General features: G+C 40.9%; 22 protein-coding genes and 4 long non-coding RNA genes across 67 annotated transcripts; 13 read left to right on the top strand and 13 right to left on the bottom strand.

Annotated features, from left to right (window-relative positions):
- Positions 1-22,658: 22,658 nt before the first annotated feature.
- Positions 22,659-29,242, bottom strand: LOC113021713 (sorting nexin-5). 2 transcript variants are annotated; one of them, XM_026166424.2, is made up of 14 exons: positions 29,074-29,242; positions 28,736-28,846; positions 28,500-28,607; positions 26,487-26,547; positions 26,248-26,372; positions 24,784-24,867; positions 24,629-24,703; positions 24,503-24,533; positions 24,235-24,322; positions 24,069-24,108; positions 23,900-23,986; positions 23,652-23,741; positions 23,425-23,490; positions 22,659-23,293 (listed from the first exon to the last, which is right to left on the bottom strand). In XM_026166424.2, the coding sequence occupies exons 1-14, from the start codon at positions 29,077-29,079 to the stop codon at positions 23,156-23,158; spliced, it is 1,110 nt and encodes a 369-aa protein (XP_026022209.1). In that variant the 5' UTR covers positions 29,080-29,242; the 3' UTR covers positions 22,659-23,155. The 2 variants fall into 2 exon arrangements, with proteins under 2 accessions (XP_026022209.1, XP_026022211.1); XM_026166426.2 differs by having other exon boundaries at positions 26,248-26,383; positions 29,074-29,160.
- A 286-nt stretch (positions 29,243-29,528) lies between these two features.
- LOC113022585 (dnaJ homolog subfamily B member 9-like) lies at positions 29,529-31,240 on the bottom strand. The gene is made up of 2 exons (XM_026168128.2): positions 30,541-31,240; positions 29,529-29,910 (listed from the first exon to the last, which is right to left on the bottom strand). Exons 1-2 carry the CDS (start codon positions 30,770-30,772, stop codon positions 29,615-29,617), a joined length of 528 nt encoding a protein of 175 aa, XP_026023913.1. The 5' UTR covers positions 30,773-31,240; the 3' UTR covers positions 29,529-29,614.
- A 17-nt stretch (positions 31,241-31,257) lies between these two features.
- On the top strand, positions 31,258-35,142 carry zc3h10 (zinc finger CCCH-type containing 10). The gene is made up of 3 exons (XM_026168127.2): positions 31,258-31,394; positions 31,771-33,059; positions 34,097-35,142. The coding sequence occupies exons 2-3, from the start codon at positions 31,914-31,916 to the stop codon at positions 34,607-34,609; spliced, it is 1,659 nt and encodes a 552-aa protein (XP_026023912.1). The 5' UTR covers positions 31,258-31,394; positions 31,771-31,913; the 3' UTR covers positions 34,610-35,142.
- A 1,795-nt stretch (positions 35,143-36,937) lies between these two features.
- Positions 36,938-55,362, top strand: LOC113022586 (uncharacterized). The gene is made up of 52 exons (XM_026168129.2): positions 36,938-37,608; positions 38,659-38,700; positions 39,613-39,747; positions 39,859-39,932; positions 40,025-40,097; positions 40,270-40,359; positions 40,524-40,579; positions 41,142-41,262; positions 41,358-41,534; positions 41,751-41,833; positions 42,019-42,067; positions 42,163-42,252; positions 42,364-42,459; positions 42,964-43,035; positions 43,124-43,210; positions 43,308-43,457; positions 43,605-43,706; positions 43,816-43,992; positions 44,258-44,343; positions 44,425-44,473; positions 44,663-44,752; positions 44,840-44,935; positions 45,034-45,105; positions 45,203-45,289; positions 45,382-45,528; positions 46,209-46,315; positions 46,406-46,586; positions 46,692-46,865; positions 46,952-47,034; positions 47,284-47,332; positions 47,422-47,511; positions 47,616-47,711; positions 48,446-48,517; positions 48,626-48,712; positions 48,836-48,982; positions 49,063-49,199; positions 49,553-49,661; positions 49,747-49,841; positions 50,000-50,135; positions 50,860-51,036; positions 51,130-51,212; positions 51,523-51,571; positions 51,685-51,774; positions 51,953-52,048; positions 52,144-52,215; positions 52,311-52,397; positions 52,535-52,681; positions 52,763-52,911; positions 53,855-53,986; positions 54,076-54,178; positions 54,421-54,470; positions 54,615-55,362. Exons 1-52 carry the CDS (start codon positions 37,246-37,248, stop codon positions 54,640-54,642), a joined length of 5,490 nt encoding a protein of 1,829 aa, XP_026023914.1. The 5' UTR covers positions 36,938-37,245; the 3' UTR covers positions 54,643-55,362.
- A 3,891-nt stretch (positions 55,363-59,253) lies between these two features.
- Positions 59,254-67,763, top strand: LOC113022043 (uncharacterized). Its single transcript, XM_080301513.1, has 15 exons — positions 59,254-59,331; positions 59,613-59,685; positions 60,480-60,678; positions 60,812-60,978; positions 61,056-61,169; positions 61,369-61,455; positions 61,547-62,358; positions 64,177-64,261; positions 64,446-64,508; positions 65,000-65,216; positions 65,348-65,493; positions 65,582-65,668; positions 65,758-66,921; positions 67,047-67,264; positions 67,370-67,763. The coding sequence occupies exons 2-15, from the start codon at positions 59,635-59,637 to the stop codon at positions 67,437-67,439; spliced, it is 3,480 nt and encodes a 1,159-aa protein (XP_080157639.1). The 5' UTR covers positions 59,254-59,331; positions 59,613-59,634; the 3' UTR covers positions 67,440-67,763.
- An 83-nt stretch (positions 67,764-67,846) lies between these two features.
- On the bottom strand, positions 67,847-167,461 carry LOC113022588 (low-density lipoprotein receptor-related protein 1). Its single transcript, XM_026168130.2, has 90 exons — positions 166,824-167,461; positions 148,537-148,659; positions 135,009-135,146; positions 130,621-130,740; positions 129,915-130,043; positions 129,534-129,797; positions 119,257-119,419; positions 117,517-117,739; positions 115,731-115,920; positions 115,504-115,647; positions 114,199-114,435; positions 113,703-113,883; positions 112,435-112,657; positions 110,959-111,148; positions 110,730-110,855; positions 110,001-110,141; positions 109,453-109,578; positions 109,254-109,370; positions 109,066-109,146; positions 107,982-108,149; positions 106,107-106,289; positions 105,793-105,990; positions 105,420-105,665; positions 104,274-104,471; positions 103,080-103,284; positions 102,766-102,930; positions 102,434-102,678; positions 101,779-101,910; positions 100,724-100,951; positions 100,061-100,235; positions 98,445-98,539; positions 98,183-98,332; positions 97,877-98,017; positions 97,516-97,641; positions 97,267-97,398; positions 93,807-93,941; positions 93,414-93,543; positions 93,172-93,298; positions 92,932-93,083; positions 92,672-92,796; positions 91,240-91,614; positions 87,358-87,547; positions 87,047-87,251; positions 86,704-86,896; positions 86,008-86,133; positions 85,281-85,409; positions 85,066-85,185; positions 84,862-84,975; positions 84,614-84,763; positions 84,230-84,352; positions 84,022-84,138; positions 83,002-83,130; positions 82,757-82,879; positions 82,497-82,637; positions 81,898-82,085; positions 81,604-81,787; positions 81,428-81,513; positions 81,216-81,335; positions 80,846-81,033; positions 79,894-80,099; positions 79,621-79,809; positions 79,363-79,511; positions 79,178-79,271; positions 78,965-79,081; positions 78,747-78,866; positions 78,052-78,174; positions 77,522-77,647; positions 77,320-77,436; positions 76,546-76,652; positions 76,324-76,456; positions 76,091-76,213; positions 75,857-75,979; positions 75,525-75,662; positions 75,308-75,445; positions 75,095-75,214; positions 74,544-74,815; positions 74,239-74,420; positions 74,019-74,125; positions 73,786-73,905; positions 73,501-73,677; positions 73,234-73,374; positions 72,953-73,126; positions 72,602-72,763; positions 72,275-72,458; positions 72,075-72,182; positions 71,830-71,900; positions 71,646-71,739; positions 71,453-71,491; positions 70,587-70,731; positions 67,847-69,730 (listed from the first exon to the last, which is right to left on the bottom strand). The coding sequence occupies exons 1-90, from the start codon at positions 166,918-166,920 to the stop codon at positions 69,590-69,592; spliced, it is 13,710 nt and encodes a 4,569-aa protein (XP_026023915.2). The 5' UTR covers positions 166,921-167,461; the 3' UTR covers positions 67,847-69,589.
- On the top strand, positions 89,013-90,901 carry LOC113022590 (somatostatin receptor type 5-like). Its single transcript, XM_026168136.2, has one exon. The coding sequence runs from the start codon at positions 89,546-89,548 to the stop codon at positions 90,578-90,580; it is 1,035 nt and encodes a 344-aa protein (XP_026023921.2). The 5' UTR covers positions 89,013-89,545; the 3' UTR covers positions 90,581-90,901.
- Positions 167,462-180,628: 13,167 nt separating the features above from the next.
- LOC113022591 (RNA-binding motif, single-stranded-interacting protein 2-like) lies at positions 180,629-207,328 on the top strand. Of its 4 annotated transcripts, none has more exons than XM_026168139.2 (14): positions 180,629-180,806; positions 191,000-191,163; positions 196,424-196,482; positions 198,165-198,256; positions 201,387-201,544; positions 201,697-201,776; positions 201,902-202,011; positions 202,184-202,227; positions 202,423-202,516; positions 202,825-202,875; positions 203,582-203,692; positions 203,817-203,897; positions 205,052-205,139; positions 206,877-207,328. In XM_026168139.2, the coding sequence occupies exons 1-13, from the start codon at positions 180,735-180,737 to the stop codon at positions 205,130-205,132; spliced, it is 1,197 nt and encodes a 398-aa protein (XP_026023924.2). In that variant the 5' UTR covers positions 180,629-180,734; the 3' UTR covers positions 205,133-205,139; positions 206,877-207,328. The 4 variants fall into 4 exon arrangements, with proteins under 4 accessions (XP_026023924.2, XP_026023923.2, XP_026023927.2 ...); XM_026168138.2 differs by having other exon boundaries at positions 180,635-180,806; positions 190,997-191,163; XM_026168142.2 differs by lacking the exon at positions 180,629-180,806 and adding an exon at positions 180,950-181,056 and having other exon boundaries at positions 190,997-191,163.
- Positions 207,329-211,854: 4,526 nt separating this feature from the next.
- faim2b (Fas apoptotic inhibitory molecule 2b) lies at positions 211,855-216,593 on the bottom strand. Of its 2 annotated transcripts, none has more exons than XM_026168144.2 (12): positions 216,260-216,593; positions 215,781-215,826; positions 215,448-215,515; positions 215,283-215,347; positions 215,113-215,166; positions 214,950-215,000; positions 213,778-213,817; positions 213,643-213,680; positions 213,474-213,561; positions 213,295-213,390; positions 213,037-213,090; positions 211,855-212,924 (listed from the first exon to the last, which is right to left on the bottom strand). In XM_026168144.2, exons 1-12 carry the CDS (start codon positions 216,272-216,274, stop codon positions 212,775-212,777), a joined length of 765 nt encoding a protein of 254 aa, XP_026023929.1. In that variant the 5' UTR covers positions 216,275-216,593; the 3' UTR covers positions 211,855-212,774. The 2 variants fall into 2 exon arrangements, with proteins under 2 accessions (XP_026023929.1, XP_026023928.1); XM_026168143.2 differs by having other exon boundaries at positions 215,781-215,829; positions 216,260-216,425.
- Positions 216,594-218,261: 1,668 nt separating this feature from the next.
- LOC145428720 (uncharacterized) lies at positions 218,262-218,714 on the bottom strand. Its single transcript, XR_013909031.1, has 2 exons — positions 218,582-218,714; positions 218,262-218,450 (listed from the first exon to the last, which is right to left on the bottom strand). It is a non-coding gene; the product is annotated as an uncharacterized LOC145428720 (long non-coding RNA).
- A 356-nt stretch (positions 218,715-219,070) lies between these two features.
- On the top strand, positions 219,071-219,727 carry LOC113021714 (uncharacterized). The gene is made up of 3 exons (XR_003272341.2): positions 219,071-219,203; positions 219,276-219,482; positions 219,563-219,727. It is a non-coding gene; the product is annotated as an uncharacterized LOC113021714 (long non-coding RNA).
- A 3,812-nt stretch (positions 219,728-223,539) lies between these two features.
- LOC113022594 (nuclear receptor subfamily 1 group D member 1-like) lies at positions 223,540-234,223 on the bottom strand. Its single transcript, XM_026168145.2, has 8 exons — positions 233,844-234,223; positions 227,937-228,248; positions 227,739-227,827; positions 227,477-227,621; positions 225,521-226,086; positions 225,242-225,427; positions 224,938-225,148; positions 223,540-224,836 (listed from the first exon to the last, which is right to left on the bottom strand). Exons 1-8 carry the CDS (start codon positions 233,860-233,862, stop codon positions 224,640-224,642), a joined length of 1,725 nt encoding a protein of 574 aa, XP_026023930.2. The 5' UTR covers positions 233,863-234,223; the 3' UTR covers positions 223,540-224,639.
- A 5,707-nt stretch (positions 234,224-239,930) lies between these two features.
- LOC113022596 (retinoic acid receptor gamma-A-like) lies at positions 239,931-287,909 on the top strand. Of its 5 annotated transcripts, none has more exons than XM_080301906.1 (10): positions 239,931-240,085; positions 240,344-240,476; positions 261,242-261,603; positions 282,354-282,502; positions 283,695-283,836; positions 283,938-284,101; positions 284,253-284,429; positions 284,611-284,815; positions 285,005-285,163; positions 285,547-287,909. In XM_080301906.1, exons 3-10 carry the CDS (start codon positions 261,435-261,437, stop codon positions 285,864-285,866), a joined length of 1,485 nt encoding a protein of 494 aa, XP_080158032.1. In that variant the 5' UTR covers positions 239,931-240,085; positions 240,344-240,476; positions 261,242-261,434; the 3' UTR covers positions 285,867-287,909. The 5 variants fall into 5 exon arrangements, with proteins under 5 accessions (XP_080158032.1, XP_026023934.1, XP_080158033.1 ...); XM_080301907.1 differs by lacking the exons at positions 239,931-240,085; positions 240,344-240,476 and adding exons at positions 249,102-249,442; positions 259,854-259,925; XM_080301908.1 differs by lacking the exons at positions 239,931-240,085; positions 240,344-240,476 and adding exons at positions 249,113-249,442; positions 250,838-250,878.
- Positions 287,910-288,826: 917 nt separating this feature from the next.
- Positions 288,827-295,143, bottom strand: LOC113022595 (calcium-binding and coiled-coil domain-containing protein 1-like). Of its 2 annotated transcripts, XM_026168146.2 has the most exons (14): positions 294,984-295,143; positions 294,311-294,459; positions 294,115-294,217; positions 292,640-292,842; positions 292,340-292,540; positions 292,090-292,238; positions 291,937-292,006; positions 291,539-291,793; positions 291,317-291,442; positions 290,963-291,058; positions 290,609-290,696; positions 290,349-290,533; positions 289,558-289,640; positions 288,827-289,389 (listed from the first exon to the last, which is right to left on the bottom strand). In XM_026168146.2, exons 2-14 carry the CDS (start codon positions 294,440-294,442, stop codon positions 289,362-289,364), a joined length of 1,719 nt encoding a protein of 572 aa, XP_026023931.2. In that variant the 5' UTR covers positions 294,443-294,459; positions 294,984-295,143; the 3' UTR covers positions 288,827-289,361. The 2 variants fall into 2 exon arrangements, with proteins under 2 accessions (XP_026023931.2, XP_080158031.1); XM_080301905.1 differs by having other exon boundaries at positions 291,317-291,793.
- Positions 295,144-296,273: 1,130 nt separating this feature from the next.
- LOC113022597 (single-strand selective monofunctional uracil DNA glycosylase) lies at positions 296,274-301,417 on the bottom strand. The gene is made up of 2 exons (XM_026168151.2): positions 300,588-301,417; positions 296,274-297,647 (listed from the first exon to the last, which is right to left on the bottom strand). Exons 1-2 carry the CDS (start codon positions 300,909-300,911, stop codon positions 297,102-297,104), a joined length of 870 nt encoding a protein of 289 aa, XP_026023936.1. The 5' UTR covers positions 300,912-301,417; the 3' UTR covers positions 296,274-297,101.
- Positions 297,642-299,562, top strand: LOC145428926 (uncharacterized). Its single transcript, XR_013909277.1, has 2 exons — positions 297,642-299,153; positions 299,330-299,562. It is a non-coding gene; the product is annotated as an uncharacterized LOC145428926 (long non-coding RNA).
- Positions 301,418-302,125: 708 nt separating the features above from the next.
- znf740a (zinc finger protein 740a) lies at positions 302,126-326,249 on the bottom strand. 30 transcript variants are annotated; one of them, XM_026168158.2, is made up of 21 exons: positions 325,865-326,247; positions 323,304-323,466; positions 322,911-323,093; positions 322,153-322,299; positions 321,400-321,520; positions 321,075-321,158; positions 318,899-318,982; positions 317,012-317,095; positions 316,443-316,526; positions 315,881-315,964; positions 315,371-315,454; positions 314,637-314,720; positions 312,087-312,170; positions 311,631-311,714; positions 311,156-311,239; positions 310,667-310,750; positions 309,405-309,488; positions 308,920-309,003; positions 306,643-306,726; positions 306,048-306,166; positions 302,126-305,303 (listed from the first exon to the last, which is right to left on the bottom strand). In XM_026168158.2, exons 2-21 carry the CDS (start codon positions 323,346-323,348, stop codon positions 305,130-305,132), a joined length of 1,965 nt encoding a protein of 654 aa, XP_026023943.2. In that variant the 5' UTR covers positions 323,349-323,466; positions 325,865-326,247; the 3' UTR covers positions 302,126-305,129. The 30 variants fall into 30 exon arrangements, with proteins under 30 accessions (XP_026023943.2, XP_026023942.2, XP_026023944.2 ...); XM_026168157.2 differs by having other exon boundaries at positions 325,869-326,246; XM_026168159.2 differs by lacking the exon at positions 325,865-326,247 and adding an exon at positions 325,504-325,680.
- Positions 326,250-330,029: 3,780 nt separating this feature from the next.
- On the top strand, positions 330,030-345,578 carry LOC113022598 (LIM domain and actin-binding protein 1-like). 2 transcript variants are annotated; one of them, XM_026168152.2, is made up of 10 exons: positions 330,030-330,165; positions 334,507-334,649; positions 335,735-335,780; positions 339,399-339,815; positions 341,420-341,474; positions 341,577-341,665; positions 342,568-342,643; positions 342,781-342,812; positions 342,920-343,053; positions 343,130-345,578. In XM_026168152.2, exons 2-10 carry the CDS (start codon positions 334,528-334,530, stop codon positions 344,196-344,198), a joined length of 2,040 nt encoding a protein of 679 aa, XP_026023937.1. In that variant the 5' UTR covers positions 330,030-330,165; positions 334,507-334,527; the 3' UTR covers positions 344,199-345,578. The 2 variants fall into 2 exon arrangements, with proteins under 2 accessions (XP_026023937.1, XP_026023938.1); XM_026168153.2 differs by having other exon boundaries at positions 342,923-343,053.
- A 1,089-nt stretch (positions 345,579-346,667) lies between these two features.
- Positions 346,668-366,305, bottom strand: LOC113022602 (SPRY domain-containing protein 3-like). Of its 2 annotated transcripts, none has more exons than XM_026168176.2 (11): positions 366,191-366,301; positions 364,622-364,768; positions 364,449-364,524; positions 359,359-359,483; positions 358,293-358,425; positions 358,006-358,194; positions 352,859-353,008; positions 350,999-351,056; positions 350,255-350,374; positions 350,044-350,168; positions 346,668-348,944 (listed from the first exon to the last, which is right to left on the bottom strand). In XM_026168176.2, exons 2-11 carry the CDS (start codon positions 364,747-364,749, stop codon positions 348,810-348,812), a joined length of 1,239 nt encoding a protein of 412 aa, XP_026023961.2. In that variant the 5' UTR covers positions 364,750-364,768; positions 366,191-366,301; the 3' UTR covers positions 346,668-348,809. The 2 variants fall into 2 exon arrangements, with proteins under 2 accessions (XP_026023961.2, XP_026023962.2); XM_026168177.2 differs by having other exon boundaries at positions 348,384-348,944; positions 366,153-366,305.
- Positions 366,306-371,320: 5,015 nt separating this feature from the next.
- On the top strand, positions 371,321-373,795 carry LOC113021715 (insulin-like growth factor-binding protein 6). Its single transcript, XM_026166427.2, has 4 exons — positions 371,321-371,815; positions 372,161-372,189; positions 372,317-372,436; positions 372,551-373,795. Exons 1-4 carry the CDS (start codon positions 371,506-371,508, stop codon positions 372,656-372,658), a joined length of 567 nt encoding a protein of 188 aa, XP_026022212.1. The 5' UTR covers positions 371,321-371,505; the 3' UTR covers positions 372,659-373,795.
- Positions 373,796-375,964: 2,169 nt separating this feature from the next.
- LOC113022604 (phosphatidylinositol 5-phosphate 4-kinase type-2 gamma-like) lies at positions 375,965-387,023 on the top strand. Its single transcript, XM_026168181.2, has 10 exons — positions 375,965-376,270; positions 376,359-376,456; positions 377,183-377,279; positions 377,805-377,954; positions 383,164-383,310; positions 383,617-383,655; positions 386,119-386,232; positions 386,309-386,564; positions 386,678-386,781; positions 386,860-387,023. Exons 1-10 carry the CDS (start codon positions 376,121-376,123, stop codon positions 386,938-386,940), a joined length of 1,236 nt encoding a protein of 411 aa, XP_026023966.1. The 5' UTR covers positions 375,965-376,120; the 3' UTR covers positions 386,941-387,023.
- A 5,417-nt stretch (positions 387,024-392,440) lies between these two features.
- Positions 392,441-413,365, bottom strand: LOC113022603 (arf-GAP with GTPase, ANK repeat and PH domain-containing protein 1-like). Its single transcript, XM_026168179.2, has 20 exons — positions 412,508-413,365; positions 410,717-411,947; positions 404,210-404,268; positions 404,037-404,124; positions 403,636-403,721; positions 403,387-403,528; positions 403,173-403,307; positions 402,919-403,040; positions 402,556-402,714; positions 399,892-399,975; positions 399,517-399,621; positions 399,276-399,423; positions 398,563-398,691; positions 397,405-397,542; positions 397,213-397,272; positions 396,816-396,967; positions 396,421-396,511; positions 395,575-395,797; positions 395,099-395,399; positions 392,441-394,672 (listed from the first exon to the last, which is right to left on the bottom strand). The coding sequence occupies exons 2-20, from the start codon at positions 411,861-411,863 to the stop codon at positions 394,391-394,393; spliced, it is 3,651 nt and encodes a 1,216-aa protein (XP_026023964.1). The 5' UTR covers positions 411,864-411,947; positions 412,508-413,365; the 3' UTR covers positions 392,441-394,390.
- A 2,716-nt stretch (positions 413,366-416,081) lies between these two features.
- cdk4 (cyclin dependent kinase 4) lies at positions 416,082-432,921 on the bottom strand. Its single transcript, XM_026168182.2, has 8 exons — positions 432,660-432,921; positions 422,385-422,619; positions 422,174-422,309; positions 421,832-421,999; positions 419,775-419,884; positions 418,521-418,571; positions 418,300-418,435; positions 416,082-416,873 (listed from the first exon to the last, which is right to left on the bottom strand). The coding sequence occupies exons 2-8, from the start codon at positions 422,600-422,602 to the stop codon at positions 416,772-416,774; spliced, it is 921 nt and encodes a 306-aa protein (XP_026023967.1). The 5' UTR covers positions 422,603-422,619; positions 432,660-432,921; the 3' UTR covers positions 416,082-416,771.
- A 10,054-nt stretch (positions 432,922-442,975) lies between these two features.
- LOC113022606 (E3 ubiquitin-protein ligase MARCHF9-like) lies at positions 442,976-452,655 on the top strand. The gene is made up of 4 exons (XM_026168183.2): positions 442,976-443,454; positions 446,858-447,013; positions 448,901-449,093; positions 451,769-452,655. The coding sequence occupies exons 1-4, from the start codon at positions 443,107-443,109 to the stop codon at positions 452,086-452,088; spliced, it is 1,017 nt and encodes a 338-aa protein (XP_026023968.2). The 5' UTR covers positions 442,976-443,106; the 3' UTR covers positions 452,089-452,655.
- On the bottom strand, positions 448,584-454,323 carry LOC145428722 (uncharacterized). The gene is made up of 2 exons (XR_013909032.1): positions 454,163-454,323; positions 448,584-448,683 (listed from the first exon to the last, which is right to left on the bottom strand). It is a non-coding gene; the product is annotated as an uncharacterized LOC145428722 (long non-coding RNA).
- On the top strand, positions 454,316-461,345 carry mettl1 (methyltransferase 1, tRNA methylguanosine). The gene is made up of 6 exons (XM_026168184.2): positions 454,316-454,530; positions 454,751-454,878; positions 454,974-455,158; positions 458,140-458,253; positions 460,431-460,532; positions 460,863-461,345. Exons 1-6 carry the CDS (start codon positions 454,451-454,453, stop codon positions 460,986-460,988), a joined length of 735 nt encoding a protein of 244 aa, XP_026023969.1. The 5' UTR covers positions 454,316-454,450; the 3' UTR covers positions 460,989-461,345.
- Positions 461,346-467,656: the final 6,311 nt, after the last annotated feature.

The following is a 467,656-nucleotide window of genomic DNA, read 5'->3' on the forward strand; positions in this document are numbered from 1 at the left end:
ACCAAATTACGCATAGGCAGCATGCTGCAGTAAGGAAATTCACGCTCGGGCACTAGTCAAGCTATTAATTTGCTAAAGACTATCAGACTGCCCTCAGCTGCTGCTATTGTGCGTTCTATACACTCAGATGACTCAAAAACAAATTATGCCCGTAGTTATATTTTAGTGTTAAAATACAACCCACACAAAATGTAAATACACACCAGGTCCAGTGTCCTCTCAGGCAATGTTGATACAGCATGCACGAATCACCATCTGCAGGTTATCCAAGAACAGCCCGCAGCACACCATCAGCTCTGGGACTAATTGTAGCTGCAGGATTCAGTGCAGTAATTGGAACAGATTTGGGATTTCTTTTAAGAGCTTTATTTGATTAAATCACCGCAGTGAAGCAGGGTTTCAGCTAGCCAGCCTCATTACATTTGAATAACACTACTCCATGTAAACAGTGGGGCCCTACCTCTAACTTTGTCATTCAGTTTTTCAGTAGCTGACTCCTAAGTGGCAAACTTTCACACATTACTGAAGCAATTCTTTGCAAAAACACTCGTAGGCATGGCATAGCACAGAGTGCAGTTTCTTCTGTAAATTATTAAGAAGCCATAAGAGAAAGAGAGGCACATTGTACAATATGCTATGTTCTCCCATTGCTCAGTGGAAATATTTCATTTTATGCCTTTTGGTCGTTTCTCTCCATCATGGACATCTCCGTGCCTGTACCTCTCTGTTCTTGTTAACTTGCTTAGTGGTTTGTAAAGCTGAAGTTGCATAAACATACAAAGATATCCTAAACATTGCTCCTCTGTATATCTTTACAGATATACCTCTGTATATCTGTATAACAAATTACTCTTTAAGATATACAGATTGATTTGTGGCTCTCTTTTTTTTTCACTGAATCCTGCAGTTTGCATTATTTTCTGCAAATTCTGACACAAACCTTATTGTGAGATAGAGTCTCATATCAGCTTGTGGGTGATATCATTTAATCTTCATTTGCAGAGTAAAATAGACCTTCAGCAGGAGCCACTATACTTGTTTTGGGCACTTTGTATAACAGTCACTAAATAGCTTTCCTGCTATGATCCTGTGACAGTCAGTCTTTCTCCAGACAGACAGAAGCACACATAATGATCAAGTATTCAGAGCTGTGATGACCTTTTATCTGATCCTCCATCCTCTTTGGCACACCCCTTATGCACATCCTCCTGTCTCCCGCTGCACTTGTTAAATCCAGACAAACATGAAATTTAAATATTAACAGGCTCCTTCAGACAAAAAGTGACACACACTCTGGGGCTGTTGTACAGACAGTGGAACTGTCAGTACTAGATTGAAATCATCTGAGTGAAAGTACATCTGTACACCAACCATGGCTAAAATGTTGCCATTTCATTATCAAGTCGTACACGAAGGTTAACTTTTAAAGTCTTGGAGTAAAAAAAAGTTGGAAAAATGGTGGATGCAAGCCGTATGATCTGAAAAAAAGAATCTGTTTTTATATAAATTATTGTTTAATATTCTCCTTTTTGTCTTACATTAAAGGAATCATTAGAACATTGAGGACCTCGACAACCAGAAGCTTACATTAACTAGCAGTGGTTACTGTTGCTGAGCAACTCCATGACCAGTTACAGATGGACGACTAAAAGTAGAAAAGCTTAATAAGAAGAAAAACACATTGCTAAATTTTTCTTCAGCCCCTGCAACTGAGAAATGTTGAGTTTATAGTGTGATTACTAGAGATGGCACGATACCACTTTTTTATGTCCGATACCGATATCATAAATTTGGATATCTGCCAATACCGATATGAATCCGATATAGTGTTTTTTAATCAACAAAACTGTTTTTTAAATATTTTGCTGCATTTTGTATAAGTTCATACTCAAGTTTAAAACAACAACTACACTAAAGCTATTCTGTTATACCTGTATGCAAAAAAAAATATTTCATAGTACAGCAATACTGATCAATCTAATAAACTTAAACCTACACCATCCTCCCTATTCTGGTATTTTAAAGAGTACTTAGCGTAAATATTAAGCAACCTAACTAATAGGGTTCCAACTCCCAGCAACAACAAAAATAAATAAATAAAAAATAGGGAACCACCCCTCACGCTCCACCTCATGATGCTTAATCGACGTAATCAACCTTAATTTGATGCAGTGTGAAAAAAAAATGCACAGAAATCAATTATTTTTCAAGAAATATTAAATAGATTCAACATCTTTCTTCAACAAAATTGCAGACTGCACAGATGGTACCTTCCCAAAGTAAAAAGTACTATAGCTTACTAGGGTATATATATATTAGACTTAATAGTTACTATATGCAGTAATGGACTTCTATACATTTTGCATCAAATTAAAACTTTGGCTGTCAGATAATTATTTATTAAAAGCTCGACATTTTAAATGAGAATAAGAAAGAAAAGTATGTCTTTGTGCCCCCTTTTCCCTGTTAATGCCCTATCGGCCCCCCTGGCTAAACTTTGCTAGATCCGCCCCTGCACAGTTACCAGCGTCAGCTACGTAGAAAAAGATCCTCGAGTAGAAAGTAATATTAAATAAATTCTAACAACAGCTGATCAAGCTTAAACGTGCTGCTGTTGTTCAGCCGCTGGTTTCCTCTTTCTGGTGCAACGTGGGCCAAAAGCAAACTAGAGACACGGACTCGCGACAGAAAAGCCGATCAGCTGATCGTTAAGCAGTTTCATGATTGAAGTAGCAGCAAGAAGAGGCAGTCGCTCCATATATCGTTTGGTAAGCTTAACGCAGGAATGCTTTACAAACATTCAGAGATGGACTTACACACTTGCTTTACTTCTCTCGGGATAACTTTGTCGGAGATGAAATGCCGGGTTGAGGTCCCGCATGCCACAGCCGCTCTATCACGTGATGCATACTGCTCCGACGTGCTAACGTTCTGAGGTGAGTTACGGTGTGTTGCAAGTTTTGTGAGGTGCTTTCGTGATATTTAATGGATCGGATTACATTTTTTATTTTTCTCCGATATCCGATCCAGTAATTTAGGTCAGTATCGGACCGATACCGATACGTAATATCGGATCGGTCCATCTCTAGTGATTACATTATGGTGCTATCACCAACTTCAGGCTATAGCTGGGGATATATTTTTCCATTTGACCCAGAGCCAAAGGCAATATAGTCATGCCACAAGCCCTCTTAAGATCACTGCATGACTCCCACAGTTCCAGTGTCTACCAGTGGCATCCACCTTCCATCATGGAAATAAGGTGGTGTGTTCAAGCATGTATTTCCCCAGTGGAGAGTATGGTTCCATTTGGTATTTAAATGGGTCAAAATGTGGTGATTTATTCATGCCCTGAGTCTTTAGTGAAATTCAGCCTGACAGGCAAGCTTCAGGCTTACCCTCTCTGTGCATAACACTTGCAGTCACCCTTTCTTAAGATAAATGTGTGTAAAATATATTTACACTATAGTCATTCAGGGTAATATTCCTGTATCTAACAAAACTACAAATCGTAGAATTCCAGCTACAACTCAATAAAGTCATACAACCAAAACAATTATTAATTCAGGGCCCTTTTAACTCTGTTTATTCACAAATTAATAAAGTATTGGTTCATACATAGTCAGGAAAGCAAGTGTGATTTTCAGATGAAAAACAGGATTTACTGCAGTAAATTTAGATGAAATAAAACTTACTCTCCATGATAAGCAGTGTTTCTTTTCATCAAGGAATATTATGCTTTACTCTGAAAGGTTGCCCTAAGACACAAAACTGTATGTACACACCCATATGGAAAAGAAATAGTAAAAATTTATAAAAGACTTGCATAAGATGTGGCCTACTTCATATAGTGAATCATATGAAAGTGGCCACTTTCTCATTACTTTCATATATTGTTTTAGTAAGTATCCAAAACATACAAGTCTCATTTATATAATTTTTCAAGGGATCTTATGTCTGTTTTCACTCTTGTATGCTTTTCATACAAGTTTCACACAAGACTAGAGATGGACCGATCCGATATTACGTATCGGTATCGGTCCGATACTGACCTAAATTACTGGATCGGATATCGGAGAAAAATAAAAAATGTAATCCGATCCATTAAATATCACGAAAGCAGCTCACAAAACTTGCAACACGCCGTAACTCACCTCAGAACGTTAGCACGTCGGAGCAGTATGCATCACGTGATAGAGCGGCTGTGGCATGCGGGACCTGTCGGTGGTCTGGATAGCATGTGGAGCTTCGCTAGCAACCCGGCATTTCATCTCAGACAAAGTTATCCCGAGAGAAGTAAAGCAAGTGTGTAAGTCCATCTCTGAATGTAAAGCATTCCTGCATTAAGCTTAACAAACGATATATGGAGCGACTGCCTCTTCTTGCTGCTACTTCAATCATGAAACTGCTTAACGATCAGCTGATCGGCTTTTCTGTCGCGAGTCCGTGTCTCTAGTTTGCTTTTGGCCCACTTTGCACCAGAAAGAGGAAACCAGCGGCTGAACAACAGCAGCACGTTTAAGCTTGATAAGCTGTTGTTAGAATTTATTTAATATTACTTTCTACACCAGGATCTTTTTCTACGTAGCTGACGCTGGTAACTGTGCAGTGGCGGATCTAGCAAAGTTTAGCCAGGGGGGCCGATAGGGCATTAACTGGGAAAAGGGGGCACAAAGACATACTTTTCTTTCTTATTCTCATTTAAAATGTCTAGCTTTTAATAAATAATTATCTGACAGCCAAAGTTTTAATTTGATGTAAAATGAATAGAAGTCAATTACTGTATATAGTAACTATTAAGTCTAATATATATATACCCTAGTAAGCTATAGTACTTTTTCCTTTGGGAAGGTACCATCTGTGCAGTCTGCAATTTTGTTGAAGAAAGATGTTGAATCTATTTAATATTTCTTGAAAAATAATTGATTTCTGTGCATTTTTTTTCACACTGCATCAAATTAAGGTTGATTACGTCGATTAAGCATCATGAGGTGGAGCGTGAGGGGTGGTTCCCTATTTTTTATTTATTTATTTTTGTTGTTGCTGGGAGTTGGAACCCTATTAGTTAGGTTGCTTAATATTTACGCTAAGTACTCTTTAAAATACCAGAATAGGGAGGATGGTGTAGGTTTAAGTTTATTAGATTGATCAGTATTGCTGAACTATGAAATATTTTTTTTTTTTGCATACAGGTATAACAGAATAGCTTTAGTGTAGTTGTTCTTTTAAACTTGAGTATGAACTTATACAAAATGCAGCAAGATATTTAAAAAACAGTTTTGTTGATTAAAAAACACTATATTGGATTCATATCGGTATCGGCAGATATCCAAATTTATGATATCGGTATCGGTATCGGACATAAAAAAGTGGTATCGTGCCATCTCTACACAAGACAGATACAAACTACAAAGATTTACATGTATCTTTTCCATATGGGTAGACACTATGATGCATATAATGCAATGCCTTTTGAATTCAAACAAGCAGGAAAAAAAACACTATCACTATCCAACAGTCAAGATAGGGAAGATTGTGTAACCAGTCATAGTCATGTGTACTACACTGTAGCTCCTTTAGCATGAAAGCACCTCATCCAAATCAATTCTTCTAAATGGCCAAAGTCACGTATTAAAATACATTTTAATTCTGGACAAAAATCACAAATACTAGCTAGAGTCTCGCAATAATGGCAACATCCCACCAATCAGTATCTTATGAACAACTACTGACAACTGTACAGTAGTTATATTAGGTGTGAAAATAATAGATTTCCCAGTCACCTGATAAATGAATGACTGACAGTGCTTTACATGCATATTTTCCTTATAAAACAGTGCCTGACAACATGCTAAATGCTTAGCTAGCTATACAACAGCTTCATAGTTTTAAAGCTATTCAAACTGCAGCTTGCTTTTGCTATTGCTGCATGGGTTTTTTTGGCACTCCAGGTGATATTATTGCACATTGATGTGATTCTTCAGGGGAGGACTGAAACATCAATTCAGGCCTGAAACCTGACTTCCACCTAGGGCTCTCACTTTGCCCCGTGAACCTGTGTGTTTATTCAAGACTTTCATGACATCAGATGTCCTTTCATGATTATCAAGACCAAAGAAATCACATATTAATGGCATTATTGGATGTCTAGTATAGGAATTTTGGAAAAAGGTGATTATTAACTTCCAAAATATGGAGGAAGGTGGAAAGAGAGTCTGCACCCATGACCAAAAGGTCAGTTATACAAGGCTGAAATTTGTCCATGTTTGTCTGATGAAAGATATCCAGAATACAAATGCAAAAGATTTCAAACTAACCAATCTGCTTGAATGCTGAGTTTTCAAGGTATGCTAAAGGTGTAGATGCACCTTCAAAAACTCACTAAGAATATAATAATCATAGCCCATCCTAATAAACATGATCTTTATATTCAGGTATCAAGTATTAAAAGAACTGAACAATGACTGAAACTGAACCCAAGCTACAAAAATATAAAAAGGCTTAGTGTATTTGTTCGGTTGGTGTTTCTGACTGGCGTGTTTTCTAGCTAGTAGTTATTTTTAAACATTTAGCTCCATCTCATTTTTTATGCTCTTCATCTTTCCTTTGATTATCCATCACACTCCAGTATGGCTTTGGATGACAAGTATACTGTTAGACAACATGTTATTTGAGAGACTGAACTCTGACGAGTAGTAATAAGCACTAGACAATAAAGAATTAAAGAAAGACTCACTGAGCCCAACCCCATCAAACCTAGCGCAAAAAAAATGATACATGTAAACACAGCTGTTCTGATGCCACCTGGGCTAGTGTCACTTTTAGTTCCTCTACAGAAACAAGCTTTCAGACACTGTTCACTGATGTAAAAAGCATCCAGACACTCCCTCTGAAATCTTTAGGCCTGTGCTTCTGCTTTCATTGACTCCAGGTCACCTGTATCAGTGAGCAAAACAAAAGAATAGGCCCACTGTTGGCTACAGTCAAACATGAAAAAAAAAATTTCTCGAGACAAACATATGTGATGACAGACAATAAGACACAGAGCAGCATTGTGTTTTGTTTTGTTTTTCCACTCTTGGGGGCTGTAAGTGAAGGAAAGAGAGAAAGGCGAGCAGAATGACAGCGAGAAGTTGACCCATGATTCGCCTCCAGTGAAAGGCCCACAAAGACCCACACACAGTGTCAGAAACAGGATGAGATTTTTATCAAGGTCACTAGACAGGGAGCTGTATTCCATTACTCAGACATTTATAGCCTGTAGAAAGGTCTTTTTTTTTTCAGGAAAAATGTAATATTGAAGTATAATTTTGTGCATAAAGTGTCAGACTTCCAACTTTTAATTATATAGATTTCTGTTGGATGGACATCATTACACTCTAATGATGTTTTATCAATAAGGATATCTTTTGAAAATTGTTTTAAGGGCTTATTTTTGGCCTTTTTGTCTTTCTGTTACTTACTTTATTTAGATAGCTAATGTTTAAAGCAGGGAAAAGTTACAGGAAACATGGGAAATAAAGTAAGCAAGGCAAAAATCCCTGACTGGACCTAAGCTAGGTCAAGTCTGTGTCTAAGGCCACAAAGACAGGCCGGGAGAGAAGACATCATAAGTAAGGCAATGCAACCAACAACCAGATACCTGAACAAAATCAAAACTGACAAAACTGCACAGCAAATGCTGAAAACAAATAAAGCAAAACACAGTTTAGCATCTGACAGTGCAATAACTACAGAGGAAACTGAATGGCTTATGGGCCCATGTGGAATAATAGCTTACATTTTTTTAAAGCAATGCTAAACTAGCAGAGGATTAGTTATATGTTTCAGTAATGGAAGCTTTGGGTGTTTTTCCTGTTTCACTTTAGTCTAATCCACCTGCAGATGCTAGGGGATAAAGTGGAAGCCAACAAGTATTGACACTGCTTTTTAGGCCTGCAACGTCCACAGTAATTACACTAATGCGGCACCCTCTCAGCAGGCTCATTTGTTTGGTTTCCATAGAGCTTACCAGATGGTCCCCTAAGTCCTGTGTTCTTCCATATTCATGAGATGAAGTTTGACCCTGTCACCTTAAGGGCTGACCTCTAACCTGGACTCTTGAGGACATCAATGGGATATGGAAGAGGGTTGGCACATCAACACCCACCCGCAGTCCCAGGGGTGAGTGGCCGACCCCGCTGACTGTAGGCAATGGAAATGCGTGAATACCAGTTTGAGCCCAAGCTAGGCGAGCCTTTACGTGGTTTCCCAGGCTTTGATGGGATGTCACATCTACAAGGGAACATCTGTCCCATCCACACGGAGCCCTGTAGGGGTGGAGGAGGCTTGATATGCAGACAAAGTCACGGAAAGCAGACTAATGGTGTCAGACCAAGCCATCCATGTACAAAAGTGTGCCATTGAACTCCTCGCAGGATGTTTTCGTGATCACGAACAAACCAAATCATCATGGGAATAAAGATAGCAACTGCAAATCGGTGACCTTCAAGACCGATCAACACAGTATGTGACCACTTGTCACTTTATCTATATAACCATGAGTTTGCGCTGTCTTTTTCCTTCCTTTCTATTTTAAAGGAAGCCATTACAAGGTTTTTTGTGCTAAGGAAACTGCTTATTAAAAAAGAACAAAGTGAGACTGCGGAGATAATCAAAATTCCATCGGGATGAGGGCTGAGTCACCAAATGACACAGCATGATTTCTTCCTGTCTCTGTACAATTACAGAGCAGATTCACAAGGAACATTTTTCAATTTCATGTATTTTAAACTCTTCTTCTTCTGAGCAAGCTGAGAAGGGTGACATGTCCAGTATAATTTGAATTGTGTTATTTCAATTACAGTTCTCCCATTGTTCCCGCAGCTTTACGAACGTGTTTGGTTTTTGAGTACCTCTTTAAGCTGTCACTTCTGAAATCTTCTCACTGTGGTGTTTGCAATAAAGAGACTGAAACAACAAGATGTGCGAATGTGAAATATTTTATTAGCTCAACGCTTCAGTCAAATGAAATGAGTGAAATGAAAGTGTAGCAGTTACAGAAGCATTTTATTACGTATTCAATAACATTCCGATGCTAAGTGATATGATTAGATGAGCATGTACGATGGTAATGTTTGCTTTTTTTTTCCTTCTTTAGTTGCTACGACGGCAAAAATATCAGCATGGTGGCTCTTTATTACTGATCTTATCTGGGCCTATTCGGCCACAGTAGTTTACAGGAGCTGTGTGACTGTGTGGTGGAGATGAGCCGGAGTGAAGATAACACTGCACATCCATCTGACTAATTGGCTCTACAGTGCAGACAGAGGAAAAAACTCTGATTTATGGGGCCTGAGGATGCAGTTTCTCCCTTTTAAAGTATCTGTCCTTCTCTATCAGCTTGCATTAAAGTTTAAATTCAGAGCCCATTTACCAATTAAAAAATTGTAATCCATGATCTCATTTACGGCATTCTGTGCGCTCCTCCTGTTTAATATACACCCCGTGATAGAGCCATCTATCTCACGGTAATTGTGGGCATTTTGTATTTTCTGTGTGTATTGTAAAGCAGAAGAGCAATAAAAATGTGTAACCCCGGGCGACACCACCTCTGACAGGCTAAAAGCCTTCAGAGGGGGTTTGTACAAAAGAAGATTCAACCATATAAGCCGATTATGTTCCCCCAGAGATGATCATGTAACATTTTATTTTGGGTAGCCACAAATTATTCGCCTATTATGTGCACAATGGCTTCTAATTAGCTATTCACTCATAATTTGTGGACTATCTCTTTCTATGGCGAGATTCTCTACAGGGTTTAACAGGGACATTGGTGGTTTTAGTGGCGCTTTCACAGAAATGGTGCCCCTAGGGTAATGTGACACACAGTGCTGACATAGTATGTCGTGCCACAGGAAAGACAGCCCTGTCTAGGCTTGTCCCAATGCACTGACACCATGGATACAGTACATGTCACCATTTCCAACATCACACTTGTCACATGATTCCTGCCACTGTTGATACGTCCTTCTCATGACAGCAACAGAGACTGCGGGAAAAGAAAGCTTCACACCAGTAGCTCAAAGTTGACACTCCGGATATCTGACCTTAACTGGGAGTTTAGTGAGCTTCACTGTTCGCTGCGTATTGTGACATACTAGAGAAGAAGACAACATAAAGGGGAATTTATTCAGTGCATTATTATTTAGAGAAATAACACTTATTTTCCTTTTTATGCAGAAAACACGATTTTAAACTGTTTTCACCAAATCTCTCAGTCTCCTACTCATCATAAACTTTTAGTCTAATATGGCTCTTTGGCCCATACTGCTGTACATTTATGGGCCATTTCATTAGGTATAAGTGTTCAACTGCTTGTTAACACAAATATCTAATCAACAAATCACATATCAGCACCTTGATGCATTTAGGAATGCAGACATGGTCAAGGTGACCTGCTGAAGTTCAAACCAAGCATCAGAATGAGGGGGGAAAAGGCATTTTTGACTTTGAATGTGTCATGGTTTTTGGTACCAGATGATAAACTGCTGATCTAAAGGAATTTTCCCACACAACCATCTTTAGTGTTCTGAGAATTGAGAAAATATCCAGTGAGTGGCAGTTTTCTGGTGAAAATAACTGCTGGCTATTCTCCTCTGACCTCCTGTTGATGCCAGAGGTCAGAGGAGAATGGCCAGACTGCCTCAAGCTGATAGGAAGGCAACAAACCTTAAAGCAGATGGGCTACAGCAGCAGAACATTACATCAGTTCATAGTTGTGTGAGCTAAGAACAGGAAACGGAAGCTACAGTTTACATTAGTTTGAAAAAAAAAATGGATAACAGAAAAATGTTGTTTGATCTGATGTGAGTCTTGATTTTTGCTTCAACACCACACGGACAGAATGGGCCGCTCAGTACTATCACATTCCAACATCTCCTTTGGGATGTGGTGGAATGGGAGACTGGCATCAGGGATGTGCGGCATAAAAAACTGTAGCAAAGATTAAATTCAAATAATTATTTGAAATGTAGGAAATACAGACTGGTTTAGCTCTGAGCTATTTACACAAGTACAATATGAAAAATGCTAGAAGCAGGGTAGCTCAAATTACTATACAATAGAAACCAATGAAGGATTATTTAACTGTTTAGAGCATCATGCATCTGTTCACTACAACATCCTATTATTTGGTGTAGAGCCACAGAAAATAACTGTTTTCCCTTCAAATTCATCTAAAATGAAGCAAATTACTCATAAAACTGATGTTATTTCATATGTTACAGTTGGAGACCACATGTTAATCTGTTAAAAAAATTATTGGATCATCAATTCATTTAAAAAAAAAAGGGTTTATAGTTCGCTCACTGGAGAGCACAGAACAAGCCCCCCACCCCTATCAGTCTGACAAATTGTTCTCAGTCTTCTGTTCTGAGTTTGATCTGATTTACACGAATGATCTCCTTGTTATAATTTCTCATATGTGCACTCATTCTCCCCAAATTTCTTAAAGACGAGTTGTCATGGACTGTGTTAAAGATTATTTCTGGATGTTTCTAGTTTCATGTCTGACAGGATAGAACAGTCTTCAAGTCTGATCCTCTGTAATGTCAAAAAAGAGGAAAGGTGGGCCTGCTCTAATGTATCCCTCACAGTATCTCTAAATTTCACAGTCAAATCCACTCTTTAATGGTCATGTTAGACTTCAAAATGTTAAGATGGTGACAGTAAAACATGATGTGGTGGCTCTGCTCATATTTTATATGCAGTCTTTATGAAATATAGTGAAAAATCAATAGAAAAACAACAGAAATAGTACAAATTCAAAAAACAAGTCTACCCACACTGCTGGCTTTAACATATTTATTTATATGTAAATTTTACATGCAATTTGTTACATAAGGTCAATATAAAATTTACATTTAATGGAATCTGTTGCACTCAGTTTATATCAAGCACATTTTTTTAAAGAGAAAAAAAACATTTGTCTAAATAAACAAATAAAAAGTTGCATTTCACTCAAAATTATTGCCTCATGTTTATTGAGGGTAAAAACATATTTTTTGATTTATTATTTTTATTGAATTTTGGGTTTAGCCCTCGGCTGAAATGTTTGTTGTCGAAAAGCAAAGGCATATTTTACACCTAAAAATGCCAGCGTTAAAGTAAATAAGATGTAATTTGAACTGTATTGGTGCTGGTGAGGGGATGTGAAATATAATAAAATATTTTTAAAAATCTCTAAAGGCTTAAAAAAGGAATTACTAAGACAATAGCATTGCAAAAGAAAATACTGACTGGTGTTGCTTATGTGCATCAGGTTCGCGTTCATAAACACTGTAGTCCTCTAATAGCAGACATGTAAGCTCCCTCAATCATTTAATGAAGAACCCTTGAACTGGCTGTGACTTTTTACTAATGCAGTCATTTGTGGCTTTCCTTATGACATTTAAGCTCTGACCAAGACTCATTTATCTCTTAAAGAGTTCAAGGACTAAACAGTCGATACCCTACAGATGGTTGGGGAACAGCGTAATCCGTGCAGCCACTCGAGGCTACCAATTCCAATTACCTGGAATAGGAGGCTTGGAGTAAATGGGGAGAAGCGCAAGGTAAAGAGGTGGCAAATGATCCCACAGCTGTAGGTACAGGAGACGCTGCATTAGTCTTTTAATGAAGCACTGAGAGGCTTTGCCCTGTGAAAGGTTTTTCTTTTGAGAGCGGAGTTGAAGCTGAGGGAAGTCACTCCGTGGCACTGAAAAGATCAAAACTGTGCCATCCAGCGTCACTGATATTGTATCATTTAATGACTAGACCAATAAGGAATTTTGACCTCTGACCTCACCCTGTAATGCATCTCCCATTTGACTGGCATGCCTCATTAAGCTCTGGAGTTGGTTTAATCAGTATAATGATAATAAAACCATCGGGGAAAACACGTGTACTTGTTTTGCATGTAATTTTAAGCCCAACAACCATTCTGCACTAATGTCATTAGTTTATCAGGGTGGATGCATTCATTATATTCTATTTTCAAATTAACCAGCACAACAAGTACTGCTTCAAAATCCCTCAGACTGCATGTAGTTCATTGCAAAATAATGTTTTATAAATGCATCCAGGTGTGTTTGCACCATACAAGGACTCGAGCACATATGTTTAGTTAAAAACTTACACACACACACCCTGAGGTGGTCTTGTAATAGTGAAAAGAGCAAACGGCCTGCCTGCCAATCATGGGGTTCCTGTGTGATGACTGATTGGTTCCACTCTCTGTGCCCACACCATCAGTCAGAGGGAGAAGGCACGGCCTTCATTAATATTAATTTATTTTTTCCTCTCATCTATATTCATACACTCATTCATATTCATCACTGGTTACACGCAGAGCAGATTAGAGAGCTTTGTGTGCATTTCGGCGGATCATTGTTTGAGAGCTGACAGTGGCTCCATAATGTAGTGGTTTACACGTTTGCCTAACCTGCGAAAGACCCCTGGTTCCATCCCAGGAGGAGCCAAACAAAAAAATCCCTCGGAAGGGCATCCAGCCTAAAAATCTTCCAAATCAAATATGTCGAGCTACCTGCTGCGCCGGGTATCTTGTGAATAAGGGAGCAGCTGAAAGTCGCTGTTGTTTGAGAGGACAAACATTGAGGATTTCTATAATCTTACTGGTGGAGTTTGAATTAAACTTCATCCTGAAAAGACTCTGGGCAGAATATCCTTTTTAAAGTGATTATACTGTTTTCCAGACAATTGGACTTCATAGCCAGAAAATTTATTAGATTATCCTCTTCGGGTTGGAGATGGAGAAAATGTAATAATTGTTGTGTGCGTGTGTGTATGTGTGTATTTTCAGATTTGAGTGTACTTCATTGCAACAACCAGGCCAGCAAAATAAATAAATAATAACAACAAAAACAATAACAAAAACTTTGCCTGTCTGCAGCAAATGGCAGACAGGCAAAGTTAACAGAAATTCAACTATAACTACAGCAGTCGTGTACATCACCAGTGCTTGTATGTGCTAATCAGCTCAGCATTAACATGTCATCTAATACTTAATTATTTTTACACGGAGAAGCTCCCACTTGTTTCACTGAGGATACAATATTAATTATTCACATCCTAATAATACATCAGTACAGTACCCTGTGACAGTAAACACCTGTCATCATTTATCTTGGGCTTGTGGGTGTAGTAATGATAGCTCCCATAAGTGACTTCACTCCGTGAGTGGAGGAGTTCTTCCTGTCACAGAAAGGACTGGACACGCTCTCGCTAATCATTCACTGTCACTCTCAGAGAATAATTCACTCAGCTATCAGACTGATTGATAACGCCACAGCCACAAAGAAAAAGCTGGATTCTTTACAGGTTGTCCAATTAATTTCCTTCTTTCATCATGCACTGTGTGTCTGTTTCCTCTACTGTTCCTTTGTTTCATTTGTATCCCATTTTCTTCGCCTTTCTCCTCCCGCTGCCACTACAAACAACCTCTTCTCCAATTTCCCCTCATGTCTTCCTCGTGTGCTATTCATTTTCACCCAATCAGCCTCTAATTGGCTGCTTCACACCAAGAGGATGGCAGAGATAGAGCAGTCGTTTGTACATGTACATCAGCAGACACGTGTTATGGTGGAGAGTAAACAGGAACATGGCTTGTAAAGCTTGCTAAATGCTAATGTGTGCATAATCCATTTTAATGATTTTTTTCCCTCCCTGTCCTTTTTTTTTTTTTTTGCTGTGACATTTATGAAAAACAAAACATGTTTGCTCCTAATAGCGCAGCACAAATTCTAGTTACCCATATGATTTACTATATTTCTCTAGTTTTTGCCTCCTAGCACTGGCTTCCCCTAGATGCAATTAAATTGTTACCTATGAAATAGTAGACTAGCGTATTTTAACCTTTTAACACAGAAGGCTGATGTCTTTGTTTCAAAGAAAAAGTTATCAAGACACTAGAGCCCTCTTCTTTCTCTACTCTAAACCCTTAGATAGTCGAGGGGACATTTTCATGCTATTTTGGCTGCGCTGACTAAACATAGCTCATATTTGCCAGAAGATATCTATTTTTTTTTTTTTTTACGATCGTTGTCTCAGGTTCCTTTTAGCTTAAAATGGCCACATTTTATTCACAGGCCAAAATGTCTCATTGAAAATAATTGAAAATGCACATTTTTAACCCCCATTTATCTCGACATCTACTACTAGTACTGCATTCCTTTATGTTAAGATTTTATTTTGGACTGCTCACCTTCAATTTTTAAGTTTTAATTTTTAAATTGGTTCACCAAGTGGCGCTACTTTTTTTTTTTTTTTACCATTTACAGACCAGCTGGAGTCCAACTCTGACTCATCTGATGGTGAGACTGGAAAGGAGATAGTTGAAGCAGTGACAGGATGGATGTCTCCATCTCCATGTTTTGGTCATCCCCATATTTTGGTTTTCCACAAAGACTGCAATGCTCCCCTACATCCCAGCAGCCAGAGGTTTGATCCCAGGACCTACACACTATGCCACCAGCTATGCACTGCTGCTAATTGATGAAATCCTGCAGGAAACTGTGGCCATGACAAGCCTGCATGGGAAACACTCAGTGGCCTATGTGGAAACAGAGGAACTGCAGTTTTGTGTAGAGATGCTCATTTTGTGTTTACAGGTCAAAAAAATAAGCAATTCAGATCTGCAGGGTGTTGCTGCAGGCTCCTCTCATCAGCAAATGTAAGGGCAGTGTGACTTTTGCATGGACAGTCTGTCCATTTGCGGCCTCTGTCCCACCTCAGCTGGTGTCCCTTATTCTTTAAAGGGTTAAAATCCAAAAAATATGATTAAATATAATTAGTCACTGATATTTATATTTCAGTCTGAAGTAGTTTTAAAAGATTGAGTCATTTAAACTGAAAAAAATATTACTCTATAATAGCAGTTTTTGGGAAGCTGTCGTTTTTTTGTCCTTAGGATGTTGAGTGAGACTTTCTTTTAAGTTGACATTACAGAAAAAATGAAAATCTATTTGTTTTTTCTGTTTTGTTGTTCTCTCCAGGTGCTCCGGCTTCCACCCACAGTTTGAAGACATGCAGTTAGTGGGGTTAGATTAATTGGTAACTCGAAATTGCCCATAGGTGTGAATGTGAGTGCGAATGGTTGTCTGTCTCTATGTGTTAGCCCTGCGACAGACTGGCGATCTGTCTAGAGTGTACCCTGCCTTAAGAAAGCTGGGATAGGCTCCAGGTGGAAGAGAATGGATATTTCAGGCTGAAGTAGTTTTAAAAGACTGAGTCATTTAAAGTAGAAAAAAATATTACTATATAATATTTTTACATTTTGTGGCATTTTGTGGCCTTACCATAAAAAGAGTCTTTTTTTTTGGTTTTTGTTTGTTTGTTTGTTTTTTAAAGAGGGTGATCTATGAGTTAAAGAAGCACCCCACTTGGGATGCTCAAATCCAGACTTCAAACCTTATTTATTCTTGTAGTCTTAGAGGTCTACATAACAGTTTCATGTATATATATGAGAGGAAAGTACATGCATTGCACTGTAGTTCTTAATGAGCTCCCTAATGATGCCTAATGAGTGGTTATCATCCTTAACATTATCGCATTGCTGTGCAGTACTGTGTGTTTATGAACTGCTCATCTCTATTTGGATGCAGTCTCTCTCCCCACTCCCACTGATGGTTGTTGAGTATACATGCATGAGAACACATTACAGTAAGAACATGTAGGCAACATGCGTCTTAAATGCTCTTCAAGATGAACATTTTCCTTACTTAATGACAGATTGTGAACATTTTGTGTTCTTCAATTAAACGAGAGTGAAATCACCCATTTCTTTTATTTTCTCTTCTTTAATTACAACCATGCCTTTAAATACTGTATAGAGTAATAATTCATTTTTGACCAACCCTGATTTGAGTTTGCTGAACATAGTGTACTCCTATAATACTGGGGGAGGCAGTGATAGATCTCCAAGCCTGAAGCAAGCAAGAAGCACAGAGACAGCTGCTCCTCTCATCGCTGCTCCTCTTGACAGTACTTTAAAAACCTCGTGCCATCTGTGTGAAATCTGTAGCTTAATATAGTTATAAATTCCTATCATGTAAAATTCTACAAAAAAAGTCCATTTATTCTCTTTAAGTGTTTGCAACACAAAGGGTCAACTCAGCAAAAGCCAAAATGAGCTTTTCTGCATACTCCCTAATGGAACAAAGGCAGAAACTTTAGTGCCCTTGAAATGAATTATTACAGTAGAACCTCACCTCTCTGTCACTACTTAAACCTTGCTTGCAGACAGGGTTTACTGGTGCAGATACAGTAGCTGTACTCCCATCCTTTCATCCACAGCATGCACAGAAGTTGCTCACTTTCAGTTGACTCAACCGTTTCTAACACTAAGGTGTAAATTTTCAGTGTAGTGAACACTACTCGTGGGAGGCAGTTTGCAATACACATTCATCCAGATAAATGATGTAATCATATTGTGCAAAATATATTGTGTAACTGCAGAGTATTGTGTCAAAATGATTGATTTTTGCATGACACATTGCCAGTAAGAACTGTGACAGAAGATTAACGGATTTTTGAAGCTGACCAAGGATTATTTAAAAGCATTTAAAGAGAAAAGACACTGAGCTAATCACTTGCTCTGTTTTCTTGTGTATTGGTTTCCTTTCCAACAAAATATTCATTTGAAATAATAGTGAGAAAAAAATATCCAGTGCGTCTTAATTGCCTCCAGTGTGCCGCAAAATAATACAAAACAAAAAAGGTAAATTGTTCCTGCTTGCTCAGCTTGTTTTGCTTTGTTCTTTGTTATTTTCTCATCTTAGCCCCCGTTTGCTCTGCAGCAGGAAGGATTTGATTAAAAACACAATCAGCAGGATGGCAGGCCCCGCGCCTTCTAATCAAACCATAATGGGAGTTTACCATGCATTATCTCTGACTGGGATTTAATGAGACTTTAGCAAGCATAATCGCAAAGTGAAATTTAATAGCAGCATCCAGAGGGCATTCGCTATCCCGTCTGCATCCCATCGCCGTGAACGAATGGGAGGAAACAACCGCGGGGGAAAGGTGAAGCGAAACTTGTCTTGGAAACATCCCGGCAACAGATGTTGAACCTCTGTTTTGTAGATGACTTTCCATCTAGTTGCCTTGCCCTTGAATGTGTGTTTGGAACATGAAGGTGTCTGGATGAGCAGAGAGAGGCTGTTCTTCAGCTACGGTAGTGCAAAGTGTTTGAGCCCCTGTGGCAGCGAGTGTCATCCCACTCAGATGTCCTTGAACAAAATTGAGAGTCCTGTGCAGCTCCGGTGGCAAAAAAAAAAAGTTGCTCAGACAGTGAAAAATTGTTTTGTTTTGGAAAACAACAAATGCAACACTCGAGCCTTTCCCATTCTTTGAGCTCCGCTGTGTTTGTGAACCTTTTTTTTTAAAGCTGTTACTACAGTAGATTTTGTAGTAAGCACATGTCAGCAGCGCACAAAAAAAGGCCACACGTTGGAGAACATGTGACAATAATGACCTTTGGAGTGAACAGCTCGAATGTGTGTTGATGCTTCTCTGATCAAAGCTGTGTCGGAAACATTGATGAATAATTGATTTTACTCTAATGGGCACATTTTTATTGTGTGTTTAATAATGGTGTGCATCATTATACTGTACTTTTGCATTGCAAAACATGCGCACGTGTGTGTCTATGCGCTGTTATTTTTCTGAATAAATCATGATGTTGTAAATTCAGAAGATGGGCAGCCCCAATTCCCCTTTCCATGTTTCCTGCAAGTGTCCATGTTACGGTATATTCAGAGGACTCTGCTGCGTATTAAAATGGCAGGAATGTCATCACCTCAGCATGTCAGCCTGTCCATAGCTTCACCGCTAACATTATTTCTGCAAAACTAATTAGCAATATCATATCATCATCCACAATCCCTAGAATGCATGACAGGCAACCAGGAGGGGAGTGTGAATCTATTAATATTTATGGATCCATTTAGTAGTGAACAGGAAAAAAACAGACAAAATTAGCAAGTCTAATGCTTTGCACTGCGAAGGGGTGGAAATTGATATACTATGCACTATCCAAATCATTGGTGGAGCGCTGCCATCAGGGTTGATTATAGGGCTGAGGGGTTCTACATTTACCTTGTGCTGTACTCCGCATTCAGAATAGGATGTGCCTTATGAAGCTGTATAAACTACAGATGGCTGGGGCATCTGCATTATGGCATTTGTCTCTTTCTCTCCTTCTCCTCCTGTCTCATTCTCCATCCTACCAACTTTTAATGAGTCTGTGTACGGCGGTGATTAGATTTAATGAGGTGCCAACAACCTTGGATTGACTCAGCTGAGCTGCAACGCTCTCATTTATTTGTGATAGACCACAGCCAAACCTTGGACCGTATGACAGAAGCCCCATGCAAGAAAAGACAGGATTAAAGCTTTCAAAGTGTGTTTGCTTCCCTTTGACTTCAAGCCCTGTGTAATTGGTAGGAATGCCAAGTCTTGTCTGGAAGATTTAAAGGGAGAGACTTTCACATTAGCATCTGTAATCAAATTTTGTTCTTTTATGTTACCAGGAATTAGACCATCTCAAAGATATCAAAGATGACTTTGAAGATGGGAAAGAGCTATCTGGGGAAATCCAGGGACAAGTCAAGAAGAAACAGAGTTTCTGATCTATTATAGCCAGCGCATGCAGATGGTGTATTCATTTTTTGATTTGTTGTACATTCATTTTATGGTTTTGCTTTGAATTTAATTGGCCGATTATCACATTTTTTTAACTCAAAGAACACACAAGCAACACTAAAACACCTCCAGTGGAAACACTGAATAAACTTAACAAAGAAGCTACACCCTACCTAACAGGCTGTCATGCTCATCAAATTGGTGTAGTGCAGTTTCAAGGGAATGGTGGAGTCATAATGCCTTGTCACGCCGACTATTCAGACAAGCTGCTTTCGTCTCTCTGCGCTCAACAAACCAGTGCTTGTCAAGCCATAGGCTGGTATGTCTGGTGCTGCCTATCCACCAGTAATGAGCTACTTTTGCGAAGCAGCTCCAAGTCTATGTTTCGAGGGGGAGGTACACTCAGGCACACACACACACTCCATACACAGTGTTGCCATGATCCCTCTGTCCTTGATCTGGGTCATGCTCTCAGCAGCTGAGAACAGCTCTCATTAGTGTGTGTGTGTTTGTGTGTGTGTGTGTGTGTGTGTGTGTGTGTGTGTGTGTGTGTGTGTAGGTGAGAGAGAGAGAGAGAGAGAGAGAGAGAGAGAGAGAGAGAGAGAGAGAGAGAGAGCACTCATCGTGTGCTAGTTACCTGCGAACACCAGAATGAAAGCACCAAAAATGAGGCTCCCCTGATGTGAAATTCATCTGGTTTTACTGACAAGCAGTAGGGATGGAAGCATCACAGATAATGAATAATAACACAAGGTATAATGCTGCAATATGATGAATTCTCCAGAAAAAACATGCAGGCTTTTCTGTTTTGGATTGCTTACTGTAAGCACAGCCCAATGCATTTGTCCCATTACACACCATGTAGCTTTGTATCACATTCATAATGTTTTTCTTGGGTAGATAAAAGTAAAATCTAAAACTTAATAGAAATGCTCCATAAACTTCCCACATTTACCATTTACAGTGTTCCATTAAAACCAATAAACCACAGAAATGTGGAGCAAAACCTTAATGATGAAACTGCTGGATTTAATGATCAATAAACGTGCTGCGCCGAAAACTAATGTCTTTTTATCGTCCTCTCGACAGCATTAAAAAAGGGGTGTAAAATGTGGACTAGCATTGCAGTGACCTGCCGGTGACCTGCTGTAAACTTAGTCTAAATCTTGTTTTTCCAATAAACATGGGACTAAAATAATGACGTGCATTTTTTAAATGAAAGCTCATTTGAAAAACTTGTTTTTTCTTTGTTTCGGTGGTTTTAACCTGGACACATTTATGGGATTAAAATGCATGTTTGACATGTAAATACACTGCTCAAGAAAATTTAAGGCTAGCTTAAAGAATAGCTTTTTAGCATCAAGTCAGTCAGAGATATTGATCTGGTCAGTATTTGAGTGACTGCAATGACATTTCAGTAAAATAGACCGGCTTGCCTCATCTTTTCTTTCACTTCAGTTTTTTGTCTTTGGATTTAGCCCTCTGTTGATTAATCCTTTAAATTTCTATCAAGCAAAGTGGCATCAGTTTGTTCCTCACACAATACCCAGTGCACATCAGTATATATGCATTTTGAAAGCGTTTCCTTTAATTATTTTGAGCAGTGAATATCTCGTTGTAGCATTTTTTGAATGTTTAAGTAGACCTACAGTAGGTGATCTGATTTTTGCACCACCATCAGATGAAGGTTTTCCTGGGAGAAATCTCAAATATTTTAATAACTTGATCAACCGTTTCTCTCACATGTCACATGAAGCAGAGCCTCGGAGAAATATGTTGGATCCATGTGAACAGATTGCTAGGAATAATGTACACTCATAATTGTATGAGTTTATTGATCCCCTGCTTTTAGTCCTAGCAGCAGTAAGATGTCCAAGAACTAGATGGATGAGATTTTTTTTCCCAGCAGCCATTTAGACAAGAAATATCTGGTAAACCCAGGTGCTTCATAGCACATAAATTTAATGCTCTGTACCCACTGAACACCTGTGTTTACCTGCTATTTCATGGCAAAGTGGCTGCTGTGAAATAGGCCTGTCTGGAGATTAGTACTGACCTCCTCGGATGAACGCTGGACCTTTGTGCTATTTGAAGATCAATTCTTTGAAAATTATGTTTTAAATCTCCTTAACTGTAGAAAATGATAACAAGGTTACATGCAGAACCAAAAAGGGTTAACATTGCAATCTTATACATGAGCACATCGGCACTTAGGTCTCTTGAAAATGAGATCGCACTTAATGAATTTCTCAAGAGACCACCCTCAAAAAGGTACAATGGTGGATGTTTTTAAACACAATCTATGCAGGTTAGGAATATTTTTTCATTGGTAAGCATCTGCCTGAGGTTGAAGAAGGGCAGTAATTGTGAGGGTGGAAGATAGCGATATAAAATGATCTCAGGTTGTCAGACCGTGAGGGAAATGTATCACAAGGGGATGAGAGCATGCCCTCTAATGCCAAGTGCAGGCAGTCTTTCACTGCAAGCCACAACGATACCAAATCCTTCCCCTCGTTTTTTTTTTTTTATCAGTTTGGGAGGAAACTCTTAGCATCGCATTACATCCTTTAATTCCTTTGTTAGCTAAATCGCTTTTCCATCCTCTCTTCTTAAGAGGACACTCATCTTTCTTCCTGACTTATTCCTTAGGATGCAAACCATTACTCCTAATTCTGCCAGCTAAGAGATCACAGGTCACAAGAGAGGCAATGAAGAACACAGCAGGACTGAGATATGAACCTACAGGCCTACATCAGCAGATATTGAGACTATATTAGAAAATTTTAGCTTATGTGTATCATGGCAAACCTTACAAGAGGTCTTAATGGTGTCAAAAAATGTTCAAAGAGATTTTCAAAGAGCCAGAATCATTTCAAAAAGGCCAACACAGGCTGTCCTTGCTGCCATGTCCTTGCAGAAGCAGTCAAACCAACTGATTAATGATCCAGGAGTAAGAAACACACACAGAGGCAAGCAGGTACTTTGGGAATCAATTCATCACACTTTATTTTGTGTGACCCCAGCTGATGTACTGGCTAGAGAGCAGCACAATACATTCTCAGCACAAACGCAGCAGTGCAATATAGAACACATAAACCTTCGCTCACGCACGGCAGTGTTATTGGATGATGAAACCCACTGATAAGATCTCAAAACAATCATTTCTACCTGGATTTTATTGGAGTGAGTACATCTTAATAGAGAATGGGGGAAAATAAGAAAGCGCGTGTGTGTGTGTGTGTGTGTGTGTGTGTGTGTGTGTGTGTGTGTGTGTGTGTGTGTGTGTGTGTGTGTGTGTGTGTGTGTGTGTGAAATTATCAGCAGAGCCATCCTTTCTCCGTTGCTTACATTTCCCTATTTACACTCAATAAAGCATCAAACTGCAGCACAACACAGTGAAGGACAGGTTTGGGTTGCCCCGTGCTATGATTAGATTTACTGAGGATGCTAATTTGAGAGGGTGCCAGAGAGGTCACTAGGCCATTCCCCTAAAGACTTCCAGATGCTGGTTGAACTGGTCAGCACTTTCTTTGGCTGTAAGAAGTTGCTTTTCACACCAACCAACCAGAGCCTGCTGCAGCATTTCCACGCGCGCTCCCTGAAAACGTACAATCTGAAAGAATCACGTCACATCAATATTAATAGATGCAGAAAATGCATGGCAACAACATGAATTCAGCAAACCAATCCACTGTGGAAAGACACGTGAAAGTGTGGAATGCAGTTATTTATTGTGGACTTTACCTCCTGCTTAGCCACTCCAGAAGTGTGCTCAAACTCAGTCTCTGCTGCTTTCTTCACTTCTTCCATCTGATGAATATGAAGCGCATGTTATTATCATTAAGTCTACATCAGAAAGCCCACAACAAATGCTGTTTCCTCTTACTAACAGATACGTTGCTGACACCTGCTGGTTACAAGAAAATGTGCAGATCTGACCATGCTTTTAAAGTATGGGTGCAGACACTCACAGCAGCCTTCTTTACAGGTTTCGCCTTCTCTACGTTCCTTTGGGCATTCTCTAACTCCACTAGTTTGCAGGTTCTCCTGAAGAGCATCTCCTTTATTGGACATAATAATTGTGTTACACGCTGAACAATTTAGTCACATTATTCACTCCAAACATGTTGCATCTAACCAGAAATCTAAGATTCAATATAGGAAGGAAGGCAGCATGTATACGATGAGCATGAAATGATTGCAGAACTAGAAAACACACCCTTTCCGCCTCCTGATAACGTGACTCGAGGTCCAGGCCCAGTCCAAGAGTGTTCACGTTGTTCTCAGCAACACTCGTCATATTTTTCTGCCCACACACAAACACACGATGCGGCAAAGCACAAGTGCACTGCTGTTTGTGATGCTATTAGAAAAAACAAACAGCTTACCTTTATAGATTCAAACACTTCTGATAATTTCACACAAACCCTGTAAGAAAAGACACATATATACATGTATGCAGCTTTATCACAACTTATATGAATCATTCAGATGCTTTTCCTTTGAATACACATGATAATGGTGTGAGTCCAGTACTAATGTTTTTTTTCCAACCTAGAGAAAGCCTGTTTGTCAGGATCCTCGCCTGGTTCCACGCAGAGATGCAGAGCAGTTGAGAAGTGTCCACAGGCCACTGCTATTTCTGCAAGCAAACAGAGCACTCTAATACAACACATTGGATGAATTCAGCTGACACTGAGCCCCAAAAACATGTGTACATAACACCATAATTATCATCTGCTGAATCTGATCACACAAATCTTAAACAACATCGACGGATCAATTCTTTTTCTGTGCTTTCACACTTATATAATTTTCTTACTTTGCTCTGTTGCCACCACATCTAGGAATTTCTGCAAGAAGAAGGGAAATGTTTGGAAATCAAACTAAGAAAAGGAGACGACGACGACAAATAAACAGACCGAGAAGCAATAGGTGACCGTCTCACCTCAGCTGCAGTCTTGGTGCAGCCGGTTAGAACGAGGTTATGATCCCGTTCATTCTGAAAGAACTCATCCACATCCTGCAGACACGTTGATAACAGCATTAACCCCCCACTTTCTCTGGACACATTCTGCCTATATATGAGTCCCAGATGCGTACCTTATGGCCTTCTTTTCTCATCTCCTCCACAGCTTGACTCAGTCTGTTGAAAATGTTCTTCTTTACTTTCTGTCTGCCTGGAGGCTGAATGTAAGGACATAATAAAAGCTTAAATCATTTATCATTACACAGAATATCATAACATATCACAGCAAATGGCATTTTGTTATAAATGTCCATTGAAATATGCTGGTAAAATGTACAAGCTGAAAACTATTAAAGCTTAATAAAATAAACGTTTGGCCAGAATTCGACACACAGGAAACAAACGTATCATCGAGATGTAACACACGCAACACTGACTTTATATATTTCAAGATACTACGTTCCTTCTACATGTGTCTGTACAAGTCTTGTGCTGACCCTCATTTCCTGATATTTTGTGTCCAAGTAGCCAGACTTTCTTGTCATTTTTAAGGTTGTCCTAAGCAATAGTTCTCCAGGCTTTCTGAAAATCTTTGAAAGTTTTTCTTTGGGCACTGGTTGCTTTTTCACTCATTTTCAGTACAGTCCTTGTACCTGACCATATTAAGCCACTTATGAGTGGCCTATGAATAATTCAAGCATAAAAAGAGCACCTAATTCGAGGGTTGAACCAGTGTTGGGGCTACTTGTGACAAAAACACGTCATTTGTTTCCACTTCTTCAGCTGAATTAATGAAAAATATCCAAAGATAACAGTCTGACAGGCCACAGTGGCAACAGTTCTTATAAAGTGAATGTCTATAGCCAATGTAAAACATGTAAAACAAGGTGGAACAAAAGGAGGGCAACATCCAAAGAAGAGCTTTAAATGTCTTTAAAGAAATCTGGACAACTGAACACTACTTGAAGAAATGATAAGAAAGCTTATCTAAGAGAGTTCAGGCTGTGTTGAAGACTAAAGGTTCTCATATCAAATAGTGACTATCAATCTTTTTAGAATTGCACAAACTCTGCTTTGGCTTTATAGACTGTATTTCCATGTATGTTTGTGCATTTGTATGACAATTTTCTACCTTCTTTACACTACAAGCCACACTGACCACAGTTACAGTGCTTCTTATTGTATATGCAGTGCTATCAGCATCACACACATCTAACCACTGACCTGATTATTAGACACCCTGCTCTAACCCAAACAACCACCTTCTTGTAACAAGAACTGTATGCTGGCTATTTACAGGGTGATATCTGACTGATGTGAATTCATCAGTAGAGGTTACATACGCAAACTCTCACCCTTTTAAAAAACTTTTCTTTTGTGGATACAATCTCATTTGGAAGGCCATATATATTTATATATAAAGAGCCGAATGAATGAGTACTGTCACATGGATCTCTATCACGTTGGTGAAAGTTTAACCATTTATTGTCAGTCTCCCGCATCACAAGGTTTCACGTGACAACCTGTTGTAACATGAGATTCTAGCTCTAAAGTTGAAGCTTGGCAAAGCTGCCAAAAAGCTGTTTCTGTTCACTTACATCCGAGCTGGTCAGAAAGACCTCCACGGCTTTATTTTTGCTGAGTATGCTGTGTGCAGCAACCTGCTGCAGGAACGTTTCTAATGCTTTACAGTAGGGCTGACACTCTCCTAAAGCAAGGAAACCTGCAAGCAAACTATTGACATTTTAACCACACCACTTCACATCACATTTGACACTGTACATCAGAACTGGGAAGTGTTTGTCTTTGTGCACAGGCAGTCTTCAGATGTACTCACCAAGCTGTTTTATAGATCTGGGAGATGCATTCACCTGGGGCTTTGCAGGAAGAGGAGGGAACTTGAAAAAGAAGACAATATTATTTTATACAAAATTTTTTATCCCATTATTTGTCTCTTAAAACATGTCTTAAATACGAGCTTGTGAACGTTTCGTGCATTTTAAAGTTACTCTGTGCTTAGATCCGTTGTGATATGCAAACTCTATGCACTATATCAGATATTACACAATGTGCTTGTGTAATACATTACAAGGAACATCAACACACACTGTCATAGTAGGAAATAACATAAAAAAAATACACCCTGATGGTGTACTGTTGACTTTCTTTGAAAAAAGTAGTCCCTACATTGTTTACTTAATTCCCCACAGTACTGGGGCAGCTGGCAAAAATAGCAACGATAAAATCAGTTGATTACAAAAGAGGAGGACACAGGAAGGAAAAGCAGGAAGGACTTTAAACCACAAAAGCAGTACAATCATAGCAAGAAGAAAGTACGCTCTTTTAATTCTTTACATACCAGGACACAATAAAAGTCATCTGGTCCTTGGCAGGTTTAAATAATTTAACTTTAAACTCATCATTATCATTATTTAAACACAACCTCAAATACACAACAATACATGACATATTACACTGTGTCTTTATTCATTTAACCTTTGTGTGGTGTTCATGTTTTGGCTACTCAGCCCATGTTTGTGGGTCTGGGTGAATCCAGCGCATTTTGGGGGTTTTGAATCTATGCAGCCATAGAACTTTGTGTACAAATACTTAACAGATGTTCACTTTATCCCAGTTCCAAGAAATTCATCAGAATTGCATCAGCAATAGTGGTTGCTCATCAGTCTGGGAAGGGTTATGAGGCTACTACCAGAGAATTTGAAGTTCATCTTTTTTTCTGTGAGAAAGCTTATTGACAAGTTCAAGCCATCTGCCAATATTCCCAGGAGTGGGCATCCCACCCAGCCCACCAGGGCTGACTGCAATCTATGGAAAAATCTCAAGAGCTAGCCTTTTAAATGTTAAAGGTCAGGAGTAAATTTAGAAAAAGACTCAACAAATATGGGTTGTTTGGAAAGTTTGCAAGGAGAAAGCCTCTTCTCGCACAGCTTAGCATTGTTGCATTAGTACAAATCACAAGACTTTGGGAACAATATCCTTCAGACAGACAAGGCCACAGTGGAGATGTTTGGCCATAATGTGCAGTGCCACATTTGGACAAATAAAATCAAACACAGCATATCAAGACAAACACCTCCTAACAACTGCTAAACATGGTGGTGGAGGAGAGATGCTTTTTGTACACCAAAGAATTCTAGAGTCAGATGTGAGGCCATCTGTCCAACAGCTAAAAATGCCCCAAACTGGGTCCTACAACAGGACAATGATCCTGAGCACAGAAGCAAATCTGTGACAGAAGGGCTAAAAAGGAAAAGAAAGAAAAGATGTTACAACGACCCAAAGTCCAGACATCAGCCTGACCTAAATGCTGTGGTGGGACCTTAAAAGAGCTGTGCATAAATGAATGCCTAAAAATCTTGATGAAATTACATTATAAAGAAGAATGGGTCTACATTTCTCCACAATAATGTAAAAGACTGACAAAGTCTTACAGAAAAACATTATTCCAAATTATTCCTGCCAAAAGGTGGTTCTACAAGCTATATAATCAACAGTTGTACTTAGTTTTTCTCACACTGCTTCTGCTTGGCAGAGTTTTTGTTACATAAATGATGTCATTCTGTAATATGTCATGTGCTATTGTTCATGTGAGGTTGTACCTACCTGATTGAAGAACTTCTAAGGACTGGATAATTTATTATATCCTGACATTCAAATACAAGAACTTAAAGAGGGTTTACTTTTTTTTTTTTAACCACGACTGTTTCTTGGATAGAAACACCACACAAATTCAACATTTGTGGCACTAAAGCCACCAGTACTCCAGCCCTGACCCTGTTACTGTCAAATAAGCACATGCAAGCTACATTAAAGAATAACAAGTACTGACTATGACTCCCTGTATTCCTGGCACATCCCCCTGAGAGAACAAGTGCTGCTGCAGCCATTCAAAATCCTCATAGGTCCGGTCCACATGGTATTCCCCTGTACCAGAGAGCTGGAACAGAAAGGAAAGACAACCAACTACTTTTGGAAAATCATAATTCAAATAAATAAGCTGACAGATTCTATGGTTCTTGTGTCATTTGCCTGGATCTAACCAGATGACAGTCTAATGAATCTCACCTTTTGAGATACGATGATAAAGGTGAGAGTGTCCCCGTCTTTCAACACCTCTGTAACTTTGATGCTGTCGTCATGGACACTCAGAACAGATGCAGTTTCTTTCACTTCTTCCTGCAATTAAAAAAACAAAGCGGTCAAAAGCAGTACAGCACAGCAGAAGCAGTCTAATGGTATCTGTACAGGCTGAGATTAAAGTCGCTTTCATGCTCAAACTAAATTTAAAGGGAGAAAAAAAAATGTAATTCAGCACACACTGTACTCATGTCTGCGAGGAGTAAACGCCTGTCACATGACACTCAGAGGCTTACAAATCCTGCAAAATCTACAGGCGTACTCACCATCATTGTCAGCTTTGCAAACTAGCAGTCTGTCTTTTATCTGCCTTTGTGGTTTGTCCTTTTAGCGTGATAAAAGTACATAAAACTGGAAAGAGCTCTTGCCTGTTGCCTTTTAGTCTGCTCGAGCTCCAAGTGTTGAGAATGCACAGGATATCCTTTGGGTCAAAGTGCACAATGGTCCCATGAGAAATGGAGTAAAACTGTGCCAAATCTAAAGTGCTGGCGCAAGGAAAAAGATGAGTAAATGGCGTGTGAGTAACTCTGGACCTTCGACACACCCACACAGGAAAAGTGGCATAACGGCTCAGTCGGTTATCTAGCAGCCAGCCTTACAACCCCACAGCTGCTGAATTTATAAGTGAGACCATAAAAGGGGGAAGAATGTAAACAGGTTCAAAGGGTCTGTTTAGGTGATTTTTTTTACATAATGAATACAAGAAACAGATACTGAGAGAGCATTTTAGACAGAATACTTTATTATTGATAAAAGAAAACATGCTAAAAGGTAACAGTCATTCCAAGCACAGGGAGAAAAAAACTTTTAGAAGTAGTACTCTTCTTCATATTCATCTGGATCTCCAAAATAAAAGCTAAATCTTTCCCCTTCAAAACTGTAGTGATCATAACGACCATCCTCCTCATCCTCTTCCTGGTGAAAGCGCCACTGTCCACCAAAGAGACTGTCATCAAAGTCGTGGAAGAAGTCTGGGAAGCTGAAGTGGAAGCTTGTCTGATACTCATCCTCAGGCTTGAGTAGGTCCTCATTTTTCAGGAAAGCTCCGTGGCCCACATGGTCATACGCCCTCCTTTGCTCCTTGTTTGAGAGGACTCTGTAGGCTAAGGAAACACAGTTAGAGGGGAAAAGGTCAACTTTGGTGATGGAGGGGTGTGGTTGCAAACAAGCAACCACAACGCCTCGGCACCTTGCAGTCACTGACTCAATTATGAACTAGTCTGTGTACCAAAGTCCTCTAGAGTCAAATAGTAAAGCTAAAGCTGCCCAGACACCAACCTGTGTGAAATGTTAGAGAGTAGTGAGCTACATTTAACTAAACTAGCAGCTTAACTTCATTTTGCAAGAGCCAGCTGGCCTCCAGTTATTTACATCTTTTTTTTTTTTTTGATGGGAATAGCAAGTACATTTTTGCACTTTTGCCAGGAAGAACAGCGGTTTTTTTAATCAGGGGAATTTTTTTTCTGAAATCACACATTCCTTTAGTTTTTAACATAATTTTTAATTTAATTTTAACTATTTTCAAACCTTTTTTCTGAGTAGTTTCAGTTAACTAAACTCCATTTTGTGGCTTTGTTGTTCCTCAGCTTCTTCCAGAGTGAAGTAATTTTCAGTTTACTACAAAATATTATACTAATGATAATGATGATAATAGTAATAAAACTCCTCACTTATTTACACTGTAAAATGTAAACGTTTCCGTGTGTCGGATGAAGCATCCTTTCATCCTTTACCTTCAGCAATCTCCCTGAAGGTCTTCTCAGCATCTGCGCTCTTGTTCTTATCAGGGTGGTACTTCACGGCCAGTTTTCGGAAAGACTTTTTTATCTCGCTGTCCGTTGCTGTTGGCTCAACATGAAGAGTGTCGTAGTAATTTCTGTTTATCACTTCGGACAGGGCTTCAGATAGACAGAGCAGCAGAAGCATGCAGAGTCGCAGCCAGTAGGAAGCACCTTGCGCTGCCATGTTGAGGAGCGCCCCAGCACAGAGAGCGTGAGGAGGAACTCAAAACAAACGTCGTCATGTGCACAACAGTTTATCTGGAAGTGTGGCAGACCTTGTGGTTTAGCGTCTCATTTTCATATCCACACAACGCCGTAAAGTCTCCAGTCAGCACTGCTTGTAGTAAAAGTACACCAAAAGTATCAGTTGTTGGTGTATTTACGACAATTTCTATGGAGCTTACGACAAAAACTGTGATACACGGGCACGAAAGAAAAAGTGACCTCGTTCACAGACTGTGCAAGACTCCGTGAATCCAACTTTACGTCGTGCACGAAATTATTTCGTGGTTTTAAAAATGAACAAATTGTGAACACGCTAAGGTGGTGTTCCGCATTTCCACCAATAGAGGGCAGAAAATCCCAATCAGCGAAAAAATAAGGAAGACGCCGGCGCTCTTCTTCGTTGGTATTGAAAGCTGCATTAAGAAATGTGGTAAACAGCACCAGGGCCTCGAGGAACCGCTAAAATAAAGCAAGTTTTTTGCTTTTGTTAGCAGCGGTGTCTGTTGACTCAGTTAGAGGAAGTTGTTTCTTCGTGGAAGCTTCTCAGCTGTACTTTGGAACCTTCTCTATCCTTCGATTTGGTAAGACTGCAGTAGTACCCAGTTAGCTAGATGTTCGCTAGCCATTAGCTACCCAGGGTAGACGACGGTTTCGTAGTAACATTTAGGCTAACTTATTCTGGAATATAATATAATACGACAGAGTATGCATTATTTACTGGTTGAAATCCGTTGCATTCAATTTAGTTGATGTTTTGTAGTGTTTTACCAAAGAACCATGTAAACAGAAGCAGGGCTATTTATTGTTTACGATGTGTTGTCACGTGCTAAATTTCTGTCCTTACCTTGTCTAAGGTAATCATATACATGTCCTGTTGTCTTACATGCCGATATTCAAATCTCCCGTTTTAGTTCTATCGCCAGTATCTCATGCTGGGTTCGTGTTTTTGTCTTGCAGGTAATTAAACAGCAGATTGCAATACTTCGAGTGTGAAGAAACAATTAATGACTACTTCTGTGTATGTGAATGTTTGCCAGCTCACATTTGCCAGTCCCAAACACACATGAGTGCTCCTTTCTCCTTGAGCTGGGCCGAGCGCCATGCCTGACCGGGACAGTTCCTACCTGTCAGGTGGTGGTGGGAGTGGTGGTAGTCTGGGTGAAGAAGGGGGACCCGGGTCTGGTTTGGCAGGGAGTGCAGCAGAGGGCAGAGGAGGTTCGGGAAGTAGTGTCGGAGGAAGCGTCTCTGGCTCTGGGGGTATGGGTGGAGGAGGAGCGCTCGGAAATGGCAACAGCTATGGGAACGGTGGAGGCCAAGGTGCGGGACTGGCCTTGGATGGCGTCTGCCGGGACTTCATACGCAATGTTTGCAAGAGAGGAAAGCGCTGTCGCTTCAGACACCCAGACTTTAACGAGGTACCAGACTTGGGAGTGCAGAAGAACGAATTCATCTTTTGTCACGATCATCAAAATAAGGAGTGCATGCGCTCCAACTGTCGCTTTGTCCACGGATCCAAAGAGGATGAGGACTATTACAAGAAGACGGGAGAGTTACCTCTCAGACTAAGAGGGAAAGTTGCTGCACGGCTAGGCCTCTCCCCCATGGATCTCCCCCATAGCCGTGGTGAGGTTCCCATCTGTAGAGACTTCCTGAAAGGAGAGTGCCAGAGGGGCAATAAATGTAAATTTCGCCATGTCAAAAAAGACTGTGAATATGAACCAACCAGGGTTGGAGTGGGTGGCGTTATGGGGCCAGGTGTCAGTGGCATTGTGAATGCTGTAGGAGGCATGGGTGGAGGAGGAGGTGCTTGCGGAGGAATGCAGGGACTTGTGGGAGGTGGCGCAGGGGGTGGAGGTAATATGATGGGGACCGGCTGCCCTGGCTTGGGTGGTTGCAGAGATCCAGGTATCTCAGGTCTTGGAGGAGTAGGAGGAAGTGGAATGAGTGGGTGTCTGTCCATAAGTTCATCTGGACAGCGACGTTATGACAGGAGCACATGCTCAATGTTTGATCCTCTGGTTGAAAGTGGTCTGTTTGATGCTGGTTGCCTGGAGACCTCTATGGACCACACCACTTTACAGTTAAAGAGGCGACGGTTGGAGGGGCTGCGTCTGACAGATGGGAGTGGAGGTGGGCTCTACGAGTTGGGAGTTCAAGCCACCTTGCCGCCTCGTCCTCTGGAGTACAGATTTCTAGAGGAAGAAAATTCCCTGCTAAGGAAGAGAGTGGAAGAATTGAAAAAGCAGGTAGGTATAAGAATCATAATATGACTTCCTGGGAATGGAGTCATGCCACTGATGCAGAATGTAAATGGCTTCAGTCATTTTTTTTTTTTTTTTACTGAGATACATGCAAAACAAGCATTGCCAAATTCCAACTAAACGGAAACTTTATCGAGGTGTTTTATGACACATCCTGGAAAGATTTTTCAACATGACAGGTTCAAAGAAAACGCCGATCCAAACAGCATCTCAGCGGTATATCCAAAAATCCACCAGAATGTTCGTCCCATGTTTGTTAGAAGTGTGATTAGGTGTCTGCTGACAGACTTGTATATTAAAATCCCAGCGATCAACAGTTTACATTAACATTACAATAAATTTTTAAATATAAGGTGAAAGGAGTTGGTGACAAAGGGGGACTTTATTTCATGTAGTTACAATTAAGCAAACTTTGCTGATCTAAACAAAGAGTCATCCAGGAACCTATTTATGTGTTGCTTCTTTGGAGGATGCTAATGACACATTTTTGTGTTGCTGGGCTTTTTTTCAACATTTAGATCCCATCATATCAGATGGGATCGAAATGTTGGAAAAGAACCCAGCAACACACTGTTAAAATGGTCAATGTTATTAGTAAGAACTGAGATCATCTGATGTCCAAAAGCACAGAGTTTAGACTGCTGTAAATGCTCTGCCTATTGAGTAGAATGGTGGACTTGAAGGGGAATGAGCTGAAATTGTTACTGAAGAGTTAATATGAAGTGAAGCTGTGCAGGAGTAAATGGGGAAGAATTTGTTTCCCCTTTAGTCACCTGACAAAAAGGCCCACTGGATGTTTTGGGGGTAAAAGGAAAAGACACTCTGTAACATCATGAGACACGCAAACACTCAGATTCTGCCGTTTTTAGCCTTCTGTCTCTGTGATAAGTTAACACGAAGTGTAAGACTACTTGTAAATGATTTCCTTTATATCTTTGCGTATTTCAAATATTTAATGTCTGTGTTTCCTGTCATGAACTTTCTGCCTGTTTATACTAAACTCTTTCTTATGTGTTTTTCAGGTTTCCAATCTCATTGCCACAAATGAGGTTCTCCTGGAGCAGAACGCCCAGTTCCGAAGCCAAGCCAAAGTGATGACACTGTCTTCAACTCCCGCACCCACTGAGCAGAATCTGGCGCCCCCCGTAGGTTCAGTGAGTTCCTACAACCATAGCATCGCCCAGACTCACACCACCTTGAGCAGTGCTCCATTACAGGCTCGGCCAGTCACCCAGCAAGACCTTGTAGCTCCCGCTGGTGCCCCTGCAGCCCCCCAAACCAATGCAGCCCCACCCACAGCTCCTCCACCACACCTCAATCCTGAGATAACCCCCCTCTCAGCCGCCCTCGCACAGACCATTGCCCAGGGAATGGCACCCCCTGTTTCTATGGCGCCAGTGGCAGTATCTGTGGCACCTGTGGCAGTGTCCATGACTCAGCCGATTCCCGGGATCACTATGAGTCACGCCACCACCCCAATGGTGTCGTACCCAATTGCAAGTCAAAGCATGAGGATCACAACCCTGCCACACTGAATGATTGCAGGGGCTGCAATACCAATGAGTCGAACTGGAAATGTACTTGAACTTTAATGGGTTTTGAATTTTTACACAGATGGATTTTTTTTTCTGTGTATGAGACTCAGAAGACGTTTGAACAAAGAGAGATGTGTGATAGAGACACTTCGTTTTCTCCACCAGGGGTCAGGATAAATGCTTATCCTTCCCTAAATCAGAACTTTGTTCTATGGCAACGTTACAAATGTTGAGGGTTTTGGGGGGTTTTTTGTTTTGTTTTCGCAGATTGACTGACACAATCCCTGGCAAAGGTCTTTGTACCAAAGGGATCTTTTCATACACACATACACTAAAAATGACAAGACTTAAAACTCATGCCGTCATCTGTGGTGTGTGAAATGTGAATCGTTTTGGCAAAGCTGCAGCGTTGTCCATCTAAAGACATTGGAAACAGTTTGTTTTTTTGTTTTGATTGTTCTGGTGTAAATTAATTTTGGTACTTTGCACATTTGAAACAAAACCAACAAAAAAAAAGAATTACAACCACTCAACAGTGAATCCTGTGTTTTCTGTCTTTTTACAGTTGCTTTTTTATGTTTACATATGTCATAAATGGATATATTTTCATGTTGAAGTGATATGAGTGCTCATGTTTATATCCTGTTGGTCTAGTTGTTTGGGAGGAGTCATGCTGTGTAAACTAGAGCTTAATCTCTGTTTAGTAACTTCATGTGCGTGTGGCTCTTTAAACAGCTAAAGTATCTGGCGTTGACTTCACACTCTGGGGCCTGGTGGGAGCGCTTCAAGTTGTATTTAGTTACTGTCAGTTTAGTATTTATGTAATCACGGCAAAGCAAATATTTCTGAAAACAATTAATTCAAAACCAGATATTGCACCTTCATACTAAACATGGTGCAACCAAAACATATTCTTTAATCAGAGCATTATTTTGGGGAAAGTGGTTCAAATGCAAGCCCGTACTAGCTTTTAAAATACACCCACTTTATTAGGTATGCTTGTTTAATTGTTCATTCATGCAAATGTCTAGTTCAAAGTGGGCATTGAAATTGGCAGAATAAAAAGTTGTAAAGTGGTTGTAAAATAGTCAGATGTCGGAGCAGAATGGCCAGACTGCTTCAAGCTTTAAGGAAGGTAACAGGAAATCAGAAAACCACTTTTAACAACAAAGGTATGCAGAAGAACACCTCTGAAAATAAAATAGTGAACAGCAGCAGATGATATCACTCCAGCCAGCAAAGGTCAGGAAACGGTTTGAAATTTGCATGGGCTCATCAAAATTGTACAACTGAAGTTTGGAAAGTATTTCCTGGTCTCATGAGTCTCGATTTCTGCTGGTTTGTAGGATTGGAACCTGACAAGCAACCTGGAAGTATGGATCTATCGTGCCTTCTATCAGTGGTTTGTGTTTGTGGTGGTGTAACAGTGTGGAGGTATATTTTCTCTGGGCCTTTAGGACCAATTGTGCATCACTGGTGCCATATACCCTACCTGAATATTATCTATCATGTCCATGGTGTACCTGTCCTCTCATGTCACAAAGGACAGCAAACTGGTTTCTTAAACATGAACTTGAACAAGTTCACTTTACTCAAATTTCCTCAACAGTCATCACAACTCAATGCATGAGAGCACCTTTGGTAGATGGGGAGCTTCTCATCATGGATGTGTAACCAACAAATCTGATATAATAATATGGACCAAAATCTGAAGGGAATGTTTCCAGCACCTTGCTGAATCTATGCCACCAAGAACTGGGGCAGTTCTCGGTGTGGGGGGTAGGGTATTATCTACTCAATAAAGTGGCCATGCTTTAGAAACCGCATGATAATGAAAAGTGTGGGCACGTGGTGTCTCTTAGAAAGTGCTTCATTTTGTGCCAAGAGGAGGAAAAAAAAGTATCGACTTCAAGCAGTTTTAAATGCAAGTGTTTCCAAATTTGTGTGTTCAAGACAATTCTTAACAACTGAATTATAATCTTACTGCAAATTTATCACAGTTAATCTTTACTTACTATACTACTTATTTTTTATAATCTGATAACGTAATCCTAATTACATGTAATTAGTTACTATCCAACCCTGCTTACTGAAATCATGGCAATAGCCTGTGCGCTATTTGGGGGTTTGGGGAGAGATGATAAAGCAGTAGGAAGTATTTCCAAGCGTGTATTGTTGAGTTAATGGGTGGTCTGTGCTTCATCAGACATATACCCTTTTTTTCGGATAGTTTGATTATAGAAAACTTACGAACTTCTACGTAATGCTGCAGTAATAACAGTGACTGGGTAATTTGACGCAGCAAACAGTCAAAAACGCCTTTTTAGTGGGCGTGTTTTTATCCAGCTAACGGGACTGGGTGAGCAGCAGCTTTCGGGGACTTCTCCGAGATCTGTGCTCAATCAATACTACCGATCCAATCCAGCGATCGCGATCACATTTTAATTGTAGTCCGTATAAAATGCAACACTCGCGAACGGCGAATTAGCGGCGGTGCGTTTGTTCAGGCAGTGGCTCGCACGAGTCATGAAACCGCAGATTAAGTGTTAGGGAAGTTCGATCGCCGTTTTAAAGACAGCAAATATCATTCAGCGAACAGCCTTGCGGTATTTTAGTGGTTTTAGAAGATAACCATAATGCAGAGCGACAAGCCGGAGCCGAGCGAATCCAAGGGCGCCGAGTGTCCGAGCACAGGCGACCGCGAGAAGAAAGCCATGAGTAACGTGGAGGCAGAAACTGACAAACCCAAGGGGATAAGTGCAGTGGCGGTACTCTGGACCTTTGGGAAATGCCTGGGTGCCTTGCTGCCCGTCTACCTTGCCGGATACTATCGGGTCAGCACCAGTCTGCTGGTGTTCGGCATGATGATCTACACGGGATGGAAACATGCCCGAGAAGGCAAGGAGACGCGCCTGAAGTCAGCCATACAGCTGCTCGACAACGAGCAAGAGTACACATCCACGAGAGTGTCCAAAATCAAGCGAGACCTTCCTGCATGGGTAAGACATGAATGTACCTGATGGTCTGAGAGCATATTAAACTTTCTGCTGCTGCACTGTCTCCCCCTTAGCCCACTTTGGCCTAGAGTAACCTTACATTACACAAATCAAGCAAAGCCTGGCACTGAACCATGCAATCACAATACCACTACAGAGGCTACTGTAGGGTGTAATGAGTATTTTTGAGTGATTTATCCCCAACCAGTAATTATTATTTGCTGCAATGGAACTATGGCATGCACCACAGCCTAGTATAGCCTTGAAAAACTTTGCTGCACCGTTGCTCTTTAGCTCCTCAAAGGAGTATGCAGTTTTGTAGAACTCTTTGTCCCTCTTCCTTTCATACAAAGACACTTCCTAAATTCATTGCACACGTGTTTAATTTTAAAACGAAACATGTCTAAAAGCACACAAGGGGATTGTTGCTTCAAAAACAGCTCCAAAAACACTCAAACTGTCTAATCAAAACTGAATGGAGAATGTGTGAGGACACTAGACCTGCAGTCTATAGTACATCTTTGTAGTAATTGTAGACAGAACGCAAATTCAGAAACCCACATGTGCCTCTGTCATCTAGGAGTATCTGGCCACACCCAAGTGAGGTTCTGTGGGTTCCTGTTTCAGGAGTGATTAAAATGATTGCGTGCATAACCAGACAGAATGCATGTCCTCACTGAAAGGTTCAAAACAGATTTCTCAACATTGTCACGTGGCAGTGCTTTGTCTGAGAGAAACCTATGAAATATACATGGGGGGAAACACTTCAAGCACATATATTGCAAGAGTATCTTGACAACTGACTTACAATGCTTAATGTGTAATAGCCACATCATTTTTAAAGTGATCTTTTTATATAACATATCTTCATCCATTTTTTTGTATAGTTTTTGAAAAGCTTTTTCAGTCTGAACCCTCAGGGAGAGAGCACTGTTGTGATAGCAACAAAGTTACCGGTCATCTGTGAATGAATCATTTCCCTTTCCTCTTGTTTGTTTATCAGTTTCTATATAAAATTTAAGCGTGTCCCTGCCCTCTGTTTCTATCCTTCAGGTAAACTTTCCGGATGTTGAGAAGGTTGAATGGCTGAATAAGGTAAAACATCAACAAGTTCCTCTTTTTCTTCATCATTTTATTGTACAACTGTCCATTTCCCCTCAAGCCCAGCAAACACACGCTGTTCAACAGCCCAGCTGTTGTGTTGATTGACACTTAGTGTGTGCTTGCTGATAAGTACTGTTGCTACCTTAGTGGAAAAAAGGCCACACCCCCACCATTGTGGCCACTCTGTCTGTACTGCAGAGGGGAGGCCCGGTGCCAGGCAGCCCACTCAACATTTCCATTTCATTGCAGCCTACCAGACTCACAGGAAAGAGGAGGAGCCACATAGCTCTCCAAACTAAAAAGAAACCCTGCAGCCCCACCCCCATCTCCTTCTAGCTCTTCTAGCCTAGAGAAAGGCCTCTAATACAGACATAAAGAAATAAAAAGCATTCAAGATAGCAGGATCACAAGACGTAAGCATTAGAAAGCAGACAAAGCAGAGGTTTGAGACTGCTTACTGGAGGGGAGGTCAGCAGATTGCTTTACTGCTCAGGCTTCATGCGCCATAAGAGCAGGCAGCTGATGACTCATTCTCCACTTATGCCAGACTCTAACCAACTGTGGGGTTTTTGTTTTTTTGACAAAGTCAGAGGCACGCAAGCAAACTGTGCTCTGTTTTTAGATTCTTTCTCATTGACAATAGACTGAAGACTGCACAGGTTTACATAGCGGTATTAATATTGTGCAGAAAGAACCACATCTAGACCACAGATGTCATACAGCATGTTGTGACCCCAAACAAGAACACTAACAGCTGAGGAGGTTTGGTACACTGCAGCTGTCTCTGTCATTCTTTCTGGTATTTCAAACAGAAGGCGAAAGTTTACTTGAAGCAGTCGTCTCGGTTATGTTTATGAAAGATAAAAACATCGTATTAAAGCATGTGCTTGATATCCTGGCCAGGTCCTGCAGCAGGTGTGGCCCTTTGTCGGCCAGTACCTCGAGAAGCTGCTGGTAGAAACCATCGCTCCTTCTATCCGAGCCTCAAGCAGCCACCTCCAGACCCTCAGCTTTACCAAGGTGGACATGGGAGACAAGGTGATGACACTGAGAGTTTACACAATGCTATGGATTTGCAGCAAAGATCCACACAAGTGATGCATGATAGAATTATACTGTTCAAACAAATGTCCTTTATGTTTGCTTTAGGCCATGAAGGTTGTAGGGATCAAGGCACACACAGAAAATGACAAGGGACAAGTCTTGCTGGATCTGTATATTAGGTGACTTTTTACTCTTTTGCTTTTTACTCTCTCTTTACTGGAATGTTTCCAGGGTGCTCATATTGGTGACATTTTTGTGCTTATATCTTCAGCTACGTTGGCAACGTGGAGATCAATGTTGAAGTGAAACGGTACTTCTGCAAAGCTGGAGTCAAAGGCATACAGGTTTGTCTTCTTATCCAAGCTTAAAACTACTATGTGGTGACATTATTAGACAACCATTTCATGTAAAGCTTTTAAATGCCAATCTAAAGACCCAGAATTCAGTAAAATACAAAGAAAATCTGCTTTTCTTTATTTAGTGATAATTGGCCTTTCTGTTTCTCTTTTGCTTCAGCTACACGGGATGATGCGAGTGATCCTTGAGCCTCTGATTGGAGATGTGCCCATTGTGGGTGCAGTCTCTATGTTTTTCATCCGTCGGCCTGTAGGTCAATTTATATTTACAATTCACCTCCATTAGTCCTTCTCTTGTTGCACCTTCCAACCCCCATTTCTGTCAATAACACGTGTCCTATAGTCTTGTATGCTATTGGTTTGCTATCAGTCCTTAAAGATTGCTCTACACGGTTCCTTCTTATCTCTTCCCAGAAACTAGACATCAATTGGACTGGACTGACTAATTTGTTGGACATTCCTGGACTGAAGTGAGTCATGCTGAAAAAAATCTTGCTTTACACATTATTAATAACCATAGCCTTTAAAGGGAACCAAGTCTGCTTGTTTCCAACTAAATGTTTCCAACTTCATGTACGCTATTCAAGAAGCTTTGCATGATCATGATTCACAGTTAAAAATAATCCCTACTCATCCTATGCAGTGATTTTGTAAAGCCCCACAGTTTAGCTTTACCTCTCTTCCCTTCTGCAAATTCAAGGCAAATTTCTGCTAATTGAATGCCCTTCATAAACAGACAAGTGGGCGGGGCTTCTCTCTGCTTGCAAGAGATGAACATTTTAGTGACGTGAGCCTGATCAAGATCGTTTGGCTCAGAGGAATCACCTGTACATAGGCTGACTTCATTGTTTGAAACTTCTGTCATATTTAAGATGTGCATGCAACATTAACAGTATATTTATAAGAGAAACTAAAGAAAGTACAATATTTTCCCTTCAAAAATGTCGTTTCAATAATTTACTTTTATTGTACAATGAAAATTAAATGATTTTTAGTGCTGCCACTGAAATATTACTCTGTTCTATGTTTTAGTGTCATGTCAGACAGCATGATTATGGATGCTATTGCCTCCTTCTTGGTGCTGCCCAACCGCCTGGTTGTCCCGCTGGTTCCTGGCCTGCCTGTGGCCCAGCTACGCTCTCCTTTGCCCAGGGTAAGGCCTGAATATTCATCTGCACATTCAGACTACAATTGTACTTCAAGCTTTAAAACACTAGTACCGTATATGAACCTCTTCTCCTCTCTCAGGGTGTTGTACGCATCCACCTACTGGAGGCACAGAAACTAGTAGCCAAGGACAACTATGTGAAAGGGGTCATGGCAGGCTTGTCTGACCCCTACGCCATATTAAGGGTGGGACCTCAGACCTTCACCTCCAAACACATTGACAACACAGATGCCCCCAAGTGGGGAGAGATGTATGAGGTGAGGAGAAAGGTTTTTTGTTTTCTTTGTAAACCATCAGCACGTAAATTGGAAAATGTTGTCTTTCACACATCATTTCACTTTGTTCTGTATTTGAGTGTTTCTCCTGATATATCAGTCACTGGCATTGTTCATTTTCATTCACGAGGCTGCAGACAGCTTCCATACAAGCCCCTTTGTCAGTCGTCATGTCCTTATATGTGTTCCGTACATCAGGTTATTGTCCATGAAGTACCTGGTCAAGAGTTGGAGGTTGAGGTATATGACAAAGACCCAGACAAGGATGATTTCTTGGGCAGGTACATATGCATAATTCATGTCCTGGTTGAATCTCATGTTGTCACCTTTCATTTGTCACCTGCATGAACAGTGGGGAAAAGTACTTCGAATGTACAGAGTCTCCTTTCTGTTCTGTTGATCATTGAAATTGCACTACTGTATTTTGTTTTTAATCCTTCTTGTCTTGCACTCCTCCTCCTTATAGGACCAAATTGGATTTGGGCATTGTGAAGAAATCCATAGTTGTCGATGATGTAAGTGAGCAGTTTTCTTTTTTATCTTTGCCACACTGAGGATGATTTTTTTTAATCATAAGACGGTGAAAGTATGTCTGAATGTGTCTTCCCAGTGGTTCACTCTGAAGGACACAGATTCTGGACGGGTTCACTTCAGGCTAGAGTGGTTGAGTTTGCTGCCAAGCACTGATCAACTAGAGCAGGTCTGAGTGTCTAATTTTCACTGATGATCAGCTTTTCGTGTGTCATCGAGGAGACTTGTGTTTGTTGTCAAACAATTACACTAAAAGAAATGTTGTAAAATCATCATCTAGGTCCTGAAGAGGAACGAGAGCATCACCAACAAGAATGCTGATCTCCCTTCTTCAGCCATCTTGGTTATCTATTTGGATAAGGCTGAGGCGCTTCCTGTGAGTCAAATAAGTGTGCTTTCTGTGCCCACATTCGTGCACAGCTCAGAGCTGCTTCCTGTGTGTGGTTAAACTAACTGAGCTGAAACTGCTATTTGTTTCGCATTCCACAAGTTTGTTGCCTTGGCCTCAAACCCAGTTTAGTCTGTTCCACTGTTGATGAATATGGGTAACTCTATCCAAAACTGTTACACACTTTTCAGACTCTTCTAATTTTGTCATATATTTAAGAAGAAAAACAAAAGTTAAAGAAACTTTGGAAGAAAACCCCCGGCTTATTGTTTTTTCTCTTTGCAAACTTAGACTTCCTGATTGTGCCAGGCAGCACGGTGCTTCATTTCAGTTATTTGTGCTGTTGCTATGGTAGCCATGCACATACTTTCATTGTGACCGACCTCATGTTCTTATAATAGTAGATAAATCTATTTGTTGTGCTGCTCTTGGTTACAGAATGTCAGTGTCTTACTCTGCATTCATATCTGTCCGCAACTGTGTACGTTTTAGATGAAGAAGGGAAATAAAGAGCCCAATCCCATGGTGCAGTTATCTGTGAAGGACGTCACTAGAGAGAGCAAGGTACATCTCCTGGAAAAGCCATTTAAAATTCTCTTGATATGTTTTGTTTATTTTTTTGTCATATGCACATTTTCCGTCTTCTCTTTAGACTTGTTACACAACCATTAATCCAGAGTTTGAAGAAGCTTTTACCTTCTTCATCCACGATCCTCGCAACCAGGACATAGACATTCAGGTAGTAGATGATGAGATTATGTACCATTTACTATGCAATAAAACTCATCTTTGATAATCTGACGGGTGATGGTGTTGAACTGTCTTTTCTTCATTAGGTGAAGGATGCTGACCGTGTGCAGACGCTGGGAAACCTGACCATCCCGTTGTCCCGTCTCTTATCAAATTCCAATCTTTCTCTGGACCAATGGTTCCAGTTGGAAAACTCTGGATCAGCCAGTCGCATCTACCTCAATGCGATTCTCAGGGTAAATGGGACTAAGACCTATGATCCTGCACTGTTATAATGTCTAATAAACACACTAACAAAAAAGTGGAGTGTAGGAAGTGATTAATTCCAAATTCAATTAAGAATTTTTGTCTTTCTGCTTCTCCTTTTTCCCATTTCACCAAAGGTCCTGTGGTTAGACGAAGAGCGCATTCCATCTGATGTGTCCTCCAGCTTATCCCAACAGCTCCCACAGCAGACCTCTGCCCATCCTAGCTTCGCTACAGAGGTAATACAGGACAGTCCAGTTATTTTTTTCTTTTTACTTGATAGCTCTTAGGATCTTGCTAGTATTTTTTTTATTTTTTAAAAATTTAAAATGCACATTTTTATTTCAGGGACTGCTGAGAATTCACCTGTTGGCAGGTCAGAATCTTGTTCCGAAAGATAACCTGATGGGAGGCATGGTGAAAGGCAAGAGTGACCCCTATGTCAAGATCAGCATTGGGGGTGAAACATTCACAAGCGAAGTTATCAAAGGCAATCTTAACCCCACCTGGAATGAGATGTATGAGGTAAGAAATTGCTGTAAAATTTTAAAGAATAATCTGCGCTTTTGTGTGTAATTAAGTAAGGAATTTTATTTCAAGACAACTGGTTCACATCAAATAAAAACAAAAAACAAGAAAATAGAGAACCAGAGAACCATTTTAAAATAAAATCTAAATCCAAGTTTAAAAAGACAAGTCTTCAGCTGCTTTTTGGCTGAGTAGTTCATTTAGTTGCAGTGTAATTAGTTAAAAAGGGTCCTTTGAGATGTGTACTTGGTTTGCCCCTCAGGTTATTTTAACCCAGCTTCCAGGCCAGGACCTGCATTTGGAGGTCTTTGATAAAGACATCAACATGAAGGATGACTTCATGGGCAGGTAACTATATCTAAATCAAGCATCACAATGCTTATTACCATCTACATGATCTATTCTAATCTTGTATGTGTTGACATGCAGGCTGAAGATCAGTCTAAAGGATCTCATTGATGCTCAGTACACTGATCAGGTGGGCATGTGCTACAGTGTTAGCCTGTAGGAATGTGATTAGCCACCTACATAGAGTTTTAGTATTTCAGGTACAGACACATATGAAATTTTAGAAAAATGCAAATGATAGATCTGCTTGAACTTTTTCTCTAAAATTACTTAATTAAAGATAGTTCAGACATTAAAATGATTTCTCTTTATTTTTCAGTGGTACACGCTCAGTGATGTGAAGTCTGGTCGTGTACACCTGATATTGGAATGGGTTCCAACAGCCTCAGAGTCAGACAGATTGGACCAGGTCAGTAATATCGAAACAAGCCACGGATTAATGAACACCTTGTGCTGAGCTTGATTTATATTCTGCGGTTGCTTTCTGCATCTTTAGGTTCTTCAGTTCTATTCCCAACAGTCCTACAAGAACAAGGCAGTTCCCTCGGCAGGCCTGCTGTTTGTGTTTGTCGAGCAGGCAGATGGATTGTCAGTAAGTCTTTTAATACTGCTTTGTAGGACAGACTGTAGAACTAGGAGCTGACCTTTGGACTCCAAATAAATATTACTGACTGTTGTCTCTTCCTGCAGGTGAAGAAGAGTGGAAAAGATCCAAAAGTAGGAGCAGAGTTAACTCTTGGAGCAAAGTCTCGAAAAACTACAGTAAGACTTCAAGCCCTCATCCTGATACTTCTGCTTCTCTTTCAGTACTAAGATTGGCAAAGAACTCTATGGATTGACTCTTTTGTCTCGTCTTAAGGTGTGTGATCGTACAACATCACCTCAGTGGAATGAAGCATTCTGCTTCCTGGTTCGTGACCCCAGAGAGGCTATTCTTCTTGTTAAGGTAAGATGACTTCGGTGTATTATAAAACTTATCCTCATGTAAACAGATCTCTCATATAGAAGTTGTTAATACCAAATATTGTGTTTTTCCAGCTCTCCCACAGCTGGACCTTACCCATGGGCTCTGTGGTTATTCCTATTCGAGAGCTGCTCTCTGAACCAGAGCTGGTCCTGGACCAGTGGTTCCATCTGGATGGAGCCTCACCTGAGAGCCAGATTCTTTTGAGAACTGAACTCAAGGTATGTCAGTCTTTGTCTCTCTCAGTTTTTCAGTTCAACTTTTTTTTTGTTTGTTTGTTTTGTTTTTTTGTTATCTTCTAAATTAAGCATAGTTGTAGTTTAAGTGAGTCAGAGCATCAAGCTCAGCTTCAGTCCCAACATATCAGTTGATCTCAGTGCCAGTCCACAGTTTCTGAGGGCTCATATAGGGCACACTATATGAGCCGCTTTAGTTGCTGAACCCCTGCAAGCTGCTTTGCAACCCCTTTACTCCAGCTCCTAGTATCCTGCTTTATGTGACATATCGGTGTCATAGCTGTTGTCACTGTTGCCTGCTCTGTATTCTTGTTATTATTCTTGCTGTTGCGCCCTCTGCCCATGGCTTTCCATGTTAGCATAGTGCAACCAAAGGAGGTGGCAGAACAAAGCTATGCTTAATTTAAATCACTGCAGATACAAATATCAATCTTCAGTTTTAACTATGTTGGTTTAGACCGAAATATTTAACATATTTCATATGAATAAGTGAATATCATTAACTTTTGTTTTCGCGATAAGTCCCCTTCTCTGACTTTAATTCTCTCTTTTATTTCCTTTTTTGCTCATTTTTTTGTTCTTTTTCTAATTTGTTTTTGCAACGGGTGTAATGACTGTGTAATAAATAACATAGTTAATTTAGAACAATGTCCATTTAACTACAGATGCTGATTCCAAGCAAATGTCCTGTTACCGCTGATAAAACTAAGGTGACTGCGGTGTCAGATCCTTCTGCTGCTAAGCAGAAACAGGAGACAGAAAAAACGCTCAAGTAAGATTATTTATTCAGTAAAGTCTATTTCTGTTTAGCCACCAGATTTCCCTCTTAAACTTGACTGATTTCTAATCGCTGTGTTTTTAGGTCGAGCTCAATAGACACTCCTCCCGTGGAGACTATTGTCTCTTCAGTGACTTCGCATGAAGATGCCGATGCCAAAAAAAAGGCAGCTGATTCAATTCCAGATGAGACGGAAGAAGAATCACCAAGTCCTGCCATAACACAGCCCCCTCATACTTCCCCAGACATCAGCTTTGCCAGTCAGGTAACATCACAACACACTGATCTACAGAAGCAGATACGAGAAGCAGGGCACGACAAAATCCTGTTTGTTAAAAAGCCGCATGGATGAAAATATCCCTCCCTTTAGGGTCTGCTGAGGATCATCCTGCTGGAGGCCCAGAGTCTTGTTGCCAAAGATAAAGTGATGGGTATGGCAAAAGGCAAGAGTGACCCTTACGCTAAGATCAGTGTCGGTGAAGAAAGTTTTAAGAGCAACGTGATCAAGGAAAACCTCAACCCGGTCTGGAATGAGATGTATGAGGTGTGTATGAGGGGCTGCATAAAATCAGAAGGCCTGTTACCACCTAACATCTGTGACTTTGACTAAACTTGTTTGTGTTCTCTAAGGTGGTTTTGAGGCCTCAGTCAGGACAGGAAATGCAAGTGGAACTGTATGATAAAGACATGGACAAAGATGACTTCCTGGGCAGGTAGGGGCTAATGTGGAGGTCTACACTTGTTCAGAACTGAGTCAGAGGAGTCAGATCACACTAAGATAACTACCTGAGCATAGCAGTTGGTAAACAAATGTGTATACTGGCAAAAAAACCCAGTGTCAGTCGACCATGATATGATGTTTATCACAGTACACTAGTAAAAAAAACAAAACACTGTTTCTAAATTCAGAATCGCTGAAACAGGAATTGTGCATAATGTGCATAATCTTCTTTGTTGACTAGATTCAAAATCAGCGTGGCAGACATAATCAGCTCCCAGTACTTAGACCAGGTGGGTATTGTAGATATTTTCTTACTAAATGTGTGTACGCCTTGTGCATTTATAAACTGTAATCCAATGTTTGAGCACCTCTGTTTCAGTGGTACACCTTGAATGATGTAAAGTCTGGCCGTGTCCGTCTGATCCTGGAGTGGGTTTCAACAGTGTCCCATAATAACACCCTAGACCAAGTCAGTGCATGTTTCTGTACACAAACAAAATGCTCCTTCTCTGATTCGCTGTGCACATCGGTGCTGAGTCACTAATGTATTTTTTATTTGATTCTCTGCTGCAGGTAATGCATTTGCTGTCTCTGCAGTCTTACCAGAACAAGGCCACTCCCTGTGCAGCACTCCTCTTTGTTTATGTGGACAGAGCGCACTCATTGCCTGTGAGTCCCTTGTAATTTTGCACAGTGAAAATCATTATGATAGACAGTTTGATTATGAGTTCGTTTACCCACATAAAGTGAAAAATTGCCACTTTTAACACTTTATATTTTATAAGATAGTATTGGATGTCATAATTGCGCTATACAAATACAGGCCATTTACCATTTACTGTATAGCTCTGTGTAAATAATCATTCTGTACATTCGATAATCTTTAATCCTACAACTGTTTACAACTTGCATAGTTCCCATTTCTGTATAGCTGTATATCCCAGATTCTGTAAAGTTATTTATTTCATTTCATATTCTGTATAGTTTTTCATATTTATATCCTGTTCATATCCTGTACATAGCTTGTACTCACTACAGCCTGTACATACTTATAGTTAGAGAATATTCACAACATACTTCATACCGTGTACATTATAACATACCATAATAGACCCATTTCTGTAATATACTCACATATCTATATTATTGCTAATATATATTGTAATATATCTATATCACTAAAGCACTTCTGGATGGATGCAAACTGCATTTCGTTGCCCTGTACCTGTGCATGTGCAATGACAATAAAGTTGAATTCTATTCTATTCTATTCTATTCTAATTACGGAGAATAATGTCTACTGGGATAAACTCTGATCACACTTAAATTGGAGAAGTTAAGAAAATAGATGAAAGGAATTCAAACTATTCATGTAATCTAATCTTTTTTATTTCTGTGTACAGTTCAAAAAAAGTGGAAAGGAGCCCAAGGCTGGAGCTGAGCTGGTGTTTGGTAACACAGTCTACAAAACTAAGGTATGAAATTAATAATATATGTGACATAATATACTATAACTTCACACCTGATTTTTTTTTAAAAGAGAAATAATTTATTACCATTCTTTATCCATTTTCTGCCTGAAGGTGTGCGATCGCACGAGTGCTCCTCAGTGGAACGAAGGATTCTACTTCAAAGTACACAATCCCAAAGAGGAGATGCTCATCATAAAGGTAAATGTCCTGAATTTGTTACAGTACAATACACAGTACAGTACAATAGCATTTAAAGTCTGCTGCTGCCCTCTTCATTTCAAGTGCTGACTGATATCACAAATGTGTCCTTTCGCTGTGTAGCTCTCCAGTGCGTGGGACCAGCCAATGGGATCTCTGGTAGTTCCTGTGAGACAGCTTCTCTCTGAACCACAGCTGGTCCTGGACCAGTGGATGCCTCTTGATGGAGCATTACCTGAAAGCGAGATCCTCCTGAGGGCTGAGCTCAAGGTATGAAGATATGTACACTCTACATTAATGTTACTGTGACTGACATCAAGGAACCCCAACTGAAAATGTGTCATTAACAGATTCTTAACTCGAGGATGGATGAAGTTCCACGGCCGACTGTGACCACTGTAAAGAAAGAGGACACCAGCACCCACACAGAAAAGGCATCCGCAGCAGCTGGCAAGGAGGAAAAAAGTTCAGAGATGCCAACGCACAAGTGAGTCATTTGCGTGTGAAATCTATAATCTCACGTTGAAGCTAATGCTGCTGTACCCGAGACTGTAGTCTTATTCAAAAACAGTTAAAACCAAAGTTAGAAGTGCTGCTAAGGAAAATAAGCAGTTCATACACCTTTAATTTAAACACAAATAAGCTTAATAAATAGAAGATATTAAATGTGCTCCCTGTTGGTGAGTGAAGGTTTAGGAAACGTGCTCCTTGATGTCATATACCACTTAAATATATAGACATAGTTGCACTAGGACTGCACAGGACGCATCATTCAGATGGTATTATGTCTGACAAGCTTTATTCCAGACTTTCATGTTTTTAGAATAATGTTGCTCTTAGGTCTGTTGCAGTATCAAACCAGACTAAAGAACCTGAAGCAAATCCTGCAACTGCTACAGAGATGGCTCCTCATGTTGAACCAGCACATGACCCATCCCCTGCTGCCGCAGTGAGTCACATCACACAAAAGTCAGTTGTTACTCTGCCCCAGATGTCTGTTTTCGTCTTCATAACATTAATGTAATTTTGCTCAGCTGGTGGACAAGCCAGCCGATGCAGAAGAGCACCGCACACAGCCCCACACAGCAGACAGAGGAGACTTTGAACCACAGAAAAAGCAAACAGAAGGGTGAGCTCCACGTGACAGCAAACACAACTATATTGTTCCTTCAGTTTTTCATATTTTTGTCATGTTTGCCTCAAACAAACAATTTGAAAAAAAAAAACATAATGAGAAAAAAAAATCTTCTCCATTTTCTGTGTGTTTGGATATGAATGAATTTCCAGTTTGGGCAATCTTGCTCACGCCACAGTGGCAGGTCTTCCCACTGACACTAAAAAGCCAGAAGTGGTTCCTGAAATCCCCAAACCTGCTCAGGTTCTTCCACCACACACAACCCCGAGCCAGGGCTTTGCTCAAGAGGTGGGTGTAGTTCTGTGTTTGTTATCAGCATGGAAAGGAAAGCAGTATCATGTAATTTGCTTTTGAGTTCATATATACATATTCAGATCATTCTGGAGGTCTAATTCTAATGTTTTGAAATGTAGGGCTCCATTAAGCCTGTGTTTTTTCATTACCTCACATTAGACAATATCCTCCCAGCGATTCCATGTGTCCTCAGATATTCGGTGGGGATAATTAGATAAATGGATGCTGCTGGGATTCAACCTATCATTTGGGTTTCTAAACAGCCCCTCATGTCTCTTTCTGCACAGCAGGATTTTCCTTCTTCCTCCTGTTATTTTACTCTGAGCTCTACTAGAATGGGCCCCTCTGTTGTGTCATACCAGCTTCAAGGAAGAAGAAGGACATCTAGAGGCTTAAAACAAAATGAGCATGTTGCAAACGCAACTTATAATGTAGGATACTCTTAATGATGGATCCTTTGCTAATTTGAACAAGAAAAGCAGGTTTTCATTAAGTAGTTAAACAAATCTCTGATTGATGGTTATCTCTAAAGATTTATCTATGAAAGTGACAAAAGAATGTCAGATTAACAGCTAGTAAGCAAGAAATTCCTGTTTTCCAGTCTTCCGTGGGAAGGACAGAAATGATCTGGATCACACTGAAATGTATACACAGACAACGAACGTCTGCTCTGTTCTGTGGTACTTTCTGTATAACACTTGCAGTCTTCATGCTGTAGGGGCTCCTGAGGATTCACCTGCTGGAGGCCCAGAATCTGGTTGCAAAGGATAACCTCATGGGGGGGATGGTGAAGGGCAAGAGCGATCCCTATGTCAAGATCAACGTAGGCGAGGTTGCATTCAAGAGCCATGTTATCAAGGAGAATCTAAACCCAACATGGAACGAAATGTATGAGGTAAGATGTTTAAGGTTGTTGTTTATTATCTGAGCTTTGATTTGTCTGAAGTAGTTTTTTTGACAAATGTTTGCTTCTCTTACTTTTAAACAGGTCGTTGTGAAAGGGCACAGCATCCAGGAGATCAAGTTTGAAGCATTTGATAAGGATATAGATTCTGATGACTTTCTAGGAAGGTGTGTTTCCTACTCTAAAGAATCAGTGCTGTGTTTCACTGGTCTAGCTTGATTGCAGCTTCCACTTCGAGCCATGGAAAATGAAAGATAACACATTTTTGTTTTATTTAAAACAAATTTCCACCTGTATAAAATTAATTGAGAATACCATTTACATTATTGTTATTAATCCAGTATTGACTGCTTTTTTCACAAAGTTTGTCTCTTAAAACTCCTGACATCTGGAAATCAGCCTGAAGTAAACATGGTCATATTATGTGAACTTAAACTCGTGTTGTTGTTAATCATTTGCCTGTATTCGTGTTCACAGATTCAGTATTAAGCTAAATGAGGTCATAAGATCACAGTACACAGATCAGGTTAGTCATGCAAACCTTGAGCCACACCCTGTGTGTTTTTAACTCAGTGTTGCCTGTTTTCCTCGTACAAAGAGTTTGTCATGTTTCTCTAACAAACGTTGTCTCTCTTGCAGTGGTACACTCTGAAGGACGTGAAATCTGGACAGGTTCACTTGATACTGGAGTGGGTTCCTGCAGTGTCAAATGCAGCCAGACTGGAGCAGGTGGGCCCCCCAGACCGTGTTAATAAACTCACTCAGTTCAGCCTCGCTCTGTTCATTTAAACATGGAGTAATATGCCTCCGGCCTCCTAGAATGCTGTTGAGCAACATAGCACCACACAAGGTATATTCACTTTGCAAAATAATCACCTGACCTAACTGGCTGTGCTCCATGCCACAGGTGCTGCAGCTTCAGTCTCTCCAGGCTTTTAAGAACAAAGCTGTCCCTGCTGCAGCTCTGCTCTTTGTCCATATAGACAGAGCACATTCATTATCTGTAAGTCGCCCGCAGTTCATTGATACACTGTGCACAAGTTGACAGAAACAATCCCACGTGCTGTGTAACTTGAATGCCTCTCTTTTGCTTCATAGTTGAAGAAGAGTGGAAAAGAACCAAAAGCCGGAGCTGAGCTTGTTCTGGGTGAAACAGCCTACAAAACCAAAGTGAGGCTCTTTCTCTCATGATGCTCTGCAACTCAGTGTGATAATTGCTTTTTTTACTGCTATATTAATCGTATCATTTCATCACACTTTATCAGCTCTGTGACCGCAGTACCAGTCCTCAGTGGAATGAGTCTTTCTACTTTGTGGTCCATGATCCTAAGCATGATATGCTTGTGGTGAAAGTAAGATATTTATCTACATCTGTTTTTAACTTTTGCCATACTTCTTGCATTCATTTCTGTGTACAGATTTAATTTGCTTACATGTAAGAGTACTAATATTGGGGTGATTTTCATTCTCACGCTCTTTTGCATCGCAGTTGTCGAGTGGCTGGGACCAGCCAATGGGATCTCTGGTGATTCCTGTCAAGAATCTGCTTGCAGAGCCACAGCTGGTTCAGGATCAGTGGTTCCATCTGGATGGAGCATCACCTGAAAGTCAAATCCTGCTTAGGGCTGAACTCAAGGTGATAACATCTGACAGATAAAAGCAAATGAGTTGACTCGTTACTGCGCACTCTTACTGTTATCCTGGATGTGTTTTATAGATACTGGCATCCAAAATGACGGATTTGATTGGTGCAGGGACTTTGCCCTGTGCTGCTTCTGGGTGCAGTTCTGGAAACGGGCAGGTGAAGCTGTCGCTTTCATACGCCTCGCAAGAGAGAAAGCTCATTGTCATCGTTCACGCCTGCAGGTGTGTGAAACAAAACATTTAAATCGCATGAGTGCTGCATATGAATATTATGCATCTGAGGCTGTGTTAAAGGAAGGTGTTTGTAATAGTATAACACAACCTCATCATAACTTCATCATAAACTTACCATGTTTCTGCGTGGGGTCAAAAACAGGTCATAAACGAAATTCATGTTTATTTTCACCAACTTTATACTGACAGAAAGATCATTTTGAATTCATTTTGCACATCTTCTGATGTGGCTGTACGAAAACTGAATTCAGCACATGATGGAAACAACACCTGAGTCCATCAGAAATGCCTGTATGTTGTTGCATTGAAAAACATTCTGCTCTGCATTTCTGTTGGTCTCTAACACTTTAGGAAAAACCCACAAATAGGGAAATTATTAATGATAACTCAAAGAATATTTCATGCTATGTTGACTGCTCCATATATTGAAGAAGAAACTGTATTGCTCTAACATACTAAATGAAAAATAATGTCTCCATCATATGATATGACAACCTTTTCGCACGAACTGTGAGACCGTTAATTTTATAGGCTAATGCTTTATGTTCATTTAACAGATGCTAGATTTTAATAGAGTTATCCAGGGTATGAGTGATCTAATGGTAGCAGATTTTCTGTTAGGTAGAAAATATATTCATAGACATTGTGGGCTTTACCAATAGACGCACAATGAAGCATCTTTAGGAAATGCACCCCCTGTCCAGTGGATACTTGGAGTGAGAGCTGCAACTTATACTTATATCTGAGTTTCTCATGTTTGCTTGTTGTACTTTTGCTTTTGAAGTTGACTGTTCATGAACTCAAAATAGCTCCCGGGAAACATCAAAGTGCTCCCACCCCTGCTGGCATGTCTTAAAACATTTTTACAGTTAACTTTTGTTCATCTTTGCTATATTTCATTTTTATATTGTTTATTTTTTTATCCACACAGAGGTCTGTTGTCGCAACATAAAGATGGTGTGGACAGCTATGTCTCCCTCATGCTGCTACCAGATAAAAGCAAGGCCACTAAGAAAAAAACAGGAGTGAAGAAGAGAGACCTCAACCCAGAATTTAATGAAAGGTTGCACTACCTTTTTTCTCCTTTGTAGGTTTTGTTATCCCTAAAGATCTGACCTAGTGTTTTAATAATCTTTTTGTACTTTTTTAAAGGTTTGAGTATGATCTGCCTAAGGACGAGATAAGATTCAGACGCCTCAGTGTATCAGTGAAAAATAACTCCTCTTCATTCAGAAGCCGAGACGTCATTGGACAGGTCAGACTGAAATCATATTTGTAGCTCTTCCTGCATCTGTTACATGGCTTTAAATATACTGCCAAACAGCACACTGAGATTCGGTTGGGTAAAATGTACTCCAATCTCCTCACTGTGCCTTAGCTGGTAGCGTAAATTGCATTGATTCCATAAATGTGTTTTATCTTTTCACTCTGAAATGCTGTGAATACAGGCAGAAACTGTGTTCATGCAGATGCTGACATGACATTCCCATTCTTTAGGTGCAGCTCGAGTTGGCTGAGGTGAACCTCGTGTCTGGTGTCACAGAATGGTGAGCAGAAGAGATCTGGTTTCATCCAGACTGTATTTACATTTATTCAAATGCTCAAGCTTGATGGTCATTATTTCTGACCATTTTTATTGACCATCAGGAACTCTTACTATCATTCAATGACTGTTCCACCTCATCTTCCAGGTTCACTCTCAAGGATGAAGCTGAATAGAAATCGCTGCTTGCTGATGCCGTAGTACAGCGATGAAAACGTCATCATTCAAATCCTGCTGCTGCTAATCACACCGATGCCTTCTCCTCTGTACTTCTGCACACAGTGCCAGCATGGCAGCCTTACCTATATCCACCCAGCTCACTGTGTTATAGCATCTAGTATAGAAGTGCACAGCTCTCGTATTCACATACAACCACATACATACAAGTCACCAAAGATAAGTAGAAAGAAGCAGCTAAGTTTAAAAAAAAAGGTGTAAGTAAGTTATGATTGAAAATTATATGAAGAAATTGAATTTAAAGACTGAACAGAGAAAGTGATGGATGAAGTGGCCTGAAGGTGTCATGTTACATTTTATTGCTTTGTTTGCTCCTTGTTGCTGTGAGAGTGTTTAAAATCTTGTTTGAAGTGCAGCAACATTATAGCTTTTAGTTGATTTTCATGTATCACTCATGAATTTTAATGCCATTTCAGTATTTTAATCTTGTTTTGTTTACCAGCTTAAGGTGGATTTTTTTATATTTCACATTGCCACGCAGCTTTTGAGAGTGCCTTTGGAAATAGTTTTTGTATGGTTATTTTTTTACAGCTAAGGATGTGTTACACATATTTCCACAGTTATGGTTTAATTTGTGTATATTTGCAAAGGTCATTGATCAGGTGGGAAAATGTTATTGAAAAGATGGCAACAAAAATAAACAGATTTTGCACAGCTCACATTTCTGCAGAACAAAAGACTGTTTCTGTATAAATTTGTTATCTTTTGTATTTTGCTCTTTTAATTTTTTTATTGCTTTCTTATTGCTTGTTTGAGGCAGCTATCCTACTCATACAGTAGGTTTACTGCAGGTGTACTGTACATGAAAAGCTCTGACTCTTCTAACTGAATCTAAAAAAACTATTTATTTATTTTTTGCTTATTTTATTTCAGAATATAAAGAATGAAAGGATGTGTGTAAAGGTAGAAACAACCACATTCTCAGTTCATATAAAACGTTGTGACAGTGTCAAAATCATCTACAGCAAATAGAAACAAATAGAATCATGAATTTTATTAATTCTATTTTGTAACCGTTTTATATTGTGTATATTTGTGTTACCATTTCTTGTATGGTTAGAAAATGTGTTACAGTTAGCATTGGGTGATCCAACTTTCCAACTGCAGACTATTTCAAGTAAAATTTAACAGCTTTATGACACCTAAAAGCAAGCAAAATTAGATGCATTACAGACAGTCGTGCTAATATGGAGGAACTACACAAGGAGCAATGAAGACTGGGGTAACAGAGAGAGCCACTCATACAGGATGTTTCCACACTGTGGAATTCAATGCTGGATATGATTTCTCTTCTTCCAATACTAAGAAATCAAGAGGATGTTTTTGCAGCTTTGGATAAACAAAAGAACAAGCTGGTCATTTTAACTCCATCAGAGCTGGTAAAACTCCAAAAGCTGGTGACTGTCCTTGAGCCATGCAGGTACATACAGTGGCTTTGGTCTGAGTGCAGTCAGTTACGCATAGACATTGCCTGATAAATGCTAATGACTAAATAGAGTGCGCCTGTGTGTAATCTAATGTCAGTACAAATACAGCTGCTCTGTGACGGCCTCAGAGGTTGTCTAAGAGAATATTGGAACCAACAACACCATGAAGTCCAAAGAACACACCAGACAGTTCAGGGATAAAGTTATTGAGAAATTTAATGCAGGCTTAGGCTACAAAGAGTTCCCAAGCCTTGAACATCCCACGATTCAAGCGATCATTCAGAAATGGAAGGAGTATGGCACAACTGTAAACCTACCAAGACAAGGCCGTCCACCTAAACTCACAGGCACAAGGAGAGCGCTGAACAGAAATGCAGCCAAGAGGCCCATGGTGACTCTGGACGAGCTGCAGAGATCTACAGCTCAGGTGGGGGAATCTGTCCATAGGACAACTATTAGTCGTGCACTGCACAAAGTTGGCCTTTATGGAAAAGTGGCAAGAAGAAAGCCATTGTTAACAGAAAACCATAAGAAGTCCCGTTTGCAGTTTGCCACAAGCCATGTGGGGGACACAGCAAACATGTGGAAGATGCTGCTCTGGTCAGATGAGACCAAAATGGAACTTTTTTGGCCAAAATGCAAAACGCTATGTGTGGCGGAAAACTAACACTGTACATCACTCTGAACACACCATCCCCACTGTCAAATATGGTGGTGGCAGCATCATGCTCTGGGGGTGCTTCTCTTCAGCAGGGACAGGGAAGCTGGTCAGAGTTGATGGGAAGATGGATGGAGCCAAATACAGGGCAATCTTGGAAGAAAACCTCTTGGAGTCTGCAAAAGACTTGAGACTGGGGCGGAGGTTCACCTTCCAGCAGGACAACGACCCTAAACATAAAGCCAGGGCAACAATGGAATGGTTTAAAACAAAACATATCCATGTTCTCTTAGACAACCTCTGAGGCCGTCACAGAGCAGCTGTATTTGTACTGACATTAGATTACATACAGGCGCACTCTATTTAGTCATTAGCATTTATCAGGCAATCCAGTCAAAGTCCAGATCTAAATCCAATCGAGAATCTGTGGCAAGATCTGAAAACTGCTGTTCACAAACGCTGTCCATCTAATCTGACTGAGCTGGAGCTGTTTTGCAAAGAAGAATGGGCAAAGATTTCAGTTTCTAGATGTGCAAAGCTGGTAGAGACAGACCCTAAAAGACTGGCAGCTGTAATTGCAGCAAAATGTGGTTCTACAAAGTATTGACTCAGGGGGCTGAATAATTACGCACACCCCACTTTTCAGTTATTTATTTATAAAAAATGTTTGGAATCATGTATGATTTTTGTTCCACTTCTCACGTGTACACCACTTTGTGTTGGTCTTTCACGTGGAATTCCAATAAAATTGATTCATGTTTGTGGCTGTAATGTGACAAAATGTGGAAAAGTTCAAGGGGGCCGAATACTTTTGCAAGCCACTGTAAAACTATTTTTTTAACTTGTTGTTACTGTTTCTTCAAAAAGCTGTATAGTTGACAGTTATTGTATAGATTAATAATTTCTTTCTTGGACTGTCTACTACAGGTTTGTGACTAAGCTTCTTGGAGGTGCGACATATCTTTCATGTTCAGTGGTTTTACCTGCTTTCTGCCATCTGCATCACACCATGGTGGTCTCTGATGATGACTGAAACTACATGGTAAAATTTAGGACTGCCTTCATAAATGACCTGTCCCAACGTGCAGCTACGCTCAACCATCAGTGGATCAAGACAGCTACTGTGCTTGACTCACGCTTTAAGGATTTAAAGTGTCTTGCAAGGGGAGAGTGAGAAGAGGTCTGGACCAGCCTTGAGGCCCTGCTGCAGGGACAGTGTAAAGATGCCACCATTAAGAACCCAGCAAAGACAAAGAGCCTCCTCCTCTCTTCATTGTCTTCAGACTCTGATTCAGTTGAGGAAGTCCCGTGTAACAGGGCCCTGAGTTTGTACAGAGCAGAATCCACCATCAGCCCGCTGCAGTGGTGGTCCAGTCGAGCAGGGACCCACCCACAGTTGTATGTCCAAGCCGCAAATATTTGATTAGTCCAGCAACTTCTGCCCCTGTGAGAGACTGTTCTCACTTGCAGGTCACATAGTAACAAAAAAGAGAGCTGCCTTTAGCTCTGAAAATGTGAACAGGCTAGTTTGTCTAACTGGCTGAAAGAGACGGAAAGTAAATAAGCATGGATTTATTGTGATTCCAATGGGTTTGTTATTTTTTGCACTAAAATGTTCGATGATCACTGTTTTAGCCTAAAGTACAAAATAATTTTGGCTAAGGTTACTCAGTTCTAAAGTGAAGCTGGTAAAATAACCTTTTATGTTTCTGCTTTATTTTTTTAAGAAGAAAAACTGCACTTTATGTTGAAATTACAGTGGAACCCCGACTGTATATATATATATACACACACACACACACACACACACACACACACACACACACACACACACACACACACACACACACACACATATAATACTATACTGTAATGGAAATGTGAAATACTATATATTAAAGTATCTTTTCCGTTGCATATTGAATCTACATAATAAGATTTCATGTATTTGTAAATGCAAAGAATAGCAGAGCATTTTTAGGATGGGACCACAATGTTCATCACATTTTTTTTTACTTGGTGGAAGAAATGCTCTTTTATAAAAGTACAAACACAACACCAGAAATTCTCTATAGCAAGTGAAACATGAGTAGAATTGGTGAAATATTATCGAAAATATTTCTGATTTAGACTAATTAAAATGTCAAACAGAAAATTACAGTGTATTCTGAATGATACATTTCACCTGTTGCAGGAGTTATAGCCTGCAATAAATTATTTTATTTACAGCGTCATCCTGTATAGCTGAAGGAGTGCAAAATAAAACAAGTCAGTGCTGTATGAGAATCATATGAGACAGTAGATAGTTATCACAACTGAGTTTACACGAACTGTGAATATCAAGATAACGAGCAAACAACATAAAAATCGCATAAAGGATATCTTCTTTCCTTTCTGGAAATAAAGGGAGGTTTAGTATTCACAGCCATCTTAACTGAGCAAACAGACCTCCTCTAAATGTCAGATGCGCACTTGAGCGTGACTGTTGTGAAGGTTTCACTTTCATTTATAAGGAAAAAACAGTTTCAAGTAGCGAAGCAGGGGTAAGTCTAATATGCAGAAACGTCGTATTTTCTAGCTATATTTCTGTTCACATGCACAAAACGTGTAATATAACATTGTGGTTGTTGAAGGTTTGGCTATAATTCAAGACGTAAGAAAACAGTAAAGTGGAGTGTAACCGAGAGTGTAGCTCTGTAGACTGGGTGGAGAACGACGTTATTAATGGAAACGGTTTTTATATAAAATCACCAAATACAGAATTGCTGGTTGTTTGAGTGCAACACGCTGTTGTTATGTCGTCTGTGTTTGGTGTGTTTTGAAGGAAGAAGATCAAAATCTTGAACATGGCCAGTGCAGAGCCCATGGAGGTCGACAAACCTGACGACACGAGACAAGTATGTAAACTAACACTGAATCAGAATAAAGTAATTTGTTACAGGAACTTTGGTGTTAATGCAGTCATTAAATATCCACAGTGCTTATCTCCAGTTGGAGACTTACATTTTTTTTAAAGTGCACTTTTGAGGCCACGGTTTGCTTTTATACTTGAAAAGCGTTTCATTTTGGTGATTTTGTGTGCTTATGCTTAATGTGTTCCGGGTTTGTTTTTGTTTTTTTTCGTATTCTTGTAAAGATTATATGAAAGTGAAAGTACTGAGACTACAAGGTCAGCATAATCTTAGCTTATCAACTCTGGAGGTTCAGGAAATACTGAAAGATTGTGTAAAGCTGTTCAGTGTGGCTGTTGTCATGAGTGAAATTTTTTGTAAGGTTTCAAAGTGCCACTAGATGGAATACAAAGCTTCAGCTTTGTATTGTAAGAGTTGTGAGACTGAAGAAGTCAACAGTGCGTGAAGATGATCAGCGTTACTGTGATCATCAGTGAGAACATTGTAAATATCTAAGGCTTCAAGGTGACATCAATGTGACAAATGTGAAAATATGAAAAGTGGCTAGCGTCACACTATTCATTCATAAGTACAATAGTTAAGGAACCCTAAGTTTGAAAACCTTAGTTTGGACCAAAAAGAAAACAAGCTTTAGTCTTGTCTATAATACTAAAGAATGGAATTCTTAAAAGATATTTTTCAACAATTAAAAAATATATACACATATTTAAATAAATGTAATTTTGGATGAATATCATAGGCTTGCATATTTTTATTGTGTGTGTGTTTTTTTATTACAGGATCAAGATGAAGCACACATTGTTCTCTCAATAAAGTGGATAAAGTCTGATGATGAGCTACAAAAAGGGAAGAGGCTAGAGACTCGTCTAGAAAAAATGCTTCAGACTTGGTTTAACAAATGCAAACATAAGGTGGACTGCTCAGTGGAAAGGATGTTAAAAGATGGGCGTGTTGTGATAAAGACTAAACCAGTTCCAGGTGCAGTAAAGTCCTACATAATCATCTGATTACTTTACTATCTGTATAACTTCTCCAATAAAAACATTTATTTTTAATAAATTCTGTATAATTATATTGATTTTTTTAATCCAATTTGTCTCTGTCTTTTAAGTCCTGACTGAGCTTCAGAAACTGAGTAAACAAACACTAACTGGGAAGGATGGAAATTCAGTCACCATAACATCCATCAGTCTGACACTGCCATCTCCAGAGCTCGATGCACAAGTACCAGAGGATGCTTCAATGAACATTCCCCCATCTGTGCCATATCCACAAATTGTATGTAAAAGGTAGTAAATCATTAAAAACAAATATAAATGAATGCTGTTGGATTAAACGATGTACTGTATTTGTAGGATCAAGTTCAACTGGGAAAGCAAAGTAACGCAGGTTCAGCAGATGGAGAACAAACAGGTGTTCCAGAGGATGCTTCGACAAACCATCCTCCATTTGTGCCAGCTCCACAAACTGTATGCACTGTGTAGTAAATCATTTAAAAATATACACACACACATAGGCATATATATATATATACACACGTGTGTGTGTGCGTGTGTGTGTGTGTGTGTGTGTGTGTGTGTGTGTGTGTGTGCGTCCGTGCGTGCGTGCGTGCGTGCGTGCGTACGTGGATGCTGTTGAACTGAATGAAGTACTTTATTTTTTTAACAGGCGCACATTCAACCAGGAAAGCAGAGTAACACAGGGTCTACAGCTGAAAAAGATAGTGGCATTTCCCCAAAGTCAGAGCCACAAACGGTATGTACTGTGTGATTAATCATAAAAAATGGAAAAATGTGATCTTTAACAAATGAACATGATGATGATGATGATTATTATTATTTACCAGGACCAAGTTCAGGTGGGGAATCAGAGTAGCACAGTTTCCGCAGGTGAAGAGATGCACTCTTGTTCCGTCCCAGTGGCTCCTTTCTGGTATGTGAGCCACATGTACGAAAAGGAAATCAAACATATAGAGAAAAAGAACGGAGTTAAAATCATGGCAGATGTGAAGGTGAGATTTGAAGAAGACCAAAAACATGGGAGACCAGACAATGCTCTCAATGAGTTTGCAAACCTCGTCCAGAAAAGCTTAGCTGAATCCTGTGGCTCAGTTATTCCTCTCAAGTTCATAGATCCAGATCAGTGGGGCGATGCACTGAAAACAATCCAGGAAAAAGAAAACAAGCTTTTGGTTACTCTGACCTCTGAAACAATGACTGTACGTGGGCCAACACAAAGTCAAGAGGCCATGAAAAAGTTATTAAATGCAGATACAGAGCAGAAAAAAAGCATAGATACTTCTCATGAAGAGAATGAAAGAGAGACTCAAGACACATCACTGAAGATTGACATGACCACCAAAGACCATCTCATGCATATGGGACTAACGATGGAGGAGAGCTACTGGAAGGTGATGATTACCTCTTACAGTAAGAAGGTAGCAAAGATCAAAGATAAGTTTAATGTGGACCTGAAAGAATCAGACATTGGTCAAGGCAAAGTCAATGTCAAAGCTGTATACAAGAAAGATGAAGGAAATGCCTCCATGGAGAGCCATGCTATGAAAGAGCTTTTCCATTTGTATCAGAAAACTGCCATGTCTCCCATGAACTTCTCCCAGTCCAATGCTGGAATGTGGGGTTTCTCATGGCTATGGCAGTAAACTCAGTCTACTGTTTAATGTCTTGTGTTATTTGCATGCTTACAGTAGAATCTTTATATAATTTTATCATGTTATCATGTATCTTTGTATTGTTTCTCTGAAACCTTTGCAAAATATCAGGCTGAACAATGTTTGCTGAAAAATGGAAACATAAAATAAACAATTTTTTCATGTTTGTTTTTGTATGAAATGACTTTGCCTTTATTTTGTTTCTTCCTGCTTTTTAAAGGAACCACCCATGCTGTTTATTCGATTTCCTGTACATATACTAAATAAATAATAAATAAGATTTATTTCATTTAATTATAATTGAAAAGAACGGGGGGCATTTTTAAGGCTGAGACTACGGTGTTCATGTTGGCATATTGCAGTGTTTGTTGCAGTGTTTGTTCTCCCTCTACACTAATGACTGCACCTCCAAGAACTCGGCTGTTAATCACCTGAAGTTTGCAGGCGACACCACCGTCATTGGCCTCATTCAGGATGGTGATGAGTCTGCATACCGGCAAGTTGAGCGCCTGGTACTCTGGTGCAGTCAGCACAATCTGGAGCTGAACATGCTTGAGACTGTAGAGATGACAGTGGACTTCAGGAGACATCCCTCAACACTTCCTCCCCTCACCATATCAGGCAGCCCCGTGTCTACTGTGGAGATCTTCAAGTTCCTGGGTACAACCATCTCCCAGGACCTGAAGTGGGAGACCAACATCAACTCCATCCTCAAAAAGACGCAGCAGAGGATGTACTTCCGGACTTTTTGACCTACTGCCCTCTGGCAGACGGTACAGAAGCCTGCAGACCAGGACCACCCGACACAGGAAGAGTTTCTTTCCCCTCGCCATCTCCCTCCTAAACAGTTGTCACACTGCTCCCACTGCCAGACTGCAACTGCACCTTATGTACATTCTGTGATATTCATTTCACTTAATCTCATTTCTGTCATCCTGTATTTTATGTATATAAGATTTAGATTGGTTATTTATGGTTGGTTTTGTATTGTGTTGCTTACACTGTTGAGATTTATTTATACTGCTGTGCTTGAGAGTCACCATCTACCGGAACCAAATTCCTTGTGTGTGTGTGGATATACATGGCCAATAAACGCGATTCTGATTCTGATTTAAAAAAAAAAAACAGAAAACACAGCACCACAAATTAAGTGGAAAAATGATTAGTATTAGGGAAATATTAGCAGAAAATGTACTTAAGCTACATTTTTCAGTGGATTTTGGCTCATAAATTTAACCTTGGCTTATAATTAATAACTATATCTGAGATATCAAGGAAACAGCTTATATGTCACCTAAAGAACATTTCTGTCCTTTTCATGCAGTGAAGAAGGATTTAGTTTCCACAGTCAGCTGAGCTAACAGACCTCCAGCCAACACGCTGCTGGAAATGACAGAGGTGCAGTTGCGTGTGGAGGGTGACGCAGCTCCTTATTGCGGAGCTGCAAGCTTTCGCTTTCGTTTATACGGAAGTACCAGTGTTTAAAGTAGCGAGACAAGGGTAAGTCGTATGCGCAGTAAAGTAATATTTTCAAGATATATTTCTGTTCAGATACACATAACGTGTGAGATAACTTTGTGGCGGTTACAGGTTTGATTAAAATGTAAGACATAAGGAAACTTAAAGTGGAGTGTAACCGAGAGTGTAGCTCTGCAGGCTAGGTGGAGAGCGATGTTAGCTAATTTATGGAAACGGTTTTATAAAAAATCGCCAAATAGAGAATTGCTGGTTGTTGGGGTGCAACACACTGTTATTATGTCGTCTGAGTTTGGTGTGTTTTGAAGGAAGAAGATCAAAATCTGAAACATGGCCACTGGACAGTCCGTGGACGAGCCCGAGCCCATGGATGTCGACAGTTTTGACAGCGACAAACCTGACGACATGAGCCAAGTACGTAAACTAACACCGAATCAGAATAAAAGAAAATTGTTACAGGGACACTGGTGTTAATGCAGTCATTAAATATCCAGAGTTTTATCATCAGTAGGAGTAATTTATTTCTTGTTTTAAATTTTACTTTTTTACACCACACTTTGTTTTTTATGCACCTAAAAGCCTTTCTTCATTATTATAGGTGAATAATTCTGCTGTGAGTAAAAGCCAGCAACCTTCAACACCTAGCCACCCACCTGCTGCAGTAAGTGTTTTGGGGAGTTTGCCTGCATGCGCCTAAGTGCACAATAACACGCAACACATTCCAGCTTTTGTCTGTCTTCTTATAAAGAGTATGTGAAAGTGAGATCAAAAATACAATCTCAGCTGGTGTGCTCTGGAGGTTCAGGAAATACATCATGAGCAGAATGTGTAAAGCTGCTTAGTGTAGCTGTTGTCACCACTGGAAAAACTTGTAATAACATGTAAACTGTAACTGTGATCATTAGTGATAACATTTGTAAAGTTCTAAGGCTGCAAGGTGACATTAATGTGGCAAATGTAAAAAATATGACATTTAGCTAACCTCAAACTATTTATCTGCATTATAATAAAAAAAGAGAAGTTTTAAAGATGGGTAAATATTTCAACAATGATAAAAAAAAAGCATTTTAAATAAAGGTGTTTTCAGCTGAATCTCAAAGGGTTACACAGTCTTCCAGTGTTTTATTATTTGTTTGTTTTATTTTGTCACAGGATGGAGATGAAGCTCACATTGTTCTCTCAGTGAAGTGGATCTCAGTGAAGTGGGTCTCAGTGGAGCCTGATGATGAACTAAAAGTTAAGAGGCTAGAGTCTCGTCTACAGAAAATGCTTCAGTCTTGGATCAACAAACACAAAACTATGATGGAATGCTCAGTGAAAAGGACCTTAGATAATGAGCATGTTGTGATAAGCATTAAACCAGCTGCAGGTGCAGTAAAGTCCTACATAATTATCTGATTAAATTCCCATCTTTATAACTTTTTCAGTAATAAAAATATTTTGACTTCATTCTGTATATATATTGGTTTTAACATATAATCAATTTCCTGTTTTTTTAAGCCGTGAATGAACTTAAAAAACTTAGTGAAGAAACACTAAGTAAGGATGAAAATTCAGTCTTGATAACATCCGTCAGTCAGCTATATCCACAGCTTGATAGACAAGTACTAGAGGATGCTTCAGTGAACCTGCCAGAGCCACAAACTGTAAGTACTATGTAGTATATCTTTAAAAAAAAAACAAATATTACTATATGCTATTGAATTAAATGATGTACTGGTTTTTTTTTTAAAGCAGCAAGTTCAACTGGAGAAAAAGAGTAAAGCAGGTTCTACAGCTGGAGAAAAGATGTGCGCTTCTTTCATACAAGAGCCACAACATGTATGTAGTATGTCATTAATCAAAAAAGTTAATATTAAAATAAAAAATGTTTTAATAAATTAGCATAATGATTTTTATTTTTAAACCAGGACCAAGTTCAGGCGGGGAAACAGAGTAGCACAGTTTCTGCAGGTGAAGAGATGTGCACTTGTTCTGTCCCAGTGGCTCCTTTCTGGTATGTGAACCACATGTACGAAAAGGAAATCAAACATATAGAGAAAAACAATGGAGTTAAAATAAAGGCAGACGTTAAGGTGACATTTGAAGTAGATAGAAAACATGGGAACCCAGACAATGCGCTCAAGGAGTTTGAAAACCTTTTCCAGAACAGCTTTGTTGAATCCAATGGCTCAGTTATTCCTCTCAAGTTCATAGATCCAGATCAGTGGAGTAACGCATTGAAAACCATCCAGGAAAAAGAAGACAAGCTTTTGGTTACTTTGACCTCTAAAACAATGACTGTACGTGGGCCAGCACATAGTCAAGATGTTTTCAGTAAGTTGTTAAATGCAGATACAGAGCAGAAAAGAAACACAGATGCTTCTCATGAGTTTCGAAAGACATCACTGAAGATTGACATGACCACCAAAGACGATTTCCCACATGCAGGACTGATCATCGAGAAGACCTTTTGGATGACTATCTATGATAATAAGCAAGTAGCAAGGATCAAAGATAAGTTTAATGTGGAATTGAAAGAATATGACATTGGTCATGGCAAAGTCAATGTCAAAGCTTTCTACCAGAAAGAAGGAGGAAATGCCTCAATGGAGAGCCACGCTCTAAGAGCACTTCTCTGTCTATACCAGAAGTTTGTTGCATCCCCCAAGAGTTCATTCCAGTTCCATGGTGCTACTGGATTCAGTGGCACACCCATTTCTCAGTCAGAGGGTCCCCCCAATGAGCGTATGTTGAATGGCCAATCAGAAAAAACGAAGCACAACACTGACCCACCAATTGACAGTGGGACAACAGCAGGTGACCAAAAGGACGAAAGGTGTCCTATATGTTTGGATAAATTCGAAAATAAGAAACAGCTCAAGTGCAAACATGAATTTTGTAAAGACTGCCTGAGACGAGCGCAGGAAGCGAATGGGCCCATCTGTCCTATATGCAGAGTCGTCTTTGGTAAGATAGTCGGAGACCAACCAGATGGAAGAATGTCACACCAGATACTCACATTTCCCCTCCCTGGATACTCAGACTGTGGCACCATAAAGATCAGCTATGAGATTCCAAGTGGAACACAGACGGTAAGTGACAATTTTATCTGAGTGCCTATGTCCCTGTTTAAAAAATAAAACATGATTGTGTTTTCATTTTGTGGTTGTATGTATATATTTTTCTAATATTGTTTACTTTCCATTCGTCTTTCTAGGAAAAACATCCCAATCCTGGACAGCGCTTCCATGGTATTGGTAGAACAGCATATCTTCCAGACAACAAAGAGGGCAATGAAGTGCTGCGACTGCTGAAAAAAGCTTTTGACCAGAAGCTCATTTTTACTGTTGGTACATCCAGAACAACTGGACTGGACGGCCAAGTGACCTGGAACGACATTCACCACAAAACATCCACATCTGGAGGACCAGATTGGTAGGGTAACCAATTTCCTTACTAGCGTTTTGATATATGTTTTCTTTCACAGTTTACTCTAATAAAATACTACATGTTAACCTTGGATATGTTCTGTTTCCACAGCTTTGGGTATCCTGACCCTGAGTACCTGAGCAGAGTCAAAGAAGAGTTAAAGGCCAAAGGCATTGAGTGAAGACTTTGATACAAAGTGCAGGTGGATTAGATCTCAAAGAGGCTAAAAACAAGATGACTCTTTAAACAGACACTGAAATTCAAACACTCTGTTTTGCTCTCTTTTCTCTGTTAATTCTTCAAATGATCAGTAGGGGTTAGAATTTACTTTTTTCATTAGCCACATATATTATCTTCAAATATTGGGTGATTACATTTTTTTGTTGATTGTCAAAATTTTCATCATGTAACAATATAAAATGTAGATTTGCATAAACAGGTTTATATAATCTCAGGTCTACAGTGCTGATGGTCTGAGTTGCTGTTAATAAATGATTAAATCCTCCACACTGAATTCCTCCTTTTATCAGGACCGGTTGTGAACAAAACACAGAACACTGTGGCTTGTTTTCTGTACAATTTTTAAAATTTTATTTATAACAATATCTGTTATTTAGTTTGTAAAGTACTCCAGCAAAAATTAAACATTATTCTCTTTTCAGAAGAAAGTCTGCGCCTCCATGCATTGTGTACTATAAAAGCTATGTGTCATTTTTCATTTTAAAAAACCAAGGACTAATCAAAACAAAAGTCTGGAAATGCACATATGATTTAGCAAAAATGTCCTTTCGGTAAAATGATTGTACTTCTCTCTCAATTAAAGACAAAACATACACGACGGCATAAAATAACACTGGCTTGACAGGTAAGCAAAATAAAAACTTGTTATTGTAGTTACACTGAAGACTTGTGTTACTTTTCACATGCATTAAGATATGGCTGACACATTTCTGACAGAAGCAGCATTTTGGGACAGAGGCTGAGCGTAAGGACGTGTCAGAGCAACCAGAATGGTAGCATTAGCAGCAGCAGGGCACAGAGAAGAGATTGGGAAGGGTTCAAGAAAGAAAACAGAAAAACGCTAAGGATCAAATGAAAATAATGCACTTAAGACAGAGTCATTACACAACTGTGAACATACAGACTTTGATCCTCTGAAGGCAAATTTACTCACAAAGCCAGATGGATGCTACCTGGTCTTTACAGAACAAAAACCAGGGCTGGAGAAGCAGAACACACATAGAAAAGAAATCTTTCCTTCCTTACATTTGACCATAATTGCAGCCTCTACAGGAAGACCAGAAAACAGACGCTAAATAGTGCAAACATGACACTATCTATAAGTCTTCTATCAAAAAAGCCCCCGCCATTGTTAGCCAGCTGTTTTCTGGGCATGTACACACAGCCAGCTACCCACCCATTAAAGTATCACCCCATCTATTGCTTTACATCCGTAATCTCCATCCATCACTCTGCCTGGAATGTTTAACCCATAACCACCTTCCACGTTCTTCATATAACTGCACAATCACGCACCAACAAGCCTCTTTATCCTTTCTCCACAGCAACACATCAGCTCCAGCTGTTACACAAAGTGATAAAAACAAACATTTTCTTTACATCTTAAGGTATAAAGCCTACAGTATACACTATACCGTAAAATGTGATATTCTGTGCAAGGAAGACCACACAATCATTTTATGAACATTGTTCTCTGAGAAAGAAAGAAAAATACGTGGAAATACTGTAGTTGCCATCTGGTATTGACATTTTACATGTGCTATACACAAACGGTGCTATCACAAATCTGTCTCACACATTCTTGCCAAGAAGCTCGACAAGATGACAAATGTACCGATTTCAAAAACTTTGAGTTTTTGCCTTTTCCCGCTCAAAGTCGACACAAACAACAGACAGTTGGCACTGGTGAAATGGAACAATGTTTTTGTCTTTTCTATACAATTCATACAAAAATAAAAAATTAAAATTGCTCCAATGATAGCATTTCTTTTTTTTTTCTTATGATTTCCATGTTTCCATTTCATTTTGCACAGAGGTAGTGGCTATTTAGGTAAAGGGTAAGGGACGAAGTGGAAATTAAAAATCTCTCATAGAAAATGTTATTTGTTTTTGACCAGAGGAATCTCAAAAGAACAAAATATAATACTGCAATCACATACAAAAGTAGTCCTTCATTTTTGTACATTTTATACAGTGTTCACATGGTTTATCAATTTTCTCTCACACTTTTTATTGATTTTTTTTGTTCAATTTTTCTTTAAAAGGCAAGAATGGGGGGGTGTTTGGAATAGCGTGATCCGGCACCAAGGTCTATGCCAGTGGGTCCACAAGGGGCTCCTCATCTCCACGGGATAGCAACTCCTTCTTCTCATCTGTGCTGGCCAGAGAGTTGCGGCTGTTGTGAGCTCCCATATACAGAGTGGCATAAACTGGGTTGGTGAAGTTAGTGGGCTGGAAGGAAGAAAAATGATCCATCACATCATGTTTAAAACACTGAAGTTTAGCATCACGAATATACAGTGCTGTGCAAAAGTCTTCAGTCATTCCAATTTTTTTTTATATTTTGCAAGATAAATGTGGAATAGATGCTGGATTTATTGTGCAAACATACATGGAAATGCAGTATAACCAGCTTTATTCTTCAACATACCAAGAACTCTCTTAGGCAAGCTTCTTCTTCTTGTAGGACATTCAAAGCTCGCTTCCATGCACACTGATGACAATTTGAATCAAAAAACTGAAAATTTGGATTAATCGCTTCACCTGCATCTCTCAGGTCCTGTGTCAGGTCTTTGCTGAACCTTTCTTGTTTCTTAATTACATGACCTGCTGTTCATCAAGTGTTTTTAAGGACACACTGCACATCATGATGAGAGATGCCAAGCTAATAGCTTTTTTGGGAATCGCCTTGTTGGTGCAACAATACTATTTTAAGCTTGTCTGTGCTGTCTGATGATGATGTTTGCGACAGTCTGCAAATAACAAAGTGGCTAAAGATAAAACTGGTTCTTTGCTAAGTTGCTTGTTATGTGTAAACAGAAAACTGCTTCATCACTTGAGTTACGCACCTTTTTTAAACCCTTCAATGATTAATAGGTTGGCGTTAAGTGGCTTAACAAACAAGAAAGCATCCCTCTGAAAATAGTCAGGTACAAGGACTGGACTGAAAATACTAACTATTAAACTATTACTCAGGACATTTTTTTTTTAAATAAAAACTGCATTATAATAGTCTGGCAACTTGCAAGAACACTATAAAGAAATGAAGAGTGACTGAAGTTTTGCACACGTCTATATTTTTCTCTACCTTGTCTGGGTCCAGAGTGAAGTCTGCATCTAGCAGCTCCCCAGCATCGTCATCAGGCTCGCCCTCATAGATCTTGTAAGCAGGGTTTCCAATCTCAACATTCATTGCCCCATTGGTCATCCTTTGGTGCTGGAAGCCCTTGGCCCTATACAAAATGACAAGGAGAGCAGTCATAATTTCATCTTTTGTTCAAGAGTAGAGCTGCCTGAAGAGTGCAAGCAGGGACACAGCCACATTACGACGGGAGGGGAGAGGCATTGCATGACTCTCACCACCATCCAGGCTAAGCCACAGCACAAGGACCAACACAAACCCAGCATTCATGTACAGGAGGTAATGTCAGATCCAGACATACTGGACCTGGATATCTTCCCAGACCCCCAATAAATCCACAATCATTCCTCTAAAATACGAATGAAGTATCCATGGCTAAGTAAATGCTGGATTTTGGGAAGTTGCATTTTCCAGTCAGAGCTTGGAACAATGCTACTGGACTCTCCATGTCTCGCTACAAGAGACACTACCACAGCTCAAACCACAACACAGTACATTATGGCACAATATGATGGACAACAATATGAAAGACCTACAGCACTGGCTAACACACAGACAGATCTATTCATTTAATCTTTTCAATAGATCTGCCCTGGAGCCCTGCTTTGAAAGAGAATAACTACACAGGACGGACACTGTAGGAGTGGGATGACCTACAGCCTCAATGACCATCAGAAAAAAATGGCACAACACTAAGGACCAAACACAGCACAGGAACTCATGGTTAAGGGAGAGGCAGGGAAAGAGAGAGCCTCAGAATGAAGAACTGAAAGAGGGCATGGAGAGAAAAGTGTAACCCTGGCAGCCGTTACCGCAAGCGTCTGGAGCCGGTTTTTCCGGGCCGGCTAGACCTGAGGAGCAGAAGAGATGTCATTACAGAGGAGGAGGGTAAAAGTGCAGATCGAAGAACGGAAAGGAGGAAGAAAAGGGGGAAGAAAAAAGGAAACAAAAAAACAAAAAGAAGAGGTCAAAGTAAATCAAAGTTTTGAATGTCGTGTTACTCACCCTCTCATCCTTCTCCTGTACCAGAACAACGCTCCTGCAGCCAGGAGGATCAGCAGCAACAGCATCAGCACTGCAATCAGTATGGAGACTGTGCCTGCACACAAAGAATTAAAAACAAACAGCCTCATCAAACAAAACTCAAGAAACCTCTGTTATCAACGTCACAGTGGAAGAGCTGACTCACGTCCGCCTGAACCTGAAGCATCACTACTGGCCACAGACTCACAGCGATGCCCTTCCCAGCCAGGTGAACATCTACACACGAACACAGACACCAATACAAGATGACACAATAAAAAATATGTAATCTATGCAGTATTATAATGACAGAGATATATGCAAACAGAAATATTCATGCACACTATGAAACAATGCAAAGGATTTAACCAAGACTGATAGACAACAAATATGAATGAATGCACTCCTCACATGCACTTTGGAAGGCGAGTATTGGAGTCTATAGAGCACTGGCCATTTGCACAGTACTCGTTCGTATCGCACGTGTAACAGCTGGGCTGGACTCGGCCATCTGTGCAGCTATGGAAAGAAAGAAATTGAGCAAAATGTGACAGCTTCACGCATTTATGTTTCTTTTCCGTTAATCTGAGGCAAATTATAAGTGCTCTTACCGACAGGTGAAGTTCACCACCGATGTCAAAGTATTGCTGCGGATGCACTCGCCATCCCGACAGTAGTGACACCTGTCAATCTCACATGTGCTACCGGTGTACTGGGGCTGGCAGCGGCACAGTTTGGTGCCGCTTTCGCTCTCCAGACACGTTCCTGCGTTCAGACAATGGGCTTCGCAGGTTCCTGCACACACGGGCGCACACAAATAACGTAGGTGCATTAATTCCTGGCCACATCATAAAGGCTCATTTCAACTGTTCTTTTTCTTTATTTCAGTTTTAACAGTTTGAAACTTGTCGCGTCACACAGACAACGCAAACACTCACTGTACTGGCACTGGTCGCCAAGGAAGCCAGAGGGGCAGTTACAAGTTGGCTGGTTTCCAGCGCTGACCGTACAATTGCCTTTATTCCGGCAGTAATTCTTACAAGTGTGCAGGTTACAATTTGGTCCTGTAAAGCCTGTCAGGCAACGACAGGTAGGAGAGCCTGTGGGAGGACAGATACATGAAGAGAAATGAAGGGAAGGATGGGTGGAGAATGGAGAAAAGTGTGCAATATTTTACTGGGCCAACAGAACCATGAAGGTAGCCTATAAAGCAATATTTTAACCCAGCTGTTAACTGCAATATCGGGCATTATAAATATAGCAAAGTAAGCTACGTTTTCATATCTAACCTGTAGGGGAAGGTGTGCATGTGCCTCCATTCTTGCAGTAGTCCCTGCATTGGTCAATCTCACATCGATCTCCTCCATAATTAGGCTGGCAGCGGCACTTGGGCTGCTTGTGGGCATTTAGGAAACAGCTGCCGCCGTTCATACACTGGATTAAGCAGGGACCGCTAGGAGGAGCTGTAGGCGACAAAATCCTTCAGTAGCATGCATATACATACATATACAAGGCAGTGCCTGCGTACATTCTGTGTATGCGAGTGTGTACTTTCTGTCTGTGGACTCACAGATAGGAGACAGCGTGGGAGTAGGAAGCTCTACACATGTGCCGTTGTCCAGCGTACGTCCGTTGGGACAAGTGCACACAGGTCCGCTGGGGCTTAGCAGGCACAGCCACTCGCATTTCTTCCTGTCGCAGGGATTAGTCACTGATAGAAAGAGAGCGTGAGAACAAGAATTAAAAATGGGGGCGACAGCTGCTTCAGTGCACTAACTGATTAAACACTGCTGCTGCTGTTTGAACTTTTGCTCTTTTCTTTTTTCCTCACACTCACTTTCAGGTTGTTTGTAACGGTGATACAGGGCGATATCTGTGGCGTGATTTATTCCGGTTGTCAGGTTCTCGATGGGGCCTTTGCCAAATTTGTTCACCCGGAAGACGTAATTGTTGATGTAGGTGACGCCATAGATGTAGTCCTCAAACACATCGATGCTGAAGGGCTGATGGAGCTCTGAGTGGAAACAAAGGTGTAATTGGAACGGATTCCTGACTAATAAAGACGGATCGATCAGAAGTGATTACAAGAGGAGCTGTAGAATGCAAATAGATGCCACGCAACTGTTTTTAATGCTGTTTACAGCCACGATGGCGTCACTGCCGTTCAGCTTCACGCTGCAAATCACTGAGAGTTTAGCGTCAGCCCAGTACAGACGCTCGTTAAAGTAGTCCACCGCCAGGCCTATGCACACACAGTAAATTAGAGAAAGTTTAAAAGAGGAAATACTCAAACTTGATACTAACTGCAGGCAAGATGAAAAGAAAGTGTTGCTTTTGTATAGCTGTGTGGTTTACCGGTTGGCCATTGAATGTTTTCTTCAACCAGAGTCTCTCTCATGGTTCCATCCATAGCAGCTGTTTCAATCTTGGGGTGGTTGCCCCAGTCGGCCCAGTACATTTTCCTAATGAATGAAAAGTAATTTCTCTGATGTCAACACAATTAAAACACAGTGTGCATTCCTCAAACTCCTTTCTCCGATATGACTGCATATTACGCCTCCCACAAACCACTTACCCTCTCTGGGGGTCAACTACAATTGCATGAGGCTCATCAATCATGCCTGAGATCAGGGTTTTGCGGTGGCGTCCTCCACTTATCTGGGCCACCTCGATCACATCTCTACCAGAGTCAGTCCAGTACAAGTTCCCTGCCACCCAGTCCACAGCGATGCCCCGGGGCATTTTCAGATCAGGAATCTGAAAACAAACAAGAAATTGAGACTGCAACAAGAATCTATAAAACTGGACAAATATTCTTTCTTTGTTTATGCCAGATTTCTGTAAGCACGCAGCAAGAACACACAAGAAACACAAAGTTACCTCAAGGCTGGTGATCCTGGAGTCACTCTGGCGTCGGTCGCGGTTGTTGTTGCTGTTGGGGGACGAGGAGGAAGAAGGCAAATCGTAGGAAGAAATGCGTCCCGTGTGCCAGTTGGTCCAGTAAATGCGATTCGTCTTCACGTGCAGGTCCATGGCATCAATGCGCACGTTGGCATCACCCTGGAAGATCTGCTCATAGTGCCAGTTTGGCATGGAAGGGTCCAGGCTGCGGATTTCATTGTCATCAGCGATGTAGAGGACTTGTCTCTGAGCTGGTGATGAAGAGCAAAGTGAGTTCTGGTATAGGAAGGCATTGAAATAAACACAAAGAATGTACAGTGTGTATATAGAAGCTACTTTCTGCTTCTCCCTTGCCACAAGGGGTCGCCACGGCGAGTAACTCTGCATATTTGATGTGGCAGTTTTACATTTCCTGATGCAACCCCAAATGGGACTTGTGTCTCTGGCTGGAATCGAACCAGCAACCTTGCTTGTCAATCAAAACAACAAACGAACCCAAAACATTGCTGGATTAGGTTAGAAGTACTTACTATCAGCTTTGCATGTGTCATTGATTCTGCTGAAGTACTTGTGGCAGCTGCACTTGTAGGAACCCTTAGTGTTGTTGCAGATGTGGGAACACACTCCGAACTCCTTGCACTCGTTCTTATCTGTGAAACACCCCAAAAACCACATGACACACAACGCAAACACAAAACGCCTTAGAGTTGTAAAAAGACACATGAAAAATGAAGCCAGGGTACCTTGACATCTGTTACGTCCACTGGATGTGAAGCCAGGTTTGCAGGAGCAGAAAGAGTCGGTGCCGTTGACCACGCAGTGAGCTTCATCTCCATCTCCACACACCGTCCTATTACTGTGACAGTCATTCAGTACTGTGTCTGCGGGAAAGGAAACGGGCAGCAGGCGGTCAGAGGGTGAACACTGCCAATGTGACAAATTCACTGTGGCCCAACATACCTTTCTTACTGCAGTTGACTTCATCAGAGCCATAGTCCTCACAGTCGTTGAAGTAGTTGCAGCGCAGAACTGAGCTGATGCAACGGCCGTTCGAGCACCCGAACTCGTCCTTTTGGCACGCTGGTTTGGAGGTACTCCCTTTTGGAAGAGAACAAGGGTCACAGAGAAGTTATTTTTAACATGTTACATGTGAAAAATTAACCATAACAAAAGTCTTACATCCAATTGCAAAACAATACGCAGCTTTTATCTGACGTTACAGTAAGTTACTAAAACCCTGCCCTCCTTATCAATCCAATAATAAATACTCATTTTCAAAAAAGCACACTTACAGCAGTTGAGTTCGTCACTGTTGTCCCCACAGTTGTTCACACCATCGCACCGTTTTGATACAGGTAGACAGACACGGTCGTTATGGCACCGGAACTGTCTTGTGGGTGGACACTGGAATTTAACTGAAGGACCAAAGGAGAAAAAGCATTAAGGAACAGGAAAACCTCTATAAGAGCAGGCTATCAAATGGTCTTCTGTAATTCTAGCAATGTGAGGAATGCACTGGTTCTCACCACACTGTTCTGGGTTCTCATCAGAGTTGTCTCCACAGTCATCCTCACCATCACACGTCCAGCCCAGTGGTTTACAAAGGGTGTTGTTGCACTGGAACTCATCCTGGGGGCAGTGTCTACCAGCTGAAACAAAGCGGCGAGCGCTCAGTTATCATCGGTCTTAGATGCTGATATTTTAAGAATTAGCTTTGTTAGAAATATCCAGTGGTGGTACGATGACGCATGCTTCTTACCGCCACTGTCACAGCTCTCTTCGTCACTGCCATCCATGCAATCGGGATCTTCATCGCAGCGCCAGCGGAGGGGAATGCAGTGGCCGTTTTTACATTGGAACTGATCTCTGTCACATTTCACATCACAGCCATTCTGAAAAGAAAAAAAATGAATTGCTTTCATTATAGCACGTCAGATTTTAAACCAAAAAGTTCCATCAGAAGTTAAAATGTGAGCGATACCTCATCTGAGCCATCAGCGCAGTCGTGGTCCCCGTCACATTTCCAGCGCCCTGCAATGCAACGCCCGTTTGTGCAGGAAAACTCGCTCTCGGAGCACTGGCGAGGCACTGAGGACACAGGGGCAAGCGCTCAGAATGGGTGTGAGCATGATTTAGGAGCAAGGAGAGTCGAAGCAAGGAGCAAGGAGAGGTGTAAGGAAAGGAAAATAGAAGAGAAAAGGCGGGAATAGAGCAGACTGAAAAAAACAACACAAGAAGCTCTGTTGAGAGCCGGACGTACGTGGATAAAATAAGTCAGATAGTTCATATCACAGGGTTGGCTCGGTGGGTACAGAATCGGGCATGTGTAACACGGGAGCTAAAAGAGCTACGGGGATTTAAAAATAAACAAATAAAATGGAAAAAAAAATACTGGCAGGACTAAAAGAAAAGCCGGGGGCACACAAAGGGCTGGGTAACTGGTGATAACACCTACCTCTGGCTCACAGCAACTGGCCAGTGTAAAATGCAAAACAGACATGAGATGATGTGAACGTGAGATGTGCAAATGGCCGTAAAGCCATCTAACTTAAAAACAAATTAAATCTCAACCATGCGTGTATAAATATAAGACACAAACGCAGAGTGACAAGCGAAACCCTGCTCACCACTAAAACCCACTCTAATGGAACAGATTACTTAACAATTATATTACAAATCACTGTGCGTCGAGGGTGGGTGAGAGTGTTAGTGGGCGCCGTCCCATCCAAAAGTAGGAAAAGCTGGGGTGACCTACCACACTTGTCTTCATCTGAGTTATCACCGCAATCATTGTCGTAGTCGCATTGCCAGCGGCCAGGCACGCAGCGGTTGTTTTTACAGCGGAACTGGTAAGGCTCACACGTCCGCTCATCTGTACAAAATACATATTTAGCACAAGTTTCCCCTCATCGCCAGCATCTTTTATCTTTATTCACCTTCCAAAACTCTTTCCTTACCACACTCCTCCTTGGGTTCATCCGACGCGTCCCCGCAGTCATCCTCTCCGTCACACTTCCATCGTGCCGGGATGCAGCGGCCCGAGTCCTTGCAGCGGAACTCATCCACACCGCATGTCATCTGAGCTGCAACAGAGGAGACTGACTGGATTAGACCCTCAAAAGTAGATATGGGACTTTACAGGCTTACTCCCTCCTAACGGATAAACAGGTCATGCCTCCTTTACTGATGCTGTAAAAAGAATTGCCTGGGTTTTAATCAGCTTCAAACTCGACAATAAAAGGGTGAACGACGACATGATAAAAGTCTAGATGCAGCTCTGTTTCACTCCGTAGTTTTAAATTTCTCTTTTAAACTCCAGCGCAATATTCTCCACATCCAGATTTCCTCTGGTGCTGACATTCACAGCGTCTCATTAGTATAATTGGTCAGATTCTATTACTGAGCCATTTCATTTCGATGCGGAGGAGACGCTCTTCATAAGCAGAGCAATTGTTTTGGTGTTGTAATAAAAAGAAAGATGTCTTACTGCAGTTGGCAGGCTCATCAGATCCATCCACGCAGTCGTTGTCCCTGTCACACACCCACACCCGTGGGATGCAGCGCTTCGTGATGGTACACTGGAACTGGTTGGGGGCGCACGTTACCTCCGCTGCATATGAGGCAAACAGATGGGCCCATTTACTTCATCACACTACATAAAGACAAGCTGCTCTCCATTTGAAGAATTCACATGTTAAAAAGCTGCAGTGTTTGGGTTCTGCTACCGGCTCCTTCAAACTGCAAACACGGAGATCCTGCTATAAAGGTGCTAAAATGCTCATTTTGACCTCTGGATACTACAACTGAACAGTTCATGTAATCTCTCTCTAGGGAAAATGAAATGTCCTTAGCAAATGCCATCCCAATTACATTATGCAACATAATTTGGCCCAAGGGCTTCGTTGCTAAAGGAAAGGTCAAAAAGGACAGAGATCCTCCGGGGAGGGACACAGCGTTTAGCAATTTCCCATCTGCTTAATAGTATAGTGGCCTAAGTGAGACAAAAGAAGGACGGTTATGGCCTCTCTGCAATCAGATTGGTTCATCCTCTGGGGACAAATTTGCTACAAGTGACGGAGACAGCTTGCTCCGAACCAAAGTGTTTAAGATAAAAAGGCAGTCACACCGTAGTGAACAGGAAAGGGAGACACTAAGAAAATAGCAGAGGAACTAATGACTTACGGCAGTCTTTCTCATCCTCTCCGTCTCCACAGTTGTCCTGCCCATTGCAGCGGAAGATGCCAGGGATACATCGACTGGGGTGGGAACATTTAAACTGACTTGGCAGGCACACGTGGATGTCTGAAAAACCCCCAAACAAATACAATAAATAGTGATTACATGGGATAAAGACTGTCAGTTCTAATTTAGACTTTCTAGATATGTGTAGGTGTTTGTACCACAGTTGGCTTCATCAGAGTTATCCTGGCAGTCATTGTCTCCGTCACAGATGTAGGCCGGGTTAGTACAGATGCCCGTACCACACTGGAACTGGCCTGGTCTGCACCTAAACTCAGCTACAGGGAGAATACGTGGCGCATTATTAACCAGCATAATCAAAACGTCAGCCTACAACAGTAATGTGTCACGACTGCTACGGTCGGATCACTCACGACAGTCTGCGGGCTCATCTGAGTGGTCACCACAGTCATCTTCAGTGTCACACTTCCACCAGAATGGGATGCATTTGTCGTTTTTACAAACAAACTGAAGGAAAAGAAGAAAAACAGATGATTTTTTTTAATATCTGGTATTGTGATGTGTCATCATGTTTTAATACAGGCAGATATGCTTTTACCTGACTGGCGGTGCAGTTGGACAAGCAGTGTTTGCCATCGGCTGCTAGGTAAAAGTTGGTGGGGCAAGCGCACTTGTAACCGCCTCCAGGAGAGAGCAAGCACAGGTTACTGCAGCCTCCATTGTTTGTCTGGCACGGGTGGCCTTCCACTGAAGAGGAGAGACATGTTAACAAGGAGAACACAGAGCAAATCAGACAGAACCAGAGCACAGATGAAGATTAACATGTGGTTGTTAATGACGGGTATCTTTGTCCTACCATCAGGTTGGCGATATGGGTGGTAAATGTGGATGTCCATGGGTCTGTGTAAGGTGCTGATCAGCATGGTCTTGGTGGTCCCCAGAGTCTTGTGAGCTCTGTTGATGGACTTTGTTTCCCAGTCTGTCCAGTAGATGTACTCCTCAAATAAAGTCATGGCAAAGATGTGGGGAATATCCTGGGCCAGAACTACAACGTGCAAGCATAAAGACGGAGAATTTAGCCACAAAATCAACACCTGAAGTTGCTCTTGTGCGTTTATGTGTATGTTACCTATATGTCTGCTTGTTCCATCCAGGCTAGCAAACGCAATGTAGTCCTCCCGAGCGTCAGCCCAGTAAATGCGGTCATTAATAAAGTCCAGAGTTAGACCATTGGGCCAGGTGATCTTATCCTCCACAATGACGCTCCTGTTGGTGCCATCCATCCCAATCCTCCCTATGTGGGGGTTGTCACCCCAGTCAGACCAGTACAAGTACCTGTGAAGGATATTTATAAGGTTTACTGATTAATAGCAAATCTGAATTTAACATTTACAAGGTTCAAGATGTCCTAGACATTCAACCTTCTTATTTTGTCAACCTTTGATATTTTGTCTGACAATTATGCGCTGACCATCAAAAATGGTTAATGTCTGAAGACACTGAAAAATACTTCATTTCTATGGATTAAAATTCACAACTAAAAAGATGGAAAACATTTCTGTGAGCTTTTACAGCAGCTGACTGGTTAAACTAGATACAAATTTTCACTGAAAACAGGAAGACTATCTTACTAGAGAGTAAGAATGAGAAATGTATTAAAATTGTGCTTTTTAAGGCAAGAGACCAGTGACAAAGTGCTCTACAGGAGTTTCATCAAACAAGATCAGGATGGAACACACATGAATCTAGTAAGCGAGCTTTATCAAGCTTACATTTTTTTAAATGTTACTAATTGTAGGAATTGTACAAAACATTTTTGAAAAGAAATCTTATTTTGCCTGCAGTTCTCCAAAGCACCACAAGAGGTATTATTACCCTGTTTGAGAAAAACTGATTTAGAGTCTCATGTTCATTTCACCTCATGTAACCTACAGATGTAGGTTACTGACTACAACAGATATTGGTAAAGTGAGCCCTTCACTTCAAACAGAAACCTAAAAATTCTTCTTCCAAAAAGAAAAAGAAAAAAAAAAAACCTTCTCTGTTAGCACTTTAGGAACATTTTGCAGTGTCACTCTTACCCGTAGCGTACATCCACAGCCAGAGCACGAGGCTCCCTCAAGCCGTTGTTGACCAGAACTGTTCGATAAGCTCCATTCAGCTTCGACACCTCAATAGTATCCCGTCCTTTATCACACCAGTACAGGTTTCCTCCCACCCAGTCGACTGCCAGGCCGTCTGGGTTGCTGAGTGATGTGCGGTGAAGAACCTGACAAATGAACAGGCAGTTTTTATTTTCTGAAACTAAAAGCGTGTCTTTGGCTTTCACTGCACATGCAATGTACACACACACATGAACACATTCATCATTTTGAATATAGTTTACATTTCTAGCATTTATTAGCAGCACATTTTATTTCTCTTCCTCTGCCAAGACGCTTCTATGCTGACCTGAACATTGCTGCCATTGATGTGCATGCGTCGAATCATGCTGCCCTGGGTGGTCACATCTGTCCAATAAATCATCTGCTGGCGATAGTCGAAGTCTAGAGCGACAGCATTGTTCAAGCCCTGTCAAGGCATGGGAACTGCATTAGTCTGTTGTGTAGATAAACTCCAGCACTTTCCAATCACATCAGCAGGACTGAAACTGCAGGGCTCACCTGTTTGATTAAGGTGTAGTTAGAGCCGTCCAAGTTGAGCTTTCTCAGGTAATAGCGGTTGGCAAAGATGAGGAAGGGTTCTTCATCTGCAAGGAGTGAAGAGAGGATATGACAAATTATGAGAGGCTTTCCCTTAAACACATCCCTGAATGCTAATAATCTGTCACATTTCTTACCAGAAGTGGATTTGCATATTGTGGGGTTCTCGGGGCTAAGCTGGAAACCCTCCACACACAGACAGTGGAAGCTGCCGTGCGTGTTGATGCACCGCTGCGTGCACGGGTAAGTGGTCGTGCATTCATCTATGTCAATACAAGTCTTCCTGTCATCTTTCAGATGAAAGCCGGGATGGCATCTGCACTGTGGGGGAGCAAAGCATAGAGCAGGTAAAGCAGCAGTCCGTGCAATTTTTTTTTTTTACACATCCATTACTTAAGAACTCAAGTCCTAATTTCATGCTGTTCACTTACCTTAAACCCTATTTTCAGGTCTTCACAGAGCTGGGAGCAGCCACTCAGTTTGCTGTTCAGGCACTCGTTAATGAAGCAGTTGAGCTCATCAGAGCCGTCGCCACAGTCGTCTTTATGGTCGCAGAGCAACGTCTCGTTCACGCAGTTTCCATTATTGCAGATGTACGCGGTGTCGTTGCACTTCTTCTCTGTTCCGCAAAGTGAAGCAATGAAATGAGAAACAAATGAAGAGAAAATGTCAGCCGGCGTAGCTGATATAAAAGCCTCAGGATTAATTTCAGTCGCAAACGCTGAGAGCGGATTACAATTGCCAAAAAGATAAAGATAGTGGAGTCTTATTCTCTTTTAGGCTTGTTAGCATACAGTATTTAATTATAATATAAAGACTCTGACTTCTCCTTGTTCCCTTTCTTTCCTGGAACCTCCTTTATATATGCTATAATATTATTGTCCCTTTATTTTTATTTTGGAGGTTTTTTTGCAAGTTCAGTGGTTAAAAATGAATTTTACATGTCCTGTAATCACACTAATTCAATAAATATACTGAATACATGAACTGAATAAATAAAGTACTCCTGGAGAGACTCTGTGTGTCTAACCTGGGCCAGTGCACCGGGGATTTTTTGGAGCTTCATCTGAGTGGTCATGACAGTCGAAGTCTCCATCACACTCCCATGAATTTTTAATGAGACAGCGTCCGTTCGCACAGCGGAACTCGTTCGGTCCACACGTCGGATACTCTGTAGCGACAAACGGTACATGCTACTTCAAAAAAAACCCCCAAAAAACCCCCAAAAAAACCCCCACACACTCAGGAGGAGGGAGAGTGTTTCAAATCACAGGTCACGGCTCCACTCACCGCACTCCTGGGACTCGTCTGAGCCGTCGCTGCAGTCGTTGTCATGGTCACACACAAAGTGCTTGGGTATACACTGTCGGTTCTGGCACATGAACTCATTGCTGCTGCATGTGTTGTTGAAGTCTGAGGCGCAGAAATAATTGGCGCACAAGTGAGATCATTAAAACTGACAGATATTCCTTAGTCTATGAGAGTTATTAAAATCTATTTATCTTGATCAAACTCAGCCCTCAGCTTGCACTCACAGCAGCCAGCTTTCATGCTCTCGTCAGCTCCATCAGGACAGTCTTTATCTCCGTCACACATCCAGCGTTTAGGAATACACCTGTGTGATTCGGGGCATTGGAACGTCTCTGGACTGCAGGTTTTAGTCTCTGTAATAGAAAGAGGTGACTGATTGGAATGTCTATTAATGGTTATTTTAATATAAAAATTTTTTAAAAAAATCAAATTTTTTGTACACAGCCTAATGTTTTGCACTTATTAAATTCATATTGTTTAGTGCGCAGAAGACCACCCATCATTTCCTTATATTTTGCTAAGAAAATATGAGGTAGGTGCAGCAAAGCACATGCAAACATGTGGTACAATTCAGTTCTCCAGGCTTCTCGAAGGACATTCAAAGCTCTTCTTTGGATGATGGCTGCTTTTTGTTGCTTTCTCTGTAAAGATTGTCGCACACTGTTTAAATCATTTTGAGGTCCGAGCTTTGGGGACGCCAATCCATGACTAACAGTGTTCCATTGTGTGTTTTTCTATCTCAGCTCCTATGTCTGGATTTCTTCTTATTTCTTAAGGACATGGATTTCAGATATTGTTCATCTGCTGTAGATACTCAATGCCTCTTCTGCATTTGTACTCTGCTTTTCCAGTTTCCTTGGATACAACTTATTGGTTCTTTGCTAAGTTGTTTGTTATGTGTAGACTGATCCATACCTTGAGTTAGGTGCCTTTTTATGCTTAACTTTGACGCATGAGTCAAATCAAGTCATGTGGCTTAACAAACAAAAAGAAATTCTCAGAAAATGTTCAGGTACAAGAACTCGACTGAAAATAACTGAAAATAACTGAAAGCCTGGAGATCTGTTGATCAAGAACACTAAAAATTGCAAGAAAATCTTACTGACTATGAAAGTTCACAGTATACAGAAATTAGGGGTGACTCATACATTTAATCAGTGCTGCAGGTTAAAAACTGTTGCAATATTCACTCAACTTTAGGAGTTCAGTATGTGTCCATGTCTAAATATGCCTTCAGCACTTACTGCACTTGCTGTCCTCGTCACTGCTGTCCCCGCAGTCATCCGCTCCATCACAAACCCAGCGGTTAGGAATGCAGCGGTGGTTCCCACACTCAAACTGGGTGGCTGAGCAGAACTTGTCTAAAGGAGAAGTGAGAACGCGTAAAGTGCAAAGCAAAGACATTGAAACAAAGCAACGGTCTGTTGTCCTGTACAGCGTATACGAACTTACCACAATGAGCCTCGTCCGCACCGTTCTCACAGTCGTTCTCCTTATCACAGGTCCAGCTCATAGGGATGCAACGTCCGCTGGGGCAGGCGAAGAAGGGCGTTGGACACTTTGTTTTCCCGCTCCCTGGCAGAGCAGCAGAAAAGAGGTTAGTTTGAAAAGGAAACATCAAAGAGTTAATCCAGCATGAAGAGAGGAAAAACAAATTACATTTACTTTGCTGTGTTTTTCAAGGAGAATTACCTCCCAAAACACAATTTAATGGATGAAAACATTCATCGTTTTTCCCTGTTCCCTGTGGCATAATCCAAATAGTTCTTTCTACTCTAACAACAAACAAAAAAACTCAATCCAAGTAGATTTAGCTGTCAGATGTAATTAAAATACCAGGGCAATTTCTTTCATCTGAGAAGTCTCCACAGTCGTTGGCACCGTCACACTGCCAAGAAGGTGCATAGCAGAGTGTGGTGAACTCGCACTTCTGAAATGTCACTCCCTTCACTCCCAGATGGAAATAACTGGAACAGTCTGTGGCGGCTTAACAAAGAGAGAAGCAAAACATTTTACCACTGCCTCAGAGTAGCAAAAATGTCAACATTTAATTTTTAAGAACAAATCTGATGATCTTAACTTACTGCAGTTCATCTCATCACTAGCGTCCTCGCAGTCCACTTTCTGGTTGCACTTGCTGGAGTTGGAGATGCAGCTTCCGTCTTTGCATTGGAACTGATCGGCTGAGCACAGCGTGGCTGGCGAGAGGAGAGGCGGCGGTTAGTGAGAGCAATATTTTAAGAAATGCGAATGCAAAAATGTTTGATTAATTGGAAAAGCAGACTCACTGTTACAGAAGAGCTCATCTGAGCTGTCTCCACAGTCATCCTGCCCGTTGCACCAGGAGCTGTGACCCACACAGCGGCCATTCACACAGCGTCTGTAGCCCTTCTTGCAGACGCGGTTGGCTGAAAACCAGACAGGATGGATTCTAACTACAAAATCCAACAAGAAAAAAACACGGCTGATAGTGTTTCGACGCGCAAAAAAAGGTTCCACTCACCGCAGTATGACTGCTTCTCATCAGACTTGTCCTTGCAGTGAGCCATGCCATCACAAGTCAGGGTGTAGTTAACGCAGTCTCCATTTCCACACTCAAACTCATCAATGCTGTTACATGTCGTGTTGAGGGCTGACAGGCAAAAAGAGAGAAATAGGGACTTAGGAAGAGTCGCCTAACCCAAGACAATCAGAGCAGGCACAGAGCCGATATCTGTCTTTGCTTGTTACTTTATCACATCAAGTTCTGCCCGAGAAGAATGTCTGCTCATCATCACCAGCATCACCACGCAACAGTACCATCTGGGACACATCTACAGTAATGCTGCTCAGTCTCAGCTCATTCGGCAGTGCGCGGCCTCAAACACTCAGCCAAGAGTTTTTAATATCCATCTTCAGCAAAAACAATAACAAGTTCTACCAAAGACAGTCCCCGACCAGCCCCCTTCTCTTCAGTTATCAAGATTAGATGAAGACAGCCTAAATCCACGGAAGAAGTGTGATGAGTCCTCCAAGAAGATGGGAGCAACCTGTTTGCCAGGTACCTTGAAAATCAGTGTACAAATTTATCTCGAGGATGTTGTGTTTTAAAGGCACACTGATCTGATTTAGTGTTTCTGTTTACTTATGGAGCTATAAAAAAAAATGTGTCCGAATTTTGAAATCGTCCTCGCTTTGTTTCCTGTGTATAAACATTTCCTCCATATAAGCGTGTCCTATTCTTGAATTACCTATGCAAGTGTTGTCTTCGAATAGCTTCCTGTCGCCCCGACAGCTGCAGTTGACCCTTCCCTCAGAGGTCAGCAAACACAGGTCCTGACATCCCCCGTTGTTAACACGACACATGGAGAATTCACCTGTGCAAACAGGAGGACAGTTAGCACACAAACCTGAGAATTTCTGATCTCGCATCCAATCTCCTGACACACAGGCGAACACACATCACGAGCAGACAGAAACACCTGGGTGAACCCGGCAATGGCTCTGCCTCAGCTGAATGCACAATGTGACTCTATCTAAATAGGATTTGCGGCTGTTACAGCGGGCTCTCGGCTTGCATCGGTGCTGCGGGTATTGGTGCAAAACTGTTTACTGAATAAGGGAACTCGAGGGAAAAGATACGGTAGAGTGGAAAAATGCTTGACTTGATTGAAATAAAAAGATACGAACAATGATAAATGCAGAGAGGAATAAAAAATAAATAAATAGTAGAAAAATTCAGGATTCCTTCACTTATCATAAATGTGAAAAAGATGTTGAATGTTTTACCGGCTCAACTCAACCAATGTTTGGTTTGCAGGCTTTATGTAAGATCGATTTGCTTCACACATTTACATGAAACAGTCCAGCAGTCGTAGTCTTACGACAGAGGACTGTGATGAAAATCAATTTTACATTGAATTTCCTCATTTGGTGCAAAGACTTACAGCTGTTAGTGTCATTGGCCACCGCGACAATACCCATCGGCTGTTGAGGAATATCAGCACGCAGGACCTTCATATCTGCCCCGGTGTATTTCTCAGCCCGGAGCACAGCCCTCCTCACCCAGTCGGTCCAAAAGATGTAGTCTCCATACACCGCCAGGCCAAATGGATGGACCGGTTCATTCTTCAGCACGACCTGCAGGGGGAAGCAAAACCACAGTCATGAGAACCCCAGTCTTTTTCTATCAAACCAGTGAAAGAGTAAAAAGCTGACGGTTGCTATTTAAACAGTCACATTGCTCAGCCATGCAGCATTAGAAATATTTTTAGTGTTTTTGTCACTCACGTAGCGCCTACTGCCATCATACTCGCAGCGTTCAATCTTGTCCAGTGTGGCGTCGGAAAAATAAAGCTTTTCAGCACGGTGGTCTATGGCCAGGCCGTTGGGGGTTCGGATGTCCGTGCCAATGATCACAAGGACGTTGGAGCCAGTCAGAGTGGCGCGCATGATACTGGGAGACTGCTCGTTCCAGTTGGTCCAAAACATCAGGCTGTGGAAAAACAACATAATAATCAGTGATACAAACAGGTGTAATGAACTGGCGTGAGCAGAATGGCCTGCAAATCGGCGATGTGAACAACTGAATCAGTTCTTACCTCTGACACTCGTCGAGAACGAAGGCCCTCGGGTGGTCGTCTCCTGACATGGTGACCACTGTATGCCGGTCAACGGCACCCCAGCGGCTCTGGTCCACAGTGTGGCGGGTAATAGTCGAGGTAGTGTAGCTCGTCCAGTACAACATATCCCAGGCTCTATGGTATGCCAACCCCTCCACCGAGCCCACATCTGAAAAAGCATGAAGGAGTCGAGAGAAGAGCACACAGACAGTAAGAGAAGGCAACGACCAGAGGTGGGGGACGGAGTAGATAGAAGAGGAAAAAGGGAGAAGAAAAAGAAGCACGTCAGCTACGGGGTTGTGTTAAAAGGCCAAGTGTAGACCGTTTGGCAGCAGCTCAGAGCTGGCAGACTGCTGTGTGGCAACCCGGAGTCAGGGCTCTGGGCATGACAGCTTAGTATTAATGACTAAGAACACTGTGTGATTCAAGGCTTTTATCCAGCAAATAGTGGAGGATAAAGGTCACAATAACGGTTACCAGCTAGCATATTACTTTCCACTGGACTGCCTCATCAAGAGATGAGAAGCAAGAGGTCATTTTTTTCTGCTTTCCCAGCCTTAAAATTAATAAGAAGTTGGGAGCTTCACGGCTGAAAGGAGGCCAGAGGACAGCCAAAAGTCAGCAGAGATGGAGGAACACAAAGTTCTGCAACATCAGATGGAGAACAGCTGCACCGGTATTGAGAAAACACGCGACGCAGACACAAACAAATACTGTAACTTGTGCTTCATGGAGTCAGAGACCGCTCCAAATAATAAGTAATAGTCCCCTACTTGTTACTGCAGCTGCTGCAATGGAACAGTGCAGGTCTAATGATTAAAGCAGCCTTTTTTTAGGACTGGATATGATCTCATCCCATCAGATGTCAGGCCAAAGCAACGGTGAGGTTTACCACCAGGTGGGACAGTTCACACTACACCTCAATATCTCCAGTGCGACACCGCAGACGTGAATCATCGCGCGTCCAGCGCACGCTATGGGACTCTGAGAGAAGCAAAGCGACTGAAAATCAAGCGGAGCATCGCAACACGCAAGGCAACTGTCCCCCGCTTCTCGCACTCATAAATCAACACCCTAACCTAACAATCGATAGAGAGCGCCGTGAAATCTATTCACCCCCATTTCCTCTTTCTTTAGCGGTGTTAATGAATTTTAAATCACAAACTGCCACCACTGTCTGCTCAAATCACATTACTGTTGATCTAGGGCTACCAAAGATTCTCTACATTTTCACGCGCTGCTTGTGCCAATACAGGCAAGCTGAATATACAGGTCTTGAGCTCTGCTGACAGTGATTTTATGGCCGTTTATCTACAGTAGGTATGATAGCAGTGTAGTGTTTGCCATCAGGCCGGGAGTCAATAATTACCCCGATTCTGAAGGCAAACACTATCTCACTGTGTCGCTCTTTGTTTATTTTTTGTATCAGCGCAGGTTTTTGTGCAGGCTGTGCTGCAAATGCACGTCGAGACAATGCAGAGGCCTTTCCACAAAATGGGAAGAAACTAAATAGAGCATGGGAAAAAAAATATGTTGGGCCTCAATAGGCCCTCCCACAGAGAGTTGGACAGCCCATCCACGTCCTGCTCTATCATAATCAGTCCAGAGTTCACCTACCGCTTACTTGGTTTCATCCTGTCTTCCTGTCAAACTATCAACTATCCTTTCCACTGTTGCGGTTTTCTCTGGAAGTTCCTTTCCTGGATATATGAGGAATACTGATTGTGGAAGGCGAATGCCATGTGGAGTAGCTGCCTGCTCTGAACTCACACAATCTACAGCATTCACCTCTCAACACCCGCTTGCCCTTAACAGGAGTTCAACCAGAAGAATGGCAAGCAGCTCAGAAATCAGGTGTGTCTTGACTTCAGTGGAGGGGCCTGATCTCACTTTGTTCCCCTCTACAATACCAAGCCAATAAGAGGTGGAACAGATCGAGAGGAAGCAGCTTTAACTGTACACTTTTATACAGTCAGCACAGTCATATGTGTTTATGTATTTAACATGATTCAGTCTGAGGCGATTCATGTTAAACTTTGAACTGTAAATCTGTGCGTTGTCATTTCTGAGAACACTGCTACTGGAATGTCCTTAATCATTCCTACATTTATGATCAGAAGTTTTATGACCAGATTGAACAAACTGACCCAACAAAACTGAAGACACAATGCTGCTGCTGAACTCTACAAGCTCAGAGGATCTGTTGGGTAACAGTAGCAGTGACCCTGGACTGGACAATGTGGAACAGGTTCTAGTCCCAATACTAGATTCACTAATTCTGGTGCTGGGAGTTAGCGGACACACCATAGTGATAGTAATCTTATGTAAGCGATGGAGGAGAGGGGTGGGACGTATTGGACAGTCTCCCCAAAACTCTGTGATGGGTATGGGGACAGACATCCTGCTTCTGGCCCTGAGCGTTTCAGACCTGCTTTTGCTCTCCATGCTTCCCTTCCACACAGCTGCTATAGCCATGCAGCACTGGCCATTTGGTGACTTCATGTGTCGTCTGCTGGGCTTCCTGGGATCAGCCTGCTCTTCAACCAGTATCTTTACTCTGGCCACACTGGCTGTGTGTCGCTATCTGACTGTGGTGAAGCCTGCCAGAGCATATTCCCTTCTCACTACTCGCCGAGTCTCTGTAGCTGCCATACTGGTCTGGGTCCCAGCCTGCTGCCTTGCTGTTCCACAGCTAGTCTTTCGCTCTGTAGGAACCCCACAAAAAGCCCTTGACGGGCTTGCATGCTTTGCTTTCCAGACCCACCGTGACCAGCTGATCTATGGACTGTCTCATTTCTTTGTGGCCTTCTTTCTACCACTAGTTACCATAGCAGTGGCATATGGCAGCATCTACATGTTCCTATGGAGGAGTCGGCATGCTGGAAGAGCCCCCCAGGTGGAGCGTTACCAAAGCAAAGTGACCCAAACGTCAGCTATGCTGGTGCTGGCTTTCACCCTGTGCTGGCTGCCGTCCTACGGCATGACGCTGGCCTTACTGGCGGCTAAAGGCACAGGAGCCACTGGAGCCTCACCACGTTATGGCCCCTTTGCTGTGTTTGCACGCTTTATGGCAACCTCCTCTACAGTGATGAACCCTATTCTCTATGTGCTGATGTCTGAAAAGTTCAGGCAGGACCTACTGAGGCTGTTCAAGAGGGACGGACAAAGAGACAGCAGGGATGTGGCTATGGCTGCTGCCTGACAGTATTACTACGAGTAGCTAACTTGACATAACGTGACTATTTTAATTGCGCACAGCGAGGAACTGCTGGCAACTGGGATCGACAAAAAAACACAAGCTAAAAAAACGTGATCAAAGACTACAGATAAACTGGACGTCAGCGTTGCCTTCATGAACAAAGTCAACTCAAGAGCTCTCACAGCAACAGTCGGCATCATTGCTTTGAACAACAGTTGCTCTTGAATTGAGCGGGAACTTTGCTCTGGGATTTGTTGCTTTACATGCACAGCGGGAATATCACGCATTCCTTGTAAAAGAGATTAAAGTAAAACATTAACGGTGCACCCGTGTTCTGTTGTGCTGAGATAAGGTGAATGAAAGTCTATCTGTCTCTCAGCCTGATTGTATTGCTTCTCACTCTGTTCTAAAAAAATGCTTTTCCTTTGTTTTTACTTTGGCTACATCTACAGAATAAATATGAGTATTTTAGGGAAAAGCCAGCAGATTTCTTCTCCAGGAAGATTTCTTATCAGGGAGTCTTATGACTGGACAAATGACAGGAGCCATAAACCTTGGGTGGGGTAGGGTGGGAGGTTTAGGCCAGATCACCATGTCATGTTAGTTACTTGGACGGAGCACAAAGCATTAAGAAAACTAACTTAAGAATCAGGAAAACTCACTCTCTACTACAGTCTTGCGGTCAGACCCGTCATCACTGATCTGCTGGATGTTGCCAAAATGAATATCACTGAAGAAGATACGGTTAGCTCCTTTGCCTCCTCCTCCTCTGTAATCAAAAGTGAGTGCGATGACGTTCTTCATGTGCTCGGGGTCCTCGAATGGTTTTACGGGGGCATTCAGGTTGTTTTCGTCGGACAGGTGAACGCTCTTCAGTATGGTGCGCTCCGAGTAGAGAAGGTAGCCATCGTAGTCGCGGCACGTGCGGCCGTCTTCAGCCAGCATGCCATGGGCGCAGGCACACGTACGCTGTCCTTTGCCACGGTAAAGGCAAAGCTGCTGACATCCGCCATTGTTTTCCTTGCACACATTTGTTCCTGTAAAGAGAACAAAATGCAATTAAATATACATTTGAATGATAATATATTTTCACCTGACTCTTATTATACTTTTACTCATTTTATAGAATATATGTAGCGGCATGTGAAGGCAGACAATGCGGTGCAGCCAAGCAATGATGTCGTCGAGAACAGACTTTCCAGCATTTCCTGTGTTTGTTATCTTAGCTTTGCTGTCTGCAGATAGCTCTCAAAAGTATGTCACAAAAAAATGTAGTATATCAAACAGTTTCTGACATGTTAACTCCAAGTAAGCAGTGCGCTATTTTACTCCAGGTCTTTGTTCCAACAAGCTTCTCAGCTATCACGAGAAACCCGTGCACAGCGCACTCATACATGCCCAGGGATGCCTGGCCAATCCGTCAGTGAAATTTGCCCCTTTAGTGATGCTGGGGATTTTTGTGTGGTGGTAACACTGTGCTTACTGTGACTGATCAATGCTTTAGTGTAAACCTTATGGATTTGTAAGTATTTATGTATTTGCACTGTTGCAAAAACTACTTTTGCACATTAATCTAGAAGTTTTGAAATTTTAAGAAACAAAAACACGATTTTGTCCACTTTTCTGTTCAGATTTAATGTCGATGTATTCATTATTGCACATTTTTAATTTAGGAAATTAAAACTTAATAGGGAAAATTTACTCTCCACTGCTGTATATTAAATAATAATAACGCATATGTGTTCTAAGGTGATAAGCTCAGGGTTCACACATGCTTCATCTATAACTTTGTTTTTCCACTTCAGGGCTTAGATGACGTCAGCTCAGCATGAATTTCCAAGCACTGCGTCCTGTTTGCAAGGACAGCCAGTCATAAGAAAATCTGGGTTTTAGAAAGAAGCAGCTTAAGGACACAGGAGCTAAAATAAGTTTCAAAGATATGATCAACTGAGGTGCTCCATAAAAACCTTTAAAGAGTAAATAAGGAGTGTTTTAAAAGGCGATTCATGCAAAGCTATTCCAGGGAGTGCCAGAATAAAAATGGGGAGCTGGAAATGAGCGTAACAGGTCACCTTTAAAGCACACTTTGCTTACCTTTCTGCCTGGCCCTGTTGAAAACCTTGATGTCTTTGAGCTGGACCCCAATACCAGTCCTCAGTGACACAGAGTCTGTGGCATTGTCCTTGCTGCCTCTCTTTATGGATCCATTAGCATGCGTCCTGGTTGACACCAGACAGATTATCGGCATTAAACACAAGCTGACATTTGCTGATATAAATATATATATTTATAAATAAACATTAGGACCATTCGCAAAAAGAGGGATAAGACTGAGTAGGAATGGTGTATCTGACCTGTCACTCCAATAGATGTAGCTCTCAAACACAGACACAGAGAACATGTCCATGTTGTTGTTGCCCAACACCACTTCCCTGTTTTCTCCAGTCTCCAGGTTGATGCGCTCAATCTTATCAGTCCTGGCATCGCACCAGTACAGCATACCATCCTGCATTCCCACATTAAGTAATGTTAGGCCCACTCTCTGTGCTGCAAGTCAGCGATATAAATGTACAAAATGATCTGTTGCGGTGTACCTCATAGTCGATGGAGATGCCATTGGGCCAGCTGATACTGACGTTGACGAGGATGGCTCGCTCAGATCCATCCAGGCGAGAGCGTTCGATGCGGGGATACTGGCCCCACTCTGTCCAGAACAGGTAGCTGCTCGCGCCAAAGCACGCAAAGACAGAAAACCAAATACCGCAGAAATCAACACTGAGATAAATCACAGAAGGAGAAGCTAAAGTAGGAACCTGGCACAGTCCTTCGTTCTCACCCTTTCTCAGGATGGACAGTGATGGCACGAGGTTTGTCCAAGCCCTGCGAGATCACCACATAGCGGAAGGAACCATTCAGCCTGGCCACCTCAATCACATCGAAGCCTTGATCTGTCCAATAGATGTTTCCTGTGGAGGATGAAGGAGAAACAATTTCCTAATTTTTAAACCGCATTGACCTGGAAATAATACTTTTTTCTCTCTGTTTTTGCATCTACTTTCTGTTTTCTCACTTAGTGCAACAGGTCCACACTGTTGCTTTTAACAGTGACAGGCGGTATGTGCAAGCATGATAAATGTGCAGAGAGGAAAAGCAAAACGCTCTTTATCAGTATGTCTAACTGTCATTATCTAAATTTAGTACGCATGAGCCGGGACGCAGTTTCTCTCACCAGCAATCCAGTCCACAGCGATGCCCTCTACCCTGCCGATGCCATTAGTGACCACGTCCTCTCTCCAGGTTTGGTCTCTCTTGGCCCGGCTGATGGTGCTCAGGCCCATGTCTACCCAGTAGATCGTGTCATTGTCTGTGGGAACAAGTAAAACACAGAGTTGGACTAAAAAAGGAAGCTAGTAGCTTTAACAAATATTTTATGGAGCAGTGAATTCAGCTACACGAAATATGCAGAACTAGAGAATTTCTTTCTTTTTTTTTTTTTTTTCTCCGCCTGTTCTTTAGCCATCAGAATTGTTGTCTGAAGACCAACAAGGATACCCAATGGATTTACTTTGCCAAATGGATCATTGTGGCATTGCCGTATTGGTCCATTTGGTCGATCTTTGTTTTTATTATTTATTATATTTTATTTTCAGATGTTACAGACGGGACAGACATGAGTGAGAGATAGGAAAGGGAGAAAGAAAGAGGAAGGAAAGGAAAAACAGAAGGGGAGAGGGACAGTGAGAAAGGGGGGGAGAAAAAAAATAAAAATCTCCTGGATCACCTGTTGAGAGAAGAATAGAAAACAAGCAAAAAAAAGACAAAAAAAAAAAGAAACAAAGCAACATACTAAACACAACACCATCGCATTAATCTAGCTAAGTGTAAACAGCAGTAAATACTAATTATTCAATGTTGTTGTGCAGCACGCAGGACAGATGTGCTTCGAAGTAGCAGCCAAGAAAGGTGTAATTTGGGTCTACGAGCAGTGTACACCTGTGTGCATACCTGTGTGGATCAGCGTGCTTGTATTCCAAAGGTTTCTCCATGTAACGATCTGCTAGGGAGTGTGGGGGGGCCACAGCCCCGTCCTCCAGGGTGTGAAGCAGGTATGGAGGAGATCAAAACTCCAGACATCCAGAGGCCCCCAGAACACAAGAAACCATGGAAGACCAACAGAGGGGCAGCCGCGCCACTGTTCCAGTAAGAGCTGAGGAGAGTCCCAGATGAGGGCTCACTCAGCAGCCGCGGAGCAGAAGCCAGGGGGAGTTGCAGTGACGCGCCCGTGAGCTCCGCCGGCCGCCAGCTGTGCCTGAGTGACCGAGCCCCAGGCCGAGAGGCCGGGGGCACCCCACCCCCAAAGGGGCCCGAGCGAGCCCCAGGCTCCAGGCCCCGATAAGCGGCCGCCAAGGAGTGAGCCGGTGTGTACCTGGACGCCCACCCCCAGACACAAAGAACCACCAACGCACCGACACCTGAGGGAGTCCGCCACCGGCAGGGGAAGTGGTGGTAGGTGGAGATAGGCCTCCAAACCTTGGAGGGCCTGAGGTGTCCCCAGAGAGGTGGTGTCTGATACCCAATCTGACATATAGACACAGACATACAGGCACCCACAGATACAAACATCCATTCCCACCCTCATCCTCTCATATGCACTCACTCCACACTCAACCAACGTGGAGACAGACATAAAGAGACGCTGTACACACGATCACACTCCCCAAGCGTACTCTACAAACCGGGTCTAGGTACCCTTGCCCCTGGAGGGGGGAACTGCACCCAGACCCAGGTGGTGTTACCCTTTTCCCTGCGGTGGGGAGAGGCAGACCACCCCGACTCCGTAGCAGCAGGGAGGCCCCACACTCCAGACCGCAGTCGGACGGCCAACTCCACCTAGCCCTCCCGCTCCAGCAGGCCGCAGAGAATGGGGGTGGGAGAAGACTCCAAACCTCCCTCCACCCGCTCATTGTAGTGTTGATGCATGTGTGTTGTAAGGTGCAATTAAAACCCAGGAGGGCATGGAGCTACCTGCCAAGGAGCAGCAGGTAAGCGCATAGTCCCTCCTGATAGCCCTCAATGTCTAAGTGTATTTAAAATTGAGAGGTGGGCAACGACGCCAGGGGTGGGGTGTACACCCTGATGGTAATTTGGACTCCGTGATTGTGCCCACCCCCAAGATCCTATATGTATGTGTAATGAGAGTGTGAATAATGTGAATGTCTAAGTTGTGGGATAAAATTGAGGCAGAGGCAGCCAGAAGGGGACAGAGGGGGGGGTAGCCTCCTCTGCACCCTGGTGACATACCCCTACTCCAAGGCCCTGCATGTGTGGGTGGTTGTGGTGGAGCGGGAAGAGAGAGGCAGCTGGAGATGGGGAGGGAAGGAAGGGAGGGGCAGGTAACCCCTCCCTGGGGCCAGCTCCCCCGCTGACCCCAGTAGGCACTCCCACACTCCGCGACCCGCCAGGGAAAGGGGGCCCAGGCCCATCCAGGCCCAGTGCAGCAGCGCCTCCCGGCTCCACAGAGCCCGGGACAGTCCACCCAACCCCACCACAGAGAAAACTGCACCCACCCCACCATCCACTCATCTTCCAGACTACATAAGACAGTAAACGCCCAGGCTGAGATCTTCCTCCACCTCTCCTGTATCTCGCCCTCCTGCAGAGGGAGCTCCTGAAGAGAGGAAAGCTCCTGCTAGATGTGACCATCTCCCCCACCAGTTGAAGAGCCCCCCAGGCGGTTCGACGCCCTGCTCCAGGGCCAGGCCCCCATGCACCCACCCGCCCACAACCCCGGCAACACACCAACCAGGATCCAAGCCCCCGAGGCCCGGCCCGGGCCCCAGCCCAGAGACGGAGCGCCCCCAGAACCTCACGCGCATCCGGGACCCACCCAGGGCCAGCCAGGCTACCAGGTCAGTAACCCACGTCCGTCAGCACAGACCCTCCCCTAGCCCCGCTGCACGCAGCCGCGAGGAAACAGTCACCTGAGAGCCAACAGAGCCCCCAACCGGACATGACCGCTACCCCGGGTTGAGCCCCCCAAGGAAGATGCCTCCGGGGAACCCCCCGACGCCCTAAGCCTGTCCCTACCCCCACACCAATCACAACAGTGAAGGTGGGACCAAATTATGACCCCCCACCCCCACTAGGTGATGGAGCTGATAAAAGGAGTCCAGAGCAATTGATCTGATGTGGTGGCAGAGGCTGTATCAAGACTAATGTAATCTAATAGATAATTTCTATATTGGTTAGAATTAAGATTATTTTTATTTTTCCAGTTCATGAGGACTGTTTTCTTGGCTATGCATAGGGCAGTGAAAACCATATGGGCGATATTCTTTTCTGAAGTGACATTATCTAAGCTGCCCAACAAACACACTAAGGGGGAGGTTGGAATGTTACATTTCAGACACTTTGATAAGTCTTCACATATCTCGCGCCAAAACTTTTGCACTGGTGGACAGAACCAAAGAGCGTGGATGTAATTGTCTGGTGTATTGCCTTGACAGTGTGAGCAGTTGTTGGAAGATGTAAAGCCCATCTTGAACATCCGATGACCTGTATAGTGCACTCTATGTAGTATTTTGTATTGTATTAATTGCAGACTGGGATTTTTAATTAATTTAAAGGTTTTTAAGCAAATCTGAGACCAGAAGTTTAGGTCCGAACTAGAGAACTAGAGAATTTCTTACCTGCATGAAAATCTATGCCCACTGCTAGGGAGGTGCCCGACACTGGTACAAGGGCATCAGACTTATCTGATGGGTCCAAGGGAATACCCCTTATGCCCTCGTGCACAGAGTACAGCAAGAAAGAGCCGACACCTACAGCAAACAAATAAAATATTCATTTTTGAGCGTGGCATCACTTCACATTCATCACTTCATATATCCAGGATTGTCTAAAATCAGGCATATGGCATGGGTATGGGAGCATCGTACCCTCACAAGACTGCTGCCCTCTGCGCAGGCTGTATCCTGCAGTGCACATGCAGGATCTGGTGGTTGGGGAGGTGGGGAGACACAGCTGGGAACAGTCTCCGTTGTTATTACTGCAAAGATTGGTGCCTGGAAATACAAAAGCAAAGAGCAAATAAAACAAATCAAAGACTAGTAACAGAGGCATAAACAGATGTGCTTTAGATACACACATAAGCTCTGGGCTACATGCAGTCTGCACAGCAGATCTTAAATGAAACAAGGACATATCTTCTTCCTATTTTTTTTGCAGAGCAATTTCACAAAGCAAAAAAAGACTGAAAAAACCCCCAGAAAAATTGGCTTGCAGCACCAAACTCTGCACCTTTCTGCACAGTTTCATCATAAATTTTCATGTGCATCATGGGAGAAGTGCTGTTCCTCAGGACTTTCCAGTTTCCACCGTCCTTCTTGTCACAGGTTCCTATCTGGTCAGTTCCTTGGTCCGCCCACCACAACTTGTCTCCTACAGGACACAGCGCACATGAGGATGATCAGCGTTCTCCATTAAAACCTGATCTCACACTACAAGAACCGTGTTAACCGGAGCAATTTTCAATGCAACACAGCCAGATAAGAGTAGTATCACGCAAGATGAATAATGCAGTTTTAATGCACTCTGGGTACCTACCCATGATGGCCAGAGCAGTAGCCTTGGTCAGCTTGCCCTTGGCCCCTTCAAGCACCTCAAGTCCAGAGCCGTCCAGTTTACAGCGGTTGATGGTGCTGTTTCCCGAGCTGATCCAATAAAGCCGCTCAGCTTTAAAGTCAATGGAGAGGCCTGAAAAAAAAAAAAAGGAAAAGAAAAAAGACAGCTCTGAGTTGTAATCATCTGCCCTGTCACTAGGGGGTGCTGTCGCTTATACAGTCACAGAAAAGAGCCGCTAACTCACCAACAGGGCCTTTCTGGTTGGTGAAGAGGACGCTGCGGTTGGTGCCATCTGTGTTGGCCATGCTGATGTTGTCCCCATCTGTCCAGTACAGCTTCCTGATGGAGGTGCGCAGAGAATCCACAAAGATATGATGCGCAACAGGAAGAGAGAGAGAGAGAAATTTTACTACATCACTATTAAACTTGAACCAACCGTGGTAGTACGCCACTGAAAACCATAAAGCCTATAGGTACTCAAAGCATGAACAACAGTGATGTTATCGATAAGAAATGAGAGCATCAGGTCTGTGAGCAACACCGAACTGCACGCGAGCTTATTTGGACTTTTCTAAAACGCAATCTGCCGTTTTCATTTCAAAGCCAAAATCGCATCAACAGACTGTAATGACGATGAGTGAGGCAGAAATAAAGCTGGCAAAAACCTGACAAATAAGAAACTATATTTCAGTGCGTTTAGTTCAGCAGTTAATTAATGTCCCGATCAACCGCTGACAGCTTTAATCTCCCACACCAGATGCACTCACATAAATGACTGCTTCTCAAACTGTCATGAGGAAATGCACATATGCAGAGTATAGAGGGTAACATGTATATACGTGTGTGTGCCACTTTGTTTGGACTGCACATTTTCTATGCTCATTCACTTTCTGTTAAATCCAGCCAGAGCCACCACGCCCTTCCTTTGTTTGTTAACTACCCTTAAATAAAGCATCTGAAGCATATAAACCCCTATATTGTCATGTTTGTGTACACACACACACACACAAACACGCACACACATTTCCCTCCCAACTCTTTGCCCCGCCTCAACTTTCTTTGACCCCACCCACCTTTGGTGGGGTCAGCGTGTTTGTGTGCCAGAAAAAGGGGAGAGCTCACAGATCTCACATCTGCTTCTCATTTTCTCTCACGCCAACAATGCTCAGATCGGAAACATTCCTCCTCTTAAGGAGGCTAAAGCCTTTCACAGAGAGGAAGGAGTACAGTGGAAATAATGCACACAGAGGCAGAGACTTGTCTTAAGAAAATATCTTTTCTTCACTGACCTCAAACACACAAAAGCCCGCATATTCCGGCAGATCAAAACTGAGTATATGAATACAGATGGACTTTTTTATTCTCTGATGGACTGAGAAAAGACTGAGTTCATGGAGCTGGTAAAAAAAGAAAAACTTATGCAAGGCATGACAGGAACGGACAGGATGTAAGATAAACACAGTGAAGAAAGTGATGAGAAACAGAAAAAGAAACACAAAACAACAGAGACACTTGCTGTAAATTATTTATACTCTGAGCACAGAAACTTTTGAAACAGAAATAGAAAAAAAAGACAGAGAGAGGCGGCATGAGGGGAGAAGGATTGGAACCACTTCCTGAGTGACAAAACACTCCGAGGTCAGGAACTGAATTACTGTGAGCGCACACAGAGGGGAACCTGCCAGACAGACTTTGTATGATTGTTTGTGTGTGTCTTTGTGCAGACTTCTGCTTGTATCTGTTGCAAGTTATAGGTGAAGCCAGGAGGGTGTCTGTGAGCAATTTCTGAAAGCTTCAGCGTGGCGACACATGACAGCTTTATAGTATGAGTGTGTGTGTGCATTTGTGTGCGAGACCAACCCCAGTACTGGATGGAGCACTAGACAGTGGGGTTTGTCTAAGCCCTGGATGACAGCATTTTTGAAGGAGCCGTCCAGTCTGGCAACATTAATCTGCTTCTTGTTGGCATCATAACTGGTCCAGAACAGGTTCCTGGACACCCAGTCGACAGCCAGACCATGAGTATTGGGCAAATCTGATGAAAGATGAAGAACACGAACAAACTCTTATTAATCAGCCTTTTTTTTAAAAAACAGATGTTTTCTATGGACACGTGTCCATAGGTTAGAAAATGCAGTACTGCATTTGTTGGCTAACAGGACAACTGATGACACATTTTATCACCTGAATCTTTTATTGTTTCCAGCTAACTTGTTTTTTTTTTTAAAGACAGAGTTAGCTGGCATAGATCATCCACCAAAACGTGCCCACTCAGGTTATTATTTCAGGCAAAAGATCGCCATTCCCCAAGCTAATGAGTTTTGTTGTGTAGAGCCCTTGTACATAACAGCATCTGCATACTAGGAATCTAGAAGTGAGAGAAGCATTAATTTTTAACTACTGGACAAAAATCTTGGTGCAGTCTGATAAAATTACCCTGCTATATTTGTTTCTTAAAGTAAGGCTCTAAATAATGAGCCTTTTAATTATGTTCTGTAATGTGTCGTGTTGCCTCCATCATACCAGCAGAAACCACAGTTTCAACTCCAGTGCCATTGATGAACGCCCTCTTGATGGTCTGAGTACGGACATCTGACCAGTAGATACGCTGCTCCAGAGCATCATAGTCCACCACAGTCACGTTGTCGATATCCGGCACAGTGAAGGAGATGATATAGTTGTAATACGGGTTGTCGATGTCTACTCCTCTGATCTCGATCTGCCGAGCGTACAGCAAGAACTGGCGAGACTCTGCGGGAGACACAAGATGTTGACGTGGACCCTTGGTATTCAATGTGAGTAATCGGGAGTTAAATGTAGCTTCAAGTCAAATGCACGAGTACACACTAATGCATGAGTCAGAGCTGCGGATAGATGGTTACAGCATGGATCAGTACATCCACGCATTATTCCTACCACTTGAACAAACAGTTGATCCAATTGCATCTTTTGACTAATGATTGTGTCTGGCTGGCTAACTCAATAGCACAGCCAGAGTAGAGCGAGCGAATTCAATCAGTGAAGATACATTGCAATTGCACTGGTCTCAACAGTCAAGTATCATTTAACTGTGTGCGGCTTAAATGATAGACAGCAAAGGAGGGAAAGAGAGCCGGAGAGGGCAGAGTAATGACAGCGCCGGGCTGTATTGGCCATCCCAGAGCCGGTGGTGGAAGCTGGGGGATGTGTCTGATGCTTGCATCAGACAGAATGGGGCTCTCCATTCCATTACCGCCGAAGATAATAGAAAGTGCTGCCTTGAATATTAAACTCACACACTGAATAAACAGGCCAGCTTTCACTATTTTACAGACGGACACCTCAATACGCTCCAAAGCTGTCACAGCAAAAAGACCTCAAAGCAACAAAAAAAAAAAAAAAAGTCTGTTTAATCCTCTCTCTTTTTCTCCAAGAGAAAAATAAAAGAAATTATAAATAAACAATTCTGCAAGGACAGGGATTAGACAGTAACATTCAAGCTGAAACAAGAAAAGAACAGGACTGCGTGGAGGCTAAGAAAGACTCAACGAGTCTATTTTCCACAGTGGTTGCATTTGTGTTCGTGAGCTCAGCCTTACCGTAACACGTGCGTTTGTCAGGGCCCAGCTTCATGAGGTGAGGACAAGCACAGGAGAACGTCTGATTGAAGTTGATGAGGCACAGGTGAGAGCAGGGCTCTTTGCCGTCTTTAGCTGCACACGGATTAGGAGCTACGGAGACATGAGCACAGAAAAGGTTTTATTTTAAAAGTATGAAGGTCAATAAAATGTTTTAATGTGTGCTTAAAATCGAATGTAATTATACTTCCTAATGGTCAAGAAAATTCAGCATAGTGTAAAACTTCTTTTCCCCGTGAATTCTGCAAGCCACTTTGCAGCCCCCCTCCCAAAATCAGCTCCCCCCTTGCATGGTGTTCCTGTCTAATTACTGTTCTGACAGTTTTATCGATGCCTTCGTGTCTCGTCACATGCCTTAGGCTTTCATTATAAGCAGATGGAGGTCAGAGAGGTCTCAGAACGGCCAACTATAAATGACTGCAGATGGAAATACTGACTGTAGTGGTCTTGACTTACACAAACTTTCTTGTGGGGTGATTCAGTTTATGACTGTCAGTAACTCAAAATGTACAATTAACAACTTTGAAGGCAGAAACTTGTAGATAATTTCAGATTGTAATCTTTCCATATACTGATTGAATGGTGGTGCATACATGAGTGTGTGTCTGTTTCCTACCCTGTGGTTGTCTGGATGGATGGTACACTTGAAGGTCAAAGGGTTGCGTATTGGTTCTCTGCACCACTGTGACGTTGCTCCCGGTCCACTTGTTTGCCTTGGCCAGCGTGTTGGTCCTCCAGTCTGTCCAGTAAACTTCTCCACCGTACATGGTGACAGCAAACGGATGCGACAGATACTCGTGGCCCCTCAGAACCTCAATTAGTCCAGAACCATCATACTTGGCTGAATAGATGGCATCAGACCTGCATAAAGCACAAGTTTTAGCTATGTTTCGGAGTATTACTGAACATTTATGTGCAAATATTTTCATGTTTTTCCCTCTGTACAACCTGGCATCAATCCACAGGATGCGACGCTCTAAATAATCCACAGTGAGTCCATTTGGCCAGCCTCCATTGCCCGTTTCCTTATGGATAGTCTTCCTGCCTTCTCCACTCATGGATGCAGCTTCAATCCTTGGCAAACTGGCATCCCAGTCTGTCCAGAAGAGAATCCTAAAGAACCATAACACGAAATGAAACAGTCAGCAAGGTTTATAACTGAAAAAGCTCCGTAGTTACAGCCAAAACAATTAGAGCCATTGTAACGTGATGTTAACGTGTTCTCCTTGATATGAGGAGGAGGCGGAATAAACAGCTGTTACCCATCCCGGGGGTCAAGAGCAATAGCTCGGGGGTGCTCCACCTCCCCCGCCAGTAGCGTGGTCCTCATGGTTCCATCCAACTTGGCTACCTCTATCTGATCCAGGTTGCTTTCCACCCAGTAAATGTTTCCCGCTATCCAGTCGACTGCCAGACCCTCTGGTGTCGCCAGCCCGTACTGGATTACCACATCAAAGCTGGTTAAAGCTACAAGAAGAGAAAAAAATCAGGGCATATGTTCAAACATCATATTTCATCTCACTACTCAATAAAATAAACACTCCTCTGGGGTGCTTACATTTTTTAAATTCACACAGTATCTCAACATGTAGCATTAAAGGCTGCAGAGGCTGGGATTTGCTGACGACTACATTTCTAATCTTAACTGCTAATCCAGTTTTAGTTTGACAAATTATGTAAATGCAATGGAGCTATTTGGATAAGAAGTTAACTCTGCGATTTTCTTTAATCAAATGGTAAATACAGTAGTATTGTTCAGCATGGGTGGTGATGCTACAATTGCAGAAAAGGTCTCAAATGTGTGGTGTCTTCCAGGAGCAAAGAGACACATTTTCCAGCCCCTTTCTAACCCTTTCATTTTCCGTTGGGCTCCTAATCAGGGTCTAATTACACGAGTCATTATCCTCTCTGCCACAATGAAAGCATACACATACTGCTGCATGTAGCCTATGGACTGTGTAAGTAAACATGACACACAACAAGCAAATAAACATACAGTAAGATGCACAATATAAGTGGAGACTTGTGCACATAATTTCCTCATTATTGCTGCTGCAGCCATGATGACGCCTTGCTTGCCTGATGCAGCAGGTCTTGATTGACCGGTCTGACCTTATGTGATGAAGTATCTGATGTTCTGTTACCCAGAAGCCACAGCTCCAGCAGCATAGCTGTACACACTCTACAGTCTATTCTGCTTTTAAGCACAGAAAAGGGGCCCTGCATTCCAATGTGTTCCTTTCAGCTCAATAAAATCCTAGAAAACCTAATCATTGCACTGCAATTGGAAGGCCAATTTCCAGATGTTTTCAGCTGCAAATAGAATTGTTTTTCACTGATGAAGATCGTGCATTCTGGCATGAAACTTAGCGGACCCTCGATTGTCAAAACAAACCAAAGAGGTGGTGCTTTTAGGTCTTTTAGGCATAAAACCCTGTTACAGTACAAGGCTTCACCTCCATTCTCAGACAGCTTCCCACGATAGATCTTATCCTCCACGACGTCAGTCCAATAGAGGGCACTCTGGTTGAGATGGAAGTCCAGGGCTATGGTGTTTCTGAGCCCAGGAACTAACACGCTGAACTCTCCCTTATTCAAATCAATGCGGCGGATCTCATGGCGGTTGGAGAAAATGATAAAGGGTTTGAAAGGATCTGTGGAAAGAGGAAAAAAACAATATCCTAAAATATGGAGCTAACCAGATCATAAAGGGTTAAAACTTTTGCTTGGTCACCGTTGATTGATACTCAAAACGCTCCAAAATGGCTCTGCTGTGCAGCATGGAAAACCCTGCAGCCCTGTTCCTCTGCCGTGTGTGGCTTGACCAGCAAAGGAGGGGGTATGAAAGTGGCTCTAATCCCTGGTAATTAAAACTCAGTGTAAATAAGACAGGAGTTATCTGTACCTAACAGGCAGCCATACGGGCAGCAGGATGAATGACAGGGTGCTGGTGGCTAGTCTCTAAGACCTGGCAGTGAGAGGCAGCATCATAAATCTGTGTCCTCGTTGCTGCAGGGAGATAGCTACATTCTTTATGTGGATTACAAAATTCAAAGTTGATATAAAGTGATTAAGTATTTTCTGTCTTTCCCAAATTGCACTTTTAATGACTTTAATAATTTTTTTTAAAAACACATCAGCTCTTTAGTTTTTTCTTTGACATTTAATAATCACTTTTTCATAAACTAAAACTGGTAGTCAGAAAACACTAGCTAGGTTTTCTTCATGAATCTTTTTACATGTCATATACTCTCATTAAAACAATGTAATATGTTCCCCTTTCCTGTCTCCAGTGTACTGTCTATTGTCCAAAAAGAATACCATATTCTGGCGATATGCATCCTCTCCAACCACAGTTTCCTGCTTGGCTTGCCTCTCATTTCCTTCATCCCGAAACCAAACCACCCTTCGACTCTGCTGTTTTGGCAGTGATGAGGTATAGTAAGGGTCACTTCTTCTCCCCCTCCTGTGTAACTCAATTCTATACACACACACACACACACGCACGCGCACACACACACACACACACACACACACACACACACACACACACACCCCTGCTCACTTCCCTAAATCTGCCTTTTGTTTCCATGATCCCTTACCCGTGCTCTTGCAATTCTCCTTGTCAGGCTCCAGTTCCCAGCCGTCGTAGCACGAACATATGACACTGAACTTGTTCTGCTCGCAGCGTTGACTGCACTTCAGGTGTTTAGCGCAGAAGCTCTGGATCTGACAAGTCTTGTTGTCAGCCCCCAACTCCATGCCCAGAGGACAGGAACAAATGACCCCCTCTCCGGGAGCCACTGTGCAGTTATGGCTGCACTCGCCGTTGTCCAGCGAACACAAGTCTGTAGATAAAAGGAACAGATGTACTTAACCGTTGATTTATTTTAGCGATCATTTTAAATGCAGGCCTTCACTTGCTGCGTTGCGTTCCCTGCAATGAGACATAGCCTGGGTGGTGTTGTTCCTTACCACAGAGTTTCTCATCAGAACCATCTGGGCAGTCGTCAGCTCCGTCGCAAAGTTTCTCCGCGGGCAGGCAGATGGTGGAGTCGTTGGCACACACATGGTGAGAGAGCTTACACACCAGTGCCTCACAGTTGTCCTCATCTGAGTTGTCCTCACAATCGCTGTCGCCATCACAAACCCAGGCTTTGCTGATGCAGCGTGCTACAGACAGAAGGCAGGGTTATTTCACGAGCAACGTCCGTCAGAACGTTGCATAAAATGTCATTAGAAGCAGAATGAAATTAGTCGGTGCATTTTAAGAAGTGTGGATTCCTCACCGGAGTCCCTGCAGCCAAACTTGACAGCTGGATCACACATGTGCGTGACACCCTCACAGTTCTTCTCATCGCTCATGTCCATGCAGTCAGTGTCCCCATCACAGCGCCAGCGCAAGGGGATGCACAGGCCATCCATCCGACACTGAAACTCATCTGTATGACAACCTCCAGGCGGGCGAGTGGCTGAAAAAACACAAAACAAACCAAAAAACAAGACATCAAAAAGACATCACTCGAAAGTGACGCCGTTTTGCGACATCTCTCGCATTAGGACACGCAGCCTTGAGCAAAAACAATGTGCGACTTCAAAAGATTGAGAACTAAAACTAATGAGGTGCCCGTTAGAAATTAGCACGCAGAAGGACAGATTTGACAGAAAAGCTTTAAGCGTGAATTCAGAAGGTCACTGTTTTCTACACATCAGCAGGCAGTTCGTTACAGCAGCAAAATATATTTGATTTATTTCGCTGCTTTTAAGAGAAGTTACTTATAAGTATAAGTAGGTATATCTGAATTATTGGGTGTCAAAGGTTGTACCTAACAGACAGAGTGACTTACGGACACGAAACCCATTGAATCAACTAAACAAAAGAAAGAGATTAAATAAAGAAATTAATGCAGAACCATCCGTGACACTAACAGCTACCTGTGCTTCATAAACACCAGCTTGAACATGAGCTTGAATGTTTAACATAAATTTGACTTCTGTAAACTCATTCAGTCTTGTTTGTTTCAACTAAGAAACACTGCAAAATATCCAACCTATACTATCAGCCAGGGATAGCAGGGATAGTTCAGTAGGTAGAGTGGTGGCCCAATGATCGGAAGGTCGGGGGTTCGACTCCACTGAACGGCTACCCTGAGGTACCCCTACGTCCCTACACACTGCTCCCCGGGCGCTGCACTGGTGGCTGCCCACTGCTTCACTGGGTGAATGGGTTAAATGCAGAGGAACTATTTCCCTATGGGGACTAACACGCACACTTTACACTTTACTTTAGCCAGTAGCCTTCGTAGGGGCTCTGTAGCGTAGTGGCTAACAAGCGAAACCTCCACGGTTTGGTCCCAGGAGGAGACTCAAATTCCTTTGGAAGGGCCATGCAGCGTAAAAACTCTGGCAAATCAAACATGTGGAGCTACCCGCTGTGACGACGCCTTGTCAATAAGGGAGCAGCCGAAAGTAGCTTCTATGGTAAGCCAGTGGCCCGTAACTTTTAGTGCACAATGTCTTTTTCCCCTTTCCTCACATTTATTGCCAGTACTCCTTCTTAGCCATTCTTCAACTAAAGCTTTTATTATTAAATATGAATACTAATTATATAGTATATAAATGCAAATTCTTTGTCAGGGGAAATCAATTATCATACATTTTTATGGGTACAACAGAGGTTGGTAATAGAATGCAGTCTGTTCCATCAGCTGCAGGTCCTTTTATTGTATTATTTTATTTCTGTATAGTACAATTGTCACGTTCGATAGCTACTTTTTAAATCATGTTTGTTTTTTGTTCCTTCCAAATGCAATACACCATAAAACTTCGCTAAGTACTGTGTCAGATTTCCCTGCCTGATATTTAAACGACTTCAAGTGTCTGAATAACATCACATAACATCCTTGGGAGTGCTGCGTGAACAGAAACATGAAGTTCAGAAAAGAGATGAAACAAACCTCTTCAAGTTGAAGTCAAGGCAAAACTTGTTCGCACAAGTGTAGCAAGGCTTTATCTAAACAGAAAACTTGACTCTTAACACACTGATTTTTTTAAAGGATATTTTAACACACTGCTTTTTCTAGTTAAAGGTGCATTCGATTGGAAAGCAATATTCTGCAGCAGTGGAAAAGTTTCAAGAGACAATATGGAGGTTAGATACAGACCCTGATTGGTGCAGTTTGCATGGGTCTCGTCACTGTAGTCTCCGCAGTCATTGTCTCCGTCACAGGTCCAGTAATCTGGGATGCAGCGGCCGCTGTTACACTTGAACTGAGCGCTGGAGCAGGAGTGACTACAACCTGCCTCGTCACTGTTGTCCCCGCAGTCGTTATCTGGAAAACAAATGCAGTGAAGCAACGCTAACTTACTCACTTTGTGAGGCATGCAGTGCAGATGATAGATAGACAGGTGGATAGATAGATAGATATCATCTTTTCTCAATTACGACAGAGAAAATTAAAAAAAAACTTAACACAAATTAAATTGAACATCAAAGATGAGAGTCAAAGTAATCACAGAAACTGCATAGATCAGACCATGCACCATGAGAGAATGTACCCAGCGCTGATACATTGAGCTTGGAAGCAGAGCATTCTGAGCACTTTTGAGACAACCTAATACATAATGTTCAGTATTTGTTAAACAATTTGACTATGAAGTCATCTGGAAAATAGCATTTATTCTTTAGTTAAGGTTTCCAGTAATTCCTCAAAAAGTACACTTTGATTATTTAATGTATTTGTTTTAATGAATAGTTTACTTGGTGTCAAATTTGTGCACAATGGACTAATCAATGCTAGCAGTTTTGGTCTCAGCTTGTGGCCATGTTTAATGAGCAGAAAAGCAGCCCTAACTGTTTCTAATCCTGCCTGGTCAGTCCTAAAGCGAGGCTAGCATCAAGGCTTTTGTGGTGCATGTTGATCTATGCACTAACCGGTCAGGTTTGGACAATTCAACTCATCAGAGCCGTCCTCACAATCCTTTTCTGAAAGACAGAACCAATGGAAGACAGCAGATTGGGCTAACAGCACAACACGTGACAACAAAACCAATTGCACACACACACACACACATGCACACACAGACACGCACATGCAAACGCAAAAGATGATGAAAAGAAGAGCGTATGCAAAAATGAGGCTGGTGGCCAAACATGCACAGATAACTGGGACAAAGACAAACAACGAGTTGCTACTGTACGTCGACATAAAAGACACGCAGACGAGATAATAAAGAAGAGAAACTGACCATTATCACAGCGCCAGTTAATGTTGATGCAGCGCCCATTGTTGCAGGTAAACTGAGTGAGGGGGAAACAGGTGGGGTAGGCTGTGGACAGAGGAAGACTTTTAGATATAAAGCGCTAGCTCACGTGGCGCTCATATGGCAAAACAATTTGTACAACGAGCTGTCGGGTGGAAATTAAGTTGACTAACCGCAGGAAGCAGGCTCATCTGATCGATCACCACAGTCGTCGTCCAGGTCACATGTCCAGGAGATGGGGATGCAGCGCCCGCTAGCACACGAGTACTGATTGGGCGGGCAGGTTCGGGCTAAAACACAAAATAGCAGAGTTCACGTCATAAATAGAAAAAAACCTCCGAAACGACCCAAAATAAATGAGTCTTTGTCTACCTGAACAGGTGGTGTTGGACTCATCCTCGTCATTCCCGCAGTCATTATCCCCGTCACACAGCCAGCGCAGAGGGATGCAGCGGTTGTTCTTGCACTTAAATCTGTCTGCGGAGCAAGTGTGCTGGTCTGGAGAGGGGGAAAAAAAGGGCGCACTGAAGGGCGAGGGAGAAACAGGAATACAAGAAGCCGTGTGTGGAGATGGGGAACGGAAAGGTGAGAGAGTTCGGAGATGTGAGGTGAAAACGAATACAAGAGAGGGTAGATATTCCAGCTGGTTTGGACGGGGTGTTGTTTTGTCTGGAAGGGAAACCTGTCTGCACTTTTGACCACAGGCAGAAAGACAGACGGAGAGACAGACAGAGAGCATTTCCCGAGCCGCAGAAATCGTGTACCCGCATATACACGGGCATTCACACACACAAACTCTCGCCCACTCAATTCAAAATCTCTCATTTCATTCTGGCTCCACTACAAATTCAGGACACCATCTGACTCAGTAGCAAAAGGAGGGGCAGCTGTTTTGTTTGCGTGTACGGGCAGTAACTCACAACACAGTTCAAGAGCCTCATCGCTGTTGTCCAGACAGTCGTTGTCTCCGTCGCACTTCCAGCGCTCTTGGATACAACGGTTGTTCTTACAGGCAAACTCTCCAGGCTGGCACTGAGGAGGAGGTACATAAGAGGGGTTTGCTGTAGAAGAGAAGAAGGAGGTTAAAGACAATGTGGGGGTAAAAACAAAACATAAAAACAAAGGTCCTGAGGGACATAAAAGTAGCAGGAGTTTGCAACGAATTCTGAAAATATTCCACAGAAGGGAAAAATGTAATTGTGAAAAAGCACAATTACATGAACATTCATGAAATCCATCAGTCAAAACCCACCCATAGCAGGCTGAGGCTGAGCTGACTGGTGCTTGCATAACAATCAAGAAAACCAGAAGGGAACCACTTGTACAAAGACTGTAATCTCTGGTTTTTTTGCAAAACAACAAGAACACCTTGAAGACAACGCTTCACAAAGGCAGCGTTTTTTGCACAGTTTGCACTGGATTGCATTACAGTATGTAGATGTTGCTTGCTCTTGTAGCCTGCTCTTGTGTGTCTGCATTTGTTCAAACATTTTAGGACTAACAGTTTTAGAAAACATACAGTCAGACTGCTTGACTCATCTTGTCTGACATACAAGAAGCTTAACCTTGTGGGTAATGGAGCAAAACTGGTGCCATTAGAAACACCCTGCAGACGCACACAAGCACGTACAATGAGTTCATGCACAAACCTCTGCAGCTGGTGTTGTCAGTTTTGTCTAGTACTTGGTCTTCTGCACAGGCACACTGCCTCCCTCCTGGTATGGCCAGACAGAGACTGTTGCAGCCTCCATTGTTTACGCGACATGCATTAGAACCTGTAGATGAATGGGCACTTATGAGATGCTGTCTCTGTGGACAATAATACTTTTTAAGTTAGCATGCTTGGATGGATGTTATGTATAACGCTTTTCCCAGTACCTTGCTGCTGCTGAGCATCGTACATTCGAATTTCAAAGATGGGAGGTCGCTCGTTGCGCAGTAGAGTGGCAGTGCCTGTGGTGGTGTCCAACTTGTAAATGCTACCACTGCGGTACTCGTTCCAGAACAAAAAGTGTTTATAGTGGCACAGACCAAAGGCGTGGTTCAGCTCCTGACCTTCATACACCGTCTGGTGATGTGAGAAGAGAGGCAAGACTGTAAAGCATGTTTTTATAATGAACCGCTACTGCATATATATGGTCAGTTAGGTAACAGATGGGGTTGTTGGTCAGTTTCAGCTGGTTTGGTGTTAATGAAATTAATAACAGTTACAGTAGAGGAAAAGAAGGTTTGCTGTGTCTCCCAGGACAGTCTCAAGAACATGGAGGAGATTCCAAGAGACAGGCAGTTACTCTAGGAGAGCTGGATAGGGCCGTAGAAGGCCTTTAACCCATCAGCTGGACCGGTGTCAATAGGATGAGCACTGCCAGAACTACGATATGACCTCCAGCAGGCCACTGGTCTAAATGTTAGCATGTCTAACCATCACAGACAATGAGAGACAGACTCATAGTGGGCCGTATGGAGCCTGATTAGCATTTGCCCTATAATTCCAGAATTGGCAGGTCCACAACTGCCACCCTGTGCTTTTCATAGATGACGGCAGGTTCACCTTCTGCACAGTTGATGACATGACCTGTTTGATAATGGCTCAGTGATGGTATAGGGTGGCACCCTGACTGCAGTTAGGCATCAGGATGAAATCCTTGGACCCACTGTCAGGCCCTACACTGGTGCAGTGGGTCCTGGGTTCCTTCTGGTGCTTGAAAATGCCCGCGTTCATGTGACAAGAGTTGACTGGCCCCCACATTCACCTCTCCTAAAATCAGTCGAACACCCTTGGGACATTATGTTTCAGTCCACCCAACGGCATCAGTATAGATATCCAGCATGATTTTTTTCCCTTTAATTTTTTTGAGCAGTGTAGTTCAAACCTTGCTCATGGTGATGATAAAGTATGATGCAATGACTGGTGTTTTTTACTAGTTATTACATGGGTTAAGTAACATAAGTGTCTAGGCAATAGCAATATAAAAATGCACATTAGACATTGACTGGCACTTGTTTCACTAATGTGTGTGTGTGTGTGTGTGTGTGTGTGTGTGTGTGTGTGTGCGCGTGTGTGCGCATAATATTTAGATTCCATTCCAGTTTCTGCATTATAAAAACAGCACCAATAGCACCACAGCTCAGTGAAATCAAAATATCAGTTCAGACACAAGGAGAAACCAGTGTTAACAAAACTCAAGGCCACATTGTTTGTACTACACAGTGATAGACCACCCACATTATTCCACTGCTTTAAAGCGCATTCCTTATTAGTGCACTGACACCCGTTTTTAACTCCTGTCTGAAGTTACCAGACTCCAGTAAAACAGTTTTAACCTTCAATTCTTAAACCATTTTAATTCTGACCTTGCGTCCGGAACTGTTAAGGTAGACCATCTCTATGCGGTCGTAGTAGGCATCCACCCAGTAGAGGATTCCCTGGGGGATGTCCAGGCTCAGGCCGTTGGGCCACAGCACTGTTTTACTGGTCAGAAACACATTTCTGTTTGAGCCATCCATCCACGCCCGCTCGATCTTTCCACGCTTGCTTTCCTTAGGATCCTCTTCCCAATCTGTCCAATACATCCACCTGAGGAATAACAAGGGAACTGTTATGGGTACAAGTGATAGCAAGACAGGAAAAGATAAATATTATTGGTGCATCGTAAAGAATCACTTAGGATTAACAAAAGCAGTGACATTTTATCTAGCTGCCCTAAAGCACCCAATACTCATCAAACCAACCAGTGGGGAATGCTCAGCAGTGTGTCTCAGCTGATATGCCCACAGGCATGCCGGTGTTTGTCATCAGGTACTCTAGGTCCTGTCAACCACTGATGTCTACACTATTGTGCGACATTAGAAACGTCCCTTCTTGCCATAATATGACTGACATTAACAGTGGCATTCTATAGTTCCCTTGCCTTTTCCTCTTTCTAGTGGTTTCTGCTAGTTTCTCCTCCTCCTTGCTGAGCCTGATTGATTACAGGCATTAGTAGAAGTGAGTGCCTTTCCCCAGGGAAGTGTGTGGACACACATCACCCTGTCACTAGCAATCCAATGTGTGTGCGTGTCTTTGCGTGGGTTTATGAGCATGTATTTCTCAGGAAAGAGCACAGGAGGTCTTATCAATAAGACACATCCATGTACACCATTATAAAGAATTATTTGAAAGAGCAATATGGCTGCATGCAAATGAAATGGAGCTAATGAAACTAATATACAAAATGCTCCATCTGTTTTAGTAAATAAGGTGTGATAGGTGTAATCAGAAAGGACTCGCCAATTCGAGGGGAAAATGGTCAGCAGCACTGGGTGAAAAATGATCAAAGGGCTTCGGCTGGATGATACAAAGATACTGCTTACAAGGAAAAGCAACAGATAAAGATAAAAGCAAACAAAGAGAGCAGACAGAAATGTTGCTTTGGTTTTACTGACAGGGGAGCAGCAGGGTGGGTATTTTTTTACTTGAGTCATCAGACAGACAACCAGATGTAACGATCACCTATTATTATTATTATTATCTCTTATCTGCTTTCACTTGTACCTTATTACCATCATTTCCTCTACTGCTCTTTACTGATATCTGTTCTCTCTGCACTCTATTCCTCCCTTCATCTCTTTATCCATATTACCCATGAAGCGGATCCACTACAATGGCACGAGGGTGAGTCATTTTCCCTTCAATCAGTGTTTTCCGGGTGCGTGAAGCCTTTTCCAGTCGAGCCACACTGATAGTTTTCTTGGGCCCGTCATCTGTCCAGTACAAGTTGTCAGCCATCCAGTCCACAGCTATACCCTCCACCGTGTGGATCGCTTAGACAAACACAAACAGTGGCTGTGAAGTTTTTCTACACAGCATAAAGCATATCACATGCTTTATAAGTAAGGTACTGAAAGAGGCTGTAGTTGCTACTTGTTATAAACTGGACTGAATAGAAGAGTCATATTGTAAAGCACTTTTTTATCTCAAATAATTTTAAGCCAGATCAACAAAAACAGTCTTTTACAATATGGCTACAAATTTTATTTTAAGAAATGCGTTTTTGAGATTATTATGGAAAATCATCGAACTAGCTCATAATCTTGGCATGTCGTTTTGGTCTCTCCAGTCAGCTGCTGTTGCCGTACCTTCCTTCAGAATGGTATCCCTCTCCGTTCCATCAATCTTCTGGCGCCCAATCATGTAGCTGGTGGCGTCAGCAAAGTAAATGAACTCGGTCTCGGCGTGAAAATCCAGCGCTCTCGGGTTCATTAGATTCTCGATCGGGATCATGTACTCATCTGGCACCTTAGCATTCATGTCCATGCCTCTGATGACCCCCGGGCGACCTTTACCATAGACCAGGAAGAGCTCGTGCTCTGGTTCTGTGGCAAAACAAGGGAATAAAGGTAAAACACTTCAACTTAGACCATCATTTACTGTTCTTTACTTTATTTTTTTTAAAGGAATCAAAATTAGAGGCCAACTCATATGCTGACACAGTTATTTCTGAATAATTTATATGGATTATTAATGTTAAAAAAATGCAAGTTCAACAAAAGCCCAAAAATGAAAATTAAGTGATTTTTAATGAGACAGCGAAAGAAGAGGATGGGTGCCCTTTGGGTCAATCAATATTGCCATTTTCAAGGACGTTCTTTTCTCAGTAGGCAGATCAATATAAAGCTGTTATTGGTGGATAGTAAAACACTTCTCAGAATAAGCTGAATCACACTGACAGCTTTGTGGAGCGGCCAGCAAAGAGCCAGCAATGCTGTTAAAATACATAAAACAAATGCTGGAGCTCAGTGCCGGCGTTACTTTCAGAAAACTCAACTCTGCAAATAACTTGAGAACAGAAAGACTGCATATGCAGGACAGCAGAAGAGATCGTTTCATACATCGATAAATGACTTGTACAACTTGGTTCGCAGATCATTTGATATAGAGTCACTGAGGTAGAGGGAGAGAGTTGTGCTTAAACTCAAACAGTGAGATAGCAGGATTAAATCTACAGGAGAATGAACACAGACAGACAGCAACTGCTCGAGACATCTGTTAATCTGGTGACTTCAAACTGAATCTACATGGATCCGAGCCAAGGCAACAGTTGAGACCAAAATACACTTAAAGCAGCTCTTCTCATAGAAAGGCCTTTATAATACCTTCTCATAGGGCACATGTAGAAAGTCTAAAAAGACCGTCCAAATTCTTAAAAAAATGGCATTTCTACATGTAACAATCTTATGCACGACACAATTCAACAAACTTGTTTCTTTCTTAGTAAAATTTCATATTACTTGAGCTATGCCCCCCATACACCCACTGGGAAATTCAGGAGCCCACCCTCGTCTGGGAATACTGCTACAGTGAATGTTTGACACGCAGATAACTTTTGATGGATGTGTTGATTTACAATCGCTGGAGTACAGTCACCGTTCATTCCCACTCACTTTTGCAAGATTTGCCATCGCTACCCAAGCTAAATCCAGAGCGACAGCGGCAAGTCCGCGTCTTTTGGCCATTCCCCAACAGACAGATGTCGGAGCAACCTCCAGCCTTCCCAAACTGGTCCTCCTCGCATGCGTGGCTGCGCACTAGAAACCAAGAAAGAGGGAAAAAATGAGTCTCATAATAAAATATCCACCTAGGAATGATGTATATGTGCGGGCATGTCTACCTGGGGGCTGCCGTCTCTGGTGGTAGACGTGCAGAGCTCCTCCCTTGTCCACCCTGGTCACCACCTGGTAGTCTGTGCTGTTGAAGCGGTTCACCCTGATCACACTGGTCTTGGGCTGCATGTTAGCGTTGTCTGAGTTGGTGGCGTAGAGATAGTTTTCAAATACAGTCAGCCCATACAGATGCTCAATCTAAAAACAACACAAATCAGAGGGAGAGGAAAGCACAAAAAACGCTTTATTTTTTTCAGTATTTCATGTGTTTCGTCTCTTGTTGTTAAACTTACATGTACAAATACTCATACAAAATAAGTTTTCCATAAACAAAGTCTCTCTGACTAACAGTCTTTACAAAAAAATAAACCTACAAGCGCTTTATTAGTCTGCAGAGACTGTAAAAAATCATCTAAGCCCTCGTGACGTCTACGCAGAAACACTTTAGTCTTGCCTTTGTGTGTAACCTCATAAAAAGGGGTTTAACTTTCATAAATTTGAACAAATAAATGCAATCCAAGAGCTGTTTTTTTAGTAGTGCACTCCCCTGCATCGCCAATATACAACAATGGATCTGTCACTCCTTGCTTTGTGACATTTTCCTTGAGCGAGTCTTTTATTTTCTCTGTATGGGGACAATTTGGTAGCTATTATTTTCCTCATTCCATGGCAACTTACCACCAAAACAAAACAGTTCTCTCCTCTTTGTGATCTTCTTGGTGACATTTCCGATGGTTAGATTTTTAAAAAACTCTTTTACCATTAAACAAATGCTGTGTTGCTATGTCACCTTTAGTTTAATAAACCATGCGCACATGTGTAGAACAGTGGTCAAGCTGTTTGAGGTGCCCCAATATACAATTTTAAAAAGCCACTTGTCCAAAAAGTAGAATTTCCCGTGGTCAGCATGGTGCAAAGTGTGACCGAGACCGAAAATAGTCCAGAGCTCTCAAACATGATGATTGCTCACACAGCACTTGCCTTTAGCTGACAAAGTCAGCAGGAAATACAAAAACACCGGAACAACACGAAATCTGACATGGAACTGAGGCCTGTCATTGTGGATATCGCTGATAAACACAGACTACCTTAAAGATTACATTTACATACTGCTTCCTATCATAATCTGGATTCAGGCAACAATTAACAATAGTGCATTAGGTCACCTTAGCTTCCACATGTAGACAACACAAACCAGACTGACGGATTGTGTTGGCCAGAGTGTGTGATCTGAACGTTACTTTTTACGCAGCTTGCACCTTTAAGAGAGTGTGTGCTAAGTCTCAGCAAACACATACACCGACTTGGTAAAACAGCCCTGACTCAGCACCATCCATAACCACGGTTCTTTTTATCCTGTAAGTGAAGGATGTGCATGTACTAATGGTCTATCACAGGTGCGCACACACACATATATTACAAGAGGTGGCAGTTTATGTGCGTGTGTGTGTGTGTGTGTGTGTGCATGTCTGTGCCCTTAGGTTCAGTGAGTAAATGAAAGCTGTTACTTCCCCCACAGATCACAGTAAAAGCCATGGTAACAGGTTTAAGAGCCAATGTGCTTCAACAGCGCAGCAACATCAACAGCCTCAATATTGGACACGATTAATCAGCTTATTTAATGAAAAGCCAAATGTCCACCATCTTCTCCCTGCTAATCACTCACTGGCTAAAAACGCATTAAAGGCGCACACTGGGGTAACGTATCGTGTATAGAGCTCCAGAGCATGTTAGACGGCGTTATGGGGAATTTCTTACAGCTAAAGAGAGATAATAATGAGATTATTTTCTTACCAGCAGTCCCTGAATGATGGTGTGCCGGTTCTTGCCTTCATAGTCCACCACCTCAATATAGTCTAGATAGGCATCAGCCCAGTACACCAGCCTGCTGACAAGGTCCAGCGTGATGCCGTGGGGGAAGACGATCTTACTGTCCACCAACTTGGTGCGGTTCTGGCCATCCATGTCACAGCGCTCCACCTTGGGGATCTGTCCGTAGTCTGTGAAGAACACCTTCCTATAGAAAGAAGTGAGAAGAAATGGACTGATAGCAGGGGTGTTTTCATGATTTTTCTAAATGGAGTACAAGGGGGGCACAGGGGGCACCAAAGATGCAAATTGGTCTGCAAAGCACAGTTTTCAAGGCTATATGCAGCCCTGTGTCATATTGCCGATTTAATATGTAAACATAATCTTGTAATAGATACTTTTTAAAATAGAAAAAGTATTCTGACTTTTTCAGTAACTAAAAAGTATAGCCTATTATAACCTTTATTTATACAGGTAATCCCACACAGACTAGATGTCTCATTTACAAGCAAGACGTCACCTGTAAATGAACTACAAGTACATAAAGCCTGAGAAAGTAGTTGAGTAAATGTACTCGGTTACATTCCTACTGGTCCTATCTGTGCTCTCACCTATTACTGTTGGGTACTGTAAGATTAACAGCACTCTAGTCCAGTGGCTTTTTGGGTGGGAGTAGGGTGGGGGGTGCCAGGGAGACCAAACATATTTCAGGAGGTGTCGGGAGCACCTTATAGCCCGCTCCCAGAGATGCTGCTGATTGACAGACTTTAACTTCTGGTTGGAAAAAATACTGAAAACTTTATTTTGGGCTTTTTGATGGATATTTGAGATCTGATAACATTTTTTCCTTCCAAAACCAGTTTTTTAGACCATAAGTTTTCATTGTTGCCAGAGCAGAAATATAAAAAAATAAAATAAAATAACTTGTTTATGACATCAAATCATCAAATCCTGCTCACAGTCTCTGTAAACGTGTTAACAAACAGCGTCTACTGTGAAAAACATGTGTTACACAAGCGAGCTGTGAGTCCTTCTCTAAAGTAGACCTCTCAAAATCCTTTCATAACAGAGAAACGGAGCAACTGTTAATGAGTAGATGAAGGCAGGAAAAATAGAACGATGTTATTTATTTATTTATAAAATTTTGTCTTTTACTTGTATGTCACTCAAAGTAAATCAGCCTGCAGATTAAAAGCACAACTAAGACTTTTTTTGCTGTGCCAGTGTTTGTTATTGCTGTTTTCTCCCTCTAATGACACTGCCGATTACCAAAAGAAAAGCCAGCTCCAGCAGCTCTACCTGTTCCTGAACGAACCAATTACAGCAGAGAAAGCCGTGTGGGAGGAAAACTACAAGCAAATACGTGCACGCGAACGCACATTCTTGCATTCGCGCAGTTTTCTCCGAAGAACGATCTCTCAGAATCACGACCACGCGCCGCAGAGACAGACGCACTTTCAGGAATTCAGCTGGAAAGTTTGGTCATAAACAAAAGAGCCGAAAACAAAAACATGCTTTTCCTCTCAAAACCTTATACAGTCAGCATACCGCCAACATCTGCGCTCAATTACTCCAGCTTCCAAACATCCAATTTATCCTGTTTTTTTCCCTCTATTTCCACATATTTTAAAGTTGAATAACAGCGATGGATGACACAATGCAGTTGCTGGACAAAGTTTGTGTGATGTCCTTCCCTCCGTACTTTAAGAAAGTGACCACACTCACCCCATGGTGGGGTCCAGAGCGATGCCTTTGGGGTTGTACAGCTCCTGATCCAGGAGGGTAACACATGTCTGCCCATTCTTGTCACACACGAAGATCCTGTCATCCACGTCGTCCACAAAGTAGAAGTTTCCGGTCAGCCAGTCAATGGCCATCTGCTCCACATCTGGATAGAAAAGTTGGAAGTGGGTTGGGGGAGAAGATGGGACACAGAGGGAGCAAGGTGAAGCAAAAACTGTACTTGTAATGATTCAGTGACTAGTATGGAACTTGTGGCGTGCGATGATGTTGTTTTTATTTCTAGGAGATGGGTAAGAGGTTTGGCTCGTCTGCAGCAGTGTGCTGCAGACACTCTCTCTCATGCACACATTCGCACACAGTCCAGGACGTCAGGTTCGCATTCGGATCGCTTTCCCTGACTGACAAACAAGACGACAGCTAACGCCAATTAGCCAGAGTCTAAGTACTGTGTCTGTCACTTAAAATCACTTCAGCAAAATATGAGAGAGCCTGTTTGTTGCTTCGGGTTATGTGATGTTGCCATAGTGGTACCTCAGAGCTGACGGCTCTGTGTGGTTTTTCACTGGGTTTATTTTCCCCAGGCTCCACTCCCCACATACGGGACAAAAATCAAACACGTACAGCGCACAGCACAGCACCACACGCAAAGTTTATGGAACATTTAAAGCCTACCGAAGCTCAAATTCAGACCGACATAAAGACTGTAACGTCCCTTCCCCTATCAAAACTGTGCCGAATGCGGTGAAGAGGGGAGGGGTCTGAGGAAGGAGAAAATAGAGTAAAAAGAAACGTTACATTAACAGACCCCCTTCTTCATCAAACAGCAGCACGGCCGCAATGAGTCAGAGCCAACAATCAAAGACAGAAAGCTTTTGTTGAAGATGAATGGAGATGGGAGGATATTAAAGGCCTGGAATTATCACTACCTGTTACTCTCACTGTTACCAATTTAAGTACAGTGCATTGGTGAAGCACAAGGGCAAGAGAATTACGCATAAGTTCTTTATATTTTGCATTTTTATACGTACTCTTAATGCTGAAATGGATATATTTTTCAAATACCTTCATTTATCTGGCAGGTTGGAAAAAAGCTCAAAGCTCAGACCAGAAATAATTAAGTAAGGAATAATCCAATAATATATTTTATATATTGCAGACTATACTCCTTTTCATATGAGTGCTGTAACTTTTTTACTGTTAATTCTATACTTTTAACAAAGTATACATCATATAAAGTTGTAAAACATGATTAGTCTCTTTCCTTTTGAACTGCTGGTAAATGAATAAAGTCGATTTCCAATACTGTTTTAAAAGATGTGGCTTAACAAATACTTTTTCCTCACAGTAAAGTGCTTCTCATCACCATGTGTGTTTAATTTTTCTGGTGTTTATATTTGATTCATGCCAAGTTTACAGCAAGCTCTTAAGTCATACTCAAAGTAAGGCAGGTATGTGTGCGTGTGTGTGTCTGTGTGTTGACATTTGGACATTCGGAGGAAGCTGTAGCCAGAACCTCAGTCCTGCATCGGAACTCCCTGGTCATTACTGCAAACATCTTGCAGGAAATGACATCACCAGTGCCAGATGGCATTACACAGTTCTAAAATATTCTCACATTACATTTCTTTGCTTTGTCTGATTTTCACCTTTATTACATAGGGGTTTTATTGGTTACATACCTGTTTGGATTAAATTAAGCCTTAAAGTTAAGCATTATTAGACGTGGGGATGCTTTATGACAGGTGGGCGTCGACACAGGCTGAACTTGCCCCTAAATGACTGCTAGGCTGCTTACTCAAGTCACTGAACTGGACTTCTCTGTTTGTGCTGGTGTCTTTATGCAATTACCTGACAAATGATAAGGCTTGCTGTGTGGGTAATTGTGCTAACAGCCAATCTGCAAAGTCTGTGCTTCATTTTTGTTGAGGGAAATTACAGTATTTTATTTGGATGTTACGCAGCACTAATTAGCAGTTATCTGTGTTTGCGGAAGCAGTTTAGTAACTGAGTTTGTTGGCGTTAGTCAAGTGAATTTTATCTGTATAACGCAAAAGGTTCAAAAGTCTTCACAGACATAAAAATATATTAAAGACAGCAAAAAAGAAAAAATTGTAACAATGACACAAACAAGCAGCCAAAATAAAATCTAGTTGATCCATCTACTGTTTGCCAAAGCCTAATTAGAAATGCTCTCAGTGGAAGGATGGCTGTGAAAAGGCCATTCCTAAGGAAAGGAAAATGAGCAAAAAGGCTGAAAAGTTGTCCAAATTGCACAAAAAACTGGGCTGAAAAATCAACGGCAACAGTTCTTATGGAGTGATGAATCTATATTTAAAGATGGGTTCAGCAGAGAGGTGCAACACTGAGTGTCTAAAGCCATCTGTAAAACATTTTGCAGGCTCTGTCATGGTTTAGGTCTGGATTTCAACCTGTGGTGTTAGGAATCTTGTCAAAATCAATGGAATTGTCAATGTGGAAAAAGGAAAACATCCGATTAGCAAGAAATGATTCCAAACACAATAGATCACTATCAGCCACGGGTCATAGGCCTCCCCAGGGCTCAGACCTCAATATCAAAGCAATGTGGGATCATCTTGATAGAGAACAGAACAGAAAAGGCAGCCGGCATCCAAAGAAGAGCTTTGAATGTCCTTTAAGAAACCTGGAGAACTATTCCTAAAAAATACTTAAAGAAATTGCAATCTCTCAGGTCCTGTGTCAGGTGTCTGTTTCCTAATGACTAAGTTACTCCTCATATTATGTAGATAGTTTTTCTTAAGCCCCTACACTTTTCTTTTTTTGTCCTCTACTTGTCCACTTTCCTCAGATCCTTTTTTAGGACATACTGGACTGCATGTCGAAATGTGCCAAGTCTTCTACAAATTTGGGAATCTACTTGTTGGTGCAGAAATACTAGTTTGTGATTCTCTGTCAAAGACATCTTGAAAGCCTGGAGACCTATTGCTCATCACTTTCAAAAATCTGAAAGTCAGGCTCCATGGAGGCCAAATATTATGCAGTCTGTGCAGGGGGAACATATGACAGAAGACTGACTATGAAATCAGCCATCTTCATGCAACCGACCAACATAAATTTATTTTTCTTTGCTCTTAGTCTCTTGAGATGCCACAGAAACAAGCTGTGAACATAACCCTTTGCTACTTTTTTACCTTTACTTATGCAAAACAGCTGAATACTTCTTCCAGCACCAGCAAACGTACCTGTAAATATTCATTTTGGCATGGCAGATACAAACTATGCATATACTAGGGAGAAAGTAAGAGAAATCCTGGTGAGGCAGGCTTCACATATCACAAAGCCTGTATTTTCACAGCTGCTTTGGCTCAGCTCTCCACAGAACTATCCTAACACACTCTACGCAAACACTTCATATGTAGGGCTAAAGTCATACTGTAGGGGTCCTTGGCCACGCAGCGCTCGGAGGTTTGGGTGGTGGTGTAACATGGCAGTATGTTTACCAGAGTGATCAGGTCCCCGTGCTGACTTTAGGGGAAACCTGAGGATCAATTTTTTTCAACCAGGAAAGAAACGTTTGGGTTCGGGAAATGATGGAGCAGATTCCTTAGTATAAGAATGCAGTAAAAGTGCCCATAGTGAAAATTCACCAGCAATGAACCAATAAATCTGTTTAAACTCTTGTTTAAAAAAAACATAACTCACATTTTTTGTGAAGAGCTTAAAAAAACAAAAGGAAGGCAAACGGACCACCTTCAAATATTTTGAGCCTGAACAAAAGTGGAAAAGGGATAAAAGAAAAATGCAGCAGTACAGAGAAAGAGAAAGACAAAAAAAAAGTGAGAAGAGAAGAAAGATGGCGAGGGAGAGATCTGATTTCCACTAGGGAAACTTGGCAATTGTGCAGCAGCATTTCTGAGGTTTATGGAATCAGCGGCCGTAAGTCCCAAAGGTGCTCTTAATTTTTAACACAGAGTTCTCTGTTTAAATGCTTCCAGCTGCCTCACAACACCGATTCCCAGATTAAACCCTGGGTAAACAACTGAGGGAGAAAAGAGGAGATTGTGCAAGATTACTGAAAACCATGAAAAAAAAAGGTTTTCCTACACCTCTGCTGAGCAGAAATGGCCTCAGCAAAGCCACAGACTTTTCTATCTCCTCCCATTCTCCTCTCTCTCCTCCTCCATGCATCATCCCCCATTCCTCCCCTTTGTCTGTTCCCCAGAGGTGGGAAAACAGTCTGGATTCATTAACTGCAGCTCTGTCTGTCTGAAACTATGCTATAAAAAACAGCACCGTATAATTGAAAAAACAGAAACAGCTGCCTTATTCATTTAGCCTTCCTTTCTCTAAACAACTCATTTTCTTCGTGTTTTCTTGTTCGTAGGCTGCTCCCCATTGGTCTAAGAAAAACAAGTGCATGACTAGCTAATGGAGTTAAAATTTATTTCTAGGAGCTCAACAACGTTTTACACAAGCAACTGCGCACGTAGTAGGGCGGTCACGGGGCCCAGCATTGTACTACGCCGCTAACAGAAGGACGCATTAGCGTGCTTCTATAAGTATCATCGCGTTTAAAGCGGCGGATATGGCTTTGAGACTTCATGGCTGTCAATTTGAAATGTTTGAAGCTTTAACACCAGTCCCTCATACTGCACAACCCAGTCCCCGTGTTAAATAAGAAAAAATGTGCAAACTAAAATGAGTGAGGCGGGTAAAGGAGCAGAAAGGGAGCGAGGGAAACTTAAAGCTGACCAAGTGTTGAATGGAAAGACTTAAAAATGTGCTGACTGGCTTGCCTTTTAACAGCACATGACCCTTTAAGGAGATTTCAGGCCAGTGTCTGTCCTAAGCAGCGTACTGTAGCTGGTTGTGCAAGGGTAGCAGGTACTTTGGCTCTTAGAGTACAAGCTGAGATGAGGGGGGCTTACTGGCAGCTCCGGGATCAGCCCTCCTGTGCATAGCATGAAGCATCAAAGGCTGATTTTTAGTAAATGTAAACTTATCTCTGTTTGATTTCATTTGAGCTCTTGGGTACCAGTTTAGACTGTCCTGCTGCTCCAGCGTTAGCTCTGGATACTTGATTTGTATTTCGCTTCAGTTTCATATTTGCTTGCTTAGTGTCCTTGTTGTTTCCGTCTGTCCTTCCCTCTGTCACGTCTTTCTGTGTTCCCTAAAAAAGGGAAATATGTTTGGTATTTGTTTTTCATGTTACCATGTCTCCTTGACAGAGCTTGTGTGTACCACAAGTTTTGTCAAGTCAGTTTCCTTTAGAAAGGTTTCTAACTGAGAGAGTAGACGTGGAAGTATCTGTGTCGCAGTCATAATAAGAGGAACTGTAAATAAATACTAAGGAAAGGTGCTTCTGTCTGTGCTTCCTTTATTACATCCTTTAGCAGAGGATACACTGGACCATCCTTCATGAAAGAGGATAATGCCATCCCACCATTCATAGATAATTGACAAAGTTGCGCAGATCACCTGCATGTTAATTATAAATGCATTTTCCATTTCGTGCCGTAACCTATTGATATGGTTTGAATTTTGAACAGGCTGATAAACGCGCAGCTGATCTCTGAATGCCACGCCGCTGCTTCTTGGTAGTTACATATTGAAACATTCAGATGGCTCGTAGTAGATCCTTTACCGGACAGAAGCAAAACAAAAGGGTCAGGTAAGGCGTGCATGTTGTAGTCCATCTACTGGATGTTGTAGTTTCGACACAGCAGATATCTGACATCGTGCTGTTAAGGAACCTAGGCTGAGTAGACTTAGCCTTATCACGTCTCCTACACACCTTTCCTTCACCTTGTGACATTTCCCATTGAGGTCAAGGAAAAGTGTTCTATAGCTCATGCTCTCAGCTTCTCTGTGATTTCTATTTAAGCCTTAATTCAGCTTTGTTAGTTTAGTTAGCTTTTAGGGTTTTTTTGTTTGTCATCTTTTTTGGCAGCTCCTTTTATTAACATTTTGCTCACAGTAAAGTTTACTCAGCTTTCTGAGTGTTTTTTCGGCCTGTATATTAAAAGGATAGTTGTTTTCTGCAGAACCACGGTGTAGAATAAATGGTGCAGAACAACATACAGTTTATTAAATAAGAAAGTGCTGAGATAAACGGGGGAAAAAAATCATCAAATGTTAAGGAGGTATTTTTGCAACTTTCCTTTTTAAACAATCCTCTGACCTCCATCATCGTACATCAAACAGGAACAAAGGTTCTAAAAATGTAAATCTTATTTGGAAGGCTCCAGTAACAGGGATTAACGCCATGAAATTTAGTGCGGACATTAATGTGCCAGAAAGATGGATCCTACACTGCAAAATCCCATGATTTTTCCTCAAGCTGAGCAGGAGGCAGATGTTTGTGGGTGAAGCAGGGTGAAGCAGTAGCAGCATTACTTTGTAGTACTTTTGAAGTAGTATGATTATCAATATGCATATTTGTTATATGCTTTAGTTTGTGCTTTGTGTATAGGAATGCTAATTATTATAGCACACTTTAAACGTGCTGCATCATGGCTATAGACTTGTTCTGTCATCCCATTAAAAGTTTGCCTGATTTTAAATTTGTTTATTTCAGAAATTTGAGAGTACAAAAAATAAAAATAAAAAAAATAAAAAAGGCAATGTAGCTAAAGAGAGTGACAGTGTTCGCGGGTGGAGACACATCTGGACAACTCATCTGTGAAATAGTGAGGTCATGAGTCACTCTGATCACATGTGCGTCATTTCCTATGTAAATCCCTGTTACTGGAGCCTGCTGGCTCCTTTGACGTTAACTGTAAGTGTAAATCTGCTCCTTCCTCCTTCCAGCCTGTACAAAAGATGAAGTCTGATGGGCAGTCCCTTCAAATCATCATGTGGAACGGATGACAAAAACTCTTGCCCGTTTGTACTGTTTATTCTTTACACGGCTCAAAGTACACAGCCATAAATGTTTGTTTTTAAAGTCATTATAGCATAAAGATCTACACATCTTTCCATATTATGTAGCTCATACCCAGCAACCCTTTTGTGCCTCGGATACGCTTGCTTTAATTCAGCATATTTTGATTTGCCTCATTAGCAACCGAAATGCATTTTCCATCAACAACAATGACACAGAAACCACAATACGGTGACAAGGATACAGAAAAAGCAGCGCCCTTCGATTGCTTCCACATTTACAGCATCTCTAATCCTGCATCATCTGTCATGCACATCCTGTCCTTGCTCTTCAATGCAGCCAGTGCTCCATCTTGTCAGTGCGTGGGTGCGCACACATGTGTCTGTGCCTACAAACGAACACTGCAGTGTGTGTGGGCGTGCATGTGCGTGGAGGACAGGCGTGAGGAAACCAGCTGAGGCTGATGGAATTTCCTTTATGGAAAAATAAATAAATAAATAAAAAATGCTTCTGGTTCTTAAATTGGCAAGTCGGTTGTAAGGTTCTGGTTACAGCTGCACAATTATAGCAACTGTGATAATTCTTGTTTTTGAATGACTTTGATCATAATTATTATTATTACTACTCTCAAATACTGTATCCTTAAAGGCAAGCTCTGTAATGATGTGGCACTTTCTGTAATTTTGAGATGGGCGTTATGATGTACTGATGTGCAGTAATGAGCTCATGACGAATGTAGCAATAGCGAACACACACAGAGAAATGCTTTTTTATTTAGTTTTTTCTACTCTGATGATAAAATCCCCCATTTTTCCTGCTCTAAGCTTGTCTAGTATCATCTGGTTTACAACTAGCACATTTCCAAAAGACAGCTGCACCACATTGTGTGTGCATGTGGAAACCAGAGCTCGCCTCTCTGTCACTATTCTGCTTCTAAACTTTCTATGACGGTCGGCGCTGAGCAAGTCATTTCTGTCATGTTACTTCATTCTTTTAGTCACATGGAAAAGGAATGTGGAGAGAGTGAGAGACAAGTGGTTGCACTCCAAGCAGATGTGAGGGGAGGAAAAGGAGAAGAACAAATCTACATGCTACATTATTCAATAGGGCTGCTTGAAGTCCCGAAATCAAAAGTAAAGTGAAAATATGTGAAAGTTCACACAAGGAAGACTGTCTTTAATGTGCACCCTCTTTCTCATTTTCCGCTCAAATTCAGTCAGCGGACTGAGGGCGTTCCCCTATTTCCCATAAACCGATTCGATTTTGTCACGACCTTCGTGAGCACATTATCTTCCTTCTGTTGAATTTTAAAACTCCTCATTTCCCCTGCTGCTGTAAGGAGCTACTTAGTGTGTCAGATCCCCTCCAGTTCTCATCAGAACCAATATCCAGAGGTCTGCTCGCTAAGCTCATCAAAAGTCCTGCACGCCCTCCCATCTCTCCCAGCCGGTTCTTCAATACTTCTCATTCCTTCATCGAGTTACAGCTCTGTTGGCACCGCTCAGCAATTATAAAGTACAAATGAGACGTCGCGTACTTCTTCGACTTTCTCTGGTGCACTCGCAAAATAGGCTCGCTTTCATTTTAGCCTTCCCTTAAGGTGACGGTAAAAGATTGTGGGGAGAAGCACGCGGTTTATTTTCCGAAAATAAACGGAACGGCAAAGTGAGGGAGAAATTCGGCGTTGTACTGATTCAGGGCCAAGTCCCCCGATTAATGTTTGCAGCTACGAATGATTACAAACCACCTGTCGACCAACTTCCCAAAAGATGTTGTAATGAGGCATCGCAGGTGGCTTTCTCAAGATGAGATTTCTGTTTTTGTCGCTCTGTTTTCTTCTGACTCATTGAAGACAAGCTGCCCGAAACCAAGCCACAGTATGACTAGAAACAGGGTGCGAAGCAAAGGAGCGATAAAGGGGAAAAAGACGGTAAGAAAGACGGTGTGACTGCTTGACCTGCAGGGTGTCTACACTCAGGAACATGCAAGTTCTCATGTCTGTATTCAGTGACTCTCCTCAGGTTTTGACTTTTAGTTTCATTTTTACACAAGTAAGGACTCTACAGTGTTTTTTGAAAGGAGACTTAAGCCATGGAAAAATACAGCTGCTTCTAATGTGTTGCCATAATATCTATGACTGACTGTGCACAGAGCCAAGAGAAGCTCAGCCCAGCTTTTGGCCCAGTTTCCGGACATTTTTTTGTTACCCTATTTACATTGTGTTTTAAGTATTTATTTACCCCTCTGATATACACTTTCATGTTCTTTAACCTTTAAAAAAAAATGACCAAAAAACCCCCATTTGAAAACATTTTCTTCTTCTTCTTCTAGCAGACATCTCTCTCGCTGCCCCGAACATTCCTTCCTCCTCTCCTCTTTCTTTGTCTTTGCCGGGCAGTTTCCACCAGCACCCTGCTGGCCAACAGGACCAGACAAGAATTTAACTGGGCCCTCAGCTGATCCGGTATGGAAATCTTACAAATGAGTCACATGTTTAATTTGGCAAAAATTTTTATGCCGGGTTCACTTTGTGACACAAGTGTTCCCGTTTATCTGGGCTTGAGACCAGAACTAAGAGAACCTGTGGCTGACTTTGGTGGGACCGTACTAATCGGATTAAATTGCCCCAAGGTGTACGACAAGCTCTGTCAAACTGCCATCTGAAAAAGTGGATGGATGTTTATTTGTCTATCTGACAAAAACATGCGTGTATGTTCATCACACAGAAAGACGCCTAAATCACTCCCAGATAACAATGTCCACCTTGCTGCAGGAGAAGTAGTAAGTAGTAAGTAGTAATGGATATCTGCTATGTCACAGCTAATGCACGCATTACATCAACAATTCATTTTAATAAGACCTGCATGTATAACGGAAGCACTTTTCTATGCAAAGCTACAAAAATGCTGAAACGTCCCTCCTCCTCTTCATATAAACCAAGAGAAAAAGTCTAATTATCATTTCTGGAGTGTAGTGCACGCCTGTGTTTTTGACTATGCAAAAGGCCTACAGAAGAAAACTGAAAAGCCAAAGCTTAAAAGATCCCAAGTGGTTTGGCAGATTGCTATGTAGCCACAGGTGGTGTAAAGTGTGCCTCACTGAGCTAATTACACTGAGCAATTACAGCAAAACATTTTTACGTTGAATTGCTGTCAGAAACAGAATTACAATACAAACACATAAATAATACATTCCCATATTAAAGTGTGAGTAAAGTGTGAGAGAAGGCTATAGAAGACCATTTTCTGGTGCACGCTCTGGACTATGCAGATAATACTGTGCTGAGTTTTTGGAGCAAGTTCTGTAGCTCATTGAATAATTTGAAAAGCATTTAAAGCGTAATTTGAAAACATTATAAACATTAAATGGTTTAGCTGTGATGCTGCGCTGTACTTACGGTGCAGGCTGAAGGAGATATTGATGATTCTCTCGTCCGTGAAGCTCTTCAGATTGGGGATGAAGGCACATTTGAGGTTTGTGGACGAGGGGGAGTCTCCCACATGGATCCAGCAGACCTTTTCCTCAGCATAAAGGAAGTCCATGGCGGTGGTTTGTTTGGTGCTGGTAGACAGCAGATTGTTGACTGTGGTGCCGCTCAGAAAGGTGGCGTTTATGTTCTGGGAATTGGCGATCAACAGGACAGGAAGACGCTCTACTGGCACTGGAAAGAAAGACGGACATAACTAAGAGTAAACAGAAGGAACGCGAGGAGATCATCAATATGCACTGAGACAACCTGCTTCACTCTACAGTTCTACTGCTGCCTGACTGTACTCGCCATTCTTGGCCTTGCAGGAGCGGTTGTCTGGCTGAGACAGGTAGCCTTCCACACAGGAACAGGTGTAGGATCCTTCGGTGTTAGTGCAGTTCTGACTGCAGGTCCCGTACAGGCTGCACTCATCAAAGTCTGAATCCAAGAAACCGCAGATGGTGTTATTAGTCAGTAAATACACCAAATAGCATCAACAGCTCAGAAATGAAAGGACAACATAAAAGGATAAAAACTTGACTGTATAATTTTAAGAAAAAATGCTGATTAATATTTACTTTCAGTTTCCTTAAGCTGGCAAATACATCTCTCATTTGTTTTTCATGTTCCCACTGGCTTCTAATTTCTTAAAGGTGTGAGTATTTGTAGATAGACACCAGGTTTGTTGCAAAAATAACCATGATATAAATGGGATTTACAAGTGTTGCTCATCATTGCCAGTAAGTCCTCCAAAAACCTGCCAAAATGCAACATTTTCAAGACAGACTTTTGCAGGAAATGCTCCACATGTTTCTCAGCACCCAACCCACCCGCACTCAGTTTGGCTTCTATAAAACCTGAATAAACTTTGGTTTGGCTTTGTAAACAACATGTTTATTACTAAAAAAATGTGCGCATAGGACAGAAAGATGAATCACAGACTGTTTTTCTGCCGTGACACGATGATTAGACACTTGCGGTCCATACTTGACTATCGGAATTTATAGGAACTCACCTTTGCATGTCTTTCCATCTGGGCTGATCTCATAGCCAGTCTTACAGTAACAAGCAGGCCCTGCCGGAGTAACGGCACAATGTTCCTTACAGCCCATGTGAGAGCAGTTGGTGATATACTCTGAAATAAAAGGAAAGAGAGCAACGGAAGAGAGGAATGATGAATAAATGAACACTAAAAACAAACGACAGCTTTTAATCATGTTCGTCTCCTGTTACTTATATTGCTACTGCACTGAAAATGCTTCCTCGGTGGTTTTAACGGGGAAAGGGATTTGTAATAATTATGCAATAATCCCTTCAACATATCACTATACACTCAGATATTATACTGTGATCACTCAGCTTCCGTTCATCTCGCTCAGTACTGTCTATCAGAAGACACAGAGCTTAGAGAATGCCTGTAGGTATCAGGCACAGGTGCTGCTGAATCTGCTATCGTACGCTTTCTTTTTAGAGCTCAGCAGGGTGCTTAACTGCATAAAATCTTGATGTGCATTGCTAAATTGTTCAATTTCACCCTCTGTGGCTTCCTCCCGACTGTGAAGAACATAAATAATGGGCATGAAAAATTTATAGTCAGCTCAGTTATATCATCAGTTAAGACACTAGAACTGACAGAGACGTGATCTACAGTTTCCTTGGCTGCTCTGTGCCTCAACATGTCCCTGAAAACAAAAACAACCCAAAAAAACCCCTCAAAAATAAATCAAATCAACAATAACTGGAAGTAAGATAAAAAAAAAAAAGAGTCAACAACAACAAGTGGTTCTCAGTAGAAAAATAGATACAGGGGGGTTTATTCAAAATATGACTGTGTTTGTGTAAATGGTACAAATGGTTCCCATTATAATTCTGCTGTTGCATTAAGGAGTTTTCAGGATCAAACTTTGACTGTTCAGCTCAACGGAGGAATCATGAGACTTGGTCAAACGAATGTATCGAACATCTAGTAACAACTAATGTACCAGCCTCGCCCTAATATGACGAGAAATGTTTTAAACTTACAGAGACAAAACTCAAACATACGTATACAGTCATATGAAAAAGGTTTTCGCACGACTCTGTGCAGTCCTGTGAAAAACTAAGCACACTCCATGTTTAAGTAGCTTGGCAGCAATAATTTGGAAGAGTTGTTTCCTATATGACTTCATCCGTTTCTCACATCATAGTGAAGAAATACTGGGCCATTCTTCTTTCCACCATTGCTTCAGTTCATTGAGGTTTGGAGGCATTCGTTTAAGGACCCGCCACAGTATTTCAGTCAAGTTGAAATCTGGACTTTGGGTAGATTTTAACTTCATTGTTTGCTTTTTCAGCTATTCTGTTGTAGATATGTTGCTGTGCTTCAGATCATTGACTTGTTGTATGACCCATTCTGGGGAAGTTTAAGCTTTCACAAAGCATTTGACTCCAGAATACTTTGGTACACAGAGGAGTTCATGCCCAACTCAATGATTTCAATGTGCCCAGGTCCTGTGGCTGCACAGCAAGCCCAAATCGCCATCCATCCACTACTGTGCTTTACTGTTGGTATGAGGCATCTGTGCCTATATGCTGTTTGGACTTTATGGTTTGTCACATTACCCTTGGGTAATTCAAAAGTAGAAAGTAAATTTAACAGCAGTGCCAAGTGCAAGTGGCGAACTGATACTAATGATTACAGGGGTAGCTGCAAAGTAAACTCTAAATTGGGAGAAATGTAACCCATTTCACTAAAGTTATTTCTCTGGAACTCTTAATCTTCAGGTCAACTCAAAGGTAATGCTTCAAATCACTAAAGTATAACATATATATTCTAGTGATCTTAAGTTTGATTGTTTTAGTTCTAAGTGAGTAAGAGAAGAGACATAAAAGAAAATAACCAAATATTCCCACCTAGCATTCAAAATCAATGTCTCAGTGTTATCACAGACCATCTCCAAGGCTACGTACACGTCTGAGATAAAAGAGTACAAACATAACATCAGGAGAGCTTTCAAAAGAGCAGGGAACACGCCATGAGATATAAATCTAGACATGAGTCATAGTCAAACAAACGCACAGCCATGTCAAACCAAGCTGAGATCTATCAGTCACAAGTGATTCACTTTTCCCAGAAACACTGGAAGACTCTTCACACTAAAAAAAACACCTCTAGAAAGAGAAGAGGCGCAGTCAAAGTGTCGCATTTCTGAGACAAAATCCCACGAGTCTGTCGCAGTGCTGTGCAAACCTCTGAACTACTGACCGAATGAATTTCTTAAATAAAAAATAAACTTCATCTGTAAGCACTAAGCGGGAAACAGAGAAGAAACCACACAAATCAGCAGATTTTTTTGGTTTGTGCATTTTTAAAGATGTTACCCCAGACCCCTACATGAGAAAGGGATGAATTCCCCCGTATAACCACTGTCCTGCTGACAATCCTATGAATACAGCAGTCTTTCTCCTGCTCTCAAGAGACTTGCTGGGACAGCCACAGTTGAAATTACAGACATGCTCGGAATTTTCCAAAACAAGTCTGAGCGCCGAGCAACTGAGATTAGTTTAGAAAACCAACATGGGCAACAATGTAAACAACCTACGGTGACAGACACGGCAAAATATTTATTTTGAATTACATAAAATGCAGAATGCAACCTTAAAATCAGTCAGATGACTCTTAAATGTAACACCTGATGTCTCAAAAAAAAGCTTAAAAAGTCATCAAATAAAGATGCAATTCCAACTTTAACCCTTAAGTTTAACTTTAACCCCAAGTCACAGGCCCCAAAATGATTTCTTTCTTCTTCTTTCTTTTTTTTAATAGTGCAGAAGGTACCCCTGGATACAGGGGCATCCCATATGTTGACAGAGTTTCATCACAATTATGAGGTGAACACACACACCTACACACACACACACACACACACACACACACACACACCTACACACACACACACCTACACACACACACACACACACACACACACACCGTAACGAAGTCTAGCCAACCTGAAAGCGCATGAAAATTTGATGCCTCTCCCAGTGGCTCTTTCTGTGTTTCTTCAATAAATATTTAATCCCAGCTCATTTTTAACTAAGAGTATTGGAGACACCCAGAAAAGAATAAAGGAAAAGAATGACAGACGGACTCTTAGGTGAGCGAGGTGGTGAGCAAGACGACGAGGTTAGATATTTAGTTCAGAATCTAAGAAGCCAAATCTCACAGCTTTGAAACGAATATTGAAATATCAATTAAATATTTTCATCCAGCAGGAGTGGGATTTTTGTACAGGCTGGATGTGAGAATGGCAGGTTTCGGTGTGTGTCCTCCGCAGTAAAACTCTACCATTATTGACAGCTACGATTATTAAAGACACTCCAGAGGACAGGTGAGTGATGCTGGGTTTGTGATGTGTGCTGACTTTTGACCAGCGCCACATAAAGCAGTCTGATTGATAGTCCATCATCAATTCTGTTCCTCTGCTGACCTTTAAGTTAAAGTCCCCAGGTTGAGTTCCTTTTAGATCTTTACCCTTTCCTCCAATAATGTAAAAGTGTTTTGCACAATTAAATTCTATTTTTTGAAGCTCTTTTGAGCTCAATCAGCAAATTCTTAAAAAAGAAATGTCACATTCCTTGGAGTCATCATAAATTACTTCCCAGTTTCTGGTTTCAAAATGACTGCTTCCCTAATTCAAATCATAAAGACTTTAAAGCTCTAAAAATACACACAGCCGCAAAATACAGCACACAGAACCGGTGGGAACATACGCAGATGGCAGCACAATCCAATGTTATAACATGAATGTGGTAAATCAACATGTTGCTGCGATGTCAGCGGTGCTTCACGGCGTGCACATATCATGGGTGAAGACTGTACAATAAATAAGTAAAAAGACAGTCAGACACCATTAGTTTCACACAGATCCACACCTGTAATATTAACCTACACAGTCTTATACAACCATATTGCATATCATAGACGAGGGCAGAATTATGAGCTTCCCTATGAAAATTGTATGTAGTTAAGAACAAGAAGTTTTCAACATAGTTTTCCAAACATCCAAAAAAAAAAAAAGTTTAATTTTGGACACTTTCATTATTTCACTTTACAAAAACCAGAAACTGCCAGGGTCAGTGCTCAAGTCTTAATGACCTATTTATACTGTGTGTAAACTGGAAGATAACCCTCAGCTTTCCATAAAAAGGTCAGTTTTTCAGGAGGCTAATAATACGGACCTTAGTAATCTTTCTTTTTTTTCTGAAGTAATTCGGTTATTGTGTGCAAATAGAAATAATTTATGCGTTCCAAAGACAAAAGCTTTCATAGGGAGCTAAGTTTTTATCCTCATCTGTGTGTGTAGGGACTTTTTTTTTTTTTTTTTGGGGGGGGGGGGTATAAAAATGTGGCTTAAGTGATACCTCTGCAGTGTGGTCCTTCATCCCAGCCATCAGTGCAGTCTGAGACCCCATTGCACAGTTTGCTCATGTGGATGCACAGCTCTGTTCCCCCACACTGGTATTCATTGGGAGGGCATCGTGATACCGTGCTGTGTGGACCTGAGGGAAGACAAACACAAACACGGTTGACTGACAATGTTAAGTTGTAGTTGTTAATGCCAGCTTAGTCTTTACTATTTCCACATGTCGGTTTCATTCTCCTTTTTCTGTAACAATGTGTTTTACTAACATCCTTCTTTGAATTTTTGTTCCCAAATTTTAGCGCTCGCTGCAGTTTGCTCCAATTTCCAGTGGTGGCTGAAAATCCTTCTGCATACAGGAAGTCAAATTTCTGGTGTCACAGTTTGTGGAAGTAAATGCCACAGATGGATGCAGATGCAGTACAAGTACACTTTGTAAATGTTAAACTCTGAATTTAATAACCTCTCATCCAAACAATTTCAAAGTTGACAGTACTTTTCAGAAGGTTCCCACTAATACATATTCTATGAATTAATTTATATAAATAGCAATAAATTGCAGACAAAATCTGGGATGTAGCAAATATGATTTCTTTTTATATATAACATTTGTCGGAAGCTTCAATAAATGCTCCATTTTCAGAAAATTTGGATTTTTGGTTCAGGCTTCTTAGGTTAGTCATAGACTTAGCAAAGCGTTGGAAACATTCCTGAGATTTTGGTCCGTATCGACATGATAGATTCATGCAGTTGCTGTAAATTTGCATATCTATGATGAGAGTCTCCTGTTCCACCACATCCTAAATGTTGCCCTACTAAACAGATCTGGTGAATCATGAGGCCATTTGAGCAAAATTAACTCATTGTGATGTTCAAGAAATCAATTTGACATAATTTGAGCTTAGTGACACATCCCGCTGGACGCAAGCATCAGAAAATGGATACACTGTGGTCTTAAATTGATGAACATCATCATCAGCAATCCTCAGGTAGGCTTTGGTGTTTAAATGATGCTCAGTTGCTACTAAGGGACCCAAAGTGTGCCAAGAAAATAGCCCCGATACCAATATAACAGATTGGCAGCCTCAAATGTTTATACAAGGCAGGATGGCTCCATGAGTTTACGTTGTATATGCCAAATTTTCACACTACCATCTGAGTGTCGCAGCAGAAACTGAGACTCATGAGACCAAATGACATTTTTACCAATCTTCTACTGTTTGGGTAAACTTGTGAATTGTAGCCGCAGTTTCCTGTTCTCAGTTGGCAGGAATAGAACCAAGTGATGTCTCTGCTGCTTCGGGGTTCGACCTGTTGTGCATTCAGAGATGCTGTTCTGCATATCTTGGTTGTAACAAGTGATTATTTGAGTTACTATTGGCTTTCTATGAGCTGGAAGCAGTCTGGCCATTCTCCTCTGTCTTTTGACATCAGCAACGCACCTGAGAGATGGCTGTGTGGTAAAATCACAGCAGAAATAATTCAGACCGGCCCATCTGGCATCAACAATCGTGCCGTGTTCGAAGTCACTCAAATCACGTTTCTTTCTTTCATGTATTCATGCCTTAATGCTTTGAGATGGTGCAATGTGATTGGCTGATTAGTTGTCTGCATGAATGATTTGTACTGAATAATCTGTACGTATATAGATAGATCTACTTTAGTTTATTCAACATAGGAATATAACCCAAAGAAAGATTAATTGGTTCCATTTATAATTGGTATCACTTGTATATTTAGTGCCTACATAGTTAAACTAAATAAGAGAAGTCACTCTGCTTGGGTTTCCAATAAGAACGAACCACTCACGGCAGGAATAAACACAAGTGTGATGGATACCAAAATTGTACTGTATCACCTCATCTGTGAAAACACCTTCAGCTGTGCCATTGCAAACACTTGTTGAAAGCAGCTTTGTCTCAAGCCACAGAGGCTCATACAGCACAGCCCAAGAATAATCTTACCCTCTGGATCTTCATCATAAGCCTTGTCCCTTTATCTCTTTCATCAATTTTCTCTCGACTATAAACCGTGCAGTAAAGCAGGAATGCTTTAAAATCAGTCTTCACAAAAATACTGCCCTTTTGTTCTAGCAGTAGATGACAGACTTTCTGACAAAGTCCTCGGGCACTACATTTGTCAGACCGAAGGAACACAAAATCCTTCTCTGCCACCTCCTGAGTTAAGCTATCCATTCCTAAATGTCTGTGGAGAGTACCACTGCTGTTGGATTCAACACAAAACATCTACAAGAATAAAGAATCCATAGTCTGGCTTTCAGTGAATCAACCTATATAGGTACTATTATATCTTATAACCTTTAAAGAATACCTTTTGTCTAGATACACTGTAGAGTACACCTGACCCAGTCACTGTGCTGAGTAATTGATGATTTAATCAGAGCTGCATGTTGTAATATCTGAGGTTTTAGAGTTGGGAAACCTCGCTACATAAGATCCTGTTCTTACACTGGCTGTTGTTTTGTGAAACATTAAGTGTCTCCTCTGTGTAATGCAAACAGGAAAGATTACATTTAAAAAAATCTAATGTTTTTTCCTCTAGTACTTCTTTATCGTGGATGACCATGCATTTTTCCTGCTTGCCAACTTAACTGGCAGAAAGACACAGCAAGCATCCAAAGCACCACTGAGGCAGCAAAAGATGGCCACTAAAGAAAAGTAGGAGGAACTATAAAAACACACCACTATCCTAGCTTGGACTAGCCAAATGACTGCCTTCACTGAATCTGCAGTGTGCACACAGCTCTCTCCAAAAGGCAAAACAGCAACAATAATCACACCAGAGCTCTGGCATGTAGTCCCGATGTGAGTGTGTGCTAAGGAAAGAACTTTGGGATTTCTGGGAAGGAAAACATGTTGACCTTTGAAAAGTAAATTCATAAAACTTTAACTGGATATAGAAAGAACATATGCTGACAAACCCCTTTGCTAAGGAACCCCTTTTTCCTTTTTTGGGGATTGAGTTTGCTGTTTTGTAACTCTGACCAGACTTTTTTTCCCCCCACAGACTAAATGACTCAGCATAACCCCGGTACAAACCCTCTATGTGTGCCCAGAACTTTGGCTGGTATCTCCAAACTCCTTTCAGCATATTTTGAAGCAATAATCCACAACTTTCGGCAGCTCTTGTAACTTTTATCATCACAGTAATAACATCCAGTTTGCAGCAGAATTAGGCTATAGCTGAGAACAAATGCTTTAATTAGATTTCATACTTGTGTTTGAAATGTGATAGATGGTGAGACGGTTCTACTCAAGGGATAGTTTGGCATTTAGAAAGCATTTTTTCCTTCTTTCCAAGAGTTAAATGAGAAAATCAATACCAGAATGAAGCTCCAGCCGAGTTGCTTAAACTACTTTCCAGTTAAGATTAGTGATATTTCGAGACATGCAGCTTGTGGGGATAGGTTAATTGGATAACCCAAATTGTCACTAGGTGTGAATGTGCAAATGAATGTGAGTGCGAATGGTTGTCTGTCCCTGTGTGTTAGCCTTGCGACAGACTGGCGACCTGTCCAGGGTGTACCCCGCCTCTCGCCCTATGACAGCTGGGATAGGCTCCAGCGCCCCCCGCGACCCTGAAAAGGATAAGCGGAAGTGAATGGATGGATGGATGGACATTTTTTGAGACAGCTTGACTACTGTAAAAATTTCCCTCTGCTTCAAATCTTCATGCGAAGCTCTGTCCCAGCTCTGCATTTAGCACAAACACACTCGAGACCGGGATCAAATTTCCCATCAACTCATGCCAAGAAAGAAGTTTCAAACTGATCCTTTAAGTTTCGTTCATTAATAAAACAATAACCTAAAAATGGGAAAAAAAAAATTTTTCTTGTGTTTAGTGTTATGACATATACAAGTGGTAGGAATTAAGTTTTGTTCCTCGCTTAACGCACCGACTTCAACCAGACTGCTTGCCTATATGCTACAGATGCTTTTTCTGTATATGTGAAAAGTTAAACTGTTGGCTCTGCCTTTCTTCCACGTTGTTATGCCTACTCACTTTCCTTCTTTAAACAGCACATAAAAAATGATTTGTCCTCCAAAGGCGAGGTAACGTGACGGAGGCAGAGAGAGAGAGAGTGAGACAGAGAGGCAGACAGAAATAAAAAGAGAGAGCGAGAGAGAGAAGACACAGAAGGCCATGTGAAACACCTCATCCACAGGAAGTGGCCAGAAACCCACAAGGCTCAATTCTTCTTCAAGCTGGCACCAGGCGAAGGTGCCGCGGTAGAAAAGGCATTTCTAATTTGAATTAAACAGGGTTTTTTAATCAACATTCCTCTACAGTGAGTGAGCCAAGTTAGCAGGCCCGAACCTTTTTTCCTTTAAGAAGTTTCCTCTGCTCTATTTTTGTACAGAGCTCATTCACTAGTTCACTGAAAGACCTGCACAGGGCTACTGGGTACAGATTCAACTATTCTCTATCTCAATACGGGGGTCCACGAAAAAGAAAAAGTATCTTAGTGCCTGCATTGTGATGCTGACGGTGGTTAAAAACTGCGTTTGGGGAGTTTGACTATTCTTTTCCTGTGGAGAATCAGAATTTGTTCCAAGACCTAGTTTCTCCACTACAGACGTCACGGAGGCATCAGCAGATACAGGACAGATGTCATTTCTTCCATATGCCTTAAAAATTTAAAACTGCAATGCAATATGAGAGCTGAAGTAACCATCTATTTTATGATTTACCCCTTTTTTAATCTGCAGAATCAGTATAAGCACCTGGCGGTCACAGCTGGAGCCAAACAAAGCTTTTCTTCTTTAAGCACCAATCAAAAGCAGGCTGAGGCATACAGGATTTCATACACCTTGTACCAGTGGAGTCTCTAAGCCGCTACACACTGAGGTAGATCACATGGACTTTTCCAGTCCAAGGGAATGAGGGCAGAGGGGGGCAATGGTAGTGGGATGGTGAACAAAGAACTAAGGCCATTGTTTGGATCATACAAATCGGCTGTGACCCCCTACAAAACAGGCTGAGCCACAGTGCTGTAAGCAGTGTCACGTGCGAAGCCTGACCTGAGCTGTGGTACAGCCACGTGGAGGGAGAGCTGGGGTAACAGTAAAGGGTAAGGGCCACGGGGCACAGGAGCAAAGTGATGACAGGGCAGCTGGCGCTTTGTGATTTATGAGGAGAATGTTGTATGTGTCATTTAGGACTCTCTCATAATTTTGCAACTAAGATTTTTTTTTTTCTTTCACAAGATGAATGCTGAATGATTCATCCTGGAAACTGCTTCCTCATCTGCATTCCCTCTCCACCAGTAGAAAGGAGACAAGCTGATTGAGAGGGAGTCATGATCTGGGTCTGGATTAGGCTGTCCCAGAGCCCAAAGTCTGTTTGGCTGCAAGGGTTTTCCACTGAATAGTTCACACTTTCCCCCCATATTGCTAGTCAAATGGATTCTTAATGCACCAATAAAAACACAAATACAAATAACGAGATCCTGCCGGTGCTACAATAAAAGATAAAAGGAGTTTTATGCGAGCCAGAATGAGGCTCACTGCAGAGAAAACCAATTCTACCCCACTGCCTTTTATTACATTTGAAATACTTCAGACATTTAAAAATGAGAACGTAAAAGCAAATTGTACAGAAAAGAAGAATCTAATCAAAGGCGTCACATATACTGTAAATGTAAACTCATGACCATGTCCTCACGGGCCCTCACTGGTGATGCTCTTGAGCCACATGACATATTCTTGGATGAAGCGCCCAGATCCTGACCCTCGACCCTCCCCTACCCCACACCCCCCTTGCCTGCCCTGCCAAAGGAAAACAAAACCCCAAACAACTAGGACACCAAAAATTAACACAGCAACAGCACAGCCTTCGCTAAGGCTAAGAGAGGACAGAGAGGGGACAGCGAGGGGGGGTCTGTATTATGATGTGGCTACTCAACGCAGCCCTGTCAAAAAAAAGATGATGGGCAGCAAAAGAGCAGGCACAGCAACGGCAGGCAGCCGAGCGGCAAAGGGAACAATGCTGCACTTCACAGCTGTTTTTTCCCCTCTTTCTGACAGCCATCCTATAAACACTTTGCTCCGCAGGTGGCAAACAACACATTAACCTGCCACTCGAAGCGCACCTGTGGGTGACTCACAAGTACCACAGTGGGACAATTTTCAGTTAGGCTATCTGAATTTTCTTTGTACAGGCAACCACATCTGAGTATTAGCTGTGCTTTTTTTTTTTTTTTTTTTTTACAAAAATTTACATCATAAAAGTTTATTTCAGTAATATGTAGCTTGACTGTGTGTCCTCTCCCCCCACCCTGCTGTTTAATGGTTGGATCTTAGCTCTCTGGCTCTTTGCTCACTCTTTTCATTCTAAGATATCAAGACTGCATTTTCCTTCCTTCTTGTGGGGGGGTGGGCTTCTAGGGTGGCTGGCAAGGGGACAAGCAAAGCAGGAAGGCTAAATCTAGCTCTCGAAAGCACAACAAACTGAGCCTTCTCCAAACACACGAGCACCACTGCTCCTCGGGGCAGAGCAACCACTAAGCAAACAGTGCTGTCAGCGCATTAAATTGAAAGATTCAAACAGGACAACATCATCAGAATACCCCAACCAGCTAGACAGAGTGGACAAACTCCGGTATTGGTTATGAGAGAGAAAAAGTCAACGATACAGGCAAAAAAAAAAACCCAAACAAATCTGGTGTGGTGTGAAATTTAAATATGTGGGGGCATTGATCCAAAACACACTTGCTCTACTTCAGCTTTAAAAGTACAGAAAGGAGTTTAACACGTCTTTCTCTCGCACAGCAAACGAGACGCTCTTTCCCTACCCTTCACTCTTTCTCTTGGAGTTTTGAAAGAAGAGGAACAGACCCGTCGCTGACTAAAATAAGGTTTTTACGCGGCGCCTCTTTTTCTCAGATTGAAAAGACTTCTTTCCTCACCATGGTGTGAGGCTTAACTCTCAGTTTTGTTCACATTTTCCTCAAAGACTTACTGCTGGCCCAGAATGACTAAATATCTGAAAGGCATTCCAGTCCACTTTGGCTCAGACCTCTTACCCAGAGAGCAGCAGGCTGACTTTAATCGTCACAAATCGAGCACCGAGCCCCAAACCCCAAACCGAACAGTTATTTTTAAATTTGTTACAGACTAATTATCACCTTGAGAAATAGATAAATGAAACACAAGGGTCGGGGGTTGAGGGGTCGGGATGAGAGTAATCCTCATTGTAAGAGGAGTGTGAAGTTAAACAAATGCTGCAGGAGACAAGCTGTGTGTTCAATAATGCACACTACAGGATACAGGCTGCAGTCGTTCGCTGCTGCCACTAATCAGACACAGGTGGTGAGAAAGATGAGCCACAAGGCAAAGCCAGGTGTTCAGCATCTGTCTGTACATTCAAAATGCAGAGTTTTGTTTTTTTGTTTTTTCTTCAATTTACTGATTTTCTTTGAGCCGAAAAGCATGCTGTATATTTCTTTTTAGGCTTGCTTTCGCTTTATGGTGCCTATGGCCTGCCGCACCTTTTTTGGGGCAGCTCAGATTACATAATAGCGTTTTAAAAATTGAAACGCCTGACATGCTTTTTTTGGCTAAACATAGGCAGGGCTCTGCTTCGGGCGCCAGCTTTGCCCTTTTTCGCTGCCCCAGCCTCAACCCCTCATCTAAAAACGGCCCCTTAGTCGGTGGGTCACATCTGGCTCGCCACATCCTTCAATATAGTCATTACAGTAAATGCACAATATACGTTCCGCGGAGGTGAAAACAGACCCACAGGTTTCTATTTTACACATAAAAAAAAGGAACTGCACTGAAATAAATGACAGCAAGTCTTAATGTAAAAAGCAGGAAAGGATGATGCCATTTACTCACGTTAGAGGCAGAATTTGTGCAAATGCAGCTGGGGTTTAGGTCGGAGTTAGTGATTTCTCTAATGATTCGGGCAGATCTTAGCCATCATGAAATACCATCAGGAAGTCAAATAATGGGTTCAAAAATCCTTCTGCAGCAAGAGAATGAGCCTGTCATAAAGAACTGTCTACTGCAGCAACACAAGGAGGCTTGCAACAGATGGTAAGGCCCCCACAGAGCCCTGATCTCAGCATCACAGAGTCAGTCTACATAAAGAGACTGAAGAAAATAAAGGAGCTTAAATCAACAAAACAAGATGCTTCAAACCACCTACTCTTGCCAACCACCTTGAAAAACTTTGCAGAAGTGCACCTTGCACTGAGGTTTTATAAGGGGAAGTATTTTTTTTTCCTGCAGTTTGTGTAACTGTACCCGAAATATAAGAAAAAATATCTTCGGCATTATGTTTTCAAAACATACCTATGTTACAGTACGACATGAATAAGCAGGGGGGGAAATAGACGAACGAATGGCTATGTACACGTTTTGTTGTGGCCATTGGGATTTTAGTGTCCCTGTATCCTGTCTGTGACTTTACCCTCTGTGTTCAATTTGTTACTTCCTGTTTTTACATTACAGGGTTTGTCTCTGGTGTCTTTTCTTTAGATATATTTACTGTCCGCTCTTTACCTTGATTATGTCCACCCGTGTTTAGTTTTCCCCTGTTACTTTGTGTCTTTTTTTCCCTCATTGTAACCACTCTGCCTTTACAGAGATTACGTTTGCCGTTTCCTTTGGAAACGTGGATTTATCAACTTTGTTTTTTGGACTTTTTGCTGCCTGTAAGAAAATGGTGTTCAGTTACCTTTTGCCTGTTTTTGGAGCATTTGGGTCATTTTACCTATAACTATAAGATGTTTACATTTTTTGATATGCATCATGTATATACAACATGTATTGCACATTTTTAGATTTTTTTTTTACACCTATGGACTGCTTAAAAATCAAATATAAGACTTATTAATTTGAACTTTTACACAACCCTTGAAAGATAATACGAATGTAGCCATACATATTGGAAATATTTTTAAAAATAACTGAAAAGGGAATGGTTTGAATCCTTGCAGAGTTTATTCTTAAATATAGGAAACTTTAAATATAACACACAATGTTATTTTGCAGAATAATATCAGTGAATTTTGAGAAACCTATGGGGCATATGGCAGGGAAAACGACATCAGTAGAATATATAAAAGGTAAGGAGCAGGAAATTTCCCTCAGGAGTTACACTGGAGTCTTTTGTAATGCAATGAAACAAGAGTTATCTTAGACTAGGCAATAAAATGTGAATCCAAAAGTTCTGCTTGCAAATCCAAGCAAAGGGGTTTGCTTGCTTTTGAGGTTAATTTCACAGGCATAACCTACACTAAAAGATGCAAAGCAAGTCTATCAGTGAGTCTCAACCATGGTAACAGTTTACTGCGCATACACACAGACTAGACTAGCAGCAACGTGTCAAGCAGAGACGTGTAATGTCAATTAAATCTAGCAGCTGTAGTCAGGTAAGATACCTGGTCATGATGCAAAATAATTGTGTTAGAATTACCTATTAACTACATACCTATGGCTAAGAGCCATGACTGAAATCCTTCAGATTCCACTGAACTGCATGTTTTAGATTCATTAACAACTTTTAAACTTGAAAAACAAAATGTTTAGATTTGTTTTAATAACAGTAAATACATTTATACAGTTTTTTGAATTTTAGCTTCTGCTCAGTTTTTATAATTGCAAACATTTTCTATTTGATTGCATAGTAAAAGCGTGAAAAAAGCTCCATATAAATGAAACCTACGAATATAAATGCTACAAGTGCTCTTCAGATCAGCTCTAGTGATACTCTCTATCTGTTGAATGCATTTATAGGTACAATAACACACAAACAATAAGAGATTCCAGATGTCACGTTTACACCTTTTTTTAACTATTACTACTATGAGTCCTCTTTGTCACGCGTGTCTGCATTAAAACTTAAATTTCCTCCAACTGCGAGAATCAGATTTACTGAGTCGGTTAAAGTGTTGTCTAATTATGTTGCTGCACTCATTTGGCATGGATCCATGGTCTTTGAAACCTATTTTCCTCATCTTCTTTAGTTAATAATTAAAATTGTTATTATGAGAGGTAAAAATGTGTGTAAAAAAGGGGAAGTACTTATACCTTAATCCTTGTAGGAACAACAGACACTTATACTAACCTAGGATTATCTAATTTAATGGCTTTAATATGACCTTGGTTGTTGCTCCTTTTATAACTGCTGTCTTATACAACAGTCAACTGTATATCAGCAGATTATAACCGCTTTTACCTTCCAAGGTTAAAGATGAAACTTACTAGATTTTATTTTCACGACAGTCTTTCATTTCTTCTGATAGGCATCAGTGAGATGCTCCACTACATCAGTTGTTTTCCCACTCTAAAAGTGGCTGTTACAAATATGTTTCATCTCCTAAAAAGCTAATTGCAGACTAGACAGGAAATGTCAGTCTAAAAATGCACTTAGAGGCTACAGGGAGGGCCATCATTTCAGCATCACGCTCTTCCTGTGTTATCGAGGCAGGAATTGACACCCTACCTGAAGGCTGCGGACCACACTAATATTCATCTTTTGGCTTTTAACTGTTCATTGACTAGAAATGTAGTTCAAAGTTCTATATAAAGGCCTCACGCCCAGAAGACCATTTTATTTTTGTTTTACTCATTCAGTGTCCCTCTATGCCAGTCTGACCCAGCGCCCCGGAGTACAAAGAACAGCATTGTAGGGGTTACGCAGCAGGGCAAAGCAGCTGCACTGGACAGTGGCTGACTTCACTGGCAATAGCCAACACCTCAACAAAGCCCACTGTGAAGCTCCGTCCACATGAGTGAATAAATAAACTACCTCATGCATCTTTCAACCAGAAGCATCTGCAAAAGGCCCTCAACAAAGAGCACTTTTAATCAAAACAATAAAAACGCAGGTTTGTCAGTATATGATGTTTTTGCTGTCCATTATTATCTCTTGTCATATTCTCTGAAAACTCTGGTTTAGAGCAGCTTTTTAGGCGGTTAGGTTATGTTGGCCGTTATGCCGTCATTTAAAATTTAATGTACTGCAGCAAATTAAAAATTGCTTCATCGCAGAGACCATCCAGCAGGGGAGCGGCTCAGACTCTCAGTGTTGTATGCGGCACATGTAGAGTATGCATCACAACTAAGCAGACGAGTTTCAGAGTTAGGCAAGACCTTCGCAGTGTCGCTCATCCTTATTTTTACTCTTACTTAAAAATTTTGACCATCTTAACGTAAAACTAGCTCATATATTGCCTGTGGCTTCGGAAGATCTGCAGTTTGAGCCCCAGCTCATCCAGTCTAAAGATTGATGTATCCTAAGGCAAGATACTGAACTCAAATTGCCCCCGAGGCATCTATCGGAGTGTCAATGTGTGCGCGTGATAGTTAAATAGAAAGTATTTAAAGGCACAGAATAAAGCGCTGTATGAATGTGTGTGTGAAGGAAGAAAATGTGGCTTGTATCAACATCAGCTGCAAAGCCCAGTATTGCTTCCATGCCTATTGGGGTTACAGACTCACAGCATATTTAAGCTCCCATGCTTTTGTCAAATTTCATAAACGGAGGAAAAACAATTTGTTTGTTATCACTTATCCATTTCAGGGTCATGGTGAAGCTGGAGCCTTTCCCAGGTGCCATGGGGTGAGAGCACGGGTCACCAGCCTGTCGTACGACTATAACACATACTGACAGACAACCTTTCGTGTTCATGTTCACACCTACGGCCAATTTAGAATTACCAATTAACATAACCTGCATGGCTTTTGACTGTGGGAGGAAGACCGAGAGCCTCTGGCGAAACCCACGCCGGCACTGGGAGAATATGGACACCCAGGACGGCCCGAGCAGCTTGTGAATTCAAGCCCGGGACCTTCTTGCTGTGAGACATTAGTCCTAACCTCTTAATGTTGCATGTGGCTAATAATTATGTTTGTTTGTGACTACATGCCGATAGCATCCGTTCATTGTTGGTTTGGGTGTTTTCTTGAGATTTGGAAAACCTGATTGCTGGTATATTTTGATTACGGCAAGGATAGCATTAACTGAGCATAAAAGAAATTCACGATCCCAATTAAAGCCTCCTGTGCCAGATGGTTTAACCACCTGTTTATTTTCTGACCTTGCTTCACTTCTAGAGTTTTCCTCCCTGACTGTATAAAATCGGGTCCCTGGAGGCAATAGGTCCTATGACTGCTGCTGTTGAGAGGTTTGGCATACGATAGATGGAGTAGCAAGAAACAGAGGATCAAATCACTTCTTCCTGTCCCAGATAGACACAGAAGAAGAAAGGCCAAGATGAGAAGCGGGGAGGGTGTGTGTGTGTGTGTGTGTGTGTGTGTGTGTGTGTGTGTGTGTGTTTGGCCTAGGCAGGTTGTGAAAAACAGCAGGTTTCTCCATTGCTCTGGGCGAGTCTCTAATGACTTCCAGACCTGCTCTCATACAGCCTCATGCGTCTAGACTGCAGCTACAGTTCTCTGTCCACACAGTTGCTCTCTCTCTCTCCCAGGTCAGCCCCTCCAAAAACACACACACACACACACATACACAGACACATACCACTCCCAAACCCACCCGGAGCCCTCTGTCCTCTTAGATAACTACAGGCATTTTAGTCTCAGAGGATGACCAAAAAGACACTGCTACTTTCATCCTCACCCCAGGGATTCGGCCTCAAAGCATCTCAACATCTAGTTGAGGACTTTGAAACAAGAGCTGTCTTTTTTTTTCTTTTTTTTCTTGTTTTTTTAGCACTTTCTGTTTGGTTTCGTGTCACGACTGTGTCCTCTGTGGGTCTGAGTGTTAGTGGAAAATCACATTTACCAGGGAAAAACAAACTTTGTAGATCTTCTAATTGGCCGTGACAGAGCTACTCAACGGCAGAACGACCTCCTCTCATTTGCTGATAGAACATCCCATTGTTTTCTCTCGTCTGGCGGTGGTTAGCCAAATAAATCGAAAAGTGCATCAATCTCGGTCTTTTAGTCAACAACTGCTGTTAGAGCGTGTTTGAGAGAACAAACGCTGCAGTATTATATTGGCATACCCCGGATACAGAGGAAGATACATTTTACAAATCTACCCATGCAGGTTCTGATCAATTTCCAAGCCAATTTCACACTTGGTGACCGTTGGTTACGTGCATAATTCACACATTGCCAAAAGAATGTATTCTGCACAGAGAAGCTGAAGATGTTCTTTAGACCAAGTGAGCTCGCATTTTTAATTTGAGATTGAATAAAATGTAAGGTCTGCATAACACTGCATTTTTAACTGATTTAGTGAAAATGCTCCCTGTCTTAACCTGCCTCAAACACACCCTTATTCTTATCAAATGTGATAAGCAGTAACCTGAGCACAGAATGATTCACTCTGGACTCTATTATACAACAAGAAAGAGAAGCAACATAACTAGTCTTTAATGTCTCTTCTCAGGACAACAGTTATCTGTCTCTGAATGATTAACTGCCAGATAGTTTATTCTGCTGAATAAGTGAGATGCAGCATGCTCAATAACCTGATGATTTATTTGGATACAGCATATTTGAGCCTTTAAACTCATTATTTTTTGAAAGACTTACAAACATCAGGCTCTTCGTCAGAGCCGTCCGGGCAGTCCTTCTCCCGATCGCAGCGCCAGCCCTTTGAGATGCACGTTACCCCATCTTTGCACACAAACTGCTTTGGGCTGCAGGTCCTTGGGGCTAAAAAGAGATAGAAAAAGAAAGTAAGACTAAAAGGATTTCTGGGAGAAAAATAAAAGCAGCTCTTTTTTTTGTCAATGATCTTTATTCCTGAGGTCTCATTAGGAAGCGGTGTCTGTTGTGAGTCAATAGAAGCTCACACTGGCCCTAATTAGGTTTTGGAACGTTGTTACATGACGGAGGGCAATAGAGAATGGATACACACACAAGAAAAGCAAAATGAGCACTGAAGCAAGCCTGGAAGCAGCTTTGCATAAACTTGCTGCACCTAAATATCCAGGTCAGTATTTGCAAGCCGGTGGCAGAGAAGCAGCTCGTCTGGAGGATATCAAAGAACATCCTGTTCACTGAATTACCCTCCCTCTATTACCCCCCTTCAGTCCAAACTTCCAGGGCGAGGAAAAACTGCCCACTCTAGCCACAGCCAAATGGCAGCGCATATTCAAAGCCACATTAATTCAAGTCCTCTCTGTGCAGCACATGAACACTTTAACAACACATATACACACAGAGAAGCAACAAAGCTGAGTCATTCAGCTTTGGTTTTGGACGAGCAGGACTTACTGTTGAGCGGTGACCAAAAAACAGACGATGGAGTACAAAGTCTTTGGCTTTGAAAATACGTTAAAACAAATGGAAGAAATAATCTCGGTCTCCAAGATTTTACAAACTTAGTAGGAAAACGTAAACACTGACCTAAGCTTTTTAACCATATTTCATTCAACGTGTATTCAGCTGTCACTGAAGTGTAAATAAAGGCAGGGATTAATGAATACTCTGACATGGACTGCTCTTCACATTGTCCCGAGCACTCTTTGTTCACGTCCTCTTGTAAAGCTGTGTTTTATACAGAGCAGATGTTATTTATTATTGCCAGTGTTTGATAAGTTCCCATAAGGTAATCACTGCAAAATAAATTGCTAAATTGTTTCTTTTTAAATCATTCGTCATCAGAAAGAGTAATTCCTACATTACTTAACATGTGTACGTTTCAGTTGCTCTACCTAACTGTAAGGAAATCATACAGAAGTGATGCTTTTTTGTGGTTTTACAGACAGCAGCCTACGATCTGTGGATGTTTATCAGAGTCTATGGTATTTACTGTCTGTCAGCAGCTAGCTTAACATTTGCCATTATGACCACATGCAGCAACATCTTATAAGTACTCGCTCCACAAGGTTCAAAAATCCCAGCAGATATGTGAACGCAAGCTGTTAGCAGGCAACCGGCTAGCTTAGCTAAGATTACTTTGTTGATACCAGAAGGCTGAAGTCTCCTCTTCTGAACAAAGACTGTATACATAAACTAGACTTTTATATACAGTCTATGCTTGCAGCTGCACAACCCAAGCCACAGTGCTAAGCTAAGACATACCAGACCACGCTGAAGACGGAGAGACTAAGATGACTTTGAACCAAACAACATATTCCTCTAATTATATTAGAGTTACTGGCATACTGGTAACTAATATAATTACTTGATTCCCCCCCAAAAAATTAATTCATTTTAATAGTAAGTTTAACTAAAACGGTTTTTTTATTATGTTACAAACAAAATATAATTTTCTAGTTAATTTAAAGATATAATAAACTGCTTAACATGGTAATAAAAAAGGTAGAATTACAGACATTTTTGTTAACTAACTAGTAATGCCCATGTTAGAGTATTGTTTGGCTTGTTTGTGCTGTTGGCACTTTATCACACTGAGAAAAGTACAAAAATAGAGACAGTAGATGTTGTTTATATGCTACAAATGGGTCATTTTAGCCCGTTGCTAGGTGGTTGCTAAGCATGTATCATTCAGCTTTTGAGGATATAAATGAGATGTTACTGTTGTGAAATTAAAATGATAGGATGCTTTCGCAAGGTGCTGTAGATGTCTAAAGGGTAAAAACGGGTCATTTTAGCACATTGTTAGGTGTTTGCCAGGCAAAGTGATGGCATTAGAGTATCAACAATATGCATGCATAACTCAGCTTTTCTAGGTTTAAATTAGATCTTACATCAGATGATAATTTTATAAGATGTTACGGGTGCATAAACTCTAAAAACAGGCCATTTTCAAACTGTTGCTAGGCAAATTGATGGCACTGTAAGATCTGATATAGATAACAACCTTCAAGGACCAAAGATAAACCTGCATGCCAGGTTTGGTTGCTCAGCTCCTGATGGTCTAGGAGGAGTTTGTGAGCAAAGAAACAAACACACAGATGGCGATTTCATGCATTGTAGTAAGATGGGACCATACGGTAAATAATATACTAAGATTTAGCTTAATACATGACCGAGAAGTGTTGTTTTTACCATTTTGCAAAAGTCTTTCATGGCATTTAAATGGAACAAACCGACACTTTAAAATTTGTCTGTTTTTGTGGATATTCAGTGTTTAAATATCCATCACGAGGCTGGTGTTTTTCCATCATTTGAGTTCAAAGTTTGTTTTTCTAATAGACTCCTTTATTTCTTCCTGTCATTATTTCGAATATAGTGGTCTGAGGGTGATTCTTCCAACATCTTTGACAGCATCGCCTCACTGAAGCGATCCACCCACCTCAGTCCCGCGGCACGACTGATGATTTACATTTTCAGTGTTATCTTAAAAAGTGTGTTGTATAGACGATTATGTAACGCCATTGTGCAGACGAGTCAGCCTCTTTGGGTCAGAATGCGAGGCCAGAAATGGGCATTTTTACCAGAGCTACAACTTAGTCAGATAGAGAGCATGACGAACAGGACGTGGGGGAGTGTAGGATAGCATAGGAGTGGCTTATGGGATGAAGAAGGATAAACAGGATGACGGCATCTACATGTAAAGCTACTCTTCAACTCCAGCAGTGAAAGGAATCTTCAAATGGGGCTCAACCTAAAAACCATGAATTCAACCTGACATATTGCTGCGCACATTCACACGCTCCCCACTTATCCTCCGCTCTGTACCGCTGTGATCACCGTGTGTGTGTGTGTGTGTGTGTGTGTGTGTATGAGTGTGTAAAGGGTCGCCTTTTTTTTTCTCTCTCTCAGAAGTCACAAGGTTTTGAATTATTCATGAAATGCAACCAAGCTTGTGTTAAAGGGTTTCCTCTTTGCTTCTCTTCCCTCTTCTTCGGTGTGTGCGATCATGTTTTTTTGTTTGTTTGTTTAGGGATATCAGCACCAGCCAGAGCAGGCAGCAGTTGTGGTGTATCTGTCTATTGTCTATTGTTTATGTAGATGCTGACACGCTCTGCTGTGAACTCCGCTTTCAAAATGGCTGTGGGGGGAGTTAACAAGCACCTCAGGCTCAGCTGCAAGCGGCTGCTGACAGAATCATATCAGGGAAAATAAGAAGTAGGTCAAGAGGTTAGCTAAGGAAAAGTGAAGCTCAGTCTGGGATGGGCAAAGGGAAACCATTAAAGTAAGTCCTGGGCTACCCAATCTAAATAGCAGGCAATGACAAGTAATGACAAAATACTTAATTTTGGCGAGATCAAGAAAAAGAATCAATCGTATTTTGAATATGCAGGTTTACTTGCATGTGAACTGAGGTAAAACTGTTTAGTCATAGAAGATAGAAGACAGCTGCCAGTGACAACCACTTTACTGTTAGCTGTGAAAGCAGTCTGCTGCTGGCACGATCTGAATTAATATGGTTAAAAGTCAGGGTTTAAAGGGATCCAAGGACAGCTTTAACTGAAAAGCAAATAAATGAGGTCAACAGATGGATAGGCCGAATGATGATATAAGAGAACAAATTAGATGTACGGCATCAATGCGAGAGGAAATGGAGAGTGGGCAGTGAGCTACAACTCCTTGGGGGAAGTGATCTCAGCTTTCAGGACAGGCCTGAAGATCAGAGAGCACACTGAGCTGGGCAGGGATATTGAGATGGGATGGAGGAATGTAACACTTGCTATCAATGAGCTGCCTGTGTGCTTACTAAAGCGGAGGCTGCGGGAAAATGTTTTGAATTGTCGCCATTTGGGACGGTTTATAACCCACTGCCCTCTGCACCCCGCCGCTGCCCGCGAGCCCTCTAAGATGAGCTCTGTCTGCTTGGGAGGAAGAGACCTATACTAAGGCAAACACAAGCCTTGCCCCCAGTCACTGCAGCATTTCCTCAGACACCCACAGCAGAGCTATAAATAAGTTGGAAGTCTGCCCTCTGAGATCAACCAGGACAAAGCTCCAGCAGACACTGAGACTATGGCCTCATCACACACTGCTCAGCAGCGGTTGAGATGAAGGCAGACTTAAAGTACTGTCAACAGTGGGGCTGAAAGGACTCTGAACAGCAGGAAGTTTCAAAGTTAGTTGTTTAAAGGGTCCTTAAGAATACAGGAACTGTTTAAGGGCTCTAACTGTTGCATTTGGTACCTACTTTTGTTCTGTCTACACTGTAGAAACTAGAGACCATTGTGGTTCTTTTTTAACTATTTAGATACTTCATCAGCCTATGAAGAACCCCAAGTGACGTAGTTATACCTTCCGATTACAAGGCGAACTCCCAACTCTTGAGCCACGATCGCCCCTTGCTAGCATTGGTTAAACCAATGCTAGCAAGTTATACCTTGCTAGCATTGGTTTAGACCCATTTTGCTTTTAAAACTGCCTTAATTCATCATGGCCTAGATTCAACAAGGTCCTGAAAACATTTCTTAGAGATGTTGGTCCATATTGACATGATAGCATCACGCTGCTCCTGCACTTTGGTGGCTACACATCCATTAAGCTAATGTCCCATTCCATCACATCCCAAAGGTGCTCTATGGTCACGAAGGCATGGACAACACTCATGTCGGCTCTGTTGTTTAAACAATGATCAGTTGGGGCGGAGAGTGTGCCAATATGATGTCCCCCACACTATTACACCATCACCAAAGTGCACTATTGCTACCAATTCATGATGAATCAGTGCTTTCATGTTGCTTTTGACCAATTCTGACTTTATTGTCCAAATGAAATCAGGATTTGTCAGATCAGGCAACATTTTTCCTCTTTTGCTGTCTTTTGCTGCTTTAGCCTCTCTGCTTCAAAATTGAATGTCTCGTGTTTTCAGACATGCTCTTCTACATACTGTGGTTGTGCAGGAAAATCCCAATAGATCAGCAGTTTCTAAAACTGTGAGATCAGTCACATCTGCCACCAACAAAGGTGGCTTAATTCCCTTGGGTTTCCTCATGCTGATGCTCAATTCGAATATCAGAGATGGTCGCCTTGACTAAATCTACTTGCCTCAATGTATAGATCTTCTGCCACATTATTGGTTGAGTACTGATTTAAGTTAACAAGTAATTGAGGAAGCAAAGAAAAGGCTGGTGAATGTATAGTACTTTTCTAATCTTACTGACAAATTCACAGAAAATAAAGGTCCACAAGATACGACATACATCCTGACCATTGGGAAGCTATTGCATCATTTCAGCATTCCAATTAGTAGATCTTAGATAGCTTCAAATTAAACGGGGGAAGAAAGAGATGTGAAGGTATTTAGTTCCTGGGGCACCTCCTCAGTAGTTACTAACCACCAGCTAGTCCTCAGGTTCAGTCCTGAAACTGCTAATCACATCACAGGAGTACTTTCCTTAAAATGGATAGTGACAATGTATCAAAGAGTGGAGTTAGAAATCAAAAAATGAGAATTTCAGTGTAGTAAACCCACCACTGTGATAAGACCAACAGTAGATAGAATACAGATTAGTATTATTATTAGTATTAATATAGGTTATAGAACCTTCTGAGGCCAAACTCTGAGCTTACTAAGAATCAGCTTTCTTGGCCAGCCTTACATGCTGATGTTAAGTAGGTAAAATATTTACTATGCACACCATCTTAGCTTAGTGCAGACCTTCCCAAAGTGTGGGGCCCGCCCCCTGGAAGGGGGGGGGCAGAGCCATTGCAGGGGGGGCGCGGTATGAAAAGGGGAAAAAACAAAAAAACAAGGCTTGGACACTGCTAGCACAGGCCGCCCACACAAACGCAAAGCAGGAGATGAAGCATCGCTGAATATGTTTCCAAACCAACTTCCTTCCAAGCCAAAGACTAGAAAATATGGTGAAGCATATCTTCCCTTTGGTTTCACCTGCACAAGTGCCAGGTAGGTCTCCCCTGCAGAATTGGTTTTCCCTTACTGGGATCAGGCGTTGGGCTCTTCAAATCACGGACAAACAGTATCCCACATTCTTGATTTTTAGTTCACAAACACTTCTTGTAATAAATAACTACTCCTGACATTTTGGAGATGTTGGCTCTTTATACAGTAAAGTTACAGCAGGATACAAATAATATCAGGCTGATCCTGCCACGATTTGTTCCCCCGGTTCAAATCACGGACAAACAGTATCCCACAGCTGCTTATGTTTTTAAACCCATTTTGCACAGAGAGGCATTTTTGAAAAATGTATTGATAGCAATGTTGAATATTATTACACAGGAAAAAAGCAACTACATGTAAAATAATCACACCGCAACGCCTCTGCCTTTGTAAATAGAGGGACAGTAACTGGTGTAAAACCTGCAGATAGTCAGATTAACAGTATTTTGTCTCCATCTCCCATTCTGCAATTCATCTCATGTAAACAATAACGTGGCGCACAGCGTGACGTGAAAAAAGGCACATACCTTTGACAAACTCTGTATTCCTCGTCCACACGTAAAAGCAAAAAAAGGAGTTTTAAAAAATCTCAGTTTTCGGTGATTCGAAACGCCGTTTACATGTGGACGAAACAGCTGTGTTTTCAAAAATACCCGTGTAGGTGCGGACGTAGCGTTAGAGTTAGTAGTTTATTTTATTACTACCTGTAATTTATTGCAGTTTACTTGTATTTGCTTAATTGTTTACTAAATGTTTGAGGTGTGAAATAAACCGCAATTGAGCAAAATATGGGTGTGTGTGGTTGGAGGATGTGTTTTTTTGTGTTTCTCCCCCGGGGGGGGGGGGGGACATTTTTCTTGTAAAACAAAGGGGGGCCTAGCAAAATAAGTTTGGGAACCACTGGCTTAGTGTGTTAGCACAGCTGAAGCTGATGAGGCTGATGGGATGGTGATACTGTGTTTGAGGGGAAAAAATGACACTGAGCACATTTCTTTATACCAGATTTCTTTGGACTGAGCTGTTGATACATGTTATCCTGCTTGCACAAGTTGGGGAAAAAATGGTAAATCAGAAATTCACCTTTTTTTTAAAAAAAATAGCAAACCTCTAAAGCTATAAATATATTGCAATGCATGTGGCCATACCACCAGGTGAGCCATAAAATAACTAACAGCAAACTGTTTTAAAGTATACAATAAAACAATTGTTATTTGACTGTTAGACCTGCTACCCAAGCTTCATCTCACAAGACTGGAATCTGACTGTCTTTATGAAATAAGAGTTGGGTTTTTCCCCTGACTTTTCCGAACCTAAGTCACTCATGCCATCCACATACACTGAGACTAAGCAGGAAAAGTATCATATAAAATCTTTATACAAAAGAAAACTAATTCAACTGAAACTAAGAAAGCTGCCAGGGGGCATAAAAGTACCAGGAGGGCGTGCTGGCTGAAGTAAACACACAGTGAAGTCATTTTAAACACTTACAGAGAGTTTTGAAATGTCTAATGGGAAACAAACGCCAAGTTTAGTCTACAGAAGACAGCATGTACTCGCACAAATGAAACACTTCAATAGTTTCTCAAAGGTTAAGATGCTGTCACTAATTTAAACATTTTTGCTTCTCAAAATATGTGTCATCATTATGTTTTCTAATATTTAACCAAGGAAGTTTAACATCTTGAGTTGTGTGCTGCAAGTCCTGACCCTGACACAGACTCTGGAAAACTTTGAGTTGGATTTGATCTTTACTGAGTCACCCACTGAGGAAAGAACCCAACCCAGCCGGTTTGATATCGACTTGGAGCTAAATGTCTTGACAGAATTCAACAAAAAATAAATAGAAAATTTCACAGTGGATTCATGGCAACACGCTTCTCACTCTCAAGAAATGGCATCTGACAAACTTGTATAGATATAGAAAACACTGAGGTTGAGCGAAAAAGAAATGGGATATGGGTTTATTTACTTGGCCTATGGGCTGAACTGAGGGGGTTCTGCTAAGTGCCAAAATTGAGGGATGAGCATATCGGCCTCTTTGGCTGCAGTCTGCCAACTCTTCATCCACCTCCACAGCTGAGCCATAAACACTTCAGAATTTTGTAATGGAAGAGGAGGAGAAGAAAGAGGGAGGGAAAAAGTTCCTGTGTTACAAAACAAGAGATAAAGGCTCCAGCTGTGCCTCTTAAACAAAATGGGTTGTAGATGGGTCTTCCAGCGCATTCCACCATCAACCAAAAACATAACACCAAGACAACAAAGGCATGATGAAAAAAAGGTCTCCAGACTTAAATCCTATAGAAAACCTGTGGATAGAGGTGAAGCTTCAACTGATGAAGCAGCAGCCAAGAAACCTAAAGAGTTTCTGTAAAGAGGAGTGGGCAAAACTACAGACTAACTAAATTAACCTCTGTGCTTGCCAACAAGGATTTCTCCACTAAGTACAAAGTCATGTTTTGCAAGGGCCTCAAATGCTTATTTCATTCAATGACATGCAAAGAACTTTTTCGTAATGTGTTTTCTCTGGATTTCTCTCTTTCCAGTAAAATTAAACTACCATAAAAATCACCGTGTTCATTTCTTTGTAAGTGAGCAAACTTACAAATTCAGCAGGGGATCAAATAATTATCTCCCCCACTGTACTTGTCACCTACATTAAGGTAATGAGGCCTTTAAAAAAAATCTACAATCCAAGTCAAAGTTTGGCTTGTGCGTGCAGACTTACTCAACCGCCTTCTGGATGGATGTAAATTTTGTGCCACGTGTACGTTCGTATGCATGAAAGTGTGTGTCATGCATGCATTAGGCTCAGGAGAGCCATCACGAGGAATATGTTCAAGTCTGGTGCTAGCTGCAAAGGCAAATGAGGCTTAATTTACAGGGCAACACACTCCTGAATGTGACTGTGATTTTTACAGGTCAAATCTGAGAAGAAAAAAAAACTCCACAAATTTCAGCAAGCCTTTGTAGTATTGTGAACAAGAACCTATTAGTTAAAGCAGAGTAATCAAATGAAAAGCTATTTGGATGTCTGGCTGAGATTTCACCATGTCTCAGCCCCGGTGTGGTAATCAACCATGACTGCTATTTGTGCTACTACAGTCACTGTTAGAACTCAGGGGGGGAGGAGGTCATGAACTCCTTCGCTTCATCATAAGGGTTAATCTTTTTTTTCTAAAGAAGAAGAAAAAGGGACGAAGCAGAAAACCACAAGGTGTGATGCATCATTATCAACTTAGTCAGTTTAGACAAATCCCTTTGCCGCACTAGCACCGAAGCACACGCCGTATGCAGCAGCAGAGGGGGGGGAAATGACAATTAAGCCTGCTTAGCATGCTGCCGAGGGGAACATATTAAAGAAGATTATATGAAATTCTTTAGTGCCTTTTCGTAAGACCAGTACAAATTTCAAGTCTCAGTGTGACGCATGAGCTCTATGCAACAAGACCTGATTCTCCAGAATGTTTTTTCACCTCCATGTGCTAAAGCAACCTTGGCTGAGACTCCAACGAGACACTGACGATCAAAAAGCAAAGTCGGAAGAAATCCTCTTGCATAAAAAGTAACAGATTTAAATCTAAAGGTTGCTGAAATTTCCTTTTTGGGGAAATTTGGGAATTCAAACAAGTCTGCATGAAAATGTAAGAAATTGATATCGCTGTAAATACATGTCTGTGGTATTTAAGCAGACAGCAGCTGTTAACCTAACTATGCCTAAAAATGGACACAGAAGGAAAACCACTAGCCTGACTCTGTCATGTGGCAACACAGTCGCTCAAAAATCTCTGTTAATAAGAACATTTTCTGAGTGCTGTAAGGTGGGTTTCTTGGCCTTTGGCACATTGAGAAAAGACTGTGAGCGAGTGATATAATCCTAATCTTAATCTGAAAGCCAAATCACTCCTTCAGCCAGTTCATATATTTAAAAATGCAATTGCACACACTCCAAAATACCTCATATACATAAGGAAATGTCTTCAGGGATATTTACCAAATATATTCCAACTAGTTTAGTGTGTGTAGGCTAATAACAGCAGACCAAACAGCCACCCATTCTTTTCCCAGAAGCACACAATGCACATAATCAGAGAGACCACATTGCCTACACACATACATCTGAATGTGGGAAATCTTATGCAAGAAGCCAGTTGCTTAAAAACTGCGTGCAGCATTTGCAGTGTGGCTCATAAAGTTAGCTCCACAGGTTTTTGGATTTGTATTTTTGCCTTTGCACACCACAACAATGGATCCTAAATCCAACAATCAAGGCGTGATTGAAGTGCAGATTTTCAGCTTTAATTCAAGGGGTTTAGTAATTAGCTGTTAGGGAATTACAGCTATTTTTTTTAGACACAGTCACTAAGGCCTGTTCTCTCGTGCTTTTCTTGCTTTGCATTGGGAAACAACATGTGATCAGTCTTTTAGAGTTTGCCTAAATCTAAGCAGAGACTTAAGCCCTGTTCACTTAACAGTTCATCCTCCTACTTCTATCAGCACTCACGTCATTAATGAACACTAGTGACCCGCTTCCATCGGCAGCCATGCATGCCCATGCTCTAACATTGCCTCCTTCATCAAGGTCCTCATCAGACCCTGCTAAAACTCTTTAGTCGATACATGTAGGTCAAGTTTGTCTCTTGCTGTGCTTTTACAAATTTTATCAATTTTTTTTTAATTCTTACTAACAGAGTGTCTCTGCAAGTTTTCTGCTTTTTTGACTTGTTTTTTTTTTTTAATCCCACTGAGGAGCGCCTGTTTAGCATGTATTTCTTTAGATACCACAGAGCGCTTCTATTTTTTATCTTCCTTTTCTGATTGCCTCCCCCGTGTCTGATGTTAGGGCGTGCTTTAGATCATGAACCTTTTCTCTCATTCTTCATATTTTTTTCTTCCCATCCTTTCTTCCAAGTTCATTCTGGTTTCATCTGTACAAAGATTATTTTTTAGGAGATCTGTGCAAGCTCTTCTGGATATTTTCTGTCAAAGTCTAATCTGGCCTTCTTATTCTTGAGAATAACCAGTGGTTTGCACCTTGTTATAAAACCTTCATTCACGAAGGAATGTCTTGAATGCAGACTTTGACAATGCACAGTTTAGAGTGTTAATTTAGTTAGATTTGAAGTTGGGGTTGTTTTTTTTTAAACCATGGAGTTAATTCTTCATGCACTTGTCTTCTGTGGTCTTTCAGGCCTTTTGGTGCTGCTGAGCTGGCCACTGTTGATTCGTTTTTGCTGTCTCTATGATAGTTTCACTTTGGTTCTCTTACTGGACATCATATTGAAAGTTCCAGTAAGAAGCTATGAAATGCAATTTCAACACTTGGGATCAACTCCAGATCTGCTCGTCAGTTTTGCGGCCTCACTTCAAGAATAGCTTAAACTCTGCACTTCAATCACATATTGTTCTCTTTAAAATACACAGTGATAGTGTACCGAGACAAGAGCATGAAAAAAAAATATGTCACTGCCCAAAAACATATGGACCTAACTGTAAATGTGTAAAATGTTTGCCAGGAATTGCTACATAAATAATCTCCCAGTTGACTGCTATATTTCCTCAGGCTTGTTTCTCCACTACAGACCAGGTCAGGAGATTTTTTTAAAAATATTTTTTTACCTCAGAGTCAAGGCTACTGTCTGCTCTTTTTTTTTGCAATTAGGCCTATGTTGAGGTTATTGTTATTTACATTTTGCATTAGAAGTTTGTAAATGAATCTAAATCACAGTGCTATGAATTATAACCTCGGTGCTGGTGCGTCTGGGCCTGTGGCTCAGCGCTCATTGTTTGAACCCGAGTTAGGAAGAGTTTGCTGGCATGAAGCCGGAGGACTCTTATTACATTGTGGAGCCTAGATACAAACTGTGATGTATCAGCAAAGGCTGGAGAAAAGGATGAGGTCTGTTTGTGTAGACCTCTGGATGCGTGTCCACTCTATCCCGGAATAAATGGATGTCAGTGAAAAACAATGTTTCTAGGAAAGGCCTTAATGGATGTTAATAAATATATTTGTTAGAGGCCTAGTGCTAAAAAAAAGAAAAAAAAAGACTACATATTGGTTATATCTGCTGGTGCAACCAAGACTGGGAACATTTCGAACAAATAAAAAAGACATTTCCCCTGGGGCTGGAGCTGAAATTCAACAATGTTTACAACAGGAAAATAAAGCAATTTATCTAGCAAACTGATAAAAGAAATAAATTCACAAATTCTGCCTTATGCTGGGACAATCTATCACATTGCCTCCCTCGTGCTTTACGAAATCTGAAACTTGGTAAAGAGAAAAGAAAATGAGAGAAGGTCACAGCTTGAGTCATTAATATAACAGACATCCTTTCAGACTGACGCCCGAGGAGTGAGTTTACCTCATGTTTGCTATCGGTGATAAAAGGGTCCCAGCAAATCCTACAGCCTGACCATGGCACTGCCTCGCATCAGCATGACGTGGTTGTTGTTGACGTTGATGAATAATGCACATTACACACCTATAAAGCACGACAGCTTCTTTGCAAATCTGGCAAAACCCTTCAAACTGGACTCATTACACAATATTTAAGCACCTTTGTGTCACCATTTTTGGGTTTTTTTGTTGTTTTATCATGACAATTGGGTTGTTATGAAAGGTTAGTCATCCACTTCTTATGAAAACTGTTTCTCTCTCACACACACACACACTTAGACTAATATTTTATTTTGTTGAATTTTCAAGGCAGCCTGATTACTTACGTAGCCCACTCCTACATGTGCTCGCATCTAGCAGCAGATAACACGGCTTTCCACTAAGTGTTGCAATAATAAAGGAGTTACATACTTCGATGCAATAATAGTATTTCAAACAAGTACCAGGGGGAATCAGTGCCACAACATTAAGAGCGCTGCAGGTTTAGAGTTTTATTAAAAGAGAAAAATATTAAGGCTATAATACGGCCAAAAGCTGCGTTTGATTTAAAGTGCACTTTCTAATACTATTAAAAAAAAATGCTGTTTAACCTGAGAGGATGAGAAAAATGAAGAAGAAGACAGCAAGGCAGTAAGTCAGTGAGAGGCGGCTGGGCTGTGTGGGCACTGCAATGTGTGTCTGTGTGCGTGCGAACTCGACGGTGGGGAGAGAAGAGAGCAAGGAAGTGCAGTTCAAATCAGCATATCAATACTGCAGGAAATGAAAACTAAAACTCTTTCAAGTCTGGTATGGAAAAATCAATAATTTGACAAAGTAGCTGCGGCAGTAGATGTGAAGTTAATTGTCTTTGCCCTGGTACATATCGGGGGAAGGTGTACTGATGAGTTTTACACATGAGACTACAAGTATAACACAAGAGTGAAATGACTGTCTTTGTCATAGCTATACTTTTATCTACAGGCCATCTTTGGATTTAAAGCTACTACTCAAAGCAGATCCAACATCAGAGTGGTCTTCTTTGCCCCAGAAAAAAAAGTCCTCCTCACTTTGACTCAGATTGAAAAATTGAAAATCAGATTTTCTTTGTTTTTGATGTTGCAGACTGAGACTTTACTGATTTGGGTCGCTCTCACTGTGCTGTTTCCTAAAGCTCTACAAATCAACCTACCTGCTTGGCAAAAAACTGCAGATTACAAAAAACAAACCTCAGAAAACTGCCAACTAACTACTGGACGCGGTCGAGAATTTATCTGCAGAAACAGACAAATTGTTCCCTTAGGAGTTGGTGAATAGCCAAACAGGCTTGCACACGGGTGTAAATCTTAAGACCAGATAGCAAAAAAACATAAAAGCAGAATAAACATCTGTGTTTCACCACTTTGCTCCTAAAAAAACAAAACAAGTGCAGTAAATAAGCAGATATGTGAATTTATAAAAAAATAACAGGCTGCATAGCCTGAGCCTAGCCTTCACATCAAATACGATTAGGAATATTTGCAGGTGGTTGCAAACACCGGAGCCAAATTTCAACTGGACACTGACTCACAATCCTGAACACTATGTTAGGTCAACTATGGAGCTCTCTGCAGCTCATCGCTACTGCCCCAAAATCCTGTTCTCTCCTGAAACACGTTGAAGCGCGCTCATCCTTCTCTTCTTCTAACTGTCATTAGAAGGTTTTGTAGTATTACTTTGTACTCGCTTTTGGTCTTAATGCAGGAGTATTTCTGCTATTGTTTCTAAAGAGAGGTGACCTGTGAATAAGACTAACATTTTCCAGGGATTATATTTCATCTGAGGTACAAATCAAAGGATCCTGACATGAGATGGACTTGTATTTTAACTAAGCTTCAATTCATACGCAGTTTCTTAAAATATCATCACCTTCACATACAGTACGGTGACGGTTGTTAAGTCATTTGCTGGCTAATGTGTTGCGAATGTAAAGAAATGTCATGATCATTACATCCCAAGAGCAACTTTCCGCTCTGTCGCCTCTGTTCAGCATCTTCAGTCCTTAAATAGCTCCATATAGATAGCATATCTCAATCAGTGGGTCACAAGCCTAAAGTGGGTCACAGGACTGCTCTAAAAAGTGTACGTGTACCCAGAGCCGAGTGGCTAGAAAGACGTTGCAATTTCAAAGATTTTGACAGTGTACCGCCTAATTATGAAGATTTTGTACACAACCAGCTGGTAGCATTGTAGTCTATATTTACCTATTGAGTATAAGTGAGCTTCAGGAGACTGCTACATTAACTTTAAATAAAGACTAGTGTTGGCAAAACCTCTGCAGCTGGAAAAAGAACCTGTCAAAGTGCCAAAAACTGCAGTTCCTCTAACAGCCACTTGAGGCTGGCTCCAAAACAAGTCAGTCAAATAGACTCTAATGCACAATGGGCATCATCACTCTGAATGGCATGTTTGCACACAGGCATCTGCAGCCATAGGTGTCTGCTATACCTCACCTCCATTGTATTGAAACCACTACGATGGACCTCTCATCACAATCTGTCCAACTATTTTGTGCTTGGTTATAGTGAAATTGCACTATTTTATCAGTATGCTGCTTAGCATTGATATTGCTTTATTGTTACACTACTTAAAAATTCTAGGGGACACATTACCTAGGCTACTTCTGTGCTCACATTTAATACTGCTGCTGCTGGCACCTCATGGCATTGCATTTATACTCTGAATCAGGTCGCCTAGCATCAACTACAGCAGCTTATTTGAAACGAAGGACGGCGAATGACCTTCATTTTGTTTGCACTAAGAAATGCTGCTGCCTGCGAGCTACAATCACCAATAAAATGTTCTTCAGTATTTTTTTTCTATATATCTTTAAAAATATTGTTATTACAGATGTCCTCAGAATATCACAATAGAATTATGAGGCTATATCCCCCACCCCTAAATGTGACCAGCTACCATTGTTCTGGTCATGGTCTACTAGCATCTATAAGAGTTAAAGATAAAAATAAAAAAAACGGCAAGATTTTGTAAGTGATGCAATGATGTGAATGAGCTTTATGTAACCACCTGATTGTTTTCCCCTGGTTAAGCTCCTCATTCATCCAGCTGGAGTAGCTTTGAAAGTATTTTCAGAAACAAATGAACTGATCTGACCTAGAAATTTATATAAGACTTCTATATATGTCTCATCTGCTGTTTGCATTAGCTGCTGCGCTTAAATGTTTTAGGGTAAGATAAGGTCAACAGCTGTGAAGCTCTCACAAACCTACTCTGTATTCTATACAGTTGTAAACAATAAGCCTTTTGGCCCTATGCTGTCATTGTCATGGGAGTAGCACCCGGCTATCAGCCAAATGCCGGGGCAGTTCTTAGGCCTCCACCAAATGTTGCAGCACAGAGATGCACAGAGGGGAACTGCCAGGATAATCGCTGCATCGTGAGTTCATTAAGAAGGAAGGAACCCGTGCCACTTTCATCATCAAGGAAGAAAAGCAGTAAAAGAAATTATCAAAAGTTGAAGAGACTGATCTTAAGGCACCGCTTCTGCTTTGTCATTTTCTGAACAAAATATTTATCGTTGAAAGCCTGGGGCGGGGTTTGGGGGCACACTGTCTATTTGTAAGGGGCCAGTGATCTCTTTCTAGAGTGAAATCACTTTCATAGACCGAAGTGATGGGAATTCTTTCATTAGGGCCCTTTCCACTGGGCCTCCAATTAGCAGAGCTCTGAACAAGCTGAGACTGTTCATGGAGGTCTCTTCTGGGAAACAAAGAGCAATTTAGACCCAATTAAACTTGGGGTTTGTTGGTACCCAGAGCCTTTTACACTGACTACAGTGTATGAGAAAAAAAGAAAGAAAGAAAAACCTTTATGGAAAAAAAGGAAGAAGACTTTGAAGTCAAGTCGGGGGGGCAGGGGGGGTTTACTAGTAGCATGTGTAACTGAAGGGGCCCTAAAAAATAAAAGCCATTTAACTACGTTAGAAAGAAGGCAATGTAGTGAAGAAATCTTCCAAATGCATGAGTTACAATTAGAGACTATTTGGTAAATCTCACAGTCAGTCTAACCAATAAATTGTAATGAAACACCTCATCTGTAAACAAATTAGAATCTTTGCTCACAGATGCCGTCGAGCACAGCAGGCTCTGCATCTCAGTGGATTTTTAGGAAAAACTCAGGTTTGGTGATCTCCTCTGTTCCACTGCACTGGTCTGACTCATCAAATGAAGGGAAGGAAAAAAAAGACTCAGAGGGAAGAAGATTTTTGCTAAAACAATCACTGTGAATTGAGGCAGAAGCTGTTTGTTTTAAACGCTTAAATGCAGGCTCTCAAGTCTCTCTCAACTTACAGGTGATTGCAGGCTATCGATCTCCAAGGTGGTGTTTTTATGCGGGGGATTGTGCTCCTTAAGAACCTCACCGCACTGGGCTGCCAAGTGAGATGAGATGACTTCAAAAAGACACAGGGAGCCATTTGTGGCTCGATGAATAATCTCAAAATGCAGCTTGGGATTTGAATCCAAGTCTTGCTGAATTTAATGACACTGTGAATTCAGGACCTCCGATTAGCCCTGCTGACCCTGGTGACATCCCCCTCAAAAATTACATGAAATGAAATTTTAAAAAGCTGTGTTTGAAGAACAAGCTTATAGATTTACTTTCCACCTGCAGAGATTTTAAGAAGTCTGTCAGCAAATCTTTGTCTTTGAATGAATACTTGTTTCCTGTCTTACACAAAAACAGGAACCCTGAGTGGGACTGTGAAGCTTAATAGTTTCCAGAAGTTGTTCCAGTGTGTGTGTGTGTGTGTGTGTGTTCATAAAGTCCGGGGGGGGGGGGGGGGGGGGGGGTACAGCAGAGGCGTTTAGAGCTGCTCACTGTCTACCTGCAGATCACAATATGACTGTCGGCATTTCGGGGGCACAGATACGCAACAAACTGAATAATGGCACCGACACACAGCAACAGTGCACAGCGTTACGCATGCCTGTTGATGGCAGCACATCCTCGGAGCTTAAAGATGCAGAAAAAAACCAAGTGTGCAGTGATGGACACGAACGGGTCCTCTGCTCTTAATAAAGCACGATCCAGCCACGGATGGGACAAAAGTGTGGCAGTGCGGTTTGACTGAGGGGTAGCTCGGCTGCTGTCATCGCATCAGCGCTCTCGGGGAAAACTGTTGAACGTGAACTGACTGAAGTCGAGACACATCAGATAGGCTCGATTACAGCGCGGCAGAGGTGCTCACAGCTCTCTTCTTTTTTAATGAGACGTGGTACTATCATAGCTTAAAAAAAACGCCTCAGACTGCAGGTCGACACATTTTTCTAATGAAGGTATCGACACGTAAACATGAGCTTTGAGCTCTTATCGGGGCCTATGCTGGGATGCGAGCGCCTGAATCAAGTGAAGGGTGGCGGGGTGCTGATGGAGGGTTTGGAGGTGGGGTGCTGTGACATTGCAACATTCACACGCTTCACCGGGACACAGTAACAAAAGACCGCTTTAATTGTCTCGCCTAGGTTTCATCCCCTCCACGTTGCTCCGCTCAGTGGGGGCAGGCATTACCCCTTCCACCGGGTGCAGTGTACTCTCATTGCAACGCAGGCACAGAGCAAAATAAATCCCGCACTAATCACTGTGCACACATCACCTAACGGCTATAGATCTTTTGAGCAATTGGCACAACACTCTGGGTAACATTCAATCAGCTCTGCTTACCATCAATGGCCCTGGCTGGAGCGATTACTTCCAAATTGTGTATGAATCCCAAGAAAAGCAATCCTGTTGCCAGCATGTTGGCCGCGATGCGCAACATTGTAGCCTATCTTGGAAGAATATTACTCATCAATCGCTTCTTGCTCCTGTCAAAAGCTGGAGGTTGCAGAGCAGACAGGCGACGACGTGTAACCGTGTGCCCCGGCGGGGATGCTCCTTGCTGGAAATCCGCTGTCTGGGTGCGCAGTGAGTGCTGACAGGGCTGCTGCTTGCTGTCTGCCCACACTCGGAGAGTAAGTCTTCCAGACTTGTCCAGGCAAAAAGCCGAGGCTTTCTCCCAGCCCGGGTTGCCTAAGGGGTCCTCGGATGCATGGAGAGCCCTGCCACAAAGGCTAGCAGGCTGAATTGAGCATCAAGCTAGCCCGGCTTGTAGGCGAGATGAAGGAGCTCGCTGGCGCCTGTAATCATGCAGCTGTCCGCCTTTTGTTCTCCCTGCCCCGATGGAGAAGAAGTCACAGGGGGGGAATAAGAAGTGGATCAAATGTTCCTCTCCTCCCCGCCACCTCTGCTGCTGCTGGCCACAGATTGAGCCTGAAGCCCGGAGCCCAGTCAGTCAGCGGTCTGAGTGACGTCGCAACATCAGGGGGCTCAGCTGGCCCTCCCCTCTCCTCTCCCTCCAGCACCACCCGACACCCCCACCACCACCATTCACCTCCTTCAAATTAGGCTCACTCATGTAAACTCGCAAACTGCAGTTGCTACCACGGTAGGGATTCTCAGTCCACCTTATTAAACGGATTTGACATTTAGATTGTGACATAAAAAAACACCCGATCGTTCCAGTATTGTCGTTATTTTCAAGTACTTTGCAACTTCATCGGGATTTGACGTTGATTTGATCTGAATTTTCGCAATAATATTGGAAGTTGCGGTCAATCCTTAACAAATGTATTGAACAAGCCACCCAGTTGAAGCTTTATGCCGCGGCTGCCCTAAATTTGTCAGTACTGCTAATTACCTAAATCATTTTTATGTTTCTGTAATGCTTAATCCACCAGCATGTAGGCTCCTTAATTCAAAATGACATTTTTAATGCTAAACTTTAATTATTGTCGTTATCCACGAAAATTCAAATGTACTGTTTTACAAAAAAGATGAAAAGCAGAATAGTATTATTTCATTTAAGATGCCAAATTCATCACTGAACAGGATATGTAGTTTTGGCGTTTGAATGTTATGTTGATTAACAACATTAAGTCAGTTTGCTATTTGCCCAATAAAAATCTTTAGTTTTAAACAAGTTTCTGACAGATTTCTAATATTTGTGCTTTCATATTTTTATGACTGGTGGTCTAATAAATTTGCTAAGCACAGCAAACAATTTGCATCTTGATAGGGCCCAATGACTTGCAGATTTTCAGACCCCCAAGCCAGCTACCTTCTGGATGCAGCCTTCACAGAACTAAGTTTAACGACATTTGAAGAAGACCCCACATGACCCCATAAACCTATTATGATGCACATAGTCTTGAAATCACAACTTTGAAGGACATGATCCTTGAAATGGAATGACGTTTTAGTGGAAGAATGCTTTACTCAAGAATCAGAGCCATACTTTTTAGTGATGTGTGTGGCCATGACTGGTATCTGATGCTTGCTTTCTGCCTTCAACAGGGTTCAACAGTACCCATGAAAAAGCTTCTTACTGTGATAATGAGGAGAAAGTCACGTAATGTGTTAGAAAATAGTGTGCAGAGGCATAATTACCACAGCAACCATTTTACTATTTAAAAAAGGTAACCAATCGTAGACAAAGCTGACACACTAACGGTTTTGTAAGCTGTGAACTGCCTAGTATGGAGGGAAACACCCATCTGTACATCAAAAAATGTGTGGGGATTTTTTTTTTACCCTGAATGATGACAGCTGATGTTGTTGGGATGCTAAACCAGCCTACAAGAACCTCTATCCAAAACGACAGCCAGGCGGCGGACACGAGGGTTTCCTTGGCTTTGTCTTAATTTAAGGTTTTCAAGATATGGAGAAGCTCATCCTGTCTATTTTGAGGCTGCTGCTTTCTCCACTGATACTCCAGCACATCGAGAAATGTTCGGAGAACTGATGATATTTTGGATCATTACCATCGCTTTACATTCATCAAGTACAAACTGCTTACTTGAACATGTTAGGCAATAGGTTTACTTGGATCATTTAACAAAAGCAACACCCTGAAACACATATTTTATTTTACTGAAGAGCACTCCGGGGAGCTGGGACTATAATGCCAGAGAAAAAGCCTAAGCTAAAGGTTTGGGATTAGATTACCTGGTTTATATAATCGTCGATGATAACATCTGATGAATACACAGAAAGACTACATACAATAAATGGCAGTGTGACTGTATAAGGTGAATTATAGATGGCTTAGATTAATTTAGACTTAAGCAGTGAATCATTTCAACATTTGTGGCTCAGCAGAGAGCAGACTTTGTCTTAACACAAACGTTCTTCATTTACAAACAGATTGCTGGGATTATTGTCTGACATATGTTGAACTGCTCTTTAAAATATATAAAGTAAGGCCTGCAGCCTCTATTAAGAACCCTTCTAACTTCATTGTTTTTAAAAAAAAAAAATCATGCAAACAGCTTGTAAGACACTGGCTATATGTTAATGGTTTACTTCCTCTTTATTAAAACAAGTCATTCGTGGTCACAGTCCTACTGACGCTGATATCTGATGAGTCAAAGTTTTATTCTCGTTAACCCTGATTATGTTTGTTGTGACTGTATTTTGGTTTTAAATTCTGTGACTTTTTACATATTTAATTTAATCCCAACTACAGTGTAAAATTCATTTACAAAAAAAAGTGGCACAGTCATGCAGAATTGGAAGAAACACAAGACCAGGTGTGGAGTCTTTAGACTGAGCCTTAATAATAACTATGTTTTTATAGGTTGTGCATGCTCCTGACAGCACAAATGAATCTGGCTTTTACTTACGCATCCCCAGTGTGTGTGCACCAGTTTAGAGCAACAATATCAAGTGACCTCTAGAATCTATCTGTGAAATGCTGTGCAGCACTGACACCTAGAGGGTCTACAGTGCAAGATTATCTAAAGCCAAAGAACAAAAGGTCTTTTGTGTCAGTGGAAAAAAAAAAAGAGAGAAGAAGACTGTATTTAAAATACTACCAAAGTGACGCATAGCTTTAAGTATTCTGTTCTGTGTCAGCAGTCCCCCCAAGACTCTTACAAGGATAAGAAAATAAATGAGTTGCAAGCGTGACCACAAAGAATATCCAGCAAAACACTTGACCGAGATGTTTCTGAAAGAGAGAATGTTAATACCACTTGTGCTTTTAACCTCAGTCTTTTCTTGATTTCAGGGTCATTATATTTGCTGAAGCCAAACCTTTCAGGAAGAGTTATGAGCAACGAGGTTTGTTTTTAAATAAAACTGAAAATTTCATTTACAGTTAGTGTTAAACAAGCTATTATTTGGTGTTAATTCAATCAGGAATTCCACATTTTTCACCCAGATCGTCCTCTTATAGCTGTTTAAATGCTTTATTTAGTGCATGCAGCATAGCTAACAGTATAACAGCGCCACATACCAGTTCTTACCTTATCTAATGCTGTGTTTGAGTCCAAAGATGTCCTCATACCAAATGCTTTTGTGCAGTGCTTACATAACTAAAACCAGACATTCACTGAAAAAGCATGGAAGGACAGAGAGGGAAAAAGACTTGAGATATATTTACAAAAAAAACATGTAGTCTTTAGAAAATTCACACACACAAACCTCAGACATGTACGTGTGATAAATACAGCCATTTTACATCATTCTGCGACCACCTTGTCCCACGATGGCACATTTTTCCCAGTTTATGGAGCTTAGTAACAGTGCAAATGTTTGTCTGAACCCTTTTCGAATTTTTTTTTGTGAATGTATTTTCACAGCCACTGGGCTCCCCGGACGAAAGAAAGAAAGAAAGAAAGAAAGAAAGAAAGAAAGAAAGAAAGAAAGAAAGAAAGAAAGAAAGAAAGAAAGAAAGAAAGAAAGAAATGAGTGCATCAAGGTGAGGTTGGGATGCTTTGGAGATGTAGAGAGTAGGGATAGTGGATATTTTGGAGTAGATATATATGGATCTGCCAAGCAGAAAGAAAAGAGAAAAACCACAGAGATTCCTGGATATAGTGAAGGACGACGTGCAGAGTTAGTGTGACAGAGGAGGATTGATGGGGTGAGAGGGAAAGGGCGCAGCAAAAAGATGATTTTGTCCTCATTTTTAATTAGACTATACTTAAACTCTTGAGATATTAGTTGCTGTGTAATGATTTTGTTCAGTTTTCTAAAGTTCTCTAAAAGGTGATCATGTTTTAATTCACTTTTGTGTTTCCCTTTTCTCTTCTTTTTTTGCTCTTTCTTGTTAATCAGCTCTGGAAAACATACTCAAGTGAAACTAATGAAACAAGGGAAAATCAGTCTTGGAGTGAGCTGTCACATCACCTACTTGCAGCATTGTTTGTGCATGTAAACATATAACCCACACATTGCAAAATTATAGCAAGCGTGTTGACCCGTAACACTGCTTCCTTTGCTCTCAAAAAGGCTCTTTATGGGGGAAATGTTGAGGTATCAGTTGCTGTTTTTCAATTTATACCAGCAGATGGAAGCATAACACAGGTGGCATGCTTGCCTGTAGAGTCCACAGCACTCACAGACATCACTTTCATGTTACCCTCAGCCCTGTGTGTGGTAAAAGCAACGACTAGACTAAATTACTGTTTTTGGTTTAACTATTTTTGAGCAGGAATTAATGAATGAAATCTAAAAACAACAGTAAAATAGGAAAAAGTAATCAAGAATATGCTGCTATTAACACATCGCTCATGATTTCTTTCCATAATTCCCTCTAACCCTTCTCTTGACCTTGTAGAAGTCTCATGTGTTACTTGTCAGATTTAGATCCATCTCTGGGGATCTTCACTTTTTCTCCTCTAATCAGTTTTAATGCATTATATGTGTGACAGCGAAACAAATGGAGAAACACATTAGAGATCTGCTCTAACAGCTAACAGTAATATTTATCCCTGCAGCAATCCTAAAGTGACTCCGATGCTGTGCATATATACACCCACGCATCTTTCACCATAATGACATTTTGCTCAGCACTTCCCTTTCTACCTGTAGCTCCAGTATATTCTGTATCTCTGCACCGATCATGTGATCGTGGCTCAAGAGTTGGGAGTTTGCCTTGTAATCGGAAGGTTCGGCTCGGACAGTCTCGATTGTTGTGTCCTTCACCTACTGGTGTTGGCCAGAAGGGCCGATGGCGCGATATGGCAGCCTCGCCTCTGTCAGTCTGCCCCAGAGCAGCCGTGGCTACAACTGGCCTCCACCAGTGTGTGAATGGGTGGATGACTGGATGTGTAAAGTGCTTTGGGGTCCCTAGGGGGGACTAGTAAAAGCGCTATACAAATACAGGCCATTTACCATTTACCATTACCACCATCATATTGTAAAACACCATGCTTCTGAGTCCTGCACATGATAGGCTATATCAGGATTGGAAGCACTTGTTTCTCTTGGTCTAGTTGCCAGTAAAGCCATCATAGCCTGTAGCTTTTCTTGGTTGATGTTTTTGACATGCTTTAATTTCCCAGCCACCCTTCAAAGGATAGTTGGATGGATGAAGCAACTGCAACTGTGCATGTGAAGTAAAGTGTCCACACTGTGCAGTGGGAAAACATCTCTTCTCCTTACAAAATGTATCTGATGTGAGTGACACTGAATTACCGTATTAATGGAAACACTAACCTGTGGAGAACTCTCTGAGAGCTGTGCTGGGCTTCTGGTATGTCTTTTTCCGTTGCACATTTTATTGATGAAGTAAGTGAAAACGCCATTCATCTGCTCTGTGTCATGAGCAAGGAACAAGGATTTTGTGCGTCATTCTTTCATCCTCAAACTAAGGCTCTTGGTGCACCTACGCCCAGTTTACTGCAGCTGTGGTGAAAGCCAGGGTGAAGCGCAGAGCGGAGGAGGCAGTCTGTACTTGCTCCCCTCCAGCATGTTAATGTTAAGATGTTGGATTATTATTTTTTCCAAAACTGATGAATAAAGTATGGATTGATTTTAGGATTTCACGTCAATATCTGTTTTGTGTTTTTTAAAACTTGGAGCGTTTTTTAACTTTCCTTCATACGCGCACACGCAAATGGAGACGGGGATGCATCAGTCTCTGAAGTAGATCATCACTCATCTTCTACTCACCCGTCCCTCCTCCCTTCACTGATGCTCTCTCCCTCCCCTCCCTTGCTTTGGAGCCAGATGGATTACCTCATCAATCAAAGTTCCTAGAATCACATCTTGTGCATGTGTGCGTCTGTGCATGTTTGTGTGTGCGCGTGCATGCGCATGTGTCCCAACACTACAGTGTCTTCATTTTAAGGAAGAGAGAGAGAAAAAAGATATTTAAAGAAATTTTCTGTCTCATTCACTTCTCTTCATCTGCTTATACACAGGGAGCAGCTCATTTTCTTCATGCATGAAAGCCTGTTTGAGCTGACAAAATGACACAATCAAAATAATGTGAGTGCTCTTGTTTGTAGGTGGGACAAGGGCTTTTAATTTGACAAGTGTACGTAGAATTCCAAAGCTGAGCAGTGAAATATGGCCTGATTTCTGTAAACAACCAGAGAAGACAAGATTATGCAGTATTATTTGAATGTATTTTTAAGTTTTAAATACTTCAAAACTGTGAAGATTTTTGCAATACACAATCAAAATGCAATTAACTTGATTAGAAGAATCTAGCCCATTTCCCCTTTCTATTCCGTGCTATGCATTAAAAGTCAGACCCGCCCTTTTAATGTTAGTCTACAGTGATACAAGTGTAGCTAAGTCAAAAACTACCCCTTGTTTTATGTCCTCTAACCTACGAGAGGAAGTTCTACAATGTTGTACAGTCTGTGTATTTTTTTTCCCCTCCTCGAAAGAAACAATTATGGAGCGGGCAACGCTGATAACACCTAAGGAATTTGAGGCATGCACAAACAGCCCTTCCCCCATCCGCTTAGCTCAATCTCTCCCCTTCCCCCTTCCCTCATCCCCTTCTCTCCTTTCCTCCCACTCCATCATCAGGCTTTCTTTCTGCCTCTTTACACTCAGAATCTGTTCACATTACTTGCAGCTGGGACTTGGGGTTAAAAAAAAAAAATCAAATCAAGAGAAACAAAAATAAATCGTGCAACATTTAGATTGTGGTGTCATGACAGTGAGCCCAATGTTTATGCATGTTAACACCAAATAGGTTCTCAGTGATAATCTGTTAATTACATCCTCAGATGGTGAGTTTTGAAATGTTGTTAAACTGATGTGTACCAATCAAGCAATATGGCTAATTATTAAAAAATCTATACTTTTTATTTGTATTAAGTAAGTAAGCAAGTAAGTACATTTTTTATATAGTACCTTTTTAGATAAGGCTCAGAAAGTCTTTCACAACAACAATCAGCAAAACAAAACAAGTAATCATGAACTCGAGAGGAAAAGGAATCCAGAATTTAAAAAAATATAGACATATATATATATATATATATATATATATATATATATATATATATATATATGCGAGTGGCTCCAGCAGATCCCGGGATTAACATCGGAGATCTCTGTCCAGAAGAGCGCAGTCCTGGGAACAGCTAAGATACTGCGCAGGACCCTCAAGCTCCCAGGCCTCTGGTAGAGGACCCGAGCTTGAAGGATAAACCGCCCGCAGGGGCGTGCTGGGTGTTTTTTTATATATGTAGTATATACATTGGGTGAATGTGCAGTAATAGCAGCAAGCAGGTGAATTCTGTACATTAATATGAATAGACATCTGACTATTTTACAGGATAGACAATATATACATATTTAAAATTAAAGGAATTGAAATGTACATTGTGCCTTGGTTTAGTGTCTGGAAGAGAGTCCTGTCTCAGTCAATTATAGGTGATGTGAGAGGGCGGGTGTGTGTGTTTAGGGCACGGATGGCTTGGGGATAGAAGCTCCTCTTGAGTCTCTCTGTCCTTGTCCGGAAGATGCGGAACCTTCTACCAGATTGCAGAAGTTGGAACAGTTTGTTGCCAGGATGGGACGGGTCCTTCAGTATCTGCGCTGCTCTAGTCCGGCATCTCCTGGTGTAGGTGTCCTGAAGCAGGGGGAGAGCAATCCTGCAGCAGCGTTCTGCTGTACGGATCACTCTCTGGAGAGCTTTTTGGTCCTAAACAGGTAGGTTTTATGCTAATATTAGGTCAGTGATAGAGTTGACATTAGGGTGAAGATTGTTGAGGTCAGTTGTCTTAATAGTTTTCTCATTTCCTATTTGAATTAATGAAATAGGAGCTGTAAACTGCTCCCGTTTGTCTCAAATACAATCTGAAATAGTGCCTCAGAAGAATCAGGATGTCCGGGATGCTTGCAAAATTTTACTCACTGTGCTAATAGATTAATTATCATTATAAAAAGATAATTAATGGACATGTGCACACAAACAATATCTTACGCTGAAACCTAAAAGTCATCATCCATTCCCCTCAAGCCGCCTCGCCCCTCAAAACTTCCTTTTTCACACTCTCCCTCAAAAACACATTCCAGCCACAGGGAATGCCTGACTGATTGTTTGATGAGTGTTAGGGGTGTGTGTGTGTGTGGTCTTTTCGGCAGACGTGTTAAGTAGCTACTCTCACGTGAAGCAAGCGAATGCATCCATTTGTTTGTCTGTGCCTCTGATAATGCATCTTTTTTATGGCTTTTATTCACTACAACAGAGCTGTAGCCATTCATTCGCTGCTTAACCCGCACTGAGAACAAGCAACACGCACATGTGTAATTAAATTCATTAAGGTTTTAATTAAAATGGCAAAAAGCTATTTTGTGAGATAGTGCACTTTTTATTGTTTACTGTAATTAAAAAGAGTTTATTTCGTGACTACCAGTGTATTTCTCTCGCTGCTGCTGCTGCTGCTGCTGTGTGAATGGTTTATGTTACATGAAAACCAAACACATGAATTAACATAAATAATAAAAGCCATAGCTTATGAAACTCGAGCTGCACATATCTGCAGAGATTGCTTCAATATGCAGTAAGCTGTTTCTTTGTGTGGAGCAGGTGTTGGGTGAAGGGATTGCTCTGTCAGAGGTGAAGATTTTAAAGAAAGAAAGACTGGCTGCTTCTCAATTTTCACCCTTAAACACATAGTGCTCATTGGTCATTTTCGAATGACACCTTTGTCTTTTTCTTCTTTTTGCCCACTTCTAGAAATTCTGCAGTGACTTTCTGCCTTTCTACCACTCTCAGCCATTTTGACCTTGAACCCCACATTGACAATCTCAGTGACCCAGACCCTTCCTCACACATGAACTACCTGAACCCTTTCACAGCATTCATATCCACTTTCCACCACACACAGGCTCCCTTCCTCCCAAACAACAACCCACTTTGATGACAGGGGTTCACCCCCACTGCATTCATGCTCTCTATAGCAAACCACAGGGTGGAATTTCCTAAACAGTTGCCTTTGTCCTGAATGGCTTCCACACTGCAAAATAGCTGTGGCTATATGGCTGCATTTCATAATAAACTTGCAAATAAAAAGTATCTGCTAAGGCTGATTTATTTTAGAAGACAAATTAAAAAAAATGAGAACATTTTTAATGCAAGTCTGTACCAGATGCAGCTTTCATTTTATGAAAAGAACTCTGACCCATGCTTCAAAACATAGTTTCACTCCCACTTTGAGGCCACGATAAATTAAAGGTTTTTTTTAAGGAAAAGAAACAGGCAATGCACCACCTCTTTCTTTTTTTTTTTTGTCTCTAATATAAAGCATTACGGTTATCCCACACATACGCCTGCATGCACACATAAGCATAAACACATGCCCGTGTGCACATGTGAACCGCTTAGCTACTCTTGAGGTAATAAGTATGGATTCACAGGCTATAACACTTGGGGTGGAGGGGGCTGGGTTACTTAGCAACTAGCCTGTTGATGTCCAAACAATGTTCATGTCGTCAAAGCGGCTGGTTGTAACAGACTGAGGTTCTGCTGCTGGTGCAGCAGTCTTGCTGGTGTGTTCCTAAAGGGAAATGAATGAACAGACACACACAGGCTGCTGAAGCCAGAGATACACGGACTAACACAAAGTGCTTATGGTTCATTTCTTAGAAATATTGACCATACCGCTGCACTTGTCATTTTATTGTCCACACAGAGGACATGCAGTGCTCACAGCTGGCAGAGTGGGCTGTCTGTGGAGGAAGGAAAGCCTTTTGCTCACTAGACTATACAGGGATGTGCCATTTCTACAAAGTCTGCAATCTGTAGAGCTATTTTGTAAAATCTACAAAAGGCAAATTGATAGCAGAGGAAACTTTTTTGTGGTTTTTAACTTTACCTTAAACAAAGCTAATTATAAGCAAAATACACAGAGAATTTGGAGACTAACAGCTACAGCTTTATTGAACAGAAGGCACACAATCCTAAGGGAAAGTCAGTTCTGCCTACCAGTTGTAGCCTGTTTTATATGTCGAACACATGCATTGCTCTTAAAAGTCATCTCTGGTGTTTGTATCAGCAGCAGAAATTGTGCTTTGGTGTGTACATGCTGGAAAAAACACAAATCACTCTTCTTCTGGTGAGAGATTTTGCAAAGAGTCCCCATGCTTGAAAAAATACATTGACTCATAAATCATTCATGACTCGATATTGATGTACTGTCCAAAACACTGAAATGAAACTAATAGATTGCTAATTTCATAATTGATGGCTGCAGTGTGAGATTAAAAGTAGCAGCAGGGCTGGGTTTTTTGTGTCAGTGCTGGTTATACTGAATGCCACTGCAATTTAGGAATCAGGTTTCAATTGCCATCTGTGTTGGAATATGTCTTCCAGCCAATTGCTGGCAACAAGAGAAAGTGAAAAGCCATTCAAATATAGTAGTAGTAGATAAGAAACCAGAGTCAGTGACTAGGCAGCTATGGATAACATGTTAAAGGTAACTTTAGGACAATGCTCATTCACACTCTGATGTCAAATTTTTAGGGTTAGCACCTCATGTGTGTCTGCTCTTTGATAGTATTTGTCTGTGACCTTCAGAACAAACAACACAGTGTTGCATTTGACCCATTTCACTGTGACAAAACCACATCATTGCCTCGCACAAAAGTTTATTTCCGACCATTTAAAACACCAGAACTAAAAGTTCTAAGCAGCACAATTTAAGTGTTGCACAATAGTTTCTACTAGTGGTGAGTCCTAGATACTTAATTGAGTTACACAAACAATACAAACAATAGCTTTGTTTCTGTTTGGTCACAAGTCATTGGGTCAGTGACGGCACAAGCAAGAAACTGACTATATGTCTAAATATGTCTCTTTCCCTCCAGATGACCAAAACAGGAAGGTCTCAAGTTGTACACAACATACTTGATTATTTTTTGCTTCCCTGGCCCATGAAATTATTTTCATCTTGCTTCTGATGAACTAATGACTACAATGGAGGTGGCACTAGCGAAGGAGAACCTTAGTAATGACATTATAAGTCTGGGTTTATAAAATGTATTCATTTATTTTTCTCTTGTGCCAGACTGAAGGTTTTAAGGCTCTGTATGTCTTCAAAAGACATGTTGCTTGGATATTAATCATAGGGGAAAAAAGACAGATACACTTTTTTAAAAATGGTTTTTAGGAGCAGATTTTACACGTTTAGACATTTTCAAACAAGATGCTCTAAATGGGGGCATGTTAAATCATGCAATGATCCTCGAAGCTCCAGCTACTCTGGGGGATCTGTGTTATAAGCATCAGCAGTCTGGAGTTATCACAAATGGTTCTTTCCTTCTTGGGCAAAGTAAGATAATAATAAATGGCATCTGAAGGCATGCAGCAGGAGAACGGCACGGATAAAACTGATTGGAGTGATGAGAACATGTTAATGGAAAGCAGAGAGCTGTAACTATAAAACAGTATGTCTTGTCATCTTTATAATGATATCCAGAAAAGACTGACTTATGTGAACTGGCTGATTGTTTGCATTCAGTATTTAATGAGGAAATATTAACCATTCTCAGTTCATAGGAGTTGCTGTACTGCAAATGTACTTAAGAAAGTTTAAAATGCATTTGTTATCAGTAAACAACAACAACAACAACAAAAAACAAATAGAGAGAGAAAGCCACACATACAAAGGAAAGAGGAGCAGCAAATTAAATATGCTTCAGTTCAGTTCAATTTAGTTTCATGTTTATAGTGCCAAATCACACCACAAGGTGCTTTATAGTGAAAGAAAAAGACCCTACAATATTAAAGAGAAAACCTCAAAAATCAGATGTCCCCATATGACCAAGCACTTGGTGACAGTGGGAAGAAAAAACTCCCTTTAAACAGGAAGAAACCTCCAGCAGAACCAGAATCAGGGTCAGCCATCGTCCACAATTGGTTAAGGGGGTGAGGGAAAAGAGAGCACAGAGAGACAGCACAAAAAACACCCACGGGAAATAGCCAACCCTTCAGGTGGGTTAAAAGGATGTGGAGGTGTTATGAATTTCTTACATCTAAGATAAATAAATGATGGCATCTGCTTTTCTACTACGCTTTTATTGTCTTCTGTATGGCACCTCTCGCAAAACTTAAAGTTTAGATTTTTGTCTCTGTTGTTAAAATGAGGAGAATAATGTAGTATAAATTATATATAGGCTAAAAATAGGTGAAAGTAGATATTTCTGGAAGATGTGTGTAACAGAAAAACTACAAACTAAAGGAGAGGGTAGACAAAAGATAATAATATAAAAACACAGAGGGAAAAGAGGTGAGATGAGAACAGGAAATGCTCAGTGCACCATGTGTGCCCCTCTGCAGCCTGGTTAAGCTTCACCTGATCCAGTCCTAACTATAAGCATCATCAAAAGAGGAAAACTTGAAGCCAACACTTAAAAGCAGAGAGGGTGTCTCTCTCCTGATACCAAACTGGGAGCTGTTGCACGGGAGAGGGCCCCGATAGCTGAAGACTCTGCCTCCCATTCTACTTTCAGAAAGTCTAGGTAAGGCTGCAGACTGAGCGAGAAGTGCTCTGTTGGGATGACATGGTTTTGCAAGGTCTTAAAGCTATCATTGGGATATTATCATTCAGGATTCATTTTAAATTCAGTCCTGGATTTAACAAGGAGTCCATGAGAAGAAACTAATGTAGCAGAAATGTGCTCTCTCATAGTCCCACTTAGGGTTTTGGATCAAGTGATGGCTAACACATGCATGGACTAGTTTGTCAGGATCACTCTGAGACAGGATGTTTTTAACTTTGTCAATAATTCACAGATGAAAGATGCATAGTGCATTTCCTATCTGGCCTCAGTCATTTGCTGGCTTCCTTAATTACCACCCAGTCATCAAAAGATCGAGAACCCTTATTATAAGTCAATGCTTTTAAAAGTGAATGAGAATTCTGAAGAAGGTGAATGCCTGTGAAGTCAAGAGTGAATCGAGGACCTTCAGACAAAAGCACACTGTAACTTTGATGGGTTTTTTTGTTTAAGTGTTCTGCTCCGACAAAGCTAATTTTTTGAGACTCTTCTTGTCTGGTGATTTTTACTCGAAATCCCCCTGCTGAGTGAATGAATCTGAGGTAAAGCCCTTCTTCTGTGCGGACCCCTAAAGGCGCGCGTGAAGGACCCCCGAAGGATCTCAGGGGCCAGCAGTGAGGGGCAGGTGGGGGAGGTCGGGGGAGGTGAGGGGGGGCTGTCCTGCCGCAGCAGCAGCACCACTCGCCGTCGAGCAGCGGGACTCCAGGCTCTCACTTCCCCAGCTGCTGACGTCAGCTGGCAGCCTGGGCTGTGCTCGCCGCTCCGGACATAGCGCCGAGAAAAATGCTGCTCTCCGTATCGCCAAGGGCAGGAATCAACCCATACAACGGCTATAACAGCAGAAACAGCAAAAAGGTAAACGCTTTCGGGATTTTCCCCAATTTTCGGCTTGTTCGCCCTGCAGGGCAACACGCCTGCGTCTGTCGCGACCAAAAAAGAGAGAGAGAGAGAGAGAGCGAGATAGAGAGAGAGAGAGAGAGAGAGAGGGTTTGTGACAGTGAGCTGCAGTGTCCTTGAGAAGCTAAACGAGCTGAATTTAACTTCAGACTTCGTGGAGTCAAATATTCAGCTTAAAGAGCAGGCCCGCTCCGTGGTGTGTGTCAAGGTGGGAAATTTCCTTCTACCGCTCGGTCCCTGTCACGCTGGACGCCTGGCTGTTTTATTTAGTAGTATTTGTGTGCGGGTACTACAAGCGGGGGATGTCGATTATGGCTCTGCTCACTCATTTGAGAAAAGTCAGTGGTGGGGAGCAACTTTTGTGGTTTACTGTACGGTGCTGGGATAGCGCGTCAGTGCCTGGATGGTGTTTGTGGAAGTGGGGGTAGGGAGAAACGCAGACTGAGAGGGAACATGTTACAAAATGAATTCTGCCTCTTCCTCCGTGAGAGAGCTCCGGACACAAGTATCTGGTGTTAAATCAGGTCTTCATTGTCTCCGCCGCCGCGTAAGTTAGCAAAGTTTTTTCCCCCTCTTTCCCTCGTTTCCCATCAGAAAGCGGAATATGCCCCACCCCTTGAAAAATCCCACCAGACCCCGATGACTACATTCCCAGAATTATGAATTGCGCTCTCTCTGTTGCGTTCACTGTTGACATTGTCACTTTTTGTAACCACTACGTGAGGGCAAATGTAGCCTGACTACTCTGCTTCGAGTAGTACACTATACACCGTAACAGAAGCCATTTAAAAATGAGCAAAAGTGTCTCGATACAGTGAAGTAGCAAAGCTACTTTTCGAGAACTTTTCGCTTCCTATAATCCATATTCCAGAGTGGTGTTTTTGTTTAGTCACGCAGACCTCTCCCTGTGGACCCTAATGACTTCTAAGTGACGGTAAAAGCTTTTCCTTTGAACGTGAAGGCATCGTGTTGTGATTTTTTTTCTCTCCATCCAGTAGAGTAACAGTGGTTTTTCATCTCCTGCTGATATTCCTGCATTTCACTGAGCGTGTTGCTGTGAGCTCCTGAACCCCGAATGGCATTTTGAAAATGTGTATTGACATATTGTCTCTCTGTGATCGCGGACTGCTCATCCTACCAGATCTGATGTCAACACTTGCGCTTGTCTGGGGCAAATAGCTTAAAATGTTTGGGTTGTGCAGGCTCAAACTCAATTAGCGATTTGTTTTTGATGCAGTGGCACTGGGTTGTTACTGAATAGACTTTTAAATTCACTGCTGTTACTAGGTTGGGTTTTATATTGTTTCTGACAAATGGTTCATTCTCTAAACTATCAACACCCACTTTATTTTTTACATTTTTTTAACACCACTGGGGACTAAGAGATACTGTCAAAAATTTTTTAAGGAAGTACACAAGTGTGAGCAGTGGAGTGTGTGCATGTCAGCACTTTCAGTTTCATTTATTTAATTTGGTCTTCTAGTGACATACATGTACACAACAGATCATGTGGCAGTATTTAATTCATTGCGTGCATAAGCAGATATTTTGGTGATGTGCTAAATTCTTGTGGGAATTGCCAACACTATTTAGATTTTCCACTTTCTTTCTCAAAAGAATTCAGATGTTTCAAAATGTGCACTGGCAAATTAAGACTAAATTTTCTCATGTGTGTTGATGTTTCAAAAACTATATGATTGGTGTTTTTTAATCTGATTTTCTTAATTTTATTGGTAAATGGCCTGTATTTATATAGTGCTTTAATAGTCCCTAAGGACCCCAAAGCGCTTTACATATCCATTCACACACACATTCACACACTGGTGATGGCAAGCTACATTGTAGCCACAGCCGCCCTGGGGCGCACTGACAGAGGCGAGGCTGCCGGACACTGCCGCCACCGGGCCCTCTGACCACCATCAGTAGGCAACGGGTGAAGTGTCTTGCTCAAGGACACAACGACCGAGACTGTCCAAGCCGGGGCTCGAACCGGCAACCTTCCGATTACAAGGCGAACTCCCAACTCTTGAGCCACAAACCCCCCACATCACTTACAATGCTGGTAATCAGGAAATTGTTGCGTTCGATAAGTTTAACACAAGCTTTCACCAGATCATAAATGTCAGCTGATTTTCCCTTGCAGACTCCAAATAAAAGGCCTTGATTATATCTTTTGCTTCTGCGAGTCCGCTACGGTCCACTTGGCTCAAAGTGACTTAAATTTCATCATCAGACAGTGGGTGCGAAAGTCCATGTGGATGCCTGCATGTCCACCAATTTTTTGTGACACACAGGCTTGTCTGTTTGGTTGTCGGGTCTCTACTTGCTGACCGTGTCCGAGTATAATGAAAGCTAAATATGACATCTGCCTTTGCCGGGTGCCTTTGTTTATCTGTTGCATTAAGTGTTGTTTTCAAAAAAAGGGTGCAAAGATGATTTGATAAAGAGCTGGAATACTCTGGAGAAGTCCAACCCATGTTGGCTTTTTAAGACGGACACCGATAACTGATGATATTAAACATCCATTAGTCTCGTAAATTGATTGATTGATGATATTTTTTTCTTTCTGACGCTTGCACCATTAAATAATTGTATAAAATTTTGTTATGTGTAGTTATTTATTTACTAGTTGTGCCTGACTCAGATGAAACGTGTGCTGACAACAGGGAAATGTTCTCCTGTGGTCAACTCATGCGACATGTACAGTCCTAGCACGCTTCACGAGTGTTGCTCTCATCTCTACTTAGATTTTCATGAAATACACATAAAATACACATCAGCATTAAATATTAGTCAAATTTGTTTTCAAATATAAGTATCAGCACTTCTTTTAGTTAATATATTTGCATCTGAATTAAACGTGTGATACTCAGTTGATTTGAATTTGCTTATCTGTGTTTTCAGTGCATAATGATTAGTTTCAGACTTCTCAAAGGAATAATTAAGGTGAAAAGGCATAAAGCAACATGTAAAAGAAGCTTAAGGCATAGGCAAAACATTTACTCAGTTGCTTTAGTAGTATCAAGCTCCTCTATGTTGGGGAGCCAAAGTTCACAGAGGGGTCAAGTTCCTGTGTTTTGTTTCCGCGCACCTCCTTTCATTCTTTTGGTCCCTTGCTCACATTTTGCCGTACCTGAGCTATACAAGTGCATCGAATAAAAAACAGAATGAGAAATAAACCCATTCACAGGGGTGAGAAAAGCGCTCTTTGTGTGAGCACGGTGATTACTGAGACTGACTTAGCGACTGCTAAATGCCATTCGGTTACTGTCGTGCTTAAAGGCTGCTGCTCCTCCCCTGACTCAGCACCTCATTTCCTCCTTCAAATAAATAGAATTAATGTTCTCAAATCAAATTTGGTCGGTTTCCGTGTATAGCTTCCTGCATGGAAACATAACAGGAGGCGGCTCGTCGCTTCTTAAGGTATCGTGAGACTCAGTCAGGGCGGCATCGAATGGCGTGGGTTTTTTTTTCTTTGTACTTGTCATTCACATTTTTGTTTCCCTCTTGGCTGGAGACCTTTTCAACAGATGTCAGCTTAGTGCTGTGATTTAAAGCTGTGGATGCCTCAACATTGACTCTGCTAAGTCAAAGCACAGCTATGTATATGAAAAGAAATCAAAGAAATCAATAAAGCACATTGACTGGAGCATTAAATTCACACACAGATAGAAAGGTTTGCTCTAAAAAGGCCATTGATGGAAAATAAGCAGATGTGAAGTCTCGAATCCATTTCTGACTCGGTAGTTTGATCCTTTTACACATGAACTCCAAACGCTTTCACAAGTATTCATTCCTGAATTCAAGCATTATGTAAACCAGCAACATTTAAGTGGGCATGTTTAGTTTTGTCACGTTACTCCTTGATAAGAGTTGATGTCAGAAAGTTATGCTAAGACTTCCAGACAGATGTTTATTAAATGCCTGTGCTGGCAACTGATTTTACTTTGCAGCACTGATGTTTAAAGAAAACCTCTCTCACTGTAACATCGTGCTCAGAGTAAACTGGGTCATTTAAGAAGTTTGATTTTGTTTGGTACGGCGTGTTCTCTCCTTAACGTGACTGTGGAGGTTTTAGTCGCACGCGGAAAATAGTTGACCTGCTCAAAATTCCCCAAATGATTGCACTAAATGCACTAAAGCAATAAAACATATGCAGACCAGCATCCGATGGAAGGTTTATGCCACAGCTGCCATTTTTACATTGCTGTAATATTTAATGCACCAATATCTCCAAGTTCTTTGAAATAAAATTATTTTTTTCAATGCTAAAATCTAATTATTGCTGTTATCCATGGATCCATGTACTGTTTTACAAGCAAAGAGCAGAAAAAAATGTAAAGATCATTATTATTGTTATATTAGGATGACGTATTACATTTATTTACTTACATTCCTAAACAGAAGAATTAGTTTTAGTGGTTGAATGTTACACTTCATTAATTTCTGACTGACTCCAGTACGCTAGCTCAAATGTGGCTATAACAACATGACTTCAGTTTATTATTTGCGTAATAAATTAAATAAAATATCTAGTTTTACATTTTTTATTGAAAGATTTCTAAAATATTTAAAAAATCTAAGCCAAACTAAATTGTTAAACTGTATTTGTGTATTATAGTGAATAAAAAGTCCTTTCCATTAAGCGAGCTCTTTGTTTGATGGCTGTTGTACAGTGTAATTGTAAAAAAGTAAATAAAAATAATGCCTTAGAGTTAAAGAATAAATGGAAAGCCTCAGTAACTCTGGGAGAAATAAAGGAAACAGTGATTGGGGTTAGTCGGGATAACAAAGTGACATGTAATCATGCTTTCATATGATAATTAGAACATCTTTAAACAGTAAGTTAATTGGTGCAGCATAGCGAGCTTGTGTTTAGCTTATTGAGTCAAGCACTTTATAGCACCCATATACACTGTTCACTGTTTATTTTATTGTAAATGAGCAGTATTTGCCCCCCTATACTGCAGGCAAGGTAATTTAGAAAATAAAATTAGAATAATATATTATGCCTTACACACCTCATTTGTTTTAATTTGCAGCTTAAGGAATGACCTGACTATTTATAGCATGTAGTATGAAAAAGAGGTGATACAAGCTTTTTTTTTCTCTTTAAGGTGGATTAGCTGTTATCTTAATAAACATGGGTGATCTCAGCAGTGAGCAGAACCACTGTGAAGATTTTGCTAGCCACAACTGTGCACACCTGGACTGAGAGCGTGAAATCACAGTGCAAAGAAATATTTTTGCCACACAGCTGTGTTGGGGTTTTCTTTTCTTTTTTACTAGAAAGAAGGTAGAGCGAACTAAATGTTCATTAGGATTCATTTTGATACATTACAACTGTGCGCTGTGTCAAACATGATTCATGTCCTCGTTCATGTCATATTTTCCTGTCACTGTGACAGGAACTGAAAACAGCTGATGTCTAGGAGGTAGAAAGCAGGTGGCTGTCTCAAGCTTAATTCACGGTTTCATCGCACACAAACATGGCTCAATTTGTATTTAAATTTTTTGGGTACATGTCTCGCTGCTTCATAAATACGTTCCATGCAATCACATTAAATGAGGGCCTGAAAACTGCGGTTTGCTTGGCTGCCAGTCATCTGTGTAACCGTCTCACTGACACAAAGTTCTACACTGTGTGCCCCGACACAAACACTTTAATGCATATTAACTTTAACATCGTTGCTGCTCAAACACCGACATGCTAATGCTAGAAAATAGCTACACCCAAAGGCTTTAGTTTCCATTGATCAATTGTTTTTTGAAGTCTGAATGAGGGGAAAAAACATATTGGGTGGCTGGTTTTTTAAAATGATACTTATTATTATTTGGGTACTTTTTACAGCCCACACATTTACTTTGTTGTGGAGTCTTGTTGCTTTCATTAATCCTATTTTCAGCAAGCAGTAGGCAGCTGTTTTCAGGCAAATAATCTCTTAAAAACCCACAGTATATGACTTGCCCATCCCTAAATGAAGGATAAAGACAAAGATTAAAGTAAATATTGGCAGGGATTAGGGATGTCACGATACCACGATTTTAGTGGGTACCAATAATCAATTAAATGAATGCGTTTCAACTGGAAACCTTTTTATTTAAACAGGAATGCACGTGTGTTCTGACGCAGATTGAGGAATATGAATCAGGATTATTTATATTGTATTGAAATCAGCCAATCCTTTATATCAGACACTACTGAAAAAGGTATCAGAAACGACTCCACACGGTTGTGCGTAAAAAAACCAGCTGTTTTGCTGCAGCGAGTTTTGTTTTTTTTTCTTTGAACTTTTCTGTACAGCCACCTTTGTCCTCCTGGTCGCATGCCAGGTATATGTTTATCTGTCTCTTTGTTTAATGTGTCAGATGTTTTGGATCAGTCCCTGGCCAGAGTGCCAGCCGCATGAACCGGCCAAGGTGAACAGGTAGAGAGGGAGACAGAGTCCTTGGAGAAAGCACAGCTGTCAGAAATCCAATGCCGAGGCCTGCGCCGATGCCAGACGCTCTCTCTCTGTCTCACATTTTGTTAGATCTCTAGCTGAGCTCTGGCCCAGTGTTTGAGAGTATCCGTTTGCAAGCTCTCCATCCTTTGCCACCTGACCCGGCTTGAAAGCCACGCAGGCATGTGCATTTGGCCTGTGCGTGCGCACATAGGTGTGATCAGCGACAATAAGAGACAGACAATTCCAAGATTAATAGGTGCCTACAAAGAGACAAAAGGAAGGGGAGCGTTGCAGACTGAAAGGAAGGAGGATTCAGGAACGAGTCTGGACGTGAGTTTGGTGTCCCTGTCACCTGGTTGGAATGCAGAGCTCCTCATTTAGAAGGCTGTGTGATAAGATCAGGAGCAGACACACAGCATTTCCTGCCTACTGCCATACTGTCACTCACCACTTTATGAGACGTACAGTCCTGTTCTTATCCTCCGCTAACACGTACAGACTGTTTAACCTTTTTAAAGATACCTGCTTTATGTTTTTATGATTATTAGCACTTTTGTTTTCTGGGACGGAGCGTTCCGTTGGGTGTATAATGAAGTGTTACATTTTTGGTTGTATGGTTTTTATCAACATGGCAAAGAAGAAAAGATGTGGTTACACACATCGGATAACTCTTCCGGAAGGTTTGTTAATGCTTCAGAAGGATCGTAGGTTTTGAATTCCCATGACTCATTGCTCTGGTCGGTCCTAAAGAGAGGCGGATGTAAAGCGGCAGCTCAGCAGTGTAATTCTATACACGCTGGAAGCTGTGTCCTCATTTAGTTAATCTGTGCATTAGCATAGAAGTCGGCTGCCATACACAGGCAGTCATGGCTCTTTCTTGCCAGCAGGACATGGGGAGGTGGGCAACCCCCCCCCCCCCCCCACAACCAGGAAGTCCATGGACTTGTGTGAGTCAGCTTGAGAGGCTGAGATTTTAAAAAATAAAATAAAAGCAGAGGTGGCGTGAGACTTAAAGGACGGTTGAAGAAGGTGCACTCATGTGACACCTCGTGTCAAATGTCTTCAGGGTGTTGGTGGAGGATATTTCTGATACAATTAAACCGTTAGACATGCGATTCAATTAGGTAAGATGTCTCACTTAAGCCAGTGAGCTGTTCCTGTGCGTGAATCGCCTCTGAGAGTTTAATACAACACGGGGTACGTCTTTGATATTGTGAAAGATTAAAGGCAGGGTTAAATGCTTGCAGTATGCTATATTTAAAATAGACACTTCCTTCCAGCGTCAGAGTCTTCATACAGGTTTGCATAAAAATAGAGGAAATGGTTTTATTTATAGAAATGTTCTTGATTTTTATCTTTGGTCCTTAAAATAATCTATTTATATTTCCAGTCTCACAGAGAAGGAGAAATGCAGCGTCAGGACTACAAAATATGATTACTGCAATAACGTGAAAGCTAATTACCAACCGTTGGGGGTGGAGACTTTTTTTTAAACTTTTTTATTTTTCAGTTTAATATTTTTTGCTTCTATAACAATGTACCCGCACACTTTAATGTAGGACCCGAGAGAAAGATTACACGTCACCACTATAACGTGACCGAGCATCAACAGCATAGTTACAGCACCGTGAATTTAAAGCTTTTTGCAATAAAGAGAAATTTCTGAAAGCCTGACAGAGATTTGCTTCTGAGCGTCAGTCGTCTCTGTCCAATTGTTAATATGAACTTTTATGCAGCTCTCTGTGCACATTTTTAGCCTTAACAACGCTTCAGCGGTATGTGTGCGTAGTTAGCCGTGTGACTGCAGACCGGTGATTTAAGGGGTGTTGTTGCAGTGATACGCTCACTGAATGAGACTTGGCTTTTTGGTAAAGAGAGTTTGAATGAGATTATAGGCCTCTGCTGTCCTCTTCTTTCATTCACAAATTAGCTGCCTGCAAAACATATTCGTCAAGAATTTCACTGTGATGATATAGGACGACTCCTGTAGGCAGAAGTCTAACACACTTGTGAACATGTTTGAATATCCCTGGAATAAAAGATACAACGAAAATGGACAAAAGGGAGGCTGTGCTTCCATCTCATCTACCTGTCATGAAAAAAGTCTACATTCAAGCTTAAGTTGGTGGTGGAGTAGGGGGTCACAGGTCAGAAAGCCTGTCTTAAAGGGACCTCACGCCCTTATGGATACTGTCTAATTAGCAGAATTGAGCGATGCTGTCGGTGATCCCGGTGCGACCGTGTCGTCCTGCTGGGCCTTTTTTAAACACGACCAGATTGATCGGCGAGCCCTTTTTATTCCTCTGTCGTGAAATAAACCCATTGTCCTCCTGCCCAGCTTCACAGAAGCACCCTGCTAAGCTTATTTAGAAAGCATGCTTGATCTAATTCGTTCCTATACAACAGCAAGTTAAAGAAATTGGACTGTTAAATGAATGCGATTGAAGTCATTTTCTCACTGCAGACAGCCAGTTTCGCCTGTTCTGGTGAAGCTGGTGCGCTCTGTGTTTATTTCCCCAGTCATGTTTGGAAAAAAGCTACCAGATCTATTCCCGAAAGGAGAAGTTTTTTCTTTTCTTTCTTCACTGGCAAAGCGATAATAACATCATATTTATTCCATTAAAATGAAAGCATCTGCACAGTTACACAATCTTTTTGTTTGATATCTCCAAGGAGAGCCACGGTCCCACAGAGAGATTAGATGATGCACTTTTTGTTGCGCAACATCCGTTTCATGGTCCTAGCTGTGAGTCATCCATTAGTTTACAAGCAGAATTCACTGCCACTGCATCCTTGTAGAAAACAAACCAAAATAAGATAATAGCGGAAGTAAATGTCAAATGTTTGGCTCATGAGCATGTTTGTTCATATTTTTTAATAAAGTGATAAACTCCAAGTTTATTAATCTCTTTAAATTCTCCTTGTTTCTGTTTAGATTCGAGTCATTTCTGTAACCACATATCTGTCATCAGACATCAGCCGATGGGGTTCTCAGACTCATAATTATCGTGGATTAAGCTGATCCCTGTTTTTGCATCTAGCCGCTCGGGATCTTGTTAACCCTTTAACCTTAATGACTGTTTGAGAGGGGAAAAGATTACACTGTTAAAGTGAAGACTTCAGCGAGTTTCGGGAGCGAAAATAAATGCAGCGTTGTCAGTGTCTCGTTTTTGACGTATCTGCTTTTTTTCATTTGAGGTAACACGAGGCAGCGAGTCGCACTACAAAGTAGACATTGTTAACATCAAGGCTATTATTTATTTCTGCATCATGAGACTAACTAAATGTTGGTCTGAGATCTTTAGGTCTTTGGTTTTTGCACCACAGGATTGTTTTGTGTGGTTCTAGAAGTTAAAAAAAAAAGGTTACCCAACATTGAGAAAGCATAAGAGGCCCCTTTTCCCTATGTGTGGAGCAGTCGGCCAAGAGGCCCCACATTCCCCTCAGAAAGCGCTATTGGTGAGTGTTGACATGAGGGCTGTGTGATATCACTTTTCGCAGCTCCCACATAATCATCTGTTTCATGCAGGATTACTTTCCATTTCTCCACATCTCTAAACACGCCTTTGAATTTTCACACTTTTAATAAAAACTTCAGCGTACTTGTGTAGTTTCTGCTGGCGTTTGAGAATATCAGCGATGTTTTTTCCTATAAATGTTTGTGCACAGTAAAATAATCGGTATGTTTCTTTCTTGCTGCAGCAGACCTATGTGTCCTCCGGCCACCAGATGGCACCCCCCAGTCCCAACACCAACAGTAGTAGCAACAGCAGTGGCGGTGGAGGGGAACAGCTGAGCAAAACCAATCTGTATATTCGCGGCCTCCATCCGGGGACCACGGACCAAGATCTGGTCAAGCTCTGCCAACCGTAAGTCATTTTTAAACTTTTGGTTATTTTGTACGTAACACAGCAAGTCGAATTTTTATAAAGTTATAAAATCATCCTCTTTCTCATTTTTTGAGTTACCATCTATCTATCGTCAAGTGGAACATAAAACTATAGGTCGGCTGGGGTTAGCTTTGGAAAACATGAACACTGGATGAAGGAACAATCTAGCTTGCCTTTATTCCATCTATGAAATCCTCGCCTACCAAAAACACTGTATATAAAGGATTAGACGTGACCACAGTGACATCACTGATTGATAAGCTAAGTTCTGTTTCAAGTTTCGAGCCGAGTGTGCTGTTCTAGCTTTTTGTAACCAGTCACGAGTCCTAGATAGATCACGAGTCCTAGATAGATCTGACTGTGAAGCTGACGCACTAAAACCACCTTCACAATCCTACTGTTGACCAAAAAAAAAGACAAAAGGAACATTGTGCTGTTTTCAGTATAAATGGAAACTACTGACGGAGACCATAAGCCCATCAGGAAAGTGCTATTTGACAGCCACGGGGTGTTAAACAACCAGACTTCTTTTTGCAGCCACCTGCTGGACCTTAGAAAGAAAGCACTTCTTCACTGGCTTCCTTTTCCAGATGTGGAGGCTACCTCCATCTTTTAAATACAGCCTTTGATTTTACACACACAGAGAACTAAAAATGGTTACACAATGGAGACTTTTTGGCAAACAACTTCACATTTTTTCCAGAGTCTAATTTTCACTGTAGCCATCGTAAACTAGATGCACTATGCAAATTCTTGTTTGTTTCTGTATGTAGACAGAAGACCTACTACAATCTGTGATATGCAATAACACTGTTCTACTGTGTGATGATTAGATGACAGTATGACTTGCAATACAACGTCTACACAGTTCAGTTGAGAGTTTTCCTTAGGTTGGTGTGGGGCTTACATTAGGTGTAGATGCTGTGTTTGAACGGGTGCAGTGATAAAGGACTTTTGCTGCTTTGTGTGAGATAAGAAGCTGCAAACACATTAGAGAACATCCTGCAACGTTTCTCTGATTCCTTTAGCTGACATGCTGTGTTTGCATCTAAGTCTTGCAGTGGTAGATGAAGCCCCAGACTTAATCTCATGTATGTAACAGTCCGTCCCATTGGCCACGTGTGTGCGTGCTGACAGTGAATGCGTGGTGCACGCCTTTCAGGTTGAATTTTCTTCATTGCACATGTTCCTCTCATAACAATGAAGAAACCGAGACTTATCTGTCGGTGCTAGTGGACACACATGTGTATTGAATGCTGATTGGGGCCTTTGAGGTGCTGCTACTTCTGGCCTTTAAACAGAATCAGGTTAGCTGCTAAGCTAAGTTTATCCTAACCTAAACCAACATATTCTGACTGTTGGAGTTATGGTGGTGCGCTCATATATACCAAGGTGTAACCTTAGTTTGGGTCTATGAAGCACTTAAAAATGCCTGTCTTATGTTAGTTGTGATAGGGGTGAGTCTTATCACAACTAAAGTCAGTTGAATTAATCTTGATGGGATAGGTGCTGAGATAAAGAAAAGAAACTTACAATATTTCCTCATTTAAACTCAGTGAAGCCAGACTTGTACACCTGGAAACAAACAGCCTAGCCAGTGTAGTTAGCTTTACAGACAAGCGTGCAGTTAAACACCCAAACTGGTTTTTGGCTGCTGCAAGTGAGTGCTGTACGTCACAGAAGTGAACTTCAGCCCCACATCCATCAGGGCTCTTTCACAGTAAAAGCATATCCCTGTGAAGAAGCTTACACAACTTCTAATTTAAAAATGCCCGGTAATATTTCCAACATCACAGACCATCCATCTTTAAAACTTTGATTTTAATCATCCTGCCCATACAGAGAAAAGTATCAGAAGTATTAAAATCCACAGGGAGAATTTACTTGGCTTGTGACCACACATACACACACTCATGAATTGTCGTGTGTGTGAGCAATCTAAGAAGATCAGAAATGTGCAGATGTGAAACACAGGAAGTTTGAGTGTTAAAGAGATTTACAGAGAAGCCATTGTGGATTGGCAGAGAAGTGGAAAGAGGACGGAGACTTTAGAGGAGGGTGGGAGGGCTACTGTTGAAGGAGAAACTTAAATGAGCGGGGAAAAAAGTAGCATGGCCTGCTGGGAAAGAATGTCAGATGACCATATATGGGTTAGGGCTGTCTTTTAGGCCCCTTTGGGCTCCATAGTGTGCTTGGTTGGTGTTCTCCTGCAAAGGAGCCGAGGTAAGCGCAGGGTCACACAGTCAGTGCCCGTTGACCTTTTAAACTCATAGCATTGTTGTTGGGGAAGTCATAAATGACAGCTTTTATTTTTATCTTTGGTTCTAATTATAACTCAGTGATCAGTAAGTCTTAAGTGAGTTTTTTAGATTTCTTTAGTTTAAAGGCATCAGATCGAAACCAGAAAAAATAGAGATACCTAACATCAGGTCAACCAGTTTTTTTTAAGCACATTTCTATTGTCCATACAACAAACATAGTAGTTTCATTGTGCCTAATGAACTCACAGCAATGCCACTAAAGACCTTTGGTTTCTAGATAAATGATAGTTAAGTACAATTCAAGATCAAACTCACATTTATTTCACCTTAAAGTTGTTTCAGTCGGACAATATTCATACCTCGAGTACCGACATATAATCCACATTGATAATAAAAAATATTTAGACTTGATTCTCACCTAGACTTCACTTATATCTCTCATCTAAATTTTGCTCTTTGCTTGTAAATGCCAAACATTTTTGCTTTTTCCTAAATAATCAGACGCTTACTGTTCTGACATAATCAGGTGACAGGTGACAAAGTGCTTTCTGTAAAAAGAGTAGTGGATAAACTTAATGAAATTTGTCTCAGAAGGATGTGCGTGCATGTGTGTACGGCATCTTTACTTCCGAGGCTTTATATCAGTGAAAAGACACCGCTATAAAAAGAAACCAGTGGCTTTCAAGTCTGTTTTAGTTAAAGGTGACTGGTTATTTCAAATTTCCAGCTCCTTGTTTCTATTCATGGACCTTGCTAGATTAGCCTGGTGTGATTCAAATTTCAAAGAAATCCTTAGCGCAGTCCCTGAGGTTGTCCGCTGTCTGAAACTTGCAGTTCTGTTAGGTCCGTGTTTGTCAAAATAGGATTATTATGACTTCTGCAGCCATTTTTCTTTTATTTGGCGGTGTGGGACTGTTCTGTGTAATGCAGGGAAAGCAGCAGCACCACCACAAATGCTTCACGTAACATAGCAGGCTTCATTGACAATGCACGTGACATTGATTAAGTCAGCAAGAGCATGAATAACATGAAAAGGAGGAGATTAGGCGGAGGTGGGTTGCAAAGTGTTTTGCAGAAGTTGAGCCATCAGCTGATTTGGGCTGGCCACCCTCCTATTACAGTAGGTCAACTTCCTTTGACTGGCTGCCTCTCATAAACACAAGGGTTGAACTCCAGGTGGGTGGGGTTGCTGCTTTCATGGCAGAAGGGTGCTTTACCTTAACGTGATTATCCATGCAATCAGAATATTTGTTCAGGAATGAAATGTTGAACTGCACAGGAGCCTCAAAGTGACCAAAGCGTCCTGTAGTACAGAGTACGGCATTTGCATTCAGAATAAAGTGATGTAGAGGTAAAACACAGCACAACATAGAAATACTTGAAGTATAATTACATGAAAATGTCACTGGACACGTTCTGCAGTTTCTCGAATGGCTGTAAACAGCACAGCACCAGTTCAGCTTTGTATACTAACAAAAATCCACCATAAAATCAACTGTGTCCATATGTGAAAGCCAGAGGTCCAACTGTAAAACTTCATTTGGGCTTGAATGGGTTACATTATATCAGGGGTGTGTGTACATTCATGCCTAACAACCACTTTGCAGCTGTTAGATGACACTGGGACAGTATAAACATAGCCTGTGTTTATTTGGTAATGGCTGATGAATTATTAATGCCTGCAATAAGGAGCTTTTCTACCACTATAAACTGTGCAGCGGAGCTTCTAGATTATTTTAATTCATCATAATCGAAATGAATATATACGTTTATTTGAATATCAAACTTAACACACAGACATAAGCTAATAAGGTCAATGCAAACATTCAGTCATGCCCCACCACGGTAACTGGAGTGGAGCCATAAACGTTGCTCCTATATAACTTCTGGTCTTTGCATTTAGGACAAAAGTGGAGGAGTAGCGATGTCTTTAAATTGAATTGCCAGTCATTACCCACGTCTCTGTTGTGACCATCAAACTTGGTCTGAGTCATGTGGTTAAACGTGCACTGAAACAAGGCCGGAGTGTAGGACCCAGCAGTGTGCTACCATGTGAGGGTGGAAAAACAGAGAGAGAGAGCGGGACGTGGTGGGAAGGAAGGAAGGCGAACTGGAGGGGTGAAGCATCAGGTTACAGTGTACATTCCGCCCAGACGCCATGTTGCCCAAACAGAGGAGCACCAGCCTCTCTCACTGGGTAAATTCACCAGACAAGGGCAGGTCTATTATACTGTAGTGCTGATGCACCGTCTTACAACACTGCATTCCATTAGTCTCAGCATGTTGCATAACACTTCTCATTTGCTGCCTTTAAGGTGATTTTCCTACTATCAATATTTATGTGGCTGGATGTATGCAGAAACTGATTTTCATCTTTTACTGACTGACCTTTGTTGTACGTCTCCGTTGACAGCTGTGAACCGAAATGACAGGTCAAGACATGAACTTGTGTTTCGCGCGCTTCCTTCTTTTGTTTGTAGATGGGTGGATGAGAATGCATTTTCCTGAAAATTAATATCCCAGTTTGAGAGTCTGATGTTGCAAGTGACAAGACGTTTAAGCTGTATTTAAGTCAAAAATACCCTAAAGCAGAGCTGTATTTAGAAGAGAGGTGTTAGTGTGTTAGTCTGTGTGTGTGTGTCTGGTAAAGACAGGCCGGGAACAAATTGTTTTTGGCCCTGGGGTGCCGTCCCCTGTCTTCGAAAACAAAGTCGGGGAACAGAGTTACTGTACGGCGGCCTGAACAAAGACACGAGGGAGGAGTCAGACGAAGTTTTCAGTGCCTCTTAAGATCATTAAATGCACACAAATGGTTGCACAAAGGATTTTGTATTCGTGTTTACGCCTGTAGTCTGGCAGCCAGGGGAAATTTATAAATATTGGCATGCATGTGGTAGGAGCAGATTCCTCTTGTTGCCTCGTTGTAACCTTGTCCACTCATTCATCCTGTATTCTGTGTTCTTGTCTCTTCCCTGAAGGTATGGCAAAATTGTGTCGACCAAGGCCATCTTGGACAAAACTACCAACAAATGTAAAGGTAAACTCTAATAATCTTTTCAAAGACTGGGTTGTCATGTTTTTTTTTATTTTTATTATTATTATATATACATATTTTTTTGAATGTCATTTTCAGTCATTCTTTGGCTGTGGCGAAGCATGCCATTTGTCAAAGGGTTAGGAAAACACTGTTTTCCTGTATGGCCCAGAATTAGATGGAACATCCATGTAAATGGTAAATGGCCTGTATTTATATAGCGCTTTACTAGTCCCTAAGGACCCCAAAGCGCTTTACATATCCATTCACACACTGGTGATGGCAAGCTACATTGTAGCCACAGCCACCCTGGGGCGCACTGACAGAGGCGAGGCTGCCGGACACTGGCGCCACCGGGCCCTTTGACCACCACCAGTAGGCAACGGGTGAAGTGTCTTGCCCAAGGACACAACGACCGAGACTGTCCAAGCCGGGGCTCGAACCAGCAACCTTCCGATTACAAGGCGAACTCCCAACTCTTGAGCCACGATCGCTCATAAGGCCTCAGTCACATAGCTCTAAAGACTCCAGATCAGTTGACATGTGCTTGCTGGAGTTTGCTGACTGCTGACAAGCAAAATCTGTTGCAAAGAGGATGCTCCACCTAAAACCTCACCGGATTGCTTTGGTCAGTAGCAGACTGCCACAGTCACCAATAGTTTGCACAGAAGGCATGTACTTGGCTGCAAACCCTTTGCTCTTGGAGATGTAGCGAAACTTGAAAAAGTGCAATGTAAACCACAAATGGAGAATGTTCACCTTACAAATAAAAAACACTGCTACCAACATGTTTCAAAAAGTGCATCTTTTAGTTTGAAGACAAATGTTCTCAATGGAAGGATGGCTATCGAAAAGCTTCCATTCTTAAGGAAGGGAAACATGGAGGAAAGGCTGAGGTATGCCACATTACACAGAACTGGACTGAAAATCAGTGCAAACCAGTTTCATGGAACGATAAATCCAAATTTGAAATGTTTGGTTCAAATTGTCATCATAATGTACAGACAAGGTCAGGAAAGAGGTACAACAGTGAGTTTTTGGAGCCCACTGTAAAACACGGTGGAGGCTCTGTCGTGGTTTGCAGCTGCTTTTAGGCCAGTAGTCTTGGGGACCTTGTCAATATTGATGGAATTGTGAATGCAGGAATGTACAGACATATTATGAACCACCATGCAATACCATCTGAAAAGCAACTGATTGGCAACGGCTTCAGTTTTAATGACAATGATCTCAAACACGCTGTAAAAGCAGTAGAAGCGCGCCTAGATGGAAAACACTCAGTGGAACACTATCAGTCATGGATTGGCCTCCCCAGAGCCCACACCTCAGCGTTATTAAACCACTGTGGGATGATCTTGACAGAGAATGAAGCAAAAGGCAGCCGACATCCAAAGAAGATGTCCTTCAAGAAGCCTGAAGAACTATTACAGAAGACTACTTAAGCTTGTGTATCAGATTCAGCTTGTAAGAATAAACGTGGTCAAACCAAATACTGACTTTCAAGCTTGTTAGAATTGCTTGCACATTTCAATGAATCACTGCACTCATTTCCCATTTTTCCAGCAAAATGTAAAGAAATGTGGCTCAACACTTTTGTAGAGTGCTGTATTCAGCAAGCGCATGGCATCTTTTCATGTACTTCCTGATGCTACAGCATTTTTACCATCAGTTTGTCTGTTTTACAGGCTATGGCTTTGTGGATTTTGACAGTCCAGCAGCAGCACAGAAAGCTGTTACAACTCTGAAATCCACTGGGGTCCAGGCTCAGATGGCTAAGGTAAGAATTAGCCAACTATCTTGTATCCATCTACCACTTGTTGCTTCCAAGTTTACCAGCCACCATTAGATTTAAACATGCCTTGTTTAGCCCATCACCCCGTCTTGTACCCGTATTGATCTTCAGAGAGCCATCAGCTCAAGAGTCATGGCCCCATTGCTGCGCACGTACACACACTATCATGTAAAAGGTTAAAAACTGTTACATGCAGTGGCCTAATTGGCAGCGACTGTGCTGTTGGAAAGGGTTCAAAGTAAACTCTTGTCTATAGGGAGGTGTGTGTGTACTGAGATGTCCCAGTGATGCACAGCCCAGACCTGCAGAAACAGTTTGCTGATCATATTTTTTATTGCTTGTTCCTCCGCTCTGTTCGGTCTCCTCTCAAATCCTCATTTTGCCTCTTTCTTCACTGTCCTCCGCACTACCTCCTGTCTCCTTCCCCCTCACGTACCTCATTTCTGTGCTGTGTATGTTACAAACCTGCTCCTGTTGTAGCACTTGTTCTGAACTCTGTTGTAGCACTTGTTCTGAACTCTTTGTCCAAGTGTCTGAAGTCAAAGCTACTCTTGTCGGCCCATTAAGCTGATCCCTCTGGCTCTGAGGCTCCCCATTGAAGGAACCCGGGGGGGAGGGTGCCACTACACCCGCTGTCAATGGGACAGGCACAATGGACTGGCATTGTCCATCGCCCGGGCCTGGGCCTGGGGCAGACACCAGCACTTAGTACACTCCACGCCGGCGTCCCTACCTCCTCCCTCTATCTTGCACCCAAACAGACCTGCAGCAATGTAACACCAGGGTCTCCCTCAGAGCAGCGCTGGAGAACTGTAACGGATACACACTGCCAGCTGACCTGAAACAGTCCAGTGCAACTAAAACCTGAGTCTAAGTTCACTGAGCTGCTTCTGTAAGAGTGCCATACAATCCTGCGTATCTTTGTACTTGACAAGTGCAACTGGACACCATAACCTGACTCACCCAGACAGCATGTGCTCAGTGAGAGGTGTTGATAACCACTATATAAACCTAAATATACACCGCCGTCTCAGAGTCAGTGGGTATTTCAGGTCAGCAAAAAAAAAAAAGAGCTATAGTCAATGGTATTATCAATATCAAGGGCAGGTTCACCTGCCAGCAGCTTCACCATGGCTGCTGCAGTGTTATTCACAAACACAATGAACCACACCTTGAACTAGATGTCCTTAGAGTGTGTGCTAAGTCCCTGAACGGGCCACCCCAGCCTCCAGGCTGCAAGCCCAGAGGAGCTGCGTGTGTAGGGGCAGCGAAACAATGGCAAAGTTAAAAATAGAGCCCCCTCCACCCCACCCCCTCTGTTTGTTTTTTTTCTTTTTTTTCTTTTTTACTTCTCAGCACCTCCCTGTTTGAACTCAGACGTCATCACCCACACGCTGCTCGACACACAAACACCCAAGCGAGCTAACGCGCAGACACACCTTAACAGACACGGCTCGGTGAAGGCCTGGCACAGACAATACACGGTGACACCTCAGCAAATCCCATTCATGCGCCTGAGCTGCGCGCGGCAACATTTTAATACAGCAGGAGGAAAATTGTTAGAATATCAAACCGTCTGCCGCGTGCGCCGGCCGAGCTAAAAGGAAAACAAAAAAAGGGAAAAGGGGTGGAGTTTTTTGTTTGTGTTTGTTTTGTCATATGGCTTTGAATTCCATTACTGTCAGCTGGCCTATGACCCCTGCGGTTTGCTCCTCTGTTGCATAATAGCTGTGTTAGCAGGAATGACGGCAATCACAGAAAATAGGTTATCTCTCCACCAGATGGCTGAGAGTAGGAGATACTCATGTAGGCTATAAAACATTTAAGATAGCTGTTGACATACTTTAATTCCATAAATGTTCTCAGGAATTCTTCATTGTCAGATCGCCACCTCTGTCAAATGTGCCCGAACAGCTTGGCAAGTATCTGAGGTACTGGCTGTCCTCTCCTGGTTGTTGCTTGGATCAGTCCAGTCTAAACAGTTGTAACTCGATTTGCCTCGCTCGCTGACAGCTTCTGACAGCTTCTTCTCCATCCAAATTTAAAAAGCTTTTATTATTTGTGGTGTGCAGAGCTGTTTGATTGCATGCAGCAGGCACTGAAAAGAGGAGATAAAATGGTATAGAGAGCAGCCTGCTAGTCAGAAGACACCCATCTGTCTTCTTTTCTAGTTTCACTCTTTTTCTGTCATTCTCCTTTCTAATTGCCCAAATGACTGCAGAGGCCTGGGTAGGTCCTACCCTGCAAGTTTCCTCCTTCCGTAACAAAATATCAGCCTTTTGAGTTATTAATTTCCTCCCTCTTTCTTCGCTCTCCGTTTTTTTTTCCTTCCCCTGTTTTTTAGCCCAGCCTCTTTTTTTTTTCATGGTTGCCAGGCTCCTGTTGCTCTGTGAACTCTTTAACTTCATGCCTGGCTTCCTGTCTGCTTCTGCATAGTCACACAAGGTTTCGCTTTCAAGTAGTGCCACCAAATGATCTCTCCTCTTAATTTACTCACAGATCAAGATCTCTTCATTAGTCAAAATTATAAAAAAAAAGCACGACTCGCTACCCCTGTGCACAAATTAATGCTTTGCAAATGTCAGAGTGTTTTTTTTTTTTTTTTTTTTTAGCGTGCACGCAAGGTTTTTCAAATCCTCCTCAGCTGTGGCAGTGACACATAGAAAGTGGTGAGAGATTATTCAGGGTTTCCCTTTATTGGTCTGTCACTAATTGCTTAAAAACATTTCAGCAGGTTCTGTTACTAAATTATGCTTGACACGCAAATGTAATTTAATCAATTTGCCAAGTGCAGTGGCAGGTGTTGATGGAAAGACGGGTCGCACTGCTGCCTACACAAAAATTTGTGCCGTGTGGAAAAAAAGATTTTTGAAAGTGACAACATTTTTCTATTTGCAAGAGTGCCAGGAAAGTGTGCTATAATATATATATTTTTAAATTGAAGCCGGGAGAACTTCACGCTTTAAGCAACTGTAAATACTTGATTAAAGCAGCGGCGTCTGCACCGACACGGTCGCTTTGAGATAAATAATAAAAAGTCGGCGCCGCGTTTCCTCATTCAAAGCTTAAGAAGATGCACGAGCGAATGGATTCTCATTTCTCACTTTCTGTATAGCAACAGGAGCAGGACCCCACCAACCTCTACATCTCCAACCTGCCCGTGTCTATGGATGAGCAAGAGCTGGAGAGCATGCTCAAGTCTTTTGGCCAGGTCATTTCCACCCGCATCCTCCGAGATGCTAATGGGACCAGCCGCGGCGTCGGATTTGCCAGGTCAGACTGTGGCCTCGCATGGTGGCCCATCGTGTCTTGAGCACATTTTCTGTTATCAATTACGTGTAATTTGTGCAGCTCTGGCACGGACCAACCGAATGCAAACAGCGCTTCTCGAGAGGGATTAATTTGAACTCTGTCTGGTTTTTCAGGATGGAATCCACGGAGAAGTGCGAGGCCATAATTCAGCATTTCAATGGCAAATTCATCAAGACTCCACCAGGAATACCCGGTGCGTGGAATGTTTTTTTTGTATTATAGAAACCTGATACTGTTGTAAGTGCTGGAGCTGAGTGTGTTTTCTTCCCCACTGTGATCAGTGAATTCACTCTCTTGTTTGACCTGTTGCTTTCTCAGTGCCCACAGAGCCCTTATTATGTAAGTTTGCAGACGGAGGTCAGAAGAAGAGGCAGAACCAGAGCAAATATCTCCAAAATGGAAGACCTTGGGCTAGAGACGGAGATACGGTAACGTCTTTTTTTCTCTCCTCTAAAATTCTGGAGAAAAATCACATCAAGTACATACTGGAAAGTTTTGAATTTAATCGTCCACACTCTGTGCTAGCAGACTGTTTTAGTACGTACTGCACCGGTGTTTGCATGACCTCACTGGTTCTGAATCCCTTTTTTGTTTTCCCAGGGAGGAATGACGCTTGCATATGACCCCACAGCCTTACAAAATGGGTGAGTGGTATGCACGGACTGACTAAAAACAGTCCCAGCCCTCCAGGAAAATAAACATAGCAATCAGAGACTGGTAAAAGGCTGCCCTCTGCTGGACATTGCAGGAACTCAGATATGTTGCTAAATTAGCTGGAAATTGTGGACATGTTGCCGTTTCCTTCATGTTTTCTTCTTGTTGCTCTGTGTGTTTGGCAGCTTCTACTCCTCACCTTACAGTCTGGCTCCAAATCGAATGATTGCTCAGACTTCCCTCTCTCCCTACATGCATTCTCCTGTCTCATCATACCAGGTGGGACTTTTCACTCTGTTTATATTCAAATTATTAGTAGTTTTGTTTGTTCATTTTTAGCCCTGCTGGCTTTTAAAATCTGCATGAAAGTGAATCATGTATTTTTCTGTTGCTTTTCTGTACCGAATCCCTCATTAAGGTCACGTTATGTAAGTTAACATGCAGAACGGCTGCTTTCATCCAGGTCCTGTCTCTGTTCTTGTGACCTTTTTGTGCCAGCTTACACATTAAGGGCTCTGAGGGGACTGTGACAGCACCAGATGAAAAATATCGAAAAGTAATTTTGCGATGTACTCCCGCCTCTACAGGTACACAACCCGTCCTGGATGCACCATCAGTCATACCTCATGCAGCCAGCTGTGAGTATCCCTTCTGGTCAATGCTTTCTGGTCTTTTCACTTGGCCCACAGGGCAAAAAAGCATAAACAAAAGTGTAAATGCAAAAAGCGCTTGAAGCAGGATATACAAATCAAAGTGTCACAGCAATGAAAAAGAACATAGTTCTTTCTGTTACATGGAAATCAACAGGAACAAGCGGCCTCAGTGGTCACACAGGAAGCTGTAATATTTATTGGATCCCTGATAGTTGTGATCTTTAAGCGTACGCTTTAAGCATTGACCTGCTTTAGGGAACGCCATTCATGAATTAGTCTCAATACTTTTTTGTGGTTGTAATTACGCTGCATGTTAAACTGGACAGTGTATCTGTAGCTGCCCAGCATCAGCTGCATTGCTGCCACTATCTGAACTTGACCAGTGGCAGCTATGATTTGCATTAACCAAATGACAGGAAAAATATCTTCTGCTGGGTCAGCTTTTATGGAAAAGGGATCAGGGTGCGTGCCGAAGCCATGTGGAAAGCTTAAAGAGGAATGCACACCTGAAAGGGCTTTTGTTTCATCAGTAGATATCTACAGTTTAAAAAAAAAAAAATTAAACGTGTACCAGTGTTATTAATAAAATATGATGAATATTAACCTCTGCATTTTAACAAAATGTAGTTTCTAGGTCATACATGTCACACTCTGGGACTGCATTTAGGTGTGTGTCTCTGTGCGTTCGCAGGGTACAGTTATTACCCCAACAATGGAACATGCCATGTCCATCCAGCCCACATCCATGATGGGACCTCTCACCCAGCAACTAAGCCACCTGTCTCTGGGCAGCACAGGCACAGTCAGTACCAACAGACACACAAACAACTGTCCCCGTCACTAACGACATTTACAAGTGTAATTATTTGCGTGAAATACTAAACACACAGTCACAGATTTCGTTTTCCTCCCTGTCTTCCCTACAGTATATTCCGGCCAATACAACTATGCAGGGGACCTACATCCCCCAGTACACCCCAGTGCCTCCTTCCAGCGTCCCAGTAGAGGTATGAAACGTTTCCTAATGTCTTAATGATGTTTTGTTTTTCCATGAGGTGGCTGGCTCAAAATGAAAACTCCTTTGTGGGACATGCTGTGTAACTAATAATTGAACGTGGCTAAAGAAATGGAGGTGGTTGTTCAAAGGTGCCAGCTGGCTGATTGAATTCACTCGATATCCCGAGAGCCCTTTTAAAGTGATCACGAATTTACCAGCTAAACCTTTAACTGCGGCGTACGTCCCTGTGTCTGTGAAGTCATTTTGTTGATGTTTTTGAGATCAAAATGACTTAGCAGTGCTGTCCTGCCTTCTTTTTAATCTGTGAAACAAATGTGCCTAGTTTAGGTTGCAACTGCTCATTTTCCTTATTCATTCATAAATCTGCCAGATATTTGATTCATTAAAAATTGTCAAATAATGAAATATTGAAAAGCATCTGTCATTTTGTTGCTTTATTAGGTAAACAGCACCACTTAAAAGTGCTTTTAAGAAGCAGCAAAAATTCTTCCATCGTGTTGATTATCTGTTGAATGACTGATTATTCCAGGTCAGCACATGTGTTTGCTGCTTGAACCAAAGAGAATATTTCCAGCTGGGAGAACCTGTATAAATGGAGTGTCTGCTTCTGTTTCCGCCCAACATTGGGCTGAGTCCATGTGTAACCTTTGATAACCTGAATGCAGCCATATGCGAACCTCAGATTTAAGACTATTACCTAACCGGGCAAGCTTTGGCAATTTCTTTATGTCTTTCTTTATTTACTTTGGCCATCACTGCGCAGTCTGTGTGTTCCAGGGCTGTATTGTGGCAGATCCAGGCAGAGTGCTCTGCAGTAGGGCCTCTGAACCTGTGGGGTGTTTTTAAGCCATTTGCTGAATGGAGCTCAGTGATAGCAGTGGTGGCCTCTTAGGTGACCTTGTGAATGAGAAAATGGATGATTTATGAATGAAGTACAACAGAAAGCACATGAAAGGGGGAGGCTGTGAGTTTAAATCCAATATTTGCTCTTTGTGCATGCACACAAAAGGATAAGATGCATTTAATGTGATTAGGAAGGGAGTTTTAAAATATCGTCTGTCTCCTTTATGCTAACATCTGTGTGGTTGTCATGAATTATTAAGTTGCTAAACCTGACTTTTCTTTTCTTTTCTTTTACCCCAGGAAAACGGTGGCCAGCAGCAGCAGGTTGCAATGGAGACTCCTACAGAACACACAAACTACTCATACCAACACACCAAGTAAAGCTAAGGTAGATAAGGTCGCTCCTTCCTGCAAATTACAAATATGTAGACGTTTGTAAATTGCTTAATTAGCAAAATTGTAATGAGCATGAATGAAAACACAAGTCGTGGTTAAAAGGGACACAGATGATTACAATGGTGAAAATATTACTAAGTTAAAATAACTTTTTTTAAGGAGGTTTCCACAAATCAAAAACTCTAGAAAAATAATAATAATAATGGATTACATTTATATAGCGCTTTTTGAGACTCTCAAAGCGCTGTACAATTCCACTATTCATTCATTCTCACATTCACACACTGGTGGAGGCAAGTTACAGTTGTAGCCACAGCTGCCCTGGGGCGAGGCTGCCATATCGCGCCATCGGCCCCTCTGGCCATCACCAGTAGGCGGTAGGTGAAGTATCTTGCCCAAGGACACAACAACCAAGACAGACAGAGCTAGGGATCGAACCGGCAACTTTCCGGTTGCAAGATGAACTTCCCAGCCCTCTGAACCACGGTCACAATAAAGACATGATGGTCATTGTGGCTTCTGGATGGGGGCATGTTTATGAGTGTTGTTCTTTGTATAGGGACTTTAAAACTGAGAAATTCTCTGTACACTCCACCTACATATGTGGTTAAACGTTTCTCAGTTATTGAGCCTTTGAAGAGCAAAATATCAAATATTTTAAATGTAATTGTTTGTGGCAGTGCTACAAGCTGATCGCCTCTATGCCACATCGCGTTGATGCAGTAAGCCGAGGGGAAGGAGCCTGAACTAAGCACAGAGTGTATAAATGAACATGCTTTTCCGAAGCTGGACATTATTTTATTGTAAATCCTTTTTTTTAGTTGCTCTTATGAAAGATTATAATCTGATATTAGATACTGGATTTCTAACTTTCATGAGCTATAAGCCTGTATGCTGTTTGTCATATCCTTGCCTGGACATGTGCACCACATCCAGGGCTGCTGCTGCCATGTTTAGATCCCACCCTGGAAGTCCCCATTCTTCCCACTTTAAACTATCCGCAGTGGTTACCAGATCTTCTCTGCTGCGTCAAAATTGCAACCCTCATGGTAAAGAGGTTGAAAACACAGGGCATGCGGTGAGTGAAGATTGTGCTGCTGTGACTAAAAAACATTTTCACGCCAGGCCGCAGCACGGCTGAGGCTGTTTGCACCGAGTGGTCGTCTCACTCTGGGGTACTTCATTGGTGCATCAACCGGTGATTGTGAAAAGAAAGAAAAGGAGAAAACAGATGACAGATCATTTTCCCGAGGTGATAAATCACTCCAAGGTTTGAAAACTGCCTCAGCGGGAGCCAACTGTCATCACCATCGGCTTTATCTGACACCAAGTTTATGTTTGCTCTGAGGTAAGTTTGAGGTCAGCGGTTGCTAAGCACAGACTTCCAGTCAGGCATCTAAAGGTCGCTGCAGTGCTGGAAGCGGTCCAGGTATGCACAGTGACGCAACCTTAAACTCAATAGCAGCCAAACCGGAATCAGGTGTGGTTCGTGCTTTCAGTGATCGTAGAGGTAGACGGTCACGCCGTGTGTATCCATCGGCTGAAAAAACTCAAAATAAGGAGTAGGAAGGAATGATTTGATATTGCATAATATGATTTTAAGAGGAAGACTTTAGCTAATTATGTCTGCTATGGTCTAAAAGCATCTCATGCAATGTTTTCTAAACTATGATCAGTGCAAGTGCGCGAGTGGGTTTAGAGTGTCAACGCTGAGTCGTGTGTTTTGCAGCTCCCGGCAGGGTGGGGCCGAGGCTGCGAAATGAATCCAACCGAACAGGATTCAGCTGGAAGAGATCTGTGCTCCATACCATCACCAAGCAACCCGACTTGAACATGGATGACAAAAGGAACACGTGTATGCCTGTGAGTGTGTTTGTTTGTGTGCGTGCGTGTGTGTGTTTGTCTGTTGTTTGTCTATTTCTGTGTTTTTTGTTTTGTTCTTTTTTGGGGGGGTTTAAAGAAAAAGGACAACACTTAACATCATCAGACTTTTCAGCTCACATCCTCAAGAGCTGATCAACCAAAGGTGGGAATCTTCTTCAAGAGAAGCTTTGATCTATTTTGATAACTGAAAAAAAAAGGAACGTAACAAAAAAAGAAGTTTAAAAAACTCTTTGGAAAAAAACAATTAAAAGAGGAGGAAAAGACAGAGCATTATTTTTGTGTACGTAATATAGCAAATTCTTATTTTTAACTGAGCATTCTGGATGTTTCAGAGTGATTCAAGGAAGAGTTGAAACACAATGTGTCTTTTTGATTTTTTGTTTTTTTTGTAAAATATGCAAAGGTTTATTTTTATTTCCTGATGTCTGTTGTTGTTTGACATTCTATTTGCAGCAGCGGGACGGGTTGGGGTTCGGGGGTGTGCGGGGAGGGGGGCAATTTGTACAGATTTTAAAAAAAGCAAAAAAAAACTTACAAACACTTCCGCTGGTCTGGTGTGTCGAGTCGCTCTGACTGTGGGAGGCAAACCGTTTAAAGCTACTTCTTCCTGTAACTGCTGCAGAGATTTCTCATCACGCACAGATGATGACAAACATCGACTGTTTATAGTTTAGTCAAATTAATTCTTCTCTTTCTTGTTTTTTCGTTTAACTTTAAATCATTCTTTCATAAGAGAACAAAAGACAATCAATTATTTATATTTATATTTGAATTATAGTTCTATTTTTTAGAGGTTCTAGATCAGCGAGGCATACGTTTATACAAAAGGAGTTATTTAATACTGTAGTCAATGAAAACATGAAAGAGCTCCCCCCCCCCCCCCCTCCCCCCTAGCTGAGCTCCAGTGTTTGGCTCATGAATTTAATTTTTAATTATTTTTTTATGATTGGATCACTCTCAGTCCACATATGCTTACAAAAAAAACCTGCACCTACTGTTAATAGTTAATACTTTACTACATCCTCGTCCATGAGAAGTGGTTTTAAGCGGTTTTGTGGTGGCGAACCATCAGGTATCATTGAATTCATCCTCTGCCTGAAGTGGTGACGTGTGCACGCATTACAAAGGAGAGATTATGTGAAAACAAAGAGCAAATGCAGTGACTAAATTAAGACGTAGCTTAGTGAGAGCAATGAGGGATATCGAATGGAAGACTAACAAAATCCCTGAGAATAATTAGTTTGAGAGGAAAGGGAGCTGTAAGTCTTTTTTTTTTTTTTTTTCAATGCTGCTGTCACCTGAGTTTGATTCTTTGTCAGTGATTTTTGTTTTTTAGTTTGTAGAAAGTTAAGTGTCTTCTGTTTTTTCTCTCTCTCTCTTTTGTCTTTCACTTGAAAGTCTTTGAGCTAATTTGCCTTATTTTTTGATGAGTTAATCTTACAAGTAGATTAGATTTTAGCTGTAGATTTTTAGCTTTTTATGGAGTCGTTTTTTTTTTGTTTGTTTTGTTGACGCTGTTTTCTTGTGCGCGTTGTTTTCTTTTCACATGAATTTCCGTTCCAAACCTCGCGTCGTCTGTCCCGACATTGCGTCTGGCCTCTTTAGCAGAAAGCCTTCCAGAATGGAGAGCTGAACCAAACAGTGACTTTACTTAGTGCTGATCCAAATCACTTCTACTGATGCTGCTGCATCGGGCTCGGACAAGCTCATAAACACACAAACCTGGGCTGTTTTCAGCTTTTTAAGTCAGCACACCGAGTTTAGCTGTCACCACGTACATCCAAACATGTTGAACTTTAATTTATACGGATATCAAAAACTGTACATATGTAGATAATAGAAATAATGGTTTTACAAAGGACTGCTCACTAGACCATGGAAGTGCCATTAAAGATGATTCTTACAGCCTTTAGTGAGACAGCAAGTCTGAATGACTTTGTGAGTGATAAAAAAAAAAAAGTCTGCAAAAACTCTTTCTAGCTAAGCCTTAATGTTTTTCTTCTGGACGAACTGCCCGGTTTCACATAGATTTGACATGAGTTTGTATATACTGTGGAAATGGCAGCAGGGTTGTTTGAACTTTGAGTCAGTTGAGTTAGACGTAGAATTACCAGGAGCTTTTCTTCCTGTTCTTTAACCATTCATGTTTGAATCCAGTGAAAAGACGAACGAGATAACATCTTCCCCAAGGCTTACATTGTTTTTTTGCAATTTTTCTGTTGTACATTTCTGCAACCAAAGATGTTTTAGCCACCCACCGCTGTCTCCAATCTCCCAAGATGCTCGTATGTTTTGTGTAATGGTATAAAATGCCTTTTATTGACTCTAAGAAAGAGAAAGATGGCAATAAGAGTGTTAACGTACACTCAATATTCCAAATTATGACTACAGTTTGAGGACTTTTTCAGCTCTGTCTTAGAAAGTGTTTTTGAAAAGAACAAATCCAGCTGCTTAACCCTAGTTCCCCTTAGCTTACATAATGAGTGCAGGACAGCATGCGAGCAGACTTTACCGAACTCAGCTACAGCCCGACCGATATATCGCCTGCCGATATTATTAACTGATTGCCGATATGTCGGTGTCAACATTTATAAAGCCCGCTAAGCGAAGATGAGACGAGAGAAACACCTTTCCACCATGTTATGTGTTGACACTGCATGGTTTGTCCACCAGAGGGCACATGTTTGGAATTCTGCAAAACAACAACCGGCTGATCCGAGCAGCATAAACAAGGAATCCACAACTTGTGATAAGAAAACATTATTTTTAGATAGCATTGTCATATTGTCTTAGTAAGGACACAAAAACAAATCTACAAACCAAAAAATTTATGTTGAAAGAAAAAAAAAAGTATCAGCCGATATTCGAATCACCAGCTATCGGTACTAGTATCGGTCTTAGAATCCTATATCGGTCGGGCTCTTGACTCAATGGACATTAAGAAAAACGGAGCACAGATTTTACGATTGGTGCAAACACGAACATTTTCAGACACAAGCAGATTTTGTAAATAGCCTGTCTTTCCTTGCACTTCTTTCACCGTTTTTTTCCCTTTCTTCTTGTGTGTTTTTGTGATTTTTAATTTTTTAGTATGAATTATAACCTGTCCAGAAAACACAGTGACTTGCAAGTTTTCAGATTCAGCGCACCATGAAGGAAAATGTTCTGAGAAATGCTATTCCATATATTAGCCATCACTTTTAATACAAAACAAGATTTTGAAACTATGAAATGACCACTTGTTACAATGCAGTGTTTATTTATTTTTTTAAAGCAGAGATGACAGGACAGGAAACTAAAGGAACTGGCCTTTTAAATGACATAACAAATATAGGAATACTAAGACTACATGGAAAGTACACAATATTTGAAATAAAATAAAAAATACTCATTGCACTTGCATTTTTAGTCCGCATAGATTTGTAAATGCTATTTGTATCCATCCTAATGTCAATTTGACGGCTTATTTCATAGTTTCAAAACATTTTGCTGCTAAAACAGGATTTCCAAACAGCTGGTTTAATAACGTCACATCTGGATTTTCAAAATGTTTCATTTTATTTCAGTTTGGTTAATACCAGTGTCGCAATTTTTTTTCTTTTTAAACAGTTGAGTCATACTGTTGTGTAATACTACAGTTTACTATATGTTGCAGTAGTGAGCAGTTTAACTAGATAAATATTCGATCATTTTAGCAAGAAATGCTGTCTTAAAGTAACATTTTTGATCCACAAACACAGCTCTACACTGTATAAACTGTATTGTGTGGATCACAAGCTTTTTGAAAATTCAGATTGGCGCATTTCACTATCTGTTTGTGAATAGTTTTCTTATTTATACAAGAACTCATTTTGTACAGTTTTGTTAGAGGAAAGAGGTTTTGATATTTGGTTATTTTGCAAATGCCATTTGGCTACTTTTGTCTTCCTGTGCCAGAGTTGCTAAATTGTCTGTAACTTGTGTTTTTGTTTTTCTTTTGTTGTTGTTGTTTGTTTTTTAATTGATTGAGATTTTACTTCTTTCTTGGTTTTCTCTTTGAATTTGAATATGTCAGTTTTCTTTTTTAATAAAAGTCTTGTTTCAATGTTTTTGTGAGTGATTTATTATTGGCTGTTAAATTTTTGCTAAATTAGGGGTGTATATTACATATTATGGATGCCTGATCTTGCAGTATCATTAGTCTTATTTTCTTAATCTTTAAATTGAATTAGTTTTTGCAGGAAGCTAAAGTCCACCTGCTTAAATAAGTACTTAACCAATAACATGGCAACAACTGCATTTAGGAACGTAGATATGGTCGAGTCAACCTCCTGATGTTCTGACACATGGAAAAGAAAGTTGATTTAATAGGATAGCAATTTCCATTTCCATCTCTTTATGAGCAGTGTGCCAATCTTGATGGCTGATCCAAGAGGGTTAGTGCAGTATGCCACGAAGCACAGATCATCTCAAGTGACAATAAGTTCACTGTACTCAGATGGCCTGAATAGTCACCACATCACTCAGTCCAAGTGACTTCTTCAGGCTCAGCTGACTGCAGGTTTCCCTAACCTTTACACAATGACTGAAACTAGCACCACTGATGAAAAATGGGCTGTAAGGTCAGTTTCTTGATCATTAATATGCATGTTATGACCATTGATGAACAACCACTGATCAGAGACCATTGATGCCAGTATGAACTAAAATCTCTGAGGAATGTTTCCTCCACCTTGTTGAATCTGTGCCATTAGCTTGGTGTATCTAATACTGGTCAGTGTACACACAACTTCAAACCCCACAAGGATGGTGTAGTTTGCTCTGTAGAAACATACAATACAAAGAAATGTTATTATTGTTTAATTCTGTAACATTAAAATTAACAATTTTTATAGGTTTCATGTGTTACTTTAATTACATTGCCACTTACAAGTCCATAGCCCGTGTTCTTTGCAAAGAAATGTATAGTGTTTTTTATTCATTACACACAGTTTCCAGCGTTCCCATTAATAACTTATTAATCTAAAACTATTTTCTATAACAGCTGAAAGGCCACGGTAAATTCTCAACACCAGTGTAAACAGATCTCTAACAGCCAAATGTACTCTCTTACTCTGACTTACTCTAAATACATTTTCCCTTTGTGGTTGCTGTTTGCTTTCTTTACATCTTAAAGTCTGTTGACTCATACAGTAGCTGCTACTTCCGAAATACCAATGCCCAGTCTGAGCTTACACACATACAGTACATACTGATAATACACTAAACCTATCATATATAATGAAATGAATAAAAATAAAAACAAGTATAAAAGTGCATCTACATATTGGATGTGAAACAAATGATTAAAATAAACTCAACTCCATTATTGGCTCAAGGCTGAATAAACAGAGTGATGCATCCAACTCTGTTTGTACCTGCTTTTATCCACTTAAGAGTCCAAAGTGCCATTCAAAACACACACACACACACACACACTTATAGATTCCCAAGGTAACACCTAGCAGTAGTTGGACGGTGTAGTCTATGGGATTTCAAGCTGGGATTTCAGGGTCTCCATTGATAAGAAGATTATGAACTGAAGAGACTTGAAGGTTAAACAAAGGTTAGATCGATAACACATCACTTAAAGAAAGAGCAAACAGGTTGCTGCAATGAGCCTTGAAGTCATGTCGTTCTGTCGAGAGGTAAATCCAAGTCAAGTGTTCAAATAGTTCAGCTGATAAACATCTTTAGTATGCAGGAGAAACGTGTAAAACAGGCTTCACTCCCGGCCTTCTCCCGTGAGCTGTAACAGGAAGCTGAAGAGGTAGATAATGTCCAGGTAGAGGCTGAGCGTGGCAAAGATGTATTCCTCTGGACTGATGGCGTAGCGCTTGTTTCCTAAGAGCATCTGAGTGTCGAACGCCAAGAACTGTGGCAGAGAAAGGCACAAATGGAGAAAACAAGCAGAGCAGGTGAGCACGAGGTAATCATTTGAAAACTTAGCTGGAAACTAAGACGGGGGTAGGCTGTGTGATTCTCACCAGAGTAAAGAGGATGGCTCCTATTACAGCATAGGTGGCATGTAACCAAGGTACCTGTGAGATAAAATGCATTACAAAACACTTTTAAGAAGGCTAGCAGGGATGCTAATTTAAGCAAGACAGAGTGCAAGATTATCTGAGGCTAATCCTTCTTCCATTAATGCAGTACCTGATGCATTAACCCAAGTACTTTTGTTTAACTCATTAATTGCAGCTAATTTGGTTTCCTTCTAGAAGGATGTACATGTTTAAACTCACGTATCCAAAAGGGACGACAACAGAGATGGCGATGGCACAGATGAGCATGACCATACACAAAGAAAACAGGACTCCCTGACAAGAGGTGACATCAATCTGCAAGAGAAGAAGAAGATGTGTCTTTTATTGTCTTTTTTTGTTCAAAGCAGTTTGAAGTTCTAGTTTGAAGCAGTTCGCACCTTGCTCTGGAAGCTGAAGATGGTGACAGAAAGACACACCAGAGCTGTGATTCCCAGGCACAGCACCACCGACTTGGTGTTGTAAAAGCTGGAGGAAGCACAAACATATACATTTTCTCTTTCAGCTTGAAAAGACACGGATGGTTCTTACATCCGCAGGTGTATTTACCTTGACAGAAATCCCATCATGAAGGCCATGCTCAGAGTCTGTAGGGAAAAGTTGATAAAAATAGCTTAGAGGCTGAGGCTGAGTGACGGCTTTATTATTGTATAAGGTTTGTATTTTACACTGCATGTTACTCACAAAGAGAACTAAAAGAATTATATTCCAAGGAAACTGCCTCCTGTTATGACAGAAAAGACAGTAGATTTGTTATTTATGCACACAGAGACACATTTTATAGAGTTTTTGCAAAAGAGCATCTTTTCAGTTGTTTCTTGAATTTTTAATAATAGTAATAACTTTATTTATAAAGCGTTTTCAAACAAAGTGCTGTACAACTAAAGGGATAAATAAAATAAAAGTGATACATAGCAATACAGGTAAGAGACACAATACAAGTTAAAAACAATAAAAAATTAAAAACTAAAAGCCATAGAATTAAGACATGTAGGATAAGGTGAACAAATGTGTCTTCAACAACCACAGAGCATGCCTGCCGAATATCTTGAGGGAGGTTGTTCCACAGAAACAGGGCACGAAAAGAAAAAGCACGCTCTCCAATAGTCTTTTTTCTGGCTCTAGGAACCTTCAGAAGGCCAGAGTCCTGAGATCGGAGAGCACGAGATAGAACATAAAGGTGTAAAAGGTCGGAGAGGTATGAAGGTGCCAATCCGTTTAAAGCCTTGTAGGTGAGCAGCAGGACCTTAAAATCTGCTCGAACCTGACAAGGTAGCCAATGCAGAGATCTCAGAACAGGGCTAATGTGCTCAAATTTCCCAGTTCTTGTTAAAATGCGAGCAGCTGCATTTTGCACCATCTGTAGACCTCTAAAACTTTTCTTTGGTAGGCCAGAAAGAAGAGCATTGCAATAATCAATAGGGGAAGACACAAATGCATGGACAAGAACCTCTGCAGAGTCGCTTGACAAAACTTGTCTGATTCTGGCGATGTTCCTCAAATAATAAAAGGCGATCTTTGTTATCTCTTTTACATGAGATTCAAAGGAAAGCACCATGTCGAACCACACACCCAAGTTTTTTACCTTGTTCCTGCAATTTATGGCACTGTCATCAATTTTCAAGATGAAATTTTGGGACAAGTGCTGAAATGTGTGTGGCCCAATGACCGTCAACTCTGTCTTATCCGTATTTAGGAGCAAGAAATTATCCGATAACCAGCCCTTAATTGCACATAAACAACATTCTAGTTTAGAGACTTCAGCACAATTTCCAATGGTTAAAGGAACATAGAGCTGCAGGTCATCAGCGTAACAATGACATTTTGTGCTGTTTATTTCTACAAAGACGGTTTACCTCAGGTCTCCACAGCAGGACAGTGCAATGTAGGTGGCAAAAAACATGAGACTAAAAGAAAAAAAGGATCAGAGACAATTTCAAAATGTACATGAAATTTATGTGAGTGTGAGATGAGTTTTCATCTGTGTTGTTTTCGTTTTTGTTTTGTTTTTTTACTTACTAGGATGCCGAGTACAAGCCAGGATGAGTCTGAATAAAAAACCTCACTGGTTCACTGAAATCAAAACAGCAACCAAAAAGAAAGTAAACTGGTGCTTCATAGAATAAAGTAGAAAAAGCTTTATTAGAAAATGACAGTAAAGTTGAGCAAATAAATACAGACGTACTTACCAAAATGTGAAGAGACCAACAACGCCCACGGTCACAAACAGCTGAACCATGAGAATGGCGTAGACCTGCAGGTGGACAAACGCTGTGTCAGAGCGATGTGGCATTTCCTTTTATTAATTTATGTTTTCATGGGGTTTTGTTTGGGGTTTATTTTGCTTCCAGTACCTTCCTGATGAAAGTCCGCCGGATGGTCTTATCATCCCAGGCGAACTGGGCCTCCATCTCAGCATAGCCTGAAAAAGGGGTGGAGGCGTTTCAAAGCTGAACTTCATGACATCACATTGTAGCATTGCTCTGATTACCTACATCATTTTTAATAACTAAGTGCAATGTCATGAAAATATTATTATTTGCATTTAAAATGAAGCTAAACAAAAACTAACATTATTTTTCATTCACATTGTTTCACTTGTTACCACGCAGCTTTGACTACTACAGGTCTAAACTAGAGGACAGCCAGTGTTCGCATATCTGTAACCAGCAGGATACTTTACTCACCTGCTGTTGCCTCTTGATAGCTGGGAGGCTCATTGTCATTGCTCACCTGCTGGTACGCAATCATAATTAGTATATGAATGAACAATAACTGCGTTTACAGCCACAGTACAGTGTTAGACACATGTGCCAGCTATTCTAAAGCTATTGCTTTATATGCACATTTAAATAAAAAACAAAATAGTACAGGAGATACTTTTCATTGCAGATCTGACTATAAAAGCCCCCACGTTTGATTAACTCAAAGGATTATATACATAAACTGTATGTATGTATGTTCATAGACATACTGTTAAACTGTTTCTCTGATCTTGTTGGATTTTGATCGAGTTTGTAAGCTTTTTTAGAGCATACCTCTAAAAAAATATGAATAATTCTAACAATCTTTCACAATAACACGTCTCATATGTAAACAAATCTGTCACTTTAATGAAGGCATTTTGTTACAGCTTTATTTTAAATCAGGAAAGATGAAAACATACCTTTCCCTTTTTCATGTTTTTCCCTTTTTTCGCCTTTATGGTTCTGATGAAGGAACACTCTTCTGAAATCCTTGGTGAAATGGGTTTGTTTGTTTATTTAATGATGTGAAGCTGTTAAATCCCAAATATGTACAGTTCCTAGGCTTCTTCTTTCGTTCGATGTCGCTTCTGTGGCTCCAAAAGCTGTTGTGAGTGGGGGAAAAAAAAGGTTGTTTGCGCAGTAGTTTTTGCTCTGATTTTGTCTGCAGTGTGCGGATTACACTGGAGCTTTATAGGCTGCCATGTAGTTAATCTGCCTCTAACCCTGATCCCACACCACCCCTGTCCCAGCCCTAAAGAGGTCGTTCTAGCAACGTCCAGGTAGGCCCATAACCCTCAGATCCCACCAGAGTGTGCCACTGCTGTTGCTTAACAGGGGGGGTGGACACAATTGTTCTGAACAGTATTCAGGGTCAATTACTCATAATTGTGCAAAGCAAGCAGAGGGATTTACATGTCTGAGCTACAGATGATATTACATTATTATTTTAATCCATTTTGAGGTATAAAAAATACAAAGAGAACAGTGCAGCAATGTTGATATGACAGAAAAATGTATTTTTAAAAAACACATATTTACAGATTTTTTGGAAAATTGAGATATATTATACCCATCAAAAACTACCAATCAATTAATGTGGGTCCATCAGTCTGGTGACATCTTTGTCTGCGTGGGTGTAAAAGTACAGTAGGGTACAGTTGGAAGTAGCTTTTCTTTCTTTGCTTATTTTTAGCAAACAGGTTGGGTAAACAAATGACATCATGTTTTTATGTAAGACACTGCTTTAGTAACAGACACACGGCACTAATTAGCATGGAGTTAAGAACATTATGGAGAATACACTGAGATTTACCGGCAAGTGATCACCTCTAATCTGCTTTTACTCAGATGTATTGTACTGTTCCCCTCTTTAATAAGCACAGTTGTGTGGGTAATCATTTATACTTTATTAAAATGTTTATATTGATATTCAATATTTTCTCAAATGCACAACTGGAAGTTTGTTTCCAGCCACAAACTAAATATCGTCAGTCAGTAGGATGAGATTACTTTGTCTCCCATAAGGAGGAAATCATGCAGGATCTAGAAAATGCTGCAACAACAAGTCCCTGAATGTGTACACTTTAAATAAATACAGATCTTTATAAAAATAAATAGATAAATATTCAAATTTAAAAAACTGTTACCTCAAGGCCTCTCTACAATACTTTGAACTGCTCTTGGCAAGATTTTATAACGTGCTTCCAAGAACTGGTTTTTGGTGTCTGCTTTGTGTAGATGTCATTCTGCCTGTAAACACAACAGCTCAGAAAGTTTTGAATGAATTCTGAGAACACTTTGTCGGGTGTAGAGGGGGTCATTTTGACAACCCATTAAAATCTGTCTTACACCAACGTTGCCAAGGTCAACTTAATGATACCTCTGTCATGGTCTGCGGTGGGTGGCTGGAATTTTCATAAGGCTCCTGAACTGACCTGGGATCCGCCCCTGGGCAGGGCCAACTCCAGCTCCTGCACACCTGGAGCCTATTGCAGACAATCAAGCCAGAGGGATTTAAACCACACGTTGATGTTCATTCTAGTGATGGGCAGATGAAGCCCCATGAAGCACTGAAGCTTTTCATCCAATTGGTTCACCCCAACGCGAAGCTTCATGAAGCTTCATTTGCTCTAGCAGGACACCTACTGGACGTAAAAATAATAGCTGGCATGAATTTGAAGAGTGTGGCATTTTGCACACAGCCTGTAAATGTCAACAACAAAAGGAGTGTGTAAAACATGTATATTGTAGTGATGGTAGTATACTGTGTATATTTATAGTGGCAGTATGGGAAATGATTATTTGGAAATGCTTGAAATGGAAATGATCATTTACTGTGAGGTGAGGTGTGGTTGGGGTGTGGACAGTAGTTGTGCTTTTGTAACGTTGAGGTATGGACAGCTACACACTGAGGCTTTGTCCTGCCTGTTCACATTTTATTCTGTAAAAACTAAATTTTCACTGCTTTTATGACCTTTTTAGTGGGGAGAACATAGCTAGGATTTAATGATTTAACAAATCTTTTGAATCCTTTGTCCTCCACAATGCTAAATGGCTGGGAGTCCTCAATCACCATGCTGACCAGGTCTTCATCTATTTGAGATTGTTCTCCTGAGGAAAGACAATAAAGATAAAGCACAAATATAAATATCACACACGTAACTTATAACAGTTGTATAATATTGTTATATCATTTAGTAACATTACTGCATCCTATATTATCATTGCATTTGATGGCTCACCTGGTCTTGCTCCACAATCGGTGTTCCCCTTATTCTCATGCAAAGCTCTGTAGTGCCTAAGCATGGATGAGGTGTTGTTGTTATATCCCAGCTCCCTGGCACATAGCAAACACTTCACCTTGTACAAAAGTCAAGACAGCTCAACATAAATTGTATTGCACCATCAGTATCATGAAAATACATCTTCTGTAGAAATTTACATACCTTGTTGGGAGGAATAAGATCAAAATGTTCCCACACAGGGGAGGACATCCTCCTCTTCTTAGCTGGCTCCATTCTCTCCTGACTTTCTCTCCTCACTCTCATAAACCTCCATACGGTCTCCAAACTCTCACTAACCGCAACTCTCCATCAAACACCCACATTTTTGAATGAAGTCTGAGGGGTTTATATCGCTGTCATATCTCGCGGCAAAGTTCGAACCACTTCATGAACCAGTCACGTGGTACAGCCGGGCAGCGAGGCTTCGGACGTCATCATTTTCAGCTCCTCCCATAAATGAAGCAAGCCTCGATACGCGCTTCGCGGAAACGCCCCCTCCATTACTCGACACACGCTCCGAAGCCTCGATACAGAACGTCCCATCACTAGTTCATTCACCGCCAGTTTGTCATCAACACATGTTGGTAACAGGCCTTATACTTCAAGTTCTTGCTGTGATCTATCTTGTTAACACGACTCTCTTGTGCTACAGTTGCTGTATTCACCTTGGCTCACGCTCCACCTCCGAACTCAAGATACCAAGCAATCCTTCTGAAAATCTCTCTGTGCCTCACCTGCCTGCCCTCCTGCCATCACACTCCATCTGAAGCCCCGGATCTCAGACCAGCCTTTCCACGCCACTCAGCCTCCCCTGGATTCTCATCACCCCCCTCTCAACACTCCATGTCCCCTACTGCAAGTAAGAATTGCTACTCTTACAACTAGCCACTTCAGAGCTGCCTCCACTACCTCCCTAACTCCTCTATCTTCTCTCTTCAGTGTGACTGTTCCCTGCTCAGCTCCACTCCGCATCTCAGGCCTCATTCCCTCGCCCTAGCCACGTTCCCCAGGCCACGCCTCGTCAAACTCCACGTCTTATTGTTTTTTTTTGTCTTTGCTACGTTTTCTTTTTTGCACTTTAGCCTAATAAATTGTTACATCATCTGCTGTCTCTGCTCTGGGTTTCTGCACCTGAGTCCTGTTCAGTACAGGCCACTCGGCCCTGTGACAGCCTCATAGCTTAGAAAGTATCATTCTTAGAAGTGTGTTGTCAACATATAGAAAGTGCTATTTAAAGATTTAAGATATGTCACATTTGACCTCTGACCTCTCCTTCAAGATCAATAAGGAGCCAGACAAAATTAACCCTAGTAAATATAACATGCACTTTTTCAATGGTGATTTCATTTTTAAAAATTATCCAAACCAGTCTGACCCTGTGTGGAAAAAGTAATTTCTCCCTAAACGTAATATCTGTTTGTTATTAAGACATGTGGCAATAAGAACTCTTCTTTACAGAACTGTTTAATTTCAGCAACATTAAATCTTTTTCAAGCATGAACGAAGTGTTCGAGGTCTTACAAAGCATTTCTATCAGGTTTGAGTCGGGCCTTTGACCAGGCCGCTTCTGTTCTGTTCATCTTGACAGAGAACAGAAAGCAGAAAACATCTAAAGAAGAGCTTTAAATGTTGTCCAAGAAGCCCACGGGATTATTCCTGAAGACTACCTATTTTAGAAAGCTTGTCTAAGAGACTTCAGGCTGTGTGAATAAATTGTGAATAAAAACAGACCTAAAATATTGACTTTCAAGCTCATTAGTACTTTGCTAACTCTGTTTTAGTCTTATATACTAAATGTCCATGCGTTTCTGCATTTGTTTCAATATATGACAGCATCACCTTCCCATTTTCTTAGCAAAAGTAGTTAGGGGTAAATGAAGACCTATGCAAAGCAGTGTGTCATGTCACATTAAGGTAAAACTTGTTTTGTCAGGACATGTGTTATTCAGTTTCAGATTACGCATCTGTTTTATTGGACTCCCTCCAGACTCTTGAGACTTGCGCCAAGGCCTACTGCAAACTGTTGGAGACGCAAGTTTAAACAAAGAAATTGAATTCATGTTTATGGTCATGTGATAAGGTGAGTTCTGGGGAAAGATTTCTAAAATTCTGATTGTTTGTTTTGGGAGACGAGTCAAACTGGACAGGTGATGGCAAATGCATGCAGGCTGGTGGGCTGCTCTGCTGCTGCGTGGACCAAGTCGGTCTGTTGTCTCCACCCTAGAGGAAAGCGGACCATCTTGTCTGGAGTCTGGAGGTTGATTGCCCCTCTGGGGGTGTAGGTGCCGGCACCAGGGAGTATAGTGTGTGTATGGGGAGCGTGAGTGTGTCTTCATGTTCGGAAAGTGTGAGCGTGAGGGTGAGAATGCATGTTTGTGTCCGTGTCTATGTGTCAGGTCAGGTCTCCACCTCCGCCTCTCTCAGAACATCTCAGATGGCATTTTTTTTTTGGCCGTCAGACAATAATTCTGATTGCTACATTAGCAGGCAGGAACAACAACAAAAATAAAACAAAGAAAAAAAATAAAAAGAAAAGAAGTTGGATTCAGTCTAGTATTATGAGAGCAAGGCAGATTCTTCTCGGCAGTTTGTAAGTGAAAGGGAGTGCCATCAGTCTGAAGGTGGGCCTGTGAGATGGGTAGCTGGAGCATTTGAAAACATATAATAATAGAAAGGTTGGAGGTACACTATATACTATATATTAAGAGTGATGGAGCTTATTTGACTGCAGCCAATGATGATTGATGGTGATGAATTTGTTTCATATTTTTTTGCATTGTAATGTCATAAATGTTTGGGGAAAAAATCATGATAATAAAACTGTTCTGATTTTGCTATTCCCTAAAGCAGAGCACAATAACACAATGCTAAAAAAAAAGAGAGAGACAGAGAGATGGTCGTTTACAAAGACACAACAGAGGACAGTCTGTCCGCCGCTTGGGGGCAACAATCCCAGATTCACTCCATACAAATTCTAACGTCAAAGTTTCCTGTGACCACTAGATGGCGAAAGAAGCCAAGAGAAATATGTCCCATGTGGCGGCCAGACCTGCATCACTGACAAAGTAAATACCAGACTTTTACAAGCTTTCTGTTTTTATTCCCCAGAGAAAAGTCAACCAGAAAGAGAGAGAGGGGGGTAAGACAGTATGTTCCGTTTGTTTCAAATCGTGATGTGAGAGGATGTAGTCTAGTCTAGGCTCAACCTAAACCTCCAGACTTCTAATGTTGTTGGCCTTGCATGATTTGCTATTACTGAAACAACTGGGAACATTTAAAAGGAAATCTCGGCTGTGATTACTGCTTGCAGAGATGTTTGTAAATTGAAATTGACAGTAAGGAAGTAAAACGAAAATACGGTTTTCCTGCAGGGTTTACTAAGTATGATTAGGAAGCACCGATTTTATCAGCAGACTAAAGTCATCATTTTGTGAAGTTGTAGGTGGAAGGGTTTCTGTGGGCCCTTTAATTCCATTACATAATAACAAAGTGAAAAAGGAAAGGAAAACAACAGCCCACTTTCAATTTGATTAATCTGCCTGGTAAAAATGAAAGTATGATGGTGTTGAGCTTGATTTTGGTTTCATCTGACCGCTATATTTTCTTAAGACGGATCTGTACTTCTTGAGGGGACCTGGCGGACGCTGCAGGATTTGAATGCATTAAAATGTAGTGTTACAAATGGTATTCTTGGTGACTGCAGTCCCAACTGCTTTCCGATTTTTAGCAAGGTCCTCGTTCCTCCTTTGGGCTGATGCACCACTTTGCTCTTGATCATCCTCACCCCAGATCTTGAATGGAGCTTCAGACTGAGGGGGATTGAAGGGCGAATTTATATTTCTTCCATTTCCAAATAACCACACCAACAGTTGTCACCTTCTCACCAAGCTTTTTGGTGATGGTCTTGCAGCCCATTCAGTATTTTTGTACGATTATCATATGACAGATGTGTTACAACTTGTAACACTTGTAGTGGGAGGCTAAAACGTGCTCCTGCCGTTACTGTGCTGTCCAGTAGGCGGCAGGCGTAGACCAACATGATTTATGGGCATGACTGGAACAAAGCACCCCTAGGGACTATAGGCTCTCCTCATTGCAGGCTTCCAGTATTTCTTTCTGATGGATCAATGACAGTAAAAGTGCAGGTGCGTTCGTAGATAAATAGATAGATAGCTTCTGGTTCGTACTCATTTTTCATTTTTTGGCACCGAGGAAAATGTGTACTATTGCTAATTTTTTTCACCTAATGTGGAACTACTGTTGGATCCGTGACTGCTATATTCTTATAAGCAGTCACAGCTTCTTTAGTATGTTTGTTTCAAAAATACAAGAGTCAGTCAAAAGCCTGTCAGACCTAGAAATATAATTGAAGCTGTGCTATTGTGATGCATGATTCTGGGTGTGACGCACTTGTCTAAATCATTTCCTTTTAAAACAAGCAATGCCAGTGACTGTGCACATTATGGAGCCTTATTAAAGGCAGAGCTGCAGTTTATGGAACTTGCTCCTAAATGTTTATATCAATATGATTTCTCCTCGTGTCTGGTAACAAGACTTTACTCATGAAGAGCATTTTGATCCAACTGCCTTGTTAGTCCTACATTTGCATTCATCCTTCACCAGAATCCAGTTTATCTCTTTCAGTTTGCTTATCATCTCGTCTCTGCAAAAGGTCGCTGTGTTCTCTCAGCAAAGAATAACACCTAGTATTCCCATAAGTCTTTGGAATTACATTCACTTGTTATCACACACACTCAAAAATCAAGTGGTGTTTCTTGTTATTATAAAAGCCCCCAGTGGCTCTCAGACCTGAAGCACGATTGGCTCATTGCATCTGTTGCTAGGCTACGGCTGTATGGTATGTCTCGGCATCGCATTAAGGAGGAAAATGAAAAGAGATGAGAACAAGGAGAAGATGCTATATAACATTATTTAATAATGGTAATCTATGGCGTAACCATAAAACATTTACAAAATATTCACAGGCCGATGCTGTCCGTTGACAATACATTTATTTCAACGCTATATATTCAAATAAAAAGTTTATACTCGGAGCACATCGTTCAGACGCTGCGTCCTGTAGAGAAATCAATCATGTGTGACATCATACAATAATCTCCATACTAATTTCATTTACATATCCAAGAATCTGCAAACAAACGCCGGTACAAACCGAGAATAACGGCCCTGTACAAAATTTACAACAGAACATCTTATCATATAAGCCATCAGACATGGTCTAAAATGACCAATAATTTCTCCCTGATCACCGCGTACAAATACATTGCACCTCAGTCTCATTTTCGTAAAAATGGTATACATCTCTCAATCACAAATGGGTGATTTTTTTTCTATAAAGATTCCTCACATGATAACATGATGTGAAAATAGCTTATGTCATTTCAACAGGGCAAACACAAACTGTGTTAAACATTTCTATTGCTATATATATATATATATATATATATATTTATTGATTTCAGAGGTTTCTCAATGTATGAAAAGTGCCTTTACATTTGTGGCAGGAATTTACAGTAAGAGATCATTATTGGTGAATGTCTGTCCTTTTTTTTTTCTTCTTCAGGGCAAAAAAGTATGTGCTTCCTTTCCGTTAGCTTTGTGAGATAACAAAAAAAAGTCTGGTGAGGATCAACGGGCTCGCCCTTCTTTTTTTGGTCTTTACATCAAAAACAAACTCCAGGAGGGAGAAGCGACGGTGGTTTGATTTTGTCTTGAAAAACTCAAGGAAGAACTCTACAGTTTTAACAGTTTTCTAGCAGTCCAATTGGAAGCAACTGGAGCACAGATCGGTTTATGTTCATCAGCTTCCACCACCTTCTGCTCTGCCTGCGTTCTTCACTCATATTTCCCCGGCTCTCTTGGAACATCAGACCTGGGAGATCTCTCAAAATTGCCGTCCATCATGCAGCGGCCGGTGTAGGGAAAGTAGCAAGCCAGGCCTGCATATGGAGTAAGGCGGTTCCCAAAGGCAGTTACCCCATTAAGCTGTCTGAACTTAAGGGTCTATGCGGAAAGCTAAAAGCTTGTCAGAGTGTTGGTTATTCAGGGTGCGCAGGTCCGGCAGACGAAGCAGCAACTTTGGGAAGAGCGTGCTGTCGTCTGGGCGGCGACTGGTGATGAGTGAACGCAGAGCTTTTATTAGATTCTCCTGCAATTGCTCTACTGCGCCAACCTCCACTATACCAGAGCGATCTAAAAAAAGAAAAAAGGAGCAAACAAAGTAGCATTAGACATAAGAAATGTGTTTGTGTGAGAAGTATGAGCTTGTATGCACATAGCTGCGTGACTCTTACCAGCAGATACGAGCACGACAGCCATAAAAAGTGCCATCTCATCTGGTTCCAGACCCAAAGATCCTAGCTTCTCACTGAAATCAAACATGGAATCCAATAATGAGCCCATACCAAGGGCTCTCAAGGATGCCAGTGAGTATGTATGTCCGTTGAGGAAGGTCACCGTCCTCTCTTTGGGGTCAAACAGTGAGCAGAACCTCACCATGAGAACCTGTCAGCAAAACAAGAGCAGTTCAGCATCGAGGGAAAAAGAAACGTAAAAAGAAAAGCCCCAAAGACACAAATCGTATTCAAAGAGGCATACCTGGAAAGTACCAGATTTGAGCAGCATGACCTGATCATGCTGGCTGAGATTCTGGAAGCCTGGGATGCTCTTTGCAAACTCCACCACTTCTTTAACAGCAGGGGTGAAGCACTGGGAGAAAGACTCCCACACCTCCTGACTGGAGCGACTGGCCGGAGCCACAGGACATGAATTAAGTGGGCATGCCTGCAGAAGACAGAGAAAGAGAAGCATTATGGGCATTTTATTGACTGGAATTTAAAAAGGCTTTCATAGAGTCAAAAGGAGAGGGAGACTCACCAGAACCTTGGCTCCTCCGTTCAGCTTCCAGGGACACTGGTTTTGGTTTGAGGACTCTCTGGCTGGGAAACTGTTCTGATTGGCTGTGTAGCCCTGAGACGACATGTTACCGCTGACAGGACACTGGTTCTGATTGGAGGAGAACGTGTACTTGGCGTTGTCGACGTTTGCGTTGGTGGTGCTTTCGCTGCCTGTAGGTGGGACGGGGAAGTTAGGGGGGACGTGGTAGTTAGCTGTCAGGTTCGCCTGCTCCACCTGAACTGCGTGCTGCGTCTGGGCAGTTGCGTGCAACAGGGCAGGCTCCTGCGCCGCGCTGTTCTGGAAAGAGGAAGCGCCAAGGTTGCCGTTGCCAGCAGCCATCTTGAGTGGTTTCTCGTTACCGTGGTAAGACTGCATTATGGAGCCGGCTCCTTCACTCGTCTGGTTCTGTGGACTGCACGGCGCGTCGGGAGGAGGTGACACCTCCATTTCCATGGAAGCCGATTCATTGAGACTGTTCATGTAGCTCTGCATCTCATCCAAAAGCCTCTGCTTCTCCCGCTTGGGAATACGCCCAAAACGCACAGCTGAGGACAAAAGCAGACAGAAACGAGCATCTCTGTTAGCATCTTACAGCACTGACACTTGTATGCGTAAAATGTTCACATTCAAACAAATATCCTACATGTGGCTCTCAAACTCTAATCTAGATGTATTACTAATCCCAAGATCTCTCATCTGTCTCTGACTATTCTTTCTCCATCACAGCTGTTACACCATACTACAGACCCAGAAGCCTCCATCTTTTCATCCTCTTCAGCCTTTACATTCCTCCCTTCCCCCCACCTCGATGCCCTACCTCCACTGACAGTCCTATTTATAGTACACTGTATGCTACACCACCTCCTCCTCCCCCACGAGTCCTTCTCTTTCTGCCTTTCAGTGAAGCGCAGGCTCTCTCTTTTTTTCCTCTAAAAGTAGGTCACTGGGTCAATACCACCAAACGTGGTGTCATTAGCAGAGTGACACAGTGGGTGATGAGTGGAAAGGTCAGAGGTACAGAAAGGCAGGTGAGAGAGCCGAAAAGACAAAGGGTCGAAGGCGGCTGATCAAAAATCAATTTCATGCTGGCGAGTCGCAGACATCAGCCGAAAACCAGAAAGTGGGTGGAGCTACCTTTCCCATGAACGTTATGTTGTTATTATCGTATTTTTCATTTACGGTGTTTTGTGTGCTTATTCACAAAATATAAATGTTTCAAATCTGATGAATTAGCAGTTGATTTCTCGCTTCTGGCTTTTTTGGGGGGGGTCAGCTAAAAATGTTTGCACCAGAAAGAAAAAAAAAAAAAACGTGATTTATTATCACCTAGTTTAGCCATCTTCCCCTGGAGATTTAACTCCTGAAGGTGAAAATAACACACAAAAGCGGATTACCTGCAATCATATGTTTAATATTCAAATTGAAGCAGTGTATGTTTTTGTGATTAACTGGACAGAATAACATTAAATCTCAAATGATTTGAAATGCCCGTGTCGGGAAAGAGCGTACGTGACTGCGAACGGGAAGGGTAATCAACAACTTTGTGCCCCAGTTTCCTAAAATAAACTAGTATTTTTCACAGTTTCTACATGACTGATGACTACTGGGACTCTCCAGCTCCTCTTGCCATTAATCAGAGAGCAGCGCAAGGAGAAAGGGAGGCAGAGGAGGACAAAGACAAGAGGAGGAAATAGTGGAAAGGAGATAAGTAGAAAATTCAACTTTTTGATGAGGAGTAAGGCAAGTGGCTTTGACAGTGGGATTATGCCTTTGTTGTAAGCTGTGACAGAAATGAATTTGGACTTTGTTTTCGCATCTTGTACAAAGCGGATTAAAACGATTCACTGTTTAAGCCAGTGTAAAATACTGGTGGGAATAAATCCATCAGAATTTACTTATGTCTAAATATCTTCATGCAATGACATGATCTCTCACCATCTCTGGACATGCCCACGGAGAGACACTTCTTGAAGCGACAGTGCTGGCACCGGTTACGGTTCATGCGCATGATGAGACAGTTTTCATTCTTCACACACATCTTGTAGTGGATATTCTGCTGAATGCTGCGCCTGAAGAAACCCTGCGGAAGGAGGGTAGGAAGAATAGAGGCTGTGAAGGGTGTCTTTTGTGTCATTGTGTTTTTTGTACACAATGAAAAGGAAAGACGTGGCATAATATAACCTTTCTTTGGTCTCACCTTGCAGCCCTCGCAGGCATGCACGCCATAATGGAACCCAGATGCGATGTCCCCGCACACCTTACACAGAAGCACCATACCTCCGGTTTCTGTGAAAGAGGAAGTCACAACGGTTGTCAGGTGAAGAAACACAATGAAAAACTGCTGATGGCCAAGGAAGGAGGAGAACCGGGAGGAGGGTGGCGAGTAGGTACTTACTGGTGAACGTGCCAGTGAAGCCACAAGGCCTTTTGGCAACGGTGGGATGGTTGTAGGTCGGTGATGACACCGTCATAATTTGCGCAACTGGAGCACTGTTAACTTCGGGAAACTGAAAGACCATTTTCGGGGAAGGTGTTCCTCCCCCTGGCTCCCCTCTTTGCTTCAAGGCTCCGATCTCCTGAAAGGAGACACCCTCCGGGGATGAAGGCTGCGAGTGGGAGGAGGGCGACTGGGTCTGGTATCCACTTGACGGGCTGCCAGGACTCGGACTGGCACTTCCAGACGAGCCAGCGTACAAGATAACACCACCTGAAAGAGCACAGAGGGTCCAAAACTCAGTGCACAGGCACAAACTAGTAGAGAGTTGAAGTGTTGAGCAATCATCTGCTTTCATCTGAGCTTACTTGGCAGACTTTTGCAAACACAGACACAAAACCCTGACCTTGTTGGGACAACAGAAATTTGATCCGATGAACAATTTAGAAAAGAGAAGAAAAAAAAAGAAAGAAAGAAAAGTGACAGCTTGAGGAACAACAACTCTGACCGGGATATTTTTGTGCAGTCTTTTCAGTTTTTAATCTGATAAGAATGAGATAAGGGAAAAAATGCCCAAGTCCTGCCGAATCATACCTTCAAGTAACCTGCTTGACAATGCTTTTACTGATGAGTGATGGAAAAATAGGAGAGGTAGTAACTGAAATAGACACAGCATGCCATCTAGTTAAAGATCTACATCTCTCAACTGTCACAAACAATCATAAACTAATAAAATAGCCTACGATATATCACATCACACACACCAAACCTTCTGGAATAGGGAACACCATTAAATACATCATATCATATTATGACAGTAAGTCACTGTATGTTCACAATGAGAGCCACAGAGAGTTCACAAACAGGCCTTTGTTTATGGATATCAGATCAAGTTGGAAATGCCCTATTACTTCTAAACACAACACCCAAACCCCTCCGTCACCACCACCACCCCCGCCCTTTCCTTTGCAGACAGTGTTCCTCCCCGCAAGATGAAAGACTGCCCCTCACGTGCAGGCTGAGCCAGCCAGCTCCCTGCATGCTTGCTTTCAGAACTGAGTCCTTTCTACACTCCCTCCGCCTTTCCCCCCTCCCTTTTTCTCTTATCCTCCTCCCTTCCTCCCTCCCCTTTCCGGCTCCGGGCCTGCAGACCCATCTATCCGCCAGCCACCTGACCAGGAGCTCACATGGACTCTTGACACAGTTCCCGCCTGGCTCACAAGGCTCTTTGCGCAGTCCCGTGTAGACAACAACAGCAGCAGTGCCATAACAAGCGCTAGGGCAGATCACGTTTGGAGTGGAGAAGGCTTTTAATGCTGTGGCTAGAGATACGGAGGAGAGCAAGCGGGGAACGGAACAAGTTAATGAATTCCACTGAGTCACTAGAAACTGCGCAGAGGGCAACAGTCACGTTGTTGCCGGTCACTGTTTTCACACTTTAACACAATTTCAAAGGCTGACATTGTGCTTTTTGTGTGTGCGTGTTCAGATGAATCAGGCTAGAGGGAGGAAAAAACCCACCAAGCAATCTTCCCTACCTTTAAAGCTACCATAATTGTTTTAATTTATGGTAATATAAGTGAGTGATTATCTCTTCAAATAATTTAAAGAATTTATGGATTTAGGCTTACTTTGGTACCCCCCCCCCCCCCCCCCCCCGTATTTAGCTCACAGTTTGAACCACTTGTTCATTTTTTATCAGATCACTGTGTCAAGTATCCAAGAAGACCTGCCAACTGTAACATTTCCTGCACGCACAATTCTTCACCCAGACACTGCATCAGATATTCTCACATTATGATTGTGATCATACCTTGTGGGTCAGTATCAAGCTACTTGTAATGTATCAGGTCTGTGAATATACCACCCAAAAGGTTAATGTAGTCAAAGTCAAAAATGCCTGCTCTGTGTGTGGCAGTATTATCCAAAGCGGTGTAAATATAATTAGAATGTCTGCTCTGTAATTCTGTGCACATTTCCTCTCAAGGACCTGGAATCATTTGAGAAAAGTGTGCCCTGTCTCTTTTGCTTTCTCTTCTTGAGAAAACACGTGCTGGATTGCTGTTTAGCTCTAAGTGCCTCCTTAATTCCACCGCTTACACGTGTCAACACTGACTGCTCCAACAGGGTATGCGTGTATGTGTGTGGACGTGTGTGGGGTGGCAGCTCTGGGCAGGCGGTTACTTCCCTGCGCACGCAAATGTTGGTTGTTAAGTTTTTCTGCATGATGTGTGAGAGAGGTAGTTTTCTGGGCATGTGGCTCACCTGCGGAGGGCAGGGTGACATGCTGCAGACACACTGGCTCTTCCACACCCACTTTCTACGCTCAGAAGTCACAACCCCGCCCCGCTCGTCGAGTAGAAAAACATTCCATATTCTGAACGCTTGTAACGATTTCCTGGAATATGGCTTGACTGGGCTACGGAATGAGCTCCGGGAATGTCACCCCCGCTGTCCTCAGGCACAGGTTACAACATGTGACTTGCGGATACACATAGAGCCACAAGAACTACGGAATAAACAATACAACCGCCTCCTTTTTTTTTTTCTTTCTTTCTTTTTTGCCAGTCCTCTCTGACTTCCCATCTCGTGTGTTCCCTCCCCCTGGGCATGCACGGACGCCCGTAGAAAATGTGGAAATCATGCTCCATTTGCAACTTGACTGTCCTCTGTCATGTGAACGTTTACCTCTGTGCATGGGCAGTAAGCCTCCCTCCACGTGCAACTACTGGCTTCGTGTCATCTGCTCATTTATGAAGCGTTTGTCATGGAGGATAGTTCTTAGAAGGAACAGCGGGCAGGTTTTTTTTTCACATTAGAAGCAGTTGAGAAGATTTTTTTTAATTAACATAATGGAAGAGGCTGACCCAATTTGAACTTTGTTTAAGGAGTTCTCAAGTTCAAAGGATTACATGTAGATCCTCGGGGCTGAGCAATGCAAATGTAGCCTAGAAAAAAGCATTTATTCTCAGGAGTGACATCTTTTTAATCTAACACAATGAATCTGGTTTCATTTTCCTACTAGTGCCCAACATATGCATTCATCTGCTTAAACATGTTGCATTTTTTTGTAAGTTGGTCAATAATCACGCTTTGAGATCAAGGAGAGGAAAACTCCATGAAGACTACAGGGTTCATGAGAGCTGGTCATGAACAGCTGCAGTGTTTCTCTGCATTCATTCTCATCACAGAGTCATACCATTAACCACTCCTATTGCAGATTCTTACTGCTACTGATTAGCTTAGTCATTCAACTACTGCACCCACAATCTTTCTGGTACTTTTTCAGTTGAAAGGAGTGAGGTTGAACACGTCACGGCACCCTGAAGCGGGTTGATACCATGACATTATATCCCAATTACACGATGAACACTTATTAAAGTACTCATCTTCCATTTGACTGCTGTGAAACTGAATATGGGCAGCATGGTGGTGCCATGGTTGCCTCACAGCAAGAAGGCCCTGAGTTTGAATCCACCGGCCAGCTGTGGCCTTTCTGTGTGGAGTTTGCATTTTCACCTCTTGCCTGCTTGGGTTCTCACATGTGCTGCAGCTCCCTCCCACCATGCAAAGACATGTACGTCAGGTTAACTGGAGAGTCTAGGTTTACTGATTTTGTCAACATGAATGGTTATCTGTCTCTGAGTGTTAGAATTGCTATAGAATGGCAACCTGTGCAGGCTGTACCCCACCTCTCACCTCCCTCCGTGTGACAGGTGGGATAGGCTCCAACCCAACCATGACCCTGAATTGGATAAGCGGAAGAAAATGGATGGATGGACTGAAAATCATCCAGAAAGGTTGACTAGGTACTATTGATAGAGACAGCTTTAAAATAAATATCCATATAATATTGAAACAATGTGAAAGGAAGTCAGAACAGGTTTTATTGTGTCATCTGATTTTACTGTAACCCTTAGAAATAAATAACCTTTCACATGCTTTGGTCTTTCTATTGCAGAAAGGGTTTGTGTGCTGTCATTACCAACAACACCCCATCAAAGCACCAATCTAAACAACTTTATTTATTCTGAATGAAAAGAAAAACAATCAACAGTCCATGTTGAAGTGACCTTTTTATCATTTCCTTGACAACATTGTGAAGGTTAGCCTTAGTTCATGTGACAACTGCTCAGTGCCCCTATGATAATGACTTCAGTCTGGTATTTATCGTCTTATTTTGTTCCATTACACCGCCCAAACAGAAATACCAGAGTGTAATTGAAACGGCTTGGCCTTGTCACCCAAAAAACTAGTTGATGCTGGCAAATGTAGGTTAATGTGTTCTTTCACATCCCACGTCCTGTGATAGGCTACCCCCCAAAAAAGGACGCTCCTTTTAATTACTAATGAACATTTAAAATCAGCTATAGTAACTAATATGAGACAGAAGGCTGGTTAAACCCCTCTGACCCACTGACCAATCTACCAACGAATAAAGAGGAATCCCCGTGTGAGCTGAGCGCGCGCACAGTGCGCGCGACAGAGAGGAACAACCGTGAGAGGAGCAGTGTACTTGGAATCATGCGCGGCACGTGGATACTGAGGCTGTGTACACGTGCTGTCAGCTCGAGGCGGGGTGGCTGCGTATTAAAATCAGGTGCATGATTCGCAACATCACGAACGGGTTTTTTATGTGTTGTTTTTTACCCAGGGTGCACGGCCATGGCCACAGTCGACCAAAGACCTATGTCCCTGATGTTTAGATTTAAATTATATCGTGAGATCTAGGTGCAGCGTGAAGTTGCTGTAATGGTTTAAAGCGTTATATCAATAGAGCGTCACTGCTTTATTGCTTTTTTATCTATCTGTTCGCCTATAACAATGGCGCTCTCAGCCAGTGAGCCACGGAGTAAATAGGCGGTTTAACTCTTATCGATTTCATGAGTCAGATATGATCTGTTCATTCATCATCAGCTCTCGCTACATTTAGATCGTGATTCAGGGGCTGGCAGAACTACATGTTTACTCCAAGCGCGGCTCTTGGAGCCAGTGTGGAAGGAGAATTTGGCACAGATTTCATGTTTGTGGAGCAGTGGGCGTGACTCCTCCCTGACATCGCCTCCTCACTTGTGTTTGGGGGAAAGTGCCACGATTGTGACCAGCAAACTTCTAATGAATCACATGTTTGTTAGTTGACAACCTCCCATTGGATGAAAACATCCAGAAGTGGTTTTGGGAGCAAGAACTTTAAGATCCAAAAAAACGCGGACGCAACGCGGGTGGGTCAGCACGTTATTGTTCCTTATCTGTCTGCAGATAAGCCTCTAATGGTGGGGCGACCAAACGTGGGGAAGGCTGTGGGATGACAACGTGCCCGGTCAGAGGGCGTTCAGGGTCGCGCTTCACGTGAGTTTGTTTACATGCAGAGAATCGGAAGTCCGCCGCAAAGACTGGAGGAGAGGACTTCCCTCTCTGAGCTCAGCTCACTCACTCAAAATCCTCAGACTTGCGCAGCCCAGAAGCACCTGGCAACACGCCAGAGATTGCACAGCTGAATTACAGTCATAGGCAAGAGTACAGTGCACAGAAACTCCAACTGCCTATAGCTTAAATAGTTTTCTGGATATCACACATTCATATAGAAGGAGCATAAGATGCAATTAAACTGGATACAAATCCCAAAGCATCAGACATGTCCAATAACTGCAGTGATCTGACATGACTCAAACAGACAATTAAAAAAAAAAAATTATAATAATTAAATGGCAGTAAAACTTTATATATTACTTAAATATTAGCAATATTTGATCTAATGCAGCTCACTGGCATCTGTGCTCACCTGCACCATTACCCTCAAAGTAAACCTGACAGCGCTGCTTGCCAGCAGCTTTCACACATCGACCACGCAATTTAAAGCTTACTTACCACCTGGACTGTTTTCCATGTTTCCCAGTCGATCGGTGTTGTTCGTTTGTTCCGTATTACAGTAGGCGTTTACTGCTGAACTGACTGCCACTTCTTGTCACCGAAGAGTTTTGTTGATACGGGTGAAAGAGTCATGAACTGCCAGGGCATGTAGAGTGTATCCCAAAGCTCAGACCAAAAGCAGCGTGCACAGGGCATTGGGGTTCCTGAGAAAACCCGGCCAGCCCAAAAGAAGAAGAAGAAATAACAAAAGTAATAAAGAAACTATTTAAAAGCAATTCAGATCAGGTCTCTTATTGATCCCGATGTTCTCTCGAGGTGAACAGACGCACGGGGAAGCTCGACTCTCTGTCTGCACAGTGTGATGTCAGACGGATCTCTGTGTAAAAGGGTGTTCTCTGAATTACAGTGGTCCCAACGCGTTCAGCTGCTTGCCATGTACAGTCACCATGAAAACATGATCACAGTAGAAGTAGTTTAAACACTCCCACACTCATCAATAAGCAACACGCGTCCGAAAATAACCAGCACGTTTTCAGGTGCTTGAGAAATGTGACCATTTTTTTCTTCCCTCCCTGCTCTCCTTTTGTGTGTCCCTCCTGTTTGTTGGTGTGCATCAGGGATCTCTCTCTCTCTCTCTCTCTCTTTTCTCTTCCTCCCTCTCTGTGTCACGCTCTCTGACAACATTTCACCCCCACTCCTCCCTCCACACCCCCCACTCTTCTTTACTCTTTCTCACTTTCTCATTGGCCGAGAGCCCCGCGTGGAGACGGCACATCGGGCTCGTTCGACACTGGAATGCAGGTTAAAGCTCTGCAGCATGTGCGCGTTGCATGTGAGCTCGCGCTGCCCTACTGACACACATTTTATGCTAATGAGCTGCCTGGGCTCGGCGATAAGAGGGTGAAGCGAGGGAGAGACGGCGAAAGAGGAGAAGAGGTCTCACTCGGGCATCGTCTTCAGACCTCAGGATGAGACTCAAATTTGTTTTCGCCGAGGTTGCCGCACACACAAGGATTTGGTTCCGGGATTTGGTGGTGCAGTGTAGAAAATGAAGATGTCACTGTGTAATTCTTTGAGAATTAAACGGATTCTCAGTCTTGAAATTATGATACAGTTATATTTAGCCACTAATACTTACAAGAAGATCCACTAAAATAAGGGTGTAACTTAAAGTATTTTACAGGAAAGAAGTATTTATACTGTACGCAGTGTTACGTATTATGGAATTTTCAGGTATTTTACAAGAAACCAGTATATATATTGCAAGTTTAAGTAGTGCACAAGTAATTTTACTTTACAGTTCTATACATTAGAACAAGGGCTGACAGTTCATTAAGTATCCAAGTAACTTTTAAAGGAAAGAAAGACGAAGTAATTATACTGCAAGCTATTTGAAGTAGGGTGTAACTTTTAGGTATTTTACGGGAAAGAAGAAGTAAATATATTGTAAGTAATGTTAAAAAGTGCGTGCCTAATTTTACTCACAGGTAGACAAGGGGGATAGCAATTCAAATTCATACTGCAAGCAATTATAAGCAGGGTGTAACTTCAAGTATTTTACATAAAAACTAGACAAAATATACTGTGAGTATTTTAAAAAGTTCATAATTAATTTTACTTAAGAATTTTTGGGTTAATATAGTTACATTGCAATTTCAGGTGAAATACACTGAAATTATATAATTGTAGTGAAATTACACCCTTACACATGGGCCATATTATACGGTGTTATCAATGTGCACAAAGTAAATCCTGGCAGGTAGATTATATACATATAAGACGATCTATTACAGACTGGATATTGTATTACATAATGTATACAAACAAACTTATTACAGTGTTCAGCAGGGTTAACACAAACCTCACACAGATCAGATATAACAACCAATTTATATGAAGTGCAGTGTAAAAAACTAGTGAAACAGCACAATGTGCATGGAGTTGGCTGTGATGTTGAGGATGGGTAAAATCCAGTAATTGTGGATTTGAAGCGGAATGCAATAATCGTCTTGGAATAACGAAGAATAAATGTAAGCTGTTGATAAGGATGGTGGTAGTGGGAAACAGGCTGTTTCTGTGTTTGGTTGCCGTGGTATGGGAGATCCGTAGTGCCAGCTGGAGTGGAGGAGTTTAAAAAGCTTGTTTCCAGGATGTGAAGTGAAGAATATGTGATGATGCTCACTGCCCACTTCCTGGTTTTTTGAGTACAAGTCCTAAAGGGTGAAGAGAAGGGAGCAGCTCACACTTCCTTCCTGTTAGCTGTAATTGTAATTTTTTCTTTGTATATTTCTACACTGTTTTGCGGCTGCACTGAATAAGACCCTGATTGAGTTGCACAAGACAGATTCAATGACTGCAGTGTAGAAGTGGATCAGCAGCACCTGTATGCAATGTAAATAGAATAGAATATTGGGGTAACAACTTTAAGTTTTAATGGAAAGGAGAAGCAAATCTGCTTTTGTTAATGCTTGTATTTATTTAACACTATTACTTAGTTTTTACATTACTTTAAAGTGATCCTCATTTCATTGTTTTGGTCAGTAACATTTAAGATAATTAATGAACCTGTCATTATTTTTGATTTGCATGAAATTCATGTCCTTGTACCCGTTTGAGTGGCTTTAATGCCCGTGTTAGTTTCAGAATCAGAATACATTAATATTCCCTAAGAAAATTATGTGGGTTACAGTTGCTCCATGACAATAACAGTAAGAGGCTGAAATAAGTCAATAATACAATATATTACAAAATTTACAAAATATAAGAAATAGCTCTGATAAATAACGTTTTTTATATATGTAGCTGTATTAATTGCTTATAAATGCAGCCGCATGTTGCAACAGATTAAAATATAAATATTAGGTGAGAAGTAAAATAATAGTAATAGAATAAACCCCAAACCAATATTCAGCTTTAGTCCACGTGCTTTTAAGTGTAGTCAAAGCTGCTCGAGCTGAGAGCACGTTTTCTACCCATAGAACAGCGCCGCGTGTTCTCAGTCGAGCGGTGGAGGTCTTCGCGCGATAGACGATCTTCGCTGGAGAAGCGCCGGCACGTGCTTGAAGGGCGGCGCTCACCGTGACTCCCGCCGCCCCCCCTTCCCCCTCTGCCTGCCGCCCCCTCCTCCCCGTCACGTTTCCTTTCTTTGTGCAGATTGTGTTTGCCAGAAGCCAAAGTATCGCCGGAGATTGGCTGGGACACAGCGAATGTAGGTCAGGAGCTGCTTGTGCAAACACGAGCCACGCAAAATAGCTCAAATGTGACTAAAACCGACGTGTCCTAGCGCTCGATAGACGCCGTGTGGCCGCTGCTGATAGGCACACGGCGAATTAAATTTAGGTCACGTAGCTTGGGCTCGGGGTTGGGGCTGGGTGGGATGTGCTTATTCAGAACCCTTTTCTCATTACAGAAAGGTGAGCTGAATCGTAAAACTCTACGGTGTACTTGTGGGGAATTAGGCTATGGGGTCACAGGGATATAAAACTCATCACCTGTCGTTTGGATATCAGCTTGTGTCGGTTTCAGTTATTATATTAACTTGTTATTCACCCCCCATCATGGCTCCATTTGCGTCTTTATCCACACACGAGCTTTGTCTCTGTCTGCTGTTATGCGTCAACTAAATGCTCAAACGGAAGTGAGTCAGTAAGGTGAGAAAGGCATTGTCCGAAGTAACTCTAATTTATCAGTTTGTTTAACATCTATAGATATTTTCTTGTATAACAAAAAACAAACAAACAAAAAAAACAGATAAAATACCGTCCTTACATCTACCTTTGGACTATATTGAAAACTCATCATGTTTAAAAGCGTTGCCTGCAACATATATAATAATATAATTTTGAAGGAATTCAATTTATATATATATATATATATATATATATATATATATATATACATATACATATATATATATATATATATATATATATATATATATATATACATATATATACATATATATATATATATATATATATATATACATATATATACATATATATATATATATATATATATATACATATATATACATATATATATATACATATATATATATACATATATATACATATATATATATACATATATATATACATATATATACATATATATATATATACATATATATATATATATATATATACATATATATATATATATATATATATATATATATATATATATAAGCAACAATAATAATAATAATAGTACAACAATAAGCATCTAATTTCTTGGGTTGCTTCTATTGAGAGGGAGTTTAAAACCTGCAGTAGTAGTAGTGTAATACGCAATTAAACAACGCCACCGTGTGGTTAAAATCCTGGCAGGTCCTTCTGGCGAAGTGGACCAATGTGGGTCTTGCCTTTGTCCCCACAAAGAATCAGGTCACCGCTATGTAGCATATGATAAGAGTGAAAATGTGTCAGAGATGGGAAAGCTGTTTGTATATTAGTAGGGACTCTATTTTTAAAACTTGCACTTTAGAAAGAAAACTAGTTCATCTTTTGGGGTTTTTGGGTCACCCAATTGTCAATCAGCTATACAGAGTCTAATAATGCCAGACCAAAAAAAGAAAAACAACCCTCAAATCCCCTCAAATCCCCCGTCAGACCTGTGGTTTTAAAATATGTTTTAACATAATTTGTTTCCCTCAAGGTGGCAGTGCTAGCTTACGTGAGTAAGTCCACTAAAGTATTTTCAGCAGTTAATCCTGGCCATTTTATCCACCTTTCTAACTCTAAGTTTTAAATTGATGAAATACTATCTATCAGCCTAAGCTGCCCTTGCACTGAACATACTTGAGGTACTGGATGTATTTATATATAGCAGAAATGCAAGAAGAACTAAATTTGGGATGCAGTACATTAGCATCAGGGCTCTAATTAGAGTTATAGAGAGGGTAATAAATAAAAAAAAAGCTGTGTAAATCTCTTTGTATTGTCTGCATGCCATATGGCGAGGCCCCGTGTGTTAGAGGGTTGTCAAAACAGACAGTACTGCATTTACAGTTTGAGTGGTATGTTTTTACTGCTGCAGGTGACTCCAGGGGGAATGAATACAGCTGTGCCTGGGGCTGTCATCCATCACCCACTGCTTCCTCTGTGACAGTTCATTCTGTTATATTGGCCCTTTCTTATAGTGTCATATTTAGGTACGTTTCAAGCTTGAATGAAAATGCAGGAATTATTTTCCCACTGAATTTACCCAGTTTACACAACATGTCGACACTGTGGAGATGCTACAGCGTTGCCCCTTTCTTGCATGTATTTTGTGTGGATTTGAGTAGTAAGTCAAGGAGCTGTGAGTACAGTCAGGAAAAAGAAAGTCTTCACAGGACTCTGCAGCCTTGTGAAAATCAAAGTACACCCTGTGATCAGTAGCTTGCAGAACCGTCTTTAGCAGCGATAATTTGAAGTGATCATTTTCAGTCTCTCACATCATTGTGGAGACATTTTGGCCCAGAGTCTTTTCAGCATTGCTTCATTTCATTGAGGTTTTCTAAAATTTGTTTCTGCACAGCTCTCTTAAGGTACCACCACAGAATTCATCATCCTGATGTCTGGCAACGGTTTGTCTTTTCTTTTTCAGCCATTCTGTTGTAGATTTGCTGCTGTTCTTGGGATCATTTTCCTTTGTAATGGCTGCGTTCTGGCCAAGCTTCAGCTTTTTTACAGATGACCTCACAGTTGACTCTGTAATACTTTGACATACAGTTCATGGCGACTCAGTGACTGCAAGTTGCCTGTGTCTGCAGTAAAGGCTCAAATCATCAACCCCCCACCACCGTGCTTGACTGTTGCTATGAGGTGTTTGTGCCGATGTGCAGTGCATGATGTAATCCAATCACGGTGCTGTGCTATACAGCCAGCCATCTTCCCTTTGCTCTCATCTGTCCAGAAGACAATGTTCCACAAGTCTTGTGATTTCTTCAACTTAATAAGAGGCTCTCTCTTTGCATCCCTTTCAAACAACTTGTCCAGTCTTTTTCTAATTGTACTGTGATGAACTTTAACATTTGTGATGATAATTGAGGCCTGTAGAGTCTGAGATTTAGCTCTTGGGTTTGTTTTTGCAGTTTCTCTGAGCATTACAGGGTCTGACCTTGGGGTGAATTTGCCAGGACGTCCACTCTCGGTAAAACTGTGGCATTATGTTAACACGCAGCTGTTCCAGACCAACAAGCTGCCAAAATGTCAGCTTTCATAGAGGTGCCCATGCTTGCTGATGATGATCAGGTAATCAAGGCAATTTGATTAGCAGCATCTAGCTGCTACTTAACGTCTTAATTCCTATGGAAGCAGTAAATATGTACTTATTATTTCACAGGACTGTGAAAAACCTTTCAAATGACATCAATGCCTCTATTTATGTAACAAAATCATCCTCCACCCGCCTCTCGGGCACAATACAGATAGAACAAATAAAGCCTAACAAACTAAAGGCAAAGTATATGCATCCAAATTTACACTGTGTCTCTTTCTTTCCCTTTGTAGATGAAGTGCAGTGAGTGGCAGTGACTTTCATGTTAAGGCCCAAAATGTCCTGCAGCAGTTTCCTTTTTGATGGCTATCACAGTGAAGAGAGCCATCAGTGATGGAGATTTGTTTCCCCTGCAGGGGATGAGAGGTGAGTTTAAAGGTACTCACTGTAAATTAAAGAGTTTCGAAATACTTTTTGTAACGTAAACAAAGCCATTCAGAAGAAAGTGAAGTAATAACTGCAGTATATAACAACTTTACCTTCAAACAACAGTGCTAACATTAACAGTGTGATGGATTGTAAATAAAATAATATTTTTTTTGTGATGTAATAAGTGGTTTTCTCAGGTTCAGACTTTACTAATCTGAAGTGTCAATATCAAATTGAGGACAGAAGAAGGGCAGAGTTTGAAGGCAGTGCAGTTCATGTAGCCGACGTGCACAGCAGAAGAAGAAGTGTCTGGCAGTTTAAATCAGCCAATAAAAAACAGTTACGTAAACTCGTTTTGTATATCAGGTTGTGCTGTGCAGTGAAGTGGTTTAATTTAAACTGAAATATATTTAGCTACAACTGGTGGAAAATTTGAGAGGAATTTCGGGAACAGCTAATAAAAGAGAGTAAACATGCCGATAAAGAGCAGCGGTACACTGGAAGAATGATCGTTAGCTTCATTTGGGCCCATATAGGTCCTTAGGACACTCTAAGCAGCATCCAGGGTAACTAATAAACAGTACCTGGAAAACAAAGTTTAATATTATGACAGCAGTAACAGTCTATGTGTGATACTTGCCCCTGTTTACCCTCCAGAGGGGATACATTTTGTGACAGGCAGACAGGCACGGCAGTAGGCAGCCAAGATCTGCGGAGATCTGTTGACAAGCGGCTTCTTGTGAAGAGGTGCCAAATTATCCTGAGGGGGACATCCAATGCCACTGTATCCAAGCAGTTTAATGCATTTACCTTTGTTTCAGTACACAGCGAAGAAAGTTGATTGCTGCTGCTGCTGCTGATAAGGCCAAAAAAAAAAGACCAAAAAAGAAACTAAAGGAATCTTCTGAACTCATTTAACCTTTGGGGTAATATTGGTTAATTACTTTGCAGACTAGTGGAGCATTTACTTATACTTTTATCACAAACTCTATGAAAAAAATGTGAGCATGAGACCCGCGGCTGTAGATTTTTACAGCATCCAGTTTCCAGTGAATGGAAATCCTACGTTGCTGTGTCAGATCCATATATCCATATATGTTTACAACAGTCAGCCACTGATCATTGCATGCTCCAGTATAATTTAGACAGCGACAAGGTGTAAATGGTAAGCAGGCAGTGTTATCACAGAAGGTCTGAGGAATATTTAACAGAAGAATATGTACCTTTCAACCCTGGTACTGGAGCTCCCATTTGTTCATCATGTGTTGAAGTGAACTGTCACAGGCTGTGCAAGAAACTTGCAGTCATGTGAAAAAGAAAGTTTTTCACATGACTCTGTGTAGTCCTGTGAAAAACTGAGTACACCCCATGATTCAGTAGCTCGTAGAACCACAGTCAGCAGCAATAACTTGAAGTAATCGTTATCTGTACGGCTTAATCAGGAGACCCTCTCCTCTTCACAGCGTTGCCTGGGTTCATTTGTTTATCCACAGCTCTCCTAAGCTCCCAACACAGTATTTCAGTCAGGTTGAGGTCTGGACTTTGACTGAGCCATTGCAACACCTTGATTCTGTTTTTCAACCATTGTGTTGTAAGTTTGATGCTGCTCAAAAAGTGGTGCGTACAAACGTTTCACACACCAATCAGTTGTTTGTCAATATTTTCATACCTGAATTTGTTTACCTGAAATATTGAAGGCCTGGCTGCTACTGCTACCACTACTACTACTACTACTACTGATAATAATAATAATAATAAAAACAAGTATTATTATTATTATTGTTGTTGTTATTATTGCCCTTTTATCATTAGTTATAGTTTTTCAGAATGTAATGAGCCACAAAATGATCAGAATTACAATTATATGAAAAAATAAATAAATAAATTGCATGCAAAGCAAACTAACTACTAAATAGTTGAATTTCAGTATTCTTTATCTACCTTATTTCAAAATATGTTATATTTCATTACAAATGACTTTTATCATTGCTGGATGTCATCACATACCGGCCTAATTTCTTAGTCCTAACCTCATGGATGCTGAAGAATCCGGATGTTTGGGGGGTGGTCCGTGTACATTTTGTGTTATTTGTTTTCTCATCTGACAGATCACATGATCCTTGCCCTCCACTTGTTTCTTACATTCTCTTGTAGTCGTTTTTCATATAATCTTTGATATTCAAACTTTTTTTTATTTATTTATGGGGGTTTTACCTGAGCCACAGCTAGTATCTCAGGGGAAATCAATATTCCGAAACTTCATTATTCCAGCTGGAGTCTCGCTTGTTGTTTTTTGGGGGTTATTGTTTACTTGTTTGTTTACTAAACTATCTTCACTCCGGTGGAAACATTTAAGGAAGCCGTGTGTATGTTTTGGGTTCCTCTTTGGACAGAATCGTTTAGGTTTCTTCAGTTGGACTTTCTCTTGTCTCTTATAAGATAGGCATGTTTACTTATATAAAGAAATAGGGGTGTAGCAGATTGCATACAGACCGCACAAGCCTCTAGGTTCAGAATGACTGTGGTTCACTAACATATGCTGGGTGGTTAGAACAAAATAGGCCGGAGCGCATGTTTCGTAATCTGATGGTGATTTTTGTGTGCAAACTGATATGATTTTGTGCAGGGTAAAAAGATTTCCTCACATATATGAGTAGACGAGGACCGTTCTTTTAGAAGTTGTCGTTTGTTTAGATGCAGACGTCCTGGTCCTCGGTAGTTCTTCTAAACACACCATAGATGTGGCTCCTTGGAATTCTGATGATTCTCTGTGCAATCAGAGCTTGGGGTAAATTTGCTGGGACGTCTGTTCCTAGGAAGATTGTGGCATTGTGTTAACAAAGACCTGATTTCCAGATTTTTTTATAGATATATTTTGGTCAAACCTCCTATGGATCTGGATCAATTAATCAATCAAGCCATCTGATTATCAGCACTTAGTTGCTATTTACCTTTGTCATCCATATGGAAGTAGTAAGGGTGTACGTAATTTTTTGACAGAAGCACAGAGTCCTGTGAACACTTTCTTTTTCACATGATGTATCGTTGAACTTGTCGCAATTTAATTTTAATTTAATTTGTCTTTGTGGTAAAAAATCTTAGCAAAACACTTGAAACCAGGGGAAAACATAATCCAGTTACCTCCGGTATAATGTCTTGCTGTAGCTAAGCAATCCATAAAGCCTTTTCCACCTGAAACAAATTGTCTTGCATTGTGCATTAATCAGCCACATTAAAACCATGTTTTATATTGTGTAGGTCCTCCTAGTGTCTTCAAAATACTTACTCTTTAGGGCACAAGGACCTCTGGGGGTCTCCTGTGGTGTCTCAGATATTGGCAGAGTCCTCTGCTGTCCTGCGTGGAGCCTCCATGGATTTGGCTGGTTTCAGTCCCACAGACGTTGGTTGAATTGGGACCTGTGGAGTATGGAGGCTGGGTTAGCACCACGGCCTCTGTCATGTACCTCAAGCCATCCCAGAGCTCTGTAGCAGGGGGGTGTGTACCTGTTGTGGTAGGCTCCTGTGATCTGAGAACATACTTCCATGGTCTATACTGACTGTGATTAAAATGGGGTTACATGTCCCACCTACATAAATACCATAACCAAAGATTTCCCAGCAGAATGTTACATTGTAACCAAGTGATTAGTGTTATTTACATCACCTGCCTGTCAGTGGTTTTAATGTTATGCCTGATGGTGTGCATAGGTGTATGTTCAGTTTCTGTGTACTGTCTCATTTTAGTACCATCTACAGGCTGAAGCTTTTTGCCTTCAGCACTCCTGAGGGAGCTGCTATGTTGACACCACCTGAACTGGAAGAAAAAAATTTGATTTCTATTCAGACTCGGACAGAGAATATTGCAGGAGCCACCCTAGCACTTCTCCCAGTGTGGTTCTCCTCCTCTTGCCCCCTCCTCCACCAATTATCCATCTTAATTTCTTCCTCGTCCAATCATCTCATTTTCACGGTGCTGCACCCTCCAATCAGCATTTGTCCTGCAGGCAGTAACACTTATACATATCTGCTGTAATTAGACAATCACTTCCACATGTGGCTCAAACTTCTTCAAACCACTCAATCCCTACCTCACCCTCCCATCCGCCCACTGTCTCCTTTTTCCTCCCTCTGTTTTTCTTATTTCCCTGTCTCACACTCCACTACCCTCTGTGTGCCCCTGTTCACTTTTTCTCTCTCCCTCCTTCTCCTTTCTTTCTGATTGAATTACCATAAGTGCAGGTCTTGGCCAAAATATGCCAGCTTGTTCTGATTAAAACTGTCCTTGTTATACCAGAGACTCTCCAAATGTCTGTGAGCAGTATCTGTGTGTGTTGGTGTATTTGGGAGTTGGGTTCAGAGAGGGAGTAAAAGTGGATTTGGGGGGGGAGGGGGGGAGGGTGTAGCAGCATATGCAGCATGAGTAGAAAAGAAAAAATGCAGCCAGACAACATTGCATGGTGAAAGATAAAGAAGTCCAAGAACAAGATGGGGACAGAGTGGAAGGAGATGGAGAGGCCGTGCTGGAAAGTGGGAACGGAGAGGGAATGAGACGGTAATGGTAGTTGACAGAGTTGGGTTCACAACAGGTTCATGATGACATCATGGTTGAATTTTCGGGGAACATTTATATAGGAAAAACTATTGGATGCACATGTACACCCCGCTTTTTTCCCCCTCGTCTTCTTTTCTCTCTTAGCTTATCCGCTAACACAAATTGTTGCAAACAAGATCAAAAATGCACGTTTGCTCGTTCAAAATGAAATTTTGACCATATTATTTGAATATTTCTGTCTCGACTCCGTTCGAACGAGAGAGAGCGCCTTCGTTTCTCGCGTTGTTGTTGAACTTCGTGTCCGCCGAATTGACAGCTGCTACCCAGAATGTCACTCCTTTCACCTTTTCTCCCCCAGCAGCCCTTGCTTTCTCTCCTCCTATGCTCCCTCTTTTTTTTTCCTTTCCTTTTTTTCCTTTTTTTTCTTTTTTGCCTGCTAGTCTAGCCAACCCTCACCGCTGGTACAGTATGTTCTTTGTGTGTAGGCATGTTTAGCAGTTTGAGAGACAGAAAAGACATAAAGGAGCCTTGGGATCCGAAATGTGTTTATAGTGTATGTGTGGGTGTGATTATATTTGTGTCAGCTCTTTTACTCGCTTGAAGAAAATTAACAGCAGGGTGTTGTGGCGTATTAAAGGTTCTTTGTGTGTTGTGCGTGCATATTTTCTGCGTGAGCCGTTGCGCCCTTGTTTATTAGTTTGTGGGCACTTGCCAGCGCTGGTGCGAGCGTTGCGCCGTCTTCTGACATTCTCCATACGTGCGTGTGTGTTTGTGTGCCCGGGGAAAGCGAGTGAGCTTGTCATGCGTGCCTGTCATCCTCTGCATGCTTCGCCCTGCGCCACAGTGCTTCACATGACATCAATCTGAGCACAGTGGGATAGTGATCTCATTACCAACAGCCTGTTGCTGATTAAAACCTGTCGTCTGCAACCCCCCCTCCCCTTTCCCTCCTTATCCCTTTCTTTTCTTCTTTCCCCCTCCTTCACCGCTCTCCTCTGCTTCCTTGTCCTTTGCCTCCCCCCCTCCTGCTTCTTCCACCCCTCAACTCCAGAGTCGCACCATTCTGTGGTTTCTCCACTGCCTGCTGCCAAAAAGGGCCCCATTTCCAGCTCTGCAAAAAGTTATAAGCTCCCCTCATTTTTCCTTTTCAGTTTTGGCCATTTCTTTGTTCTCTCTTCTCTGCTTTACATCTTTAGGCCTTCTTTATCACAGGCTGAACTTCCCCAAAACTTTTACCTGCAGGCCTCAGAGGAAACCCTTCTCACATTTCTAATCCCCTTACTCAGTCAGTCTGCTTTAACAGTGCCACTCGCACTGGAACAAAAGTGAAAATGAAAATGTGTCTTTAACCGTCTCCACTGGTGTGAGTACGCATCAGCACGTGGATACATGTGCAAGAAAGGATGCTCTGTGCAAGTGCTTGAAATTCATAAATACACAAATGTGCCTTCCACACTCAGATGTTGTACACTCACCTCGTCTTTGTGCATTTCACTGACACAGAAACACAAACAGCACTAACCTTTCACCTCTTCTCACTGACACCGTTGCTGGGAAGCGTTTCGGGAAACTTGATAGTTAAAGGAGTGAACCTGGAGTTTGGATTTTAACCGTTCCAGGTTGTTTCTTTCTCAAGTAATTTTTTTTTAAAAAAGGCACAAAGTATAATAGTTAATACAGTAAATGACTATTTTTAAACGTGTAGATTGTTACCTTTTGGCGTTATAGTCACAAATTCAATAAATACGGTGCTGCAGCTCACTTAGTGGAGAAGGCAGCCTGTATGCATTGATTCCACCCTGGACCGTTTCCCTTGCTGCCTCTCCACTTTCCTGTCTCCTCTTGTTTAATGAATGCCCAAAAAACAAAATAATAATAGTTCCATAAAAATCTGTGTGACACTCTTCTATTGTTTTTTACATTAAGTTCAAAATAAAAGTGTTGGTGTGACCGAGTGGGCAGCAACATGCGAAAAAAACGTCCTCTATTTGTTCATTAAATCCCAGAAAATCCATTCCAGGTATTTCATTCATTCTACTGTTTAAACACACAAAACATATCTTTACAGATCTCTTTACATATTCCGTTGTTCATTTTTCACCGTGGCTTAGGTCTGTTGTTTTCATATCATGTATGAAAAGAGCTCGTGATGTACTGACTAATCCAAAACATGTTTCTTTAGCCGTCCCCGGTTAGGTGGGGAGTCACCGACACACGCACTGTTCATAAAGTTCTGCATGGCGATAGAAGCACTTCATTCTGAACTGAAATATAACTTGTTTAGCATCAAAGTCTTTTCCAGACTTCCAAACGCTTCCAGGAGGAAACGCAGATGAAAGATTAAACACACAAATCAAAACCGACACCCTCGATCTCCATCTAACCACACCTATTTAATGGCAACCGATCAGTGCAGACACACACACAGGTATCAGGTAATTGACCAAACTGAACCTGCTCTGTACTCAAACAAAAAGTCAACTTTTTTCCTCTCACGTTTTACATTAATGTTAATATTTCATAAACCAAAAGTGAGAGTCTGACTACAAATAAATTTAGGTTATTAACTAAATTAAAGTAACATGGACTGCGATTAGATTTCTTTTCATTGTACTGTTCTTTACTGTTTGTCATTCTCATGTTGGCCTTTATACTGGAAAATATAATCGCCTACAGAGACAGAGTGTGGAGGAACTATTTAATTTTATAGTTATTTATTTTTTATGAAAAAAAGAGTTATGTTAGTCTGATATTATAGATAATAAGTGTAAAAACTTAGGTACACTTATTCAGAGATATTTAGCATGGCACTGAATTACTCGTGTTTAATCAATTTTCTTAAATACTTGGCTGATTAAAATTGGTCAGTCAACCTGAGGGTAAAGCTCCTGTGCTGGAAGTCGACCTGCGCCGCGCTGCTCGCTGTTGCTGTTGTGGACGGGCTTGTAATGAGCCAGCTCACCGCTGAGGCCAGTCAGGCAGACGGTAGCAGACAGTTTTATCTCTGACATGGAGAGGCAGTTAGCTCTGTCCCTCAAGGCCCGTCTGGCCAGGTTTGATCTCATCATGGATCAAATGTATCTCTGTTAAACGTTTCCTTACCCGAAAACGACAGGGCTTATTTGCTTAGGAAAATCCTGTAGGAGGAAAAGACTCCACTTCAACTGAGTTAAAGGTGTGGTAACTGCTAAGAGAATGGCCCTTTGTATTTCTCAAGCTAGGCAAGATGGAAAACAGCTCACAGCATTTGCATTTTTGAGATTTAATGAAAACTGATGTGTATGCCAGGGTTCCCGTGACACTTGGTAAATTTTGCAAATTTTGCATATTTGCACCACTTTAAATGCACAATTGCAATTTTCATTAGTGCGTTGAGGTTTGATTTCCATACTTGTACACAGTTTATCTGTATTATTACTCAATTGCAATCAGTTACATTCTTTTTACTTTAAATGGACATGTTGAATGGAAATCTGAGAATTGACACTACTAGTATCGCATTTGACGGTTTTAAACTATTGTTCCCATCACCCTGAGTCACAGGGATGCTAGGGTTTATTTCTATCCCATCAGGAACATTTAGTCACAATAACCCACTGAGTAGCCCTCGATTGGCTCGAGGCCCCCGGACTCCCACATTGGCCGGCCGGAGTCCCAAAGTCAAGGCATTGTAAACATGGAGCAAATGCCAAAAACTGACACCGATATCCCCAAAGGTGTGCAGCCCTCTGCGGCGTGTGTGTGTTTGTGTATGTCTGTGAGTTAGTCACTGTTTCACAAGGGCGGCTGTACGTACACATACGCGCCGCTCTCTCGCACGTACGTGTGTTGGTTTAGGTCTATCTTTGGATGGCGAGGAAAGGATGAACAAATTTAGAAATTCAAAACAAACGGCCACACAGTTGAAGTCTAACAAAAAGAGTGTTGACTGACAGTATGCAGTAGATGGAGTGAAGGTAAAGAGAGAGACACAGACTTTGAGACAAAGAAAGAGAGGGGTGGGGGTAAGAGGTGGCGGTGGTGTTGGTGGGGGTGGTGGGGGTTCAGCAAGTTGAAACCTAAGATTTTTAGACCCTGTTTTCCCTGCCTTCGGGCATTCTGTGGCTGGTAAAAAATGTGCTGTATATTTGAAGTGTTGGATCACGTGACAGAGGCAGGGTTTGTGAATCAAAGTACACAATGATTTCAGGAGGAGAGAGAGCGAGAGAGAGGGTGTATGTTGGTGAAAGAGAAAGAGCGAGAGAGACGGGAAAAGGAGAGGTAGGAGGAATGCAACAGGCTGAGCTCAAACGTTGCTGCGAGAGCGACTTCTGACAAACTCAACAACTACACCTCGGCTCATTTCTCCACTGACTTACAAACCACTCTTCTGTGTGGTGTTTCCTTCTCTGACCCCCCTCTCCCCAGTCTGGTAAGTTTGCTTTTCAGTCTTACTTTCCTTATAAGTTAATTCAAGTTGGCGGTTTGCAAGAGAAAGAAGACAGACAGAGGACATGTCAGAGCATGAGTGAGATGTGTTCGTGTTTCTCTTGTCTCTCTCCCTCTTTTTCTCAGTGTGTGTGTGTTTCTGGGGCAGCATGAGTGGGGAGATTGAGTTTCCCGAGGACAGCTTTAATTGAGAACAGAGCTTTTGAGAGAAGGAGAAAGAACAACAGAAACAGCTCGGGAAGCGAATGAAAGCTGATCGGCACTTGCGCGTGCTCTCCGTTTCAGATGATGAATACTTCTGTAAATCTTTGTGTCCGTGTGCGTCCGTCCTCATTTCTTTTGCTCTCGGATGAGTGTACAGCTCTGCGGTTAATTCCTGACTTCCCAAACTCTGATTCACGGTTGTTGAAATCACGATCTTGGAAAGGAAATCAGCTGAAATGGATGTTGAAATTTCCCCAGAATTTTCAAGGATGGCACAGTTCCCATACAGCGCATTACGTGCTGCATACATCAGATATAGGGGTATTACACAAGCTTCCTAACTATCAGACGCACTTCCAGCAACAGAAGAAGTGGCTTCTACACCCTGCAGGCCCCTACAGCCGACAGCCTGACTGTCAGAGTTGACGGATCATTCCATCAACATCACAAATGGCCGAGGAGGTCTAGACTACCTGAGTGTGTACACACACACAGCCACTCATCCCCTGCTGAAGGTTATATAAACAGGTTCCCATCCCCACAATTATATTAGTTGGATGGAAACACTGAAATCAGTTACTCCGGATATCACAAGACAGTCTGGTGTGCGTCTGATCACCACTCCTGCTTTGCATTATCTGTGTGTGTGAGAGAGAGAAAGTGTGCAGGTATGTGTGAATAAGCTTAGTGATGGCCACATATTGAAACACAAGCTCTTTTTGTGCACTCTGAATCATTCCAAATAGCATCCTTTGTGCGACATGTGCTATATAAATACAGATGCATTGCTTGATTGATGATCGTGATTAAGATGTTATTTGCATGCTGAGTGCCTCTTCCCAGCTGAGCTGAGCTTTCCTGCATCTGTCTCCTAACACTACACTGAGGGGAGTGCTCGCACCGTGCAATGCGAGGCCTCACCATGAGCTCCTCTAGCAAACTCTCGACAAATCTATTCCAGATTCATTTTCCTTAATGTCGGGAGGAATGTTCATCAGCATGTCCGGAGGAAAAGTGCAGGAGTCTACAAATAGGACATAAACAACTGGGTGTAAAATGATGCATATTATATTAGAGCGATCACAAGGTGGAGAACGGTTGAGAGACTCACTGAATATGGCTTCTCTTCTCTTCACCTTTCTTTTCATCAGTTGTTCATTTTCTCTCTTGGCAGATCTCTGTAGAGTGCCGGCTATTGAGCGCCGCTAACTCCAGGTTGGCTCTCTTCAGCATTTGAGGTTTAATATTTATGATCCATCTGCAGTTGGTTAGGCCTTGTTTGTTTAATTGTTTTAAAAGCTGCTAGAGACGATATTTGTTTGCTTGCATGTGCATGTGTTTGGGTGTGTTAGATAAAACGCGTTTAACTGCATTGCAATCTCATCATTGTTCTGTACAAGACTGACAGCCCCTCAGGCTGAGAAGGATGTCTGGCTCCTCTCTCTTTCTCTCCTTTATTCCCTCTGTCTCACTGACTTCTTTCTCCTTTATTTCGTCTCCCTTACACAGCTTCCATCTTTTTTTTTTCTTATCCATGTCAGCTGAGTTTCATTTTATATGGGTTGCTCTCTTGGTTACTACATATAAATGGAAACTTGGAACTTCCAGAACAAAGAAGCGAGAGCTTGCTACTTGCTTTTGAGAGTGGAGGACACAAATGTTTTCTTGTTCCTCAGAATTACATATTGTCCACAGAGTTATTTAGAGAGATTTTAGTGAGAGTGCACTGGCTGTGGTTCGCTCTAACGTTCCCAATTGGCTTCAGAGATTTGGACGTAACTTGTAACATTCATTGTTGCTTTCGCTGCACTTTTCCCCCCAAACAAGGCTCAATGTGTCTCACTGTGCCTAAAGAGCATCTCAGTGTTTTTAATCATGGCCCAGGGCTGCTCTTCAGCACAGGCTATGGCTTTAAACGCTCTTCTAATCCTCTCTGTGGTGGAACAGCGAGAAACAGACTGAGGATGTGTATGTGTGTGTTTGTGTGTTTCACATTTGACTTTAATACTAAGTGAAAAGCTGCCTACTGAACGCCTCAGTAAGGTCTGACCCACGACTGAGCTGATGAGCCTCAAGCAACAGGAGCTGACCCCAGCGCCAACATGGAGAGCCTCAGTAGCCCACAGGGTACCTTCACATAATGACAACATTGTGCCATTTACGAAACATTACTATCACTAGCATCATCCCAATTAGCGCCGCTAACACAGAATTGCCTCCCTGTTATTCCAAGTCATGCCACGTCTCGTCTTTTAAATGTGTTCACCAAAGCGAAGCTAAGAATTACAGTCAATTCACATTTTTTGGCAAGTTCGCATAGTAGCATCACAGGATCAGTGTTTTGTCTGCTGAGATTTATTTTGATTCAATTCGATTCACATGGGCCTAGAGATCAGTTGGCAACCACCTTGCAACCACTGGTGGGCAGGGAAAAACAACCTGCAACTCATTGGTGAAATTAGTTGCCGAGGCATAAGTTGTTGCACTTAAAACCACCTTGCTATTCCTCCTCTTTGTTTTGTTTGCTAACAGTTTGCCATAGTCATCACCATGAACCTGTAAAGAGTGTGATGGAAATGAGAAACCGTGACCGTTTGACCTGTTGCATATGTATTTCTGGGAGTTCCTTTCTCAAGGCATAAATATAGGGAGGTGAATGATTAAATCTAGATTGCAATCAGATTTAGTAACATTTGCAACCTGCAATTTGTTGCTAATTGCACCTGTGTTTAGAAAACAGCGCAACTTTTGTAAATCACCCATAAAACTAGCCGCACCTATGAGCGCTATCTGAGGATTGCAATCGCACACTATGTTTCCCCATTTAGAAAATCTTGCACTCCAGAACTTGTTGATTTCAGCAGTAAAGCACAACTTTTACTTTGAAGCCAAACGTCTTTTCTAAATTTCACCACAACTTGGTTGTTAATCCTATGCAATGCGAGTGTGCAGCCAACCGGATTTGAGTCTTTGGCGAGCAGATTCTGGCCCTTGGGCCTTATGTTTGACACCCCTGCTGTAATAAGATGGATGTGTTGCAAAGATTCGGAAGGATATTTATCAGTAACAATACTTGAAAAATAGCTATGAAATAGTATCTTGATACCTAATATTTACATTCGAGTGTACAGTGTCGACGAAGCGAACGACATAATTGCGTGCATAAATTGAAAATATGTGTTCCCCACAGCCAGATTATAAGATGGCTGTCAGACACTGATGGTTTAAGGCAAAGCAGTATTTGTACTCCTCAAAAGACATTTTTATATGTCAGTTTGACATAAAATATAGTACGGTCATTTGTTGGAAAATCTAATTACGCTGTTTATGGGTGATGGTGCCTGTTTTTTCTCCTCTGTAATGGTGTTTGTGTGTCAGTGTATGCATTTTCTACTCGCCCCGTCCAGCATAGCTCATGTCTGACTGACTGCACTCACTAAGCCAGATTAGTTTGTGGTTTATGGTTTACAGCTAATTGTCCCCGCTGAAGTCATGTTTTTCCTTGCATTTGGCTGTTTTTCGGGGGACTTTTCAACCTTTGTGTCTGCTCACACTCAGCAGAGTTTGGGCTCTTTATTTCCTTACCGTCTCCATAGATACATCTGTATCTATGGTTCACTTTCAACAAAACCTTTCTCTGCATTTGTTTCCATTAGAAATTCCTCTCTAGCCTGTAAGCACATTTTTAGTCTGCACGCCAAAAGAAGCTGAATACATAGAATACTGTTTGCTTGATCTTACAGTGACAATGGCGAGTAGATTACAGAAAGAGAGAGGGGGACAGATGCAGATAAGCAAAGCTCAGATCCACAAAAGAACTACACAAGAATAAGCCTGTAGCACTTTTCCATTGAATACCTGCCTATTTTCCAGCTGACGCACATCGCCCTGGATTGAACTACACTTGATGCTTTGAAAAAAAGAATGACTAAATGGTTGGGTAGAGTGAGACCATCTTTTGAACTTAATGAAACCAAAACAAAAAAAAATTGAAGTGAAGAAACGGCCGTTTTAAGTTTGAGTGACCTTTTTCTCAGCCCGACAGACCAGAGCATTTCGTTGGCCTCGATGTCGGAGCGGAGCGCGTTCCAGTAGTCGTAAAAGCGAGGAAAACAGGATTTGCTTTGCTGCTAAGCAAAGTATAGCCATCCATGCATCACTAGAAATGCACCGCGATGCTGTTCACATGTGCTGCCACCATCTTGGATTGTTTAGCCGAGGTCGACGGGGCCGCTTCGACTTTTTGCGTTGGATTTCTGACTTGAAGGGGCGTTTCAGTTAAAAATTCCAGCCAAGGACTCAGAAATTCCAACTTCCAACGTTTATGTGTTTAATATCAGATAAACTATGTTTTGTAAACGCTTGAAACATTGTCACACTTTGCATAATCAATAAACAGAAAACGCTGTTGTGTAATACATCAAATGTGCCAACACTGAGCGCTTATTCACCACTTGATCAAATACAATAGGGGCCAGTGTTGCCAACTTAGCGACTTTGTCGCTATATTTAGCGAGTTTTCAGACCCCTTAGCGACTTTTTTCCTAAAAAAAAGTCGCTAAAAAAAGACATGAAAGCGCGTATCGCTTTTACTCTCAACAAGCAGCGGGTGCTGTAACGCAGTCAGTTCTTCTTCTACTCTTATGCTGTTTTGTGGATCACAAGGTTTAGAACTACTTATAAACACACACACACAATGTAACTCCACCAGAGTGCCTATTTCGGGTCACTTTTGCCGGTCCAAGCCCAGGTAAAGGAGCAGGGTTGGAATTGTGACATTAAAAAAAAACAATAATTGCTAAAAGAAATTTAATTTGTAGTTCTAAATAAACTCTAAATGCATTTAGGACGTTTTTTACTCACTTTGTCTCTTCCACGAGGTTATTTCTCTCTCCAACAACATAGGTTACAGGTACATTAGCATGACCAATTATGCAAATGAGGCGATGACGTCATTTAGCAACTTCTAGCGACTTTTAGGACAACCGATAGCAATTTTCCTTACTGAGGAGTTGGCAACACTGATAGGGGCATCGGTGATGTGGAGCAGAGCATTCATTGTGTGCGGCTCCAGTTTGTAGTAGCTGGATCTCCTCCAAGCATGAGCTCTGTGTCACCTCTGTGCTCCACCCAGACAGCAACACGCGTTTACATGACCAAGCCTGTTAGTACAAAATCTTAAGATTTACCTTGTAAAACTGGTCATATATTCCTTAATTCAGTAAACTTCCATGTATGCAAAGTTCCCTGAATTTTTCAAACCTCAGACAATATCAAATTCCCCCCCCCCGGCACAAGAGCTCTGTGATGGTTTTGCCACAGATACAAATGCAGTGTTTACCTCATGTAGTTAAAAGCATGAAGAGCAACGTTCAACAAAACAGTACACAGAGACTGGAAACAACCTCTCTGTGGTCAATCTTTCCACACTGCATCACTGGCACACAAAAAACTGCCTAACCGTATTCCAGATCATCCTTACAAGGAGAAACCCAGCTCACCCTAAATGCGGTGATATTCTAAGAGCAGTAAGGCTTTGAGATTTAAGAATCAAAGGATCAAACTCTAAGCTGTGCTTGGATTCAGAGTGGCTGATGATCCGACCTTAGCTCTTTAACGCCTGATCTATCATATTGATATATGAGGTTTTTGGGAATTCCATTTTTTAATTCATCATAGAGATACGACATCATTCATCATCAGAGAGAATAAAAATCATCATCTCAGTATAAAAAATAATAATCACAGTCTAAATATAAGGGCTCACAAATGTCAGCAGATTCCTGGAGGGAGATAGCTGAAACTACTGAAATGGATGTGAGGGAATGTACGAAGTGGAAAAACCTGAGGGACAATTACGCTCGCCACAAAAAAGAGCCGGGAACCTGGAGGGAAAAAAGTCCCAGCATTTTATTTTTTTCCGTCGCCACATATGAACAGGACCACAGGAACTAACGCACACACAAGCATAAATGTGGGCAACGATGTTTTTTCAGTTTCTTTTCTTTTATGTAATTGGCCTATTTAAAAATCATGTTATAAATGTTACACGTGTGCATGATACACCGAGCTTTCGCACATAGGTTTGTGTGGAGCTTATTTTTCTGGTGTGATGCTGATGTATTGTTTCACAATAGCACACAGCAGAAGTTTTGGATTCTGAGTGATGCTAGTTTTCTTTCTTAGTGTGAGTGCTTTTTCATTTCTGTGGCACTGTGGCTTTCTGCTGGGACCAGACCTCCAGTCCCTATTGTGGCCAGAGGAGAGGATGTAGTAAATGTTGAGCGAGGATTCAGAGAGGAGTTAGGCTAGAAACATTTTCTGCTACCACTCTTTTCTCAGACACTAAAGTCTTAATTTATCTGTCTGACTGAAAATGTTAAGGCACATTATCTCCGCGCCAACAGAGCTTTTATTGAAGTTGTGACCAAATTGTCAATACGCCAAAGACTGATGATCTGTCACCAGACCAAGGCTATTTCCTGAGGCTGCTACTGCAGTGTTAGCCCGACTCCACCCTGCATAATGTGTTTTTACAGTTTTACAAAACGCCTTGCCACAGAGAAAAAGAAATCATTTGGTAATTTGGCAAAGAAATCATTTTCTTTTAAAGCAATGGTGGAAGCCGAGCTTATTTCCATGCTAAGGTGGATAATTGTAAAAACATGCCCCTTTGTCAGCATGATTCTGTATATTGGCCATTTGTCACCTGTCAAAACAACTTATCTGCCTAAATGAACTCTTAAAATAATGACTCTTGGGTTTTTTTTGTGGACAAATGGGACTGTTTAGTCAGTGTGTGGACAGCTTTCTGCTGTATCTCTGTGTTCTTATATAGCACCTTTCTGCTCACCTTGAGGACTCAAAGCACTTTATGCAACATGTATCATTGACCCATTCACACACACACATTCATACATGCTTTCTGTCTAACATGCACGAGTGTGAATGAGCAACTCGAGGTTCAGTATCTTGCTCAAGGATCCAGGACCTGAACCACCAATCTTCCAATTAGTGGATGACCTGCTCTACCTCCTGAGCCACAAAACTGCAGTTATTCAGTTTTTAGATTTGAATACAGCCAATCACTAGTGCTGCTATTAAGCTTTGTTTACTTTGATTTTGTTTCTTCTTTTTCTTCAGGAGACTTTAAAACAGAGGCTAGGCTGGTTAGAAGCGTAGGATAATAGAAAAAGTAGTTTAAAACACAGTGTGGGTGCAGTTTGAACCCACTTGCCTTTTAATTAAATGGTGGCTGTTATATGGGGTTTTGTGGCTTCCAAACCAAAGAAAATATTGCACTTGCCCTTTTGTTCAGGCGTTTTTGCAGGAACACAGATCTCCATAAAACAACCTGGGGGTGGTTTGTAAACTCTTGTTTAATATAAAAAATTTCAAATGCTGCCAACTGAAAAGAGCACAAGTATTGACAGGGTCCCCTTTCACAGATGATTGGAAGTTTTGTTGGCAAAGTCCTCCAACCATTTGTAGTACCATGCCTACGCATGGCTTGCGTAAGTGTTGCATCTGGTTAGTTAATCCTGGGAAAGGGAGACATTAATAGCATGATGCTTACATGTTAGATTTGGTGAGGCCAACTCCTGAAATGCTAGTCTGTGTGTGTGTGTGCATGCGTTTGTGTGTGTGTGTGGTTTCATAACTATAACCTCAAGCTGAATTGGGTTGGAAAAACCCATAAAGTTCAGTAACACTTACACCCAGGATAACTGAATCCAGATAATGCTCCTAATAAGAGCTTAAAACATGCTATTCAGAAAGTGGTTTTTTGACTTTCGTCTGTTTACAGCTGAACAAAAGTGTTGCGACACTGCATCAAAGACAATGATGTGGCTCCAGTACGTGTGGTTTGATGGAAGTTAAGAGAAAACAAGCTAATAACACTGCTGGAAACCCCCATCCTTTTTTTCTTTGCAGCAAGTCTGTTTTTTCATCCTCAAAAATCTGGGAGAAAAAAAAGAGCATCAGTTTTGTGTGTGTGTGTGTGTGTGTGTGTGTGTGTGTGTGTGTGTGTGTGTGTGTGTGTGTGTGTGTGTGTGTCAGCACGACCAGGACCAGATGACCCAATTTGACCTGACCCAGCCAGGTCTCATAAAAGCAGCGTTTAGGCCAGGAGGCCTGGAGACACAGCGCCACTTTTGTTGGTCTACTGAAGGTGTATTCCCCCCGGAGGCAGAATGAGGGGGCGGGGGTGTCGCTCATTAGAGAGAAAGAAACCAGTCCTTGGCTTGGGCACTCATTATTTCATAGTTTATTAGTGGAAATAAAGTAGTTTCTTTATTTTTATGTATGTTTTCTGCAACCGCTCTGCCCACTCCTCTCCCCCCCCCATACTGCCGTACCACAGTCTGCTCATTCTGTTATTAATGCCATTTGCAGTATGGCTCTAATTAACAGGACTCTGCTCACTTTTTACACATGGCCTGCCAGATGCTTGAAACTCCCTCATATGCCCCCCCCCCCTCTCTCTCTTTCCCTCTTTTCCTTTGTTTCCCTCTTTTTTCCATCTTTTTCCTCGGCTTTCGACACTTGATTTTTTCTTCTTCATCCCAATCCTTTTATACATCTGGCTTTCAGGCTTTCATAGTACTGATTTCACCCTTTGAAATCGATTGGTTAAAGAGTCAACTCGAAGTTGCTGCATCTGCGATAGGATTCTCTGTCCTATATTTACTACTTCATTCTTCAAGGTCAATTGCCGCTTTCAATGGCGCTTCGGCATGTGTGAACATTGTGTGTTTTCCACTGATTACTTGCCCATGAACATGATTAAAGTCAAAGAACATCTGTGCGCACTCGCCGCGGCAGCCTGCGTGTCCGTTCTTGACTGTCTCGCCGTGTCCTGCTTTCAGAGAGACATGCGTATGCATAAGTTTTACAAAACGTGGCCATTCCACACCGCGCGTGTAATCCTGCACACTTTGTCCGACCTGTGTTTGACATTCTTTAATCGTCAAACACGAAACGGCTTTGTGAAAAACAGTTGCAGGGACTCTCCCTGACCACAGCAGAGCCAAGCAGTTACAGAAAATATGTCAATACGGGAAATATGACTTTTAAAACAACACTCACTGCGCTGACTTTGTGGCTTTGTGTGTACGTGTAACGTCTACTGTATGTGTGCGTTTGTGGGAGAAAGTGGACGTAAAAGACTTTTTCCTCTAGTAATCGCACACTGTAGATTAGTTGAATAGTTGGTCCACCCTATTACTGTCAGTGACAGTGAGAAGCACTTTAGTGGTAACACGAATTAAAATCAGTAGCACTACGCTGTGTTTCCCTTTTTAAAGTTGTCAGATAAATCATTCAGACCGCCACTTCACGTGAATCTATAATCAGTAATAACAAAGTTAAACCATGTTTTTAATACCTTTCACGTTTCTTTTACAAAAGTATTTAGTACCTCTTTATTCAATACTTTGTAGAGGCCCCTTTGGCAGCGGATGCAACTTTTGAGTGTTTTTGGTTTCTGCAAACTATGCGCACCTAAATTTGGGCAGTTTGTTCCGTTCCTCCTGCCAGATCCTCTGAGGCACCATCAGATTGGTTGGGAAGCATCAGTGAGTGCTTTGGCCGGGCTGCTGCTAAAGGACACTCAAACACTATCAGCCAACCTCTAAGTGACTCCAGGGTTGTTGAGGTTGTGTACTTTGGGTCGAAATTGAACTGAAAGGTGAGCTGTTTCCTAGTCTCACCTTGGAAAAGGGTTTTCTTCAAGTGTCTTTCTGTATGTCCCTGCTGCTGAAAATAACCCTCTCATAGCATGATGCTACAACCACCATGCTTCCCTCTAAAAGGCAGGGGTCACCGGTGGACCACGCACAGTCCACTTTGATCTGTAGATGACCTGAGCAGGAAAGAATCGCTCCCCTTTCCCATCTTCTGTCCAACTACTGTCATTACTAAAAAATACTTCTATTATAACACCAAAGAATTGTGTCATCATGGCTCCTGGGCCTATAGGTGTTGCATTCTTCTTAGTATATATATATATATATATATATATATAAAATAAAAAAACACATTGCAAACTTTCAAATGGGCATCATTAGACCTAGTTTTGGTCCACTGGCCATATGTTTGACACCTATGAGCCAGGTGAGGACCACACAGATAGTGTTTAGAGAGGTCAGTGTTCACTCATCACGCTTTCTTTTCTTTTTTTCTCATAGATGCTGTTTAGCAAATACCAAGCTGGCTTCTCTCTGCCATAAAGACATGATTGATGGAGCACAATTGAAAAGGTCGTCCTTCCAGCAGCTTCTCTGCAGAGGCTGTCTGAAGGCCGTTAGTTTTCTGGCCACCTCTGGCAGAGAAGCCTTCTAGCTCAGTTACTTGGTTTGACCAGTTTGATCATATATGACTTTCCACACCTTTAAGAGTTCCTTGGATTTTGTACTGTGAACGATTAAAGCATACATCCAAAAGATGTGTGCCGCACAGCTTCCATGGCAGCTGCTATTTTTAGCTTGCTCCCGAGAAGTCCCCTTGACCACTTACACCGCGCAACTCTGCAATTTTCGTTCTTTCAAACTGATCCAAATTTAACATGAAGTAACATCGTTAGTGATGACAGCGCACTAGCTGACCAACCTTTTGTTCACACCTTTCTCTCTGTAGACATACAGACAGATAGATCGATCAAGACATGACTTGCTTTTGAAGACGAAGCGCTGATACATCTTCTTTGTTTTTTGTTGTTACTTAGAACTAAGTGTGCGTATCTGCTGAATCAGAGCGTTAGTCATACAGTTGTAGTTCAGTGTAGGACATTTGTAAATTCATAATTCTCTCACTGTGCCTCTCACCCACCCTGGGTGTTGGATTCCCATGCTGAAGCAGGCCCAAAACAACAAGACATTCTTTGGCCGAGCTGTATTTACCACAGCCCAACCACAAAGACTTAAGCTCCACCCACTCATGAAATCACGAAGGGGATGGGAGTCATAGAGTAAGATGATATGAGGGCTGCCCTAATTTAACTTTTTGGATGGGCCACAGTGTTAATCCTGAGAGACGGTTAAAGGTGAGAAAAGTTGCACTCATTGAGCACCTTTAAGGCAGTGGAGGAAAAGTGACTTTCTTTTGCTTTTTTCCGTTAAAATGTGAATGAGTAATTTTGTGTGTGCATGTGTGTGTGTGTTCCTGTAAAGGGTTAACTTTACCCATGTTGTAGCTGGCCGCTCTCGGGCAGGCTGGCAGGAGTCAGGCTGGCAGGGGAAACAGAGAGACCCTTTATAGTACAGTTCTGCTGATTTAAATCATATGGCATTGCCTAAAATTATTGCACTACTTGGAAGACAGACAAAAAGAAGGATGAAAGTTTTGTACTCCCCTCTGCTTCAGCTCTCGCAACTGCTTCTTCGACACTTCTGTTTCCTTTTCTACGTCTTTCTCTAATTTGGCTTCGTGGTTGGAGTTTGCTTTTTTAGGTATCTCAGGTTTGTGCTCAAAGTTAAAGATTTTTGAATGAATTGATGGGATTGTTAAAACGTTAGGTGAGTTTAAAGTTAATAGGCATATTTAGCCATTCTTTCTTCTCTTCTCTCCTTCTCTACAGAGTCTGGACCCGGCCAGGTTTTGGTTGCTTGCTTTCATCCCTCTTACCTCTCTGTGAGTGCAGACGGGCCCGCAGCTTTGAGGGGCTGAATGGCACTAGTCTGTTTCAAGCTCAGCAGAGGCTCCTGACGAGGAAGAAGAAACGGCAAGAAATTCTGAGAAACGTCATCTAAACCACCACTGTACTTGTCACGATGGCGGCCAACAGAGAGCACCAAGTGCGTCACATGACGGGTTACCCTCGTGCCATGTACCCCTTCACCTTTAACTCCATGCGGAGCCACTCCCCCTTTGACCTGCTGGCCAGTAGTCACCTTTTTGGCCGTTTTGGCGCAGACCTCCCCAAAGAGATGGCTGCATTGTGTAAGTATTAAAGTTTACTATAATTGTTATATGTTGCTCTGAAGATGTGTATTATTGGCAGTTTGAAGCAGTTCATGTGTCCATTATGTTTCTTTAAGCATTTTTTAAAATTGTTTGTATGAGAACCGTGATGTAACCGGTTACTTCACTTATCCTTAAAGCACCACATCATATTTAACTGTCTTAAAAATGCCACAGTGTCACATAATAACAACGGTTTAAACTAGTGTAAAGTTCAGTCAGGAGGCAAGAAATCAGAATCTCACACCCCTACACATGACAAGACAGTGTGTCCAATGTCTGTCTCCTGACCACTGCTTTTCAGTGTAAGACATTAGAGACTCCACAGTTTTGTAAAAAAGTCTTTAGGGCCAATTTGAGGTTATAATAAGGCTTTAGATCATGCACTGCTGAAGCGAAGAGAAGAGAGTTTTTTCTTGTTTTGTTTTTAAAAAAAAACAAACTTCCATGTGGTAAACCAGGCAGATGAGGGCAGGCTGGAAAAAGGGAAAAGAGTTTCTTACTTGATCCCAGAGTAAGCGGTGCTAGATCGAGAAAAAGTTCACTTTTTGAGTCACAGGGGGTGCTATTGCACTTCACTGTGACTCGATGACACAGAAAGTCGCTCGAAACGCTGAAATGTAAGGTTTGAACAAAGACAGATGCTAACCGTTGACTTAAAGGATGCAAAGCACTTAATCTGCTTCTTCTGCAACATACTTTTTGTTGAAAAGGACTTTTGTTATATCCACTTTTGTTATTAGTCACACATTAACAAGCCACAAATACTAAATCTGTGTTTTTGTTGATTAGAAAACTAACCTTTACAGTACACAAAAAAAAATGTCTTACCTTAGTTTGATCTCTAATTGTCTGCAGAGCACGCTACTCTATCCCTCTGTTTCAACACTGGAAAGCATTTATAGTTACAGTCTCAAATGCCCTGTCAGGCTGACATCAGGTTTATAAAACCCTGCTGAGCACACTTGTCAATCAGTGTGAGTTTGTGTCAGTGTGTGCACAGATGATGTGTTCACTGAGTTATCTGCTGATCTTTAGTCATTTTCTGGAGCCTCTCTCTACAAGAGGGAGATCTTCAGGCTAATGGCACTCAGGCTGTGATTACATCTTTGAGATGTCGCCTCTGGGACTGTAACAGATACACAGACAGAGACAGAAAGATTTAAGGGACAGCATGAAATATTCCAGATAGATGATTAGCGTCGCATGAAGCTCAGACAGACTGCCAGGTATGCACACTGTATGTAAATCAGTCAAATCGTTTTTGATATATTGGTATTTCAAATTTGTTTGCTAGTGTAGAAAAGACAGAGAAGAAAAGGTGTGAGAAAGATCCTGAATAAAATCTAGGATTACAGTTATGTGGCATTATCAGGACTCTATATGTCATTCCTTAGATTAGCGTTACGTGCACATATCTGTGGTCATTTTAACTTCTGTATAATTTACTACTTCAGCCTCTGTGTGCAAAGTGAAGATTAATATTATGATATATAATATTACATTGTTCAAATACAGTGTTGTGCAAAAATCTTGCCTTATCCCTCATCTCTTTATATTTTGCTTGGAAAATGTGAAAGGGATATAAGGATATATAAGGAAAAACAGTTTGCACAGTTCTGACAGGGTTCAAAGTCAATATTTGGTATGACCACCTTTATTCTTCAACATGAATGCTCTTAGTCCAGCTTTCATGTGGTTTCTTTAAGAAACCTTCAGGAATAGTTCTCCAGGCTTTTTGAAGGACATTTCCTTAATGAAATGTCTTCTTGAAAGCCGTCCTTCCACTGAGACCATCTCTGATGAGGCTTCAGTGAACAGAAGATGGATCAGCTGAAAGGTCACGTGCATCTCTCAGATCCCGTGTAATGTCTTTGCTGGATTTTTTTCTATTTCTTAAGGACATGAGTTTCAGATTCTGTTCATTTTCTTTAGGTAGGTTCATCCATTTTTAAGGAGACACCACATTGCAATATGCCAAATTTCCCAAGGTGTATGTTATTGCTGGCATTTTCACGGTTTCAACTAAGGAAATGTGAATAAATGATGTGTTTTTGTGACAGGCTGCTAGTATCAAAGTGCCTTAAGATACAGATTAAAATTGCTTCTAAGTTTCTGCTTTGTACGTTTAAGTTATGTGTCTTTTCAATGCTTGAATACATCATTGGCCAGTGTTAAGTGTCTTAACAAGCAGACAATAAAAATTCCTCTGAAATGTTCAGTTACAAGATCTGGAGAAAGAATTAGCAGCAAATGTCCACGAAAAAACTTTAAAACACCTTGAGAAAGCCTGGAGAGCTATTCCTCAAGATCACTTAAAAATGACAATAAAGTCTGGCTCCGTGGAAGCAAAATGTGAAGAAATGAATGACACGTGACTTTTTCGCAGTACTGTACATGTCAGTACTTGAAAATACAGAATTTTTAAAAAATGGCTGTAATTAATCTGCAACTGGTATAGTGATATTGTTGTCCAACCCCTCAAATTAAAGCAGAGCTTGTGCTCTTTAAGCCTATATTTGCTATAACTGTAACTTTGATTTGTTTTGACACACAGTGTCCAAAAGTATTGAATCTAAATGTTTAGTAATGGCGCAACAAAGTAACACAGAATCATTTTAGTCAGAAAATCTGCTTTTGTCTCTACTGTTTTCTCTTATTAATAGATGGCAGAGACCTAAAACTGTACTGTAGGTTGTGGGTCAGCACCAAAGATTCAGGAATTACTGGTGTTTGTGTCTTTAACACATTCAACCCCGAGATATAAAACATGTATTTACAGAGCGGAGCATCATCAGCGCAGTCATGATTCAATTTGAGGCAAAACTTAGGAAGTAGTATAATTCAAAGGAGGTGAGGAAAATAAAGAGATCACCTGTTCAGTCACCACCTACTCCCCTTTTCCTAACCATATGCACATCATTTGGGTTTTTGTGGAGCAGACTTTATATTTTTATAAAAGCACGAGAAGAAGAAGAACTCAGCTGATAAGCTAATGGCCTCAAGTTTGGCTCTCTATTCTCTCAAAAGTCAGAAATGCTGTTGGCCATGTCGAGGAAATTCTTGGTACGCAACATTTATTTTAAAGGCAGCAAAAAGAGTTGTGCTTGAGTTCGCTCCAAGTCTTTGTGAAGCTCTCACTCTGGTATCGTCTCCTCTCTGTATTGTATTACAAACAAATCGGTGTCTTGGGGCCACGGGCAAAACAGTGTTGAAATGTAAATTTAACGTTTCCACAAAAGATAAAATGCAGACGAACAAACACTGTAAAGTGCGTGAGTTTCATCATGTAAGTCAGTTTTAGAAGGACACAAAAAATACAAATCCATTCTGTAAACTTTTGTGCTTCACAGAGTTTCACTCGTGGGAAATTTCAGGTTTGTTTGTGCTTCATGTTATCTATGCCTTATATTCTATGTTCAGTGTGCTGACCACAAATATTAAGATGAGTAGAAGTCAAATACTTACACTTAATGGTCATTTTGTTAGATACGTGTTTTTAGTTGCTCATTAATGCAAATATCTAATCAGCCAAACACATGACGGCAACGCAATTCATTTAGCCGTGCCGTGGTTGTTAGTGCCAGACTGGCTGGTCTGAGTGTTTCAGAAACTGCCGAGGTACTGGAATCTTCCCACATGAGCATCTCTGGGGTTTACAGAGAATGGTCTAAAAAAGAAAAAATATCCAGTGAGTAGCAGTTTGTTAAAGGGCCTTGTTGATGTCAGCGGTCACAGGAGAATGGTAACTGCTTTGAGCTGATAGGGAGGCAACAGTAACTTAAGTAAGTGTTAGTTACAACCAAGGTATACAGAAGACCATGTCTGAATGCACACTATGTCAAACCTTGAAGCAGAATGGCTACAGAAGCAGAAGACCACACAAGGGTCAGCAAAAAACAGAAAACTGAGGTTCACCAAAACTGGACAGCAGAAGATCGGAAAAACATGTATTTTCTTGTCATACTTTTGGATCAGTTCGCACTTCCACAGCCTACACGAGTATTCTTGCTGACCACGTTTGTCCCTTTATAACCACAGAGTTCCCATCTTCTGGTGGCTGCTTCCAACAGGATAACTGCCACGTCACAAAGCTCCGATCATCTCAAACTGGTTTCTTGAATATGACATATGAGTTCACTGTACTCGAATAGCCTCCACAGTCGCCGGATCTCAATCCAACAGAATACAATGGGAAATGGGAGATTCACATCATAGATCCGCAGCCAATAAATGTTATTACACGGACCAAAATCTCTGAGGAATGTTTCCAGCACCTTGTTGAATCTGTGTCATGAAGAATTAAGGCAAGTCTTAAAAAGGGGGGGACCTACCCCAGTACTAACAACGTGTAACTAATAAAGTGGCCACTGATTATATTTGTCCAGCGTTATCATGGTTATTCCTCGTCTGTGTTTGGTATACAAAGCAAGCGTGTGCTTGGTATTGCCGAAGGAATTCAGTTATCATCATTATAATTTGGGAAAGGCGTTGACACGTTTCTCCACCAAGTGAATAAATTGAAAACTAATTGCTTTAACTCTGCAGGTATCCCGTATATAAACAGAGTTTACTGTGGCTGCCTGCCAAGAAGGGTTTCAATAGGAAGAATAACAATGCAGCCAATAAGCCCTTTCTTTACCCTCCAGTGTGGCTACAATAAATTACTTATCTCCCAGTAGTGTAGTAAGTGAATCAAAAGTTTATAAAAAAATTTCTGTGGAAGTTTGAGCGGGATTTGCAAATTAATTCAATCCATGCCCTAATCAGTGTGAGTGGAAAACTGGACTTTGTTTCCTAATGAGATGAAACTCGGAACATCCCTGGAGTTGAAATTAGCGGATATCCACATCAAAAGACCCCTGCTGTGTGTTTAATCATGCTCTGAGTTCTCTCTTCTTCCCCTAATAGCTGGACAAATTTGGCAAAACACACATGCGACTGATTTTGTCTGAGCCTTTCCTGCTCCTCCTGCTCCGGGTTTCCTAGAAGTTCTGTAAATACATTGCACGGTATCTGGATTTCACGTTGAATATCGATTGACGCCTCCTTTTGTTTTCTGGACACAAAATTGGTTATGAAAGTCTCGCAGGGAAGTGGTGAACACAATGTACCTTCGTAATTTCTCTACTAGTAACATCTTGTTCTTTGTAATGTTTTGAATGTGTGTGTGTGTGTGTGTGTGTGTGTGCACACGTGCGCGCGTGTGTGATATTAGTAATATGAACCTAATGGCTCAGAGTGAGGCTTGTGTGTTTTTCTTTTGTGTCTGTCATCACAAGCACTCTGTTTAAGCACATACACACATAATTGTCTGTGTGTCAGAACACACACACATTTCCACTGCCACTCTGTAGGCTGCACATTCCAACACCCATGAATATCACAAACAGCAGTCTTGTGCTCCTTGCCTCACATTTGTGACTGTATTGGTGCGCTTACAGATGACCGCAGTGAGACTTTGTGCAAATAACTGTGGTTCAAGCAGGAGGAGGTGCCTGTGGAGAAATAGACAGAGAGAGAGAGGGAGAGAGGGGCCATTGTTCGGCGCTGTGTGTTTGTGTCAGACATGACGACAGGATGAATAGCCGAAGAACCTGATTGTGAATAGCTGTAATGCGACTCGGTCCTCCTACAAGTTGTGTGTGAGTGAGAGAAAAAGAGCAGGGACAGAGCTGAGCGGGGAGTCCTGTGTTTTAAGCTTCAAAGGCAAAGAGGGGCAATTTGCCGAGCCTAAAGAGCAGGCGTGAGCCCGTGTTTTGGTAAAATAGAAGGAAAATGATACAACTTCTTCGTCTTCTTTTTCCCTCCCTCTTTCGCATCCCCCCCTCGTTCATTTGTGTGCTTCTCTCCTCAAAGCAGCAACAGGGGGCAGGGTGCTGCAAGGCAGGGAGGGTAATTGTCTCAAGGTGTGGAGAGAGTTCAGCGGGCTTGTGCAGCTACGCTCCCCACAGTGCATCGTAGTGAGCGGGTGTGCGCTTGTGTGCACAGCTTGGCCAAGACCGAGGGGATGGCTAGAGGGCTAAGGGGCGAGATGAATATAAAAGTTAATCTGCTAAAACCGGCAGAGATTGTGTATGGTGTTTTCAAAATATTATATAAAGTTAAAAAAATGAGGAAGAATGGGTTCAGGATGTTGAGAGCAAAATAAACAAAAAAGCAGGGGGAAAACAAAGAAAGAAGAGAATTGTAATACGCGAGAGGAATATGAAGTGTTCAAAGCCACAGGCTGTTGGAAAGTCAGTGTGCAGGCGTGTACCCCTGCATGTGCACATGCGTGTGTGTGTATGAAGTGTGTGTGGGGGGTATTAGAGCCCCAGTGGGGGTTTCTTCCAGAGTTCATCCCTCTTGAACGAGGGAAGGAAAGGGAGGAGGAGAGCGAGAGGAGGGAGGAGGGTGAGTGTGTCTCGTATACAAACTATCTAGACTTTGGGCCAGCGCGGTTCGCCTGCAGCTGAGCCGCACTTCGCCGCACTTCAAGCATCCAGCACGCTCGGGGAGGGAGGATGACTGAATCCATTTGAATCAACGCAGAAGATTTTAATTGCGGCTGCACGTGCAATGAATTAGTGGCGAAAGAGAAACCTTAAAAAGGCGGTCAAAACTTTGTGCAGCATGAGAAAGTTGGGGAGAAAAAAAGTGAATTATTTATGTATTGAACCATTTGAACCAAAAAAAAAAGAGCCCATCAGGTTGCCGACCACGGATGGATTATTCATAAACTTTCGGGTGAAAAGTCGCTCTTTGTTGTCTGTGAGGCAGTATTTCATAAATCCATAAATTACACATGATCGGCTGATCGTGAGTTCTTATACAGGCTTTCTGGAAAGAATGACGTGATTTGGCACCAGCTGTTGGCAAAAGTGACACGATGTTTATTTTTGTTTAATTAATTGTGATTAGTTGCAACTGCCGGTCGTCGGTACACAGCAGACCATCTGCACATATGAAATTCCTTTTAATAATGACTCACTCATGTCTTGGATTCTATTTTTGTTCCTCCATATGTAATTACACAGTTATGTCCGTGTAACTTAAAAAAAATATTGGCATTTGATTTAGTAGGTTTCTTTTCTGCTGCATTCTTTAAAAAAAAATCACAGTAAATATTCCCAAAGCAACCTTTTGTAATAGGTTTTTAATTTTAGGGATATTACAGGCATTAAGTGTGTGTCTGGGGCCACGTCCCTGTGTTGCTGTGGGGTTTGAGAGCGCCGTGAAAACAAGCAAACAACAACGCTGTGCTTCACACTCTGCCAAGTAGGAGAAGATTTTTGTTTTTTAAAGTTTTTGCTAAAGTTGACCGAGATGTTTGCGAGAGAGGCTATTTCTTCCCTGCTGTGGTGAAACAAAAACAAAGTTAATGCGGAGAAAGGAGCAGGGGGGGGGGGGAGGGGGAAGGGGGAGGAGAGGAGAGGAGTGTTTGTTTTCATTCGTTGCATATGAATTATAAAGAGGTGAGTTTGAAAAGTTGAAGAAGAAAAGAGCCCAGGAGAGAGGGACTGTTGTGTGGCCAGTTGGGGAAAGCAGGTACACGCCTCCTCGTGTTGTTTTGTCCCTCCTCTTTCTTCTTCCTTAACCACACCCCCCTTTTTTCTCAGTACTGGGAGAGCCGCTCAGATAGTTGGCCGTGACTGCAGCGGAGTGTGAGAGGCCCAGAGAGCCAGCAAGAGGGGAACTGAGATCAGTTACAGCAGGGGAGGTGAGCAAGTGATCTGGGAGCAGAGGGGGTAGAAGCAGCTCGACTTGTAGAACGGTGATAAGGTGAAGAGGGGGAAAAAACTAAAACAGAAAGAGGGGAGTTTGTCCATGTAGAGGACTTTGGAAAGACAGGACAGCCAGGCAGAGGAGGGGGGGGGCAGTGGCAGGGTCAAAGACAGGCAGATAGACAGATAGACAGACAGACAGGGAACACCTGGACCACTCAGGGCATTAAGTTACTTTGAGATTTCCTCAATAGCAAAGAAACATGTTCGACTGCATGGAGGCTCTGGGGCTGGCCCCTCGGCCCCTCTTCGATGTGTCCAGGCAAGGCTCCTGCATGCTCAGCAAGGCCACCCCTTACTTCTCCGGGCTGGACCCTTTTGCCTGGGCTGGGACAAGCAGTGTTCAGTGTGAGTACTCTGTCCTGTCCGTCAGACTGTAAAAAAGAGCAGCTGTGTGTGTGTGTGTGTGTGTGTGTGTGTGTGTGTGTGTGTGTGTGTGTGTGTGTGTGTGTGTGTGTGTGTGTGTGTGTGTGTGTGTGTTCTTATCAGAGCCCTGGTTTTGTTATCACGGAGCTCTCTCCACAGGAAGAGTCAGATTCCTTTCGATTATGTGTACCCATTCTCACCCTGCAGTGTGTTTGTTTATGTGCTTAGCGTGCTTTGTGAGTGTGAGCGAGTGAGTTGGGGAGTGTATTTATACATCAGGGTGTTTGTTTTCCTTATGAATGACTTCACATGATTGACAGCTCTTTCAAACAATGCAGGGACTTAACCCGCCGATGTGTCCAGAAAACAACAAGCGCCAACGTCTGAGCCGAACGCTGCACTGACAGATCGAAGGCAAATGGGCCTCGAAATCACATGGTTGCAATCAGGCGAACAAACCCAAACACAGAGCCTCAGTTAGTTAGAAACGGATCATTTACAGAAGATAAATAAAGATAAGTAGGGAGACATATTTTATCAGAGAGGGGAGCTTTTTCACTTTTAAAAAGATTTGATCTGAGCGAGCACTGATGCAGGAGCAGTTAAAGAAAAATGTGAATTTTAGCAGCGTTCTGCAGAAATGAGAAGCACAGTTATTAAAAGATAGATGTTGGATGGCTTGACATGCTATCAGTCAGTGTTTCTCAACTCCACAGGCTACACATTCTTTTGACGTTTGACCAAAAATTGCATCACACATTGAGGTACAATGCACTCACCACACAGTTACACAGTTATACAAATGCGGAAAAAATTTGCTTTATCTCATAAAATAACGAGGCCACCTTTTGTAACTGTCGCGGAGCCCATTTTCAGACTCTCAGATTACACTTGGCTGGGTGACTTGGAAAAAAACAAACGTTTATAGGAGCTCGACTTGAGGTGCAGTCGGGCGCGTCGCCGAGCTGAAACTTTTCTGACGCGATTTGAGATGTCCCCACCGAGCACCTTGAGCCTATTTATCTTCAGTAATTATTTAGATACCAGCGCATCAAACCCTGTCGAGCCCGCAGTGCTCGCTAATGATGATGGATGAGCAGTCAGGATGACAAACACCACAGCAGGGCCTGTTTCAACTCGCCGCGGAGCTTTGCCAGATGCCACACTGAAAGACAAATGTCCGCAAATGTTCATTAATCATTGTTATTTAACTGCATACAATGTATTTTTAGTTTCTTTTTCTTTCTTTTTTTTAAGTTATACAGGCTGCTCCAACTAGCATCAGCCAAATCGTCTGGTAAAAACAGTGTGAAAGAACTAGAAGAGTGCTCACTTCAGCATCACTAACTGATTGATTCATTAATCGAGAGAAAATGATTGACAGTTTCTTTGACTGATTAATGTTTTGACTCACAGAGAAAGTGATTGCATGTATCTCATAAAGTGTCATATTTATGCTCACTTGCTTATTATTGAATAAATTGTAGGTTTTGCTGTTTTTTGCATTTCTTGTTTTTTTCTGCAAGATTTTACATTTTGTATCATCTCAGTTGCAAAAATAGGTTCAGGAACCTGAGTTTGGGTTTTATTTTACTATTTTCCAAAGCCATGGCTCATTTCAACATCTCAGGATCTATTGTGAGTCTGACATGATTTTGATATTTTTTTCCTACTTTTCTATAAACTGGTGCATGGCATATCTTTAGAGCTGATTAGAAAGAGAACAAGTGAATGCTTTTTCTTTTTCAGCATTTCTTTGGGTGAACATGTTCTGTTGGACATTATGGCGCTAAATTCCTCAGGGCATTTTGGCCTCTCTGTCTTCTCTCTGGTGTGTGTGTGTGTGTGTGTGTGTGTGTGTGTGTGTGTGTGTGTGTGTGTGTGTGTGTGTGTGTAAGGGGGGGTCATCTTTTCCTGCGTTTTTTTGCGAGGCAGTTCAGCACCTCTTTGCCTTCCTTTGTTTCAACGTCAGGAGGCATTAAATGGAGCGGGGACATGCCTGAGTCTGTCTGCTCTCTCTGTCACTGCCTCTTGTGCGGTGTGACATTTGCTTTTTTTTTTTCCTCCTCTTTTGAAGATCTCCTTTTTCTTCCAGTAGTTGCGTGTTCTTCCCAGCAGTAAAGTGTGTTTATTCTTTTGCCCATACACGGATCAGCTTACGGGCCTCGTGTTGTGTAACCAAGAGCTTTTAATGATTCAATTACAATTATAAAAGGCCCAATTAAGAGATTAGGTGGTGTGTAAGGGGCATGGGGACTTAAAAGCGAAGCGGGGTGAGAGAGGAGTGGCAGGATGAAGTTAGATGTTGGGATTAAACCCACCGCTGCCCTTTGTGTCCTGGTGTTTAGAGCCTTGAGGGGAAACGGTCTTCTCTTCATTCAGTAGTAATCCCCGTTTTTGCTCGGCATCTTCTCCTCTTTGAGATCAGGCTCTTCAAAGCTGCTTTAACAACGGGCCATCGTATCATCACACTGAAGAAGCAAAGCTAACTATGATACAGCTGGAAGATGCTGTTATAGACAGACAAGAATTGTGCTTAAATCACGAGATAAAAAAGTTTTTATTGTGTGTTGTCTTTATTGGAGTAGAAGGACTTAGATATTTATGTTGGCTGTACTCACAGCAGTGTCACTTGTTTCTCATACAGTTTGGTAGTGTGTGTGAAGTAGTCTTTTTCTCTGGAGCTCCGCGTTCTGTCTCCACTGTTGCTTTTAGCAGGAAACAGAGCAGCTGATGTGTAAACACAAGTTCAGTATATGTGTGTATATGTATATCCGCTGGAAGAAAACGGATTCTTTTAATTGTGATGAACGTGTGCTGCAGTTTAATAATAACCTGACTACATCAGCTACATGTGTTGTGTTTATATATAGCTGATTGTTATCTAATATTTGTCAGTTCTTACTTTAAGTCGGGGGTGTCAAACATATGGCCCAGGGGCCACAGTCGGTCTGGCAAAAACTCTAATCCAGGCGGCTGGACAGCTTTGGAAAATATGAAGGACGGTATAAATAAGGGACTTTAAACTTTATTTTAAATTGTAGCTGTTTTTAGTATTTTTTTTTACAGCTAAAGCTAAAGAGCCATTTATGTTACACCAAAGTAGTCAAATTATCATATAAAGAGTTTAATGACAGAAAAGTTCCTGATTTTCACTGTTTACTATAAAAATCTTAGTTATAAAAAAATGAATCAACCAAAACTTCTTGTTTGATAAATATGCGACAGTATGGGCAGTGTGCTTTTGCATTTGCTAAATTGCAGAAAAAAACTGAGATGTGCAGTTGAAAGTGCACTGCTTTCTCTTGGTTTAAAAGACATTTTAAGATAGAATTTCAGATATTAAATATTTGGTTTAATGACAGAAAGTGTTACTCATCCCCACTTAAGATCGGTCTTGTATGTGACCCATGATGTAAAATGAGTGTGACATTCCTGCTTTAGGCGATATTATTGTGTTTCAGATTTTTTTTTAATATGACCACACATTTTTGTGTAGAATGGAGTGGCTACTAGTGGGTTAGGTTCAGATTACTTTCCCAGCTAGTAAAACAATATGCCAACTTTCCTTCCTTTAACAGAGTTGCCTCTCCCATCGCTTTCTCTGGTGAAATAAAATCAATGTATCCTGACAGATTATTTCATTGCTTTGACTTGTGTAAGTGCCCTAATAAGATTATATCTCCAGTCTGATTACTTTGAGTAATTAGGCAACAGTTTGCATGCAAATTTAGTGTCATTGCTTTTGATTTTGAAACCTCCAGACGTGGCAAATGTTAGGCGTGATTCATGTGGGGAAGGCTTATTATTTTTGCTGTAGTTTAATGAAAGCTTTGAATCCAGTTCTTCTGATTACTGATTGTTCCAGCTCGAGGCCAGCTTCTTGTGAGGTCCAGCGGAGTCATGCTCAAACTTGTCTCCAGTCGTGGCGTTCCAGCTTTCACCCCATTATCTCCGTGCCTAAATGATTCAGAATTATTAATGTACTACAGTATTTCATTTCATTTACATTCTTTTACATCATTTACATTCACACTACCTAGTGCAAATCACTTGTTTTACTGGTGGGTGTAACATTCAGAAGTAAATCAGGTTGAACGGTATCACCGCATCATTAGGTCTTTGTATAGCAGCAGAACGTTTTCAGGACATTAAAACTTAGCAAATCAGATTAAGATAAGACTCAGATCTTATATTTTATATTATAAGAATACAAAATCTTACCACATTGCCATAGGGTCATGCAGTTTTAACTACCACACATGCATGTGCGTGCTAAGATTAGCAAAAGAGAATGTGTTTGAGAAACTGTGCTGGTCTCAGTTTTGCATTTAAGGTGCCCAACGGTGGAAGCCGACTGTGGAGTGAGATCCAAAAGCAGGGGAGGTGGGAAAATATAAAGCTTGGTTTATTGGGTGTTATTTAAAAAAAAAAAAAGGAAGGGAGGGACAAAAGGGACAAACTTGAATTTAACAACCTGCCCCGTAAATGCACCCCCCCCCCCCCCCACACACACACACACACACACACACACACACACACACTCACACGCCGTGGCGACAAAGACAAACTCCTTGACCGTGAACACAAGAACAACAAATGATTACAAGACTGCTGTTTTCCAGGTTTTGTTCTGAAACCTTCCCTTGCGTTATTACTTTGTTGGCGTGAAGTGTGAGAAGTGCAGATTATCTTCTTTCGGGGCCATGTTTGTACTGAGGCTCTGGCACGCTTTACAACAGTGCAAGGGTTCGCGAGGATGGAGGGTTTGGTTTCTGTTTTTGTAAGCGAGTTTGTGCAAATGTGTGTGTGTGCCTTTGTGCACCGTTGCCTCTGTGTTTGCTTGTGTGCCTCCTTTTTAGTGTTTGGTGCAGTTTTTATGGAGCCATCTCCTGGACAGTAGCCTGGTTTTCACAGCCCTTCCTTTAAAAAGGCACTGCCAGTGACAGGAAGGACTCCTCCTCCTGCCAGGGCAGGAAGGCAGGAGAGGACACAGGGGGGAAGAGGGTTATTAGTGAGGGCCTCGGGAAGAGGAGGAGGGGGGCAATGGTATTGAACTTAGAACAGCTGATGAAAGGGATTGTCACTGAGATCTCCCCCGTCTCCTCCCTGCTGTCGTGGTAATTACTTGCTCAGCATATTTGCGGTTGAACCCCCCTCCCCCAAATCTCCCCACCACCACCTCTGTTGCTGCTCTTAATACAGTTTAGTATGAAATACAGATAAAAAAAAAAGTCATCAGTTTTGTGAGTTTTTTATGGACTGCGTTGCAACTATTTAATAATAAAGGACATTTATGGCAGCGTTTCCTCCCTCGCTCCCTCCTCTCGCCATGTTTGCGAGTGTTGTTGCACTCCAAGTCACACGGAAAACCATCGCTCACTGTCCAACTGACCCCTGGACTTGTGCAGCAGCCCACACACGCACACACATTCGCGTGTACATGCACATTCCACAGCACGCTGCTGAACATTTTGTTTGGCGAGAAGTTATGTAAAAGCTACATTTGTTATCGAAATTAAAAATTTCAACGGCTAGAGGAGAAAAAAATTGGTTTGGTTAGGTTACGAATTTGAATCTCCTGTAAACTGAGTCACTGTTTCGCTGAATTCCGATTTGGCTCACAAACAACAGTATAGGAATTATTAAAGTTTACACATGCTTTGCTTTACCTCCCATTTCAAGAAAGATGCGAGGCTCGCCGGAGCCCTCAGGACAAAGTCGGGTTCAATGAGACGTGTGATGGAGGCCGGCTGAGCCAGGCTGCAGGTCCTACAGGGCATGTACCACACACAAGGAACGGCTGCAGTGTCACTTTTACTCTTTATGTGCGATTGTTTTTATTTAAGCTGCTTCAGCATGTGGTTACTTTGTTTTCATTTACATGTAGCTGTTAATACAGAATGGTTAGGGCAGAAATAAAATAAATACATGCATAAATACTTTATTGACCCCACAAAGGAAATTATTGTGGTACAGCAGGGCAAACTGCAAAATAGAACAGTCTACAATAATCTGTTACAAGAAAATTGATCCCCTTAAAATTCAGCCAGTTGGCGCATTTTTTTATGTTTTCCAAAAAATTGAGTGCACAGAGGAAAAGCAGGAACCCCCCCCCCCACACACACACACACACACAAATAAGTAAAAAGCTAATTATGAGTGGTGAAAAAGAAATTCCACAAACAAAGCAGTTGCTATTGTTGCAGTTTAACTGACATCTGAAGGATTTTATCACTTCCTGCTGTCAAATCTGTTCACAAACAGCTAAAACCCGATTAAGCCTTTCTTTTCCTTTTTCCCCTGTGTTTTTAAAGCCATGCTGGTCAGAAGATAGTTTGACAGTGTAGCTCTAGTAAACTTCTCAGGAGTGATATGTTGATTCCTGAGCTCTGACTCTCAGGCATCAGAGCTGATAAAGAAGAGCGGCTGCTGTTGTCTAAACAGAGATGTGCTGATCTGACAACAAACACTGAGGAAACAGGAAAGGAGGAAGATGGAAAAGACATGTGAAGGAGGAATATTGTAGTGTGACGCCGTCTGCAGAAGACAGGAGTCGAATTGTGTTGTAGCCTGGCTGTGAGTAGATGAAGTTTAGTTTAATGGCTCTCCGGTTCATGACGATAAGCTACAGCATGCCTATTCAACTACGAAGTTAGTTGGGCCAGATTTTCAAACCGAGGAATTTATCTGGGCCAGATATTTTTTTTGAAGCCAGCAAGCAGCAGATCATGATCAATTTCAAACCCACACAACTGTACTGAAAAACAAGTATTTTTTTTTTATCCCTTTTCTCCTGTAAATCTGGTGGTGACCTCTCACAAATGCACACCAAAAGGTCCATTTAAAAAAAAGGGAGCTATAACTAAACTATTTTTTGCACATTTGAAATAATAATAACAAAAAACATTTTGATAATTCCCTTTCAAATTAAAATAAATATTTCGCTGACCACTCACTTTTCCTGCCATGGATGGAGCCCCATCGGTCACAAGTATACAGACACGCTTCATATCCAGACCATTTTCCTCAAAAAGAGCTTAAATCTTCTCAAACATCATTTCGCCAGCTGTGTGTCCCTCTAACGGTAGCAAACCGAGCAATTTCCCATCCAAAAAACGGACATATACGCACAACTGTGCATTATCAGTTCTGTCTGTGATCTCCTGCTATGGACATTACATCAGTTTTCTTCAGGTCATCTAACAGCATTTCAAACTCGTCTGACGCCAGAACTTCAATTCTACGAATATTTGAACTGTCCTACAGGGGTACGTTTTTAATAGCAGATGTCACACTCACTTTTCACCGCATCCACCACGGCCAGCATGCAGTATTTCATTGCTTCAGAATCTGTGAAAGGCCTTTTCTTCTTTGCCAAGAAGCAAACACAAAGGGAAGATGCTGCAGCTCTCTCTTGGGCTGTACAGGACCCTCACCATGGTAGTACAACTCCGGTTGTAAGATTATTAAACTCGGTAAAATGAATAAGTATTTGTCAGTCCGGGCAGGGTTAAACCGACAGTTTTCATTGTCAATTTTGCGCTTTTGGAGTGAGAAAGACATGCTGTTGTCGCATCATATATTACGATGATTTTTTACATCACGGTGTATTGTGGGTTAAATATTGCTAGGCTACTAGGAGTGTTGCATTCACAGTCTACACTACGCTGTAGGAATTTTTAATTTTTTTAAAAATTAATTAATGAATTCATTTTTTGCGTTTTCTCTGTGTTTCTGCCAGGACCACAGGCAGGGCCACTCGCAGGTTGCTTCTGGGCCGCATTTGGCCCGTGAATAGGCTTGAGCTACAGTGTGAAATATGTCATATGACAGGTTATATTTATCGTTTTTGTTGCATGTGAATCTCTGTGTAGTAGTTGCGTTACAGCAGCTGATTAAGCTGATTCACACGAGGCGTGTCGTGCCTTTTGAGTCCAGCAGCAGAGCGGAGTGCTGATTGATGTTGTGACATACTTGGGGGTGAGTTGCAGGTTAAGAAGAGAGAGGGATTTTTTTTTTTCGTTTTCCCAAGCCGAAGCTCTGAGGCTGAGCTCAGTTCAGGGTGATGACAGCTGCCGACAGTTTTTGGCTCCTCTCCCTCTTTCTCCACGCCAGGTAAAACCCCCACTCCCCCTCCCTCTCTCGCCGCCTTCAGCCGAGCGTCTCTCGCCCTGTCTCCCTCCGTCATGTGTCTCTGAGTCACGTCCCTCCTCACCTGCTCTCACCACCTTCAGACACTGTCAGTCACTACCTCTCTCCTGGCGCCATATGCAGCTTCTCTGTTTCAATGGGAGCTGTTTTTCCACTGGTTCTCTCAGGGCCACTTTTACATCGACAGTGTTACTATATAAACAGAAAACAGCGATCGGGTTGCAGCACCACTCATCCAGCGCCGACTCCTTCACTTCCACCTCTCACACCTTTGCTCTAATAACCCAAAATTGAACGCACACTATTACAAAAAACACCCAGAAACTCAAATTCTTGCATCTGTTGCTTTAGAAGTAATTATCTGCAGCCTTTTCTTTTGAGAGGAAAGCAAGTAGAAAGAGACTATTGTCACTAGTCTGGTTTTCTGACCTGGGTGAATACATATGAAATCATTTTTTACAAATACAATAGCTGCTATTGTGTGTCTGTCACAATCACCCCAAATCCCAAGTTGCTCTTTTTCTAGATTTTCCATTTAGTTTTGCATCGGAAGAAGAGAAGCAGCAAATCCATGCAGATGAAAAAGCTGGAAGCTGCACGTTGAGACGTTCTTAAAGTCACACAGAAGACAATGCAAAGTGAATCCTCATGTTTATTCATTGTTACTGTATGCAGTAGTGCAAAGCACCCGTCTTTTTTTTTAATCTCAAAATCCTTGTGTCTCCGGATACATTCATATTTGATATATTTATCCTTTATTTATCTGCCCATAAAAAGCAGGAACTAGGAACTTATTCATCACATATCAGAATCCAACCATTAACAACTATTGGCTGCTAATTTAAACATAATTTTTAAAACCCTTGTTTAGTGAGTAAGACATACAAACAATCAGTAATTTATACGTCCTGTTTTATTTCTGACTTACTGTTTTGCAGTGTAAACATAATACAATGTTTCATTCATTTTAGTTAATTTATGTATTACAGAACAAAGAAGTCGACAGCACAAAAAATCCCACTTGTAAGCGTTCGAGTTTTTGGTACCTACCCCATTGTTTGTGGGTCTGCTGAACCCACAACATCACTGGGTTTTAAAGACAATACAACCGTAACAGTTTCTTTAAAAAACACTTGCAGACTTTAGTAAGCCTATAATTTGTTACATTTTTTTTTTAACTTTTTGTCTCCGCTGGTTTATGTTTCGTCGCTATTTATCGTTGAATGGAAAAATTTAGAAAGAAGGAAAATGGTAGTTGAGTCTACTTGGGCACTCAGACAACAGGAGAGCAGAAAGGAAGTGGAAAAAGAACAAACTGCAAGTGTTTTATGAAATTTTAAGACATTTTCCAAACAAATATCAGGAGACTACCGAGACCTCAAGACCTGATTTCTACTCGTGCCAGTAGAATCGTCTTCAGTTCAATTCGGTTTTATTAATATAGAATAGAATAGAATAGAATAATCCTTTAATTGTCCCACAAGGGGAAATTTGGTTGTAACAGCAGCCAAAAAGACACATATACAAACAGGACACGGAACAGAAACATACACAATTTTTCTTACACTACATCACTAGATACAGCATCAAATCAAAACAAGACTTCTTCCGGACAACTGATTCTTAACCCCATTACCTTTGTCTTTCCAAGTATCTCTCCTGCACTGTGACAGCTTTCTAAATATTCCTCTTGATAAGATCTCACTTCTCAGAACTAATGCTACAATGAACAATAATGAGTCACCCACTCTTAACGGCTGTTTTTCATAACTGTGAGCCCGTTTCACTTACCACCCCAACAACATGTTATCATCCCCCCTCGTCTGTAAATGGTCCATTCATTTTAACGACTCTAAATACTTGTTTAGTCTCATAGAGGGTGCCAGCCTACTTTAAACATGCAATTGTATGCCTTCTCATTAAGAAAAGAAATCTTGACCTTCCTTATTCGTCAAACTTTAGATCAGTCTCTGCCTATACCTCTCTGTTAGTTTTGGAGAAAGAGGTTTTCCACGATATTGGTGAGGTTTTTCATTTCTGGCTTTAAACTCCGTCACAACAGAGAATCTGCTCTTGTAAGTTTTTGATAACCACTTGTGTATTTCGGATGGTTCTGGTAATACCGCTGTGCTCACCAGTACATCCAATACAATCGATCTCATTTCTTAAACTATGCAAAAAAAACCTGACGTGATTCACTTCTCACGCCTCTTTAACATCGAGCTGATATTATATCCCAAAGAAAGTTTTTTCAATCATAACCTCCAACTAAAGTTAAACGATTTCTTTCAATCAACACCGGAGAGAAAATCATTCGTGCCGTTATTGCATCTATTGCATTTTATGCTGTGTTTTCCTCTCGTTGGGTCCAAAATCTATGTGTAGTTTCACACACTAAGAGTTTAAAGCAGGTTGGGAACACACACAGAAAGTACACAGCAAACCTTTCATTCTTTCATTTACAATTCCCACAAGTCTATCAGCCGTGAGTGCAGTGAATACAAATGTGCAGGGAGATGTGCAGAGTGTGCTCAAAGAAAATATGTTTTCACAATCTCTTCACATAAAAGAAGTCAAGATCACTGAGTACAAAGCTGAGAAAAAGTCATTGAATCTTTTTTTTTTTTTAGTAAACAATAAAAAATCCGACACATCAGAGCAACACACAGAGGTGGAAAAAAATACTGCTTGCATCATTTGTGATCTTTTCTTTTTTAAGAAAAGGGACTAACGAGTCACAGCAGTGTGTGACGATACAGTGTGTTAAAGAGACCTGCAAACCTGTACTTATAAACAAGTTAACAGTAATAACAGTAATAATGTTGAACGATGAGATGCTGGTAGTGTGCAGTGATTCTGGTTGGTGTGCTTTGTATTTCCACGTCAGATTCATTGTGTTACTGAAAGAGACTCGTACACACTCGTCTACTGACTGATGACACACTTCCATATAACAGTGGCAAAACCAATGCAGAACATCACACCACCGCTCCAAATTCACCAGTGATTAATGGGCTAGGCACGCTGAGTGGTCACTTTTTAAATAACACCGTGTCGAACACATTCGTGAGCTCCTCTTGTTAGCAATACTTTCTTCAGTCAAGGTCAAAGTTAAATAGTCAGGATTTCATTTAACCACTCGGCCACTGGGAAGTTTCTGTCCTGAAGCTCACCTCCTTTCCCCCTCCTCTTTCTTTCTCTTTTCATTTTTTCCCTCTACTTTTATTAGATTATTCCTTTTGTGCCTTTGCCCCTCTGTTTTTTGAAACCTTACCGCTCTTGTTAATGACAGAGCGGGGGTTCAGGTTGGGGTTGCAGTGTTTGGGGTTGGGGCAAGACATTTGGTTCAGTCCTGTGCTACCCATTGAAGGTGACAGGAGGGGCTGTGACTTTGGGTTTTGACCCCAGATTCTTTATTTTTACTAGGAAGGGATCCAAGGATGGAGCTGTTGATGTGAATAGCTGCCCAAGGTGACTGGATCCCAATAAAGAGGCCGTCACCCTGGCTGGGGGCCTCCTTCCCATCCGAGACACAACGTTTATAGGCCTGCTTATGAGCCTGGGCTACTATTAAACCCTGTCCGGCCTGCACTGAGGAATTTAGGGCCAGGAAACAAGAGAGTGGGGGTGGGAATGGGCAGAGAGAGGTGAAGTTGGGGTGAGTGAAGGTGAAAGTTGAAAGGCACGTTCGAAAGGAATCTGCTTGTTTCGTAGTCGTCGCCTTTAAATGCGTACCAGGCGTGTTGCGGTTTTTGCTCTCTGACTGCAGCGCGAGGAGGCGCGGCTGATTAAACGCGTCATTGTATCCATTTTGTATCATTTGGTTTGAGCGTTTTCACATGCGGCAGAGGAATGGCATTGCCTGGGGTCAGCATATGGTGTTATACAGTGTGCAGTTTTCTTTAGCGCGACAGTGAGAAGGAACATAAGGAGACAGCAGAGTCTCATAAACATCTCATCTCTGTTTGTTCACATGGGGCTAGGGACGACCTTTCAAATAAAAATGGGAGCTTACACACACTCGTACACACACACAAACACACAAAAAATTCAGATGCCAGTCAAAAATTCAACAGCGGTATCTCACCTCCCCCCACACTCACCAGTAAATGGAAAAGCCAATCAAATCTCAGCTGCCAATCAGATTTTTATCAGCAGGGCCATCTGGCCATCAGCTAATTGTGTCTCTTTTAAGTCCCTGTCAGTCAGCAGTGCCACCCCTCCTCCCTTTTCTCTTAAAAATGTCTGCCTTTGAGCTTGCCTTCTGGCTCCGAGGGGTGGCCTGCGTGGGGTTGGGGGGGTTGTTTGCTGACCACTCTTTCTGTTAATCACTTTGTATTAGCTTTCATCAAAGTTTCAAAGACTTTAAGAATAAATATAAACAAGATGCTCTGAATTCATAAGAGTACTCAACTGTTTCTCCATTCTGTGCTTTTTCCGCAGCCGTGGAGACCCAGAGCACCAGTTCGGAGGAGATGGTGCCAAGCTCTCCTTCGCCGCCTCCTCCTCCTCGTGTTTATAAGCCGTGCTTTGTGTGCCAGGACAAGTCATCTGGTTATCACTATGGAGTGAGCTCCTGTGAGGGCTGCAAGGTAAATGAAGTTGGAGATACACGAGGAGTTTACAGCTAATGTGAACAGCTGAGGTCCCCTGAAAAGAGAGGCAGACAGATGTGCGCAGAGATGTGCTTGCTGTCGCTGAGCTGCCCTCTAGTGTATCCATACGTAACTGCACATGATTAAAGCTACAAATGAACAGTGTGCTGCTGTTTGTGACAGGCAAATGGCTTCTTTTGGCTATAAGTAAATAAAACCTAAAAATGTCTTCAGAACTTGTTTGTTTCAAGTGAAACAAGATATCTGCTCCAGTGGTCTGATAACAATTGCTGCTCCACAGTGCTGTGCTGTTTGAGCCATTACTCTTGTGGTAGCTGTGGCTCAGGAGGTAGAGCAAGTCATCCACTAACTGGACAGTTGGTAGTTTGATCCCTGGCTGCTCCAGACTGCTTGCCTAAGTGTTTTTGGCAAGATACTGAATCCCAAGTTGTTCCCAATGTGTTAACCAGAGTGTGAAAGAACTTAGTCAGAACAAAAAAGTGCTTGTGGGAATGAAACATGTTGTTTAAAGAGCTTTGAGCGCTCAAATAGAGTAGAAAACCAGTCCAGGTCCCATAGCACTATGTCACATGCAACTACATTTGGACAATTTATTTCTTTACCCTTGGCTACCTCTCACGGTTTCACACCCTGTAATCACTGCTTATTTTTTAACCAGCTATCGCAGGTTAAACACTTACCGTCACACTAACACATCCAGAATCACCTCAACTCAGTTCACCGACCTAGAGCCTTGTTGATGTGAGATGACTGATGCACCGCTCCACTGCCCACCTCCCTGTTGTATCAGCTAACTCATGTAGCCACCTACAGTATGAAGTTGGCTGGTTAATGCTTTAGGCTCTCCTGCTTTTTAATCCAAAGTACTTTTAACGCGGCTGGCTGCTGTGACACGGTTTTCATTTGTCGTGGGATTTTGTAACTTCCGATGGGCTTTGGCAAAAAAGCAATCATGAAAAATACATGTGCCAGTTTTTCTTTCAGCGTCTACTTGGGATCGATATCTGCTATAGTTCTGTGACATCAGAAGATTAAATTATTTAGACAGTCTTTCCACTGATCCACTAAATAGTACCAAATCCTGACTAACAACAGTAGCTTTTTAAAGTTTTTTATGTATTTATCGTGTGGCATCCATGTCCAAGACATTTTCCTGTGTCTGTTTTAGGGTTTTTTCAGGCGCAGCATTCAAAAGAACATGGTGTATACGTGCCACAGAGACAAGAACTGTCAGATCAACAAAGTTACCCGCAACCGCTGCCAGTACTGTCGGCTGCAGAAGTGCTTTGAGGTCGGCATGTCCAAAGAAGGTAAGCGTCTCAGATATTACGGGCTGCCGGTGTGTCGCTATCGAGGAAAAAGCAAAAGGAGTTGTGTCTTTTCCTCATCTCGTGCACGTGTGTCCCGGTAGCGGTGCGTAACGACAGGAACAAAAAGAAGAAGGACGTGAAGGAGGAAGTGGTGCTGCCCGAGAACTACGAACTAAGTGGAGAACTGGAGGAGCTGGTCAACAAAGTCAGCAAAGCTCACCAAGAGACCTTCCCGTCTCTGTGCCAACTAGGAAAATACACCACAGTGAGTCTTTTTTTTAGCACATAATTGCACCCACTTCTCGACACTCGCGCTCCACTTAAGCTCACCGCTTTGCAGGAAGGACAAACACTATGTGGAGTTTGCACAGTCACACAGAAAGAAAGAAAAAAGTGTCCCTCTTTCTCTCTCCCAGAATTCAAGTGCTGACCACAGAGTGCAGCTGGACTTGGGCCTATGGGATAAGTTCAGTGAGCTCTCCACTAAGTGCATTATAAAGATTGTGGAGTTTGCCAAGCGGCTACCAGGCTTCACTACGCTCACCATCGCTGACCAGATCACCCTCCTCAAATCTGCATGTCTGGACATCCTGGTACTAGCGCCACGTTCCTATTACTCCTCCCCTTTAATCGACTACACCTCCACATCCCTAAGCTATTCTCTATTTGTCACGCTGCTTTGTGATTCTGAACAGCTCCCGTGAAAAAATTTCAACGTGAACTTCCGTCTAGAAATTTCATGTTTATGCCTCATCATATTCTTCCCCTGCTTAGATGCTGAGGATATGCACTCGCTACACACCAGAGCAGGACACGATGACCTTCTCAGATGGCCTGACTCTAAACAGGACCCAGATGCATAACGCCGGCTTTGGCCCGCTCACAGACCTGGTGTTTGCTTTTGCCGGTCAGCTGCTGCCTTTGGAGATGGACGACACCGAGACGGGGCTGCTCAGCGCCATCTGTCTCATCTGCGGAGGTAAACTTGGGTCATTGTTCGGCGTCTGTTTGCATCGTGTCCGCTTGCAGTCGTGGAATTATTGATGGAAAGAAAGAGACATCAGTGTACGGTCACAGTTTAGCAGTCAGTCGGTAGCATAAAGGCTGTAACAGTGTCTCGCTTCTTGTCATTGTTTTGCTGTGTCCGCTCTCTTCACTTCACTACTAGACCGTATGGACTTGGAAGAGCCGGAGAAGGTGGACAAGCTGCAGGAACCGCTGCTAGAAGCCCTGAAGATCTACACCCGACGCAGACGCCCGAACAAGCCTCACATGTTTCCCCGAATGCTGATGAAAGTCACAGACCTCAGGGGAATCAGCACCAAAGGTTAGCTTGTTTTTTTCATAGCACAACCACAGTTTGGAATAGATCTCAGTGTCAAAGCTCAACACGCATAAGTACTGAAATATCTTTTCAGATTTGTATTTTTTGCTCCGATTAGCTCAGGCTCAAAGCAGTTAGCGGTTAGGAAAAGACTGATGATGCTGGTCTCAAACTACGCTCCTATTGCTTGTTAGGCAACCGCTTAAATAAAATAAATGTTGCCTCAAAGCAATTTCGTAACATTTAACAGACATTACTGTAAATTCATGCTTGGAAGAAAGGTCTGCCAGACAGCATATTTTAAATTACATGACTCCTGTCTGTTAGCATGTGACGTTCTTTGTTTCTTCATACCTACGAGTAAATAAATGTCCATGTGTGTGCAGGTGCAGAAAGAGCCATCACGCTAAAGACAGAGATCCCCGGCCCCATGCCTCCCCTGATCAGGGAGATGCTGGAGAACCCGGACTCCTTCGAGGACAGCAGCGACTCGGGCGACAGCGGCGCAGCTGCTCCCCCTGCCATTCAAGCCATCAAGCAAGAGGACAAGGCCACGTACGAGTCAGCCTTCGAGGAAGAAGAGGAGGAGGAAGAGGACGACTATTGGGACGAGGAGAAAGAGCGAGGGGCAGAAAGCGACGGAGAGGCGTGGGGGGAGGCGGCAGCGGGCGCGCAAAAGAAAGGCGTGACAGGGAAGACGCAGTGAGACAGGAAGAGAGACACAAGACGACACCGCTGCCTCGCACGGATTCGCCGAGCGCCGCCGCCGAGCAACGTCAGCTCGTAGAAACCTCACAGATTAAAGCTGTTAAAACGGCGTTTCGCACAGCACATATCCGTGTATACTGTACATACTGACTGAAAGGAAAATGTGTTCAATTCATAGTAGCAAGTGAGGAATTTGGAGACGCGAAAGCACTACATTTCAGTGGATTGATGAGGGCACAGTTAAAAAAGAAAATCAGTGCCAGAATGTTTAAAAGATATATATATATATAAAAAAAAAAGGTTTTGTCCGCACAAAGACAGGAAAAACAGTTGTTGAGAGACAAAAAAAGCACTCCTCCGCTATCTATTAAGGGCTATGCTTTGTATAAAATTGATGGTAAGAGTACATTGCAGCGACAGAACTCTTATGTGGCGTCCAGATGCCACAGATGTCTTCTCAGAATTACTTTTATTACTATTCAGAGATATGCTACTTATTTTTTCATTGTATGGTTTTTATAAGCATGTACACATTACTGTTTTGTCTTTTGTTTGTTTGTGGGACCTCGTGTTGCTTTTTTTTCTTGTGTATATTTTCACACTCAGTGCTCGCATCTGACTGGACATTTGTGCTTTTTATCGTATGCGTTAGTTTTATCGGACACAGTGAAGCAATAGCAGAAGAAAAGAGGAAAACAAAAAGGAAAAAGAGCAATAGCTAAAGAGTCATGGGAGTCATGAGCAGGACTCAAACTCAAAGTGTGATCATTCAGGATTGGTGATTGGCTAATCTGAAAGAAATGCAAGAGGACTTCAGCTTTAATTCAAACCCGGGTGCTTGTGGGCCAAATAATAAAAATGTCAGAGAAATGCGGGAAAACATATCTCCAGTTCATCAGGGCTACGCTTCAGCTGTTTTTACAGTATTTCTTTTCTTTTCCATCAGACGTTCTTCTTTCACACAGGTTAGGAATCATTAAAACTTTCAGTACATGCACTCGTTCAAACAACCAGGTAAAGTTAAGCCATAAGATTTTCTTCCTGTTGTTTTAAGGCAAGCAAAGACTCCACCAAGCAAACACAACCATTAAAAGCCGTTTACATCACAGAAACCTCAGATGTGTGTGTGCGTGAGCGTGTCCCAGTAAACAGGGTGCTGTAATAGACACGTTACATCACTGCCATCATCCACATGAGTGAGTGTCCAATTATCAGCATCTGTAAATGTGTATAAAATGGATTTTGCAACTAAAAATGGAAAAAAAAAAAAAAACCATACAAATATTAGATCTTTTTTTCTTTAGGTTGGAGAAATCCCTCGCACGTACACTTGTTTTGGGACTGCTCGAGTTCTGGCCAACAACCGTCCGACACAAACAGGCACTGAGTGACTGAGTGGGGCTCTCGTGTGCGCTATGTTGATAAAGACAGAAGGCGTGTTAAATAAGAAAGGCCCACCAAGTTTGCTCCTAAATTTGGTAATTTTGCTGTTTTATTGTGAAAACCTTAGAACCAAACAACCGTGGGAAAGGACAGAACACACCTTGGACACGATCAGCCCGACTCAAACTGTTCAGTATTTAAAAGTATTTCATATAACCATGATAGTTTGGAACAGGTTTTTTCCTTCCTTTATTTGTTTTAAAACCTTGTTAGTTTTTTCTGGATTTGAGCTGGTGCAGTTTAAAAAGAGCTCTACACACGCGTACAGCATTTAAAAAAGATCAAATATGGATTTTACGTTACATTTGGACAAAACATTTACAATGCTTACCGCTTTTATTAAGGTCGTTGTCTCTATCGTGTTCAGGGATTCAGGTTCCTCATGAGTTTTAATTCAACTTGACTTGTATCAAAATAGCTTTGATGGCTCTGACATCCATGCACTCACACACACGGAAATCCAAAAACTGGGTTGATATGTTCTTGTTTTTACATTTTTATGAGAAGTCAATACTATATTTTGCTGTTTGGGGGCTCGTGATTTGTTATTTGTTGTTTCTTGTATTTTGATAAATGCTCTTTTTGTTCTCAGACCTTATAGCGTCTCCACTTGTCATCTTCTTTGAAATCCCTTTACACATCTTTGAACCAAGCAGCCACTCATCTTTTAACACTCACATACTTCAGTGTGACCCAGGCCAAGAATTCCCTGATAATAAGTGTCTGACATTAATAAATGGACGACTATTTTTCCGCATGCTATCGCACAATATCATGTCCTGTTTCGCTTGAGACATGAAAACATAACAGCCACAATGATTTAAGTATGTTCTAATCTGTTATTGTCAAGATTAATACAACATTTAAAAAAATGCTTGTCATAAACTAGTCTGTGCATTGAAAGCAGCGGTAGGAAATGTTGCATCTGCAGGACTGGTATATGTTTTTCCTGCACACACTGAAGTGGCAGTTCAGGCTCTTTAATGACCTGATGACTTCCCACAACTCCTCTTTTAATCTAGTTTGGCTTTCACTTTAATCTCACCTCAGAATACTACCTCAGAAACTACTAAGTTTTATTAAGGTATTAGGAAGTGCTTAAGTTGTCATTTCCATGGCATTATAATATTATTATGATTATTATTAGCAGTGATGTGGTAGCAATGAAGGCTGTATATAGCTACACAACTATCATTGCTGTACATGGTGTAACAGTAACACATGGATAAACATCTGTATTTATCAAAGACATACTAAGGAGAAGTAATGATAAATGATGAATTAAGTGCTTACTAATACTTATACTTAATACTGTGACACTATTATAAAGTGCTACCTTGAAATCTATCTGAAGAGATGCCGGTCAAACATGACCTGGAACAGCATCGGTGTACAACCATTTCTGAACAATGGTATTACATTTTCAAAGAACATTTTTGCACATTTCTGGGTCACTTTAGGAAAAATCATCAAATGTCACGGTGAAATAATGACGTTTAGGCACAGCACTCACCTGGTATTCATTATTATGTTTTATTAAAGAGCACCATTGAATAACAAACTTTTACCTGAACTGCACCAAACGAGCCAGGAGCAAAGCATTTCACACTTGACTGTGACCCACACCCACACACTTGACACACTTTGTGCAGTCGCACTCACATGCAGAGCCCGGGGGTGGGGGGGTGGGGGGGGGGGAGGCTATGTGTGCAACTGATATCTCATAACAGCTGTGAAACAGACACCTAATAATGAAATAAAAGTTCAAAAATATGAATCTTCATCTAAAAGTTCGGAAAGCAAAAATTCAATTTGCACTTAAGATTCATCCTGAGTGTCACTAAGTTTGAATCAGAATTAAAACCACAAACAGCATAAAACAACGGCGAAAATTAGCCCACTTAAGACTTGCAAATTCCTAAAAGACACTCTTGAGGTAAAAGCACAATACCCTTTGTGACGGGGACTTTATATAGGTCTCAAGTGTTCTTATGACCCATATAAAATAATACCGCAGTGGTACACGGGAAACCTGCCATCCATCCCTGTGTTACCACATGGGGGAGTCAGCCAGCTCACTGCAGAGGCAAAGAGAGTTGAAAGTTTTAAGCAAAGGTAAAAATAATTCCACAGTTCTCCTTCTCGCTTAGCATGACCGTCCTATTATTTTATTCAGTCTTATTTTCAGCTGTGGCGGAGAAAATAGGGCGTGTGAAGTGTAACTGCTGGAAAGCCAGCCGTGTCACCTGAAGACGGGGTTGATGAGCTCTGGTAGGATCAGTTTCTTTCTTTCAGCAGCGGAGGGTTCACGCTGCTCCCTTTCCTCATCCTGGTTCAACAGACAGAGGCAGAAATGCAGGTGAACTGTGGGTATGTATCCACCCAGAACACTTGGACACTTGGGTTTCAAAACGGAAATATAGTGTGGTACTCATTTTACTTTCATCTTATTTTCTGTGGTGTAAAAGAGCTCTGAGAAATAGTCTTTAATGAGCAATTAGTACCCAGTAGAGCGCAGTAGATGAAATAAATCGAATCAGCATTCGAAGAGATCATCATTTGCCTTTTTAAAACCGCTAGTTTAGGATTTAGTGAGGGTCAAATAATCTGGTGCAGGAGAAAATAGTTCTTCATGACTCTGACTGTATGCAACAACTGAAAGGCCTCAAACGTTTGCGCTGTACTAATAATCCGTATCAAATATCATCTACATTATACTGCAAAATGCAGTTATTTGTTGGAAACCACTTCAAATATGAGGAAGTTGTCTATAAGGAATTGAAATAAGCTCACTACACAAGCCAAAAATGATTAAATGGATTAGTTAGGAGACATGTTGTGACGATGGGGGCTCTCAGATGATACATCTGGTGCTTTTGTCTAATGTGACTTTAGACACATTAGACTTTGTCTAAAGTCCAAGACTTTAGTAGTTGGTTTCCAACAGGCAGCACTCACCTGTGAAACAGAAATTGCAGACTAATTTGGCCAACTAGTCAAATATTTCCCTACCTAGGTGTATCAGTCCTGGGTTTACCTGTGTGTCAGAGGCTGGTGTGTCTTCTTCCTCGCTCTGGATCTGTATCTCAGGAGGGATCTCAGCTCTGTCGGGCTGCTTCAGGTCATTGGACGAGGAAACAGGTGCACAGACTGACCTGGAGGAAGCTGAGGAAGCACTCTCATCACTCGCAGGGGTAGAGCCAGGAGCTGTACGAACCAGCACTGAGTCTTTACCTTAGTTTTCATTACAGTTCAATGAAATAGCAGCGTGGCATGCAAAAAGATCTTTTTACTTACATATGCACGTGGGAGCTGTACTGCTTGCTTCATCTACTGACACAATCCCTAATCTCTGCTCTAACTGATGGATGCAGTTCACCAAATCCTGCAAGGTTCAAATTACAAAAACACCGATTTGATCGGGAAATGAAGGTGATGAGAATAAATACCTAAACTAATCAGCAGTCGCTCTCTAAAATGTGTAACTGAGCTTGGGGGAAAAACACATTTTGCTGTGTTCTGTTGCAGTTTAATTCATGCCTATCCTGTGAAGAGCAGAGCCAAAGCGCAGGGCTTAGCGTCCCTATACTGTTTCTTGTGGTAGATTAAAGAATCGTGAGCTGTGCTGTTGATCCGGTGTTGAATCCTTGCCTGGTTTTGAAGCTGTTCCTCCTCCCTTTCTTTCTGGACCTTTCTCAAACTGGCCCTCAGCTCCTGCAGCTCACGCTTCGCCTCACCCAGCAGCACCTACAGGGGGCAGCAACATTTATACTCAGACCGCCTGAACGCCCACCAATCTGAAGGGTCTTCTTGTCTTCCCTGCTGTTCATCACATGTTGTCGTGTTCATGGAAGCTTTTCTATTTGTGCCAGTATGTGAGTAATGAAAGAAGTCTGGCACAGCTCTCTGTACTGTAAGTTGAGCATCTCATGATGCAGAATTGCGGCACATAAGCAGTTATATTTAGAGCTGAACGGCGATTGCGATGTGCTTTGAGTTTCTTACTTTATTGTAGTCTTTCTCTCTCCCGAGCTGCACTTCTAGTTTCTCCCTTTCCATCCTCTCCTCCTGGAGCCACTCTTCCTTCTTCTGCACCTCGCAGGCAAGATCTTGCAGCTTCTTTTTGTCAGTCTGCACAAAAACATGAAAACAGTTTAGTTTTTTTGTTGTTTCTTCTGGGTTTTTTTGTTGTTGTTTTTTACTTTGATGCATATTCTGCATCCTCACTTCTGCTGCATGTCTGTATGCCTCTCTCTCCAAAGCCCAGTTGGCCCTCTCCTCCCTCAGGAGGAGGTTCTCCTCAGACAGCTGCAGAGTGAGCTGGGCCACTTGGAGTCGGGCTTGGTGCAGGTCAGTGTGGGTGTGACCCTGTCGGGTGCTCAGGTCCCTCAGCTCCCTACGCAGGCCTTCTGCCACGTGATCGCTGGCCTCGAGACGTTCCTGGAGCAGTCGTGCCTCGGCAAGAGCATCCTCATTTTCCATCTTCGGTTAGTCAAGGAGCATGAAGAGAAACAATGTGGGAGAATATGCCAGAAGAAAAGACAGGAAAATATCTGATTCTTGTCTGTTTTTAGTGAGATGACGGGTTATTGTGTTATAGAGTGACAAGCTTCACAGCAGTTAACCTGCAGAGACTTCCTCTTCTCCTCATCGTGCTTCATTTGACAGGACATTTTCTTCACTCTTTCTTTCAGCCTGTGGTAAAAACTAAATAAATTCACTTTTCAGGCCAAAGTGGCTGGAGAATGACTCAGCTGACATGTGTTGCGAGGGCTTGCCTTTCCAGTTCCCTGTTTTGCTCTTTCTCTCGCTCAGCCAGAATCTCGACATCCTCCTCCAGGTCTTTGATGCGCTGCTCTCTTTCAGCTTTTTCAGTCGCAAGTTTACTCAGCTCAGAGGCCAGACTTTCTTGACTGTATTTCGCATCCTTTCAGTTGCATGGAGAGAAAAGAGAATACATCTTTTCATCAATTTTCAATGATCAGCTATCAGTGCACACTGGTGATCAGTGTGCACCTCGTGTTTTACCTCAATTGTCTTCAGCATCTCGCGGCTGTGTCTCAGGTTGTCTCTGAGCTCCATGATCTCCTCCTTCATTGCTTCTCTTTCATATTCCCATTCACTTCTTGCTTCTCTGCTGTTTTCTTTCTCATTCTCCGTTTCCTTTTTCGCTACATCCAACGCTTGCTGCAGACCTCCTTGCGTTTTTAAGCACTCCTCCAGCCGACTCTGTGGACAACACAGAAAGAAATGATGAAGCATTTTCAGGCATATTTCTAATTCCTGTGTCAAAGATAATAAAAAGAAATAAACATTTTCTCTTCCAACCTGCAGCAGCTGAGCTCTGGGAATGACTAAGAGCAGCTCTTCTTCTCCATCCTCTGCATCTTCTTCTTCTTTCAGGGTCTCAAGCTCCTCCAGCGGCTTGGGTGCACAGAAAGTGAAGGAACGACTACGGGCACACACCTCTCCTATCTTGTCCACATACACAAATTGGTACTCTACAGTACCGGGGCGGGGCAGGTATGATGCTGTATCAAGAAGACATTTCTTATTATCCTCTAGTGCCTAAAATTAGCTGTCAGTTACTGTCAGTTACAGTTACGATAATGCAAAATAAGGCCCAAATACAAAAAAACTAAAACTAGTGCAGTACAATCTCATTATAAGCTCCTAATGCTTTGCATAAATTAGTTTTATTTGATCACAGTGAAAACATTAAAAACAACAGCTAATCTTCTATGAAAGTGCACAGCAGCATCTTTGTTTACCGCCCTGGTACCACTTTGCTGTGGTGATGCAGCAGTGCACTCTGAGGTGTGTCTGTTACACAGGCCTAGAGCTCGGTCAGCAGACTGCTTGGAAACCCCAAATCCTTCCAGCAACTGCTGAACAACTGAAATTAAAACTTTCATTCTCTACATAGCTGGCTACAGGGAAAGCAGGTTGTTTTCCCCCAGGGTGTCAGGGACCACTGACGGGCGTAGTTGACTGTAGTTTAAGATATCACTGCTGGGTGCGACACAGAGACAGACTGCATATGAGAGGTGGACATAACCACTTTGACGTCCACATTTTGGGTTTTATCTGTCTGTTTATTTATTTGTTTGTCTATAGGTAGACAACAAGCAAAGGGTGCGACTGATTTAGAAACTGATATTTCAGACATAACTTTTCAACTACACCCTAAATGATCTTTTTTCCCCGAATGGGGCCACAATTGTCAAAATATTCACCATCCTGTGTTACAATTAAGAATATAAACCTATCTGGATACTGCATACTGAGACGTCTACAAAATAGTTTTTCTTTGGTGAATCCAAAGTCTCCCCCTGCTGGCTATTAGAAAGAATGCAGGTTTAAAGAGGACCCGTTATGCTTTTCCTCGTTCTCTGTCATACATAAACAGTGGTGGATATTAAAGTTTCAGATTTTTATGTCTGTGGTTGTATAGTAATCACTCTGAGATGAAATGATGTCAAAGTGAAGGGATATCTATCGTATTCATTTTTTGAGGCACAGTTTTGGAGTTTAGTCGTTGTGCTCATGAGGGGCAGCCAATGAAAAGGAGCTAAAAAGGCTTATTTCAGACAGATGCTGAACTGAGGTGCTGCATCAGAGCCAGGTCTAACATCAATAAAGTTTATTATGAAATATGAATCTATGCTTACAGGAACAAACAAACACACAGTATTTATCAAATGTGCAACCAGGGAGGACAGGGCAATTTCAGCCAGACAAACAAATAACAACAACAACAAAACAGACAATTAACCATCAGGAGCGTTTATTACAGTTCTTACCCTGGAAAACTGCACAGAAGTCAACACTGGTTCCCTCTGTGTAGCCTTCAGGAACAGTAGCCCATGTGTATGTGTAATACTGTTTGACTGAAGTCCATCCCATCTATAATAGGATAAACACACTCTATGTCATAAAGCACACAATGTGACTACCACGATGCAACACATGGGACGGTGCTGTAGTTGATGACCGTACCTCAAAAATTCCTATCCAGTCACTATTGCTCCACTGATGGTCTGAGGTCAGACTGTAGTGGCACTCCACCCTGGTTTGGGGGAAGTACACTTGCCCCACATTTCGAAACACCACCCTGGGCTGTTTGTCCATGACGGTAGGAAGCTTTGCTGTTAAAGAAGAAAACATGCGAACAGCTGATGAAAGACGATAGCAGCATCGGTCCAGGAATGCAGCATGGTCATAACAGGAGTGACCTACAGCTCATCAGCTTGTTTACCTACTGAGGAGTTACATTATGCCATATAGCCTACAAAATAAACAGAGACGGAGAGATCTGGTTGTATCTCTTTGTCGTCACATATAAGAATGACCACTCTATTTAAAGACTAATGGAAAGTCTTTCAAATTTGTTTTTATTTATAAAAAGTCAAAGTTAGCTAATAGCTTTATACTAAAACATTTTTTAATATATTTAATTCCAAAAAAACATAAATATCATATAATAATGGTACACATAATAACATAACAAATAAAGCTTTTACAGAAATGTAAAAAACAAACAAATTATAATCAATCTTCCCTCATGTCTGCAGGCGAGACATTCAGCTAACAACTCAACTCGTTCCCATTGTTAACAAGTCAACAGGTCAATCTTGGCCTAAATGCTGAAACTCAGTGGTGTTAATCTTACCTGAGTCTTCTGAAATGAACTCGATGGCTCTGCTACCTCATGCGGGACAGGAGCTGTGCATCAGTCTGTCGATACTGATGAGAAGGTGCAAGACTTTCACAACATCTCTTGAACCATGTGCAACCAGAGTAAAATTAGTGACACTCGCTGAGTCGCGGGAGATGCAGTTCATGAGTACACAGCTTCTCAACTGACACGGTGGAGCTGCGGACTTCAACTCCCATTACAATCACAGGACACGAGATCCTCTGCCTGGTGTTACTGCTGATTGCAGTTCTCAGTAGTGGCACGGGTGGGGGTGAGGAAATCATCAGAGCTTCACATTTATGTTAATAACAACTTCAGCGCACCCACCAGCCAGAAACCAGCAAGAAGCATAAAACCAGGAGTATCACAGCAAAGAGATTCTTTTTTTGTTTTGTTTTTAATATGGAAAATGAGGATATTCTGCACTTATTTGAATCTGATCTGATAATCCCGAACCAGTGATAAACACATCGTATCCAAGTTTGTTTTTTTAAGCAAAGACTGCAAATCTAATATCGTGTACCTTCCCCCCCCCTGTGATTGTGTAAGAATCATGTCCCCACTCTGAACACTTGATGGCAGTGTAGCTTCGGCACAAAGCCAAGAGAGTTGCATTTGTTAACACAAAGTACTAACTGAGTAGGTTTCATGTGAGCACTTAATTCACACACTTTCTCATGGTGGAAAAGTCTTTATGTAAAGAAAAACTATATAACGCAGGGAGGCTCTTGTGGGATGTTTTCCTATTGCCGTCAAATAATTTGATTTTAATTTTTAATATTATCCCTGCTGAGTCAGCATACCTGTAGGTATGATTTATTCTTCTAAAAAAAAAAAAAGAAATAAATTTGCATTTAGGTTGAAAAAGAAAAAAGGCCATCTCGTCTCTTTCATGTATGTAATTCAGGTTCAGCTCTGCCAAAGGTTTCTTCCTGTTAAAGGGGAGTTTTCCTTCTCACTGTCACCAAAGTGCTTGCTCATGGGGGGCGGGGTCATCTGATTTTTTTCAGAGCTATATTTTACATGTCAGTGTGGTCATACTGATAATAGTGCTTTCAACAATTACTCTTTTTATGATTTATACCTGGGTTTTCCCAGTTTTCCTCTATATTTCTCTGTGGCCATAAAAGCAGAGAACTTTCATTAACTCAGTATTTTAGTTAATGACAGATTACTTTCACAACTGGCATATGTTTCAACAACCTGCTCCCTGCTAAACATATGCCTTAACTGGCAGTATAACTTCATGTTTGCAGCATCAGATTTGATCAGCCAGTATTTATTTCAACAGTAAAATAAAATAAAATAAAAAATAGTAAAATAAAAACAAAACTGAAACTGGAAAGTCAGTGTGCACACCCATAAAATACCAAGCTAAACGAAAATTTAAAATAGAGCTATAAAACATGTCATAAAGAGCATCACAGATCGATTCTGCTCATGTAATTATCACTGTATGAATATATTTTTTGTGCAACATGACAATAAGCTGTCTGTGCAGCCAGCTAAAATTATTTAGACTTTCACTAAATTCTGGTCTTTTCTATTCCGATCTAATTTTGTGACCCTCGTTGATATTAACACAGCAACACTGTCCTTTTATAGGAAAGTCATCGGTCACATCTTAATTAGCTGATTAATATAAGGCCACATGAACTTTAATTGTAGGGTTCAGTTGTAGATGTAGCACTTGTCATACGCACAAAGAAAAATACAATATGGAATATACACATACACCCTGAGCACCGTACAGTCATTAGTGTAGAAATATTTCTGGCTCCGTATTTTAAAGTCATGCTGCAGCCTCTGATCACAGCAGGAGTCTCGTCTTGAAGTAATGCAGACAGACCTTTAGAGAAGAAAAAGCAGTTGCAGAGCAGATGTGTTTACAGCATTTGTGGTAACAAATGTGGAAAAGCAGTAGTGTTACAGGTTCTCCTTGGAGCTACCAGCATGTGTTTGGACACACAGATGGAGCCATGAAGAGGTGAGTGAGTGTGCCCTTCTCAACAGTGCACCAAACCATCTGTGAACTGAAAGATACACAGGAATGCCACACATCTTCATCTGGTGTTGGAGTGAATAGATTAATCATGACTTATTGGCGCAAGTTTTAATTAGAAGGGATAGAACACCAAGTTCCTGCAGTTTGGCTTTAGCTACATCCTCCCAGCCCTTATTAGCCAGCGGGTTCCTGGGCGATGGATGCATGATGCCCTCAACACGCACACTGACACCTGCAGCAGACAGGGCCCGCCGTGCCCGTTGCTCTGCCACCTTTCCTACACCAATCACCATGGAAACGTTCAGTGCCTCCACCACCTGGCACAGTGCAACGTCACACAGGCGCAGCAGGGCCTCCCGTTCAGCTGCGGGCAGCTCGGGGGGTGTTAAATTCTTCCCGCTGTCGCTCATGAAGATTAACGGGCACAGGTTGTGCACAAAGCAGTGCTGGAAGAAGACCTCCGGGTCACCGCACAATTTTCTGAAGAAGCCCCAAAAACGAGCGCCACTCACTTCGCTCTGAGTGCAGGAGAGCCCCGTGATTCGTCTCTTTGGGTGCTCATTTTGTGGGCGGCCGACCTCCCCCGTGATCTTCAGCCAGTCGACAACTGACTTCACCTCACCAAACGGGACCTGCGCAAAGAGAAACAGATTATTTAAAGCAGCTCTGAGGTCAGAGGGAGCCTGGGAGTCTTCATGATGCAACAGAGGGGTTTTATCATCTCTCCATTTTGTGGCTCCTCATTTTCTCTGTCCCTTGCAGTGACCCTGCATGCTTTCTCTACATGACGTCTCAATTCCTTAAATACATGTGGAGGAAACAGGATGGAGAGAGATAGGAGCTATAATAGAGGATGAAGAGCTGTATCCTTTACAGATGCCACAGCAGTTTAATATCCTCATCATACAGGAAGACGACTACTAATTGTCAGTTGGTTCAGTTATTTAACCCTAGAACACTATCGCCGGGTGATTTTCACCCGAGCAAATGTATTTACATAATTTTCAATATGTTGCGTTTGTCTGAGTGTGGTGGGTCTCTGGGTAGCTTCAGCATTGTCTTTGACGTCTTTGAAGGCGTGGGTGTTTCCCTACCCCAAATCCCGCTTTTTCCTACAGGCATGTGTTCGGGTGAATTTCACCCGGCAATAGTGATAGAGGGTAAAGTAGGTTTTGGGTGGATTTCACCCGGTGATAGTGTTAGTGTATAAAATCAGGTGATCTTGCCGCATTTCAAGGGTGACAACATTCAGGCTCACCATATTTACTGTCCCTCTTCAACTACAGCTGTCACCCTGTTGCAGGTTTAGTGTCTTTGGCATCTCAGCTAGTGAGTAACACAGAGGTAAGGTTTGTTTAACTTGGCAATTGTTAGCTGATTAGATTTCTTTTTCTTTTCTTTTTTTTAATCTAAAAGCTATGTTATGTAGCTAGCTGTGGCATGACCTTAGTGGGAACAATAAAAGCAAACAAAAGGCAGATCCCACAAGTGATGAAAGTTAAAGAAAATCACGCGCCAGGCTCCAGTGCATTTCCCTTTACCAAAGAACTAACCTTGGTGTCCTTCCTCCCTGACAAAGCTTCAAAAAAGAAGGTTGTACTGCTCCTGTCATCCATGCATACACAACCAAGCATAGGACCCACTCGTAGGCCCGAAGTGATTGAATTTGACAACAAAACAAAGGGAGGTGTCGATACTTTTGACCAGATGTGCGCTCACTATGGTTGTGGAAGAAAAACCAAGAGATGGCCCCTTTGCGTGTTCTATGGCATGATCAATGCTGATGTGATAAACTCATGGATCATTCACAATGAGAATGCAATGAAAACCAAATGCAGAGGAGGCCTTATATGCAGGCTTTGGCATTGGCACTCATCAAACCATGGGCAGAGCAGAGGCTCCCCTCTTCAAATCTGTCACGTCAACTCAGAGTCCTGATCTGTAGCGTGCTCGACATCCCTACCCCTGGCACTCTTGAAGGTGAGGCACGACCAGTGGCAGCAGAAAGCAGTGGTCCCTTAGTGAGGTGTGCCCCACAGGCTTGGACAGGAAGACGCGATACAGGTGCCATGTCTGCCGTCGACCGGTGTGTCCACGCCATTACTACCCTGTGTGTACTGACTGCATGTAAGGAATAGGTAAGTAAGAGTGGTCCTGGAATTTGCATGTTATCCTTATTTAGTGCAGTGGTTATGAATAACTATCAACAAGTGGTGATTTCCAAGGGAATTCATATGGTAAAAACAAATATTTTAGTCAACTGGTCATTTTTACCCACTCAAAAAATGCCATTTTTTGTTTCTCTCTCCTGCAGCTGTTCGCGTGTCAAGGAGACTGTGCCTTCACCAGGGAAGACTCAAATATCCCAGGAATGGGTGGACCAAAGACCAAGTTTCCAGCATCATTATATTTTTGTTTAGGATTTGTTTTGTTCTCCAACTGCTAATTTTCCAGAAATTTTGGAGCATTTTTTAGGGTCCCCCCATGAAACTTTTTTTCCATTTTGTTAGATATGGCACAGCTGAAAATAAAAGAAAACCCCTCTAATTTGTCATGTGTTGTCATATATTTTATATATTTTGATGACAAGTACTTTTTGTTGGGTATATTATATTGGGTAAAAATCACCCGGCGTTAGTGATGGTGTTACTATTTTTAGCGATAGTGTTCTAGGGTTAAGATGATCAGCTCTTCTCATCAAACTTTCTGCCCCCTCACTGTTGTGTGTGCAATAACAAAATGTCAAAGTGCTACACTGGGAATTTTAATTAAAAGTAGCGCTAAATAAGGGTTGTGGTAATTACTGTTATAAACATGTAAGACCCTCAAATCCAGCATGAGGCCGTAATAAAACAGTGGACTGACAATGCAGCTGTGCTAAACAACACATTTAATTAACATGCTGTAAAATGACAGCGTGTTAATTAATTGAAGGTATGCGCAAGAGTATCTCTGAATAGGCTGAAGCTTGAAGCTGCAGAAGACCACACTGGGCACCAGTCCTGTCAAGTCTTCAGTTTGCATTGTTGCTTTAATGACTGCAGTGTACCCATCCTCCGGTGTGATGCTCTCATGTCAATATGGACCAAAATCTCGATTGTTTCCAGCATCTTGTTGAATCTGTGACACGAAGAATTAAGGCAGCTCTGAAGCCAAATGGGGGGTCCGACCTAGTACTAGCAATGCGTACCTAATAAAGTGGCTAGCTAGTGTATATTTTGGTGTTAAAACTGTTAATATTGCTACATATTAGTCTTGTTTCATCACTTTGCAAAACAGTTATTCCATACAAAGCAATGTTCAAGTTCCTGTCCTGTGACACTGTTTAATTAAATCTTAAATCATTCATCCTGGTGTGTGCTGCATTTAATAGGCAGTATACACCATGTTGCAGGTCTCTGCTGCGACACCCCGCTGAAAACATGATAGGAGCGCCCCTGGCAGGCTGTCTCCTTAGTTTGTTTGCGTTAGCTTCCGCATTCACAGCCCTTTAAAACCTTTTACCACTGCTGTGCTCCTGTTACGGTCACGGCGATTTGGAAACTGTACTATGCCTCAAAATGTGTGCTCACCCCTGTCTGAGCCATTCCGAAAGGTCCGGGATTCATCCCCAAAAACAGGATCTTTTGTCCGGCCTGACAGTACTTCTCCACATAGCAGCGGTGGGTGTCCCAGGCGTACTCCAGCGGGTTGTAGATGTACCGGACAGGGTCGCTGAAGCGGAGGCCACGGAGGTGAGCGTTCAGCTCCAGTTCAGCCCGCAGAAACCTGGCAGAGGGGGTCTCATGAGCAGCATTAAAGCCCCGCTCCTTTGATTCACAGACGGGCACATTCTCTTCTCCGTCTCCACAAGCGACTTCACCGGCTTCACTCGCAGAAGAGTTTTCATTGAACATTTTTTAAAATTATTATATATGCTCCCATTTAAAAAAAAAGCAGCAATAACTTTGCGTTTTCAAACCGGTAAAGTACTGAACCCAGGTTTTTGTTGTTGTTCGGGGTCTTTAAGCGAGACTATTTTCTTCCTCTGCGTCTTTCAGTCACTTGATTCGAGTCGGCTGCTGCCACCTACAGTAACAATGGTGTTATTACAGCCACCAAAAAAAAAGACAAGCAGAGTTATGACGGAGAGATTATTATGAGATGAAACTCAAAGAATAAAATCTATAGAAGACTACCACAGCAGCAAACATGGTGGCAGAAGTATAAAAATACTTTACAAAGTACTTTGTGGCAACATCCAACTTTTTAAACCGCCCCCTTAATTAAAAAAAAAAAAAAAAAAAAAAAAAGGTTCAATATATAAAGCTAATTATTGAGAAGGAAGTTAGTTTGAATGCTAGTTCAAAATAAATGCCAGGAAGTGTTTAAAAGATGGCAGAACACACCGTGGACTGATTAACACAAATACATTTAACTGAACAAGTGTATATTAAATTTATATACACACATGCCAACTTCATTAGGCACAACTGTTTCACTGTGCGTTAATGCAAATATATAATCTGCAAAATCAAATGTCAGCAACTCAGTACATTTAGGCATATAGATATGGTCGAGATGACCTGTTGAAGTTCAAAGTGAGCATTAGAATGAGGAAGAAGCGTGACTTTGAGAGTGGCATGGTTTTTGGTGCCAGACAGATGGGATACAACTCCTGTTAGCTAACAACAGGAAACAGGGAACAGTTCACACAGGCTCACTAAAACCGGACAACAGAAGACTGAAAACATTGCCTGGACTGATGATTCTCAGTTGCCACTGCAACATTCAGGTGGTAGGAACAGAGGTCAATAACATGCTCTACCTTTTGAACACCAGTTACAATGTGAGCATGAACAAATCACAATAACCTCTTTTTTGTGATTGTCCTGATACTCTTCACTATGGGTTACAACCTTTGTCATAATAAGCTCACATAAACACCAGAGGAAATCATCTCTGTCAAAAGGACAATAAATAAAAATGTATTAAGTAGAAGTTACATTAAAATAAACAAAACATGGAGCCACCTTGATGTTAAATCAAATACAAGTGACATATCATTGAAGTGTTTTTTTTTAACTTACCTGAGATCAAAAACACACAAATTTAAAAAAAAAAAATCATATTCCTTTACAAATTCTTTTTTTTTTTATTATTTCAGCATAATAGTAAGAAGCCTCTCCTCTGATTTTCATACAGTTGAAACTAATTGGATCACAAGGGTACATATTAGTTAGCCCATTTTACATTAATCATTGTAACATTTTTTTAGGAAGTTATTCTTATGCACTCATTTTCCTACACAAAATAATCAATATCAAGATCCTATCTTAACTGAGGACCATAACTCTGCATGCAAGACTAATAAAGAAAACAACTAATCTGTGATAGCTACTGTTATGCTGTTGTTCATCTAATACCATTGTCAATATAATTTACTACAAATACCAGGGACTTTGTATAAGAAAGAAAACATTTTCTTGCAGTACTACTGCCTCTAGTGTCAAAAATCACCGAACATCCTGGGCTCTCAACTGTACTGATCCAAATTGTTCTGTCCGCCTTTCGTGTCAAGTTCAGGAGAAATAGGCTTTGTCTAAAACCTAAAATCTAGTACAGATTGAAGGACAAAAATATCCATCTCTTTTTTTGTCTTTTTTCCTTACACTCCAGTGTTTACAATTTCATCAGAATAAAAAAGGTCCTTGAAACAATCATCAAAAATGTGATGACAAACTCGCAGACAAAAAAAAAAAACAGAAAATAAAAGCCTCCTTTGATCTGTCTGTAAAAAGAAGAAAATAAAACCTCAATCTTACAACAGGGTTCTATTGCATTTAACAATGAGAATACTAAAAACAGTGAATGACAAAAACGTATTAACAAGTGACGTCTACTATATATTGTATTGCCCTTTTGCCGTTTTCAGTATGTGCTCACACCAGAAGTGTCCCTTCCACAGATTGGGAATAGTGTTTCCACAGCAGAGGATTTCATTTCTCAAACTTGGCTCCTCTGCTCTTTAAAAGGCCAAGCCGCTGATAACAGAATCCCATCTTTGTGCACACAGATTTGATAATCAATGGACCATTTAAAGAAAGCTTCTCATTAATACTTTTGGTAAAACATCACTCGACTCAGTCTTCCACTTCTCTGTATCGAACACAAACATCTCTTCATCCTACAATTCACAGACCATAGAAAGCGTGGCGGGACTCCCATCTCCACAAGTGTCATCTGGACCACTCACTATTTATCCGAATAAGACCGTAGTTACCAACAGATTATTCGCCCCAGTCTGCACTGACATTTCTGGGTTAAACAACAGGACGACGTGATCACAAGTTTACCAGTCACAGAAAGGAGCGTGTTTGAGAAAGTCATTAAAAAGCAGCAAAGCGGGCCCCGTGGGGCCACTCCTTGCTGTACCGAGTACTTTCAAAAGTTCAAAAGGTAAAAGAAATCGCTTGTAACGCTATCATTTAGTACTACAATGACTATTTGTGTATCCGCAACTTAAGGCTAAACCCAAAGACGTGACCGTTATTCCACACCAACTGTATAGTAATGTCTGGATGAAAAAGCAGTTGTTAGGTGTGCGGCAGAGTCAAGCAGGTGTTGATCCTGCCGTGGCCTGCGACCAGCCAAAGCACCGCCGCGTGGAAAACAATGTAGCACGACTGTCTTCTCACACGGACCGCCACGCGCAAGGGCCTCCTTTTTTTTTTTTAAGGATTATATTCTGTGTTACACCATCACCAGTAGCTATGACCCAAAATATTCAGTTATCACCATAAACATGACTTCTAAACAGAAGAGCACATTAGTCTGGTTCAGCGCCACTGAATCCATCCACATTCAGTAACCACGACAGCTTAAGGATTAAAAATAATAATAATATGATGATGATGACGAAAGGCTAGTAAATACATCTGATCCACAATAATAAACGGCCAAGAAAAAGGCAGATGAGAAAAGAAAAGAAAACAACAGAAACATACTAAGGCCACAAGATTTTGTATACGCCCACTAATCTCACAAAGTGATCTGTACAAACATCACTGGACTTCAAAAGTGGCTAACCTGCATCATTATACACCAGGATCTATGCAGCATGAGCGAGCAGAGGAAATGTCCTGCTTTAGTGCTGCAGATCTCTATACATGTTCTGTATATTTACAGCTGAACACCACCACACGCCCTCAGTACACATGAAGGAGGGCTCGCCAAGTCTGCCGTCCTGTGTGTGACGCTCTGGGACCCGACACACGTTAAGTGCGCATCTCGTCGACTGCAGGTCGCACTTTCGTTTCTTGGAAGTCCTGGTTTTACAGTTATTGATATTAGTTTTATGTCACACAAAGTTACTCGGGTTTTCTCAGGATACGATGGTGACGGTGGCCAAAGACTGCATTTGAGCCAAATTCCAATTTACGTCAACACCTTGTTTTTCTTACAAAATAATCATTAAAACTGGACCTTCCGAGCTGAAAAAGCCAGGAAACACTTTATGCATCACATCAGATTTACACAGTAATAATAATAATAATAATAATAATAATGATGATGCTTTCAATGACCTGTCTTTATGCTTAACACTGTCTGATACAAGGCAAGTAAACTCCGGTCTGTACATGAAATGCCAACATAGTTTCCTCACTTTACCTGGAAGAAAAGTTCAGTTTTAATAACTTTAACCTAAAATGCTTTTATGATCCTTTCCAGGCCAAAGAGAATAAACAACAACAAAAAATTAGAAAGAAGTTCAAATACTCTTCTTCTCCACCTCATCACACAGTCAACCGTTTCCTGTCCGAGTACCACCAAATGCAAATTTTTTTTTGAACAATAAACTTCTTTTTTTTTTGCAAAAATCAAATAGATTAAGTACAAAACAGGACCACCGTTTATCACAGAAAAGTCTCATCTTAAAAAATGGGAAGGAACAGAAACACAGTAAAAAGTCAACAAAAAAACCCACAAATGTCCCGCTGTCGTTATTAATCCCAAGACTCGAGCTGCAAGATCAGTCTGTGCTAGAATGTGATGGCACTCTGCACAGAGCTGAGAAGAAACCCTGTGGCTTGTCCCGTCTCTGGAGGTGTTGTGGATCCAGAGAAGATTGAATGTCAGACCGCCAGTCGACCCGGAGGTGGATGCAGGGGGCTCCAGGTTGGGGGTGCCGGTGGGGGTTCTTGGGGATATGGGCGTGGTTCGCAACAGGGCTGGTTCTCTACTTTGGCTACGCCGCGCCCCTGGCACAACCGCCGATGTCGCAACAGTCGGTCTGTGCGCGAAAAGTTCTTCAAAAGATAAATATTAGACACGGTCAAATTCAGGTCAATTTCAAGGTCATCATTTTAAAAAATATGATAAAATGAAAAATGTCAGAGTAAAATGGAACTATGAAGGAAGGAATTTAAACCATACATGATTACTCTAAACTCAGGTGTGTCAGAGGGCAAACAAAGAGTGGGAAATGCAGAGAAGTCCCTAATATTTCAAAAAAGTGACTAACAATGTGGAAAAACAGTTGTTCCCTATATATAGACTTTATCCAGATGCAGTGCCATCAATCCATCCAAGTATTTATATGGCAGCATATTTTAGCATTTCTAGTTTTAGTGCATCGATAGTGGCAAAGATCAAATCACTAGTGAAGAACCCCTCTTCTTTTTTTCTAAGAATTCAGTCTGTGCTGATGAGCTAGACCCACTGTGGCTTTCACTGATAATTGTATTTATTTCTGTATTAACGTATATATCTAGTTCCATCTTCACTCAAACCATAACCCACAGCACGTGCTGCTTCAGTTAGCTCGCCACAGAGCAAAACAAGGACTACTGTTGCTAGGTGCAGTCAAAGGCGGTGGAGCTGGAGCTCATCTGCAGTATGAGAATCTTACCTCTTAAGAAAAATAACTTAACAGCCTGATGTCTAAAGGAACTGAAAAGTCTGGTGGTGCTGATACGACCCACTCAAGTCCAAATTTGAAATTCAGCACGTAAGACACCTCACGCGTGTACGCCGTGTTTATTCATACATACCTGCTGGCACCGTTCACACTGGTAAGGCTTCTCTCCACTATGGACACGCTTGTGTCTCTCAAGGTGGTAGCGCTGAATAAACCTCATATCACACATGTCACAAGCAAATGGCTTCTCTCCTAAAAGAGCACACAAATACAAAGTCAATGCATCAATTTTAGCGTCTTGTACCAAACTGCAGGCAGATTTTTACTTACTAAATCTTTCTTTGCAGACTAAATTTCCAACACTTAAAAAAAAACAAAAAAAATTTAAAAAGAAAAACGTCAGGAAAAAAACAAAAAACAACTCCCTTATTAGTAAGTTTCAACAGTGAATTTTCAGCATCTGATAACTGATGTTCTAAAAAGGCCTCGTCATCAACTCATTATGTGTAGATCAAAGTGGAATTTCATGTTTTTGTGGCCCGGATGTACACATGATGGAGGGCCCACAAATTGGGGCAACTTTTTTTTTTTTCTCTTTTTTTTTTGGAGACTGGTTCAACATCCCATCAAATGACTTGACAATCCAAACTCGAGTTTGTTGTGACCCAGTTATGTTTCAAGCGCCAGTGCCTTTCTCCGAAATAAGGGTACGGTAGAGGAACGCATACCCGTATGAGTGAGGCTGTGTCTCTCCAGGTGGTTACGCTGAATAAACCTCATGTCACACATGGAACAAGCATACGGCTTCACCCCTACACACACAGAGCAATATATTAGCCCTACCACTCACAAGTCCAACAAACACAACTTTCAACCTAACTATGCACTCTGTACTTTATTTTTCAGACATAACGCCAAAATGTTTAGACACTGCAACTACACAGCTCCGACCATTGGATAAACTAATAGACTTCAGTTAGATTTTAACATAATACAGGAGATACACATTTTGAAACAATATCACCAAAGCCTGTCCTGTGTGCTGTATAAGATTAAAGTCATTGTGCATCAATAATAAATAGAAATCATAGTATTTATTCCCTTTGAGGTTTACAAATTTGATGTTGGACCATATCCCCTCTTTAATATTATATATATTTAACTAAGTTACTCATGTTTGAGGCTTTTGTCAATATGTAGTGTAACAAATACTTTAATAGATTACAGATTAAATTACTACAATCATAAATGTAAAAATAAAATGAGGGTAGTTAAGGTAGAACTGGTAACTGGGACTATGTTTAACCTAGTTGTTTTACACTGGTTTGTCAGTGACAATTGGATTTTGCAACATTGAGCTAATATAAAAAAAATAATTTGACTTTATTTGTGGTTTAGGCTATGGGTGAGAGCTAATGCACCCATTACTGGGACACAGAAGTATCAGAATTGCCATTTCATACCTTTGATTAAAAAGAATCAAAAGACTTTAAGGACAAATTACTAAAATGTACACAAAATGTGTTTCGTGTTCTAAACATTTGATTGTTGGCAATCTCAGGTATTGGATTTGGAACGGGGTTTGAAATGATTATGACCAAACCCTACCTATAAGGAGATTCTTTCAAAAAGCTTTAAGCCTTCTCAACAACAAACCCAGAGTAACACCTGGTATTACAACTTTAAATGTATGCAATCTGGACACATTATCTGTCTAATGAAATCTGATCCATAGACCTTTGGATTAACATTTTAGATTAATTGCATTTTCAACAGATAAACTAAATGATCAGTACTGCTCTTAATCGGGAAAACATGATTAAGTGCTGGTTCCAGGGTCTGTTTAAATCTCCTGGTATTAATACCAACCCAGCTACTGAGTACGTGTGTGTTTCTGTTTTCATCAATGTTGATGCTCTAAAGTTGAAATATCAGATTTTACTCGTTGACACAAGTTCTGTGTGTAGTGAACAAAAAAGTACAGATACAAATGATGGGAATAAGCCTCCAACATACGTCAGGGCTCAGCCTTAGACAAAGAGTCAGCCATTTGGGAGCTGCTCAGAGCAGAGTCCTTATCTCAACCAAGAGAACCCAGCTGAGGTGATTCAGGGCCTCCAGGACACTGTAGGCCAAGAATTTCAGACTTTTCAATGCATGAGGAGACCCAGGGGAAGACTGAAGACACACTGGGAAAATTAGATGTCTTGGCAGCCTTGGAAACCCCTCAGGGTCCTTTGGCATCCAATTATAATACACAGGGTTTTCTTGATCTAGATAATGTATCCAGATACACATCACAACCAGGTTTAAATGGGGTGAGGGTGTTGGTCAGATATTCTGCAGTTCATATATTAGATTAACCAAACACAATACCAAAAAAAAAAAAAAAAAAAAAAAAAAGTGTGAACAATGGCAATTCAAACATTCGGAGCAACTAACCAAACCCCTAGGGGAATAAAATACTGTTTTAGATCCAAAAGTATTCTCCCTAAGAAGTGCTAAACAATGTGCCTACTTTATAACTACACAGAAGTACCCTTTATATTACACAATAAAAGTCATCTACAGTACTGTGAAAAAGTTTAGAAACTCGAGTTCTTAATATCTTTTTTACATCAAACAATATTATGATTAAGGTGTCTGATTGGCCCAATTCATTCTTTAGTAAAACAACCCTAAATAAATACAGTTACAAAGAACTTAAGATCAGTGACAAAATGAACATCATATTCTACAACAGATGCCCTCTACATGACCATAACATCATGGAGATGGTCTGGGATTACATGGAGAGAACGCGCTGAAACAGTCGATACAGACAAGAAAATTGTGGCACGTTCTCCTATAACTAACAGGCAGAATATGAAGTCTTTATATGGAGTTACTTAAAATGAACTATTCGTGGCATCATCTTTTAAAATAGCCTTGCTTTATTTTGACTGTCCAAAACCTTTGCACAGTACTGTATGAAATGTGATAAGGGCAGGTGCGCGGACGCATACCCGTATGAGTGAGGCTGTGTCTCGCCAGGTGGTAACGCTGAACAAACCTCATGTCACACATGGTACAAGCAAAAGGTTTCACACCTAAATGCAAAGCATCAATATGTTAATTTCAGGTCTTTGAGCTTCTGTTTTACAATCCATCAATCAATATTGTACTTTTAACATCAATTTACAATTGATGGGTTGTTAACCATGCTTCACTTGTTTAATCTAGCCAAAGATTACGCTCTAAATCCAATTAAGAATACATTAAAACTGTTGTTCAAATTTCAAATCCACAGCTAAACACATCTCATGAGCTGATGATATCATAGTCCAAGATTTACGTACATGCCAAGATTTGTAATAATGTTTCCTTTCACAGATAATACAGGATAGCCTTGATTAAGATAAGTGCACTACTTAGTAAGAATAATAGTAACTGTCCCTATATTTAACATAATGAAAGTACTGTAGTACGGGTAAGGTGGGTGGACGCATACCCATATGAGTGAGGCTGTGTCTCGCCAGGTGGTAGCGCTGAAAAAACCTCTTGTCACACATGGTGCAAGCATAAGGTTTCACACCTAAACGCAAAGTAGCAATATTATATTACTTTACCTCAGTTTCCATGTTACCAATAAAAATCTAGGCTATTATTCATTAACCACACATTTGCCAATGCATGCAAAACAAAGATGCCAAATGTTTTCTTCATGAAACACTAGATACCCACAAAAATCAGTTAATGGACCATTTTATCTATATAAATCAAGATATTAGTACTCCAAAGTGTTACAACTGAAGCTCGGGGTAAACTTTAATAAAGACCATCACTTTCTATAAAAGCATGGTCGTACTGTCACAGTTTGTGGAGACAGACCGTGCGGAGATGTGTGTGGTGGACCCAGGACCCCTGTTTAGTCTTAATACTAACTAAGCATTTTGATCTCTCCTTTTAGGCAAGTAATGAAATAGGATTTCACAAGAAATAAGATTCTCTGATTTTTCTAATTAGCCAAATGTCTCTACAGTCCAGAGTTCTACAGTTAATTTTGTTTCAAAAGATGCTATGTGCTCAAAAGGGTGTCTATTATTTTAATTAGATTACTAGAGATGCACCGATTGACTCATGAAGGAGCAGAATCGTCCTTTTTCCAACATTGTCTGCCCAGACTGGCTCCCATACGTTGGGTTACTAATGAGTTTCATGCATGCTTAATCAATTCACATCCATGGTCACAGCCACACGTTAACATGTCATTAGCATCTAAGTTCCTCACTGTGAGTCAAGGCACAAAGTTTGGCAAACTAAACTGGGGAGGATCACCACAAAAATGTTTGAGACTTAAATCACTTTGATCCCAGTGACTAAAGCTAGCCAGATCTCAGAGCCATCTGCAAACCAGGAGCCTCGGTATAAGCAACAATTTTTAGAGGTTAATATCAAGGGAAATTATGGAGATAAGTGAAAAACAAAAAGTCAATGACCCGTTATGTGGTGAAGTTACAAGGATAATGGAAAATGATGCAGGCCCTGACATTTGTCTTGTTATACAAATCTGTTGAACCTGATTTGTTTGGTAGGTGTGTACAGCAACCGGATTCTCCAAGAAAAATTGCAATCGGTGCATCTCTATAATTTCCCTATATAGCTATGCAAGATGTAAACTGGTGGTACTTGGTAATACTTGATATTGGTACAATAAAAGCTGTGTGACAGTGACCAATATAAAGTGTTATGGGCAGGTGCACTGACGCATACCCGTATGTGTGAGGCTGTGTCTTGCCAGGTGGTAACGTTGAAAAAACTTCATGTCACACATGGTACAAGCGTAAGGTTTCACACCTAAATGCAAAGCATTAAGGTATTATTTTCAGACTCGTTTTTGTGTTCACAATCCATCAATAAGCAAATTACTTAATTTATTCAGAATTGATGGGTTGTTAACCACTATTATTAATTTCCTTTTTTTAAAGCTGTAACTTGTTGTTCATCCAATTCCAGTAAAGAATACAAACTGAACCAATTCTCAAATCCACAGCTTAACACATTACATGAGCTGATGATGTTGCAGTCCTGTATTTCCTCACAGTCACATAAAACGTTACAATTATGAACATAATGTAGGGTAGGCTTCATCAACATCATTCTTCTGGCCACTTTAAAGTAACTAGCATAAACAGCTTACTCGTAACAAAATGCACATACAGTCTGATTTCAGTGAAATGGGTAAGGTGGGTGAACGCATACCCATATGAGTGAGGCTGTGTCTCGCCAGGTGGTAGCGCTGAAAAAACCTCTTGTCACACATGGTGCAAGCATAAGGTTTCACACCTAAACGCAGAGTAGCAATATTATATTACTTTGCCTCACGGTCTCTCGCTCTTTTTCCTTTATTTTCTTTCTTTCCTTTTTTTTTTTAATTTAGAAAAAAATATTTAAGCTATTGGTTATTAACCACACAGTGGCCAATTCATGCAAAACCAGAACTTTTCCCCCCAAATAAATTTAGATTATAATTGCCAACAAAAATCAAAGCAGCAAAATACTGAATTATGGTTATCCTGTTGATTCTGACTGCTGACAGCTAACAAAAGACAAGAAAATGTTTATAATATTTATACATGACATGTTTCCTAAATATAAGTAATAAGACAAACTAACTAAATTAAATGTGCACACTTGCTAACAACACATGTCATGGGCACGGTGCACGGACCCATACCCGTATGAATGAGGCTGTGTCTCGCCAGGTGGTAACGCTGAAAAAACTTCATGTCACACATGGTACAAGCGTAAGGTTTCACACCTAAACGCAGAGCATCAAGAGAATTATTTTTGATTCTCTACAACAGAGAAAAAAAAAGTATCTATAATTATGCCTGATAAATTAAATGTGCCAGTGTGGATTAAATTGATATCTGTGGTTAATAACCAATGTCATACCCCTGAAGTAACTTACAGGGGTACAATCTAAGATGCTTGTTTCAAATTACAAACTTCCCAGAGGGGCTATTAAGTTCACTTAAACATGAGCTGATAATGTCATCTAGCTGAAATTATACTTTGAATGAATCTTATCATAAACTGTGTCTGAATACAGATTTACAAGACTAGCTCAAGCATACACATGTAGCAGCATCCTAATTTTGTGACAGCTTTAAGATTGGCAGACGCATACCCATATGAGTGAGGCTGTGTCTCGCCAGGTGGTAGCGCTGAAAAAACCTCTTGTCACACATGGTGCAAGCGTACGGCTTCACCCCTATACACACAAAGTACCAGCTTTAGCATAAAAACACTCAACTGCCAAAATTGATCCATGTTAAACTTTACTAATTCCTTAGTAAAGTTTGGCTGCACTTATCAGCGCTTTGTTTAAACTGGAAATTCCAGCGTGCTTTAATAATCTGTCATTCCAATTGAAAACATTTGCATCTCTGAATAATAAGGACAATGCCCTCTGTGCAGAAAGTAGAATTAAAATTTTCCTAACCAAAAAAAACCAAACCTATCAAAATGACAAAAAAAATATATAGAAATAAAAAAATTGGGTTGAAAATTGAAGTCCACATTCCAACTAGCACAACAAAAAGTTTTTCACACTATGTCAATGGGTGCTTCTAATCGTGTAATTTCAACATACCACATACAGGTTTTCTGGAATAGATTTGTTCACGCTGATCACAGAAGGTGTGACAATTTTAGGCAGTTGGCAAACAACTCTGCACAAGACATTAAGTTTGCACATTCATTTGCGGAGCAAGAATTAACAGGAAACTGCTCTGAAAATCATCATACAGAACCTATCCTAGCACCGAAGCACAAATTAACTTTATCTTCCATAAGAGAAATCTGTAGTTTGGAAATATACAGCTTTTTTTTAAAAGAGAGAAGCTTGTGTTAGTTCCTGACCATCACTTTGAATGTGAAATGACACGATTATGTGGGGGGGGGGGACAAACAAACACTGGCCTGGATAGTGGCAGTCCCGATCTAAGTGACATTCCCATCAACTGAAAAGATAATGTTTCCCTTAAAGTCCCCTCCCACTTCTTCCAACAAGGCCACAAAACCTACACCCCTTAATTCAGTTTGTAAATTTGCACAACAATTCCCAATGAACAAATCTTAAATTCAGTATCAACATGTAAAAAACAAAAAAGCCCACTCATCTTTTAATAAAAAAAAAGAAATGTTTTCATTATATCAAGATAATTGGCTAACTGTAATATTCAAAGCTGCAAGTAATACAACTCCTTTTTCTGTTCTTCCCCATACACACACAGTTTACAAGGTTTAATATAAAAAGTTGATACATACTGTAAATGATGCAAATATGACAATGTCATAGCTGTCAATATCATCTTTTGTACTTTTGAATAAAAACATTAGTTGCAGACTCACCACCTTCATGCTCTTTCATTTTGAGTTTAATTCCACAAAATAAAATAAACAGTTGAAATAAACTAGCATTACTTTTTTTTCACAAATGTTTCATTTAGAAATGCAGTGTTGGTCAAGTTACTTGAAAACAGTAATTAGTTACCAATCACTGATTACTTCTCCCTGTAAGTAATCCAGTTACTTTAGTGATTACTTATTTTCAAAAGTAATTAGTTACTTAATTACTTAGTTACTTAAAAAAAAAAACCCCCAAAAAACAAATACCCCCCCCCACCAAAAAACCCCCACACGATACACAACCTGAATATATGATAAAGCAATAGACCTTTCAGCCTAATTCTACTTTTTCTGCATTATCCATCATATAAATTTGAATCAAATGAAAAAGTGTTTTAACTTTATGCACATTGCATCAAGCAAAAATTCAATTATATGCAACTGTCTCTGACTGGAAGAAATTTGTTTAACATTTAAACCTATTTTCTGCATATTCCAGTGAGTGGGGCCAGTGAAGGTTTGCTCGGTGACGCAGCGGTCATGTCAGTAGGGGGTATCCAGGGGTTTCTCTGTGAAGTTCACATTCCCATGGCAGCGTGCTATGTGCTTGCTCAGATTTAAAGTTTAATACTTCGCTGTTGAAAGAAGTTTTCTTCGCATGTAGAGTGTACAGCGGACGCTAATGTTTTTGTCACTTTTACGGAATCAAACTCAACGTAATGTCAGTACTTCGGAGCTTTAAACGCTGCATGGTCGCACTCTCTCCATATTATCCATTGTTGATCTACACATGTCTGTTGCTGCCACGGACGTCGTATGCTTATCATTGTCATCAGACACTCTCACAAACAAAATCACAGTTTAGTAACGCAGGCTGCTTACGGGAAAGTAACAGTACTCTAATTACTTTTTGCAATAGTAATCCCTTACTTTACTCATTACTTGAAACCCATAATCAGATTACAGTAATGCGTTACTACCCATCTCTGCCGAAGCATCAAACAGAGTTACCACAATAATTGTTAGGTTAAAAAAAAAGAAGTACACATAATTATGACTTTAATAGCTAAATAAACACTAGAGAGGTGCTGAGTTTTCACTTTATAGTCATCATGTCATTTCATATACAAAGTATGGGGGAAATATTACTACACAAATTCTTACAGAAGATCCTTACAGGTAGATCATGACAAATTAGCATTTGTCAGAAAAGTGATAGAAAGCAACACAAACTCGAGTTTGAAGCAGCCATGTAAACATTATTTGTGGGCACATGCAAGGGAAAGTCAGGGTGAGAGGGGGGCAAGATTTAAAAAGTGAGGCATACCTGTATGAGTGAGACTGTGTCTCTCCAGTTGGTAACGTTGTATAAACCTCATGTCACACATGGTGCAAGCATATGGCTTCACTCCTAAAGACAGCACAACAACATCAGATGTATTTCAACACACTGGTGAAAGTGATGAACACCACTTAAATAAATGACAGATTAACTATTGTAGCATGCTTTTTTACTGACAACACATTACACTGAAAAGACTAACAATATACAGACATTAAAAGGCGTATTAAGAAATCAAAAATAATCAAAGAAACCGATTTTTACATCTTAAAGTTTGGTTGAAACTTAACGATTACCCACTAAAAAAAAAATTAAAAAAGAAAAATCACCAACATTTAGTTTCTCCAGATGTGGGGAAACAGGTACTTGCAAACGACATTTTATACTACCAATGTCTGCAATTTAAAGGCTTTTTAGTGTAGTGTATCTTTCATTCAATATACAATAGTCAAGAATAACCATGCAATAGTGCCATTACAGTGTTAATCACAAAACAAGGTAACTGACAGAGTCACTTTTTCTGTGGACAGTTTTCCAACAAAGCCTAAAAGCTCTATTAAACATTGTTTTTTTTTTTTTTATGAGGGGGAATTAATTTACCAACAATGTGATAATTATAGTATCATATAAGACGGTGAAATCAACATAAAACAAATGAGTATATGGTTTATAAATATATCAGGTTTCACAGTGAAAGGGGAACAATTAATCAAGCATACCAGTATGAGTGAGGCTGTGTCTTGCCAAATGGTAACGCTGGAAGAACCTCATGTCACACATGGAGCAAGCGTATGGCTTCACCCCTAAACGCATACAGTGTGAAATTTTAGGGGGGACAAAAATAATAATAATAAAAATTTAAAAAAAAAAAAAAGGTTCTCATGAACTATGTGCACAAAATTTGTCAATCTACATAAACTAGTCAATATTACATAATAACAAGAGCAAGTACTTTCATGACCAGCTAATTCTAAACATACAAGACAGAAAAACGTGTCACATAAACCCTAACAGCAGTTAGCAAATACAACGTACACAACAGAAAAGACAAAACTATTAATTCTTAGCGTCTAACAGTCAAGAAAATGAACTAACAAAAAAATAAATAAATAAATAAAAATAAATCACAGCTTGCTTTGTGTCTGTCGGGTAGGTGATTCACACACATACAAACAAATATCAACAAGCCCTAATGGTGTTAAGTGAGAGGGACAAGTAAAACTTAGTACCCGTATGGGTGAGAGTGTGTCTTGCCAGGTGGTATCTCTGGAAAAATCTCATGTCACACATAGAGCAAGCATATGGCTTCACCCCTGCACACACAGAGCAAAATCCTTTGAAAATAATAGTAATAACAATAATAAAATAAGCACAATGAATTCAAGGACTCACTTATATAATGTATCCAGACATGCCAAAAGCAGTGGCATCAGTACAGTGCCACACTAAATGCACATGTCTAACATTTCATAATCTGTTAACATGTCTGTAAATAGGGTGGGTGGTGGGGGGGAAAAAAAACAAGCAAACAAAAATGTCTTTTACCAAACTTAAAACTTTTCATGCCAACAAGCTTTTTGAGAGCCAAAATTGACTCAAAGTACTCATCAAGATGACTGTTATTGTAACACTGAGGTAGAAAACTGAAATGCACTCCTTATATGCCTCAACAGTTAAAAATGCTTGATGTTTATGAGTATTTGGTCCTATAAAAAGGAGTGGCCTGCAAACTTAAAATTGGGTATTTGGGCACCAAGACAGGGTGAAAAAAAAAAAAAAGCAGACCCATACCCGTGTGAGTGAGGCTGTGTCTTGCCAAGTGGTAGCGTTGGAAAAATCTCATATCACACATGGAGCAAGCGTATGGCTTCACCCCTACACACATAAAAGTTTGTAAATATCAGCTAGAAACGGCATCAATTTTTAACACATGACCACAACTCTTCCCTTAGAATAGCTCTTCTTTTTGTTTCACATATTATACCAATCGGCCTGAGAAGCCAACGCACAATTTAGATTTAGCAGTGGTTATAGGAACTATGATAACACTCGACTTATTTCAGTGAAATTTTGAAAAAAAAACAAGATAAACAAAAACGGTATAAATGTACAGATAAAGTAGAGCTTTCAGCAGGGGAAAAGCTGAGGTTGTTTGCATACCCCTACTATGTATGCAAGATTTCAACTAAAGGTTTACCACTTTTTCCATCCTCCTATTACATGTCTGGATACATCCTCATGCTCTTCAACATGTTATTTATTTTTTGGGGGGCTGGAATCCTATTCACGATGCACGAAGGTAGAAAGCTAAGACACTTAAAACACGTCTACCTAATGAACTACGGTAAGCAGACGCATACCAGTATGAGTGAGGCTGTGTCTTGCCAGATGATAACGTTGGAAGAACCTCATGTCACACATGGAGCAAGCGTACGGCTTCACCCCTACATACACAAAGTATCAACATATTAGCTAAGACCTTCCTTCAAAGGAAGGCATCAAGTTACTCAAGACTTTAGCAGGCATTTTATATTCTAACCAGGCTTCATGCAAACAGCGATTTGTTTTACATTCCATCAATGAAAGAAAGGGGGGCAGCTCATTTTCAAATAAACTGAATAGCACTATGAGGGGAAGAAAAAAAAAAAAAAAAAAAAGCAGCAACAGGGCATAAGCCATACATGTCAGCAACGAGACAACTAGTGAGCGCGATTACACCGGCCAGCCGAAGCACAAACATTCTCCAAAGTTAACCATCACTCGTGGAAACAAAGCATTTTTTAGCAAATGGTTTTTCCTCACACAGTGTACATTGATTCCATTTACAGCAAAATTAAGAAAACACGTTGCTAGATGCGTGCTTCTTTCTTGCACACCAAAATGATGGCCTGCAAAAGCTTACAATCTGCTTTCTACCATAAAGTTACAAGAGACGCAACTGAGTAACTGTATGAATGTTAATTAAAAAGCAAGGCAGTTACAGCTTAGAAACATGAAGCCCTCAGCCATTAGTTTACATTTAAAATGTGGACATCAAAGGACTATTCCCATAATATACCATGGCCAAATCAAAGCAACTACTTAAATATGACTTTTCTCATACAGTTAACAGAAATGTGAAATTTAGACAAAACAATATTTTCACATTACTGAAATGTCACTTTTCAAAGAAGAACAAAAAAAATACTAATTGAACTCTTCAATCTTCGTTTGTAGATCAACTAAGTCAATTATCAATAAGTAAAAGTCTGTTTTTTTCATGATTACTTGGTACACAACTATGCAGCTATAAACAACAGCTGATGGCAAGCTTTACTCATTTTGCCCGAAGTGAAGCCGCAGAAAGAGTATCAATCCGGGATTACACTGGCTGTGTGTGATGACTTGACCTCTAAGGGACGGCCAATATTTTGTGGCTTCAGGTAACCCCAATAGAGCCCCCAGTTGTTTGAGTCAACACTTCCTGTTTCGTACACTAGTTGTTCTTTAGAGATTCACCACAAAAAATAAAAATAAAAAATGTACATACAATTTAAAAATGTTAATAAAGTGAAATTATTCTCAGATGACAGTCAATTATTTTTAAATTTCATTTCAACAAAGGTGTTGTCTATTTTGCTCTTCACAATGAGCACTTACCCAAATACAGCTAAAGTTCAAACATGACAGATCAAACCCTTGGAGCACATTTGGAAACTTCAAATGTTTGGACAACTTTTTTTTGGTACAAAAGTCTTGTCCCTTGGCTAAAAATTGCATGAATGAAGATTTTTGTGCACAGCAATGGTACAAGAGGGATTATGTACTTTGACAAGTCCACCACTTTGGGCAATGCTAAATGCTAATATTTGTTGCTGTGTGCATGAAATTTAACATTCTGATGTATACTGAAGTGTCTTTTTCAAGCGTTAAATGATTGAAATAAAGCAAATCAAATGCTGATGCATTTTTGTACCATGTTATACTTTCCCTTTCCTCTCTTCTGAATATATTAAAATTCAGTCCTTTCATGGTACAACAAATACCCTAAAGGGCTCTTTAAACAATGTGTTCAACACTTAAAAGTTCAATCCCACAAAAAAATGTTCTCCTTTTACAAAAAACAAAACAAAAGCAAAACTATAAAAGGCCGTTTCCCAGCTGCATGTTTACCTGTAAGCTGTTTGTGTCTGATTTTAAATGCATAAATTTTGATTTCAGAGAACTGATTTTAAAAGTTAAACTGGGTACGGTAAATGGACGCATACCCGTATGAGTGAGTCTGTGTCTCTCCAGGTGGTAACGCTGGAAAAATCTCATGTCACACATGGAACAAGCGTACGGCTTCACCCCTACACACACAGAGCATAAAATTATTAGCTATTCATTCTAATAAATAAGCGATTATATAAAAAATTATATAATATATAATGTAGAAAACAAAGAACAGATGCAATTTTGCCACAAAGTGCAAGTGGTTACTCTTAAAGATTATTAGTGAATTTTTAATTACATTTATAAAACGGGGGGAATAATGGGGCAGCAGCTCTGACCTGCACATAGTGCATAGTATAAAACAATGAGGTTTTTAAAAAAATCCAAGTATTTTTTTTAAATAAAATCCTCAGTTTATATTTTATATAATTAAAAACAAAACAAAAAACACAACAAAAAAAAAAAAACTAAGAACATAGTCCTTTGATGTCCATGCAGTCATTTTTACTACATATAAAAAAAAAGAATTACATACAAAAATTATTTAAATGATTTTAAACATGCACAAATAACTATGCATTGCATGTTTTGCAGTCTGTGCTTTCAGGTATTCAAATTCACAGAAACAGGTCCACAGGTCTAACTCCACTTTTAAGTCCACTATCAAAAAGTCTTAAGAGAACTGTGGGTGTTGTCATTTAGAAATTTAAGAATATTGGGGAGGAAAAACAATAAATCATTCATCTATGTACCGATACTGCTGGTTTCTAAACAACCGTTTAGAGAACGTTTACCAACATATATCTGCTTCTGAATTGAAACTTGTATAGGAACTGCATGCAAGAAAGTCTTGGCAGATATTTGGGAAAAAGAAAAAAAAAGGATGGTGTAGAAGAAAGGGTAGTCAAATGTGGTCTGTTGTACTTGTGTTCCATCATTTTGCACTGTAACATGCTGTACTGCATAAGGTAACATCAGAAAACATGGGTATATCTGCCATGAAGAAGTTTAAATTTAAAAAAAAAAACAAAAAAAAAAAAACCAAACTATGTTAAGACAAGTGTGTCAGACAGACATCTTGGGAGGATCAAACAGCACTGCACAAACAAAAGTCCAGATCAGAAATGCTTATCTTGCTAATTAAAAAGGAAACACAGCCAAAGTCTAAGCAAAGAGCCAACAAGTTGGAAACAAGACCCAACAAATCAGTTTGAATTTGCACAAAGTCACAACACAGACTAATTTCCTGAGCTGTACCAAAATATAGATGCTGTATGCAATTGTTTGGCTATTCATCTGTTAGATAAGCCATCTCATTTTACACACCTTGACTTCACCTTACTACTGCTATGTCCTTTTTTCCTCTGTTTCTTTGCTGTTTTAATGGGTTGAGCAGTGGTGGTAATTATTCGCTAAGCTTCAGAGCTTTGGTAGTAATTTCAGCCTCCACAAGACCTACAGCTGAACTCTGCTTCAGGGTTACGGTAGAGTTAGCCAAAATAAACTAAAAACAAAAACACATTTTACTTTATTAGAATAACATAACCTGGATTTTAGACAAAAATGAATTGTTTAACAGCAATACGGTGTTACAAAACTGACTAATATACACAGGCGTTTAATTTTAGTCTTTGTAATTTGGTCAAATTTGTAAACAAGCAAGAAAGATTCTGCTGTGCAAGTTTATTGACTGAAATGGACTGTATTATGTTTACAGTTGTAATGTTAAAACAGAAAACTACTAAAATGTATCTTAATATTTACACACAAAAATAAAGGAAAAAAGTGCAACTAAAGACAACGAAAAAAAACCCACTCTAAACACTAAATCTAACACTGAGCACAGAGAAATTTGTATCATCATTTCTGTTAGACTAAATTAATATACATGCTAAAATTTTGCAAATACTTCTACAACTGATGCTGATCAAAATATAATCCAGAGGGAAGAAAACTTGTTATAAATGCTGAAAAAGTAAGAGTTTTTAATAGTGGACTCGGGGTTATTGGACCACACAGTATTCAATTTCCCACTGTAAACTTTCCAGTTATTGGGAACACATAATTATCAGACTGAACATTTTGAGGTGAACAGATTTTGGGAGTGGCTTTGTTGGAAATTACTGTCCACTGACAAAATGAATCCTGAGCATCTGTCCATTGACTTAAGTGACAGACTACATAAGTAGTCAGACTTATGTAATATGGGTACGGTTAAAAGACGCATACCCGTGTGAATGAGGCTGTGTCTCTCCAGGTGGTAACGCTGAATAAACCTCATGTCACATACGGCACAAGCATACGGCTTCTCCCCTAAACCGAAGAGCACCAGTTTTAGTTAAAGTCCCCACAGATACCGAGTGGCTGTGAGGCAAAAGCTATTACCAAACAATGTTTTAAGCAGGCCATTGCAAAACTTCACAGTCGCTGCACACTCCTAGACTCAGTATAACTCAAGCTTTCAAAGCCTCTTTTAACAAGTCATTCACATATTTAGGCAATAAAGGCTGTCCTGGCCTAACTGCACTTGAGCTGTTCCAAACACAAACCATACCTGTATGAATGAGGATGTGTCTTTTGAGGTGGTATCCACTCCTAAACGCTCCGTAACAGTGATCACAAATAAAGTTTTTCTGCACTTTGGATGATGGACCATTCTCATCGCCACCTGCGCCCTACGGAGAATGGTCAAGAACAGTGGTTAAACAGTTTAAATCCTACACCTTCATTGTGTAGTAACATTTCAGTTATACCCCCAAAAAAAGCACCCGTCCAACTGATCAGAACTGGATGATATTCTAATTTTTGTGAAATGTCAGCAAGTGCAGTCCTATAGCTATTACTCTCCTAAGATATAAAATGAGAGTTATTTATAACCACTAATCCTTAAAATCAGCAGTATGAATGAAGACAACATAAAAGGTTGTTTTGTTTTTCAAACTACGTCATTTACATCTGAATTGACAAAATACCCCACAACCCCTTCCAATGGCCTAATGCCCTCATGTTACTGCTCCCCCTGTTATGCACACAACTGCAGTTATTGTGCTCTGCTTCACTCTGCTCCCCTCCCCCTCTTTCCTCTCCAGAGATCCTCCACCCCCTCCACATCTTCCCTGAGCTCCTCCCCCCACCCCCACACAAACAAAATGTGCACACAAGAGATCCAAGTCAGGCGCACTCGAATAAAGTTAAATGCTTTAACTACAAAATATGTACAAAGCGGCTTGGGCACATTTTCTGCAGTGAGCAAAAATTAACAGACGCAACAGAGACAATTCCCTATTTAGCAATCAGAGCCACTGACCTTCCCTCCCCTTCCTTCTTGTTCTCTCACTTTACAGGGCGTTACTGATTTCCTGTTCTTTTTTTTCTGCTGCATGTCCTCGTTGGCCCTCATCTCTTTCTCATCCAGCAGGCGGGGAGCTTGGAATTCACCTTCCTTCCGGATAAGCTACCAAGCCAGACAAAAAAAAAAAAAAAAAGAAGAAAAAAGTTAATTATTTCCTATTTTTAAGAATGTGTTAAAAGTGCTCTCTGAGACAAAACAGTATGGACATTACTGAGCTGAAATGATGCAGTTTAGCCATTATGTCCATTTCTGCCAACGCTGGAAGCAGAGGTTGGTCACATATAACAGTTGAGGTTTGTATTTTCTAATTTTAGTTAAACCATTACATACTTTAAAACCATTTGGCACACCTTCTGATGGAGAACTGATAAGTGCTCTTTAATTTTCTGGTAATTGCAAGTTTCGTTTGCCAAAACAAAAAAACTTCTAAGTTGTGGAAAACAAAGGAAAATGGGCTAAAAAGGGAACTAACTACGCACCCTTGAGTATAACTTGTTAGTGCTTAGGTTAATTCCCTTTTCCATCACAATTTCAATCTATATCCAATCTAAATTATAAGTTAAAATGCTAAACAGAAAGCAAAAGTTGTTTTAAACTGGGAGAAATCACAATAGGATGACCTATTGTGCCAAGTGTTTACACCCTTCAGAATATCAGTAACACAACATAAAACAGCCCAATTTCCACTCCACATTTCCCACGTGGGTCCTAACCAGGGGTGGACAGCTCATTCCAGATGGGAGGATCATATGGCTCTGAGGAGCGCGGTCAGGTCCCTCTCTCTGCGGTGGTGCATGGCCAAGTGGAGCCATCATTTTTTTGGGTGGAGCGGCCATGGAGCTGGCCTGCATCAGGGCCATACTGGACAGGACCGCTTCGCAGCCAAGCAGCCCCGCCTGCAAAGAAAGAGAGTTAACAACAACACTTTACCAAACACATCAAGCATTTCAACAAATCAGCAGTCTGCAATTTCAAATGATCTGCATCTAAGACAATACTGCGAGTAGCACGCAATGTGCTTTGGCAGTCATCAACGACAACATCCTGAGTGACACAAGACTGCAAGTAAAGTTATTTGTCACCACTTTGGTGTTCTTAAAACAAACCCATTTCATATGGTCGCGGACTGAGCTGCTGGGCAGATGTGACATTGCTGTTGTATATGTGAGCGCAGGGGCAGGGGTGGGGACAAGGTCATCCAGAGATCCGTCAGTCAGGATGGTCGGGCTGGTGGGAAGCCACACCCACCTCACTCATCAAGCATTAAAACTGAGGAAGAGGAGGATGTGGATGAAACAGACAAACATTAAATTACAACAGCAGCACCTGCTGTCTTTACCGTTACATATGCCAAAGAAATATAATACAGAAATGTGTCTCATTTGGACAAATGATTGGACGATTTGCATAAAGGGTTTACTAACTGTGGCTAAGATTTACTTAATCGTGCTATATTTTTACCTTACACCTATGTGTTTTCCCCATTTTATAATAAACACGCCAAATCATGATCAGATATCATACTCATCTCATAAAGATGAGATGAGTATGCATTATAATAAAAAGCATTATGATAAAAAGTAAAAATACAAAAACTCAGACAGAGATGATTATGACTGCAAGAGATCATTAATATGGGTGCGAAAATTTACAATTCGAATCTGTTTTGTTCCCAGTTCTGCATATTAGATTTGTCTGTGTTGAGACATTAGTGTGGAGGTGAATTTAAGTGATATGCATATAGCATCGATTTTACAGTAGCTTTAAGTACAATGCATGCAAATTTATAACAACTAAATATTCTTACACATTTTAAGTTAGCATCACTTCATTTATGTGCAGCATATAGATGCAGTATATGCTGCATAGGTTGTAAGGATCGTAAAGCTCCGTGTTTTGAGAACCATTTCTGTTAATCTACTAAATACTGTAAGCCTAGTGCACATCAAATGATAATTTTTGGTGTATGTATTTGGATGAAGTTTGGTTATGAAAATTTCCCCAGTAGTTTAAAAAAAAACAAGCTCTGCGCCAACAATCTAAAAAGGTCCACTTTGCTCTAGGTAATAAATACGAAACTCTTGTAAGGCATCATGAAAGGTCATTTTTAGTCTAGCTGGTTTCAATTTGTGTAAAACCTTCAGGTCTTCAGAATTAAGTATATATTTGTGCAAAAACAGAAACGTGTGAAGATTGGCATACTGCAGAGAAACTACAGCAGAGTCAGACAAATCACATTTTAAAATACCAGGATGACTGATGAGACAATTAGCATGTCCAAACACTTAAACATGGGAAGTTCTTTAAAAAACAAAAAACAAAAAACCATGTATCATTTATAGTGCAGGTAGTGCAGGACATATGTTAAGTACGAAAGGTAACAAAAGAAAAAAAAAACATGTAAAATACAAACCAGAATTCAACATTTAATAGCACAAAAGAAGCAGCTGCGTGGGTGCGAGTCTATCAGGGGAGGTTATTATTATTTTGAAGGAAATAACTCAGATTACATGAATCCCCTTGTAAAGTACAACTTGGGGTGATATCATGGAGAAAACCTTAGCTGTTGTGGAATATATATGAGCGAGGGTGATTATTAGTGTGCTGCTGGAGACTAATGCAAAAGTGCTTGCAATGCAATAAATTATAAGCCTAAATAAAGTAAAAAAAAGCACGTAAAGTTCTCCGACTGCACCCACGCTGATCGTTTGCATTTAAACGTGCGTTTTGTATTTTTAAACACGAGGTTTGTTAACTCGAATGTTACGAGGAGGCCATTAAATTACCGAAAGAAACACTGCTCGGTCTTGTGAAGGGGTTCTCATGGGGTTTTGTGTTAGTTTGAAGGATCGTTGTTATACTCACCATTATACGGATTAAATGCTACGCTTGTGCAACACTATAAAGGTTAACCGTGGCCAACAATATTTTTTATAACAGGTTTTCGCCATCGGCGTGGGTTAACTAAAAAGGGCTAACGTTGCTAGGAAAACAGACAGCTAGCGAAATGCTAACATCAGCCAACACTGATTAAAACACTACACGAACACGTCGCATAGTTATTTTCAGTTTTTAGTAGCTGTGTTTTGTGATGGCGGAGAAAATTAAATGAGCCAATATTATTATATTATACTGACTATAATATAATTTATTAGCTTTACCGACGAGTGGCCTTCAAACTACCACCCAACCCATCATTAGTTCTGCTGATGCTGGAACAACCTAGCTAACATCAGCTAGCTGCTCGCGGGCGCCCTCGCCCACTCTAATGTTACTGCCAGTAATCGAGCAAATTTTGAAGCCCACCTGGTCACCGATGTAACACAGCTGCAAAGCGAGAGTATATATCTTGCTAGATTTATGTAATAATAATATTATTATTATTTTTACAAAACGACGCTTCTTACGATATAAGCTAAAGCGGTTCAAGACAAGACTGAGTAATAAAGGCATTCGTGATGGCCGTCGCAGCGAGTGCCTCCCCCTCCCGACGAATAAGCTAACATTTGTTAGCGGCCTAGCGAGAGCTAACATTGACGCCGTAATTTTGTGCAAACCCCCATTTGCTCTACTACCACACGGTGGATTTTGCAGATAAAGCTACCAGACCGCGTAATGCACATTTGGAATCCGCGGAGCATCTGAGAAGAAATGAGAATATATTTACCTACCTTTCTGCTTCACTCGCCCGACGTTTTCTGTACCGTCTAGTTTACAAACACAGGAAACGCCACAGGATGTAACCCACTCCCCCACACAGCAGCAAAGCCTCCTCAAGCGAAGAGAAAAGGGTCATCTTCTATCAGCTCCCCGTGAACAAGAGAGCCTTGGCTCGAAAGGGCGGACAAAAACTCAGTCCATTTTCATAAGTGGCGTGGGGATTTTGACGCCCACTCCACACTGTTGTGGTGCTGCTGGTCTCTGAGTTTGCAGCAGATACAGACTACGACTGAAGAGACGCAGACGAAAAGGAGCGAGCGCTTAAAATGACAGAAAACAGGGACGTGCACACAAACACCGGAGGGTTATAGTAGTAGCTCAGTCTGCTGCCGCTTTGCACATGCTTGGCTGAAGTGCACATGGGGCCAAATTAATAACCATCACTAGCTCATTACTATTATTATTGTGGACCCTGCAGCTTTTATTCCTATAGCAATATTAGATTTGGTGACGTCATTGTCAGTAGTGTAAGGATCACTGATTTCTTTTAGTCAGTTTCATTCTGCACTTTGAGTCTTCCTTTTGTATTTGCTTTACACATTAGCCTGAATTAAACACATTTCCTCTAATTAATCTATATCAATCGGTGATTAGAATAGGCTATGATTATTTTATTTTTCATTAATAATATAATGCTGGATATCATTGATTACTTATTGGCTTTTATAGTTTATCGCATCTTGTAGCTTGTGTCATAAAACTAGCCTTACTGGTAATGTAGGCTAGTGTAGGCAGGAAATTTTTTGGAAAATTATTACCTTTTATTAATTTGTTAACTTATTTTGGCACAACACCTAGGATATTTTCTTTCTCATCCCTGTGATGTGTTCATGGTGCAGATGTAAGGTAGCGGTCGCGGTGTTTCAGCATCTACAGTAGCTGGCTACAGAGGAGGAGCAAACACAAACCCCTCCTCTGTAGCTCCTCCTCTCCTCGCTGTATTTCCCAGGGAGAGAGAAAAAACCCCAAACAAAAACGTTAACGTGATACATTTTAGAAATTAATATGCACGCAAGACAAGACGAGAGGAAGATGAGTGTTACTTTCAAAAGAAAGGACTGTTCAGCAAGTGAACTTTTAGTGAAGCGGAAATTTAAAATCAGCAACAGGCCAAGACTGTGTACACATTCAAGGAATTGAGCTCCTTTCCCCCCCTTTGCTCTCAGTGTAAACAGAATAGACAAACAGTGGAGACTACAGCAACACAGCAGCATGACACAAACATTAACAGCATGTATGGGATATTTATATGTTTAATGGTGACGGTGACCCAAAGATGTTGGGATAAATTGTGGAATAAATAAGGATGAATAGCTAGTTACTATACATACAGTATATACACGGGGACAGTCTCATGCTTGTAATGATCTATTTAAATTTTTGTGTTTTTAAAGATAGTGGTTTTTATATGATGTGTTATGAATGCTAATTTGGTGGTATTTAAAGACAAGGTTTCATGAAAGTAGTTTACTAGACAGTTTAGTGCAATTTAGTGCAGGCTAATCTGGTTAGTTTGCACATTTGTGGTAAAGTTTACAGTAATGCACTATCGTTGGAGTGGTGCAGAGCAGGCTGTGGTGCTCATATCAGGTAATAGCCTGAGGCTCATGTGACTGTTGTTTTTTTTCTAATGCTGTAGGGTTTTTACCTTACAATGTAAAGCACACTGAGGCAGTTGTTGTGAACTGATGCCATATAAAAATAGAAATATGTAAATGTAATTGGATTACCTTACATCACAGGTAGAAGACATCAGTTTATACACCAATCAGGCATAACATTATGACCACCTGCCATATATTGTGTTGGTCCCCCTTTTTGCTGATAAAACAGCCCTAACTCATCTAGGCATTGGCTCCACTAGACACCTGAAGGTGTGCCGTGGTATCTGACACCAAGATGTTAGCAACAGATTTAATTGTAACATGTGAATTAGAGTTTTTCATCAGATCTATATCATAACTTGTGTCACAACTGTAACTCCATTTTAACCCTACACTGCAACCTTATACGTAACTTGACATGCGCCTCCCAAGGAATTTAACTACATGTCAGGTCAATTCATATCACAATGACTTCAATGGTTGCGCTGTAGGAATAAAAGGAGTTTCCGGTTACTATGTAAGTTAGACTTCTGCAGGAAATTTATGTCCTAAATCAAGCTTAAGTCTTGTAAGCTGCGAGGTGCGGCCTCCATGGATGGGAACTGTTTGTACACAGATGCTGGACTGGAGGTCAACATTTGAAGTCAGCACCTCAAACCTGTTGTTGTGCTCCGTAAACCATTCTTGAACCATTTTTGCTTTGTGGCAGGCTGTGTTATCACACTGACAGAGGCCACAGACATCAGGGAATACCGTTCCCATGAAAAGGCGGGCTTTCATGAGAACAGGCAGGCCTATAGTAATGCTTAGGTAGGTATACGAGTCGAAGTAACATCAGGACCCAAGGTTTCCCAGCATTGCCCAAAGCATTACACTGGCTGAACCTGCTTGATTCTTCCCATACTGCAAGCAATACACACACACTCAGCCATCCATGTGATTGAAGAGCACTTGATTCATCAGACCAGGCCACATTCTTCCACTGCTGTCTGGTCAAGTTCTGATGCCCATGTATCAATTGTTGGCACTTGCGGTGGTGTGATGCACGGTGCATTCTGTCTGCAAATCAGACCTGTGTGGATAAAGGACCCAAAATGCAGACTGTCAAATAAGTTGAGGGAACAAAAAATGTCTGACCTTTTATTTAGGCATAGCATGTAAACAAAGACACCAGCAGAAAACAAAGTCCAGGTAAAACAAACAGAAATGCAGCCCGGGCATGGCAATAGTATTACAGTATGATACAACAGAGAACTAAGACAAACTGAGACTTTAAACAGACACATGAGGAAATCAGGGAGATGGGAAACACCATGCACACAAAATAAAACAGGAACAAAAAGATGACAACACCAAACAGAGAGACCGAGACTTAACCAAACAAATAAACAAAAAACAAACAAACAAACTACCAAGTAAACTGTAAAAATCGTGAAGCTAAACTGGGAATCTTTAGTTTAGAAACACATAATCAAAACTTTATATAAATAACCCAAACACAGACACAACATAAACAACAACAAGTAGAACTTAAATAAATATGTCCCCCATGTTCTTAAAAGAAAAGAGGCTTGTGTGCTCCTGTCTCAGCCTTTTTGAAGTGTGTTATTATAATTCTAATAGTTTCACTACGAAAATGTGATACCAGTTACTTCTTTTAAGTTGCAAGCAATCTATTTTTAAATGTTTTCAAAATAGCAACAGATCCTCATTAGATAACGAAACTGACTAAAAATTCCTCTCATTAGTAGAAGAGTGAGCAAATATGCATTTCTTTGGTAGAGAACACAAATTATTCAACTGAAAAACCGCCACTAACTTAAATATTTCACTTGGCCCCATTTGAGATGAGTTCAGTTCCCCGTAACAGCCTTGGCACAGAGAACAGATAGTACTTTGCTCAAGGACTCATACACTTGAGCAAAATGGTGGAAAATAAAAATTAAAGCTGTGATCTTCCTTTCTTGTAGCTCATCCAGCTGCTCTTATTTAGAAGGCAAATATCATGCAAACATTCAATGTCCCTTCCCTGACACAACCTGTTTTGACACCCATTACATTTAATAGGCTATTTTCCACAGGCAGGTCTTAAATAGTGGCTTTAGTAATGTTGTTGAGCTGGCACAATGCTATGTTTGACTTTGGAGCCTTGATTACTGATGGTATGTCTCACTTCTGTTTTTTCTATTTTAAGCATTTTACTGCATTCTGTGGATGAAACATTGCATTTTATAACACTAGTACTACACTAACAATCAAGCTATTATGTTAGCAAGTTGAGGAACAGTTGCTGAAAACTGTCAAAAGACAAAGCACAGAAACCACCCAAACCTATTTCCTTCATGTTTTTCTTCCCTGAGCTTTCCCGTCGCCAGAAACGGTCTTTCTCTGGAATTTCTAGATGGGAACAACAGCTCACCCTGCAAGCAAGCACAAACGCAAACATACCAGGTAGGAGTAATTTAACACCTAAGGTCATTGGTGCATAAAATCACGTGACGTTTGTCTCGCGTACTTCCACTGCACCTTTCTGCTCGAGCCACACCGGGCGGTGACGCAGTGGCGGCAGCAGTGTCAGGTGTCGCACAGGTTTCACAAAAAAAAAAAAAAAAAAAAAGAAGTGACTCAACGGAAGTTCGCACAGGTAAGACGAAACCTAAAATAATAGCATAAAACGGGGTTTAATATACGTTGTAGCTACTATCAAAATAATAACGCCTATTTTGAAAACACTGAGGCAGCCGGTGACTGTTTAGGTCGAGATTTAGAATTTTATTGTCAAGCACGTGCACATACTTCTTCCTCCTCCTCGCTGTCTTCCAGGGAAAATGCCAAACCAGCCCAGCAGCTAAGCTTGTACTCTTAAGCGTAGTCACTGAGCTCTTTCGTGTAAAACTTAAGTGAAACTTACTTTGAATAAAATTTTGAGCGTTTAAATCTTTGTTAAAGTGCAGGTCTATAGGCTAACTACATTAGCTCGCAGTTATAACCACCATCTTACTGTTGCACCTGTAATGAAAGTTTTTTTTTTTTTAATTCAAAAAGACGCGATGCCCCCTGAACAGGGCTGCCGTTCTTAAAGTCGCGTCTGTTGCTCGCCTCTGTGCTGAGTCTTCACTTTAGACTCGGTTATTTTCGTCTGAACAGCTGATTTTGTGGTTTTGGTTTTAAGAATAGTTGCATCATAGCTCATTAATGTGTCAAACAATGCGGACTCCTCCTTAGTTGTTACCGTGTTGTGGTTACTTGTTGTCACGGAGAACTTTACTTTAAATAAGGGATAAAGGTCAGTATATAAACGGGTTTTTGATAAATTTATAAAGATTCTAATTTCTGTATTTTTATCACAGCGCACACACCAAATCTTAGCTTCAGTTCTTTTCAGGCTTTGTTTAAGATGTATTATCCAAGTTACCTCTGATTCAGTCGATGTTCCTGTTGAAAACCTGCACAAGTAACACAAATAGTAACTGTCAGAATTGTGGATCAGTTGGAAAACGACAGCTAAGAGTTAATAATATAATCCAGAGATGAGAGAGTGACAGTTTTTGAAAGATTAGATTATTTGTTGTCATACTAAAAAGCCATTAAACTGACTTGCATTATGTTTTATTAAGTGCTTAAACAGTAAATGCAATTTTTTTCCCCTTTCAGGTTTCCATATAAGGTTGCTAAACAGGAAGTCAGAATTCTGAGCATTTGTTTTGCATACCTATGAAGCATTTCATTCTTTCCTTTGTATTAGTGTACAATTTTTGCTGCCTGTCGATGAGTGAATGAACACGTACAAGTAGAAAATCTCTCTTTCTAATAGTAGGGATTTGTGTTTGCTTTTGAGTCGTAGACGTCCTTTGTGTTTTCTTTGGTTTCTTCGGGCGTGTAGTGTTTAAGGATATGCAAAAGAGCGGATAGGCAACTTTAAACTGAAATGACCTGTATTATCCTTGTGGCAGATTGGTAGCTTGTCTAGGGTGTGTCCCTACCTTTCAATCGCAGTGCATGCAGGTATGGACTGCAGCCCCTGGATAACCTGCAAAAGAATCTGCAGTTTAAAAGGATGAATAGTACATTTTTCAGCACAGCTATCAAATTTGAATGAAGAAGTAACTGGCTACAGCAAAATATACAATTAATCAATTGATAAACTGACTTTCCTGCCAGGTTTAAACATTGTAGCAGTAATGAGTAGCCTCTCAGATGTAAGAACCTCATAAAAAGTTATTCTGTTGTTAATCTGTGTCTCTCCTAAAAACTCTAACACTAACCTCAGACTAAATGAAATTAATTATATATAACTGACTAGAAATACATCTTATAAATATGTAATATGTGCAGTCATGTTTAATCACGTTTATCCAAAAGTGATTTCATGAGCACCAGTTGTATTGGACTATGTAATCTATGTAGTCAGTCCTATGGCGAAATTCAGTCCAAAGTCCTTACACTATGCTTGTCCCAATTATGATTATGATGTAATAGGGACGCCTGAGTGAAAAGGTCCAGCTAGGAAGATAAATGATTACTGACTGTGCAGTGATTTCCAATTTATGGCTTTACAACCTACTGTCTGAGCACTAAACCAGGGTTTCATGGGCTAACATTCAGCTAATCCATCCTTGCTGACTTGGAAAACTGTACCAATAAAGCATGGGTTTGTCAGGACATTATTCATGACAAAGAAGACATTTCTGTTTGCCGGGAATGTGGTTGTTGGACCTTTTTATGAATGTTGGTTTTGTAAGGACAATGGGCTCACGCTCTGCTGTTATCAGTTTGTGTTGCTGTCTTGCAATCAAGTGGCACAAGCTGGAGAGCAAGTTTGAACATGTTGACTTGTGTGTTTGCATCCCACACTTCATGTGCTTGTTCTCCGTCGTATGTATGTCAGGAGCAAGAACAGATATCTGTCAGAGTGCATGTCATAGGCCTGCACATGTATTTCGAGTGCAAAGTTTCACTCTGGCATAAATCTTCTCAAGAGGTTGCATATGCCAAGAAAGTGGTGTTGCTGTCAGATAACTTGGTGGACTGATAGCAAATGCAGATTAGAAGAGGGAGTCTGTCACTTTATTTCCATGAAAAGCAAGAATTCTTCATTCAAGTGTCTAATAGAGGCAACTAGAGGACTGGCCTTGCTGTTTAAAAAAAAAAAATACTTTTTCTTACAGGGAGTGCAGAATTATTAGGCAAGTTGTATTTTTGAGGAATAATTTTATTATTGAACAACAACCATGTTCTCAATGAACCCAAAAAACTCATTAATATCAAAGCTGAATGTTTTTGGAAGTAGTTTTTAGTTTTAGCTATTTTAGGGGGATATCTGTGTGTGCAGGTGACTATTACTGTGCATAATTATTAGGCTACTTAACAAAAAACAAATATATACCCATTACAATTATTTATTTTTACCAGTGAAACCAATATAACATCTCCACATTCACAAATATACATTTCTGACATTCAAAAACAAAACAAAAACAAATCAGCGACCAATATAGCCACCTTTCTTTGCAAGGACACTCAAAAGCCTGCCATCCATGGATTCTGTCAGTGTTTTGATCTGTTCACCATCAACATTACGTGCAGCAGCAACCACAGCCTCCCAGACACTGTTCAGAGAGGTGTACTGTTTTCCCTCCTTGTAAATCTCACATTTGATGATGGACCACAGGTTCTCAATGGGGTTCAGATCAGGTGAACAAGGTGGCCATGTCATTAGTTTTTCTTCTTTTATACCCTTTCTTGCCAGCCACGCTGTGGAGTACTTGGACGCGTGTGATGGAGCATTGTCCTGCATGAAAATCATGTTTTTCTTGAAGGATGCAGACTTCTTCCTGTACCACTGCTTGAAGAAGGTGTCTTCCAGAAACTGGCAGTAGGACTGGGAGTTGAGCTTGACTCCATCCTCAACCCGAAAAGGCCCCAGAAGCTCATCTTTGATGATACCAGCCCAAACCAGTACTCCACCTCCACCTTGCTGGCGTCTGAGTCGGACCGGAGCTCTCTGCCCTTTACCATCCAGCCACGGGCCCATCCATCTGGCCCATCAAGACTCACTCTCATTTCATCAGTCCATAAAACCTTAGAAAAACCAGTCTTGAGATATTTCTTGGCCCAGTCTTGACGTTTCAGCTTGTGTGTCTTGTTCAGTGGTGGTCGTCTTTCAGCCTTTCTTACCTTGGCCATGTCTCTGAGTATTGCACACCTTGTGCTTTTGGGCCCTCCAGTGATGTTGCAGCTCTGAAATATGGCCAAACTGGTGGCAAGTGGCATCTTGGCAGCTGCACGCTTGACTTTTCTCAGTTCACGGGCAGTTATTTTGCGCCTTGGTTTTTCCACACGCTTCTTGCGACCCTGGTGACTATTTTGAATGAAACGCTTGATTGTTCGATGATCACGCTTCAGAAGCTTTGCAATTTTGAGACTGCTGCATCCCTCTGCAAGATATCTCACTATTTTTGACTTTTCTGAGCCTGTCAAGTCCTTCTTTTGACCCATTTTGCCAAAGGAAAGGACGTTGCCTAATAATTATGCACACCTGATATAGGGTGTTGATGTCATTAGACCACACCCCTTCTCATTACAGAGATGCACATCACCTAATATGCTTAATTGGTAGTAGGCTTTCGAGCCTATACAGCTTGGAGTAAGACAACATGCATGAAGAGGATGATGTGGACAAAATACTCATTTGCCTAATAATTCTGCACTCCCTGTATTTGTGACTTTTCCCCGAAGATGGAGAAAATAGGAGACAACAGAAACATCAGTAAATCAGTGCAGCAGAATAGTCAGTTGCCCACTAAAGACATCCCTTAACTATATGCACAAGGGACCATATTGCCATTGCGTCAAACAGATACATGAACTGTAGTGTTGAGATGCCTGAAATTGTTTGAGTATTAGTGTCAGAAGCTAAGAAATGCAGTCTGTATTCTAATACATATTTCTTACATTAGGAGTATTTGTGTTTTGTTTCTTTTAGGTATTTGGGTAATTGGCCGACATGGAAAGTAATCCATTCAGTCGAAGGAACTGGGCGGCACAGTCCATGCGTATCACTGCGAAGGAGCTGTCTCTGGTCACCACCCGAGGGAAAACCAATGCCATTGCAGAGCGCTTCTCCAAGTGAGTAACACTGTGTTGTCAGTAATATTTGCTTGTACTTTTAAAATGACCCTAATAGTAAAAGCTTAAATATACACTTATGTACTGAAAACTGAATCCACGTAGACGACAGCCCACTACAGACCCATGTGATTTGCTCTTGTGGTCTCTTGATCTCAGTCACAATTTCAGTATTTTGTGTGTAATACATCAAAAATAATTGGGACTAAAATGACTTATATTTGAGTTTTAATTAAGTTTTAAATGGTAAATGGCCTGTATTTGTATAGCGCTTTACTAGTCCCTAAGGACCCCAAAGCACTTTACACATCCAGTCACCCACCCATTCACACACACATTCACACACTGGTGATGGCAAGCTACATTGTAGCCACAGCCACCCTGGGGCTGCTGGACACTGGCGCCACCGGGCCCTCTGACCACCACCAGTAGGCAACGGGTGAAGTGTCTTGCCCAAGGACACAACAATCGAGACTGTCGGAGCTGGGGCGCAAACCGGCAACCTTCCGATTACAAGGCGAACTCCCAACTCTTGAGCCACGATCGCCCCTTGCTAGCATTGGTTTAGACCCATTTTGCTTTTAAAACTGCCTTAATTCATCATGGCCTAGATTCAACAAGGTCCTGAAAACATTTCTTAGAGCCTCTTGAGCCACGATCGCCCCTACTATTCAAGTCAAACTTTAATTGTCGCGGAGTGCATTACATGTTAAACATTTTTGCAGTTAAAGACTAGTGATCAGTGATCTAAAGCACTTACCAACTAGTTGATGATGTATGGATAAGACCTCTTAATATTTTATGATTTATTGTTTGTGTTACACAGTGCTAAAAAATGACAAAAAATACTATATTTTCTGTTAAAGGTATAAAAATATAAAATAAACTAAATTAAAACTTTATATAAACACAACAAAATCAGACAAAAAAAAACAACATTAAATTAAATTCAAGTCTATCACTTATTGAGTTTACATTTTTTTCAAGGTTCTTGAAGGAACAAATGGGCCTTTTAGAAAATTATGTGTATCTGCTTGTTATTGTTTTGAATCACTAGATGTCAGTGTTGTTTCTTTCTCTCTCAGGTACCAGAAAGCTGCTGAAGATTTGAGTGCAGAAAAGAAAAAAGGAGTAAGTACTTCTCTGAACAGATGGATAGTAGCAACATTTCATTTTCCAGTGACATCAGTTTAGAGTAATTTCTATTTTACCATGAGTTAAATAGTTTTGTGCAGCTGTTCCTGAATTTAATACATGAAAAAATAGAAAGAGTTCTCACATAAAGATCATCACGTCTTGTTTACAGCATTCTGATAATCCTGTCATAATGAACGGCATGATTAAATGATGTTTTTCTATGCAGCACGTCTTGCTTCATTTGCTCAGCATCCCCTAGTAATGGTGTTCAACTAATTACAGTATGAAGAGTGCACATGCAAACACACACACTCACCATGCCAACACACTGTCTGGGCCAAATGTCTTGTCCTGGCTTACATCTCATTGGCCACTTGTTGCGATGGGCAGGCTATCAAGCCCATAATCCTACTTTAGTGTAATCCCCGTGCAATGTTTCCAACTGTAGGTTAGCTGCCTTGTCAGAAAGACTGGCAAAAACCTGGACTGGGATTAAACCAATAACCCACCAGCTAATACCATGAAGAAATATGAGGTATTGTAGCCATGGTTGTGTATAATATCGTTATTGTTTACCAGTAAGGGTAGTTAGCTTCTTTTTTCTGTGTTTAATGATATGACTGGTAATGAGGATGACATCAGCCTTTCTTCCTCTCCCATAGAAACATGATGTGACTGCATTAGACAGACACTACCCTGTGTTATTTTGTTGTAACATAACTGTAATGAAACACTGCTAGTGTAAATAGTTGGATTAACCACTGTTTTCTCTAACTCATGCTTTAGACTGAATCATTCTGGTTTACTTGTATGTCTATGAGGTAGGTGTACAGCTCATGTACCACAAAGGTCTAGTTACAGTATCAGAGGATAATAGTCATCTCCACAAGTTTGAATGAGCAGCGTAAAAACGCCATCTGGCTGTCTGTGTGTGTGTGTGTGTGTGTGTGTGTGTGTGTGTGTGTGTGTGTGTGTGTGTGTGTGTGTGTGTGTGTGTGTGTGTGAGGTGGGGGAAGGGGGAAATGAATAATCTGTCAGATAAATTACATTAAAAATTGATAACAATTTTGTTGCATAGTTATGAGGGACCAAACGATTAAACTGCAAAGAGTAAACGATGTGATATTATGTTAATATTCACAGATTCAACAACAAATGGTTACAATAAGAAACTGAGAAATCAATTTTTTTCCTCACAGTTTTTATCCTTTTATGTGATGTAACAATTCAGTATAAGAGCAACTTATTATTATATTTTATATGTTGTAATTTTTTGTGTGAGGGGGATTATTGCTTGGCAGGATCATCTATCCAACATGTATTTTCCTCCTGCAACCAGGGAATCTGCAAACAAAGCCTGTCAAAAGGGTCTTTGTGGTATCTGATGGTGTAGCTGTTCACAAAATATTGATGAAGTGAGTCAAATTCAGTTGTTCTGATAACTCTACACAGTCCTTGTAGCTTAAGCAGGAAAAACTAGGGAAGAAAAAAGAAATGCACTGGATATAGGGTCTTGCAGTCTCAGCTAGTTTAATACTATGCTATAATTAGTGCAAAATATTCGGCAAGTACCTTTAAATTCAGAAATCAGTGGCCATCAAGGCAACGGTGTAATACTCTGTGATGTGGTTCTTCTGACAGTGTTCTGATGGGAGAAAGCAGGTTTAACAAAACATGAATCTTTAATCTAAACTTTTGAAGTGTAGTTCCAGTTCCAGAGCAGCTGGATAATTAGCCAAGGCAGCTCTGAGTAGCTTGAACCTGGTTGAAGTTCATCCACAGCAGCCATAAAAAACCCTTTAATTTGTGGAGCTCTGATACTGTGATTCATCATGGCAGAGGGGAAATAAAAAAACTATTTTAATCCAGTGAGTCTACGAGTATGAGTGAGTTCCAGTTTGAATCATGACATTTAATGTTGTGATATTTATTATATTTATTTATAGTATTTATATTTATAGTATAAATATAGTATAAATAGGGTGTCAATGTTCAGACTGATGTAAATTATTACATGTCAAGCGTAACATTTAAAAAAAACCTGTTCAGCAGTATATAATTACTGCCTGTGTTTAAAAAAAAAAAAACAAAACAAAACAAAAAAAAAACAAAACGAATTTTCCATTAAGTCTCCACTGAGTACTACCGATGAATCTCAAAACTCCTAAAAATGTACACAGTCTCCAGTATGATATGAAAAGTATGACAAAAATGTTCCACCACAACATCACAATTCATTGTTAAGCTATTTTCATTTTTTACTAAGACTTTGACGATTAATTCTTGTACAACCATTGCTGTTTTCTAATAACTATTTATTTGAATGGCTGTGTCCATGTTTTTAAATTTTGTCTTTGTCCTAAGACTTGTATTATTTGGCTGGTATCATAAATCCCATAGATACGGTTTTCAGTCACATTATCTTGATAAATCGTTTGGGATTGAAAGGCTGTCCAAGTCGTCACAGTTAACAAAGAGTTAACTTTTCCCTGTTTGAATCATTTCCTGCTCTGGTTTCCTGGGTATTCTGACTCTCTCTCTTTCACTTTCCTGCTGTTAAAGGGGCTGGACTAGCTCTTACAAGTAGATCTTGTCTTGCTGCTAGCATCCGGGAGGGCTCTGCCTCCCACTATCTGTCTGCACTGTGACCTGTAGAGGACCAATCAAAGGACTCCCACATCTTTTGCTGTCTAGTTGTGGTTACACCTCGTTCGGCCATTTCATCGCATTCAAGGTTTACTTTCTTCCTTTTGGCTTGAAAATCAAGGGCCAGCTCCACTACTTTTCAGTTATTTATATTCCTTGTGGTCTTGCCTGACAAAGACTGTCATTGTGCCTTTTGTTATTTTGTCCTTGCTTTTTTTTTTTTTTTTTTTTTTACAGATTTCTTCTTTTGTCTGTCCGAATGTTAATTCAACTCTTTTTCAGATGTACCAGATTCATTTTATTCACTATGGCCGAGGTAGTGGATGGGGTTTTGGCGCTCTTTTTTTGGGTTTGGTTTTCATTCACTTGTAATCTCTACTTTGCTTTCTTATATTCAAGGAGATTTAATTAAGTTAAATTTAATTTAGTAATAGCATAACTTGTTTAAATGTTCACACAGGAAGCTTTGATAGAAAAGTTCATGTTACAAGTTGATATCTTACCATTCTCACATCCTCTTTTTTTCCAACACTTTCATAATTAAGGAAGTTCATGCCTTCTATTATTGTGCCATGCTGCTTGCTGCTGTCTTCCTGTCACTGGTGGCAGCAGATAAGTAGTGAAAAGAGTTGCTGTCAGTGTCTTCGGGTAAGGTAGAAATTGTCATGTGGAAAGGAATGCAACTGAAGGATCTGTCTCAGATATCTCCATCTTGAGCCAGCTGTTAAAATTCAGCAGCTACAGCATAATATTTATTTCCTGGACCAACTTTGAACAGCTGTTCACCTAATCCTTGGGTGAAGCCAAGTTCAGATTCAGGCATTTCCTATATTCCATTATACGGGACTGTGGATAAAGCTGTATGTCCTAATAGTGCATGCGTGTATAGTTTAGCTTATACACAGTGATTTTATGGTAAGCATAACATGCTCAACATAAAATTTTCTTTTCTTTTCTTTCTTGCAGTCTTTTGAGAGCGGAACAGTAGCCCTGCGATCTGGCAACCTCAGTGTTCTGAAGAAGCGCTGGGAGCAAGGAGGAACCGGTGATCAGGACAAGCCGTCTTCGGTTCCACCTCCACACCAGCCCATCTCACGCCACAGGCCTCGTACCTTGAACAGGCCTCCTTCCGTTACTGAGCCTCCGGTAAAGAGTCCTGGCCCACTGACAGATCAGGGAGGTCAACACGCAGCCAATAGTGTTCAGCAGGCCTCAGCAGCTCCAGAGATTGAAGACCAGAGAGGGTTGGAGAAGGAAGAGATGATGAATGAAAAGCTTGAACAGCACGTTCCAACCAGCCCGTGTGCCTCTTATGAAAAGCCCAGAGTGCCTTTGAACAACCTAAAGATGAAGTTTGAGAAAGGAGAAAAGCCCACAGAAAAGGTAAAATATTTTGCTTTTGATATCCCTGTAGCTGTGGTCACTGTATCTTCAGCATGAGGATCTGAGGGTAAGGATTTTGTACTTTTGGGTAAAATAATTGTAACCATAATGCTGAGTCAGACCAGTCTTGTGCAATATTAGAAAAAAGACTGATGGCACAATGTTTCCCACATGTAGTGAGCTCCATGTTGCCTTTGTGACCATAGTTAATTAGTACATTTAAAACAATCTTACATGCTAATTGCTTTGCTGCTACAATCTCTGTCCAACAGTATACTAGTGACTCGTAGTTCATAAACAGAGATAAGAAGCTCTGAGTCACATATTAATGATTGATAAAAACCTGTGACCATCCTGTACGTGCAGAAGTACTCAGTGCTTAGTGTAGTTTCTGCAGATTTTCAACATCCTTCGTATTTAGATTGTTTTAAATGCATTACCCATTTTTACCCAGTTTCTTCTGTTTTCTGAAGGAGCGCTTGTCCGTGTGAATTTACCCTTGTTCTCCTCAGCACCACCCACTCATCTCTATCTTTCATTCATTCAGCCCAAAACAACAAGTATGCCACTCTTTATCTTCTGTAACAGAGGAATGCAGAAGCATTCCTGACCTGGGGCCGTCTCATTCCTCACAGGATCCCTTCTGAGGAGCAGTTGTCTTAATCTCACGTTTTATTAGCTGCAGTGTGTACCCTGCTCTACTGGGATTTTCCCAGTCCTGGGAATCATATTTAATTTTTTTTATTGTATTTTGTTGTGCAGCTCTGTATACACCATGTACTGCAGTCATGAAACAACCTATAAAATAAAATGAACTAAGTCGTAGTGTTTTTCACTGCTAGTAAAGAAGAAGTGAAATTTACATTACTAACATTTAAAAATTAGACTGGAGCCTTTATAACTGAAATGGTTATATAACCTTATAATCAAATATAGTGCAGTGCACCCTTTGCCCCTGTCTGGCTGCAGCTTTCAATATTTTAATGTTCTAGTCGGTGTTTGATTTGCATGGCAGGGGCGGTCTGCGAGACAACAGGACTCCAAAGTTCCAGTGAAGCAGTCTGTAGAAATGGGCTATTTTAATTGGTCCAAACCAGCTCATGTGTGTAAAGGATGGGTGGTGCGAGAAACTGTGTGGTTTTCTCATTTGTTTGAGTAAAACAGGCATATTGGCAGACCAACGCACAGAGCTCACTCTTTAGTAGAGTGGAATAATTTTGGTTCTTTGCCCACGTGCAAACGTGTGTTTGGTTCTTTTTAACCACATGCTGCATGGCTGTCTCTGCAGATACCGCTCTGGTTACTGCCAGGTATTCACTGGATGCCTGAAAAGCACATGAGCTTGATTTTGTGCATTTTTTTACTGCTGAGTTCAATATCTGCTGCTCAAAACTTGCAGCTTGTTTGGGTTTGATCCAGTCCTACAGGCAGTGTGACTTTTGATCACTTGCCAGTGACAATGCTATGAATAAAAAGATAAATGAACTGATTTAGGCCACAATTAAAGGCAGGGGAGGAGCAGAAAACAAATTTATGCTTAAAAGTTCATAACTTCACCTTCATAAACTGATCTTCGGAACCCATCAGTTGTTTTATTCTTCCAGGGTGGCAGAGAAGCACTTCGTAGTACTTCATCAGATGACGTGGAGCAGCCAAGCAGTAAGCAAATATCAGTAGCATTAATGAAATGCAGAAAGATTTGGGTTTAATGCAAAACAACGTCAGGCAAGGCACTTAATTTGATCCTCTCTTCTGCTTCAGGTCGCCCTGTGCTGAGGCGATCATCATCTCTGAAGGAAAAGATGGCCAAGTACCAGTTTGCTGTTGCTAAACAAGAACAGACACATTCTGTGAGTTCATGTAATAAAGAGGTTCACAACAAAAACAGTGAAAATCCCAGTAATTAAAAGATTACCTCGTATTTTGGAGATTTTAAGAGAATTTTAATGAACATGATTCAAAGTGATCAAAACAACAATCAAAGTCCAACATTATTCATTACATATGTTAGTTACATCTTACCCGTACTGAGTTCGAGCTCCTTTCGCTTTCAGAGCTGCATTATTTGTTAGTGACAACAAGCTGCTGGAAAAGTTCCTCCGAGATTTTTGGTCCATGTTGGCGCGACAGGATCACACAGTTAATGGATATTAACTGTGTGGATATATGAGCTCATTGTCATGTTCAAGAAACCAGTTTGAGATTGAGTTTTGTTACATGGAGTGTTATACTGCAGCCGTCAGAAGATGGGTACACTGTGGTTATAAAGGCATGGCCATTGTTAGTAACACTACTCAGGTGCTGTGATGTTTTAATGATGCTCCCTTAGTACTAAGGAGCCCAAGGTTTCCCAAGAAAATATCCCCCACAACATTACACCACCACCAGCAGCCTGAGCTGTTTATACAAGGCAGGCTTGATCCATGCTTTTATGTTGTTTACCCCACCATCTGAATGCTGCAGCAGAAATAGAGATCATGCAACATTTCTCCAGTCTCTGCTCAGTTTGTACTTCAGCAGGTCATCGTGGCCATGTTTACATGCATAAATACATCCAGGTGCTGTTATTGCCAGCAACTCAACTAATCTTTCCCACACAGAAAATGAATTTTATCATTCAGCACAGACCATTTGTTCTACCTTGCTTTTGTAACTCATGCTTCTCTGAGATGTTTACCTTTCTGTACCAGAAACAGGTGAACATCTCATTGTTTATTATATAACAATCAATGTTTCTCTCTTTTTCCTCCAGGTTTCGGCCCCACAGTCTGCTCCAAAAGCATCTGCATCTGAAAATGAGAAAGTAACGCCTGTGCCTGAATGCAATGGTTGGTCTTAAAGGATACTTGGAGAATACAGTCATGTGCAAATTTCATTTTTACTGTGCATATTGTGCTACTAGTCTGCTTTACCAGTCTTAATAATTGAGCAGCAACTGAGCTCGTTTATGTTCTGTCTGTTTTAGGGGACAGCACGGAGCAACCAAAATCACCACGGGTGAGTCATCACAGTGAACAGTAGACATGCACATATCATTAACTTAAAAAAAAAAAAAATCAGCCAGTGTTAATTGTCAATAAAGCTGACACTATTTATGTTTTTAGAAGTTTCGCCCACCAGAGAAGGAGACGTGCATCGCTTGTACAAAGCAAGTGTATCCACTGGAGAGACTTGTGGCCCATCAGCATGTCTACCACAAAAGCTGCTTCCGCTGTATTCATTGCAGCACAAAGCTTAGGTAAGCATTCACACCAGATGCTTCCACTTCTATATCATAATCTCCTCTCATGTAAATATTCCTGTCTGTTTTATAGTCTTGCAAATTATGCTTCTCTGCATGGAAACATCTACTGCAAGGCCCATTTTAACCAGCTCTTCAAAGCCAAAGGCAACTATGATGAAGGCTTTGGTCATCGGCCTCATAAGGAGATGTGGGAGCCGCGAGTTGACGGAGATGAAGATGTTGAAGCGGTGAAGCAAGAAGAAGAGAAAACTGCAACAGTGAATCGTCCAGCTGAGAGTGCCTCAGACATGCAGCCTGTCCCAGATGTGGAAACGTCTCCACATGTTAAGGTTACAGATCTGACCGCCTTACTGGAAAAGCAGAGTCGCAAGCAGACAAATGTGATCTCTGATGAGAAAGCTCAGTCAGAAAAGCCAACTGAGAAACGCAAACTGAAGATCGACTGGCCTCCCCGGACGGGTGAGCAGCACACCGGGACAGAATCCCTTAGTCCAGTCACAGAGGACATTGGTTCAAGCCGACCCTGGAGAGCCAAGTGGCCTCCAGATGATGAAGCGCCTTCAACTTTCCAGAGCTCAGAGCGTGCTGAATTGAAGAGCCTGAGGAGGAGCACTTCTCTTAAGGAGCGGATTCGGCCTTTTACAATAGCAGCCAAACCCAAGTCCACAAACCCCACAGGTCCTCGCGAGCCTCGTCGTAATCTCAAATCTCTGCAGGATTGGAGAGCATCTTTTGAGGAAAAAACATCTTCTGAAGAATCAACCAAGGAAAATAAGCCAGAAGTCCAGCAGGAGAAAAAGCAGAAAGAGAAGATGTCTCAGATGCAAAGTGAAGATAAAGAGACCATCTCTGAGGGGGACGTGGCGAGTCAGGTTGAGAAAAAGAAAGAAAGAGATGAGGGAGTAAAAAGAAATACAAAAGGAGACAAGGCGGCTGGGGATGAGGGCTCTTTGAGAAGCTTATCTCCTGAGATGCCAATCAACTTTTCTCCACCATCAAAGCCAAACCAGAACCGCACCTCCCAGGATGTGGGCTTCTGGGAAGAGGACAAAGAAGGAAGTGATGCAGAGGATCTGAGTGCAGAGGATATAATCAAGAAGAACCGCTGTTATGAAGAGGAGGAGGACACTGAGTCATAGAGTACCTTACAATTTTACTGTCACTTCCTTACACCTTAAAACCCCTTTTCATATTCTCAGCTTCTACGTAGATTATAATTTTAGCTTTGCCAGATTTTATAGTGATGCAAAAGTGTGTAATAGAGTATGCGCATTCATGCATATTTATATATTGAATACTGCCTTATGTTAACAGTTAATAACTTAAAAATGCAAAATTTTCGCATACTTATTTTCATTATATAGTTTAAACATATCTGATGTATCTTGTTTATGACTGATGATATTACTGGAAGGCTGGCCTCTGTTAAATTGAATCATTGACTGTGGTCATTATGTGCAGCGTGAGCAGCATATTATGTGCAGGAGGTGTATCCACAATCTATTATAATTTATGTGGCACTTAATAGTACTCTTTAACTACGGGGAGTACCAGACTGCATGCAGCCAAACAGTCACAACGTGCAAGAAACAGTCTAAATATCTGCACTGCTAAGATGTCAGAAAGCACAGATATTACAGTTTAGGTTTTACACTTTGATTTAATTTCAATAGTAAATTAAAGAGAAAAAATTAAACAGAAGTTGAACAATTATGTGTTTGCTAAGAATTTACCTTATCTCCATACAACAACAAAAGCCTTGTCTTCTCTCAAGGATGAAAATACTGTCCATTAGTGTCAGTACTCCCTAATAGCCGTCCCTTTGTTATGTAATTACTCTGATTTTTTTTTTTTTTCCCCTCTCTGCAAGCGTCAGGCATATTGAAATCACTTAATTTTCTCAATCAATCAATCAATCAATCAATCAATCAATCAATCAATCAATCGTACTATGCTAGCTGTAGCCTATCTCAGCTACCATAGGGCGAGAGGCAGGGTACACCTGGACAGGTTGCCAGCCTGACGCAGGGCTCCACATCTCACTATGATTAGCGTGCATCTGAACATTCAACTATCACAAGGCCAGCTGCTTTTACTTGGTTAAAGTAACTAGATATTTAGGTATACAGACAAACAAGCGAGTGAAGTCCAACACCATGCTGCTGGGGGATTTTTGCTTTGATAGAAGTACAATTAGCGATACAGTGATACATCAGAAAAGGCTTCCCTTAGTCTCAATCATAGCTGAAAAAGCTTTGATATGTTATTTATTTAGAGCTTTTTGATTGTGATGTTACATGTTAGAATATTTTTATTATTAATCACCATTGTCACAGTACAGAACTTTTTCTGGTAGGAAACTTTTCAGTTGCATACCCTTGGGGCCTTCAGATTTTTTTTTTGTTTTGTTTCATTCTTCTCAAATGTAATCCGGTTTATACTGTATGTTCACTCTTTGTATTTTATATTGGTGGGATGTATGTTTTTAATAAATTGAACAATAAACCTTGGGTACCACAGTCTAAGCTGTCCGTTCAATGGACGATTTGAGCAAAATGGACTCTTTTAATGTATAAACTAAAACGTCGTCGGGTCTGCCGTGATATGTTTACAATGGGACTTCTGCTCCTGAACCTCTGCGCACAGCGTCTGCAAATCGGAGTTGTACGAAGTCACTTTCATCTTTACACAGGACTGTAAGCTGTCATCTGTGAGGCGTGAGCGGCGTTTGTTTTGAACATAGTTCACGGTGGAGAACAGCTGCTGACATAATGTGGATCCGAAGATCGATAATTAGCCTACCTGGGGTTGAAAGTCTCGATAAATGCACGGCGTTTCGGCGGGTATATCGGCTTCCGCAAGTGTGACGCTTATTTTGAGCGATCAAAAACTAATAGAATATAATTTTATATTTATATTTCAATATCACAGTAATCTTCCAATTTAGAACTACAAGTTAAAAAAGAACTAACATAAATAAAATACACTTCAGCTAATTAAAAAAATAATTTATTTTCCCAAACCACGCGGAGCCGCACTAAAAGGATTAAAGAGCGGCATGCGCTCCGGAGCCGCAGGTTGCCGACCTGACCGTTGTGTCATGCTCTTTAATTTTATTCTGTTGCAGACCAGTCAGAATACATCATCGTTCTTAATTTATCTCGAAATGAGTGCTATTGATGCTGGCAAGGTCATTGATTTCCATTTGAGAACTGACAATCTGTGATTCACAGTGAGGCAAAGAAAGCTCTAATTTGTGATAAATATGAACTTTATCCCTTTATACTGAATGAATAACATCCAATGTTTACTGTCATCTTACAGCTTTGCTGTTATCTAACCAGTGTGCTTAGAAAGATATTTACCTTAATCATCCCGTAAATGTTGTGCTTATCTGAAAAACCTATTAATATGATCTCCATTTAAAAAAAAAAAAATGCTGAATAAAAAAATTTAAACCAGACAAACATTTCATCTACATGAAGAAACAACTTTTTTTTGCTGGCATTAAAAAAGTGAAGTTAGTCTTAAGATTTAAAGTTAGCAGCCAGAATGCTCATTAAAATTAAACCTGAAGGGAAGAGGAAAGAGAAGAATGTAGTCAGTAGTGTGATGACTTTAAATATTTTATTAACATTTTTGGCATATTTATCTGATTGCTTTAAGAGATGACAAGAAAATACAAAAAAGTGAATTTGATATGAAAGAAGAACATATATAAGAAGGGATGTGAGGGCAGGATAGGTCTGTTGCAACAGCTCCTGCTAGACATGGTCACCAAAATGGTTTACAGTACAGGCTGATGTGACAGTATGCTAAACGTTATGTCAGCACACAAGTAGCAGCAATGGAGCATAATTAAATATTTGCTGACCAAAAAGAAACAAAAACATCTGGGATGCACAAGATCCATAAGAAGTTTCTGCCTAAAAACATCTACATGAATCAATTCCAACACCCGCATGGAGGCACTTGTTTGATATCTAAATGTGATCAATATTCTACTGTAAGGTGTTTTGACTTCACTGATTGACGGTGCAACTGCAGCTGATAAAAAGACCTAATTTACAGAACTGGACATAAAATTAAAAACTTTAAATGGTGGCGTTATCAGCAAATGAAGACCCACTGCCATATTTTTATGAACATCTCACAACCTGTAACACAAATGCACCGTCTTCTGCTACAACTTAACTATCGGCAGAGGAAATGTAGAGATTTCTTAACAAAAGACTTTTGTAATAGATTATAGTGGAAAATAATGTGACGCAAGAAAAAAAAGGGTGAACATGAAAACGTTTGGCTGAATTCAAAGTACAGCCCAAGATAACATCACTGCAGAAAAAAAAGACAACATATCATTTTCAAATTTGATTTTCAAATATACCTGAGAGCAGCAAGTAGTATTACAGTATGGCTTCTTTTTACACATTCAGATCTATAGGCCAACAGTCCAACTAGTGAGAAATTCACTTTATGCAAATATAAGGCCTTAATTCTTGCCCTGACAGAGTTTGATAACTGAGAATTGCTCTTCAGAGTTTTCCTTTGGAGACATTTGATATGCATTTCTAAAACACTTAATGATGATCCATAGAAAACACACTCAATATGAGGATTACATAATTTTTTTCCCCCCTGAAAACATCAGAAGTCTCCAATGAGTTTGGCATTTCTTTTCATTGATATAAACATCTGTGATTTTCTTGGTTGGTTGATGGAAAAAAGTAAAGAACATGTATGTAGTTACACTTTGACACCAAGCACTCAAGCATTCAAGGGAAGTGAATAAACAGGACTATGAACCTCATACTGTCACCCAAATCTATTTGAGCTTCTTCCTCTCACATGGTTTTGATTTTAATCATAGCAGATTTTCAAAAAAGGTAAACAGCACAGAGAGTTACAGAAAATTTCTGCTTATTTAAACAGCTTTCAAAAACACAGCAATTAAAGGCCATTAAACAGTTTTGATGTAATTTCAACAAATTGCTATTAAATTTAATTATCTCATAACTGTCAAAGCATGTGGCTTGAACCGTTTCCACAAAATAGGCTGTAATGCCTCCATGTCAGAACAAGCACACATACCTACAAGGAATGGAGCAGCTAGTTTTTCCTGTAAACTCACTGTTCATTTAGTGCACAGCTGTTTCTTTGGAAGACTTTCTGAGGATTTTCTTTCTAAACTACGACTCTCACCACTGAGTGTCAGTAATTCACTGTAAGTAGGAAGAAGCAGCAGAGCTGTGAGGATAAACTCAGGATGGCTGCAGGCTGTGAGAGTGCCATTTGCTGACATGCATTATTGCTGATAAGTAATAGGGTTCATTTGTTAGCTCATGCTCTTTCTGGACTTTCACATTCATTATTCTGTTGAGCCTCTTTTTGACATTTTATGCCCTTTTTTAACTTTAAGATGTTTATGTATTATTGCTACAGCATTACTCCATATTCTTAAAAAATCTCAGATTATTTTAACAATTTTTTAAGATATACAATTTTTAAAAAAGCTATTTTTTAGGCACATATTTAATATTAACTCATAATTCTTATAAAAGTTTTTGCCAGCATATTAACTTATTCTTCCAGCACGAGGGAGCCACACTCAGCTTCTACACTGGAATGACTTTTCCGGGAACATTCTGGAATTTGTTGATTTTTACCATCGGATCTCCAAAATGCACACAAGCTCATTCCCTTGTCCTTGCTCTAATCTCACCATTTAGCTCTCATTTCCTCCACCCTGCTCATCCACTGAGGGGGTGCAGGTCCACTCTGACCTTCTCCCCAGTGCTCATCATGCCAATGGTAGGATAGAAGCCTCCTACAGGTAAGGCCACTTCCCTCCGGCCCACCACTTTTCCATTCCGGGTGAAGAACACCTGAACAACAAAGAAAATATATTAAGACTATCTGCTGGGAAGATGGCATATACAGTACTGTGCAAAAGTTTTGAGCCACCCCTTATTTTTTTATATTTTGCTTCCATATGAGCCAGACTTTACTGCAGTTTCTTAAAGTGCTCTCCAGGCTTTCCAGAGTCTTTCAAAGTTTTTCTTTTTCTACTCTTATTCACTCTAGTCCTCGCACCTCACCATTTTCAGACAAGTTCAAGCAATAAAAAAGTGACCCTAACTCAAGGGATGAACCAGGGTTGTGCCTACACATAACAGATAGCTTAGAAAATAAATAGTTTCAAATGGTATCCTTTTGCACAAGAAAACTCTCACAAAAACACAACTTTTGCTCCCATTTTAGTTGAATCTACATAAAAATGCCAAAGATAACACAGTCTAACAGACATAAAATTGTATATTTGCATTTTTGTACCTACAGTGGTGTTCCCAAAGTGCCATTAGCTGAAAACGTGGCATATGCACTGTGTGTAGTGTTTACTTAAAAAAATGAGCAGATTGTAGAGGATTAAAAAGGAAATAGCAGGTCTAAAAAATATCTACAGCAGATGACCAGTGTATGAAAGTCAAATCCTTAAGAAATAGGAGGAAAAAATCCAGTAAAGACCTGACACAGGACCTGAGAGATGCATCTGACCCTTCAACTGATCCATCTACTGTTCACTGAAACCTCAACAGAAACAGTCTCAGTGGAAGGGTCGCTGTCAAGAAGCCATTCTTAAGGAAGGGAAAAGGCTGGGGTATGCCAAATTACACAAGAACTGGACTGAAAATCGGTGGCAACAGGTCTGAAGGAGTGATGAATCCAGATCATTTTTCAGCATGATAATGATCCCAAACACACTGCCATCTTATCACACTGTGATAAGAAAGAGTGCAGTAAAAGGGGATCATACCAAATACTGACTTTCAAACTCATCAAAACTGTATAAATTCTGTTTTTTCCTTATATACTGTAAATTCATTTATGGCTTTATTGTTTTAATAAACTGCTGCACCTGTTTCCCATTTTCCTATCAAAACGTAAAGAAATGATTCGAATTTTCACACTGTGAAAGGATCTCACCATGACCTTCCTCCCCTCTAAACCTTCTCCCTCATCCTCATCCTCATCTTCATTGTTTGCATAAGAATCATTGTGAACCTCAAAGGGCTTAGCAACCCCATCGAAGTCCCAGTCGTCGATCTCATCTGAAAGTACCCAGTAAGAAAGCAAGTCAGAGGCTGCACGTGTGAAGGCACTTTGAAAAACGTGCGAACAATATAAACACGTTCACCTCCGCCATCAATGCTGAAGTCACGCGGAAACATGATGCCGCAGCCCATGATGTCCCCTTCAAGGCAACGCGGCCCAAACGGGTCCCCGACCCCACTGCCGTGGAACAACTTCCCATCATCTATGAAGAACAACAAGGGATCTGATTACAACTTTATTCCACATTAACAGGAGTATTACATAATAAAGAAACAAATGCCGATATCAAGATATAAAACAACATCTCTCATCTGCCAACATGTAACAGTGAACAGTGTAAAGAAATATCCATCGTTCATTTTCCAAAGAAGTGATTCTGGACAAACACACGGCCACTCCAGCAAGCAATTTAGAGTTTCCATTTGACCTGATCTGCATGATTTAGACTGTGGGAGGAAATCAGAGCAACCAGAGGAAACAGACATAGACATAAGGGAGACCATGCACCAATTACACTGAAACAATATCACTCTGAAGTTTACATCTTTTTCCAAGTGCTGGGAGTAAAATAGAGCTACTCAGGAATCAATCAGAAACATTACGTTAATACAACTTAAAGCAATGATCAGGAATAATAACCATTCAGCCCTTTTTAAGATCGCTGGAAACATTTGTTTGGTGCCATTTTCTGTGTCACTGATGGCAACACAATGATTGTGTCCACTACAAAAAACATTGTGACAATGGGACTCAAACATGGGCTTGATTGGAGTTCAGACAGTGACACCTAATCATCCACCATCAGGATCAGACTGAGCACTCTCACCTGCATGATAAGCTATGGACCCTCTGCTCCAACCCGGATGTCTGTTTTTTGGATAGTCCTGAAAATCAAAAAAGAAATTAGCTGTGGCTGATGATGGAATAAATTACTGCTAGGCTGATTGTTTTATTATATACATTTATTTCTCTAAGATGGGATGCTTATCATGACTTTTTTAGACATAATAGACGTCCTAAAGGTGCTGTTCAGAGATGCCCAGCAGAACTCTTGTACTGTTTACAATTATTCAAAGCTGCGAGGGATTCTTTTACCTGAAATAAAACCTGCCTGACGCTGATTTTATAGGTCTATGTTTAGCCTAAATTTAGGTGGTTAAAGTATCCGCACAAAGCCACGTACACAGAGCACTGGAGTGATTGTGTGCACAGTCACAGGTAGAGAAATCGCACGTTGCAGTGAAGAAGATAAGACTGGAACAATACCACAGGCAAGTAAATAGCAGACAGTGACACCAAAAGGAATGCACTATAAACAAGTGTTCCTTTATCCAACATAAGCAATGATTGAGCAACTAGTAACTTAAGCATTTGTTACCTTGAGATAGAGAGAGAGAGAGAGAGAGAGAAAGAGAGACCCTTGTTTAGATTTTTGCAGCAAGAGGTAATACTTCCCATCAGCAGACTGATGCATCTCGCAGGAGATGACGGGGGATGGAACTTAACCTCAGGAATGACCGTTTGATGGATTTATAATGCTCCACTAAAACCGCAGACACACTGAGAAAAACAATTCCTGGAAAACAATCAGCACAATGACAGAGCTCTATTCTCCACGACGTCTGACCCGAGGGCACGGCGTGCCCACACACAGTAACTAACAGCAGAGGAGTGAGGGGGAGCTTAATGTCAAGGGTGTCTGCAACAGCAATCCATTACCTCCCAAGCTGAGAGCACTATCCCAGCTGGCAAAGCAGTGGTGCGATTATGAAGAGTGACGCTCAATCAATTAGCGTCCAATAACTAAGAACAGCGAGCACGAGCGAGCTGGCGGAGAACAACGACATCTGAGCCAAACTTCATTTCATATCGCTCATTCAAATGATGCAATCGCTGCAGCCTGAGCAATTATTACAGTGTTTTATTTGTATTAAACAGGATGTGCACAGAGTTCACATGAGGCCAGAGGTAGTTTGTTTTATCTCTGATGTGTAAATATTTAACAGATCTAATTTAGTTTCAAAACACAGGACATCATTTTCCACTTATGTAGGATTTACTCCACATAAATGATCCTGGATGGATGGATGGATGGATGGATGGATGGATGGATGGATGGATGGATGGATGGATGGATGGATGGATGGATGGATGGATGGATGGATGGATGGATGGATGGATGGATAGATAGATAGATAGATAGATAGATAGATAGATAGATAGATAGATAGATAGATAGATAGATAGATAGATAGATAGATAGATAGATAGATAGATAGATAGATAAGCCAGAGGAACTTGTGCAATCATTTTTTGCTAATCTACAATGATTGACTATTTGGAAATATAGAAGAAGTAGGACTAACTTTCCTATTCAGGAGGGCAGTCAGTAAACATGTTAGCATGCATATGGAACAACCTTCTATGGAAAACCAGATGTAGCGGTAAAATGAGACAATATTTATTCTGTTGTTAGCTTTTCCTCTTTCGGTCATCCATCACTTAGACTGGAAACAGTGAGAGCAGTGGGGCAAATGAGGGAGAGCGATGACGAGGTGTTAGAGGGGCAAAGAGAAGTTTTCTTTACTGACAGATAACCACGGTGTGTGTATAGTAAATTAACCCTTGTATCAATGTCAGTGACATGTGATCATTATCGTGATGACTGTAACGAGGAGCCTCTTACCCTGCGTGCCAGCCCCAGTGCAATATAACACTTCTCTCCAGCATCTGTGATCTCCAGCTCATAGTAGTGGAAGCGTGTGTTCAGAGGCCGACGGGCTTGAGCCAAGCCCACATCCACGATGCTCTTCCCTTTCCCTACGTACTCCAGCAGCTGCAGACATGACCCATCAGACATGTTAAACATGCACAGCTAGTAGGAGAAGTCATTTAATATTACATGCAGACATTACTTTGAAAACAGTATCAAGATGAATCTGATTAGGTAGCAAGGTACTTTATACCTTTAAATATGAAAAATGTGTCTATAGGTAATTTTAAAGGATAAAATAAACATGAAGTTGTATTTCACTCTTATACATAAATCCCCAAGCACCTAAACACAATTTCTGTCAATTCACCACATTCAGGATTTGGTGCTACAGCTGACTAGAGGCGAGTTACATTATCAAGCTTCCCTAGTGCTGCAGTTACATTATGTTTAAGCACATGGCATTATCTCAGAATCGAGTAACTAAAGTCCTGCCAGATTTCCAACGTAACTTCTGTTCTGCTAATCTCAAAAACACAGTGAGGTCCATATGTTTTTTAAACAAAGGCACAATGTTGGTGCAGACATTTAGATTTGATTCAACAAAAGTTGAATGGCTGTTTGGGAAACAGCCATTTTAATACACAGTCCCTCACTTTAAGATGATAAATATTAATTTAGCATATCAAAGCAACACAATTATGAATACAAGGTTTTTTTTTTCGAGGATGAAACCTCTTTGCAGTCTTGGACTGCCAGAAGTCTAGAAGCCATGGACCAAATGCCGTTTCCTTTCTTGAAATGCTCTGCCAGGCCTGAACTGCAGCCGCCTCCAGTTGCTGCTTGTTGTCTCTGCATTAAGTTAATACATTTCTTTGCCTTATGAAACTTTTGGGTTACTTCTGCAGTATGGTCATTATCCGTATCCTTCAGAATTGATCCTTTTACTTCTATCAGCAGTCAGATCATCAATAAACCCTCTCTATTTACATTCAAGTGTCTCCTGACTGTAGACTTACGTCCTCGAAAGTGTTCTTCACTTGGCTAGATGTTGTTGTTGTTTTTCTTAAACATGGATATAATTCTGTCATCATGTACTTTAGTTATCTTTGGTGGCCTTTCAGGCTTTCTGGTGTTGCTGAGCTGGTCATTCCTTCTTTTTAAGAATGTACTGTTGATTTTGGCCTCTCCTGAAGTTTTTTTTCCCATTTCTCTGCCATCTATTTTGGATTTTCAACCCAACAATGGTCTCCCTCACTTGTGCTGCCATGTCCCTGGACCTTGTATTGAGAATTTCAGAGAACAGATACAAAATGCAAATTCATCTGCGTTATATATTTTGAATATTGAGTGAACAGACTTCACCCGGCCATAAAACGGTTTATCAGTCCAATTACTTTTGTGCCTCTGTAAATGAGGGACCATGTAGAAAATGGTATGGTTAATGCCACATTTTTGCTAAACCCCTTGAATTAAATCTGAAAATCTGCACTTCACAACATCTTGGTTGTTTTGTTTATAACAGTTGTTTGTTACAAAGACCAAAATTACATAACAAAAACGTGTTACTGTCCAAAAACATGGACCTACCTTTACATGAATCACTACTTTCAGAATTTATTGCAAAAGCTTTGGAAGCCTACAGAGATTACTGAGACGTTCCAAAATAATTTCTCCAATAGTTGAATTTAAACAGCGTTGCTTTAGTCAAGTGGGTGGTCAGTCAAATTGCATGTGTAACTCTGACAGCTTAAAAGACAAAACTGGAGAAAGAAAGTTTATCCGAATGATTATAACCACTACATTATATTTGACTGCTAGTGCAAGCATGTCTGATTCTGCACCAGCTTGATTACAGCTTCTGTTTCAGGTTGCTATAAACATTCGCTAAAGAGAGAGCATGTTTCCATCTAACATTAATGCAAGAAGAAACCAGTGTTACACGAACCAGTCAAGCTAAAGTTCATATCCATATCTAAGACCTTTGACCTTTTGGATATGAAACACTACCACTTATTTTATCTTGGAAATTTTGTTAGAATTACTGAGGCCAAGTGAACATCTATACCAAACTTCATGAAATTCCCAAAGGGTATTCAGAGCTGGCTGATGGACGAGCTGAAAACTTAACGCTTCGGTTGTCGCTGGTAAAACCCAGGCTGCAACGCTGTGCGTATCTTTCTTTCTATGACAGAAATTAATTTGTCATCTCTGCATTTAACTGTCTGGGTACGAAACTGGGGCTGCCCTGTTTCGTACATGCAGCCAAGAAACTCAGCCCTACTAATTTCATTCTCTCTCCACAGGACCCATTAAAATGTCATCGGAGCAGATGAGGACATGTGCACATAATATGACCATCTGAAGATACCTTCATTAGTTAAAAAAGCCAGAAGTGCTCTGCCTAAAATCTCATTAAAAATAAAACAGTTACCCAGTGAACTCCTTTTTTTTTTTGTCACAACGAACAAGTGGGATTAAATTTTTATTATGATGCCATTTTGCATTCTTAAATCTTATCTAATTTATTATTTGTTAAATCAGTATTTACCCCTGATTAAGTTCTGGAGAAGTTGAATTTTTTTTGTTCTTCTTTTTTTTCCCTCACAGCTATCATCTGGATTACAGCTGCTAGTTAATCATTCAGTAACCTATAAATACCTGTGCCGATTTCAGCTCATGACAATATTGAACTTGATGATATAATATTGTTGTGAAAAACGAAAATGAGATTCAAGTAGATAAAGAAACCCAAACATCTGAGGAATTAGTTCTGATTGAATACAATCTTAAAAGTCCTGCGGCGTTCTTATTGATACCACTGGCAATGATCCACTGTTGCTGTTGTCAGTAGCAACAAAATAAAGTGAGTAACAGAATGATACTAACGTGACACATAATACCAACAACTCCATACCTACTGCAGTAAAGCAAAAGCAAGACCCAGCAGCAGACAGACATGTGCCACAGCGGATGTCTGTCTGCGTGCCCACACACAGCCATTCAACTTTTGTTGAATCAAATCTAAATGTCTGCACCAACATTGTGCCTTTGTTTAAAAAACATATGGACCTCACTGTGTTTTTGAGATTAGCAGAACAGAAGTTACGTTGGAAATCTGGCAGGACTTTAGTTACTCGATTCTGAGATAATGCCGTGTGCTTAAACATAATGTAACTGCAGCACTAGGGAAGCTTGATAACTGCCCATCTGTATATGGAGATTCACATAGAATGGCTTTAATTTAAGATAAAGGTTGATCATCTCAGTCTTTTATAGTTAGTCTGACTAATGCATGCGCATGTTAACCCATTTAGGTATTTGCTAAGCAACATGAAGACATCGCAAGATATTGTTCATATTTTGATTTTTGTGGCTAAAATGAGAAATTACTGTCACTAAATAAAAATGATATGATGCTTTTAGAAGGTGTTGTAAGTACATAAATGCTACAAATGGGTCACTTTATCACACTGACAGATGGTTGCTAGGCTCTTTGATAACATCTGATATAGATAAGAATATTTAGGGACCTAAGCTGTGCCTGTGTGCTGATTCTGATTGCTCAACTATTGATTGTGTAAGAGAAGTTCACAAACATATATTATAGTCAGACTCTATAAAGCTAAAAAGTATTGCTATAGAGCTAGGATGCATAATCAAAACGATGAATCCTTGCAATGCTGTGTGTGAAATCCTCAAGAGGCTTAGCCTTTTGCCAAAGGACCATAACATTTTTTTTCTTAAAGACCTGTCTGGTTAAATAAATTAAAAAAGAACTTTAAAACTCGTTGTGCTTTTGGCATCCTAGTGCTATCCTTAACTTGTGTTCCTGAAGGTCAGGCTGGCTGTTCATGCTGCAGCTTGCAGGCCCTGCACTTACACAGGAGAGGGCCATGTTTTTAGAAATAATGGATAAACAAATGTGCGGGTGGCATGGAGGTTACTCTAAGAGTGCAGCTTTTGTGTGTATCAACTGCTGAGTCAAACAAAAACATTGCAGCCAAGCAGTCAAGGGGGGGGGGGGGGGCAAATGTAGAAAGCCAGAGTTGTCATTGAACAGCTTGGAGAAAATGTTGCTTATTTTTCTATTGCTTTGTTTCACTTTAGTACTTCTTGTCTTTACAATCTTGAGTATTGCAGTCACAATTTCTGTCACAACATCAGCGTTTTGGTTGTAATGTGGGTGATGATGCACTAATTCCATCAATGATATTATACATGTGAGCACATTTCTTATGTTAACTCTTTAATTCAAAGCCCTCTTTTAAAGGAATATACATGCACTGAATAAATGGTTTATAGCACAGTATAGTTTAGCTGTACCCAGCCACATGGGCATAAACGTATAGTATTTGTCACCAGTTGCTACAGCTTCTTAAAGGTTTAGAGCCAGTATTTAACCACAAAGTGAAAGTCTTTTGATTTAGAATCTGTTTTGTGAAAGTGTCCTGGGTTAAGAGCATTAACTTGTTTTATGATGACAGAAGAAACCAGAGATCCTAGAGAAAACCAGCACAAGCCCAGGTGACTATTTGGTAACCACTGAGCCATCATAATAGTTACAAACAGTTACTGTACTGCTATAAAATTATATATTATCCTGTTTGCCTCTATTCATGATAATTAATTAATACTTAGATAAAGGCTTACACCACATAACATTATGTTATATTTTTTAATTGATTCTCTTACTTTAAATCACTTTAAGAAGACTCAGATGGTGTCTGAACATGCTGGATCTCGCAAGGGTTAGTTAGGGTTAGAGTCATGATTCTTCCTGATTTAGCAATAACATGATGGACAGTTTGAAAAGATTACCACATCCAGTTCAGCAGAACCAGACAACACTGTATGTTTGATCTACATTTTCTTTTTCCTACATTACTTACAATACAGCTCTGACAGTCTATTATACACTATTTTAGTGTATTATGCCATTAGCTGCCAATATAGCTCCAAGCTGCTATCCTCAAGAGACATATGAAGCTCCGTTCATTTTCTATTCCACACCACCTGATATTTTTCATTATCTACGCTGCTTTGTTGCTCAGTGAAGTGGCTCATGTTAGGCAATTTAGCATCACATCCTCAAGGCCAACCTGTTCCAAAGGACTTACCGTGCCAGTGACCTTGACATCATGGAGACGAGCCCAGTCCTCTTCGTGACTGTCAACTATCATCTGTCCATCATCCTCCTCCATTCCCCATTCAGCATTCAGGTCCAGCAGCACTTCTTCACCTAAGGAGTGCATCCCCACTGCAGGGTAGAGACCATCGGGAGATGCTGGGATCTCCACATTGCCAACCTGAGCACACAATCAGACAGTTTTTAAGAGATTAGCAGCGAGAATATATGAAATCTGTGTAAAGTGATACAAAGGCACTTATGGGGTGCACTACTTACTTCGTGACCATTCTTGGTGAAAAACACTGTTAACTGTCCATCTTCACCATCTAGTGATATTCCACAACCGATTCTGTCACCTCTGCAGCATTTTGGACCAAACTGCTGTCCTACAGTGTTGCCATTATACAGCCTGCAGAGAGACAAAAAGGAGAGGCCATTTACCTCGCTACAGTCACTGTTTCTATCTTTACAAAAAAATAAAAAAAATCAGATGAAAACGCCTTAAGTCATTGATCTAAGGATCTAAGGTACTGCCTTATGTGCAACTGTAAAAGTAAGGAGTTGTGTCATAATCCAGCGGTCCCCAGCCTCGGACCGGTACCGGTCCGTGAGTCGTTTGGTACCAGGCCGTGAGCGTTGAGGCTCAGGTGTGAAATGTATAGTTTTTAGGGTTTTTATCGGTTTTCAGCATTATTTTGTTATCGTTTTTATCGTTTACTCTGTTTTCCTGGGTCTTTTCACGTGTGTTATGAATAAATTTTATTTTTTTCGGTACCGGTAATAGTTTTATTTTGTTGTATTTATCCGCGACACCTTAAAGGCCGGTCCGTGAAAATATTGTCGAGCATAAACCGGTCCGTGGCACAAAAAAGGTTGGGGACCGCTGTCATAATCTATGTCTCGCTCTCTTTCTCTTTCCAATCATTTACTGTCAAAGCTCAAACAAAAACACACGATATAAAACTGAAAACTAATGATCCAAAAAAACTAAAACATGCTTGTGTACAGCTGATGGCTTTCAGTTCCAGGTCAGTGTGCCCTTGGTAAGTTTTCATCACTTTGCACTTCATTCTTTTGAAGGGAACATACAGGAAACCTTCACAAAGTACATAACCACACCTGCTCAATAAATCCTGATGTACAGATCGACTATTCTTCGTCCAGTTGCTGAAAGCATTTTATTCTGCTCCTTCAGGCTGTTCCCAAAAGTATTCAAACGAAAGTGCTATGTTTCTGGTTCCTCAATCATGACTGACACATGAGCACACACTGCTAAAAGTGCTTTAATGTGGAGCATATCCATATCATGAATGTAACTGTAAAGAAAATAATTGTCACATACTTGCCATCATCAGCATGGAAAGCCACAGAATTTGGTAGCCAGCCTGGTTGATGATCCAGTTTGTAAAACTGAGGCACCAAACCGACAGCAATCATTCCCCTCACTCCTGTTTCGATTATAGTCACCTGAAAAGACCAAAAGCACTTTTACCATCTATTAAAATCACTTTTTAATGGCAATAAGAAGAAAGTGTGTGGTCCTTCTAGCTGCTCCTAAATCCAAAAGCTTTGAAACAACCTGCAACAGAATCAGTGACTTTTGTTAAACTGCTTCCTGCAACACAATGATCTTGTCTTTTTTTAACTGAGAATTATTATCATTACTCATCTTGTACTATATTTCATATTAACTTGTTGAGCTTTGCATTTTTGTGTCCTATGTTCTTATCTTTAAACTTTATCTTAAATGTGACTTATATTTTTTAGTTTTGTCTTTTTTTGCCTTTTGAATTTTCAATTCCATTTTCAAATGTGATATAGAAACAAAGTTATTATACTTTGAAATGTAAAGATGCTTTTATAAAAAAAAGTGAGACAGTGTTTAGAAGAGCTGCAGTATGAGACCAAGCAGGGAGGTTAAAGGATGCATATGCATATCTTGTCTTATGGTGGCAGTTGGAGGACAAGGCCAATTTAATCACTAAGAAAAAGACACATGTTCAGAAATAACCAGGATTTAAGCTAATTCTTGCATAATGTATTATAATGCTGATGACTAAAAGAGATGTTAATGACTAGCATGTTTAGCATGTTAATATTTGTATAATATAATACATGTAAAATATTGTATTTAGAACCAATATGAACCTGGTTCTAATGGAACGTTAGTACTTTTGCGCCAACATAAACATCTTTTGTTTATGAGTCCTTATTGAGTCATAAAGTAAAGAACAGCACTAAAACAAATGCTGATGGATATCTGATCATGTATATCCTGTTGTTATTAATACATTTTATTCAACGTGGTTTTACCTACTAGTTAAGAGTTTTTAAGTATTTTATCACAGCACAGAAACTGATCTGAAAAACCAACTGCTAGGGTCCTGCAGGTTTGTTTGCCTCTACTGCAGATCTTTTACATGCTGTTACATGTTTTATTTTGGACTTGCACTCTTCGTCTTTTCACTTCATAACGTTTCCAAACCAACTTGATCCCAGATCTTTGTACAACCCCACACGATGGTTCAAAGTGAATACTCTTAAGTAACGAGCTGGGCTGCACCACTGTTATGATAACTAAATGGTGACCATATGTCATCATCCCCGGGGAACTCTTAAAGGACACAATGCAACTGAAGCACTGCTGGCAAATCCAGGGCAAAGAGAAAAGGAAACTTTTTAAGTTTTTCCCATGACCTCAGCACTCATCTCCTGAGAGTAAGAAGCAATATTTATTTCTTTTTTTGTTCTACTGGAAAACATGTGGGTGAACCCTAAAATCTGCAATCAGGCCAACAATTAGCATCCACTTAATCATTAATTAGTTGAAAAGCCCATTTGTGCAAATTGTATTCTTCTTCCTCCTCCAAGGTAACTCCCTGTATGGGAGTGAGTCACTAGGGTGAAGCACATGAAAGTATCAGTCTTGAGGGCTGGTTACTTTTTCACTCTACGTCAGAGCAAGCAGGATGTGTGTGTGTTGGCAAGTTTGAACATGGCAGATTCTGATACATTCACTGTCCTGGGATTTTTATGTTGTACAGTATGTAGATTACCAGAAAATGTAAAATAAATACAGGGTGCATGACTTGAAATGAGCTGTGACTATTTGAACTATGAACTGATTTGTCAGGGATTAAGTGACTGAATCATCAGACTCAACAGCTCAAAAGTTACCACCGAAACTTAAACACTGAGTATCTGTTTTTCTTTTTTTAAATTACAAAACAAGTATAATGGAGACCCAACTGGGTACTTTTGCTGGTGCTGATTAAAGAAGTTTTCAAGTAAACGATCAGAATCAGAATCTATTGATGCTGACAGTAAAATCTGGCAGCCCTACGAAGAAAGAGGCATTTTGTAGCCTTCGAGTAAACAAACATATCCTTAAAAAACTGCATGCTGAAGATGGCAAATACTAGCCTACGTAGTTAGCTGGCAAAATTGACAATCATTTGCTAGAAATGTGAAGTTTGATTTTGCAAATATTTTTCTAGAATACTCACAATAATTTAAAAAATCAGTTTTTTAATTAAATGAAATGACACTAGCTACCTTTAGATAAAGTGCGTTTTCTTCTTTGTAGCATGAATTATGATTAAATGTGATTGCTATCATGTACTGAAGCTTCAAGAACAAATATTTTGAACCATGGGATCTTTCAAGGTCCTCCCTTGATTCAAAAACATAGGTTCAAAAGAAAAAATGAACCCTCAAGTGAAACCTGGTAAACTGAATGAGCTGTGGCTGAAAATTACAGCTACTGGAAATATGTACAGTGTTGTTTCAAAAACATGCAGGTATGACTTTGAGAATTTGGCTTCAACAGCACAGAATGTAAAAAAAACAAAACAAAGGAAAAACCTGCCAAGTGATTCCACAAATCACCACTGCAAGCTGAAACATCTTCGTTTCTCAAAGGCATCATTTTTCCATGAAGTTTCATGATTCATCTCTCATCATGACTCCAAAAACGAAAGGGACCTGCCAAGTCTTCTTGTGTCACACAAAATAAAGAGGGAGTGCCAAGACTGAACTTCCTATTACACAGTTTCAAAATTAAATGTACAAGAAATTAATGTTTGTATTTTTCAGCCACACAGTGACTGTGGATGTTTGATCCTTTGACAACCACCAAAATGAATCATCCATCCAATCGTCTATCTATCTTCTGCTGATTTTCTGGGTTCGGGTTGTGGGGACAGCATTATAAACAGAGAAGCCCAGATTTCCCTTTCCCCAGCCATGTCTTCCAGCTCATCCGGGTGGGGACACCCATAGGTGTTCCCAAGCAGGCAAAGAGATATAATCTCGTCAGCGAGTCCTCAGACTGCACTGTGGGCTCCTTCCAGTAGGTTGTGCTCGAAACACCTCACCTAAGAGACATCCTACTCCAAGCCACTCATGGTGACCAACGACCAAGCTCCTCATAGAAGCTATAGAAACTCTATACAGTCCAGCCACCCTTAAAGGGAACTCATTCCCGCTGCTAATATCCATAACCTCATTCTTTCAGTCACTACCCAGACAATAGGTGATGGTAGGAATCTAACGCTAACCGATGGGTAAAACACAGCCTCACCTTTACACTCATAATAACACACAATTGATAATCAATTTTTTCTCACCTTTAGGAGTCTGTCTATTCTGTTTAACAGTTCATGCGTCACTCGTGAACTCATAATCTTTTCATATATATATATATTAAAAAACGACTCATTGTTGAAACTCTGCATCATTGTGCTTTGAGCTTTTAGTGTCATCTTGTAGCATTAACACTTGAGAGAGTCGATACCTGGTAAAGCACCTAGCCACATGACTACACTATTTACAATAAAGCTATCAGATTACAATCACAGGCAACCTCATACTGTATGTAAGTAATACTTAATAAAATCCTATGACAATTACAAGGTTTTATTTCTTCTAGCTACTCTTTGTTTAATGTGTACAATTACACAATTGTGCAGTTGTAGGCTCAGTGTATAAATGAGCAGTTTATAAAATGTGCTGATAACTTCTTGCATTCCCAGAAACACTGCATGTTACTATATAGTGAGTGAGAGAAAGCCTTGCTGGCTGTAAACTCCCTCTGGCGCTAACAGTCCAACAACAGGTGCAAAGCATGGAAGAGGAGAGGAGAATATTTTTTACTTTTTTTTTTTACATATTTGAAAAAATAAGAATAAATTACTGTAGCAACAACCAAATCGAAACAATTAAAAATTAAACAGAAATTATTATTAATTTGTACTGTTGTCAATGTATTTTTGTGCATTCATATTGATTGAGTGGCCTGAACACAGACAGACTCTGTATGAATACTGAGAGTTTTAAATATACTGCTGAATATTTTACAAGTGCCTGATGATTAGATTCAGTTACTTTCAGGCTCAGACGGGACCACCATTTCTGTTCCTTAACACCACACAAAAGAAGTTCTTCTGTGCACAATCACTTTCATTACTTGAACGTAACTTCCACATCAATTAAACTGCATACTGCGGAATGAACACATAATATATTCAAGTCTTCTAAAATTGCACTGTCATGTGGAAACAGGCCCACGGCTTTTTTATTAACGCTGAACTACAATGACAGCGCAGTAAAAATACATTTAAAACATTTTTTGTTCAATACCCAATTGGGTTTTGTGAAATGTGAAAACCTCCATTCACAGAGGTCATAACTGAGAGAAGCCTACACTAGAGAAAGTCTACAGAAGTCTTCGATTTGAAAAAAACAAACAGTGAAAACAGTCCAGCTCAGAAATGAAGAGGGTGGCAGAAAACTTGTTGGACTTTCCAACATTACATCATCAACTAATCAACAGTAAGAGTGAACTCACAGCAGTAAGAGTGAACTCACAGCAGGCAATCCACACTGTGCCTGAGCATGTTTAACCCCCCTAAGATCAGTGTGTTTGGCCAGTGTGAGTGTGAGAAAAACTGGGCACAGGTACAGTTCAGTTGGCAGGGAATTAGTGTATGAGCATGGGAATAATAGTTTTATTACAAAGAGCTTGTTAATTTCTAATTAACAGATGTACAGGTAAGGTGAGAGGACAGTGTGTGACCACTTTCAAAAGTCAATTAGAGAGAGAGAGAGCAAGTTTCTGAGACAAATTGAAGCGTACACACACCCGTTTCTTTAGGTGTAGTGTGAGTGTATGACAGCAGACGAGAGGGGAAATCCATGAAATGATGCCTGATGTGAATACACCCAAGAATGGTTCCCAACTGTGGCCATTAAAACCATATAGCTGGTCCCAATTTCAGTTCTTTAATGTGGCAATCAATCCAAGATATCATGGTTATGGACACGTACATTGTGTTGCAGAATAGGCAAGACAAGTGAAAACACAAACATCAGCGAGGTTACAAAAATGATCACAATGGTGTTTTAAGTAAACGCATAAGTTGGTGCACTTACTTCAAAATAGCGGTTTCTTTTCGACAGTGGCCTGGCCGCCACAAAGCAGCCAACTTCATCTGAATTCCCATGATACCTACAAAGAGATCCGTAATAATCAGCACTTAAGTGAAATCGGATGCCAAATCAGTAGGAAGGTTCTCTTCCATCTCCCAAAGTGGCATTGCTTTTACCTGAGTACGTCACCATCTCTCAACATCCTTTTGAGTCTCTCCCGGTAACGCACAGCTCGCACCTCACGAATTTCTCGTATTCGCCTCCTCCAGTTTAGAAAGCGATAATGAAGGTTTATGTCGTCCATGTCTGAAAACCATCACAATCTAGAACACAAAGAGCACATCTGAGATAAAATACTTGGTTTTAAAACACCAAAAGTTACTGTAAAAGTGGACCACTCCACCAAATTATGAACAAGAAGTGTTGTTATGCTGACTCTATCGTTTACAAGGCACAGAGGTTTAGTTACTATATAACTAACATGAGTTTATGAGGAAAAAAATAAATATAAATGCAGTCACCAAAAGTATAAGTTTGGGAAATTCAGGGGCAGCACAGGACCTCCTTAATAAAACAGTAATGATTTCTGACCACAATATTGTGCAATCAAACAATACGAAGGACTTGGGTTTGATCCTCAGGCCAAACCCTTCCTGTGAGGAGACTCTGTTTTTCCGTTCACATTTAATCCTACTTTCCAAAGACAGGCAAAGGCCTGGACAGGGACTTCACCCTGCCAACAGGCACGAACGTGAGCCCCCCCATTGTGTTGGCCCGTGACGGACAGGTTTTTCCCGTGGGCGACCTACACGCTAACCGAACTGGGGCTGACTCAAGAATAGACTGTCTCATCTCAAGATTCCCATGAATACATGACTCCCAGATTCACTTTGTCTCTTGCTCACTTTTCTTTATTACGTGCTGATAATATAAAGGCAAATCACTTACTAGTAAAAGGATGCGAGTACACATATTTTTTCCTAAACTATACTTTATTCTTATAATATTCAGATTACTATCAAACAAGACAAAAAACTGAAACTGAAAAGCTTAAAAAGCAGGAGTTGAAACAGAAAGTTTTGTATTATAAATGACAAATAGATTTGCACTTCACCTGTTAGTTACCCAATCGGCTGATGTCTCAGGTCTACCTCGGTGATACTACTTTCTAATATTATAAGAATATTATAAGAAAGTAATAATATCAAGTCTATAATCAAAGCCGTGCCGACTCACGTGACATTACACACAAAGTTATATTTTTCTTTTTTGAAATTCAAATTCACCCTTTACTATAGAGGTATATTTGTCGTGAACGGTGATGTGGATATTTTCTTTTCACTGAGTCAGAGGTGGGTCATTATACAGACATGCGCAGAGTTGAAAAAGTCTAAAAATGCTGCCATACACTACTGAAACCTTTGTAAAATACGAGTCACTATCATGCATATAATATATATGCGTGCGTTTTTTTGTTTTGCCAAAGAAAATAAATATGAAAGCCGTAAGGTCGTACTATCACTTTGTTTCCTGCCTTTTAACCACTACGATTTACTAATTTACGAGCCTTCCCCAAACACGACACTGCATTTCCCAAACTACAGACAGGACTCTGTTGGCCGGCTAGCTGCTTCAGCGCCACAACATTATGTCGCTTTGTGGCTGATTATATGACGTAAACATGGATACAATAGAGTTTATACCCACACTATTCAAAGTCCTCCTGTCTTATAATGATTCCTTACTGTTTTATAACTTGTAACGCGTCGTTCTTCGGCTTTTCTTCCAATTTTAAGGAGGTGAACTATGCCACTTTATGCAAAGCCAGCGCTGTCGGAAGTTCCGCCTCCTCGACCAATCAAACGTGAGGATGAATACGGAGAGAAATATTTAACCTGCGCAGTGCCGTGAGACAGCGATGCCGTTTGTAGTTTTTTTTATTTTCCCCCTTTTGATTTTACAGTTTGCGTTTTTTACGTCTACATCCAACTCTCTTTGCATATGATAAGAAAAGAAGTAGCGTGACCGACTCAACAATACTTTAAAAATAAAATAAAATATATGTTTTACTTTATAAATGGTTGGTTTTACTTTATTTGACCAGGTAGGTAATTATTTTGCTCCTAGGAACGGACTCTGAAGTATTGGTTTTAGAGCATACAAAACGATGTTGGGATGTAGGCTGGGTACCCTGCTGAACATTCCCCTGCAGATACAAGTGGTCCTTGATATATATATATATCTATATATATAGATATATATCTATATATCTATATATATATATATATATATATATCTATATATATAGATATATATCTATATATATAGATATATATCTATATCTGCAACCGGAGTGCAACACGAAAAAAAGTAAAAATAAAGAAAAAAAACACACACAAAAACCCCACTAAAGCTCACCACCAAAATCCCGAAACGAAAGTATTTACAACAAACTATTTATTTACAACAAAACACCAAACTATTTACAACGGGGGGAAGATCGCGCCCATGACACACTGAAACACAAGGCTTAAATACATAGAAGGGGCAATCAGGAAAATGGACAACAAGAGGGAAACACAGCTGGGGCAAATTAGAACTGACGAGACAGGGAAAATGTAAACTAAACACACTAAGATAACAACAGACCTTCAAAGTAAAACAGGAAACACATGACAATCACGCAAAAACAAAACACTGACAACACCGAAACGTAACATTTCCCCCCACCCAAAAATCAAACATGTAACCCCAAGTGAAATGTTTGATCAAAACCGGATGAAGGCTGGTGGAGGCTGGAGCGGTCCCACGGACCCTCCAGCGAAGACGGATGAAGTCTGGAGCGGTCCCACGGACCCTCCAGCGAAGGCAGACGAAGGCTGGAGCGGTGCCTCGGACCCTCCAGCGAAGACGGACGAAGCTGATGAAGGCTGGAGCGGTCCCACTGACCCTCCAGCAGACGACGAAGGCTGGAGCGGTCCCTCGGACCCTCCAGCGAAGACAAACGAAGGCTGACGAAGGCTGGAGCGGTCCCACTGACCCTCCAGCGACGGCGGATGAAAACAGACAAAGCTGATGGAGGCTGGAGCGGTCCCACGGACCCTCCAGCAGACGACGAAGACTGGTGCGGTCCCCCGGACCCTCCAGCAAAGGCAGATGAAGGCTGGAGCGGTCCCTCGGACCCTCCAGCGAAGGCGGATGGCTGAAGCGAAGGCAGACGAAGCTGATGAAGGCTGGAGCGGCCCCACCGACCCTCCAGCAGACGACGAAGGCTGGAGCGGTCCCACAGACCCTCCAGCGAAGGCGGATGAAGGATGGAGCGGTCCCTCGGACCCTCCAGCAGACGACAAAGGCTAGGGCGGTCCCCGGACCCCCCAGCGAAGGCAATCCCGGACGAGCCCCCATATGTTACACCCCGGCCTAGGCAACCGGAGTGCAACACGAAAAAAAGTAAAAATAAAGAAAAAAAACACACACAAAAACCCCACTAAAGCTCACCACCAAAATCCCGAAACGAAAGTATTTACAACAAACTATTTATTTACAACAAAACACCAAACTATTTACAACGGGGGGAAGCTCGCGCCCATGACACACTGAAACACAAGGCTTAAATACATAGAAGGGGCAATCAGGAAAATGGACAACAAGAGGGAAACACAGCTGGGGCAAATTAGAACTGACGAGACAGGGAAAATGTAAACTAAACACACTAAGATAACAACAGACCTTCAAAGTAAAACAGGAAACACATGACAATCACGCAAAAACAAAACACTGACAACACCGAAACGTAACAATATATATATATATATATATATATATATATATATATATATATATATATATATATATATATATATATATATATATATATATATATATATATATAAATATACATATAAATCAAAATAGTCAGAACTGAGGGGATTGAACTACCAGAAGGCAACATTGCAGACATAGAGGACAGTTACAAGTACTTGGGGATCCCGCAGGCGAATGGGAACCATGAAGAGGCCGCTAGAAAAGCTGCAACCACCAAGTACCTGCAGAGGGTCAGGCAAGTCCTGAGGAGTCAGCTGAATGGTAAGAACAAGATCCGGGCCATCAACACGTACGCCCTGCCCGTGATCAGGTACCCTGCTGGGGTAATAGGCTGGCCAAAGGAGGAGCTAGAAGCCACTGACATAAAGACAAGAAAGCTCCTTACCATGCATGGAGGGTTTCACCCCAAGTCCAGCACCCTGAGGCTGTACGCTAAGCGGAAGGAAGGGGGCCGGGGACTGGTGAGTGTCAGCACCACAGTCCAGGATGAGACAACGAACATCCAAGAATACATTGGGAAGATGGCCCCAACTGACCGAGTGCTCAGTGAATACCTCAGGCAGCAGAAACCCAAGAAAGAGGAGGGAGACGAGGAACCAGCATGGAAGGACAGGCCCCTGCACGGTATGTACCACCGGCAGATAGAGGAGGTGGCTGATATCCAGAAATCCTACCAGTGGCTGGACAAAGCTGGACTGAAAGACAGCACAGAGGCACTAATCATGGCAGCACAAGAACAAGCTCTGAGCACAAGATCCATAGAGGCTGGGGTCTACCACACCAGGCAAGACCCCAGGTGCAGGCTGTGTAAAGATGCCCCAGAGACAATCCAGCACATAACAGCAGGGTGCAAGATGCTAGCAGGCAAGGCATACATGGAACGCCATAACCAAGTGGCCGGCATAGTGTACAGGAACATCTGTGCCGAGTATAACCTGGAAGTCCCGAGGTCAAAATGGGAGATGCCCCCAAGGGTGGTGAAGAATGACCGAGCTAAGATCCTGTGGGACTTCCAGATACAGACGGACAAAATGGTGGTGGCTAACCAACCGGACATAGTGGTGGTAGACAAACAGAAGAAGACGGCCGTAGTGATCGATGTAGCGGTTCCGAATGACAGCAATATCAGGAAGAAGGAACACGAGAAGCTGGAGAAATACCAAGGGCTCAGAGAAGAGCTCGAGAGGATGTGGAGGGTGAAGGTAACGGTGGTCCCCGTGGTAATCGGAGCACTAGGTGCGGTGACTCCCAAGCTAGGCGAGTGGCTCCAGCAGATCCCGGGAACAACATCGGAGATCTCTGTCCAGAAGAGCGCAGTCCTGGGAACAGCTAAGATACTGCGCAGGACCCTCAAGCTCCCAGGCCTCTGGTAGAGGACCCGAGCTTGAAGGATAAACCGCCCGCAGGGGCGTGCTGGGTGTTATATATATATATATATATATATATATATATATATATATATATATATATATATATATATATATATATATATATATATATATATATATATAAATCAAAATACCATATATATTATTGTCTAAGGAGCTTGGAAAGAAAAGCATCTGGACCTCTTTTAGTTTCTTGAAACTTCTCATCTGAGAAGCTTATTCAGATCTAAGAGCAATTGGTGGAGAATCCCAGCTTTTTAAGCCCTATTGGGAGTGTACCTAAGAGGGTCCGGGACCCTGGTAATTCTTAGTTTTAAATTGAATTTATTTTTATTCCACGTGTTTATGAATTTAGTTATACATATTTCATTTTCACTTTGTAACAGATATTTTAATATTTTAATCTAGTGGATTAGTGGCTCTGTGGTGTAATAGTCAACACATTCACCAAGATTCCCAATCCATTCGAACCTCAGGGGTTCAAAAGCTCCTAGTAGTCCCAAGGCTGGATAAATAGGAGGGTTGTATTAGGAAGTTCCTCTGGCATAAAATCCGTGCCAAATCAAACATGTGGATCCATCCGCTTTGGCAACCCTTTGGGAAATAAGGGAGCAGCTGAAAGTACCTTATTTATCTCTTTTTTGGATTATTTTCTTGATTTTGAAATTTCAAGCAAAACACTGCATCCCCCTCACAGCTTCTTATGAAGTTGAACGTCAGTTTGTGAGCTGGTTTACAATTGTATAAACCGGCATGGAAAAAAATTGACATAAACACTGAACTTAAGAGTAAGTTTGCTTCTGGTGGGGAAAATGAAAGCAGAAACCTACAAGTCCTAGCAACCATGAGATATTAAACGTATCAATTTTATGGCAAAATACTTTGATCCTGTCCTTTAATTTCATGTGTTTGTGATTCACAAATGCGGAATTTACAGGGCGGGACTTTTAGCTTGTGGCTATTGATGTCTTAGTCATCTTGCCTTCAGCGGCACTCCTTCAACCTTCCGGTGTCAATCAGTGTCAGCTTCAGCCCTGAGAATCTGTAAACACACTCTGAGAACACACTGTCGATTTAGCAGATAGCGTTTAAAAAAAAAAGTAGTGACAATATCAATAAAAAGGTTGGAGGTGTTGGAGTGCCAAAATGCTTTTACTGTTGTTAACAGAGAAAAACTTCTATTATTTGGAGTGTTTTTTGAGGCTATAAAGCCAGATTTATTCCTTGTTTTAACTATTTTTACTTATTTTTTATTATTTTTTTATATTCAAATCATTTTAATATTAAATTCTGCTAGAGATTTGAATGCCATTGAAAACCGTGGTGTAATGAAACTAAATTTATGCTGCAGAAAATAAAGTGTCTTTTTCATCTTTTAGCCCTACCATGATTGACTGGCCATAATAACGCAGCACCTCCGTAAAAATATGACGATGATAAATGATCCTCTAAGTGGGGAAAAGGCAGAGCAATGGTGTAGCAAACGCAGCATCACTTGTGATTTATGTCAATGTAGGAAACATAGCTATCCAGTGGCATGACAGGCAACAAATGGCATGAGCGTGCGTGAGCACGTGTATGTGTCAGAGACAAGTCAAATGGGGTGTGCTCAGCTGTGTGGAAATGAGAGGAAAGCTAACATTCTCCATCACGTATCCCTCCCATACCTTTCCTCTTTAAAAGCTGCTGTCAGTGGCGTCTGTCAGCTGCATTATCACTTGCTGCTCTCAGCTGGAGCAAATTATCCAAAACTGGGAACAGAGTTAGAAAAGGGAATCTTGGAACCGTTTATTACTGCTACGAGGCTGCACTGGAACCATTTATTAGCAGACAACTTTTAGTGTAAGATGTTGCTGTGTTTAAACATCCTGGTGCTGGTCCTCCTGCAGCTGGCTTGTTCAAACCCACTGACCACACCGTCCAGAGGATGTCCTACCTGCAGAGGAAAGCACTCACAGAGGCAGCCGTCTGTAGAGGTAAATGCCACAACTTTGGCTCTTGGAGAGCCGTGTGGCGTCTACACTCTGAGCTGCGCCCACGGTCTGCGTTGTGCACCTCCAGACGATGAGCCAAAGCCCCTGCGTGCCCTGCTGGAAGGCAGAGGAGTCTGCAGTAATGCCAGTAGCACCAGCCCGACTAAACCGGTCCATGTTGCTGGTAAGTTTCAGCTTACTTTTTTGGGAGAAGCTATGATTTAATCAGTGAGAGAGAAACATTATGGATTTAGGAGTAATTGAATACTTATTATTATTATTTTGCTGTTGTTGGCTGAGATACAATCTTAAATATCACATTTATCTCGAAAGTTAAATGCTTTTAACTCACTGCTTTTCAGGTTATTATCATGTTATAATGGAAATTGGAGTATGACTAGAGAAATCAACATGTGTTACCAAGCAAAAGATCTCAAAATGTGTGAAATCTTCCTCAATTTAATGGCATAAACGCTAAAATTTTAAAAACTGATGTTCTTGTTTGTTTTTATTTGCTTTCATACACTAGAAAGTACACCTACTGAGAATCCAGATGAGGTAAAAACGCTCATCCTGTACTGTATATCTATGTTTAAAAAACAAAACAAAACAAAAAGAGCACATTCCTGACAGTGAATTAAAGTAGGCATTACATATATCTGGTTAACTCTGTTCCTTCTCTCAGGCTCCATGCCGTCAGCTGCTAACGACAATCATCGAAGGTCTTAATGCCCATTTATTTACGTCAAACCATGATATCTACATGCCCAACTGTGACAAGCGTGGTTTCTTCAGAAAGAAGCAGGTGAGTCTCCAAATTAGATGATTTATAGGAAAAAGGGCTGATCTCACATTGATTCTATAGAGACCAGACATCTTTGCATTTAACTCTTTACTATGTCTGTTGTGTTTTCGGCAGTGTTGGTCATCTCGAGGTGGGCGGCGGCGAGGAAAGTGTTGGTGCGTTGACAAGAACGGCATGCCCCTGTCTACAAACACTAAACAGAAGGGTGGTCTGAGCTGTTAAATGCAACGAGGAGGCTGAAGCTTCAGTCCCTGTGTGAGATTACGATGAAGGCACACCAGACCAGTAAAGGGACCGAACACAGTGCCTCTTATGTGACTGTGCGCCAGCAGAGAGAAGGACATCGCTATTACAAGGCTGTTTAACAATCAGGTGAAACTTTAGTGTCCATGCGCCCTCTGCTGAACACATTAAAACTTTATTGGTTTGATGTCCTTTCATGTTAACCCTCATAACACGCGGCCATTTAAAAATGCTGTTTGCTTTTGAAGGGAAACCCCCTTTGTTCTAACATGAAACTGATTCTAAGTATTGTAAATGACAGCTATTGATTATTGGATTGATTAACCATAAATCAGTTATGATTTTTTTCTTGAAAAGAATATCTATGTAAGCATAGAGAGGCACATTTTCGGCATCCACCAGTGGCACATCGTGTTATTAATGCAAGTTTAGAATTTTATAGACTGACTGATCACTAGAAAAAAACTCTTTTCCAATTATAGCTAAAACCTCCAGGGCTGATTAAAGAAGCAATAAATTTGGTTAGGTGAGTGTCTGAGGAATCAGCCTCAGTGGGTTCAATTATATTCTCAAAGTGGAGAAAAACAAAATAATTTTATCCCGAAACACTTTGTTATTAGGAATGAGTCCTGCACACTGGTGTATGCCAGCTTTTAGTCCCTTTTTCTCCTCTTCCTCTCTAATCAGCTCAGGAGAAAGTCTTTTCCCCCCCATTTTGACACCCAGTCGAACCCACAAAAGCAGTTATTTAAGGTCATTTAACTTCATAAATTTCTCAATCCAAACAATAAGTTTAGAAAATATGGTCTGTCTTTTTTTTTAAATTTGTTTTTGTATCTTTTCAGTGTATTTATATATATTTTCCATATTTTTTTTAAACTTTGAAACCACTGTAATTGTACAACTATCAATGCTGTAAAATATCTCAACATGTAATCCTATTTATGTTACTTCGGATATGATATTCTATTTATGTTAACACTGATAGCGCCATTAGTGATTAAGGACTTGGGGGCATTTTTAATTTTCAAGACTGATATACGGCGAAACACAGTATTACAAAAATAAATGTAAGATTTTTATTGGTTATTATATTAAAGATTTTTTAAAATAAAACATGTTTTAGTTTTTTAATTTATCTGGCCCTTTAAACAGGAAGTCTCAGCTCTTTAGTCTAGTGGTTCCTGCAACCACAATAGAAAGAATATTATGATTTGCTGCAACAAGGGTGTCAAACATGTGGTCTGGAGGCCCGAACTGGCCCGTGGAATGGTCCAATACGGTCCACCTGGTGGTTTTGTGAAGTGTAAAAATTACAGCTCCCACTGTAATTTGCACCAGAAAGTACTGTGTTACAAGTCTTAGTGGTTAACAACCAAGCAGGAAGCATAGGGTTGCACTGGCCCCACAATGCTTATGCATGAATGAGACAGTGTATATGACTGTGAACAGGGCACTTCTGCATGTGCATCATGAGTATAACTACTATCAGGATAATTAATTTACTTAAAAATTGTTCATCACAAACCAACATTTAACCTCTTATGCAGTTCAAATAATATCATCCACACAAACTGGCCACTTTATTAGGTACACTTCTTTGGTACTGGGTTGGGTCCCCTTTTGAGTTCAGGACTGCCTTAATTCTGTAATTTCTATGTTGAACATTTCTCAGATATTTTGGTCTATATTGATGTGACAGCATCACACAGTTTTTGCAGAATTGTCAGCTGCACATGATGAAACTCTCCTGGTCCACAACATCCCAAAGGTGCTCTATTGGCTTCAAATCTGGTGAATGTGGAGGAGGCCATTTGAGCAACTGTGAACTCATTGTCATGTTCAATGACATGATGCACTATGCTGCTGTAAGCAGGAATCAGAAGATGGCTTTGTGGTCATAAATGGATGGGCATGGTCAGCGACAATAATCAGACTGTGGCATTTAAACAATGCTCCATTGGGCCTAATGGGCCTAAAGTGTGCCAAGAAAATATCCCTTACACCATTACACCACCAGCAGCCTGAAGTGCTGATCCACGGCATCGTGGATACGTGCTTTCATGTTGTTTATTCTGACACTATCACCTGAATGTCACAGCAGAGATCACTGAAGCTGAGGTCACTAATATTCAAACTTGTCCAAGATTTTTAGTAGACCCACATATTGTACCAATCTGAAAGTACCATCACTTCGTTCTCGAGTTATCGTGTTCACAAAGTTGGGTATCCATGCCATCTGCCCTGACGTCCTAAAGGGAGTATGGCCATTCTCCTCTGACCTCTGAAGTAGATAAAGCATTTTCACCCAGATAACAGCCATTCAAAACTATTCTCTGTAAACCTTGTTTGGGAAAATATCAGTAGATCAGCAGGTTCTGAAATAACCAGACTAGCCTGTCCGGCACCAGCAACCATGCAAATGTTCAAGTCCCTTAAATCATCTTTCTTCCCCATTCTGCTCAGTTTGAACTTCTGCAGGTCATACAGGCCATGTCTACACGCTCAAATGCCATGGTAATGCCATGACATATTTGCACGTACAGGTGTACCTAACAAAGTGGCACAGGCTCAGCATGACCCACTGAATTCTACATCAGTTTCTCACTATTGTATTTATTTATGATAAAATATTCTGATGAGCCTGACCACACCGCACTGAGTAAGATAGATGAATGACATCAACACGTGAATACAAAATGCATATATTCTTCTTTAGAGTATTTTTGAATAAAAAAAACAAACAAACAAAAAACTGATGCAATTTAAAATTATTTAAGTAAACGGAAACAAAACACATTTCCCTCACAGCATGTGCTATTATAAACATAAATTGCTACATTTTAAAGGTCACAAACAAACAAATATATATATATATATATAATTATAAAATTAACTATAATTAACAAATCACCACTAAGAGCTGTAATAATAGAGGTGGGCCAGCAGAATATGATGGATACTTTGTTTCTATAGATTCCAGGTCTCCAGAAGAAACCACATTAAAAAATACACTTCTCTCCCCTACATACAAGTTAAAAGTTTCAGTATCGACATTGGTATCGGCAATACTAGCCCTTTATTTACTTGGTATCGGATGGATACCAAACTTTGCAGAATCGTACAGCACTGGTAATTTAGATGTAATTACTGCAGTTCTGCCTGTAAGCAGGCCTGCACGAAAATGATCATTAATGTGACAGCATGTCAAATTAACAAAGCTTAAAAATGAGCCACAAAATAAGATGATGAAGGCTCAGCCCGTGTTGGGGGAGGCTCTGCACCTGTTCGTTGCTGGACTGAAGGACCAAAAGGCGCTGGGCTCGCAGGGTGTTGGATCAAAGCGCTAATAGGCTGCTGCAGGGCGGACTTTAGCCTACTTTACATACAGAGACAACAAAACGCCTGTCCACAGACGGAGACGCGGATACCTGCCTGAAAATGTCTTCTCCCAGTGCTACCTCCAACTCTCTGAACACTCTGGCGCCAAAAAGGAAGACGAAGAAGAAACACTTTGTTCAACAGAAAGTGAAGGTTTTCCGAGCGAGTGACCCCGTGTTGAGCGTGCTGATGTGGGGAGTCAATCATTCGGTAGCTATAAGGCCGTTTAATGTGCACTTCTGTCTGCCTGGGTATGAAAATGTTCATTATTAACTATTTATCCACTGATCATGCGCAGATTAATGACCTGAGCCAGGTGCCCGTACCTGTCATGCTGCTCCCAGACGACTTCAAAGCCAGCACCAAGATCAAAGTCAACAACCACCTCTTCAATAAGTACTGTGCTCTGCTCATAGGCTCTACTCAGCTCTGTCTGCATGATTGCAGGAGCCTCGTTTTGCTTCCTGTAAACTGCACAGATTTTTGTTCCTCTCAGGATTTATTTCTCGGTGTTATTGTCTCTGCTTATCAGAATATCCAGACCCCTTTAGAGAGCAACGGTGTTTTTCTTCACCAACACTATAGCTACAGTAATGAGCGCAGTGCAATATTGTCTCGAAAGAGAAAGAATGATGTTATGGGCTAAAGTTAGAAGTGCAGCATTAACTTGTGTTTTTTTTACTTGCTGTGCAACATAATTTAAAAGGCAAAAAAAGGTTAGCTTGATGGATTTATCTGAAATAGTGGTGGAAGAGTGTCAGTCAGAGTGTGCTACAGTATAATAATCATTTATAAAAGCTGTCCTATACAGTGTCTGTTGTTAGGTTCGGTTTCTATAAGCACTGAGTCTAGAAAAGTGAAAGGCTTTCAATAATCCTTTAATCCGTTCAGGAATCCGGGTTCAGTAAAGACTTATGAACAGAGGTTTGAGGACCAATAAAATATTTTCCCAAGGTTAAAGTGCCGTTACTGTAGTGAGATTTCTCTGAACTTGTTTTGATCTGGAAGCTGTTAAGCAGCAGGATCCCTAATATAATTCAGTCAGCTAATAGTCACGAGCATAGATCTTTTGTATAATGTTGCTGCACACTAAATCTATGCGTTATTGTCATTATTCCTCAGGGAGACTCTTCCAGGACAGTTTAAATTCAAAGAGTACTGTCCTCAAGTGTTCAGAAACCTGCGAGAGCGCTTTGGCATTGAGGATCAAGATTTCCAGGTATGATTCACAGCAAGTCTGTGTTTCATTGTGCACTAAAATATAAATATGGATAAAATCTATCGTTTCACAAAAATGTAGAGGCCATTAGAAAAAAACATAGACTTGCACAAGCAGAGAACATCCAAGGCTCTGTGTGTTTTCCTTTGATCGAAACCATGAACTTTTATGTGCATATTGATCTGCTCGCTTCTACATTTGCATTTCTTTGTGTCGTATTTTGCATGCGCCAGGTGGCACACAGCCATCCTCCAGTCTGGGAAGTGCACATTTGCTTAGCACGCAATTACGGGAAACATATTGTTGCTGATAAAAGTCACATTAGCTTACTGCAGACCTGCATTCAGATCAATGTAAGAAGCATGTTAAAACAAAGCTTTTTATGGTCCGATGCTGCGCAGCATTACATTTCTGGTATATGTAAGATATTTGCATTTGTTTCAACACTTTAAAATGTGAAAGGTTTCCCAGGGCAGGAGGCTTCTCCTTCTGATCTCATGATGCTGTTCTCTCACTCACCGGCAGGTTTCTCTGGCTCGGAGTCCTCCTCTCAGACACGACGAAGGGAAATATGCGGGCCTGCTGCTGACGTCGTACGACCGCACTTTGGTTATAAAAGAAATTTCCAGTGAGGAGGTTGCAGAAATGCATAATGCGCTCTCTGCATATCACCAGGTAGGACTGACACAAGTTTATATGTCCTTTAAAGGTCAGAGAGTAGGTTCAATTTTAAAATTGGAGACTCCAGCTTTCAGGCCCCTTTTCTGTGGAACCAGCTCCCAGTTTGGATACTGGAGAGAGGCACTCTCTCTGCTTTTACAATAAGGCTCAAAACTATACTTTCTGATAAAGGTTATAGTTAGGGCTGGATCAGGTGACCCAGAATCCTCCCTTAGTTACCCTGCATTTAGGGCTAAGCTGCTGGGCTCTTCCCATAGTGCACTGAGTGTTTCTTCTTCACCTCTTTTCACTGTCTGTGGTTGTTCACCACTTTGCATTTAATCATTAGTTATTATTAATCCCTGGCTCTCTTACACAGTGTGTCTTTTGTTGTGTCTCCCTCTCCTCACCTCTAACCGGTTGCAGCTGATGGCTGCCTCTCCTGGTTCTGCTGCAAGTTTTTTCCTGTTAAAAGGGAGTTTTTCCTTCCCACTGTCACCATATGCTTGCTCACGTGGGGTCATCTGATTGTTGCGGTTTTCTCTCTTTTACTCTTTTACCTTTTAGTATGAAGTGCCTTGATGTGACTGTTGCTGCGATTTGGAGCTAAATAAAATGAATTGAATTGAACTGAACTAAGAACATAGTATTTCTAGTGTGTGCATGGTTGCAATCCTTTTGTACATGCACACATCTACCAGTCTTTTCTCTTTCCTTGTGTCGTTTTTATACAAGAAAAAAATGTGCCCTTTTTACATTAACCATGGTTGCCATGGTAAAGGTTTTACAGCATCAAAGCTGAGACACGAGTGTTAGAATTTCATGGCTCCAGTTTTACATTTAAATTGAAGCATATTAAATAATTCACATTGAAGAATGATTCTGTCAGAGCTTTTTCTGGTTATACAGATACAAAAAAAAATAACACACCAAACAGAGAAAGCTAAGTCACATGACATATTAACAAGTAGCATGATGTTTGTTTGCTTGTACTGTATTTCTTTTCTGTAGTGCCACAAAAGGCCTTCACACAGCTTTTTGTTGTTGTTGTTGTTGTTGTTGAAAGAGCACTGATGTTACCAATGACATTTAAAAGGGCTTGCAGTAAGCCATGATACTGTTGCATGAGCCTGTCAGTGTCACGGGTCTGGGTCCGTTGGACCCAGTATGTGGAGTTTCATGTTTTTGTTATTCCATGTTTGAGGTTATTATGTTTTGGTTTTAGTTTGCATCAGGGATTGTTTTCTTGTTCTCTTGTTGTGTTTATGATGATGATTATGATGTTTATTATTTGAGTTTCATGTTTAAGGATTTGTTCTCGGTTGTATCTCACGTTTAGTTTAGTTCAGGTTCCATGTGTCATTCTGTCTGTCTCTCAGTGTCAGGTCTGCGTCTTGGTGTGGTGTTCTCATTTCCTGTTTTATTGTGAAGGTCTGGGTCTCATGTGAGTGTGTTCAGTTTTACCTCTGTCTCGTCTTGTTGATCATTCCCAGCTGTGTCCACCACCTGTGTGTAATTCCCCTGTGTTTCTCTGGGTGTATTTAAGTCATGTCCTCTGTTGTTGTAGTTGCTGGTCCGTCTGTGTATTCCACCCTGCCTCATCTGTGTTTCTACCATGTCTCACCTGTGTGTTCTCCCTGCTGTCCATCATCAGTCTCCTCTGCTCATTCAGGTTTGTGCTTTGTAGTTTTAGTTGTTTCCCAGTATAGTTTAGTTCTCCGTGTTGCCGTTTGCCTCTCCTTTTGTGTTCAATAAATCACCTTTTACACCTTCACGACTGCCTGCGTGTGGATCCTCCTTTTCCTCCTCCACACGGCTCCTCTCACTCGCCGTGACAGTCAGTGAACATCACTCCCTAATCTCAGATCACTTTAATGCATTTCCACTGAAAAGACACTGGCCCTGGTGCCAAAAAATCAATAAAAATGCCCGAAGTTGGCACCACTGGTATCAATTGATATAGGAGGGGTTACCAAAAAAAAAAAAATTCACTGATGACTCACAGATGTAGACCACAGATTCTGTGCAACATGATTTCCTTCCTACAGATATTACTTCTGAGGCATAACGATTTTTCGCAGACCTGTCAAAATGTTTCCTTCTCATAAATCACCAAGAGAGAATCAAATACGCACCACCATCAGAGATTTATACTACAGACCCAGTTGCACAGACCCAGGATATCTTTGCGCTATCTGGATTCACTTACCCTAACACTGGCAATCAGGATAAGCGGTCACGTGTAGCTGGTAATCATCTTGCTAAGTTAACCCAGGATTTCCCCTTTGTGGTCACATGAAAGTGGTGGCATTAGCACTAGAGCAGTAGAGCAGCTGATGTTACACAGGAAGGTGAGAGAATACTATGGGAAAAATATGAAGAAGTTAAACAGGTAATATGCCTGAAAGCAACATAGCTGCTGCAGACAAAGCAGTATGAGGGTATGTAAGAGAAAAAGCGCTTAAGAGTAATATCGTATTAAAATTGTATGTGTTAAGGACTTTGGTTAATAATAACGCTTAGCCTTTCTGAAGCCTGAAAAGAAAGCCAGCAACATACTGACTGTGTAGGTTAACAGATTTATCATATCAAAATGCAAGAAGATATTGATATTAATTGAGTATTTCATTAAATTAATGTTTAAAGGGCATTTTTCATTCTTATTCTCTCATCTGCAGTCCCTGTGATGTTTCATGATCTGAGAATAAATAATTCATATAAAAACTCAATTCAAACGGAGGCTTAGTCTATGTCCAACAGACCTTAGAATAAGGTCAGCAGGTACAGTGCGGGGCTCTGTTTAAGATCATATATAAATGCTTATAGAGCAATAAGATTGTTACTGATAGTCATCAGGGAAAGATGAAAATTTTAGATGCTATTTAAAATCTAAATGTTGTAGTGATGCTGACCACAAGAGTTGTGTATGCTGTGTGAGCACAGTAGATTAGGACAGGTGTAGTGCTACTGTTAAACAAACTAGAATTGTTTCTAGCTTGTTCACAACGCTAATGTGAGCCAGTACTCTGCCAGTGTAGGTATATAATCGACAGCTCAGACACGCTGTGCATAAACTCAGCCGGTCATTCTTATCATTCTAGTAATTTGGAGGGGTTTGTTTTTGTTGTGCTATATGAGCTCATAGAGGTGTTCTGTGAAGCAAGATTATAGAATTAGTGAGCTGTCTTGACCTTAAAGTCAGAGTTTTCAGTGTCATGAAAGCGGCTCTCTTTTTACCAGGATAAGTCATCATGATAACAGGTCACTGTTTGAAAACAGCATGTTTTTTAATGATTGCTTAATTTACAACATTTTAAGGTGTGATATAGATTTTCTGCCGGAGCTATATGTTTCATATGCAGCTTGTTAAGCCTACTACTATTACTTTACTAAAACCTCTTAATAATGGGGTCTATAAATGTACAGCTGTGAAAACGGTGCCACTAGAGTGTGTATATATTATTCTGGTGATGCAGAAAATGTTTAAATGTTGTTATGCCCGATTCTAATCTGCTGCCTCTTTTACACTGTTTGAACCGCAGCTGCAGGAAGACTGAACACACACCATGAACACCTATCAATCAGTTAAATCAGATTCACGTTGGTCTGCTGACAAACTAAAGTGATTTGCACTTGCCAGTTTAAAGTTTCAGAGGTCTAATGTGCAGCCACCATATTAGACATCAACAGCAGCGCTGAGCGCACACTTAGTGGTAACATAAATATATTAACTCAAATTAAAACGTTTACTTCACCACTCTGCCAAATCCCAAGATAAATGACTTTGCATTTCGCTGTTATATTTTTTCATTTCTTTATAGGTTTTATGACCACTTTACATCATGATCATCTGATAATGGCTCTAACTGGAGCAGGCAACAGTCACAGGGATCATTTGTGTGAGAAGAATCACTTGACATGTGAAACACGCCTTTTTATGAGAGCTTGAACTTTCTTCTGGTTCCCAGTTCAGTTTCTTTGGAGTTTGGGGCTCTTGCTTAGAACCCCAACTTATTTTGAGTTTGATATTTCTTGTGTGTTTTGTTCCCTCGCTGTCTCCTTATCTTTTCCTCCCTCAGTTTCTGTGCTTGTGTTTTTGTCCTCCATTGTCCCCATGAGTCTGTTTTCATATTTAATTTGAGTCTTCTTGCCTCCATATTTAGCATATCTTCCTAACTTTCGTTTTCTTTCATTTTTACTTGATGTCTGATTGTTCTGACATATGTTAAGTGCATTCAGGTATGCCTTGCTCCCTCAGCGTACCCGGGGGTCGATTCACTTACTGTAACACTGGCACTCAAGATAAGCCGGTTTCCTCCAGGGCTTTCATTCCATGTTCACGTGAAAGGGGTGTTGTTGGCAGAATCAGCCACATTTATTAATAAGTTAATGACATCAGACTGTTCATACAAAGAGGTTAAACACGCAATACAGACTGAAAATCTCACAGCAGTTAACTAGCTTTGTAAGGTGATAGATTTACCAATATGACAACTCTAACAATAGGACACAGGAGAATCGGATGGATTTTAACAGAGTATTTTATTAAATGAATTTAGTTTTAATTCTCCATTTGTTTCATCCTAATTAAAGGTTTGACACAAATGTCATTCAGTATATTACCAACTCCAAGTCCATCAGAATTAGCTCAGTTTCACTTGTAGACGCTCCAGTGCACAAATGCAATGCAGACAACGCTGTGCTCAGTGGCTTTGACACTTATTGTTGCTCATCACAATGAACTGTTTTCATACTTGAGGTATAACAGACGTCTCAAAATACAAAGCTGATTAAAAAATGAAGTCGAGCATTGTGTAAATCCACGTTTACTTGCTGGGACTGTACATCCTCCCTGCCTTTCTTGACATTTCTTGCTATGATGCTATGAAATGACTTTATATTACCTGTGCGTTGAATCATATCTGTTACAAGGAAAAACCTTATCTTACTAGGAACTCTTTTATGTTATCATACTTTACCTCTTATGCAATGTCTTAACGACGCTGTAGAGTCATATAACAATGAAGCCATCTGTTTGAAATGCAGGCAGTGTTTTCAAATGGAGTTCGTCCTGTAAATTATTCCAAGTCTAAATTACATCTGCGGTGCTGATCAGATGCCACAGGAGGATCTTCAGGAAGAGCATTAACCACAACTTATTATATTCACGTGCAGATGTTTATTCTTCATGACTGAAAATCCATGTACTGATGGTCTCTTCCAGCATATTGTCACCTGCCACGGCAGTACGCTCCTCCCTCAGTTCCTGGCCATGTACAGAGTCACTGTGGAGAGTGAGGACACCTACCTGTTAGTAATGAGGAACATGTTCAGCCACCGACTTCACGTACACAGGAAGTATGACCTCAAGGTAATCCTCCAGAGGCAGTGTATCTCATATGATAGTGTCTTATTACTTTTATCAGCTATTGAAATGCTTAACTTACCAAAACATTTAAAGACAATAGTTTAAAAAACAGAGTGTTAAATGCTTGTGAATTAAAGTTATGCTTCACCCCAAACCATTTATTAATAGTAGACTGTTGGATTTATGGCCACACGTGTATCATCTCTGAGAACACATGAGTGATAATGACTATTCTAGCTTTGAAAGTAATGAGCAAATATGGATCTTTGGCTCAACAGTAACACCGGTCGCTTTCTTCTCTTTCATCAGGGCTCGCTGGTGTCTCGTGAAGCCAGTTTTAAAGAAAAGGTGAGATCAGATTCAGGTAAAGTCAGTCTGTTGTCCACAAGAGTTCCAGTGACGTTTGTCTTTACTGGAAATAAAGCACACGTGTGGCCGTGGAGTGTTTAAGAGGCAGTGATCTATTACAGATGGTTATTTTTACGTCTTCTGACTCAGGCTCAATGAAAGAGTGGCTGAATACATTTGAGCTTGTTAATTTTAATTATGATAACCTTGCACTAACATCTCCAGTAAGAAAATGGTCAAAAAAAGCTCGGCTCCACTCGATTATTATACCTTTATTTGGCAATAGCTTTATTGCGATGTCTGATGTGTTTGGTTTCTTTTTTGTACCTGTTCAAATGAAGGACCAAAGTGTTTTGTTTTAGTGCAACACAGCGTGTTGCACTAAAAGGAAAAATATATAATCTATGAGGTGGTTATTTCCAAAACCAGTCAAGTGCCTTTCTGGTCTTTAGTTTTTGAAGTGATTTAGTTCTGTGCTCACATCAAGCTGGGAGACTCGTGAGAGAGAGAGAGATAAACACGAAACGTCAAAAACAGCAGCTGACCCTGACTGATAAACACTCGTCTTTCAACTCCACGCGTCAAGCTTGGAGAGGCCTTTGCGTTTAAAAAAAGCATCTCCACAGCAGTCGAAGCCATTACGCAGCTATATTTCCATAGGATTCATTTTCAGAATTTCTTTCTAATTTCTCCTTACCAGTGCTTCCCTTGTAAAACTGCAGGTGTCCTTTTTTAATATGTTTAAATGAAAGACATATATTGAGTCACAGAAACTTTTGAAAATGCTTTTTTTTAATCATTAACATTTTCTACAATATTTTTCTACAATATTTTGCTCTTTTCTTTTTCAGAAAAGAGACACTCCAATAAAAATGGTAGAAATATCTCAGTGAGGCAAAAAGAAAAACTGTTGGGGTCCAGAAAAGAGGTTCAGTAAATAGCTCAAACTGCCTGAAGACCAAACACAGTAAAGTTTTAGGGTTCATCAAGTCCATTAATTAATAGTGCCAGGCTGACTTTGTAAGCCATTAAAATAAGCGCTTTGCCTGTTGCACAGCGATTGAATTCATAGCTGGTGTGCAGATTACAATGTATCATCGGTTTATTTAGGTATGCATCTTTGATATGGTTCATTTATTTATTTATCTTGTAGTCAGCTCACATGATTATCTGCCATAATGAGCAGGATACAACAACCTATTTATATGGTACTGTGCAAAAGTTTCAAGCCCTCGATTTTGTCACGTTTTGTTTCCTGGACCAGATTTTGTTGTGATCTTTGAAATAGTCTTGAGCAGCCCAGGCTTTCTGAAGGTCTTTTTAAATTTTTCTATGAACATTGGCTGCTTTTTCATTCATTTTCAGTCCAATCCTTGTACCTGCCCATTTTCAAAGGAATATTGTTGTTGTTTGTTAAGCTACTTAACATTGACCTGTGAATCATTCAAGCATAAAAATGCACCTAACCCAAGGGATGATCCAGTGTTGTGTCTACACATAATACACATCTTTGTTAATAGCAGTCTGTCACAAAAACATATAATTTCTTCCCATTTCTTTAGTTGAATCTATGAAAACAATAACAGAGACAGGCATAACATAGCATTTCTGCACCAACAAGGTGATTCCAAAAAAGCTTTTACCTGAAAAACTGTGAGTCTTTCAGCCTAAACTTTGATTTTAGCTCACTGAGACTTGTGTAACCTGAAATTAACAAACAATTGTTCAGTACTTGGCGTAATGATAATGATAATGATAATGATAATGATAATGATACGCCACTAAAAGGCAACATTTCTGTGAAAAAAACCCATCTGATTATTGCCTAACATTGTCTGACGTTTGGACTGATAGCTACATCAATCACCGACTGCAAGTAAAATGATAAAAGCTGAAGTGAGAAAGAAAAACTTAGCATACCTGAAGTGGCTGCACGTGTGCTACTGCCCCCACAGTCTGTCTGAAGATGTGGACGTGTTTAGTATTCTGGCTGCTCTCCCCGGTTTGACAGGCTACATCTAAGACTGCAAACCAAAAATGTATTTTTTTTCTCTTTGAAATGTGCGCCTGAGGGCAGAGTGTGGAATTATTTTCCTATGTGTAACTGTTATTGTTTGCGCATTGTGACAAATGTGATTTTAAGATTAGACTTTCTTGAATCTTCCCACAGAAAAATCACTTAGCAACAGGCTGTTTTAAACATCAGAAGCCCTCTGTTTGGCCTCCAGCGACGCTGACCTAGATAAAAAAGAAAAAGATGAAGAAATATCTGGTTTAATAGAGGAAGTTTGACTAGCTGCAGAGCTGCGGGAACCTTTGATATTTCCATCTGTACTGATTCAGAAAACAAAATTATGAAAATGTTATTTGGCTTTAATCATATGAAAATGGAGAAGCTATAAATGTTTTGATGAAAAGAAAAATGCTGTTGAATGAATGTTGTAATTCTTTCTATATTTTCAGGTCAAGGAATTGCCCACTTATAAGGATGTGGACTTTATGAATAACATGCAGAAAGTTTATGTGAGTGATGAAGAGAAGGAGAAAATAATGGACAAGCTCAACAGAGACACTGAGGTAAGAGAGGCGTTGCTTTTTGTGGGGGATTTTTGTGTTTCTTGTCTCTGGTGTGTAATTATTTCTCTCACTGCAGTTTCTTGTACGTATGAGGATCATGGACTACAGCCTGCTGCTCGGTATCCACGATGTCGAAAGAGCCGAGATGGAGGAGGAGGAGGAGGAGATGGAGCTGTCCGATGAGGAGGAAGAGGATGATGAAAATGGCCTTGCTCCTGCTCCCCACTCCACCTCCCCTGAAGGCATTACCGGCTACATGAACTCCTTCAAACCCATGGGTCCCGGGGATTTCGACCCTTATGTGGATGTGTACGCTATTCAGAGCGCTGTGGGTGAGTCCCGACAGCCGAGATAGGAGCCCTGCGCTTTTTCACCCACCGAAACTTCCTCTCACACTGTGCTGATCAATATCGCTCGCCAAACACTGTGAATCGCTCCCTTGTAGGTGCGCCCCGTAGGGAGGTGTATTTTATGGGTCTGATTGACGTGCTGACGCAGTACGACACCAAGAAGAAAGCCGCTCACGCTGCCAAGGCTGTCAAACACGGGGTGAGAGATCAGTGCTCTGCAAAGTGTAAAGGGCTGCTTCTACTTATTTCTGATCGACTGTGTGTCTGTGTTTTGTAGGCAGGAGCTGAGATCTCAACTGTTCATCCAGAGCAGTACGCTAAACGCTTCAAAGAGTTCATCGCCAAAATCTTTGCCTAGTTCAGGGATTCATTTAATACATGAAGAATTCAGCTTTGCAGTCATCAAAGCATCACCAATAAAGCACTAATAATTTAATAGCATCCTTTTGTTTCCCTTCCTTTTTAAAAAACATCTTTACTATTCATGGGATTCTACACTTCGAGACAAGCTGTGCATTTATTCCAAGTGAAGAATTTGCGAAAAGGACTTCTTGGCAGCTCAATGTTGTTAATGGGTTTCTTTTCTTTTGACGTAAAGGTTTGGCAACACTACTGTTGAGTCTAAGTGACAGCAAGAAATAAAAGATTCCTGAAAGACATCTTTCAAGTTTACACCTGTAAACATCACTAATATGAAGGTATTTGTTTTACTGGCCAAAGATGATAAAATAAGCTTTACACCAGCCACATTATTAGGTACATCTTGCTTGTATTCGCTTGGACTGCCTTAACTCTTCATGGTGTAGATTCAACAAAGAAAACAAAGATTTTGGTCAATGTTGACGTGATAGCATCACTCAGAACATCCATGATTTGAATCTTCTGTTCCAGAGGTGTGGACTCGAGTCACATGACTTGGACTCGAGTCAGACTCGAGTCATTAATTTTATGACTTTAGACTTGACTTGAAAAAATGTTCTAAGACTTGTGACTTGACTTGGACTTTTACACCAATGACTTGGGACTTGAATTGGACTTGAACCGGTTTACTTGAAAAGACTTGATATTTTACCCCAAATATAAAATTTAACATGCATATTATATAGAGATTGAAAATGTGACGTCATTCACGGGTAGAACCGCAAAGGATTCTGGGAACTCGTGGCAAGCGGTACTAGCGCACGCAGGCTTTCAATTGAAATCAGTTATACAGCGATAAAAAGAAACACAAAAATGTCAAGAAGCTGTTGTATTATTAACTGCAATAGCCGGTCGCATGACAGCCACGAGAAGCTGACGGGTAAAGAGATCGGTTGTTATCGGATTACGTCGTTGAAGAGAAATTGTTCGAGCCATGTTTCCAAAGTAACAAAGACGCGACTGGATTGCAGCCATTCAAAGATCAAATATAACGTCCCAGAACCCTCCAGCTCACAGGTTAGTCTGCTCCAAGCATTTACACGAAGGTCAGTGTTTTTTAGTAGTTAATACGTCATTTTCATAACATAATTGGTGATATAGGTTACAAGCAAGTCTGGCGCTGAACAGAAATTGTCGCGCTATGCTCCTTTATTTATTGTGCATAAATAGTGAATTGTCCTGACACAATATTGCGTTTCGCTTCTGTTATTATGGTACACTGACAAAAACACATACTTTTATTCACAGGATAAAACAGTTGTTTTGTATCACTAATTGCCCAGTACGATTACAGCATACAGTATTATTGTCACTGCTACATTTCTGTGATGCTACCAGAAATTATTTCCACTACTAATTAATTACCGTTGAGCTCAAAGGTCCTATTAATAAACGGTTAATGAATGTGTATTTATGACGACGATTTCTGAGACTGGTAAACTTATGATACGTACGATGGTCTTTCGTTCTACACCGTGCATTTCAAGGTCCTGCACCCATCCGTCGGTAAACTGTACCTGGGCTTGTTGCAGTGACCTGAAGTTACTAAACTTCATGAGTGTGTGCACTCACTCCAAGAACCGTATGATTATAAATATGCATATAAATATGCTAAGATGAGATAGCTGACTTCATCTAACTAGCAAATGTTGTCCAGGCTACGTTGGTGATTCAGTTTTTTTTAATATGTATGATATTTTTGTCATGCGATTTTAAAGCTGGTCCTACAACCGCATCCAAGAATAACATGCAGCTTATCTCAGAACTGTCGGTGAAAATTATTCTTGGAGCTAGGTTTAATTGAGCTGCATTTTAAAGAGGTGCAATTTCACAATTTGTGTATATTTTCCAAGTTCACTATTTTGTCATGTGTTGAGAAAAACACAGATTTTAAAATTACATGGTCTAATATTTACATTTAGCATAACTGCAACATTATTTTTTCTTTTTTTTTTTTAAAGACTCGAAAGGACTTGAAATTCAAAATTTCAGACTTGTGACTTGACTCGGACTTTTACACCAGTGACTTGAGACTCGACTCTGACTTGCCTGACATTACTTGAGACTTGACTTGAGACTTGAGGATAAAGACTTGAGACTTACTTGAGACTTGCAAAACAATGACTTGGTCCCACCTCTGTTCTGTTCTACCATACCCAATCTGGTGAGTGTGGAGGGCATTTGAATGCAGTCATGTTCAAAAAAAACAGCCTGAGATGATTTGAACTTTGTGACATGGTGCGTTATCCTGCTGAAGCAAGGTGGGTACACTGTGGTCATAAAGGGATGGACATAGTAACAGGACTCAGACTGTGGCATTAAAATGATGCTCAGTTGGGGCTAAGGGAACCAAAGTGCGCCAAGAAAAGATCTCCAACCATTACACCACCATCATCAGGCTGAACTGTTAACACAAGGGAGGATGGATCCATGCTTTCATGCTGTTTACGCAACATTTTGATCCTACCATCCCATCGGACCAGGCAACACTTTTTCCAATCTGCTATTGTCTAATTTTGGTGATTTTGCTTTTTGTAATCTCAGTTTCCCATTCTTAGCTGACAGGAGTGGCACCGGGTGGAGTTTTCTGCTGCTGAAGCCCATCTGCGTCAAGGTTTGAAGTGTTGTTGGAGATGCTCGTCTGCATAGCTTAGAGGTTGTGTAATAATATTGAGTCCAGCCCACTGGCACCAACAACCAACAGTCACCTTAGTTTAACGTCTGGGCTATAGTAACCATGGTAAGTTCAAGGTGTGCCATATGTACCAACTGTACCAAAGTTCTTTAATGGCCTAACTGCTTCTTATATTGTTACATTTTTCTTTGCCAACATCCTGTTGAGTAAAGTAGGAACCACTTAGGATGGATCTAAGTGTCATTAGTTACTGCAAGCTGAAGCAAACTGATGTGATCCTAGCTGTACATGTGTTCCTTTAAATTGTATTCTCAGTGGTACAGCATTAATTTTTGTCTTTATTTAGTTGTCCCAGTCCTCCTGGCACACATTCCTGAAAATCCTTCAGCAGGGTTTCACTTTGGAATAGCAGCTGTGTGGACAAACAGGAGGGACAGAAAGATGAGAAATAAGAGGAAAAGACATTAAATGTTTTTTTAAATTTATTTTTTTATTTTTGTCTTTTAACCTAAAACAAAAAGAAGTATATTAATTATTTTATGCTACTTACTTTTTGGATATTTTTCTTTCAGCATTTGCAAAACACACTATAGGTTTGTTTACATGTACTATGTTCCAGAGCTTAAGTCTGGGTCCATCTGTTATGATTTCATTGTCATGTGAACATATATTAATTATACCTGTGCTAAAGACTGTGCATATCTACTCTTGAATCTATAAACCAGGAGATCTTGATAGCGTGCTACACAGATCTCTCTTATCTTTTTTAGAGAGACCCTAACTTATAGAGAAGTCTCATAGTGGTCATTTTTATTTTTGTCTCCATATGTTTTCTGGGAAAAAAATGGGATTTGGTATATCATGCATCCAAGAAACTGAATCAGAGATGGATATATAAATAAGCCCATGACCTACAAAGAAGTAGGGCAGACTCAGTAGAGGCCTTTAACGAGGACTTTGTTGCGCCATAAGATCTTATGGTAGTTGCGTGTTGAATGATTCTGCTGAATGCCAAAAGACTCCGGCTGTCAGGAAAAAAAAGGCTCTCAGCTTGTTTGAAAACAGGAACCTTGTGTCTGACCATGTACTACAAAAGTTTGTAGTCGCTGACAAATGTCCCTGTTTTTAACGATGATACACGATATGGACAAAAGTGTTGGGCCACATTTCTTAATCTTTGAATTCATGTGATTTCGGTCTCCTCGTCACAGGTGTATAAACAGAAACACAGAGGATCCAGTTCAATTCAGTTTTATTTATATGGCACCAAATCACAATAACAGTGTCCTCAAGGTGCTTTATATTGAAAGTTAATATAATAATAGAGAGAAAACCCTAAAAATCACATGAAAAACTCCCTTTTAACAGGAAGAAACCTCTGGCAGAGCCATGCTCAGAGGGGCCGGGGAGGGAGACAGGACAAAAGACACTCTGTGAGAGCTTAATAATAACTTCATAATAATTAGTGATTAAATGCAAATTGGTGTAGCCATGCAGCCTGCCTTTACAAATATTTTTGAAACAGTGGGTTGCTCTGAAGAGAGTGGTACTGTAATAGGTTTCCGCCGTTGCAACGATGAGTTGTGAAATTCCACCATCAAATGTAAATGATATTAATGCAAAGTGGATGTTTGGTACAGCAAAATGCCGGATCACATAAAGTTCCACATCTGGGTTGCTGAGTGCTGAGGCACACAGTGCTATCAAAGCTCTGTTAACTCAGTTACTGCAGAGCTCCAAACCTCCTCTGGTATTAACATCAGCACAAAAACTGTGCACTGGGAGCTTCATAGCATGGTTTTCCATGGCTGAGCAGGTCCTGTAGGTGTAATGTGTAGGAGGCCCTGTAGTGTACCGTTGTATTCTCATAAAATAACTTTTTAATTGTTTCGAAATTTTAGATAATGGCATGTAGTATCATTAATCATCGCAATCACTAATTATATTTACTAGAATAGCTCCAGAGGTTAATTTTCAGCTACTTTTAGTCCTCCGTTGATACGCTGTGTCACTTATTGTAAAGCTGACTGATCATTACCAAGACCTTTTTACAGTTAGGTTGGCACTCTTCTGATTAGTAGAGAATTGGTTAGTTCTGTGTCTGGAGCATCAGCCTTGTGGGTTCAATGATAGTTTCAAATTGCCCCATTTAAAAATAAAAAACTTTCCTCTGAAGCTCGTTAGAGTGTTCTTGTTCTAAGAAGTGAAGGCTATTCCATGTGGGAAACTGCCAAGGAAAACTTAAAGACTTCAACAGCATGCACGTCTCCCCTCACAGAGCAGCAAAACTGGCTCTAACAAAGAACAGAAAGAGAAGTGGGAGGTCCCGGAGCACAGCTGAGCAAGAGGAGAAGTACATCAGAGTCTAGTCTGAAAAACAGATGCCTCAAAGGTCCTCAACCGGCAGCTTCATTATATGGTACCTACATGCATCAGTCTCAGTGTCGGCAGTATAGCGGGGGACTCCAGAATGCTGTCCTTCTGGGCAGAGTTGACAAGAAAAAGCCATAGATTCCTTTACTCAGTGTCTTTTCCTTATCCATCTTTATCGTTTCCTTGGCCATTCTCAGATTTTTGACTAGCCAAATTTATATCTTCTAAACCTGCATTAGGGCCACAGTGACACTGACTCTATGTAGAAGTGTTTTCGGGCTTATATGATTATTTACTTTCATTTACAGTGTAATTCTAATATGTTTAACGTTTTTGTTCGATAAAAACAAGTCTTTTTTTTCGAAAAACTAAAACACTTGTAAGCAACCCAACATTTTAGTAGTGTTTATAATGCTACTAAACTCCAAGGTGTAAATTATACTGTTTATTAATAAGGGGACAAAATAAGTCAATAAATAACCCAAATCTGAACACACACACACACACACACACACACACACACACACACACACACACACACACACACACAACTCTAAGCAAAAACACCACAGCTTGGGCAGTAGCCTTAGTGTATTAATAATGAATACTCTGTGAATCATTGCATGAGTAAAAAAATACAAATGGAATACAAATGGAAGAAGATGTTTAAATCACAGACATGTATAGTCAGCTGAGCCTTCAGATAAACACAAGTTTATACGTACAGTACCGCAGGAGAGATGTTTTTATGCCGTTAAAAAAAGCTATTAAATCGGGGAACATTCCTCTGGTGCATGTTTACAAATATCGAATCGTTCAAAATCCAGGTTTTGTAGATGAGAACCTACATCTGCATCTGGCAAACCCTACTTTCCCTTTCTATTAGACACAGCAGGAATAAAAAACAAAACACCCTGACAGTCCACCAAAAACTGCATTATCTGGAAAAACATGTTAGTATTTTAAAACAGTTAACTTATCTGTTTTTTTTCTCTACATTCGACCAAAATCAAGGCATTTCACTTGTTCATTTGCACATCTAGTTTTACACTCGCCTTGATAATGAGCTACTGCTGGAGTCATAATGCATACATCCTATACATTATTTATGTCAGACACACCGATACAAATGTAACATAAAAACCTCCCGTTTTGGATGTCAAAGAGTTAATCAGGCGGTTATCAAAGAATAACTGGGCCGGGGCGCTGTACAGTAAATCTCTGAACAGAGTAACCCTTGGATTTTTATACACATAACCAACTGTACAAATCATACAATAACACTCTGGAAAATTAGGCTTTTTTTTTTTTTTTAGATGCTTTTCTATACACGTACTCTGTTTATCTCTAAAACAGCCCTCCCTTTTTCATGTCGGCTTACACATCGTTTATGAGCTGAATTAGCAGCTGTGTTAAGCATAAACACACATTCACAGTCCAAATGAAAAACTGTTGCGATCTTTAACGCTAGAAATTCAAGATGCCCCTCAAATCTTAAAATTTATTGCAGCTCTTTACGTCTGGCCTGGAGATACTCTGATAAGCTTCTTTGAGGCCATTTTTAATGGAGTGGAGAATAAAGTTGAACACTGACTGCATTCTGAAACGTGAATCATACAATCTGATATAACTATGGAGGACTATAAGTGCCAAAATAAAAAAAAGTAAGAATACATTTAAATAAATAAATTTAAATTTTATTTATTTTACATTTTTTCCCTTTGCAACCTAATCCCCCTTCTATTTATTTCTGTATATTTCCCTTATTTTGTATTTATTTCTACAATTGCCTCAGTTAAAGTGGGATCAGCTTTTTGTCAATTGGTTAATAAATGCCAGTCTGACAACAGAAAAAACTGCCTAGGGAGATCATTGAAGAACTGAAGATGCTATATCAGCCTGTCACATTTTATAAATTAACCTTTGCTTATATTAATTTTAATATAATTTTAATTGTATTTCATCTATATACATTTTGTCATTTATGCGCTTATTTTTATTTTGGCACTTTCAGTCCTCCATACAGGATAAATACATTCCTTTAAACCTGAATGCAGAGGCAGAGGATGTCGTATTCCTTTTACCTTACCGTCACTTGTAAAGCGTAATGAGAAGACTTTGCCTTTTTTTTTTGGTTAAATCGTTCAAGCAGATTGCATGTGGCTGTGTGATTCACAGTTTACACTCCTGATACACACACAGACACCTTTTAGAACCTCATCTGGCTCTACGAGTGCAACATCTGGCAACATGTCCATCAGTCCCGCTGGCCTGTGTGGACGCGCAATGACACTATGAGGGTAAAGTGACAAACTCACACACACAAACATATACTCTAACACACTCTGACGCACAGGCTTTATGCCACACCACATTTCGGTTATGACACTGCTCTTCTGGAGGTGCTGTAACTCAAGCTTGTGCCGCCGCTCTTGTGCGAGATCTTGAGTGTCGTGGCAACCGTCAGGCTTGGTGTCATGGCAACAGGGAAGCTGGATGTGGCTGCCGCTGCGAAACCGACTGTCGCGGCGACGGATGGGGGCGGCTCGTTCGGGCATCCGTGCTGGAGCAAGATGTCGACACACTCTTGGCTGCCAGCGCTGTGAGCCAGAGCCAACGCTGTCTGGCCTTGAGCATCCCGATACCGAACATCGCAGCCATACTGCAGGCGGGAAAAGAGAAGAAAGCAAAGTGGATTAGATTATGTAATAATCCCATCCTCCACACTTCAAGGAAGTTTTAGAATGTGTAGGAAAAAAGTTAAGCCTGAACAGGATTGCCCTAAATGATGTCAGAAAGGTGCGATTAAGAGAGCTTTTGTACCTTTCAGACATTTAGATCACCTTCAGTTGTCTGCTGAGTCATCTATTTAGACCACTTTTGTTCTTTGCTGAGTGAACGACTCAGAGGAGGTAATTTTACCATTTTTGCACAGCTCTACAAAATGGTTTGCTGTGATGAAGAAATTTATAATCATTACCTAACCAAGTACCTCCACTGCAGCAACATCCCTATATATTTTTGAGAATACCTGCTTCGTAGCTGGACCAGTGTAAGATAAAAAAAAGAGAGACAAAGGGAAACAAACCCAAATTAGAAGCTGCGTCATCACCACATCAGCCTGCTGACAGGCAGCGTGCAGGGGGGAAGCGGGCAGCCGCAGAGCTAAGAGCGACCGGGAGGAGCGTGCCAGGCTGAGAGGGGCATTAATGTCCTCCTTAGTGCAGTGGGCCAAAAGTAGCAGCAGCTTGGGGAGATTGTGCTCCATCACTGCCAACAGAAGACGGCCAGATAGAGTGATGTCTGGGCCCTCGCTCGTAGGAGGAGGCAACGGCGCCACAAACAGTTTCTGCTCGTATTTGGCTCTTATCCACGATTCCCGCTCCTCTCTAGACAAGGACAGAGAAACAAGTGAGTCATCAGCATTTACAGCTGACAGATGACAGCACTGGACTTTCCAGTGGACTCAGAGAAAGAGCTGCACAGCTCATGTGTCCATACTGTAAAAAAAGAAAACTTGTGTATATATATATATATATATATATAAAGATGATTTGTCCTTACCGTGTAGCATCGGGTGCTGGTTTACGGTGGCCCATTGTGCGTGCCTCCCATATACTGTTGACCATGTGGTTGCCGATAGCACTGAGAACCAGCGTCAGCTCTCGTGGCAAATCATCCAGCGCCAGAGAGCGAACCCGTGACAGGTGAGTCCCCAGGTTTCTGTGGATGCCGGAACACTCGATGCATATGAGAGCGCCCAGATTCAGACTGGCCCAGGTCGGATCTTGAAGAGGGAGCGTGCACACAACAAATTAACTTAATTTGAAACTGACAGTCTACCAATTTCATTTGGCTGCGTGCCACTAAAATGCGCCCGATCGGCCATGGTGCACATTAGAAGAGTCTGAGAAATCAGCATAAAAAAAACCTCAGCATTAAATTAAATTTAGATCTGATAAGTCATCAAAATTCTTTATCTGGCCCTCAAACAATACAGAGATCATATGAAAAATGTGGTACGTGTGGGATGTGAAAAATACCACACAAAGGCACATACAGTAAAAATATTTGCATTCACACTCCATTGTCTTATCTCATAGCATGCGGATGAATGACTGTTTTCAAATATGCTAAATACCAATTTAAAAGTTAAAAGTACCCCGCTTTGAACGCTCTAAGGCACGGAAAGCTATTTTCAGACTGTCAGATGGAGGAGGGTCATACCCATTTTCCACGGTGATTGTCCACATTTGTTCTAGAGTCCGAACACAAAGAAGTTCAAGTCCGCAGCAAATTATTTTCTCCTCGCTCTATGCAGCTTCTTACACCAACAACAAAAGAGGTCTCGGCTCTGATTAAAACTTCCAAACAGTCAAATTAGGGATGAAATAGGCAAGCATGACTTACTGGGAGCGTCACAGTCCACACAGAAGTTGTTGCCCTTTGCATTGCGTATCGCCTGCAGAGCCACTGCATCACTCTGGCTGTTCCTTCGAGCCTGTGAGAGGCAAACAGTAACCAGAATAAATGAACTTGTATGAACTCTCCTGTTTAAATCTATTTCTGCAAAGAAAAAAGTGATGAATGACCGCAGTCATTGTACTGACAGTAACAGAAAGAAAAAAAACAACAACTTAGGGTGGATCTTTAAAAAAAAAATCACTGTTCTTGTTTTTTCTCAAGGAGCTTTTTATCTGCAGGAAGTCTGTAATATTTACCATTTGTCACTGGCAATAAAATGAATGAATGAAAAACTAGATTGCTGTGTGTCAGAGAGTGAATGTTTTCCTGTCGTTTCTTGCCTTGTTTTTGCTGCTTTCACACAGCTGCAGGCTGGCCAGGATCTGGTTCTCGATGGCTTGGACCCAGGAGTCCCTCTCTTCCACACTTTGTGCTTCAAAATGCCACGTCTGACCAGTGCTCGACACAACGAGGAAGTCAAAGTTATCCTCGTCTGAGACAAGAAAGACAATAACACAGAGCTCAGATTTTTTTTTTTTAATGATTTCTGGATGCAGAAATTTGAGCAGTAGGTTATTAACATCACTTCAGGATCACAGTTGTGCATAAGCAAGGTTTAGTTTTATGCTGCTGATCTGCAGGATTTAATTGATTAATTGTCAATATTTTAAATTAGAAGCTTGACTCTTAATGTGATAGCCTGGCATGTGTGGAGGCAGCGCAGCTGATTTATATTACCTGTCTTGCTTACGTTTCTTAAGCTACCAAAGCTTTTGAGTTTCCACATTTTGCGCTTAGCTGCATAAGAGAAGAGAGAAAATATCAGCGAAAAACACAAAGTCTTCGTCATGTGTAGTAAAGCTACAAATATCATTAGAAACATCCCGATCGGTGCCTATGAAAACATATTTGAAGCTTGTAATCATTTACCATCTGCTTGGCCGGCGGTGGCATCTCCTTTCTGATTCATGCTCTTCTTTCTGCGATGCTTTTTTCTGTCCGTGACAGGGGAGGCAGAACCTACGTCTTTGGTAGAGGAAGAGCTCGAGATGCCCTCAACTGCAGAGTCTTGTAACGAGCAGACAGGATAACAAACGTAAAATTACTACAACCCTGTTTCCGAAAAAGCAGGACACTGTATGACTTATACACAGAATGCAATCATTCACAAATTGGTGGAAATAGTAAAAAAAAAAAATCAAATGCTGAAACTGAGAGATTTTAAGGTTTTTCTATGTTGTTTTTTTTAATAGGTGCTCGTTTTAAATTTGATATCAGCAACACCTTTTTAAAAGGTTGGTGCAGGGACATGTTTACCACTGTGTTGCATCAACTCTGGGCTTATGAGAACTAAGTGAAACAAATGTTGTTGTTGTTTTAAAAGAGAAATATTTTCCCATCCTAGCTCAAAATACTATTTCAGCTGCTCAATATTTCAGGGCCTCATTTGTCATGTTTTTCTTTTCATATTGTTAAATTCGCTTTCAATACTGCAGGCGGCACCTGAGCTCTTTTGCTGTGGAGCCACACAGCTGCAGATGGTGAGGAATGTTTTGTCATGCTGAAAAAAAAAGCAAGACATTTCCCGAAAATGACATCATCTGCATGGGAACAAACCCTTTGTACGTCTTTCAGGCCAAATGCACAAATATCGTGCCACGCCTTTATGGATGCTGGCTTCTGGACTGTATGCTGATACCAAGCTGGATGGTCCCTCTTCTCTGTAGCTGGGAGGATGCAGTAACCATGCCACCCAAAAATAATTTCAAATTGTGACTGGATGGTCCACAGAATAGTTTCCTACTTTTTCTCAGTCTAGCCTAAATGAGCTTGTGGCCTGAAAAGGTGACAGCCTTCCTAATTTTTTTAAAGAATGTTTTTCTTTCTCTGCAAAGTAAAGATTTTTCTTGCATTTGTGGAGGCGACGTTAATGACAGTGTGCTGTGAAGTGTTGCTGAACCCATGCAGTGAGGGCTCAAAGATCACAGCCACGCTGTCTTCGTAGTTTTGAAACATTTTTAATAACATTTTGTTTTTGTTACATTTCAGAAATTTCACTGTCTTACATGTTTTTATTCCCATACTCACCAATGCTTTGAGCGTGGTTAGATAGTGTGGAAGGACATCGCTGCACACCTCTGTTACCCCTCAGGAACAGGGCACCACCCAGCCCCTCCATCTCCTCAACTTGCAGGAGACTGCTTGCACTCATTGGGACTACAGGAAGAGTAGCAACCATATAAACAACCACATACTTAATAATAAAGCAATTTAGTCAAACACTAAATGTGAAAACAAACAGGGACGCTTTCTGACACTTGCATGCATTACTGATTTAGTTTCCCCACACACTCTTAAAGCACTTGCAAAATTCCTTATGATGCTGTTTTGTAGTCTTGCAGAGGTTTCACAGCCTGCTGCAATTTCCCCCCGTTTGCACAAATGCTTGACCCCTCCATTTACAACCGTCTTAAAATACCAAGAACAATACGTACAAAGCAGTTCTGCAGCCTTCTTTTCTACATATCTACATTTTTTTTTATCACTGTCTCTAATAGAAAAAGGTCATCAGGTAAAATATTTCATCTTATCAGCTCCACAGAGAAAAGTACCAGCATGGAGATTTAAAATCTTGAGCTTCTTAGATTAGCCAGACCAAAATCTGTTCAATATCACAGTAACTTTAGATGACATAATTAATTTACACGAGGTTTATTTAAATATACGGTATATAAGGTTTAGCTATTGTGAGACGTCTAAAGATTTTTCCCTCTTTTGTGTACCATAGAGAACATCTTTACCCTCAGCTCCTTGAACGTCTTTGACCCGTCCGTTAAGCCCAGCTGGGGGGGCGCAGGCAGGGATGGCGCGAGGCGGCCGCTTTCCCGGCACCTTCACTGTCACTCGCAGCAGGTCCATCTCTTTCCCGGGGGCATTCAGCATGTAGTCCTGCCAAACCAGACATCAGCCATTACCATCAAACATCAGTCGTGCTTTCAGCAGCATAATGCTCTGGAGCGCTCTGTTAACACGCCGACTCACATTGACACTGGAGTGATAGGACAGTATGCCATCATTGGACAATGTCACATACTTCTTCTTCCACTCTTTGTTGAGCGAGTTCCCACTGCGCTTCAGCAAGATGCCCTTACAGAGGCGACAACACAGAAGACTGTCAATTTATTGCTAATGTCTCAAGTGTTCATTTCACATATTACGGCAGCATAATGAAAGCTGGCTGCCAAAAACACCCACTAACTATTCATCAGGGCAGAATGGGAGCTCACAGCACTTCATCACGCCACACGATGAAATTGGCTTCACACGTCTGAAGTGACTGCTGGTGAGATGTCCTCTGCTGAGGGTCATCTGATACATCATATTTGTTTCTGTATCAAGTGCAAATCGGTGCCCTACCTGTTTGATGGGAATGGAGCGCCCGCTGCCCAGATCGCCCTTAAAGTCTGCGCTCCTTCTGTTTGAGTCGCTGCCTCTCCGGCCCTAAAGGAAGGGAAGGATGGACAATAACTGCATCAGGCAGGAATGGGCAGCTTACTGCTGATTTTAATTTATATTTCCCAGAGCTTCTGCTGGAAAGTTTCTGCTGGCTGTAAAAGCTGGCTTATAAGTGTGTATTTATAGCAACTGGTTCAGAATAATTGTCTGTAGCTTTACATGAAGCTGCATTAATCTGTATTTTTATGCAAGTGTCTAATCAAATGCTTACAGCTCTGGTCACTTATAGCAATAAACGCAGAGAGAATTACCACCCTAATTCTGTAGTTTTCCTCATCTGTATGGCGTCTGTAAGACCACTGTTTAGCTTTTCTGACCCACAGCTTTACTCTTCTGGTTCACTATAATCAACTTCAGCCCCAGACACAGGAGGCTGCTGTTCTGATAATCCTCTGAATAAACTGCCTGCCCAGTGTAAAAAAACACTGACAAAATGAGTGAAGGATTTCTATATATGTGGTGCATTTAGCAGCTTAAAAGCCAGTATGATCCATGTGATTAAACATAAGCATTAATTATTAGATTCAAATGTTGAGTCAGCCAGATGAGTAGGTCTCCAAGGTGATGCAAATATTTGTTAATGCAGGTTTTTAATGACATTTCAGATTGTTTTTCCCATAAGGCTGAATTTTCACAGCATTCAACAAAACCCCAAGTGAATATAATATTATAATTACATTATAGACATAATAGACATTACAAATATGCAATGTTTGTAATGGATATTACAGTACATGTGTCAGAGTCTGGTGGAGGCAGACTGTATATATTGTGAAGAGTGGACCCAAAATGCAGACTCCAAGGAACAGGGAACAAAACTTGAATGTTAACAAAAAGCAAGTCATTTAATATGGCTGGTAAAAAAGGTACAAACAAAGGGCAAGGCAAACTAAAGTAAAACTAACATTAACCTAAACTGGGAGAACTAAACAAACAACAAGAAAAACCTAGACATGAAACTTGGAAGCATGGCATGGCATGGCATGGCATGGCATGGCATGGCATGGGATGGGATGGGATGGGATGGGATGGGATGGGATGGGAAGCATGGCGTGGACAACAGACGACCTGACAATGAGACACTGAAAACAGAGGACTTAAATACACAGGAGGTGATTAGGGGAAGTGTGAACACATGGAGGAACAGCTGACTGACATGAGCCTAATGACAGGACAGGGGAAGTGAAACATGTATTGAAACATACAATGAACAAAGAACACACGACTCCTTCAAAATAAAACAGGAAACATGAGACAGACATGATAATACAAACTTGATAACATAAGACACGCAGCATGAAACACAAAGGGTGAGGGAAACTTAAATACAGGGGAAGAAAACACAAGGAGTCTAATAACCAAATGAACTTCGCTAATCTAATGAACTTAAACATAAACAACATCCAAATAAACTAAAACTTAAAACGCTGGGTCAACAGACCCAGGAACATGACAACATGTCTCTGCCAGTGTATTGTCTTTGACTGTTAGCCCCACCTATCTCTATATTACTCTGCTCTATATTATTGCAATGATGTGGAAAAGTGTTCAGCCATCCCTCGTGTCTCTATATTTCAAAATAAAGGGTGGAAAATGAGAAAAAGATGCAGTGATATACAAACATAAATGGAAATATGGTATGGCATGATATGTATTCTTTAGCACAGTTTAAACTCTCTTAGGCAAGTTTTCTTCTAATTTCTATAAGTAGTCTTCAGGAATAGTTCTCCAGGCTTCTTGACGGACATTAAAAGCTCCCCGTTGGATGTTGGCTGCCTTTTGTTTTGTTGTCTGTCAGTTTGAGCTCACACTACTTTAATAATGTTCAGGTCCGGGCTCTGAATGATGGTGATCCATTGTGTGTTTGGGATCATTACTTTTTTGAAACAGCTTGTTAGTAACAAAGTGGCTAAAGATAAGTTTAAAATATGTACTAAGAAAGTGTCAAAAAACAAACAAAAAACACATTTCTCTGAAAATCCCTTGAGAAAAACTTCAGAAACCCTGGAGAACTATTACTCAAAGCAACTGCTACAAATCCTGGCTACTTGGAAGCAAAATATAAGGAAATGAGGAATGGCTCAAGACTTTTGCCCAGTACTTATCTAAAGCATGCAACAAACTTTCAGCATCATCAAAATTATATTTTGAACCACTAAGCTTTTCCAATGTGACCGAGCCGATGTCAAGTAATAATTTGCTGCATAGTTACCTGAATTTCTTAATTCCACAAACAGAAAAACGAAGAAGTCAGTGCTTCAGCTTTGATGAGGAAAACAATTTTACTGGAATTATTTTGCATCACTGGACGCAGCTTGTGCCTACAGTTAGCTGATAATTTAGCACGCTGTATTAGCTGTCTGTATTATATAACTTAAGACCACAAGTATGTTCCTGCATTGGGTTTGGTTTGTCCTGCCAAGTGTTTACAGCTCATTTTCTAAACATGGAAACCTACCGAAGGGTTGGCTTGGAGTAAGAAAAAAAGTGGAGGAAAGAAGATTGACAGTAAAAATGCAAAAGGGTCTCTAAGCATGATTGGAGCTTGCACTGAGTAAAGTTTACCGCAAATCTCGTGGTGCGTCTTCGGACGCTACGGACCAAGACAGGTGTAGTACCGTCCTGCTTCTCCCCTCTCAGTGTTCTGCCAATCTCTTTGTGACTGATCACAGGAGTGGAGGGAAGTGAGGACGAGTAGTCGCTGCTCTGCCCACCGTTACTCGCCTAAAGAGAGGGAGAGAGAGGGAAAAAAACAGGAACAGGAGGAGGACGGAGGAGATGAAGTGATAATTGAGCAGAAGGAGCAAATAGCTAAGCCTGATACAACAGCATGCACACTTTAAAAATAGCCTGACAGCAAAATGAAATACAGAAAATAGAGTAACAAAAGCTGCTTCTTATGGACAACAGGTAAGGTGCTGGTTTTACCTGTCCTGGAAAGACACCGGAGACTGGGGTGGAGCCTCCAGAGTGGCTGGGAGAATTGGGAAGAGATTTACAAGAAGCCAGTAGGGCAGCTTGTTTCTTAGCTGCCATGATCTTCTGAGCAGCTGTGGCAAAAAAACAAACAAACCCAGAAGTTAAATTAAAAAATGAAACATTAGTCCCCAATAAAATTCATATTTGTCCATCCTCTACAGCACCACACACCATATGGTTCTGGATATGACGGACGTACATACCATCCGTGAAGACTCTGTTCACATTGAGGCCGTACGTCGCACAGGTTTCATAGTAAGTGCAGCGCCGCACGTCTGAGCAGAGCTGTCTGGCCCTGGCATCATCTATCACTCTGGGGTTGGTGCTGCTGATCTTATCTGGAATAAGCAAAAATCACCCAACTACAACGAGAGTTCATTATAAAGGAAGCACAGATGCTGAGCGTGAGCATCTTACCCTGAGTGCCGACGACTATGAAAGCGATCTCAGTTACGGGCCGATGGATTGCAAGCTGGTGATAGATTTTGTAAACTTCCTGGAAGCTGGCCTCATTTTCCAAACTGAAGACCAAGATTACTGCGTCCACCCAACTTGCAAACTAACAAAAGGGAAAAATAATAGCAGTCAAAAAGTACAAGAGGGAAGAAATACTTACTCTTATTAAAAATAAGCCCTCAAACAAGTTCAGCTCGATTCTCCACCCACCTGAGGATCCGGGAGTTCTGTCTCTTCTCTGATTATCAGCAGATGGCTCTGACCATCAACTAGCACATCCTTAATATACTGGCGTCCTGGCAAATATTGGAACAAACAAATGTTTTTAAAGCTTTTACATAATAACTCATTTGATATTTACAGCACTAAAATTGTGATTAAAGTGATTAAAAGAATGATCCTGGATCATCTAAATCAGAAACAGCCAGCATCCATCTGCTGGAGGAGACTCAGGTGTCGCTTGTCGGAGATCTGACTTTAATAGTGTTCAGCCTTTACCTTACATTTTAGAGTTGAGATGACTGTTGTTGTCAACTATATAAGTTAAACCAAATCAATCTGAACTGAATTCACAAAGCTCTGCTCTTAATGGGTGGAGATGTTAAACCAACCTTCTGAGTTCTCCAGTGGGAGGTAACTTCCAGTTAAATGTCTGTGGACCAGAGCAGACTTCCCACTGCACAGACCACCCAAAACACCCTGAAGAGCAGAGACAGAGAGAGAAATGATAAATTCAATATTAAATCCACAAACTGATTTGTAAAAACTATAGTCTCCTGCTTACCAGATGTAGCTCTTGCACAGTTTGGCTCATCGTCCATTCTTGACTGCTGGTGCATACAACTGAGGGCAAACGTTCGGAGCAAAAACAGAGGAAGACGGGATTCATCGGTGAAAAGTTGAGTTGAAACACAGGAACAAAAACAAACAAATATATATAACGTGATATAGGACATAAAGCACTTGGGTATTCCTCTGCTTTGAGTCTATGTGCTATTTTGGGTGGTATTGCTCCTCACATTCATTTTTGAGGGGTTTGTGTGAGACGCAGGCAGCCCAGTGACTAATAAAAACTAGCCTAAAAACAGGCCCAATATTCTAAGTTGATAGTTTTTATAGGGGTGTATGTGCTGATCTGGAGTCAGTTCGGTAGGATTTAGTATAAATACATTATTCATCCACCCCTGACCTTTATCTTACCCAAGTCAGGGTTGCATGGGGGCTGGAGCCTATCCTAGCTGTCATCGGGCAAGAGGCAGGGTACACCGTGGACAGGCTGGCAGTATGTCACACGGTTATCATGGAGAGATCATGGAGGCAACCAGTACCGCTCATATTCACGCCCATGGCTAATTTAGAGTCATTGGTAAACCTAACATTCTGGATCGCGAGAGGAAGCCGGAGTCTTCGGAGAAAACATTTAGACTCCACGCAGAGGGAGCACTCGGCTGGCCGATGGATTCAAAGCCAAGACCTTCTTGTTGTGAGGTGATGCTAACCACTGCATTACTGTACTGCCCCCTAAATAAATAATTTGACTTAAAATATAGATTTATATTTAAACATATTCTTGCTATTTTTATGCAAAATAGCTCTACTCAACCCTTTAACACAACAATTCAACCCTTGGTAACATTTTACAGCAGACTTAGCAACCATGAAGTTGCTTTTGATGATGAGTGAAAAACCACAGTTAGTTAGCCTCATTTGAAATAAAAAAAAAAAAAAAAAAAGACTTTAAGTGTCTCCAGCATTGTTACGGTCTAAAACAGTCACTGGATTCAGTTCAGAGTCAGGATAAAGCAGAAAACTATAATAATAAACCTTGAGTTTCTAAAACACACACAATGTCCCAAAAACACTTAGCAGTAGTATGATTGCTGGCCAGGTTTGGCCTAACTATCTGTGGATCCAACACAGTGAGCAGCATTAATGTTCAAGCGCCCCCATCCACCCTCTGAGCTCAAAGAGGCTGTCACTCCCCCAACTGTGAGCACCCAGAAAATTAAATCAAGTGTACAAATGGGCAAGTCTATACGAGTTAGCCAGCATGGCAGGTATCTTTACTTTACCCTAACATTGTTAAACCACCTTCTTTTCTCCCTCTTACTGTGGTTAACTGGCAAAACCAACCTTAACGAGCCATTAATTCTTTTATTCACCCTCGAAGACTAAAAGAAGAAAAAGAAAAGAGATATGAGCCAGCTGGAGTGAGATAATTCATTTTATTCCCTGTGCAGTTCCCCTCATTTCATGAATTTTATAGAAGTCAGTGTCAACTGAAACAAGACCGAGTATGCCACTCGGTGCTCTGTGGTATCGAGAAGATGAAACCTGATTCAAAAGGCTTGTGATGGAAGATCGTTTGCATAAGAAAGTCAAATAACCTAAAGTGGGTTAAGATTTGAGTCAAATATAAGTCACAGTGTTTCAGAATTATTTGTAGAAACACGTATGCTCATGCAGCATTCTGCGAAATAATGTTTTGTTGAGTAATCCTCTAACACTGGACTCAAGGAACACACAGATTTACTGCACTGGAGATTTTCCTTGTATGAAAACAATCTTGAGGGCTGACTCTGGGTGTACACAGTTTGTTGAAATCAGTTTAGAGGAGGAGAGGAGACAGAAAGTAAATGTCTCTTTATGATAGCTAACTCATAATCAGCATCATTTTAAACTTGCGGCAGACGTCGGAGATGAGCGCACTAAATCCTCCGTCTGTTAACGTTGTTATTGTACAGAAAATGTGTTCACTTAGTTACTAGGCATCTATTTTTGTTCAAAATGTTGATGAGCCACTGTGAATTATAATCTCAATTCCCTGTTCTTAGCTGACAGGATTGGCACCAGGTGTGTTCTTCTGCTGCTGTAGCCCATCTGCTTCAAGATTTGAGATGCTCTTCTGCATACCTCGGTTATGACAGTGGCTATTTGAGTCACTATTTACCTCCCATCCTATATTTCATTCCTGAAGGAACTGTCTGTGAAAAACTTTCATACACAGCACACCTTCTTTCATTGCATTTTTAACAATATATTTGCTACATTAACCACACTTTGTGGAATGACTAGACCCTGCAAAAACAGCTGTTTGTGTTGCTTTCCTGTCACTGCCTCTTAGCGATATGAACATCACCAGAACATTATGAACATTAATTCTCAGTCAACTATGATGACTGAGAATTATTAAAAACTGTCACGGTGATAAATGATGGCGAGAGTATGGCCAAATGTACCTAGTACATTGGTTAACTGTCATCATAATACCAAATCCTGTACTGTGTAATTCTATCACTCAGTGTAACCTACAGTCACAGGCTGAAATAATATTTTGTAGAGTGGACAAATTACATGATAAAAACTCTTTACCAGCAGCACAGACAGCAGTATTAGTGTGGGAGGTAGAGTACCAAGGCAACTGTTAAAATGTATTCTTATTTTTGTTCCTCTGTAGCTCAGCCTTTAATTTAATTCTGAGGTCATGGATATATTTCTTTTCCAGACTCTACAGAAGTATAAATCACAAGTCACTTAATCTGAGCTGCAACATTTGTCTTGAAAGAAATGCAAGATTCAGCAGGAATATTATATAATAACCTCAACTAGTTTCAGGCTTTATACCAGTGAGATCTATCTATCTATCTATCTATCTATCTATCTATCTATCTATCTATCTATCTATCTATCTATCTATCTATCTATCTATCTATCTATCTATCTATCTATCTATCTATCTATCTATCTATCTATCTATCTATCTATCTATCTATCTATCTATCTATCTATCTATATACACATATATACATATATATATATCCCCATGGGCTGAGGAATTGGCAGCCAAAAGAATTCTTTAAAACAAAGAGATTTTTAAAAACTTTAATTCATTTACAATTTTATTATTATCTCCAGCTTTTCTTTTACCCTTTAAATGCCTTTATGCGCTGCATTATAAATAAAGCATATCTTTGTAGCGAACAGGCTCTGGATCTGGTTTTATGGCTGAATTTTCCTTTGTTTTATCTTTGACAGAAAGATGTCGGTGAATGGACATTGAAAAAGAGAGAAAAAGAGGGGCAGACAGACAGAGCCACAGAGGACAAATATGAAGCTGAAGGAACAACACAAATCCCCATCAGCGGGGGCAAAAACAATGCGATAGTGCTTACAGATGTACAGTGATGAGGAAACTGTCTCACCAGAGACAATGACACAGACATTTCTTGCACACGCACACACACGCGCGCGCACTCTCTGAAGCTGGCAGGTCACGCTGAGCTGGGTGGAGCGAGCTGCAGCGTCGTCCTGGTTCCACGGGGACACAGATACTAACTTTAAACCGACTCCACTCTCCCTCGTCCCCATCTTTGGGCAATCCCCCCCACCTGCACCCACACTCCCCTCCATCAAGAGCGTCACACCACAGACCAAATAGCACCTCTCGCGGCTTGCTGTTGCCATGGCAACTCCATTTTCCAGAAGCCTCCATCCAAGCCTGGGTCTCTATACGATAAACGGTCTCTCATGGATACAGCGACGTGTGTGAGAGGCATGGAGACGTGATGTCCACCTGAAAACACGAAAGCATCTCACATTCTGCCGGTGTTGGCCAATATTTTCTGCATCAAAATCACCGAGTTTGTCCGCCAGCAGAACGCTGACATTTTAAGCTGCAATTACAGACTCATCATGACACAACATAACGCTGACAAATGAATGGACTGCATTTGAAGGCTGATTAACTCCACGCACAGAGCAGGAAGTGGCGGGGACCCGCTCCCCTCGCTCCACCGATGAACACAGCTCTGTGTATCCCAAACCTTAATTATTCATGTCCCACTTACTCCCGACAAATTATTCAGGGCTTACTCCAAATCCTACACACCCTGTCAAAGATTTTTTTTAAAGAAAGAAAAAAAATGAAAAATTGATAGAGTTGCATCATGAACACTGAACACATTTCTGTTTGTTTGATATCCCAAACATAGAGTCAAAGCACTCAAGACACATGACAGCATTTTCACATGAAAAAACCCCATCTTTGCTATTTACTGCTGTGATGGCCTCAGCTTTACCAAAGAGGAACAGCTTGTACACATTTGAAACACTCTTACTTTAAAAATCTCTTTGAATCTCTTCCCCTTCTCTAAGAAAGTTTGCTGTAATTTCCCCCCTCTTGCCATAGGTTTATAAATTCACAGTGACCTGATATTCTAATCACCTCTCCATCAGATATCCTGCAGGCCTACATCAGATCCAGCTTCTATTTTTAACTAAGATATTAACTTGACATTTACTTTTTACACTGCAAATCTAATGATTACCAACAAGCTTGTTTTCATCATCTATTACCATCTTAAATAGATGATTGGTCAATAAAACAAGGTGATATATTTAAATTGCTTCTAAGGTCCAAAACCGCTAAACACAAAGAGAACAGCGAATAAAAATGTGAAATGGTTGCAATAACTATCAAAATTGTTCATTTTTACCAGTTTTTGGACAGCAAGTTTTCTATTAGCAGCACAAATTCATTACTGTAGCTGTGTTTTTCCCACTTGTGCCGTGAAAGAGTAATTGAATATTGAAAGGACATATACCACTTAACCTTAAAAACAAATACTCTTCATCCATAGAAAAACACTCAGGTATTTATTTTCTATGTCCAGATACAAAAACATCATTATTTGCTTTTCGTTGTAATTCTTATAAATTCTCAAAGGTATGCTATTTCCTCAGATGTTATTATGATTGCTTCTTCTTCTTCTTCTTCTTCTTCTTCTTCTTCTTCTTCTTCTTCTTCTAGCTACTCCCTTTAGAGGTCGCCACAGCAAATAATCTGCTTCATCTCCGTACCCCTAGCATCCTCCTCTGTCACACCAACCCTATGCATGTCCTCCCTTCACTGCATCCACGAATCTTCTCTGTGATCTTATTCTTTTCCTCATGCTCCTAGCAGCTCCGTATTCAACATCCTTTGTGCAGTGCACTATCCACTATCCCTCCTCTGCACATGTCAAAACCATCTCAGCCTTCCTCTCTAACTTTGTCTCCAAACTGCTCAACCTGAGCTGCCCCTCTGATGCACTCATTTCTAATCTTATCTCCCATGATCACCTCATATGTTTATGACTACATATTTATTATTATTCCACCCTAAAACTAATCTCAAATACACCAAGAGCCCACGAATAAGTGGAATTGTTTCATCTGATCTCACTAAATAGGAAAAGTTACCTATTAGCTTTAAGTAACTGGAACATTTCTAGCCCTTCGGGTGTTACCTACCATGCAATACAACAATAGTGACAAAGCTCACTTGTAAAGGTACCACATGTTCATGTTAGCTTTTTTTATTTTTTATTTTATTTACACAAGTCTTCTATTTCCCCAGAGAAACATGCAAAGGAAACAATTACAGAAGATGTTTCACACAAATCGTTAAGCCAAACTAAAGTAATGATAATGCATTTTTTTCCACTATACTTGTGTCTGCGTGGAACTTTCACCAAGTGCTTCACATAAATTAAACGTGTGAATAAATAAGCGAGCGCATTCGAGCATAACTAAGAGGGGGCGGTTTTGTTTTTTTGAGGGGTTTAGCGCCACACAAACTCCAGAGAAGGCAATATACATGGGTAATAAATACGGGACCCTACTTAATTACACAGAATAAACTAATCATCTTAATTGGCTAATTTTTTTCCTCCCAAGGGACTGCTGTTGGGTGAAACAAAATATATCTGAAATGATTTTTTTTGTTGTTGCCACTTTTACACCAGAGATCTCATTCATATTGTTCGCCATGTACAACAAACTCTGATTCTTAAGCACGTGTTAATTTAGGTCTGGGTCTGTCAAAAGAGTCCAGAAGAGTGAGACTGTCAAATAAAGGGGTGCTGGTGTGCTACTGTTTACAGCATAGGTGTCAAACTCTGGCCCGCGGGCCAGATTTGGCCTGCAGACTAATTACATTTGGCCTGCGAAGCCATACCAAATTACTATTAGAGCTGGCCTACTGGTATTATACAGCTAATATATATATTGTTTAGTATTAAGCTTTGCTTGTTCCATATTCAGTTTTTCAGCAAACGTGTTTGAGTCCATAAGAAAAGATTCATTCTTATATCTGGAGGAATAAATATATTTCAATAAATATTAACGTTAGCCCGCGACTTTGTTTCAGTTTTGAATTTTGGCCCATTGTGTATTTGAGTTTGACACCCCTGGTTTACAGCCTTCATTTGCATTTGTATGAAGAGATAGTAGATTCATGAGGTTGCCTTACCTTCCTCCTCACTCGAACCTCTCTCCACAGGTGGATACAGCGGAGGTGGAGTGTTGACGCCGGCTGGCACGCCTGCACTTTTGGTAAAAATCCCACTAATGAACTTGAGCATCTTACGATCACGAGGGGGAGGAGGAGGAGCACGGTGGATTGTTCCTCCCTGTCCCTCCTTTCCCTTCTTCAGGTCCTCGGAGAGGCAATGTAGGTCGCTGTTGTCCAGGGTACGACTTGTGGGCTTTCTCTGAGCCCTGGACATGTCGGTAGCGGATAAGGAAACGGAAACTGTCTTAAATCTCTCCCCCTGAGGGCTGTCCCGGGTCATTATGCCTGAATATCCTCCACTGACGGGAGCTCCGGGACGGATGAGCGCCCCCCTGCCATCGCTGTCGGCCCAGGACGCCCTATAAGGCCCCATGGTTGTAGCTGCTGTTAAGGGGGACTGGTCCCCAAAGCGGTTATCCCTTCTGTCCAAAGTCTTTGCAGAGTGATACAAGGTTGTTGTGTTGGTCTCTCTGAACTCCCTCCATGCAGAGTTACCTCCTGCGTGGGATCTCATCAAGACTTCAGGACGTGGGCTGACCTGTGATGGGACAGAAAAGGGGAGGCTGCAACGTGAACGACCGCTCAAGTCCGCTCCATTTTCACCCTTTAAGAAGAGCATGGGGGGCTCCCGGTAGAGCTCAGTCTTAGGGCGCAAGGCATCTGAGCGAGGTCCCTCTCTGCGCGCAGTTCCCTCTGTGGTAGTTCCTCCGTATACTTTAACCATTTGCTTGACAGGTGGGTGTTCAAAAGAAGCGTCTTTGCTCTTACCAACCGATACAGTGTCTTTTTGGTGTCCATCCCTCCTCTCAGGCTTCCCTCTGTTCTCACTAGGGCTGCCATACTTGACCCGCACCTGTTCCACTTCCTCTTTTACTTCTGTGTTTTCTTTTTCTGCCACTTCCAAACACACAGGTTCTTCCTCCCTGTCAGGAGTAATGTTCAGCTCCTCCTTCTCCTCCTCTTCCTCCTTCTTAGGGCTCCCTTCCCCCTCTGGAAGAGCCTCCGTCTGGCTTCCTGCTACATCCTCTGGCAAAGCCTCAACCTTCACCAGAGTGAGGGATATGAGGTAGGTGGTGCGTCTCTGTGGGTTGGCCGCTTTGCTCATTGGGACAGCAGACCTCAGTGCAATGACACCTGCTCTCTGACCTCAAAAGACCTGCACACCTCGGTCATGGCAACCAGGATGAGACTGAAGACCAGAAGAAAAAACAAAATCAAATACAGATCTGATCAAATGATGTGTGGCAGATTTTGGCTGATGTCGGGCTAATGCACTTGACAGTAGTCCAAGTTTGCTCTTAAAACCTTAATAAAAACAGGAAGTCAGTAATAAAAAATAGAGGAACACTTGAATTGCAAATTTATGGAATATATTCAGAAGGCTGACCCACTGGTGAAACAAGTCTAGACTGTTTTATTTTTTAAAATGCCTCCATTAATCCTCTTCAATGCACACCACTACTACTGGTCTCTACCACTGATTCATTCATAATCCTTCTCCCTCTCTGCCTTGCTTTCCTTCTTAAATTCATTTATTCAGAGCAAATCTGACACAGAGACACATGGATGGATCTAAATAAGGTATATCTTTCCACAGAGTAGGTGTCCCTGCCTCAGATTTCAGCCTGGAATTATGCAACAGTCTATACATTCATGACTGATCCATTTCTTGAATAGGGCTAATATTAATACTAGCTGTATAATGCCACCCTACTACAATATTTGTCTCGGCTTTTGCTCATATCATACCTTCTTTTTTTTCTCTCCCCACTGAAGAGTATCCATTCACGGCTTCGTGCACATTTGATCTGACGAAGAAATCATCCTGCCGCCGGATTACCATTCATATCAAATGGCACATCAAACAAGGCTGACAGAAAAGAGCTCCAACTGAAGATGAAAACAGGTGAAAGGGGAACAACAAAATGGAAATCATTCACTTGTCACGAAGCGTCTGGCAGCTGGAGCCTCCGATCGACAATGTCATGCATAAAATTATGTATGCACAGTGCGAGGGTCACTGAGAGATGCTGAAAAAACATCTGTTGTTATGTCTCGAGAAAAGCTAAAAAAAAAAAAAAGAAAAAAGAAAAAAAGAAAGAGGGATAAAGTAGCCCGATTTCCACAACCCAAGCAATGCTTTCTTCTGCATGTATGCCTCCTCTGGAGAGCAGCTCCTCTCGGTCACTGCATCCTCTCCTCCGAGTGCCTCATCCAATTAGCAAGTCAATAAAATGTGTCTGTGAGGCAGAGGAAGCCCACCAGCTCACCACAGCCCCTCCTCCTTTTTTTCCTCCTTCTTTCCTCCTCTTCTCACTGCCACAGAGCCATGGAGCCCCCCTGCTTACGCGCCGTTAGCCTGCCGCACAACCACATCCACGCTGGATACGGCTCGGGCAATCAGGCTGGGGAATGAGCAGCTTGCTGTGAGGCGGTGGTGGTCCTTGCCCACCTTCATCACATTTTCTTTTTATCTGTGCCGACACACACACACACACACACACACACACACACACACACACACACACACACACACACACACACACACACACACACACACACACACACACACACACACAAAGAGAGACAGGAAGGAGGGAAAAAAAAGCCTCAGCTCTACTCCTGCCAATGCATCTGCTCTGTCTCTAGCTCTTTCTCTCCGCTCTCCTTGTGAGCAGCTCCTGCTTTCTCTCTCTGCCTCACTGCATGTCCTCTTTGAGTGAGAAAGTAAGGATGTACAGGATGGATCGTTTCTAAAGGGGAAAAAAATTAGAAAGATATAGAAAATGTTAAACAGAAGATAGGTTTTTGAGGGAGGGAAGCTATCTACAGTAACAGCAGGAGAAATGGAGGGAAAACTCCAAATATTGATGATAAGTTAGGTGGAAGACATCAGAGAAGATACAAGATGCGGAAGGACAAAAACATACTTTAGAAGTAACGCAATGCACAACCTTCAGGTAGAAGGTCCTATTTTGTCTTGTCTCTTAATCATGAACCTGTCAGCATCAACAACATGACTCAGGGATCAAGCAAACGGCTTTCTTCTCACACTTACATTTAAACCTCAGAGTCACAGTTGTTGTTGTCTCGATTAAAAACAGAAGATCGAGCCGTAAAACCTATGGGCATCCGTATGTTATGTTAAAGCCTTTGTGGTTTTAAGATATTTACTAAACATATTGTGATTTACTAAGGCTGCTGAAATTATAATAGTAGCATCATAATCAGTTAATAATGAAAAGTAGAGTTTCTTTCAGCAGCAGTACAATCACACACATTGAAGCTAACTCTGGGACTAATAAAGGCTCTCATCTCATCTCATCCTATCTTATCTCATCGACTTAAATCTTCGCTGGCATTTTTGTTGCTCATTTTTTGATATGTACTTTATAATTTACTTGTTAACCGTTCACTTTGCTTTCTGCACATATCTGGAATGATATCTATTCGTTTCCATACTTAACTAATACGTAAAAGTCAAAAATGGCTATTACTCATATACAGTATGTGTCAGATATTTCAGTTGTGCTAATAATGGCGCTATTTTCAAATGCCTGTTTAATTTTCAGGTTTTTTGAGTGTTTTCTTTGTAGCCACAGGTGGTTGCCATTTAGGTGGAAATCATGGAAAGTTAAAACCCACGTTTAAAAAGCAGAACAGTGTTTAATATGTGGTTTTGTGCTTACCTGCCAAAACATTACATTCATATGTCTTTACTTAATTCACATTTTTCAGCCTTGATAACATTTAGAGCTTTTTGCTAACAATGGGAATGCTGCAAAAGCACAAAGTTAACTGTTAATGTAAATGTATTCATCTAACCAAATCAAGATAGACCTGGGGATTTAAATATTGCTTTTAACAGTCTAAAACACTCTATAAACGCATTTCTTACTAGTGCCTATTGCTATTGTATAGTACTGTGAAAAAGTCTTTCAGCCAACTCTCATTTCTTTATAGTTCACATCCAAGCAGCTGGACTTTCTTGCAAAGTTTAAAATGCTTTTGAGCAATCTGTGCTTTCTGAAGGTCTTTCAAAGTTTTCTTTACTGTTTATTTGTTAAACTACTTCACACTGACCTATGAGTCATTCAAGCATTAAAAATGCGCCTAACTCAATGGATGCACTAATGTAATGTCTACATGAGACAAATAAAACTTCATTCAAATAAAAGAAAAATATAAAAAAGTATTTTTTCCCCAAATTTCTTTAGATATAACTACAAAAATGTCACAAACAGCACAGTTTGACAGGCATAAAAATCACATTTTTTCTCATGTAAGTTTACTCCCAAAGTAGAAAACATGGCACATCTCGGCATGCTGTGCAGCGTCTCCTTAAAAAATCTGAAGAAACTGAACACGTGCAGAACAAATGAAGAAGTGGCAGGCATAAAAAAAAAAGAAAAAACAGTATCTGAAAAACCCAAATCCTCTTCAGTTGATCCATCTACTGTTCTCTAAAGCTTCAATGGTCTCAGTGGAAAGGTGGGATTATTAAGGCATCCTTAAGAAAGTGAAGGAGGCAGAAAAATGCCAAAATACACAAGGACTCGACTAAAAATCAGTGGCAACAGGTCTGATGGCGTGATGGATCTGAGACATCTTTGGTTCAAATTGTCATCAACAGGTATGGAGGAGGTGAGGAGAGAGGTACAGCAGCCATGTGTAAAACACAGTGGAGGCTCTGAGATGGTTTCAGCCAGTGTGTTGGAGTTTGTGTCAAAACTGATGGAATTATGAGTGATTATGAATTTATCTACCATGTAATACTGGAAACCTTCACCCAGTAACTTTATTTTTGAAGCATACCTAAATAGAAAAAACACAGCAAAACACTATCAGTGACGGATCTGCTTCACCAGAGCCCAAACCTCAAAATTATTCAAGCAGCGAGAGATCATCTTGACCAAAAACAGAATAAAAAGCAGAAAACATCCAAAGAAGATCATTGAATGCCCCTCAAGAAGTCCAGAGAACTATTCCCAAGACACTACTTATAGCAATGATGACGAAGCTTGCCTAAGAGAGTTCAGGCTGTGTTGATGATTAAAGGTGGTCATACAAAATATTAAATATTACGAACTCTGTTTTGCCTTAAATACTCGCACTTGTTGCACTGAATCAGTCCCATTTACCTAACAAAAATAAAGAAGTGAGGGGGGGCTTTCACAGTACCGTCTAATTGAATATGCTAACGATGGCACGATTCACAATTTTATACCTCATGTTCATTCAAGAAACACATTTCAGTCCATTTTTCGGTTTCATTCATTCCACAGACCCCCAATCTGTGTAATAAAACACAATTAAGCCTCAGTGTGGTTGAAACATTTATTTATATTTGCAGTGATGACTGATTTCAGATGGTTGCAGCAACAGAAGACAAATGTTAAACACGAAATGAACTACACCCATTCAGTCTTTCAGCACATAGAAAAATACTTTTGTTTCATGAGCTAATTCAAGGGCAATACCAGTATTTTTATAAGGTGTGTCGTTCTTGTGTGCTTATCCACTTCTACTTGTTCCTTTTCCTCACAAATTTAACACAGCTAGCTTAAATCATTTACATACAGCTCAATGCCTGTCACAGTCTTACAATGTTATTGTTCCTATTGTATTATATTAATACAGCTACAGTAAACTCACTATCTAATGGCTTTTCTAATCTGACACGTCCAGAAATGTCGCAGGAGGAACATTTTGTCGGCGATGACACGACTTTTGTGTTTATGAGTGCCAGCTGACGATACTGATACGTGAAAAAACACTGGTACTGTCCTTTAAGACGTGACACGTTATTACTCGTTACATTTACACATTGAGAACCATAGCAGCGATCCTCATTTCATTCCTCTTTCTCAGCCTTTTACCTTTTTTTTTGTGATGCGGGAATAACAAAATAATATTCCGAAGCAGACATCGTGAAAGGCAGAGCGGTGAATGACACTGATACGTCGAAACTTCCGACACTGTTACCTCTTGCTGCGCGCTTCCCTGGACGACTTCAGCTTTTTGTCTGAGTCGACGTCGCCTCGTCCCGAAAATATTCATGTTCTAGTGCGTTTAAGGCTGATATTCGTTTCAAGGGGTCAAAGGTCAGCATTTTCTGTGGAGGAAAGAGTAGCACGATGTTAGAAGTGTATCACTGTACGTTGTGAGCTCTTTAATGGACAGTTTGATGAACTGCCAAAGAATATCTAATCAGCCAGTCACATGACAGCAACTGGCATGTAGACATGGTCAAGACAAGCTGGGCATCAGAATCAGGAAGAAAGAGGATGTAAGTTTGAATGTGGCACGGTTGTAGTGTCAGAAAGGCCAGTCTGAGTATTTCTAAAACTACTGAGCTACTGGGATTTTCCCACACAACCATCTCTAGGGTTTCCAAAGAAAAAAAGAGAAAATGTCCAGTGGGCGGCAGTTCTGAGTTTAGAGGTCAGAGGGGAATGGGCAGACTTCTGAATGCATAGCACATCAAACCTCGAAGCAGACGTGCTACAGCAGCAGAAGACCACACCAGGTGCTCCTCCTGTCAGCTAAAAACAGGAACTGAGGCTACAATTCACACGACAGAAGACTGAAAAACGTCGGCTGGTCTTTCGATTTCTGCTGTGACTTTCAGATGGTAGGGTCAGACTTTGGGGTAACCAACATGAAAAGATGGCTCCATCGTGTCTTGTATGGTTCAAGCTGCTGCTGCTGGTGGCTATTTTCTTGGCATATCTTGGACTCCTTAGAACCACTGAGCACCATTTAAATGCTACAGCCTACCAGCCTGCTGACCATGACCATCCCTTTATGACCACAGTGTACCCATCCAGCTGGATAACATGTCACAAAGCTCAGATCATCTCACACTGGTTCCTTGAACATGCCCATGAGTTCACTGTACTCGGATGGCCTCCACAGCACCTTTGGCATGTGGTTAAATGGGTGATTCACATCATGAATGTGCAGCAACTGTGTGATGCTATCATGTCAATATGGAGCAAAAAGATCTCGGAGGTATGTTTCCTGCACCAGAGAAGATTAACTGGCAGATTCAGTCCTATTTACCAATTCTGCAGTGAAACCGAGAAGTAAAAGCACTTGTGTTTCTATTATTTATCACATCATACAGGGAGACATGATAAAATCTTCTGTCTACTTTAAATAGTTAGGTAACGCCTTTAATCACAGGAGGAATGAACATTTACTGTAAATCTCCTTTAAATATTCCATTTAAAATGTCAATTTAAGTCATATTTCCTCTTTAACCAGCACTCTGTAAAGCATGCGAACAAAACCCTTTTCTTAAAAGGGCACTTCCTCTAACACAACCAGCTGAATAAGCAAAAGGAGTCACAGGAATTTGTCAGGATCGCAGCAGTTGAATTCCTGAGGCTCGTGTTTAAGGCAAATGAAATTCTTCTGGGATATGAGGTTGCTTAATCTGTTAATGCCCTGATTTTAACTCGGTATGTAGCTGAGACATAAATCAACTACCAGGCAGGATGCAAAGCCGCTCTAATGATTTAATTCACGAGCCTTACCAGCAACAGTTGCGCCCCATGCTCATTTATCTCTGGGACAAAGTCCGTGATTGGACGAGCCGTGAGAGTGGGGAAGTTTTTCCTTGATAGTGTAACATCAGTCGGCCACTCCTCCTCTGGCGGCAAGCCGATAACCCTGAAATGACGTGTAAGTTTCAGTGACAAAGGAGTTGCGAGAATGATCAGTCGGGTTAATGTGACTGAAAGTGTTTGTTACTCACTCAAAAATCTTCCCAAGTTGGTCCATTTCTGATTCTCCACAGAACAAAGGTCTAACACGCAGACAGAACAAAGACGAGTTAAAAGCTGGAAGCTGATGGTTATTTTTGACCTTTGGCCTAAAAGCTACAACATCATAACACTGTGCATTTTTGATGAATCATAAGAATCTCACCATCTTCATAGGAACTGCTCACAAAGGGATCGTTTTTTAGGCATTCATCCTTTGATGCAATGTGTCATTTGTACCGCTAGGTGGAGCTGCTGTGTGCTTCTTAGCATTTCTGATTAAACTTAAAAGCTCCTCTAATACGTTCATAAAATTGCTGCTATCACAGGATCAGTCTCTTAAATTAAACTTCTAAATCACCAAACAAAATTAATACTGAGCTGAAGTCAGTTCTTAATCTTAATATTAAGCTTATTGGTTAATTACCCACCCCTGCTCTATGGTAAATTTGTATCACCAAGCATCATCATTCCCTAAACAGCTATAAAAAAAATACAGTTTAACTCAATAAACCTTAATCTTAAGTTACAGCTATAAAATGTTTATGGCAAAGACCTTTTTTATTTACTCTTTAAACCAATTTACCCTTATTAAAACTCATTTTACTGATATATGTACTAATATATGAGAAACTAAAAACCGCCCGTGCCTCAGGACCAGAGAGCACACACTGACTGCAAATGTGCCGTGAATATTTTGGTTTCAGTCAGAAGCAGAATGCAGAAATGTTCATATATCTGTAAAATGTTCAGCCTCGTTGCACATTTGCACTGGATTTGCTATCATGTCCTGGCATCTTACTAAATATTTCTTGCACGTGATTAAAACGAAGAAATGATCCACATCTATGTCAAACATGAGAAAGTCAGCCTGACTTAAACCGAAAAAATGAACAACACTTTGTAAATATTTAACTTTCTCTAACCTTAGCCAACAGTTTCAGAACCTGAACAGCAAATAAAAAGCTAGACACGAGTCCCAGGCTTGTGCCTTTGTACACACTGCTTCCCTATCACGGGTGCAGTTAAAAGATGTCATGGTTATCGAGGCAGTGGTTTCACACAGAACCAGAGCAAATCAAACTTACTTGGCACGATGGAGATGATTTAAAATCGCAATCTAATCTGTTTTCAGGAATTTAATGAGAACCCAGAGCTCACGTCACACCTCGCAGAGGATGAGTAATCAGGCCTCTGCTACTTTTTAACTTAGTGACTCAGATCACAAAAATCGAATGCTGACTCACTTCCGTCTGAACATCTCTGCAAAGATACAGCCGGTGCTCCAGATATCCACGGGTGTGGCGTAACTGGACTGCAGCAGGACTTCCGGAGGTCGGTACCACAGGGTCACAACCTGGAAGACACAAACAGAACAGCTCAATGGATACATACCAAAAAAACCTTTTATCAATATGTATATGCTGATACTAATTCATCATGATCTGATGGGAATTTCTAACTTGGGGTTGGGCTCTAACAGAGTCGCAAACAGGTCAAATACTGTTGAAGAACAAAACACTCGCACATTAGCTGCTTTTCTGCAGATGTTTCCAGAGTGTGTCATTCAGGTTGAGGTGAGAAAAAATGCTTTACTGATGTCTGAAGATCACGTAAAAGAGTTTATTCGTAGTGCAAAGACAGTGTTTAGCAAAAAACTCCACAAAACATTATCTAGTAGCAGGGGCGGGGCAGTCGACCCCCCTTGATATTCAACTGGGCCCCCATGTTGCCCCTCCAAAATTGCGTAGTCATGTCACTCCAACCATGGGCGGAAATTACAGATAAGATAGGAAGACAAGAAAGTTTTGAGCCCCTTTTTCTGTTAAAAACTGTTTTGTCCCCCTCAGTGCATCACTGCACGTAAATACCATTACGTGCAGTGACAGCTATAGGGTTAAATAGCATTGTTAAAAGATGTGCTCCCCCTCATACCCCCCCCCCCCCCCCCCAACTCTTGAATTTGCAAACTGTAAGCAAAACGATGTGTTTTTTTCTAGCACTCAGGAAAATTAAACATACTTACTGCTGTAACCACTCTTTATTTTATTGGCTCCATTACTTTGTCGCTAAATCTGAATCTGCAGCAAGGGTGCTTTATAATTATGGGGAAGCTACGTCTTCTAATGGAGGTCTAGTGAACATTAAGATCATTACAGCTACTAAATTTAAAAACACTTTTAAAGTGCTTTTGTTTTCCTACGTATTTAATTGAATATTTTTTAGCCTCCTCCAGTACTTCCACACTATATCAGTAAAACGTCTGTGGTTTAATCCCAGGAGGGAACATAAAGTCCTTTGGGGTCGTGTCAGGAAGGTTATCTGGTATAAAAAATCTACCAAAATAAGCATGTGGAGCTACTTCCTGTCCTTGTAATTAAGATAGCAACCAAAAATAACTCTATGAGCCTCCCTCCCTGACTCATTTGACTAATTGATGGGCCTCTCCTTTTAAAAGTCCTGGAAAAATGCCCCTGCCTGGCAAAGGTCTGCATCTTCAGCAGGTAATTTTCTTTCACTGTACTCATGCTAATGCAGAAGCTAGCATTTAGCTAAAGTTACAGACATACCAGCATGGCTCTAGCCTTTTATTGTTACTTTACTGTTCATTTTTTAAACCACTAAAACAATTTTTCAGAATTCAAATAAAACAAATAATAAGCGGACACAGCCACAATCACAGCATCTTTAATTATGGGGCAAATGTGCGTGACATTAAAAGCAAAACGCCAAAACAAGGCATAGCAGTTTAAACATGAGTAATAAAATGCTAGCCAGTGCAGTAAATCTGGATATTACGTCTTTTTTTTTTTTTTATAAAAATGTAGTTTTGAGGCATCATGGTTTGTCCTGGAGTATTTTCTGGCAATCTGCTAACACTCCAGGAAGTTACTGCTCCCATCCAAGTCACGGCGTGAGATTTTACACAACATCTTTACACAAAAATGTGATATAATGCATTAATTACCGAGGTGTGGGGTTACTACTTGGCAGCTTTTGTTACTTTTGGATTGTTTACCCACCATTTCCAGTCCTGCCTTACGCTAAGCTAACCATCTGCTGGTTGTAGTGTTCTTATCTAACGCTAAGCAAGAAGGCAAATAAGCATATTTTCCAAAATGTTTATGCCTGGCACCAGAACGCTGAAGACTGGAAACTGTATGTTATTTTCACTGTCTAGCTGCCTAAAACACTTTGAAGTGCTGACTACAATGAAATGGTAGAAAATCGACAATAAGAATTAATCAAAGTTAGAAAAAAAAATTACAATATCCTTTGGAAAATTACTCTATACACGTCTTACCACAGGAGTGAGGGCCATGTGGCAGCTGTAGATCCTGGCAAGTCCAAAGTCAGCCAGCTTCACCTGGCCCTGGCTGGTTACCAGAATATTCTCTGGTTTCAGGTCTCTGTGCATCACGCGGTTAGAGTGAAGGAATGCAAGACCACACAGCAACTGCTTCATCAAATCCTGCAAAAACACAAGCAGAGCTTCACTGGAACTACATATTTTACAGCTTTCAGCTTGGGAACAGGGATTTAAATGAGTAATAAGCAGAACCGTCCATGCTTGGAATGTGGTATCAGCAATGTTATTTTACTTTAGCTAACTTTTAGTGTAGATATAGCTGGAGCCAGTTCTCACTTTAATGCGGTCTGGAGATAATCCTGGTGCTGGCGCTTTCTCTAGGTATGTCTTAAGGTCCTGGTCCACGTGCTCAAACACTAGAGTGACTTTGGTCTCCTGGTTTGCTCCCTTGGTGGCGCAGACATCCATAAGCCTGCAGAAGTAAGAAAATTCATGACTCCTGTGTGAAGCATTCATTTTAATCACAAGATGAAAAGACGACACCCACCTGACCACATTGGGGTGGTCGAACTGCTCCAGCCGTTTTAACAAAGCCACTTCTCTGACTGTGGAGACCGGGAGGCCATTTTGGTCTGTCCTCACATGCACGCTCTTCAGAGCCACAAACTGCCCGCTCTCAATGTCCCGGGCTTTATAAACAGTCCCATAAGCACCTCCACCGATTTCTGCCACCGGGTCATACTGGATGCTGGTGCTGTGGGCCATGGCCAAGTTGAAAGAGCCTGACACATAAAGCAATAATGATATTACTGGCAATCGGTTAATGTCCTGTGGAAAGTGCACTGCTTCAAGTGACCGATCACAGTGGTTGAAGATGCAAATACATGATGAGGCTAGAAAAAAAGTAATGAAATCGTTAAAGTCAGCTGGATTCACCCTCTGGGCATGAAGACTGCCTGGACCCAAGTGGTTATCTGACCATCCACTTCAGAGAACAACAACACTGGCATTGCTTAAAAATGCAAAAAGAAAAAAAAACTTATAAAAACCCATCTAACAACAGTCAACCAGCATAATGAACTTTTTATGAACTCTCTACACCGAACAAGGAACATCATCTTCCCAAAGACATTCTGTGTGGGAGAAGCTGGTGACTGTTCAGTAATAAAGAGAGAAAAGTCCTCGGGCTAACACCAGGCAGAGGCTGAAATTCATTACCACATCTCTGCAAACCTGCCACATCCAAAATGAATTGATGCTCCTCAACAGCTCTTGTGCTTGAGGATCCATTTCTAAACGAGTACAAAGTCTATTTCCTGTCACACTGCCAGCAGTCCATCTTAGAAATAACTTCGAATTGGCGATAAAAAAGCACTTTTGTGTTAGAACTTCATGCGCTCTCAATGAAAGTCTTCCTGTTCGTGTTTTTTTTTTAAACTTTGCAAATGACCTTCTATAGCAACAGTATGCTTACTTTTATCTGTTTAACTACAGCAGGGGCTTTTATAGCAAATGTTTTTGGTAGCTACCAGTTTCTCTTTTATTCTTTGAGCTTTAGCCTGTTTTTGATGTGAAAAAGTTTCTAGCTTGCTAAAATTATTCAGTTGAACTTCTTCCACTACATTACATTTTTAAAACCTTTTCCCTAATACTCCAAAGACCCCCCCACTACAGAGATCCACTTCTATCAGCAGCTGTTGGCTTTTCCCCTCGTCTAGCAGACCTTACACTTTTGCCACCAGACCAAACATCTGTAAAAATGTCCTCGTCTGTTCATTTTGCTTTCAGTTTAGTGTCTGTTTGTGAATGAATTGCTCCAAAGACTCGTGTTGTTATAGGTTATAGTGCAAGTCTTTAGCAGCACTAGTCCTTTTGACTTCTTGAGATAATTAGCCCACTCACTACTGCTGTCAGTGTTGCTGTGCAAATACATTCGACTGTCTCAGCTGTAGTTTTCAATGATGTAGTACCCCTTTAATTTTGATTCAATTCTATTTTATTAATATAGCACCAAATCACACAAACAGTCAACTCGAGGCAGTTTATATTGTAAGGTAAAGATCCTACAAAAATAAGTGAGGCTGGGGGAGATCACCTCTGAAACCCGGTCCCTCAGTATTGGTGCCCCCCAAGGATGTGTCCTCTCACCACTACTGTTCTTGTCATGATCCTGGGTCCTTTTGACCCAGCGTTTTGTGTTTTCTCTTCGAGATTTTGGTTCCTGTCACCTCTAATTGGTGTTTACCCTGTTCCCCCCCGTGTGTTCCTGTTTTATTGTGAAGGTCTGCGTCTTATGTGAGTGTTTTCAGTTTGCCTCCCTGGTCTCGTCATGTTAATCACTCCCAGCTGTGTCTCCCACCTGTGTGTACTCTCCCTGTGTTCTGAGTGTATTTAAGTTGTATTTTCTGTCTTAGTAATTGCTGGTTCGTCTGTGTTGTTTCCCCTCGGTCTCCCTGCGTCTCCCCGTATGTATTTCTCCGGACCTCCCTGCATCCTCATTCTGGTTTGTCTTATTAGTTTACCCAGTTTAGGTTTCCGGTTTCATGTTTTGTCGCCACCGCTGTTTGTACTTACACCCCTGTCAATAAACACTCACCTGCACCAGAGCTGCCGCCTTTTGGGTCCTTTTCTACATTCCACACGGCTTGCCCCGGCAATCCGTGACAGTTCTCCCTCTACACTAACGACTGCACCTCCAAGAACTCGGCTGTCAAACTCCTAAAGTTTGCAGATGACACCACTGTCATTGGCCTCATTCAGGATGGTGATGAGTCTGCATACCGGCAGGAAGTTGAGCGGCTGGTACTCTGGTGCAGTCAGCACAATCTGGAGCTGAACACTCTTAAGACTGTAGAGATGACAGTGGACTTCAGGAGACATCCCTCAACTCTGCTCCCCCTCACCATATCAGACAGCCCTGTGTCGACTGTGAAGACCTTCAAGTTCCTGGGTACAACCATCTCCCAGGACCTGAAGTGGGAGACCAACATCAACTCCATCCTCAAAAAGACCCAGCAGAGGATGTACTTCCTGAGACAACTGGGGAAGTACAGTCTTCCACAGGAGCTGCTGATCCAGTTCTACACTGCGGTCATTGAGTCTGTCCTGTGCTCCTCCATCACAGTCTGGTATGGAGCAGCCACTAAACAGGACAGGAGCAGACTGCAGCGGACTGTACGGGCAGCAGAAAGGATCATCGGCACGCCCCTGCCCTCCATCCAGGACCTGTACCTCTCAAGAACCAGTAAACGGGCAGGGAAAATCATCACAGACCCCTCACACCCTGGACACAGACTTTTTGATCTGCTGCTGGTACAGAAGCCTGCAGACCAGGACCACCCGACACAGGAACAGTTTCTTTCCCCTCGCCATCTCCCTTCTTAACAGTTGACCTGTCACACTGCTCCCACTGCCAGACTGCAGCTGCACCTTATGTACATTTTGTAGTATTCATTCCACCTCATTCATTTCTGTATTTTATGTATATAAGTTTAGATTCGTTATTTATAGTTGGTTTACACAGCTTTGTGTATGTATGTGTAATGTGTATATATAGACACGTGTGTGTGTGTGTGTGTGTGTGTGTGTGTGTGTGTGTGTGTGATTTACATTGCTGTGCTTGAGAGCCACCATCTACTGGAACCAAATTCCCTGTATGTGTCTGCACATATACTTGGCCAATAAACACGATTCTGATTCTGATTCTGATAAAGAGAAAACCCCAAGCAAGCGCTTTGGCGACAGTGGGAAGGAAAAACTCCCTTTTAACAGGAAGAAACCTTCAGCAGACCCAGGCTCAGGGAGAGGCGGCCATCTGCCCCAACTGTCTGAGGGTGACGAGAGGAAGAAAGGCAAAAAACACACTGTGGGAAAGAGCCAGAGATTAATAATAAGTAACGATCAATGCAGAGCAGTGTATAAACACACGGAGAGTGAAGACCACTCAGTGGGAAGCCCCCAGCAGCCTAGGCCTATTGCAGTGTAACTAAGGTAGGATTCAAGGTCACCTGATCCAGCCTTAACTATAAACTTTGTCAAAAAGGGAAGTTTTAAGCCTGATCCTAAAAGTAGAGAAGGTGTCTGCTTCCTGGATCCAAACTGGGAGCTGGTTTCACAGGAGAGAGGCCTGAAAGCTGAAGCTTCTGTCTCCCATTCTACTTTTAAATATCCTGGGAACCACAAACCAGCAGTCTGAGAGCAGGATGCTCTACTGGGGTGATGTGGTACTATGAGGTCTTTATGGTAAGGTATGATGTGGTCTGTCTTTTTATTCCTTGTCAGTGAAGGTGTTTTTTTTCTTTTCAAAGCCAGTTTGTACCATTATCTCTACGATGCTCCCACTCCTACCATTTAATAACCTTAAAGAATAAAAAGTTATCAAAAACGATAAATTGTACTTCACTTGAATGTTTATAACAGGTAGACCTAGGATGCTTTTTAAAATTCTTCAATTCATATTTAGTGGTAAGACATAGGGCTGGGCGATATGACCCAAAATTCATATCTCGATATTTTTTTAAGCCATAAAATAAGAACAAAAAGAGAGTTCTTAGTCAAAGCTGTGTCCCAGATGTCACACAGGCACTTTTATTAACATACAGCACAGATGTACATGAAAAATTACTCAAAATTAAATTATGAGCATTTATTAAATAATAATGCTCCATAAATAAAAGAAAACAATTTTGTTTTTGTGCTAAACAAAGAGCTCACAATTGTGCAGTCAAAATGTAAACTAAAAGACACTGAGCGTAATAACAAAGACAGACAGATTTCACAGCTGCTCTGTTCCCGAGTTTTACTGTGTGACTGATAGCCTGGAGTTTGAAATCCGCTTCATAACCACGTCTCTTACAGGTGCCATTTATGGTCCTTATACACACACAATACGGTAATATTACGTTGATGCACAGTACATATCACTCCGCGAAGCTCCTCGGTAGCCGTAATGCGCCGACAATCTATCAAGCGGTGCAGCTCCGTAGCTTACCAAAGTCGTACTCAAACATTTTTGACAGATTGCTGAGCGCCGTGTACCACATAAAATCGGTTCGCGGCCATCAAGCACAACCAGAATTCATACATAAGGCGCGCTATCAACTTTTGAGAGAATGAAAGGATTTTAGGGTTAGCGCGGTTAGCTCGTTAGCGCGGTTAGCTCGTTAGCATGTTTAGCTCGTTAGCACGTTGACGCCGTCCAGCCCCAAGCATAGGGCGATGCGCAGTAACTCGTTAACGGAGATTTGCCGTGTCCATCTTGTCGCTGCCTGCACGTGAAGCGATGGGGGAGGAGGGGGAGTTGTCTTCAGTGAAGGCGAGGCGGAGTAACGTTGCGTAGAGACAAAAGTGGACGAAAGAGAGGCAAACTTGCGGCTCCACAACTATAATTATAACGTAACATAGACTATATCGATATAAAGGATATTGTCACATCTTATATCTCGTATAAAATTATATCGATATGTTTTAAAAACTCGATATATCGCCCAGCTCTAGTAAGACAAACAAAATTCTGCCACAGACTGGTCTCCCTGTTGAAGAGGTGATAAGGTCCATACAGATATATACACACAGAAAGGCTGAGAAAGTTCTACTAAAATGCTTTAGGAGTAGAAAAATGTCCCACATCTTGACAAACTTATGGTAAAAATGTCACTCAGCTCGTTTAATGTAGCTCCTTAAAAATGTACACATGCTGTAAATACTTTACAATTTACACATTTGTTTTTTAACCCTCTCAGGCTCAAATTAAGTTTTTGTTGCTAATGCACAAAAGAACACCTGCAGTGGTACTTCTGAGTAAAACAAACTCATAAAATATGTATGTGGAGTAATCAGGTTGTTAGCTTTTACTTGTTGCAAATCTGCAACGCTTGCCTTGAGAGGGTTAAGATTTTTCAAACAAAAAGTTACTTTGATGTTATTTTAGTGTTATTTTATATTTTACCCAGCAGCATTATTAAAATTGACTTGTGCACATAACAGAATTAACTTTGCTTTTTTTCTCACTGTGTGTTTGTAATACAAAACTATGCTTGGAGCTGCAAAGCATTTGAAGGCTAGTTAAGCCAACATCGGTTAGAGCGGAGATATATTCATCAGTGCTCTATTATATACTTATCAAATGTGAAGTGTCTTATTTGCGAAATGGGTGAAACGCATGACACAAAAAACATCTTAAGCTTGATTCCAGCCAGGAATACGTGTTGCGTATCATACTCCCCTCCGGCCCCACCTGACTTCTCCACCTCCCATTTCCTGCCTGCCCCCAACTGTCAACTGCCACATAAAGACAACTGCTACCCCCACCCCACCCTTTACCCCCCACCCATCAAAAAAGGGAAATACTATTAATTTTAGGTTTTTAATCCACAAGTGGCAGGAGTCATGTGACTCAACAAATGCGGCTCCACTTTAAAGTCGAGGTCCTTTGACGAGGGACTTCTGCCCACCACTCTGCAGCACAGGAAGCACCTTCAATCACTCGACCCAAAAAATCTTTCTGTGCCGTCGCTCCAGCCCTCAGTCTCCCGACAGGAAGCAGGTACACGGCCAGAGACAACATCATCCCTCTGCTTCCTTCTCTTTGTTAAAGCCTCGGCCTTTAATCTGTCAAGGCAGCTTGGTGCACTTCCTCCGCTCAGCCCATCCCCTAACTGATTTCCATCCATCCACACCCCTTTGACCTACTACACCTCTAATGCCTGATACGGATCTCTCTGCAAGCCCTGCTTTTGCATTCTGAGCTCGCTTACTCCTTGGTAGAAGTTCTCTTCTCTTTAAAGTGTGAAAACAAAACAATGTCCCATTCAGGGTCTCTTAAGAACCTGTTGATCTTGTTTAGACCAAGACTTGTCTGCCATTATGTCAAGTCACAGAGCGAGCGATGTGTTGCTGTCGAAGAAATAAAGAAAGACCTCAAACCAAACTAGACTCCAGTGTTTTGGATTCGGCACCACTTTCGTTTAACAGTATTTATTACCCACCACAGCACAGCAAAACCATCCGTTTGGTTCATGCCTTCTGAGTAAAAGGAGTAGAGGACAAAGCTGACTGTAACCTGACATCCCCAGGCTGATGTACTGCCACCAACAAAATCTATTTTCCCTATTTTCATGTGACTCAAACTGTTAATAAAAGTAGAGCAGAAACATCACCTGACTCTGTGCATTAACGATGATCAGAGAAAAGAAAGATGAAGTAGGCCTAGAACTTACATTTTTCTGAAGAAAGGCACAGCAACAAAGGACTAGAAACACAATCCACTCAAAGTCCAACACTTCAACAAGGAATTCATTCTCTTCTGGATTTGGCTGCTAATGTCATTTTCCAAAACAGGTAATCCAAAGTCCAACACTGTAAACGGCTGTGAGATATTTGGCTTACACAGTATGAAAGCATCTCTGTGTGTTTTATATGAGCCCAGTGATGGAAAACAAATAAATAGAGAGTGCACTTATGGGCTTATTGTCAGCATAGAGATAATTCAGTAAAAATCTTACAGTCCTCATCTTCCACGAGAAGAAAATGTCCATATGGAACGAAAGAAACCTGCCAAGTTCAGATTTGTTATTAATATCTCAAAGTGTTTAATGAATGAATAATCCACTGGATCACTGCATCGGCTAAAATACTGTATCAACCAGAGATGGGCAGTAACGCGTTACAAGTAACGCGTTACTGTAATCCGATTACTTTTTTCAAGTAACGAGTAAAGTAAGGGATTACTATTGCAAAAACGGTAATTAGATTACCGTTACTTTGCCGTAGGAACGCTGCGTTACTGCGTTACTAAAACCGTGATTTTTTTGCGAGAATATCTCATGACAGTGACGTAAGCGAGTGACAACAGCTGTGTGCAGATCAACAGTGGATAATATATCGAGTGCGGGAGAGAGTATGAGCGTACAGTGTTTAAAGCGTGGAAGTACTGACCTTACTTTGAGTTTGATTCCATAAAAAGTGACAAAAACATTAGTGTCCATTAGCATTGTGCGTGGGAAGAAAACTTCTTTTTACAGCGAAACCCCCCCCCCAAACGTCCAAGCAAGCACTGAGTGCGCAACGACGTAATGGGAAACTCACAGAGAAACTCGCGGATTCTTCCACTGACCGCTGCGGCTCACCTGCACCAGGGTAAACCTCCGCCTACCCCGCTCCTGCTTTACAGGTGAAAATAGAGCAACAGGACCGCTAGTCTTTGACTTTATTTATTTTCTGCTGTGTTTTACTTGCATCTATTTGAAAGACTGAGTGTAAACACACAAAAAAAAATTATTTTATGTGCTGGAATGTGCAGAAAATAGGTTTAAATATTAAACAAATTTCTTCCAGTCAGAGAATGTTGCATATAATTAAATTTTTGCTTGATGCATAAAGTTAAAAGATTAAAACTAATAAAAGTTTTAAAAAGGGACTTTTCCATTTGATTACATTTTGTATGATGGATTATGCAGAAAAAGTAGAATTGGGCTGAAAGATCTATCGCTTTATCACCTATTCAGGTTTTAAATCGTGTTTTTAAAAAGTAACTAAGTTGTTTTTATATATCCAGACGTGCTCCCAAACCACAAACGGCAATTATAAACCACATGTAGTCAATATAAACTGTTGTTACTAAGAGGAAGAGGTATTGCTTTAATTTACCGCAACTCTTCCTCTTGTGCAAAGAAAACTGAGTCAGACTTGTCTGCTGACATGAATCCACCAAAATTTCTCTCGAAATTATTAAGAAATGAACCGACATACAGGATGCAAATAAAACTTTCTCTTCTGCAAAAAACAAAACAGAACTCACTTCTCTAAATAACACTGAGATCAATTTTGCCATCAAGATATATTTACATAAAAACCTTTTTGACAAAGCTTATAGTTGGGGCAGGATCAGGTGACCCTAAGTTATACTGCAATAGGCATAGGCTGCTGGAGGCATCCCATGATGCACCGAGTGTTTCTTCTTCACTGACATTTTTTCACTCACTATGTGTTTATATCATTTAATCATTTGTTATTATTAAACTCTGGCTCTCTCCCATCGTGTGCTTTTTGTCCGGTCTTCCTTGCTTCACCCCAGTCGAAGCAGATGGTCGCCCCTCCCTGAGCCTGGAGGCTTCTTCCTGTTAAACGGGAGTTATTCCTTCCCACTCTCGCCAAGTGTTTGATAATAGGGGATCATCTGATTGTTGGTGTATTGACCTTACAGTATAAAGTGCCTGGAGGTGACTGTTGTTGTGATTTGGTTTAATATATAAATATGAACATATGAGCATGTTTCATGTGCCTGGAAAGGGGAAAAGCAGTAAACTAGCTAGCAACATAATTTGACTCCAAGTTTATATTCACCTTTAACTCCTCATTTAAGTCGACACCTTTGTCAGTAACTTTGCATACAACACTTAAATTAAACCTTACATTTCAGAGGTTAAAAGAGCAACAACAACAAAAAAAATCAAGTTGTTAGCACTTCCATTTATCAGGCCGCAGTCAGTTCCTTTGTATTTGCTTCAAATTAATATCAGGGCAGGAAATTACTAACGCTTGATATGATAGGCCAAAACATTGCCCGTGATAACAAAGGCGTCATGATACAGCGGTACTCAACATGTGTCGAGATAATAAATGATATGCACTGCACTTGCCTCTTCACTGCATGCAACCTGGTTACTCCTTCACTTTATAATGAATGACTACGAACAGTCACAAAGCAGGCACTCTGTAATTCATGTTGGTTCTGCGGGTTCTCGGGGGTTTGGGAGTCAGGGAGGAAACCTTCCCATCACAATTCTAACACCAGTTTAACTGGTCTGGGCTAGGCTGCACTTGGTTGTGTGGGCTGACTTAAATATTTATCCCCGCTCCCCAGAACTGGTTTCAAATGTACGTTTTGCAGCAGGCAGATCAAATGTCTACATTTATTGACTCAAACAAACTGTGGGAAGCACAATTTTGTGACGGACATCAAATGAATCAAATGTGCGAAACCCTGTCAAACATGTACTGATAATATCTGGCAGGAGGAACCAGTAGAGAGGATTACTGCATGTGCATTTTGCCCCATTCTTGGTTGACAGTGGTCAGAATAAATAATCCGTCGGGCTCTAGTGCCAGCAGTGTTTTCCCCTTGTCTTCACAGCAGGACACAACAGAACAGCCCTGTGGTTTTGAGTGAAACTACCACAGCCTGCCTGTAGAGCAATGACTCTCATAATGAATGATCAGCCTTTCTGTGGTCTCACTGTCTGAGCTGTGAGTCGTTCAGGAAGTGAACAACCCATGACTTGTCACCCTAAAAACATCTCCCGGTTTCCTTTTCCAGCATAGAACAGCTTGCACAACCAGGGGACGCACTACAGCTGCACATCTGGAAGCTTCAGCGTCTGACAACACTGGGGTCACTGATCGCTGCCAGAACTGGTCGTGAAGCTCACAGTTACCTCCACACATTTCATTCATTTACTGATTCTTCTAAGCAAAATGCAAACCAGTGACACTGAAGGCCAGTGGGCGGAGGTAGAGAGAAAGCAGGCCAGGGCACACAGAAAGCCTGCTCTGTCCCGACACGTGGTGCTCCTCCATAGCGCTCCTTTGTTAATTACACTGGCAACAAAGTGCAGCAACAACAGGCCACATGGACTTTTTCCTCCTCACCTACATGTTCACTGACGTGGCAGGGAAAACAGCAAACTACAGCAAGCAGCGGATGAGGCAAATCGCCGCCTGCAACTTCCATTTCCACATCTGTGCCACATTACATAAATATCAGTGTCACACACTCTGATCGCAAGCGGCTTCGAGTAATCGTCAGCCCAGATACTGTACTCACCTCGCCCGTCTGTCTCTCTCTCTTCTGTGGCAGGTAAGCTCACTTTAGCTCTATAAGGAAGACATGCTCACTAATCTGCCACGTATAACTCGCATACAAACGGGTCACAAGTGGCAGGTCGGTAAGGTTTAAAGCCCAGCAGTGGATCTGCTGTGGAGAAGCCAATACACCGAGATGATTTCGGCCTCCACTGTGTTTTTTTCTTCAAGCCTGCACCCCTTTTGGGTTGTCTTCCTGTTGCTTCTAGCAAATCTCGGAGGCGGAGCCAAAATAATTCACCAGCAAATGAATGAAAAACTCCCGAGCTCAGCTGTGCGTCTTAAACTTTTATAAAGTGTCCAGAATCTGCAGTTATTAGCAATATATGACAATCAGTCGGGAGGTAGTTAAGGATAATTGATATGTAGTAGTCAAATCTAATTTGTCCCATCAAAACTATTATTTAGAATATATATTTACATATTACCGTGTCTGAGTTTGTGCGTCGTGCAGGAGAATAACATAGCCTGCTTACGTCGCTTAGAAATATTTAACTACTGATAACAAGCAAACAAATAGTTTCTTGAGATTTCAGCTTATAAAACAAATCATTTCTTAGTTTGAACTGGCTTATTTTTTTAACGTTCAAAGATGAAAAAACTGCTGGTGGCATTGAAAAATAAATAAACAGACAAATAAATAACTTAAATTGATCAAATAATGCTAATTATGAGTTAATTAACACATCATCAAAATTTATATGAAGTACCTGATAGATTTTTAGATCCTCCCCAAAAATATGTTAAAAATCCGTCCATCCAGTCACTGAAGCAGTGTGGTTCGTCAAATGAGTTTTAACTCTAAGATTGAAATCACTCTTCTTTTTCTGCATTTCCTACAGCTAGACAGATACAGACAGACTGATGCAGATATAGGTATGGTCTAGATATAGACCCACACTGGGGAAATCCACTTGTTACAGTAGCACGAGGGGCAGAAAGAAAAAGTGAATTAGAGATACTTCAGAAAACCATTAAAATACATGAATAAATAAGAAAAATGATTTACAAATAAACACTACACAAGACTGGTTTGTACAATACTATACACAGCAAAATACTCTAAAAGATAAATCAAAGTTTTTTTTTTAAATACATAAATAAAGTGCAGCAGGAATGATAATATATACACGCATATTTTTCTCAGCAAGTATTTATCCTATGTGCCTATCGTACAGTCTGACTGCTGTTGGGATGTAGGGCCTGCAATGATGCTCCGTCCTACACAGTGGCTGTAATTGTTAACTGTTGAAAGAGCTGCTCCGAGTCTCCACAGTCTCATGCAGGGAGTGAGAGCTGTTGTCCATAATGGGCATTAGCTTGGCTAACATCCTCCTCTCACCCACCTCCTCTATGGAGGCTAGAGGACTAGCCAGTCTATTAAAAGTTGTACAACTTCTTTGAAATATGCATATATGTATTGTCCTCTGTTTACTGTGTACCAGTAACTATGTAATAGTTTATTTCATATCCTAAAATCACCCTTTACATAAATACCAAACTAAAGTTTGCAAACTTTATCTAGAGACATATGGACCTGCAAATTAATTTAACAGTTTTTCTTTAATCTCTCCATATGTTCAGTATTTAAAACATCACCTAATTTCAATTTCAAAACAGTTTTTTTTTTCAACAGTTAGTCTAAAAACAATTCAAAAGAGAAACAGGTGTCCTCTAAAAAGGAGAAAAAGACTACACCATGTAAACTAAACAGTGTAATTAGATTAGCAAAATGGCTAATTGTGTATTTATTTAAAAGATGCAAATGGAATAACATCAGGCTTCATTCATCTCTGACAGCTAATAGTCTGTCCATACTGTTATTTTGAATGCTTATCCAATATAGAGTAGCAGGTGGTGGATATCAAGTCTGTCATACTGATGTAGCGTACGAGGTGGAGTATCCTGGACAGATTATCAGACTGTTACAACAATTCAGTGTTGCATTATTAGATAATAATGAATTACACGTGGCTATTAGGTTGAATACTTTTGGCTGTGAATCTCTTGTTAACAATAATCTGATCTTATCGTCTGTCCACACTAATGGACATCCTGTCTGTCTCCGTGCCTTGAGGGAATTCTGCATCAGGCACCCAAAACAACATACAAGTGTTTAGTACTGGAAATAAAGGGGCTTTAATGGGGTGAATTCAATCCCAGACACATTCATTATATTTACTTAATGGATGCTTACTGGTTATGAACAAACTCCACAGTCAGTCTGCACTGATGCATGGGGTCAAAAAACAAAAGCATGAATGGTGGACGTAGTATTTTATAAATAAAATCCCATTAGGTCAGCTAAAATTTCTGTGCTCTGATATCCTGCACAACATATCCATTTGGCGCTCAGTCTTTCCCTGCTTTTACAGCTTTCTCTCCAGCCATCACTCATGCATTTATGTGCCTGCTGCCTGCTAGAGGGGAAGAAAGTAGACATTATCTACTTGTGACCAGAAATGGGAATATAGTACAGTGATAGTGACGTGCAGGCTGTCCCAGTAGCTGGGACAAACTCTAAATCAAGGCATTGCTTCTCTAAAGCTGCTCGAGGGCTTTTTGCCTACCAGGAGAACTGCTGAGAAAACACAGAGTCAGTTGCAGAGATTTATAAGGAAGTGATCTCGAACTATTTTAAGAACCTTCGATAGACTCTTCCCTTGCAGACACTTTACTTGCCTTATAAACACAGCTGTTAATAATAACATCAGTGATGGCTCAGTTGTATGAAAGTGACCCAGTAAGCCCTGATACTGTGTTTAATATCATGACTGTAGCTTATGATTGAACATATAATGGACCAAATTGTCTCCTTTCTGCATAAATTATGAAAATTTCTTTATTTTAAAAATCAGTTATCTAAAAGTTTCCGCCTCAACTTCACCTTTTCCAAGGTGCTTGGAGAAAAATAAAGAACTGGTGAGATAAAAACTACAGCAACACTTGAAACACTAGGGAACAACTTTATTACGTGTTTCGACTATATGTGAAAGCCATTTGGCTGATGGCTATTACTATAAAGTACTTGAATGAGAAAGAAAGTAAGATACAAAATGAAATATTAAAGAATGAACAGTACCTGGAAGTGTTGACAAGAGATAATAATGATGCACTAAAACAAATGGAGGAACCTGATATAAGACTAACAGAATGTGAAAAAGAAATAAAAGACCTAAAAAAAGCCAGAATTCCTCAGAGATTAGAACGACTATAAGGAGGGATTTATATATCCCTGGTCCAAAGACGCTCACAATTTAACCACCAATACTTCCACCATCACTGAACCACGCCCAACAGAACAGAAAGTTTGGTTTAATGACACACACATCCAAGCAAAGATTCCCTTCAACCACTCCAAACAAGAAAAAGACTCAATGTAAATTCTCCAGCCACCTTGGACATCCTTTTTTGGGCAAAATGTTTCATCCCCTGGAACCCCCATCTCCTGGATGATGGGGGAAAAGGAAAAGATCCATTCGACCGCCCATGGACCCGATCTCAATATTGGGGAAGAAGTCAGCTGTTGCCAACCCGAGCAGAACTGTATTGACTCCCGCTCCACTATCAGTGTTTGAACTTCATCTTTCTTTTGTGCCAACTCCTTCTGTAAGTCCATTTGAACTTGTTTTTAAGAGCTGTAAAAACGTCAGAGAATTTTTAATGAGAAGTGAGTCTTGTCAAAATGAAGTGATTTTAATATTAAAAGTAATTTTTGTCCCACTGAGAACAGAAATCACGTGATAGATACATACTGTAGACTCACAGAACTTGATTTCCCTTAAATAATTTAACAAATGATCAACAGAAAGCAGTAATAGAGCTTGGACAGGATAAATAATTGTATTTAAAGCCTTTAAGAAAGGAGGTGCCATTGTCACAATGGTCACAAGTAAATAAGCTGTAAACAGCTGTTCCTTGTTGACCTCTTCTATGGTGAAATTTCTCTGAAGGAAAAAACATTTTTACGCAGTAAACATCCTTTAAAAGCTTTTTGTATATATTTCCAAAAATCCACAGAAATCTAGTGAATATCAACTTTTGTAGGCTTCCATAGTGAGATTTCGTACCGACCTTGAACTCCTACATAAAAGACAGCTCTCATTTCCTGCTTCTTTTCAAATACCTCCCACCAATGAATGATGTTACATCCTTGTGAAAAAACAACAAAGCCTCAAAGACAAAGAGTCAGTCGAACATTTTCACCTACAGGCCTACAAAATCACCATCTACTTCCTTTTTAATTAAGCTGGCTGCTTTTGTTCTGAAGAGGAATGATTTCTTTTATAATGACACACTATGGCTTCAAATTTCTGGCACTTCAATGGGCACGAAAATGACACCTAGTTTTGCTTGTTTACTTGTTGTCCATCTGGAAGAATGAATTTTATACGACCACCAAAAAAAACCCCTTTCTACCATTCATCATGTCTTGGAAACGGTACATAGATGATGTATTTTTATTTTGGAAGGGATCAGTCTCCACAGTATTGGAGTTTGTACGATTTTTAAATGAACACTTTGCAGATTGATGTTTTACTCTTGTTCATGGTAGTAAAGAAATTAACCTTTTTGGCATAATAGTAACCAAAAAAGACAAATATCTGTCCACCTCTCTTTACTCCAAACCTATTGAAATACATTACTTCACGCTGCAAGTTTTCAGCCTCAAAAAAGGTTTACCTGTAAGCCAAGTCATTAGATTCAAATGCATTTGTGAAATTCCTGAACAATATAATTACAGCAAAGAAAAGATGTTATAAAAATGACAAAGAGGACTGGCTAAGATTTGCAGAAAATAAGGTGGACTCAAAAAACAGAAAGTTTTATCTGGTAACTAAGAAACCTCCAAAACCCAAATGAAATCTTGTTTTTTGCACAACCATTACAACAAAAACCAGGAACATTAAAGAAATAATTTTAAAATATTGGCACATCCTTCGAATTTACAGGAGATTTTTAAAGAACAGCCAATGATAAAAACATTAGGGATAGGGTTATTCGAGCTTTTTGTGATTCTAAACCCCAGAAACAACACCTGGCAACTCATAACCTACAAGGTCATTTTAAGTGTGGGTCTTCCATACATTGAGAATACTCAAAAATGTAAAACCAAGTGGCAAGATTATTGATGCAAAAAGCTTTATTACCAGCAAAACTAAAAATGTGGTCTACATGATATGGTGTCCATGCAACAAAACACCTGTGAAAGAATGAATTAACAAACACAGAAGTTCTATTAAGAGAAATGATTTAACCAGCCCTGTTGCAAGAAATTTTAATGAAAAACATTGTAGCTCATCTTTATTCTTTATAGGCATTGAAGCCATCAAGCTCAGTCAAAGAGCTGGTTATATCAATTTCATCAGAGAAAAGTGAGAGGCATTCTAGATATTCCATTTAAAGAGTTTATTTCCCAAAGGTATGAATGAAGATCTAGCTATTAATGAGTTTCTGTGATTCGACCTATTTTTGTCTCTGAAAAAATGTCTCTAAAAAAATTGTGATGCATATTGTTGTTGTTTAGTTCATGGAATTCATTTCTTAGAGTTCCTGTGATTGTTATGTATAATTTTTATCTTGTTTGCATTTTTTGTGCACCTGTGGGAATGACCCACTTTTACATGTATAAGGTGACATCCAGTCACTTATCCTGTAATGGTTCAGTCCAGAACATATTTGAACAATCATCATCCCCATTAATGATTATGTTTATGTGTGAGTGGCTGATTGGTTCATTAGTTTTTTTTATTTTCTGTTGTTTTACTTTAAATTAAGCACAAGCTGTTTGGTGTTTTGTAATAACCCCGATGAAGGCCACAAGCCGAAACACGTTTGTCTGACAATAAAGTTGTTCCTTAGGGTTTCAGGCATCTCTGGAGTTTTCATCTCACCACCCCTTTATTTTGAAAAACACAAAGCTCAGACACCAGGTAAATACTCCACACACAGACCACTACAGTATGATGCATTAGGTTTCTTATACATTCTGTATCTCTTTTTAAAAAGTACTTATTCTAAATGATTAAAGTTTAATATTATCACTGAAAAATGCAAGCGCTATTAATATCTGAGGACCTTTCTCCCCCACAATTCCCCTGAAAACCGTATCTCTACCTGACGTATATAACTTAATTATTCATTTCAAGATTTACACCTGTGTTTTCTGCAGTTAAGAAAATACATGAAAAGTAACACAAGTTGAATTCTACGTTGCTAAAAAAAAATGTAGACAAAGTTAAATATGTTTTAGTGCGCCCCAGGGTGGCTGTGGCTACAATGTAGCTTGCCATCACCAATGTGTGTGTGAATGGGTGGATGACTGGATATGTAAAGCACTTTGGGGTCCTTAGGGACTAGTAAAGCGCTATATAAATACAGGCCATTTACCATATTTAGAAATTTCCCAAGCTGCCATTTTTTGACTCACTGAAAGCTCTATACACTCTGTATGACTAAAATATTTTAACCCGAGATGATTTTCACGTAAGTCTTGTTCAGATTGAAACTCTTGTTTTTTTGGGCCATCAGGTACTCAGTACACAACAAATAACCTGTATAATAGGAAAAACAAGACCATCTTCAGCTCATTGTCATGATCCTGGGTCTTTTAACCCAGTGTTTTGAGTTTTAGTTTATTTTGATGTTTATGGGTCATGTTTAAGTTCATTGGGTTTTCTAAATTCATTTGTTTATTAGATTCCCCTTGTGGTTCTACCTTGAAACCGTTTCTTTTCTCTGATATTATTAATGATTTGAACCTTTATTTTTCTGCTAACTCTAAAACACAAATTATTCAGATAACAGTATTATATTTTAAAAAAGGTTTTACAAGTACAAGAAGCACTGCAATTCAGTTTTAATATTCTACAAATGTAGATTTGAGCAAACAAACTACTGCTTAATAAATACAAACCTTACTGAGTGCTCATTAGTAAGAGGCAGAACCTCAACCTCTAATCAAAATCTTTTGCTTTAACCAGTAATGGTGCTGGAACACTTTGAAAGGACAAAAAAAAAATATTTGGGTATCATAATCTACTCTAAACTGAATTTGTATTAATTGCATCTTGAAAAAAGCAAGTCATCAGTGTTTCTTTCATGTCTTCTCTGTATCTAAGTAAGATTTAAAAAAAAAAGAAGCTCTATCTCGTTGGAATAATTTGTCTAGTTGTTGATTTTTGTTTATTTGTTTTTGCTTTGTTTCATCACCTCAGACTAGACTTCTTATGTTTTTAAGAAGGATCACTTTTCTCTATATTCCTTCTTCAAATGATTGATTTACTTCTCAAGGAGGTTTATGTCATTTTCAATAAGAAGATCCTTTGTTCTATAAAATCAAAGGAACTGTCAAACTGTTCAGTATGACAGTCTGCTTTCACAAAATCCATTTTGACTTAAAGTAGTAGGTAAGCACAGATGTTACTAATCACATTAAAGATACTTCTGGACCTAAAAATAACTGAACCTTCATTAATGTGATTAGCAACACCCGTGCTTGCCTACTATTTCATGTCACAATGGCTGATGAAAGTTTGGTTACCAGCCTCAAATAGCCTATTACTAGCACCTCAGAGTACAGCCCAATGCTTCCCACAGTTCAAATAGCACACACTACCCAGGGAGCTCCATAATAAGAAGAAAATTGCTTGGGCCAAGAAACACAAGCTGAACTGAAGACCAAAGTATGTGCTTTGGTCCAATTAGATTTATGTTTCCAGCTACCATGGCTTTATGTATCACAGACCAGATGAACCTGTGGCCCTTGCACAGCCTCCAGGTGTTGTGGTGCATCAGACGACCTGGCCTCCACAATCAGCTGATGTAAATGAGATAGTTTGGTTAAACTGGAACACAAACGGTGCCAATTAAACTCCGAAGAAGCTCTTCTGTCACCTTACCAGGTAATGAAATCATGCCTTCTTGACAGCTTTGCATCTTCGTGCGACGCTGTCAAAATGGGAAACAGTGGCTGCTTTAAGAAACACATAAAGCCATAAATTAAAAAATTATTTAATACCAAAATAAATAATGACAAATGCACATTTGCACGCACAGTTTCATGTAGTCTAAATAAATACCACAACATCTGCACCTACACAGAAGCCTTGCAGTTGTTTTAGGTGAGGTTTGGGTGAAAGTGTGGCAGCTGTGAGCTTGAATGTGATAAAACAAACTTTGTGTCATAAAAATGTGATTTATAATAAATGTGAGTAATAATTCCTGATCTCACTACATGACCTCTTTATACTTAGGACATTACCGAGCAGTCTGACTGCATCTACTTGTTCAGGTCCAAGACCTATGGCTCAAAATATTCATTGCAATCCGTGCAAAACTGTCAAAACTCTTGGTCCCTGTCACATCGAATAGACGACACACTGATGTTCTCAGAGTCCATGCAGACATGCTTCAGTTCTCTCTACACGACTGTAAGAAAACAGTCTATCCCAGCTATCAGGGACACTGTGGACAGATCACCAATCCCTCCAGCCCCTGTGATTAAGTCTCATGAGAAAATAATAAATAAAGCTTTTTCATTCTAGTGAAACATTCCATCTTTTGAATCTGCCTTTTTGCTCTGGCCCAATCGCTGCTTCTTGTAATGGGAGAACAGAGAGCATGTTTATTTATTTAATAATAAACCGTACACTGTCTCCTCTGAAACAATTATCTGTGCTGTGTTGTTATGTTCCTGTGAATGATGAATCTGTTAAATCATCTTATATGCACACTTTCTACTGTTTCAACCCTGGAGAGCTTTTGTTCTGGTTGTTAGACACACACGCAAACTGTTGGGCTTCCATGATTTCTGCGGACATTTCATTACCTCCATGCAATTCAATGATTTTCCTTGAGGGGACTTTGTTTTTTGTCCCCAGAAGAAAGACACGTCCCTATAAATTGACTGTTTGAGTAGATTTAGGTCCCCACAACATGGGTAATACCAGACCAGCTCACAACCACACACGTACACTCACTCACTGGATTATTACAATAGTTGCTTTTTTTCTCAACCAGCAGACGAATAACAGCACGTGGCTTTAACGTCACATGAATATCAGCACCTTGGACAGCAGCCACAGTCAGCAGCTACACCACCAATGAAGGATGGAGATAATTTCTTCTTAGCTGCAAGAAGCAAAAGTCTTTTTTAAAAATAGGAAACTATACAGATAACGAAGTTTGGGTGGTTTGAGCTGACGTGCATGCGAAACTTCTGAAAATCGAATTTGAGCATCCTGGGATTATGATGAAGGAGACACTATACTACAGTCTGCCAGGTGAAGTGGCACTTCATTGTCTCGCCTATTCTCCGGGGTCTTTATATGATTTGCTAAATAAGTGAGGAGGTGCAGTTTTTTTTAGCAACCCGGAAGGGACAGTTGCGGTCTGCTCTTTTTGTGTTCACAGGAATCCATATCTGGCATCCTCTCGCTCCCCCTGATTTGTGGCGCAGAGATGGTCGGGAAAAGAAGTGGCATTACAAGTTGCTGTGAAAGGATTTTTTTTCATGTGATGTTATTTTCTTCGCTTTCTCCGCTGAGATTGAACCCCGCTGGATTCTAACTTTATAATCTGGCTGTCGGACCTGCTTAAGGGGAGAAAGTGCGGGACGAGCTCCCCCACCGCCCGATGTAACAGCAGAGAACGAGAGAGAGGGGGGAAAGGGCTAAAGCGAACAGGAGGAAAGAGTGGCGAAGTGATGGATGCCACTGCCAGACAACAAAGGATGCGCGCTTGTCACCTCGTGTAATTCTACCCGCTCTGTGGGTAAATGAGAAACTCAAATATAAATCGGATTGGACTTAGTTGGTAATAGGATTCTGCATCAACCCCACACCTCAGACACCCTCGCTGTTTCCGCACGAAGAAGAAAACATTCTGTGGCAAACCTCGGACAGCTCCTTGTGATTCACAACATCGAGATGACCCGTTTGAACCTTGCGATATCAGCGAGCGAGCGGGATGGAGACGTGTAAGAGGATGCTGCTGGACTACTCTGACTTTAATGTTTGTGCCTCACAGTTCGTGGCTCTCAGCCTCCATTGAATCCCGAAAGAAAACGCCTCTGTCCATGAAAAATAATCCTTCCCTATTGGCTGGATTGCGGTGCACATGCTATAACAACAGGATATGCAAAGAGCTATGGGCTGATCTAATAGCCTATCATGTTAGTCGCATGCTTTCTCAATTCAGATCTGAATTTTATTCAGTAAGATTTGAACTGTCTACTTGAATCAATTCAATACCTCAACAACAACAACAACAACAACAACAACAACAATAATAATAATAATAATAATAATAATAATAATAATAATAATAATAATAATAATAATGAAGGGACTGTGACAGTAAAGCTGAAGGTTGCTCTGTTTGTGGCTGTGTAGTAAAGCTGCTGAAGAATGTTTAAGTATCGCATCCGGATGTTCTTTAATGAACTCAAAGTGTTGCTACTGATGCGTTCTGGATCAAGCAGGAGGACGGACACTGACCCGAACACACAGACCACGATGAGAGGGCTCGCTATTGGAGGCTGTGGTTGGCCACAGCTGAGGTGCTCTCAGCGGGACGACGAGGAGGAGTACTATGGCTCTGACCTCCGGCCACGAAGCCTGGCGTTTGAGGATAAAGAAGGTGCCAAACCTCAGGGAGGAGGAGTAGGAAACATGGATGCTGCTTCACTCCCGAGTCTCTCAGAGAGCGGGACGCGATCACCGCAGTGCCGGATCTGCTTCCAGGGGCCAGAAAAGGTAAAGTTAGAAAAAAAGAAGGTATTGGTGCTGGAGGAACAAACACAACTGGAGCCTCTAGCAGTGGCTTGTTCGTGGTGCTTCTCTCTAATCACTTGAAGAAACTGTCTTAAGACAAGTTGCTCAGAAAAGTTTCCACTGGATACATGGAGAACGTTTGCTTAGAAAATTTACTCATTGTCCAAAAGAGTAAAGAAGTTGAAGCCAGATCTTTAAAGTTTACCACCAGCCTGAGCTGCATTTAGCCCAGTGTACTCAAGCTCTTTCTTTATGCACTCAAATGCTTTACTTGAGTGTGATTTACCTAGAGGCAGACTTAATGAATGGTCAAACCTGGAGCAGGTCTAATGGTTAACACATTTACATGAAATGTGAACAATTCCTGGTTCTCAAGAAGTCACAACAAGTGTACTTCTAATGCCCGTCCCAAGTCGTTATAAAGGTTGTGTCAAGAAATCAAACACACACTGCTTGGAAAATAAGGGAACAGCCGATAAAGCTGCAGAGGGTGAAATCTCCAGATTTTTACTTTACCAGTAATGACTGAAACTCCAAAAGTGTTGCACATTACCCACAATGCAACTCAGTTAGAGATTTGGGTGTGTAATGCTAGGAGCAGGGGATAATTCCTGAAGCTGCTGAGGACTAGTAAGTAAGTGGTATCATCTGACACACACAAATAAAGCCCCTCAGCCTTTACTGGAGTCACATAAGAGTCAAGATTCAGCATAATAAACTGTCAATTCAGGTTTGCATAGTGAAACTGTACATATAGTCGCCTTGTGTTACTAAAAAGAGTGAACAAATAATCTAAGGCTATTTTTCATGCTCAGGTATGAAGGAGTTCAGTATTCCCACTGCCCCCAAAGTCTGAGAGTACATCAACAGACAATTCTGTATTGCTTGCCAGATATAACCTGTGATAACATCTTTTTTCACAAATGCAAAAGTGCTCCCGAGGACCTTTAAGGCAATCTTGATGTGTAAAACCAGTAAGGATTTCATTTATGTGCCATGGGTGTGGTAAGGATTCCATGTGTTTCCTTTGCAAACACATGGAGAACATGTCAGCTACTGTAGATCAGTTTCAACTTGTTTTCAGTATCTGGAAGACTGCATCACATCTGCTCTGAAGTTTAAAAAAGAGAGAGAGAACGAAGTCAGAGAGAGTAAGACTAAAATAGGGGAACTATCTATCAACAGCGATCTGAAAATAGCAGTGGGCAGACAAAGGGCATCAGTTAAGAATAGTCTCAGAGAAAAGGGAGGAGCTTTATATGTACTGTGTGAAGTAGTGAAGTCTTTACGGAAACAGATTCAGCATCTGATGCACAAAATTAGGCTGTTTTAAAAAAGCAATAAAGAAAGGTTTTAAGAAGGATTTCTCAGCATGAAAATAAATCAATCTATGCTCATTGTTATTTTAAGGGATTCGAAGGGCAGTATCTGTTTAATAACTCTGACTCTGTAGCAGAAACCATTAATGAAGGGATCAAACCTTTGATCATGTGTTTTAGTTACAGGAAGGTCAAAGTACAGTGAAAGTGTCTCCCACAGACAGACTCTGCTGGAGGTGTCCGTAAAGTTTTTGGTTCGCCTCCAGAAATCCACATAATTAAAGGCCTCGCACTTCACCCAGAGTCAGACAGGAAACAAATGAAGATGTGCAAGAGTGTTGTCAGTCCAAAGCCTTAGGGAGTCATGCTGACAATGAAAACCTGCAACAGATATCCTGTGCTTTCTTTTAAGGGGAAAGTATAGAAAGGTATTCAGATAAAGGTCTTAGGAAGCATATAGTCAAAGAATATCACATAGTGTCATCGTGAATTCATGTTTGAAATCGCTTAAGCGCACGATATTAAGGCAGGCAGCACATATATACTATACACTGTGCAAAAATCTTGAGCCGCCTCTTGCTTCTTTAATTTTTTCTTCCAAGAAGCCAGACTTATTTGTCATTTTTAAAGTGGTCTTAAGCAATAGTTCTCCAGGCTTTCTTGGTCTTTCAAAGTTTGTCTTTTTCTCTTATTTTTTTGGACTTTGGCTGCTCCTTCACTCATTTTCAGACCAGTCCATGTACCTGAATATTTTCAGAGGAATGTTGTTTGTGTGTGCTGAACCTTTTAACACTGACCTATAAATCATTCACTAATAAAAAAAAGGCTCAAAAAGGAGAGAAAGGTACAACAGTGAGTGTCTGCAGGCATTTGTAACACACAGCAGAGGCTCTTTCATGGTTTAGCTGGTGATGCTGGGGATTTGGTCAAAATTGATGGAATTATGAATGCAGTACCATCAGATTTTGACCAACCATGCAATACCAACTCTGTTTTTTAACCCTATGTACTGCATTTCCATTCCATTTCCATTGGTATATTTACCAAGGATAGATCAACATGCAGACTGGAGGAGCCAAAGTTCAAACCACAAACCTTCCCATAAGTAATAATTTCCTAGAAGTTCTTCAAAAACTCTCCTTTTTTAACAACAACAACAACAAAAAAAGCCTTACTGGCTATTGATTACTTCACCACAAAAAGAGAGTAGCAAAGCATCAGCAGCACAGCAGCAGGCTGAAAAAGCCAAATAATGTTCAGTATGAAATGCCAGCAAAGCTCGCCAAGTAAAGAATCACTCCAAGCTGTCAGAAAGAGTAGGAAGAGTCAACAAACTCTAAGATGGTTCCCAAAGGAGAGGCTGGAGTTACAGGATCCTGTTCACTACTGAGAGAGATAACACAACACTGTGAGGTTACATGTACAGGCAGTGCTTATCAGTCAAGGCAAAACAAGTGTAATTAGTTTTTAACTCCATATTAAAGCAGAACACAACTGTAAGTATCTTTACACGTTCTACATCGACAGGTCAGTGGATGTATATCTCAGTGGACATGCATCCAATTTGCAGTGACCACGATTGAGCCAGCACAACCACAACACTGCAGACTCGCTAACCGTGTACTCTTCCTGAAAGCAGACCTGTAGATAATATAGAATAACAATCCATCCACGGTGTCTGCAGCCGTCTGCAATGGAGTACGAGTCCAGTCTTGATTTAATTCACGGTATTTGTAACTACGCCACAACTTACCCTATAAAACCCACTGGCATAACTCAAACATTTACCACCCCCCTTCTTGCCAACCAGAAACAGTAAATTATTTTATCTGTTGGTACTTGCTCCAGACAGGTCTGTGACCCAGAGATGCCCTCAAACAATGTCTTCGTCAGGTAAAACACAATAGGAACATTGTTAAAGCTGTGAAAATCAAAATCAATGATAGAGATCTTTATTCCCATTTTTACTGTCAACTGTGTGACTCAAATCTTCATTCGGTGGGAGTTTTACCCTACAGGAGGCTCTGTGGAAGGCTATTTCATGCACTTAATGTTTCATCCTGCAGGGGGAGTTGCTGAGCCCTTGTCGCTGTGATGGCTCAGTGCGCTGTACCCACCAGTCCTGCCTTATCCGCTGGATCAGTGAGAGAGGCTCCTGGAGCTGTGAGCTCTGCTACTTTAAGTACCAGGTGTTGGCCATTAGAACCAAAAACCCACTGCAGGTATGGTCAATGTGGTTTTGTTCTACTCTTACTGTTTTAATGTTAACAGTGTAAAACCTTCCTATAGGATTTAGAATTGATAAGATAAGATAAGATAAGATAAGATAGAACTTTATTAATCCCTCGGGTGGGTTCCTCTGGGAAATTCGATTTCCAAAAAAGCACAGCACCGACAGAAGTTACAGAGTTATACACACACACATATATATAAATACAGAGACAATATAAATAAAATATACGAAGGAGATAAATAGAATAAATAGGAATAAAAATAAAAATACAAGTGAATTGAACATTTCAAGTATTGAGTCTATTGCACCGTTGACTATTTACAAAAGTATTGCACAAAAGGTATTGCACAGTGAGGTGAAGAGGCACTACAGCTTAGTTGTTCCCTCCTTTGTCCTCCTGTTTCCCCTCCCTCTCCCCTCCAGAGAGGAGTTAAACAGTCTGATGGCGTGTGGGACAAAGGAGTTTTTAAGTCTGTTAGTTCTTGTCTTTGGGAGAAGCAACCTGTCACTGAACAGACTCTTCTGGTTGTTAATGGCCGTGTGCAGAGGATGCCTGGCATTGTCCATAATGTCCATCAGTTTCTTTAATGTCCTTTTCTCTGCCACTGTCACCAGAGTGTCCAGCTTCATGCCGACCACAGAGCTAGCCCTCCTGATCAGTTTCTCCAGCCTACAAGAATAAAGTCCTTGATGGCTTTATGGCCGAAAGCCATCAATAAAGGTTAATTTGCCAGATTTGAGTGACTGACTGGCAGAGGAGCACGATAATCACATTAGGGGCCACTGTAATCTAAGAATCAATGTGCTGGCACTGTGTAGAGGCCATGAAGTATTCACATTACCATCCCCTCAGGCTCCCAGTCATTTTGAACTCATGCTGTTCAGTAAACTTGCAACGGTTCCCAACAGGAAGCATAGTAGCTTTCCATACTTTTCACAGAGCTATTTTTACGGTTTCTATGAACAAATGGAGAAGAAAACAGTGAGGATTGAGGGCTTGCAGGCGGAGGTTGCCAAGAACAATAAAATGAGGCACTGCACATTTGAAAGAGTTGAATGATTTGGTCTAAGTGATTTCAGCATCTTAATGCTAATAGCAGCAGCCATCTCAAGGAGCTTTCTAATCCAAGGTAAAGACCCTATAATTTTAGAAAGGAAACTCCAATAATCTGATGATCTCCTGTGAGCAAGCACTTGGCAGAGGCGGAAAGTAAGATCTCTTTTTTATCAGGATGAGATCTCCGGCAGGACCGGAGTGAGGGAGGGGCAGCCATCTGCCTTGACTGGTCTGGGGCCAGGGGAAGGAAATGACAGAACATATTCGACCTGTGTCCTTTTTCTGTGTGAGAGACGCCGTATGCTACGTTGGAGAATGTGCCATCATTACTGTTCTTCCATACTGGCTAATACATGACAAATTAATAAATGCCACAGTACCGTAGTTATGATTAGTTACAGTCAGAATCAGGAGTAGACATGCTTCCAATTTTGACAAATTTTGAGTTTTCTTTTGTAGCAGGACAAAAAAGAGAAGAGATAATGAAACTTACGAAGAATAATTTTGTTTCCAGTAATTTATTCTCTTTCAAAAAGGTGCAGCAGAGAAGAGTCTGTAGTTTCATTATGGAGATCGGATTATCCTCAAATCCACTTTCAAACCTGCAAAACACAATTGCTGTTATTGCCTGTGAGATTCAGTGATTATGCTCCAGAAATCACAGAAACCATCTGGGAAATATGTGCTGATAAAAAACCAGGGCCTCTTTAGATGTACGGCAACGATTCAAACTCTGTGCTATTATCTCACATAATCAAGAAGCAGTTTGCAGTTTCTATCTGAAAAACAATTTCATTCAGTTTTTGTGTCTGTATCCAGTGGCAGGCCATCTCTCTGACTGTGATTGAGAAGGTACAGATTGCAGCCATTATCCTCGGCTCTCTGTTCCTCATCGCAAGTATTTCCTGGTTGGTTTGGTCCTCTCTCAGCCCCTCAGCCAAATGGCAACGGCAGGACCTTCTCTTCCAGATATGCTACGGCATGTACGGCTTCATGGACATAGTTTGCATAGGTAAGACACAGATACTACGGCGGCCACATATTCGTTATTATATATTTCACACTTGGTGTAAATGTCATCAAACTGAGTGCCAGTCTTGCATAATCTGACTTTTTATCTTACAACTCTGCAATTTCCCAATAATTTATTAGAATTTATCTTTTGGTGATTATTCTAAGTAATTTGTCGTGAGTCCATATACACTGCAAGGTTCCCAAAAAAGGGCAACAGTTTGGTTTATCTAAGTAAATAGGTACTTTAGGAGTTTTCCATTGGATCATTACTACAGTGATTTATATGTTTGGGCTGGCAACAGGTTGCCGTTGTCGTGAAAAAGATGGGTTGAATTATTGGCCTGCATCAAGCTACTAAAATTTACTTACTATAACTACAGAAATCATATTAAGAACGGTGCACGGCATTACTACCATCAACTTCGAGGAACAAATATGGTCAGAAAAGAAAACTCGAATGATCAAACGGTCAGAGATTGTTTAAATATTTAGTGAAATCAAATTGTAAAGCAAATCAACAGTAGAACCTGCAGCTTTGTTTATGGTTACTGATGAAAGCAAGAGTGTGTTTCCAGAAGCAAAATGTGAAGAGAACTCAAGGGAATGGGACTAAACAGCTGTGCAGCCTTAAGAAGACCACATATCAGTGGAGAAAAAAAAGGCTTCTATTTGCCTATAGAGCATAAAGATTGGACTCTGGAGCAATGGAAAAGGGTCGTGTTGTCTCTTATTGCATCAGGATAAGAAGACAAGGGATGAAGTGATGCAACCATCATGCCTAATACCGTCCAAGCCTGTGGGGGCAGTGTAATGCCTGCCCAAGTGTTGCTGGGGTTTCTTGTGGACGAGTGGTGCAGGGAACATTAAATATCATTTTCACACATGGACTGGCCACCACGGATTCCAGGCTTTAACCCCACTGATCATGTTGTGTATGTGCTGGAGGACACTTTGCGCAGCGGTCCGACTCCCTCATAAGTACAAAATCTTGGCGAACAATTAACGCAACTCAGGATGAAAATTAATGTTGTGACACTGCATAAGCTTGTTGAAGCGATGCCAAGACAAATGAATGCATTACAGCTAAAGACGGTTCAGTGAAATATTAGAATGTGTGACTTTTTTGGCTAGAGTACATACAGAGTCTAATTCTAACTTGCACTGATTTTTAAGGTAGTTTCAAAACCTGCTACAGCTGCTGTTTAATAGCTTCATCTGTTGCAGTCTGGTGACTATTGTATCAAAAATTATCAAAAACCTTTGTACATGATTATACACAAAGAATCACTGATTTCCAAGCTATGTGAATGACAATCAGTTTTTTGAGGGGCTCAAAAAGTATATTCCCTATAATTACACAAAATTGCACTACATCCTGTAAGATACATTATTTTATGTTGGGGTTTTTTCAGTTACCATATCCAAACTTACCTTATAACAAGTAATTTAATATGGTTGCTTACTTCCTTTTTAAAGGGAAACCAATCATCCCCAATATTAAGATTGCTTCTTGTTAGGTTTGTAAATAAAACCAAATACATTTTGAATAGATGCTTTTGTGGCTTTAATATAAAAAAAGTTAGCGTTGTTAGATCTGAATTGTAGCAGAGCATGTCCCTGAATGGCTTTGGCCACATAGAATGAAGGTCTGATGGAGGGCCGGCAGACCAAAGAGGATCAGGGGCTTGCAGGGAGATGAAGCGAATCTGGAGCACAAAGAGGATGAAGTTAACACTAGGATTTCACACTGAAGAAAACTGAAAGAGTTTGCCTTAAAACTTTTTGTACTCAGACAATGGTGAGAGGAACGCTCTGGTCTGACACGCAGGTATTACACTGAGTGTGCTGCCTTTGTAATACAGCAGGGTTTATATCAGAGCCTGAATGATATAGAATTTTTGAGACAGAAACCAATACCAATATTTGGTGATATAAAATATTCTGATATATCCTCCTGAGAACCAAGGAAAAAGGGATCTTCCAAATTAATTTTTTTGTGTGTGATTTCCTTCTTCTTTGGAGCTAAAAAAGGCCCAAACACATGAGATATCAATGGAAGATGTCCTCTATTTAGTGCTTCAGGACTTAGTAGGGTAGCTCAAATAAGTCAAAAGATATCTAGACCAAAAACAAATGTCCATTACAGAGGACATAAATGAATAGGCTGGTTCTCAGCCCGCCTCTGCTCTGATCAGCTGGTTATTGTTGCTGGAAGTTGACAGGAAGTGCCTTCTAGTGGACAAACTATGCAACATTAACACTCATGACATAGTGGACTGGTATTTCTCCTGTCACTTATTTACTCTTTAAATTTTTTATTTATCAGCTGTTATAAATTCAGACATTGATAGATCAGCATCGCCATATTGGCCAGAAATAACAGCCTGCTGCTAAGATTGGCCCTCTGATAAATCTTTCAGACTCCAATACATGGCACTGCCAATAGGATAACACTTTTTACACACACACCACATGAGAGCACACATATTTCAAAGCCTGTTGCCCACCGCTGCACACTATTCCAAGGAGACATGTCAGTTAACCTGGGAATTGTAGCACACATCGCACACCATGTTCTGGTTTGCACACAAACACAGATGAGGACAGAAACATTCTACATCCTTAAATGCCTACAGTAACATTTCTTTTCTTGCCTTTGAACTTCACATGCAGGCCTTATAATCCACGAAGGATCATCTGTCTACCGGATCTTTAAGCGCTGGCAGGCGGTGAACCAGAAGTGGAAAGTGCTGAATTATGACAAAGCAAAGGACTTAGGGGATCCCATCAGTTCCAGCAGCAAAAGCACTGTTCGAGTAGAGAGGAACTCTTCTCACACTGTCACAGACAGCAGCCGGAGGGCAAACCGCCATATCAGGACTATTCTCAACCACCACTGTGGCTACACTGTTTTACATTTCCTTAGCCAGCTAAGACCCAACAACTTGCACAGCAGCAACCATGAGGTGGTCATGAGAGTGACCACCGTATGAAGCTGACTAAAGTGCTGTAATGTTTAAGGAGGAGAAAAGTGTTGATTGGGGTTTAATTAAATAAAATCCCAATCTGCCATATAAACACTGCCGTGAACTTCCACTTTGATATTTCCTTCTCAGATTCTGCTGGAGTTAAGGATGAGTATTACCTATTTTGTGAGAAACTTGAAGTTTTTATTTGAGACTTTAAATGTGAAGCCTGTGAATTGAGAAAAAAAATGATTTTGAACAGATTCTTTCTTAAAACAAGTAACCATTTTTAACACTAGAACTAAGGTTTCAAAATGTAACCAAACAAGTTTGTTTTACTTAGAAAAGAAAAGAAAAAGTTGGATTTGGATTTGTTTTTAAGGTTGATTAGGATTTGACCACGTAAGTGAGAGTTTGATGGCGATAATGATTGTGCTTCTACGTATGACCACTGTAGCAGTTCCCCTTCTAATGTTTCTGTGTATGTCTGAGAGTTTGCCATGATCTTGGTAACTTGTGCTGTTTTCACTTAAAGTTGAACTGATGGATAAGTCAAGAAAATGCCCAATAAAACTTTAGGATGTGTTAAAAGTGCATAGAATGTCACATTTTATTTTCTAGGTTTTGTCTCGTCTCAATTTAGGAAACAAAGATCTGACTGTTTGATGCTTTAAACGTTCAATTGTCAGTAAAAATCCTAATATTAAAAAAATGTGCTAACCAAACTGAGTAAACTGAGTAGGCACATGAGTCAATACATGAGCACAGCTCAGCAAGGCATTGGAAATAACACCAGAGGGCCAAAATGGAATTCATTGGGACTGTGGAAAACAACACTCCAAGGCAAATCGCACCAGTCCCTTGTCCAGCCCACCAGGATCCACAGTAAAGCCATTTGGATGTCATTCTGACTGAATACATGTGGCCCCTAAGAATCAGATCTCTAAAGGCAGGGGTCTACCACAGCCAGCTGCACCCAAGTTTCAGATTGTACAAAGGTGCTGTGTGGCTGAGATAGTGTACAAGAACATCTCTGCCACATACGGGAGACACCACCAAAGGTGCTAGGATCCTGTGGGACTTCCAGACAGACAAGCAGCTGCTGGCGAGTCAACCAGGCACAGTGGTGGCTGACAAGGAGCAGAAGACCACAGCTGTGATAGATGTGGCCATCCCAGTGGACAGCATAGAGAACAGAGAAGTACTAGGGGCTTGAAGGAACCACTGATGCAGATGTAGAAGACAAAGTCAAAAGTGGTCCCAGTAGTAATGGGAGCACTAGGAGATCAAACCCAGAAACTGGAAGATAAGATTCTAAAAGATTCCACGCACAACATCCGAGGTTTCTGTGCAGAAGACAGCAGACCAAGGAACAGCTAAGATACTGAGGAACGTTTAAAATTCCAAGATTGAGGATCAGCTCCCATTGGGTCAGAGGCAGAATTTTCTGATACCCTATTGTCAATGGAAAATTGTATTTAGTAGTCAGTATAATCTTTTAGTGATATAAGTTTGCATATGGTAGAATGCTGCATGTAATCATTTGTGTGTAGAAGTATATAGTTGGTGGCATATTGAAAGAATGTCTCATCCTAGGAGGTCTGTAACATTCTAGGGTGCATCCTAGAAGCATGGGAGAGGTCGTACCTTGTCTTATTGTTTTACGGTAGGATTAACGTAGCTATGTCTGTTTTAGTTTAAGTGCTTCTTTACATATAGATGAACTGCTGGACTTCCTCACCATGTTATTTAGGGTGAAACATTTAGGGTGAGGGGGAGACTACCCTTTTCCTGACCAAGGATGTACCTTTTGTGCTTTCATGTTATATGACCCTTTGATCAGCAGGACACACGCACACTGAAGTATAAATAAAGACCGGGGCAGTTTCTCAGCGCGAGTCTCTCAGTCTGGAGACTGCCCTTGCTAGCAAGAAGTTCTGTGTGTTTCTCTTCTCTGAGTCTTTACTGAAGAAGTGTTTTAGAACATATTTCTTAACACCTATATATAGCCACATAACTGCAGAATGCATGAAGAGAAACAGAACTTTAAGGTAATTTCATCCATCCTACAACTAGGGAGGAGTTGTAATTTTACACTTACCTTTATCGGTAAAATTTGTTTACATATTTTTGTGGTTTCTGTAATAGATCAGTAAACATTAAAAACAACACAAATCACTTGAAAACAAAGAAACTGTAATGTTGAGTTTTTCAGCCGGTATCAGCAAACCTGGCAACCCCGAGCGGACGCTTGGTGATGACGAAAGAACCCTGCGACTAACAAACTGAGTGGAAACAAGCGTGAGCGAGCGCAGATTCCGGCAGTTTGTTCATAACTGGGTGAACATCCTGAATATCGTCAGCATTAACATCTTTCCTTTGATCCATCATGGCTTCGTCCATGCCGCAGAAGCGTTACTACAGACAGCGAGCCCATTCAAACCCGATGGCGCACCACACCTTTGATTAGTGAGTGAGCTCCATGTGCACGGCTCTCTGTGAGCACGATTAGGTGTTTCTGAGTGTTTGGATTGGTATGAGAATAAAACAAACAGATAACATAAAAGAAACAGGAAATAGAGGATCGCTGCTGATGGATCCTTTATTTTCAAAAGGGGTCTGTCTTCCGCAGAATACGATTTAATTGAAAACTATTTATAGTGATGTACTTTCTCCTACTCCTCTTCAGCCCTGTGTGTCCTGATAAAATGGACTGGTCCAAGCTGTATCCAGACTTATTCACTGGCAGCCTGAGTGAGACAGAGCCCCCTCGAGTCGAGTTTGCTGACATTGGATGTGGATATGGGGGGCTTTTAGGTACTACACACAGCCTGTGTATAAAGACCACATTCAGCCTTTTATTGCTCCGTAATCTACATCATGTTTGTGTCTTTATTTTCTCTGCACTCCAGTGGAGTTATCTCCACTCTTCCCAGATAAGCTCATCCTGGGTATGGAGATCCGGGTGAAAGTGTCAGATTATGTTCAGGATCGTATCCAGTCGCTGCGTGCCTCAAATCCAGCGAGCTACCAGAACATCGCCTGCATTCGTAGCAATGCCATGAAGTACCTCCCCAACTTCTTTTGTAAAGGACAGGTGGGTTACTGCTGTTTAATGAATCAGCACGGCAGAGGTGTCTTTTGGCTTAACTCGCTCAGTAATTCCTGCAGAAATATTTCGCTTTGAGCTCACAAAAATGCTGCAGATTAGTCCCCTAAAAAATGTTCTTGGTCTCTTACCCGCATAAAATGGATTAGTGAAAAAGGTTAAGTATGAGGGCATTATAAGGCAGCAGTGTGATTTAAGAAATTAAAAAGGGAACATTATTAATTTGGTTTAATTGAGCTTTTTGTTGGAATTCGTATTAGAACTCTTAAATTTCCAAAGCTGGCTCAGGCTGGCTTCAATCAAACATAATGCAAAATGTTAGAAATCACTTCTGGATCAGTCGCAGTTTTTCACTTTTGTTTTTAAAGAAATTAAAAGCATTTCAAACACATTTGACATATCAAATTAGAATACCTTTCCCCAAATATCAAACACATTTAAAATGAAATGTTCAGTTCTTGAATAAGATAATAACACTGGATGTCGGTGTCTGCGGTGCGGCATTCATCTATAACACAGTTTATATGTAGTTCTTACACTTAAATCAGACCATCAAGATGTGAATGAAGTGCAGATTTTTAAGGTTTAACAAAAAGTTTGCATTAACTGTTTAGGAGTTACACGTATGTATGCGTCATCCTCATTTTCAGACACTTAAAATAAACTGAACAAACTAGCGTGACTTTAAATGGGATTTTTGAAGTGTAAAACTCTCAGACATGACCAAATTCTGTGTTCTCTCCCTTGAGATGCTCTGCTATGAGTTCATCCTGCTGGTTCTGTCAGCAGTCACGTCATCAAGAAACACTAGACTGATATGCTTCGGATCATGAGCTGTTTCTCTCAATCTCCGTACGTTTCTCCTTCCATCATTCTGGGAAGTTGTTTTTCTAAACCATGGAAATAATTCTGTCCTCATGAGCTTTAGTCGTCTTCTGTGGTCTTTCATTGTTGCTGACCTTGTCCAGTGCATTCAGTCTTTTTAAGAATGCACCAGATTGTTGATTTGGCCACTCCTGAAGTTTATCTCTATCTTTCTGATGGGTTTATTTTAGCTTTTCAGCCTAATGATAACCTCCCTCACTGGTATTTCTTTAGCGCTCATAAAAATTCAACACTTTGAATCAACTTAAGATATTCTGTCTGCTTCACTTGTCACAAAATAACAGGGAAAACAGGCCTCACATAGAAATTAAGCTGCTCATCAGCCAATTATTTTTGAGTCTCTGTGTATATAAATAAATGTAATTCCTATTTTTGTTAAATCCCTTAAATTAAAGCTGAAACACTGCACTTCAGTCACATATCGGTTGCCTTATTTAAATTTGTGGTGGTGTACAGAGGCAAAAATAGAAAAACTTTCTTTCTTTCTTTCTTTCTTTCTTTCTTTCTGTCTTTCTGTCTTTCTTTCTTTCTTTCTTTCTTTCTTTCTTTCTTTCTTTCTGTGGATATTTACCAGCTGGCATATAAATACTCCCAAAAAATTGATATCAGCATCAGCTGCAAAAATCTACTACAGGTTCTGTTGCGCTTCAATGCTTGCGGCTCATTTTAGCTTCTACAATTCTCTAGCAAACCTAAAGAATATGACTGCGGCACCATTTTGTGGCACTAATGCATTTTATGAATAGAGGAAAAACCACATGCACCTACCTGATATATAGGGCCAGCATTGATATGATTATGTGCAGGTTATTGAATTAGAGCACATATACAAACCTGACCTTTTTTTTTTTTTAAATGGCTCAGCCAACGTGGGCTTTAAAAACGTTAAACTGACGTCTGTGCTGGACATGCCAAGGTAATAAGAATATGCACGTGTTCAACATATGGACTGAATTAATTTATACAAGGTCCAATAAATCCAGGGATTTCACAACAATGGGGTCATTGACTGACATCACATCAGCTGAGCGAGACGCCTTTTATCCGGCCCAATTAGCTGCAGCGCTCTGACTTGTTGAAACCCGCATTAGACTGCTCAGTGGGCTTAGTGTACCAGGGTTCATTCAGGTATCCTGCATAAAAAAATTCACCTCAAATGCCCTGTGTGGGTATCAACTAAAGGAGGAAAAAGAGGCGTAACAGTGACACGTTTATGGAGCACAAATCATGAAGGTGTTTCATATAGAAACATGCACATTTGTTTAATGTATTTATATTTTAGTGTGCAATTTCAGGTCATTTAAAATAATAGGACATGCTGGAAAGAGTTGGGGCTTTGAACAGTGCTAAGAGCAACCTTGCAGAGCTTCAGTGCCTCTAAGCATTAATACCTCTTGGCTCATATTTTTTTTCCCAGAGCTGAACAGTGCAGCTGCATCCTCCTTTAACGTTGGGTGTCTACCTTTTCTTACAATAGGCTCAAAATCATTCAAATTTTAAAGTGACAGTATTAAGTGAAGACCACCCAGACTAGAAATGGAAATTTAGCCACAATCCTTCCCACATGCACGCCGTGTTTCAAGTGTCGGAACAGTGTATTCTAAAAGATTCAATCTCTTTGTTTCCTCCCTCTTGTTGGTGTGTTTTGTAACCCAAAAATAATTCAGTTCTTTGAAGGTTTTTCCACCTTCTGTCAGCACTGAAGGAGCCCTTGAGGCTGTAGCCGTCCCCGGTGATTATCCCCACAACTCGCTGTCTGTACCTGATGTTATTTATTTTAACTAATAAAAAGTGACTGGAAGTATTTTTAATATATCAGCCAGACAAATATGAACAGAGCCTGCACTTGTACACTTGTCAAGGACGGAGACACGGGGAACTTTGTGGGAAGAAAAGGAAAAAAAAAAATCAAGGAGGGAAATTCCACTTTGCAATTCTCAGCGTAAAATTCAACAGCAAATTATGGGGGCCAGATTTGCTCACCTTTTGTTGTGTTGCATGGCTAAATATAGTTGAATAAAACTGCCTACACTTTGTTTGGTCCTTGCTTGTGTGACTGTTACCGTGTTGTTTCTGTCTCTCAGCTCACTAAGATGTTCTTCCTCTTCCCTGACCCTCACTTTAAGAAGACCAAGCACAAATGGAGGATCATTAGTCCCACTCTGTTGGCAGAATACGCCTACACGCTCAGAGTAGGGGTATGTATTTGAGTTATGCTTATTCCAAGTTTTTAGTGAACATTAATGCATCATTTATCAGACAAAAATGTAAAACATTGTCCTTCTTCCAGTTTTCTTTCAATGTAATTAAAACCTGACCGATATCGGATATTTAAGACAAATACCGATATTTAGGGATGTAAGAGAATCTGATATAACAGCTAATGCTTGTTTTGTTTTTTTGCTTTTAGACATAACAGATTTGTTATATGTAGTTATTTATAAATTCTTATTAAGATGATATGATAATTGCATTTAAACATAATCTTTTTTTATTGCTACAATAAGTTGGATTGCTCACTGACGCTCTGCTCGACACTGCTTGGATCAGCAGGTTGTCGTGTATGTGGCGTTCCGAAAACGTGTTGCCAACAGGGAATTTGTAGAGTGCCCTTAGGTGGGCAACAGGCCATTATAAATGCAGATACCAATGAATCAACAAATAGAAACTATCAACTTGGATATCGGTCGGACTCTAAAGATAAAATCTATGCTTTTTTAATTGAGTGGAAAAAATACATAGCTTAGGGTTCTGTGCTGAGCTTTGCATTACATTTCTCACTTGTACTGGATAATAAATTATAAAATAACTATTCAGTTTTCTTGCTTATCATTTAAAATTGGAAATGCACAAATAATTTTATCGCTTCAGATAAACTATGAACAACAAAGTAACATTTTCTTCAGTGCTGCAGTATGGTTCACGTATGTCTTTGGATAAACACAACAGCTGTTCAGAGACCAGCGTAGTTGTGCGTTGATCCTACGGTGAGCTGCACAGCTTTGCAGACCGCCATCTCCATGTTGTACTGTGTTACTGTCACCGGGGGGCAGTGTCAAAAATGTGTAAATAAAGACGTCTGTGGGCTACTCTTGCTTCCTGTTGGTCCTTCCGCGTGCCCTGGAGTGTTAACAATGTTGAAAACATCTCTCTCTGCGGTAAACTCTACTGTTGTTGCCCTTTCTGTTCAAGCCCACTTAGGCTCTGTATATGTTTTGTAGGTTGTATACCCATAATCCTTCACTCTGTATATCCAAACACCAACGCAAACCTATACAAATGCACTACCATGAATTCTGCTTTAATAGGCTGAGTTCACTGATGGTTTGGAGCTTTTAATGGAATTTGTTGACAGTGGAAATTGATAGTGTATCACTACAATAACCACTTAAAACAGTGTGGTTTAGCTTGTCTCATTACTGTAAGTGTTTTTCCATATATGCAATAATATTTTTTCCCTACTATGGGTCACAGTTGAGAGTTAAACTACCATTTCTTCTAGTTTCCTACATAATTGAACTGTGTACAAACCTGTGAGTTCACAGGAAATAAAATGTGGGAACCGGTGTGGCCTACAACTGGTTTATACACCCAAGTCCTGCCTCTCAGAGCTGTCAAGGCAGCAGTGGGACACTGGGGGTGAACGCTGATGGAGGTTGTGGGGAACAATGGAAGGCTTGTGTCTAAATTTATCCTTTTTCCTCCGTTGTGTGTGTGTGCGCATTGATGCACGTGTGCATACATACGTTGTGTGTGCGCAGGTGTGCGTGCAAACTCTACAAGGGCCTTCAGCGTTGGCTCGCAGCCAGAACTGCCGGTGGGAGCGGAGGCTGTCAAGTGTGCGCTCATTTGTAGAGGCAGTTTCAAACCAAAACAAGTCTAATTTTAAGTTGTGACTAAGTTTTAAATCTTGGGTATTGTCAGAACGGCAGGATAAAACGGCGTCCCTCACCCTGCTTTTTTTTCTTTTTTCTGGAAATTAAGACACATACGTGCTGACATGCACTGGTGTGGAAATCTGTGCCTTTTCAAAGTGTTCAAAGAAATCCAAGTTCTAGTAATTTTATCAGCACGGTCTCCAAAGTAAACTACCTTGACACAGGTGATTCACCTCTGTGTTGGCATTAGGTTATTTTTATCTTTAGAGATAAATTGCTCTCCAAAGGTGATGAAACCATATAACTAACTGCAGGTCTGAAATGTCTGACAGTGTCAAAAAAAAGAGACTCGTATATGTGTTTGTTATTTTTTCATCAGTGCAGTAGTGAGTGTGTTTGTTTTTTGATAAATGGGTTCATATCAGTAAATAGCAAAGTTTTAGTATTTTTCTCAGAGCTGTGTTAATGGTCTCTGTGTGTTTGTCTGTTTGTGTCAGGGTTTGGTATATACCATCACAGATGTGGAGGAAGTCCACCTCTGGATGGTGAAACACTTCAGTGAACATCCACTGTTCACGCGGGTCGTCGATGAAGAACTGGTACGTTGACATGCTTTGCATCGCTGTGTTTGCAGGTCATGACATCAGCATTTGGTGTTCAGCTGCTCACTCGAGCAAAGTAGTCAAAAGTAGGATATGAAATAGGAAATAGTTTTTCGGGGGGGGGGGGGAATAGAAAATATTGCACTGTTTCCTTAAATAAGAAACGTAAATTTTCTATTATTGATCAGAAAAGCGCAGAATGGTGGTAAGTTGATTTGTATGTTAGAATAAGTTGCTAAAAAAAAGTTACTGAACAGTGTCAGAAAGTGCACGTTTTGGTCTGCTGTACCATTAGATGTGATTCAATCCTAAATCCTCTTTTGGCAGGCTGATGATGTCATCATAAGTCGTCTGGGTACCTGCACAGAGGAAGGAAAGAAAGTGCAGAGAAATGGAGGAAAGAATTTTCTTGCAGTTTTCCGGAGGATTGAGGATCCACATGAGATTTCCTGAAATAAAGGCCTTATGCAGTCATCTGTGCGTGGGTTCAGCTGCTCTGCTGATGGATTTTTCACCAACCAGATGAATGCTGATTTTTTTTTCTTTTATTAATGGACCCTTTTAATATTAGCAGATTTTTAAAAAACAATTTTTGGGGGGGCTTTTTCACATAATTTATGTTGTTTTTTATTTTATTTTCTCAGACTGTAAAAGAGACGTAGCACATGATAGGATCTGACGTGTTTGGTTACACTTTCTAATTTTTTGCCTCTCTTGTTCTTTAGTTTCTCTCGCCAAATGTCAGCGTGCTGGTTTTGGATGTCATGTAAAGATGTACAGTATTTCAATTAAAAAAAACTACTAACAAAATTTTAAATGCATTTAATGACTCGATTTCTATATTCATAATTTGTTTACTAACATTATTTTTAGAATAATAATGAAAATGGACAGGTTAAATATTGTTATCTAAAACCACAAACCTATCAAACTGTGCTGCAGACTTCGCTGATAACTGTGCTGCGAAAACCCTTCCCAGGTTTTTTAACTTTGGATTACAAGCAAATATTTGAAAAGGGACATAGTTTTCACTCTTAGACTGTATATAAATGATTGTCACCCACTGTAAACTCCTGTTTGGAAGCCTCAAGGCTCAAGTGACCATTGCCATCTTGGTATTTTGGAGCCAATAATTACTTTAGCAGTTTCTCATGTGCTGTCGCATGAATGCCTTCAATACTTGGATGAGGTGTTGGAGTGCTAACTTATCAACTTCTTCTATGTACGTGTATCCATAGACTGTATGGCTGTATCATACCAACACAAAATAAGACTGTAGCATTTTACTCCCTTTAACTAAAACACAGAACTGTTAGACTGGCTGTTGTACCTCACTGCACAGCATGCCATACTTTTGGAGTGGATTACATTACAAATGCAGTGCATGTTCCATTATAAAGTCCAATTATATAATCAGTGAAAATGCTAACTTTGTGTTCATTTAAACATTTTAACTCAGCATTCCAAGTTGCTAGATAGTCAGGAGTCTGGAAAGGGAGCTGGGCAGATTTGAATCCCATTTGCTGCTGCAGGCTGCGGTGATTACAAAAACAGGACAGCACATGCCTTCATGTTTGAAACCCAGACACTGGAAAACTTGAGCTGAAAGCAAAGAGAAGCTCTCAAAATACATGTCGTCATCACAATTAGAAATCTTTCCACTTTTGTATCCTTTGTTCACCACATTTGGCAGTATGTATGGAGTGCAAATTCTCAAGCCTCTCCACATTTCTTTATATTTTGATTCCAAGGAGCCAGGCTTTCTTGGAATTTTATTATAGTGGTCTTAAGCAATAGTTCTCCAGGGTTTCTGGAGGTCTTTCAAACGTTTTCCTTGGACATTGGCTGCTTTTACAGTCATTTTCAGTCCTTGTATCTCCGCCTTTTTTAGTCAATTTTCTTTTTTGTAAAGCCATTTAACACTGTCGTATGAGTCTTTCAGTAATGGAAAAAAAATGCACATTGAGCATTGTGTTTACAGATAACAGACAACTTTGCACTTTAAATTGTATCTTTAGGCACTTTGTTAATTGCAGCCTGTCACGTAAACGCATGATTTGTTCCCATTTCTTTAGTTGCCAAAGATAACAGTTTGGCATAAAATAGTATTTTTGCACCAACAGCTTGATTTCCAAAGAGTTATTGGCCAAAGACTTGGCATATGACAGCATGGTGCACAGTATGTTCTTAAAACATTGGAGGAAACTGGATAAGTGAAGGACAGAAGGACAAAATGCAGCAGAAACCTGACACAGGACCTGAGAGATGCATCTGGATCTGCAGTTCATCCATCTAATGTTCACTGAAGCCAAATCAGAAATACACACAATGGACGGGTGGCTGGCTCAGATGGGTTTGTTGCCATGTGGCTAAGATTTGTCATAATTGTGTGATTTGCGATTTCCAAAGGAAAAGGCTGAGTTATGACAAATTACTCAAGAACTGGACTGAAAATCAGCAGCAACAGGTCTGATGAATCCAAATTTGACATAAACAAGTCTTTATCAGGATGTATGGAGAACATCAGGAGAGAGGTACAACAGTGAGTGTCTACGGTCATCTGTAAAACACGGTGGAGGCTCTGTATTGGTTTGGGGCTGTATTTTAGCCAGTGGTGTTGGGGGACTAGTCAAAATGAATAGAATCAGAATCAGAATGGGGTTTATTGCCAAATGTTGAGCAGGTTTACAACATTAGGAAATTGCTGCGGTGCTTCAGTGCAAACATGCTGTCATAAATAGCACTTAAATAGACATGGAAAAAAATAAAAGTAGGGATAAGAATTAAAAGTGCTACGTGGAAAGATATGTGCATGAGATATACATGAGATATATACATGAGAATAAGAATTATGAGTGCTACGTTGAAAGATATATACATGAGTGCAGGTGGTGATCAGTGCCAAACATAGAATGATGCAGTGACACAGCGTAGGGTCATGTGTTAGTGGCGGGTACAGTCATATGGTTATTGTTCATGTGTCCAACAGCAGAGGGGAAGAAACTGTTCTTATGGCGAGAGGTTCTGGTGCGAATGGACCGGAGCCTCCTGCCTGAGGGGAGCAGGTCAAACAGACTGTATCCAGGGTGAGAAGGGTCAGCTGAGATCCGAGCTGCACGCCGCAATGTCCTGGAGGTGTACAGGTCCTGCAAAGATGGGAGTCTGCAGCCAATCACCTTCTCAGCAGAGCGCACAACACGCTGCAGTCTCTGTTTGTCCCTGATAGTGGCTCCAGCGTACCACACGGTGATGGAGGAGGTGAGGATGGACTCAATGATTGCAGTGTAGAACTGCATCATCGTCCGTGTTGGCAGGTTGAATTTCTTCAGCTGCCCCAGGAAGTACATCCTCTGCTGGGCTTTCTTGATGACGGAGGTGATGGTGGGCTCCCACTTCAGGTCCTGGGTGATGGTGGTACCCAGGAAGCGGAATGAGTCCACAGAGGTGATGGGGGTGTCAGTCAGGATGATGGGGGGGAGTGGGGCTGTGTGCTTCCTGAAGTCCACAATAATCTCCACTGTCTTCTGGGCATTCAGCACCAGGTTGTTGTGGCTGCACCAGGACACCAGACGTTCAACCTCCCTCCTGTAGGCAGACTCGTCGAATAGAATTACGAATGCAGAAAAAATACAGTCAGATGTTGATCCACCATGCAATATCCTCTGTAAAATGTTTTAGTGGCTTTAATTTTAGCATGAAAGTGACCTCAAACACACTGCCAATGCTGTAAAAGCATACCTGGGTAGAATAACACACAATGGAGCACTATGCCTGGACCTCAACTTTATTGTTTCAGTGTGGGATCATATAAGACTGGCTGGCTGGGAGAATTCAGGATGTGCTGAAGAGTAAAGGGGATCATGGCAAATACCGACTTTCAAGCTTATTAGTATTGTACAGTTTACTTGATCCATTTTTAAAATAGTTAATCCAGTTTACCAAGTAATGTGATTGTTGTTCATGAATTTCTTTTCTTTTTCTTTGCTAAATACAGGAAGTATTACCAGCTTTTTTTATGGTGTGAACGTTAATCAGTCCATCAAATGTGTGACGATGGGGAGCCGCTCTTCTGTTGACACTTATTTTAGCCATATGGCAACAAACCCATCTGAGCCAGCCAAATCAATGCATCATGCAACATTTTTATTCTATCAGGTCATCAAATAAGAGTTTTATTAAATGCTCTCCATGGGAATCCAGGAAAGGGAAACTTAATGATTTGCATTTGGCAGGACTAATAAAGTGTGGATTTACTTTTGTTTCACCCAAAAAGAATTTGTGACATCCAGATATTGGAATGTTACTGGGGTCAAAGATAAATCCCCCTGAACGTCTTTACAGAGGCAGGTGCTCGACTTATTTTGTCATAACATAATCGACAACTTAAAGCTACAGTTCTGGCACTACACAGGGATAAAACAATATCTTTACACCAGATGAAAGATTGATGGCGCTCTTTTGTGTGTACTGTATCTTAGTTATGAAAACACCTCCAGCAGCTGACTAGCTTTGTTTAGCGCAGACATGGATAGGGCTGGAGACAAACCCTAGCCACAAGCAAAATATATATAGACTGATGAATTTTGTGCCAGACTACTTTTTAGCCTGAAATAATAACTTTTTTATTTTTTGTTGACACTGGAAGAATGCCAGACAACCAATATGCTCTAAAGAAGTTACTGTCCCGGCTAAGAAAAATTCAGACACATGACTCCACAAGCCCTCTCTGATAAACCACAAACTGCTTAGGATTTTGGCAAATTAGGAAGAAATCTGGAACAGGTTCATAAGTGACCTTTTTCGTGTTTCTCTCCATTTTCAAACTTGATCTTGAGCTAAAATAACCAGCTACAATTTACTAGCTAAAACCTTAAACAATCATATGAAAAAGTATTTTCCACTTACTTAAAATCCTTTAGTTTTTCTCAAAAACTGACTGTGTGTGCCTAGAGATTTTTCACTTGTTCCATTGGCAGATTTTTTCACTTAATACAAGATATTTTAGCTTAAAATAAGTGAAAAAATCTGCCAATGGAACAAGTGAAAAATCTCTAGTTTTTCTCTAGTTTCAAGATTCACTGTCTTGAAACAAGTTCCTTTAGCTTACTGAAATGTTGCCCTGTAGCTGATTGTGTCTTATTTTAAGTGTAATGAGATAATTTTGACTAGAAATAAGACAAATATACTTGGTAAGATTTTGAGTTTTTGCAGTGAAGGCAAAGACTAGTGAGCTCCTGAAAGCTTCTTCTCTCTCTCTTCTTCGTGTTTAACGGCAGTTGGCACCCAACGTAAAGGAGCATTACCGCCTCCTACTGTTCCGGAGTATGGGTCAGACAGTGAGTTTAGCTCCTGAAAGCCTGCCTCGTGTATGCTTTTATCAACACCTGACTAGGTGTGTCCAATTAGCACCAGCTGAACACACTGAGGAGATTAGGGGATGCAGAGGGACGTAACAGTCCTACTCTTCTTTCTACACTCACAATGATGTATCATAAAATTTCCTTCTTCTTGTGCCAAGTCACTAGCACTCACCTGTCTCTTTTCCTTCCTAATACTCAGGTTGAGACATGAACCTCTGCTGCCTCATTAACATCCCACCCTGCCACCTCAGGCTCACCCTAAATCAGACCGAGGTGCTATGTTTCTAGAGCAAAATCCTGACACGTTCCCATAAAAAAAAATGTATTCTGATGGGGCTTTACGCAGCCACAAAAGAGAAACTCATCCTGCAAGTTTGACTTCAGAATCAGATCCTTGCTCATTTGGGATTCTTAGATCTAAGCTAATGAGAAGCTTCTCTCTATTGACCTAAGTGTCCGATAAAATCTTTCCCTGGCTTTCAACTCAACAAAGAAAAACTGCTCACTTTGTATTCAGCTTCACATGCTGTCTTTTAGCCCATTCTTGCAACTCTTCATTTCAAAACAAAAAAAAAATCACAAAATAACTTTTCCAACTGTTTTCATCTTTCATTTGTTTTTATTCACAGACTGACATAAAGTCAGCATCAGGGTTCAGTCTGACCCTCCACTGTAGACACAGTGGTGGTGATGTTTTATTGTTATTTTTTTCGTGACTGAAATAAATGGCAGAAAAGTGTCCCACGTTTGATTTGATAAGGCCATAGATGAAGCTGGAAATCCAAAGCCACAGATGTTGGAAATGTATGTGTAAAGTACGGTTATCAATCCACTCTACTCAGGAAAAAACATCTTAAACGGGCGATCGTGGCTCAAGAGTTGGGAGTTCGCCTTGTAATTGGAAGGTTGCCGGTTTGAGACCCAGCTTGGACAGTCTTGGTCGTTGTGTCCTTGGGCAAGACACTTCACCCGTTGCCTACTGGTGGTGGTCAGAGGGCCCGGTGGCGCCAGTGTCCGGCAGCCTCGCCTCTGTCAGTGCGCCTCAGGGTGGCTGTGGCTACAATGTAGCTTGCCATCACCAGTGTGTGAATGTGTGTGTGAATGGGTGGGTGACTGGATGTGTAAAGCGCTTTGGAGTCCACTAGTAAGGCGCTATACAAATACAGGCCATTTACAATTACTCAAACTGTCTAAGCAAATGTCTCACAGTTTTACCAAACAACGCAGTTTATTCCATGCTTTCATTCTCTTTCCTTTTTATTTTTGTCCAGCCAGCATATGTCAGTGATAAATAGAAGGAAATGTGATCTGTTCAAACTTTTAAGAGTAAACTTTGGCGTTGATGGACACCGGTAATTATTTTTGAAGCCGAGTGCAGCTGCAGCCCTTTCAGTAATTGTTTACACCTGCCGGTCATGACATCACGACCGCCTCATTATTCAAGTCAGCTTGCACTGGATCGCCCCAATATATGTGCTGAGAGATCATTAATCATGTCGGAGCTGCTACATAAGGGTCATGGGTTAGTCTGAATCTGTACTTTTTATGCTGGGTAAATATTTTTCTTGGTTTGTATTAGAGATGGACCGATCCGATATTAGTATCGGTATCGTCCGATACTGACGTAAATTACTGGATCGGATATCGGAGAGAAATAAAAAATGTAATCCGATCCATTAAATATCAAAAGTTCGTCTCTGAATGTTTGTAAAGCATTCCCATGTTAAGCTTAACAACCGATATATGGAGCGACTGCCTCTT

Source organism: Astatotilapia calliptera, chromosome 5 (assembly GCF_964374335.1).
Source record: "Astatotilapia calliptera chromosome 5, fAstCal68.1, whole genome shotgun sequence".
NCBI classification, from domain to species: domain Eukaryota; kingdom Metazoa; phylum Chordata; class Actinopteri; order Cichliformes; family Cichlidae; genus Astatotilapia; species Astatotilapia calliptera.

Coding starts and splice junctions, on each gene's coding strand:
- LOC113021713 (XM_026166424.2), bottom strand. Junction 26,548..28,499: donor CAGGAATACAGGGAGTCATA/GTCAGTACTTGT, acceptor TTCTTTTTCAAG/TTCCCTCCTCTTCCTGCAAA. Junction 24,323..24,502: donor TGTGGTGGCAACAGAGCAAA/GTAAGAAAATTA, acceptor GTTTGCTTGCAG/AAATAGCAGTGGCCTGTGGA.
- LOC113022585 (XM_026168128.2), bottom strand. CDS start 30,772: ATGGCAGCGCAAGGTGCTTCCTACTGGCTGCGACTCTGCATGCTTCTG. Junction 29,911..30,540: donor CTTCAGGGAGATTGCTGAAG/GTAAAGGATGAA, acceptor GTGTTTCCTTAG/CCTACAGAGTCCTCTCAAAC.
- zc3h10 (XM_026168127.2), top strand. CDS start 31,914: ATGCCTGACCGGGACAGTTCCTACCTGTCAGGTGGTGGTGGGAGTGGT. Junction 33,060..34,096: donor TGGAAGAATTGAAAAAGCAG/GTAGGTATAAGA, acceptor TGTGTTTTTCAG/GTTTCCAATCTCATTGCCAC.
- LOC113022586 (XM_026168129.2), top strand. CDS start 37,246: ATGCAGAGCGACAAGCCGGAGCCGAGCGAATCCAAGGGCGCCGAGTGT. Junction 43,993..44,257: donor CCTGGAATGAGATGTATGAG/GTAAGAAATTGC, acceptor TTTGCCCCTCAG/GTTATTTTAACCCAGCTTCC. Junction 44,474..44,662: donor ATGCTCAGTACACTGATCAG/GTGGGCATGTGC, acceptor TTTATTTTTCAG/TGGTACACGCTCAGTGATGT.
- LOC113022043 (XM_080301513.1), top strand. CDS start 59,635: ATGGCCAGTGCAGAGCCCATGGAGGTCGACAAACCTGACGACACGAGA. Junction 64,262..64,445: donor AACCTGACGACATGAGCCAA/GTACGTAAACTA, acceptor TCATTATTATAG/GTGAATAATTCTGCTGTGAG. Junction 67,265..67,369: donor ACATCTGGAGGACCAGATTG/GTAGGGTAACCA, acceptor CTGTTTCCACAG/CTTTGGGTATCCTGACCCTG.
- LOC113022590 (XM_026168136.2), top strand. CDS start 89,546: ATGCTGCTGCTGAACTCTACAAGCTCAGAGGATCTGTTGGGTAACAGT.
- LOC113022588 (XM_026168130.2), bottom strand. CDS start 166,920: ATGTTGCGCATCGCGGCCAACATGCTGGCAACAGGATTGCTTTTCTTG. Junction 102,679..102,765: donor ATCCTGTGGATTGATGCCAG/GTTGTACAGAGG, acceptor TGCTTTATGCAG/GTCTGATGCCATCTATTCAG. Junction 87,548..91,239: donor CCGCAAGACTGTAGTAGAGA/GTGAGTTTTCCT, acceptor ATGCTTTTTCAG/ATGTGGGCTCGGTGGAGGGG.
- LOC113022591 (XM_026168137.2), top strand. CDS start 181,312: ATGAATTCTGCCTCTTCCTCCGTGAGAGAGCTCCGGACACAAGTATCT. Junction 201,777..201,901: donor GACTCCACCAGGAATACCCG/GTGCGTGGAATG, acceptor TTGCTTTCTCAG/TGCCCACAGAGCCCTTATTA. Junction 202,876..203,581: donor CATACCTCATGCAGCCAGCT/GTGAGTATCCCT, acceptor GTGCGTTCGCAG/GGTACAGTTATTACCCCAAC.
- faim2b (XM_026168143.2), bottom strand. Junction 213,818..214,949: donor TCCTGCTGTGGAGACCTGAG/GTAAACCGTCTT, acceptor CTGTCATAACAG/GAGGCAGTTTCCTTGGAATA. Junction 213,562..213,642: donor ATGATGGGATTTCTGTCAAG/GTAAATACACCT, acceptor TGCTTCCTCCAG/CTTTTACAACACCAAGTCGG.
- LOC113022594 (XM_026168145.2), bottom strand. Junction 227,828..227,936: donor CTTCACTGGCACGTTCACCA/GTAAGTACCTAC, acceptor CCTCTTTCACAG/AAACCGGAGGTATGGTGCTT. Junction 225,149..225,241: donor TCAAATCTGGTACTTTCCAG/GTATGCCTCTTT, acceptor TTTTGCTGACAG/GTTCTCATGGTGAGGTTCTG.
- LOC113022596 (XM_080301906.1), top strand. CDS start 261,435: ATGGCGGCCAACAGAGAGCACCAAGTGCGTCACATGACGGGTTACCCT. Junction 283,837..283,937: donor GGTCGGCATGTCCAAAGAAG/GTAAGCGTCTCA, acceptor GTGTCCCGGTAG/CGGTGCGTAACGACAGGAAC. Junction 284,102..284,252: donor AACTAGGAAAATACACCACA/GTGAGTCTTTTT, acceptor TCTCTCTCCCAG/AATTCAAGTGCTGACCACAG.
- LOC113022595 (XM_080301905.1), bottom strand. CDS start 294,442: ATGGACAAACAGCCCAGGGTGGTGTTTCGAAATGTGGGGCAAGTGTAC. Junction 292,239..292,339: donor AGATGCTGAAGACAATTGAG/GTAAAACACGAG, acceptor TGCAACTGAAAG/GATGCGAAATACAGTCAAGA. Junction 292,007..292,089: donor CAAAACAGGGAACTGGAAAG/GCAAGCCCTCGC, acceptor TTTTTACCACAG/GCTGAAAGAAAGAGTGAAGA.
- LOC113022597 (XM_026168151.2), bottom strand. CDS start 300,911: ATGTTCAATGAAAACTCTTCTGCGAGTGAAGCCGGTGAAGTCGCTTGT. Junction 297,648..300,587: donor TCGGAATGGCTCAGACAGGG/GTGAGCACACAT, acceptor CTCTTTGCGCAG/GTCCCGTTTGGTGAGGTGAA.
- znf740a (XM_026168158.2), bottom strand. CDS start 323,348: ATGTCACATCTGCCCAGCAGCTCAGTCCGCGACCATATGAAATGG. Junction 321,521..322,152: donor AAGAAGGAAGGGGAGGGAAG/GTCAGTGGCTCT, acceptor CATTCTCCGTAG/GGCGCAGGTGGCGATGAGAA. Junction 309,489..310,666: donor ACACAGCCTCACACATACGG/GTATGCGTCAGT, acceptor CTTTGCGTTTAG/GTGTGAAACCTTATGCTTGC.
- LOC113022598 (XM_026168152.2), top strand. CDS start 334,528: ATGGAAAGTAATCCATTCAGTCGAAGGAACTGGGCGGCACAGTCCATG. Junction 335,781..339,398: donor GTGCAGAAAAGAAAAAAGGA/GTAAGTACTTCT, acceptor TCTTTCTTGCAG/TCTTTTGAGAGCGGAACAGT. Junction 339,816..341,419: donor GAGAAAAGCCCACAGAAAAG/GTAAAATATTTT, acceptor TTATTCTTCCAG/GGTGGCAGAGAAGCACTTCG.
- LOC113022602 (XM_026168176.2), bottom strand. CDS start 364,749: ATGGACGACATAAACCTTCATTATCGCTTTCTAAACTGGAGGAGGCGA. Junction 351,057..352,858: donor CACTGGGGCTGGCACGCAGG/GTAAGAGGCTCC, acceptor TTTGATTTTCAG/GACTATCCAAAAAACAGACA. Junction 350,375..350,998: donor GTCCATAGCTTATCATGCAG/GTGAGAGTGCTC, acceptor TGTTCTTCATAG/ATGATGGGAAGTTGTTCCAC.
- LOC113021715 (XM_026166427.2), top strand. CDS start 371,506: ATGTTGCTGTGTTTAAACATCCTGGTGCTGGTCCTCCTGCAGCTGGCT. Junction 372,190..372,316: donor CTACTGAGAATCCAGATGAG/GTAAAAACGCTC, acceptor TCCTTCTCTCAG/GCTCCATGCCGTCAGCTGCT. Junction 372,437..372,550: donor GTTTCTTCAGAAAGAAGCAG/GTGAGTCTCCAA, acceptor TGTTTTCGGCAG/TGTTGGTCATCTCGAGGTGG.
- LOC113022604 (XM_026168181.2), top strand. CDS start 376,121: ATGTCTTCTCCCAGTGCTACCTCCAACTCTCTGAACACTCTGGCGCCA. Junction 383,656..386,118: donor AAGCCAGTTTTAAAGAAAAG/GTGAGATCAGAT, acceptor CTATATTTTCAG/GTCAAGGAATTGCCCACTTA. Junction 386,233..386,308: donor AGCTCAACAGAGACACTGAG/GTAAGAGAGGCG, acceptor CTCTCACTGCAG/TTTCTTGTACGTATGAGGAT.
- LOC113022603 (XM_026168179.2), bottom strand. CDS start 411,863: ATGAGCAAAGCGGCCAACCCACAGAGACGCACCACCTACCTCATATCC. Junction 403,529..403,635: donor CAGAACTCCCGGATCCTCAG/GTGGGTGGAGAA, acceptor CCCTTTTGTTAG/TTTGCAAGTTGGGTGGACGC. Junction 396,512..396,815: donor GTGAAAGCAGCAAAAACAAG/GCAAGAAACGAC, acceptor TGCCTCTCACAG/GCTCGAAGGAACAGCCAGAG.
- cdk4 (XM_026168182.2), bottom strand. CDS start 422,602: ATGGCCCACAGCACCAGCATCCAGTATGACCCGGTGGCAGAAATCGGT. Junction 418,572..419,774: donor GCAGAGATGTTCAGACGGAA/GTGAGTCAGCAT, acceptor TCTGCGTGTTAG/ACCTTTGTTCTGTGGAGAAT. Junction 416,874..418,299: donor ATGGGGCGCAACTGTTGCTG/GTAAGGCTCGTG, acceptor TTTCCTCCACAG/AAAATGCTGACCTTTGACCC.
- LOC113022606 (XM_026168183.2), top strand. CDS start 443,107: ATGTTTAAGTATCGCATCCGGATGTTCTTTAATGAACTCAAAGTGTTG. Junction 443,455..446,857: donor GCTTCCAGGGGCCAGAAAAG/GTAAAGTTAGAA, acceptor TTCATCCTGCAG/GGGGAGTTGCTGAGCCCTTG. Junction 449,094..451,768: donor CATGGACATAGTTTGCATAG/GTAAGACACAGA, acceptor CTTCACATGCAG/GCCTTATAATCCACGAAGGA.
- mettl1 (XM_026168184.2), top strand. CDS start 454,451: ATGGCTTCGTCCATGCCGCAGAAGCGTTACTACAGACAGCGAGCCCAT. Junction 458,254..460,430: donor CCTACACGCTCAGAGTAGGG/GTATGTATTTGA, acceptor TGTTTGTGTCAG/GGTTTGGTATATACCATCAC. Junction 460,533..460,862: donor GGGTCGTCGATGAAGAACTG/GTACGTTGACAT, acceptor CTCTTTTGGCAG/GCTGATGATGTCATCATAAG.